Raw genomic sequence first — 518,108 nt, forward strand, 5'->3', positions numbered from 1 at the left:
AAGAAACTTGAAAATTAAAATAAGTGGTAACTTCAGAAGTCTATATCTCCGGTTCTACAACACCTAGAGCGGTCATCGACCTATCGTTGGAAAGGTCTCAATGTCCTCTATAACATACTAAAAAATCATGACAATCGGACGAACAGTATTTAAAATATAGTACTTTGAAAAATGTGAAAATCGCCCTCCTAATAGAAAAATATGACCTTCCATGACCTCTAGCGACCAAACCGGGAACTGCCCCGGTCTGGGACCACTCGGACTTTCTTTCTAGTGCCTCAAAGAACATTTACTGAGATTTTGGTCCAAATATAACGGGGGTATTTTTCCTGAGTACTTGTGGCCATGTCCTTTAATTTGAGAGCATAATAATGTAATTAGTTTAGTACACCTTAATTTACATAACTTAGGCGCTTAATCATGAAGGGAAAAAATGCATTTTGCACCAAAGTTTATTCGGAATTAATATTGAAATATTTACGAATAAGGAGTTAAGTCATTGATGGAAAAATAACTCATTCGAGGAAAGTCCAGAACACGATTAATTATAAACAATTAATGAAAAATGATTAAAAAGAAATAAAATAAGAAATAATTTATCAAAAAAATGGAAAAGAAAAATTATTTCTTCAATATTTCGTAACAATATTTATTGAATGTTAATCTGCTCATAGACGTATAGAGGGAATAGAAAACTCAATAAAGAATCGCCTGAATAAAACTCTCTATTTACTACAAAAATCAGCTGGAAAAAGTAGGCAAAACTTGCATAAAAGTGTAAACAATTCGTTAAATTTAAATAATCTGAATACGTGAAACATTCACGCTTATGTTTCATTTGAAGACTTTGTGAGAAACAGAAATCCACGAGAAAATGATTCATAGTTGTATTCTAAAATATTGAATAATTTTAGAAAAATGTTTCAAATACCGTTGAAACATTGTCGTAATGTTTCACGCATTTGACATGTGTAATATAAGCTCATTTGAAGGAAAGAATTTTCTTTTTTTGCGAAAAATTCTATGGGGTCAGTCACCTACGGTTTGTTATTTAAAGTTAGCTGACAGCGTGGCCAGTAGATGGCAGCTATTACAGCCACGGCCGATTTAGGGGTACTCACTCTATGAGCAGGTTAACATTCTCTGAATAAAGGGAAGCTTCGAAATATTGAAAAATTAATTTTTCTTTCTAATTTTTTTTGATAATTTATTTCTTATTTTATTTCTTTTTAATAATTTTTTATGCATCAATAAAAAATTAAAAGCTTTAATAAAATAATAGAATATTAAAATTATTTCTTTTAAATAACTGTACATATTGGAAAAGCTTTGGAAAGCTCATTCACAGTAAAAGTTGCGACAAACTTTCATCATATTTCCCAGGAGGATCTTCCCCCAATACCCCCCGTGTTGGTGAGAGCAGCAAAAACGCAGAGAAAGAGAAAATTGAATAAATTATGAGTGAGATTTCCGGGTTTGATGCAAGATTTTTCCTGCAAGATTTCTCTGGGAAAATGCGGCATGGAAGAGGCGTGAATCCATTAATAGGGATAATTTCCATAGAGGTGGTTTTTCCTGCTTCTCAAAGGAGGGAGGAATTTCCTTCTTTTGCGCCGCAATACACAGTGAAAGCCTCAATGTAATTTGAGATTGGGGGTGGGGGTGGTATGTAGCTGCGGAGAGAGAGAGAGTGAGTGAAGAAAAAAACGCAAAGATTGGGAGGATGAAGGGATGATTTCACCTTGTTAGACATTTTATTTTCACCTCCACACAATTCACTTCTCTTCAAATTCCCTTCCACCTCCATGGTCTCGAAGTATTTTCCATTTTCCACCCTCGCACCAACCCCCCGTCATCGTCCTCCCCCCCCCATCAACTCCCAATCTCGTCATTTTCGCGCCACTTGGAGAATTTAACGGTGGCGTGTGATTTCTTTATTTCACTGCGAAAATGCTTCTTTGGTTTTTCCTTAAGTAAATGCGCCAATTTAATCCGGAAATTTATTACTAATTTAGTCTGCCTGCCTAGGGTGGGTTTTCCATACAACAATGAATGCGAACATTTTCCCCCCTTCCGCACCCCGCATTGGTACAATTTTCCGCGGGAAACTCTCCTGCGTAGAGAATCTGATTGCACGAAACACGGTGAAACAATGTCGATGACTTTTCCAACATTTTCGTAGAGAGATACACGAAAATGGGGGGAGGGTGGGAAGTAATTCCATCGCGCGTCAAGACAATGGGCCACGAAGAAACTCAGAGAGATTTTCCACTTTTATTCTATTGCGGATTTTTCACGTGAAAATGGAAACTGCACTTTGTGAAAAAGAAAATAACAACCTCCACGGGGGCGTTCAAAAGCTCTTGAGAAATTCACGAAGGAACATAGCAAAAGCTTCCCTTGATTGAACTTTATGGCTTCAATTTTTTCGAGGAAAATCATTATTTGTGGCTGGAGAAAATGCAGGAAAATATTGCAAAATTTTTCTAAAGGAGTGAAGGTTAGAAGGAATTTTTAAAACAATTTTTTTGAGATTTTTTTTTTATACAATTTTTATGTAATTTTTTTAGTTCGAGAACATAAAGTGATTTTGAAAAAAATTGGAATCAAATTATGTATAAGTTAATTAAGATAAATGAATAGTTTTGAAAATAAATGAAAAATAAAAATTAAAAGTTCTGATCAAACTTTCCCTAAAAGTAATTTGTAAAAGGTATGTAAAGATTTGCTGTGTAATGCTGTAAAATAATATAGCCTAACAGGGGTGTCAAGAAAGGAAGTTTTAGTGTCTCAAGACCTCAAACGTTAAGATTTTTTAAAAATATTTCTAGTTTCAAATTAACTAAAAAATAAACAGACTTTTTTTAAGGAGAGAATTTTTAAATATTCAAAGAAACACTAGAAAGGGTGAGCTAAGCTTTAGATAAAAACATGTCAAATGTTAAAAAAAAATCAGTGACAAGAAGAAAAAATTAAATCAGAATTAATGCCAAAAGTTAAAAGTGTTGAAAGTTAAAAATAAATGTTATTTGCTGGAAAAGAAACGTCAAATGTTAAAATAGCATAAGTAATTGAAAAAAAAAAAAACTGTTAAATGATGTTAAATGAAACTGTCAAATTTACATATGTCGCTCAATCAAGTAAACCTCAAGTCGTTAGAAATGGAACGTCAAACATTAAAGATAAAAGTGTGTTATTTGCTGTATAAAAATGATTTTATTTCAAATCAAATATTTTTTTTACACTGCCAACATAAATTTACAAAAATATCACGAAAATATTCATCAAAGGATTTGATTCAATTCATTTTATTTCATTTCAACTTTATTCATCTCAGTTACATTTGTCTTATCTTCATGCGCCGTTGGGCGTCTTAGCGTTGACGACCAACCTCCAGAGCAAAACCAAGGTAAAGCTCCTTCTCAGGTTGTATAAGCCAGGGTAACAATTTTGGGGTTTAATAACTTTAAAACGTTAAAAAACAAGATAAGATTCTCTCAAAACTCTTTTCTTTTCTTCATCCTAATCTTTAGAGAGTTCTGGAAAAGTAATTTTCCTTATAAAACACGATTAAAGAAAGAAGGAAACTATTAAAATCTCAAATATGTTATACCTGATAAATTGTAAGAAGAAGAAAAGAAAATATTTTCAACAGAACCACCCCAAAAACCCAAAATAAACGATGCAATATTTGAATTTTCCCGCCATATTGGAATTCTAGCAACTTTTCTCGAAGATTCCTCCTCATATTTCCAGTGACGTGCCTTCCAGCCTTTCCTCTGCCCCACTTTGGCACCATCTCACTCAATCACCTGAACCACTAACCTGAGTGCGAGTGAGGACAGTGTAGTAGTTTGTTGTATGAGAGAGAAAAAGGCGACGTTTTTGCCGTTCAATGCGCATCCCAATCGCGCATATCTCGTAATTTACGCGTTTATTGCTTCACCCCATTCTTTGTGGGCTGTTTTTGGGATTTTCCGGAAAATTCCTCAATCTCCCGGAAAAGTTTGTTTACCCCAAAGGGTTATCCTGTCGGTGTTATTTAAACAGGTGTTTACGTTGACTTTCCGGTTAATCATTTCTCTTTTGCCTTATATCCCCGTCTCTCTCTTGCACACGTCATACTCCATCGAGCGTATGGTGCATGTGTGTAGTAGGGTCTCCTTCTCACATTAACCGAGTTTATGGAAGTTTTCGTGTTAAGGGGCAATATGGTTAGCTGTGTGCGGGAGTGAGATAGCCTATTGTCGCTTGAGCGTGAAGTGAACGTAATCTGCGCGTCAAACCACCAAAATCATCGACTATTTTGCACAATTTGTGCGTTTTTCGCTCAGCTCCCGCATTGCTTTTGCCTTCTGCTGTGTAATTTTCCGTGTGTTTTGCTTTAAGTGTGCCCCAACCCTACATCACACTACGTCCTACCCGTGTGCACAGCCACAAGCCCGCAACCGCCAAAAATTCATTCAAAGGAAAAATTTTTACAAATCGTGCCGTGGAGTGAAAATTGGATAAAAGTTCCTGGAAGATACGAAAAAAAGACCAAAAGAGAGAGAGTAAACGCTACAAAAAAAAACATCAATAGTGTGTGTGAGTGGAGGTGGTGAGAAGGAAAAAAAAGATGAAAGTGAATAGTCAAGGCGCGAGTTATTCGTTAGAGTGAGATAGCAATAGCAATTTCTCTGCTCTTCTCAGTTCGAGAGAGTGCTAAAGGAGTCAAGTTGTGGGTGTGTGTGCGTGAGCTGGATGTGTCAAAATTGTTCTTACAAAATCAACTAAACGTCAACCATCGCCATCTCTTTCACTCACCTCAAGTGTCATCGCGTCGTGCGAAAGAGACAGCATCTGTTGACACGTGCAATAGACTTTCTGGTGAGTTAACAAAAACCAACAAAAAAAAGAGTTATGAGCAAAAAAATGCCAAAATGGTGACAAAAATGACCAAATCGTTAGTATTTTTGACACCTATTTGACAACTTTGACAGCCGCACCTTGGGCCAAAATGTCAATTAATTGCTAAAAAAATTCATTTAGTAAATTCTCTCTCCTCAGCACCCGCCATTGTGTGCGTGTGTTGGTAAATTGCACAAAATCTCTCTTTACCACCATTTGCCTTCTCTTTTCACCATTCACATTGGTGATGCTCACAATATTTTTCTAATTGGAAATGATGACGTCATGGCCATATGATTTATGTTTTGTCGAACAACAAAAGCCACTTAGTCCACCCTCGAGGCCACGTCTTTGCACACATAGACAGTGATTCGGAGAGGAGAGAAAATGGGTGGCCCACACGGTTAGGGGCTTGTGTGAAGGGGTTAATTGCTAATACATGCACCATTTGGGAATGTAATTGGACTCAAATGATGTGACTGGTGGGCCTTTCTCGCTATGCTCATTTATGCTTTCTGGACCATGGTCACACAGAGCTCACAAATTATTTTTAGGGATTTTTTTTGCATTTGATTATTTCCCCTCCATGCAATTTGACATTAAATTGGCTGAATTTATTATCTCTCTTTGCCCTTGTATTGCTCCATTGACGGACATTTTGAGCAGAATGTAACATAAGGATCGTTTATTATATACATATGTATGTAGGTTAGTCTGGTATAGGTTTACTGGGTCAGTTCAAAATTTTTAGAATAAAAGATATTAAGGAAAAATGTCTTAATCTGGTTTAACTTTAGGCAGATCCTACAACTTACATGTCAATTAGGTCCTTTTTTATATTTTTTAAGGAATTGTTTGAAGAAAAAAGATTTTTGAAAGTTTTTTACCTCACCTACCTAATTTGGGAAGGAGATTTCCTCTTCTTCTTTTATTTAGTTGTTTATTTTGGACCAGACGTATTAATAGAGATTTGACAATATTTAACAAACTTTTAACAAATTAATTTTACTAAAATCATTTTTTAAAGTAATTTCTATAATTTCTAATGTTAAACATTTAAATAAACGTTAAAGGATAAAATAAGCGTTAAATGTAAAAAGAGATTTTGAAAACAATAAAAAAAAATTCAAACGGTAAAAATGATATTTTTTAAGTTAGGCGAGAAACATAAAGCAATATAAATAACTAACAAAACCTAGAATAAACGTCAAACATTGCAAAAATGTCAAAAACATAAAGAATTCAACAAAAAAAACTACAAAAGATCTTTATTTTAAATTATTTGATTATACAATATTTATTTGGATTTCTAACTTAACATATTTACATTAAATTCAGTCCAATTTTTATTTACTATATCAGCTAACCCCATTGAATTTAATGTAAATATGTTAGGTTAGAAATCCACATATATATTAGACAACCCAATAATTTTGAACATCCAGCATAATGAATGATCTTTATGAAAAAAATATTATGAAAATTATATTTGTTAAAATATGAATGTGTCTTTCAAAAAAAAAAGAATAATAAATTGTTTATTTTTTAAGTTTTTAATTGCCTTTTACTGCCTTTACTGACTTCAATAATCATTTAAGTTCCGTCTGTCCATCATTTTTCTTTTTTTTTAATCTCAAAATCTCAGCTTCTATTAATGATAGGATGAGTAATCATTCTTGTTAGATCATTTTCACATGTTATGGGAGCTTCAGAAATGACATTAAGGGGTAGATAGATTCAAATAATTTTTTTTCTTTTTTAAAAACTGAAAAGTTGTTTTAAGATTTTGACAGATAGGTGTTATTAAATAGTTCTATTGTCGTTTTAGAAAAGAAAAACAAAAAATTTGTTGTTCAGGAAAGTCAGTAAGATCTCTGAAGAAACCTGGAAAAGTAACTTTCCTTCAAAAATTCGATTAAAAATAGAAATAAAAAAATGTCAAAATCCTGTAAGATTTTTCTTATAACTGACAAATTGTAAGAAAAGAAAAAAATTAAATTTACAAATCTTGAAGACATAATATGATTGTTTAAAGATTTTTTACTGCCACTTTAATTTATTCTTTAATTTTAAATTAATCTTAAACCCAAAACAGATTTTTACCATCTAAGTTTTCATAAAAATCTAGCCTGTTGAGCAAAAGTAGAATTCAGAAGAAAATTTTGCTTAAAAAAGTCAAAAAGAACAAGATTTTCTACCCTGAAGAGTTTTAAATTAATATTTTTACAAACTCGTGTCGGTTAGCTAAAGAGGGTAACCTCGTGGAAGAATTCGCCTAGCCAGAGGTCATACTAATGAGACATGGAATGCTTGCAAAGAAACTTTTACTTCACTTACTTTAAGTTGGAGCCAAAGAGTTCGCATAGCAATTGATGCAACACTTATACGCCAATGACATTCTGGCAACAATCCAAAGTCGCGCTCCTTTCGTGGATTGAACGTTTTTTTTTGGTTGTTGTCTGTTGTCCATGCATCAAACACCGCATTGAATGGCTCTTTTGCTCACCTAAAATCGTAATTTGTCAATATTTCTTTTTTTCTTCAATATCGCGCTTCGACAATTTTTTTTTGCCTGCAAGCTCCATCGCATCTTCGACTTTCCATCGCATGATGATGTCATTATATGATTTCTAAACGATAGCTTGTCGCACACACTTCATCTTCGCGCAGAGATATTCAATTTGAGAGTCATTGGGCGGGAAATGAGAGTGACAGAGAAAAATGAATATTTGCCTAAATGTCAAGAGATCAAGCAGTTTCAAGTGACTATTTGCTTTTTGATTCTCGCTGCCATGTTTTTTTTTTCTTCAACATACATCTGCGGTTAATTTGAACGTGATATTTGAGAGAACTAAAGAGCACAATTTTCACTCATTGCTGCCACACAGCTCAATTGTTTTCATTTTGCTGTTTTATTTTCTTTATTTAGTGGATTTATTATTTTAAAAGGTTTTTCTTTATTATTTTAATGAGTTTACTGATCTATCATTACTCTGTCTTTGCTTTAATACAAATGAAGGAATTTTTCGAGATCTCGCGTTCAGGCACTATCACAATTTTTTCTTTATTTACTTATGGGGCAAAATGAGTCATAGCTGTTTCTAGACATACTCTAGCACCTATTGAAGCCATAAAAATATCCTCGAAACGTCTGGATAAATGAAAACACAAAAGTCAAAAAGAATAGAAATCGGAAATTAGAATATATGCTGTAATTTAGGAATTTTCGTTTTTATTTTAGCTAAAGGACAATTGTCTTAAGTCAGATCTCAGTTTTTCTAAGCTAGAATTAACTAAGTTTTTAAAGTTAGTTCTAAGATTTTTAAGCAAGGCTTTTGTTGTAGACTAGACTTAAGTTTTTTTTTTAAGGTCAAGCTTTTAAGATTTTAAGATTAGATCAGGCTAAACTGTTCACTGTTCAGGATGTTTAAGATGAAGCTTTTAAGGTTTAAATCATTTTGATATTTAAAACAGGTCAGGTCTAGAATGCACTCTACTTTAGCATGACTTAAGAAACTTAGACACAGATTAAAAAAATTAGGTCTAGTTTAAAAGAAGTTAATATTTAACTTTAAAAAACTGAGATTTATGGTTTAGAGGAATCATCAGAAATAATGGCAATCCCTCTATCAATCCAATAAATAATAATAGGCTTTATGGAAATTTAGACTTCGATTAAAAAACTTAAGCTCAGTTTATAAAACTTAAGCTTAATTTAAGTAAATAAAGCCTCGCTTAAAAATAACTCAAGCCGATCCTTTATGCTATGAAAGTTTGCGAAAAAAATAACATAATTTTTAAACATATAAAAAAAATAAAATAAACTTAAAAAATTCTAAATATAAAATTTTTAAATTAAAAAAATTCTATTGCCTATCGAGAGATCGACGTAATTTTTATTACTGAGATTTGAAAATTTAGGGGGGGGGGGAGTTGGTAAAATCTCCAGAATCTACGGAATTTCACGTTTACCTTCCTTTTAAATAAGAAAAAAAATCAGTTGCAAATTATTTTTTTAAAAGATAAAACAATTCTCTTGTTTGAAGAAAAGTATTTTTTCTCAATTACCGTTCCTTTTGGAAGCGTTGGATTTTTTTTTGTGAATATTCAGAGGCTTTCAAGAGGTTTTTTGGACTTCAGTCTAAAGCACAGACTTCTCCATGTTCTAGAAAAATTCTACTTTGCATAATCTTTTAAATCAATCTTTTAGGTATAATATTTTATCCAAATTCAGTGAAACACTAAAAAATACAATCAAAGGGTTTGAAGGTGTTCTGAAAAAAAAAACTCCAACGAAATGTCACACTTTTCCATTTTTTTCTTCTGATCAACAAAAAAAAAAGGCACAGAATAAAAATTTCCCCCAATAAAATGTAATTGTTATTTAATTTTTTGTCGCTTGTTGTGAACAAAATGCGTTTTTCCTCAATGCATTTTCGCATATTTTTTCATTTATTAACTACACACAAACCCATTCGGCTGTAGCAAATAAATTCCCTCACATAGGGGAATTGGTTAAAATTTAAATTTTTCATCCCTCAGCGGCAAGTTGGGGGGATAGGGGGTGGGGTGAGTTGAAAAAAAATGTGGGTAGTGAATAAATATCACATATGGGAGAAATATTTATTCGTTTTTCATTTATTTGATGATCTCTCCAATGGGGGTAGTCTATCATATAAATTTCATCCGCGCGCCCTACTTTTTTTTCTTCTTGGTGATGGCAAAACTACCCTGGAAAATCATTCGGAATTTTCATCCCCTCCGAAAGCTTCATCCAAGAGAGGTGGTCAATATGCAAATTCACGTGAATGTTAGAACTTTTGTAGACTTTGTTGCTTCTTTTTCCCCGCCCTATAACTTCTTCTCCATTTCCCTCGATGTTTAGGGCCAGAGGTGGAAAATTGACTGACCCAATAAAATATATTGTATATAGAGGGATGACGGTATACCTATAAAGTATTCTCTGTCTTCTCCCACGCAAACGTGGGAATTAGATTGTGTTTTTGTTAAATTAGATTCTTGTCTCGCAAAGACACACTGTGCTGCGGGATGAAAAGATGTGACGCATACGGTGGCTGTGGCGGGGAGGGACACACCGGAAAACTTACCCGGAAACTGACATCTTCATGAGCTTCGTTTTTTTTTCAACACAAACGAAAGAAAGCAACCAAAGCTGGATGGGAGCTGTGAGCGGGGAACATCTAGAGGTGTGCAAAAATTATAATGAAATGAATAAAGTTTTTCCCCATTGTGTGAGTCATTCCATTCTCACTCAAACAAAAGCTCACAAGAGCTTTCTCCTCCTAAGCACATCCTCTCCTGCGGGAAAAGTGAGCAAAGGAATTAAATTAATGGGGTGAATGTGGTTGGAGTTTCATTGACTTTTTAGAAAGAACAAAAAAAATCTCCCCAGCACGTTCTTTTTGAAACTAATTTTGAGAAGTTTTCACTAAGAATTTTATGTGCTATTGTGGAATTTGTACTAATTTAATTGCAACGATATGCTCAGAAGTTTATTTTTAAAAACTATTTAGAAAATTAAAGACTTTTGTTTAATTTTTTTTTTTACAAACTTTTGGGGTTAATTTTGTCAAAAGTCTTGTCTTCTTATCTCTTAGATTTTTTGTGAAAAGAATTTTGAAAATTTTTATTAGTTTCTTACTTTAATTGTGAAAGAATACTTCAAAAATATTTTCAAAGATTCCTCAAATTGCTTTTTTTATTTTCTTTAATAATACGAAAATTAAACGATTTTAAAAGTAAAAACTGTCAGAATCTTAATATTCTCAAGTTATAAAAAAGACAAGATTTTTGACAGTATCTTTCCTTCCTTTTATCTATAATCTTCTGTTGAATTTTTGTTTTTTTAATGCAGTGGATAGAGCGCTTGAGTGCGCATCCAAAGGTCGCCGGTTCGAATACAGAACCCGGCAACGCGCCCCATCCGCCAACGTGCAATTAGATCACGTTGACCGGTTGGATCAGGAGATTGATACACTCCTATCTGTAAAATGGCCCACACGTGGTAGTATCTAGCAAGGCCGCCCACTACTTCTCCGCAAGGAGAACAACAACATCATATAGGGCGGCCGGCCCTGTTCCTATATGGGACGTAGCGCCAAAATATTTTTTATTTTATTATTAATATTCAAAAAAAAAAAAGTTTAAGGGCTTGTTTTTGCCTTTAAACTACGCTAAACCTAATTTTTCTACCCAGATATTCAAGAGGGCGTTACTGATTCTATTCAAATTGACAGCTTTTGTCAATTTGATCGAGTAATTCTAACGATTAACGATCCTTTTAAAACGTTTGCTATTAAAATTTTTAATGTTTGATATTTCTTTTCTAGGGTTTTTGTGTTTCTTTTTTTCTAAAAATTGACGTTTCTCTTCTAGAAATTGACATTTGTTTTCTATCGATTAAAATTTCTGTTATTTTGACGTTTCTTTTCTAGAAATTGACGTTAATTTTCAAGAAATTGACGTTTATTTTCAAGAAATTGACGTTTTTAGTCAAGAAATTATCGATTCCGTTTCTATAACTTGACGTATTTTCACTGGAAATTGACGTTTCTCACCTAGTGTTTGACGTTTCTTTTTAACGTTTGAAAAACTCGTTTTCAATTGTTCCACATTGTTTTTTAACATTTAAAATGGAAAACTTTAACACCATAAATCTTTATTATTTTAACTTCACAATAACATAAAAAAAATCAGCCAGAGTTTTTCAAAAAAGATTGAACAAAGCTCTCAAAAAATAATCAAAAACCTAATCATTTAATTTTTCTCTTTTATATTTTGAAGTAAGTCTTTAAGTCAATAATGATACAAACACTCCTCTGGAAAGAATTTCAGTTTTCTCAAATTTCTTTTTCTTTTTTTTTTGGGCCACAAGCAAAGGCAGAGTTTTCCTGGGAAATTTATCAATTATTCATGAAAGTCAATGGGATGGATTTGTGGAATTTTTCATGCGGTTTATGTTTTCACAGCAAACAATAACAAATCATTAGCATTAAATATTTTATCTCATTGACTTGGGCAATATTTACCACTGCTGATGCGATAAAAAGTCGCACTGAATGCTCGCGCAATGAATTATTGAGTTTATGTTAACAGATATTCAGCAAATAAATTTTACCCCCAAATCAATTTATTGGAATTATAATTTTTAATTATTATTTAAATTTGTCTTTTTTTTGGGTACAAAAACATTTTGCCATATGCAGGGAATGTGCATGAATACCAATTTATGAATTAAAGTTTGTTAAAAAAGGATTTTTTTTCATTCAAATTGTAATTCAATTTGCTTTTCGTGCGGAATACATAATTAAATTACGGATAATATTTTATAGGAGGGGATGAGCTAAATTAGGGGTGTTTTAACGGAACTTTTATTCAAGTGATTTGAATTAAAATTTAGGCAATTTTTTAATCCCAAAAACTTAGCAAAAAGCTTCTAAGTTCAACAGAATCTTGCACAAAGTTAGACTTTATAATTCCTCATAAATTACTTTAAAAAATTCTTTTATCTTCACGAAAAAAATAGATAAAATACTAGAAGAACCACCCCTTAGCTCACACCTTCAGAACAACGTGATCGGTACACCCTTTATAGGTATCTAAATGACTGCATTCAATGTCAATCGAATAGGTCCCAATGGAAGCTCCAATATCTCGTAGAAAAGTGCCTCTAAATGTATGTATAGAAAACCCAATGCTATGTGGAATTTTCGGCTGGAGAAAGGTGTTTGTTGGATTTGTGTCACATGGAATGTATACTAAATCTCTTCTATATTTGCATAAGAAGTGTTAGGGAGTTGGAGATGGAAATCCTATCATCGCACAGTATCATTTAAATCCACATTCGGTGGAGAAAAGTACTTGAGAAAGAATGTAAGATGGCAAATCCGATTGAGAGTTGAGGCGAGAAAGGAGAAAAAAACGAGGCGGAAGAGGAAGAGCTTTAAATCCACAAATGGTTAGAATCGTCCTTCAAAATTCACATCCTTCAGGGGTTTTCGCACAATTTTCCCACGCCTTACGAAGCACCTTTACCCCCTCCCCTAATTATTCACTATCACGAGGATTTTTCTTTCTTTTATTTTTCAGATCAATAACTCTTGAAATATTTATATTTATTGAGATTATGCATAGTTGTGCAGGGATTCGCAAAGGAGTTTATTCATTTTTAACTTCTTGCAGGACTTTTTTTTGTTTTAATTCAAAACAAACTTAAAAGAATATTGTGTTTTGAGAAATAAAAATAAGATTTAAGAAAATCCACCTATTTTTCTTCTATTTCCATTGGACAAATGTTTTAAGCTTATTGATGCAGTGCAGCTCACTATGCTTCATCGTTTTGTAGTTTTAGAGCTCTGCAGCAGGTCTTTATGTATGTATTGATTATCAGCCACAATCTGCTTCTAATTGTAAATTATACGCAGATTGAATCATTTCGTATTGATTGTCACTACTTAACTCATTTTAATCATTCATAAAGCATATGCTTCAATCGATTTTCTATCTATTTTTATTTCCCAATTTTCTTCTTCATTTCTCACCTCATTTCTTTATTTATTATCAATGTTAGAATGATTTAGAAATTAAATAAATAGATAAAGTAATAATACATATGCTTCATACACAATAAATACACTAGGGGCGTGGTTTACGTATTTTTGGATAAAATTTTGCGAGAGTTTAATCAATTACCTCCACCAGAGACAAATAAAACTTCTATTTTTATTTTTCTTTTAATGTTTTATCTAAAATTTTCTTTGAAAAAAGTGAATAAACTCCTTTCATACAAAGATAAAATTCCCTTAAAAAAAGATTTTCTTTCAAGAGATTAAAATTTAATTTCCTTAGCACAATTGTTGCATTAAACAAATTTTATTATTATTATCCCAATGAATCCTAATACTTTTCCATTGAATTTCCCTGAGAATTTCCCGAAGAAAACTCCACAGCAAAACTCATAAATGGAGCACAATCCTTTCTCACATTGAAAATTTCTCACGGTTGTGCAGAGAAATTCATTTGAATTCAAGCATTGAGACAAAGAAAATTTTCCAACAAGAACGGAGTAAATTGGGTGGAATTTAACTTTAACAAAACCCCACACATTGCTCCCATCGCACCCCCTTCCCCTTCCACGGAAATAGAGGAAAAATCAAATATGCAGCATCTCTTGGTTTGGAAAAGTATTGTGTGGGCACATGGTTGGAAAATTTTGGGTTCTCTGCACATGTGGGGGAATTGCTAAGAAAAACATGTCGCATTTGAGTGCAAATTTATCCTCTTTCGTATATCCTTTTCCTGGGAGGGGGAGGGTGAGTAAAGGCGCCACCCCCTTTGCCCCAAACTCCCATCATCAATAAATTGCGGGAGAATTTCTAATATTGTCCTGGGGCTCTGTTGCAGTTTCTTGTAATAAATAAAATCATGTCTGGTTCAATTTGGGGCAAAAAAATGCTCAAAAAAATATTTTGGATTTTTTGCAATTTCTCGAAGTAGAAAATTCAATAAAATAATATTTGTTTAAATAAAAGACTCCAGTAGCTTATTGGCAAAGTCTATGGACTCAAATTAAATGTAGTTAGTTTAGTCTTCTGAGAATGCTGTAGGTTCAAATCTCATTGCTTGTTGAAGGTTTTTCCTTATTTAAAAAAATGCATTTCTTGAGCTTCTCGGAAGCTTTTTGAGCTGCAAATTCCACTCAATTTTTTCCCAAAATATTTTCCAAGTGTGAAAATTTTCCTCAAAGCAGAAAAATTCTCAATGACGTAAAAGAAGATTTTATTCTTAAAAATTGAATCTTTTCCTCCTGATTTTTATCCGCAAAAGCATTGAGAAATCTTCAGCACAATCTCTTTTGTCAGTGAACGCATCTCGGGGGGATTGAAAAATTGTTATCTCAGCTTGGGGATGATTTGATTTAGTTCAACAGGAGATAAAGACAAGCCCTTGCACGGAGTCAAAAGTGCATTGATGTGCACGTCAAAAGCGTCATAAAAATTATCCCTCTAGGGTTGAATTGTTGAGGGATACGCGATGCTGCAAATATGAGCTTTTGTACTAATTTAGAGCTCACTAAGAAACAAATTATATTTCAAAAGCTCTCAATATAAGCTTTTAATTCTCATTAATTTTTATTTCCATCATTTGCAGGAATTATTTTTATTCTCAAAACCCATCAGTTTGATTTAAGAAGAAATTCCACCAGCAATTCATTGAATTAAATCACCAGAAGCTCCTCTAATATTTCTGTTATAAAAATATTATTCTTCCTGAAAGTTCCCTGAAAGCTTTTTTTTCGGTGTGAAAATTGAATCAAATTCAATAAAATATAAATTCTCTTTGACAATAAAGTACCTTTTCTTGTGTTTCAGATTTTGTGACATTCTCCAAGTGATTCCTTCAGTGAATTCCACCCTCCATCGTCCAGGTTAGTACTGTGGAGACATTATTTTTTTGACGCAATATAAAATGTAATAAAAACAACAAAATGTAATAGCCTTGATGCTTTGTGAATCGCGAAGAATGATCTCTTAATTGAATGTTAAAATTTTGAAGTGAGCGACAATTATAAACCAACTAAGAGACCAAAGTGTGGGTAATTTCGTGGGATGCCTCTACTCGTGATTGTCAGAGATGCTGAGAGTGGATTTTATTTGCATTGACGTTGAATTGGGGGAAGAGATTTAGGGGCGGACAATTAACCAAATGGACAATCGTATAATCAGATATAAACGTCGTAACGCGAGATTGAATTTTACTAGAATTAATACGTTTAGAATAATCAAATTCTAGCAGTTTTTAAATGCTCTTAATGGAAGAATTGTCAGTTAAGAGCTTTAAGGGGTGTTCCACGGTGCACATTCTTGCACATTTTACTGCAGTTGTTTACTTTTATTGCAGTTTAATGTCGAATATTTACCCTTTCTGGCCTTAAACTGACATTTCTTTCTCGTCAAGTTATTTAAAAAAAAAACTGCTAGAATACGGTGGTCACTTTAGAACAGGTGGATCCTTTAAGGCGTCTAATTGATAGGTCCATTATAACATAATAAAACTGCTAGAATTTTTCGGTCATAGAAATATTAATCAATTGAGACCAAAATATTCAAGTTGACCCTTTTAGAACGTTTAAAAGCCTTGAGATGTTCTAATAATTTTTTTAGAGTTAATAACTACTAGAATTTGCTAATCTTCAAATCCTTAAAAAAAAACTAGTAGAATACGGTGATCTCTTAAGATAAGGTGGATCCTTTAACTCGTCTGACAGGTGTATTATTAAAATCATTGAAAAATTCACAGAATATCCGATTATTTAAGAAAACTGCTAGAATTTTCCGTTCCTAAAAATATTAATCGATTGGGACCAAAAAATTCAGGTTAATCTCTTGAAAACCACTAAATGTCTTGAGATGTTCTACGAAAAAATTTAAAGAAAATAACTACTATAACTTGCTAATCCGTATCGTGTTAACTAAAAGGCATAACATTAAAATGTGAAGGTTTACTAATTCTAGCAGTTTTTTTTCCTAAGTAATTCAATTTTGCATAAACGAATTTTTCGTTGGATATTAAATGGTAAAGGCGTCCAACTAACAGAACATCAATAAAAAACCTAAAAAGATATAAAACTGCTAGAATTTATCAATAATCAACGCGTTAAAATGAATATTTGAATTTATTTTATTCAAATAAACATCTCTCTGTGTAGAAAATTTGTCACAACGTCATTTTAGATTGATTTTTGCACAGTATTTTAGCAAATTCAATGGATTATAGTAGTGTTGCACCGTCAATGGGGAACAAGTGTGAGCTGCAAAGGGGCTAATGGTCATATGAAAATGCGTGTTAGTTTTGGACATGAAACACACGTTGTGGGTATGAAAACACACTATCATTAAGTTAATAATTTTGTGTATGCGTTCTCTAAATTAAATTATTATTCGCCAGCCAAAATTTTGGGTTGGCTGGCAAAAGATGGGTCGCGGAGTGAGTATAGAAAATGCGATTTTCGGGTGGATGGATATTATTAATAGAATTTTGATAAATTATCTCGCACGAGGTCTATTTACTTGATTTTCATCGCATTTTCAAGCTAACATTGTTGCGAAAAGTTTTGAAAATTTTCTCATTTTCTCGCATTTAGTTTGTCTTTTTTTTATTTTCTATCAGGGGGAGCTTCAAATTATATTTTTTCTTGCAAAATTGAATGTAAAAAATCACCCACAAGCAATCTATAATTAAATTCTGAATGGTTTGGGAAGGTCGAGGTAAGAATAGGGTGTCTCCCACAAAACATTTGGTTTGAATATTTTTTTCTTTTGAGAAAATTGCAACAGCTGCAGGTATAATATTAAATGCTAATTGCACCCATTTGCCCAAAATCACCTGGCACTACAACATTCAAAGCCAAACATAAAATTGCGTGCAGAATTGCAATTTAGAATATATTGAGAATTATCAGAAAATGCATTCACATAATGAATGATTTCCACGAATTAATTTTCCACCCCCACACCCTTAGCAATTGCACCACAACCGCAGAGATTTTCTTCTTTTTTTTTTCTTTCCGCAATCTACAGTCGTGCTCCAGGTCCGTGACTCATTTTTTATTGCAATTTCCTGAGGGTGATCGCCATCACAATTAAATCACGCGACCAAATTAACTGCTGACAAGACGCAACAGCGAAGAAATTCATCGTAAAATGTCCCCCACAATTGCGCAATATTTTGGGGTTTCGGGGATTAATTGACACGCTTTGGAGGTTTTTATTGATGAAAATCTCTCGAGCATTTTAACCGTTTGCACGACCACTTTGCGCCCCATTTAGCCCCCTCATTTTGTCCGCATGAGGATGCCACACAGAACGCCAATTTCATTCGGGGGGCGGCGGGTGGAAGGCATGAACCCTCACACAGAGGTTTTCGCGTGATGTCCAGCGGTAAATTTTCCACCTGAAGACAGTTTTTTATTGAAAGAAGGAAATTTGATTAAGTCACGATGGATTTGGCATAATAAGATCGTGCAATTCTTTCTTGAAATACTTTTCTTTAGGGGAGTATAGACTAAAATTGGACAAGAGAAATTTTTGGTTTTGAAATCGTTTTTTTATATATTAAACGTTTTTGAATTTCAACGGTCTTTTTGAGACTTTTTGTGTTCGTCAGCGAAAGTGTTAAGTGAATTGAAGTTAAGTGTTAGCCAGAGAAAAAAAATGTATCATTTTTCCTCAAAAATTTCTCATCTTTTGACTTATTTTTGACATTTTTTCAATTGAACATTGACCGTTAGAAAATTGAACTGTTTAAAATTGGTGTCATTCATTCAACAAAACGTCAAACTGACACTAAAAGTTTTATTTAAAAGAAGAATCATTTTCTCGACTAAATTTTTCATCTTTTAATTCTTTTTTGATGTCCTATTAATATAAATTTATTTATTAATTTCGTAGTGGAAAAAAATTTTCTATTTAGAAAAATGGCTTAAAATATTCGATTTTCTTTAAAAGAATTGAGAAGAAAATTTCTCTTTTTTTTTATATAAGACGTGAATTTATAATCGTTCGTGTTTTTTTTCTAACGTTATAATTTTCTTCTAAATATTTGTCATTTTTAATGGTTTGAAAACCATATTTTTATCGTTTGCTAATTTGTTAGACTGAAATTCAATTCTTTTTTGACTCGAATTTTGACTTGAATAAAAAAATCAAACTTTCTGAATTTTTAGGGTATTTCAACGCTCAAAACTCTCCCTGACTACGCTTCTGTAAGGAGTGGCTTCAAAAAACTTCTAAATAGTATAAAAAATGTAATATTCCAAAATATACGAATATTGGCAACTTAATCGAAGATTAGTGAACGATGCATACATTGGCGAATTATCCTAATATTATTAGCGAATTATTCAAATCTTAACATCATTTGAGTATCGGCAAATAATTCAAGTCTTAACCAATGATCCTCAAATTTCAATTCACATAAACACCCGTTAATCCAAGTGGAATGAAAATATCAATTTTTCAAATTAATTTCAGTTGAATATAAACTTAAAAGTCTTTAATGTTTTCACGGCTGTCTCTAAAGGAGTTTCCCGCTTTGTAAAATTCCTCCAGCACACACCCGCCTTATTTTCCTTTCAACCAGAGAACATCCTAACAGAGAAAGAGATGGAAAATGTAATCCACGGCGAGCTTATTAAAATTGACCTCTGACTCTGAATTTTTTTTCTTCTTCTTCTACTCCCCTCCCATGCACTTTTCATTCCGACACCTCGTGCACTTTTACAACCCATGTCGCCTCGGTGTTAGTTGAAAGGGGAAACCAATAAATTACTGACGTCGCGTTGTGTGGAAAAACACCCAGAATGGTGGTGAGGGGGATGGAGGGAATTTTCCAGAGAGTGGCAAATGTGTCCTTATGTAGTGTTCGTAGTATTTTTCTCGTTGTCCCCGGGATCTAATTAATACCTCCTCGGTATTTGTGTGTGTGAGAGAGAGTTTTAATATTACATTTTAGTTGGAATTTATTTCCTTTTAGGGGGTAGGTGGAAGGTGTGGGGGGAATGCTATGAGGAGATTTCGGTGCGATTGTGATGCTTTCGGAGTGAAGAATGCAAAATTCCCAGGGTACTGCAGAACATCGTCGGGACGCATGAACCAAACACTTGGGGTTCACCACTGCTGTTTCCTCATCCTCTCTACTTTTTTTTTGCCCTTCTCCCTCCTCATGGATACCCCTGGACAATTTCACCCACCTCAAAAGGGGCTAAGCAGTCACAACTCAAAGACCCTTCGGTGAACTTTTTTTTCTGTTCACATTAAATGGCCCAAAATTGCCCAAAAGCATGTGTCAACATCTTCCGCATGAGACTCAATTAATGTCACTCACGAGGGGGGTCGAAGAGGTGTATTAATTGAATTTCCAAAATTTCCCCATTAATTGCCATTAATTAGGGAAATATTTCGTGCAATTTGGCCTATTAAATTCCATCGGAGGGATCTCTTTTGCATGGCGAAAATGATGAAATTGAGATGTGAATTTTTAATGAATCAGACGTCTCCATTGATTTTTCGCTTCACACACAAAAGCAATTAAGGGGATTTTTGGCCCCGCGAGACTTTTAACAGGGATAATATTTTCATGCAATATTTATTTTCTAACATAAATTATGCATATAATCCTCAAGATTTACATTTCTATGTGAAATTTTAAAGGGCATCGTGTTGTAATAAATTAATTTTTGATTGGTGAAAGGTAAACGGATTTTTTTTTCTAAAATGTTTTTTGATGGAATTTGATAAAGCTAATATTTTTCTCTATCGTCTTCTGGGGTTTGTTGGTAAATTGAGGGCTTCATATATAATCTCCAGTAATTAACCCTTTTACGTTTTTAGGGTCATACGTAGATCCAAACATGAAACATTTTATTTTTTATAAATTCATTTGTTTTATCTTGTTAGAAATAAATGAAATTCACATAGAAGAAGTCGAAGAAGACGTTTTGCCCGAAAAATATCTTCTGAGAGCCTATCTTGATAAAGAAATCGAATGTTTCAATGTTTCTATGTTTCACGTGAGCGCGAAAGGCTAATCTATCAATATAGAAATTTGATTTTTATTTTTTTATAATTCAATTCTTTTTTCTTTTAACTCAAAAGAGTTATTATCTCATTATTATCTTTTATTTTGCGTCTCTAGGATCATAGATCGAAACATGAAACATTTTATTTTCCCATTTTTTATGAATTCAATTTATTTTTCCTAGTTAGAAATACATTTAATTCACGCAGAAGAAGTCGAAGAAAACGTTTTGCCTGTAAAATATCTTCTGAGAGCATTCAGAGAATAAATATTGTGATAATACAGCGCATGTTTCAATGTTTCATGTTTCACGTCTGACGCAAAAGGGTTAAATTAAATACAATCCAGAAATTTCCCTTTGATTTCTCAATAACAATCCCCTTTTCTGGCAAATAAATCACAATATAAAATCACAAAATACAGCAAATCGCAGTCATATTGTCGTCGGGAAAATGTCCCATTTCCATCATATCTCTCTTTTCCCACGCTCACCCAGGGTGGGCATATAGTATGAAAAATGAAAAATCCCACACAATTTACCCCCTTAACCGAATGTTTTGTTCATCCCCCAAAAAATGACAAGAATGAGATGATTTTTTTTCCTTTTCTTGCCTCCCTTTCGGCACCAACATTTTTGGCACTTAACCCACCCAATTCGTTTGAGGGGGGGGGGGGTACCAGAAAAAAAATCCCAAAGAGTAAGAGGAATAGCCCCAGAAAGGGCCTTGCCAGAAGTAACTAGAGCCAAAAACTATTTTGTGAGAAATTTATGGTAATTGCAGCAAAGACGGAAATTTCAGCGTGGGCCAAAAGCTGTCTTTATTTTATTTTATTCTTTTTTTTTTGTCTTTACTCTCATGCGTCCATTGGGACAAAAATGGCATAAGATGACCTTTTTTGGGTGTAGAGCAAAGCGAGAAAAATTCATCCAAAAATCCACCAGAAGAGGGCTGTGCGGGGAAGAAGTAAAGCAGCTCGGACGTCAATACAATAAAACTAATGTGTGGATAAAGACATGGGAGGCAAAGATGAAGAATAAAATGCACCAAGAACGAGTTCTGGTACGTGAGAATTTTTGCGAAATTCCTCAATTGTGGTGAAGATGAAAATATTTTGTAGAATTATTTGAAAATTCTTCTTCAATTTTTTATGATCAATGACAGAAATACATGAGTTACGTCAAAAATTATTAAATAAGAATATGTGAAACATGTGCGCTGATGTTTCATCTGTGTCTCATAACAATGTTTTTTTTGGTTATGAGCTGCTGGGATTTTCATTAAAGAAAATACTTTGTGTTGGCCACGAAGTGAAACACAAACTAATATTTTGTAAAAAAATGTCATCGACTGACATTTTTGCAAAATCTGACAGAACGTGAAACATTTTAAATAAAAATTATAAAATAAAAAAAATGTGAAACAGTGTTTTTTGGTTATGAGTTGGTTGGAATTTTATTAGGGAAATATTTTGTAAGAAAAATTGCATCGCCTGACGTTTTTGTCAAATCTGACAGAACGTGAAACATTTTTACATTTTACATTTTTACATGTTTCAAGATTGTTTCAATATTTTCATGTTTAATGCAGAAATTAAACAAAATACAAATCCCAAAAAAATATCAAATGATGATCAATTAATATTAAAGAATCGCTCTCCGTGTTTTTTTTTTGCTTCCCTTCCCACTGCCATAATTTTCTCATACTGTTCTTCAACATTTTTATACTAATCCTTCACTTGTTTTTTTTCCAAAAATTTTTTCATTTTTTTATTTAGTTCTTTAAGATTTTTTTGGAATTGTTTAAAGTCCTCTGAATCTCCTGAATCCATCACCAATTTTTAGTTTGTCCCACAATAGTCGTTCCTAAATTCTTCTTTTTTTGCAGCAACTGCAACGACTTTCTGGCCAATTTTCTGAAAGTCTCCTTCCACCTTCTTCGCTTTTCTTGTTCTCTCGCGTGTATATGTGCAAAAAGAAGAAAAAGGAATCAAAGAAAAAAATGGATGAAAACCTGTTACAAAACGAAACGAATGCTGCACACAGTAAAACCATTAGCACTAAATCAAATAAATGTTCTCCTCCATCTTCATCGTCGACGGTGTGTGCAAAGGAGAAAAAGAAGTACACCGTGTTGGGACAATTCATTGGTGCGAATTTTGCGAATTGCCTTTTATTGCTTCTTCTTTTTCGACAAAACTATTTGGGATTTTTTCTTCTTTATTGGCTTACTAATGAAGATAGTCATAAAATTTAATTTTTTTTACATACGGGCTGTGATTCTTCCTTCAGAGATTGGTCCAAGTGTGGCAATATTTGATGAGGAGTGAGGTGAAATCTGGCAGAAAATTCAAGTGTGTCAAAGTTTGAGGATTCAAACTCTGAGGAAGGACAGCTCGCGCCAGGAATCACAGCAATGCGCGAGTTAGCCTTCCCCAGAGTTTTCTTTACCAAATCTTTGAAATTCTTGAATTTTCTGCCAGATTTCACCTTAAAAACTGATATGATTAGAATAGAATGAGATGGGCAATATAAAAATAGACAAAGGTAATATTTTGGAATCTATCCCACTCTTCCTTCAGCTCCTTCGTACAACTCCTTTCTTGTGGGCTTTATCCTTGCAACCAAAATAAAATCCGACATCTTTAACGGTGAATACGGGTTTTCTCTTCTCCTTCTTCTACAGATTAGCTTCACAGTGCTAGGGGTGGTATTTCACGTAAAAACATTTGAAGCACAGGTACAGAGAGCAGTGTGAACATACAATGAATGAAAAATTGTCTTCATTGCAGTTTTCACACTTTCTGTCTCATGTGCCTTGTAGGAAGCACACCTAGCTCATATTTTCAAATTCAGGCTTTTCCCCCGCCAAGAGTCCAGATTTATACCAGGCATACACTCATAGAAAAAATTCCGCAGTAATAAGAACGGAATTTTTTCTATGAGTGTACCTGGAATTAAATTTGTAAAATATAATTGGACCGATATTAGGTTGTGCCTGATCGGGGTCCGTATTATGTAACTCTCCGAGTGCCGGGTGGCTGTACGTACAATTCTTAAGGGCCACCCAGCACTCGGAGAGTTACATAATACGCCCTCTGCATTTCTTTTCTTCGAAAGAATCACAGCTAAAAAAGATTTAGAAAAAAATGCCTCTGGTGGACTCTTAAACGTCAGAAACTATTGCAGATTAAATGAAAAGTTTTATCAAATGTTATAAAATCATAAATCAAGTGTTAAAAAATCTTTTAAAAATTTAAGAAAAACAACGTTAGATAGGAAATTAAAACAAAAAATCTTGTCATATCGAACATTAGAATAATAATGTCAAATGTCAAAAAATCACGCTAAGCATTAGAAATTACTGGAGAATGTTCAACATAAGAAAAATTATATCAAACGTTAGAAAAAATAAATTATTTTATAAATGTGAAACGTTAAACATTGTTTAACTTACTAATTACAATTTAACTGTCATAAATCCGTTTAAAAGTTTTTCTTCTTCCTTAACTTTGACTATACCAATATAGTAAGTAAATAATTAGTAATAGTAAATAATTGACTATACTATTTATTTTATTTATTTAGTTTATAAAGGAGGTGCCATCATAACTGATGATTCCCCTGAATTGACTATACCTACTAATATGACTTTTTCCTTCCTTAACTTTATAACCGTCAAATTATTCGCTTATTCTACATGTAAAGTAAACTGATTGCGAATAAAACAGGAGATTAAAAAATACTTTGACTTTAAAATCGTTTTCTTAAAATTGATTTTTAGTTCTTCTCAAATCAAGAAATGTACATATATCCAAGATTCCTTATGTTTTATTTTAATAACAAGTCACTCATTTAAATAGATTTCTGACGTCTCTGTTTCCAAAAATAAAAAGTAAGAAAATAATTCCTAAAACTTTGATTTTAAATTCGTGTTTAAAAAATGTTGTTAATTTAGTGGAAAAAATTTCCCAATATCGACTTTTGTCCAACAAAAATTTTCTTTTCCCAAAAGTTATTTCAAAGAAGAAAAAAAATTCAAAACTTTTCAATTTTTCTGCTTAAATTTATCGTTCATTCGATGAGCTTTTTTTATTCAACAACTACCCCTAACCCGGATAAACTTTCTCGATATTTGCTTGAATGCTTTTTTTGCACCTTGTTGACTAACACGTAAAAAAAGCTTCCTCGTACTATTGATGGTTTTTAATTTAAAAGTTACTCTGTGCAGAGTGATTGAGTGGATTAGATTTGTTTGCGGAGGCGCAAATTGTCGCACAAAAGCACAATTGAAATTGCAAAAGCTCCATGGCGTCGCACGTGGAACTGTCGCCACATAAAGTGTGTTAACCCTGTGGAAAATGTATGCATAAAAGTGCTTTTGTTGGTGGGAAAAATAGATGCCAGAGCTCATAAACTTTACTTTGTCGCGGAAATGTTTTCCTTCTGCAAAATTGATAAATGAATGTGATTCATTTTGATGCAATTTTTATATAACTGAATGTAATACGAATGAATGTTTCTGCTTTTAATGAAATTTTAGGGCTTCTTAACTTCTTTGAAAAGTTATCCTAGAATGTTCTTTGAGGGATTTTTTAAAGCTTCCTATAAAGAGATTATAATTCCTAGAATACAAAATTGTTTTTTGTTTTAATTTCTTTTGTTTAATTCACTCATTTCGTTTTAATAAATTTCCTGAAAAACTTTTCCGTTTTTTTTCCGGAAGTCTTAGAAAAAACCTAACTCTATCTTTCGGTTCATTTTGAAAGCCTATCTAATTTAGACTTAGAACTCTTCAGAGGAAATGCTAAAAATAATAGACAGTCCTTATAAATTTAGTTTCCGAAAAATAAAAAAAAAAACTTTCGGAAATACAAATTATAAATATTAAAAAAAAACGAATACCTAATCCAACTAATAAAATATTCTTAAAATTCTTTCAAATACAGAAATATTTGTTTTTTTTTTAATGCAAGTCTTATGCAAAATATAACCTATAAAATATAAAATCGCATCCGGAAAGAATCAAACCGGAAATAAATCTAATTGAACATACTTACCTACATACATTAAAAAAAAACAACTATTTACTTGAAAAAGGAATAAAATTCAGTAATAATTTATGATAAATTGTCACAAAAGTATAATACAGAGTCAGTAAGAGAACAGGAAATTAACATGGAAAATTTCATCGATTGTCGTATGAAAATTCCAAGGAATACTTCTAAAAGTACATTTTCTGAGGGTTTTATCGGTTTAAGGCACTTGTAGCCAACGTTACAAATAAAATCTTTGGTGTTCAAACCTAATTAGCTCCATATCTTCGCTGTACTACATTTCTAAATTATCAGGTTTGTCACATGACAAATCGCGACATATCAAAGGACATTCAAAGTATGTTTTTAAAGGGATTTCTTTGTTGGCTTCTCTTCTGGCAAACCTTTTCCAAATATTGCACATTCTTTTTCAACATTCTGTCGCTGCTACTTTGTGGCCACTGCTGGGTATGAGTCCTTGTATGCGGCGGGAGGGGGTTGAACGTGGTAAGCAAAATGGACTTGATATGAAAGATAGAAAGCAACGAGTGTGAGTGGGTGCAATTTTCCACCCCTCCCCCCCTCTTCACCTCACACCCCACTCAACATTGGGGTGAATTTTGCAGGCGAGAGCATCTCACGGATCGCGTCTTGCATACGAAATGTAGGAAATTTCCTACGCGACAATGACAAGGAGAGTCGAAATAGGAATGAAATTCACTTGAAGGCGCGTCAGGTGAGAGACGAAATGGGCGAGACATGGATGAGAATGGGACGGGGGTGGAAAAAAGGGACTGTGGTGGGTGCAATATTTTGCGGGGTGGTTCACACACATTCAATTGTGGAAAAGTCGTTTGAAATTCAAAAGTTTCGGTACTGTACCACCAAACTGAAATTCACCGCACCTCGATAATCATATTCAGGAGCGTGCTCACTTCCTTCCACCGTGTTTGTCATTAATATTGCATCATTAGAAACATGACTGAAATACAACTCACACTGCATGGGTGTAAATTTTCGTGACATCTCTCTCTCTCTCTTTCTCCTGACAAAATTGGGGATTCATCCCTGGGACCTCGTGATGAGGATGATGGAGAACGCGGGCACATAGAGCTGTGTGACAAGAGATGAGAAAGAATATAAATGAGCTGTTTTAAATTATTAAAAAGAACTGACAAAAATAGCGACACGTGTGGTTGAGGGAGAAAGAGAAAAAACAGATCATATAAACTAGAAAATTTCACAGAGCAACACCTTGTGCCACAATGAGCAAATGTGGGTGGAAGCAGTGGACGTTTTTTTCTGTTGTTTAAATTAAAATTTGATATGTGGAGATAGTTCAGGACTGACCACTAATCTGTGCTAACTTAAGTGTCTTAAATCAGACCTTAATCTAAGTTTACTAAATCAGGTTTAGGATTTTAAATCTAGACTAAAGTTTTTCTAAACTAGATTAAAGTTTGTTAAGTCGGTCCATAAGTATTTTAAGCAAGATCTTAGTTTTTAGGTTAGGCCTTAGTTTTCCTGATAGAGGCTTTGATTTCTTAAGTTAAAGGCTAAAGTTTTATAATGGTCAAACTTTTTAGAGTTTTAAGTTAGATCAGACTAATCTGGGGCTGAGTTTCTCCTAAAGCCTGACCTAAATCTGGTTAGATAAGATAAAAAACTAGCTTTAAAGCCTGACCTAAGTCTGTTTAAAAAAACAGGCTTTAAAGCCCGACCTAAGTCTGGTTTAAAAAAAAAACTAGCCATAAAGCTTGGTTTACGAAACGGACTGTTTCATATTTCATATTTGTTTAAATCCTGACCCTAAAAATTAGAGCTTAGCCTTAAAATCAAAGTCTATTGAAAGAAAACTTAACTATACCTAACTTAAAAAATATTAGATCTGACTTGAGACACTAAAACTGGACTCAATAATGAATTTCCACTCAATATCCCCATTCCCATCATTAAAATAACAACAGTTTGAATCCATAAATTAGGAATCGCTCCTTTATCCTTCTACAAAAAAAAAAAACATTTAAAACTTTCCCCCCAGTAAAGTATCACTGTAAAACAATTAATTTTCGATTTATATACTTTTCACCCGTAGGGATTAGCTGTGAGAGGAAAAAACGGCGAACATTGGAAGCTGTCGAAGGGTCCCTTCCGTGCGAGGTGGAAAACTAATATGGCAAAGTGAGTAAAATTTATTTCTTCAACTCCACTAAAATGCTGCCAAATGAGAATGTTTTGGGAGGTGGGAAGGGGTGGTAGATGAAGCAAAAAAAGCTACAAACTTTTTTTTTTAAGTACAACTCCATGAAAAACTTTCTCTGTTTTTTGGGGTTGGTTGTGGGGGATGTTTTCGCGTTTTACCTCTTGTCGCGCGGTGGGGAGGGGGTGGGAGGAAGAAGGGGTGGGGGGTGTGCAAATGTTTGTGAGACCTTCAGAGTGGTGTTTATGACGCCAAACTATTTGCTGGTGTATCCCCATTTGATGATAATGTTGCAAAAAGGGAAGACGAAGCGCTATTTCTTCGTCTGCGAAAAGTGTCTATACGGTGTGAGAGCTTTAGACTTGAGCACATTTTCTCGCTCTACCCGCTCCGATATCATCGTACGTGGCCACATTATTGGCATCCCCCGTGGAATGGGAGGGGGGATGTACTTCAGCATCCCTTCGCGCGGTGCTTTTGAGAGTACATTGCCAAGAAAGGGGGTGGGTTTGATTTTTGCGAAAGTGTCTCTCATGTATCGCGTATTTTTCCCTTCTGTGAGATAGTTTGGTGCTCCTCCTAATCTACCGCACACACCCCCATCCCCTTATGAGCTACTTCCTTTTGCTCAATATGTGTTTGCTTTGGCTGTGAGTATCCGGCAAAAGGGCATTTGGGGGTGAGAAAAGTGATTTTGCAACAGAACTTCGCCCAAATGCAGCTTCTTCATTTTCCTCCCTTATTTCATTTTGTGCTTTTTTGCAACTTCCAACAATCTCGCACCACCCATTCACCCCTTTCACAGCTCTTCCTTTTTGTCCATCCGCACCCTTTAGATCGCTGTCTGTTGCTCCTTGCATGGACAATGGGAGTGAACGCGAAGAACGTGTTTGAGGGTGTTTTTGTTATATCCAAAGGGGTGGGTGGAGAGGCAACAACATGACACAAAAAAAGCTCCGCACAACTTGGAGCTTTCGACGTGTGAAGTGCTTCAAGAACTTAACCAACCGGAAATACTTTTGCCAATCTCGTTCCTTTTTCTCCAAAGTCTCGTGCGCTTTTACGGCTAAACCCACCCCCGCACCCCCCCAACCCTTCCTCTTTACTACCTATCCTGAAAAGAAGCTGCATTCAGTCGCCCTCGCACACGAAGTCCTTCAAACGTAATCCACCCGAATTGGCTCCATCGACGCGGGGGGTTGGTGGGGTAATTTGCAAAGTCATCAGTAAATATTATTTAAAATGTTTTATTCACCTTCGAGAACAAATCATGAATCCACAAGAAGTCCATTCATCCCCCACACCCCCCGCAAATGGACCTCTTGTTCCAAATTGAACTCAAAACCCGTTGCAGAACTTTCGATCAAAAGCAATATTACTTGTGCGGGGGTGGTGCAAGAAAACGGGGGGGGGGGGGGGGATGTGTTAGTTTTCTTGCTGAAGTCAGAGCACGTCGATGGGGCAAAATAAGCTCCATACCCAATGTGAAAGTTTCAGCACATTCAACGATATTTTCGCGAAGTTGCACAAGAAGTGTTCGAGAGATTTTCTCACAGAGAAATCTCTGGGAATTCTTTTCTTCCCTCAACAGTAATCTACTTACAACCCCCAATGACGTTGCACCAGTTAAAACACAGTTCATTCGTGATATTGTTTCTTCCGGAAAAATGGAAGGACCGTGAAGATTCGTTAGAGAATAAAATAGAATTCAAAGGAAAAGGTTATTATAATAAGTTGAGAAATTTCTCAAATTTAATCGCTAAAAACTGTAAGAATTCAATCTTTCGGAATTAAGGACATTTAATGGATTTATTTTCCTGAAAGTTTGTTAGAAAATTTCTGAAAAATCATGTTTTAATTTAATTTTCATTGCCTGAAATTTTGAAAATTGTTGTTCATTTATTTGTTAGAAATTCCGGAAAGTTATTTGTTTGAATTTAACGATCTTTCACATTATATTCCGAAAATTGATGCATTTGAAATTCAAAATTCAGAAAAATAAATTTACAGTTTGAATTTCCTGATATTCAATTATTTATTTAAAGGTTTTTTTTGTTGAAGGAATGAACTTTTCATCCTTAGAATACTCCTCGGGTAATTGAATCGTTTTAAATTCCGAATACTAAGTTGCTAGAAATTTAGGACATTCAATCGATTAAGATTCAAAATAAGCAAATGTCTAAAATTACGAATTTTCAATTGTTAGAATTTCCGAACACTGGATCATTATGAATTCGAATTTCCGAAAATTTATTCGGTAAAAATTCAGAAAATTATATTGATAGAAATATCGAAAAATCTCTAAAAGAAATTCAATTAATTTTTGGACATTTCATCGTTCCATGTTCGGAAAATTCGTTCGTTAGAAATTCTGAAAAGTCATTTGTTTATTTAAAAGAATGTTATGCACATTTCAAGGAATAAGTCCCCCGCATGTAACCAAAATTGAGTTTTAAATTATTGTAGGGGATCATTAAAGGTTCAAAATAAGCGTGGTCATTTCCCGGAAAAGCGCTGGGAAACCTACGAATTTTCCGATTTTCTGTTTAACCTATGTTGATTTATTTCTCAATTTATAGCAATCGTAGGATATTGTGATTGGTGTCAAATTAAAGCTATAATAATGCTTAATATTATATATTAAAACCATTTTCCAAAATGCACTAGAAGGTGAAAATTCGGAAAGATTTTCCGAACACGCATTTTTCTTTCGCCTCCCTTTTCCACAATATTGCATGGGACCACCTGGAACATCCCTTATTTTGTAGCTTTTTTAATCCCCTTTTATTTGGTATAGCACTTGGTAGGGAAATCCACTGGGAAAACTCGCTACAGAATGATTTTCCAAAGTTAAGCACGTTTTCGCGTTGGAAGAAAAGAGATAAACGATTTCTCCTCTTTGATGTTTCGAGAATGTTCCCCTAGAAAAAAATTGTCCATCTCTTTTTCTCCAATGCGAAAACGTGCTTAACTTTGGAAAATCATTCTGTAGCGAGTTTTCCCAGTGGATTTCCCTACCAAGTGCTATACCAAATGAAAGGGGATTAAAAAAGCTACAAAATAAGGGATGTTCCAGGTGGTCCCATGCAATATTGTGGAAAAGGGAGGCGAAAGAAAAATGCGTGTTCGGAAAATCTTTCCGAATTTTCACCTTCTAGTGCATTTTGGAAAATGGTTTTAATATATAATATTAAGCATTATTATAGCTTTAATTTGACACCAATCACAATATCCTACGATTGCTATAAATTGAGAAATAAATCAACATAGGTTAAACAGAAAATCGGAAAATTCGTAGGTTTCCCAGCGCTTTTCCGGGAAATGACCACGCTTATTTTGAACCTTTAATGATCCCCTACAATAATTTAAAACTCAATTTTGGTTACATGCGGGGGACTTATTCCTTGAAATGCGCATAACATTCTTTATAGCCCAGAGCTTTCAATTGTAAGAAATTCAGAACATTTAGCCGTTACGAATCACAAAATTTTAATCTTTCTATATTCTGAGAAATTATTTGTTAGAAATTCCGAATGATTTTCTGAAAATTTTCTTGTTTTTTTAAGAATTTTATTCTTCATTGATTTTTAAATTTTTTCCGTTCAAATTTGAAATAATAAAAAAAATTATTCGTTTGTAATTCAAAACTTTCAATCATAACTAATTCCTGAGATAGATTGGGTCAAAATTTCTTAAAATTGGAACTTTTAAAATACAAAAACCATAAATTTAGTTCGTTATTCTGAAAAATCATTTTTTAGAATTTGAGAGAATGTATTTAGTTATGGAAGATTCCGAAAAATTATTTGTTTGAATTTCCGAATATTGAATAAATTATGAAAATTATATCTTTAGCGAATTATTTGTATCAATTCTGAGTATTTAATATTCTGGATATTTTATCGTTCTTTATTCTGCAAAATCATGCGTTCGAAATTCCGGAAATAAAAAAATCGATCAGTTAGGTAAATCTTTAATTTTTTGAAATTTGTTGAAATTTTCTATTTTCCAACGAATTATTTATTCTAAGAATTGTCTTTTTAACAATTTTACGTCCAAAAATTCATAAAACTACAATTTCTCTTGCTGAAGATATGTGTCAGCTCTTCCGTACAAATTCACCCACATAGTCATTTTGTCTTTTACGAAGATCCGTCAAATAAATCCAAAAATAAGAGACATGAAGAAGACCATTCGACTGAGAAATTGGGAAGATTGACGGGGGTGGGGGGTGTGTGAAAGAAGCGCTATATACGTTGAAAAGGATGTAGTTAAAAAGTGCAATCGTTGACGGTATCCCCAAAAGTATTCCTAATCCACCCCCTTCGCCACCCCACTGAAAAATATAAATATATATAAAGTCGAAATAGCATTTTATAACCGTAAAACTTTATACATCCACTTTGGCTTCCTCCCTCAAATCGACAAGCATTTTCCCATCTTCACGTCTCTGCAATCTTGCCAAGTGGGCAACTTCTAGCTATCCCTCTGGGTGGGAGCGGGGGGGGGGGGGTGTGCTGGTGCACTACACATACATATATTGATTTTGTGGGGGTTGAAGTTTTTTTTCCAAAAAATTTCTCACAGAAAAATTCCATCAACAATACACATCGTCGACACTGGGATGTCATCTTGAGATGGAATATTGAACGGAAGAGGTGAAGTTGATTTACTCAATTCACTTTTCTCCTCACTCGTTTCATTTGTATTTTGAGGATTTTCCTTTTTTGTGCACAAATTGGTAGAAATATCAATTCATTGAGGAGTTTTCCTTCAGAGAATTGCAATTGGTTCATTGAGAAGTGAGATCAAATGGCTGTAAAAGCCAAAAAACGGTTCGTTTTTAAGATGATTTTCTGTGGATTTTGCAGTTGTTACAAATGAGCACTGTTGACGTGACTTCCATTTTACTTCAATACCTGATGAAGAGGGTAATTATCCTCGAAATGTTATAAAAGGTTGAAGAGAAATTATAAATTAGAAAATTTTTTTCTAATCCTAGCTCATCTGTCTCTTCTCACATTCCCCTATCGGGTCTTTATACTAACATAGTAGACTCATTTTCTTGAAGAAAATTCATCATTTCTTCGTCTCTATTGCCTTCGGATGCCCCAGAAAGGCTGGTCAGAGATGAGAAAATGTCATCATATTTCTTCCGCTATGTCCTCGCACTAAATTGCTATTTGCCGAATAGAGGGTGTTTCAACTCAATTGAGACCGGAAAGAAAATGGCTAAAACTTGACCCTTCCACTGCCCTTTCTACCCCCAAAAAGAAGAAAAAACTGTACTTGTGGGGAAAAGCCAATGACTGATGGATATTTACATGAATTGACATGACAAAATGTCTTTTGTGATTTTTCCTTCATCAACCAATTAATCAATTATCCCCATCTTCGATGATTCATCACTGCATAGGGATGGGGTAGTTTATTTCAATGGCTTATTTATCTTCCGGGGAAATGTATTATGTATTTTTTAAAATGCAAATCATAGCGTAAAAATAAACAGCATGAAAAATAATTGAATTCTCGAGTAAATATAATTTTATTAATTATATTATTTTTTTTTATAAAGTGATTTTAAATTGAATAATAAAAACGTGGTTTTGTTGTTATTTACTTTGCAATATGCCTTAAATTATGTATGTACATAATATTGTGTTTAATTTACATTTAATTTATTTAATGGGTTCCGAGGATTTTTTTCCACCATCAGCTGCATTTGGAGGAGTTTTAAGGAATTTTTTTCTCTCCTTGCAATCCTCATTAAATTCGGGTGGGGATTTTTTTTTATCACGAAGCCATAGGAGGAAGGGGCGAAAAAAAAGCAGCAGTGCGGGAGAGTAAACTACATTTGATATTCATTTTGAATCCTTGGCACGTCCATTCCAATTTCAACTTTTCCTCCCTCTATTTTCCATTTCGTCTTCCATTCAGCAAAATATGTTTTAGCATAAGCATCAACCCACATTTTTTTTTTGCTTCTTCGCTCCCTTCTCCCGGGAGTAGCGAAGAGGCAAAAAAAAACGTCCTCGAAGGACACAAAAAAAAGCTTCTCTACACACCTTTAGCCTAAAATGCCACACAGCGATTCTGCCAAGCTGTATTAGATTTTTCTCTCCCCTAGAACATCTCTTCGTTGGTTTTTTTTCTTCTCTCCGACAGTACCTCCTCGAAGGCATTTCCCCCCGTGGCTTTCGTAGAAGAGTCCACCCCCACACACCCTGATAGTCTGCAAGGCATTAAACTCATGAGGGGTGGGTGTGTGTGTAAGTAAAAAGTTAACTTTGTGCCAAATGCAAAAGAACAAGCCAAAGAGATGTAAACTCAAATCAATTTGTCATCCACCCTCAACTTAATTTTAACCCTCTCACGTGCGAGCTTTTTCCACGTGCCACAAAAGAGAATTTTCAAAACCCCTCGGCGCAACATTTTTTTTCTCTTCTTTTTCTCTGAATTATTAATTAAGTGCCAAAGTGCGGATTCAGTGGAATAAAAGAATGTGGTTTTTCACGGGAAAAACGCATCAATATTTAATGCAAAAGCACTTTATTGTGGTTCTGAATGGGTTAAGTTGGGGAGAAAAAAATGTATTTGCGATGTTTTACAATATTTTTGTTGCTTTGCTTTTTATGTATTTAAAATGGGATTATTCATTTGTAATTCCTTTTGCAACAGTCTTTTGACTAAAAAAGGATTTTCCATGTAAATTTTACCCTGTCCTAGTATATGATTTATTTAAAGACCTTACAGAGTTTTTGAGTAATTCCAGGGACTCTCTTTAAAGGTCAAAACAAATAATTATCAAGCTAAAAATTATTTAAAAAAAAATAAGAAAGGGAAATTTTTAAAATTAAAAAAAAAGTTAGAGGAAAAATCATAAGTTAGAAGAGAAACGTTAAATAATAGAAATTCAGGCGTTTAAATGAATGTCAAACGCTAGAAATTTACTATCAAATTTTTAAAACGTCAAACGTTAAAAAAGTAAGTCGATTTGACAGAACAGAAAATCAATCAGCAATAAAAAATATCCAACATAGAAAAACAATTCGTTAAGCGCCAAAACGAACGTCAGAACAAACGTCAAATATTAAAAAAGAACTGTCAAACGTTAGAAATTACCATCGAGCAATGTCAAATTGTTTTAAATCTATTTTCAATGTCTTTAAAAGTTAAAAAAAAAATCGTATGACGCCTCCTTAAAAGATTTCTGGCTACGTCTCTGGGTAAATTCATGTGTAAATGTAAATAGTCATGAGCAAAAATACTTTGCGTATAAAAGAAGGTTATTTTCTATTATTTTTATTAAAAACTTTTAGCCCCAATTTACCCCATTGTATTTCTGTTATTGATAATTTTTTAAAGTTCTTCTTACATTTCTGATTTGCGAAAAAAATTTAAACAATGACGTCACTATTGTATTTCTTATCTCGTTTGAAGCACGAAGTATACTCCTTTTGAAAAATCATTAACGAAGCATTAGTATAAAATATGCTATGTATTTTTAAGAGTTATTAAACAAAAAGAAATAAAGCTTTGACAGTTTTTTCTCAGTGATCTTTGTGAAAAATTAGTGTTTTTATGATTTTTTAGTTTGTAATCTCCTTTGCAGGATAAGGGTTAAATTACTCTGCATATCCTGATTTTTCCTGAGGTGGAATTTTTTTATACAGGAACGGGTAAATTCCTTTCTCCTAATTTCAATTTTTTTCTAATTATTCTATATGACTGATTATGCCAAAAAATTAATTTCTTGAAATTGTTCTTTTTTCAAAGACAAACAAATATCCTTTAGAAAATCTACAACAATTTCTACCTGTGTGAGCTACCTGCAGGTATATACTTATTAGAATAAAAATAGAAAAGGGATTTTTTTTCTGTTTCTTCTTCCATTGAACGACCTGCCCGTTTTTCTGCATTTTGCCAAACTTCCCTTTTTTTTACCACAAAATTTGCACCTGCGAACTCTCTCAAACAGGGGGAAGCCTTTCGCATTTGCCGACGCACTCCATTTCTTTTTTTTCCTTCATAATTCTCAACATCGCGTGCAAGAGTTCACTGTATAGAGAGAAAAAAAGACTTTAATTGTGCCAACTTAACCCCTTTCTTTTACACGCGGAGACCCTCTACCAAAAAATTATAATGGCGAAAAAAAAAACGCCGGCAAAATCCTCCTGAATCAACGGAAGTTGCAAAGGGGTTAGTTAGATCGGTGCGGGTAAAAAAAAACGCACGAGGTGTTTGCATTCGGCGAGAATTTTCCGTGATATAATTCAAATTTAATAGAGTGATAGAAGGGGGATGAAAATTACGCATAAAGTCGAAGAGTTGAGAGTTGTGGAGAGTGCAGAAAAAAAAACACGGGAGATGAAAAAGCAAAGTGGATGAAAAAAATTCTCTTGTACACACCAATTCAATTATGTGTATACAATTCCATGATCGAGGGGATGTTTTTGCTCCATTTATCCCAAACCCCTTTTTCCACGCTACCTACATTCCCTCTCTGCTGGACTGAAATGCTGCAGAAGCAGTCTTGGCAATTGCAAAAAAAAGGAGAGGATGGAGGACAAAGTGGACTGAGAATAAATAAACTCGGTGAATTTCTTCCTTAAATCGTCGTCCATTCCCCTTTTTGGATAAACTTCTTTTTCTCCTTGTAAACTGGGAAGTTGTTTTCGGGATGTGTGTGGTTTGGCTGTGCATCTGTAAGGGGTGTGTCATTCATCACAATTTTTCCCCCTTAAATATAAAGATTTTTTTTTTAATTTGGGAAATCTCTTTTTTCCTTAAATTTTAATATTTCTTTTATTGTATTTTTTGAAAAAGAATTGTAAGCTTCGATAGGTTATAAAATAAAGTACTCGATATATTTGTAGAGCTTAACGATGACACAATTCGCTTTATAACAGTTTACGTATTCTGCATGTACATATAATTCTTATAATTAAAAGAAAAACTTATGCCTTTTTCAATTTTTAGACTTTTATTGATAGGTTTTTTTATATTTACCGAAATTCTAAATAAAACATCTAACGTTGGAAATTACAAAAGTCAGAAGACGTAAGAAACGTCAAGCGATAAAATAAAAGTCAAACTGAAAAGAAACGTGTCTGAAAACATTGTCTAACAATTAAATAAATATAAATTATTATAAAGGAATTGTTGAAGGTTTTAAACGTTTAAGATTAAAAAGAATAAAACGTTAGAAAGAAAACGTCAAATCTTAAACTAAATGTCAAATGAGAGAACATATGTAATTTTTAAACGTGACAAAGTAAATAGACAGAAAAGAAACGTACATTCAATTAAAAAAAATACTCTTGTAAAATAAATATCAAACGTTAGAAAGGAAACGTCAAATATTGGAAATTACGTTAGAAATTATAAAAAGGAAAAGGAAATTTTGAACGTTAAAAAGACACGTTAAACGTTAGGGAAAAACGTCAAATCTTAAAATAAATGTCAAATGAGAGAACCGAATTTTTAAATTTTAAACATAAGAAAATAAATGTAAACTGACTGAAAATAAGTGTTAGACATTTACATCCAATTTGAATAAATATTCTTTTACAGCTTCTTTTAAAAGAATGTATAACGTTAGAAAGGAAACGTCAAATATTTGATATTATGTCAAGCAATAATAATAATCGTAAACCGATAGGAAAAAAAAAACTTTATTAAATACAACGTTAAACTAAAATAATTACCAAATACTAGATACGAAATGTCATTCGTTAAGAGAAACGTCAAACGTTAAATAAAATTTTAAAAATGATTAACAACAGCGTCAAGCTCTAAACTCTAAAAATGGAATTATAAATTCTAGAATAGAACTGAAATGCTAAAAATGCATGAATTTGTCACTACGCCTCTGTTTTAACCTTCCGGACGGCCGTCCAGCTGGTCAGACGGATTTTTCCACCATATTTGCAAGTCCCAAAAAGGAGCTTACATCAAGTTTGAGCCCGATTTAGCGCTCTAGGTCCGATTTAGGTCATCCTCCTCTATTTCATCATCATTGGCTGTCTTTCTTTATTACAAGAAAACATTCAACTATATATTTTCTCTTTTATAAGCTTTAAGATAAATTTGAAAAAGAGAAGAAAAAAATCCCTATCAATTTCTTGCAGTGCAAATCCCTCGATATTTTAATCCTCTTTACCCCATATTCTCTCTCTTTTCTATGTCCAGACTCGAGAGGGCGGAGGGGAGGAAGGGGTTTTGTGTAGAAAGCCCCCCTTCCCCCCAAAAACCACAGTGTGAGTATACTTGAGAGAAGTTCCTTGTTGAAAGTTGAAAAGAATCCCCATTTCTCATCGAATGGGGGTTAATTTGACCATGATCACCCTCCGAAGGGTGTTTAGTGTTTGAGAGCTCGCTCCGCTTCATTTTCCTTGTCAAGGATAATGAAAAGGATTCACTGGAGACATTTACTCTCTCTCTCTCTCTCTCGCCATCTCACTCACACATGAAATTTTCTCACCTCATGCGCCCCAAGAGAATTATCCTTCTGGGCTTTTGACCTTCGGGGGTTGAATTTCCGTGTGTTGCCAACCCTGTGTCAGCGGGAGGAGGGGTAATCTTCTATCTCTCTCTCATGTACATTTTCTGTTGAGTTTTCAGTGATCGTTGTTCCATCTCTCTCTCACATTTGGGACATCTGGTGGGGTGTGAAAGGTTCTCTTGGTGAGGGATGAGAGAGCGAGAGAGAATTGGGAAGAATTTTAATCCCCTAAGCTAGAATGTCTGTCTGTGGATGCATATAGTTTCCCATTTCCGTTCTCATTCCCCTCACTCTCTCACAGTGCCACAGTTGACAGATGCAGAGAGAGAGAGAGTCCAGTTGATATGCGTGTTTTGCATATTTGACAGTTTTTTCATTTGAATAGCCTCTCTCACTCTCACGTGTGGCTGATAAATGCCACAGCCAGGGGAGTGTGAGAGAGATAGCGTGCCATTGAGGGGAAATTTTTGCTCATGACTCTCCATGAATTTCGCATAAATACATACATCTCACTCTCGCATAGCTAAATACTTCCGCTCTACTCTCTCATCCCATGCAGACAATATTCTGTCTCTTTCCCACGGTGGGTCCGTGACAGAGTAGGTTGAATTTGCCGGACGCCAGGCAGAAAATTTCAGTTCACAAAATACCGTCTTCAGTCTACGAGCGACTACGTGTACGAAAGGTCGCGCTGTTTCGCATCCCCGCAACATTTTTGCCGCTTTTATTGCTTATTAATGTATTAAAAAAAAGAATTCAACAAAGGAAAAATTAATAAAAAATAAAAATCCGGTGAATTGAATTCAAACGCTGTTTCGGGAAAAAAAGCAAGAAGCTCTTGAGAAAAGAAAATTCTGAGAAAATCTGGAAAAAAACGGAAGCACAGAGAAAATCCACTGAAGTTTCTTCCTGAGAACAAGGAGGTTTTTTTGTGTGCAAAAGCCGCGTAGTTTCGTACTACACTAACACTTGTTTCGGATAAAAATCAGTAACCTCTCAAGAAAAGAAAATTCGCCGAGACTACCGCGAATCCCGCAAAGTTGGGATTCTCCGACAAAGCTCCTCTTGTGTGTCCGCAAAAAAGGTGTTGGTGGTGGAAGCAAAAGTTTAAAAAAAAAAGTTAAAGGAAGAGAAATTAAAAAAAATCCTTAGAACTTGAAAAATCCTTCTAAAAAAAATTTTTAAGGGATTCCAATTACATCCTTCTTAAACAAAAAGATAAATAAACCCACGTGTAGTTCTGAACAAAGAAAGAAAAAAATTAATCAAATCTTTAAAAAAAATTCTATCTGCTAGATGTTCTTAAAATTAATCGCATAAATTCTTATTAAAAAAAAAAATAACACAAAAATCATAATAATTCTTGAGTGATTGTGAAATGCAAGTTTGTGAAAAAAGTTTTTAAAATCTTAATCCAAAATATTACGATAACATATAATAAATTAGCAGGTTAATCGCATCTTCTCTCTCGTCTATAGAACTCGTTAATACGACATATTTTGTGCTATATATAAAGGAAAAACAATCTTCTAAGTGTGTGAGTTTTATGCAGAAATAAAAGAAAATTGTAGAAAGGTGTACATTGAGGAAAAGAAAAAGTGTTCTTTCCAGTAAACTCCCTAAAACACTCGCTTAAGGATCTTTGGCATTGAAATTGGTGTAAGTTTTTATTCAAACGTTTCTTTAATATTTTCCCAAAAAGCTTGAAAAAAGTTGTTGAAATTTTACACTAAAAGAAAAAAATTGTTTGAAAGAACGAAAATTTGCAAATTATTTTCAATTAAAATATATAAATTGAAGGGAAACATGAGGAGTTTGGCAACTTTAAAAGTTCAGATAAGTGTGAAATTCATTAACTAAACTTTGAGGAAGAGAAAAGTTCGGTATAAGGTAGTTGTAGGTTGATAAATTTCCTACAAAATAGTGCTAAAAGTTCTTTGAAAAATATCTCAAATCAGTTAAGAACCTGCCAAATTAACAAACAGCGTTAAATAATCAATTTTAAATTCAGAAGAATTTGAATGTCGATTCTGACAAAAAACTTAAAATTTGTTGTAAGATTTTGACAGTTAAAGAAAAACAAATTATTTGTGCCAGGAAATAGTCAGAAAAACCCATAAAAAGCTCTGGAAAAATAATCCAGATTAGAATCTTTAAAAACACGAATAAAGAAACAAACAAACTGTTCTAATCTTATAAGATTTTTCCCAGAATAGGAAAAATTTCATAACGGACAAATTGTAAATGAAAAAAGAAAATATTTTTAACAGAACTTACCTCTTTGTGAACAATTATCTGTGATTCAGAGGATAAAAGAGCTGAAGAACGTAAATTTAAAAGTTTTTAAAGATACTAAAACTTATGATAGAGAGAAATTTTCCCTCATTCGGCTTCTTTGAAAGTTAGAACGCAAACAAAACTCTCAATTTTTTTTTGGTTTTCCAATAAAACTTTTATACCTACTTTTGTCAGCACAACAGCTCTGTGCTTTTAATTCCATTTCAATCCAGATTAGAATTTAAATTTGAGGGTTTACGGCTGACGAGAAGTGAAAGATTAAATTCTTATAAGTCCAATAAAAAACTTTCCTATAAGGAGAAGAATTTTTTATTCCGTAAACTTCCTTCCAAATGTTTATAAGAATTCAGAGATGAGTTATTCTATGGACCAGAAGAGCAAAAAGGCTTTTTTTGTAAACCCAGTTAACTGTTTAATGAATAAAAGAGAATATGTTTAAAATCATTAAATTCTTAAAAGTTTTATTGATTGTTTTTATTTCAAAATAGAATAAAAATTTATTATATACAAGATAGCATTTTAATCTTATAAGCAAGACTTTTATAAATACAAAAATATAAATTAAAAAAATAATTTAAACTTTATAAAAAAAATTATTATTGATTTTAAACTTTTCAATAATGTCTTGAAAATGTCTTTTCTTTAGCATTTCTGATTGTAAATATCTTTAGAACCACATATAATTTTTTCTTTCGTTTTTTATTTCTCATATTTTACATATTATCCGCAATTCAAATGCGAATTGTCCGGGAGTATATTCTGACAAGATTCTGGATAATGTCACTTTACATTCAAATAGTTATTCTGATTGGAAAATCTTGCAAAAATTTAAAAAATAATCAAAACTGAAAGGTGATTAGTAACTTTAAAATTGTAGTGTAACAAGTAGCTCCAGTTTCCTCCATTAAACTTCTATTTAGTCATCTGTGCTCTGAAAATAAATTTATATCAAAGCAACATAAATAATTGGGTTTTTCGTGTATGAATAATGAGGTTTTCTTTATTATTTCTTAAAAAAAATGTTTTTCAACGTTTCTTAATAAACTTCTTTAGTAGGTATCAATTTTTTAACTTTAAGTATTGGAAAGATTGTTGAATTTAATTTCTAAAAACATGACAAGGACTGAAAGATCTAACCTAGAAACTAGCCTTTCTGCTATTTCTTTCTTTTGTATGTTGTTGGTATGTCTGCAAATTTATAAAGTCTACGCCAGACGTATTTAGAAAGAAAATAAAATTTACTATTCTTTTCAATTGTAAAAAGATTTTCTAAAAACAAAACCTAATACGAGAAATTTAACGTCAAATGTTTAAGTGGTTTAAAATAATGTCAAACGTCTGAATTAACGGAATTTATTGATTTTGGATGCACAAGTTGACGTAAAAGCCTTTGTTTTTCACAAAAATCAAATAAATTTGGTAATAGAAAAAGTCTTAGAACTTCTTACGAGAAAAATCAAGAATTTTGGTCCTAGACTTATCGGATTTAACGCTTTTTAATCGTTCTAATCAATTTTTAAAGCTCTTTTAATCAAAAACAGAATGTTTCTGTCAAAACCACCCCTTTGGATAAAGATCTGGCTTCGCTACTGATCCTAGGCACTTTGTCCCGATTTTTAAAGTTCCTCAGACCCTATAAGCCCCTTAAAAAAACATGAAGAATGGTAGAAGAAGGCCCCCTAATTGCGAAAGCGTCTGAAATGATTTTTTGTGTGTGCTTTAGAGGCCGATGATGATGAAGAAAAAATCGGACTCGATAAGAACGTCTTATCAGTGTTGAATGTCTTTTTATAAACTGTTACTTCAAGTCATGTTTATTGACGACAGAAATCCCAGGTCGATTTTTTATTCACGCGGATTTTGTGGTGATTTCTTTGCGGAGATTTTTGGTGGCTTTTATGCCGTTTTTCGTGTGTGTGCGTGTTTGCATGCGAAAATCTTTAAGAGAAGAAGAGGAAAAAAAAGTGTCTCAAAAAGTCCGAAATGGTGTCTTCTGAAAAGTCGTGGATGCAGAAGCATATTATATATGGCGCATATATATGTATGTAGACTATGTGGTTAAAATGAAACCAGTTTTTGAGCAATGTAATCATGTTTTCGGGGCATTAATTCAGAAAACTAAAATAAGAAAAAAAAAGAAGAAAAAGAGAGACGAATTCTCAATTCCTCTGTGTGGTGTTGCACAAAAGTGGCTTCGTCTGGTCTTATTGTTTTTCTTTTGGTCTTGTGGGTCTCTCGCATTTTGCCTCTTTCCCTTTTACCCATAATGCGGATTTTTGCTCTGTGTGTAAAATGTGCCAAAGTGTGTAGGAGATAAGGTGGTTTGGAAGGCGCAAAGGGAAAGCACAAACTTGGGCACAAAACCAGCTCTGTGCTATATATATGTGAATTATATATATTTGCTGCGGGTATATATATGCAAAAAGGAGAAGAACATAGCAGAAGGGAGATTAAAGACGAAGTAAAGAGAGGAAGATTGTAAATGTTCTAACGATATATTGGCGCGAGGGTTACTTCTTCCTCTCTCTCACACTGTTTTCTTATTTATTCTGCACACAAAATTCTTATTCATCGCACACAATCTCTGTCGTTCTGGGTGGACGCCACTCAATTACAATTTTTTTCTACTTCTTCGTCTTTCCTTTTTCATCACTCGACCCCCTCAAGCTTCCCCCAACTTCAAAACCAAGTTTTCTTATCAATTAGCCCCGAAAAATATATCATTTACACACAGAAAATAGAAAGAGAGGCACGAAAAAATTCACAACTGTGACGATGAAAATCGTATGAAAAATTATTCGACACAACGCGCGTATTTTAGCATTTCAAATAAAAAAAAATCCATCCAAACAACATTCACGAGGGGCAAACAGCAGCAGAAGCCGGCAAATTTTTTTTCTCTCAGTGCGTCAGGCACTTGGAGAAGCCAAAAGAATGTCCATTAAATCAATATTGAGAACGCAATGGGGGGAAACTGAAAAAAAAGGAGAAAAGATTGGTGGAAAAGTTTTCTTCAGCACCTCGGGTGTAATCTCTCGTCGAGGTTTCTTTTTTTCCCAACTGAATTTTGAAGTGTGTGTTAATGCTAAAAATAGTGCAGATGAAGCCAAAAATCCACCCACTCATTCAACCAAAAAGCATCACATTTTATTTTCAAAATGTTTTCACATAAAGCGATTTTTCCCTGACTTTTCCCATTTCCCGAATTTTCTCATCATAAAGCAAAAAGAAACTGCATGAAAGCGTGTCATGTTGGGTTATTAGAAATGTCATGAAGATTTTTTTTCTTTCGGTCTCTTTTAATTTGCATCAAAAGTTTGCTAAATAGCGAAAAATTCATCGCAACGAATTTAAAATTGTTGCGTAAATAATTTTGTAGTTGAAGCTAAATTATTGTTTCCTATTTTAGCTGAGTAGGTGGCACTGTGTGATAATAACGTGGAATTTTAATCTCAAAACGCTCTTTATTTATTTATATTTTGAAAAAAGGATTTGTTTGAAAATTATTTATGGCAAATGAAGGAGTTTATTCGTTTCTATACGTGCTAAATTTTAATTAGAAGATTTAATCGGAATACTTGCAATCTTGTAAAGCATCAAAATAAAATAAAAAATTGCCAAATACTTTGAATTTTTCCAATAAGTGACGTCAAAATTGAATGAAACATTTACGCTAATGTTTTGTTAGTGTTTTAGAGAATTCCATTGGAATAAGCTGGGTGAAGCTTGTCCAAAATTTTGCCACAAAAAGCAAGCAGTGACTTTCGCATTGTATCTTTTATCTGTTTCAGTGCATGAAATATTTACGCTAATGTTTCACAAGTGATAAACAAATTAATTAATGTTGCAACTGATAAGTGAATTAATTAAATTTTTGTAATAAAAAAAGCTATCGCCATCTTAGAAAAAATATCTTCCACACACTATTTGCAATTAATTGGCAAATGGAAATGTTTCCTCGCAGTTTTTCCGTGGAAATTCAAGAAAATCTAAGTTGAGAGTTGGCAAAAAAAAAATGAATTCAAAGCCAAAAATAGACACCGACGAGCTAGAGTGGAAAAAAGGTGCTTGTAATGAGGAAGAATGAAAGGAACATGAAAAAAAAAGACTCCCAACGAATTAGTTGAGATTTCTTCTCGAAGGCATTTTCCAGGTCATTCACTTCCACACTCTGTGGAAATTTTAACGTGAAGTACCCGATGATTTGCGCGGAATGTACAAGACGGCGGGTTGCGGATTCAAGCCTGCGGGGGTGAAGAAAACTTTCTTCGCCATGGGAATTTTTTGTACCAACTTTTTTTTATCAAATTTTTTGCATATTTGACGCATAAATTAATCCAGGAAGTGTTGTAAAATGTGATTTACAAAAATATTTACAATTTGCTTTTTTTATTTTTTCTTCTCCCAAAGATTATCAACAATAGCTTAAGGATTTTCCTTTAGCGGATTTTTATAGAGTTCCTTTTGCATGTAAAAATTTTCCAGCTGCAGCATGAAATTTAAAAAGAAATTTCAATTCAAAATCTTGAGAAACTTGAGATGCTGGTAATAAAAGAGATGAGAAGAATGGAAAAAAGGGGTGAATGAGGGAGAAAATATTCCAGTTTTTTTATTCTGCGTCAACAATTGAAAATGATGGATTTTCCTAAAGCAACCCCTCACCTTCTCTCTCCCGTTTTACTTGTGTGCCATTCATGCAAGGCCGGGCAGAGAGAAACGTCGTCTTGTGCAGCAAATGAAGCAAAAATCTCACCCCAAACCAACTTTTCTAGGGTGAGAAGGCGACTCATTATGAACCCACCCAGAAGTCGCATTTGCCAAGTACCCTTGGCGAATGAGAAAAACTGTTTTAAGAACACATTAACTCCCTGAGTGACTTCAAGAGCGCAAAAGTTACTTCCACTCGAGAGATCATCTCCCGTGATTACATTTTACAAGAGATGTGTATAAGGAAAAACGGTGGGAAAGTGTCGCTGGTGCAGCATGAAAAAAAAAGTCAATTGTTTGCACAGAAGGTGAGAAAGAGTGCCACACGACCATCGTGACTGGGATTCCCTGATAAAAAATTCTTATCACGATGGGTTTATGTTTGTGCTATCGCGCCGAGAAGGAACTCTCTCTATATGTACATAATATAAATTTGTTTTGTGACCGACTAAATCACTCAAAATCCACTCAATGAGTTTATTAGCGTGTGGCCTTCGATCAAGAGGATTAATTTGTTGGAATTCTTTTTTTTTACAAAATTAATTTTCATATTCCAATTTGGCTGAAATAAAATTGATAATAGATGGCGCTAGTTGTTGGAGTTCCAAATCAGTGAATTATATAATTATATACTAATTCGTTGGGAACCTTTCCATTTGTTAATTATTTGCAAAGAGTGCATGGAAAATATTTTTCTAAGATGGCGAATTTTTTATTATTATTAAAAATTAAATTACTTTAATTACCTCTTAATGGTATTGAATATCTTTGGCAAAACTCATTCTGTCATTGACTCTTTTTGACAGTACAGTGAGAGACGATTTAATGTACTCACTACATGAGCAGGTTAATATTCGCTGAATTAAGAGGGTGATACAGAAGTACTGTGGTCTAAAATTATTTTTGTTTTGCTAAAGATCGTAGAATTATCTCAAAACAGGACGAATTAAATTTGTGAGAAACGACAACTTATCTTGTTTTCTCAATATTCTGAAAATTCATACGCTAGCCTAGGCTAGAATTTCATTCATGCCTTATTCCAACGTACTTAGGCGAATAAAAATAATTCCTATTCTACAGCGCCATCACGTGGAAAACACATGAATTATATCAATATTAATTTACTAATTTTTAATACACAATGCTTGTTTTTTTTTTTTATTGCTATGGTGCAATTTAAACTCGTCTTGCAGACATTTGACTCTGTCTGGGATTTTATTTCCTCGAGGCTAAACTGCTAAGCAAGTTAAATCCATGATAAAAATTCTTTCGGAAAAACCACACAGAGTTTCTCCCAGTGAAAAATCGTTGGGATTATCTGAATATTCCCACAAAAATTCACATCATCTTGGAAGTTTGCTTTTCTTCTTCATTTTTTTTCTTTTAATTTTAAAACAAGAACCATCTTTTAGCATCTCACTGAAGACTGTGTGTGTGTGGAAAACATGATGGGAATTTTCCTTGGTGAGAAGAAGAAGTGGGAAAATGAAGAAAATTCTCGATGAGGGTGAAAAGTTTTCTCCATATTAGTGGAAGGTGGACTTCTCTTTTTTTCTCTCTTCCTTTTCATGGCTTTCCCTGGCTAAAGGAAATTCTAACAAGAAAAAGTTTGTAATCTGGCGCGCCAGAGCGATATTTGGACAATCTGCTACACATTTTCCCCATATAGCTTCAAGAATTTTTCCAGAGGGCCCCCCTCGCGCCAGCAGAAATTCTTCCAACCAATTATTGGTTCATGGGAAACTTTTTCGGTGGTTGGTGGAAACAAGAAGAACAAAAAAAATTATGCCAACATCGACACTTTTGCTACACAGGAAGCCCCCCAGAAACGGGGTTTAGACCGAGTACCAGGGTGTGAGAAAGAGACAAAAGTCACGGAAAAAAGCGCGTGTGTGTGCATCTCATCTATTTAGCAAGTTAATTTTCCTCACTCGTGAATTTTCCATTACATTTATTACCATATTCAATGGGTGGGTAAAGGTAAACACAGTATGGTTGTCGCTTTTAATTCAGCATTCCCTTATCTATTAAACTTCTCTCGTATTTTCGACATTTTTCTCCTCCTCCTCCTTCTTCTTCTTCGGGAAACATGGTGCGGGGAATCCAAAAAGGAATTACGCTGGATTGCTTTTCAAGGTTCACGTTTCTCTCTTGGTGGAGATATTAAAAATATAAAGCACCACATCGTTAAGTTTTTTTTTCCTTTCCCCCCCCCCATATCGCTTTTGTGCGACTTTTATTTGCCCAAAAGTGAAAACACACGTCATTATGAGCTTTTTTTCTCCTCTCTACAAAGCACCAATAAAATAATCGTTTCTCTATGAAGGAAAATTGCCAAAGTATCTGTTAGTGAAAAGTGAAAACAAGTGGGTGATCATTGGAAAACAGGGGCGTAGCCAGAGTGGATGTTTGAGTGACTTAATACCCCCTAAAAGTTCTAAAAGTTCAGGTCCGTTTTTAAAAGATTACAAAAAATATATTTCTGCTAAAACATACATTAAAAAAAAACGTAAAAAATGATATCAATGTGATAGAGAAAAAGGAAGAATTTAGAAAAGAAATGTCAAACGTTAAAAAAAGAAGCATCAGCAGTTGGAACACACGCTATACTTTTTTTTAAATAAAAGAAAAGGAAAGTTAGAGAAATGTCAAATGTTTGTAAGTGTCAAACGTTAGAAAATTAACTACAATGCCGAAAAAGAAACGTCAAACAGAAAAAAAGAAACATCAAACGTTAGAAAAGAAGCATCAGCCGTTAAAATACACGTTTGTCTAGAAAAGAAATAGAGAAGCTTCAGAAGAAATGTCAAAAGTTTCTAATTGTCAAACGTTAGAAATTTAATAGAAATTTAAAGAAAATGCCAAAAAAATAAACGTCAAACGTTAAAAAAGAAGCATTAGCCGTTAAAACATACTTTTTACTGTCTAGAAAAGAAATGGAAAAGTTAGAGGAGAAATGTCAAATGTTTCTAATCGTCAAACGTTAGAAATTTAAAGAAAATGTCAAAAAAGAGAAACGTCAAACGTTAGCAGTTAGAACACACATTATACTGTCAAATGTTAGAAAAAAATGTTTGAGAAGAAATGTTAAATGTTTTTGATTGTCAAAGGTTAAAAAATTAACGACGATGCCGAAAAAGAAATGTCAAACGGAGAAAAGAAATGTCAAACGTTAGAAAAGATGTATCAGCCGTTAAAATACACGTTATACCGTCTAGAAAAGAAATGGAGAAGCTTGAGAAGAAATGTCAAATGCTTCTAACTGTCAAACGTTCAAAAATTAACGTCAAACTGAGAAAAGAAACGTCATACGTTTAAAATAATTGCTAATCATAAAAAATTAGCACTATTGCTTAGATTTATTGAATATTTACGCCCATTCAGTCCTACTAAGTATTCTATAACCTTGTTACTCTTCTTACGCATTCTCCATACATTGCTGAGTGAATCCCCCGATTATAGATCTCAATTTCACTGAATGTGAGCTATAAAAATAAAGCGAATTGATGTTATTTTGCAAAACTTACGATGATGTTTTCTTCTCAACATTTACTTTCACTCTCAGAGGGTTTTCATAGGATAATTTAATGAAATGAATCACCATAAATTAATAAACGAAATTTTCTTTTGATAAAATATGTAAAATCATCCAACACATAAAGTTCTTTTTAATTGCATTTTCACAACATGATTGCTTGGAGAATTTGTTTGAGAGGAAACCCGGGGGTGTTAAAAAATAATTTTTATGGCCACTATAGAAGCGGAAAAGCTCAATTTCACCATCTCTCGCAAAAATTCTGAATTCTCCTCTCGTATGCGTGAGATATTAATAATTTCCTCATTGTTTTCTGGCAATTCGCCTCAAATAGAGTTAAAATTTATTATTATTTCTTTTATTTATGCTCTCAGTGAAATCATTGTAATTTATGTGGGCAAAAAAATAGTTTTTAAAATTTTCCTTGATGAAAAATTCGAAGGAAAATTTACTTCAGTTGACCTCAATATTATTTTCCACCAAAAATTTCCATTTAACATTTTCTGGTGCAATTTCATTAAAGTATACTCATATATGAGAGAAAGTTATATTTAGGGGCGTGCAAAGGGGGTGTGGGGGAGGGAAAAGCCACCCTCTCCCGCCCTCGTAACTAAAAAAGGCACGGAGAAGGAAAATATGTTGAGGCGGCCCGAAAGACGAGCAAAAATTTATTTAACCGATAAACTTTGTTGTTTGATCGATATTTGAGTGGCACGGGGCGCGCCTGTTCTGCCAATAAAGCCAGCGGCGCCTTACCCAGCGTCGCCAGAGAGTCTTCTCCCATCAGACGGCAAAGAAAATCACCATGACCCCCTCGGCTTAAAAAAAATCCACCACCACCACCAACAGGGGGTGAATTTTTGAAACCCACTTTCACCCAACACTGGAAGAAAGCACCACGAGCAAGTATGTGGAAGGCGCTTCTTCTACGGAAAAGAAGTAAAAGAAAAAAAATCCACCCAACATGGGCTTCGTGCTTCATTCACATTATCTCACAGCGAGGACAAAGAACGCACGCTGAGCCACAAAATGGTTTATAGTTTTTACAGTTTATTAAAAGGAAATGTTTGAATTGCAGAAATAAAGCTAAATATAGCGCACAAGAAGTTGATTGGATTGATTTGAGCTACATTACAAAATGTTTGAAAACTATTGATGGGAGAAATAGCATTCAATATGCAATTTTATTGGTTTTCTAATGGGAGAAGTTTTGAATTTCCCGCCAGATTGTGGTTTTCTCGATAGGTGGCGCGATTTTCTTTTAAGCAATTCCACAACATTCAAGAATATTTCAAAAAATATTAAAGCATTTTAATATTTTAAAGGAGCAGCAGCCAACTAAATTCTTAAAAATCTATTTATTAAAAAAATAAGTTAGGATACTTTTGTTCGGAGTTCTCATTAGGAAAATAAAATAGATTTTTTATTTCAAAAGAATATCAACTGGAGAAGCTCTCAAATGAAAAGTAAATAAATGAATTTTATTTCGTTAATACTTCCCAAACTAGTCCACATAGCAATTAAATAATTATTTAAAGCATATGCATCTATGCTATTCTAACAATGAATTTAAAGTCTATTCGGAAAAATGAGAAAAAAAATTCTTTGCAAACTATACCGCTTATCGAGTAAGAGAATAAAAATGGTAACAGACAATAGATAGAAGCATATGCTCTATTGCTCCACCTATAAAAGTTTTATAGGTCTCGGTAGAAAAATTAAATAAATGAAGCTATTTCATGAACTAGTGCTTGTAAATAATGCAAAGTGATCAAAGGAAATTACTGTTTGAAGCATATGCTCTATTGCTCCACTTTTAATAATTTTATAGCTCTTGACAGAAAAATTAAATAAATGAAATTACTTCACGAACTAGTGCTTGTAAATACTAAAAAGTGAGCAAAGGACGTTACTGTTTTAAGTATATGTGGTGCATAGCATATGCTTCATTGATAAAAAGAAAAATAAAATAGAGCCTGATTTTTTACAATTTGGAATTAATTTTTCCTGTAATTTTCCCAGCACATTCTTATTGAAAGTTGAAAATCTTTTTAAGCTTCTTTTGCAGACTTCGAGTATAACTATCCTAACAAGCCTTTTAGTAGAATTTTCACAATTTTCAGGTAATTTTCAATTTTTGAATATTTATTCTGAGCCATTTTTACTAAGGATTAACAATCGACTATATTTAATTTTTCATTTCTAAACTTTCCATTAATTCAATAAGAGCTTAAAAATGAATAAATTCCTTTTCTATCTTTCTTTGAAACTGATTATAAATTGAAATTTCTTTTAAAAAACAAATACAAACCAATAAAAGCAAGTAGAAAATACATTTTCTTTAATATTCTAAAAGAAATCTAATATACTTTGAGTTTGCCCTGTATTCAATTGAATAAACTTTGTAATTTTTCTGAGTGCATCTACTCTGTTCAAAATCCCCCGTCGTATAAAATATTTAGGAAGCTCTGGAGCAACACAATCGTGCGCTCTTTCGCAATCCTCACACTTTTTGCTTTTCTCTGTCTCTGTCTCACTTTTGTGGTGCTTTTCCAACACATCTCGAGATGATGATTTTGATTTTTGAAGTTGAATCTAAAATTAGAAAATCGCGCCTCGCCCACACTCTCTTGCACAGCACACCACACTCGAAAAATTCCCTGCTAGTGCTCTTTTTCAAATGCCAGGAAAAACTTGCAACACCATCACGATGAAGAAAATATAATAATCTCCACTGAGGGATTTAATTTTGAAATTATGCCACGTGGTTGTGGTACAATTTTGTGTCATTTGGTAGCCCCCGCGATGAATTTTTATCGCGCGAGCGGGCAATTTCTATCGCATTTTGGTGGGAAGAGTGAGTCAGTTTTTCTTCAAACATCACAAAACTCCTCTGCATGCACACACAGTCATGTGAAAAAAAATCGCCTCGAGTCCAATTCACTCGCTCTCGCAGCATTTACCCAATGACCTTAAGAATTATGCTAATGGGCTCAATTTGATTTTTATGTCGGCGGACACTCTGTCTCACTCGCGGGATTTTCATGCTGTGCCACTCTTGCACGCTATATAGCGAAGGAAAAAAAAAACACATACATATCTTCCGCCCAAAAGTGCCCCCTTCCGTGGATGATTTCCGGACCGCTGGCGCTGGCGTCTGAAATATGATCCATGCGATCGAATATCTTATGAGCGTCTCCAGCGATTGCTTATGGTGTAGAAAATGGCTCTTTATGGTGGAAAAAAATGTTTTCAATGCTTAAAGGGGAGATGTTTCATTTGAAAATTGTTTTCGTGATATTTTCCTTTATTATATCTAAAATTTCGCCTGCAAAAAATCTCTGTTTTGAGGAGAAAAACTCATAAACTGGAAAAGAAGATAGTTAAAGTCTCTTTTGTCAATACGGCCCTTACGTTTTGCTGTACCCCGAGAGCCCCCTATTACTATTTTTTACTAGAGAGAACAAATTGTTGGTTCTTTTGCTTCGACAAGCTTCAAAAAATCTTTATATTGCCTCTAATGTTTATCTTGCGAGTATTTTTGAATGACTTCATGAGAGACTAAAAATGAATAAACTCCTTTGAACTTAACCGCTTTGCTCCTTAGGAAAAACATTTACTTTAATTTTATAAAGAACAATTAAGCTTAAAAAATTGTCTTATTGTCATCTCTAATTCATTAAACTATCTTTGATAATTAATTTAATTTATTTTAATCATTTTTCGTAAATCGAAATGTCGTTGGTCGCTGAATAAGGCCCAATATGGCGGATTTAACTAGCTCAAAGAAGGACGCCTCGAATTCCTAACCTCAAAATCAGTGAAAAATTTAATTTTATCAATTTCAAAATATTTCTATATCAACGCTTTTCGGTGGAAAAGCGCAAAGCTCGTGTTTTTTGTCGTGGAAAATGTCTGAAAATTTGTGTGAAAAACAAAAATATCTCCTCGAGACTTTGCAAGTTGTGCAAGAAAAAGATCCTTCACCACCGAAAGCTTACAAAGTGTTTTTGGGGGCGGGTGTGGCCCTTAAGGGAAATTCTGTGGTGTTGTGTGGACGGGTTGAAAATTGGGAAGATTTGCTGTGAGTGGATTATTCAATTAAAATGTTGAGAACTTGCAAAACTTTCCATCACCCATAATGCGATCTGGTTGAAGACTTTTCCCTGCTTACAAAATTCGCACGCAAATTTCCGTGGGGGATTATCTAACTCACCAATGCGAGGGCTTTAATGAGGGAGACTTTTCTGTGGGAAAATCTCCCGAGGACTGTCGCTCATTACGGCGACGTTGTTTCCATCTCTGTCCTAACCATGAGTCATTTTCCTCTTTTTCTTTTAATGAAAAGAATTTCTTAAAGTGAAAATTCTCTCGGGGTTTTTTATTGTTAAATTCATTATTTTATTACTATCAAATTCACCGAATGTGAGAAACTTTAATAGGTTTAGAAAGCAAAACAAATAACTGCAGTTTGCAAGATTAGTCATCACACATACGGGGGAGTCATTAAAAATTCACGCCATGATAGAAAGAAATGAAAAAAAAAATCGAGAGAGAAGAAATATCGATAAGACGTCCCGGCAAGAAGAAGTTCTTGGAAGCAACGCACTGAGCTTTCTCTCACAGTGCATTTTATGAGGCACTCAAAAATAGTCGAATGATGTTAATTTGAGGATTAAATGATGACAGGTGGTTTGATGCTTTTATGAAAATCTTCCAACAGTGTTCCCGAGAAAATGTATTGGCGTCACAATTTTGGTTGTTCTGCCACTTATGTGGACAATCCGTGTATTTGAAAAGCACAAGACAGCTTATAAAATAAATTACTTAGCGGTCTGCGTTGATTAATCTTCATTGTATTTGTTTTGATAGAGATATTTTATTTATAAGTTTCGAAACAAGATGTTTTTCGACTTCTTTCAACGTTTATTTTTCTTTTAGAAAAAAATAACAAGTGGATGGCTAAAGCATCATAAGACAGATTAGATTTTTTATTTTAAAAATTAAAAATAAATTAACTATTTCTAGGCTAAAATTTGCATGAAAAAAATGTGAAATTAGATTTCAAACTACGCTAAAAATAAGTAAACGTCAATCGTTAAAAAAAAATAAACATAAAGCTTTATTTAAAAAAAAAAAACGACAAACGAATACACCTTAAATTTTATATAAAAAACGTCGATGATTAGATATAACCGTTAAAATAACGTTAGAATAAATTTAATTTATTTTTATAAACTTTGTGACTCTAGAAATGTCAAAAAAGAACGCCAAACGTTAGAATAATCGTTTAAATAAATTTCAAACGTTAAAATAAATACCAAAATTTATATAAATAACTATGTAAATGTCAATCTAAAAGAGAAATGTCAAACACTAGAAAAAAATGAATAGACGTTAAACGTCTTACGTTAGAATTGAACGTCAAAATAAATTAAATGATCCAAGAAATAACTCGGATCCTTATTACTTTTCTGATATAAAACTTTAATTCATTCCCAACAAGTTTCCTCTAACTAACCATAATTTTTCATTTTGTTAATTTGGAATCCACAAAAGTACATAAACTCATTTTCATTGTAATTTTCTGTGATTTATTTGATATCCTCTAAAAGCTATCGCGTATCAAAATCATCCCATTAAATCCCCCTTAAGGAGCAAAAAAATCGTCCAACATGTTGAGCTTTTAATGAGATTTAACCCTCAAAGAAAAGAGGAGAAACGTGTGTAGGAAAAGCTCAATTATTTCAATTTGAATTTACGCATAATTTTTCTATTTTCTCTCATTAATTCTGCTGATTCTTTCTTTCTTTCTTTTTTGTTCTCTCCGGAGTGGCTTTTCGAAATATTAGTAGGAGGAAATGAAGTGGATAATGACCGGGGAAAAAGCTCGCGCGCACACACAGAGCTTTATGCTTGGGAAAAATGCACATTTTCACACAGATTTCTCGCGTATTTTTTCTCTACGTTTTTTGCGAAATTTTCACGCTGTAAATCAAATTAATGTTTAGGCGAAGGAGCAAAAAAATCCCGCAAAATTAATGATGCGATTAATTGCAATATTTTTCACTTGCAATTTCTTCTCTGTGGTGAGCTGTTTTTTTTTGGGGAAAAATGTTCTCGTGGCGGGAAAATTTCTCAATGAGAGAGGACTTCGACCGCATGTTCTGCTGGGATGGAAGAGAACACAGCACTGAAGCCCATTTAGTGTGAACCCTCCTCACCTCACCCTGTGGGTCAGTCAGGCGCGTCCTGGGATGCACATTCAATATTGGTGGTGGATTAAATGGACAACAGAGGAAGCCCCACAAAATGCCATTCACCATATTATTGTCACCCATAAATTCAACTTTTGTGTGTATTATTTTGATTATCGGACACACGACGTAGTTTTCATGCTCGCATAAATTATTCATTGTGCGCACTATAAGGGATTTTTGGGGTTGAACTAAATACCCTTCTTTTGCCTTGTTTGAAATTAAGGGTGGGACCAATATAGCGCCGCGTCTTGTCCACACCAAGGAGGTACAACGGGGTGAGGTTTCTTCCACTTCCACCTTTTCTCGCTCTCTCAAGGGGGTTTGCCCTGATGTAAGCTTATAGCGAGACGAATGGCAATTCCATTGCGCCGAATGTGCCAAACCCCCTTGAGAAAATTTTCTTCGTCGTTGTGATTTTGCATTCATCGCCCCGAGAGATTTTTCTTTCATTCAAATGTACGTAGTACACAAGGGGTGCTTATCTGTCGAATATTTTATGATGAAACAACCGAATATTGGAAAAATAATCTGAATATTTCCTTCGGATAAGCACTCATTGCTATAAAACGAACCGAATTATTTATTTTCGGCTTAATTTTAGCAGGTTATAGTCTTAAATTAAGCATATTTGGGCTTCAATTTAGTACCTTTTAAAGATTTTTTCTCTTCTATCTGAGTCTTTTAAGGACTAAAATCCAAATAATTCTTTTCAGTTTGAATTTAGTAAATTTTAGATTTGAATTAAGTACGTTTTACAATTAAATTAAGAACGTTTCAGGCTTAAATTAAATCTTCAATCTTAATATATAAAGCTGAAATGTTTGTCTGTGGCACATGAACTCCTCCTAAACGGCTGGGCCGATCTTGATGAAATTTGGTATGGGGGTAGAGGGGGTCAATACGAGTTGCAAGCGCTATATGGGATTCCGCCCCAACCCCCCTTTATAGCGCCCCCACAGAAAAACTGATTTTTCCCATTTTCTACCTGCTGAAGGGTCAGATAACGGGATTTTTTTTTATTTTTTAGAATTTTTCGGGGTACCGTATTATTCATCCCCCTACTAATATACGCCACCCTATAAAGCTTAAAGTGGAGTTTGCTCACACGTGATTGGGGGCTTGGGTTGACTAGTATTAAATATTTTAATTTTGTTTTTGTGAATCATCCAAATAATTCCGAAGATACAAATATTTCTATTCAGATTACAACCCCTTGATGTAATACAGCGAAGGAGCAAATTGGCAGGATTCAGTTTGAGAAACAGAAAGAGAATTTCTTCCACAAAACAACCCTCAAAAATGCTGAAGAAGATCGAATGTTTTTACAAAAGAATAATAAAATTAATTTAAAGGCTCCAACGGAATGGGATGTAATTAAATTTCGTGAGGAATACCTCCCCATTTCCCAGACCCCTCCCTCCCAAAACTACGTACATTTAAGATTGGAATTCAGTGAGTCATTTTGGCGTATTTTTTGTGTCCTTCAAGGCACTCTTCCCTCCCCATTTAGCTCAAATGAGGAGGAAGAAAAAAAATAAACGGATATCCTGTATAAAATTTACAAAGCAAAATTTAATTTAATAATACAAAAAAAATTGAGACCCTTCATGGCTTTACCACCTTACAAAATTACATGCTTTTGTATTAAATTGAAGTATTAATATAGAGAAAAACGAGCCTCGTGTTTTGCACACACCATCTGTTAATAGTGGTGTGTGTATCTCCCCAGAAAAACACTCATAATTTGCATGACAAATAAAACATCCCAATGAACACATATGAACCCCTTTCGGTGCGCGCGGGGGATGATTGTTGGTATGGTGGATGATAATTGTGTCCCAAAGCTCGCACCACCCCTACTTTGCAAAATTATAACCCAGCGTACAACCCCATGGAGTACGTGCAGGAGGACAAACTCACTCCTTTTTCGCAACATAAAAATGGTTAAATGCAAATGGATAACGTGCGCGACACGCATAAAATGACCAAAATAGCCGAGATGAGGAGAAAATGATTACAATTCAGCCACAAAATTTCAACCAGCTGCTCTATATGGCAAATATTGTTCGCCCAGTCAGAGTCCACCCTCGGGCCGTACCACACTCCGCAATATGCAAAATATACTTCACAATCGCACTGAATCTACCAAGGAATACCACCCCTAGGCACAACCCTCACTTTCCACCCCTCCCTCCCGCCCCGAATAATCACCCACAATTTGGACACACGCAATTCACATTGAAATGCAATTTGATGGCACTTCTGGTGGGATTTCTCGGTGTAGTGCGTGCACATTTTGCAATATTTATCATACGGATGCTTTTGGGAATGCATTCACTTCTTCATTGTACCAATACTAATGCCTATAAGTGGCACAGAATGGACTTAATTTGATCTTTTGTACTAAAAAGGAGTTTATGCAGTTTTGAATTCTTTGATGTTTAGATTCTTTAATATTTTATGGAAAATTTGCGCAAAACACAAAGAGGTTTTTGAGTTAGAAATATGCTATAGGAGCAGACACAGATTTAGGAGCAAAAACTCAAAACGTACTAAAATCAAGCCTAAAAAGTTCTTGATTCAAGCCGAAGAACGTTAGCCGTATTTTAATTATAAGAAGGCTCAGAATAAATAGAAAAAAAAAACTTTTAAAGGTGCTTAATTTCAGCCTAAAATGTTCTTAATTCAGGCCTGAAAAGTACTAAATTTAACCCTAAAAATGTTAATTGGTTTGTAGTGTAGCTAGGCATGTCGGATAATTTACCTGTATTCGGGTGATTCGAATAATCTTCCAGAAAAATAAAAAAAAATGAAAGTTCGACAAATAAACATACTTTTATCGAATGTTTCAATTTTTATGCGGACACGAAAAAGTTAAATTTAAAAAAAAATCAAATTATCAAGAAATATTCTAAACGAACGTCTTTTTGTGAGATATCTCATCTCATTGCGGAAGAAAACAGCCCCTAACCAACCATTCTCTTAAACCATCATCCCCTGGAGGAAGCCCTAGAAGCGATGGGAGACATATTAAACATTAACCGAAGGCGAACGCATTATCCTCTCATCCTCCACCAATGATCCGGAGGCGGAATTAAGTTGATATCATGCCACAGCTACACCAACCATGGCTATATTGGCAATCATTAAAAATGCATTTGTGACCAAAGACGCCTCAACGATTTGGGTTGATGCCATTCCTCCTCTTTAGACGATGTGACAAGCACAAAAGCCGCCGACGTTCATTTTAGTATGTCACTGGCAAAATTCATTTTCTCCTCTCGTACTCCGACACCGGAGTAACATTCCCGCACAGTACTCTCCTCGAGTGCCATTAAAATGCACAAACAAATGAATGAGATTCCTCAGCTTCCACCCCACTCGTACCCCCCCACCCAGCCCCCAGAACTCTGTTCAACTGATTTGCTTCGCTGTCTCCGAGAGACTCCACACTTCAAGTTTTTCCCCGTTTGTCTCCCGCTCTTCCCGCCACGCATCCATGACAATGCCATTGGTTTACGTTGAGTTTACATACAAATATATATATGGAGGAGCTAGAGGAGCTAGCTATGTGGAATCCCCACTGGAGGCTCCAATACACACAGAGTGTGTCTCTGCCACTGCATCGGGAAAGATTGAGTCTTTAGTCTGCACCCAAATAAAATCAGGAATGAGTGATTAACCACACTACAGGGTTTAACACTGGGCCCCCACCTAGATCAATCAACTCTCAAATTTCCTTTGAATTCCGTTAATTTTTAAATATTTCAAATATATATGGTTGCTAAAAACGGTTGACTTTAGGATTCTGTTTATGAAAATTGAGATTACTTCTAACCTAAATTAATGATCTTTGCATTCAAATAAGGAGCTTTTGTTTAACAATTCTAACGTTGACATTCTGTTTCTAACCTTCAAGGTTTTCTTTTAAAGTTTGACGTTTTTTAACGATCCACATACCCTTTTAAACTTTTGACGTTTGTTCCTTACATAACATTTGACGTTTATTCGCACGTTTAACGTTTATTCAAACATTTGACACATGTTTTTTAAAACCTAGGGGAGAGCGGGGTTAAAAAAGTCACTTAAGGGTTTAGAAAAAGCTCAAAATATAATATTTCCCAAATAGATAAAGCGAAATGTATTGCTCATTTCTTTAGGAAATTTACTGCCCTATAACTCTTTCTCAGATCATTTTCTTCTATCTAGCTAGGAAATATTATATTTTAGGCTTTTTCTAAACCCTTAAGTGACTTTATTAGCCCCGCCCTCCCCTATCTCGTCTTCTTTTTTTATGCTTTACGACGTTTCAGAGTAAATGACATTTCATTTTTTTTACGTTTGACGTGTATTCTGACATTTGAATTTAATCTAACATGCTAAGATTCTTGTTCAGTGTTAAATGTATATTTTCGAAAGTTTGAAGTTTCCTTTATAACGTTAGAAACTTTCTTTCCTAAGATCCCATGAACTTTGAAGTAAATCAACCATTATTAATGAATTTTAACGTTAGAATTGCGAAAAGTCTATTTTTTACTAGAATTCTGAAATATCTCTTTCACCTATAGCCAAAGGCATGGTACAAGAAAATGAGCAAAAGAGCTCACAACCAACAAGAACCTTCTCTCTCTCTCTCTCTGAGGAAATTCTCAAAGGAAAATGAGAAATTTTATAATATGAATTAATATTTTGCACAAAAGCAAAATAAACAGCTCCATTTTGCATGCGCGCACACATATTTTCTCGTAGTGTAGCGATTGTATGGCAAAATGGTCTGAAAACCGCATCAACAACAATAAGTAAAGAATATGAGACGCTCGAAAACTTTCTAATAATTCCACATACAGCTCAAGTCTCTTGTTCTCCCTATTATTCTGCCTTATAAGTTCGTTGTTTGTCGAAGAATTGCACCATGTCAACAATTCTTTCGAGAGTTCTTCCTTTTGAATTACAACATCGCACAAAACTCCCCCAAGCCACCCACTCTCCCTCCCACCGCTCCCCAAAGTCTCTGTAGAACAATTCGCATCCCGCACTTTTGCATCTCTCTCCGTCTCTCGTCAAACTATAATTATACGATTTTCTTCCACATAGCAAAAAAATTCTCCTTCATACCGCAAGAATGATATTTTTTATTCTTAATTTTTTTTTCATCTGTGTGTTTGCCTATTCCACGGAAGTGTAGGCCAATAAAATGCCGCGAAGTGTATGCGAATTTTTTTTTGAGGGTGGCTAAATGTGCGATAAAATTGCACAATAAATAGCATCTCCTAGTCATTTTTGCCCGTATTATTGCATTTTACGAGACACGGGGAAAATTTGTGTTTATTGAAAAGTATATACAACACACGGGGGTTGGGGCATGCGAGAATGGGAAAATGTGCAATATTTGTTCCATTTCAACCACCCCTGCTACCCCTGACTCTCGTGTGTGTGTGTTGGCATGATTTAATCATCTCAAGGGAGTCTGGGAGTCAAGCAACTTCCACCCCCGCACGATCTCATGTGCCCGTTTTGCTAGGAAGAAATGAAACTACCCACGTCGCAAAATGTTTGCCGGAGGTGAAGGGGGGTAGGTGGCTGTGGGGGTGCCACCGTTGTAGTTGGAGTTTATGCTGAGAGGCAACCGAAAAGTCGCAAAGTCGACGAGAATTTATGGGATGTTCTCCCACTTGTATGAATTTTTCTCGCAGCATCTCGTGAAAATACTCCGTGTAGCTTTATTTTATATATGTGTATCCACCCCATGATGGTGAGAATAAAAAATAATAACATTTTCGGGGGGCGGTGGTGTCTCTGTCTCGGGAAATTTGGACGAATTTGTTCGTGAAGCCATATAGAGAGAATTGCACTCAGAGAAAAAAATCACAACTAAAAAGTGCTTCAAAAGTTGCTTTTTTTAAACTCTTTAATAGTTAAGGCTTTGAGTTTTTGTTTTTGAAAGAAAATTTCTTTTCCAGAGCATTTTAAAGATCTTTTTGGCTATTTTTTGGAACAACAAATTCTTTGATTTTATTTTATAGAACGACAATAAAACGATTTAAAAAAATATAACTGTCAAAATCTTACAATAACTTTTAAATTGTTAGAAAAGAAATGAAAAGATTTTTTATCAGAATCGACTCCAAATTGAGAATTCGAGTTTTAAGCTTTGGGTTGATTCTGTTAAAAATCTTTTCTTTCAACTTTTCTCTCAATCTTTTCTTACAACTTGAAAGTTCTTATAAAATTTTGACAGATGGTGTTTCTGATCGTTCTATTATCATTCTAAAGATCTCTAAAGAGCCCTGAAGCAGTAATTTTCCTTCAAAACCTTAATTAATGAATGAAATAAAATGTCAAAATCTTATAAGATTTTTCCCAGAATACCTAAAATCTTATAACTGACGAATTTGAATTTAAAGTTTCATCACGGTTAATCTTTACAGAAGATACATTGGTAATATCATCAACATAATGACAGAATCAACACACATAATATTGCAAGGGTTAATTCTTGAGAACATTAGGGGAACGTGGCCCAATTCGGACCTCCAAAGGACCTCGCAGAATGAGAAAAAAAATTATATAAAATATAAAACAATATTCTTAAATTTAGTACCATTTTAAAGGCCATTTAATGCACTTCTTAAGGCCGTAATAGGTCCGAATTGGGCCACGTTCCTCTATTATTTCATTGATTAATTAATTAATTTTCAAATACAAAAAAAAGCTCCCAAAAGTTCATCAAAATGCTTTCAAAGCCAAAGATCAAACAAATGTTGCTAAAATTGAAGAAAAAATTAAATTTATTGAATTTCCACACATACTTGAGGACCTTGCGGGCCGTTTATTTGGTGAATTTTCGCGATAAGGGGAATACAATTCCTTGGAAAAAAAGGAAAAGGAAGAAAATATCTCTGCAGGGAAATCCTCAGCAGAGGGTCCTGAATTATTGTTTTGTGTGGGAAATTGTTGGAAGAGTGAGCGAGTATCGTGTGGAAATTGCGAGTATTTCCCAACTTTATGGATTTGTATGCATATTGTATGTACATATGTATGCTGAACACAACCCTTTGGTCATCATCATCACATCCCCTTTGCAGCGCGCAGTACAATTGAAGCCCTTTTCGCATCGTCTCCGGGACGATTCAACCCCCTTTTGTTGTCCATTGAACTCACAGCTTGTCTTCGCAATGGGGGTTGCCGCAGGGCGGTGTGGGTGGGAAATTGATGTGGGTGATGCTTGTTGGAGAATATCATATTGTTCGCAATGTGGATATACCCATCCAAGTTGGGTAAACACACCAACGGACGACACGGACTCACCCCCACCCCCTCCTGCCCTGCCCAATCCATCCACATCGCTATTCAATTCGATTGCGAAACGTGTCGATCACCGAATGTCGAATGGAAATGCGGACTGGCTTCCTGTCTGACGTCATAGGCAGACCCCGGGAGGAAAATCAAGTACTGAGGGGGTTGTGCGGTAGATTTTCCACTGACTGAGAGGGGGGGCGAACATTGAGTGATTGCCGGGAGAGTTGAAAATTCACCAAGATGTTTATTTTAATTTGAGAAAGTGACTCCTATTTTTTTTGCATTTTCACCCCCTCTTGGCATCGTTCTTGATTTCCTGTGGTGTAGGCCCCTGGCGTGCTTATCTAAAAACATTTTCAAGATATATTGATTAGACTACGGGGTATCCGTTCTGACTTTCTGCAGATGGGGGTTTTGTTTATTCCAATTACAAAGCATTTTCCTCACAAGGAATGAGTTTCTTTTGCAAAATATCAAGGGTGTACTACTTTTTGGTGTTACGTACATACATAATTTATTTTAACCCTTTCATGATGGAGAAGCTTTCAGAGAAAAATGATTTTATTAACACTGGAGGACAAAACTGGTAATCGCTGCCAATAAGATTTTTTTTTAATCCGCCATAGATTAAAAAATCTATCCAACTTATCTTGATGAATTCTACATCTATGTGTAGGAGATAAAAAAAACTGGAAAAATGTTTTCTTTATTATAGAAAATTTGGCTCAAAGTTTGAGGTTAGAAATTCAGCTCCTCCTAGTGTTGAGAAGGAATATCTTTGGAAAATTTTGATAAATTTAAGCTTAGGAATGAAAATTTTGAATGAAAATGACATGGGATGATTTTCCTTAATTTTTATTCTTTGATCTTGACTGCTTCCGGAAATCCTTCCGGACATTATTTAGCGGTCCGGAATGATATTCCGGACACCATTTTTCTTTATTTTTGTATCCAAATTGGACAAACCAATCATTTTTTTGATTTAAAATAAGTAAATAAGAAACATAAGCTGCAATGTTCGGCAAAACACTCCAATAAAGAACATCCTATCTCCACCAAGCTTTGAATTTTGAATCCGAACCTTTCTTAAGGGGTTTGTAATTAATTTCCACGACATAATATTTGATCTATTCAGTTAATTTTACTTCTGATCATCACACAGAAGTCTTTTTTCTTTCTCTCTTTTAGTCATAAATTGTGAGAAAAATTCAAATTTCTGTGAAATTATCTTTGAACATTTTGACTTTTCACAACCTTTGGCTGCTTCTCAAGCCTTTCCGTGCTCGCGCAGTTCTCTCAGTCTGAGATCTGTGTGTCTTTTGAGTGCAAAACTGTTGAAAGGCAAGAAAATAAATCTCAATGCAATTTTATTTTGTTACAAAAGACTGTGTAAATGTAATCTCTCAGATTTCATCTGTAGCAATTTAAAGAGGTTTAAAAAAAACTTTCGCGCGACACCCGGCCCCGGAGTTATATGATCACTTAGCCGCAGCTTAATCCGCAGTGCTGCAGTGCTGCTAACAGACATTTTTCGTCTCCCAAAAGAGCCTTTGGCCGGAGATTTGTGTGGGCGATGGCATTGATGTTGGAAATTTTGCCACAAAATGAGAGGCAAAAGAACGAGAGAAAAAAGAAACATTGAGATCTCCAACATTGTGTAGCATTATTTTGTGCCTCAATTGTTGAGTACGCGCGCGTTCTGCACTAAGAAATCATTCTCGCGAAAGGTGATATACATTTTTACTCTGTGGTGGCACGATGGGGGTTTTTCGGTTGTGCTTGTCCAACACGCACACGGTTGTAAAATTTATTTATTCAAAAAGAAGCGAAGAAAAAAAAACTCTTAAAGGTATATATAGAGACGCGGAGGCAAAAAGGCGAAACACGAGAAAAGTTTTCGCTGAAACGATCATTGATCTCGTGATCCAGAGACCGCGCTTATGGGGCTTTTCAGTGTGGCGCGGCAACAGATGGTAAAATTATAAATTCGAGATTTTCATAATGGTCACACCATCTTTCTCTTTCTGTTGCGCGACTTACAGCGTCGCGGCTCCCGTGTAGCCATTTTTCTTCCCTCCTCTTCCTATTCTTGCGGCACAAACTCATGGCATTTATAAATATAAATTTACTTGCCAAGTGATGCCTTTTGCCCGTATTAATTCATCATTTGCGATCTGCAATTTTGCAGACTCACACACTACATAACTAAATGAGATCACAACTCGATACAGAGATGAAAGATGAAGAAAAAAAACGAATATTGAACATTTAGCACTTCCTTGACATGCAAGAAAAATGCTCGTCAAATCACGAGGAGCGGAATGTCATTCATGGAACGTTTTACTATTTAGTAGATCCAACAAATAACTTACAGAGAAACTTTAAAAAAAAGCTTTTTTTGAAGGCAACAGCTGCGACGATAAACTCACGTGCTTTGTAGCAAATATTTATTTTAGTGGACCCATAAATACGAGACTTTGTATGAGATCGACAAAGTTGTTGAAGACGAACTTTAGGGGAAAAGCAGAAAATTTTTAGTAGCAAATAGCTTTCATTTATGCTTGTGAGTGAATTATATTTAGGGGAGACCGGGGCAAAAACAAAGTCAATTTGCATAAATCCTTATCTGCAGGATTCCCCAAAGGCAAGAGAATTTCCTCGATAAGTCATTTTCATAGGAAATTTCCTGGCCTACAACTTTGTCTCAGACCGCTTTTCCCTATCTCCACGGGAAATATGAGTTTTCGAGTTTTTCCTGAACCCTTCCGCTTCTGACTTTTTTTTTTAACTCGAAGGGTAAATATAGTCACCAGCGGGGTAAATAAAGTCGGTGGAATTTTCCAACATTTCCAAGGATTTTCCACCTGAGAGATTGATAGTAGTTGATAGCTAAACTTCTCGCCTTTCGGTCCGCTACAAGGAATTTCACTTTTAGACCCACTAAAACAGAGAATTTTGCGATTTTCTCAATCACAACATTTTGCGTCAAAAACGTTAGAAAATATGTCAAAAATTTCGAAGTTCCACATGATTTACATTGGTAGAATATATTTACCCCAATGATTTTTTTGTAGCCCAAAAATGCATATACTCCTTCTTTTCAAGCATTTTTCTGTAAAATTTTATATCTTAAAACATTTCTTGTCTTTTTAAATGGGATTTATTTGTTAAAAAGCTTCGCCTTTAGGCATTAGCAAGAAACTAATTTTCCTCAAAAGAAATATTACTTAGCAGCCCCTTGAAAATTTTCCCCGCGAGAGGCGTCAAATTGATATAATTCACAAATGTGACCGTGAATTGATATTTTCATCGTGATATTTGTCGCACTGTCTTCTTAATTTGCTTCCCACTGTTCCTCCGGAGAGACATACAGTGTGTGCGCGACATTTAAGAGTCACTGATGATGCAATCAATTGAGAAGCGAACGTACGATAAAAAGACAAGCTGTTTGACCTAGAAAAGCTCCCATAAGAATATTTTTTCGGGGGGACAGAGAGTCATGTTAAGAGAGAAAAAAATTGTATGCAAATATTGGGCCACTCCCGATTCAATTACACGTTCGTCGTCTGGAAAATTATTATGCTACAGTGTGTGGCTAAAATGTTTTTCTTATATGTTGGACACTCTTTGTCTCTAAAGGGAATGTATTTTTTTTCCTGGGTAATTTATGGGGAGTTGCTTAAATACTCTTTATAGGAGATTTCCTTCCTTCTTTCTTCCATCACGTTTCTCCTACTTCTACTTATATACCTCCCCCACACACACACTCCCTTTGGATTTTCTCGGTGGCTTTTTGCAGAAAGAAAAAAGAAGAAGGAAAAAATTGAGGCGAATCGATCGGTTCATTTATTTTTATGACTCTGCAGAGTTTGACAAACAAACACTGCTTCGAAGACTAATAACTACGAGCTGAAGGAAATATTGCGAAGAGACAGTTTTTCGGAGGGCGGGGGTAGGAATAACCAGGGTGATTTGAGGGTGGAAGGGAGTATGGAAAAGTGATCAAATTTCGCCTCATAACTGTCTCCATTGGATTAAATTTATTGACGAGGCTATTTTCGATTAATGGGGTGAAGATCTTTCCTTTTGGAAAAGTTAGAAAACCAGGGCGTGTTTCCACACACACACAGACAGCCCCATTATATTCATTTGCAAATTTCCCTGTGAGAGAATGTTTATGGGATACTAATTAATTTAATTAGCCAGCTCTCTCTCTGCTGTTCTTGGAACAACCATGAGATATAAAATAGATGAAAATTGGTCTATTGGATGAAATTCAAGACAGATATTTTCTTTTCAGCTCTCAATTACTTGAAAAAATAAATAAAACAAATTTGTTTAGTTTTAAACGGTCAAAAGGAGTGTATGCAATTTAATGTTCTTGTATGCTTTATGATGAGCCATTGCAGATCAAACGTTGAAAATATTGTAAAGAAATTGAAAAAAAAGTCTAGTAAAGATTTGCTAAAACAAACACAATGCAAGGTTTTTATATTGTGTTATTTCGTACATAAAGCATATGCATCAGACTAAGATGCAATTTAATTTATATCTTTGATATTTGGCGTATTTTTCATTACCACGAAAATATTTTTAAACTTCTGTCTGAACAATAGAAAAAAATGTCAATGAAGCACTGCGACATATGCTTTATGCACAAAGTAGTTTTAAGGTATAATGTGACACATAAAGTACAAGATTTATTCGTCATTCAAAGTCTTTCCTATTATTTATTTATCAAAATGCTTCAATGGAGCGGTGAATCATTTGCTCCATACAGAAAAATAAATTTCAATGAGTAGAATTTAAGATTATTAGCAAACTTGATAAACTTTTTAATGTTTTTAAATATAAGTTAAATTTCATCAAAGAAGCACCACTGCATATGCTTAATATTGAAAATATATGTTATGTACAATATAATTGTATTTTTTTTTAACATAAAGCGATTTATTAGTGCTTCAGTGAATAATATATTATTGTCAGTATTGTTCATTTTCGAAAATGCTTCAATGGAGCAGTGAAGCATTTGGTCCATACTGAAAAATATAAATTTTAATGGGCGTGATTAAAGTTTTTTGGCAAACTTGACAAACTTTCTCAAGCTTCTATCTATAAGTTAAATGTTGTGGGAGTCAAATAAGTTAAATTAATGAAGCACCACCGCATATGCTTTATGTTGGAAAAAAAAGTGTTATGTACAATATAATTGTATTTTTTACATAAAGCACAAGCTTTAGTGTTTCGTTTTGTTCATAAGTTAAAATGTTTCAATGGAGCGTTGAAGCATTTGCTCTATACACAAAAAAAATTCTTAGGGTGTGGATAATGCTTCTTGAGGTGATTTTTCTCCATTATTTTTTTCTAAAAGAAAGTTAAATTGATTATCTGTCTTCATCAATGTTTCCCAACACAATATTCTCTTCAAATTTATTATCCCCAAAAATTCCAAAAAAAATGCATAAATTCCTTTCTCCGAATAACCATAAATGAAAAAGCTCAGCTATGTACCTATGAAATAAAAATCTAATAATTCCCTTTTCTTATTAATCTTACAGATCAACCTTTGACAACCTTGCCCTGGCTTTGCTGTAGAGCTTTTTCAGCTGATGGAAAAGCATCTTGACGTGACAGAGAAAATTTTCCAATAGTGAAAGGCTACAAAGGAAAGCTCCCGAAAGCTCCCCCATAGAGACACTCTGCAAGCTGACAAGAAACTGCTTCTGCTTTGCCATATAAACAACCCCCGTGGAGAGAAAGTTCGTGCGAAAATCTCTTGAAATTTGATGCTGTGAGGAATTCAAACTCTAGTCCACAAATTTGCCATCAATTTTCGCGCCAAAGTGGAGGATTTTGTTCTTTTTCATTGCAAAAGTCCATGAGAAAGCTTTCCGACAACGAGAAACTTGTGATAGAGTGATAGGAAAAGCTCCTGCAGGTTTAACAACAACAGTCACAGTTTGAAAACTGCCAAGAAAAAGTGCTGCGAATTTTTTTTCGCAAAAACTGAGAACATTAGAAAAGAAAATTGAAGAGAGCTTTTACTGAGAAAGCTCCTCAGCCATAAGAGAGAGAGAGAGGAAATAGGAAAAAAATAAGAGAAAACTCTTCCAGCAGCGAAAGCTTGCATTGTGAGGTAATAAAAGAAGGTGTCGCGAGTGATTTTCGCGTGTGTCGTGCGTGAGTGATTTCACAAAGTCATCGTTAAGAGAAAAAAAAGAGAATTTAAGCAGAGAGAGATGGCTACCATGGTCAATATGAACAATCTTCTCAACGGAAAAGACTCACGCTGGCTCCAGCTGGAGGTTTGCCGTGAGTTTCAGCGCAACAAATGTTCACGCCCGGACACTGAGTGCAAATTTGCCCACCCACCGGCTAACGTGGAGGTCCAGAATGGTCGTGTGACCGCGTGCTACGACAGTATTAAGGTACGTTCATTCACCATCAGTCTGTCTCTCTTTTTTAATCATCAAGATCATTTTTCATTTGGGCGGGAAGGGGCACACGCGACTGTGAGACGCGCGCGCGCTTGCCAAAGAATTCAAAACATCCAATTGGGTGCGAACGATTAGGCATTCTTGGTGCAATTAATTGATTGACACGAGCGTGAACTTTGACGTAAAAAATTCCATTTGATTAACACGCACGAGATTGGAATCACATCAATTGATTCCTCCGCAACAGATGCCAGTTGAAGTGATTTAAGACCCATTGTCGCCTTGAGTATTTAGTACAATTTTTTTCGCAATGAGAAATTTGAATGTTCAATTGAAAAAAAGGAGTCTATTCACTTTACGAAGTCAAGATTTTTTTTACAAAATTCTTTTAAAGGATTTTAAGATGAATTTCAGCGTAATAAATCACAGCTAAAATTTAAAGTGAAATTAAAAAGAACTTTTTTCTCTAGAAAATCAAATTTTACAATATTCAAAATCTTTAGAACTAAATGATAGAACAATTTTTTTAAAGTATCAGGGAAATTCACTACAGGATCGTAAAAGAAAGACGTAAAGAAGTAATAATGCGTAAGCAATTAATTTTTATTTTCATTTAAAAATCTTATAAACGTAAATGGAATATAGTGAGATTGATTAACATTCAAAATTATTAAATTTTTTCAACAGTTTTTTCGTGATAATTACAAAAAGAATATATTTTGAGGTTATGTTATACAATCAATATTACAAAGAAAATTACTTAAGTAAGCTGAAAACGTTGAAAACGTAAAATAGTCATTGAAAACTAAAATAATCAGCATTCGAACAGCGAAATCGTAAATACAAGTTTGTAACTTGAAGTTTAATAGTAGTTTTATGTTTAAATGTTTTTCTTACATTTTCTTCTTTAAGAATGACGTATTTAGAATAAATGGCAATGATAAACCCTCTGAAAGTTTTCTTTCATGCTTTTAAATCATTTTTCATCCAAAAATCACCACAATTCCTTATTTTTTGAATCGCAAAATTTAATTTGAGGTTATGTTAACAGAAGCATTTTTCTCCACGCAAAATGTGCATAAAAAAAATCAATTTTCCTATGAATTTTCAGCTAGAAAAGCATTCAATAGCGTGAAATTGAAGCTCTCAGGGAGTTTTCTTCGCTAATTTTTCCATTAATTTTTTAATTTTACTTTTTTGAGCACAAAAATAAAAAGTGAGATTAAGTTGGCTCTAGAAAAATATTCCAGAAATGTTTTAGGAAATCCCCCTAGTAGAGACGTTATTCAAAATCCTCAGTTGCTCGTTTTAAGCCATTAGAAAAACAACAAAAAACCCTTCTTTTTTATTGATTTTTAAGAAAAATAATGAATTTCTCTGCGTAGATACGTAAAACTTAAATGAAACTAAGGGGAGAGATTTATTTTCAACAATTATAACAAGAATTTACGATTTTTAATTTTAATTTTTAAGAACATGAATTGTAAATTAGAACAACTTCCATGCATTTTTCTTATTTTTCTTTACGCAATAGAAGAACTCAAAAAAATCATATCTTACGCTTTCTCAATTTTTCTTTTTATGCGCGTAAAAACTCTTACGCTTTCAAGTGAATTCCCCAATATTTTAATTTTTTTTTTCAGTACAGTAAAAACAGAATTTTCTTTTTCCTAACATTTGTACATTTTAATTAAATCTCCTTAAATAAAATAATTGAAATATTGTGCTGCAATGCAAAACCACCTTGAGTCACAGAGTCGCTCATAGAGCCAACCCTTCACCCCCCTCCCCCTTAAAAAGCTCCCCATGATCTCAACTTGTGAGTGAATAAATCAATGTCATGTTGAAGAATCAAGTGAATTTTGTCGAGTTTATGTTGAGTCGGTTAATTTATGCTTCCCATAGCTCTATAGAACGTCTCCCTGGAGGAGCTTCTCACTCTGCTCCCAACAGCCCTCTGTAGCCCCAACATTCGTATATTAGGCCCCTTGTGGATGAGGCGAAGGGATGGTGGTGGTGGGAAATGTGAGAAGCACATTTTAAAGTGCAATCATTTGAATTTTGCAATTTCAATTAGCCCAATTAAATTTCTCTCCAGGGGGTAAAACGTGTGCAAAGGGTTTGGGGCACAACTGCCAGAATTAAATGCTGTGACACTAACTTTTGTCCATATTCTTCGCCTCCTCCTCCTCCTCTATGCAGCACAGGCATTGGGAAATGCATTCCCAGCCATTTCCCTAAACATCATGATGAATTACCAAATTTATTCACTGCAACAGTCAGCATATTTTGCCGGGAAAATCTCCGGTTCTTGGGCTCTCTCACACATTCGAGTATGAAATCAAGTCAATCAATTTGAGCTATAAGAGATGGTCAATTGATTGAACAATTGAATAGTCTGTTCAGACACACACACAGCCCTACGGCAAGAAATACTTCAGAAATTACATTCAATATAATTAAGTTGATCTCTCTCTCTGCATGATGAAGAGCACTCCCTCCTGTTTTCGATCGAAGTTGATGTTTAAATTTTTGGGGTGTCGTTCAATCAATTTAGCCAAAATTGGAGCTATTGATGGTATTAAATTGACGAGGGCATACCTCTGTGATCCCAAAAAATCAAAGCTTCGTTTCTTAGGGAATTAGCATAATAAACAAACGAAAATCAATGGTCTTGTTTTGATTTTTTAATCAATTTTCCGTTAGATGATTTTCAAACTTTTCAAATAATTTGATAGCCTGAAGAATGTCCAACAAAAAAATCGAAGCGTCACTGGAAAACGTTGATTTAATGGAAAAGTTCTGATGAATAAATAGTTTTAAAGAAAATCAACTCTCTTTAAATTTTTTAATCAATTTTCTGTTAGTTGATTTTCAAACTTTTCAAATAATTTGATAGCCTGAAAAAGGTTTTAAAATAAAATCAAAGCGTTGCTGGAAAACGCTGATTTATTGAAAAAGTTCTGATTGTTAAAAAGTTTTAAAGAATAAAAGAAAACAATTAATAATTTAGTGATAAAATCGCGTAAAAACGTTAAAGTAATATAAAGTTCGTAGTAATCAATACGCTAATTTGTGTTAAAAGGTCCTCACGTTGTAGTATTCCGAGAGTCCCCTACTATTTCTTTTTTAAGGGAAATAATAATTTTTGTATAATTTAAGTTGACAATATGAATTTATTGGGACTTTTTAAGTAAATTAGATTTTTTTATTATGAGTCTAAAATTTTTCTTTATTTTCAAAAAAAAGGAGTTTATCCGTTTTCTCTGTGATTCTTTCTTCAAATTCTTTATTGGAAAACTCTTTTTTCGATAAAATAATAAGAATAGTACCGAAAATGATAAAATTGCACCAAAGATTTCTTTAAAAAATACAAACAGTGACGTCACCTATTGTATTTTTATCTCTTTTTAGCATGAAACATGAAAATACATTGTTGAAACTTATCGATGAAACATGAGCGCGAATGTTTCACACAAAGAAAAACGTCATTTTCCTTACAAATAAAGTAAAGAAATTCAATTGAATTCATACCCAATTCAGACAAAAGGGAAAACGAGGAATTGAACAACCACTAAATCCCTCAAGTCCCAAATTGATTGCATTCCTTGCAGAAAGGGAATCAAACTAACTTCCTGCTCCCCCTCATTGAATTTTTTTTTCTATTGTAAAGGCAGGACTTTCTTAGCTCTCTCACTCAGCAGAAGTTCTGTGTGAGAGCAAACAAATTGAAAATGTTTAAATCTAATTTTCCACCCTGTCGAGCGTCATCAGCTGCCGTCGTCATTCAGTGTAAGAACACGCGGGGGCGGATGGGAAATTTGGTCACCGCCCGTATTTGCAAAATTCCAACTGCAGGTAACAAACATTTCCAAAAACGACAATGGGGGTGGTGGGCTGAGGGGGGAGGTTGACAACTCACCCATTTGTCTTCATGTTTACCCACAATTCCCGCCATCAAGTTCAGCTGGGATGGCCAATCTCTACAATTGCCACAATCTCTTCATACCTACCCGAAAAGCATTGTATTTTCCTCACAATTCCAACATTGGCGGCTCTCCTTAATTAACTATATGGGGATTTTCTTTAATGCGCATTCAGGTAACACCAAGATTGGATTAAATTGCCTTTTGTTGAGTAATTATTGTGAAAAGAAATAATTTCATTAAATCAATTTAATGTTTATTTGCCGTTAAATTCAAATAAAGAGAGAATGAAAATTTCTGTTGGCAAATGAAAATTTTCTACTATAAGTAAAAGTTTTATTCTGTCAATTAAAAAATTATTCGGTTAGTAAAAAAACTATTCTGTCAGCAAAGAATTTAATTCTGTTTGGAATGAATTCTATTTTTTCTTCAATAGTATTTTTTATCAGCGAAAAATTCTATTTTGTCAGCAAATGTTATATTCTGTCAGCAAATATCAAATTTGATGTTAAAAAGTTCTATTTTGTCAGCGACAATTGCATTTGGTCAGCGTAACATCATTTTGTCACCAAAAAATTCTATTCTGTCAGCAAAATTTAAATTCCTTGAGCAAACATTCTATTCTGTTAGAATATATTCTATTTTGCCAATATATTATGTAAGGTTCTATTCTCTCGAGAAAATTTCTGGATTTGACGTCAATTAATCCCATTTTGTCAGCGAAATTTAAATTCTAAAAGCAAACATTCCATTTTGTGAGCAAGGAGTTAAATTCTGTAAGCAAAAAGACAAATTTTGTCAGAAAACATTCTATTCTACAAGAAAACAGTCAAATTCTGTCAGCAAAAATTAAAATTCTGTAAGCAAAAAAAATCTATCTTATCAGCAAGCAATCTATTCTGCTTTTAATGCAAAAATACTTCTCTTTTCACTTGATTTAAATATTCTTTTAATGATCTGTAATCTTTTTCTTTTATAAAGAAATTCACTAAATGTAAAATTTTTCAATAAAGCTCTTCAGCGTTGATTTCCTCGCAAGAGTGAATAATCCATCAAATTTTGAACTTTACGTGGCCAGTAAATTTTTCTTCTTCAAAAAAAGCATCAAATTTAATGTGTCATAAAAGTATTTCTTAAAGCAACTCCCCCCTTAAAAAATATCACACTGTGCTGAGAAAAGCTCTTGGAGGAAATTCCTCCCATCGCTTTTCTGTATCATTTTCGCATTTGGCTCTGTCAATGGCATTAAAGCCCAAAAAAGAGGAGATGCCGAAAAAGGAAATCCCCATCCCATTTGTCACCTCTTTCGCCTCCATGACTTTCATCCTCATCGCAAGGAGGAAGAAAAATTCCTCAAGAGCTTTTTTTTCTTCTTTCTTTCCCTCTCTCGCTTCTGGGGGGAACTTTCCATGGAGGAATTTGATAAAAAGCTCCTCCTCCATTCAGTTGTTATATATGGGGGAGGTTAGAAAGGTGGGTGAGCACCTGAGGAAGTGGTACAATGTCCGTATATGAGAAAAATGTTGTCCATGCATTGAATTTTGCTGCAAAAGATTTTCCATAAAAGTGGATAAAATGAATGGAAAAAATACCCCCATCATACCGGGCGGGGAAGGTAGATAATATTAAAATTCTCAGCGTCGTTTGATTAAATTGACCACCCCGTGGCTGGGGGTAGCCGATGCTGAAGGCGAAGGGAGAAGGACTTTTGGAAATTGTGTCAGAAAACATCATTTGCATTTATGAGACAACAATTTGGCCAACAGCCAAGGCGGCAAGTTCACTCGATTTGATCTGCATTGAAAATTTTCCACCACCACCGCCCTCAACATCGGCAAAACATGCCTAAAAGCTTTACAAGCTCTAAAAGCTTCAATTCCCGCCTTTTTTTTCGTTTGAAATCTCCCCAGCAGGTCAATTTGCTTGTGGCATGGTGCCCCAGAAAAAATCCTCAACAGGGTGGCAGACAATTGACCTTTTTTGCCACACTGAGAAAGTCTTCTAACAAATGCTTGAATATTTGTTTATTCAAAACTTTAAGAGAGCTTTTTTTTCATCCATCCCACATCGAGAGCTTTTTGATGATCTCTCGTATTTGCAAATGTGTGTTGAATGTTTTTTCCTCGGTCTGACAAACCTCAAAGTGGACACTTCACACACTTTGTACCTCTCACCGACAGAATATTTCTGCGGTGCACTTTTTGTGCGTAAAAATGCGTGGAAAAAAGAATGAAAAAGGTAGAAAAGCTCACCCAAAAATTCACGGAAATAGTACATTCTGCAGCATTTGAATGTTTAAAAACAATTTATGATTTGAAGTCCTGTTTGAAGTGCTCATGGAGTTGATTTAAAATTTTATGTTTGTACAATAAAATGTTTAAATTGCAACCGATTTATTTACACGTTCATTTCCAATTTATTTATTTACAAAAATATACTGTCAATATAAATTTCGTTTGAGAGCTACAAAATCGATTTAACCTAGCCTCCGTATGTTGATTTGTTGAATTTAAAAAAAAAGAGAGGACATAACGATAAAGTGGATTTTTTGAAAATATTTTAGAATTTAAAATAAAATAAAAAAGAAAAATTAAGTTAATTTCTGTAGGCTTTTTAAGTTTCTCAACTGGGTTATTGAAGTATGAAAGGAGAATATCGATTTTGCTAAGGAAAAATCCTTAATTCGATAAAATACTTAAAACAACAAAAGAGAATAGATTCCTTAACTTTGCTTACGAACTTTTTAAAGTTTATACATGCAGTGCCGAGAAAAATAATAGGACTACTAATATAGGTTTTAAAGGTACTTTAATCCCTGACTTCAATCGCCAATATCTCAGGCTGTGGACGACCGATTTTGGAAAGTAGCATAGATTCGGAAAGCTCCATTCATCCCCTTTCCAATGATGGTAGATTTTCGAAAATCGGTTCATCCGTTCAGTTTTGGTAGATGATTGAACTGAAAGTGGCATTTTTGGTATGGGTCTACTTGAACGACTGTCAAAAATCAGTCCGTCAACCGATTTTAATCACCCCGGCAGTTTTGGACAAGGGAAGGATGGTACTTTCAGAGTTTTTTGAAATTTTGAAAATCGGATACCCAGAAAAAAAGTTAGGCGGGTTTTTATTTTTATTTAAAAAAAATTTTTTCGTAAGTTATATGCCTTCAAACTTTAACAAATTAAATTGAAAGTAACATTTAAAAAAAAATTAATAATACCTTTAAAAGCTAACTTATATTGGTGGTCCTATTATTTTTGTCGTAACTGTATACAGCAACTATAAAACTTTTAAAAAATCTACAACAGAATAACTTATGATCGTTCTAAATTAATTTTTTAATTTTAATTTGTAAAATCTACTTCTTCAAAAAAAAAGTAATAAGCCAGGTTAAAGTTATTTTTATAATTAAACAAAAAAATAAAATAAAATTTCTACAACTTTTGTTGTGGCTTTGAAAAAGTTAATAAAAAAAATAATGAAGAGAAACTTTCCCCAATTCACCCTATTCTCCCTTTTAAATTCCATCCCAAAGTTGATTATCATACAATTTATTATTATCATAGAAATCTAGAGAAAATATTTTCCACGTTAAACCACAATTTTTTTATGAATTTATGTAGTAAATAATTCCATATTCTATGTTACTGAATGAGAAAGCCACATATATATTTTTCCTATAACGCTTTATTCATTTTTTTCCCTTTTTTATCAATATATGAAAATTTCTCGGCAGTATTGTGAAAATTATGGACTGTTTTGCAGTATATGGTGGAAGAGAGAAAAAAAGTCCCTTCTCGCAAAACTCTTGCACAACATATTTTTGCGTGTTTTGCCGGAGTGTTGAGGAATAATTTTCGAAAATAATATCCCTTCGTGAATCACACTGACTTATTTCCATACGGAAAATAAGCCATTTTCTCGGCTGACGGTGCATGGACTAGGGTAGAAAAAAAACAGCCACACGGCGGAAGGCTTCACCGGAAAATTTAAGGGATTCCCGGGTGGAATGGGGGTTGACGCGCAAGCTGGAAAAAAGGGTTTCGGTGGGGTGGTTGTGTGTGCTTTGAAAACATGCGACACAATCCAACAAATATTGTGTGCTGAAAGTGTTGCAAAGACCCTGGGTGGGGGGGTTAGTAGAAAATCCCCCACCCCCCATTCCCATCACAGGAAAAATTCATTTTTCTCCACATTGTGCAATTTTCCACGAAGAGTGAGCTTTTTTTTCGGGGGGAATATATGTATGTGCCGTTTGCCTCTTGTATGTGCATTTTATTTATGAGCAGCAGATTTGTGCGGCATTTCACCTCTTGGCGTGCGACGTCTCGTGCCGGAAAAGTGGATGAAAACATCCCCCGTATGAAACGAAAAAAAAACCATCCACCCCCAATTGCACACTACAAAACATCACACGACGACTCCGCACCCCCTGCAAAAAAAAACCATCCACAAGAATACTTTTCTGATGCATATGTCATGTTTCTCCACCCACCCTGTTGGGAGGTTTTTTTTGCAAAGCAAAATAATGCTCTCCATTGCACTTATAATTCTCATGATGGCTCACACAGTCGGAGGGATCCATCCAAACACTGTCGTTGCAATTTCTTCTCTCTCTCCCTTCACACGTAAGGGTCGATGACAACGAGGTGGTGGTATTTTAAGCGTCAGATTATTTCCTCCAACTTGCACCATGGCGATACGAAAGCTCACCCGCATTAGAGCTTTTCCCTCAGCCCTTGCCTCACATCCACCATATAAAGTTAGTAGATTGAAGATTTTCGTCGGGAAGATGAATCATTGCGTAGGATTTTATTCACCCTTCATTCTTGATTAACTGCAAACTGTCGTCTTTCACTGGGAGCTTTTCCTCCATCCCCCATCCCTCGTGAGAGATAAATACCAAGCAATTTCGAGGGTTTACTCCTCCTTTTTTCATGCTTTCACAAATCTCTCATAGATTTAGCCAAACATAGGTACCTTTCCAATAATATTTAAAATAAAAAAAGATTCAGAAAAATATTTCTGCGCCATTTTTGTCACTTTAAAAAATCCCTAAAAAAATTCTCCGTCTCCATTTGAAAATAAAACTCACTCTTATCGCAAAGAAGGTATCAATTGAAGCACATGGTGGCGTTCTGGATGAGATAATGATGGGTGTTTTACATTTTGTTATGCATTCGAGGGAAAATGGGTCTAAAAAGGGCGCATTTTCGGGTGCCCTGCGGGCAAATTGTGTGAGATTCCTCAGATGGGGAGGTGGATGGCGTTTCTCTCTAAACTCAAACCAACACATTGATTGATGACAAATTTCAAGGGGAAAGTGCGCCCTTTAGACATGGAATGAATGTGAAATAGTTTAATTGGGGGGATGGGGTGCGAGCATTTTACCCCGAAATCCAATTGATGAGTACACAGAATTAGCGAAAAGAGGGATGAAATTGGATTAAATTACCAGAGAAATTTTAACGTACATACAGTGGAGGTCAAGACAATAGGAACAAAGTACAAAATTTGTTAACAAGAAGTTGAGACAATACATTATAAAGGTTTTCCCTTTGAAAGGTACAAAAGAATGGTTTTGATTCCTTGAGATGATATAAAGGGTGTAAAAGCATATTCAAGGGGCTATGCTGGAAGTTGGATTTAAACTTCTCAGAGGCATAGCTAGAAATCTGTTCAAGGGAATGTATTTAAACAGTAAAGATTTGTTTAAATTTAAATAACATTAAAAATTAACTAAGAAATTGAAATCTAAGACAATCTAAGCTTCTAACAATTTATTACTGTAATTCTAACGTCAGACAATTATTTATCATTATTTTCTTCGAAGTTTTAATGTGTTTTTTAACGTTTGACGTTCATGTACTTTGTTTAACATTTATTTTAGAAACTTTACATTTTTTTTTTCGTCTGATATCAAAAATTTAATGTTTTTTTTTTTAAACTTTTTTTTGTTTTTCTTCTAAAGTTTGACGTTCCTTTTCCTATATTTATTCTTTTGTAACCTTTCATATTTCTAATGAATGATATTTCCTATTTAAAGTTTGACGTTTCATGAAAATGTCTAACGCTTTTTTTCTAACGTTAGACATAAATTTTTTAAATGTTTGACGTTCCTTGTCTGAATTATGACATTTTCTTTAATTATTTGACGTTTCTGATGATTGACTAAATCTAATTGAATATTTCTAACGTTTAACGTTTACATTTAAAAAATAATTTAATCAAATAATTTTTTCTACATTTAAAAAAAAATTTCTACTTTTAAAGCTTTTCAGTAATTTTGTTTACCCCGTTTACCCTCTAAAGAAAAATCTTCGTGTGCTTTAGCATAATCTCCTTTATTACTGGAATGAAAAATAGCAAACTTATTTTCTCCCATTCAGGCTCTATTTCATTGCCCTTCAGTGTAGATTAAAAGAATCCTGTGGGTGAAAATTAAAGGTTTCAAATTCTAAAAGGGAATTTTTTTCCATTCACCCCCAGGGGGTATATGGAGGAATTTTATAACAATCCCCCACTAATTAGTTACAAAAATCACCCATTTTAGTATTCATTCCGCATTCCATTGGGGGGTGCTCTGGCGCTCTAAAGGTATATGGAGAAATTAATTCCCCTCATTGTCAATTATTGGATACATTTTTCACGCAAAACACCGAGATTCACATAGCTAGGCGTTGTGGGGAGGCGGCATTGACGCGCCTCCCCTCTTTGGGTATTAGCAAAGAAAACGCATCAATTTCGATACAACACTAATTTCAATATTATGCGCCATCACATCCTTTGAGCCATCGGCATGCTTCCCCACACCTCCGTGGAATTCTCATGGAGATTTCCCCAATGAAGCACCACACAAAATTATGTAAATCCACTCCCCCTCCGGAGGCCACGATTCACCCCCTGACATCCATTGAATGGTGATGAATTGAAATGATGTCCAAATTGTTTGTTCACCACTTTGCACGACCCTCCTCGCGATTGGAAATGCGCCACCGGAAGGGGGCATACGTACATATTTATTATGTTTATGTTGTTCTATGCTATCTATGCTAAAAGGTACCGCAATGCTCTAATATGCGGTTAGAAAAAAAATCAATTAAAAAAAACCTTTTTTGATAAAAAAAAAATTAAGAAAAAACAAAGCGCCAGGAAACTGCGGATGAACGTGCGCAGACTTCTTAAAGACGTCGTGTGCGCGCGCAATTGAAGAGAAAATCCCATGATTATTGCATAATGATGTATTATTATGTTGTTGGCGGTTTGCAAGTTGGAATTATCCGCATCTCTGTTTGCGTGTGCAACGCATCATACACATAAAGTGGCTGAAATATGCTACTTTTCAGGCTCTTTTGCAGTCGCACTTCATCATTTTTTTTTCTCATCAGCCCGTCATCTGCCTCTAAAAACACTTGTCGGTGCACTTTGTCGGAGCAAAATAGCTTCATTTAGAATTGTGTGTGTGTTGTGTGTGTGAGCAGTACTTTGGCATGCCCAACATAATGTTGTGGTATGAATTGCTGGAGATAAGGGTTGTTTATCTTTGAGTTTATATTCGAAAAATTTAATAAATTTTTAGAAATAAACCAATTTTTTCATTTTATTTTAAATCTATTTCTTTTTTTTGTAGAGTTTGTATCCGATAAGTTACATTTTCCCCACATTTGTTTATTCACCATGCAAATTCACCATCTTTGCTATCCCGTCTCGTATTCGGGTGCGCGCCAAATTCAAATCAATATATTTTTTTATTAGTTTCCGTCGAGTATTCTGAAAAGAAAAAATACTGGAAAATTCTTTACATTTTCTGAGGTTCCCTTGTGTTAATGCCTCTCGTTCTATGAAGTGTTGTATATTCTTGAATTCTATGTCTTACAGAATTTTATCCAAATTAAAACAATCTTCACTCCAATATCATTATTAAAATTATTAAATTTAGAAAATATCTCCGAAATTTTATTAAAAGTTTTCTTTCTTTTCATTACAGGTAAGAACTACATACTTCTATTCATACAATTTAACTTCTCACAGCGGAATGGAGAATGCAAGAAAATTTGTGAGTAATTGAAGGACATTTCTATGCTGATTTTCTTCTTCTTTTCCTTGGAAATCATTAGTATATTATGAAGTGGAAGAAAGAAAAGGGAATCCAATTAAATTTCCTTTCTCTTCTGGATAAAATTTATTTTTATCAAAGTTTTTTTTCCAAAAGTGGAAAAACTTTTGCCATTCCGTCAATCCGTATTGGCTCAGGATATTATTTCCTTTTTCGGTTAGATCGAATGTTTTTTTTGGGAAGATGAAGAAGGAGAAATGTGCAAGAGTGTAGGGAAAAATTTATCATCTTCATTCTTATCACGTAGTCTCGGGTTCTATTTGGACAAGCGCACACACACTCAAAATCTTCATGAAAATCTCTGTGAGCAGGGACACAAAGATTCTTCCCTCGTACTTCAATATTCTCTCTTCTTATTTCTCCCAAAATATATCTGAATTTTTTCTCCTCTATCGCAGTCTGTTTTTTTTCTACCTCCTCAATGCTTTACCTTTTTCCCTGTCTACGGGAGGGTGGAAAAAAATTGAGATGAGAAGACTGCGAGACGACGCTGAGAATGATAAGAAAGGCACCTTCTCATTATCTCTCCGGTCCATCCTTCGTGGGCAATTTTTTATCAGAATAATATTCTCATCCTTCAGGTAGTTTACCGGGAGAGGGGTGGGGGTGCCCCTGAGATAGCAATTCTCAGTGATTATCTTCATTTTGAGGGATGATCCCCGCAATTGTTTGTTTATTTACCTTGTCCAATCATTTTTTCCCGTCTCTCCTGGATGGAAATGAAATTAACTTTTCTTATATTTACGTTGAGGTGGGTTTTGTGTATGTGTTGAGATGAAAAATTAGAGGGGATGCTGTGCGATGGGAGGAGAGAGCTTTTGAGCTTTTTCTTCTCACGCTGATTAGGCAGTGTGTTGCGCTGTGCCATCACAATTAGCCTCTTGCCATGTCAGGTGGAATTATGAGGGATGTTTGACAGTTAATTATATCGAAGGCTCGCCCCTACCCTAAAGAAGAAAGGGGTTGGAGATTTCCCAGGAAAAATTTCCCATTAAATACTTACGTGCTTAATAACTTTTTAGAAAATACACATACCAGCAAAAAGTTTTCGGATGTGAGAAAATTAAGGAAAATTTCAAATGTCTATTGCTCTGTCTGTGGAAAGGTACATATCTCACCTTTCCAAAAATGGTAGATTTTTCAAAATCGGTTCAGCCGTTATTTATTTACAGCCATTATGGTAAATCTATGCGAGATAACGTTTTTTAGTTTTTCAAAAATTTTCACTTCAACCTCTTTTATATCAGTCTATAGTGAACCGATTTTGACAAACAAACTGTTGCTGGAAAGGTAATTTAATTCCCTTTCTAAAACTGGTAAATTTTCAAAAATCGGTTCAGCGGTTCAGTCACAGCAGCTATTTTAGTGAACCCTTAAGTGAATAACTACATTTTTGAGTAAATCTCAGGATCCGGTTAACGGATTTCAACAACTTTAGGTTCAAATAGTAGCTTAACTTGCCCTCTATCTTTAAAATAAAACTCGGCCGAATCCATCAAAATCCATTAAAATTGTTCTTAGAAAATACTCAATTTTTGCTCAACCGGAAACTTTTCACAGGTGTCTTTGAAATTTTAAGAATTTTTCACCAAATTTCAAGGATTTCTTCATCGAAAAATACGACCAATTATCCATTAATAAAATAAAACAAAAAGGTGCAAAAGAACTTCAGTGAAAGTCATCGGAAAAAGCTCAATAAGTTTGCATAAAGTTATATTTTAAGTAAGAATTTTTGCTTGGAAAATCTTCTCTTGAAGTTCTTCCTGCATGTGGTGGGGTCGGGGATGCAAAATGAGGATTTTGGGATTGTAAATATACGTGCAAGCCAAATAAGTTGGGAAATTACCGTGGGAAAGCTTTCGCATAGTTGCGAACCACCACATTCTTGGGAGAAACAGCTAACCAAGCATCTTTTGGGCTAAAGGGAAAATTCAATTGCAAACTCAAGTGATTTTCCTCAGTGAGGCCTTCACTTTTCCTCCTCCCCTCCGATCTACCCCCATCGATGCCATGAAAATCTTGTCGACTAATCAGAAGGTGGGAAAAGTGGAAACTTTTCGGGTGGGAAGGGGGAAACTGAAAGGAAGGAACTGAAGTGGAAATTAGTAAAGTCGACAGTGAAAGCTCAAGATGGAGCTTTTTTTTTAACTGGGGGGATGTTTTTGGTGGGAGAGGCATGAAAATGGAACAATATGTGGTCCGCAGCCCTTTAAGGAAACCACGTGCGAGGTGATTGTGTGGCAAATACGGTTTCGTACCATATGTGAAAAGCCTGGGTGTCCATTAAAATATTATTTGGCAATATAAATAATCAAGAGATAATCTTATAGTCATCAGTGCAGTGGATAATAAATGCTCTGCCCAACCCCATATGACTTTTCCCCACAAAATGGGCTATTAATTGACTTCTCCACCACTCCCGGTTATGACTCTCCATCCCCACACACCTTGACACCCACGTAAATTCCCCTGGATGACACGGGAGACACCATGGAGTTGACCAGGGCGGGGGGGAGGTGGTGAATGATGGAATTATAATCACAACTGCAAACTTTGTGTATCATCACAGCTTCGTATTTTCCCAGAGAAACACACGATTTTCTCTTGAGGGAGCACACCATCCTCCGCTTGACCTGATACATTGGAGAGGAGCGGGATTGTGCAAATATGTACGGAAAATCATTTTATTTCATCGCCCCATCACCTCGGCAATTTACGCAAAAGATACCCATCCAGGTTGAATATTTACCGTTTAATTTGTCAATTGAAATTATACCTACATACATGTGATGAATATAGCTATGGAGAAAATGGGGTGAAAGGGGCTGATTTTAATTGAAAATTTTTAATTGCTTTTTGAATCCATTTTCCAATGCAAAAATTTGTATAAATAATAGTTTTGAAGGAAGTTTAGCACTTTATAGACTTTTTAGTACCTTTTCTCATTGTATTCAGTATACTTTTCAGCTAGAATTTACTGTTTTTCGATAGAATTTAGTTAGTACTTTTTCGGCTTGAATTTATTCGGCTTTATTAAGATTGAATTACGATTCTTAAGATTCTTAAATTCAATAAATAAAAATACTAAATTCTAGTCGAAAACATACTAAATTTTAGTCAAAAATATAGTAAATTCTAATTGAAAAAGTTCTGAATTCAATCGGAAAAGTACAAAATTTAAGGCGAATATGTACTAAATTCAATCCGGAAAAGTACTTAAAAAACAGTAAATTCACACAGAAAAAAGTAGTAAATTCAAGCTGAATACGTAATGAGAATATTCAGATCTTTGGAAATATTGTGATTATACATTCATCTTTCGAATTTTCGCCAAAATAGTCAAAATATTCAGCAGAAAACACTCCTTGTTAGTAAATCTTTCGTAACGTATTTAAAGGCTAAGGATAAATTGGCGTATTTTGCTTATTAAAATGAACTACATGGCAGATTCTAATGTACCTACAGAGGAACATTTTGGGCTGCTCTAAGCTTTCACGTCCCACCACTCTGTAAAATTTACAAAATCTCATAAATTTCTCGTTTAAATAGCTTCTCATTTTTCATTTAAATTTAATTCTTGCGAGAATCAAGAAAAGAATAAGAAATCGCCGAAGAAACTCCCCCCATTTTCGAAATATTAATCTAATGAAGATTTTTCCGCCTAAATCAGGGACCAAACTCCTTTGTGAATTCATCATAACCGTTTATGCTTTTGAAAGTGTTTTATTATACTCTAATCTACTCTAAAATCCACTACATTTTGTCTGCAAAATAACCCGGAATTGATGCAAAAGTGCCCATCTCTTTGGCTCAGCCTCAGGTATTGATTGGCATGAGATACGGGGGGGGGGGTGTCCATACAGTGCAGGAATTTTCGTCATTTCGCACACCATGAAAATTCAGTGGAAAATATTGCCGTCGTAATCGTTAAATCTCTCCATCCGCCGTGACTAATAGTCTCATTTCTGGGTCGATTGTCGGCATGTTTTCCATCCTCCCCCCGCACTCTCCCTAAAAAGCTACACAGGGTGAAATGGAAAATTGTGACTCCCATTTATGACCCCCATAGACCATAAGGGAGTGAGAGGAAGGGAGGAAGGTTAGAAGGATAAAATTCAACTGGACCACACGCATCATTTTGCACCACAATGAAATGGTCTTGAGTAATTAGCACATTACATTTTATTGATTCTCATTCTCCCTTTTCATTTTTTTTTCTTGCCCTTGCGCGCCCCTTCTTTGAGGGGCAATCGTGCCCTTTGGGAGATTTTTTTTCCTTCTGAGAGGGTCTAATTTTTATTTCCTGTGAGGGATTTATAATGACGCCCCTAAAAATTGAGGGGTAGACGTTTTGGGGGTTTTGCTGTGAATTTCCTACGAGAAATTGCTGGACAATTTTCGCCCTTAGGGGTGGAAAAAAGTTGACCCTTTTCACACTCTGGCAAATTTTATCCTTCATCATGGGTTTGGGATTTCAAAAATAGATTAATTTTATTGATTTTTTTTTCTAGAGGGTCAAAAGGATGGATTTTTTTAGTTAAAATTCACAGCACAACATTTGCCTCATCCGGAAAGAAATATTTTTGATTTTTTCCAGTGAAAATTTGCAAGAATTTCCCAATTATTTGTATATTCTCTCATTGAAATTCAAATTAAATTTTCAAGAACAGAAAAAGAAAACTCCCTGAAAACTTCCTGTGAGGTGTACTTGGGGGGTGATTTGATAGTGAATTAATGCAAGAAAGAATACTTTCGTAGTTGCAATTTCCCCCATTTTGAATCTTTTCGGTGTTTGGCAACAATGAGGTACACACACAGGGTGGCGATGGGAAAGGGGAGGGAATAGAGGTGCGGGGTAAATGGGAAAATGGAGTCAGTCGGTGCGAGAGCAAACAACCCCCTCGGGATCAGTCAGTGACAAGATTCATGGCCTCAGACGAGGTAAAATGTGCCAAGTCAAGAGGGGTTATACTGCAGCTCTGTAGACCCCCCCGCCCAACACCAACCCCTGAGGAGCACGCGGCGAAAAACCCTCCAGGGGGTTGTTCTCCCTCCTGTAAGACACAATCTTCCTCTTTTGTCCAAAATATCTCACATGCCCGATCTCTCTTTTGCCACCCCGAAAAATTGGGCAGAGAGAGAGGACTTCTTTTGTCCTCCGTGCGCCACTCTGCCAAAAATATACCTACACATACCCCCGGCACAATATATATATTTGCACTCTTTCAAGGGGATAAAGTCATGGGTGGGAGGGTTGGTACGATGGGGAAAGCTTTTTGTGCCCAAAAACATCTCATTTACATTAATATTCTGTATCAGTTACTCTTTTCCACGCCACCCCCACACCCCCTGTCTCTTAGGATTTTTAGGGGTTGATTACATTTTGGCGGCTTTAAGATTTTTCTTTGTGTTTTTATTAAAAGTTTTTAAAGCGTTAAATTACGAATCATAATTAGGTATTTACATCAGATGGAGGCAATTTGGAATTTAAAGATGCTTAAACTAGATATTAACTTTTTATAGGTCAAACTTTTGTTTTAAAGGGTTAGGCTTTAGTTTTATAAGATCAGACGTTTGAGGTTTTAAGGTTAAGATGGGTTGAATTGCAGCTGAATGCAAATTTTGAATTCAGTCTGACCTAAACTGAAATAAAACTTGAGCTCACTTTTAAAATTAAACTTGGGTTGAAAAAACTTAGACGGAGATTGAAAAATTAAATCTAGTTTTAGAAATTAAGGTCTAACTAAATAAACTTGGACCTAACTTAAAGAATTTGAGCCTTCCTTAATAACCTTTAGCTAATCTTTAAAAAAAAAACTAAGGCCTGATTTAATAAATATTTGTCCTACCCTAAAAACACCTAACTTAATTCATTTAACTTAAGCAGAGTTTATAGCAGAAAACTCTAGCTTAAAAAAATTTTGGCCTAGCTCAAAAATTAAAAGGTTCTTCAAGAAAACATAAAAAAGATTTAAAAAAAAAACTAAAACCTAGATTTAAATACTTAAGTTTAGCCTAAAAAATTAGACATAATTAATTAAAAATTAGGCTTGTGTTTATAAATTAAGGCTTAGCTTTAAAAACTAAAGTCTGGTTAATAAAAAAAAATCTAATAAAAAAGCTTACGTAATAAGCTTAAATTCGGCTTTTAAAAAATTAGAGCTAGCTTCAGAAACTTAAACCTAATTAAAAAAAAACTTAGGCCTAACTTAAAGACCTTAAGTTAGCTTAAGCCAGATTTAGTAATGAATTTTATACAAAATGAAGCTTAAAATAAAAACATAGAATTTTAATTAATAAAAATACAACCTATTCTATCATTTCATTTCTATCATATTTATCGTATTTACCTACACACCTATCTATCTATGTATATTCTAGGCGAACACCTTTCCTGGTAATGATGATGACGTTAAATTGAATTGAATTTTCAATACAAAATAACATTTTAGATTTTTCACCTAACTCCCTCATACAATATTTTCATATATTTGTTGTTCTCTCACAGAGCTTTCGCTTTATACCCCATCCCCGCAATTGGCCAAGCTCCCATAAAGTCCAACCCCATCAGCCCATCGGATTAAAATTGCATCTCGCGCGCATTTTCATACCAAAATAATTACTACGTGATGCTCCACGGTGTGAGTCGATTATATTCCAGATTATCACATATTACACAACCCACCCAGCCCCTCCCCTCCCTTTTTGCATTCTCATCGACCGTGGAAAATTCAAAACCTCCCCAAATGTATTCCACCCTCCTCCCCTACGCTCTACTACATTTTACCCCGGAACGACGACTATCCCGGGGTGTATATGGTGGAATTTTCTCGGTGTAGTGTGTAGTGGCCCAGCTGCACGGAGAGCATATTAGTTTGTTTATTATGATTCGATGCAAACGAGAACAAATTGCATTTAACTTTTGTCCATGGGCCTTCCGATGGGGGAGCTTTTTTGGAGCTTGTCTCCTCGTGAAACCTTCTGCGGGAACTTTTTTTTACCCCCAATTTGGGTGATTTTTTATAAGATATTTAAAATTAATTAATATAATATTTATTCTTTTTATCTATTTAAATTATTTTTTCTATTTTTAACAAAAAATTAGAGAAAATTCTAAGCAAAAAAATTCCAACTACTCGTGTTTATTTTCAAAGCTCATTCACCTAATTTTCCAGGAGAACAAAGAACAAATGTATAAAAAAATCAATGTTAATTTTCACAAATAATTGATTTTCAAATTGAAAAATAATTGCTTCACAATAATTTACATTTTGTTTCCTCTCAACCCCTTTGGGAAGCAAATAATTCAGTGGAAAAATTGGAATTTAAATTAGATTTGCTGTGTGTTTTTTTTTGCAATCAAATTTAAATGTTTTTAATTTGAGTAATTATTTTTATAATGCTCCCAATAGATTGATTTTTTATTTATTATTTATGCCTGTACATTATTTTTTATCCGGAAATGATTTTCCTGCGGTTCACTACATGATAATAACGATACAAAAATACTTTGACAACAAAACACAGATGAAACATCAGCGCTAATGTTTTATGAATTTAAAGAAAGGAAAACAAAACAAGTTCAAGTTTATCTATTTTTCCCAGCTAATTTCAGTGAAAAAAGAAAAATTTCTTTAAAAACAATTTATTATTCCTCGTTAGACTCTTAGAACGTTAAATAAAATCCTATATTGCTAAGAAAAAAAAATCATTTTAATTTAATTTAAGTTCAAAATTAAAATTAATTATAAAGATTTAATAATTGCACCCAAGATACCCCATTATTGAGCTATAAAAATGAATAATTAAAAAAAAAATAAATGAAATTATTAAATTATTCCCATCTCAAGCAACTCAAGAGATCTCTTCAAGTCCATGGATGATAATTTTCAAATAAGCTTCTGTTGAAATTAAAGATTTCCCACCCAACGAAGCAGAAGAATATTTCAGGGAAAATATCGAGAAATGATTCTGAATAATCCGTGGGGGTGATGCTACGGGGGAAAGAGAGAGAGAGAGATGGAGAAAAGCTCTCTGCACAATCAAATATTTGCACAGACTTTCATTCAATCAAATATCCCCGCATGAGAAGAGAGCTTCTCAGCACACAGAAAGCTCTTTTTTCTCGTCCTCCCGCCTCTCCTTTACTTCCACTTCATTTATGAGGATGTTGATGAAGAGAAATGAAAGGGAAAAAAAGTGGTAAAGAGTTTGTCATTCTGCACTTCCCTTTTTCGCACACAAGAGGTTTTTCGGTGGAGATTTAATTCCCACACCCGCGCGCCATGGGAGCACGGGGCGGCAGATGAATGCCACGAGGAGAACCCTTCAGAAAGTCATGGAGTGAATAAATTCTCATATTCCACCCGGTCTGCGAGGAGTTCACAGTGGGTGGGTTTTGAGTGGAGATGTATGGGGAGGAAGGGGTGGGTATGTCTGCATTGGGGGTACTGCATATGCGGACATGTGACACTAATAAATGCTGTATCTGCCTCTCGATGGCAACTAGAGCGAATTCACTCGCTATATATCATTCCCCGGGATGTGAATCTGATAAGATGGAGCAGAAGGGGATGCTTTTGCACACATACAGCAGTGGAGGCGCCCGGTTGATCCTCATAGCCCAAAATTCACTCGACACAGCGCCAAAATGCTGCTTTTTGATTGTTTCATCTCATACATTTCACACATTTACTCCTCAATCCCATCGTGCACAAATCTCGTGCTTTCGTGCCCAACATGTGCTATTTTTAAGGGTCTTTTTAACCCACTGCAAAAGCCATAAAAAATATAGATATGTCTCTTTTTTTTAACCAGTTAATGTAAAAGCTTTGATGGAAGTTTTATGAAAAGCTCCATTTGTGACTTTTCCCCCCATACTGTTGTATAGATTAGAATCTAGTGCAAAATGAAGGAAATTTAATGCAAAATTTTCCTCATTAACTAATTTTCTTCTCTACTATAACATAGAGGAAAATATATATTCATTTTTTTTCGGATGATTCGCAAAAATTCGTCAAGATTCGGATTATTTTTCACGAAGATCAGAACTAATCGTTAGGATTCGGATTTTTTATGAAAAAGACACAGACTTTTCGTCAAAATTCGGATAATTCGCCATAATTCATCAGTACTGAGATTCGTAGAGATTCGGATTATTTGTCAAGATTCAGATTATTTGTCAAAAAGATTATAACTATTCCCCAAGATTTGGATTATTCGTTTAGATTCGGATAATTCGTCAAGTTACTTTTCAAGAAGATTCGTCAAGATTCGGATTATTCACCAAAATTCGGATAATTCGTAAAAATTCGACAAGATTCGGATCAATTATCAAAAGGATTAGAACAATTTGTTGAGATTCGGATGATTCGCTAAAATAATCAAAATATTCCTTGAATCAAATGGAAATTGTTGGAAAATATTTTCCCTAAAATTCTTACACACCGTCTAAAAAAAATCACAAAAATAATAAAATTTCTTAAGCACCGAAAGCTCTTCTGTGGAAGATTTGCAAGATTCTTATGACAATTTTGTGACACAAATTCCCGTGAAAATCTCAAGAAAAACCATTGGCAAATATTAACGCGTGTTACCCCCCCCCACCTCCCACATAAAGTAGCGACACATCAGCAGTACCCCCCACCCCCCTTGATATGCCAAAATGCGAGTCAAAATGTGTGGTTTTGAAAGTCACAAAAAGGACTTAATTCTCCCGGCAGCAATGACATGGTTCTCACATTCAGAGAAAAAAATTAGCGCCACCTACACACATAGAAAATTAGCATTTTCGGGGTGCAGGAGGAGGAGGAGGGGTGTTGTAGCTGAGTACGATGAAAATCTTGCGCAAACTCAACCCCCCAAAAAGTGATCCCACCGAAAACCAACAATTAAATGGCACCGGAAAAAATTAATGGAAGGGAAATGTCAGCTTTTCATCATATCGCCACACATAATGGCAAAAGTGTGCGGGGATGGTTGGGGGGGGGAGGCATATTGCCTTTCCTCTGCAAATGGAGTGCTTGAGGGCGAGAGAAAGAGCTTTCCATGGGGGGTGGGGGTGTGAAAAAGACGCTATAGGGGGTGAATTTTCGCATGGATAAATGATGAAGGCGGCAACTCTGTCACAACTTTCCACCAAAATATCTCGAGTTTTTTTTTTCTTCGTCTTCCCCATCGTTGCCCTTCTGAAAATGAGGACGAGGGATTTTATTTTCATTGTTGGATATTAATTGGGGTGATTTTTGGATACTTTTCACCGTGAAAATGTGCTATTTTCGCGCGGAGGGGGCAGCAGTGGCACAATCACTGTCATGCTGTGGAAAGTGATGGAGGAGCTTTCTCTCTGTGAAAATTATTCTTTTTGTGTTAAAGAGAAAGGGAAGAAAGCAAAAGGGCATAAAAGTTGGCCTTTTTAAATGGTCTATTTATGGAAGAAAAAAAGTTGGATGTAATTGAGAATGATTCTTTCAAGCATTGAGCTTTTTAGCTGTGTTTCTTTCAGACACAGCTTTTGTGTACCGAGCAAAATCGAAAGTCGTCAGATCGGGCTCAAACTTGGTATGAGCACGAATTAGGGTCCCCACATTCCAAAAAACGTATGCGCCAAAAATAAGTTTTTTTCCGGCCGGCCGTCCGGCCGTCCGTCCGGCCGTCCGTCCGGCCGTCCGGCCGGATCATAAACTTAAATTGCAAGAGAACGGTGATAGATAGAGACTTGCGGTAAACGGCAAAGTTTAAATATCGACATGAAGAAATCCGATTATGAGGTCAAATCCACCCCCCCACCCCCCCGACCGCCATTTTGAATAACCTCAAAATTTTGTTTTCGCTATATCTCAGTCGCTATTATAGCTAGAGGTCTGAAATTTTGGTATGTTGTAGGGGCCATCAAGACCTTTCCAACGATACCTCATTTTCGAAAATCGGCCAAGCCGTTTAGCCAATATGACCGCCACAATTTTTCATCGAAAATCGACCATAACTCGAAAACGGCTTGACCGATTTTGATCAACCCGGGGTCAAATGAAAGATCTCAAAAAACCCTACAACTCTCTAGAACATCAGAAGTTTCAAATGTGACCGCTAGAGGGCCAAAAATCAAAAACAAAATTTTCGATGAGTTTTCGATGAATATCTCGAAAACGCCATTATCGATTTGCTTCATTTTTTGATATGTTATAGCTGACTATATTATCTAGCTTCATGCCAAAAATGAAGAAAATCTATGTCGCCGTTCTCGAGATATAGCCTTCCAAAGTTAGCATGTCATATCTCGGGTTCTACAAGTCCGATCTTGATCAACTCAAGCGCAAATGAAAAGTTTCGAGAAACCCTACAAATGTCTAGAACATTGCAACTTCGAGAAATGACCGCAAGAGGTGCTAAAATCGAAAACAAAGTTTTCGAAAATTTCGAACTCGAATTTTTCGAAAATGGCGACATAATTTTTTTTTTCATTTTTCGATATGTTATAGCTGACTTCGAGACCTTTAAAACAAAAAAAAATTTATGAAAATCTATGGATCCGTTCTCGAGATATAGCCTTCTAAAGATTTCTTAGGGTATGACTTTTCTACTTTTCCCGACTTTGCGCGTAATTAAATAAATTCGCGTTCTAGTTTGCTCTCACAAAATTGGTACACTGAAAGAAACACAGCTCCCGTAAGCTTGGTCAGCTTACCAGTACATTTTTTAGCTCAATTTGTGTCCTTTTTTGTGCTTATTCAGAAGCTCTCAAGTGAGATATAAATAGCATGATTAAAGCTCTTGCTACCTCCTTGTGGAAATATTTTTTCCCATCGTGAAAATTCCTCTTAAAATTAAAGCAAAAAAAATTCTCTGAGAAAATCCTCGTGATTTGTCTGCATTGCAGAAAGCTCTCAAACAAATTTCATTATCTTTAAGGAATTTTCACAAAAAAGAGCAACAAAATAAAGAATGAAAATTAGCATTGAATGGTGTCAGGAAAATTTCATGTTGTGGAAGCAACATAAACTCCCTCCTTGAGAGTTTTCCCTTCGCCAAATAGGAGAGCATTTATATGAAGAAAAATTCCATACGACTTTTATTCTCGCTCCTGTGCACTCAGGGGGGGTGGTTGAAAAAAGGGGTAAACAGTGGTGATTTCCCGCTGTGCTTACAACACCCATCATCATCTTTTCGGGGGAGCTTTTCTCCGTTGTCGGGTGGAAAATTGTTGTGAAAGCACCCTGTACATTTTCTGTCGACACGTCTTTTATCACTCCATCATGATATGCTTTTTCCTCTCCCACCCCTCACACTCTTTCTCAAATTTCACCTTCCACCCCTCGCCCCCCCCCACGAAAATGAGGAGTGCCTGCAGAGTTGACAATCGCAGAGTACTGAATACCATCAACTATGTGGATTTGTGATTTATGGAAATTTATCGAATTTTCCCGCCCAGAGACAATGTGTGTGGATTTTCCTGGGTCTTTTGTTGTTCCTCCACACGCTGGGGAGGTGGCTAAAAGATGATGGAGTATGATAGGAAGTTTTGAGGGGCATAAAGGATTTTCCGAAAAGGGATTTAGCAGCTCCCATTGGAATTAGGCGAAAATTTTTGCTTCTAAAACTTTGGGAAAAGTTGAAAAGCTCCCCTTTTTTGCATTCTGTAAGTGATTTTCAACACTCTCTGCGGATAAATCTGCAATATGCAACTTTTTAACTTTCACACAGCAATGTAAACAAGCTGAATAATGATGATGTACCCCATTTGATATTGCAATAAGTAGATTTAGCAAATGATTTAGCTTTTGTTGAATGTTCAGACTCCTTTTTCCTTTAAAAAACACATTTTTTCGAACATTTTGCATTTAGAAAAATTCGTTAAAAAAATTAACAATACGAATCACAAAAATTGGAGAATCAGGAAATTATGTGAAGCTTCCTTTTATATGTAATACACACCTACATATCTACTGTATATAGCATTGCACTACATGTATGATGAGAATGATGTTAGAGAGAAAATTGGCAAAATTTTCCTCATTTTCCTTGGCAAGCAAACCCCATTGAAGGCACATCTCTCCTCGAAATGGGCAAAAAGTAGCAATAAATGCACAAAATATGTCCTTTTAATGAATCCATTTCAATTCACGCAATATCCTCAACATTTTTTGATATTGTTTCCTCCGCATACGAAGCTCAAACCATTTTCTGCTGTGAAACATAACTCTCTATCATTTTTATATCCAACAAAATCACCCCTTCGCGTCCCCAAAACTCACCCCCTCATTCCCCACCCCTCCGTGTGTGTGTGTTGTCTCCGAAAAGGAGGTGATTTGAGTGCAGTGAACAGCATCATACATGAATACATAAATGGATGGAGCATAGAATACAAAATACCTTCATTGAATTGGCATATAGAGAAGTTTGTTCTTTTCTTATACATTTTTTTCTGGGTATACACCAAGAAGAATTGGAAATAATATCTTAAGCATTATAAGAAGAATTTTCTTCTATTTTCACTGCTATTTTCCCATCTATTTTCATCATATTTCCTCTTCAGAGAGACACAATGTGGGGCAAAACAAATTTTTTTCTTCGGGGGGAAAATTCTCCCAAAATGGCAATAAAAATTCAAGGAAAAATACCAACTATATTTTCCCATTATTCCGCACCAAACTATAAACATTTTCATCCGCAGCTTCACGTTCTTCACCTATTTTTTTTTGCCTTCACAGCAACCCCTCAAATACGTGCCATGAAGCGCTAATATGTTGAATTTTTGGATGTCTCTCTTCATTTTCCCCATTTTTTATCCACCACAAATTTTCATATTGAGAAAAAAAGATGCGACATGAGAGAGAATCATGTCCTTTCGACTTCATTTTGGGGTATTTTCTGCCTCTTTTTGTCCTCTTTCCCTTAAAAAAATCATTTTAAAGAGCTCTTATTACCAAGGGGTGTTTATCTGTCGAATATTGTGGTTGTTTTTGGCAAATATTCCGAATATTTTCGAAGATCTGAACATTTTCATTCACATTTCTTACTTAGAATCGAATAATTCGAAATCGAAAAATGAATTTAGTCCTATTTCGTTTTGAATGTAGTACTTTTCGGCATAAATTAACTATTTTTCGGCATGAATTTAGTCATTTTAAGACTTAAAACTACTTTTCGGTTTAAATTTACACCTTTTTTGGGTTTAAATTAAATATTTTCTAGGCTTCTGCTTGTCAAACTGAATCATTTTAGGACTAAAAACCAATATTTTGATTTCTTTGGCAAATCATCCGAATATTGTTCAATAAACCGAATATTTCCAAAGATCCGAATAAATTCATTCAGATAATCACCCCTTGTTAATTCCTCTGACGAACACCGGAAGCCTATAGCAACATAAAAAATCAATACGTCAGAATAAGAAAGGAAATAGTTAATTACAAACTTTGTTAACTTTTCATTTAAATCTCTATAAAATTAATATATTTTTTAATTGAAAAAGGGAAAATTTTGTAGCATATGATTGCTCTTAAATTGCATCGTAGGGATGGAGAGAGAGAGTGGGAGAGGATATTCAAAAAATCATTAAAAATACAAGGAAAATCCTCTTAAGGGATAAAAGCAACAAGAGAGCTTTTGGCTGATAGACGAATTTTCCATGATGCACACGAAATTGACGATGACAGACACAGAAGGTAAAATCTCATGCTTCATCGCATCATTTTCCCATCTAATTCATTCATCCATTATGCAGAGATATCATAATTGGTGCTCAACATGATTCACTTTATCAAATTTATAATGAAGTAAATCAGATTGAAATAACCCCAAAACGAATAGAGCAGACAGGGAGCTTTTACTGCATAGAAATGAATTAAAAAGAAAATGGAAAAGTGGAGCTTTTATGATTTTTTTTAAAGATTCTTCTAGAAATCCAAAGTCAATGATAGATTGAAGAGGCGATAGAAGAGGAAATTCTTTCAAGGGACAAGAGAAAATTGAAAGTTGTTTGGCGAAACGCGCAAAAATTGTTTCAAAAACCTAACTGAAAGAAATCTTTCAAAAGCTCCATAAGGTTAAAGAAACTCAAACCTTTTAACAAACCGTTAGAAACTCGAAAAATGTTCCCTAAAATCTCTAAAAATTCAAAAAATGTTTCGAAATTCTTTAAAGAAATTCTATTTTTATCTTTTATTCACAAAAAAATTCCCCCAGAAAACCCCGATTTTCTCTTTCATCAAATACTTTCTCCCCCATTTTCTAAGAAGTAAAAAATATGAGAAAATTGTCACTGAAATGTCTTTCACTTTCGACCCACTTTCCACCCTTCCGGTGACACCGAAAACACAGATAAAAAATCCCTTGAGTGTTGAAGAAGGAAAAAATCATGCGAATGGCAATCCTTGGGTGGAAAGTGAAAGGAAAAAATATGAAATTTTACTCTAGAGACCCACACGTGATTTTGCCCTCACGTGCAATTTCTTCCTTTTTCCTGGGGATTGATGGAGAAAATCCCCATCTGACAATCCCTCTGCAACCCTTTTGGGAAGTTTTCCCAGAATAAGGATGAGGAAACTTCTTCAAGGTGAATGGGAGAAAACACCAATTCTAATCGAAATTGCGGAAGTTATTGCAAAACAATGAATTGTAGTTAATAAAACTTAAATTATGAGGCGTTAATTTAAGCAAAAATTTCATGGAAAATCTTGCAAAAGAAACAATGCCTTTGAGCTTTTTTTTTCTTTCAACTACTTCCTTGAAAATTCAAGTGAATCTCAACGGGTATGAGGGTACTATCAAGGGCTCTCTCCCGCTGCACCGTGCACTCAATTAATTGAATTTTCTTCTCAAAAGCACCATAATCCTCCGGAGAAAAAGAAGGAGGAGGAAAAAAAAAGCTGCATAAGAATCTCATTAATTTTCTCTTTTACGGGAGATTTTTTTAAAAATTCCCCGAAGAAAGCTTTCTCGAGCACCAAAGGAGTTTACTCATTTTGAAGGTGTCACGTCGTCTTCTGAAGATACAGAGAAAAGAAAATATTTTGCTGGTGTAGTCAAAGAATAATTAAAGAAAATTAAAAAAAGACGGTCAATTTTTCAGGGGCGTAGCTTCATAGGAGAGGGTGTTCAAACACCCGCTTAAAGTTCAGAAAGCTTTGACTTTTCCTTTAGAAGCCAAAAGGAATTAATTTAATGCTAAAAAAAGTAGAAAGGAAATTAAATCTTTTAAAAGAAATTAATAAAATTAGAGAATAAACCGACAAATATTCAAAATAAATGTCAAACGTAAAAAAAGTATTCAAATGTCAAACGATTCTTACAGAAGAAGTATGAAAAATTAGAAAAGAAACGTCAAACATTAATTAATATGTCAAACGTTAGAAAATAATTGTCTGATAGTAAAACGAACGTCAAATTAAAAAAAAGAAACGTCTAACGTTTAAAAGAATTGTCAAATATTGGAATGGAAATGACAAACTTTCGAAATAAGACGTTAGGCTTTTTAACGAATATTATACGTTAAAAAAATGTCAAATGCTAGCTGACTAAACGAACGTTAAATGTTGTAAAAAAAAACGTCAAATATGAAATAAAATATTCGTCGTAAACTACAAGTTAACATCAAACGTTCAAAAAGAAATGTCAAACATTTATTAAGAAATGTCAAGTCATTTTTAAATTTATTTTTAACGTCTTCAAACCGTGAAATTTATTCCAACAGATATCCCGACAAATTCTGAAAGTTCTTTTTGAATTCTTTTAAATGTTTATTCACCACCTTCAATTTACATTTTTTTTAACTGTTTTATCAAATTCTGTTAAAGAAAAAGTCCCGAAAATGAATAAACTCCTTTATTGCCCTCAGTGTCTTTTAAATACCAACCCACCTATTTATCTACCTACGAAAAAAATGGTCAGAAAATCGCGTGTTAATTTCACCGTCAATTTGGAATCTTCATATTGAAAGTCATTTCCGCGCGCACGGGTGGCGCGGGGGGATGTTTAGGATAGAAATCGTCTAACAAGCACTGGCGCCAACATTCAATCCATAAATTACCCTCCGTGTCTAATTTTAGCGTCATTTCTCCTCTCAAATAGAGCGCCATAGAGGCGCTCTATATCGATTTATTCCGCCCATTGATGGCAAAAGTGGCGCGCGAATTTGTGTGCCACCCTTGAAATCGATCCCCCAATTGCAAACAACCATTAACACACGCACAGGCAAAGGTGCAGTGAAAGTTTAGCCCCAACGCTACAATATGGGGGCAAATGTGAGGAAAACAGCGCCGGAAAAAAGCTCCTCAATATCGCTGGAAAAGTTCATGCGGGGCTAGGACAAACATATTCACCTTTGCCATTAATTAGTTCGCTCACATCACCCTCATTCGCAATGTCCTTCGGCAATTTATTTTCACACATTATGGACACATTATTGGAGGTCATCACGCGAAATTGACACCTTTTGTCCTTTTCATCCCTGATGATAGTCTTTGTGAATTTTTACGCCCCGGAGCTTTTTTCCTGCCTTTTAACGGAATTTAGATCAAGGCAAAATGGGAGATTTTGGTTGGAAATTGAATGTGATTTAAGAATTCTTTTTAAGGGTTAAGGAATGTCATTTCTAACCCCAATGTGGGGCTAAAAGGTGTAAAGTGCAAAAGTCTGGAAAAAATGATTAAAAATCAATTTTTTGTGAATTATTTTTAGAGGGAATTTTTAGGGCAAAATGTCTTTAAAAAGAGGTAAATAAGGGGTGTTTATCTGTCGAATATTTCGATTTATTTTACCGAATCATACAAATCTTGCCGAATAGTCCGAATCTCAACGAATAATCTGATTTTTTTAACGAACAGTTTGAATTTTGAGAATAATCTGAATTTTTTGACTGGTCTGATTCTTAATGAATAATCTGAATTTTTACTAATAATTCAAATTTCAACCAATAATCTGATTTTTTACGAAGAATAATCCGAATCTCAGCAAATAATCAGAAATTCGACGAATAGTCAGAATTTTCCTGACGAATTGTTAGAATTTTAAAAAATCTGAATGAATATCCTTGACGTATAATCTGAATCTTAATGAATATTCTGAATCTGAAATAATAGTCTGAATTTTGACGAATAATCCTAAACTCAACGAATAATCCGAAGATTTTTATTCAGATAAACACCCCTTGGAGATAATCTAAGACCTCGAATTCTGGAGATATTTTGCAGGGTCGGAAAATCCGTTTTTTTTTAGTTTTTTCTTAATTCTTTTGCTGCTCAAGTTCCCTAAAACTTTCAATGTTTTAGAAGATTTTCAAACTTTCTCCTTAAAATGAATTAAAAATCTCTCAAAAATTCTTCCAGAAACCTTCATTAGAATTAAAAAAAAAAAAGCTCCTCGTTATGACCATAGAAAGTCATAAAAGGAGAGAATTCAGTGAAAACTGCAAGAGCTTTCCATTGAGGCATGCCTGTGAAATTGATCTCTCTATAATTATCTTTGTGTATTGGCACCTTTAATTAATGAATAATTGAGGTGGGATAAAATCAAATTAATTAATTTAGATGTGAGGTGAGAAATGCGACAAAGTGTCGCAGTGACAACTCCCACATGGGTTTGTCCAGGTAAATTGGATTAAGCTTAAAGGTGATACCAAATAAACCAACTAGTGTGGTCCATAACTATAAATTGTTTCAATTTGTATTCCTGATGACTTCTCCAAGTTTCAAGGGGAGTTTCTGGGGGTGAGGGGGGGGTGGATTTACTCAAAACTTAGTTCCCTTCTCCTGTGAAAATCGTCAAGGAGATTCAAAGTAAATTGTGGGTGAGTTTGTGGCTTAAGAAACTATTTCTCTAAACTCACTCTCTCACCCATCGAAATCAACTTTTAATGCGACTATGGATGGTTTTCCTCCTCCATCCTTTCGTGACATCATCAACTTGATGCCACCACTTGTACTGCTTGAGTTGCGTGGGGGCGGAGGGGTGGGGTGAGTTTGCTGAATGGGAAACTTGGGGAATAACTTGCTGGATCACACTTGAGACATACAATCAACAAAATTGTCCCCATTGAAATACCAAAAACATGCAAAGCTATCACCATTGGATGCTCTCCTCCACAGAGCTACACCACCAATATAATGCACCAAACACCCCTCTCCACATACCCTACGCAAAGCGCCCCATTGGGAACACACCCCCGCACCCAATGTGCTCTCCCCCCGAAAATTGCTGCTTCATCGTCAATTTCTTTGAGCTCTTCGCTCCTCTCAACAAGTTGTAGTTGTTTGGCACAAGTTTTTGGGGGATAAAATTGAGAAGCATTTCCAGAGAGTGGTTTGGAAAATAATGACAAACATTTGGGGAATTCAGGAGAACAAGCAATGTCAGTTACAATCATTTTCACTACTTCCATGGTCAATTAATTATTAACATGTAGTTTCTCTTATTGAGGATTTTATTTAATTTTTGTCTCATTTAAAAGTTTTAGAGCTTTTGGGAGTTCAGTGGAACAGATTTAAAGTAATTTTTACATTGAGAAAGGACGTTATTCATTTTGATGCATTATTTTCAAAGAGAGATAAACTGAAGGAGAAATGAAAATCTTTCAAAGGCATGAAAAACTGTGATTTAGCACTGAAATTTAATGTAGTAAATTGCTTACAAAACAGAAAATCACTCCCCTAATGAATCTTAATTTTATTTTAAATGCATAATGCATATGCATCTAGTGATTCGATAAATTATTTATTTGTGTTTTAAAGATTGAAAGATCATGATGGATTGCACAAAAATAAATTATCAACCAAAATTGCTGAAAGCATCCCCTTAATACCCCTCTTGTCTTCTATGTGCATAGAGCATATGCATTAGTGAATCAGTGAATGATTATTTATATTTTAAAAACAAAAAAATCATCATTCAAAGCGTTGTAATAATTTTTAAGTAAAAATTCAGACAACCACGCTCATGTGCATGACTTGACTTCTATATTCATAAAGCATATGCCGCAGTGATTCAATAGACGTTTTTTTTCTCAATCATTGATAATAAAAAAGAAACAACTTTAATAAAATGTCTTTAACAATTTTTAAAAACTTAATTAGCTAAAAATTATTTAGGAAAAATACTCAACTTTTAAATGCATAAAGCATATGCGCGACCATGCAAACTGTAGTTCTTTTTTATTTCTCAGTTAAAAGACAGGAAAACTGCAAAATTCTGTAAGAATACATCAAATTAATTACATAGGATCTTTATACAATTTTCAAGACCCTTGATTGAAGCACAGACGCATATGCTTTATGTACATGAAAAGGAAATAAGTTAGAATATGGGTTTGGCTTAAATTTTAAATTTTTCTTTCATAATTTTCTCTGTGAAAAGAGAAAAATATATTTTAATAATTATTTTATATCATTTTTTCTTTAACGCCTTTAAAGCTCTAAATGTGAATAACCTCCTTTCACACCCCTTGGCATGTTTTAAGCAAAAAAAATCTCACTGGAGAGGAAATGCATGAGCATGTTTTGATTTTTCCCATAGCTCAGTGGTAGGAAAGGCATCTGCTAGGAGGGTGGAAACACCGTTTGAACGATGTATTCAATATTTTCATGATTTTTTCCGTCATACGATGGATAAAAAAAAACGTGGAGGTGATGATAAAAATCCTCGCATCGTAATTGAAAATCAATATTAATAGGCTATCGCGTGAAATTCATCATGAGCTTCATTTTCTCGCGTACTATGAGTGAGATTGGAATGAAAAGGGAATGATTGGGGGTGGAATTGGGTGGGGGGTGAAAATCATGGGGGGAGGGTAAATCTCTAGAGACTGTGATTTTTTTTCTCACCGAAGGGAGTATAAATTAAAATGCAGCAAAATCAGTGGGTGGATGGTGATGGGATTCCGGGTATTTTGCAGTGAAGTGCACTGCATCCAAAATGCTTCGACAGGGGGTGTGTTGAAAGTGGTGGGGATTGGAAGGGGGGTTGAGAAGTAATAAAGCCACATGAAAGAGGTTTTTTTGCGCTTTTTTCGTCTTCCTTCAAAATACCCTCCGGGGGTGGAAGGAAACTTCCTCACCCACACGAAAAAGAAGCATCTTCCGATATTGGCATCATCATCATCTTTCTCATCACCTCAGGTTCCACCACCACCACAACCCTCTTCCCTTATGCTACATTCCAATTTATCTCCCATGCTATCGATATACCCGGAGAGAACGTCGCCTTTTTTTTTTCAAGAAAAGAAAAGAAAAGAAAAGGGAAGGAATGTGGGAATTCAACCCCTTTCTGCCTTAAAGGGATGCAGCAGTCTTCCTTCTGACATTGCGGCGTGCAGTTCGTGTAGCGCTCAATTTTCCTTCCTGCAAAAAAGCTGCTCTCTTGCCCAAAAGAAGAAGAATAAGATCCTTCTTTTCATGGTGCATCCTCTACAGGACACTCTATACTCATGATATTCTTTTACTCTCCCAACACAAAACTTTCCTCCCCCCTCCTTCCTACACAGAGAACTGGCTTTTCTATTGTGAAGCAGGGATGAAATTTCTCACAGATAGTCACTATCGTTTACTATTTACGTGTTTAGGTATAAGTGTTAGAATTCATTAAATTACTTCTTTCCCTCCTCTTGTGAAGAGATATCCTTTCGGTATCCTGTGGAATTTTAATAAGTTTCAATAAATAAAGCGATATTTGATGGAAAAAGCTCAATTTACGCTTAAAAACTTCGAATATGGTGGTACTTTAAACGTCTATAAGAATTAAGAAATTTCTTCTGTGAAAATTTAAAATGAAAAAGCCGTTAAAATTAAACACTTGGAGGATACGCTATTTCTAACCTCAAATTTTTATCTTAATTTTCTTTAAAAAGAAAATCCTTTTCCAAATTTTCCTTGACGAACTTGAAGTAATTGAACTTTCCTACACATATAGATGTGGAATTTATCACGGTAGGTTAGATTTTATTTTGAGACGAATAAAAAATTCAAATTGGTCACGGTGGCCAGCAAAGGATTAATCACAAAACAGAGGAGAATGGGGTTAATTAAATTAATCTTCAAATATAATTTTTTTTTAGTTTATTCAATTTTTATTTATGAAAATTGCTTTAGAACGTTCTATTTTAGATCAAATCAATTTATTCTTTAATACCAGAATTTTCTTCGTGGGGTTAAAAGATTCTTCAAGCTTACAAGAACCTTCGTTTTGCAAAAAGGTTCTCTTATGATGGTTTTTGGGTAACTGACAAGCGCTAATTATGAATTTTTCGACAGATTATTGCTATCTTTAATCGTTTTTCTAGTACGATCATTACTGTTTGATACAATACTGTGGGGCAAAAATGATCAATAAGAATTCTAACCACAAAATACGTCTAAAGACTTGATTCTTTCTCAATTCATTCAGAGTGACATTTAAACTATTTTTTACAACTACTTTTCGACTATTAAATCCCTCTTGGAATGCCACAATCACCCAAATGCAGTCTTGAATGCGAAATATCCCTCAAATTAAAAGAAAATCATTCAATTCTTCTTCCCCAAAAAAAATCCTCTTCAGACAAAGCTCTTTCGCGCGCGTTCTTTAAGCCACTCCTGATAACTTCCAAAGGATTTCTCCTACATCCCTCTCTCCCTCTTTTAAGAAGTAAAAAAAAGCTTCCATTTCCACCAAAAAGAAAATTATTCTTTAAAGGTTTCCCCCGCGTGTCCCAAAATAATCCCATACCGTATTGGAATTTTATTCAAGGCTTCGCAATGGAAATAGGGCATGAAAAGGAAGGCGTCATTTACCAATTGTGTCTCCATCTGAAGAGGCATTTTTCTCGTTCATTCCCTGTGAAAACCCACCACCATCATCCTCCCCCCCCGTTCCAGCCATCATTGCGGCACACAGGGAGGGTTCTCGGGTGGAGAGAAGGGAGAGGAAAACGAAGAATAAAGGAGAAAAAAAGGGAGTCTTCATAATTCCACCATTTTTGTGCTATTTCATCCTTCATAACATATTTCTCGGATCCTTTTTTGCATACAAATTGCCATTCACATGGCATTTTGTTACATTATGTTAACCATTTTGTTTATGTGCAGAATTGTATGATTCGCCACCACCCCCATACAGGGGGCTCAATTGCCCCAAAGGCTCACGGACTCCTTTTTTTCTCCTCATCCCTCTTCATCTTGGGTGCATATTTTGGAAAGGGGGATGAGGGTGATTTTGGATACTCGCTCAGCCCGGAAAATCACATGTGGGAAGAGGAAAAAAATTACTCCGGGGAGAGTTTTTTTGGGTTATTGGGAATCCCGAGTTTTTGTCCACTTTCCGGAAATTGATCTCAAGAGGACCTGCTGTGCGTATAGTTAGTGATGTAATTCATAAATTCAGTTTTTTTTTGCCTTTGGGATTGGGGAAGTTATCTCTTTTCGAAATTCTCTTGAAAAGGTACCGCAAAGTCTTATATTGTGCTGATTTCGACGAAAAAACAACTTCTGAATTTTTTTTATTTTGTTTTATTCTTCTACAGAAAATTACCAAAGCTATCAAAGTAGCTATTTTGATCATTTTATTCGTCGAAATCAGCGTGACATCAGTTTTTTCTAAAATAATTTAAAAAAAAAACCTAATAAGCACTTCAACTGAGTTTTCTGATGTTTCTTATCAAGATCAATAGAATCTTATGCTATCTTAAAAACCAAAATTTTTATTTTAAATTCATCGATATCAGCACAATATCAGACAATTTTTTTTTCAGTGAGTAGAAAATCTCCCAAATTCTATATCGAATATCCCTTGGAAAATCCCCATTTCCACTGCAATCCGGGAAATGTGAAATATAGCTACCTTTCCCGCTCTGCAATGCTTGTTGCAATAATTGCGAAAATTTCATGCACATTGAGAACATAATTACCGGACTGTGTGGCTTTCATCAATTCCAAAAAGCTAAAGGACGATTTTCTCGGGGAAAAGTACCACCACGAGGTCAATAGTCACGCATATGGCTCAATTGGGAATATTTAGCACGATCTGTGTGTACATTTTACAATGGAATAATGGGGGTGGGAGGAAAGCACTACCGCGTGGGGAGGCTGCTAGGGGGTGGATTTGAGTCATTTGTGGTATTTACATCGAATGCGCACCTCCCCCCGAAAATGCATTGAGGCCCACGGGGTATGTGTGCTGGAAAACAAATTCAACTGGCACATGGAACCACCCTCTCCCCAAAAATTCAAGCCCCAAATGTGTCAACATAATTGAATTCCCATTTTAACTCATTGCGTTTGGATTTTAGGTGCCAAACGGGATTACTGATTTGTTAGATATACGTAGAATAAGGGTGTATTGCAGGGGGGTGCTAGTGGTGGGTTTAATTGTATTTATGATTCACGTGTTGATGGAATATTTCCCCAGAGTTGAAGCTCATCTGCTGGGGCTGTATTCTCTTAGCAGGAGAATATCACGCCGGTGATAAATTCACGTGAAACTTTTCACAATCTCGTTTTCTCCGAATTTCGAATTTGTATTCTGTTGCGGGGAGTGAAAAGTAGATGACAATTTTGGTGTAGAGCTTTTTCGAAGATGTCAAATCCAAAGCTCTCTTATGAATTATTGGGTGATTTGCACTAATTATCGCCTCAAATCACCCTAAAACTTAAAAATAATAAGAATAAATAGTTTTGTAGTGTTTTGTATCAGTATAAGTGCAAATAAAATGGACATTATTATTCATAGCAAATTGCGGGAGATGGGGAAAAAAGTAAACATAACCTCAAATGATATTTGGCATTTCATTTGTCATGGCGGGAATTTTATAATTTGAATTCCATGGTATAATCCAAAAATTAAATGCGTAAATTATTATGTTATTTCAATTTTCTCCATCTCAAATAGCACTAGAACCTATCTCCACGATGGAGCAATGCTATTTTAATGGGTTTTAGAATATTTCATTACATTTTATAAGAATTTTTATACTTTTCCCCGCAAAAAGTTGAGGAGAAAAACATAACCTCAAACCATGAGCGTGATAATATCGCTGGGATATTTTCATCTCTTGCAGAATACGATTTCGTGAAAAGCTTTCATGAATTTATCACGGGATAATTCTCCCGCTTAGAGAATACAGCCCCTGGAAGCTTTTTTCTCCATTTTTTCCTTTTTTTTGTTGAATTCCTGCATTGGAGTTATACCGAAATATAATAGAGGGATGAGGGTTGTGCACAGCGAGGGTGCATTTGCGGAATTGATTGAGGAAGCAACGGAGGAAATCCAAAATGGCACACATTGGACTTAATTGTGAAGAAGTGCAATGGGGAGGAGAGGAGAGTGTTGGAAAATGCAAGAAATGATCACTGGAGGGTATCGTGAGGAAGAGAATTTTCCAATTCACTGACTTTCACCTCTTCCACCCCATGAGAGCTTTTCTCTCTCTCTCTCGTTCATGGCGTTGTGCACAGGAGAAAAGGAACATAATAAAAATTGTAAAGAGCACCCTTGGAAAATCCTCCACTAAATATGCGATTTAAAATACTTATATCCTTCCTCTTCGTTTAAAATGGGCAAAAAAGCTCACCGTACTGAGCTTTCCAATTAAACTATGTATGCTTCTCTGTGTGTGTGGTGAAATATGTAAATGTATTGAAAATGATTCGTGTAGGGGAGGATGTCCTGAATAAAATCCTTAAAGGTTTTTTTCCAATCCAGAGTTCTCTAAAAATATGCTCGTAAGCTTTTTAAAAATAAAAAGCTCTAAACTAAGGGGGGTGTTTATCTGGCGAATATTTTGGTTTTCAAGTGAATTATTCGAATATTTCCAAAGATCTGAACATATGACTTAACAAGAGCTTCTATTACCAAAAACCGAACAACTCAAAACCGGAAAAAATCCGAAAACGTATTTAGAATTTTTTGGCTAAAATTTAATTTTTTTTGGGGTTCAATTTATCACTTTTTAGAATTAATTATCCTACTTTTCGGTTTAAATCTAATCCTCTTTTAGGCTTTCATGATTTTTTTTTTAAATTTTGTTGCTCAATTTGGGCTGTTTTGTGCTTTGAAAATGAAATATTTATCGGCTTGGATTTAGTCTTTATTTTACGTTTGAATTTACTACTTTTTGGCTTGAATTTAGAACTCTTCGGCTTGAATTTAGCATTTATAGCCTCAGACTTACACATATTTGAATTTTCTTGGCGAATCATCCAAATATTTCCAAAGATCCGTGTTCGGAAAACTTATGAAATAAAATAATATTTGAATTTGGTGCGAATTCGAAGTGGTGAATTCGAGTGGTGAAAACACCGAATCTGGGGAAAAGGATATATTTGGCAGCAAAAATGATAGATCGGAAATGAGAAGGCAATGTGTACGGATGCAATCGTTCTTGCTCCATAATAAAGTGTAATTTTATCGCGTAAAATACGGAAATTTCTTGAACAATTCGAATAATTTCGTTCACTTAAACCCCCTTCGCTCTAAACTTAATATTTCTTTTACAAGAAAATATAAAAAAAAGAAATCAAGAGCAAAACATCCAATTTGAACCGTCGCTCCTCTATTTAATATTTCAAGATGAAGAATTCAATATGTATTGCACTTGATTGGTATATATCTCCAAAGAGCTATGAAAGCTTTCACGTCACAATCAGACAATTAATTTTCTACCCCTCTGAATTATTATGTTCAAACATTTTGTGAGACACTCGAGAAAATTTCAATTGTGTAAGCGGGGCTTCCTACCATGGAATTTACTGAAATTCGGAAAATCATCTGTCATTGCGTGGGATGGGTGGGTTTGATTGCGGAGAATGAGCTTTCGTGGTGTGGAGCAGAACAGAAAGCATCAGAATAGTGGGAAAAGGGCGAAAGCTTGAAAATTGTTGAGAGAATTTGTGCACTAAATGAGCATCTTGACTTTGCTGACAATAGAGTGCAATTTGAAAGGGTTTTTTCAAAAGCTCTTGCATCTCTACATAGCTCAAGAAGTAAGTTCAAGATCAAAAAGGAAAATTCATTTTTTTTCCTGCAATTTATAATTTTCCTTTGATTTTTCATTTAGAAAATTATTAAAAAGAAAAACAGGAAGAGAAGATTTTTTTAATGGGTTATGGCTTCGAAGGTTATTCGAAGCTAGTATGAGTCTTAGAAGAGCGACAAATGTCAAATGTTGTACTGATTTCGACGTGAAATTGCCCTTGATTTACAAAACAACAAAAAAAAACCTAAAAATCGCCTAATAAAAAGCTTTCTGTGAGAGAAAAAAAGTGTCAGGGAATACGGAGAATTCAATTAATTTCCCCACGAAGCCGCCACGTCGCACCCAATCAATCGAAAAACATTATTTTGAGCAAATATTTACCCAATTAAATTATAAGAGGAGCGAAAGAGAGAGCCACCTTTGTGCGGGAGTGTGGGGCTCATTGTGTGAATAGAGAATTAAAATTTACATAATTCCCTGAAGTCCTTGTGGTGTGTGTGCCTCATTTTAATTCAAATGGGAAGTTTCTCGCAATATTTTTCATTTTCCTCTCAATATGACTTGTACCACGCGGGACGGAAGGACACTGTGGAGGCATCCGCTCGCCTGTTGCTCCCACAAAAACCATTGCTCTATGCGGGTGTTTTTGTGCACAAAAGCTTTCCAAGATTGAACGGAAATGTCTCATGCTGTGCCATTTTCCGCACCAGCCATACGATGAAAATTTCCCAGAACGCGCCTCACAATGATATTTAACATGTTGTGTGCCTTTCTGCGTACACTTTTTGGTGAAATTTTACTAAATTAATCACTAAATTAATACACTGACAAATGATTTTACGTGAAGTGGTTTCTTGGCGGGATGAATCCCTCCTTTTGCTGGATTATCTATATTATTTTGGGAAGATATAACATTCATTTCTCATCATTTTGAAAAGTTCAGATGGATGATGGTGGGAGGTACAGTACAGTGCGAAAATGTTTGGACGTTAATGTAAAATTTGTAAAGAAAAATTTACGAAATAAGGCAAATTGACGAAAGGAGTTTATTCATTTTAGAGGCATTCATTGCATGATTTTTTTTTACGAGAACTGATATAGAATATATTTTAAGGGCTCATAAAAAGATCGACAGAAAACCAAAACATATTTTTAAAATTCTTAGTGCTTTGACGGTCCGAGCTCACGGTTCTGCAAATGTTTGCCTGCTCATAGAGTGATCTCGTGGTATTGAAGTGACTCTCTAAGTGAATATTCTAGAGAAGTGATGAAAATAGAATCCTGACATAAAAGTTTGTTGCAGTTCAACCGTTAAACAAGAGCAGTTTAGTGGTGAATTTAAGTGTTGAGGTTCCTGAGAGAGTTGCCTATAACCCGTAATTGGAGCTCACGACGTCAGAGCTAAACAAATTTAAACATAAGCAAGACAGTTTTATTAAAAACAAGCATAAACCATTCCCAAATTATATTTTAACTTACGTTATAGTGTTTGAAGCATATGCAGCATGACTTAATTTATGAATAAAAACAACAAAAATCTTTCAGTCGTTCTTACAGCGAAAAAGATTGATATTGTCGCTATTGACGTATCGAATGCGTTAAACTGGAAAAATCTTTTTCAAAAGAAGCTTATGCTGCTTACAAAATGTATTTGAATTCCAATAAGAATCAAAATCATTTCAATTGCATAAATGGGTAATGAGTTAACTCAGAGACATAATAATTTTACTTTAGCCTTCAAGAAAATCGTTAAAATAAAGGATAAAGCTTAAGCTGCCAAAGGTAAATTAATAAAACATTTTCTCTTAGCTTTTATTTCTACTGAAAGATTTTTTATAAGAGATTGTGAGCAAATTCATATACTTTTATACGAGATATTTCAAAGAAGTTCTCTTCTGAAGCAATGATGCATAAGCTTTATGCATCAAATCAATACAATGAGGGCGTGGCTTAAGCATTTAATTTCTCACTTTTTTACGCGGTTTTCCAGCTGGATCAATTCACTTAACAATATAAGAGCATCAAAATGAATAACCTCCTTTTCAAAGAAATTTTCAAATTTTTCCTATTTTTAACCTTTAAATTTTATTTAGAAAGATTTTAAGCCTTTTTAGCTAATATTTTTGTACATGACTGTATATTTTTCACCACTTTATCCTTCTCATCTATGTTGTTCCATTTATCACGGTGAAAAATCCACCCAGCCACCCACACAGCGCTCTATACGCTACATCTCGTTGCAAAATATCACAAGTGGCAGCGAAAATGATTTTCCATCGCTTGTTGGGGAGTGTGGGGTGTGTGCTTAAATGATAAAATCAGTGAGTTACCATCAAACATTAACCACCATTCGATTAGCAAATGAAGCAAAATGGTTTTGAGGGGATCCTGCGATGGGCGGAGGGATTATTTGGTGCGGTTGCAAGTCGATGGATATGATATCGGGAGCCGCGTTTAATGAATGGGAAATGGCAGAATGTCAAATATACCCAGATTGATTTTCGTGGTTAAGCCGCACCTCCCCCGCCCCCCGTCGCCCCCATTTGCCTTAAAGCTCTGATTGAGCTTTCGAGGGGATCGTGTGGAACTGAAATAAAAAAAATATCCCCGAATGATGCCTATTTTGTGCATTTGAAAATTTTCAATGTTAATTTTCCTGATTTTAAATCAAAGCTAAATGTATTCGCAGCAGTATATACTTTTCTGTGGTTTTCCGGAATGTGTTTTTTTTTTAATTTTGTGGAAGGAGAACAATGTGTGTGTGTGTGTGGGAGGAAGAAGCATACAGATGCATCATTTGATGCCTGACTGCGGAGCTTCTATTTTTTGCTTCATACCCCGCGGGTGGTGGGATGTGAAAAATCCCTCTGTCGATGCACATTTGCAGTGTCAATCTGTCTGACAATTGAAAATGGCCAAACGGAGAAGAATGTCTGCCCAAGCGAAAGCCAAAGCTCTTTCTCCTCCTATTGCAACGACAATACCCCCACGTCCACCGGACAGGAGAATGAATTTTTCCTCATCCACTTTTGTTCTCCCGCAATCGATTTCCCAACAGAGAAAGCAAAGAGGGAAAATCCAGCACAAGAATCAAATGTATTTGACGAAGGTGGCAGAAGAAGGGAAGGGCAAAAAAAGGTCCAGTAAATTTGTAAATTCTCCTGGATTCATGACTTTTTTTCTTTTCTTCTCTTTCGGAAAATGGGATAAATTTCGATTATCACACGTTTTTCCTCCACATTCGTTTTACACAATTTAGTAGGGAAGAATAAAAGAAAAAAACTTCAAGGAAAATCTTTGGGAAATTCATTGGAAAATGGTGGATTTAGTGAATTGTTTTATGCTTAAAATTTGAAATAGAAATTTCTTTAAAATGTTTTTATTTTCTTTAAGAATTTTTCCAAAGAGAACAAAAAGTGGGATAAAGAAGAAAAATTAGGTATAACCACAGTGGACGTACGAAGGAAGTCTTCGTCCAGATAGAAAGGAAAATATCATTTAAAAGGACTTTATTACATAAATCTTTTTTTTTTCTTACATAATTTAAATAATCTTAAAAGTGAATAAAAAAAGGAAAAGCTGGGCTTCTTTGAAGACTGAATCACAGCTAAAAGGACTAATTAATCAAAGGTTAATAAAGTATGAGATTATTAAACCATATTAACATTTTTTGCATTCAAAATAACAGTATTTTACACTTTTTTTTTAGAGTAGTCTTAACGATTGACTTTAATTGTAAACGTTATGTCTTAAAACTCTTTAAAAACTACTTGATAAAAATAAATCTTAAACAATTTTAATTTAATCCCGAAATCATATTTATTTGGCCATCCTTTCTATTAAAAAAAAAACAAGAGTAAATGACTGAAAATCTCCACAGAGCCCTTTAGTAATGTGGTTTATTATGAAAATAAAATAAAAATTAACTTTGAATTTCCCTCTTGGCAGGAAATGGCCATAAGATTGAATTTGGCGTGTGATGAGAAAAGGAAGCATCCCGCAGTCATATTTTTATGGTTAAAAATAAGTTTACATAATATTTTTCTTTTTGCAAAAGAGATCCACCCGCGGGGGGTAAGCTGTGTGCTATGTTAGCTTGTGAGTCATGAAGTCGTCTAATTAACATAATTTTCCACTTAAGGCAAATGATGCAAAAAATGCTTCCGTACGGAGAAATAATATTCCTTCTGGGGGTGTGAGGGAAGATGATCCGAGGGGTGGATTCGTGGGCATACAGACCAAGTAAAAAAAAAAAAAAGAAGAAGCAAAAAAACTCGAGGCTCACGATGGAAATTAAATTGCGATTATGTGCGCATGAAATTACCGACAAGGAGTAAATGGTTTGAAAATCCTCCATAGCGCGATTCCTATGGGGACCAACTAGAGACAAAAGTACATACATATATATGGGGCAAAATTGTCCTGCATTTGTAGCGATTACTCATTCTTCATCCTTTCCATTTGAGAAAATTTTCTTCTTATGCGAATGGCGAACAAATGCGAGGGCAACTTCTGTCAAGTCATGATGGTCTCTCTCTCTCTCGGTATGCGGAGTCCCTTTTCGTTTTGCGAATTCCATGACAAATGAATGGCAAAGTGCCACGAAAAGTGGGTGAATGGGCGATGTGAGGGGTTGTGGGTAGAACATCAAAAAGTCATTTAGATGCCACTTTAATATGCCTCACATATCGCACGAGAGCGCCCCATCGGAGATAGGGATGTGGCGAAAATCAACAGAAAATTTTCCACCCTGGCAATTGGAACTACTCCTCCATAGGGTAGCTATGATGGTGTGCTGGCAAAAGGGCTGCTCAATCGCCATACAAACCATCCGGAGTAGAAGAAGAAAAAAATCCATTGAATTTCTTTGGTCAATCATGACAAAGTGCCTTTCTATTGACAAAATGAAATCTCACGAAAATTTCCTCCTAAAAGCGATTTATGTGGTTTATACTCTACTATCACGCCAAGGGGATGCCAATTTGCCTTTTTTGTGTACTCACATTAATAATCTTAATTTATACAACTTTTTTTTTAGATCTTTTTGCTACAATTAAATACTGAATCGAACGATTTGAAAAAGGTTTAACTGCATCAGTGAAAAATTTTAGACGAATAATGGTGTTATACCTTTTTCATACTCGTCGAATTCAAAACAATGGGTCATGTCAACTTAAAAATGATTTTTAAATTTAATTTTAGAAATAAATTAAATTGAAAGAAACTCTTTTTTTAAATATATAATTTTATCATTTTATACGAGAAATGTCAAAAGAAATTCAAGCTTCATGTACAAATCATCGGAAAAAAAAACTTAAAAACAATTTCTAAATTTTATTTTAGAAATAATGTTGAAAGAAACTCATTTTCATTTAAAAAAAAATATTCAATTTTATCATTTTATACGAGAAATGTCAAAAGAAATTCAAACTTCACGTACAAATCATCAGAAAAAAAACTTAAAAATAATTTCTAAATTTAATTTTAGAAGGAAATTAAATTGAAAGAAACTCATTTTCATTCAAAAATATAAAATTTTATCATTTTATACGAGAAATGTCAAAAGAAATTCAAGCTTCACGTTCAAATTAGTCAAAATTAGAGCAATGAATTTCCCTAATATTCAAAATGTCGTTGTATTGTAATTCTTACTATTCTTATAATAACTTCCAATTATCTTGATGATATTTTAGACGAGTTTTCAGATTTCCCCTAATATGTCAAAGAATATTTTTAAAAACAAACGAACAAACGGTCGGATTATATTTCTTTGGCGTACACGTTTTTATGTCAAAATCAACTCGTGTTTACGTATAAATTAGACGAAATTTCCTTTAATACCTACTCATAACAACGTCATGTTGTAATAATAATTCTTTTTAATTTAGACGACTTATACTTCTTAGCCCAGATGTGTCAAAGAAATTTTCAATATTTTCATAAAATTTCAATAAATTTTTTCTGTAATATTTCAATAACAAAATTATTGCCCCTATTTTTTTTTTTCTTTTATTCTTCCTACTTCACATAAATGCAAAAAATAAATTTTTCACATCAATCCTTGCGTAAAATATTTTGTTACACCCTCTTTGAGAATTTATTTTCAATTTTTTACCACACTGAATTTTACATTTTATGCTGTAAAATTCAGCTTAAAAAAACAACATTTCGTGGTTGAAAAATTAAAGAGCTTTATAGCGACTAAGGGCCAACAAAGTGTTTTGAGTGTTTAAAATGTATAAAAATATATATTTTTCTGCTGACGTGACATATAATTTTGTTAGGGGATGTGGTGCAGTGGTGTAGTTATAAAATGTTCACCACAGCTGGGGTTTTACCGTATTTCTCTGCAACTTTTGGATCATTTGACAAATTACCTCTAAAGAGTTTTTCTTTTATCACCCACCCCCACAGGGGTTGGTTTATTGAGCCGAGCAGTAGGGGGTGGGGGTTGTTTTTCAAATGGACACTGCAACAACGTCACAATGGATGCGCTATCTCATTCTACAATCATCCCAAAAGATTCTTTCCAACTCGAAGAGTTTTTTTTTTCTTTTCCTCATGATCCGTGAAAGGGAAAATGGGGCTCAACGCGAAGGGGAAGTGGGGGTTTTCTTATTGTCCCATACTGAAAAAAAAAGAGAAAAGAAATCGTCCCGGGAAGAAGTGTACGTGGAAGGGGTGAAAGAGAAACTTTTTCCTATATGGTATTCAATGAAGAAAAATTCCAATAAAAGGAATGATTCTTTTTTCAGCTTCTCCATACGCTATGAAGGAAATCCATCCCTTGTCATTTAATCCCATTCAATGTGACCATTTTCGCCAAAAGAAAATTCATCAATAGTGGGTTGCGGGGGAGTGATTTGAGCAACAAAATCAAAATAAACTACCTTCAATCTCAAGAAAAAAAATGCACGCATGGGTGGGATTTTTTTTTGTTATCTTCACATGTGAAAAAAAATTCCTCAAGGGGTGGGAATAAATATTTAGCGAATGGATTGCGGAGGGTGATGGGGGGGTACCTTCTAAAAGTATTTTAGTGTTTTGCCGCACGAGGAAAAACTTTCCACAACCCATAAAAAGGCAGCTCATGAAGGGCGGAAGAATTCACTAAAAGTTCAGAGGCAATTTCAACCCCATCCCCACGAATATTGACGAGGGGGTGGGTTTGTATATGGAGCAAAACTCTTGGGGATGCAATATTTTCTTTTATAGTTTATAGTATTATTTTTTCCCGTCATACATTCAACTATGAATGTTTTGTAGTCTCTCTCATGTCCCAATGCTCTTCTTTCTTTCTTTTTTTTATCTCCGTGGGGTTGTTGGGTTCTTTTCCAAACTGAGGGTGCTTTACAGGGGGAGGGTGGTGGTTCTGTGTGGCGCACCAAAGGACAATATTGAATTTTTATGACTCATCGAAATTTGATATTTTCTTGCCTTTCACCATGAATTTTTTTTTCTTCTTCTTTGGCCTCTCATACAAAACTCACCCCCAATTCGGCAAGAAAAAAAGGCAGAGACATTTCAGTTTCAAAATTATTTTTCTCCCACAACCCTCGTTCTTCATTTCATCAAACGCTACATATTATGTAGGTATAACCATTCAATTGAATATTTTTATGAATGCATTTTCCTTCTTTTCATATGAAAAAAAAATGACGACATGTATGGAAATTTTCCGTTTTTCCACCCTCAACTACCCCTAAAATAGAGGGAAAATTCTCAACCAAATTGAGCGTCTAACAGAGTGGCCAAATTCATGCTAAAACCCCCCTCCCCACCGCATTTGGCCACCTTCCGTGTGATTAATTTGTCAGGAAAAACCACCCCCAAATGGCGTCGGGGGTGGCTTGTGGATAAAATATGTGAAAACAATTGGCAATAATTGGTGAATAGTTTCCCCTGGCTTTGGGATGAGGTGCAAAATTTGTTGCAGCCGAAACGACGCGAGGGGGGCGCAGTTGTGTGAATTTTATCCTTTCCCCCGGAGGCGTATTTTGACAATTTCATCCCCCACACATAGCGTGCAAATTCACATCCCCCCGCCACCACCACCCCACGTATTTAAAAACATGTTCATCTCAGTGCTCACGACAAGTTCGACATACGTCACAGGACGTACCCCCAATGTGTATTTGCAAAATTCTGGCAGTCATATCCTCTGTGACAGATTTCTCCAACAATTTACAAAATCCCCAATCAATTGTTTAATTTACCATTTGTCGCTTTACATAATGAAAATCCCTCCTATTTTCCCAATTTTCTATATATTTGCTTTTTTTTTACCCCGGAGAACTTTTGATGGGAATTAAGGGTTGTTTTTTTAGTAGATTCTGAATAAAAAAAAATTTTGGGTGTATGAATTTCGGAGAAAATTGTTTGTATTCTGTTTCTATAAAGTGAAACATGAGCGCTGATGTTTCCTTTGTGTGTTCTGACAAGGAATGGTTGAAACGTAGTCGTCATCACAACCATTTATCCAATCACAATTTAAATGAAAATTGTTTGAAATTTACTTCAAAAATCACACAATGAAACATCCGCGCTGATGTTTCACACACTTTAAGGGCCAAATTATTGGTGACGTCATTTTTTTGTATTCTTGTGCAAATCTTTATGAGCTCTCTCAGTTGTTGAAGTGAAAAAAATTGTAGAGTCTTTATTTATGTTTCATGCATCTGACTGAAGAGTCAAACAAACCCAAAACTGACGTCATTGTTTGCATTTTTGGGCAATCTTTGACGCTTTTTTTCCAACTGATCTCATTAAAAATAAATAGGATGTGTCTTTGGAGGTATTTTAACCCTTTCGCGTTTTTTTTTTGGTCATACGTTGAACCCAAACGTGAAACATTTTATTTTTTCAAGTGGGAGTGAGAAGAAATGAAAACAATGTCAGGAAAAAATGTCATGATCATTTTTTTACATGAGATTCGTGAATAGCACCATTATTAATTATCTTTTTTTAGATAAGAATACGTTGATTTACGTAAATTAGACAAAAAAAACGTTCTGAGTGAGATATTTTCTATAAATATCTATAGAATAAATCGAATGTATCAACGTTTCAATGTTTAATGCGGACGCGAAAGGGGTGACGTTCTACAATATTAAACATATCTCCATTCTTTCATCAAAAAAACATTTTGATCCATATCTAAACGAATAAACTTCTTTATGTTTACTTTTTTTATGCCAATTTCAAGATTTTTCTCCATTCATTTTGAACGTTTTAAAAGAAACATTAACACTGAATTTATCCACTTACAAAATGATAAAAATAAATAGAAATTTAATAAAAAGATAAAATTCCTATTTTCTTTCTCAAAAAATCACTTTTCACTGTAAGATTAATAACATTAAACAGCTCCAGGTATTGAAAAGACATTGTAAAAGGAATCCCCCGTAAGCTCCATGAAAGCAGGAAATAAAGGAGAGCTTTAGATATATGGATTCTTTTTTTTGTGTGCTTTTTTTCACAGGGGAGATATATTGCAAATTTACACACTCCAGCTTGTTCAATTGGAAACTCCATTGCAATAATCGCGCTCGTGACAGTTGAATAAATTCATTTTACACACCCTCCACCCACTACCCTCCATCCACCCCCCATGGGAATGCTCCACTAAATTGACTTCTTCCACGCAGAAATTCTACATATTGATCTTCTTCGTTTTTTTTTTCACTTCATCGATGCTCCTTGGGTGTCAATTTGCAATGGAGGGTATCAACTCTATCGCAAACCCATGATGATAAATGCTGATGGCGTGCACAAGAGAAAATATTCATGTATTTGTGTGAATAACTCTGTCATTTGTTAGTTTGTGTGTAGCTCCTTCGCGTTGGAGCTTTTGTGGGAGCTTTTCGGTGTGACAATGTCGAAGGAGAAAATATTTGCACAATTCGCCCGCACTGTCGGAGATTTTTCGCATTCAAGCACTTTGGGGTGGCGGAGGGGGGTGTTCTACTGTGCATACATACCCCTTTCCTTGGGATCCGCGTGACAAAGCTCCTGGTGCTGGGGGTATGAAGAAGAAAGCTCAAATGGCGATTGTATGCATCTCAATGGAATCGAAAGGAGAAAAATGTCTGTAAATATTTTTGCATACAAGACACTCCTTTGGGGGAAGGGGTTGGTACCAAATGGAGGGTATACATGTGGAATTCAATGGTGGGTTTGACTATCACCCCTCCCCCGAACAGATGGAGTCTCACGGAGAGACAGAGGGAGGTGTGGATTCTGTGGAAAGTCAATAGAGAAAATTTTATTGGAATTCCAATACGGCGCGAAGGCATCGTGAGAATGATGAGGGTGGGTGTTGGTGCTGAAAAAAAAGCGACATGGAATGGTTTTCGGGGAAAATGTGGAGAAGAAATAAAAGGGATAAAAATTCAGAACGTGACTTGACGCCTCAACGAGACACTTTCTGTCCTCTCAACTTTTCCATGCATTTTCTTCCACACGGCAAAGTCTCTTTCATCTCATCACATTCTCCACATCAATTCTCCCGCCTAGTGCGCCTCCCTTACCTCGTACCCCCGCCCCTCATCCATCGATAGCCTCGAAATGAAGACGCCCACCCCCCTCACACACACACACACCGAAAATTGGCGGAAAAAAGCTCTCTCTGTGTGAAAGCTCTCGCGTACCCCCAAAGAATGGATTAAGAGTAAATTAATATAAATTGCCATCAATTTATGGAAATTTGCACACAAGAATATTTTCCATTCAACCCCTCGAGACAGAAAATTTTATTTATGTCACACCATCATCCAAGCCCGCACAACCCCATACGCGTGGAATGCTAAATAGAGAGGACTAGAAGCGTCAAGCAACAACAAAAAACGCATTAGAATGATTGAGTGAATGTTTCACTCTTAAATGCTCGAAATTTCTTCACATAAACTCCCTTTTCTCGGACACTTTTTTTCCACCCCTCACCCCACGCATTGGGGGAAAATTCTCCCAGGGTGTGGAATGCAGAAGGGACTCAATTTCAAAAACTCAATCTTATTTTTGAATTTAGTGGAGGGTAAATTGTTCTTGTTGGGAAATTTCCTTCTGAGAGCATTTTGTGCTTTTAGTTAACCCATTTTTTCATTTTCTTTTATCTCAGTGATTGTTCTGTGACTTCTGTGAGACTTTCAGGTGACTTTGAATAGAATATTAGGCGACTACAGTAATTAAAAAAATGTTTTAAATGAAAAAGTTTTTTTTTTTTGGAGAAAGGAATAAAATTCTATATGACTTTGGAGTGACTTCTTTGCGATCCTTGAACGAGAACAGAATAGTTCAAATTAAACTGAAAAGCATTTAAGGAATTCTTTTTGTCGAAATAAGAACAATATTTGACGATTTTTGGCTCAATATTCGTTTTAGATTTTAAAATCCCATCTAGGTTATTTTTATCTAGTCGAAAATTAGATTAAAATAAAGTAAGAGCCTAATAATAACGTTCACTTGACTCAAAAAAAAATATTCAAAATCAATAAAAAAGACAATTAGACGGTTTTCTAGTCGAAATCAGCATGATATGAAACTGCTTTTTGATAAAAAAAAATTATTGAAGCTTCAAAGTATTAATTTTACTTATTTGTTTTCTAGTTGGAAAAAAGCTCAATTTAGACTTTTTTAAACTCAAAAAATAGTCTAAAATCAAAAAAAATGTTTTACTGACTTTTATGGTAGAAATCAGCAAGATATCAAGCATTATTCTGCTTGAAAATCATTTAAATTAAAAATATATAATTTTAATAATTGTTTCTGGAGTAAATGAAACTCAAATCTAACATTTTTTACTCATAGAATTGTTATTTAAACTTAAAAAAAGACATTTGGCGGTTTTTCCATGTCAAAATCAGCTTAATATTAGCTCGATTTTCCGCTAAAAAAATTGTCTAGACCACAATTTCCTTATTTTAAAGATTCTTTGTAATAGAATTCAAATAAAAATCAGACATTTTTCACTCATAGATTATTTAACCTCCAAGAAATCAAGAAATCAGCTTGATATCAGACATTTTTGTTCTACAGAATGTTTTAAGTAAAAAGTAGTAATGTTACAGTTTTTTTCTGGTCCAAGATTTAATCATTCATTTTTTACTAAGAATAAATATTTCAACACTAAAAAATACATTTGGTACATTTTACTAATCGAAATCAGTGTGATATCGACATTTTTTCGATTCGAAAATCCTTTAACCTTCAAATTAGAAATTTTACTGAACTTTTTCATGCAAAAAACGTGCTAAAACGGACATCTTTCACTCAGAAAATTATTAATTAAATCCAAAAGCATTTGTGGAAGATTTTGCTAGTCGAAATCAGCATGATATGAGTCATCTTTACCTCAAAATCAATGTACAAATATTCTATTTTTCCTAGTAAATGACAAAGGTATTTAAAGTTTAATTAACCTTTGAGCGAGGTTCCTCTCATCACCTAACAACCTTGTTGTGATCCCTTAATGACTTCTTGTTGACTTCTAAATGACCGCATTGTGACCTCAAAATGACCGCTTTGTGACCCCGATACTACGGTATTCCCCCCGCAAAAGCCAGCCTTTTCTCATGAACACAGTGAAATGGAGGAAAATTTACTTCTTTCCCCGCGCGAGAACCCTTCCCCCACCCACCCTGACAAACTCTTCCTCAGTCGAAGCAATTTCTCCGCAACACAGCGCGCACATTTCCTCGAGAAAATACATATTACATACATATCGCAAAAGTGAGTTTTACGAGTACCAATGAATAAATCGAGTATTGCTATAAATTTGTCTTTCCACCCAATTTGTAATACATCGTGACGTGAAATGCGGAAGAAAGTATTAAAGTGTCGTGCCTCTCTGCGCACTGGGGGTGGGAGGTCTCCAAAAATAGCCACCCATTGAATTTTTTATTTGCATGAAATATTGAAGTGGGACAATTCTGCGAGAATATTTCACAGAGGGGGTTGCACGGGGGGTGGCAATAAAAGGTCACACACACGTGGAAGGGAGATGCAGCAGTCAGTCAAATTTTGCCGCTTTTAAGGGGCGGCTGCGGGGGTGGGTTCTATTGGTTTTTTAGAGGTGATAAAAATGTTGATATTTGTGGGTTTATTTTATTGGATGCTGGCTCTTTTTTCCCTTCTTGAATCATTTCAATTTCAATGGAGGGTGAAATCTTTTAATTTCAATGAGTATTTTGTACGTACCACCCTTAAAAATTATATTTCAGCTCTTTTTGCAAAATGATCGTTTTGTGGGAGAAGCTTTTCAAGTTTTATTTTATTTTTTCATCTTTAGCGTTCAAAAGATTCCCATTTTATTGACTTGAGGGGTTGTGTATGATATTTCTTTCATTTTTTCTTGCATTGTCCTCCCCCTTCAACCCTTAGGGGATGGTTGAGGATACAAAATCAAAGTGATTTTTTGTGTGGTATTTATTTGTAAAACGAAATCTCTTTTTTCTTCTCTTTTCAGGTAAGGCTGAATATTTTTTTCTTAAAAACATCTGGGCGACAACACCACATTCCCTTTTGTAGGGATTGTAGTTTGGGCTCAATGTGAAAAACTAGAATTCAACATCCCCGGGGTTTTGTACGCATACGATGGAAATTTTTGCAGAGGGGTGAAAACATCCACTTTATCACTAATATATCTGAATTATGACTCTGGGTTATTTTCTCCACTTTTTTCCTTCTCTGCGTCTCACCCTCCGTCGTAGGTAAGTTAAATCTGCCATTGGATATATAAAGAAAATTTCACCAAGAGGAAATCTCAATGGGTGGGGTGGAGGCTTAATGTATTCACCCCCCTTCGCGCGCACATAGACCCAACGAGGCCCAAAATGCCATAAAATGTCTAAGTGTATTGCGGGGGATGCTTTTGGAATCTCTCCGGTGGTGGGTATAATTTTCTCTGCGTGATGTCTTGTACCGAACACCCCACACCCCCACACGAGACTTTTCCGGCTTCAACCACCACGGACGAAAGAAGAAAAAAAAGAGAAGAAGTACACCCTCCCCTAAGACATACCTTCGGGGGTGCTCTTAATCGAAATATATTGATGCAATAAAAATTGTAGGATCCAACGCCAGAGAGAGATCCAGAGAGAAATTCTTCCAGAGATCTCTAATATCATGCTTAATGTATTGCAAGAAAAAAAGAAAATTTCCTTTACACAGTGGACTCATTGAGGCAGGGTCTCGGGCAGGGTCATGCGAGGGGTTAGAGAGGGTGTAGGCATCAAATTAAATTTCCCCCAAAATGTTCCACAAGATACTTCCACATAATTTTATTATAATAGATGCATTTCTTAGGGAGATTATCATTTTAGAGAGAGAGAGAGAGTTGGCTTTTCATATGCTACAATCTGTTAAAAAGGAGCGTTCAAGAGATTATTTTGAGGAAAATTAATTTCCTTTGAAATGAAAATTTCCTGAGAATTTTTTATTTGTGATTTTGTGGGTTGAAAGCAGCATAATATCAGACATATTTTACCATGGAAAATTATTCAATGCAATTTTTCTTTTGAATTTACACAAACTTTGGGTGAAATTCACTAATCAGACAAACTTAAGATTCCTTAAGAATGACTTAAGTTTTCTTAAGGTTCTTAATGTTTTCTTAATAATGCCTTAAGTTTTCATAATATTTCCTAAGATTCTTTAAGAAAAAAACTTATGATTTTCAAAAAAACATTTAAGATTTTTAAGTTTTCTTAAGCAGAACTTAAGATATCTTTAGTCAGGCTGAATCGGGCTAAATGCACATTTTTCGATGATTTTTTCTAATCGATTTGTGGCACCGGAATTTGTAAAAATCATCAAAAATATCCATTTTGCTCGATTTACTTAAGAAATCTTTAATTTCCCTTTAAAAAACTCAAGAATCTTAAATTTTTCCTGAGAAATTTTAAGTTTTTTCTTAAAAAATCTCCTAAATAGAAAGAATTTCCTTGAAAAGTTTTATTTTCCATTTTTTTTCTTCAATTTTAGCGCTAAAATTCCGTCTCCAAACTCAATCTAATGCAATCCAATTCATCTCTTGGTTCAATTGGTGAAATTAGAATTTATCCTTTATAAAGTTTCTCCCCAAAATAGAAATCCTTCGCAATTGTAGATTCAATCTCCCTGGCAAACTTTCAATCCCATCCCGGGGGTTGTTGGCAAACAGATGCTGCCTCCGCATGTCCCGGATTGAAGTTGAAAATCTCTGCAGTTTTCCTTTGACAAATTAATTTCTGGCAAGGATTTTGATAAGTCCTGTAAAATCCACCCCCAACCAGCCATCCAATCTTCCACAGAGAATTCCACAACGGTGCATAATATGAATTATATATGTATATAGAATGATTTTGTTGCCAAAGTCTCCCATAAGATGGGCAAAGAATGCGCGGGGAATTTTGTCCCGTAGTGGTGCACTCGGAATCGATATCATCGAAGAAATCTCCTCTCTCTCTTCGTTCAAAATTGCATTTTCTATGCACCAACGGGGTAGTTTTCACGAAGGGGATGGGATTTTCCCCATGAATTCGAATCAGATTCCAGTCACAACATCAATTCCATACATTTGCTTCGCTCTCTGCGTTCCCGATATTCACCCTCGTTGCTTGTTTTTTTTTCTTGTTGCCTCTCGCAAGCTCCCGCAGTGCTCTAAATTCTCGTCTGTGCCGTCTGTTTCTCAGCTAAACCACCCCCCCAAAAAAAAACCCTTCGGTAAGGAAAAGAAAATTCCAATTGGAGTCTCTTTTCCTTCAGCTCGATCCACCCACCCGCATCCATCCCCCTTCGAGAAAAAAAAGCATGATGCATTCGTATCACGATTTTCACTATCACGGGCGGAAGGATGAATTTTCCACCATTCCCCTATAGAAGCACATTCAATGTGTATTTGGGGGGTGGATTACACAGAGAGGGGCTCACACAATTCTGCATGTGTTTGGCTGGATTACATTGTGAGACAAAATTGAGCTTTTTGCACTCATTTCTCGCCATGTTTTCTCACCCATTGACAATGATTTGGCACTTTTCGCAGATTATTTTTGCGCACCACAAAATTCCTCCCGGGAAAATGATGGGATTTTCCGTGGGAAAACTACCCACTGACGTCACTCGTCGTTGTTTTGTGGTGAATTTTCGAATTTTCTCATTTGGAGGAAATATTTGTTTCTAATGTGAATTCTGAGAAGTCATTTTGAGTAATATTAGAGTATACATGGGAACATTGAATTGTGTCTGATATCGTACTGATTTCGACGAATAAAATCAATTAAATGTCTTGAAATGAATTTTTTCTCAGTTTTTTTTTTAACTGAAAAATGTCTGATTTCAAACAGATAAGAAAAATTAAATAAATATCTTCTCTGAAAGCGAAATTGTTCAATAAATCATAAACGGCCTCATATCATGCTGATTTCGACATAAAAAAGCATTTAAATGTCTTTTTTTTTTAAGTTTATGATTTTCTTCAGTGTTTTGGGCTGAAAAATTACTGATTTTATGCAAATTTCGACGAATAAAAATTAGCTAAATGACTTCTTTATAGTTTAAATAATTTTTTAAGCCACAAACTGTCTGATACTATGCTGATTTCGACGAGTAAATCACCAAAACCCTTTCTTTTGTACTGTTTCATGAAGAATATAAAGAAAAAATTAAATACCAACTCTACCAATTTCCCTTTTCCCCTTAAAAAGGGCAGCGGAATGTTTTTTTTTTCCCGAGAGCATCAATTAGCTAAAATTTCCTCTTGAATGTTAAATGAAAATGTACTGGTAAGCTGACCAAGCTTACGGGAGCTGTGTTTCTTTCAGTGTACCAATTTTGTGAGAGCAAACCTAAACGCGAATTAATTTAAATACGCGCAAAGTCGGGAAAAGTTGAAAAGTCATACCCTAAGAAATGTTTGGAAAGCCATATCTCGAGAACGGATCCATAGATTTTCATAAATTTTTTTTTGTTTGAAAGGTCTTGAAGTCAGCTATAACATATCGAAAAATGAAAAAAATTTATGTCGCCATTTTCGAAAAATTCGAGTTCGAAATTTTCGAAAACTTTGTTTTCGATTTTAGCGCCTCTTGCGGTCATTTCTCGAAGTTGCAATGTTCTAGACATTTGTAGGGTTTCACGAAACCTTTCATTTGCGCTTGAGTTGATCAAGATCGGACTTGTAGAACCCGAGATATGACATGCCAACTTTGGAAGGCTATATCTCGAGAACGGATCCATAGATTTTCTTCATTTTCGGCATGAAGCTAGATAATATGGTCAGCTACAACATATCAAAAAATGAAAAAAATTTATGTCGCCGTTTTCGAGATATTCATCGAAAACTAATCGAAAATTTTGTTTTCGATTTTTGGCCCCCTAGCGGTCACTTTTGAAACTTCTGATGTTCTAGAGAGTTGTAGGGTTTGTTGAGATCTTTCATTTGACCCCGGGTTGATCAAAATCGGTCAAGCCGTTTTCGAGTTATGGTCGATTTTCGATGAAAAATTGTGGCGGCCATATTGACTAAACGGCTTGACCGATTTTCGAAAATGAGGTATCGTTGGAAAGGTCTTGATGGCCCCTACAACATATCAAAATTTCAGCCCTCTAGCTATAATAGCGGCTGAGATATAGTGAAAACAAAATTTTGAGGTTATTCAAAATGGCGGACGGAGGGGTGGGGGGGTGGATTTGACCTCATAATCGGATTTCTTCAGGTCGATATTTAAACTTTGCCGTTTACCGCAAGTCTCTATCTATCACCGTTCTCTTGCAATTTAAGTTTATGATCCGGCCGGACGGCCGGACGGACGGACGGCCGGACGGACGGCCGGCCGGAAAAAAATTTTTTTGGCGCATACGTTTTTTGGAATGTGGGGACCCTAATTCGTGCTCATCCCAAGTTTGAGCCCGATCTGACGACTTTCGATTTTGCTCGGTACACAAAAGCTGTGTCTGAAAGAAACACAGCTAAATGTTCATCACACAGAAGAGCATCACATTAATTTCCTTGTCAATATTTTGCCTCTATTTTAATTTCAGTGAGTGTTTTGCAATGAATTTTGAGTGTATGAAACTGTTCCCCATAAAATTCCGCACTAACACACAGACACACCCCCCGCACCACAGAGTCCCCTGGGGGGGGGGGCCGCTGGGGGTGGATGAAACTCCATTCGGAGCGCACAAATTTGTCCACAGAGCTTTGTCATCATTTGCAAAATGCACAGAGAAAGTTTAAAGTTGAAAAAGCTCCCTCAAACCCCCACGGTGGCAATATTTATTTATTATCCACCCCCGCGCGCGTCTGTTGGGAATTCGCAAAGAGTGAGTTCTGTGTGGGTGGAAAATTATGATGAATTTAATTCTGCAATTAGTTCAATTTTCATATGAAGTATTTTCGGGGACTGCACGGGAAATTGCATTATCTAAAGTGTATAGCTTTAATTACTGCTTTAACACCATCCCTCCACCCTCTTCATCACAGCCAAACATGCGGGGATGCTCTTTTGTCTCTCCCACAAATACACTGAGGGGGCTCCATCCCAACCCCTAATTCTGTCCCCAACATTCATGTGGTAATAACAAAAAAATAACATTTATTCTCATGGGGAATGGGGTTGTTCGTAGTTTGAAAATAAAAATAAAACAATATAAATTGATTAATGAAGTTATTTTTTTTTTGATTTATGTAGTGATAGAAGAGAATTTTAATTAAATTTAATAAAATTGGACAGGATATTTATAAAGAAGATATTAATTTGAATGTGGTGCGCAACCGAAACGGGATATCAAAGATGGTGAATTTGTATGGGGAAAAAGAAAATGTGGGGAATATGTTAAATTAGCCAGCAAAAAAATTACGGACTGGAGAAAAAAAGAGGTTTTTTTTTATCTTAAAAATGTGTCGCATTAGACGTTTAACTAATTTTCAGTTTTTGACCTGAAAAACGTTTGATTTCATGATAATTTTGAAGAATAATTTTAACTAAAATCATTCTAATTCTGAATTTTTTTTTTGTATTTTTCTATGTCTTATATCATGCTGATTTCGACCCAAGACATAAAAATCTTTCAATATTATATACAATTACATTTTTCCATGCTTCATCTCTTTCCGCATATTTCTCCCCAGAGTGGTGTGATGGGTACATTTTCACGCGGCAAATGGAAAATTTGACTTGAAGCATAAATAAAGTGATTATGGGTTTTGTTAGCGCCTCAAATACCTCGATGAGCGATGGAAAAAGATGTCGGTCCGATGTTTGTGTGAATGACGCAAAATTTTTTTTCTTTCGTGAAAGACACATTAAATTTAACACGCCCGCCCAGCTAATTTTAGTAAGTATAACAAGCGGTTTGGAAATACATTAAAAACATCCCACATCGCTGCGATGTGCGGCAGTTAAATTCAAAACCCATCGCACATTGGAGCGAAATTCTCTGCAGAAAATTTTACGTGGTGGAACGAGGAGTTTTCCAATGGAAATGTCGTCGTGGTGCAAAGAGGAGGATGAATTGAATAATTTGACAGTGGAAAGACAATAAATCACAATCACCATTATATTGACATCGGCATGAGAAGATCATCATAAATCTAACTGGGTTGGGGAGTTTGCATTCGGGGCGGGGGTTTGGTGGGGTTCCGGTGTGGATACCTTGCGGGAACTGGGGGTGGTGGGATTCCTTGCTGGGAGAAAACAAGACGTTCGATGGGGTTAACGAGAAGCTCCTTCATCTTAAATTCATGGGCGTCACAAGGATATTTTCCCAAGAATCTTCTCAATGTGTCTTCCCTGTGTGTCTTCCCAAATGGGCTCTTCTTCTCAAGTACAGAGGAGGCTGATAAGTGTTCAAATTACATCTTGGAGGGAAGAGTTTTGTAGAAAAATAAATTTTAATTTAAAAAAATTTGAAACGTTAGAAAGAAACGTCAAAAAGTAGAAAAAAAGCTTCAAGCAAACGTTGAACGTTTAAAAAGGTAGAAAACAAATTCAAACGTTAAAAAAATCCACAACAAATGCTTAAAATGGTGAAAAGGACTACAGAAATGAAATAAAATAATCAGACGTTAAGAAAAACTTTGACAGTTGAAAAAAAAATGTCAATAATTAGAAAAAAATACTTCAAACATTTGAAAAGAAACGTCAAATTTTAGAAATCTTATATAATGAACGTCAGACGTTGAAAGGCACGTCGAAATTCTAAATTGATATTTCAAATGTCTAAGATCGTAGAAAATAATCATCAATCGTTAGAAAAATCAACGATAGACGCTAAAAATGATAAATCAGACTTTATAAGTGACAAAATAATCATTAAACGTTACGAAAAACGTTAAAAATTTTAAATAGATTGTGAAATGAACATCAAACGTTAGTAAAATTAGATCCGGGGTCACATTGCAGAAATAAAACACAATGAACATAAAACGTTAAAAAAGAATCTTCCAACGTTCGAAAATAAACGTCAAAAATATGAATAGTTAGAAAATGGACTGTCAAACGTTAAAAAATTGGAAGAAAGCTCCCTTCTGGATGGAATTCATCAACCCTTGGTCAAGATTATCGAACACACACCACTATGTGGGAAAAGGGGTGGATTTTAGAGCATCGTAACTCTCTGATGTTTACAAACTTCCTTCAAATAGTCCCAGCAATAAATTCCTCCTCGACCAGTCTGTGTGTCTCGCCGAAGGCCATCTTTATTCCAAGAACTTCCCATTTATTCCCCATTTTAAATATACCTACATCCATATATATTTATCCTCATTTTGCAAATTCAAATCGTCGCTGGAAGAAAATTTTGAGATTCAAAAAAGAAAGAAAGAAAAAGAAATTCACGGAGAATAATTCTCAAATAGCGAAGCAATTAGATGGAGGGAAAAACAAGCCATATGACATGAAAATGTAATACTCTTATCGCTGAGAAACACCGAAATTATATAGCCAACTAGTCATTGTGAATCACAGTTAAAATGTAATATATGTATACAAAACAAATTCATTTAAGCACCCCAAACTACGTACGAATTGCATTTGGAGAACTTTCTCCCCTAAATTATGCTATATACGAAGGAGAAGCTTTTCGTGGAGGGTGTTGTGGGCGCACATTAGGCGGGTGGGGGATGTGTTTCAAAAGTGCACGAAGTATTTCACTGATAAATCGAATAAATTCGTGTTTATGTTGAACAGCATACGAAGCAATAAATTTCAATTAAAAGAAAATTATATGTTTACTTTTAGACAAAAAGAGAAAACTTTCTCGCACACAGACACACACATAAATTGCCAGCCGGGATTTCATTTCTGTGTGCTTTTTATACGTTGAAAAAGGAAGGATGAGGTGTAAATATTCAGTGAGAAAAAAAAACTCCTTCCTCCCATTCGATATTTAATGATTTTTTTCTGGTTTATATATAGTACAATATGAGATAAATTCTTTTGAGCCACACAAACCAGGTGGAAAAAAAAACATCTCTTCGTGGTCTTTTAATCCATTGCCGAAGAATAACAGCCAAGGTGGAAAAAATACCATATATCGAAGAGGAAAATTCGGATTATCCTTTTCGGCTTTCACCATATTTATTTACCTTTTTTTTGCGGCACCTACCAAAATTCATACCACCCTCCCACTCCTACCGGTACACCCCCCGCGGTACTGCAAGAAAAGAGGATGAATTAGAGGTGTTAGCCGTAAATTCTCACACACAAATAGAATACAATGCGGATATATAGATTCCTTTTTTTTTCTTGAGGCAAAAAGAAGAAAAAATGTTTTTCCTCTTGCCAGGAAGATGCTTCAACAAAAGGGATTTTCTCCCACAAATTGATGGGGGATGGCAATCAATTTTCATGAATTTTTTCATTGTGATGCTGCGAAGGAAAATGCTTTTTCTCATTAAGGGGAATTTTCTTGTATAGGTCGTTACTTATATATGTAGGTATATAGGTTAATCAATGTTTAATATGTTGATTAATATCCCAATGTGTGAAGGGATTAATAATTAAATTAATAAGTAATTCGAGAATTTTTAATATTAATTCTATTTTTTTTTCAAGTTTTTATTAAAGGACCTTAAAAAAAAAATAATAGGAACAGAAGGAGTTTATTCAGACTTTTTTTTTGAAATTTTTAATTGATTTTCGAAGAAATAAGAAAAAATTCTTTTGAAAAAAAAAACATAAACCACGGCCCTGTTGTACTTAGGCTATGATTATGCTTCCCCCTAATCATCAATTCTTTTTATTTTAATCTTTAAAATACGTAAATTCATAATTATTCCACGAGAAGAAAATATGTCAAAGTTAATTTCTTTTTCTTAAAGGTGAGACTGTTACATTTAAATTAATTGACTTTTCTTGAAAATCTCATTGCAAATCAGGTGGGTCAGGCCAACATGTCCCTCGAAGGTATCCGACCATCACCTGATTCTGATCGAATAATTTCCGAAAGTGTCCCTTGTCGGTGAAAATTTCCATTTCTATTTGCATACCATCCAATTTTGGGATTCATACCCCCTCCAATGGAATTTCCCTTCGTTCTGCCCTTCATGCAGTGTGGTCACAATTCCATACCCTTCGGTGCCTTCGCAATAGGTCACTAGGGAGTCTTGAGGGATAGCAAGAAAGAAGCAGAAGGGCCTGAAAAAAAATCGAAAAGAGGGTCGTGCGTATCTCCTTTTGAATTTAAATGTCTCATCGTATTTTCTTCTTGAATTTCATTTTTGCTTATGGGAATGGGCTACACCGCAGATCCCACGCAAGGCTCGTGGATTTTTGCTTTTTTTTCCCTCATCACTGTGAATGTTTTGTGCATGAGAAATGGATTGTTTGGAGGATGCGAGGTATTCTCATTGTTACATAATTGACCGGAAATTCCCATTTGAGCGCCACGCTGCCTCAAGGAAGATTCTCTGTGTGCAAACAATGGTGCGAGGACCTCTTTTGGGAGATTCTTTTGTATGCTCTAAGATGTTCTTGAATGTTGTGTGTGTGCGTGGATGTTTGGTTGCAAATTCCCGCCAAAAAATCCACATAATGGGAGGAAGAAAAAAAAAGAATAAAAGAAAGTGCCGAAAGATAAGGGAGGAAAAAAAATGCGCGAGAGATTGGTGGAGAAAACTGATTTTAAATTTAAATTACTTCCTCACTTTGGCACCTCGCTCTGCGTGAAAGGAAAACCTCCGCGCGTAAAAAGGGGTTTGAGGGGTGAGAGAGAGTTGAATGAATTCAATGTAAATCACTCCATTTTCAGTGTCTGCTGTGTGGAAGAAGGCTGACGCCAGGGGTGAAGAAGAAGAAGGAGAAAAAACGCGGTGTGATGTTGGGAAGAAAAGTGTTGAAAGCAACACCCGAAAAGGGGGTTTGAAACGGAGCGGAGGGACTTTTTCTTATGTACCGGCATCGGATAAGGAATTTATTTATTCAAAACCAAATTCCCGTTGAAAATCCGAAAACAGGAGAAAGTTTCGCCAGGGGGGAGTGGGGAAAAAAAGACGAGAAACTTAATTTTAATCACACTTCTGTCGAGTGAAAATCAACCCCCTTTCAAGGGGATGAAAAAGTCCCCATTGGAGGGGTGAGAAAATTAACTTCTGCTAAAGCAAATTCGGTGGAAAAGGCAAGCAATATCCCTTTAAGGAATGTCCTCTCGCGATGGAAAGATCGTCATTGTTTGCATTTTCATTGCGCGAAAGGAGAAAATTTCAATTCAAATATTTGCAGAGAGATACGTTCTCTCACTTCTCGTGCCCTTTTCCCTAAATTCCTTTTTTTCTTTAAACATTTGAGAGCTTTTTTCCGGAGCTTTTTTTCTCACTCTAAATCCTCTGAATAAAAAAGAAACAAGCCGAGCAATCAATGCGAAAGAAAAAAAAATCTCTTTCAATGAAATTCTTTCAACTGAGCAAATTAACTTAATGCACTTATCCATAGTTTTGCTTGTAATTAATTCTCATCGTTATTTTGCAGAGAACTTTGCGCTGTTTCTCTGATTAAAATTGATGCCAAAATTTATAGCATTTGAGAGGTTGTAATTCAGTGGAAAATTGCTGAAAGGGTGTGCTTCGTTTATCAATGAAAAACACACCCTTTTACTCAAGAACCACTTTTCAGCCCCCCTCCCAAACCACTCTCACCACTCTCTGCGTGGAGGAGTTTCCGCACTAGACTTACAAAACGCTTGGAAAATTGGTTGAGATTAAATGCTTTTCTTTCTAAATGAAAATTCTCACAGTGAAACTGATACAACATTTTACATATTACAATGAAGAACTTTTTTCCTTTTCAATGTAAAACATTTTAAAGAGCTTTTATGAGTCGAAATCAGTATGATATCAGACATTTTTTGACGTAGAAAAAGACTGAAACGTAATAAATGACTATTTAGTTGGCTTACAGCATTAAAATTAGATTCATAAGTTATATTAAATGTTGTAAGTTTTTAATTAATTTATGTATTCGTTTAAAGATACCAACAAAGCTCTAAAATGAATAAACTCCTTTTTCTATCTCACACTAAAGATTTTTTGGAAAGGAGAATTTTAACTTTTTTTCTTTAGAAACTTTTAATTTCTCTTTATAGAGAATATCCTAAATAATCATTTTAAAAAGTATCTTTAAAAGAAAACTCATAGATCAACGTTAAGACTTTCCTTTTGGCTGCCTTTAAACATCCCAAAAGAGACTACTTAAGCTAATCCTTACATTGAGAACCTTTTTTTTTTCAAAAGGGAAAATAAACGAAAAGTGAGGTGAAAGTCGGGTGTTGTTGTAATGAAAAAGCTGTGCATGGGGGCGTAAAAGCTCCCGATGTGACAGTGAGAGAGTGAAAAGCTCACCCGGTATACGCCCTGGGATTTAGGTGAGGTTTAGTCATACAGTATGAAAATTGCCCTCATAGAGCACTCTGCACCGTGTTTGTGTGCATGCATTTTGGGGTGTTTTGTCGGGGCCATTGCACACCCCTTTGCTCTCTATTCACCCCCACCAACCCCCTTCCACCCTCGTAGTGATCCCCACTTGTACATGGCCCGATAAAACGCAAAAGGGGCTTTGTGGGAGGGGGTGAAAAGAGTCAAATAGGCGGAAGGGTTGTTCACCGTGACGTAATTGAGTGATTTCACTCCCATGGACGACACTTTGATGGATGATCCTTAAATGAGATTTCATTGTTTGCGAGGTGGCTCTTTTGCCCGCCCCTGGTCTAAATTTTCTCATCTTTCCCCACACCCCCCGGGGCGGAGGTTGAGGCTTTGTCCGATGCAATGATTTCCCCGCACCGTGTGTGTGGGAAAATTCATTGCGGGATTTTAGCCACCAATTCAAGCTGATTAATTCCGTTGCATTATTCCCGAAGTATTTAAGTATTAATTTCCACAAAATTTTCCGGAGATTTTACATAAAACCAACCTCTTCATAAACTTCCGGTTTCTTTCCGAGGAAATCCTTAATATCTGTAAAATCTTAAAAGCTATTGAAAAGCATTCAGGGAGGTACTAATTTTCTCAATTTAAATCCTCTAAACAACACTTAAAACATCCCTTTTTGTGGGTGAAAAGTGATCACAATTTTCCCCAGAATGTCAATCATTCCAATAGATCGAGCAACATGCAGAGAAAAAACAAGCAAAGAGAAGGGAAATGGATCCCAAAGGGGTAGCTTGAAAGTTGAGGCAAAAAAAAGCCATGAGAGGGGTTGGAAAATGGAGCAAATTAACTGCTGAGAAAATACAAAAACCTATTGAATCCAACTAACTACATATTGAGGCAACATACACCCTTTCTCCCTTTTTTCGTCGTCCTGAGGGGGGGAGAGGGTAACAATAGAGTCACCTCCATTAGCTACCCAACAATAGGGTGGCAACTTTTGTCGCATATTCCATCTCTAAAGCTCGAGGGGCTGCAATTCATGCTTGCCCCCTACCCACGAAATGTGGTGGTGGACATACATCCCCGTATTGTCTCAACCCTCCCATGAACGCGAGGAACTTTGCCACAAATTCAGTACCATCGTCCTCAACCATGCAGTTTCAGCTACTTTTTTTTGCTGTTTTACTTCGCTCTCCCTCTCAGTTTTATAACATGCTTCGGTATGTTTGCAAACAAGGGGCAAATCATTGCAACAGGATTGAGTCCTTTTTATTGATTTATTTCTTTTCTTGAATTTCTTTTTGTGATTGCTTTTGATGAGGGTTTGTGTAACCGTTCGATTATTTGGCCGTTGAGAAAGTAAAAGAATGCGTAGAAAATTGTTTTTAGACAGATAAAGCGGAAGGAAAATGTATCAAATGGGGGAAAATTCTTAATCCTTAATGACATTTGAAGACACTTTTTTTGATTATGAATAAATAATAATAGTTAGAGATTTTTGATGTTTATTTTGTGGTCAAAAAAAAAATTTTGAAACTGAAAATTTAGATAAAGAACTTTTAAACAAGTTCTTAAAAATTATATAAAAATGTCAAATGTCAGAACAGACTTAAAACTTTGAAATAAATGTCAAATGTAAACGTCAAACTCTAGATGAAAACTGTCATGCGTTAGAGCAACTTTTAAACGTTAGAATAATCTTCATATACAAGAAAAAACGCCTGAACAAATGTCAAATTCTAGAAAAGAAACATCAAATATTAAAATAAATGTGAAACGTTAAAATATAAATGTCAAATGCTGAAAAAAAATTGCAGAAATGTTTAATGTTGAATTAAAAAGTTAAAAATAAATGTCAAATTTTATAAGAAGAAATGTCAAATACATATGATTGTCAAATGGTAGAAAGAACATTGAACGTTATAACAACTTTTTAACCTTTTAAATGACAATCGTTAAAATAAACATCAAGTTCTGAAAAAATCATAAAAATACTTGAAAAGAAATGTTAAATGTTGAAATAAAATGTTAAAAATAAAAGTCAAATTTTACAAAAAGAAATGTCAAATACAATTGTCAAACTGTAGAAAGAACGTCAAACGATATAGCCATTTTTAAATATCAAACGTTAAAATAAACGCCAAATGCTGGAAAAATGCACTTCAAATAATAAAAATATTCACTAAAATGTTTAAAAATAAATGTCAAACATTGATAAAAAGAAATGTCAAACGTGACAGTAAAAAAAATGTCAAATAACTGATCAGAAATGTCATTTGACTGAAGAAAAATGTAAAAATTTTGAAAAAAGGGCATCAAACGTTAGGCGAAAAACGTCATATGTTAGAATTGCACAAACAAACTGTCATAAGCTGGTAATTTGAAAGCAAAAGCCGTTAAAACAGTTTAGTTTAACTTAATCTTCCGTGCGCTGATGTTTCTTTGCTTTGTTTCAAACTTTTTCCCTTACTCCATGGCCTTAATAAAAGCATTAAAAGACATGCTATTTTGTTCAAAAAATTCACCTCAAAATTTTATTTTAAACAATCTAATTTGAAAAATTCAAAGATCATTATTTCAGCATAAATTTTCATAAATATCTCATTGTCTGTTTCATCAGCATTATGCTCTTATACATAGAGAGGGAGAAAAAATGAAGAGACAATTTTTTGTCTTGTACAGTACACCTCGTGGAAAATAGAGGACCTTTTGGGGGCACCGAAATCACCCAGTTTTATCACAAATCTCCAAAAAGCATCTAAATTGGTGCGGGGTCTTTCGGTGCCACAACCGAATTTTACCTCGATGTGCAGTGAAACCCTGAAGCATCCCATTGGCATTCTCCGTGTGATTCAGAGGGCGGTGGTGTAGCTCAATCTCGCAAATCGGACGGAGGGGGGGGGGTGAGGGTTGTGTGTACCCCCAGGGCTCAGTCTCACTACATTTTTTGTTGAGCCCCGTGTTTCTCTGGCAGAATATCAATGGCGAACAGTGACAATTGTTTTGTTCATCCATTAATTTCTCCTCTTCCATCACCGAGGAAAATTCCCCAGAGGGGTTCTTCGGTACTAGAGGGTGAGGGTACTCTGAAAAAAATAGTTTGTAGCGAGGTTTGTCAAAGTTTGATAAAGGATATTAATTTGGAGGTAAAAATGAAATTTAACAAACATTTTTGTTATTTGGAGATAATTGGTTGTAAAATGTTTGTAATTTGAAGAAAAAATACAAAAAAGTACAAACTTTAACAAACATTTTACAAATGTTGGCAAACAAATTTTGATAAATTTGGAAGAACAAACTTTCTACAAACTTTACAAACATGTTTGTATGTTGGTTTGTTTAGAAAATCAAACATTGACAAACATTTTTGATAAAGTTTGTTCCAAAGTTTGTTATTTAGGTGCATTAACAAGCTTTATCAAACTTTTTTGATAAAGTTTGTTATTTTGTTAAATTTTCATTAGAGTGGACGCCGAGTAAGGAAAGTGTAAAAAAAACCGATAAAAAGTATATTTTGTAAAATCTTTATTGATTTGGTGAAGATTCCCCAACCTTATACGTACAGTTTGGAGTTCCTGGGGCATCTAAGTTATTAAATGGTAAGATATTTCAAGATAACCTCAATCATGAATGGCATTATCCTCGAATTAAATATCATTTTTATTTATTTATAGATAACGAGATGATTGAGAAATTCCTTGGATAGCGACTTAAATTTTATTTTAATCAATGCACCTAGTACCTATTTGGTAAAACTTCGCCGCGAATAAAGAAAGTAGCAGATTGCCGGAATCCCCAAAAAGCCCCCCAAAACCCTTAGGCTGAGAAAAAAGGAGTCATCCCGCCCTAACCGATATTTGACAAATGTTGGAAGAGATCTCCAGATCAGCATTATTCGACGGGGCGTACGGATGGACGATGATACGCGGTGGCGGATTCATCAGAGAAAAATCAGTATGTAATTAAATTTTTGTAATGATATAAAAAAATGAATAAATTTTGTTGATTCTCATTTAAAAGAATGTCTTTTATTTTAAAAGATACAAAATAAAATAAACAATCTTGTACTAGTTTGCTAAGGTTTGTAACGGGAGCTATGCGGATTTTCATACAAATTTTTACAAACAATTACAAACCTTTACAAGCGTGGGTATTATTTTTTGAAAAAACAAACTTGGAGATTAAAAAGTAATCTCCTTTGACAAAAAAGGGCTTTGACTCCTTTTCACTTCCATGTTTGTTAATAAATGTATGGGAGTTACAAACTTTGACAAACTCAAATACAAACTATTTTTTTCAGAGTAGTGAACAACCCTTACCGCTCATGGTGAAAAAAAAACATGGAAATGTGTGAATCTCATCAAAAAATGGTAACGAGGTTTTGTTCAGATATGCGTTGGAGATGAACGTGAAAAAAAATCCACCGAGGCCAGGGGACACAGAGACAGTTCAGAGTTAACTTTTTGGTTCATTTTTTTCACCCCAAATCTAACTCAGAAACGTGGATTTTTCATCTATTCGCCATGATATATTTTTTTTGCAGATTAACGTTGCAACAAAAAGAAGGATTATTAGTTAAATTTTCTATTTTATTTCTATGCCACACCATTCCCTGTGGACGACGTCCAACATCTTTTGCTCTGACACTCGGAGCTTTCATCTTGTACCACCCACGTCATCTAACCTTTACCCCCTCGTGGGAATGTGTTCCCGCATCGTATTTTTGGATGGGAAAAGTTGGGAAGAACTTAAAAGCCATCTCAACTTTGAAATCTTTCCCCGGGAAGAGGTTGATTTTTCTCTCCTCTGTATGGGGTGATAAGGAAATGTGTGAGTGGGAGATGAGGGTGGGTACGATGATGATAGAAATAAGTTGAATTTTCTCCTTTGGTCGGCAAAAATAAAATGACAATCTCACATTCCAGTCACGACTTTCTCATACGCGACGAAGAGACGCTTTCTTCATTACACAGACAGCACGTGTCAGCCCCCAACACAAATCCCACAACCCCCCGCTCGTTGCTTCATAGCAATCTCTATATGTGGCTTCTTTTACCTCTGACTTCATCTCACAACTCCACACCACACCCGGTGTAGCATTCATCTCATGCTATTTTCGTTGGATTTTAATTGCAATTGGTACTTCCGTCATTGCGGAAATTGAGCTAAAGTGGTGGATAAAGGGATTTTATTCTTGAATAGGAATTTTATTTTGGCCAGGAAATAAACGTGGAGTTTTTGTAGGACAATCCACTGGAGAAACTCTAGGAATTTCCTAGGAAAATAGCAGAATAGTCCAATAATAACGCTACTTTTCTCCTACAAAATTGAGCTTAAATAGGGAATAAGGTGATCTTTTATTGAATAAAAAAAAAGAAATATTTTATTTTGCCAAGGAAATAAATGTGGAGTTTATGTAAGACAATCCACTGGAGAAATTCCGAGGAAATTTAGATAAATATAGCAGAAAGGTTAAATAGTAGTTTTAGTTTCTTTTGGAATTGCGAAATTGTGTTAAAAGTATCAAATAAAGTAATTTTTAATTGATTTAGAAAAGTTATATTGTCAGAGATATAAATATGGATTTTTGTAAGACATTCCACTGGAGAAATTCTAAGAATTTCCTAGGAAAATAACAGAATAGTCCAATAATAATGCTTAATTTCTCCGACAGAGCTAAAATTGAGCTAAAATTAGGAAAAAGTAATCTTTGATTGAATAAAAAAAAAGAAATATTTTATTTTGCCAAGGAAATAAATGTGGATTTTTGTAGGACATTCCACTGGAGAAAATCTATAAATCTCATAGATTTTCTGCAGAATCTACATATTTCAACACTTTTCCTCCCTTTTCAATTTATTTTTCCTGAACATTTCTCCCCCATTGTAAATTCTCATTAAACGAAGCAAATTGATGTGCAAATAATTTAAATTCACGCGAAGCAATTTGAAAAGAAAAGAAATATGTAGAAGAGAAAATAGCCAAAGTCGTCAATTTTTAATAAAACATCGCTTAATAGTCGTGTGTCATGTAGAGGAGCATTAAAATATTAATTAATGCACGGAGATTCTTGTTATTTGCATAATTTTAATGACTTGAGCAAATGTCATAAAATTCGAATTCCATACTCTTTTTGCTCGCACACAGCTGAATGAGACGATGGGGTTATGAAATGGCTATAAGAAAGTACATTTGGGGGGTGCGAGGGAGAGAAAATGGGCTTCTAACACGGAGGGAAATGTCACTCGGGGGTTGGGGGAGGAGAGTGTGCTTGCAAAAATGTTTCATCGCCATTTTTCCACCCTCACACCCACCTTCCGTATTTTAGTGATAAATGCCACACAAAGCTCTTCAGTTTATTGGGCCAGGAAGAGGAAGGGGAGGGGAGAATTTGGGGGAGAGAGAGTGAGAGAGAGACTAAATAAAATGGCAATAATTCTTTTAGCACAGCCCCACTGGAGAATTGTGACCATTGTTGGGGTTGAAAATTTCACATAGAAAAATTTGCCAAGGGAGATTCAGCAGAAAATTTCCATCCCCTTTGGCAGCTCGTGCGCGCTTCTATTTCTCAAATTAATCCGATTAAAGTTGTGTTGACGATTTTTTTTTCTGCCAGCACATGACTGTGGGGAAGGGGAGAGCTTTAAGAGGGATCCAGAGGAGGGAATTTGGGGGCTTTTCTCACCCCCATGGGAAGAAAATCACGAGCTCCCAGCAAAAGTATTATATGACATCCAAGGGGCTAAGCAATTTATACGTTGAGGACCAAAAGAATATATTAATTCTCCTGAATTTATTTTTTAAAGGTTTTGGTTTTTCTTTAGATCCTTATTAAGTTTCTTCGGTTTTGTGAACCTTTTTGGAGGTTTTAAAGAAAGCTTTTACAGCATTATGGGAAGCTTTTATTTAATCAAGGAAATGTTGCGTTTAACGGAACTTTTTTATGTTTCTGAAAAGGAAATCGAATTTCTTACGATTTTAGATTTTTCACAATAAGTTTTAATAACTTTTTTATGTTTCTGGCTTTCTTTAAACATTCTTAAAAAATTTTGAGCTTTTTAGGATTTAGACAGAACATTTTTCTTTGGGATTCTTCTTAAATTTCTTTCGAGTTTCTTATGTTTCGTGAACATTTTTTTAAAGGTTTCGGAGAATGTTTTTACTGGTTTATTGGACATTTAAAATGATTAGAAAAATACAAAGCATTTGACGGAACTTTTTTTTTATGTTTCTAAAAAAGGAAAACGAATTTCTTACGATTTTGGGTTTCTCAAAATGTTTTTTTTTTCTATATCTCTAAATTTTTTTTATACAATAAAACCTTTCTCAAAATTTTCTTTTTATTCTCTCTCTCTCTAAAAATCCCAATTTTTACGCCAATTTCTTATACCGGCAATTTCTCAAAAAAAAAAAAAAAAGATTTCAATGCGATTGAATTTCCTACAAGGCCCTGATTGGGGAGTGGAAAGCCTAGAATAGACCAGAGCAATGTAATTTTCTTAAAGCTTCCGAAGAAGCACAAAAAAGCTCACAGTGGACAAGGGAAAAAGTTGTGCTGGCGCTCTGTGAAAAAAAAAGAGACTCAAATAACTCTAATTGAGGATTTCTCTGTCTGGACTTTTCTCCCCTTTTGTTGCTTCATACTTGTGGACTTTGCTTGGAACTTTGTGTTTATATGCTATGTTTTCGCGGTAGAAATTCATCCCTCTGGCTGTGAGTGGGAGTAGTGAGTGGGAGAAGAAGAAGAAAAAAACTGCCACCAACTTTCCATCATTCAATTATTTCATTCTTTGCCCCATACGTCGTTGAGGGGATCTGCTCCAGAGGATGATGATGATGATGATGAAAGTCCATGAGGTGGGTGTAGTGGAAGATACCGCAGTTTGAGCTTTAAAAAAAATCAGCCCTGAAAGCTTCCATGCAGCATACATATATCTATTTTATATATAATGCAGAGCTCAAAAGCTCCCCGTGTCTCCCAGTGAATTGTGGCGGAAAAGGAATTAACATTTTGCGAAGAGTCAGAAAGAGGGCAATTCTCGCACATAAAAACGCATATTTTATGCTTATTTATTAGTGTGAATGGCCATCCCCCCAGACCTTCAGCATTACAGAGAGAGAGAACGAATGGAAGAAGCAAAAAAAAATTTAGCGCAAAAGTGGGTGGAAGTGATAGCGCAAAAAGGGAGAATTTGTTCATTTCCTTCCTCGACTTTTTGCTCCTCCACACTGACAACAATATTCCCTTCATATCATATTTTCTAGTTACATTTCTCACTCTGTCGCCTTTCCCCGAAAAAGCTCCTCGTTCATGCCTCACAATTCACCACTATACACGTACCCCCCGCGCTTCACAGCCCTTGGGCTTGTCTTCTTCTCTCATACATCGCATCGCAAAGCCCTATTACATCCATATTAAATACAGGAGGAAAAAAAAACAAGAAAAAATCCCACCATGCCGATAAATTCCAAGGGAGAGAGACTAAAGCAATTTTCCACAGTTGAAAGGAAAAAAAAAAACATCCCCCACCCCCAGAGGGCAGAGCATAGATTTTATCCCCAAGAAAATTGAGTTGAAAGTTGCGATTTATGTTGCAATTGACACGGAAATGTTGTTTGATTGTGCGCTAGAGCTTTGTACATATGTATGCAAAAGCTCTCGTGCTTGGAAAACTTCCCTTTTACCTAATAATCGTGCATTTTGTATCAATACAAAGTCACGGATTGTCTTGTGGCTGCAAAAAAAAAGCTCCCACGACAACTTTATGGTTTTCTCCATGACAAGAACTAAAGGAAGAGACAGAAATTCTTAGCTAAGGTTTTTTTTTGTAATACAGAAGAATAATTTAAAAATAATCAAGAACTGTTTCTAAGAAAAAGAAAATTATTTCTTTGAAAAAGAAACATCTGAAGGCATTTCATTTGCTGCACAAAACCCACAGAAAATTGTATAATGTGTTAAATCAGACATTTGTTTCAATCATAATTTATCGAAAGGTATAAAACATGCCCGCTAATGTTTCTTTGATCAGTATACTGTGATGTTTCAATCTTTTAAATTTGTGTTTCATACTATATCACTTCTGTACTAGTTTCAATGATGTTTTACTTCTAAATCAGTGAAACATTTGTGTGCATGTTTCATACTTTTAAAAAGATATTTCAAATCAACCTTAAAAATCCCACTTCAATGTATATTAATAAAACTCTGGCTTATTTATTTTATAAAAATATATTGTCAAACAAATCTTTAAATAATCCTAAAAGCTACAAAATATATAAATTTTTGCAATTTAAAATATAACGACTTTTACCCTAACAAAAATCCTATAGAATTTCTTTTCCTATATTCAATTATTTTTGGAACTTTCCCTCAATTGGAGTCTACATATGGGATTATATATTCCAAAATGTAAATCCTAAAGCTTTTCTCTGCTAAATTTTCCCCTCTCTCACCCCCCCCCACCTCGTGATCAATTTCAATGGAATGAATTTCCACTCCAATACTGTGATACTTGGACGTTTATTCAGTGTTCCAACTGCGGATTGATTGAACCTGAAAGTATATGGGGTTGGACGCCACAAGAGAAAATTCACTGCGAGTCCTCCAAATTGATCAAATATTGACAATTGCTCCATAGCGCGCACGCTTACCATATGGTTCGGGGATTTGCAGTACATGTACATAGGGAAAAACGACGATGGTTGGAAAAAAAAAGTGTGGGCAAAATGCAAAATTGCGAGTGTGGATGCGGAAAATATTCCAATGCTGGCAACAAGCCTCAGACATGGGCTATTTGTTTTAAACCAAAACCCTCCCCCCCCTGCCCTATCCAACACGTGTGGAAAGAAGGGGGTATGTGGAGAGAGAGAGAAAGAGTAAAATCCCATTCCCCATGTGAAAGGCTCTTTGGGTAAAAAAAGTACATGATTGGGTAAACATACACCCGCCATAATATCAAAAGAAAATAAATAGATTTTGCAGATGAAGGAAAAATCGGACGTATTTCCACGTAAATTGGGAAATTTTTAAATTTTTGAAAGGAAAATAGACTGGTTAAGCTAACCACTTATGGAAGTATCGGGAAAAGACATAATAAAAATCGGAAGAATATAAATTTCTACTATTCTGGGCTATTAGATGACTTTTGCGCACCATGCAGTCGTTATTCGAACTTCTAGTTCATTAGACAGTTGTAAATCTTTTTAAGAACTTTCATTTGAATCCGATTTGATCTAAATCCGACAAGTTGAACCAGAGTTCTTATTCATTTTTAACAGAAAAAAAATGTCTGGCATAGCAAAGCGGAGCATCCGCTGCCCTCAACGACTTTCAATTTTTAAAAAAAATCGAAATTATGCTTAAAACCGTTAAAACCTAGTTTTAAACCGATTTTGTAAATTCATTTTTTCAATAAGATCAAACACAGATATAAAAGGTTTATCTGAAAACATTTATTCATCTATCTATCTAAGTATCTATTTATAAAGAGCTTTTTGAGCTTTTTGAGCTTTTTTGTCGCTATAGAGCATACATAGAGGAAAAATTGCGCAAAAGTGTCCCCAAAACAAATAAAAAATGAAAAAAAATCAACCTAAATAAGTTGGAAATAAAATTTAGAAAATATTGCAACTCCTTCACAAAGTTATTCGCATAAATTGTTAACCATTAAACCTTCAAATATTCCTAAAGAAAACTAACCCTCAAAAAGCTTCTTTAGAGGTTCATGAATAATTTTACCTTCCTCCCGTCCAAAAACCACTTTTAAGTCCCCAAAAATAGCAAAGTGATTCATCGTTCAAAGCTCTTGCAAAAGCACATAAGAGGTGACTCATGGATGATTCACATCATCGACCACAGAAAAGCATCCTTCTGCCGGGGTTGTACTGGGAGTGGGTCTTTCATTTTCTTTTAACAGAATTGACGAAGCAGGAAGGATGCTACTGAGCTTGGTGCGTTCAATGACGTTTTCGGTTCAATTACATAAAATGGCAATCGGGGACATCCATCGAAATTTCCTCCTTCAATCCAACCCCTTTTTGGTTTTCTTCGATGGATAAAAGAGGGGGTGGCAGGATGGGTTGATGGTGCAACCGTGAGGGAAAGCATTTCACAGTGCTTTTGTCCCCTGAGGCGGGTAAAAATTGACAAATGAAAATACCACACGGCACTTGAAATGACATCTCTGTGAGTGGAGCGAAGCTGCTGAGTGAAAAATCTCAAGACGACAAAATAAATTTCCACAGCATCGCATTTTCTCCATAACAATGATTGCTCACTGAAGCTTAGGCTACACCGCATAGAGACGGCTCCGTCCATTGCATTCCATCCCTCGGTGAATCCCACTTGCCTTTCTTTTTCCGCATATACCCTCCCCGGGCAAATATTGTCATGCATATGGCTCCTCTAGCCCATTGGGAGATGATCCTTTTGTGGGGGGCGGAAAGTTCCAACGAGAGGGGAGAATTTCATTGGAAAATTTTACCCACCATTCATCCAGAGGGTGTGGGTGGAAGGTTAATCAAATTGCACTCTTGAGGAGCACAATGGGGATGTTTTCCGGAAAACATTCCAATTTGGGGGGCATTTTCTTCGTCTTTTTTTGGGGTGGATTCCTCAATGGATTGCAAAGAAATTTCTCAATTTCATGGCGTGGGAAGGGCTGAAACTGCACATAATCTCATAAGAAAGGAAAATATATTTTATAAATTCCTTTTATTTACTTATATATTTTTTGAGTTTATAGAAATTGTTAATTAAATCGTTAAAAATTTAAAAATGTTTTAATTAAATTCAAAAAGTTAATTCTTATTTTATTATTTGAGCAAAGACTTTAAATGTCGTTTTATTTTTTTTTTATCTATTGGCTCAAAGCTAGTCAAGAACTAATTTAGAATTTAAAAATTAAATTTAAATTTTTAACAAAAATATTTGTAATTTTTTTAAAAGAAAATTTGTGTGATTGATTTTCCTTCCAGAGCATGAGGATGCTATTTTTATATAATAGCGAAACGTCGCTCATTAAGCAAGAATTAAATTTTTCATTTAATTGACTGCGCTTTGATTCAACAATTCCTCACACTCTACACAGTCTTTAAAAAAAATTCTTGCTCTAAAACACGTCTAAAGCTCGCCCAAAAATGACTATAAATCGCTCAAATAATCAATTATTAATCTAAAATATCGAATTTAATTAAAATACTTTCAATTATCTTTCAGTTTTGGTGAAATTTTTCTACAAAAGGACTAAAAATTAATAAATTCCTTGATCAAAATATCGCTGGAAAGTCAAAAAAAAAATAGTTGTGAGATTTTTTCTTGCAATTCTTAAAGTAATTTTTCAATGTCACAAACCAAAATTTATTTAAAAAAAAATTAAATTCTATTCTTTGATTAACCTTTGTGCTTGTTTGAAAGTTAATTTTGTTGCTTTGAAAGCTTTGAGAGCGACACATCCCTTTTTTTTCAAAGAGAGAGAGAGAGAGAGAGAGAGTGAGAATAAAATGAGGAAAGGGTGATGAAAATTCTGCATAGTGCAGGCAGAAAATCATGTTCACATTTCACGTCGAAAAATTATATTTGAGCGAATATTGTTTTCTCATGTGAATCCGTGTTGAATGTTCCACCGCAAGCTTTTATAATTTCTATCTCTCTCACAAAATGCTATGTGTCTTGAATAAATGTACAAATAATTTTCCTCATTTCTCTATTGTGTGAAAATGTGTATTAGTTGATTTTCTCATTTGTTCATTTTCATTCATCACACACCCCCACAGAGAGTTGCCTCCGCACACCCACGTCTGCACCCCCGCTTTGGATCACTTTTATTCAGGGTAAGGGGAGCTGCAGAGCAGCGTTTGCGAGGGGTAGTTGGGGGGTGAGTCTCGAAATTTGTGGCTTTGCTTTTCAGTTTTGTGTGTTGCAAAATGAAATAATCAACTTGGATGGGATACATACAATACACAAAATTGGGGAGGAATTCCACCCCCGCCCCCATTCGCAAAATGTAGGATCATACAAACTCCCCTCCCTCCCTCCATTTTGGACTCTTTTGTATTTTAGTCTCTACTTGATTACAAAACACACGGAAAGTGACGACAGAGTTGAATTTAATTCCAACTCACTTTCGCGCGTTTCCAACGGAAAAGGAATGGGGGGTTTTTGTTTTGTAGGGGGTGGGCGGTGAATTTGATCCTCAATCCACCTGTGAGCGCATATCAGCATCTTTAGCATACGGGGGGTGGAATTGCTGAAGAGAGATAATACGTAATTTCACTTTGTCTGCCATGTGATTGACGGAATTCTCACAAATCGAGATTACAATTCGATAATTTCTCATAACATTCTGTCATATCACGACCCCTGTGGCGCCCACTTGTGATTCATCAAAATTATTATATACAAATTTCACAAGGGGGTGGGCTGTAGGGGGTAGTATTAATGTGAGAAATCTTCAAAGTATCTCCATGGAGATTGAAGAGAACTCAAGAGGATTAAGAAATATATCGCATAAGTTCATTCAATCATTCACATTCAGCCACAAATGTCACAAAATCCAATGATAAATCAATTAAAATGGAAGATTTTTTTAAAGTCTGATCCATTCTTCATATTCGTTTAAATTATTTTTAGACAATCAATTTCTTCTAATTTAATCCTTTATAGAAAAATGTTTCTGTATACATTTCTCTATTAAAAACCTTTCGAAATAGGGGAGAGGGGTGTAACGAGATAGGGTGTTTTTTGATGATTCAACACCCTCTAGTTTTTCACGAAATTTTGAGATTTCTTTTCAAAAGTCAAAATAAATTTCTTTTATGCTAAAATACGCTTAAAAAGATAAACGTTAGAAGTAAACGACGATTTTTTAAATGAAACGTCAAACGTTAGAAAATGTCAAATGAATAAGAAATATCAAACGATAAAATTATCTGTCTTTAATTAAATATCACATCAATTGTTAAATGTCAAACATTACAAATTTCTGTCGTTTAATTAAACGTCATGTGTTAAAAAGGAAACGTCAAATGTGAAATGTCAAACTCAAGAAACATAAATGTCAAACGTAAAAAAAATAACACAAAAAGTTCTATGTTAGGCCTTATTTAGACGGAAATTAAAGATAGAACATCTCCCAACAAAAGCTAAAATGTAAAAAAAAATCTAAAGATATTGTTGAAGAGTTTTGTTTATTTTTTATTTATTTTCAAAATAACCTTTTTACCTGGATTCAAAATCAAATTTTGACATTAAAAGGCATTCTGTATAATTTTCAATCGATCTTTTACATAATAAAAAAGCTTTTTTATCGTTTTAACTTCATTATTAAGGCTGAGATTGATTTTTTTATTAAAAAATAAATAAAATTCCACCATAAAAGAGAAATTCTTTTCAGATAGTTGGTATAACATAAATGACAAACTTTTTTTAACGCATTTTTTGATAAATTTTTGACACTCTGCAAAAGCTCTCTCACACGTAAAAGCTCCCTTTCATTTAATATCTGTGTGGTTCATTATGGCAAAATACATTCACCACCCTTTTGCACGTCCTTTTTTGCTACCTACAAAAAATTCCACACTGACTTTCATTTTGTGAAAATATTTAATTTTGCTCATAATACGTCCCCATCGCAAATCCGCCATCACACACATTAAATAACAAACAATATGTTGTTGCACAATGTGAGATTAAATGCGACAAAATTGCATGAAGCCCCCAAAAATTTGCCAAAAGGGGGTTTGGTGGCTGTGCCCCCTTGTTCCACCACACACACGCGAAAAAATAGAGCCCAACCCCTGTGCAAACAATGCGAGTCACATCGTCTCCGTGATTTATGATTATTTCAGCACAGTATCGTTTCCGATTAACTGCACAATTTATTTTTCATCAAAAATTAATGACACTATCAATGGGACATTATGTGTCACTAAAATGTAATTCACCACGTGGGGGTGCCCCACAGAGGGGGCTGACGGGGTGGGTGGTTTGTGCGACAGGCGGAAACCCACCAATTTGGTGATTTCGCATTTGCCACTGCCGGTTGGTGCTGCGTTACACTAAATAAATGAATGACCCGCTCCCGGTGTAGCTGCCCCTACGGCGAATAGCCCCCACCCATCCCTCCCTTTTTTGCTGCCCGCTAAAAAAGCTCCCCGAAACTGATGACATATGCGCTGCACATTTTTACGCCGGACCCACCATAAATCATTCGCACGTCGCTGTTTATTGTCGCCACGGGGTGGTGCGAAGCTGCACAAGGGGAAAAAATTGCCCTGCTCGCCGAGACGGATGATCGTCACGGTGGCACGGAGGCATTAATCAGATGTCACTTTTTCCCTGGAAAATCTTCAATTATTAAAAGCTCCAAGCGGTGTGTCTAACGTCTGTTTTCGATCAAGCTTTTTTTCCACCCTCCCCTTCTATACGTTCTTGTTGTTTGCCAAAATTGCTTTATTAAGGGCAAGGGTTGTTGCTGCTGCACACAGCAAAGCCTCAATAGACTGCATTGAATATCGAAGGACTACCCAGACACAAGCTCTATCGCAAGCAGCTTAAGACTCATGCCAAAATTACTTTGAAAGAAACCTAAAAAGAGCTTTTAAGGAAATTGTCAAAGGATCGGCACAGCTTAAGCTTTAAGGCTTATAAATTATTGAAATATGGCTGTACCAACCACAGCACAAGCTTTATCGCAAAAAAATAATACTTCTACAAAAAAATTCAAAAAAGCCTGAAAAAAGCTTTTTAAGAATATTGGAGGATCAACCAAGAAGCTTCACAGAAAGCTTAGAGTTTATACTGAATAAACTTTCAAAAAAAACCTACAAAAAGCTTTTAGAAATGTCAGAGGCTCGAGCGCAGCATATGCTTTATCTCTTAAAAATTATTATATGGCCGGGGGATTAACCAAGGCACAAGCTCTATCGGAAGCAGCTTAAGATTCATACAAAATTTCCTTCCAAAGTAGCCTAAAAAGAACTTTGAAAGAGTGCTCCGGTATCAACCAAGAAGCAAAATTATAAACAGCTTAAAAATTACGCGAAAAGAACTTTCAAATGAACCTTTAAAAAAAACTTTTGAAGAATGTCAGAGGATCGAGCATAGCATAAGATTTATCGCTTGAAAATTATTACAATGCCGGGGCATCAACCAAGGCACAAGCTCTATCACAAGAAGCTTAAGATTTACACAAAAAATCTCTCAAATAAGCATACAAATAGCTTCTTTTGGGTATCAAGTAAGAAGCTCAATCATAAGCAGCTTAATGCTGATTCGAAAAATATCTTTCAATGAAGCCTAACAAACGAGCTTTTAAGGAATATCAAAGGATCGACACAGCATAAGCTTTATCGCTTTAACCAAAGCACAAACTCTATCACAAGAAACTTAAGACTCATACAAATAAAAACCCTTCAAAGAAGCCTAAAAGGAGTTTAAAAAAAAAAAACAAATAAAACTTTCAGAATTACAAACCCCCTAATCCATCGACTACATAGCTCACTAGAAGCCCAAAAAGAACCCCCAAAAATTCTAAAAGAGTTGATACTCTGTCAAAAGTTCTATTTGCAAAAAAAAAACATAACCCAGTTAAATTGAGCCTGGGACCGCGGCTAAAGACCCCCCTAATCTCTCGGGGAAATTTCATTAAAATTAAACACCCCGGCGCGTTTATGGGAATATTATCGGGGTTAATCTGTTTAATTTCATTGGTGGGATTTCACCTTAATGGGGTCGGCTTTTGATGTCTACACTGCCCCGGGAAAGCTTGATGTGTCTCACTTTTCCCACCCACCCAATGGCACCATTCACTTCCTGGTGCCTGGTGAGTGTGCCTGTGTGTGTGTGTGTGTGTGTGGGGGGACAGTTAGTGTGGGTGTTTTTGGGGAATGCAATCGATTGAGTTTTCAACCGAATTAACACAGAACCATTCATTTGTTACACTGATAGCCCTATTTGTCAGCATTCACTGAGAAATTCCCAGACATTTGTTTTGCACTGGATATCCATTTAATTTTGCAAGAGTTTAGGGAAATTTTTTCTTTGAAATATTTGTGAAAATTAAATTAGGAAAATACGGGAAAACCTGATTTTCTTAAATGCTAAGAAAATGCCTCAAAAATGTAGTTTGTATTCAAATAATTTTGCCTAAAGAGCTTTTTTTATGAATTTCCGTTAAAGGAACGCTTTAAATTCTTATTGAATACTTTTGCCCCACGCTGTGTATTTATTAAGAATAGTTGGGCAGGAAAAACGGTTAAAGATAACGAAAATCTGTTTAGAAATTCGGAATTAGCGCTTGGCAATTGACTAAAAAAGATCATGAAATGAGTTCTTTAGTCAATGTTAAGGGGTTTAAAATATCATGACGCTTTTGACCCCCACAGACTTTTTTTTAATATAAAAATTACTTTCTGAATGCCATATTTAATGTAGCAAAGCTTCGTTTGTTCTAAAGTTTTAAAAAAACTGTTTTCTTTCAATAATTATAAAAAAAAAGTTTTATAATTAAAAAACTAACCCTAAAAAATTTTCGCATTCTGACCTTACAATTCCGCAGAAAAATCAATTCTTAATCAAAAATCCTGAAATTAACCATTAAAAAGTTCTAAAACCGTTTATTTAACCGAATCTATCCGATTTTCGTAGAATTTAAAACTCTTTACTTAATTTTAAAGCTCTCAAAATCAATAATAAAATCCTTCCGAACTTACTAAATATACAAAAATTAGCAAATCAGCGGTAATTATTCAGAAACTTACCAACTTTGCTCCACTTTCCTCATTTTTAAATCGAAATCCTAAATGAATTGTTACCGAAATCAATAAATTGTTTTAAAAATCTCATAAATCCTTCGAAAGAAATCCATTCAATAAATAAGGAAAACTTTTCAAATACTTTTTTTTAAACACTTTTTGCAAACTTTTCTAATTTTTTTTCTTTGCAAAAGTTTCTTTTTTATGAGACTTCATGGGGATGTTTGGAGCGAATCCAGAATGAGAATTTTGTGAAAAATCATCTAATTTAGCTGATTTATTGTCTTTTTTGGTTTATGTCAAAAATAACAAATTGGTTTTAATGTCATACATGTCTTTTATGCAACATAAGTGCATAAATTTGTTCAAGAAATGTTTTCTTATTTCTTAAAGAATTCTTAGAGAAAAAAATGGAGCAAAAGTTCTAATTTTTCTTCAGCTGCAGAGAAAATTTGTGAAATTCTCACAGCTAAAGTGGAAGTTTCTTTTCGTAGAGAGAAAGTTCCTTTGAGAAAATTTTTCTTATGAGAAAGTTTTCTACTGTGGAACTGATTCAGCAGTATACGCCTCAATTCTTAATGATGGCTTAGGAATAGTCTCATTGTTCTACCAGCACTTCCTTTTTGCCACACAGTGGATCATCTTTTCCGCATTTCTTCCCTCAATTGTGCCACACAATTCACATTTCCTCTCACACCCCTTTCCCACCTTCAACCACCCCCTTTGTGGGGTAACACGAAGGGGTTGAAATGTATGTGGGCTTGTGCAGTAACCCTCCTATCACGTTTTCATGGTACTCTGAATTTTATGTAGCGCTCACCTGAATTATTTTGAGTGTATGACTCTCGAATTTGTGGCTTTTTTTCCGTACTCTCTCACTTTGCTCCTTCGCCCAACTCGAAACCTCATAAAATTCAACCCTGAAACATCCTGCAAACCCCAAAAGTGGATTTTATTTCCTTCTTTCTTTCAAACATACATTCTGTCTTGGATAAATATTTGAATGTCTCTGCATTGCACGTGCTTACGGGTGGTTGTGGGTGGGTGGGGGTTGTGGAAGGGCAAGACGACAAATTTGCTAAAACGATGAGAATTTCATATAACATCCCTTAAACATGGTACCACACAACCCCTTTGCGTGGGGAGCATTCAACAATAAAAGCAATAAAAATAATAATATTGTAATGTTTGGAATATATTTAAGTTTCGCTGCCACCACGAGGGGGTTGGTGGAGGAGAGAAAATTCACCGCATTGAACATTTTTTACGACTTTTTTATTATTTTGCCAAAAACCACCCCTCAAAGTGATCCACACCCTCTTCACTCCCTCTGTGTGTGTATGTGCGGTGGATCACTGTGGTACTCATGAAAGTACATCAACTTCTTTACATCAAACTCACCCCTTTTACGAAGTTCATCCCTTTGAATTTTCTCTCCAATTATCCCCTGTTCATGTTCCAGGGGAGACGGAGGTCGATTCTGTGGCAGGTTAGTTGGTATAACCCCGCACATGCAAAGAGGTGAGATGCGAGGAAAATCTACTTTTTAAGCAAATGGGATTATTTAACAAACTACACACTGACCAAAATGCTTGAGGAAACTCTTAGGGGTTACTCACACAGAAATGTAAGAGATTTACATAAGTAACATAGACTGAGCATAAATGTAACCCGAAAAGTTTATTGTCTTGAAAATTGAAGCAAAAAGAACGAAATTAAAGAATTTAAAGCGTGAAAAAATTTTTAATTCAAAAGGAGTTTATTCATTTTAATTCCCTCTTGTTTTCTTTTTTTATTAAAAGATGCATAAAAGTTAAAAAAAAAAAAGATATAGAGAATCTTTTAAAAAAAAAACTCCCAAGAAAAATTTATTTTATTTTTTTTTCCCACCCTAACCCTAAGGTCTTCAGGTCAAGAGACCTATGTAGGACCGCAATACCGAAAAATTTATAAAGGATCTAAAAGATAGGCTTTTGTTAGCCACGCCCCTATTGCACTTTAATTTGCACTTCGGTGCATGAAGCAAATGCATCAGTGCTTTATTGATGATTGTAGACTATTATATGTAATTTTTATGTTGATCATTCGGGAAGAAAGAAATTTGAAGGTAATCATGAAGCATATTACAGAAGAAAGTCATAAAATACAGATTGTCAGCTTATGCTGCATCCATGTATAAGCCCCTAATTCTGTACCTTATTTTTTACATACTAAAAAATTGTCAGAATAAATGTTCAATTCTCGTTCCAGAACTTCCAGAATAATACGTCATTTTGACATTCTTTTGGGATTTTCAAATATAATTTTAAAAGATCAACATCTGAAGCATTGATGCATGTTTCATGTATAAAATGAAAGGAAGGTATTTTTATTCTCAGAATTTCTATGTTAATTTGATGAATTATTAGGTTTTTCATCGTCTAGTCATAAGATGGAACTTATTTATTAATAAAATCAGGAAATATTTTCATGAAAAGCAATAAAGCATATGTTTCATTCACAATATGAAGAGAAAGAATTTTTATTGACAGATTTTTTTTTGTTAATTTGATGAATTCTTTTTAGGTTTTTCATCTCATAGGCATAAGATGGATTATTTACCTACTAAAAAGGTCTTAAAAGAATTCAATGAAGCAATGATGCATAAGTTTCATATATAAAATGAAAAAAAAATTCAGGATTTCTTTGTTAATTGAACGGATTTTTCTAAGGATTTTCATCGATAGTCATTAGAACATTTATTTATCAAGGAAACTAGGAGTGATTTTAATGAAGCATATGTTTCAAGAGCAAAATTTAAAAAAATAAACGACTTTATGTCAGAATTTCTATATTTTTTGGGCGGATTTTTTTATGGTTGTCTGATCCAGTAGCCATCAGACAAAAAATTTACAGCAAAGAAAACCTTTAAAAGTAAAAATAAACACGGAAAAATGAAATCAGAACCATCTACAACTCCCCAATAGATCAAAATATGTCCAAAATATTTACCTACAAAAATAAGCACCCCATTAGCAATTTTATGCAATAAATTTGAAGAGGAAAATTCGTGCTATGAGTGGGTGGTGGAAAGTGATTCGATAATTTGATTGGGACACTTTTTTCTATCTTCTTCGTTTACCGCATATGAGGTATTTCTCATTCCATTCTTTTTGTGTGGAAATTCCTTATCTTGTGGAAGAAAATGGGTGGAAAATGAGCATCATACACGCAACAATTCCGCACACATACACACACGGTTGGGTAAACCTCCAGCCAAACGTGAGACAATCGAGTGATTTATGATATAAAGTGGTGAATAAGATAAAAGTTAAAATAACTAGGAAAATTCTCAATGTGGGGATCAAGTCAATGGGGGTGGGTGGGTGGTGGTTTGATAGGGCGATGGCGGGGGTGAGATTGGCGTTGTCTTATATATGGAAATTCCAAAGTATAAAGCGAGCGAGCGAGAATCTTTGGTGGTGACATCAGCGTTGCGCCCCCCAAAAACTCGGTCAAAAAATATATTGAGGAGGCATCCCACTGACATAAAACTTTTATGTACAATAAATTTCGATTTAATACACAAACACGAGACGCTCTTTTCGGGGAGCTTTCTGTGGCTTTTTCAAGAAAATCATCCACCCGCCCCCGTCATCCATGGCAAAAAAAACTCGACACATACCCACACCCCCCAATCGACGTGGTTTAATGTCAGCAAAATGATTTATTGATTACAAGTCGTAAAAAATTCTTCACTCCACGACCGGAAAAAGGAGTGGAAGAGGATAAAATTGTCAGACTTATTCATTCTCAAACTCCCCGTGACCTCACATTGTCACCCACTTTCCACCAAGACGCTGCGAGGAAGGGGCAGGGGGTGGTTTTTTTGTGTGTGTGGAAGAGGCTTTTTTGTGCTCTCTATTCGACCCTATTTTGGGGATTCACCTCCAAGTGAAACCATCAATTTTTTTGTGTCCCTCTGCCTTCCGTTCTGGCGGCACTTCCGGACCCCTAAATTGTTAGCACTCAGAGACATTGCTAAACGTGATGAAGAGTCTTTTGGATATATACATATTTAGGAGAAATATCCTCCTTCAGTGGATTAAAAAAACATAGTTTTTATTTTTTTTCTTTAATAATCTTGAAAATGTAAATAAAATAGGAGAGTAGAGGTGTGATTTGAAATAATTTTCAATGAACGCATTAAACAGTAATAACGGCTTCAGATTCAAATTTTCATATAACTGTCATATTAATGTCAAATTAAACACATTTCTAAGCTGGAAATCTAAAAATAATGGGCCTAATTCAGCGACCAAGAAACCCTTGAAATTCGCTTAAAATCTTGAAATTTCAGTACAAAATTCAAAGATTTCAAGGGTTTCTTGGTCGCTGAATAAGGCCCAATATTTGATTTTTTTTTAAACTTTGAAGACGTTGAAAACTAATCAAACGGCTTGCAAATCTTTGACATTTCCCAAAGTAAGTTTTAACGATCATTTAAACACGTTTAATTTTACAATAAAAAATCGTCAAACGTTAGAAAAGAAGTATCAAACTTTAGAAAAGATTTTAATATTTTTACCTAAAAAATTATTTAAAGTTTATGTTCAACATTAACTATATAATGTTCAATGAAAATTTCTGCAATATGTTTTTCTTATGACTTTTCTTCTTTAAATTCTCTTATCAATTTTTGTAATTTTCGCATCAAACTAAATTCCTATATTGGAAAAATAAAAATAACTAAATTTGAATTCGAGAAAATGAAAAAGAAAAAGGAATTTTCTTAAGGAGAGAAATATTCCGGCAAGGAACCTGAAACCTTCTCTCATTTGCTCCTTCTATGCACATCTCAATTCCATTGAATATTTATCAAGCAATTTCTTTTATTTCACCCTCGATGGTGGTCCCTCTCGAGACTCCGGGGTGTTATTTTCTTCCGCCACCCACGCTGGCTTTTTTGGCGTGTAAGAATTGCGAAGGCGTCATTTTGCCTTTCGCCAATTGCTGCAGTGTAGTTTGTGTTTTTATTTGCTTTTCATGTGAATTTCACGTTTTTCCACCCCGGGAAAATGTGTGTAGAGTACGCCCTCAATCTCCTTGGAGGGATGATATAAAATTGCGGAGTGGCATACCTTACCTCCCGGGGGCGTTGTATGTACCCACCATCAACCCCCATCCACCACCACCGCTCAATGTAGCAGCCATTGGGATAATTCATAATAAATGAGACACTTCCCAAACCCCCTCGATCGCCATTAAAGTTGTCTCTCGTCCTTTGCAGATGTTGCCAAAAATGGATACCAAACATGCTCTTGATTTTCGCCTCAATATCGCATCCAATGCTCATTTTACAGCTTCCGCATGGATATGCTACATGTGCGGGGACTTTCTTCTCAGCGCAAAATGGATGCATAGCACGCATAAAGGGAAAATGGAATTGAATTTATTTTTCATATTATGTGTAGTTACAGTACAGTACCACCATCCGTGAGAAAGGAAGATGAAGAAACACTCACATTCGTGTCGATCTCGTTAATAATTCAGTTGTGAGCGTCATTGCAATTATTTTCTTCCACACAGAGGTCACAGTGTGGAGGGAAATGGGACCAAATTGCACAGAAATATTGTAAGAAGAAGGGGATGTATGAGGAAGAAGTATAAAAACCTTCTCCATGGGGCTATGAAGATGGTATATGGTCTGCTTAAAGATTAAGCACGATATTGAGAATTTACTGCAACTTGTACAAAAGCTACAACTGAAAAAAACGAATTTTTTATTTATTTTCTGCAGATATTCTCTACATTTGATAATGAATCCAGATTTTCTCTGCAGATACTTTAAGAATTGTTCAAAATTTAACCTTAACACTGGAGGATCAAGGTTAATATTCTCAAAAGAAATTATTTTTCCAAATTTTCTTTCGACGATCTTGAAGTAATGGATATGTTTAGAAGATTTTACTCTGTGACGATTTAAAAAATGTAAAATTGGCCACGGAGACCAGCAAAATCCTCCAAGGGTTAATCAATATCCTTTGAGTAAATAAAACTTCAATAAAATTGAAATACTTAAGATTATGTCTTTAACCTTCAAGAAGAAAACTAACGATCTACCTTTATTCTGCAGATATTTTTTATTTCTCAAAATTCTCAATAAAAATTAATAAATAAAACTTAAGGCCTTTTAACCCTTTCTTAACTCATATTTTCGTATTTATCTTCATCACTTTTCTCAGACACTCTCCCATAATTCACGAATATTTTAAACAAATAAGAAATTCTTTCTAAAATAGGATTTTTTTTTAAAAACGTGATTCATTCTGCATATTTCTCTGCTGAATTTTTGCAGATTAATAAAAAGAACTCCATGCAATAGATTACATTATTGAATACAAAATAGCATATTTAATTAGAACACTAACCCAGTTTTGCAAAAAAGAAACAAGAACTTCATTCCGTAACAAAATTTCTAAATGAAAATATCCAAGTAAAACGCTATAGACATAAATTTCAAGAATTGCTGTCTACATTGCTTTCCCCATTTCCCCCTGTCTCCCGCAGTAAGGGAGAGCTTCTGCGAGGGTTCAATGCCTTTAGCATGCAAGACAGGTTGTGTGGAAGCTCAACTTCACGTAAATTCTCGGAAAATGTGGCGAAAGGGGTATGGAAAATTCAGGGAAATTTTCACAAAACAAGGCTCCGAGATCCGGGATGGTTTTGTGAGCAATTGAATTAGTAGATGGGATGGGGTACGAATGGTGTGTTCTGGGCACCTTCAGCTGGCGTCTCATCGCTCTCCATTCCACTCTCTCACTCTCATTTTGAAAAATCGCGTGCAGAACGTTTCACCAGTGCGGTGCAATCGATCCATCCAATTGTAGTGCTCTTTTTTCTAACTCACACCACCCCTCCCTTAGGGCGGGTTAGGAGGGTAGGGTAGGTGGGTGGTAGAACGCAAAAAGAAACACCACTGCTGGGGAGAGCTCTTGCAATGGGTGGTTTGGGGTATTGCAGTGAATGGGAACGGCATAAATATTTAATTTGAGCTTGTGAATTTTGTAAAATTTCAACCCCTTTTCGCCTCTTTTGCGTCACGAGACCACATGGAGCCATGGAGTTATGGCGCCAATTCGAGAGCCAGTGAGAGAGAGGGGTTGCAAAGTTCTCTGAAATCGTGTTTCGGAGCACCGATTATGAGTGGGAGGGGAGGTGGTTAACTTTTTTTTTCGGGGCGACTTTTGGACGCCGCGCGATGAGTCGGTAGAAACGACCGCAAAGCACGCGAACGACAATGTGCAGAAAATTAATAGAAAGATACAATCGCTGAAATCGCAGAGAAAATTGTCTTTTCTCTCAAAATAAAATTTAATACCTACATTTTCGGTGAAAGGGGGTGGGGGTTAAACTCTTATAGGTATTCCGATAGAATGGCTAGAACTTTATTGGTGAAAATTAGAAGCTTTACGGATGATATCGAAGGTGAAAATCCTAATAAATTCGTTTTCTAATAATGTTTCAAAAAGACTGTTAAAGATACACAGATGAAACATCAACGTGAATGTTTCAGGCTTTTAAATATACCTGAAACACAATTTTTAGATAATATGAAACAACTTTTCTATAAAGATTTGAAAAAGTTCCAAAAGGACTCGGAATAAATTGATTTCTGAAACATAGCGCAAATGTTTCATGCGCATTTTGAAAGATATGATGAAACATAATGGCTACGTCAATGTGTGCAACTTCGGGAAATTATTTGTCAATTTATTTCAGCTTGTATTGATCCTCTGGATAAATATTTGATAATCAAAAATGCTCTGTTGGCAATTTGACAGCTTTTTGAGAATTTGAAAAGAAACCGTTAAAAGTTATTAATACAATTTCTTATAGAATGACTTGTATTTCTGTTTTTCTTTTTTAAAAATTTAAAATCCTATTCGAAAATTTAAAAAAAATAAATATTTTGACAAGAATTTTCCATAATTGTCAAATTGACAGCTATTTGAATGTCGGTTATTTCTTCAAATTAGGTTAAATTCATCAAATAAACTCTTTATTCTCCTTGCAATTTTTCCTCACATTCCTGCACTAAAGAAAAACTCTTCTCAATTTAAAAAGAAAATCAAGATTGAAAGTTAAGTAATTTAAGGAGATACATGATTATTTTGCTTCGGGTGACAATTCTCTCAGCTCAAATAGAAGAAAATTAAAATTAGACACACACTTTTCCATTCAAAACCCTCCGTTCTTTCACCCTCTACCACCCCCCATGAAAAACTTTCCATATACGAAAATTTTCCTCAACTTTGAGCCCTTTTCGCGGCAGTTTTGCCATCCTCCACCCCACTCAAACTCGCGTTTTTCGCCATGAGATGTGTAATGAAACTAATTAAATTTCGCTGAATTCTCTGTCATTGAATTAATGTTTGACGAAGAAAGAGAATGGGGCGAGGGTTTTGGGACAAAATATGAGCTCGGGGGGAGGAGAGAGTTGCTCAATAAAAATATGAGCGGCGAATTGTAATGCGTGGCTGGGATTTTGAAAATTAGGAAGCGACAAGAAATTGGATAATTAAAATTCATTTTTAACTTTCACATTGAAATTTCATGCAATTTCTCGCGGCAGCCCTCGTGGAGCACCCCAGAATGGGAGACGGGGGTCCGTGGAAATGGGAAAAATTCGTCATTTTGGGGTGGAAATGTTGCCGAAAGTTTCTCAATAAATTCTCCACGAATCATTTAAAGTTTCCACAAGAAAGAAACATTTTTCACCAATGCGGCACCCTGAATGGTTTTTTTCTCCCCTTCTTTTTCCCGGCATTTTCATCAAGTTTTCCTTCAACCCCCACAAATTATTCCCCTCCTCCGTAGCAGCTATGAATGCTGCTGCTGCTATAAAAAAAATCCAGAGAAAGGGAGTAATTTTCTCTGTGACAGGATATCGTTGAGAAATTATCGGTTGAGAATTAATTTTGAAAACAAGCACTTTGATGAATTTAATTATACATACACCCAACAGTTTGTACAAAGTGCAACATGCAATTTTAATCAAATACAGGAGGAAGAAAGAAAGAAAAATTATTGGTGCTGTGCCCCCGTTGATAGCAACTAAAGCAAAAGTTTGCATTGGAATGCCCAAAGAATGGCCGTAATTTCAATTTTATTTCAACATTCTAATCAATTTTGCAAAATTTCACACCCTTTGGCGGAGAAAATTCAATTTAATTGCAGATAGAGGCTTATATAATTTCACATTTGGGGATATTTTTGCAATCAAGCCAATTGATTTTTATATCTGTGTTCTATGCGTGCCCAAAATTAAGGCAACCTGTTGACAATAATCCCTACACCCCATACTCCCTCAGCTGCTCCTCCTCCCCGGAATTTTGATTCAAACACTCACCACCTCACAATTTATCCATTTTATTATTATTGTTGAACAAATATCTGTTTCAAAATTAATACCCACCGCATTCCCACCCAGATCCAGACAGAGAGCTTTTCATTGGGTATATATAGGCAAAAATTTATGAATAATTGATTGAACAGATTTACCCACAATGCCCATGTTTGGGGCAAAATTCTCTGCTAAAAAAACGAATTGATTCTACTGAATTTCAGTACCTGAAACAGGGTGATATTTTCCAGTAGAACTTCTCTGAAATTAAATATTTTATGCCCTTTCGGCGTTATAAAATTGATATTGTTGGAATTTTTAGGGGGAAGAACAGTTTGATTTTAAATTTTCAAATAACTGTCAAGTTGACAGATGATTGGAAATTACTGTTAAAGTATTTTTTTTTTATTATTTTGATGATTTTGAAGAATATCCATTCATATCCTTCTTAGATATTTTTTGTTCCATTTATATTTCTTACCTAAACGTATCAAAAATTCCCTTTCAGAACCTTTTTTATTAACGGTGTTTTTTTTTTGAATTTTCAAATAGCTGTCAATCTGAGTGACATAAGATTCTTCTAAAAATATCTATTTTTGGCCTTTTTTTTTGGATAGTTTGAATCTTTTTCAACAAATGTCTAAATAAAAAATCTTTATGAAATATTTTTTAACGGTTTCCTTCTTTCAAATATTTGAATATCTGTCAATTTGACAGTAAAAGAATATTCTTGTCAATTTATTCATCATTTTCCTAAGAGAATTTCAGGTTCTTTTACTTTATCCTTAAAGAAAGAAAGAATAAAAGTAAAGCAATAAAAATCCTCATGTGATGAGAAAAGTCCCCACAACGTATCCTTTGGCATAGATTCAAGATCAAATGACGTGGACTTAGAAAGTACATTCGAACACATGTTTCCACCGCAGAAAACACGAGTAATATGGTATAGAACTTTCCCACTGAATGGTCGCCCCCGTGCAAAGGAGGGATGAGAGATTTTTTGGCAATGTGACAAGCGTGGGAAATCTTCCTTGGCGCTTTCCCCGCATCCCTTTCCAGCATAGAAGCTCCTCTCACGAGTGTTGTCTAGACACTCAAAAGTAAATTTTATGCTAGCAAGCCCGTGCGCGCTCCAATAAATCCATCACCTGAGATATTTTCCATTGCGGATCACATTGAATTTTTCACACCCTTTTCTTCGGGACATTTTTCGCTGTGCTTTAGTGGAAAATTCGCATGCGAGGGTGGCGGAAAATGGTGTGGAAAGAAAGCGGCAAAATACACATGTCAGAATCACAATCAATTTCCCACCCTCCCTCGTTCTTCTTGCCTCTGGATTTCTCTTATTCTTCGATAGAATGAGGAAAGAAGGAGTTGGGGGAGTATTTTCGGGGGGAGGAGGGTGGTTGAAGGCTTTTTGCGAGCTGCGTGGGGGGATTTTTGGATATCTCACAATGCTGGGAAGTTCGTGACAAAACTCATGTAGTTTGTGTGAGTTAATGGACCCTTTTTGGCAGCACAAAATTGACGAATAACCGATCAAAAGGGTGGAGTATAGTGGATTTGTGGGTACATTTTGGGGAAGAGCTTCACGTGGAGCGGCTTTGAGGCATGCTGTGTGTTTGCTCAATTATCGATTAAAATCAATGGGATAAAATAGATGTACATAATATGCATAAAGCCCCAAAATGTGAGGAATATTCGCCACAGGGAATCAACACAATATTATTCACCATTTGCATCATTAACTGCAATCTCTCCCACGCCCCCGTAAAATCAATACACAGTGACACAATCCGAATGTTGAATTTATAATGAAAGAAATTTCATTCAAATTTCAGGGGGAAAAATTATTTAGTTTGAATAAAATTAGTTTCAGCGGCTTCATGGGGGCTATTTTAATCACTGACTTGTTTAGCTTTTGCTTTGCTTAGATTAAATTCTAATCAGACCATTCTTGTGGGGAATTTTCCGCCCTACATTTTCCTTTTAGGCCACTTTTCTCTATCTCAAAGGGAAATCTCATTTTTTATTTATTTAAACTCTAAAAAAAATCATGGGGCTAAATAAATCAATGCTCAAATATTTTTCTTTGATTTTTTTTCTCGTAGTAGAAAAACCCTTAAAAAATCTCACCTATTGTATTTATTTTAATACAATTCCTCCTTATTTCTGCAGGAGAATTTTCTCTTTTTTTCCTGAAATTCTTCGTCAAAATTTCACCCAAAGTGTTTGGGAAAACTCTTCAACATTATTCAAGGGGAAGTTTTCTCAAGAGGTGGAAAATCATGGATACAACTTTTCTCGCCGGGATGAGGGGGTTGCAACAAAAAAAGTAAGGAGAGCACAAGATGCTACGAAGGATGCAAAAAGCGTGTGTGTGTGCAGCACTAAAGTACAAAGGACAAGTTTTTAATAAAAATTGAACTTGAATGACGTGCCAGACATTTTCCTCGATTTTTATTTCCCATCGAATTCGTGATGTGGTTTTGTGAATTTTTCCTTTCAAACTATATATTATGCCATAGGTACAGATGCGACAGCGCGGGATTAAAGGTTAAGGATTTTTCACTTTAAATTCCTTAAATTCTTCAAGAAGTTGGAATGAAGTTGAAATTTTATATAAATCTTTTTTAAATAAAAAAAATGTTGACTTTTTTTTAACCAAGAAAATCATTTTGAAATTATTTTTTTAATTGGATTTGTTTTGCAAAGAAATTATTTTAACTTCAAACTAATAAACTAAATAATAAGAAATAAATAAGAAACTTTCAAAATAATATTTCAGATTTTATACGTCGAAATCAGCAGAATATCAATATTTCTTAAGCAGAAAGTTATTCAAAAATATTTTCTTTTACTTAAATCAAACATTTTTAAAGATATTTTTGATTCAAATTTCCGTTTAGAGTTTACTTCAAAATTTTAAGTTTTAAATTTAATTGATTTTGGATCGAAATCAGCACAATATCAGTTTTTCTTAAAGCAGAAAGTTATTCAAAAATATTTTCTTTTACTTAAATCAAACATTGGGCCTTATTCAGCCACCAAGAAACCCTGATAATTTGCTTGAAATCTTGAAATTTCAGTGCAAAATTCAAAGATTTCAAGAGTTTCTTAGTCGCTGAATTAAGCCTATTTTTAATATTTTTGGATCGAAATCAGCAACATATCAGACATTCAACAAAGACAAATATCTCTGGTTTTCATAAAAAAAAATTAGCAATCCCTGAACTTTTATTGTTCACACGTTTTGTTGACTGCTTTTTTCCACACCAGTCTCACCCCTTTAATTATATATAAGAAACATCCCCAAAATGAAGAGCTTTTCTCTTCAAAAGTCAATTTTCTCCCAAGTTAATTTTGATACAATTTTCTAATTGAGTTTCACTTGGTTTTGTATCTTGTCCCTGCGCTTTAAAACATTTTCCATCTGTATCTGGTTAATTGCCGTCAAAGAGGAATTTAATTAAAGTTATTATCAAAAACAACATACACACACACCCAAATATGGTGAACACGGAGAGAGCTAAATAAGTTTCCAAGAAGAGGGACATAAATTCTATCTCCAGAAAACCATTCTCCGGGATTCGCGTGAACGCGACGTGGGTGGTTTGAAAGTTTATGGGGTTGAAATGACAATATTGCGGGGTATGGTTTCCAACATGGAGTGCTTGGTGGGGGAGGGTGGCAGTGGCGGCAAGTATAGAAATGGATCTGGGTATCATCCACATGGTATCTTATTTCTCTCCGTTTTGCCACCGTTGCCACTACCTCTCTGTGTCGTGAAAGAAGTGCATTTCATGGGAATATTCATCCCAGGAAGAGGCAAGACGAGAAATTCTCGCCCCATTCATTCCCTTCTGGTGGTGTGTGCCTCCAGCACCACCAATGTGGGCCATGGAGAATCATAAATAAGACTGCCAAATGGTGGAGTCGTCGCTTGTACGAGATGTGGGGTATCCTCCCTCATCCTGGCAATTGTGCGAGGGTGTCATTAAAGTTTTCCACGTGAAACACGCGCCACGGTGTTGGAACACAATTTACGCCACACCGAGATCGTGTGTTAGAAATGTGGAATTTCTTAGGAGGGAACATTGTGAAGCTTCCTCTCGATGGATCCCACCACCCAAGAGAGGGGGTGGAGACCAACTTCCGCCCACTGTAACACGATAAGTCAATAAAATGAATGAGGTGAAACCACATGAAGACACCTTTTCCTGGGGATCATTCCCCTGGAATTCTATACCACATTCGTATTTATAATCCCTTCATATGATATTTGTGGCCTCCTTCATCCCCTCCACCCACGATGGTAAAGAAAATTCTCAAGATTGAGTTAACTTTATCAAATGGGGTTGGGCTATTTTTTTCTAAAATTAATATTGGGGTTGATTGGATAGAGGTATTAAATAAAAATGTTTGAACAAATTTGTTTTTTGTTAACCCTTTGGGAACCATCTGACAGTTTTTTCATTCAAATCCTAGAAGATGAAAATCCTTGAAGAAATTGTAAAATTGTCGGTTTCAACGTGTTAATGAACAATGCAGGCAGAAGAAATGTTTCTGTTAAATTGAAACTGAATATTTTGACATGAATTCTCCACTTCTGAAATTTGAAAATTCAAAAAGCAAAACCGTTAATTACAAATTGCTGTATAAGGATCTTTTTTATAGGGGATTCATTTTAACTAGAGAGTAAAAAATATCAGGATTAATACCAAATTGAAATTCATTAAAATAAGAAAAAAAATGACGTTAATTTTCCATAATCTATCAAATTGAAAAATCTTTGAAAATTCTATAAAAAAAACCGTTACATATTATAAATTCCTGGCACGAGCAGTTTTTGTGTTACAGGTGCTTTTCAATGCTTGACAGAATTTTTAAAACTATTCAGAAAATCAATGATTTAATAATTTAACAAGATTCTTCTGTCTCTGTCAAATTGACAGCTCTTTGAAAATTTAAAAAGAGAACCGTTAAAATAAATTGAAACAGATGGGATTTTTTTCTTTTGAGATGCATTGAAATAAATTTATAATATCCAGAAAATCGTTAAAATTAATATTTTAGCTTTTATTTGTTTTTGTCAAATTGACACCTATTTGAAAATTTATATAAAGTGAAACCGTTAATAATAAATTGCAACATTAGGGTTTTACATGTCTGTCGTAGATGCTTTGAAGTTTTTGAAAGAGATTTAAGCTAATGCAGAAAATCAAAAATTTAGGAATTTGACAAGAATCCTCTGTCACTGTCAAATTGACAGCTATTTGAAAATTCAAAGAAAAAAACGTTAATTCAAATTACTAAGAAGGATTTTTGCACCTGAAACTCCTTCCTTTCGCTCACTTATCAACCCTTCTCCTCTAACAAAACAAAAAATCATCCCCATCCACCAGTCATGCATTTGCATTCAAATGGCGTAATGCAGTGATTTTTCACACTCACCCCCTTAGCGCATGGAAGGGATTCGTATCGATCAAGTGCGTCCAAATGCTGAAGTGCAAAAACTCTCGCATGAGAAACACAAGGGTGGGTTTGGGGCACAAAGGGGGTTGCCGATATAGATGATCCAAGTGCTGGGGAAGTAGAGTGTGGGGGTGGAAGTGCAAATAAATTGCCGGTAGCACATGGTCAGCGACAAATATGGGAAATGTATTTGGCCACCATTCTCTCCAAAAGCAGCAGCGCATTCAAACTCACTCTATTTGTTCCAATGTGGTTGAAGCTTTCCATCCAATAAGGGATGGAGAAATTATGAGGGTGTCGAGATGATTCTTCCTTTTTTTTGCTACATACTTTGCTCCCTTTTAGCTCTGTACTTTTGAGCAGAGATGAGGTGGATGATTCAGGGATTTTATTGTCTCTTTCCGGCACTCTGTTCCGGGGTAACAATTTGGGGAATGTACGTATGTTTAAGGGTTCAGAGAGTGCGACAAGTTTAAAGGTTAATAATGTGAATGGAAGCTCTTGAGTGGAGATTTGAAAGGAAAATTTGGCAAACTGTATAGTTTGTTAATCCACCCCCTTAAAAACTAAAAGTGTGACGTTTTAGTGAAGAGAGTAGCTTTTGTGGGAGGAAATCTCTTAAATTAAGAGATGATGTGATTGAATAATTTACAAGTTTTAATAGCTTTTTTCTCTCTTCTCTTTGCAGGTGAGCATTAAATCTTTGGCTATAAAGGTGGAGGAAAAAAAAAGAAGAAAGTCACCCCAAAAAGCTCGGTCGATGACTCAGAGGTAGGCAAAAAAAAAACAGACAAAGTTCTACGAAGGAAAAGTTTTTCCGAAGAGATATTCTATTAAAATTACCACCATTCGGTGGACATTTTTTGTCACTGGATGGGAGGGAATTTGGGATGAGAAAATAGAGTGTGGTATGTAAATTTTCCGGAGGCCACGACATGCGATTGCCACGCGCTATCAGATTTCCCTGTCGCGCGATTTTCCTCTTTTTCCATTTATATAAAGAGAAAATCCAACATTTGGCGGGGGTTGGGAGAAGACAAGAAAGCTAAAGCACAGAAAAAAATCGATTGAAGCCCATCCAATAATAATAAATTTTCCTCCTAATTCTCTTTTGCACTCGCATAAATTTTCCGATTCTAATCTCAATGTCCTCGACGAAGGTGAGGTTGAGTAGACGAGAGACTTGGTGAGGAAAAGGAAAATTCTATCATCATTTTTATGTTTGTGGGGGAGTTCTTCTTCGCCCCACCAGAGCAATTCTATTTCTCTTATTTTTTCTTCCTTTCTTATTCTTTGACTATTTGACGTGCAAAATATTACATAGCAGCATTTTTCTCACCTCCCTCACCCCGGTGTACATGAATACCTCATTATTTTTCATCTATACACAAGAGCTTTTCCCAGCGCAGCTAATGAAAATAAGAATGAAAAGCTCTCAAAACAGCAAAATGACTCCACGTTCCCGCCAAAAATCCCCACTATTGCGCCTTGAATGCGGCTCCGGGTGGATTTAGGGGAGGCCCTCAAGAAAATATATTGTGAATGATGAGTTTTAAATCCTCATGCTGAATACACAACCCTCGTGCGCCCGATGGTGGCGAAATACAAATTAGTTTGGTATTTTGCAAGCAAAACACGCATTTTTTCACAGCCGCAACAACCCCCACCCGCCAAAAATCCTCTTGTGGTGACAAAATCCCATCGAATATGGAAATTCCTCGTGACTTTTCTTCATGTTGAAAATTAATCCCCAGCTACACGGGATATTCTAAAGGATATTCCACAAAATCTTCTTTCCATACCCATTCCAACCTCTATATCCTCCTTTTTTTGTGGCTCAATATGCGTGGGGGTGGGACGTTGTGTGCTGACGCAATATTTTGAGGGGTCTATTTTCGGTTTAGCCCCCACCGCATGTAAAAGAGAAAGTCCATTAAAAATCCCCAAGTTTTTGTTTCTCAAAAGCTCTATCATAAATTTCAATTGAGGCATCGAGAGACAGTTGAAATCCTTCCTGGAAAAAATCGACTACAACATTGCGGAACACATAGGAGAGAAGATAAAAATAAGAGGGAAAAGTTTTATGATAAAATAGCAAAGAAAAGGTTTACGAATGAATATTTTTTGCATGAACTATGTATATTCATTGAACTATTATGCAAAAAAGCTATTTTAGTTGAATCTTAGCAATTTTTTAAAGGAAAAAAATAGAGTAAAAACAATATATCTTATGTTAAGAGAAGTTCTAGTACTGTTAAAATATTGCGTGTGTTTGAAATTGATCAAAAAAGCAATGCAATCAGCTCATAGAGATGCCTATTAGAATTTAATTCTTTTTTTTTTTTTTGATTGATGTAATGTACACTGAGAAAGAAGAGTATGTATCTTTTATTTTAAAAGATGTTGGAATTATACAAAAAGAATGAAATATTTATGAATAAATTTTGCAAAGTTGCTTTATTTTACTATAACTATTCAAAATCTTTATGTAGAATTCAAGGTGGAAAAAGCCATGATTTTCTTAGTTTAAGAGAAATTACAATTATGTTGCAAAATATTGTCTTTTAAATTACAACACATTTACAATAATGCCTTAATTTGCGAGTAATTGATATTTATTTGAGAATTCTAGACAAAATATTAATATTTGAAATACTGTAGTACCTACTCTATTATTAATATTATCTACTCTCTTATTTTAAGAGAAACTTTTAATCTTTCCTTCACTCCCTTGACAATTCTAAAGTAAGGATTACTTTCAAAAAAAAACCGCAGAACGATATAATTTAAGGCGTCAAATGGTTAAATATCCTTAAGTTCAATAAAAGCCTAAAAAGCAATAAAATGTCTCTTATCTTAAGAGAAGTTACAATTTCAGTAAAGTTGAAAAATTATTTCCCAACAACTTTTTATTGTAATTATTTACTGTTCATATCTGAAAGGCCAATTTTGTTACTATGGAATTTTTTACGATTTAGTAAGTAAATTATATTTCTACAGTGTCTTTTAATCTCTTATATTAATAGAATTGATAAAAAATTGTTTCTTAGCATATTGATTCCAAAGATATGCTTAAAATAATATTCAAAATATTCATATTGAACACATAGAATGAACACTTAATGAAAATCTCTTAATATAAGAGAATGATGAGTTAAACTAGAATACCTTTGTACAAAATTCCCTTACAATGTTGACCAAAATCTAACAATAAAGTCCCACACACACAGAAGAGATTTCTTACCTGCCACTGAGCTCCAATTAGGCTATCTCACCCCTGCTTATTCCGGAGAATCAACTGAAACATTCTGACTTCTCGGAAGGATTATCCCAGACGGAGATCCTTCGCACATTCCCAGCAATACGCCCCCATCTTCAATGGTGCTATGTATATGGACCAAGTCATGAGTACTTCCTCTGTGTGTCTCACACGACCCATCTGTAGAGAGTCCACCCACCCAATCTAACTTTCTACTATCCCACTATTTATGCATTCCCATAGCCCAAGTGCATGGTGAATTGTGTAGGAAAATGGTTTTTCGAGGGGCCCGGGGAGGGGTAGAATTAAGTAGTTTTGCCCGTATTCACACCATTTTCCTGCATTTCACACACACAAACGTTCCAGAAGAGATTTCCTTTACGGATTTTGGGTAAACTCTCCTGGAAATTCTCCACTTGGACACGTTAAAATGTCCTCCATGTGCAATTTCTCCAACTGTGAGTGCGAATTTTACCTCCGAGCCGTGTCTCAACAAACTGCAATTCGCGTCACTTATTTGTCCTAGCAGATTACATGAAAACGAGGGAGATTAGACTGTAATTGTTAGTCGTTTAAGTGGAAGGAAATTGCAAAACTGAATTTACGACAAGAGACACATTGCATCGGTACGTTGGGCAATGGGGGTGGTGTGTTGTTTATGGGGTCAGGGATGGTATTAAATGTAAAAGAGAGAACAATGGGAAGGTGCTATTTAACAAGGAAAGAATATTGCAAAGAGGTTTTTTCAACTCCTTTTTATTATAAGGTAAATACCTCGATATAAAAGAGAAAATTGTTTGTAGACTTGGTGTTGATTGTGTATGTACCTAGAGGAGAGTTGAAATTCTTGAATCATTTACCTTTATTTAGGTTATAAAGGGGGGTTTGTTAGGAGATTTTCATTTTAAAATAAGAGACTAGAATAATTTCATCACATTCATAAGAGTGAAAGAAAGCTGAAAAAATTCAGAAATGATCATTTTCACAAGATTAAAAATTTAAAAAATTATAAAATAATATAAATTACTCGATAACTAAGGTATTCTCTTATTGTCTTTTAAGTTAAGAGACATTTAACGTATTGTTGCGAGATTGGGGGGGGGTGGACCGGAGGGAGACCAAACACAAGCAACTTCTTTCACTAATTAGCATTTATTTCACTTTAAACGTTCAAGTCTTTATTGTCGCACATAAAACTCACATTTGCCTGCAAGAGGCTTTGGCTTATCCGGCCTCACATGCTGACGTGGGAGAGAGAGGAGAATTGTCGTGTTGAGGTTATGGGTAAATCCGGGAAACGATCCTCGGGCGTGATACAACCCCTTCTTCCTGAAGATGGCGTGTCTGTCCGGAGGTGACGGGCGAGGGGCTCACCGGGACACGCAAGAAGTGTGCAGAGATTTCTGTGGGGAAGCTAAATGGGCACAACTTCCGGGCACACGTGTGAGCCAAGGTCGCGAGGCATCACAGTCCGACAGATTTAGGGCCATTGTCTATCGCAGGTTACTTCAGGGCGCAACTTGACGGTGGTCAAGGATCCAACATCCTTCGGGGCGCTCCCTTTGTCCTTTTTCCAGCCTCGTGGCTCGACTCTCTCTCATCCATGTCCCAGAAGACCTCACAATCCACATACGAGAAAGTGCCCCACGTAACACTTGAAGAAACCCAAAAAAAAGATAAACAGAAAATTAATTTGTTACCCTTCTAGCTCGAATTTCATCTATTACAAAGTTTTATGAAATTTTTAATATCATACACAATTTTAAATAATTTCTAAGAATCCGTAAAAATCTCTTAAGAACCTCTTAAAAATTGTTTTAAATAATGTAATATTTTTCATTCAAAATTAAAGTAAAAAAAAAATTATGATGAATTGGGTTGAAAAATTAAAGTAAGTAGACTATAACATATTTTCCAGCCAATATCCTGTAAAAATTGTTCAAATTATCATTTTCTAATTAATCCCAAAGAGCCCTGTAAATCCTGAAAATAGCCCCATTTTACGGTATAGATTTCTAAGAAGAATTATAGAACCCATTTAAAGAATATTTTCCAATTAAATATTAAAATCAGCAACAGATTAGAAGAAAAAAAAACAAAATAGGAAGAAAAAAAATCCGCATTTTCCCCAAAAAACATTAATTTTATTCATTGTATGATGGATTGTACCCCGCAGACTTTTTCTCTTTTCGGTGGGTGGACTACTTTTGCAATTTTCCCCGTACTGCGTGTCAAGAAAGTACTTTCTCTTTGATCACGTAGAGCAGAGCGTGATTTTTAGGTGCTTCCCGAGACATTCATGAATGGCCATAAATGTCTCAAAAGGGAAATTTCTCTCAAGAATTTTTGCTGAAATTTTTTCCTTCATCCACTTCCTCTTTTGGGAGGTAAACAAATCTCTGTAAGATTGCTGAAGGGGTGGTTGGGGTGAGGGGTGAAAGGTTGAAACTTTGTGTGATGTCACTTGAGAAGCTTGAGAAATTTCCAAGTAGTTTTCTCTGCGTGTACTGATGTGGGGAATAATGTGAGCCACACAGAGTGATGAAATTAAGTCACCTTTTGAATGGAGCGAGATACTTAACCATATGACTTCCGCAAAATTCAAACCCCTTAATGGGGAAACGTGGTGGGGGTTGAGGTGCTTTTTGGAGGTTAGATAGGGATTTTCAATCGTCGACACTCGAACATTCTCATGTGTGTGAGCACACCTTTGAAATAATAATGAAGAGATTGAGGGAGACAATTGAGAACTTCTTGAGACACATTCAACGACGGAAGTGTTGAGGGGATGGAAGGGGTGTGTGTGGGGGGGATTTAACTTTATTATTTATTAAAACTTCCACAATTAACCATCAAATTGACACACATAGACAATTTTCAAAGACACTGCAACCTCTTCAACGTGTTAAGGGAGAGCTTTTTGCTATATACATATAAACAGCAGAGAATTGCCCACCTGCATCCACCCCCTCCACAAGGAGGGGCTTCAGTTCAGAAAGAGCTTTTCCTACCTCAGACTTTTGAGGGGGTGAAAGTGGAGCCCACCCAACCAGAAACATGGATGGAAATATTTGAGAATTCCACCTTGTTTATGCTTCCCGTGAATTGCTAAAGTATTCTCCCATGGCAAAACTTTATAATTAATGAGAATTCTCCATCGTGTATGTTTGAAATATTTCAACAGAGACACTAAATACAACAATTTTGCTATTTCACTCCTCTCCTTGTCCGCCATCCCTGCCCCCCAGCTAAAACTTGCGCTTAGAGCGATTAAGACTAAATATTAATTTATTCCCCCCACGAGGGAGATTAGTGATAATTATTTGTTTTGTTGAATTAATCAATTTTTAAACCACACAGCCCAAAAACTTCCTTCTATGTGCATCAAGCCAAATAATTTGCATTTTGCCCCCTAAAAGTTGGAACTTTTAATTAAAGACACTTCAAGTGGCTTCATTTGAGCTCTTAAGGTGGGTGAGCTTTTCTCGGGAAACCAAAAGAGAGCTTTTTGAGAGCTTTTTGTATTACCCACCCACCCCCCATATAACACAACACAGTAAGGAGTTTTATTATCACTCCATGCACAGAGTTTATTTGCAAGAAGAGAGCTTTTTACGATGCTTTAAAGAACAATTTGTTTTATTAAATCTCTCTCAATGTGTGTTGGAAAAGCTTGTTGCTAGAAAATAGTTTTCCCACCACCCCCGCACATAAACTTTATTACTTTTAGGATATTATTCTCACTTATTAAAGATTAAAGAGCTGGAAGTTTTTCCTTCTTGATAAAACATTGTGATTTATGTGGGAAATTGATTTTTCTTCTTTTGAGAGATTTCTCTGAGGATTTTCTTTTGAAAAATTTTTTCTCTTAAATTTTCTGCTAATTTTTAACAAGAAAATTTTAATGAATGACGTTTACGTAGTTCCCTTTCAATTTTTCTAGGTTTCTGATTTTGAGCCTTAAAAAAAATCTGAGAGCTGCATTATTCTTAATTTTTTCACAACTTCAGGGGTGATCAAAATTCACCAAAGGATTGATTTATTTGGTGTATTTATTTATTTTATTTTAAAATAAAAAAGGGTAAATTGACTTTCAAAAAACAGTCAAAGAAATTTTAAGAGAAAAAAAACTTTTAAAAGAAAATTCTCTGGAAATCTCTCAAAAAAAGAAAAAGATGAAAATCAATTTCCCACATAAATCACAATGTTTTATCAAAAAGGAAAAACTTCCAACTATTAATTTTTAAGTTATTATATTAAATTTTTCAATAATTGTATTATTTTTGGCATAAATTGGTCATTTTTTTATCCCATTACATTTAAACATTTAAAACATGCGCGCTAATGTTTCATTGCTTTGAAAAATGTTTCAAACATTATTAGTCAAAAAATCATTGTCAAAGCATTAACATGAATGGATTGAAAGAGAAAAAAATCACAATGATAAAATCATTGAGCATATTTTTAGATGAATCTTCTCTGTTTTTCTAGCTGCTCTCAGCTATTTAAGGAAATCTAAATTTTCCAAATATCGCCATGAAAATTAGTGAAAGAAAAATCTGTCTCCCACTTCTTCCACCTAAGATTCAATCTAAAAAGGACCTAAAACCAAACCACCCCTACTGGAAGAAACAGAATTTGCTTAGTTGCTGAAAGAGCTAAATATGGAAGCAAACCACCCCCTCTAAAATATGCTTCAGAGAAAACATTCTACATAAAGCTGAGAGAGAGAGAGTCCCAAGTGAGGATTGTGAATTTTCCCGTTTTTGGTATAAGAAGAAGAAAATTCACGGCACACGTTGCATCTTCTGCACATAAGGTGCAATTTATGATGCCTTAGCGGGGGTGGGACCCACTTCGTCTTTCTCTCTCCCTCCGGCTCAAGAGCATTTTGTACTTTAATTTCCAAAAGCACCCTCTCGTGGAGGAGATGTTGTTTGAAGACGCTGCAAATATTTACCGAGGAATGATATTGAATTTGTTCTACAGAGAACCACCCCCACACCCTCAACCCCATAGCTACCCCCGGTAAGACATCACTCTTACGGAGGTTTACTCCACACACACACCGAGCAAGATGAGGCCGAAGCATTTCTGCGGCTTTTCTTTTTCACCACCACCCACCCCCCGGCGTGTACAAAAGGGGAGGTGGGGGTTGGTGTGTGTGTGTACGGGGGAGTTTTCTGCCAGACACGGCATAAGATGAAAAATCGTCTCATGCAATAAAGTTTGAGATGAAACAGAAGTTTTCGAGGGTGGTTTTATGCGAGTGTGTTTACCACCACCCACCCCCCCCCTCCCGCGCCCTGTGCAGCATGAGGATGCTTTTCCACTCATAAACAAATATTTTCTCACAGAGAAATTCATCTTTGTTGGATAAACCAAGGAAAAGGGAGGAAAAGAGATAAATTCATATTCCTTTCGTTGCGCGGAGATTTCTGTGACAATTACTTCGTGTGATGATACGATAGGAAAAAGCGGGATGAGAAAAAAATACGGGATGCTTCGGAAGAAGGGAGAAACGTGCAGAAGGTAAAAAAAACTCGGCGCTACCCCTGAAGATGCGAAGAAAAAAAAACGCCGTAATCTGAGGGTTGAACGCTACTACCCCTTGGGCAAGAAGAACATCCTGTGAGAATTTTTGGGAATTAGAGGGGACCCATCGAGCACACCTTTAGCCAAATGGACAAATGGACCGTATATATGTATGAGGGAAGGTGAAGAAAAGAGGGTCGAGAAAAGTCGTTAGACATCATCAAATCCGCATAGGCAGACGCTGTTATTAACCCGAGGAAGAAGAAAAAGAAAACAGTGAGAGATCCTCTTTCACATCACCTTTCGAGGCCTCACCACGCGATTCGCTCGTGGATTCTCAAATGGGACGAACGGTCAACCCGGGAATGCCATCTCCAGGTGTACCCTATTTGACCTTCGTTCCCTTTCAACAGTGTCAGCCCAAAAAATGTACTTTATTATTTACCTTAATTGCACTAATGAGGTGAATTAAGGGCAAACATTAGCAATAGGACTAAAGGGACGTTTTCGATGTTTTTGTCCCATAAATGGTTATTGAAAATTATTAATTTTCCATAATGTACTTGGACCTAGAACCAGGGGTAGATTCTGATAAAATCTTTTCTTTTCTTTTCTAACAACTGAAAAGTCGCTGTAAGATTTTGACAAATGGATGTTTTTAAATCGTTCTATTGTTGTTCTAGAAAAGAAAAACAAAGAATTTGTTATTCAGGAAAATAGTCAGAAAGATCTCTGAAGAGGCCTGGAAAAGTAATTTTTCTTCAAAAATAAGATCAAAGGTAGAAGAAAATTTTAAAATCTTATAATATTTTTCCCGGAATACCAAAAATCTTATAACTGACGAATTGTAAGAAAAGAAAATATTTTTATCATAATCTACCCCACTAATCTAGAACTATGGAATGATAGTTCCTGAACATTTTACAATCACAAGAAGACCTTCTACAGGACACACGGGATCTTATTTGATATCAAACGAACCCTAAAGATTATTTTTAATGCATTTTGCCCTCTTGATTCCTTAAGGTTCTTAAAGGGTTAAGGTGTTGTTAAATTTCGTCTAACTCAGTTTATCTTAAAAATTTATTACATTGAAAATAAATCCGACAACTCAAATAATTTTAATTCAATCTTGAATTAATTTTTTTTTAAATTTTTCTTTTTCTTACTTTAAAACCTTCAAAGTTGTTTAATCGGTTTAATAAACCGTTTAAGGGAGAAAGTCAGGTACCACCCGCTGTGACCATTTCCCCTCCCCCCCCCCCTAAATGCACCTACACACGTCTTTTCATTGCAAATGTTGCACACAAAAAGCCAATGCTAAAATATGCTACATAGAATGAGAAACATGCTGTGTGTCAATTCGGAAGTGACCATAAATTTTTTACCACCATTGACTTGTTAGACATTTCCGGTGAACATGGCGAGAAGCTCGTTGCTGCAACTTTTCCCCGCATATGTCGGTAATGTTCCATTACATAATTTTTCCCCGCATGCACTCGACTTTTCTTCCCTATCTTGCTCTTTCTCTCTCGCTCTTTCCCCATTGTTGCCACCCTTGGCGTCCTCAGCGATACGTCCCCAAATGCCCGCCACTTACCCCCATGGAGCAAGGGGAGGGCGAGCACACAAGTGAAAATCCCGAAGGCTCTTTCACTCATTTAAATAACAAGTTGGGGGCATTTTGGTCGCAACAATAGTGGCTCGTGGTATATTGCACAAGAAGGAGTATTATATGTGTACGAATTGATGTGAATATACATATGTACATACAGAGGACGTATGGAGAGCCCGAGAATGGAAGGTTTGAACTTGAGAAGTTGAGTTGGGTGGGGGTGGGGGGGGGTGGATGACCATCAAAGAAACATGGAAAATGGGAATTTATTCATGCCACAGGAATATATTGGTATGGAGTTTAACTCCTGGAGGGTATAAACTGGTCAAGTGGGTGATATATTCATTTGGTTAGCCACGGCTGTGAACCTCTTTCCCCCAAGCAACACTAATAAAATCCCCCCTCAACCAACCCCTTTTGAGTGCAATAGGGAAAATATACATTTTAGGCTCAGAGTTGGAAAAGTTTTAAATATTAAAATGGGTAAGTACGATGAAAGATTTAATTGCGATTTTATTGTAAAGAGAAAGAAAATTGTTTAAAATTCGTTTAGAAGGAGTTTATTCATTTGAGCATGTACATAGTTGTAACCTTCTTTTATGAAACAGTAAAGAAACAAAAATCACCAAACAAATTTTACCGTTTTTTTTTTTCAGTGAGATTAGCTGGGAAAAATTGACAAAGATTTACCCTAAAATGCACGCAATTACGTCATTATTCTGTTTTTTTTTGTTTATTTAAATAAGTGAAACATGCGCGATAATGTTTCACTGGTTCCTCAATAATGTTACATTGTCAAAAATCATTGATGAAACATTTATGGAAATGTTTCATTTGTTTAACGGAGATGCATTAAATCTAGGGCTGACAACTCTCTTTACAATGATTCAGAGATTTTACCTCTTTCTTAAATTTTTAATTAGCTTCAATATTAAAAACTTGGTCAAGCAGTGGATCTAGGAATTAATTTTTTAACATTTATTTTTTTCTTTTTTATTAATAAAAATTAATTGAAAGAAAAAATCAGTTTTATTCTTTCTTCATGTCTTTTTAAATATGTTATGTAAAACATATTTGAAACTTCAACGCTAATGTTTCATGAATGTATTTTGACCAAATAATTTGGAAATATTCCTTAAAACTTTCTCAATTCAGGATTGTTTAATATAAAAAATTTACAAAAATATTAAATGAATAAATAAGAAATGTAAAATAATCTTTAATCGCATATTTCTATCTTCTAATCTATTTAAATACATGAAATATTTACGATAACGTTTCATCGATGTATTTTAACGAGTTGATTTGGAAATATGCCTCAAAATTTTTCAGTTTAGCTTTGCTTAAAAAAATAAATATAAAATAAATTTTAATCATATTCTTTATCTTTCTTATCTATTTTAAATATGTACATGAAACATTCACGCTAATGTTTCCTTGATGTGTGAAATGTCCTTACAAATTCTCAACTTATAATTGTTTTCTAATGAAAATTTTCCATTTTCCCGGCAAAAAAATTACTTTCTGCTGAATTTTTAAGCCCTTGTACGAATCTACCCTTGTATGAATCTTTTAGCCCCACAGCAGGACCTGAAACTACACTGATAAAAATGACTAAAAACATTTTTATAGTCTGAAATTTACACTCTTTTTATTTTTAATTTTGCACCTAACTCTTTATTTTATTCTCATTGCAAAAGCAATTCCTTCTTCGTATTTAGGCCCCAATAATTCGTTTTAACAGAAGAAAATCAATTCCATCAACCCTTTAAGCGTGATCTATGTTTAAATTAATTTTCTCAACTCTGTGTCTGTTCTCGATTTCTCGTGTGCAGTTGGGAAAACTTCCTTTTACCCACAATAGTTTGAATGGAAAATTTTCTGGTGTTTGACATTTTAAAATAGACCATGAGGAAGACAAATTGCAAAGTCAACCACTTTGGCATCTTTCTCAGAGGCGCGCACAAACCCTCCCTCGACAAATGGCTCCGAAAAAAAAAAACCTTTTGTCGGGAGGAAATGAAGAAAAATACCCAACCACCCACAAAATTGTGGATGACACTGACATTGTGTGCCCCGAAGATCTTCTTCTTGGTGGCATTTCAAGGAGTAGGTACTCCACTCCACATAGAGAGCAAACTCATACGATGAATTTGCATGAATCCAATGCAAAAAGGAGTTCGTCTTTGGAGGAGATTGACCAAAGTTGAATATTTCATTGGTCCCCTTTTCCTTTTGTTCTGCACACTCGAGAGTTTCTCATCGTCTTCAAAATGTAAAACCCTCCGTCGTATAATTTAACCCCTTTCACAGAGAAAGGAAACTCGTTTCGTGTATTTTATTTACACCATACATCCCAAACCTCCTGTTTTTCAGTCAAGCAGAGGTCAGTTTTGTGAACACCTGGGATTCAAGACGACCACTCCACAAATTATTCTCTATATGTAGGATCTATCCAAGGTTTAGCCTCAAGATGTGCTGAGAAGAGTAAATGGATGGAGTTCAATAATAAAAAAAAGGAATCCCTTCGCAAATGTGTACAGATGTTTTATGTTTTTGTACAAAATGTTTCCTATTTTGCAATACACATCGACTTTTTGCTCCAATTGCGGAAGATGGGGACATGTGAACCCTTTAGAATGTGGATGATGGTCAAATTGGAGCAACACTCTAAATGTCATTTCAAAGATACTGGGTGAAATTCACTAATCAGACAGACTTAAGATTTCTTAAGAAAAACCTAAGATTTCTTACGATTCCTTAACAAGAAACTAAAGATTTCCAAAGAAAAATTAAAACTTTTACGTTTTTTTGAACGAAACTTAATATTTCTTCAAATAGTTTGAATCGAGAAAAATACACATTTTTATGATTTTTTTCTGATCGCCTTCGGGCATTAAAGTTTGTTAAAATCATAAAAAATATGCACTTAGCTCAATTTACTTTAAAAAAATATTAAGTTTCCCTAAAGAAAACTTAAAAATCTTAAATTTTTCTTAGGAAATTTCAAGTTTTTTTCTTAAAGAATCTTAAGAAAACTTATCTATGTGAACTTAAGGCATTCTTCAGAAAACTTAATGAATTTAAAGAAAACTTTAAGAATCATAAGAAAACTTAAGACATTCTTCAGAAAACTAAGAAAACATTAAAAGCTTTACTTTCTGTGCATTTTTTTTAAAAATTCTGGTATGGAGAATATTTTTTCTAGCTTTGAATAGAATAGAATAAATTCAATATTTCTCTCTCAGTTTCTTTTAATGTGAAAGACCCAATAAAGGGAAAAATTAGGTAAATTATTCTCATTTCCCAGAAAATGCTTTAAGAAGATGAATTTATATCGTTTGACCAATTTTAACCCTTTCACAACCACCTGAAATATTAAAGTATTGATGATTCTTTTTTTTTTTTCAACGTAAAATCTTATTCCTTTGGGTACTGAAGATTCATTCAGAGAACTTTTCTTCGTGGAAATGTGTTCTATGTAGCTTTCTCTTTAACTCACTCCCACTCGTCTCTCTCTCTCTCTCTCTGAATGAAAGGGTTAAATGGAAAACTTTCACAAAAACTCAATACTTTTCACCTGACACGTTAGAAAAATCACTTCTCCTTGATTTTTCTCCCTGCACAAATGGTGAAGTATTTGAGGTGAAAATAAACTTCCTCATCTAAATCTACTCTGAAGGAGCAATTCGTGAAGATTCATGAGAAGTGTTCTTTAAATGCATAAATTGAAAGTCACTATCTTGATTTTAATTTATTTTCTCACAGACTTTTCTCTCCACACACCACCAATACTCATTTTCTCCTCTTACTCCTGGAAAATAACTTTTTAGACTTTTTTTTGGTGGGAAGAAAATTTCCACGCAAAGAATAAAAGGCAAAAGAAGATAAATTTTCCCTTCAATTTGCTTTAAAATCATCTTTAATTGATCAAAAGGTCGTTTTTAAATCCGGAATTATGTTTCTGCTAAATAAGGAAAGAAAAAACATGTTTCATTTAAAAAAAAATCCGTTGAAACTGGTTGTCGAACTATCCAAAATGTTGCTCAAAGATTGACCCTCCTGAACCACTTTCAATTGAGGCCACACATAAGAAGATCTCACGCTGCAGCATCCCTCGAGGGGTTACTTACCTAGAAGTTGATCAACTAGTTTTCCGTGGAGATTCGGCACATAAATCACATCACAAAAATTCCCGGGGCTTCGAAATCTATCTCTGGGAAAATCCCAATGAGAAATGTGGGTCAAAGTGAAAGTGTCAGAAAATGAGTGAGATTTTGTATTTTTAACCGCCAACTCCAAAGGAGAAAAAAAAAGAAGAAATCAAACAAACATCCTCCTGGCATGTAGCCAAGTGTGGCAGGAATAATTTGAGAAGAGGCCACAACCAACCGGAAAGGTCCCAAGAATTAAAACTAATCGCGTGCCGTGATCTCTGGATGGGACAGTAATTCTTGTTTTGAAGAGGATTCACCCCTCAATGAATTAAAATTCGTGTCGTCCCATTTGGGAATGGGCGCCGCACGTGGATGCGTTGCAACTCAAGAGGGGTGACAGGGCCACGGGACACACGTGTGGGTTACCTTATAGGTACTCATTGTTGGCACTTTTCCCTCCCTTTACCTGTGACTAAACGTTTTGAGAGAGAAGGTTTTTGGGTCTTATTGGATTAATTTCTTCTGCGGAATTTAAACGTTTGAAAATTTAAATATACCTTCGTGCATTAACCCTTTCGCAACAATACAGGGTTCCATGTACATTTATAAGCTATGTTTTTGCTGTGAAAACATAAATACATATCTCGTTATGACTGGTTTTGAACCACAAAAGAACCTCAGTAATAATTCTCAGAATAAATCAATAGAATTTGTCTCAATGTTCTATTGAATTTTATTCATTCATTCATCATTTCTCCGTATAATATAATTTCTGTTTTCAACGTAAATCTCTCTATTTATTAATAAATGTTCATGCTAGAATAAAAATAAATTTAGCTGGAAATTAAACTAAAACAAGAATTTAATTTAAATTCTAATTCTTTGAAAATAAACGACTTTTAGTTTTTTTCTTACTGTTTTCGTTAAAAATAATATAAAAAGGAGGTTATTCATATTGTGTAGGGAAGAGCGGGGCTAATAAAGTCACTTAAGGGTTTAGAAAAAGCCTAAAATATCATATTTCCTAGCTAGATAGGACAAAATGATCTGAGAAAGAGTTATACATTTAGCTTTATCCATTTGGGAAATATGATATTTTGAGCTTTTTCTAAACTCTTAAGTGACTTTTTTAACTCTGCACTCCCCTATTGTATAAATCATGTCATACATACATTTATGTATACACTGCTGGATAAATAAAGCATCTAGATGTTCAAAATTGAACAATTTCATTCAAACTACATTGACTACATATACAATTATCCATTAGCATTTTAACACCTGTCAATCGCAGGTAAACTGTCATTTTGATAGCTGTCAACCGTCGAGTTTTAATAATTTTTTTTATTAATATTTCAAAGTGAAGGGAAAAAGATAGTTGTGGAATGTTAAATTTCATACAAATTAGTGCTAAATTTTTTTTTAATAATAATTATAATACGTATAATAAAATTATACTTGCCAACATACATTGACTCAATATTGACCTAAATTTTGTTTACTGGGATGAGAAATTTAAGTAAATATCCTCGCTGGAATTTCTCAAAAAATCCGCTTTTCATGTCCATCAACTTCGTCTGTATATGCGGGCATTGTAGGTATCTCGTAAATAGAGATGAGTCCTTGGGGCAGTTGGTAGCGTGTGAGATAAACAAATGTCCCAAAGCACACAATATATAATCCAAAAATATTTTCTCACTGCATTTGGGGTCTTTGTACAGTCAACAATTGGAGATATTTTCATAACTACAATACAAAATTCACCCACCCACTTACAATTCTCCTCTGAGGATGATTTTGTACACCGGTTCTGGTAGAAAACTTCCATTCACTGCGCAAAATTTTGGACGTGTGTGTGTGAAAATTCTTTGGGTTTTCCGCAATTAATTGTGTACCTATATGTATGTGTTTTGCCCCAGCACGCGTGGAATTCTGACGGGTTGAACACCACTGACCCTTGAGGAATTTAATGAAAAAGTTATATTATGCTCCCCGAAAGATGCAGAATTTCTTTGGTATTTCCCATCCGCAGTTGTGTTGGAATTTTAATTTATATTCTCCATGGGGATTTTCTAACGGGGAGGCTGCTGCCAAGCAAAAACAAGATGCGGCAATACCTCATTCGTGGCTCAATTGCATCATTTTCCGCATCGTCTTTTTCCCAACACACACACACATAAACATAGTGCCTAAAAATAGGTAGCACACACGACTGATTATCCCGTGCCAAATGGACTTCTTCTCTTTTTCTTGTCTTCCACCGAAATGCAAATTGTTTTCTCGTCTCTCAATGGTTTTTATGGTGATTAAAAATTTCAATTTAATGCTGTTCCACCTTTTTGAGTGCTAAATCATTGTGTCTTGTTAATTAATTATAACAATTATATACATACATAATGCGCGATATATAGTAAATTAAGAAAAGGAGGCAAATTGGGGGTGAAATTATTTTTTTTCTCTTCTTCTTCATTTAACTATGTATTCAATGCATTATTGTTCAGTTTTATATGCAGCCCACAGAGGCAAATGCATCCTGGAAAGGTTTGAAATGCAAATCCAGGTGAAAAAGCACCGCATGTGTTTTTCTGTGTACACCACCCCCGCCTACGTACCCCCCAGAATGACGCCAAAAACCCTTCGTGCTAGTCAAAAGGCAAACTCTAAATAAACCAACTTCAATTAGTTGGGGCAATGTTGGTGTTTGGAATGTTTTTCTGCGGGGGTTCCGGTTGAAATGGAGTGTGTGTTATGTACAAAATGAAGCATAGAAAATGCAGATTAAAGTCAGGTGTAAGACTCAAATGGCATGTGTATGTGTGGATTATTAAATATGCACTCTAAATGCTGCACAAGAGTCATGTCTTCAAATCTCACAAATTCATTCAGAATTTCAAGGCAAATCCCCGGGATTTTCTATATAAGATTACCTACTTATATACTATCTACATGTGCAATCATTTTGAATTGACATATTTATTTGTTTGTTAATTCATATTTTAGAGGAACTCAAAAGCTCCCAATTTTGATCTTAAAATTATTAATTTAAATAATTGTCACGTTGTATGTTTGACTTGACGTTTGATAGCTCTCTAAACTCATAGAGACAGCTGTCAACATTTACGTAATTGATTGATAAACTATATTTATTATTTTTGCAAATGTTATTTAATTAGGGATTCCAAAAAAATCATAATTTTATAGGTATGTACTTAATTGTTAAATAATTTAAATTGACTGGAGTGATATAAAAAAAATCATTTTATTGATAGAGTAGGTTTTCGAAATGTAATTATTTAATTAATTTTCTAATTAATAATGTTTTGGCTTTAAACACCCATACCAATTAGAAGTGTGGCAAATAATTTTTCATAAAGTACATAGGTCTGCATAGATGGTCCAATATTGATCAATCTGATTGAGACAATAATTGCTCAATTGTACATCAATCATTGAAAATCCATGTTTGCGCATGGAGACTGATTGAGAAGAAATTGAGTGAGAATTGAGTGTTTATTAAATTGGTAATAAAAAAAATTAATATATAGTTCAATTAAACTAACTAATAAATAGTTTAATTTGATAATTTGATAAACAATATATTGTCAATTGATTAATCAAAATTGCTTGAGTTAAAATTGACTCAATATTCAATCAATATTAAGTCTTCCTCTTGGATCAATTATTGAGCAATCAATATTGATCTGAGATTAATTAATTTTTGAGAAATAATTTATCAATGGATTGACTGACTCAATTGATTTATCAATTTTTGATTAATATTTGATCAATCTGCTTCATTCAATTGTGATTGAGCATTTGTTGGCTTAATCATTTGTTAATAGATTGTCAATTGATCAGTGAGAATTTAAGTCTTTCTTTTGGATCAATTATTGAGCAATCAGAATTAATCTGAGATTGATCAATCCGATTGATTAAACCGTAGAGTCAAAATTTCAGGTGCTACCAGGCGTCCCCATCTAGATATCTATCTAACTTTGAATTATTCATGGGATTTTAATCCATACGATTCAGAGAATGACTTTTCATTAAAATCTCTAAATCTCACACCAGCAATATCTTTAAATTCTCCTGGAATTCTCCTTTCCAATTTTCTTATAAATAATCCTCAAATTAATCGTTTTGCGTTCAAATTTGAAGCTTTCTCCTACTAATTTATAATGTTCCAAAGCCCATGAGAGCTTCACATATTAATTCCTTTTAAGAGCTTTTAATATGAAATTGTGTTATTTTAGTGTCAAAACAATATATTGTAATTTACGAGAAGCTTCGCAAGTATTAACACTACTTTCCTTTCTAATTAATATTTATCAGAAGCAACTTTCAAAGTTCATAAAAGATTGTTTATGTACACTGAAAAGATCTCTTGAATCTTGCACAAAATCAATCGTTATTGCAATAATAAGTTCAAACTACGATGAAAACTTTCCTTTCTTTGATTTCCTTTGGGAAGATAATAGGAGAATTTTCCCGGGCAAAAGGCTCTGTGTTGAAAAGTTTCTTCGTCAATTTTTGCATTCAACAAAAGTGCAAAATAAGCTTCTCTCTGGAAGCTCTGAATGAGAGCTTTTGTGGGTGAAAAGTTTCGTTGAGGAGTAAGCTGTAGTGTGGAGAAGTTTTGGATGTCTGCGTGCCTTTTATCTCATCTCTGAATGTGAAGAAGTTTTTTTTTAGGCGCGTGCAAAAATTCCCCGCGAAAGCTCCTGAATCTCCCCTCTGGGGGTGTCATCACCTCCGTGTGGATTTTGCTAATTAACTTCCCCTTTTTTTTTGCACACGAGTTTGCACCATCCCTTTGGGGGCCATTCGTCGTACGCGAATGTTTTATGACGGAGGGGGTGGTAGCCGCGCATCGTAAAGAAAATTTGAGCGAGTTATTTTGCATTTGAGAATGCCTCATCATCCGGAAAAGCTAATCAAGGGGTATTTGGTGAATTTTTCATCAGCTAAACCATCTTGTTGACACCCAATTTGATGGGCATGTGGTGTACCACAGTCCGGAAGGATTTTCTCTTTGGTGGTGCAAATAAATCTCTAAACACACCCCCTCGGTCAGAGAGAGGGGGAGAGATCTATGAATATTAACAACCCTCCCCCTCCTCCTGCTTGGGTGCTTTTTGCCCACAAAACCACCCTCGTTGTACCCTTAGAACTCGCACCTTGTGATTTACGGGGATGATTTTCACGAAAAGATACGAATATAAAAAATTAATGTAGAGCAAAATTTCACCTTCTCCGGGTGAAACTTATCTCATTTACTATGGGGCAAAAAAAGAGAAGTATAGAAGATTTTTAGCGGACAAGAAATGGCGTAAGTTTGATCATAAAGACAGGCAACGATGTGGACGAGGGGGGAGGAGCATTAAATGGCTCATTCTTTGTCACCATCTTAGTGGGTGAGTGTGATTGCTTCTTGAAGCACTAAAAGTTCATTAAAACCGTGATTTTGGTTCAATTTTGTGGAATTTATTTGGGAATTTATAATGCGAATGTTAAATGCCGATTTAATTTGAATTTTTGAAACTTTGAAACTTTCACGACAAAGTTTGGAAATTAATGTTTTTCTGTTTTCAGGGATGAATCTTTAGGTTTTTTGCTTAAGCTTTACAGTCATAAAAGCTCTATTAACCCTGAATATTTCAGAAGATTTATCAGGATTAAACTGAAAAAGCTCAGAAAATTTGCACATTTTGTGAAGAAATTGTCCGCCCCTTAATGAACCGAATGTGGGTGCTTTTGTGAATTATTATTAATTTTCAATAAATATTTTTGATTATTTCAAATGTGGGTTGAACCACCAAATAACACAAAATAACAATTCAGGTGAACATCCAAAAATTCTTGGAATAAGTAACAATTGCAATTGTGCAATGTGAGAGACAAACAGAGTGAGAGAGAGCAAAGCAATGAATTTGCGAATCAACTGGCCTAATTAATTGGTAAATAACCACGTGAATTTTCCCTCATCCCCCAAAAAAGCTCCCATGAGGGTTGCCCTCACCAAAGCTCTCCCCCATGTAATTTACTCAACTGGACTAAATTTCATTCAATTCCACTGCAATTGCCTTAATTGCATCAATTGACAAACGACAAAAGGGATCCCATATTCAGCTCTAAAAAATATTTATAAACAATTTCATAATCCCAATTATCCCACCAAGAGTAACAATTTTCGACGAAAAATAAATGCATTTCGAAGGGGGAAAGAACAAAAAGGAAAATTCAAGAAAATTCATTGATTTTCCTTTGGGGAAAATGGAAGGAATTTTTAATTTCAACCCCCATGTACGGAGAAAAGCTCATTTGAAACCAAAAATCGTGAGCTTTTCTCATTTAACAATAAGCATTCCATGCGAGAAAATTCACAATTGACTTGAGAAATTTTTCACCAAGGTGGAAGAAATTTTCCAAAGAATTTTCAAAGTGGAATACTTGAGGAAGAGACCTCTTATTTCCTCTTAGGAAAGAGAGTTTCTCGGAAAAACTTTTAATGACTTTTTGTGTGAAAATCAATTGATGGATTGCTTGAAAAGAAAATAATTTACTTCAAAAATTTTCACCTCAATGACGTGAGCTTTCAGTTCAGAGAGGATGTTTGGGTGTCTAGAATTGCTAAAAGTCAGGCAAGTCAGGTTTCTTTCTTTGAAAGGCAAAAGAAATTATTTTCGGGTAGAATTTATTTGAAAAAAAAAAATAGGAAAGAGAATTTTTAAACGTTATTACAAAACAACGTCAAAACATACATATGTCAAAAATAGAATAAAGTTGTCAAACGTTAAAAAACAAATACTAAATAAATAATAAGAAAATTTAAGGAACATTATAATTAAATTCAAATTTTAAGAAAGAAACGTCAAACGTTAGAAATCTCAAACGTCAAATGTAAAATAACGAAACGTCAAGCATATTAGAATTAAAATCGAATTTTGAAAAAGAAGCGTCAAACAGTAAAGAAAAGAAATATCAAAAGATTAAAGCATTACAAAATAGAAGAAATGTAAATTTTTAAAAATGAATAAACTGGCAAAATGTGCTAATTTGAATACAACAGATAAGCAAAAAGCCTCTTTAATAAAATTCTGACTACGCCTCCGTTTCACCTTCGTTTTTACAAATTAGGTTTTAACTTTAAAAGGATATTTAATTAATATTTTAAATTCTTTCACATAAATTTACTTTTTAAAAAGAATTTTTAGGAAGATTTTTCATGGAAAGTTTTTTTTTATAAATCATTTTAAATTTAGCACATTTTCCTTCCATTTATTGGTCAGTGGTGGGAAAAATTACAGCAAAAATCCTCTTTATAAATTCGACAATCTCACGTTAAATCAGCCAATTTTCCCAATAATTCCCCGGGCATTGTCGATAAATGGGCATGTGCAACAATATTTCACTCATCTTTTCGCTCTATTTAGTGACAAATTGGGCAGCTGGAGGCCCATAGTTGAGCAGGGAAATGGGTGGGGTGGCAATGCAAGCATGAAAGAGGCCCATGGAGTATGTCTTTTTGTTGTCAACCCCTTCACACCGTGCGCAGCGTTCCTCAAATAATTAATTGGTACCAATAAATCACATGGCTCGAGTCCAAGAGTAGCACGGGGGGAACAGCCATTGATGTTGAATCCACTCGTTGGTCTCGAGGGGGTTGATGGGGCACAGGGGTTGGGGGCTGAGGTTCTTTGTTAGTGCGGGGCTTTGGTCATTGTACCTGTCATGTTGCATATTGTTAAATGCAAATATATATGCGAGAAATTACCTTCGAGCGACAATCACTTCACTCACACCAAAAACACAGCAACGCGCAGGGCTTTTGGAAATATGCCTCAGACTCCATATAACATGCTGGACGTTCTTATCTCAAAAGCACTCCCCGAAATTGGTGTACAAATACACATTGTCCGGAATTTTGATGAAAGAATCTATTTTTTTAAAAATATTTTTCTTTACATAAAGTCAAAAAAATCGTTTGTAAAGAGATGTTTCAAAGTTGCCACAGTTATGGATATTTTTTGACAGGTGACAGAAATTAAGATTCTGTCAAATTTTTGACAGATACAAAATAATATAATATTTTTTAATATGACAGACACTTTAATTTGTTTTATTTTTTTACAAGATCTAACTAAAAAATGTTTTGCTCACTACTTTTCCTTAAGTAAGCCTTACTTTTAATTTTTTAAAGAAACTAACTTGCTTTTGACAGCTGTCAGAAATAAAACCTCTGTCAATTTTTTGACAGATATAAAAGTCTATCTAAAACTAAATTTTCCCACTGGTTTTCCTTATAAAATGTTTAGCCTTTGAATTTTTAAATAAGCAAACTTGCTTTTGATAGCTGTGAGAAATTAAAATTCTGTCAAATTGTTGACAGATTCAAAAGTCGTTGTAAAGATCAAATAAAAAATTATTAGCTCACTATTTTTCCTTTTTGAAGCCTTAACTTTTGAATTTTTAAATAAACTAACTTGGGTTTGACAGCTGTCGGTACTAGAAACTGTCAAATTTTGACATATTCTTAAATCTGTTGATTCGTTAATTTTAAACACGGAACAAACCTTTTTTGTTTAATTTATTTCAGTGTAATGTTTTGAGGGTTTTATATTTTTATTTTCTTTTCAAATAAAATAAAATATTATTTTTTTTTAAATATTTTTGTTATCTAATTTATTACTCAGTAGCTTCTATTGCTGAACCTCTGTCGGTTCGAATGAACATTGCATGGCAAATGAAGAAACTCCCATGAGGCATTTTCTTACACTTTTGATACAGAAACTTCTAACGAGATTTTCATTGAATCCTCAAACATAGAACAATCTTCAAAATATTCACGCTACATTCAATGCAAATAGTTCTTAACAAAAACAATACAGAAGTTTTGTGAATCACCCTATTTTCAGCACGGTACATGCGCTTCTTGTTGAAAGTTCATTATCTGTGAGTTGTTTATGTGTTCTTGCTCACAAGGCAAGAGCTTTTTCCCCTCTATGTACCCTTAAATCCCTACTAAAGGGAATGAAATATTCCATCATGTGTTCACTTTTCCACGTGATGGTCCGTCAAAGTTTTTTTTTTCAGAACTCCGGGAAAATCTGATGGGAAAATTCCTGTAGGTACCTCCTTTTATCACACAACTGAAAAGCTCTGAAAATAACAACAAAAAAAGCTCTGCCTGTGCACCAAAAACACATTTGGAGATTAAAGCGACGCTTTGATTCACAATTTTTTTTTCACTCATGCAACATTTTTGCCTCTTTCGGGATTTAATAAAAATTAATCTTCCCATGGCGCAACTTTTGTTGCAGAAAAAAAATTCCATTGATGCCTAGCGCATGAAAATGATTGGTCTGTGAGAAGAGGAGAGATAAAAGCTCTCGTTCTCTATTGTCGAGCTTTAGCGCTGATTGTACATTAAAAAAAATTTGAATGAAAATGAGTTTGTGTGGGTTTTTGAGTTGTATGTATGTAACATTGTGAAAATTTCAGAGACAATGTTGAGGGTAATTCAGCATAGATTTCCGCAAAATTACGTGGGGATGACAAATTGCTGAGAGCAGCAAGAAAATTTAGTATAAATTCCACACTGAAAATTGATTTGATTGCCCACAAAATTAAAAAGCTCCTTCACTATAAAAACTTTGATATTTTCCCGCCATTTTTCCTTCGAATATCAAGTTAATTTTTTTATTTTCTTACTTTCTTACAGGTAAAGGACATTTTCTATTTCTTACTAGAAATTGACGGAAGTGGCTTATTGAAGAAGCTTTTCTCCTCTCTGCACAAAAGGGAGCTCCACTGAGGTTTGCTATATACATATTTATTTTTATTAAACTAAAAAGATAGTTCAAGACAAATTCAAGAAGGACCTTATGCTGCATATAAAATGATTTTCAATAAGTTTGCATAAGTTTATGTGCGTCAAGAAGATTGTTTACCACCACACTGAGACAGGGGTGTAGCCAGGAGTATGTTTCGGGTGTCTAAACATCAATTAAAAACTTTCGCAAGTTAAGATTTTCTTTTGAGGCTTAAATTTATTAAAAATCAATAAAAGAAGGTTTTTCAAATGAAATCAAAATAATATACGTTCAAAAAGCAACGTCAGACGTTTTTTTTTTTTTTAATTTTACAAAAAGAAAACGTTAAATGTTTGAAAATAAACGGTAATCATTAAGAAAAGAAACGTCAAATATTGGGAAAGGTATGTTTTATATTTGAAAAGGAACACCAAACGTTGGGAAAAGGAAGTTAAATGTTTGAAAATATATAGTACGTCAATCGTTAAAAAAAAATAAATAACTGAGACTAATAAATAATGCCAATTAAGACAACGTCAAATATTAGGAAAGAAATGGCAAACGTTACTTAACCACTGTTAAATGTTACAAAAGTAACACAAGACTTCTAAAATAAATGTCAAACACTTAGAACAAATGTCAAATATTCAAAACGAAATGTCAAACGTTAGAAAATAAGCGTCAGGTGTTAATCGTAAGTTTACAATTTTGATACAATAGCCATTAGTAAGCATTCGGAACCTGATTTTTTTTAATTTGAAGTCAATTTTCAATTCTTTTTCAACGTTTCTTTCTATTTTTTTTGTAATATGAAAACACTCCCTTAAATAAATGTCTGATTACGCCCCTGTACGCAGAAGATGGGAAAGTACAAAACCCACCACAAAAAAGCTCAATGAAAAAGCTCCTTCACTGCACAAAGCAGTGAAGTGTGAGAAGACAAAGTGAGTTGAAATGTTGGGGAAATAATAAGGAATCTAGAGAGAGAGGAAAATTTTTGAAATTGTAATATCTCCGACATTGTTAAGCTTTTCCACCCCATATTCTTGTTTGTTTCCTTCTCATATTCACTCCACCCCCTCTTGGAAAACTTGAGAAAAATTTTCAATTGAATGAACATTTCCCTCTCACGAAGTATTCCTTAATGCAATTCCCATATGCAATGTACGTTGGAGGATTTTTCAACAGGGTGTGTCAAAAGAATAGAAGATAAAATAGAAAGATCTTTTTCCTTTAAGTTGAAAGCTTTCTTGTATGATTTTTCTTAATTTAACTTATTTAAATTTTCTTTCAAAAAAATGTCTTAGGAATTTTCCTAAAATTTCAATTTTCAATTATTGAACTTTTCTCAAAACTTTAATTTTTAATTATTGAAAATTTCCTCAATTTCTCAGAATTTTTTCTAAAATTTCCAAATATTTTTTACCATAAAACAAAATATTTATGTATCCCTGTTTACCCCATTTGACGGTACGAAGATTGAACAGAAAAATAAATATCTGCTGCACAATGATAATAAAAATACTTTTACCTCCCTCTTCGTCCTACCATATGAATGTCTTTTCATTTAATTGGTGTAATATACATATAAAGTTTTAAATAGCCATAATAGATGACGTTCAGTGTAGTCATCGTTGTACATAAATCTGGGTTTAAAAGTGAATTTAAAAGCATTTGCAAACACTGCACAAAAATCTGCAAACCTCCCCAAGGAAGAAGAGGGATGAAAAAAAAAGAATAAAAATGGAGATTAAAACCTTTTGTGTAGTGAAGTAGCAAAAGTCAGAGAGATGGAAGTTCAAACCACCCTTCCGGTTACCCCATTTTGACCTCAAAACAAAAAAAAATGAGCAGCAAAAGAATGACGATAGGGGGAGGAAAGGGGGTTGAATGGAGCGAAAGTCGATTGCCCGGGACAAAGAGGATTTTTTTTGCCTCACATGAAGGAGAAAGAGAGAAAAAAGGCGAAGCGAGAATCAATCAATTAAATCACCACCACCATCCCCTCTTGAGTCTTTTGTAACCCTTTCCTGGATAATTTGTACTCAATTCCACTCCCTCATGCAATTACCTTCCTCACATATTACCTCCGTGTGCCGACAGATGAGAAACACAAACAATTAATCGATGCTGGAATTTTCTCGTTTTATTTTTTTTTTTGTTTCAACAAACAACCTTTTCATTTATTTTCTTGACCTGTTAAAACTGAGAAGCTATTTTGGGATTTTACTGGGAATAAGAGTTACCTACTATACTTACAATCAGTAGTGCCTGAAGAAGCTTTAAAGTTATACGAACTGTCGCTATTACTTGACTTTTCGGAGTAGATTGACCCCTTTTATGATATTTAATATAACTTTTACGGAAATGTGTTGGAATAAACACTTTCCAAAAAAATTGAACTTTTTTTTATTTTCCTTAAAATATTTAATTAAATTATTCATTGAATATTTACATTGTTTTTCCACAGAATGGCTCAAAAATCAAACAAAAAAAGCTTTTATCAACTTGAAAAAGTCAGTAAAGCTCACTTCAATTACAATTCTATGAATAATCATCTCTTTAGCTGAGGGAAAAAAGAGAGATTATAGAAAAATTAACTCTCAAAATAGCGTAGGAGGATGTTTGGATAAGAAAGAAATGGTGGAAGTAATTAAGTTACATTTGCATCCCTTTTTCCACCCGCAATTATATGTTTTCTCGATGGGGGATGATTCGTGGATGGAGGGCAAAGGAAGAAGAGAAAAAATGTGGTATTAAAACTAACTGAAACTATGATTAATCCCATTCCTTGTGCGAGAAAACAAGCCGTTTGTGGGGGAGAAATTGGGCCAGGAAAAAAAGATGAGGACAGTAGAGCACACACATACAAGAAGAAGAAGCCAATGAGACAGATGCTTAGTGGAAAAGTTTTGCCACTTCCTGCCTCTCACTTCCGCAACAACTTGCAAAGTTTTGTGGGCAAGTTATTGCCTTTGCAGAAGGGGGGTTTAGTGGGTGCGATGGGGGCGGAGGGGGGGTGGTGCAAAATGAGCTTTCTCCGGGTGTGAGAACAGCAATTGCGATATTTTTTAATTGCCCTTCAACGATGGAAATTGTGTGTCTTGGGCATTTCGCTAAATTACTTTCCCATCTTTCCCTGGCGCTGCATCCTCCACCCCCATTGACAACTTGTTCCTCCTTGTGAGCTTTTGCAATAAAAGCACTCACCCCCACTGCCATTCAGTCCATTCTGTAATAGCTTCCCTACACACACAACACCCTCAATTGCATTCACAAGTGGTCCAGAGAGCCATTGAAATGGCGAAGAAATGGAATTTCTTCTTCACGCCTTGCCGCATTTTTCCGAGCACAGAATGCTCGCCAATATTTTTCCAATTTCACCCCCAAAAGCACGCGACTATATGGCGCGATTTTCTCATATTTTCCCCATTCCACGGTATCTTCTATAATTCTCAATATATATTTTTTTGTAGAAATAAATGCCACCAATCATCTTGCAAAAATAAGTTCTGGGTTCATACCAGGGAATGTCCAAATGGCCGGAAGAGAGATGACCAATTCAAAACACGTTCTTCATATTCGCCAAATGATGGCAATTTGGCAAGAAAATATATTTTATAGTGATGTGATTTCAAGCAAAATTGCTCAATGTTTGTGATTGAGTTGGAAGTTTTCTTATTTTCCACGAGAAAAATGCAGAAAATACTCTCTCGCTTTTTTGTAGGTAAATTGTTACAAAATAGGAATCTTTTTCAAAGGATCTTTAGCTTTTGCTAAAGTTTAAAACAAAAAAAACGAAAAGATGAAAAGTTTTACAATAGATGAAACTATAGTAATGTGACATAGTTTTGAAGGAGTTTATTCATCTTAGTATTGTTTGAAATCTATTCAAGTTGTTGTTTTATTTATTTATTAAATATTAAAGACGTTAAAAGTAGTTAAAATAAACGACTTACATTTCTTTGCAAATGTTAAATATTTCTTTTCTAACGTTCGATTTAAATTTTTAACGTTTAACGATTGTTTTTAAAATTTTGACATTTCTTGTCAAACTTTGATATTTCTCTTGCAATATTTGACACTTTTTCTAAATGTTTGACGTTATTTTAAACGTTTTCTTTCAAACTACAACATTTCTTTTACTAACGTATGACATTTTTCTTGTTTCTTTTATGTTTTTACAAAACTTCACCGTCATCTTATACAAAGCAAGCCCTTAGCTGCAAGACATGTAATTTATCATTCCGCCCAAAAATTTCCAAATTCTCCTCTGACTTTTCCAAACTCTCCCAACTAAAAGTTCTTGCCGTTCTTGCACACGTATTGATTTCCTCGCACTTTTGCTGTTCTTTACTGATATTCAAAACTCAAACGACATTTTTCTCCCACCCACCCCATCGCATTTGGACGTATGTTTGGGGCCTCATAAGAGGCAACCTAATGCTAACTAACAAGTCGTAAATCATTCCCGGACGTTTTTGGTGCTTGCTTTTGCTACCTTGGAAGTTGATGGTGGTAGAAATGAAATTGCTTGTGAAATATTAGTTTCACCTATAGCGTGAAAAGTCGGTGAATTTTTCTTACATCCTTGAGAAAATGCACCACGAATCTGCCATATGAAGTTATTTGCGACAGCAAGAAGAATTCACATTTCATCCATCATGCTGCTGCTTCTAAGGGTATTTTTCGGGTTAAACTTCTCCCTGTGCTAAAGGGAAAGAAGTTGAATGCCCTCAGGGAAATGTGAAAAGTTAGAGGTGGCGTCTAATTGACATTCATAGGTGTTTGAATTGCAAACTGTCACTGATAAAAGGAACGTTAGGGCTGCATTTAAAATTTTTTTATTCTTTATCCTCAAAAAAAGTGGAATATTGATAGAAATTGGGACGTTGCATTTGTAAATTTGCATAATCTGTCATTCTACTTTGACATTTTATTATCAAATGTCGGTTTTGACATTGACAGTTATAGCAATGACAGTAAAATATAGCTATGTCTTTGCTATTAATTGTTAATTTAAAAATGTAATAGATTTTTTATTATTTCATAAACATTGCAAGAAGTTGACAGACAATTGTAATAAAATGCAATTGTCAATTAAATTTTGACAGCTGTCAAAATATTTCAAATCTATTATGCAGTTTGTTATTCAGAACAGTTTGAAATAACTATTAATTTTTAGCATTGAAAATTGACACTTGTCGCAATTGACAGACAGTCGCAAATATTATCTGTCAATGTCACTCTTGACAGCTGTCACACGTGAAATTTCAATGTCAATTCAAACACATATCCATTAATTTTTCTCAATTTATTATCGTTAAAATAAGTATATAGCAAAGAAAATAGAAAAGAGTATTATCGAAGAAAATATAATGCTTCTTAATCCTATATGTTCTCTGCATCTTCAATTATAATTTGACAAATGTCAAAGGACGTCAGATACAGGCAATGTGGCATGCAATTGCATTCAACCACCCTGGAGAAAAATCTCATTGAAATTCTTCTGCAATGTTTATTCTCCTCCGTCATTGAGTTATAAATGAAAAATAGTTTTTTCTTTCTCTTCTTTTTTATTTAAATAAAAAGTCAACCACAGAAAAAAAGCTCAGCTATGTCGGGAGAGAGAAAAAAAGCCCTTTAGAGTTGAAGAAAAAGTTTCACTTCAACTCACTTTAAATGGTTAATTAAGATGGTACATTTGATATGTCGAAGAGAGTATTTGAGTTGGTGTCTCCACCTCCGCTTGTGTGGCTTTTTCTTCCCGCAATTCTCCCCCCAGAGAGATGTGGTTTGCCACCCCCTCCACCCTCGTCCTCTTACTTTTTGGTGTGAAGTTTCCTTTGGAGCTTTCATGAAGGGGGTGGTGAGAAGCTTTCGTGTTCTTTTTTTTTCACCCAGAGCGTCGTATCTCCACCACAGAAGAGTCTCAGCAATGTTGCGTCGCGCGGGAAGTGCATTAATCATATGCAATGGGTTGAAAATGGCTTGAGATAGACGCGCGCGGAGGAAGTTTGTGCATTCATTTGAAATCGATTACGAGAAAGGATCTTTCATGTGGCGGGGGTAGGCGCGCATAGGGTGGCTTGAGGGATGCGCCAAACGTACATACATACGGTGGAGAAAATATGATGGGTGAAGAAAAATATTTTCCAAATGGTCCAATGAGCAAATAGAGAAGCAAATCACGTAGATTGAATGCTCTGTATTTTGCTCTCCTCATCATTTCTCGGAGCGCGCTCTGGCTCTTGGTGATTTATCCATAAATAGCTTCCATTTCCTCACATGATTTGCCAACCACCCCCTCGTCAGCCCATCCCACCCACACACCACATACCAAAGAGAGAGAGCAGAAAAAAAAGAAATGTGGAACATCCACTCGCCAGGAAAAGATTCACTGGGAAGGAATTGCATGACTTGACTTCGAAATTGAGCTCGTTCGTCCCTTTTTTTTCTGCTTGCTCGCCAATTCTTTGAGATTTTTCGCGATTCCACACCATCAAATGAATAGCCCCGGTGAAAAATTGCACGGACGAGCTTTTTCCATCCCTCCCTCCCCGCGCCCCTTCAGCTTATAGTCCATCTCATTGGAATGTGCTTCAACTTTCCACCACCCGCGCCACGTTTGTGTGGAATTTTTCAGCGCAAATTTATTCAATTCCACAGGATAATGCAAAATAACTCACCCAGGCAACTTTACCCAGCAATAAATTGCGAGAATCCCTTGCAATGGGTTTAATTTTCACATTCACCAAAAATTATTTTATTGTTTTTCCCGTGGACTTTTGCAGTGGAGAGCTTTTAGATGAATTTAACGCCAGTTGGACGGAAAAAATGGAGTTTGGGGGAAATTCATCAGGATATTTTGTAAATTTTTGAAATAGGACAAATTGGACTAATTCTGATCATCTTATAAGTTTCATTTAAGTATGATTAACCCTTTGGTGACCATTGCATAATACTCTAAACCGAATTGAAATATTTTTCTAAATTTAAATAAATTTTCATTTTAAAAAACGTTTTTCAAGCCATATAGAAAGTCATTTGGGCAATAGATAGAGCACTCAGCTCACATCCAAAAAGTCTTCGGTTCGAGTACAGAAGAAGAAACATTTTTTTTTCTCATTAAATTCTCTCAATATAATTTTCAAAGCTTTTGATCTCTGTCAAAATTAGTAAGTCCCACACATTTGCAACATAAACACTTTGACTATCATGCGGACTATCAAAAGCATTTTGTCTAAAGTGCTCAAAGTTTATGTTTCACTAATTCTTTACAAATGACGGAAGCAAAATACACGCAAGATAAACTCAATCATTTGCAGACAATCTAACCATTTTCCAACCCCTTTCTCCGCGCGGGAAATTTCGTGGAAATTTTCACAGTATTGGGGAGACAACAGTCAGTGCGAGGAATAATTTAATGGAGATTTACTTCATCTTAATGATCCTGCCACTCATCACCCGAAAATCCGATTTGCTTCATCGCATCGCAACCACTTTCGCCTTTAAGTAAAATGATCTTGCAAACAGCTTATCGTCCAAAATTCTCTATGTTGTCTCGCATGAGGGGCAGGAGGGTGAGGGGTTTGGCTGTGAGGTAGTTAATTGTAAATGGAAAAGATTACAGAGTCTTCAATGGAATGCCACACATTTGAGCAAATATTATCACTCGCTCGCTTTGCGATGTTTTCGAAGATGGATGATGGGAGGGGGGTGATGTTGTGTTTGTTGCGAGAAGGAGGGGGGGATGTTTAATGGCATTTTCCAACTGTTTTCCACCCACACACATCATCTCCACGAAGCTCTGACTCTTTGTCATTTTCCACCCTGCGCGCATATCTTCTTAAGAATTTTCCACACCAAGTGTCTCCACAGAGAGAGAAAGAAGAAGAAAAAGTTATATGCTTTGGAGATAAAACTAATGATGATGCCACTTATAAGACCAAGTGGATATTTCTAGTATTTAATTTTAGGATGAGAAGTGGATGATGTGTGGGAAAAAAATCTACAGAGTTTATAATTTTAACTCATTCTCCTTAAAATTAGCAGAAAGAGTTTTCTTAAGTCAGTGAAAAAATTGATTTTGGTTTGGAAAGAAAATTATTCTTCAGTAGGGGAAACTGGGGCTACAAATACACTGTAAAAAATTAAATTGCGATGTTTTCTAAATTAATCAAATTGATTTTGAATTAAAGTTCGTATATTAATTAATATTCTTGTTTTAATAGGCTTTTATAAAATTTTTTGTTTAAATATATGAAAATTGGCATTCGATGTTATTTTCTATGATTTCATTAAACAAAGTAACATATTCGATAAAACGTGTAAAACATAATTCTCATTGTTATCATGATTGTATTCAACGTTAAAAGTTCAGCAATTGCACTGAATTATACCAAAATTCGTTTTGAAATAAATATCGAAAAAACATCGAAAAAGTCGAAAAATGTAATTTTCTCAATTTCAAGTGTAATGCTTTTGAATAGAAATTCTTTTGAATAAAACTTCCTTTATTCAAAACCATTATATTTGAAATTGAGACAATTGTGTTTTCTATGTTTTTTTTTCTATATTTTCACAAAATATAATCTTGTAAGTATATATGAAGACTAATTTAAGTTAAATACCCGTTGAACTTTGAAAGCTATTTTGCCAATCATTAGGAAATTTTATATCTATTTTTTTAGAATAAGTTTTCGATGTTTTTTTTAGCAAACCAATTAGAATTTCTGGAATTTTCAAATGCAAATAAATTATGACATGTAAATTATTTTGAATTTTACCAACAATCACTTCAGGGTGCATTATTGGATGTAAGAGAGAGTAATTCACATTTGGAAGCTAAAAAGGAGTTGAAATTTCACATTGAAATGCATATTGAAGTGAATTGTTGGCAGTTCCACTCAATTTCCTCAAGTTTTCCCCCATTTGAAACATGTTTCAAAATGAGTGAAAAGAGAAAAGCTCTCACGGTGAAAGCTTCCCCAAATGATACTTCAAGTGTCGTGTTCTCAAAATTCAGCACAAAAACCCATTTTAATGAGATTAATGAAAAATCCTCACATTTCGCACCATCCTGTGCTCTGCCTTCAACAAAACTACAAGAGTGGCAAGGAAGGTAATTGACCAAATTAACTGGCCTGGGGTGCAGTGGATAGAGCGCTTGAGTGCGCATCCAAAGGTCGCCGGTTCGAATACAGAACCCGGCAACGCGCCCCATCCGCCAACGTGCAATTAGATCACGTTGATCGGTTGGATCAGGAGATTGATACACTCCTATCCGTAAAATGGCCCACACGTGGTAGTATCTAGCAAGGCCGCCCACTACTTCTCCGCAAGGAGAACAACAACATCATATAGGGCGGCCGGCCCTGTTCCTATATGGGACGTAGCGCCAAAATATTTTATATGTGGAGAATTTTCCTTTTCATTTCCCGAAGCAAAATTCTCTCTTTTCTCTCTCTCAAAAATGTTCCCTCATAATGTTGAAGTGTTTCATGGTATAGTTTCTTTTTCTTCTTTCCCCAAGAAAAAAAAGCTATTATAATAAGAAAAAGAACAAATTCAGCGATTTTTTCTCTTCTCCATCTGCTTACATTCCTCGTGAAAAGAAGAACATTTTGGCAGAGGGGCAGGGTAGGGGTGGTAGAGGGGAGTGATAAAAATTTAGTACCATGTTCCCAAACGTGTACCCACCATACTTTAATATTAATCGATAAAAAATGGAAAATCTGTGCCAAAACTCAATATAATTTTATGTTTTTCTTCCTTTTGCAAAAAACGATATCATGTACATCGAGTCGTAGGAGCATTTCAAGGGGGGCGTGGATGGGTGGTGGAACGACAAACGGGGAGGAAGGGTGGCTGTCTCACGCGCAGATGTTTCCCATTTTATCCCATTCAGGGTGGAAAATTTTTCCAATGTGGAGAGAGAGAAAATGTGTCTGAAGGAATGAAAATCAATTCGGAAGTCATTTCTAAATTCACTCCCACCACCTCCCCCAGGAGATTTCACTTCTTATACCTACAATACCTATACCTATATTTTTTCTCCTTCGCTTTTTTAGTGGAAAACGCGTGGGAGCTTTACCTGTGAAACCCTTTCAACACTGATTTACTCAATATATCACCTCTATGATTTTTTTCATATTTTCTTTTTGCTTTCTCCCTCAGAGGAATTTTTAAAAATACCTCATGTAATATTCTGAATGGGAAATCAAGGTTAAAGATGGAAGGTGGATGCAGTTTTAGGGATTATGTGTACACCACCACAGGGAACTTTTGTGTTCAAATAGTTGAGATATTTGCTTTTTACCTAAGACGCAGTGAGAACAGTCTATTTGAGCATTATTAAGAATTTTCTTTTAATTTTAAATTAATCATTATATTCATCAGACTTTTGAGTAGGTACTCTTGAAGTTGTGAGAAAATGAAACTGTATCAACTATACGAAACCCATTTTGAGAACAGTTGGTTTATTATTGATAAGAAGCCTTCTTAAAAAAATAAGCTGAATATCTTTCTGATTACAGAAAAATTGTGTAATCTCCCTATTCTTGTGTTGTAAACGGTTGCCATATTTGCCTTTCAACTAGAACGCTTTGAGAACAGTTTCATTGGGCACTGTTTTAATTTCCTTTCTAATTGAAAATTAATTATTTAATTGAATACATTTAAATACTAATAAATTCACCTGAAAATGAAAATACATAAACGGAATACATGAAAACTAATTTAAGACATATTTTGAGGGAGGGAAAGACCTTCTTTCTATTTTCCCAATTTATTTTCATGAGCGACGTTTCGAGGGCGTGGGTTTCCCTCTTCTTCGGGCCTACATAAATATGTTTACAAAACATTATCAGAAACGGAACCCACAATAATCATCACTCGACCGATCTCTCAACATATTTTGAGAACAGTTGACTTATTATTGTTAAAAAGTCTTTATAAAAAATCAAGCAAAATATCTTGTTGATTATTGAAAAACTGATTAATTTGCTGAGATAAAAGAAAGAATCACAGCTAAAAGAAATGAAGAGTGTTCCAGAAGAATAAGCATTGGGAACAGTTTTATCTGGGTGTCTAAAGTTCAGGCGTCTTGGGTGCGGATATTTACTGATAAACCTTTTCTTTCTCTGTGCAATTTATGTTTCTTTATTATTTTAACTTGACATCTCGTTCTATTCTATCTCATATAGAACAAAGCTCCTCTAGTATTGATGTTCTTGGCTTTATCTTTAAAATTCAGTCTTGAGAACAGATCTTGTAAACATAATCAACGCAAAAATTATCAATTTCCTTTTAATCTAATCATAAATTTTAAGAAAAATCATCAAAATAAATATTTTAAAACAATTTAAATTTCTTTAAGGTTCAAAAATTATTATTTTTTAAATAAATATTTATTTCTCATGTACACCCAAAATACTCAAACCACCCACCTTGCTTGCTCCACGTTGGTGCAACAAAAGGAAATTAACAGATAGTCTAGCTGCTACGTTGTTCCTTCCTCATCGCGAGATAGATATCAAGGTTGGTCTTTTTTTTGGCGGGAAAAGAGCACGTAGAGCGGAAGAAAGGCATGAAGAGAAGGAAATTTCATTTCAAACACCACAAGAATCATCCACATGACTTGCTCCATAATTTGCTATATATAGCCGAAAAAAAAGACGGAGAAGAAACTCGCGATTTCCTCGCACCCAGAGGATCGGATTTTCATCTTAAATATTTCAGCAAAACCCTCCGCGTTCCCCAGAAGTCTCTCAGAGGGACTCTTTTGCACAAGAGGAGAATCCCGGGGATTATGGATGGCGTATTATATGGGAAGAGTTTGCATTCTTCTGTTTTCTTTCATTCCCAAGCTCGCCTCTGTTTTTTTTTGTTCCTCATACGCGCATTTTCAGTGAATTTTCCTACATAGCACGCGCTTGGGTTTCAATGCGAGTGCGAGGGTGTGGCATGAATGGGGATGGTGGACAGAGAAATGCGGCAAATATTGATTACGATGGCGAAAAGCTTAGTGGAAAAATTCCATGGTTGAGGAGAATGCACACAGGGGCACAATAAAAGAGGAAATCATGAAAATATGAGAGGGATAGTCGAGGGAGCAGACACAAAAAAAATCATATTACATTTCTCACAGCTAAATTCACTGCATTAACCCCTTGAGCTGTTTTAATTCGCACACCGAAAATAAGGGAAAAAACCCAGGAAAAGCGGGAAAAGCTTTGAAGAGAGAAATCAGCCAATTGAAAATAAAGGGAGGAAGCTCCGTTGTGAGTTTAAATTAAAATGTTTTTTTTTAGGTTAGAATTTTTGCTTTCTTCTCACAATTTTAATGATTTTATTTAAAAAAAAGGAAGTTTTGTCATTAACGTCAAAATTTATTAATGGCCGAAATTGAGGTTAGAATATCAGCAAAGCGCGTAAAGTCTTCTTAGGCTTGCTCCTTCTAACAATTTACGTTTTCTTCTTACGTCCCTTTCTGAGCTCCCAAGAAAAATTCTATTTTTCCCCCGAAGAAAATTCTAATTGGAAGTGTAAATTATATATAACTCAAAGATACTTTTAATTTATTTATTTAAAATGTAATTCCTTCCATGGTTCATCCAATTGAGATTTTCTTCCTCCACACAGAGCAATTGAGGGAGCGGAGTTTGGAATGAATTTTACATTAACCCCGCAAAAATTAATATACATAAAATGTTGAGGCTCATTTCAAATTGGATCGCGGGGGGATGAAATTTTATTTGATTTCAACAATTAAATCCCAAAAGATGAAAGCGAGAAAAATTTCATTATAAAGGGGTTGGCCGGAGACTTTTCACGCGCGCATTTAGGGGTGAGAAAATCAAAGGGGGTGGTTGAATGGAAAAATAGAGACAATAAAATGAATTTGGAAGAACATTGGGTAACGCGCAAAATGCAAAGATATAAGAATTTGCGAGTTCTCGGTGGAAGAATAAAGGGGTGGCAATGGGGAGAAGAAAGCAAAAGGAGATCCAAGAGCTAAATTAATATGCGCAAAACATAAATTTGGATTTATGGGGATGAAATTGGCAGTGAGAATAAAAAGCTTTTTATAGTGTTTTCCTTTCTCTCTCGCGGAAGGATAACAACAAAAGCTCTGTGGAGAGTTGGAGAGATTTTGGAAAATATTGTCGAGAGAATTTTCACTAAAATAGCTTTTAGCCCAATAAACTTGAAGCTTATTCTCGGGGTGGAAACCCTCTCCCTTTCCCCATTTTGGGATTTATGCCGGGGAAGAAGATTGTTGTTGTTGGAAAATGGGAAAATCATTTTAAATTAAATTGAGATTTTTTTTCTCCATCTGACAAGTGAGAGAAAATTATGTAATAGAGGAGAAAATTTCCTTGCAAATTGCAATTCAATGTCTGCTCATGACTCATTAATGCACCCAGCATAGAAGTTGTGGGTGGGTGGCCCCTATTCAAATCGATGCTATGTGCTCGCAATAAGGGATGATTGAATCCCAAAAAGGGGTTGGATTAAATGAATCAAAAGCGGTTTTATGTAGTGCAATTAAAATCCTCACAAGTACACCCAAAATGCTCCGAGGTACTTGGGAGACACACTCGAGAATTGAAGGAGCTTTCGAGGACTTCACCGAAGGAATTTCCACCCATATAGACAGACGACTTTTCTCCGTAAAGCTCTCGAGAGCGGTTTTTCCTACCCTGGAAATAGACACCCCCACCTCACCTCCCCGCTTCCTGCATACAACCAAATGTCGACGACGAGACTTTTGCTATTTTTTGTGCTTTTTTTATCCAAAAAGCTTTTGTGCTATATATGGTTTCGTGCAGTGAACTTTTTTTTGCTGCACAAACATACATCTCTCAAGCTTTTGGGAACACACGTGCACGTTGCTGGTGGAAAAAAATCCGCCAATCCTCAACCTCTTTGCCGGAGGGGGGTGTCTCTGCAACACTCGTGACCGTTGCGCGGAAAGGCGAAGCGGGAAAAAAGAGAGAAAGGAGATTGCTTGGAGGAAAAGTCATTTAGAAACGTCAACAATTTAATTAAGTTCATTTCAACTCCACCACTCTGAATGGAGTTTCCTGTTTTCCTTCGCGAAAATCTACTCTCTGGGATGTCACATGGAAACACCACGGGGGAAAGGTGCAAGAAAATCCCAAAGCATACCTACACATACACAACATACATAGCATCAGGGCAGAAAACACGAACTTTCACCCCCATAAGCTCCCCCCATAGGAATGCGCCTTACACAATATGCAACACTGCTGCTGTGAAAGAAACTTTTGTAATCTCCACCGACTTCTTTTACTTTTCTTTTCCACCCCGACCCAACACACTTTAATTACAATTGTCATCCCCCCGCTATAGGATGGGGGGAGCTGGGATATATCCTCCTCCATTCCATTCAGAATTTGCCACAATCTTGCGCACCCCAGGAAATTGCAAGAAGTGTAGCATTGAAGTGGGATCCATTTGTGGCAAGAAAATAAATTCGTTTTTGGGGGGAGGACAAAAGGGGGGAAGAAATATTTCGTTGAAATGCAATTGAATTGTATTCGCTAATTGCAGGAGGGATTTTGTGAGATGAATGACGGTCTCAAGTGAAGATGGATTGTCTGTGGAAAGCACAAATAATTTCATCGTGAAAGAGAGAAAGTGTGAGAAGGAGGGAAACAAAGAGAGAGAGAGAGAAGGAAGAATATTTTGTAAGAAAAGATATATCAGCCGTTTAACATATTGCAATTAATATGAATTTAGAACGACAATGGTATGAAATGGTCCCATACAGTAGCCTATTTTAGTGGAGTTCATTAAGTGAATCGTACTCATTGGTAGATTGTTCATTTAACCCTACTTTTGATGCTTTTGATTGATTTAAAAGGAAGATTCTCCTAATTCTCATAATGCTGTAAGAGATTATTTAAACAAAGAAACGGCATAAACGTAAGCCAACATAGGTAATGATCAAAAACGATATTTGAGGTTATGTTCTTTGATTAATAATGAAATATGGAGTATGCTTTATGCAGTATTTTAGCATAGAATCACGTAAAAGTAATTTAAAACACATTTCTTAAATGCAAGACTAGAAAAAAATGAAAATCAATACAGCTTTAGAGTATTTTGCTCAAAATTCTAATCAAACATAACCTCATTTTATTCTAAAAATCATTAATTTCTCAATATTTATTTAAGATTTGGCTAATTTCGTGTTTTTCTCATTAATGCTTAGTCTAACATAATTTTATTATAGCCTACAAATCATTTATTTATCTAGATTTATTGATTCATTTTAAATTTTTAGTGTAACATAACCTAACATTGATCTACAAATCAATAATTTATAAAAATTTAATATAATTTATAACCCCAATGTAATCTACAGATCATGAGACTAATAATTTAATTTCAGATTAGCCTTAATCAAGTGTAGGCCTTTGCGAATTTCCTGTGAGGCTGAGTGTCCGTGGTTACTGAGGGAGTTGTCCACACATCTCTTAAAATTAATTCTTTTTCATCCATTCTTTCAAACTTAAATGAAAAATACGTTAAAATTGTTAAAATATTCTCTTTCTGTACTTAATTTCTTACAAAATAAATTCAACTTTAGCTTTAAGCTTTTCGGTGTACGTACATTCTTGCCCTCCTCCTTCACCACACCTTGTTATCATTTTAATTACACAAATTTACGTTTTACGTGTTAAATAATTAGAGAAACTTTTAAGTCTTCCGCATGAGGGTGGATGCGGTGTGTGTGTGTGTGTGTGTATAAAGAGGCTCACGTGTTTTAATGAGAATGGGGCCATTTATCTAACCAAGTCTGAGCGTATTTTCACAAATGCAGGGAAAGGGAAATGTTGTGACCCTTTTTTGTGACATTTATTGCCATATCACTGAATCATTTGCTCTACATTCACTTCTTGAGGAAAATTTTCATGAAGGGGAGTTGAGGAGGAAAAAAAAAGAAGAAACGCAAGGTTTCCCTTCTAACTAATATGGCATTAGAGAGCGTACCCCATGGGTGTGTTGTAGTACTCTGTGCAGATTTATTGCTCCCTATTAATTTAATTTCATTCAATTTTGCGCACATCCCGCGAAAAGAAAATGTGTTGTTTATTGAAAATCTATTCAAATTGGTGTTTGGGCGGGCTCCTTCTTTGTGCTATGTATGCGCAAAAAAGCTCTGAATTCCCTGGTAGGTCATATTTTTATTTCATAGCAATTTTGGGGTAGAAAATCGCGTCAATAATTCACGCATACGTGGGTGGGGGGTGTGTTGGTGTAGAATAGTCGAGAGGTAGGTACATAGCCCAATGCTCTGTAGAGGTATAAAGGAGAAAATTGCTCTATTTGATTTTTTTTCACTTCTCTGTACAGAACTCTCGGAGAGTGAAAATGTGAAAAGTAAAATTTCAAAAAGCTAAAAAGTACAAACTTCCACCCTCAGTGCGGAGCTCAATATCAATTTCATTAAAAATGAATAAAAAACCTCGAGGTGGAATTAATGAGAAAGAAGTGGGTATATTACGACCCCCACATTCAAGCAGCACAGGGCAGGAAGGAATGTTTTTTACCAAGGATTTAACACCTCGAGAAGTCTCGGGCAATGATTGTGATTAAAAATTCACAGCAAATTACATGAGAAGTGCGTCGCTCCTTCCGGGGTCTTGCCCAGGAGAGAACGTTTCGGTACAAATATAAATCCACCGCGGGTGGTCCGCTGCTTAAGATTTTAAGCGTAAAAGAAAGAGAAAAAGCACCCCCAAGCCATGGCGCGAGGGTGGTGTGGAAAATTGCTGCTGGGAAGTATGGTTTGGTCTTGTATCCCGTAAAGTAGGTTAAAATTTTCCACCCTTGAACAAATATCTCAACTCTTGTTATCTCATTTCCCATCCACCTTTTCCGCCCTCGTGCAAAACGGGGAGTTTTCTTCTTTACCCTCTTCACAGCTTGATCTTGTTATTTATTAACACACAAATTCGAGGAATTTACAATTGTGTCCATTCCACTGAACAACACAAATTGCCAGATATAAAAACCTCATCTTTACCTCCCCTTCTAACCCCCGAGAAAAATAAAATCCACCATCCTTACAAGAAACAAAGAGAGAGAGAGAAAGGGAGAAAGTGGAAGATACTTAAAGAAAATGTTAAAATTTTGACAAATATTTTCACAACTTTTGAAGGAAAAAAAAACATTTTTTTTTTAGTTTGAATACAAAACTTCAAGGGTTTGGAGAATAGACTGAAAATGCATTTTCCCAGTGAGATAGAAGAAAATCATCTAAGACAAAATTGTAGCCCGGAAAATTTGCTATAAGATAGTCCTTATGCAATACCTCAAATAATTTCACAGAACGAAGGAATAATTATCTCTCAAAATTCTCAATTTTATCCCAAAAATTTTCTATACTTCATATTGAAAGTAGATTGAATAGGGTCAGATTTAGACCGTCTTCCTGTAAAATTTTGTAAAACCTATCCAAAGCTTCTCCACATTAAAGCTCTATTTTATTTGCATTCTAAGCTACGATGCTCAAGCTCCTCTAGCCCTTACACGGCCCTTAGAAAACTCCTGTAAAATGTTCAGCAGTTTTGCCAGTTTTGCAGAAGGAGCGCTATCATTTTGCTTGAAAATCCCAAAGTTAGAGGAAAATACTTGAGGGGGAGGAGGAGGGTGCAATAGGGCGAAATCTTAGTGGATGGGGGTGCAATGAATTTGGGGTTTTCTCCTTAAAACGTGAATGCCGGAGGAATTTCCATCAAGGTGGAGAATGGTGAATTATTGTCAGGGAGCCACTAACTACACCCCATCATGAAGAGATCCCAAGGAGATCCCTCCCTCATCCCGTGCCCACGGAGGGTGTGATGTGTAATTTATTGGACCGCTAAAATGGCATGAATTATTGAGTTTTCTCTCTCCCTCCTAACACAGGAGAACCTCATCCGGTAGATTTTGCGTTTTCCCCAGCAGATCTTTTGGCGAATATTGAATTTTCCATCTTCAATGTGCAACACCGTCGTTTAGTCGTTTTTTCTTCTTCATCCTTCTCTTCATGTGAAACCTGTGGGGGTGGATTTGGGGGTTGCACACGAAAAATGTATGTAGCAAAAAAAAGGCGTCAAGAGGGAAATGTGTGAAATTGTTAGTGGGATAATTGCATTCTCTTCTCACCCAGCCAGTGTGGGATTTAATGCGAGAGGCGCACACAGTTTGCAATTACAGGGTGAATTTATCTGTTTCACCTCTTGTTTTCACCCCCTTTTTTTTGCTCACTGCACAGAACACCCCCGTTCCGTATCACACACCCACACACACGGAAGCTTCGGGAAGGATCATGAGAAAAATAAATTCCCTGCGAAAATCCATTTGCAAAAAAATAAAACATCAATTTCCATCACACCTTTTCCCAACCAAGAAAAAGAGAAATTTTTGTTAAAAAAAAAAACGTTCCGCGTGGTCAAGAATTTATAGGACAATTCACTCCTGAGGGACAAAAGAGAGAGTCTCCTCACACCCCTTCTGTGTAGGATTGATGAAGGGGGTGCAGAAGAAGAAGTAAAAAAATTCAATCATTTGAAATTCGATACCCCCAAAGTGGAAGGAAAAACATAAAATCCAAATATCTATTCAACTGCTCAATTCAATCCATAAGTTTCCATCCACATCATCTTCTCTCTTTCTGACCATTCCGGTGGACGAGCTTCCTATGAGTTTGCTGAGGGGGTGAGGGAGTGGTGAGTAGGACAGTGTTGGGGCTATTGTGGACCAAAGAATGTACAAAAAAAGGTACCGGAGAAGTGCCTTTGTATTTGATCCACCCTCCCCCCCAAAAAGGATTGAAATGCATTCAACTGTGACAATTGTCATAACATTCAATTTGATTGTTGGAATTTTCCAGAGTGCACCGAAAGACAAGATCACCAAAGTACTGGGGGAGGGGTGGGGGGTGAGGAAAAGCCTTGAGAGAGAAAATTGAAATTTTTCTCCATTGCATTGCACACCAAAATTCAATTCCAAAAGGGGGATGTTTCTCTTTTTTTTTCTGTTGGTTAGGAGGTGGAGGAATAATCCGCCCCCGCACACCAAACATTCAGGTCAATTCAGTGGAAATTCAATACAATCCTCAAAATTGTCTTGAACGGATTTTTCCAAATGGCATGTAGGCATTTTCCATTACATCCCACTCTCTTTTGAATTAAAAAAAAAAGGTATTTTGTAGTTATTTTGTGGTGAAGACTCGGGATTTTTGAATGGGTTTGTTCAAAATGCACGCGAATTGTTCTTTATTTAATGTTTAACCCTGCAAAGGCTAATGGGTACATAAAAGAATTAGGGTGTTTAAAAGTCTGAACGAACATCAAAAGCTCAGACAATTTCTTTTTTATTTTAAAAATCGAAAGAAAGTAATTATTTCCAGGCTTTGAATTACAGGAATAATTTAAAAATAAATACAACTTGACATTTCTTTACCAATGTATGACATTTCTCCTCTAACACTTGATGTCAATTTTCACCGTTCGATATCAATTTTTTATATTTATCAATTTCTTTAACGTTTGAAGTTTTTACTTAATATTTGACATTTGTTTAAACGTTAGATGCTTTTATTCTAACTATTGGTATAATTTTTTTAATTTGGCATATTAGTTTGACGTATATTTTCTAACATTTGACGTTTCTTTTAAATTTATCTTTTTTTTCGTTGATTGATTTTTTTATAACATTTCATAATTTCTTTTCTACATTTTTTAATGTAATTTTTAGCATGAATATAATTTGTTTTTATTTAAATATAGAATTTTGCTTTAAAATATCGAAAGAGTCCTTAAAGGGCTCATATTAGACCACCCTCTCGTATATTTATTTATTCAAAAACTTTTCACTTAACAAATGAATTTCTTTCAATTTATTAAATTAAAATATCCCTCAATGTGGATTCTTCCGAGAGGTATGAGAGCATTTCATCACAATATTATTTTGTAAACGAGAAAAGCATATAAAATATGCAAAATAACCCCTGTTGAATTTACAATGAAAGCAATGAAAACTATCTCAAGAATAATTTGATAGATTTTTCATACAAAATCCTTACAGCATAAATGTATTATAGAAGAATAAAATTCATCCCGTTATTATTTTTATCCACCCCCACCCTGTCACATTGAGGCTCGTAGGAGTTTTCCTATTTTTATTGCATATGTCGCGTCTTGGGGCGAGTAATTTATGTTACTTTCGGAATCTCGCAGAATGGGTTGATGATAAGCGCGCGTCCGAAGAACATTCGCAAACTGGATGTTCTCTTTGCACTGAATAAACTTCCTGCCAGACTCCGGAAAAGGGGGTGGGAGAGAGGGAGTGGGAGGGAGGATGTGGAGGAGGATTGGAAAAAAAAGAAGTGTGGAAAATTGTATGTGGTGGGGAGAAAGCTCTGCAAGAAAGCAAGATTGCCCGGGAAAAGAGGATGGAAAAATGCGATAATACTCGTTGTACATATGTATATATAGAATGTCAGACGACGCGACAGGGGTTGAATTTTATTTGCAAAAGAGACAAACTCCGGGGTCACTGGCGATGCATATTCCAAGTGAAATTCGATGGATATACATACCAACACGATTCAAAAGAAAGAAAAAAACTCCTTAGAGATGAATGCTGATGAAGGGGTTGCAAAATTGCGAGAGAGAGAGAGAGGGTGCTCTTCATCCCCCAAAGGAGGAAGACCCGAGTTAAATGATCCCACAGACAATCTTGAGTGAAAGGAAGAACATTTTGTGCTGAACTTGGGGGAATTTTTGGTGTACCCCCAGAGGCCACATATTCTCGAACCCCAGAAATTGTCTGTGCACCAGAAAGCTCCGCAAAGGTGCTGAATTATCCATTGGAGGATACTTCCCCAATGGCACAGACAAATCAACATTTTGTCTACGAATTTATTCACCAAAAAGAACTCCTCTTATTTTGCACCAAGATTCTTTGAGAAAAAGAAGATTTTCTTTGGGGAAATTTTTGTGAAAATTCTCTCTCAAAAAATTCATAATTTAATGAATATTTTCTATTCATTTTAATCCATCCATTTCCTCCCTAATCCTTCAGGACTTTTTTCCACCATTCCATGCAGAAAAATTCCAATCTTTAGGGGTTGAAATTTTCCCTCAACCCCCACCTGGTTTTTCACAAACCATCATGCGAAAGAATCACCCTCAATTATCCCTCAAAATTGACCCCGAGAGGAATGAGAATTTTGCAATGTGAATACAAAATGATTGGTGTCAAGTTGAATGTACTTTGAATTTCAAGGAGGGGGTTGCTACTTGTCCATTTTTCACCATTTTACACCCTTAGGAAAAACACTGGTAAAAAAAACCAGCCAAAAAGGGGTTGATTCTAATTGTAAAAGTCCTTCGGCTGGTGAGTGGGGGTTGTTGTACGCGAAAGTGTCTCTCTAATTAAGAGAAAAATAAGACTCTATTAAATTTGTAATGCAAATTTTCAGTGCAACACCCCCGTTTTTTCTCTACAAAGGGGTGGTTTTTCACGGAAAATGTTATATATAGAAGAAGGAATTTATTTCCTTTTTAAGGGTGGTGGGTGTCACAGAACCCTTATATTGAGATTTTCCGGGCACGTTGCATTTCTTGTCCGAGAACACATCAATATATACATACATATATTGCACACAACCACCATGGAAAAATGGGAAAACCACCCCTGAATTTCAAAATCTCCCTCATGGCAAGTGGGAATGAATTATTCATTGAATGTGCAAAATCGAATAGTTTGCATTCACTCCGTCGAACTTATCAAATTTTCACATTCGTTATTATTTATTTTGGAACCGCAATTGCCGAAGAAAACCCCCCACATAGAGTCCAGGCATGTCTGTGGCAAATAAATCCACAGAGGCTACATAACATTCACATTCCTCCAACATAAATAATTTCTATTGCTTTCTCTATGTGTTTGGTACGAAAGTAATTTAGTTTTTTTGCATAAGAAATTATATTTTGTATGTAGCATTAGGGGAGAATGACCTAAATGAGACATCTTTCCGCAGTGACGTAGCCTTGAATTAAATTCTGGCTACGACCTTAATTTTTCTCGCTTTATTCTGATTTATTAAAAAAATATAATAAAATTAAAAAAGTAGAGCCAAAATATTTTTTTAAATTGATTTTGAAAATATATTTAATTAAGGAATTAAAGTAATTGCAAATAATTTCTGCCAAAATGGTGAAAAAGCATTCATATATTGTAAAATGCATCAACACAACATTTTTGTCGCTCTAAAGCTCTCAAATCTCGGCTTTCAAAGCACCAAAATCAATGGAAAATGGAAGCTGCCAGTGCAAAAATAAAAATAAATCAGCACCAAAAGTCCCAAACAATTGTGCTGTAATTAAAAACAATCCACCAAATGAAAATTGAGAAAATAAATAAAAACCAACCCCCACCCCATTGGAAAGTCCATTAAAATCTATTTGGAGAGTTTACAATTTTTTTTGCGTTTGTTATTAACTTCCGCACATTGCGCAAAGAGTGTGGAAAATGAAAATATTTATTTTTTGTAGCTTTAAAAAAAATAATAAAAACTTTATGTTGAGAAATAATAATTAAGTAAATTGATCGAGAATATAGAATGAAATTTTCTTCTGTTGGAGTTGACCCTTCTCGGAATCAATTGAATTAAGCTCGCTATTGACATTCATCCATTAGTTGATATGTGTGGCTTTTCACTTTGAATAATCTCACTTCTCTAAATGCAAACATCGAATTGCACTGGCATTCCTGGGAGACAAGAGAACGTGTGAAGAGCTATGCCCAAGGGAGGAAAACTTGTGCTGAGAATTGTACATTTAAAAGCCAAAAAAAAGTTCTTTTAATGCTGAAAAAGAATGAAAAAGGTTTTTTAATCGTTTAATAGAAATATCAATGTAGGAAAAGCGACGTCGAACGTTAGAATGAACGTTAATCGTTAGGAAAAGAACGTTAAACATTAAAATATGTTAAAATAAACGTAAAACCCAAGGTGAAACCTTTTAATAAACGTCAAACGTTAGGAAATAAATCAGTTGATGTAAAACCGTCAAATGTTAAAAATGATAACCTTCATAATCTAAAGTAATGTCAAATGTAGAAAAGGAAGCGTCTGTCGTAAGAAAAAAAACGTCAAATTGTTAAATGATTAAAAAAGAAATTTATATTATAGAATAGAAGCATTAGACGATAGAATAAATGTCAAGTCCTAAAAAATGTCAAATGTTAAGAAATAAATCTGAAAAGATAAAATAAACGTCAAACTTTAGAATAGAAACGTCAGTCAATAGAAAAATGACGTAAAAATATGTTATAATAAACGTAAAAACCTTCAAATAAATGTCAAAAGTTCCAAAAAAAATGTCAGTCACTGTCAAAATAACGCTAAATAGAAACGTCAAACGTAAAAAATACTTAAATGTCAAATCTCAAAAAATATGTCAAATCCAAAAAATGTCAGTTATATTAGAAAAGAATCGTCAAACGTTAGAATTATACAAATAAACTTTCAAAAGCCGCTAATTCGAATACAATAGTCGTTAATGAAACTAATTTATTTTTAAATTACCTATTTCAAATTTAAACTGCTAAATCGTTCATTTTAAGTTTTTTTTCGCTTCATTTAAATTTCGCTTCAATAAAATCACCCCCAGAAATTAATTTTGAATATTCTTTGGATCACAACAACAGAGATCTTAAACATTCATGTAAATTCCTTTTATTAAAGAAATTTTAATTGACAAATAATAAGCTTTAGAAATAATTACATGAATAATAGATAGATCTATTAAATCCCATATCCAACAACAAATTACTTTAATCAAAAGTAATTTGCGCATCAAAGACGTATATAATTATGGTATTGAATGAATCTTTAAAGCCCCCCGCAGGCAATGGGAATGTTTGTACAGTGTCTTCGGAGTGCGCCATCCCCTTGTACCTGAAATGGAGGAGGGGTGTATCATTGCAAAAAGGGGTGGTGGTGGGTATGCAAATTAAGCTGGGGATGTGTGTATATATTAAGCACAAAACTGATTTTGGTGCATTGTGTGCTCCGAAATGGAGCAAAACGAGGAGGTGTGCAGATGATGAGGAGAGACGATACAAATCCAGCCAAGCTACAAGGAGCATTAATTACTGAATAAATGCCCTTGCCTTTGGTGCCAATTCCTCGTTCAATCCCACATGGATGGGTTTGGGTCATACCCAAACCACCACCATCACTACCATCGCTTTAGGACCCATTGCGCCATGAAATAATTGAGTAGCCTTCCTCCTCCCCTTTGGGGTTTGAGTAAACCAATAAAATTCATTTTATTTCCGTGTTATAGAATTTCAGCAATTCGGGGACTTTTGATGAGAATCACCCCCGCAATTGCAAAGAAGGAAATGAGACACTCTACTGTGTGAACGCATGATTTATGTGATAATTGTGTTCATTAATTTTCGGGTAGACACTCCACCACACACAAAATATTCCGCATTCAATTGAGGGGGAAATGAGCAGAGACTTTTTCAAATTCTCTCCCTCTCGCTTTTCCCCGGACTCCCCGCCGGATCACATTTTTTTCCACATGGTCTCATCTTGGTGACAATCCATGAGGGATGTTGCAGGAGCAATTAAAATCTTTATGGCCACATTAGGGTGATGATTTTTGCCACAGGGAAAGTGCATGGCAATTCATTATAAGGATTATGTAAGAACTAGATTGGGCTTTAAGAATTGTTCTAAAGAAGATTTCATGGATTTTCTTTTTGCTAAGGAGGAAATTTTATGGGATTTTTGACCGAAAATGAAGTAAATTTAACTTTCGTGCAATGTAGATTAAAAATCGTTAATTTAAAATTTAATTCTTTCAATTTGTTTTGCGAGATTTTTGACATTCTTGGTATATTATGTCAGAATGACAGAAGATTTTATTGACAGAAATAAAGAAGAATTTAATTTAATTTAAAATAATAATTTGACAGATCGTTTAAAATTTTAAATGTCACACTGACAGATGATTTTTACTGATAGAAATAAAACGACAATTCTAAAAAAAATTATTAATTTCCGTCTCGTCTTTCTTTTCTTTTTAATAATTAAATAGTAGCAAAGTTGCAAAAGAATTCACACGACGACTTTACATCACCTCAAATCTGACCTCTTAAGACACCAGAAAATCTTCATTAGCTCACACAGCCTCTGATCTTCAAAATACCGACGTTTTTAACCTCTCAAAAAATGCATTTAAATCTTCTTTCATTTTAAACCACTTCACAGCATGAATTTCATTTGACTGTGGGTCGCCCCACACCCACGCATTGTCATCCCCATCATTTAAATATTCCTCGAATCGGTTCGTCGAATCCTCAAAGAGGTCTCACCCTAATCCCTTGGAACTCCTCTTGGTCATGAAAGTGCAGCATTTCGGAGCGTTTCAAATATCAAGGAGAAAATTTTGAATGTAATAAGAAGCCAAGAGCTTGGGGGTTGCGCGTCGCGTACAAAATTACAGGGAGAGAGTTGAGTTTTTTTTTTTTTCAGTGGAAAGGCGGGAATTTGAAAGGCAAATTGAGTTGTTGTCATTAGCTTTCAATTGTGCCGCCGTGTCTGGATGGGCTTTCTTCCTTTTTTACCCATTTTAATTGAGATAACCATCCACCATATTATGAGGAAGCCATCCCGAAGGGACAAAGTTCAATGCGGGGGGTGGGTGGAGATGCGAAAAGTGCTTGAGTGGATTCTGTGATTTGTTATTGTTGCAAGAGGGTTGATTCTTTGACTCATATCCCACACACCCCCTCGCGCCAATTCCCGTAAGGTCCACACACACCGAGATATTGAGATTGTCATCGTGTTGCCGCACTAATATAATTCCCCTTTGCTTGAGGGATGAATTTTCCGAAGGGTTTTTCCCTTTGTTCTCTCGCACATGACTCTCCCAATGGATTGTTTTAATCTTCCTTCCTCTTTTTCCCTGTACGGCAGTTGCCCAAAATAAAGGGGGTGGTTTTTATGTATTTTCCAGTGAATTTTTATGTCTCAATCGAGCCAACGAACCCCATCATTTTCATGTCATACCGCCTCCTCGTCAAATTATCTCTCGCCAATATAAAAGATAATTTTCCTGCTGAAAACATGATGACTATCATATGAGTGAGTCATAAATCTAAAACCCATTCCAATGCTCTTCTCTGGGCTTCGCAGCAGTTCAGTGAAGCTGAATAGGGGATTGTTGTGACACTTGTGGGTTCAGATTATTCTCTTCAATATTATTTTGATCTCTTTACAGCAATAATAGTAATTAATTTATCATTTCGTTATTTTATTGTAATTAAAGATATTTTTCATTATTAAGATATAATTTCCAATCTTAATCAGTGGAAAAACGATTTTTAGAATTTTACGCGTTTAAAAAAAACTCTAATTTCATTGGCTTCATCTAATCGTGACTCCGTAAAAAACTAATGGTGACTCAATTCCCTTATCGCGACTCAACTCTTCGGTTATTTAGACTCTGCTTTTGCCTTATGTAGACTCAATTTTTAACTAATGTAGACTCAGCCTTTACCTTATGATGACTGATTTTTTATCTTATATGTACTATAAAATACCTAATGTAGCCGCGAGCTTTAACTTAAAGAGACGTTTAAAAAAAGTCAGACAGAGAATATTTTAAATGAACAAAACCTTATTAGTGGAATATTAATCTATCAAAGAAAGTCTTTTTGTTTGTTTGTGATAAGCGAACTCCTCCGAAATGGCAGGGCCAATCGGGATGAAATTCGGTATGGAAGTAGAGAAAGTCCATACCTATTGCAGGTGATAAGGAAATTAAGTCACCATTAGTCTTTTCTGAGTCACAATAAAATAAATTTGCGTCAACATTAATTTTAACGTAATTTCATTTCCCTGCAAGATAGAGCGATCTGAGAGATTTTTATTAATGTAGAAAAATTCCTAAAAGATTGTTCAATTCAACGTTTTGCTTTCAACCCAGATTTTCCCGGGAAATTTGTGAAATTTTCACAAAGTCTGCTTTCAAAATTATCTAGAAAAATCAAGTGTGAACTAAAATTCTTTAAATTTCGCGCTAGAACTTCAAAAACTCATCCTACCCATTCGATTTTTGTGAAGATTAAATTTATTTTCAGTCATTTTATGCACTCAAAATAAACAAATTAAAACTTCCGAGCTTAATGTTTAATTCAAATGAAATTCTAAATTATTAATCAGGTTTTGTGGTGTTAATTTAGTAATTTCTTGTATTTATTTATAACTAAAAAAAATGTAAAGTATTAAAAAAAGAAGAATTTCTTAAGAATATAAAGTTTTGCTTTGCGAATTCAATTCAATTTTTAGGGGTTAAAAAGTTCTTTTCAATTTTCCCGGAAAATCATATTTTCCAAAGATTTAATTTTGCTGGAAAATTCACTTTTCATTCCTTCCTTTAACGTGTAAATCATTAATTTTCCAAGATCTTTCATCAATTTTCCAGAGCTGTGATTTTCACTCAAACACAGCGCATGGGGCAAAAAGAATCACTAAAGTATTTAAAAGATTCTCATTCACAATTTAATCTTATTCTTAAAAGAAAAATCAAGAAAAATGCATTTTCCACGGAATACTTACTTAAAATTTGGGGACATTTTGGCTCAACAATTTAAAATTCAAAACTTTAACTTTTTGGGAAAAGTGAAGAAGAGATTAGGTGGGAAGTTGGAGGTGTGTGTGTGTTTGTGCAATTCATCAAAAAAGGCTCCACATATTCAACAAGTAGTAGCAATAGTTTGGCTAACGTCGAGAGACACCCAATTCGCACACATGGTCTCTTTCAACTAATTAACACGGAGAATTATGCAGTGAAACTGTTTGTCTTTCTGAATTACAATGAATTTCATGTTGTTTGCACATCCAAATCGCACACCCTTTTTCATCCTTATGGCCCTCCAACGCCCCCCTATCATCGCCCCCACATATATGATAGCATGTATCTAATACCAGAAAAACACAAATCCATGTATGCGGGAGGGATGATTCACGACACAAATGCTTCGCTTCCGCCCTTTACCATCCTCCCCCTCCTCATCCCTCTGCAGGAGGAGGCTGCCATCTTGCCGAACGGAAATTGTCACATTGATTTTCCTAAAGTGAAGAGAGAAGCGTTGTTTGGGAATTGATTAGGAATCTCACAAGGAGGTTTTCCTCAAATGGGTGGAGTTGGGAGATTGAATGAACATGTGTGTTGTTCGAAATTGTCTTTTCTCTCCGTTTTATGTGATATTTTGAATTTAAAGTAGTTTATTTTGGGAATGAATCTAACTTTAAGCACAACTGAAGACACTAACTGAGAAGATAATTATTCGAAGTGAAGGAATTAAAGTATAAGTTTTAATTAGTTGATCAGTTTTGGAGAGATTTGTTGTTTTCTATTTCCGAAAATTTTGTAGGTGTATCGAAATCGTCTACATGTTTATCTGTATGAAGCAAATTCCATATTCCATTCTTTTTATGAATTATTCGGAATAATGTGTAATTCAGAAAATCAGAAATCTGAAATATCAGCATTCGGATTTTTCGGAAATTCTGAAATATTGTATTTTAACATTCTCAATATGAAATATTCAACATTTTAATTTTCATCAATTTGTTGTATTCATTATTCGGAATAATTTCATATATTCAGCATCTTACGGAAATAGTCAAAAATAATCAGTATTCAACGTAAATTAATACAATAAAGAATATTCAATTTTCGGAATATTCAAAATTATCTGAAGTATTTAGTATTCGGATTATTCAGAAGTATTTGCAAAACAAATTCTAAATCTTCAGCACATTAAATATTAGGAATAGTGTGGAATATACAGCTTTCGAAATATTCGGAATAATCTCAAACATTTAGCTTCCGGAATATTCGGAAAATTTCAAAACAAAGTATTCAAATTATTCCGAAATATTCTGGAACATACAACTTTCAAATAAAAACTGAAACAAATAAGCTAAAAATTGATTATTTCCGAGAATTTCGGAAACTTAGGCCGAATTTTCCGAAATAAGTTATTTTTCTATTAAATATTTAGCACTAAATTCCCACAAATACGAATAATTCACTTTTCTGTAAAACTCAATGATTTTTTTTTTTTTTTATTAACCCCCCCAAAAACCATGGTAGGTCTAGCGAACATTAGAGTTCATTTTTGACCGACATAACCAAGTACAAAATTATAACAATTAGAAAAACATAGAGACTAAACTAAACACTTTGGGCGGCCATTATTTTCTTGAACTTAAAACTCAATGATAAATAAAGTGCAAATTGCATTGTTTGTTGATCAAAAATGAAATACTTCTTGCGCTTTAAATTCAATTCAATCTCACAAAATGTCTGACATCATTCCCCTTTCCCCACCACCCGCATCAAAAACTTCTTGACACAGTTTTTGGTAAATGATGCCGAAGAGATGCGAGATTCTCAGTCAATTTTCTCTGATGTGAATGATTTTCCCGCGGAAATGTGCTTTTCACTGGGAAAATGGTGTGGAAAATGTTTTGGGTGGGAGTATGGGGAGGATGAAGAGAAATTCATCCCTTGAATGACTCTGTTGAGCATTCAACGCGCAATGTTGGCCCATATTGCCACCGATTGAGCAATATCGTCTCGAAATTCAACACAACAAATGACTTCGCGCCCCGTCCTAAAATATTTCTCCCAATCCACCCCCACCCCCCCCCCCCCATCACCTGGAGTGAAGAAGAAGATTAAATCGAGCCCCGAAGCAACCCCTTTTACAGCCATGTAATCCTTCGTTATTGAATGAACTCATTTTGCGGGGAGGGGGTGTCACGATACGGGTGGGGATGAGGGTGATATTCAAAGCACACACAAAATATCCAAGTCATACAATATTTTAGCAAATGAAATGGAAAATTTTATTGGTGAGAAAATTCCTGTATTCATCCTTTCTCATTTTCCTCGCAATTCCATGAACAAGGGGTGGTTATCTGTCGAATATTTTGATATTTTTTAGTGAATATTCCGAATATTAGGAAAAAATCGAATATTCCCTTCTGATAAAACCTTGCTAAAAACCAAAGAACCTTCTAGGCTTAAGAATAATATTTTGAGACTTGAATTTATAACCTTTTAGGCTTCAATTTAGTACCTCTTGGGCTAGAATTTAGTACTCTGTTAAAAATCAGTTTCTCCAGTCTGAGCCTGTTTTGGACTACATTTTTTTGGTTTGAATTTAGTACTTTTAGGCTAGTATTAAGTACATTTTAGGCCACAAATTATTACTTTTTAAGCTTGAGTTTAGAACTTTTTTTTTTAATTTTCCCTCAATCTGAGCCTTTTTAAAACTATAAACCGAACATAATTTTCGGCTTGAATTTAGTATTTTCAGAATAAAGTTTAGTACTTTTCAGGCTTGAATTTAGTACTTTTCTGGCTTGAATTTAGTACTTTTCAGGCTTGAATGTAGAACCTTTTAGGTTTGAATTAAGTATCGTTTTAGTCTCAAATTTAGGACCTCTTAGGCTTGAATTTAGAACATTTAAAGCTTGATTTTAGTACTTTTTGGATTGAATTAAAAACCTTTAATGCTTGAATATAAGAATTTTTAGGTTTCAATTTAGAACATTTTAGGCTTGATTTTAGTACATTTTAAGTTTAAATTTAACATCTTTAAGGCTTGAATTAAAGACTTTTTAGGCTTGAATTTAGTACTTTTGAGGCTTGAATAAAGCTCTCAATAAAGATTTCAATTAATTAAATTTAAGCTTTTCTCGTGGATTTGAGGCCTCCATAAAACTAAAACCTGAATAAGTTTTATTGGCTTGAATTTAGTATTTTTAGCATAACGATTAGTATTTGTTTTTATTCGAATTTATTACTTCTTTAAGGTACTCCTTAATCTGAGCTCTTTTTTTTAAACTACTTACAATCCGAATAACTTATTAAGTATTGAATTTAACACTTTAAGCTTGAATTAAGTCCTTTTTAATGTTTCTTCTTAATTTGAGACCTTCCTAGAACTAAAATCTGAAGAGTACTCCTTAAATCGATAATTTTTATAACTAAAAATATATTAAATTTATCTCTAGATAATTTTGAATTAGCTGTGATTTTTCTTTGTATGAATCATTCAAACACTTCGGAATATCCAAATATTTCCATTCAGATAAATACCCCTTGATTCTGAACTTAAGTGAATGTGCTTTGTGGACTCTGGAAAGGAGGGGGTGGGGGTAATTTATCCAAAAGAATTCCCTTTTCTAGCTGTGAGGTGAATTGAGTGGATAATTTGGGTATTTCAGTGAATTTTTCCGCATATCCTTTAGCAAAAGATGAGGAAAATCCTTAAGAAAAACATGAGAAAATGAGAAGAGCAATAGAATCACTTTTACTTCCGCGCCCATCCTTTCGGAAGGATAAGACAAAAAAACTCCCCCCGCAAAAGGATAAGGTAATTTGTTCATGGTCGGGAATGGAGACTAAAATAATAAAAGAGAAAGAGAAATGTGGCCAAAGGGAAAATTGATAATCCTGTCGCACAATATTGTTGCAAGAAGGATTCTTATATGGCCACTCAATGTGATCCTTGTTGAGGGATTTTCCCCGGGATTTATATGTTCTCAAGAGTCGGGTTGACTACTTGAGAAAATATTGCAATTTTCCCCCGTCTCAAGGAAAAATTTTTCATTTCCCCACAAGGAAGAGCCACAATGGAAAAAGCTTGCAACCTTCAGGAAAAGCTCATTGAATCATGTTTTTTTTTCTTTTGAAAATAAAATTTTAACTTGTGGATTTTGCCGTTGTTTCGTGACACATCCTTAAAATAAACATTTCCATTGTTACCACAAAATAATTATTTCAACGAGTATGGATTACATAAAATGACTACCTAACAAGAAAATAAAAAAAAGAAAACTCATGTAATTTTCTCTTCAAACAACCCCAATGGTGTCGCCACTGCTTTGGAAATGGGGCACAAAATAACGAAGCAAAATTACAAGAAGTCAATTTAAAAAAGTGAAGCGTGCTTTAAAAAAAAGCTCTTCGTGCTTTGCAACAAAAAGAATTCAGAGCGAGAGAAAATTGAAATAATAGCGAGAAATTAAATCCTGCAAGGTTAGTTGAGTACAAAAAAATACATATACCTACATATATAGCACAGGAGAGAGTGTACAAGGAGAGGGGAGGGGGTGGAAATCCACATGGGCGCCAGCTGAATCGCACAGAGTAATAAATTAGGTTTGAATTAGCATTAAATCCATAACATCGCGTGACTTGTGTGTGTTTTGCGGGGCGAATAAGGTCACGATGCATAAAATTCCCATAGCAAAGCAAAAGCTCCTCAACTACATAGCAGACACCGCCCCCTTTTGGGTCACAAAAGTGCACGAGGGGAGGTGGACAGAGAGGAGAGAAAAGCTTCCGTGTGCCCTCCATGTGTGTAGACAATGCAGTAGAAAATGCTTTTTGGATTTTATAATATAAAAGTTGATAAAAAAAACCACTAATTCGCTATTTCTTTCTCACTTTTATTGCAGGTAATTTGGTTGAATTTTCTCACCCCCAAATCGTACCCCTAAATCGCCATTCAAGAGCACTTGGGGTGTGCAAAAGGAGAGAAATACAACATGGTAAATTCATTTGGACACAGAAGAATGCGAAGGGAATTTAAACTGAAAAAAAGGTGCCATTAGCATACTCTCGACTCGATTGAGCGACTGGTACAGACTGCTGGAAGAATATCACCCAGGGCGACACGTACACAAGGGGTGCCAAACTAAGGGTGAGGGTGTACTTACACAGCGAAATACGTAAGTACACGTACGTTGGGGGAGGGAATGAAACACAAAAGAAACACAGAAAAAATGTTTCAATTTCATTGGGAAACTTTACTTAAAAAAAACCGGCCATTTGTAATATTTTTTTTGGAAGTATTTTGAATATTTAGAAAATAGTGAAATATTGAGAGAAAAGGAGTTTATTCACGGATGTTTCTGCCAAGTTTTACTCAAGAAAACAATTGAGACACGTGTAATATTGCAACAAATCACAAAAAAATTAGAAATTGATAAACTCACTGTTTTTTCCACTGAGATCAGTTGGAAAAAATGTTAAAAATTTTCTAAAAAATGTCTACAGTGACGTCACTATACTGTGATTTTTTCTACATCTTCACAATACTAATTGGTAGTTATAGTCGAAACACATGAGTTAAAAAGATAGGAATATGCATTAAATACAGTTTAAGTGTTTAATTCATGAAACATTCACGCCAATGTTTCATCGATGAACTTTAACGCTTTGACGTTCTTGTTTCATAGCTTTACCAAAACGTGAAACATTGTATTTTCCTGAATTTCAATGAATTTAATTGCTTTTCCAAGTGATAAATACATTTAATTTACTTAAATGAGATCAAAGAATACGTTCTGACATTACGTTCTGATTTAAAGGAACTTAACGAATCTACAAAAAAACGTTGTTAAGTTTTTCTTCGGACTCTAGAGTTTTTCAATTTTATTTAGTTTGATATTCAATTTAAAAATTTAAATTATGACAAAGTCAAAATGTTTTTTTTTTTTTATTTTTTTTGTCAAAAAATTCGTCAAATTCTTCGTTAAGTTATATTAATTTCACATTAAATGATTGAAAAATATTGAATTCATAATCAGTCTGAATACAATTTCATATTTTACCTCTCATAAATCCATAGAAGTAAAAAACAGTATGATTTTAAAAAGTTTCGTTAAGTTTTTTCGTTAAGATTTATTTTTAGTTTTGTCATTTTCTTATTTTTTGTCCTAATATCATCATTTGAAATATTTGTTTCCATTCATTTCGTAATTCCCAACAAAGTCATCAATCGTCAAGTCAGAAAATAAAGTACTTTCCCCCCAAAGAAAAAATATTCCCGCCTTGGAATTCATTCTCAAATTGTAATTGGAAATTCCATTAGAAATTGGGTAAATAGCTAACCCCCGGAAAATGGCCTGAGGGTTTTCCATTTCGTGTGATTTTTATTCCCAAACTTTCCCTCCTGAAAAATCCCCGCGAGAAGTTTCGTTGAAAATTCAGTTGGGGTTGATGTTTACGGGGACATTTGGTTGGGAACGTGGGGGTGGAATGAAATGACAACCCAATTATTTTACCCTTAATTTGGTGGATTTGTAGCACCCCTTCATTTTGTGGGCCTGTCATCAAATGGGCTTGAATTGAGTCTCTCTCTCTCTCTGCAAGAAATGCAATTTTCCCCACACCCCACGTTCGTGAAAATCACACCTCCAGGGAGATTTTCCTCGCGGTATGTGAAATGCCTTTGACAGTGGCAGGATGAAAATTGCAGAATTTCCCGTGAGGAGGGGAAACGCCGTTGTTTTTTCTTTCTTTTCATACTGCTGCAGAAGAATTTTCCACATGCTGTTAATTAACTAATAATATAGTGGAGCTTTTCAAAAGACTTCAGGAGCTTTTGACAGCTGGAAAATCAATTTGGGGGGAAAAACTAGCTTATACCGTCAATGCAGTATTTTTTTGTTTAATTTTCACGAATTTGGAAAATCAATGTAATTGTTATTCACTGCATATAATTTTATATCATGTCTCATTAAAGAAATATGTTTTTCCGCTTTTCTCTCTCTCTTTTTTTCAATGGAAAAAAATGAATTGGAAATTCAATTCAATTGAAAATGATCTCGTGATGAAAATCCTAATGAATTTATTAGGTTTCAATTTGCTGGGTTATAATTTGATTAAGGTCCAAAATGTAGTTATTACATTAAGCCACAACCAGAGAGAGAGTGTGATTGATTCAGTGTACAGAGTAATTTATATTAATTTGGAATGAAATTCAGCAGAGAAATAAATATTTCAATGATTTTTTTGGTATGAATGTTCCGAAAAAATATGGATTTTTGTAATGTGTGAAAAATTCGTACAATTTTCATGGATATATAAAGAGAATTTTTGGGAAATTTTGAATATCCAACGGATTATAATTTAGCACTCAAACTCGTTGGCAAAAAGAGCTATAAAAACCTCAAAAATAACCAGAATATTGTGTTAAGAGAGGGTAGTTTTTGTACGCCCAGAACTTCTTAAAATTCAACTACAGACACCCATCGTAAAATTATTAACATTCCCCATATACTACGTCCCTTTTACCCCCCTTTTGCCCATCACCACCCCCGCCAAAATGGCTCCATTTGCACCCAGAGACGGTAATTTCTAACTCTCCAACACGGGGAGACAGAGCCCACATCAAAATAGTCACTCTTTTTCCATCTGGTGTGAAAACATGTGAAAATGCTGGCATTTCCACGTGGGGGATGAAAGGGAGAGGGCACAAAAACCTCCCCAAAAATTCACAAAATAGTGTTTCGAGAGCGACGATTCTGTGTATATAAATTCTTGTAATTATGTCGGTGCTATTTCAATAAAAACCACACAATGTCCTCCCCGAGTCCACCCTTTTTTGCGGGAGGGGAGTGTTGCTCTCTGGGTAAAAACAAGAACATCCCCCATACGGAGAGTTTGGGGGGTGTGTGACACCCCCAAAAATTGCCAGAAATTCCCCACCGCATCTCCGGACATTAGGGCATCCTCCTCCCCCCTGAATGCTCGACAATACGATGGAATTGGGGGCGGGAAAATTTCAGCTTATAATGTCAACCGACTTTCCCTCATTCTATATGTTGCCAAAAGCGACATAGTCTCGCCATTCGAGCCCTCCCACACCCACACTCCCCGGAATAGGGATCATAATGTCCCTGATGATGATGACAGTCATCGCAAATTCTCTCAGTTTGCACAGCAATTTTGAGATCTAGCAGATTATATTTTTGGCTAAAGCGGATATAAACCCACCAAGGAGAGAGAGAGAGTTGGCTATTTGCAAACGACTAATTTTGTTGGATTTATAAAGTTTTGAGCTTCTCTTTTCCTCTCTCTCTCTCAAACACTCTGGAAAGTTTTTCCTATTAAACATTTTAGGCATTTTTAGGGATTTAAAAAGTGAGCATTTTTTTATACCAATTCAAAAGAGACTTTATTTGGTATGAAAACGAAGAAAAATGTCTTTGTCTAATTGTGACTCAAGAAATTTCTAATTCGCACTCAAGTGCCTTATTAATACCCAAAAAAAACGAATGTGAACTCAATTTGTGCCAAATTTGCACGACAAAATAAAATAATAAATATTTCAATTAATCATTGAAAGTGTCTCTCAGTGTCATTTAGAACATACTAAAAATTCATCTGAGAAATAGTTTATATCTAAACCGAAATTCTTCCTTTAACCACAAATTATATGTGCTCGGCTGATTAAACTCCCTTCATCGTCCAATTCCTCAACATTTTAACCCCCAAAAATGTATGAAAACACAGGAGGAAGGGGCCCCATGCCCACCTCATCAATTGCACTCCTCCCCCCACACACTTATAGTCCTCAAATTGTTCCGACTTCTCTCCACTTGGGGCCATAAGTGAATGAATAAATATTTTAGTTGTGTTTGTCGCCTCAAAGCTCAGCCCTTCGTTAATTTTGCATTAGGAGTTATTTATCCTCCCCATGTGAGCCAAAGGGGGCTTATGCTACCACACTGCGATATTTTAAGGGGGGAGATGCGGCACACTTACTCTACTTGTGCATATGTTTGCCAACTAAATTGCTAGATGGTGTATTTCACTCTATTTTGTGGCTCCGAGCGCACATACATAAAATCATTACAAGAATTTCAATTTGAAAGTGGATTTTCTCTATGGGGGAGAATTTCAAGTGAGGCACATGAAAAAGTTAGTAGTTTTGCTTTTACTAAAATAAACTCGTAATATACACAGCTTTTTTGAGGCTGCAATGTTTTTTGTTTAATAAATTTTATGATCTACTGGCTAGTAGGGAAATTTTCTTACAAGTTTGAGGTTTTAATGTGAAGTTCTAGGATTTGTTTAGGCTGAGTTATGGAACAAATGCGTCTTAAAAGCCTAACCCAACAAACTTAGGATCGGTCTAAAAAGTAAAACAACCTATTTAAAAAACACCTGACTTAGCAAACGAATTGAGTCAGTCTCAATTCACTCATAAGTCTTGCTTAGTCCGTTTATTAAGCCAAACTTCAGTTTTTTCAGCCAAAATAATTTTCATCCAAGCTTTAGTTTTTCAGGTGTATGCAAACCCAATTCAGCATTCCCTAATTTTAAATCCTTAAAAGTCAAATCTAGAAAACTTTAGCTTAGCATAAAAACTTTAAGCTAACTTTACAAACTTGAGCTGAGCTTAAAAAAATACTAAAGCTTAAAATACTTAAATTCAGTTTTGGAAAATTTAGGTATGACTTAAAAACATTAAGTTGGACTTATCGTAATGAATTTTACCATTTAGTTTCAATCTGACTGATTAGCTGACTTAAATTAATTTATTATTGCATGAAACTTATTCCATCTACATTCAAGCGATTGATCATGTGCTTAAAGGCTAAAGTTTTCAAAATTTTTGATTTTTCTGTATAAAATTTGAGGTTAATTTCTTAATTAAGCCGCAAATGGCTCAAAACCTAAAATCGTTTAACTTTTCATGAGGTTTGTAAGCGTTTTTCTTTTCTTTACTTTACTCGATGCAGCGTTGAATGCTTTGAAAAAAATTACACAAATTCTCTCAAATTAAATCCAAATAACTGACAAAAAAACTTAAAAAAAAAAGAAAGTTAAACTAGCGAAATGTTATTGCAAGATTGCAAGTCAGAGTAGAATTTAAGATTTAATTTTGAGTAGAATTTTCTTTCGATTTTTCCTTCCTTTTATTTCTCGTATTTTCCCATCTCTCCTCTCTGGTGGAGGAAAATGAAGAAATACGAAGGGAAAAATCCCAAAATTGGTGAAGGAGGTGGAAAAGGTGAAGCCAGTAAAGCAGTCAATTTCATCTCTTTCGACCAAGCACAGCAGTGTGTTAGTTTCATCCCCGTGTAACACGATATGTTTATGAGGATGACTTGGAAATCGGTCTGGGGGGTTGTTTTTGAAAATCGATACGCACACCAATAATCGTACATCTCTCACACCCCCTCCTCACAGGGATTTCTGGGTGGGGAGGGGGTTGCCTCAGGAGATTGTAATGGATGTTATTGCTTCGGTGGGCAAGTTGTGTAGTTTTGTCGGTGCTAAGGGTATGGGGGAATCCTTGGAATTTCGCCCATTTGCACTTCCATTCTTTCGGAAACAACCCCAATGGTAATGGAGGTCCGTGGGGCGGGGGTTGAGGGGGGGGTGGGTTAAGGGAGGTGAAAGAGATATCTCCAGATGATGTTTGGGATTTTGGTGCCTCTTTTTTCAACCCCAAAAACCCTCTTCATATGGATCTTTTGGAATTGCATTAAAATCACTGGGGATGGTTTTTGTGGGGGGAAATTTGTTTTCTTGGTTTTGGGTTACACCAATCGCACCGGATGGAGGAACGCTAATCTGATACAAGTTGCTTCACATCCGGGGGTTGGGGGTGGTTTAGAGAACCTTAAAGTGGCACCTTATAGCGGATTTCTCCTATTTCTTACTTTTTTTTTATTCCCAATTCGACCCTGAAATGTGCGTTTGACAGGAAATTTTCACAACTGTCAAAATACTCGTCAATGGTTTAAATTCAAATTTTGACGGTTGGAGTTATTGGGTGGATTTGTCTTTGTTAAAGACTTAATCACTAACCCCTGGCCGCCTTAATGTTTTCCCTTCACTCACCCACCCCCTGAGGGAGAACAGCTCAAAATGAAATACGTATAATGACGTTTCACCCTCGATGAAATCCCCCCTATGATGACCATCTCGTTAATAATGCAGCAGATTAATTTATTATTCGTTAATTGCTTATGGTGAAATTCATCTTCCAGCATTTTTGGTCTGAATGCTGAATTATTCATTCATCCACCACCACCCCCAAAACCAAAATGTTTTGCGCGCCAAAAAAAGAGGAAAATCTCCACTGATTATTCAAAAAGTATATCTCCTACCCAGAGCTAAATTCAATGGCGCACCAGAGAGATACGTTGACGGCAAGGAAGCACACCTTGTGCGAGAAGTTGAGGGAATATAAATCAACGGGAATGGAATCGCCTTTGGAGCGCAGAGGTGTATGAAAACAAGAACTCCAACAGGCCCCTAATAGACTCATTCCATTCCAGTCTGGGAGCGAGGGCGAGTTGTTTGCATAATTTAACAGCGATTTCTACTTCTCTTCAAGTAAAGGAAAAACACTTTGGGCAAAGGGATTTCACTCCACGTTGCTATATAATATTAGTTTTCTTGCTGTGTGCCTCAAACCAAATTTTAATCCCATCACTCCAAAATACTCAACATTTCATCCTTCTGCAAATTTCTTGTATTTCATACTCAACACAGAGTGAGGAAATAGAGCCCATAGCTTCAACTATTTAATATTTTGCATTTCTCAAGATGCATTTTGGTGGCTGAAAGTGCTAATATTTGTAAGATGGAATATTTTAGTGGGGCACTTGGTGTCAGATGTGGGATTCCAACCGCAAAATGGAAGCGAGATGAATGAAATGCTAAAGATTTTGCAAAGAGATGTTGAAGTACTCTCCAGTAGCATCTTATAATTTAGCTTCAACATGACCAACAATTAATTAAATACAACAAGAATGAAAAATATTTTTCAAGTGATGAAGCTTCAAAATTTCTCCTTTGCTGGGCTTTGCTAGGTTTTGAAGAAAAAAAAAGAAGAAACGTCAAAGTTAAAAAAATGAATGTCAAACTATAGAGTAGGAATGTCAAATGTAAGAAATATATCATCAAATTAACGTTATAATGTTAGAAAGAAACAATGACGAACATTACAAAAGAAATCTTAAACGGTAGGAAAGAAACGTCACACATTAGGAAAAAGAAACGTCAAAAGGCAGCAAAAATACGTCAAATCAACGTTAGAAAAACCTTGGAATAAATTAATGTCAAAAATTAAAGGAAATCAACGTCAAAAGTTAGAAAAGTAATGTCAAACAATAGAGTAAAAATGTCAAACGCAAGAAATGCAAGAAATATGTCATCAAAGTAAGAAATAACGTCGAACGTTAGAAAAGGAATGTTAAGCGGTAGGAAAGAAACATCACACGTTCGAAAAAGAAACGTCAAACATTAAAAATGTCATTAAGTAAATGTCATGCGGGTCAAACGTTAGAAAAAAAACATCGTCAAACATTAGAGGAAATCAACGTCAAAGATTTGATAAGTAACGTCAAATGATAGAATTGTACAAAAAAATGAGAAAACCTATCAATTTTCGAAGGAAAAGTATTTCTTATTCAAAAATTAATCGTTAAAAATTTCAAGAATAACTTTTAACGTCTTTATACTTTCACAATTAAGCATATTCAACAGCTAGCATGTTCAATTTTATTACAAGTACAACAGTGTTGGCTAAATTACTACCCATTATAGCCTATAAATAGCCATGGAAATTGCGTTGACGACCTTGTCACACCCAAAAAAAAAACTTTCCTTTTAGCAAAATCAAAACATTATTTGTCCCATTCCTCCCCCGAAAAAAACACCCTAAATGTAGCATGAAAAAAACCTCCCCTTAGACAGCAAATAGGGATAAATTTGGGGGTTGGAGAAAGGTATAGAGAGGGGGTGAGTGGCGGAAGTTTTCTTGTTTAACACTCCCCCATTCGATTGTCCACCATCTCACCCTCCGCAGGAAAAGAGCCAAAAGGGCGGCAGATGACTTCTGCCGGACACAATGTTTGCCAGAAATGGTGACAAGGTCATCAATTGGTACATGGAGGGGGTGGTGGAGTCTTCCCACCTCCGCAATTTACCCCCCTTTTTGTGACCCTCAATGTCTCCTGGATTTTTATTGCTGTTTGTCTGGGGAGCGAAAATTTCCGCATCAAGCACACAGAGGGAGGAATTTTTGGCAGATGTCGCAACCCCTTGGCAAAAGATGATGCGCACACCCCAAAATTTGGGGAGAGGGGGTGGGTTCAAAAGGTTCCAACCCTGATGATGTTGTCAAACTATAATGTGACTTGCTCGTGAGTCTCTCTTATATGAGAAAACTAATATCAAAGTGCACAGTTGTGGCAGAGTCAGCAGATGCTCCACGTTTTTCCCCCGACGTCATGTTCATCCCCGTATGCAGCTGAAATAGGTCTCCACTCCACCATGCTCTTTCGACGACAATTTCAATTTTGGGGAGAGAAGATGAAAAAATAATTTACTTCATGCAGAAATTTCTTGCACACACGGAGGAAGCACACCTGTAAAGTACTGACGAAATATGATATTTTATTTTATTAAAAATTTATTATTTTGTACCTAAAATCTCACCAGAGAAAATTTGAAACCCAACTGGTTAGAAAAGAGCCAAAAAAATAAATTTAAAGTCCCATCGGGTTACTGAAGAGTGAAGGAAAAAACGATTTATGTCTCATTTCGGCTAGAAATTAGGAATGAAAAGAAGATTTAAGTCCAGCTGGGTTATAAAAAGCCAAAGAATACGAGTCCCATCGGGTTACAAATTAGTGAAATTGGCAATATTTCAGTCCTTTGCGTTTGTGAAAAAAAATGAAGAATGAATATTTAAGTCCTGTCGGGTTAAACACAAGGAGAAAAAATAAGAAATTGTAATCCATCGGATTACAAAGTAGAACAAAAAGAAGATTTAAGTCCCACTGGGTTACAAGAACAGCAAAGAAATGATTTCCATTCAATCGGGTTACAAAGAAGCAAAAATTTAAAGGAAATTTAGGTTCAATCGAGTCCAGCTGGGTTACAAAGAAGCTACGCTATAAGTCCTGCTGGGTTACAAAAGCACGAAGATGAGTAGATTTATGTCCTGCCGGGATGTAATAAAAGAATTTTTATTAATTGTCTTCTAATTGATTTTTAAATCCTTTTCTTATTAATGAAAGAAAAATTCAAATATTTTTTCAAACAGTAACGATTTTGGTGTAATCTTGAGGCCAATCTCAAGACTAATTTCATGAACCACCCCCTACTAAACCCCTCCTAAATCTACTTCACAAATGATCAGTAAAAGCACACACGCATCTTCTCGAATAGAAGAAAGCGAAAAGTCACGGGATAAGTCACGAAGGGGAGGAAGAGAAGAAAAAAAAATGTAGAAAATCCACCCTTATCGTTGAATCAATGGAACACCCTCAATTTGCGAAAATATTGACCTGAACAGTGATGTTGAAGCTCATCAATCTTACGGGGGAGGGATGTTTTCTTCTCTACATACAGCCAAACTGAAGACCTAACTGAAGACACTTTAATTGATTGTTATTTGTTGATTTCTTCGCATCCCCTGGAAAATCCTCACACATACAGATTTCCTTTTGCAATGAAGAAACTTTAATTCCATTGTGTACGACCCCGGGACATCCCCAGGGGTGGTCTAGTGCGGCACCCAATGACAATAAAAAGTCATCACATTGCCACCCCCACACACACACGGAGTATTCTCGCAAAGAGACAACAATAATTGGAGAAAAGACCGAGATATGAAATTAGTTTTTAGTTTTAATTGTGGTTTTCATCCTCAACCATTCTCTTAGTCGACTCCCCCCCGTTAGAAATCCCAAAAGGGGGTGGTTGGTGTAGCTGGTTTTTGGTGAAGATCCCCATGCGGAGGGGGGCCGGGAGATGGTGGATTTTACCCCCAAAATACACCACAATTCACTCTTGAAATCTCCTCGCTTCGACACTGAATTTCATCCCCTTATCGCGATTGAAAGTTTTGCCTTCCCAAAATTTCCAACACAATTCATCCCCCCCCCCCTTCCGTGTTGTTTCACAATTCAAGGGCGGGCGATGGGGGTGGATGTGATAAAATTTCCAGGGAAATGGAAAAATCATTCAAGTGAAGAATTAAGGGAGTGCATTTTGGGGTTTGGGGGTGGACATATTGTATTTAATTAAAAGGCAAATGAGCTAATAAGTTTCTCTTGCTTCCATTCTCTGGGAAATTGATTAAATTTCCTAATAGAGCTTTTCTCTGGGGGGGGGGGGTTGTGGACCCTTTTTGTGTGGAAAAACCTCCCATGTTCTGGCGGGAAATGTTAAACGGAAAAATTTAAACTTTTCGCGCCTTGAGCACCTTTAAATTTCATAAAACTTTCCAAGAATTGCTTTTCATCCCCTCTCTTTAAGCGCACCCCATCGTCATAATACAACCCTTTTTGCTTCATCTCAAGAGCTTGATCGGTATCGTCCGAAGGGTGAATCGTGATTATTTGCTTGATAATGCAAAACAAGCCCCCGAAGTCACATTAAATTGTTCCCCCAGCTGTGTGGTTCAAAGTGGTCATCAGTTTTAGTGCTCCGAGAATGTTGGTTGCCATATTAATAATATTTAATTGACTCCTGCCCATCCTGCAAGTGTCACATCGCAACCCCTGTCCCTCCACCCCCACCCCCATTGGCCACATCACCTCCGAAGCTTTAGAGATTATTGCAGTACATGTGACATTTGGTGCTGGATTTCGCTCCACCATGAGTCCCCGAGAGATTCGTGACTTGCCCTCTAAATTCCTCTTCCCCCAACCCATGAAAGCTGTGAGCTCTCTAAGGGATTGTGGGGACACTCACGTCGAGATTGGAGTGTCTTTGGGGGCAAATTTTGCTTGGGCACCTCCCGAGAATTTACGTGTTAACAGTCGCCAGCAGTGACCAAATTGTCAACACTTTGTGTGCAGAGTCCTTAAGGATTGAGCTTAAATTGTGGCTTATAACGGTTAAAATTTGAATTCAAAAATTTATTAAGGAGTTTAATCACTGTTGTATGAAATAATCGTCATTCAAGGAACAATTGAGAGATGTTTATTGTTGCAGAAAATCAGAAAAGAATAAAAAATCGCTAGCTGATACAAACCAACAAAGATTTGTGCAAAAATGTGAACAATGACGTCACAATTGTGGTTTTTAAGCCCTTCTTGTGTATAAAACATTTTATTCTCTAAGCTTTATGTTGTTTTACTTGAAAATTCGTTAATTTTAAACAGTTTAACGATTGAACGGCCTAATAGAAAGCAGAACTCCCCATGTAAAATCAGCCGCTGCGTCGCCAAGCATCCCGAGAGCCCCCTACTACTTTAACTGCGCCAGTATTTTTTTTTTATCTGCCACATTTAACGTATTCCACAAACTTTTACAATGCAGGTGCTTGATTAAAGAAGACCCCAAAAATTCCTACATCCCCCCTTGTAATGTGAAAGGAAATCTCCCCAGCATTGTAATCCCTATCGACCAAAATACCCCTGAAACCATCCCGCACCCTGTACCACAGCTATGCACCTTTTCGTTCGACTAGAAGACAATTTCCTCGACACCCGGAAACCCCATAAAACCCATTTGGACCACCTTGGGCGCAATTTGGTTCACTTCAAAGGCGGGTGTGTAGGCGGGGAATGTCTGAGTAATCTGATTGAGTAGTCCTGAGCAAAAGGGGAGGGTGGCGGGCGACGGTGGGCAAAAGAAGCTCACAGGGGGAAGTTTTATTGTGACGAAAAAAGGAAGAATATTGCACCAAATTTCCCGCCCAGATTGATCCTTCTATGACCACATTTATTGGCTCCTTGTTGAATGTAACACGATGAGAGCTTTTTACGTTTCCGAGTAGCAAGAAAAAATTTCATTAAGTCCCGCTGTGCATCTCTCATCCCCTTGGTAATTCATCTTTGTATCTTCTGTTAAGATATGCGGAGCTTTTCTTTTTTGTATTTGAATTCGATATTATAGGTTAAAAAATTAAAAACCGGGTTAAGGAAAATTTGGCTTAACCTTTTACAAATAAAGTTTGACTTTAAACACTTCGGCTTAATTTTAGAACTAAAGCATGGTTTTAGACACAAAAACCTAGTCTAAGAACTTTGGGTAAGCTTAAAACACAGAGGCCTAAATTAGAAAAGAAAACTAATTTGTGGTTTAACAAAAGTTAAGCCTAATTTTAGTAAGGACATAACCTTATCTTTAAACCTGAAAGCCTTAATTAAGAGAAAGCTTGAAAAAAATAAATTTCGGTTTAGGAAAACTAAGGCCTAGTTTAAGAAATCGGAAGCTTAACCTAAAAAACTGAAAATCCGTTTAAAAAAACTAAATTCTTATTTAGGAATACATAAGCTTAGCTCATAGCAGTTAAAGTTTGTCTTAGAAAAACTAAAGCTTTTTTGAAGAGAACTTAATCCTAGCTTGAAAAATTTAATTTCAGTTTAGGAAAACTAAGGCCTAGTTTAAGAAATCTTACGTCTAACCTAAAAAACTGAAAATCAGTTTAAAAAGAACAAAAGCCTAGTTTAAGAAAACTTAAACTTAGCTCAAAGCAGTTAAGACCGTTAAGACCCATGTTAACAAGCTTTTAAAATTATTTGAAAGAATCACAGCTAAAAAGGAAAGTATAGCCTAAAAATCTTAAAGTCCAATTAAAAAAATTAAAGCCTAGTTTGGGAAAACTCAAGCGAGACTTATTTTTAATTGAAAATTTCACCCTTAATTAACTTTTAAAGATAATTTCAATTTTATTCTTTAACTTTTACAATTTTTTATTGAAGCAATAAGGAATTACTTTTCAATTCATAGAATTTTTTATTTGCAAGAAAACATTCCAAAAGCACACAAGAAAATTCCATTGGAAAAGCCTTAAAAGGATGTCATTCAATATCCATTGAAGGTATAACTTTTTTTACGCCATAAAAATCCCTGAAATTCCCTGCTGGATACACTTTTGGGTGAGTTTGATTGAAAAAACCGTCGATTGTGGGTGGTTTTTGTAGCAACAGAGGATACCCCGCAAAAGTGGCGGGAAAGCTCTCTCTCTCTATAAAAAAAATCCATAAAAGATTTTATCTGCCGTCGAAACAATCATCAAGCACCTCACCTTGTCACACCCCGGAAGTTCTGGGAGACAATCTTTTGCAGGGGGGGGGGGATTCATTGCGCAAAAGGTTGTACCCAAAGTGTCCTCAAAATAGCACTTTCAATCCATTGACTTTCACTCTCTTCGCATTGCTGGTTGGGAGGGTGGATCACACCCTCATCCACAGGAGCAAATTGCTGTGTGGCTTCTGGGCCAGAGCACACGCCTCTGTATGTAATTGAAGTGCCAGGGATTTTCCGGTGAATGCGAAGGTGTGAAAGATGGCGAAAGGAGATGAGAAGGGCAAAAAAAAACGTGATTAAGATTTTCATTTGGCCACGAACATAAATCCAAATTAGTGGCAAGTTACGTTTCCTTCGTCGTGATTTCTATTCGTGTCGTGTCCGAGGCGCTGAAGGGGGCTTCCAACTAACAATATGAAGACTAATCATTTCATTTCTCTTCTTCTTCTTTCCCTCCAGGGACGGTGCAATCGCGAGAAGCCACCCTGCAAGTATTTTCATCCGCCACAGCACCTCAAGGATCAGCTCCTCATCAACGGGAGGAATCACTTGGCCCTCAAGAATGCTCTAATGCAGCAAATGGGAATTGCCCCTGGACAACCCGTTATCCCTGGGCAGGTGCAAACAGTGGTAAGTAAGCACCTGGGATGCATCATTTCCTCGATTTCTTTTTTTTTTCTGTGTGACTGCAAAAGAATTTTACTTTCCTCTCTGTTTTTTTTTGTTAAAACTCACCCAAAAAATGCTTAAATTTTTTTTTTTTTAATCTCTGTCTTGTTTTTATTGCTCCAACATTAATAATTAGGTTTTACCATAAATTACCTATACTAAAAATTCAACTCATTAGATTAATCTCTTTTGGTCACGAAATGCAAGAAAATTTATTTTTAGACAATTTTTTGGCACATTGCAAAATTATTTATATTTTAGTGAGAAAGCTAATTTAATTAATTTTTGGGAAAGATATTTAATAGATTGATTTTTGCGCTAGATGAGAGATTTTCAATAAATTCCTTTTATTTTAGCTTGCAGCTTATTTTTTTGTTGATTTTTTAGAGGAATAATTTAATAAAAATCTTCTTAATGAAATCCATTTTGAAAAGCCGAGAATCGTTGTTTGTAGAAGATTTAATAATTGTCTCTGAAAATACGCTCAGAGGAAAGGAGTTTATTCACTTTGAGTGTCTCTAATGAATTTATTGGAAGGTACAAAGCCACGAAAGGATTTACAAATCATCACAAAGTTTTCCAGAAAATTCAAATAGAATTTCCACTAAAATTAGTTAAATGAAGGGTTTACAAAAAAAAAAATACATAAACCACGCCCACATGGTACCACTATTTGGTATTTCCATGCATGAAGCATATACATCAGTGCAGCAGTAATGTTCCCTTTTTTTAATTCATTCATTTTTGTTTAATAAATTTGTTAAAAAATATTTCTTTTTCTTTTGTAATAGAAAATAAGGCATTGACAAAAATCGATCAATTGAAGCACTGAAGCATATGCATTACGATTTATTCTTTCAATTTTTTATTAACTTTTATTTCAATAATGTTAAGTAATTACTTTACGAGAAGCACCAATTTTTTTTTTAAGGAGCTTCAATTTTTTTCCTGTATCTTTTTTCTCATTAAAATTAAATATAAGTTATTTAAGGCTATTAAAAAAAATAATGACAGAAGATCTTAGATTGAAGCATATGCTTTTTGTGGTTGACTTTTATTCCCTATATCACTTTAGGTGAATACGGTGAATACGTCTATTCTAGACTGTTTTGATCACGACGATAATATTCACTCTTCATTCCCCTTTCTTTGGAAAAGATAATCGACGCATATGCTTCAAGTACAAAAAAAATTTTAAGTAAATCTCACCCCTTCATCCCCTAAATTAATCTTATTAATTGAAAATAAAAATTCTGTTTATATTTTCGTGAGTACTTTAAAATACTTTTTTGTAACGTGTTTCATAACAGTTTTGTAAGTTTGAATTATTGCCATGAGAGTGTCAAAATGAATAAACTCCTTTCTCCGTATAAATCCCAATAAAAAACATCGTTGGTTTACTTAAATAATAAACTCCAGAACGGTTCTAAGAATCTTATTTAACATTAATTGGGGACTAACAGCATAAAGTAAAAATTATAATTTTAATTTTTTCTCAACACTTTTGCACTTTTTTGCAATTTCTGTTATAATTTAAATGAAATCAACAATGCTTCAGGGCATAAACATAAAAAATAAAATTCATTCTCTAATTTTTCATCACAAAAACATTTTTTCTTCACTTTCTTCACATTTTCACGACATCCTGAATGTTTTTCTCTTTTTGTTAATTCTAACTTTTCAATGAATTTTCCTTAAAAAAAATTGTCAATGTGGGAGAGAGCAATGGCTAAACAAAAAAAAAATAAGGAAAAAAAGCTTGACTTGGTGTTGTGTTTTTTTCTTTAATTTCTTGAGGATGTCCAGAATGGAAACACATCTGTCTCACCTATAGGACTTTCACTTCAATTTGGATCGCAGCCCATTATGGTAATGAGACTTTTTTGTTTGTTTGTTTTTTTCTTTCTTTTTGATGCAATTGCTTAATGCTTCTTTTCTTTTCTTTCGCACCCTGTGGGTCTCTAATTGCAAAAATGCTTCTCTTTGCTGCGGAAAAATTTTTAAAAAATAATGCAAAAGCTTCCCTGCTATGAGCTTTCGTGGAATTCTGCATGAGCTTTCACAATTAAAAAAAATCTTTATTTGAAAATAATTTTTTCAGGATAAATTGAGGAGAATTTTTTGGAAGGAGTTTGATGGGAGAAGAAAAGGGGAATTAAATGGATGTAAAATTGTTTATTTTTTGTTTCCTTCAGGCCACAAATCCCTACCTGACCGGCATGCCTACAAGCACCTACAGTCACTACTTTGCACCTGGTCACCTGATGCCCACAATCCTAGGTCCGGATCCATCGACAGTGTCACCCCTGGGTCCCGTTGTTCCACAAGCCGTTCCAGTAGCCCAACAGAAGATCCCTCGATCAGATCGGCTCGAGGTAAGATCCCACTAAAAACCCTTAATTCCCTGCATATTGAAAGAAAGAAAACCCTTTAAGCTTGTTTGGGTTGATTTTCAGGGATGTTTTCTCTGAATAAAAAAATATATTTTTTATTTCTTTTCTTCTTCAATATCTCAGTTTATGCTTCAAATTTTTTTATTATAAATATTTATATTTCAACAACAACAACAAAATATGTTTGATAAATTAATAATTCACCTGCCAGAGGTAGTGAGATGGATTATAAGAAAATTTCTGCACCATATATGACAGACGACACACTGCTCAAAATGAATGCTGCTAATTTTTTCATTGAGTTTATTTTTCTTAATTTTTTTTTAAGAACTTAAGTTCTCTTTGTCGATGAAAAATATAATAGTTTAAAATTAAAAATTAACTCATTTAATGAGGTTTTGTGAAACATTTAGCCCCATATCGGGGTGACAACTTTACGTTTTGAAAAAGGAAGCTTAAGAAGATTTTAGGAACCTTCTATGAACAGTACCTAATAAAATTTGCTTTGAAACTTAATTTAATCTGCATAGAAAAAAAATGGCGTAAAATTGAAACAAATATGACTTTAAAAATATTTTGAGGTTATGAAAAGGACGGTTTTAACCGTTTTAACCGAACATTGCGTTAACGTATTAAATAATTTCGTAATTAGGCAAAATCTAACTTCAAAAATGTTTTTTTTTTAAAGCAAGAACTCTTCAGAAGTTCTAGGAAGAAATGCAAATGAGTACTAAAATATGAGTTAAAAATTGTTTTAAAGGTTAGGATTAACTGAATTTTTGAGTTAAAATTACTAAGTCCAAGCACGAGTATTAAAAGAAGGTCAATAAGTTTTCTCAAAATCAAAATAGAATCTTAAATTTAAAAATCTTTTAACAGTTTTAAGGTTAGAAGTTACTTTGGAGTTAATTGAAGAATTCTTTACGGAACTTTTGCAGAAAGTTTTTTGTAGAAATATTTTATATTTAATATTTAAAACTTACTTTGGAGTCTTTGTAATTGCTAAAATTTAGCCTTAAAATGGTTTTAAAAAAATATATATTTATAAAAAATTATGGAAGTTCCAACCCTAAAAACATTATTGAAATCCTTTAGACATTCTTACCATGTTTTATCTGAATATCTACCGAATTTTAGCCCCTAAATTAATTTAATTAAAAATGATGAAAGTTATAACCTCAAAAAGTCATTTTTGAACTCATTTTTTTTAGAATTCTTACCTCATTTTTTAAATTAAATTCCTAACAAATTCTAACGTTAAAAATGACTTCTTTTCTGTTAGGCACTCGACTGTTTTTTTTGATCTTTGTCAAAGTCGTAAAGAAATTATTTTAAAAAAATATTCCTCATTTTTTCAGCCTACAATACTAACAAGAAAATTGCAAAGAAAACTTAAATTCATTCCTTTGTACAGAAACAAATAAACTTATTTTTTAATTTAGTTGCTGGTTTACAACAAAAATAAAATGCTGTGTAAAAACGGATCAAAGTAAAAAAAAAAGAATTTTATTTTCACATATTTCAAAGGGATTTTACAAAAAAAAAATGAACAGAATAAATTGTGATTAAATGGTGTTTTTGAACACCAGAAAAAAAATATTTTTCAACAGCAAAATCACTCAAAATGCCAAAATTAATTCTCCCGCCCTCGAATAATAGTGGTGGGAACAGTGATCCACAAATCACGTGCAGTGGATTTATAATTTTTGGCATTTGAACACAGCAAAAGCTACTCCCCCGAGGGGGTGTAGAGAGGCGGTTGGGGGTGGGAATAATTTGAAATTTTAAGCATGCAAAAAATTTTTAGGTAGCTAATTATAAATACAGCTATATGGTTTATTATATAAAACTGATTTTAAATGATGAGAAGACTGCAATGTTGTATTTTGTTATGCTAATTTTATGTGTGTTTGAATTTATTATACAAATTTTCAGAGTTTATAATATAAAAAAAAAACACTTTTTATCTCTCTGTCTGTCATAATCTGAATATTAATCCCATTTTATTTTTTTAATTAAGTGACTGACTGAGTGAATGATTAATTTTTATATATATTTCAATATATTATATACAACAAAAAAAAGATGGAATGCACAACACTAAAACATTATGTCATTGTTACCTTCGTTAAGTTTTTGTTTTTCTTTATTTTTGGACAAATATTTCAGCTTTAGCGCACGTCATTCGTACTTTTTCGTCTTTTAGTTTTTTGATTAATTGAGTTTTTTGTGGGAAATGGGGTTTAGAGTGAAAAAATTGAGGGTATGAAACTTAACGATTTTTTTACCGAAAGTTATTTATCGTCTGATTTCGACTTATTTGGTTATTAGAAAAATATGGGGTTCAATGGGAAATTTTCTATCTTTTTTTCGGTTAAAATTGGATACAAAATTTAACGAAAAAAATTATTCAATCTTTCAAAATTGTCAGAAAACCTTTCACAAAAAAGAAATCCCAGAATATAGCTCAAATCCTATATAGGTACATACAAGAAAAATATTCATTCAACTATGGAACTTAACGATAATTTAACGAACGCGATTTATTGGCCAATCTCGACTTATCTGAAAATAATCAAAATTGGAAAACATTTAAAGATTTCCTGTCTCTTTTTTTTTAAAGAAAAATGATACAAAAGTTAACGAAAATTCAACGAAAGCGATTTATTGGCCGATTTCGATTTATCTAAAAATTATTTTAAAAAAAGGATCACATATTTAAAGATTTACTGTCTTTGTTTTATTTAAATTAAAGGATACAAAAGTTAACGAAAGTTTAACGAAAAAAATATTTAAATTATCTGAAGTCATACGATCAATAGATAAAATACCCATATACGGCAAAAATATTCATTCAATGTCACTTTACACCAAGAGAAATCAACCCTTCGTCATATTCTTTTTTGTTTTTTGTTTTTTCTACATAACAAACAAAACTTCCAACATTCATCCACCCGCGCGTAAACTATTGATATAAATTTTTAGCTCTCTACTAACGCATTTTTATGGGAAATGTATCGACTGTGTTTTTCACACAACAATGCGCGCTTTTTTTGTCAATTTCCTCATATGTTGCAGTTAATATTTTTTCGTTGAGTTGGGCGTAGGAGGGGAAGGGCGGGGAGGTAGGGTGAAAAACAATGGTCAATTGGGACACTCATGAAAGGCATCAGTAGCAGAGAATGAGAATAATACCACATAAATGTTTCGAATATTGCAAAAATTTCCCGTTCTCGACATGCGGAAAAAACATACACACATACCCCATAAAATGTCCTATTTTCCCGGCTGCCTTCCTATATATCTCCACTAGTCAACCCGAGCCCCCAATCACGTGTGAGCAAACTCCATTTTAAGTTATAAAAGGGAGGCGTATTAATAGGGGGGATAAATAATACGGTACCCCAAAAAATTTTTAAAATAAAAAAATCCCGTTATCTGACTCTTCAGCAGGTAGAAAATGGGGAAAAATCAATTTTCCTGTGGGGGTGCTATAAAGGGGGGCTGGGGCGGAATCCCATATAGCGCTTGCAACTCGTATTAACCCCCTCTACCCCCATACCAAATTTCATCAAGATCGGCCCAGCCGTTTAGGAGGAGTTCATGTGCCACAAACAAACAAACTTTTCAGCTTTATATATTAAGATATAGACTATGTTGGGAGTATGTGGGGGAGTTGAGAGGGTGGAAGAAGGAGGAGGGAATAAAAAACTTCCACATTTTTCCACCCAACCACATGAAATAATAAATATTTCGATCAGTTCGATGGAAAAATGGAATTCTGAGAGAGCATCGAAATGTACGTACATAGTATAGGTATTATAGGTAGTCAATTAGATGGACTAAAAAGCGCAAATTATTGCAATGATTTCGGAGCTTTGAAACAACCGCAATTTGGCATGAGGTTGCATCGCAAAAGGGTCAACACAGGGTGGTTTTTTGTGCTACATACATATACTTTTTTTATAGGGTAGTAATGGGTGGGGGAGGGTGCTAAAGCGACACTTGATGGAATTGGATTTTTGCTGACTGATAACAAACACAATGTTTGTTTATCTTCTACCACGACTTTTTGTCCCCGAAAAATTCACGAGTTTATCGGGGATTTCGATTAAATCTATCTGCGTGTTTTTCTTTCCGGAATTTTCATGCTTTTTTTCTCCTCCCACCATTCCTAAATCCGTTGGAATGTTTGGATTTAGGATTGTGGGTGTGGGAATCATCGTTTCCCATCGTTTTATGAACATTCTCGTCAAGTTCTGTCATATCCTTCTTCTGTCACACCTACGCTGTCAAATTTTCTGTCAATCATGTGTCAAATGGAAATATTTTTTATAACCTTAATACTGTTTTAAACGATTTAAAAGGGAAGATTTTTTTATAAGGACCTTCTTAATTCTTAGAATTTGAAGTTATTGTCATGAATAAAAAATCTGAATAAATTAAAATTTAAGTCACAAATAAAATTATTATATTATACAATTCAGTGTTTTTAACACTTGGAGGACAAAACTGGTAATAGCCGCCAGTTCGAATTTTTTAAACCGCCATAGATTAAAATCTACTTAACTTATCTTGATAAATTTTACATCTGTAGGAGACTTCAATACTAGAAGTTCGTCAAAAGAAAATCTGGAAAAACGTTTTCTTTATAATAGAAAATTAAGCTCAAAGTTTGAGGTTAGAAATCTCGATCCTAAAAGTGTTAACGAAACTTGAAATATTATTGTTTTTCAAAAACACAAGAAACGTGAAAAATACTTAACGGAACCTCAGAAACTTTTTTTCATAAAAAAAAAACAGAAAATAATTTAAATAATTTTCCAGCCAATGTTTCTCACCCCCTAATTACAAAAAGTATCACAGCTAAAAGGTCAAACATTTAATAAAGCTCTCTCATGTATAAATTTTAATACCTTCAGTTAAATAGAAATTAACTAAACTTCAAAGGACAATGTAAAAAAAAAGTATTTCTAAATTAAAATTTGCAGTGACACAAATTTTCCCTTTTTTCACGTGAAATTCCACCTGGATTTTGTGAGTTGGAAATTTGATTTTGTTTGCGAGCTTTTCCCCGCGTCATAGTGAAATAAAATTCAGTACAAAATCAATGAAATGGATGATGGAAAAAAAAGCGATGGAAATTCAATCAAAAGCACGGAGGAGGATGACTTTTTAATTCACACGCATTTGACAGAGAAAATTTAGTTGGGAAATTGAGAATTTTCACCTTTTTTTGGGCAAATTCTGACTCCTGATTTTGCTGATTTGAGTATTTAAATTTAAAAAATATATTAAAAGTAAAAATCTTAAAGTAATTTTTAAATGAATGAGAAAAAGGGTCTTTGATGGAAGGAAAGAAAAACATTTTCCATTTTCATTTGCTATTGTTTAGCGCATCAAAGCAGAATTCTTCTTCATTTTTTTTGGAATGGGATGAAAATAAAAAATTCCAGTGTCGTTCGACTGTAGGACGTGGGGGAAGGAAAAGGAAAATCGGTTCGAGAGGAAAGAGAAATTTTCCACATCATTAGTGGCGGGAAAAATATTTATATGGAATAAAAATAGTTGGGAGGGGGAGGGAAATCGTTCGCTTTCACCCAACTCAAAATTGCAAGTCATTTTTTCCGATATTTTTCATCAATTTCCATCAAATTACGCCCAACTTCTTACACCCCACATCACCTACCCCCTGGAGAGCCCTGAAATTTCCCGGCTTTTCCTCATCCCCAAACCATCTATGAGAACTCTTTTTTTTGCATTAACCTTTGTGCTCCTCTTCTTTGTAAAAAAAAAACGATGCAAAAGAAGGATTTTCTTTTTGCCGCCTCTTTTATGTTAAACATTTTCAGCGAATGCAGTTTTTTTTTTGCTTTTTATGCTGTCATTTGATTTTAATCGCTAAAAAAAGAGAACTTTTTGTCTTTCCCCTTTTTGCATTTTGACTTTATTTTTTTCTCTCTTCTACTTCTCTTGATCTCCTGAGTTGCCTCGCGCGATTTTTTCTTCACTTTCTAGAAAATGTTTTTGATTTAAAAAAAGATTTTTTTTGCTGAAAACATTTCATTTTTAGGAAACTCCTCCATGGAGCTGCGTTTCTGTTATGTAATTAAATTTAAAAAAAATAAAAGAAAATAAAGAAATAAACCAATATAAGTTGGGGAAAGTCTTTTGGAAAATAACGATTTATTTGAAATTATTTTTTGATATTCAAAAATATTCAATTTTTTTTTCATTTATTAGCATTCAGCTTAAAATGAGTTTTGCAATTGAAAGAAAAATATTTTTTTAAAAAAATTAACCCTTTGTTGCCAACCGTTGGGTCTAATTTTGGCTCCTTAATGTGTTGCACTTAAGGCCTCAACAGATGGAATAGAAACTAACTCTTGTGGTGCGGCGCAATGAGCTCCGAAACGATTCGAAGGGCTTTGAGATCCTTTCGGATATCTTCGCATCGAACGATCGGACACGAAAACTCACCGTAGCGCACGAGAAATTTCTCGTCAGTCCGTTGAGTCCTTTGAAATGTCAATTTTTTGCAAATTTCATTTTTTTTTAACTATTCTATTTCGAATCTTAACACTTTCCACGCCTGAAAAATTCTAGATGACTTTTTCTTACAGAATTTTTCATTAAAGAACTGTCAATTTGATCTTTATTCAGTTGTTCGCAATAAATCAAAAAAATCCAAAAGACTTTCCCAGAGATTTTTAGCAAAGCTTCCCTAATAAATAATTTTGCTGTCAATGTCAAATTAATTCTTTTACGTTGCTTTGCAACCCCTCCGCGATCGGAGGACTTTTAACGGGATGTTCTTGTAAATTCTTACCTTAATAAAATTGCACAAAAAAACTCTTGCTATGGACACTCGAATTGGCAAAAAAAAAGTTAATCCAAATATGTTTCTTTTACTGTCTTTCGTGCGAGCTTACGAACATAACCTAAAAAAAAAGAGATTTAAAAAAAATGCATGCGCGCCAAAAACAAGCACCCTGCCTAAGGCTTCTTTTTACTTAACTTTCGCTGACGATTAATAAAAAAAATAATAATCTTGAGTGTCCTCCGTGGACCCGCAAAAGGGTTAGCGCCAGCTTTAGCAAAATACAAAAAAAGCAGCTTAGCGAAAGAAAAAAAAGAAAACAGAGTTGAAAAAAGGAGAAAACATAGATGTTTGAAAGTGCTAAAGAGAGTCGCCACCCCGTTTTTGTCTTAGGTGTGTCGCGAATTCATGCGCGGCGCCTGCAAGCGAGCCGAGTCCGAATGCCGTTTTGCTCACCCGCCTCAGGAGAGCGTTTCAACGCACGAAGACGGTTCCGTCACGGTGTGCATGGACGCCGTGAAGGGTAGATGCGCACGTGACCCCTGCCGCTACTTCCATCCTCCCTTGCACCTTCAGGCGCAAATTAAAGCAGCCCAGACACGCGCAACCGCGGTATGGCTCATTTCTCCAGAAAAATCCTTTACCCGCCTTGTGTGATCCTCAACCACCTCACCATAAACAACCAACTAAAATGCTCACCCGTTTGCCGTGTTATCCTTTGAAACAAAAAAGAAAATAAAACTCACACAAAATTCCCGAAATCCTGATCCTGTCTTTGTTGTTTTGAGTTTATGTGTTTTGTTTTCTTTGGTTTGCTCCGTTTGCTCATGTTAGACTCTCCACCTAAGCTCCCCCCTCTAACCCATAAGCCGAGTTATCCTGCGCAGCTTTTGCTAAACCAAAGTTACAAACAGAGTTGAGGTTAGGTCCAACGTCAGACATATTCCGCTTCCGGAAAAAGAAACTTTTGGGCCAACTAACGGATCATTTGAAAAGGATTCTGTAAAAATTTTAGTAAACTTTTTAGGTTAAAAAGAAGAAGAAGAAGAAGTTAGAGGTGCGAAAATTCTAGAAGTTTGTTAAACATCCGCTCCAGGAAGAATTTTTGAGATTTTTGAAAAGATATAATACGTAAATAGAGAAAAATCTTTAGAAAAATTATTGAAAAAAAAAACAATGACGGATACACAAGGGTCCAAGATGTTAAACAGGAATCAAGCCATAACCTATTTAAAACAGTTTTGTTAACTTTTGTCAATTTATAGAAAATTTTTATCCTTAAGATTTCAAAACAAATAAATTTGTAACAGTATTATCCGCATCTGATTTAGACTAAAAAAAATTAAAATAAAATAAAAAGAAATAGGTACAAAAAATACAAATTCAAATCTACAGTACGTGCCTTATTGATTCTATAAAGTTCTATTATTAAATAACGATAAAATTTCAACGAAAACGTGTAAATAAATTAAAGTATATAAGTATATTTTAAGTATATAAATAAATTAATAGAAACTCATTAAAACGTTAGAAAATGGCGTTAAACCGTAAGGAATTATTGCCATTTTTTTTAAATGAAAGAAAATTAAGAATTTGTGGTCCTCTAAAGGTTAAATATTCGATTTTGCATTCAGATTTGTATTTTCTTAAGAGACATAACCTCAAATTATGTCCGTTAATTAAACACAAATTCGTAAACAAAATTCCCTATTTAGGCTTAAATTATTAAGGGAAAAAGGGTAGAAGACACTTATATACTTTACGCTTACGTCATACATAACTCCCACTCTTACGTTTTTATGTGAGTTCTTAATCTAGAATATCTTCAACTCTGATTTGTGACTTTGGCTTTTTGATTTTTCCAAAACAACGTCACCGACAATTTTATGTAGATTTTTTGTTGCAAATTGTGCTTTAAAAATTTGCTAAATGCGACACGATACCGGAGCTTTAGACGTTCCCCGGATTTTTTTTACATTAACATGAATAGAAATTCAAAAATATTAGAAAATAACGAACATCGCGTCCAAATGAGATTTTTTTTAAAAAGAATAAACGCAAAGTTGTTCAGGTTCGATCCTTGGCGCCAAATAGGGTTTATTTAAAAAATAATTATTGAAAAAAAAACAAAGAACATTGAGTTAAAAATTGCACGAAACTTAATGTAAAACCCCTTTATGTTTTTTTAAGGTACTGGTAGATTTTTAATTTAATTCCTAAATATTCTTATTTGAGATTTTATATTCTTGTTTTATGCATTTTTATCCTCCTCTATCTCTCCCTTCTTTCTGATTTCTTCACACACAAAAAATGACCAAATTGTTGAGAAAATTAGATCCCTACTAATAAACAAAAACCACACCTTTTTCTGTAAGTAGACTCTAAAGTTAAGTACGTAGTTGGTTTTAAAAGATTTATTTTTTTCCTTTTGATCTTCTTTTAGTTTTTAGAAGGAGATTTTATTCTTTTTTTTCTAGAAACATAAAAAACGAAACTTTAGAATTTTAACCCTTAAACTGCTCCCCTTGATTTTTTTTTGTTTTTTAGTTTTCTCTATCTGCAAGAATGTAAAAATCCTATCGGTGTGTTCCTCCTTTTAATTTCTCTTGGACCTTATTGTCATAAATATTGGCCTCTTATGTAAAAGCTTTTTGCCAGATGCAGCGCAATATTTTCTCACTTTGGGCCTCGCTAAGTGTCTTCAAAAAATTCTGTGTCTTTGCCTAAGTTGTCTTATTTTCTTTTTCCTCTTATACACGCTCTATCTCTCTTTGGCAAATTTATATATGTGCATTTCTGTGGAGAGATTTTCTTATTTTTATCTATACTATATTCAAACTTGTAGACACAGAGAGAATAATAACTAGATGAAAGAAAAAACACACACAAGTGTCCAAAGAACAAAATAAAATGTACAAAAAGGGGCTAACAAATTGTTCTTGAAAACTCAACGATTTTGCAGAGAAAAAAAACGGAAAACTCTGTAAAATATTCGCCAAAATACACACTAAAATATCTCATAATAGGGTTCTTCACTGTTGCTTATTATTAAGCATCGTAAGAGGCGTGAGAAGTAATTTAAAAGTAATCAAAAATAGGCAACTCACCTTAAAGTGTAAGGGAACAGTGTAAACTATAAAACTATAAGTCTATTAGTAAGCGTAAGCTGAGAAATTTTTTATATTTATTTTTTCTTGGTATTTTTAACAGAAAAATAAGCAAACTTTTAGGTTATGTTGTCTGCGTTGCTGTGACGTATACATCAAGATATGACATAAAAGTGTAAGGAAAAATAGCCTGCTTATGGTTACACCGTCTTACTACGCTGCAGAGGCGTAGCCAAGCCAGGGAGGGTGTTTGTTTAGGTTTTTAAAAAACGTTTAGACATGTCGGATTATTTTCATTAAATGTCGAAAGAAATAATTTCCCAGTAAAACTTATATGAAAAATTATTTAAAAAGAGAATTTTTAAAGAGTTTTACAAAAAAAGAAACGTTTTGATTTGAACTTTATTACTTTCCCCTAGTGTGCGTCAAATATCCTAAATTAGTAACAAAAAATAAGCTATTTCATAGCTTTCGACACTCTGTGTCACTACTTCAGTCTCTGATCTATAAGATAAACTTTTGAATAAATTTCTTCCTTAATATTGTGCGTGAATTGCGCTAAGAATAGCCACAAATAAACGAGTAGAAAATATCTTCGCTTTCGTATTCTTCGTTTCAGAAATTACCTTTCACTTCCGGCGTTTACAATTTAAACGAGTGAATCCCCCTAATTTTTTTTAATTTGTATTCTGAAACCAAATGCTTTGTAATCAGCATATTTTTTCATTATTTTAATGATTAAATTATACGATTTGGAGGATATGGAGTAATTTTAGTGTCAGGATTTGGGTATAAAATAAAAGGAGAACGTGTCCCAATTTTAACCTCTTAAGGCCTTTTTAAATGTAGAAAGTTAAGAGAGTTAAAAGAGCATTAAATGGGCTTTAAAATGGTGCCAAATTTAAGAATATTGCTTTTTATTTTATATCATTTTTTCTCATTTTATGCGGACCTTTGAAGGTCCGAATTAGGCCACGTTCCCCTATGGCTGATTGTACAATAAAATAATTCTCCGGAAAAATAAACAAAACAATGTTCAATCTTCTAATTAAATAAAAAGTAGTTTGTAAATAAAACATCCAGACATTTTTTTTCAATTTGAGCGTATTGGAAATGTAAAAAGAATATATTTTTATTATTATTCTGTTACTTTTTCATCTCTTCAGATTCCTCAGAGTGCATGAAATTTTGTAACTTTCCTCCCTTTTAGTGTTATATTTCTCCCCTAACTTTGCGTATGTATTTGCGTAAATATCAATTAGGACAGTTGTTTTCTTAATAGATTCCTCCCTCACAGCTTCGTCCTGCTATAGGATAATTTTCTCTAAATTTCAAATAAATTCTCATTATGCCGAGACAAGCAACGAAAAATCCCTTCGCTTTGTGAGCTTTTGGCTGTGAGACAGAGCTCATCCAGAAAGAGAGTCTTTGTGACAAGAATCATGCAAAATTATTGTCTCTGGCAACTTGGCAATCATCCTTTGCTGGGTTTTTTTTTGTCCTTCTACGTGGGTGGGTGGCTTCACAAAGAGCTGAAGAGTTTATTTGGGAGAAAGTTAGGGGGGTTACGTGAAATTCACACCCACAGAAAAAAAACGAGTGGAGTCATTGTTGGGTGCTATTGGAATTAAAATCACCCACTTGTGACGCCAAAAATAGCTCTTTGTCTTCGCGAAAGGCCCCTTCTGTTTTTGAGCCTGTTTCGGGTAGATTAACAAGGAAGCTGTTGGCTGTAAGAAAATCTTCTGACGAAGTAACTGAAAATTTTAGAAAACGAATTTTCTGGCTTTAAGGAAATTATATTTTCCTCCCAATAGGGTGACATTATCCTTTTAAAGGATTCCACGAAAGAATTCTCCGTAAATTTATTTTGAAACTATTTCTTTAAATTATAACTGACAATTATCTTCTGAATGTCATTTCATGGGAACTTTTTGTTTTGAAACTTTAATTAAACCTCTAGAAAACTTATTAAGAGCATTTTATTTATTATGCAAATATAACTCAAAAGTTAATTTAAATGCTAATTACTGAACAAAATACTCATATTTTGAATTTAGATTTTTTTTAACTTTAATTGCAGAAGGACTTTATTCATTTTGATTTTCCCACGTGAAAAATTTAGGATTTCTTTGGTATTTAAAACACACTCTAAAGCTTTAAGCAATTCATTTTTTTAATCAATTTAAAAACTCAATAGTAAGTAATTATTTAAAGGCTTAAACAGATAGAAATTTAAAAAAAACTTAAAAGAACGTCAAATGTTAGAAAAAAAACGTCATTAATTAGATACAAAAAGCATTCAAAAAATGGTGCAAGAAGCGAAAACCGCTAGAAAAGAAATGAAAATCGTTAGTAAACAAACGTCAAAAGAAGAACAAATACGTAAGTGTTTAAAAAATAAATCAAACGTTAGTAGAACATTTGAAAATTGACGATAAATGTTAAGAAAAAGCATTAAGCGTTGGAAAAAATGTCAAATTTAACTTAAAAAAAACATCTATTATTAGAAAAGAAATATCAAACGTATGAAATGAAACTTTGAAGAAATGTCAAATTTTATTGAAACGTCAAACGTCAAATATGTCAATTTCTTTTAATCTAATCTTGATTTTCTTTATTTTTTTTGAAGTTTTAAAGGTATTAAAATCAACCTTAATACTTATATGAAAATTTGAATAAATTCAATAATGCCGTATTCTACATATTCATCGAGAAGTTAATAGAAAATTTTGCTTTTGATTTTAAGCCCCCTAGCGGTCATTTTTAAAACTTTCAATTTTCTATGAAGTTGTGGGGAATTTTGGGAGCTTTCACTTGAAATTCAAATTATCAAAAAAGAAAATTCTCAGGAACACATTTTTGTAGCATCTTTAGCTTTGGTATTCTAACGCCTTAAAATGAATAAACTCCTTTATTTCTACCTCTTTGCACTCTATAGATTAAAAAAAATCATTAAATCAGTACAATTAGCAAAAAAAAATGATAAATACTCTCACAGCGCTCACAGCAGTAAGAGAAAAAAAATGTATAAAAATTAACTTTTAATTAACTTGAACAGTGTTTATGAAAAAATTTAATTATTTAATCAATTACAAATTAATAAACCTGCCAATCAAAAAAAATCTCTTTAGCTCATTTTCCTCTAATTCTTTAATTTTTTCAATCCATTTTCAGGATTTTCAGTATATTTTAATTATGTTTTCTTTCACCCCCTTTGTTTCTACATGAGAACATTCAATTCTCATGTAATAAAAGCTCCCGTAGACTGCGCTAAAGTATAACAGAAAAAGCTCCACAAATTGTGTAATTTTAATGAAATTCTTGGGAGATTCACCTCCAAATAGCATTTACACTACACTCCTCCCCTCTGTGATGGAGGGTGCAGGAAAAAAGCCACTTGTCTGAGCTTTTTTTTTTTCACTGAAAACGTTCCCCTTTTTAATGCTTTTTTGTGGTTTTTTTGGGAGGGAAGAGTGGAAAAGTTCTCTTGACGATGTGGTGCACTTCCCATCGTCTATAAATCCCCCAAAAGTGAATAACGAGGGGGTCGGGGGTTGGTAACAAATTACGCGTGTTTTAATTCAACATGTCGTTAGACAAATGGGATGAGGGGGTGGTGTGCCTACAATCCACGGATAATTTTAATTGCTATTTGTGTTGGTATTTTCTTTTGGTGACGACACAAATGGTGGGGAGACACACATTTTGTATTCCACATAGAGGCAAAATAAGTTGCCCCGTGGGGGTGGGAGGGGTTGCAATGTATTAAGGGAGGTTTTGTTGGGTTTTTGGGATCGAGAGGATTATTTTGGGGGGCTCCAAAGTGGAGGAAATTTACGGTGCATCTGGATTTTCTTTTTTAGAGAGAAAACAAAATATTTATCAATCCCCATTTATCAGCATTAGTTCTATTTTTATTTAAATTTTTTTTTTATCGTTTTTTCACTCAATACACACTCAAAACAATGTGTGAATGATGCGAATGAAAATGTAATTTTTCCCTTAAGCAAGAAGGAGTTTTCTTATTATTTTGTGAACAAACATGAAAATGATATAATTTTCACAGAGAAAGTAATTAAAATTTTATTATATAATTCGTGTGAAAGTGTTTTAAATTGAATTTTGTCATCAACGCTCCATGGAAATTGAGACAGGGGGGTTTATATGTATAAAATAGGGTGATGAAGAATCTATGCGAAGACACAAATTGCATAAGATGATATTTCAGCAAAGGAGTTACACACACACACGTTATGCGATGAAAACTAATTGAATCACAATTTAAAAGTTTATCAACTCGTGACGAATAAATATTGCTTACAGAACATCCTCCTTTTCAGCAAAGCTTTTGCAGTGGAGACGCCATGTACCAGATGTGTGTGTGATGAAAAAAATTCAGATAAATTTCAGCTTAAAAAATCACTTTTTCTTTCTTTTTTATTAATATTTCAGCATTAAGCTTAATTTTCATTTTAAAATGAAAGAAAAAAGACTTATGAGGGTGCTCAGTTGGGGTGAAAAACTCTCTTCAAATTTACTTTACACAAAAGCTCCGCCTTCTATTGGTTTGTCCAATATTTATCCGGATTTCTAACCTAACATATTTACCATTACATTCAATGGGAATGAATGACACAGAAAATCAAAATTGTATTGAATTTATGTGAATATCTTAGGTTAGAAATCCGTCTAAAAAATATTTGAAAACCTAATTTCAAATGAAATTTAAATGAATAAGAAGAAGAATCTGTGTTGCAAAGAAGAGCTGTGATTTGCTAATAAGTTCAAGCAATGTCTTTTCATTGGCTATCATGTGTCTGACAGTAGGTGGGAGCTCAGTGCAAAGTGAATTTGAATAGAGTGTATTGCTGAAAATTTCATGGAAATTAAAGCAATTTTTCAAAGCTAAATTTTTAGTAATATTCCTTTAACCAAAAAAGGAGAATTTCTATATATTTATCATTAAAAATTTTAACTTATAAACCCCTAGAAATTAAGCTCGAAAAATTGTCTTTCAATCTTCATGGAATTTCGGCAAATCATCCTGAATTTCTTTACCCCAAAATACGTCATTTTTGGTCACAAAAAAAAGCTTTTATATCAGCAAAACTGAAGCTTTTTTAGAACTAAATAATTCCTCAAAATATTTTCTGATGAACTAATCAAAGAAAAAGAGCTTCATTTGCTGTTAGAAGAGCTTTTGAGCACTAAATAATGTGAAGCTAAGAACGAAATTTTCCATTAATCCATTTACTTTCTCTAAATGTACATAATTAAATAATATTTCAATGGCTAAGCTTTTGCGTCTTATAAATTAGCTGATACTTTGATGTTTTAGTATTAAAAATTAGGGGAAGATATCCGAAATTTGGCCCTTTCCTTGCTCTATTTTATAACAAAAAAAAGATTTCTTTAATGAACAGTTAAGGGTCGGATTTAGGGTATCTTCCTCTATTTAAACTTTTCAATGTTTTCATTGAACTAAAAAGCAGCATCTCGAAATAAAAAAATTATTTAAAAAGAATTATTCCTTGAGAGATAAAACAAAGCTTTAAATTGAAAGGACTTTATGCACAATTACGTGAAAAGTCCTTTGAATGTATAGAGGGGAAAGATGGCTTAGAAAAATTACTTTTCCACCGGTCAGAGTTGGAAAGTTGCATTTCAGTTCAAAATTAAAGACACAATTCCGCCAAAGCTTTCGGCACAAATCAATACCTTCCTAATTTGCTGTGAGGAATGGGAAATTTTAAAGCTATTTGTAGGTTAGTTGAAAGCTCTTAAATTAAACTCTGAAAAAATTCTTAATAGTTTGTTTTTAAACCTTTTGAGTCTAATATTGGTCTAGCTGCTTCAATGTATGGAATATTACTGAAAAATTTAAAATTTGGGAATTTTAGAGTTCACAAATAAATTTCTTTTTAACTGATAAATAATTCTAAGCAATGTGCATCATGTCCTTCATTTCATAATTTAATTGATTTCTCAAGAAAATCAACACAATAAATATTTTTTTAATGTTATTGCTGCTTTCTTTAGTCCAATACGCTTCATTTGAATGTTTCTTTCAGCTTCTTATCGTGAACTTTTTCTCAAAAAAAAATGAATTTCTTTTATTGAAAAAATTTAAAAAAATGTAAATAAACTTTGCAGACATTTTATGATTTGCTGTAAAAGATTTTTATTTTCGATTTTTTATTTTAGGCCAAAAACAATTTTATTTATTTTATTATTCTTATTTTTTTCTTTCTCTGCCATTTTGCCTGATTATCGTGCGCTTCTCTGGATTTTGGATTCGCTGGATGGTATCTTCACAAACACACTCAAAAAAAATAAATAAAATATCGCCTTCAACCCCTTCGCCCAATTCCTCGTGCAAATGCTTATTTTCTCGCTTTTTTGGCTCACATCTCTCTCTCCTCAATTAACAACGACCCCTAAATGGACCAACCCCCGCCCTATGTTTTCCCGCCCCCAAATCCTTTTGTATCCTCTTGAAAAAAAAATACTGCCACCATCCGAAGACTGCTCCCGTGGTGAGTGCTGCCTCTGGACAAATTCTGAGCACATCAGCTGCCGCCGCTGCTGCAAATTTGCCGCCCGCTCACGCTGCTGCGGCTCCCTTGGCCGCCACCCTCGGCCATCCACTGGAAGTTGGCAAGAAGCGTGCCGCAGAGAATGATGCCATGTTCCAACTGGTACTGATATTGCTTTTGCATCTCAAGCTTTTGCATGACTTTATCACTCTTCCCCCCACCACCCACCCACCTGCACTATTTACCTTTTTTATTTTGCTAATAAAAGCTCTCGTGGCTAAAGCACATTTTCACGTTCTTTCTGCACGCGAGCTTTCACATCATGAGATTTTTAACACGGTTTGGGGTTTTGGTTTGAACAAAAAAAAAGAAGCATTAAAAGATAAATATTTATCCCACAAGCCTCAGGGCTATGGCTTTAGACAAGCCTAAGAAAATCTTCTGATGGATGTTTAGAGGAATTCTCAAAGGAGATACGACAATTTATAAAGCCCTAACCTGTGGAAATTTTTCACACAAAATGAGATTTTGGGGAAAATATTTAATCTAATTTCCCTCAATTTATGTAATTTAAAGAGATTTAGAGCTTTTAGGAGGAATCCGATGATGGATTTTAATTTTAAGATGATTTTATTACGAAATTTTTAATTTTATTTAAGAGTTTTTAAATTAGAACGAAACCGGGAGAAATCAGAATAAAGCTGTGAAGAAAATATTCTTAACTCATCAAAATCGGTTCAGGTTTCCCCCTAAAGTATAAATATTTCATTAAATAATAAAAATAATATGAAAAATGTCAAAAGTTAGAATAAACGTCAAAAATCACAAAGAAACGTCAAAATTTTGAAGAGAAATGTCTGAAGCTAAGTAATGTCAAAGCATAGAAATGTCAAAAGATAAATGTCACACGTGAAGGAGAAACGAAGAAAGCTATAGAGAACCGTTAAATAGTAATAATTTTCCGGGTTTTTCGTCGGTTGGGGGTTCTCACCCAGAGAAACTCACGTTTTCCAGAGCTTTCGGCTTCATTAAGAGCCTTCTTCATTGACTACTGAAAACCGTTAAATGTTTAAAAAAATATATAAAACGTTCAAAAAGGAATGTCAAATACAAAAAAAAAGTTCGTCAAACGTTAAAAATGTCGTAAAATTAAAATTAAACGCTTAATAAAGAATAAAAAAATTAGAAGAGAAATGACAAACATTAAAAAACATAAAGTTAAAAATTAGAAAGGAAATATCAAAAATTAAAGCAACGCAAATTATCTGAATCCGTCAGGTATTTAACAGTTAAATTGATTTTAAAAATTTGAATAACCAAGACCGACGAATTACACGAATAATTAACCAATTAACCGCCTTAAATCAATTTTTCACTAAAAAACGATTAATGAGAAAAGGATAAAAAAAATGTTCCAGACAGATTTACCATTTTTTACTGGAAAAAGCTGGAAAAATCCGTGTAAAAAAAATTATAACAAAATGAAAACAATGACGTCAGCATTGTGATTTATTTTGCTCTATAACTACTTGAAACATTCGTGCTTATGTTTCATCGAAAAGTTTCAACAGCTTAAATTAAAAATTCTGAAGCTTTGATTTAAATTTGTATGACCCAAATAACACGAAAGGGTTAAAACAATGTAAGCACCTAAAGTGTTTTATTAGCTCAGAAAATTTAAAGTTTCAAAAGCTCAAAGGTAACAATTAATAGTCACGAAAGTGTTAAAGAAAACGATATATTTCTGAAAGTTTTAATTTTACCTTTAAGCAATTAAAAAAAGTAATAATAAAAAAACAAACCAAACCCCCGAGTTAAATCTCCTGAAACTTACCCCCCATAAACCCCATATTGTTGCATGATTGGATTTCGTGGTGTTTTCAGTGCAAAGAAAAATTCACTTTAATTGCTAAGCTTTTGTGCTTTCGACGTGTATATATTAAATAAAATTTATCTGAATTGTTTGCAATGAGTGCTGCAGCATTCTTGCGCACTCCTGTTGATAAAAAAAAAGAAACTCTAATGCACATTGACACGAAAATAGCCAAAATAAACACTTTGAGATTATATATAGAAAGACAAGGGTTGTGGACCTCTTTGAAAAGTCAGAGAGAGAGAGGTCTAGGTCGTTGCCAAAGGAGCAATTGAGTGATATTTTGGGTCACTGAGAGAGTAAATGAGGATGATGTGAAGATTTTGACGAATGTGTGTGTGTTAATTTACTAAATTGGTGACATAAAATGTTTGCAGACGGTATTTCACACAACTAATTGACCTTTAATTAATATTTATAGGTGTGCAAGAGTGTGTAAAATTGCAAAATGTGTCTCATTATTCATTTTTCTTCTTTTTTCTCATTCCCCACATCGATTTTCTTTACGAAATATCTACAAAATTTAATATAAATTCAAAATTTCTTTTTTTAACCATTTTTTCCACATTTTATTTTTTTTATTGTCTCTTTAACACCCCATTGATAGATACTTATTTGTGATTTAAGTTTTTAATTGGTGTGTTTGCTGTATTTTGCAGATGGATGTCAAGTCCGTTGGATCCTTCTACTATGACAATTTCGTAAGTAAAATATTAAATAAATTTATCTCTATTTAATTTTATTTTTTAAATCAACCACAAGACTTGCAAAAAAGCATCTTGTTTGACTTAAGTTTCATTTATTTCTCTTGGTTTTTATTTGTGTTTATTTTTAAAGTAATTTTGTAGCTTCAGAGCTGAGAGCTAAATTGCCAATTTGATCCTCCCCAAATGCTATAAAAATAATTTATTTTAGATGCTCTTTAGCTTAACTTTGAAGATTTATTGCTAAGAGATTTCAAATTATTTATTTTAAAGCTTCAAATGCTTCCAAAATATTCCGACAGAGCTTTGAAAATCCTCCAGAAATCCTTTGGTGTATGCTAAAGGAGCTAGCAAATATTTTATATTCAAATTAACAAAACTACACGGCCATCAAAAATTTCCTGGAAAAGCTAAATATTAACAAAAATTCCGTAGAAATTATATTTTAATGATATTCTTTAAAACATTAAAAGAAAATTAAAATATTACTAAATAAAACAAATAAATAGGAAGAACTCCATTAGCTTGCACCAAAGTAATCCCAAATGCAGAAACTCCACTAAGAACTACCTTGGAACGTTACAGAAAATGTTAAACCGCTCTGACGTCTTAAGTTCTACACAAAGACAGTTTAACCGTTTTTTTTTTTTTCAAAAGCAAAATATTAAAAAAGACGTTGGACATCTGAGTGAAATCCGTTAGAAATTATAATTTTGTAGACCGCTCAGATGTACTTAGAATGCTCAAACAAACCTAGAACGCTTGGACCTTACAGACACGTTATGACTACGGTAGTACCGTAAAAAACAGCTATTACAGAGTTTAATCAACCTAGAATGGTTTAACAGTCCTAGAACACTTTAAGTCTACTAGAACGCTCAGGTTCTAACGCGGCATTCTAATCACTTGAATACGGACTGTTTGACTGTCTTAGATCCATTACAACAGTCTAGAACTACTTGATGTTTCCTAGAACACTAAGAACATTCTAGAACAGTCAAACTATAACAGTATTAAATCAACCTTAAACGTTTTAACTATCCTAGAACGTTTTAAGACTACTAGAACGCACAGATTATATTCAAGAACTCTACCTAAGAAGAGAATTTTTATATAAAATTGGTCAAATTGACTATACTAGATCACTTAGACCACTCTAGAATACTTTAAGTTTATTAGAACGCTCAAATTATTACAGCGCTCTGATAAATCTGGAATGATTTAACTGTCCTACAACACTTACAACAGTCTAGAAAATTTGAAGTCCAGTAAAACGCTATGATTACTACAGCGATCTTGTCTATCTAGAACGGTTTAACTGACCAAAAAACTTAGCCGACTTTAGGACATTCCAAGTCTACCAGAACGATAAAACCAACAGAACTATAACCACCTAACAACATTTGAATTATCCTAAAATACTCGTCGTCTTATGTTTTATTCTTTAAGTGGAGCTCCGGCATTTAGAACCACACCCTTTTAGAACCTCTCTTTGCCTTCCAATCTTTGCCTTTCTTCTCTGTAATTTTTGTGAGAGAACTTTCTTGTGCATTTTCAACCCCTTACAGGCTTTCCCCGGCATGGTACCTTATAAACGGCCAGCTGCTGATAAATCAGGCATACCTGTATATCAACCAGGCGCAACCACTTATCAGCAATTGATGCAACTGCAACAGCCATTTGTTCCAGTGTCATGTGAGTACCCTAGTCCCAGTCCCGCAGCAACATCAACAATTCCACATACATCCACAGCAAATCCCATCGCTATTGTCAATAGTAACACTAACATCAGTCACTTTAATCCAACAACCAACAGCAGCAATAGTGTTGATGTTAACTGTAACAGTAATACAAGTAGTGTCAGTTGCTCAAGCAGCATTAGTAGTCAGATTAGTAGTATTGCCAGTGCCACTGAGGCTACTGCTCCGGTTTCAATTGCCGAATTAAAGGCAGACGCCACTGCGGAGCTCGATGTACGCGCTGTGCCTACGCCTGCAACAACGCATAGTGCTATTGTGCTACCGCAAACTATCACAGCGAACCCCATACCCTATCACGCGGCCTCCGCTACCTCAGCATCGCCTCTCTATCCCAATCCAGCTGCCATTGCAAAGGAAGTTGCCCAAAAGAATTATGCTAATGCTCTCAAAATGGCCGCTGCTTCACATGCTCTCAAGCCCCCATTGGCGGCACTCAACTACACCGGTGTGGCACTGAATAAGTCCACTGCTGGTCTGCTGCCAACACAGCAGCACGTTAACCCAGCTGCAGCGGCCGCAGCAGCTGCTGCAGCTGCTCATGCTGCCAAGAACAACGCCTTGGCACGTCTCAAGACCCCTTTTAGTGTTGCCCCACCACCTGTAGGGCACTCTGCTGCATCTACAATGTTTCCAACCCTTGCTAGACCACCACCACCTATGATTGTTCAGGCTCCTCATTTGCTACGTCCACAGTTGGCTGCTGGTATGGCACCGCAGCATCCCTATATGGCAGCAGCGGCTCAGCATAACCAACAACTTCTTCAGCAGGGTATCTACTACCCCGGGTTCCCGGGTTCTGGGTACCACCTAACAAGCCCTGTACCAGCTGCAGTGCCACCTAATATGCACGGAACAGGGCTAGGTAGCCTTCAGGCACTTCAGGCTGTGCAGCAAGCTGCGGCTGCACAACAAACAGCAACTCCCGGAAGTGCTGTTGTCTTAAATCCTTACAAAAAGATGAAGACCTCCTAAGCGCACCTAGCAAGCCCCTATTTCATGTTGTCACATGGTTCCTCTAACTCTTTTTCTTAGTCTTCTGTGTTTTTTTTTTGTTATTTTACCTCACCCTTGAGTACTTAACCTCAATTTTAATTTACTTCAAAGGGAACCTACACATGTGACATCTAGGGAATTTGTTTATTTCTTTAAGAGAGATCCCTAAAAAGTTAGGATCTCATGGCCATATGAAAATGAGACAATGAACTAAAGGATAGTGCCTCAAATTTACAAGAGAATATGACTAAAAACACGATTGAATGTGAATTAAAAAGCACATTTGTAGTCACCTTAGGGATTTAATGAGTCTTACCAGGTAGTTGTGTTGTCTAAGATCCTTCAATAGGAGTTGATGTGTTTTGTAGGAGTTTTGCGTGCAATTTGCACAAATCTCTGAAGCCCAAAAATGGGATTTAGTCGAAACGTAATGCATTTTATTTGGTAGGTGTTAAGTCATTTACATTTAGGTTCTCTCTAGGTTCCCAAGAGAACATATATTATTTTCCTCGTGAGTTTTCATTGGGGAAAATCATCTCGCTGTGATAGTTTGCGAGCCACAACAGTTTAAAAAAAAACCTCCCACACATCCTTCCGTGTAAGAAGCTCCTGGCTAATAGACATCTCCCTCAGAATTGCGCCATAAGCACCCAACTAGGTTCCTGTGTGAGTATTGTTTTGATTTGAAAAAATAACCGTCGATTCCCGCAGTGATAAATTCAACAGCGAAGCTCGAGAACAAAAAGCGGTAGAGTCTTGAGGGTGTAACAAGTCTTCCAAAGTACAGAAAATCATTTCTTTTCACGCGCTTTATCCGTATTTTTCAATGCAATTTTTACACATTTTCTTTGCTTTTATTAATAAATAAAAAAAACTTAAAAATTGTGATAAATTTTTCATTAAAAATAAAAACGGAATTGGATGGCGAATATTTTGCAAAAAAACGGTGCAGATGAATTTTAGATAGAGAAACAAATATTGATGGGTACACTGAGATAAATTGAATGTTAAAATCAAAAATATTTAGACGAGTTTCCTTATTTTTTCAATTCTAGAATTCGTCTTAATTGGAAAAAAGGAGTAGAAGATTTATTTTTCTAATTCCGTATTTCTAATGGAAACTCGTCTAAGTTTAGACAAGAATCTGGTCTAACTAGTCGAACTGGTCTAACGTGTAAAAATCGTCTAATTTTAATTAGAAAATATTCTCTCAGTGCAAAAAGCGGGGATTGAATTGACATTAATATGGCCCAAATGAAAAATTCGAAACAATATTCACCGGACAAAAAAATTGAGGAAGATTCGACCTAAACATTAGGGTTAAGAATAAAAAATATATATAAAAGTAGATGAGAAAAATAATTTTCTGAATGACCGTAGCGATGGTAGAAGAAAGTTTTGCGTGTGATTTGCAAGATACTTCTATTGGTATAAGACAATGATTGACTAAAATAAGTATAAAGGAAATTGTAGATTTGTTCCTCGATGAGTGCATATAAAATTTCTAACGTAGTTTGGATAGAATTTGAGGAAGAAGAAGATGAAAATGAAAGAATATTTTAAATAAATCTTTAGATGTTGTGAAGGCGTAGCATTTAAGATTTAGTAGTATACTACAAAAAAAATTCAAAGTATATTATACACATAAAAAGTAGACTTTAGACGAGTTGCATTAATCCATATAATAATCAACTTTTTTTTAGAAATTGAAGTGACTTTTAGTTTTTAAAATAAATAAAAAATGTTTCTGATAGAGGAAGAAACTGAAATCTTGCATCGATATGTCACTAATTACATAAAACATTAACTAAAATATTCTTCGACATTTAGACGAGTTTTGTCAAACTAGTGGTTTGAGTTTTTTTTCTCTGTATATTTGCTGTGTAAAAAGAAATGTGTATAGACTTTTCTTTAGGACTTTTTTTTATACAAAATATTCTTTGAGTTGTTTCTCTGTTGATTCAACGGCCTCTAGTGAGATCATTTAACCCTTTAACTGCCACTAACATTTTTTTTTTAAATTTTTTTATTTACTATCAAAGATTTTTTATTAACAAATTGCTGCGAAACACAAACAATTGTTTATGTTTACATGCTGCTGATTCTCTATGCATTTAATATTATACAAAATATATAATTCGCAAATTATATTACCTACTAACTTTCTATGTGTAACAAAACAATGATCTTTATCGGCTTATAAACACTGTTTGTTTTTTTTTGTCCTCTTTATAAAAATTGACAGAAAATCCTTTTTTTTCCTCTTTAAAAAACAAAAAGCTTTACATTTTTTATTCTAAACATATCTGTATTACGTAGAAACAAACACACAAACAATTTTACACACAAAAATAAATATTATAATTCCTCATGAAATAAAACCAATATTATTATTGAAAGTGTTCTTAATTGAAGTGCTATACTATATATAAAAAAAATGTAGTTGGATGTTTAGTTTCTAATTTAATGAAGAAAAAAAAACAAAAATAAAACAAAATGCTTATTTATGTTTGATATAAAAAATATCAAAAAGCAATTTTTTATTTTTTTCTTTTCGCTGCAATAAATCTCTGTAAAACCAACACTGATAGAAAAGAGAGAAAAAATCTTTTATAAACAAATATTTTATGCAAAAAAAATCACTGTGAATTTTTATACGGCACAAGCTTTGATGAAAAGTCAGCTAAAGGGTTGAAAAATCTTTTTTGGAGTGTGGAGAGAAGTAAAAAAAATGTTTTTTTTTTAAGTATAAATAACAAATATAAAAATATATTGATAATAGATTTTTAAATAGACAGTAGAATTGAGAATTTGAAGATATTAAAACATCTTTTAAACGTAAAGAAAAAAAACATAGTTAAGTAATTTGCATTTACCTTTCAAGACAATGATAAATATTCATGTAGAGTTGCTAAGGGTACAGATCAAATAATTTCGATAAAACATTCACAGAGTTGCAAAGGATAAATCTTTTTTTTGTGGCAGATAAGCATATTTTGCTAATTATTTCTTTGATGCCGTCGTATTGATTTTTTTTTGTTAATTAAAACCTGCAAAGTATTTTGTTTTTCCATAAAAATAGACATGCTATAAATTAAATATTTCCTATAATTTTATAAATATTTTTTAAAGATAAAATTTACAGAGTTTCTTAGGCGCAAGTCGCTGCTTTGAGCCTTTCGTGGAGATTTTCTTTCGTACGTTGCTGTTGTTCTCCCAAGTGCTATAACTGTAGTTAATTTTTGAGAATTATAGCATAAAACTACACTGCGATAACCACACAAAAATCTCTTTAAAAAAAAGCATTAAATGCTCTCTAAGAAAAACCCATTCGCAATTTCAGTGGAGGTTTAAAATGTTGCTTCTCAATTAATTTACATTGTCCTATAAAATTTTTTATAGTTCACACACAGCTCACACAAAATCACAGACACACACCGTAGACACTGATAATTTTTTTAATGGAAATTTTTTGCTAGCAAAGTGCGTCCAAAATTTATATATGTTAATTTTATTGGTGCAAAGTTGCATCCTCTGAATGTAGATAATCTTCCCCCATTGCCACAGGTGCCATAAAATTTTTTTTCTTGGTGGTTGTGAGATCTTTCAGAGCTTTATGACGCGCATGCTATATACCCCGTCCCCATTTAGCCCTTTCTCATTTTACTATATTCCATTTACTTTATTATTATATATTAAAACAAAAAAAAATTTACCAAAATCCCATTCATTTCTTTTGTAATGTCCGCAAAGCGTGCTATAAAAAATTATAGTTAATGCGTCAATTTAAGAAGAATATAAAGCTAAAACTTTTGGGACAAGAAATTATTTTTAGTAAATGTTTTCGCTCCTATCGCAACTTTTTTTTTAATCTCATTCTATATAGTGTTTCAATGTTCACACAATGTTTTTTAACTGGTGACAATTTTTGTGCCATAATTTTATTGTATCTACATAAAATCAAATTTTCATGTCTCTGTGATTCCTTCCACGTAAATTACTACAAAAAAAAAACGTAAAATGAGACCAATTGTTTTGAAAAATTTACAAAACTATTTTGTATAAAATCGCAGCATGAAAATAATGTACAAAATATATTTAAAAGAACAACCATAAATGCTTTTGCAAAAAAGGAATTTTTCCATAAACACCCCTTCCCCACAATAGAGCAACATGTGACATAGAAAAGTAAGTTTTCATGGCATTTACCTCTTCTTTTCTTAAATGTTTTTTTTGTTAATTAAATAAAACAAAAAGCTTTCATATAAAATTTGTTTAGATGGGCAAAGTTTTTTATGGGTGTGGCGGTTTTCTAAAAAATCATCCACAAAAGTAGCGGCTTTCGTCTATGTTTTTTTTTTATTATCACAAAATAATCCATTTTATGGTATAATTGTTTTTCTTATTCGGCAAAATCTTGTAGAAATCAAAGAAAATGAGCAAATTGTGGTCTATGTAGAAGTATATCTGCCTCACAAGTGCCTCTACCGATAATTTTCCGGTCTTCCATGCAAAATAAACCAAAAACTTTTACTCCAAAGTTTCATTAAAAAAAAACATTTGGAGCTTTTGCTATAAAAGTTTTAATCCGGAAATCTATCGGTAGTTTCATTTTAAATATTCTTCAACATTAATTTTTACAATGAAACACGTGAAAAAACTACTTAACGAATTTTCTCCATTACGTGATGTTTTTTATTTAATTTTCCTATAAAATGTGTAATATGTACTAAGATTGGTTCTCAATTGCTATAAAATTAACAATCAACGCCACAATTTTCCATAATTGGTGGCGACTTGTGAAAGTTTTTCATTTTATAGCTACAGGTAGTCGAATTTTAGGATCACTATCATTTGCTATAAAATTGACAAACAGCGCCATCGTCTACCATAAATGTCTATAATGGCGTTTTCTTAGTTTTTTTTATTTTATAGCAATTGAAATCCGAAATTGAATTGGTTCTATTTTTATGTATACTTTTTTTACTTCCTATAAAATTTTATAGCACAAAATTTTTCTGTAGAAAAATCTTTTTAGTTTATTTCTTTGTCCAAATTTGTTATTTTTTGTTATTTTTTTGGAGAAATTTGTATAAAAGAAATTTTGAAAAGAAGCACAAATTGGTTTCAGTGAGAGATAAAAAAATATTAAAAGGGAAAAGTTGCAAAACTAAATTTAAAAAAAAAACTATTCAGTAGATAAAGTATTCACTACATAAGGAAGAAGAAAGAAAAACGATTTATTGAAAGAAAATTAATTTAGGAAAAGTAGAGTAGAAATTTGAAAAGATAAACATTTAAATTTTAACGTGTTTGAACATATTTTCACTACATTTAGTCATTTAAAAAAATAAAAAATAATTAAAAAAAAATAAAATATTTCACATTAAAAATTGTGAAGAAAGAATGTTGATTTAAAAAAATGAAACAATGAAATGAAGAAATGAAACCAACAATATTGAAAAGATTAAAAACAAAAAAGAAAATATTATTAAGGCAGTATTTGTAATAATTGCTTGATAATGCATGAATAATTGTTTTAAATAATAATTATTATACATATAAAATATTATATACATTGTGATTGAACGCTTTCTCTTTTCATTCCTTCTCAGAAAGAAAAAAAAACGCGTGAACCGAAACTTACACTTTGTGACTATTTTGAGCCACTTTCTTTCGTGTGAACGGCGCTATTTTCAACCCCCCTCCCCCCCTATTTAGCCATATTTTTTTTTTTTCACTCCCATCGCTCATCCATTTTTTCCATTTTCTTTTATGGCATTCATTGCAAAAAAATCGGTGCTTGTCTTTACTTTTTTTTGGCTCATTATTCTTTTATTTATTTTTCTCTTCGTATATTGTTAACTGAGGAAGCAATTTTGGGTGCTTTTGGTGTTGCAATTTATTTAGTTGAATAATATGCGGTTATTAATAAAAAACAAATAAATTTAAGAAGTATTTTTTTACGAGAAAATAATCCTTTGCAATTTTATGGCAACTGTAACGCTTGAATTTTTTGCTTTAAACTCATAATTTTTCAATTAAATACCGAATAAACTATTGAAAAATAATAATAAAGAAAATAATTTAAAAAATAGAAATAAGCATCTTGTGAGATTTGACATTATGGCAAAAGAAAGCTTTTATGGTATCCATTCTAATTAATCTAAAAATTCTTTCTTTTCATTAATTTCATTAGGCGATGTTAAAATTTCATCTTCTGGTCAAATTATTCTGCTTCTTGAGCCATTTTACTGATCTAACTGCATTTGTCCCTGCCTAATGATAAAAATTTATCAAAATTACACATACCATAAAATTTTTAAACGCAGGAGAAAGACGTAAAGTTAAAATTGCGTAAAGTACCATAACCTCAAACATTTTTTATTTCTTTGCTTACATTTCATCTCATTATTTACGTCTTTCTCGTTCATTTTTACGTAAGTTTGTTTTTATTTTAATTGAATTTATAGTTTTCTAGATAAAAAAAAACAAATAAATTAAGAATTTTGCATACCTAACCTCAAAATTTTCATATATTGGCACCCAAAATTGCTTCTTCTGCAACTGCAACACACACAAAAATTTTCCACACACTTTGTGCAATATATTAGGCCAATTGGACATTCCAAACGTCTCCTAATTGGTATATTTTTTTAGTATAAAAATTCTCTCTCTGCCCCCTTAGAAATAAATGCTTCAGTGTCACAGAATAGATTTTAATGTGGAGAAATTCTTTTTCAAAATTTCAATGTTGCAAAATTTCACACCTCCGTCAGGAAATGTTTTATTGCAAAATTTTAAAATTTCAATAAGTAGCAAATAGCCTCATATTTTTTTATTGTTTTTCAATCATTTCATTTAAAATTTATTTTTTTATCGCATCATATTTCTTTTTTGGCCATAGTTTCGTGCGGTGTTTGCAGCAGAGTGATGGGGGTTTGAAATTTGGGACCTCCTTGGGCGAAAGAAAACATCCGATTTCCTTTTGTCTTATTTTTTTTGTACAGAAATGAGCGTATTTTGCATTTAAACAAAACGTTGTCTTTCGAATTGTTTTAGTTAATTTTTTGGACTTATTTTTTTTGGTATTAGTGAATGATGTCGTTACCTGCGGTGAAGAGAAAAGAATCGCTGATTTCCGTTGAAATTTTGATTTTAGAAGAAATTTTTTGCGTTAGTAATTTTTTGAAAATTGTGTTGGTAAGCTGAAGATTTTAGTTGAAGAATTTTTATTACAAGTTAGAAGTTTTTTTTATTCTTTTGTATTCTTTGTTCTCTTGAGAGCGACAATCAATGCAGCTATATTGAGTGAAATATACATATAAATAGTGGTATAAACATTAATTATTTGAAATGTTTTATTTTATTTATAATTTAGATTATTTTTAATAGTTTTTAGGCCTGTTTTTGTATCATTTTATTTTGAGTTTCCCTTTTTCAATGTGTCGAGGTAAAAAAAAAACATTTAAAAAGCGAAATGAAATTTTGCAGAAGAAACAATAATATATAAAAAAAAATTATTGAATTTTTGTATTTTATAAAATAGCTTCGGCTGAAAGTGCGAGCTAGAGGTAAGATGCACTGCCTTTGCTTTTAACTGTCCCTCATTTTTTATGTTTGTTTTACATTATTAACATTTCTTTTCATTTTTTTGTTTTTCATAAAAATAACATTTTGAAAAAAAATTTATGAGAAAATTTTCAAAGAAGTTTCAATGAAAAAAGAATTAACCTTACTGAACTTTGTCTGTTCAGAACATCAGCAATAATTTGAACTTTCATTTGCAACTGATTTGATCAAAATCGGTTCAATAGAAACTGATAATTTACTTTTCAATCGGAAAATTTTAAAGCGACCAAAGCTAAATAATTAAAAATTATTTTTTCAAATTCCGTCTATAAGATTTAAAAAAAAATAACAAAGAAAATGCTAAATTAAGAAAACAATTTAAGATCATTAAAAATATATATTTGATTTTGAAAAAAAAATACAAATAAATACAATAAAATTTAAAAATTGAAAGTAATTTTTGGAAATTTTCTCAGCAAAAACCTATATTTTTTCATTGATTTTTTATTATTGTTTTTGCAGTATAATTGGCTTATTTTTCATTCTACCCCCTAAGTTTTCCTCTAAATATTTTTCCATACCTTTCTTTTATTTTTTTAATTTCCATGTCTAATATTTCATCATTTTTGTTTTCTTTTAAAAAATCTCTGTTTAGTTTTGTTCGTGTGTGCGTGTGTGTATTAAAAAAAAGTGAATAAAGAGCGTTCTATCTGTGTTCTTCTATTAACATTTTAACAAAAATATAAAATTTATATATAATTTCTACCAAGTGTACAATGAAGAGTTATTAAAAATATTTTTCAAGACTGTTTTTGCAGATTCACCACAAATTCATTTGGATTATACACTGCTGCACAGCTTTGTTGATTTCATACCCGATATAATATTTGTACAAAAAAAAAATAAAGATTGAATCCCCCCGCCAGCCCCTTTAATCCTAAATCCTCTTTAGAAAATTAGATGAATTAATTTAAAAAAAAATTATCTGTAAGCAATAAAGAAAAAAAATATTACAAAATTGTAAATCTCATCAATCACCCATTTAAAAAAAATCCTCCTAATGCTTTAATATTTTTATTGCCTTCTTGTAATTCTGTTTTCCTACAAAGAAAAGTATTTTTCTTATTAAAAAAAAAAATATCTGTAAGTGTTTGGCAGAGCTTTTATAATGAAAAAACAAAACAAAAAAATAACCTGGCAAAGCTTTTTCCCCGCCTATAAACGCATAATTCCTCCTCTAATGTCCTTCTGTGGATCCTGCAAAGATATTTGGCAGCCTGTTTGATGCAATTAACCCATCCAAAAAAAAAACTAGATATACCTACCAAAATATAAAGCTATCTGTGTGGACGCAATGGTAATTTTTACATTTTTAATATTTCCCATATTTACTAAATATTAGCTAAATAATTATTTGTTTTTTTTTACATAACTACTTAAAGGTTCTTTTATCGCCCGCTTCAGCTTCTTCGTGTCTTAGCTCAAGATCTTGTGCGAGATCTGGAATACTAAAAAGTTTATTAAGAACATTTTATTTTGTGTTTTTTTTTTAATTTATTTCTAAACACATTTGCATTTAATTTTTCCCGCCATAGTGCTTTCGAAAAATAAACAGCAAAAGCTTTCTTAGTTCCTTTTATGCTTTATTGCAGAGCTTCTATATTATTTATGCAAATTTTTTTAATGCTTTTTGGCAAATTTGCAAATTTAAAAAACAATTAATTTAATTTGAAAAAAATAACAATTTTTTGCAGTGCATGACAATGAACTTATTTGCTTATTTTTTTCTCAATTTCATGCCTCCGGCTTTGTGTCTGTTTTAATTATTTTTCTTCACTTTTTAACTACAACCACAATTTTTCAACTAAATTTGATTTCCCTCGACTAACTCTGCACACTTTTCTTTAAAAAAAAATCTCCTTTTTTTAACAAATTCAATAAAAAAATTTTTGAAAAAAAATCCTGCAAATTAATTTAACTCACATTTTCCATCACAATCATGGAAGGATTTTTCTTTACTGTTTGTAATAATTTGTTTTGAACATAAAAAAAATGAGACTTCGATAAAATCCAAAAATTGTCACAAATGAAAAAAAAAACTCGTGATTCATCCTCCCCCGCCTGATCGCCGCCACTGCATGCATTCTGTTACTTGCGGGGGTTGTTGTGCAGCATCTCTTGTGCCCCCTAATGCCCCCTACGTAATCTACACTGATGCCAATGGACAGGTACCAAATGCTTTCGTGTTAGTTGGCGCTTTTCCTTTTATTTTTGTTATTTATTTTATTTGTTTTTCAAAAACTATATAATGCATTTCAAAGCACAACAAAATTGCACATATTAGCACTGAAAAAGCCCAAAAGAAGCTTTATAACAAATATGGGGAAGCATTTAGCTGAATGTGAGAGCTTTCTTGGTAAATAAAAAAAGCTTTAAATATGTAATATCTAAGAGCTTTTTGTGCCGTCACGTGGTTTAAAATTTCTTTGTATAAAGAAGGATTTTAGATACAAATTAAATTAGGCAATGAAAATCATCTAAAATTATTTTAAAATATTGAATTAAAAATATTTTTCATTTTCTAAGTCTAAGTTTTTTATACAAGACTTTATTTTTTAAGGCCTTAAAGATTTTAAGGGTCAAAATGAATTGGTACTGAATGATTTTATTTGATAATTTCAACTTATTTTGATATTTAAAGTGGATTGGAATATCCTTCTTTATCGGCATTGCACATTGAAATTAGTAAAAAAAAAACCTTTAAACAAACGGTTAATCTTAAAACCAAAAATTACCTTAAAATAAAATAATTTTAGTCTAAAAAATTGAGATTTAGCTCTAAAAATTTAGACCTAACCTTAAAAGATTAGGTCTAACTTTAAAAACTTAGGCCTTACCAAAAAAAAACTTAGACCTTTCTTTAGAAATTTCAGCTAAACCTTAAAAGGTTAGGTCTAACTTTAAAAACTTAGGCCTAACCTTAAAAACTGAAAGCTATCTAAAAAAAAGTTTAGGTTTTGTTCTAAAACTTAGGCCTAACTTTGAAAACCTAGGCCTAGTATAGAAATTGGGGTCTAACTTTAAAAAAACTGAGACCTACCGAAACTTGCTTAAACAGGAAAAATATTTAAACAGAAAATAAAGAAAATGATTAATAAATCTTTAATAAAAGAAATAATAAAAATTAAATTTAAAAAATATATGTTCTAAGCTCTCTAAACTTACATTGAAAAGCTTTCAATGCGATATTATGTGCAATTTATGTGCTTTCGCTGAAATTGAGCTTTATTTATTAGATAAAAAATCGCACACGATGTCATTTTTCACAAAACAAAACAACAAGCTTCAATTCAATAAATTGTGTTCTAAACCAAAGCTCCCGCAGGAGCTTTCCTTTATATATACATATATTGTAGAGCAAAACGTGTTAAAAGCTTTTCCATATTTTACTATGTGTAGAAATTAGTGGTGCGTGGGTTTAGACAGAAAAAAAAACAACTCACAAACAACAATAAAAAGAATCATCGTGTACATGTTTATCTAATAGAAAAAGCTTTACTTTCGGGCAACAAAAAAATAGAATGTTTTTTATTTAATCATTTTAACAGATTTATTATTATTTAATTTGTAGTTAGGATAATTCATTTAATCACACAAAATACAATAAATATTAGATTTTTAATGGAAAATGTTTGTCCGAAATTGGAAGTTTTTCTTCTTCTTGACCATAATCAAGGAGAACTTTCACACTGAAGAGCTTTTTATGACTTTAACACACACCTGAGCTTTTTTTTATTATTATCTCTTCTGTGTTTTTGTTCCTATCAATCTCTTTCGGAATTTGTGTTTGACTTATTTTTTTCGTAATACTGACACAGCAAAAGACACAAAAAATTATTATTTTTCTATCCTTCTTTTATGGATTATAGGCGATATAAATAAAACCTTTTTAAATAAAATAAAAATATTGGCTGCATGTGTATAAGAATTTCTTTTGGAATAATTTCTGAAAGAGCTTTTGGAGCTTTCCCCACAATGACTCTCAATGAGAGATGAAAATTTTATTCGCTAAAGGTTGTGGTTTTGCGCCATGGCAGGGACAGCATTTTAGCCACCAATCACGCAGGTTGAAAATAAGATTGAAAAGCAAAATTTTTTATGTAGAAAGCTTTGTAATTTTTGGCAACAAAACAAGCTTCTTTTAATAATGCAACAAATGCATCAACAATGAACATGTTTTATTTATATCGCTTTCTAACACTTGATAAAAAAATAGAAAATAAAAACTTTCCAAGTTAAGAAAAAGTATAGAAAACAACTTATTGTGGAACTCACGATGGAAACGTAAGATAAAGACGTAAAACTGAAGGCAAAGTAAACAGGAAAACAAACAAGATTCAAATTAGCAAAAAAACGATTTTGAATATAAAATTTTTGAAGTTATGTTCGTTAATACTTCGGTTTTTGAGTTAAAATTCTGAGAAACAAGCAGATAATATTTCTCTAATAAGTTTATTTTATCATTATTCAAATATTTCAGAAAAATATTTTAAAAATTTCACTTGTTGTCACGTAAGAACTTTTAGAATTTTAGGTTATGTTCTTTATGTAAAGAAAATTTCTCTATTCACTCGTTGACTTATATATTTTTTTTAAATTATGTTTGTACAAAAACAATTCAGTTCGTACAAATTTATAACCTCAAAAGTTTGGAATTTTAGGTTATTTTCTGTACAAAATTGAAAATCTGTGCTTACAATGTTTTACTGAAATTATCAAAAATAGATATATTGGGTTTAATTATTATTATTTATTAATTTATCCAAAAAACAAATGAAACATAACCTCACAAAATTAGATATTTTTTCTGTTTACGCTTTATCCGTTCTACTAGTTACGCTCACTAAGTCTTACTACCATACGTCTCTCTTACGCTTTCATGTGAATTCCCATTATGTTTTATGTTAGGATTTGCACGGAAATGAATCATTTTATTTTTATTTAGTTTCTGAAGAGCTTTTACCTCGAAAATAATCTTTTAATTTTTATTCTCTGACTTTGTATATTTTCTTTTGATGAAAAAAATGTGTTTGAATTTGTAAAATTTGCAATTTTGTGTTTTTTTTTTAGAAAATATTAGTTAAAAGAACAAACTCAAAAAGAATTTTTCTAAATAATTTTTTTCAACAGGGTTATTAGGAAAAATAAAACTTTAGAAAGAAAAAAAAAGAACAAAGCAACAAATATATAGCTAAGAAAATGAATGTAGTAATAAATGCGTAAAACAAGTGTCTTAAAACATTGAAAAGAAGAAGAAATTTTTAAAAAAATAAGTTAATGATAAGATTAGATAATATATTGATAATGATAGTGAACCTATATATTATTTATATCTATTTTTGTTAACCATTCTTATCGCTAACTCATCGGATGTTTTTTATTTTTATTTTTACCTCATCTTTCCTTATTTTTTTTTGGATTACCTACAAATTGCAAAGGTCCTCTCTGCAATTCATACCCCTTTTTGCTTTAAAAAGAATTTAGCTAGTACAACTCGACTAATTTAATGTTTTTTCTTCTTTTTTTTGCCTCTCCCTCCCGTCTACGTGGCTCTTTTGGGACATAAAATTTAGTTACTGGACACCCTCCCGGTGTGCCAAGATTTTAATAGATCCAAATGCAACCGTCCAACCTGCAAACTTGTACACTTAACAGAAGGTAAGAAAAAGCTCCCTCAAGTAAAAGCTCTATTTTAGGCGCAGCAGAACTAACTGAAAATCACCCCGAACTTCCAAAAAATTGCGATCAAGCCAAATTTTGCACCATTCGATTCAGAATATTATAAAAAATCTTTTTTATATTTCCGAGAATGCTCTAAAACTTATGCTCCTTTCAGAAAATGTGTCGATAGCTTTTATAGGAAAATTACAGAAATATTTAAACGTATTTTTTAAACGAGCATAAGTCTTAAAGCATTCTTGTAAATATAAAAAAGGTTTTTATAATATTCTGAATCGAATGGTGCAAAAATTGGCTTGATCGCAATTTATTGGAGGTTATGTTACTTCTCAGCTGGCCTATGAGTGGAAAGCTAACACTTTTTAACCATTTTCTTGTACTTTTTAAGTGGACAAAGTCGAAGTGCACGATCAGAGAGTTGCCGTGTGTCGAGATCACGCCAATGGGAATTGCAGACGTCAACACTGTAAATATATATTTATTTTTATATTTTTTTAATATTATTATTTTTTAAATTTTTTATTAGTCACTTAAGGGCTTGGAAGAAGCTCCAAATATTATATTTTCTACACAAACAGTCTAAGTCTATCACCTTATTTTTGCCCTGAAAGCAAAAATATCGATTTTGAGCATTTTTTAGACATTGTTCAAGATGGCCGCCAGGTTCTTTCATCAAATCTGACTCAAAAATGTGTTTCAATGAAAAATGAAAAATGTTCTCTTTTGAAGACAAGATTTACGACCGTGCAAATTGTAAAAAAATTGTTCGCTGACCGAATTCCGAACAGTTCTCTTTTGATCAGAAAAGTATTCCGTTTTGATCAGAAAAATGTTCCGTTTTGGATCAGAATATTATTCTGTTTTGATCAGAAAAATATTCCGTTTTGATCAGTAAAATTTTCTCTTTTGATCAGAAAAATGTTCCGTTTTGGTCAGAAAAAAGTTCCAATACTTGTTTTCTATGACCAGAAAGTACTATTCTGATCACGAACCCGTTTCACTGATCAATGGCTAATTATCCTGATTTATTGTTTATTATCCCGGTAAAATGTCAAATTTTCCTGATCAAAATTGCAGATTTTTATGACAAAATGGAACATCCTCTTCGAATTGGAACATTCTCCTGATCAAAACGGAATATTCTTCTAATCACAAGCAGAATTTTCTGATTAAAAGTTGAGACCCCATGGTAAAATGAATAATTCTCTCTAATATTTAGACATTGAAATTTGAAAATTTAGTCACTAACTTATAAAAAAAACATTTTGAATTAAAAAAAATCAACAAAACTAACTTTCTCAATATTTCTTTTTAAAGGTAAATACTACCACATCCCGGTTATCCTGCCGCCTGCATATATAATGTCTGCCTTGTACAGAACTTCGTCATCTTCTTCCCCCCTTGTGTCCATTGCCTCAAACTAGAAGAGGTTAAGGGGACATTTAAAAAGAAAAGCAAAGAAACAACTCTTCAACATGCTGTTATGTGTGCAAAATTTTGCTCTGGACGCTAACATACCGACTAAAAGGAAAATGGAAGTTTGCAAAGAAAAAAAACCCGGAGCTCCCCTAAGCCCTCAGAAAAAAAGGAAAGAAAAAAAGTAAAATCAAACGGAGAAATGCATCGACTTCCGTGGAGGGAATTTTTAAATTATTAACTAGAATTTAACAAATTTCTCTGTAAGAATTAATAAATCTCTATAGCACATAGTGGAGCGGATAGGTGACCATTTTTTTTTAATTTGAATGGATTTAAGGAGAAGAAAAAAGAAGAAGAGTTTTGTGTAAAATCAAGGGAAAGTAGAAATATTTTTACCAACACGTCCTACTGGAACAACGATAAATTAACAAACCAACAAAAATAAAAAATAAATTTAAAAAAAGTGGAATTTTACATATAAAAATAAATTAACAAAATATACTTTTGAGAAATTCCTTCAAGTTTAACGAAAGAAAATAAAATCTACTTTCAACAATTTGGGTCAATTTTTTGTGTTGATTTTATTGGGAAAATCAATTAAAACAACTTTATTACATTTTTTACAAAAAAAAATTGTGACGAGGGCTTCTTTCAAAAAGATCCCTTTTTATTGTTTTCTGTTTAATCCTAAACAAGAAGTGAACTCAATTTATTTTGTTTTTCTTTACACACGGTTTCGTTAACTTAACGAAAAAGATTTTTTACAATATACGCTTCAAAGTTCGTGATAAACCTTGTTTATTTTTTTCTTTTTTGTTTGTCGTGAAATTTACTCATTTTCTTGGAAAATCATCTTACTCAAAAATTCATCAAAAAATAATTTTTATTAATTTTTTTCTGTATATATTTGAAATTTTTTTATTTAACGAAACTTTAAAAGTAAGTTTAAAGAAAAAAGTCTAATAAAAAGAACGAAAGAAAAAAGTAATTAAAAAAAAATAACAAATGAAAATACTCATCAATGAAGAATAAATAACAATAAATCTAATTAATAAAAATAATTAGATTCTATCTCTAAACTACACACAATCTTATCTTTAAAAAAAATGAAGAAAAAATAAGAAAAATATTCTAAACAATACAAAAAGAAAACTAGAACGTTAAAAAAAAGTCATGGAAAGATTAATTTCTGCAATCTTTACCTGCAAAAAAAATCTCAGACAATTACGGAAAGAAGAGAAAAGAGAAGTGAAGAAAATATTGAGATTAAGATTTAAAAGAAAAAAAAAAGAGAAGAAAAGTGAAATCAATGTAAAATGTATTTTTATACTAAGAATTATTGATAAATAAAAAAATCAATTTGATTTTATATACAAAATATATATTAACTATAAAAAGAAGAAGAATCTTAAAGAAATAGGAATGAAGAAGAAAAATTATTCTCATGAAAATTTCGTTATTTCTTAAATGAAAATTAAATGAACGTCAAGCAGAATTAACGAATGAAAGAAAAACGGTATAAATTTCATTTTGAAATTTTCAAACATTCCGGCACTTTGGTTTCAAACATTGACACAAAAATTTTACTCTATTTTTTACAAATTTTTAACCAAAATATTTCACACAAAAATTGCGTTTCATTGAGCAGCTTGACAGAGAGCCCCGTAGTTTAAAAAAGAAAAGAAATAATAAATGAAAAATTAAATAAGGAAAACTTCCTAGAATTAACCCATTTTTTGCGTTAGTTGACAGTAAGGGAAAAAATAAAATTTACCATTAAACTTAAGGATTAAGTAGGTTTAGAAATTTAAAAATGAAATACTTGGCAGTAATGTAAAGTAAAAATATTAATTAAATGAAAAAATACCCATTAGTTAGGATATTTTCTAATAAAAAGAAAGAATAAGTAAATAGACCATAAAAAATAGATAAAAGAAATACAGAAAAAAGGATAAAAATTTGCAGAACTTTTTTTTTCTGCTGAATTATTTAAAGTTTTTTGTCTCTCTTGTTTATGAATTTGTTTTCTTTCTTTTCAAATTTTTGAAAATTATCTTTTCAAATTATTTGAAAATTATCTTTCTTCAGAAATTTTTGAAAATTGTCTTTCTTCAGAATTTTTATTTTCTGAATTATGTTCTGCATTCTTAAAAAAAAAAAGAAATAAAGCAACATATTCTTCAAGAAGTTAAGAAGTCATTTTTGATAACTTATCCCTTCATCTGTTTTTTTTTTCAATTTTACTTTAAAATATTTTTTAAATAATCCAGCAAAAATAAAATTATTTTCTTTTGAAACCTTCAAAATTTCTGCAAATAAACCTTACATCCTTTCCAAATCCTTTAATTTTTAATTCCCTAAAGAAAAAAAAAAAACAATAGAAAGCTAAAAAAAAAGAAATATAGAAAAAAACAGTACATAAAAGTTGAAAAAAAGTCTTTTGAAAAAGAAGAAAATCAACAATTCTGTTCAAAATCAACAACAAAGACCTGTAATAAAAAAAAATCTTTGTAAAAAGTTATTTAGGAATTTGTATCTCTCCTCCGTTTTCTTGTGAGTGAGATGCGAAGGTATTAATAAAAAATAGAAAAAAAAAGAAATAAATAAAACGATAGAAATATCGCGTTGAAAGAAATGCAAAATAAATGCAAGAACTTTATGCATTTTTTGCCCATTTCTTTTCGCATTGAAAGGACAGTGGCTAAAACAAGATAAAAGAAATTTTCTAAAAAAGAAAAAGGAAAAATAAAATAAGGAAAAACTGGTCTAAAAAAAACAAGTAAATAAAATCAGAGTGGAGCCAATTGGATGTGAAAATAAAATAATGAAAAATAAATCTCAAAATTATCATATAATTTTCGAGATAAATTATATAGTTTTGAAAAAGAATAAAGAAAATAAATATTTTTGAGAAAATGTCCTGCGACATTTTGTGGGAGAAAGAAAAATCCAATACGGAATCATTTTTAAACTCATTTTCACTTTTTAAATTCAACGAATGATGGGAAAATTATTGATGGATAAATTGTTATTTGAAAAAAAAACTAAATGCAAACTGTGATAACATTTTAGGTAGTGGATGAAAAAAGCTGTTTTGAGAGAGATGAGGATTATTAAAGGAAAAAAAACGTGAGACATAGCATGAGGAATTCAGAATAAGATGTGAACAATTTAAAAGAAAAAATGCAAACATAATTTTTAAGTGAATTTTTACAAAATAATTAATTTTATCAAACAACAGAAAACAATACAAAAATCTTCACCGTGAGAGATGATTGAGAACAAAACTATATAGATTGTAGGACAACAAGATACTTTTTGCTCGCCATGCTTAACACAGTTTTAAAGAAAACAACTTCTTTTACTAAAAAACAAGTCACAGCTTAAAAAAGAAAATATTCCCACTCGCAATTCCTCCCTCTTTTTTGCATTAAAGAAAAGGCAAAAAACCAGTGATTCCAGGCCTGAAATTTAACAAAGAAAAATTGTTACATTTTCGTCCTAATTTCTTAAGTCAAAATCTTTACTAGTCAATGCGCAAAATTTTCCTCTTTTCTTTTAAATTTTTCAAATAATAAAAAATAAAACTTTCTGCAACAAATTAATGCAAATTACGTTGACCCCTCGTAGATCCCAAATTTTAAAGCTTTAGCTTATTGAGACGCTTTTGTGACTCATAAAGTCGCGTCTTTGAGACTAAAACTATGTAAAACTTTAACCCTTTAGTCTGTTGCTGAAGCCTAAAATTCTCATTGTAAAGAAAATGCAGCAGAAAGTTAAAGACATAAAAAAATGCATTTCAGTTTGGCATTGATGGTTTTCTTTGAGGTTTCACAACAAGAAGTTTAAATAATCTTCAAGGAAAGAAAAGAGATGAAAATCTAGAGAGAGTCTTGTGCCGAAAACTTGTTGGCGGTCAAATGAATTTTAGAAGTTTTGTCTTGAGAAGATTCGTTCTTTTATTTTTTTTTTAAATCTTAGCGCTAATTTAAGTCCCATATTCTGGAATAAAATAATGCAAAGATCTTAATTTTTCTATTGAATTACTTTTCTCATGGAAATTTAAAAATAAAAATATCAATATAACCTAAAAAATCAGAACTTTTGGACCGTATTCTGTAAAGTTTCATTCTTTGTAAAAGCTTTGAATTACAAACATTGAAAATGAAAACTTTAATACATTACTTCGTTAATTTCTGAAATCAAAAAATTATCAATACCTAATGAAAGTTTTCAAATTGATCAAAGATTCTAGAAGCTGCAGAGATGGGTTTTCGACCTTTTATTTGAACCTTAAGCGACTATTGGGCTATATGATAATCGAAACGAGAAATAAAACATTTTCTTTAATAAGAATTAAATTAACTCTTTGACATTATTTATATCGAACATTATCCCAAATGTAAAACATTCTATTTTAACAAAAAATAATGAATTTAATTAATTTTCTTGAATTTAAAATCGTTGAGTTTACGTAAATGAAGTCAAAGAAGACGTTCTGATTAGGAATATCTTCTAAGAACATCCATTGTCTTGAAAAGATCTAATGTTTCAACGTTTTTCTGTGTGTTCTCACCTTTAATGAGAATTTGAAGACAAATAATTAATATAATTTTCACTGAGGTTCAAATGACGCCGATATAGCAAAGGAATTGAACGAAATAAATTCAGTGACAGAATTTTATTTGTTTCACAAAAGTTTCAACACTGAAAACATGAAAAATAAGGGCTTTTTTCCTGATCGTGCAGGGACATTATGTTTTACGTGGAAGTTATATGATTAATGTATTTTTTTTAAGGTTAAAAATACATTAAATTTACATAGAATGACCAAAAACAGAAGTTTAGAAAGATAAATATCTTCTGAGATTATCCACAGAATAAATAATCGTTACAAAATGGCCGAATGTATTTATGTTTCATATGATTGCGAAAAATTAACCACATGAAACATTGAAACATTCAGTTGTTTTATCAAGGACATTTCCGGAGGGCATTTATCAGTCAAAACATCTTATTTGCCCTCTTTTATTCATATTTAATAGGCTTCTCACTTAGAAAATTAATTCAATTAGTTGAATTAATTAAAATTCATGTGAATGTAATGTTTCATGTTTGTATCATCATAAGATCTATTGAACGCGAAAGGGTTAGGCAGGAAAGAATACTTTCAAATGATTCAACCAATATATGCAGCCCGCCGCTAATTTTCATCAAGCACAAGACTCCAGACATTCATCTCAATTCTCAACTAAAGAAAATTATTTAAAATTTCTTTGAAGCCAAACCCTTCTAAATTCTGCTATATACATAAAAATTTCAAAATAAGCAAAGAAAAAACTCCACAACTCACGCATAGCACACATTTTTCCAATAGAAAAAAAAGTGATTTTTAGATGAAAATCAACGGGAAAAAGCCACTAGAAGATATTTCACAAAAAAAAATCAGATAAACTTCTGAGAGGAAGAGTAAAAATTTATTAAATAAAGCAAAAAATTGCCATTTTCCTGATGAATGAACCAGGAGGTGAAAATCTTAATGAATATAGTCATCTAAGTTGATTAAGATCGGGTTTTCTTGTGTAAATAGTTAGTAAGAAAAGTTGACGTAGTTTATCAAGTGAAATGAGTTTTCTTTTTAGTTGATAAAATTCATTTTATTCGGCGATTGAAAAGAAAATGGGAGAAAAACACATTTCTGCAGTTTTGGAGGAAAATATCAACGGAATTAATGTTCCTAAAAAAATTAAGAAAAATGTGTTTTAAGAGCAAGATTCTTTAAAAATCTTCTGCACACGTTGAATGGGCAGAATGGGTTTCCCATCTTTTTTTTTTTTGGTGTGGATGAGAAAGAAAAAGTCTCTGTATTACATTTAAAAAAAAAAGAAAAAAATGAAAGAATTAAGAAGTAAATTAAATTTAAAAATAAAAAAAAACTGAAATAAATGTAAAAAAAAATACTATTGAAATAATTATTATATAAATTATTAATTAATTAATTATATTACATTTAGTAAGTTAAGTGAGGAGACTTTTGAAACACACGCAGAAAATAGCAAAAGAAAATGTAATTGAGACGTTGTTGAGTTAAGTAATTTACATGGAAGAAGTGAAAGAACGAAGGTAACAAGTAAAACTATATATATGTACATTCAAAATTAAAAGAAAAAAAAGAAAAAAGGTAAAATTAGTAATGAAAAGAATTAAACAATATCGATTGAGAACGAACTTCAAAGTGATTGAATGGGACTGAATGTTTGAGGAAGAATCTCTTAAAAAAAAAGAATAAATTAAAAATAAATTTAATAAAAAAAATAGAAATCACGTTAGATAGTTCGTGGGAGCTTTTTTTTGGGGGGCGCTTTGGGGCAGAGTACGAACGCGAAGCTCTCAGGGGGGCTTTCACATCCTCCCCGTCTAAAATGTTTGGCAAAGGCTCGACAAATCATATTTTCAGAATGAAGTAAAAAGGAAAGAAACCAAAAAAAAATCATATTCAATTCATATCATTTTTTCGCGTGGATGGAAATTTTTTCCGTAGTTGTTTGAACATTTTTTGACCCATGTCGATGGAAAGCTCTTCGAAAGCTCCAAGCCGCCTGCTCCCAGCCATCCCATTTGTTCCTCATCACCCTCTTAAAATAATTCCATGAAAACAATTCAAAAGAAATAAACAATCAAAGTTCTTTAAAAAGAAATTTCCCTTAAAAAAGATTTTTTTTATTTTCTCATTTTTATTTTCAAAAACTTTGAATTTATTTGTATAATTAATGAAAAACTATTTTAAAAAAATCATATAAAAGTATTTACAAAGAAAAGCAAACAATGAAAAAAAAATACACAATCACATAAAAAAATAAATAAAAATCATATGCAAAAAACATAAGTTCAATAAACTGGTTACTAATCTTGAAGGAAATAATAAAAAAAGGAAAAAAAAGAAAGTGTTTTAGGTGAAAGAGGAAGATTATGAGTGATAATTTTATGAAAAAAAAAAAATAAATAAAAAATTAAGAAAATAGACATAAAATACACTGATAATTAAAAAAAAAACTCAGAAGTTTTTCAACTTCGGGAGGTAATTTAAAAAAAAATGAAAACTATTATTATATATTGTAAAAAGTTTTTTATTCTGGAGAAAATCAAATGACAAAAAAGCCTGAAAACTTTACCCCCAATAGTCCATGAAAATTTAAACAAAAAAAAAACATTTTTTTTTTAAGTTTCTGAAAGAACAAATTTCAAAAATGCAAAGTAAAAGATCATCCTCCAGAAAGAAATGAAAAAAAGCAAAACATAAATGAACACACATTTTACATAAAAGTAAACAAAATGAAAGAGAAATAAAAGAAAAAAAGTGGAAAAACATGATGAAAAAAAAGTATATAAATATGAAAAATATTGCAACTAATAATTATTATGATATATTACAAATATACATATAAATAAAAAATTGTGAATCTTTATACAAAACGTAAAATATTTATATATATACATTAAAGAAAAAAAAGATGAATAAACGAAGAAAATATATGATATTCCTTTTTAATCAATACAAGATGAAGAAGAAGAAAAATCCATGAAAAGATGAATGAAATCATTCGAAAAGAAATTTAAAAAATTTACAAAAAAAACACCACAATTGACATCACGAATAATTTTACAAAAAAAAGAACCTTTTCTTTGTGTTTTTTCTTTTTCAAAAATTCAGTTCTAAGACTTTTAACTATTTAAGGAAAAAAAATTAAATAGGAATGATAGGAAAAAAATCAAGGCGAGAGAAATTTTAAAACAATAAGGAAAGAAAATTCCTACTTAGGGGAAGAAAAATAGAGAAAATAGACGTGAAAAACGCGAGGAAAATTTAAAAAAAAAGGAACAAAATGCGAAGAAATTATTCAATATTTTCCATTGTGATGAAATAAAAAAATAAAATGAGAAAAAAATCATGTGAAAAAAAACTATAGAAGCTGATGAATAAAATAAAAATGTTATTGATAAATTGAAAATTTTGTGTGTTTTTGCGTCTGCTGCTGACTTCAACAAACACTATAGTCTTGAGGAAAATGCAGAAAGGTCAATTCTTGAATAAAATTTTCATTTAGAGGGAATTTTCTTCTAAATTTCTCAAAAACATTGAGTTATATTCTGTTATCAAGAAATTCTTGAAATTTCAAAGATTTCTTGGTCGCAGAATAGAACCCATTGAGCCTTATTTAGAGTCCAAGAAACCCTTTAAACCCTTGAATTTTGTATGTACTGAAATTTCAAGATTTCAAGCGAATTTCACATTTTTCCTGATCGCAGAATAGAGCCCATTCACCCCTAAAATAAAAAAATTAAAAAGAAACTTCTAAACAAATCTTCTTGAGCGAGCTTCTAAATTACTCAACGTGGGTAATTTATTTTTACACACACAGTAAATCCCTTTTGGGATTTTAATAAATAATTAATGATGAAAATCGAACAATCTATTGGTTGATTATTGAGCGAAGAAACCCCCAAAAGGAGTTTTCGAGTTGAAAAATTGAAAGGATGGGCTTCATTTTCTACTTGAATTGATTCCAAAAATAGGTAAGTGTGTGGTGTAAAATATTCGGTTAAGCCTCCAAATCAGCCAGAGCCGTACAATCTTGGTCAGAATTTTACGAAAAAATGATAAAAGAATTCTAATTTTAACTAATTTTATTAGTTTTTTGTGAAAAGTAAGACAGATGAAAAGTTAACTAAAATGTTATAATGTGTGGCTCATAAATTACTACAATCTCCGAATAAGATTATAAAGTCAGATAGTAACCTTATTATTGATACAGACATTGGAACTACATTGAAGCTGCACTTAAATTTTATTGGAATTGAATTAAAACTGCATGAAAGCTGCTTAAAAGCTACATCAATATGTAGGCAGACAAAAGAGGGTTAGCAAGAACTGCGGGGAAACTCGTAGTTGCCGTTCATGCCGGAAGGGGTTCGTTGGTGCGTAAGGGCGCCACACGTGCACCATTGTCAGAAGCCCCAGTAGTGTGAGTGGTGCCCACTAGATGGCGCTAGTGTTGCGCAAGGCGAGCTAGTGTGGCGGCCGCCAGGTGGCGCTAGTGTTGCCAAGAGTGCCAAGAGCTGCTGCTGTCAGTCGGGCGGAAAGCTCGTGAGTCAGTCAGTGATTGATCGTCGAAGAGGCAGCATGGAGGGCACGTGGCTGGCTAGCTGAGAATGAGGCTGGCAATGGGCTCTCCGGCTGTTCGGTGCGTAGGGGGCCCTTCAGGCACCCTACATTTCAGAAGTGGTAAAAGTGAAGTGGCAGTGAAAGTGAAAAAAAAGGAAAAAAATGCCCCAGAAGAAAATGGCGACGCCGACAACGCCAGAAAAGGAGGCGAGAATGGGGCCATTTGCTGCCAAGGGAGACGCCCCAGAGAAGGATGAGGCTACGCAAAAGGATTCAGATAAGTGCTTGATTGAATCAGATTGAATAAATAGCTAGAGTTTGTGTTTCATTCTATAATTTTCTTGGATGAAAAAATGACGTTGGGTATTGCGTCATAGAATTCAAATTAGAGCTGAAAATTTCGTGCAATTTTTGGAAGATTACGTGGCAATGAAATAAATAAAAGTGTGGTATAAATTAAGGTAAAATAAGCATGAAAATTTCAATCTAGCCACGAAAAGAAAGAAAGTTATGAAACTTTAAGTGCCACTGAAATGTCACGATGAGAAATTTTTGTTTGAAAATTTGTTGATTTACGGATTGCGTAGGTGTTGAAATGCGATGGAAAAGTGTGGCATATTTGGGAAAATTTTCTTTTGGCGTCATAAAAAGTAAGAAATTTTGTTTTATTGCCACAGTTTTAACTAGAAAATTTCCGCGAATTTCCGAGAACTTTGTTGGTTGGCGCTAAGAATTGCGCAATGAAGAATTAAAAAAGAAGGTCGTTGAAGAAAAAAACAATCAAGTTTCCCGCGCAATGTGAATCATGGCGAAAATGTACAAAGCAAGTTGAAACGTTTCATTGTTCTCTGCTGTCAAAACAAGTCACATCGTAGAAAAGAAGCCGTGTTTGTGAAAATTGTTGCAAAATTTACAAGAAAAAAGCGAAGAATTATCCCCATATTGAGCCAGTGAAAGCGAGTTCAAGTGTTAAGAAGCCGGAGATTGTGAGTATGCAAATAAGAAGAGAAAATAGGGAGAAATTTACGAATGTTTGGTTTTGATTTTTTAGGAAGAATTTGGAGGTTAAATCCACAAAGAATATTGCGTTCCACGATACAATAAAACGCAAAAGGAATTCGCATTCCGGAGAAATTACGATGGCGATCCCGCCGTTGTGTATGAGGGAAGGAAAGCAATTATGGGATGAAGAGGAGGATGATTTTCAAAGGCCTCGGAAGAAAAAATTGCAAGTTGTCAGGCATGAATGCTGCAGATATTGCTGCTCTGATTCCCGTGTTTGGAGAGAAGTGTGAGAATTTTATCCGTGCAGAAGATTGGATCCGTCGGGTGGACACCCTCAGAATTACGCACGGGTGGACGCAAAAGATCACAATGGTTTATGCGGCAATGAGATTGAGAGGTGCAGCAGCATTTTGGTATGAAACTGCGCAGGAAAATCTAGCATCTTGGATCCAGTTCAAGGAGGAATTGATGGATAACTTTCCGGATGCAATGTCAAAGAAGGAAGTTCACGAAATATTGAAGAGAAAGAAGAAGAAACCAGATGAGGAGGTGGAATTGTATTTCCACAAAACCGTGGCAATTGGAAAGAGAGCGAAATTGGAGGATCCCGTGATTATGGAGTATTTGATTGATGGCCTTGAAACTGAAGCACAAAAGACAGCATTGAGGTCCAAAGGCAATGTAGCACTTAAAGATCTTTTGAAGGACATGGTGAGGGTTTGCCAGTCACAGCAAAATGAGTCGAAAATGGAGTCCGCCAAGCCTGAGACAGAAAACAAGGTGAAAGAGCAAGTTGATGACCGACGTGATTTTCGGGACGAACGAGATAGGTACAGAGGAAGATTCAGAAAAAGGAATTGGCGTCCAAGATGGCAACACGAGGATTATTATGAGGAAGAGAAGACTTCCGGAAATAAAGGAAATTCGACAGAGGTAAAAGAGGCAAAAGAGACAGAAAAGGAGAAAGACGTGAAGCAGGACAAGGAAGAACAGACAAGGAAGAAGTATGTCAAGAAATGCTGGCGTTGTAATTCCGAATCTCACCTGGCATACGCGTGCAAGCGTGGGGGTGGCACAACTCGCCACCAGGGAAAATAATGAGTTGTACAAGACGGTAGAGATTGATGGGAAGTAAGTTTTGCAGGTAACAGAAGAATAGTTTTGCTGACAAGAGGTGCTTCTCTAAAAATGAACCTACTTTCGGGGAACTATCAGATTGAAATTAGTGAGAAATTGAGGAAATACCTCGCATTGGTGGCCCCATAGGAGTACAGAGATTGTCAAGCGGTGTGAAAGACAAAGACAATGATGAAATTGGAATAATGAAAAAGCAAAGGTGGAAGATACCCTAAAGTGCCCGTAAGGGAATGTTTTGAGTTTATCTCTTTATCAGAGGAAATAATGAATAAAATAGTTAATGTTGAGGAATAATAAGAAACATCCCAAGAATTCGATATGAAAGCAAGAGTTAAGGGTTATTATGTGAGTGGCTGGAGAAAAGCGGACTACATAAAACGGACGAAAGTAAGCACAGTTTGGAAATAATGAATAAAGAATTAAGAAAAGTTTAGAAATATAAACGCGAAGGACGCAAAGTAAGGTAGTATGGAAAAGTAGGCTGGGAATTGCAAAACCTAAAGGGTTGAGATTGCATGAAGGGTAGTTTTATTCGAGAAGAATAAGACGCCAAGCTCAGATAGTTCCATAAAATGGGCGCGTTATTGTTGAAATTACACGAAAATCGAAAGAAAACTCACTAAAGGCTTGGAAATTGAATGATGGCTATGGAAGATTGTTAGGTTAGTTAAAGCGCCATAGCAGGATGAAAAAAATCTTAAAAGAAAAAAAATCTTCGCCTGATGCTGGAGTGATAAAACTTCGCCTGTATTGGCTGGAGTGATAAATCTTCGCATAATTTGGCTGAAGTGAGAAAAAATCTTCGCCTGATATTGCTGGAGTGATAAATCTTCGCCCGTATTGGCTGGAGTGATAAATCTTCGCAGTTTGGCTGGAGTGACAAAATCTTCGCCTAGTGCTGGAGTGGTAAATCTTCGCCAAGTGCTGGAGTGGTAAATCTTCGCCTTGTGGTGGAGTGGTAAATCTTCGCCTTGTGCTGGAGTGGTAAATCTTCGCCTTGTGCTGGAGTGGTAAATCTTCGCCTTGTGCTGGAGTGGTAAATCTTCGCCTAGTGCTGGAGTGGTAAATCTTCGGCTAGTGCTGGAGTGGTAAATCTTCGCCTAGTGCTGGAGTGGTAAATCTTCGGCTAGTGCTGGAGTGGTAAATCTTCGCCTTGTGCTGGAGTGGTAAGATTCGCATAGTTGGTTTAAGTAGTAAATCTTCGTCTGTAGCTAGAATAGTAAATTGGCTGGAGTGAGGAAATTTAACTTATATTACTGCTGGAGTGGTGAAACTTCTTTTGAGATGGTTGAAGTGGTAAATCTCCGCAAAATTTTGGTTTAATAGAGTTTACATCAAGAGAGTTGATTACATGAGGAAGATAACCGAAAGTCCCTAGAGACAGATAACATCCATTAAAGTTATGTGGTGTCGGTACAGAGTTTTTAAGTTGGTATAAAATATGAACGCAATGAGGAGTGAATTTTGATGTAGTTTCAAGGTTCAGAGAGTAAAGTTTACACGAAGTGAACAAAAGGTGGAGGATTAGGCCAGCAGAAGTGAAGTAGAGCACGCTTCTGAGTATTAAAAGAGTAAGATGTTGTAATCGTATGATTATGGAAGTTCCAATGAGCAGCTTAAGAATAATGAAGTTAATGTTTTTAATTAGCGAAGGAATTGGCGCAGTTACGGTCAGTATTAGTAAAATTTGGCATAGATAAATGAAATGTTAAATCTGGGCATAAGTTGAGGCTGGAGTGATAAATCTTCGCCAATTGGTAGGAGTGCTAAATCTTCGCCTAGTTTTGCTGATATGCGCAAGTTTAGCCTAGCATGGCTAGAATAAGGAAGTTCAAATGAATGACAAATTGAAGATACCAATAGAGAATTTAATAAAAGACACAAGCTGTAAGATAATGAGAATAATAGATGCAAGAAAACAAAAGTAAGGGGTTGACTCGTCAATGGGGACATTGACACTGTCAGGAAAGGCCGAATGTAGGCAGACAAAAGAGGGTTAGCAAGAACTGCGGGGAAACTCGTAGTTGCCGTTCATGCCGGAAGGGGTTCGTTGGTGCGTAAGGGCGCCACACGTGCACCATTGTCAGAAGCCTCAGTAGTGTGAGTGGTGCCCACTAGATGGCGCTAGTGTTGCGCAAGGCGAGCTAGTGTGGCGGCCGCCAGGTGGCGCTAGTGTTGCCAAGAGTGCCAAGAGCTGCTGCTGTCAGTCGGGCGGAAAGCTCGTGAGTCAGTCAGTGATTGATCGTCGAAGAGGCAGCATGGAGGGCACGTGGCTGGCTAGCTGAGAATGAGGCTGGCAATGGGCTCTCCGGCTGTTCGGTGCGTAGGGGGCCCTTCAGGCACCCTACAAATACAGCAAAAACTGCCACAAGTTTTACTGAATTTCAGTGTAAAGATTTTTTTTCACTTCAAAAATATTAGAAGTTATGAAGATGAAGACTTTTACATGAATACTGCTCAAAAACATTACTGCTTGAAAACTGCATGAATATTGCAGTAAAAACAGTAGAAAAATTACTTGAGCAGTACTGTACGAAAACTGCACTAACATTGTATGAACGTTGTACTCAATTTGAATTAATATCAAAACAAAACCAAATAAGAACTGCTTGAAAATTGATTGAACACTGTAGTTAATTTGAAATAATAATGCTCCATAACTGCGTGAATACTTTACTAAAAAAAAAAGAATAAGAACTGCTTGAAAATGGATTGATTACTGCAGTCAATTTGCAATAATAATGCTCTAAAACTGCATGAATACTTTACTAAAGCGAAAAGAACTGCTTGAAAATTGATTGAATATTGTATGAAAAGTGCATAATCACTGAACTCAATTTGCATAAATACTGCTCGAAAACTTTACTATTATAATACTTTACTAAAGTCAATCAATACTACTCAAGAAACTTCATAAAAACTGCGCAAGTATTGCTTGAAAATTGTACGAACATACCATGAATACTGCTTGAAAGCTGCACGAAAACTACGTGAATGACTACACTCAATTTACCTCAATATAACAAAAGAATCTTCACGAATTAGTCCTAAAACTGCATGAGAACTGTAGTTAACTGCATTTAAATAAATTGACAGGAGTAAAATATTTCTACTGCATCCTAGAATGTCCTAGAAATATTCTAAAATATTTGTTAGAATTTCAGTCAGTTTCTAACTGATTTGAGTATTTTTTCAAAAAATACTTTTTCATCAAAAATGTGCCTTAAAATTCGAAGAAAATCCTTTTATTTCTTCCCCAAAATAATTAATAAATAAATTGTGATTGTAGTACCCCCACAAAAATACCCCTTAGTACGCCCCTGGTGGCAGAGCAACTCGAAAAACGTTGGATTCGAGCCACGTCTCTGCAGTTTGCGGTGATTCTCCAGAGAGTTAACATCCCGTGCGCCAGTTGATGGATCTCTGTGCCTCTCAATTGCCCCCAGAGTGTGGTTGAAATTTTCGTGATTCGTGACCCGGAAAAATTCATCAGTTTCACCGTGATTTGAACGACAAACCACCATTATATTTTTGGCGGTAAAAGGGGAATTTCTGGGCGCTTCACACAGCAAAAGCGCGCAAAAATCATTGCGGTGAAACCAAATAAAAGTGAAGCAAAAGAAGTGAAGAAAAAAATTCAACTCAAGTGCATTTCAGTGATTTGGAGTGAAGGATTATACAATGAGGAATTTAGCGTGAAAATAAAAAGCAAAACCCAGAAGAGAGAAAAAAAAGAATGCAATAATTCCCACAGAGGCCCCCGTACGTGTTGAAAGAACAAAAGAGAAAAAAAAGAGTTAAAACGCGTGTTCTTCTCTTTAAAGAATATACAAAATATATTACATATTATACATATGTGAGTATATAGTGAGAAGTACACTCATTACCATTTGTTATCTAGCGCATGATAATGAAATAGATATCTTTTTATCGATTTACTCTCCTTTTGCAATATTTTAATGGCTTTTGTGGCTTTCCGGGATTCTCTCTTTTGCGTGCCAACTGATAAGAAAATTTTCCTACTTTTCCCACCCGCGCGCAACACTTCGTGCGTGATCAAGAGTGGAAAAATAGTTTATCAACCAGCTGAGTCAATTGCTCAATTCAACAACCACATGGGTTTCAATTGAATAAATTCAACATACTCCACACACCACAATTTACTCAACTTCCAGTCTTTAGTTTAGTTTTTGCTACTCATCAAAAGAAAACTTTTTCTTTGAGTTTTTTCTCCACAAATGCACTGGAAAAGTCAAGAATTTCCCATTTTCTGACTAAATGAAAAATTCATAAGAAAGTTCCTTCACAACGGGGAGCTTATGAAGCTGAAGAAGTGCCAGATAAAATCTGAATTGCAAATTTAAATTGATCCATTTTTATATGTATCTCTATGCTGTGTATAACAGTGGGTGAAATTCACCATTCAGACAGTCTTAAGAAAAATTTAAGATTTCTTAAGAAAAACTTAAAATTTCTTAAGAAAAATTTAAGATTTCTTAAGAAAAATTTAAGATTTCTTAAGAAAAACTTAAGATTTCTTAAGAAAAATTTAAGATTTCTTAAGAATTCTTAAGACTGTCTGAATGGTGAATTTCACCCAGTGTTGTATAACAAAAAGAGTAGAGTGGGGTAGTTTTATGCTATTGTGGAGGGTTTTATCGTTTCATTCAGTGCTAGAGTAGAGTTTGCATCGTGAATTTAGCATTAAAATCAATACTCTCAATAAAGTTATTTTATTTTATTTAAAAATAAATAAAAATTCAAAGTTTCAGAGATTAAAAAAAAATCATGGACGGGGCAATTTGAGTCAACTTTGAAAATTTTACTATTAATCATGTTTTGTCCATGATTTTAGATATGTTTTTGTGCTTCGTTGCATTTAAAGAACAAAAACAAAATAGGTGACGCCATTGTTTGTATTTTAAAGCAATTCATTGCTAATAGAAAAGTTCTGGCGATTGAATTCTCTTTTGATCTTCTGTGGGATTACGCGAGTTCCAATTTTTTAATAAGGGATTTACCTTATGGGTCGCGGATAAACTCCTTTTAACCCTTTAATGTCCATTTGTTTATAATAATAACCAATACGTAAAACATTTTATTTTCTGGAATTTTAAATTATTTTTTAAAGTTGAAAATAAGTTAATTTAGAAGAGACCAAAGACGATTTGATTAGGACATGCTCTCTAAAACATGAGAACGAGAAAGGGTTAAGCTTTGAATAAGATTCACAATTTTGAAGAAGATAAAACGAGTCGTATAGAAAAGAATATCCTTAGAATGATTGGAAAATAATGGAGAATTTTTTTAAAAAAATTATATTTTATATTTTAAACTTTCATCCATTTGGAGCTAAAAGGGTTAATAAAAAGGATGTTATGCACCATTGTGCACAAAAAGGAAGCATGATAATGTTCTAAAGTAAGGCTGAGAAATTAGTATTAACAAATTAATGAAATAAGCCAAAAAAATCACATTGATTTATTTAGCCCCAAAATTGTTTTTTCAAGAAAACCTCAAAAAAACATATTTCTAGACAAGATAGAGTTTTAGTGTCTAAGAAAGAGTTTTAGAGGAGAAAATTTCCTATAAGAATGACTTGTTTAGAATTTTGTCTCATGCCCTAGAAGTAGCATAAAAGCTGTGATTTAAATAACCCCAATTATTTATTAAAAATTCAAATAATTCAAATAAATCTTTAAATAATCATTTAAAGTTAAAACGTTTATCTCTTTTCTATGGCAAAATGAAAATCTAATAAATAAAACTCTGCGCATTCTCAACACTATTCACGAACTTCTTGTCGTGCTAAATTGAGGAAGCGCGCGCGCTAACACCAACTGAATTACTCAAGAAAAGCCACCCAATATGTAGACACAACACAAAAAAACCACATGTGCTTCTAGTCGATAATTTGCATAATGTGGAATTTATTTTGTATGTAGGTACTATCCAATTGCATCTCTGGTTTGAATATCGCCAAGTGATTGCATTTCTGCAACGTGATCTTCATTGAAGTGCTCATCAATCTCACTCAAGTAAACCCTGCGTCGAGACTTCTCATGAATTGCACACACAACCACACACAGAAAATAAGGCCAGAAGGGTATTTTTTGGTTTGGATAATTTTTTTTATTGACTTGCTACTCTTCTCCATTTCATTCAATTTGCATACAAAAAGCTGAATTTGATGTCAAGCTCTATGCGGATGATCGTGGTGGGAATTTTGATGGAAGCTCGCGCGCGCGATCGCGTTGAGAATTATTGTTGAAGGTAAAATGAGGTCGTACAAGGGAGGATCGCACTTGAAGAGAAGCGCAACGGAAAGTTCTAATATTTGTGATGTGATCTTCAGTTGCGATCGTGACCCGTAGCGTTCTCGCGATCGCGAAAGGTTCTTGGACTCGCCCCACGTAAAGGTCACAAGGGAGGGATCGCTGCGCGTGGAGAAGGTCACACAACAATGCTACGGACGGAGTCACACACATCATAATCTATCCGTCACGAGTGATCTGTTGATCGTGGCGAATGAAAGAGTTGTGTGCGAAGGTGCGAAGAGATGAGCAACAACGAAGTCACTCATTTAATAAGATCCACGCGACACCTGCTAAATTCCATAAATCTCCATGGGAACTCCATGGAATTGCTGTTTTTTGGACGATCTCACCGGGATCTCTTTGTTGATCTTATGACGATCACTAAAGCACGTGAAATTTGATTGATTTTCCACGAATTCGCGGATGGACGTTTGCAATTAAAATCAATTAGTGATATTTTCAAATTAAATCATGCGATTTAATTTTTTTTAATTTAATTTAATTTTCTAAAGATCGCACGCGATCGTATTGAATAAAATTGAATGATGGGGTGAAAATATGAAAATATAGATGATAAAATAAATAGAGATGGTATATAAAATGTAGAATTCATTAGCAAACTCAAATAAAAGCGTAAAAATTTACGTAAGAAAGGAGCAAGTAAACATACTTTAAAGAAATTCTAAGAATATTAACTTTAAAAACTTAAAAGAAAATTTTCTGAGCAATCTGCTTTTCTATCAATTAACCGTCCGTATACTGTGACCAAAACGCATTACTATTGGGGTAGGTGAGCGACCCCATAGAATTTTTCGCAAAATAAAAAAATTCTTTCGGTCAATTGAGCTTTAATAGACTCCTTGGAACTCACTAAGAAGTCTTTTGTCCACTTTAGAACACAAAAATAAATTTTTCAATGGATTTTTTGATGATTTTTTCAAAAATTTTTTTTAGGTTAAAATCGTCACAAAGAGACAATGAGTGACAAAGCGAAGAGAAAAGGAAATAAAGACCATTACACCAATTTTTGAATTCCCTCTTCTTACATTTTTGTTAATAATTTTTTTTCTAGTGGTCGGATTGACCTGAAATTTTTACACAATCTTCTCAGATAACCAAGAAACTTATTTCCAGAAGCTTGGATCTATACCTCTAAGAACTAAGGCGCAACTAATCAAAATATAGCTCTGGGGTCGGTCACCTACCCCTCACAGTATACGGAGGGTTAACTTATGTTTTCTTTCTAATGTTTCAAGTATTTTAAAAACTTTAAAAGCAGTGAAAGAGACAAAGAATACAATGATGACGTCATTGTTTACATTTTTGAACAATTTTTTTCCAGCTAATCTTTGTGTTAAATGAGCAGACTTTTTATCAATTTCTTTTTCTTTCTTTATCCTATACAAACACTGCGTGTTTCCGGGTGTTTCGTTGGATGGATAAGGCTTAAGATTAAAATATTAATGTTTATTTGTGGATGAAAAATTCTAGTGTTTTAATCTTAAGTTTAATCCAGAGCCTTATCGACTCGACAAAAACCCAGAAACACAATATAATCAAATTTCACTTCGGTTAACCCTTTCGCGTCCACGTGAAACATAGAAACATTGAAACATGCGCACTTTGTATCACAATATTTGTTCCTGTTACTCCAAGAAGACATTTCTCAGGTAAAATGTCTTCCTTGACCTCTTCTGCGTGAATTTAATTCATTTCTAACTTGAAAAAATAAATAAATTCATAAAGAAATTGAGAAAATAAAATGTTTCACATTTAGGTCTACGTATGACCCCAAGAACCTCAAAAGGTTAAACACGTGATTTATTATCTACATTAATCCCTTAAATAAGAGCGGATAAACTCCTTTTAGGATCTGTCTCTCTTCTGTTACTTTTTCAATCTTAACGTATTTCTTAATCCTTTCAAAAAATTCTTTGAAAATAAAAGCAGCAAAATAAAATTTTTCACTCAACTCTCATAAATTAATTTATTACCCATAATTTTTCTTAAAGAAAAGCAAATCTAAAAAAAGAATTGCAAATATCACCTGCCCCTCCTTTCCACACAAGGGGATGCCCAACCCCGAGAAATCAGTACTTTTAGTGAGGCAGCAGGTTCTTCCGATCAAAAGAAGGGATCAGTTTGCACAATTCCACTTGCAGTCGAAAGTACATTTAATTAGCTCTCGGTTGATCCCTTCTCATCATCGAAATAACATTATTAATATAAAAAAAAGTTAAAGTGTTTCTCGGGAATCGGTCGAGATTGGGCGAGATTCGAGAATTCCTCATACATTTTGTTCAACAAAAAGTGACTTTTCTTCACTGAAAATGAGGTTAAACCATCCCCTTGTTTCCACACAATGTAACTCCTCACAGGTACATAAATCACGTAGATTTTTGATCCATTGAGTTAGGAAAGAAATGAAACGACAACAACAAAAAAAACTCAACAAGTCTCCACCTCTTTCAGTATGATCGTGTGTTGCTTTTAATTATGCTGAAGTCACGCTATGCACTAAATCACATAATATTATCTCTTGGACAGATTTGTAATACAAAAATTCCAATCGATCAAGCTACAGCTTCCCTTGCAAATAAAAAGGGGGAGGGCACGATCGCCAATCACGTGCAATTAATTGACGATCGCGTTCTATCAGCGCAAAAATTAGCAATAATAGTGTGGCAGCTGGGAGCATTATGTTGGTGCGTAAGATTGAGAAAAATGTCTCACGATCGTTGCTCTTAATTCGCGCGCTCTGCATGGTATGCGATCCTTTAATACATGATCATTGGGAGGTTTTTATCGTTTTCTAAATGCCTCGTTTGCAACTGTGTAGACACCACCGGGGGCTATCATCTCATTTGCGATCACACATCGTTTACATTAACGCCTAGAGGAGTCCGGAAGATCGACGATCGCGCGCTGTGCTGCTGCAACTTTGTCATGAATGCCTGAATGGCCGTTGAAAGAAAGGTCTTGGGCGCGATCAACACGCCAAAAAAAATAGAAGAAGCCAAATTAATTTGAGGAAGTTTATCAGTGAGCGAAGAAGCCACCACAGAACGTCCGCACGATCACTTATTATCGGTGTAAATATTTGACTTTTGCTCGATGACGTCCATTTTGGCCTCTGGAGCTCAGGTGAATCACACCAAGAAGTTTTTTTTGGCTTTTTCAAAAGTCAGAGTGTGGTCTTCTCTAGATTGTGGATTAAAACGTTTTATATTTGATCGCGATGGAGGATTTGGAAGAATATTTTAATTGAGGTTAGGTATGTGTTTAAAAATTTGACGTTATGGCGTCCTTTCGAAGCGCCATTTTGGAAATACTTTTTCTATTTTTTTTTCTGCTCTCTTTGTATTCTTATTTCACTTTCTATCGATTTATATGATTTTGTGAAAGATTTTCAATAGTTTTCTCTACATTAGACTCTCATAGAAGTTAACTTAATTTTAAAAAACTGAAATGAAAAAGTGAATCGTTTAATGAAAAAAATTAAAAGTATTGAAGATCTTTCGTAAAATCATGCAAATTCATAAAAAGTGAATAACAATGAAAACACAAATGGAAGCAAAAACATTTAAAGGAAATTCCAAAATGGCGTTTCAAAGGACACAATAACGCAAAACCTAACCTCAATTTTTTTTTAAATCAGAGGCAATTTTTATCTCAATCTTCAAAATATCTTTTATTCCTTTTATTCACAACTACACGTGTCGGACGTTTCTTTTGTGTAAAAAATTAATTGTTATTCAATGAAAATGCGAAAAAATGCATGATATGTCGTTCAATGGCATGGAGTCTCCCACTTGATCGAGTTCTTTGATCTGGGGCTTTTGAGACCGCGCAACATCTGCACCTTTCTTGTTGCAACTCCACCGCAAAAATCCCCCATCAATTATTCATTACTCGCATTGACTTTAGCTAATTATTAATTATGGGTGATGGCGTGCAGAATTCCATGCGATTTTTTCGCATTGAGCACGTTTGACTTTTCTTGTTGTTTAATGCTAAAATACGGCAAAATTATCACCATAATTGGATTTTTCTGCACAATTGCGTGACTTTCACGGTGTCAACGCCGTTTAACGATTAGCATCTTCATGGGTGCGAAAACAATGTCCAATTAATTGTTTTTTCACGTGTTTGCGCCATTGTTGAAATGCCGCATAAAATGCAATTCTTTCTGCATTTGCAATATTCTCAACCAAATTCGACATTGCTTTTGTGCAATCTTTGCCATTCTCTTCAATTTGTAGCTGTTTTTGGGCAAAAAGTCGAATGTTTGTTGGCTTTTGTGAAGTTTTTGAGGTTAAAAATGGACGCCATTATAAACTATTTAGTTAGGTTTTTAAGAGTTATTATAAAATAAGCACAGAATTTAGATTCTTTTTTTAGTTTTATACAGTAATTTTTTGCTTCTATTTCATATTATTTTTTATTATTTATTTTATCAAAAACTCTTAAACATGCTTTCGGACGCCATTTTGTTTCTACTCTTAACTTCTTCTCTTTTTCACAAGAAAATGTTTGGTTTTCATTCTTTTCTTCAATACACTCCAGAATGCTTGAAACGACATTGAAACAAAAATAAAACACAAATAAATGAAACAAAATGGCGTCCAGCGTCCTTCTTTGCCAAGTAATTAACAAAAAAATATTTGAATTAGAAGTCAATATATTTGATTGAATTTCCTCCACAAAACTCCAAGAAGAATGGTACATCCTAAACAAAAGATTGCAACTACTCCTAGGCTAAATATTGCGGTAAGGTGTCCTCCAGACTTCCTGAAAAGCTTCTTTCTATCCAAGCTTCCATCAGTCTGCTCATGGATCTTTAGTTCTTCAGGAAGAACTACCCTGAAGGATATTCTCGATATTTCATATTGTAGATTCTTGAGGTTCCTTTTCGCCCTGGAACCTGTCCTGGAATGACATCTTCTCTGGAAAGGAGAGAAGGAAAACCGTAAAAGCCCGGAAAGAATCTTCTTCTCAATATTTAAATCTTACTGAAACGCAATCCAAACGATTAAGACACCCAAAAACTCTCACATTGAGGACAATTTCCTCATCAGGAAGCATTTCTGGGAAGGTGGCTGCTTTGAAGAGGAACTTCTGACCAAGAGGAGGATCAAAAGAGGGTTCTTCCGGACAGATGGCTCTCATGGTTGGATTAACGCATCCCTCGCGTGTTACCAAAATGGCGGAGTTCAGAACTTCTCCAGATTTTGATGTCCTTGCTAGAAAAATGTCTGACATTCCAGTTAAATTCCATCCTGGAAAGGAAATATCTTTCCATTAGGGTTCTTGATTAGATTTCTGGGAATTTTTCGTACCATCTTGCGGCTTAACCTGAGCTCGGAGCATTAAATCCTCTCCCAGGAAGACTTCAGCTCCCTGGGCTAGGGGTTCCGTGAATGTTCCATCGCTGTGTCGTCTAAAGAGTGCTATTTGACTTCGAAAGGGTTGCTGGGTACCTCCTTCGAGCACAGCTGAAATTCTTCTTGCATCAGAAGGATTGTCAATGGCTAGGACCCTCAGGACATGATCCTGAATAACTAAGGGTTGCTGTGGGTGACACTTTAGGGTCACTAAATGATCCGAGGCTGTCTTCAGACCCACAACAGTGGGAAATCGCAATCTCAAACATAAATCCCGATCCCCGCAAAGGGATACACCACATTCCTGGAAGCTTCCTGATGGGATTTCAATTCTAACGATCTCCCCGTTTTGCTTCAGCGCACAATTCGATGTAGCTCCGACGATCGTTGGAATTTGCATTGAAGATTTCAAATTGATTTTGGCGCGAAAAAATCTCCCTGGAAGGCAGTGTAGCTCCTTGAGGATTATTCCAGGCATTCCAGACATTCCAGTTGTGGAGGATCGTAGGAAATTCCCCCGAAATTCCTGATCGCGATTAATAATGATTTCGGGAAGATTTTCAGCCTGATTCCATTCTTCAGGAGGGAACCAAAAATCCCGAAATTCATCACGATTTATTATGATCTCTGGCAGGGATGTTGTAGGTTGGATGATTGGAAAACCTGGAAAACTTCCAGGGAGAAATAAAATCCCGCCAAAAATGCACTTTATTTGCAAAATCACCACAAAAACCACAATCATTGCACTTCCACGACTTCCACGGAAATACTAAAGACACTTCTTGGCTTCCTCAATGGCTTTTATAGGCACCTGCGGTTAATTATTCCATTGATGAAGTCAATTTTGGACAAGGAAGACCCCCAAAAAATGTGACAAAGTCGTGATGATCAGATTGAGAGCTATCACGACATGGTTAAATTGCTTTTGATCGGCAAATTAATTTCTCTTTTATTCTCTTGGTGAGAAGAAAAATTAGCTCATACTTTGCGCCATCGAAATCCCCGTGTGATCGTGTTAAAAGCGCGCGATCGCGATCTTGTCAATGAAGCAATTAAAATGCCAACAAACGCGCGATCACCATATTAGAATGATCTTCGGCGCGAGCCAGAAGATGCTGGGAAATTTTCTTGCTGAAAATGCAACATTTATGCAGTTGATCTTTCGCAAAAAAAACCATCATGGAGGGAGTGGCTTCTTTTGGAAATCGCCATCATGAACTTCTCGCGCTGTGTGCAAGATCATGCCAAATTGAATGGAAAAACGATTAACAAATTAATTAAATCGTGGATTGAATAATTAATTACTCTATAATTCAAATTAATTGATTAATTTATTGTTTATTTATTCATTTTCTTTATTTTATTTGTTTAAAAGCTTTAAACTAAATTCTTCAGAAGATTTATGAGATTTATTAAAGTTTTAATTGCAGAAAAGGGTTAAGATGATTAGCGGGGTGAATAGGAACATTCTGTTGTGTTCAAGAAAAGGATTTTAATTTCATTTAAATTCATTTTTATTAGTACTTAGATTACATTATAATTCTCCGCCATTTCTTCTAACAAAAACAATCAAAATGGCCTCCATTTTTTTTTTAGATTCATTGATCGTTTTTTTTAACGTTTCAACGGATTCCAAAACTCATTCATCAGCGCAATGTCCGGAAAAGCCCCCCTGGAGTCTTCCCTTACGACAAATAACGTCTCAACACCACCGCCACAGAAGAGAAAATTCAGTTTTCCCGTCACGATGCACTCCTCAAACCTCCTGGCTGTTGATCCTGCAGCCGGAGCTGCTTCCTCAGCACGTCGACGCCTCAGCAATGTAAGCGACGTCGTTACGCGGAAGTTATCGAATACAATTGGCTGGAAAGCACCTGCAATCCCTGCCCACGATATCATTTCTCAGGTATGAATACATGCAGCTTCTCTAGCATTACTTAACCTCAATTATGAGGCAGCCATTTTGACACTTTTTTTTTTTCTTTTGAAAATTCAGGGAAGATGCCTCTGCTATCAGTACGTTAGGAGTCGTTTGAAGCGTGCTGGGATGTTCACACGAAAGCTTGGCCTACAGCGGGTTAGAAGCATTCTGGGAACGTCATCAATTGACGTGATTAGAGAAGTTTTTCCTGCCCTGAGTTATGTGAGTAAAAAAAGTCGTTAGTGACGCTTCTTTCAAATTTTAACGATTTTTTTATTAACTGAAAACACTTCCAGGCAGCCATTTTGAATGTAATCTTCTCCCTTTCCCCAGGTTGGCGAGGAATTGGAGCGCATGCACCCAAGAGTATACACCGGGGTTGCCAGGCAGATCTCCCGGAATCCAGGTGGTGACCTACCCTCCGAAGAGACTGTCCCGTGTCTCATGAGTGCCGTTGCGCGTGATCTCTTCCGCGCTGACATTACGTGGGGCAAAGTGATCTCACTTTTCGCCATAGCAGGTGGTTTGGCTGTGGACTGTGTGCGTCAGGGACATTCGGACTACCTGCCGCGGCTCGTCGAGGGTGTAACTGAAGTCATTGAGGATGAATTAGTGCCATGGATAAATGACAATGGCGGATGGGTGAGAATTATTCCTTTTTTAATAAAAAAAAATCTTGTTGACGCCATCTTGAAATTGATTTCTTCCCCGTAGATGGGACTCAGCTATCACGTAAATCCTTCTGGAACCACCGAAGTTGGCATCTTGGAATGGATTGCAATTGGTTTGGGGTGCATCCTTGGAATTTGTGTCTTCATCTTCATTATTAAATTCCTCTTGCATTTTCTCTACCCGGAATCTCAATGACTGTGTGTAGATTCCAATGGTGAATCTGATAATAAAAAAGACTTTTGAGAGCTTTATTTGACTTGCTTTTAATTCGTGATGATTTACAACTGCCTTTTTAGGTTAAAACACTTAAGAAGACGCCATTGTTTCACTTAAGGACGCCATTTTTTCACAGAGAAAACTCAGAAAAGCTAAAAATTAATTTTCTTTAAAAATCAATATTATTTCCAGGTGAAAAATGTCAAATAGTAGATGTTCAAACGTTAAAATTTTTTTTTTATTTTTTTATTTTAGTATTTTACGGCCGCGAACTTCATGTCCATAGGGCCAAAACGTTAGAAATTAAACGTAAAAAAAAGGTTAAAGGTAAAAATGTCAAAAGCTTCATGTTAAAATAAATCATTAAACATTAAAATTGACGTCAAACGGTAGAAAAGAAATGTAAAACGTCAAAGTTTCATGAATAAATCATCAAAATCTTATAATTCTAATACTTAGACTCTGAAACCAGAAAACATCTACAAAGTCGTCGAACGTTCAAATTAACATCCAACGTTATAGAAGAAATGTCAAATGTCAGAATTTAACAAATAATTTGTTTAAGTTTGGTAATTCTAACAGTCTTCCAAACCAGGAAAATTATATAAAATCGTCAAACGTTCAAATAAACATGTAACGTCAGAAAGCTAATGTCAAACGTCAGATTTTAATAAGTGAAATGTCAAAATCTACTAGACTTCTATCCATCCGTAATCTATTTTAACGTTTTTAATCATTTTTAGGCTTTTTTTTTAATAATAATTTTCCGAGTTTTTCGTCGGTTAAATGGGGACTCTCACCTAGAAAAACTTACGTTTTCCAGATCTTTCGGTCCGTTCACTTTTTTTATGAAAAATAAATAAAATTTATTGAAATCATCCTCTTGAATAAATCTCTAACTACGCCACTGTCCTGAAAGCCCTGAAAGGGTTATTTTTTTTAGCAGAAAATTCCGGAAACGAAACCTCTTTAAAATTAAAACTCAATACATAATTCCTAAAAAATGCCCAAAATCTCCAAAAAATTAAATAAAAAACATTTAATTTAACAAATAAAATCCTTTATTCAACCTCCCAGACTTCCTCAAAGGCATTACACAGCTTTGTACACGTAAGGGCTGCCGAAAGGGGGAATTTGCTTATGGAAACCCCCTCTTCTGTGTAATCCACATCGACATTTCCATGCGCAAAAGCCCCCACAACTAAGACAATGGGTTTGTCCTTCGGTACCAGTTCCCGGCAATTCCCCACCAGCCTTCCTGTGAAGGACATCGTGATCTTCGTACATCCAGCCGGTAGATGATTTGTTATGGGATTCTTTATCACCTTGAGGAGCTTCTCCCCCGTTTCTGAGTCTGCTCGTACGCAGAATTTGTTCAGCAGCTGCACCATCATCCCGGCGAAGCGTTTAAATGTCCGCGGGATGCGTGTGGCGGGATTTACTTCAATCAGAACATTCTGATGCGTGCGAATGAACACCTGAAGGAGTCCTGCGCGATTTAGCGGGCTGTCGAGGAGCATCAGGAGGGACTGGTGTGTTATGTCAGGGCGACAGGAGCCCGGGGAGCGTCCGTGCTTCCGGAGAATCGATGTGTGATCATCACAATTGAGCAGCTCAAAGACATTCCCAACCTTTTGATGAAAAACGCAAAAAATTGATTAGAATTTAATGCTTATTTGTTTGACAGTTAATCAGTTGATTTTGTTACCTTTGTAACCTCCAGCTGAGCCCCCTCGAGCACCACAATCAACTTCCTCTCATTGAGGCACACGAGGTTCCCCTGAGGACGTTTGATTTCCGGTGCGTCTGCTTCCACAAAACTCGGTGGGGCTTTTCTTTTCTTACTTCCCTTCTTGTTTTGCTTCATTTTCTTTCAGAATAACAGTAAAATTGCCTAAAATTGTTCTCCGGGGATGTTTTTTTGGTATTTTTGGGAAGTTCTCTGTTTGTTGTCAAAACCATAACCTCAAAAATTTCATGTTTTGGGAGAGAAGTGAGAAACATTGCAAATGTTTTGTGTTTCTCATGTTTCATGTGCTCTTGTGTTTCACATGTTTGCTGATGTTTCTCACACAATCCCCATGTTTCTCTTCAATGCAAGGAAAACAATCTTCGTTTCATCCCCAAATTGAAAAGCCATTTAGCCGCCCCCTATTAATTTTCACAATATTTTGCAATTCAATTAAAAATCAATGAAATGTTAGGAAAGTGAAGTGAAAGAAATGAAAATGAGAAAATTCAGGGAAAATGCAAAAAACTCCTATTTTCATAATTCATTCTCATTCCAATGCAGCCGTGAAACATGGGAGTTTCTCCAATTTCGTGAAACTTCGTTTGGTTTTCGGGTGTGACGATGAATTTACGAAGTGCAAACTCATCGACAAACAAGATGTCCCCACTTCCGACTTCGAATTTATGCGAGGAAAAATAGTGCAATTTCCTGGAAAATAGGGCAAATTTTTGGTGGAAATCAACGGGAAAATTCATATTTTGCATTTTCACGGTGATTTTTGGTGGTATTTGGGGGGAATTGTGGTGGAAAGTGGGTGTTTGGGTGAAAAAAGTCGTGTGGTGATGTACGTCGTGAAGTTGCCTCGAAGTTTTTCGAGAGGAAGAAAACTCGCGAGTGGAAGTTGTGGTGAAAACGATTGAAAAATCAATCGAAAAGCAGTGAAATTTGGCTGAAAGTAACACAAAAGTGCGTGAAATGCAATCTTTGGTCGTTCTACGGTGTTATTTTGTTGGAAAATGGTGATTTGGTGTGCTGCGTGAGGTGGGAAGTGTTGTGTTATGCGGCAGCTGGCTCTGGGCTCTTTCACGACAGACGCCGCCATAGCAGAAAAGCACCCTCTTCGGTGAAAGCCTCTCCCGTGTGTGAGTTTTTCACTTCAAAAATTACCCCTTTTAGCCCCAATTCCGCGTATTTTCCCCCCGGAAATGCATTGAAAACAATTCTTTGGTGTTTTGTGGGGATTGTTTTGGTACTTCCGGGGTGCCCGAGGGGGTATTTGTGGGTGAAAAGTGGATGGGAATTGTGCGAGGGACTCCGGTGGACGCAACTCGCGTTTCTGACATTTCACGACCCGCCATATTAAGTTGGAGTGAAAATTTTTGCATTCACTTTTTGGGCTTTTTCCGCCCAACTTTCTACCTTCCTGCTGTGCAAAATGCCCCCCAAAGTACCCCAAAAATGCACTAATTACCCCCGTGGGGGGCTCCGTGTGCTGCAAAGGCGGGAAAATCGTCGTGAAACTTTCGGGGATTGTTTACAAAAATTCTCACAACTCAAATGCAGCAATCCAGTGGCGCCCCACTGTGCCCCCTAATTTCCACCATTCAAGGGCGTACAGCGTCCACACCCATCCTTCCCACACCCACACCCTTTCACCCCCAACTGCCACCTGCTTGCCCTCCCTTTGGCTCCCATTTTCTGGAACATTCCACAGAGGAGCCCCCGTGCGCGCCAACACCTCCCATTTGGCGCCATATTCGAAAACAAAAAATGGCTCAAATCTACCTTTTTTTCTCCCAATCATTGCAGAATCCACCTTAAGCTGTGAAAAAAAAACAAATAAGAAAAAAATCGACGGCGTCTCCCGTCAATGGGCGCCAGATGATTTGTGGAGAGACATTGGCAAAAGAGAAAAGACTTTAGTGCGTGCGTGTGTGTGTGTGTGGTTTTTGCAAAGTGAAGTGAGAGCGCCCCCCGCGCACACCACAAAAACAACAACAACAACAAGGAAAACGTGAGGAAGCTCAAAAACGGATAAAATTCGCCAAAAAAATCATGCAACAAGGATCTGACTCTGCTGCAGCCTCAAATAGTTTTACGGTGAGTTTTTCTTTTTTGTTTAAAATAATTTTTTATTTATTTTTTTCATCATCACACTCGCATTGGGCCCATCCGGTAGTGAGTCCGGAAGAATTTGGGGGACAAAGCGATGATCAATGACGAGGCGTGTGAGCCAATGAGGCTGCTTTGTGCTTCAGCAGTGGTGGCGTTTTTTTGTTGTTTTCTTTTAATTACACGTCGTAAAATATAATAAGGAGAATAAAATGGAGGGAGGGGGTGTTTTTAATTATTTTTAACCCTTTAAGGTCCATTAGGTCATACCGCTGACACAAAGGCTCGATTTTGAAAATGTTTCATTTTGTAGAGTTATTTTTATGAATATTGAGTCCAAATTAGTACAAGACTATGTCTTTACAATCCCTGATCATTTTATGAACACAAAAGGACATCTCCATAGGACTTACAGGATCAGGAAGGACGAAAAACGGAAAATTTTTGAGTTGGGTTTTTTTTTGCTAAAAATGTCTTATTTGAACTCAAAGGAATCTATAAAAAATATTTTTAAATTAATCAAATCACTAGATTGTTCGCGGACCTGAAGGGTTAATCGCTGTGTCCAAAAGTTAGAAATCAAACTCATAAAGATTTACGCTAATAAGGATATCTTAGATAAAAGACATTAATTGTATTAAAAAATACTTTAATTGGTTGAAAGGTTTTTTTTTTCGTTTAAATAGGTGATTTGACAGGTTTCAAATTATTGATTAATTCTTGGAGGATTTTACTGGCCACTGTGGCCAATTTGACTTTTTTGAATCGTCTCAAAATTAAAATCTGGTTTAACAATTCATGATAAATTCTGCAATAAGTGTAGGGAAATTCAATTAGCTAAACTTCGTAGTAAAAAAAAAATTTTGAAAAAATATTCCTTTGAGAGAAAATTAAATCCAAAGTTATTCTTTTTCTTTAAGTTTTGATGTTAGAAACCTCGATCCTCGAAAGCTTAAGGTACTTAAGTTAGCCAAGACGCATTTCACACTGTTAGAGATTTAAAATGAAAAGAGATTTAAATTCAATTTATTCTCTGTGCAGTACAAAGCATATTTTGTCCATTTTATTTTATACTTCGGTCACACAACATTTTATGTCAAAACATGAGTTAAGAAAAAAAAATCTTTAAAATTCATTATTTTAGTGTTTTGAAGAAAATCATAAAAAGAGTGACATTTTTTACGATCATTAAACCGACTCACAGACGTCATAACAGTGTTGTAAAAGAATAATAAGGAGTACGTATAAACATAATTTTTCTTAATTTTACTAAATAATAAAGAAGAAATTCATTAAAGAAGTTTCTAAACTGGCTTTTAAAACATTTTACTTAAAAATAAATTCAAGAAAAAAAAATCAAATAAAAATATGAAAACACTGTTGGAATAAAACACTTAAAAAGTACGTAAGAAAGGTTTAAAAAAAAAGCTAAACGTATAGGCCAACACACTGGTTAAACCGATTGATTCTTCTGGAATTTTCAAAATATTTTCCTAAGGATCAGGGGTATAACTTAAAAAATTATTTATGGGGCAAGGGCGTAGTTAGAAACTTATTTAGGAATGGGTAGGGGATGTTCCTCTGTTGTATTAGGATTGCTAAATTTTAACGATTTACGTTTCTTCTCCAACATTAACGTTTCTGAAAGCTTGACATTTTTTTTTCTAACGTGTGACATTCTTATACTTAACGTATCTTTTCCAACTTTTATCATTAACTTCATTTCCAACATATTTGAGGATTTTTTTAAAATATTGAACGTTTCATGATTAACGACTGATTAATTGTTAAGTGAAAAGAAAAATTAATTTTAAAAAAATAATAAACGGTAAAACTTATATTAATTAAGTTATTTAATGAAATTCACTATGTCTGGTTTTGTCTGTTTTTAAATTAGGCATAAGTTTTCAAAGCAATTATCGGTTTTTTTAAAAGTTAATCTTTAAGAGTTTTAAGTTCGGGTTTTAGGGCCTCTAATCAAAGCTTTACTTTGAAAAAAAAATCTTTTTTTTTTCAATCTCTCACTCCTTGTCATTTAGTGTAGTGTTGTTAGTTGTTTTAGGTTAGGCTATGGTTAGGGCTTTTAGAATTAAGTAATTTTGAATTTCAAATAAATACCATTTGGGTGATTTTTAAGGATTTAAATGCCTAAAAAGAAAAAAAAAACAAATAAAAATTTAATGAAATATTTTTTTGTTAAAAATGGAATTAAATGTCAAATGTTAAAAAGAAGAATGTCAAATTTTAGAAATCAAACAGCAAAACCTACAAAGAAAAGCAGAAAAGTCAATAATAAAAAAGAAACGTCAGTCGTTAGAAAAAAAAAACCGCCAAAACGTTAAAAGATTAAAAAAAAACTTTTTATTATTGAAAAAATAAATAAAAGAAACGTCAATCATTAAAAGAAGAGTAAAACGTTAAAATTTAAACGTCACCTCATAAAATAAAAACGAAAGATATTTTTTTTAGAAATCATCAATCTCGTTAAAATAGTTTATTATTCTCTCACTTTAAATAAATCTTAATTGTTAAATTATGTACAGTCGTGACCTCGTGGTAGGACCGTCGTCAAAATGACTTCTCCGCGGTAAAACGGCTTCAAAATGAAGAATTTTGCCTTCGCAGTGGGACAATTAGTACTATTGGAAAGGTAGGATACTAATTGTCCCACTGCGAAGGCAAAATTCCTCATTCTGAAGCCGTTTTACCGCAGAGAAGTCATTTTGACGACGGTCCTACCACGAGGTCACGACTGTATTCGTTTTAACAACCATAATGTCTTTTTAATATTGAAAAAAAAATCTTTTAACACCCCCCTTGAATAGATTTCTGACTACGTCCCTGAGTACACTAAGAATTTCCCCTAAAATTTTAATTAATTTAATAATTAATTAAAATTCTTATTTAATTTTTTCCTTCTATCTCTTTGATTTTGAACAAAAAAAAATGAAACAGAGTGGTGCAACAACAAAAATGGACACATCGAAGGATCAACCCGCACGAAATGAGCCCCATACGGATCCTGTAAATGGGATTGTACAGCCACCGGTGGTACCACCACCGGATCGTCCTGGGAGGAAGACAAATCAACTTCAATTCCTCCTGAAGACCGTAATTACGGCTGTGTGGAAGCATCGTCACAGTTGGCCATTCCTCCAGCCGGTGGATGCGAAGAATCTCAATCTCCCGGATTATCACAAAATAATAAAGCAGCCAATGGATTTGGGAACGATTAAGAAGCGCCTGGAGAATAATTACTACACAACGTCGAAGGAATGTATTCAGGATTTCAATATAATGTTCTCAAATTGCTACGTTTACAATCAACCCGATGAGGATGTTGTGCTAATGGCGCAAATTCTCGAGAAGCTCTTCCTCAATAAGGTGGCACGAATGCCAAAGGAGGAATTTGAGATTGAGTCCCCGTCGAAGAAGGCGGGAAAGAAGAAGGCACGACCTATTGGGCCACCGGGGACACTTGTGGGGCCCGCAAGGGGGCGCCCAAATGCCACGGCGGGGGCGGCGGCAACACCGAGTTCCGCAATGATGGGGAGTGCTGTTACGTCAACTGGGGGTGGTGCTACTGCACCCAATTCCACAGCTCCAGCTGCTTCGGGGTTACCCCTTGTGCCACCAATTGGGATACCCGGAAGTACAAATACCACAACGACGGCCACAGCAGCTGCAACAGGTGCGTAGAAGACTAAGCGAAGACTTTTAGCTGTGTTTCTTTCAGACACAGCTTTTGTGTACCGAGCAAAATCGAAAGTCGTCAGATCGGGCTCAAACTTGGGATGAGCACGAATTAACGGTAATAGATAGAGACTTGCGGTAAACGGCAAAGTTCAAATATCGACTGGAAGACATCCGATTATGATGTCAAATTTTACCCCCCACCCCCGCGTCCGCCATTTTAGATAACCTCAAAATTTTGTTTTGCCAATATCTCAGCCCCTGTAATAGCTAAAAATCTGAAATTTTTATATGTTGTAGGGGCCATCAAGAGCTTTCCAACGATACCTCATTTTCGAAAATCGGTCAAGCCGTTTAGTCAATATGGCCGCCACAATTTTTCATCGAAAATCGACCATAACTCGAAAACGGCTTGATCGATTTTGATCAACCCGGGGTCAAATGAAAGATCTCAATAAACCCTACAACTCTCTAGAACATCCGAAGTTTCAAAAGTGATCGCTAGAGGGCCAAAAATCAAAAACAAAGTTTTCGATGAGTTTTCGAAGAATATCTCGAAAACATCATTATCGATTTGCGTAATTTTTTTATATGTTGTAGCTGACCATATTATCTAGCTCCATGCCAAAAATGAACAAAATCTATGTCGCCGTTCTAGAGATATAGCCTTCCAAAGTTGGCATGTCATATCTCGGGTTCTACAAGTCCGATTTTGATCAACTCAAGTGCAAATGAAAGGTTTCGCGAAGCCCTACAAATGTCTAGAACATTGCAACTTCGAGAAATGACCGCGAGAGGCGCTAAAGTCAAAATCAAAATTTTCGAAAATTTCGAACTCGAATTTTTCTAAAATGCTATTTTCGATTTACTTCAAATTTTAATATGTTATAGTTGAGGTTAAGACCTTTCCAACGATAGCTCAAACTCGAAAATCTATAGAGCCGTTCCCGAGATATGGCGTTTTAAAGATTTCTTGCGGGGGTGACTTTTCAACTTTTCCCGACTTTACGCGTATTTTAAATTAATTTGCGTTCTAGTTTGCTCTCACAAAATTGGTACACTGAAAGAAACACAGCTCCCGTAAGCTTGGTCAGCTTACCAGTACATTTTTTCTTTCTTTGTTGATTTTTGTACTCATTTGGGGCCTATTTTTGGGGGATTAATTTGTGTTTAGGAGTTTCCGGGGCAATGGCAGCGGGATTAGCACTCCCGGCCGCTGCGGGAGGTGGCCCCCAAGCGTCGTCAACGCTAATTAGTACGTCGACGGCAGCAAGTGGGGCTGTAGCACCGTCAGCGGCGGCACCACCACCGTACCATGTGAATCAGACCCTTCTGGATCATCAGGTGATGCCGCCACAGCCATTGGCAAAAGTCAAAAAGGGCGTGAAGAGGAAGGCTGACACAACAACCCCGACAACAGCGGCTGCTTTTGATTCCCACTATGCACCCGGAAGTGGTGCAGAATCCAAAAAGATTGCAACACGAAGGGGGAGTGGGCGACAGGTTAGTTTCTCTTTTTTCTTCTTTGCTTTGTTTTAACGCTTTTTTTTGCATTTTTTAAATAAAAAAATAAAGTTTTTGCACAATTTATAAAGTTACTTCGTGTTTTAGTCGCTGGTTTGTAGGTCAGTGGGTTAAATCTCTTCTTTATTTTGGGTTTAAAATGGAGTGGGTTCGATTCCCGATTTGGGAGAAGTTTTTTTTTACATTTTATTTCTTTTTTCTACGTTTAGTTGAGCTTCATTGGGGAAGGATTTGTCTGAAATTACTCACAATTCTTCCTTTGTTCTACCCCTGAAGAGATTTAATTTTAAATTGAAAAAAATAATCAATTTCAACTGCAATGACTGAAACTTTCAATAAACAAATAATCACAGCTAAAAGAAAGGAAGAACTTAAAAAAAATTGTGCAGAAGTTTATTTTATTTTATTTATTTATAATATTCCGTTATTGCTTTCTGTGGCACATTTTGTATGAAAAGACGACAGAGAAAAAAAATCAACATAAATTGCATGAAATTGAAGAAGAAAAAAAAAGTTATGAATTTGCATTATCAGCTTAATATTTGATTGCTTTGTTTTCTTTTGTTTGCTTTGTGATTATTTATTAGTAAAGGAATTAAATTTCTTGCTATTAATATTAGGAATTTATTTACTAATCTAAATAAATTGCTGATTAGAACTTTTTTTTGCGACTGAAGATTTTGTTTAAGAAAAGAGGATGAAAACGGAATAAAATATAAATATTGTGGTGTCCGATCTTTTGATCAGAAAAATCATCTTTTGATCAGAAAGATAAAATCTTATATTTGATCAGGAGAATGTTCAATTTAGTTAGAAAAATATTTCAACTGTCGGGAGAATTTTTCATTTTGTTCACAGAAAAATGTCACGTTTTGATAAGGATAATGAAAAATTGATCAGTAAAGTTGATAAATTATCAGGAAAATATTAATTTATGCTCAAGAAGAAAAAGGTCATTTTGTATTATTTTTTTTTTAATAATTGAAGTGTTTGTACTTATTTTTCAAACTATCTAATCAATCCCTGAACGGAATTTTTTTCTAATGAAAACTACACATTGTTCTGACAAACACAGAACATTCTCCTGACTAAAATGAATGTTTCTCCTGATCAAATGGATGATTTTTCTGATCAATTGACTTTTTTCTATATTCTGCATGAAAACAAACAAACATCGAGCATAAACAAAATGAAAACGTATAGAAGAATATTAATCATGCTTTCTGGGTGGTCAGACGCTGATGTTGATGAATTTTTTGAAGTTTAAATAAATGAAAAGAAAAAGAACTTAAAAACTTCTAACTTTTTTTTTTAATTTTTGCTGTAAATTCCTTAATTTAAGAATTTAAAATAACAAGCAGGTAAAAAATTACGGAATTTTCATGGAATTTCCTTGGAAATATCACTTAATTGTCTACAAGTTTCCCCCCCCCCTCCCCCCTAGTATTTATGACAAATTCTCCGTGAAAAATGTCAGTGAAGGAACATTTTTTGCGTTAAACTCATTTATCATTTAATCTTCGTATTTCTTGCAATTTGCTGAGAAATTTTACATTTTTTAAAGTATTCTCTTTGTAAATGAAACTAATTGACAAATACAGAGAAAACATTAATTAGTGTTGCCAAAATTATTCTTAAAGGTGAAATAGAATTATTTTTTATTCAAAAGTAAAACTTCTCTTATAAAATTGAATTTTTCCATGGAACGTCGTAAGATTATTTTCTGCATTCTCCATATATTCTCCTAAAAACTTGGAAGCAACTACGTGGAGAATTTTAAACACGAAGTTCTAGAAAATAAAATTATTTCTTTGAAAAAAGTAAATGTTTTGCGTTTTAAAGAAATTTATTTACCTATTTAAAATTTTCTCCGCAGGATTGTCGTGTCATTTGTCTGTTGGTGTTATATTTCAGAAAACATTTTCATCATTATGTTCTTTTTTCTTAAATTATTTTTAAACCTCCGTTGATTCTAGATTTGTTAATATTAAACTTATTAAAAGTAAGGAGGATTTATCTGGACTAAATAATTTGGATCAAGAAAATTTAAATGTAAATGTAAGCCTAAAATATGTTAAATTCAAGCATAAAAAAAGACTTGAATTAAACCGAAAAGTAGTAAATTTACCCAAAAAAAAAATTAATTCAAGCCGATAAATATTTGGTTTTCAGTCCCAAAGCAGCACAGATTGAGGAACAAAACTTTAAAAAAAAATCATTAAAGTCTAAAAGAGAGTTGAATTGAATGGACTAAATTCAAACCAAAAATACCTAAATACGTTTTTGGATTTTTTCCGGTTTTGAATTGTCCAGTTTTTAGCAAAAGATGTTTACGTGAAGTCAAATATTCAGATGATTCCCCTAAAAAAACCAAAACAATCGCCAGATAAAGTATTAAGTTTTTATCAATTTCTTTTTTTTCCACAGAATTGTCGTATGATTTGTCTGACAGTTTTCCATAGTTTAATCCCCGTTCTACTTTTTTTTTCAATAAGAGAAACAAAAATTTATTTTATCTTTATAAAAGCAAAAATAAAAGAACTCACAAACATCGTGTAAAATCACGTGTTATTGTTTATGCTCTCTCCCCGCTCAAAATGTTCTTTGATGCGGAAATAGTTCTTGAAGAAAAAATGAGTGAAAGTCTAATAAAAAAAAAATACGCACAATAAGATTATTGATGGTGTTGGTTGTTCTTCTTCTTTCTTCATTTCTTTATGCTTCTGCTTCTTTTCTTTTTGTTGCATTATGTGTGTTTTTTTGACATTTGTCTTGTAACGCGTAAAAAAACAAACAAACGAAAAAAAAAGCAGGTTAATAAGGAGATGCCATCATCATTCCAGTCAACACCGTACCCAAAGTCCCCAATGACGTCAGCCACGGGTGGTCATGCAGCGGGTGGAGTTGGTTCAGCAGCAGGGGGTGCACCAAAGAACAAGGAAAAGCTCTCGGAATCCCTCAAGGCGTGCAATGAGATCCTCAAGGAGTTGTTCAGTGAGAAGCACATTCGGTATGCGTGGCCATTCTATAAGCCCGTCGATGCTGACCTCTTGGGGTTGTATGATTACCATGACATCATAAAGAAGCCAATGGATTTGGGAACGGTGAAGGCAAAAATGGATAATCGGGAATACAAGACGGGCAGTGAATTTGCAGCTGATGTCAGGCTGATCTTCACAAATTGCTACAAATACAATCCCAAAGATCACGATGTGGTTGTAATGGGAAGGAAGTTGCAGGATGTCTTTGAGATGCGTTACGCAAATATTCCGGATGAACCTGTGACGAATGCAAATGCCGGCGAGGGAGGTGGCGGCGGGAAGGAGAGTACGTCATCGAGTGGGGAATCGAGTGATACGGACATGGAGAGTAATTCGGATGAGGAGAGGAGTGCAAGGCTGAAGGTGCTGCAGTCAAAGCTGTGGATTTGCAGGAGGAGATGCGGAAACTCGTGGAGGAGTCGACGAATAAGAAGAAGGCCAAGAAGAAACTCAAGGAGAAGAAGAAACCCACCGCAGCACCAACAGCACCCACTGCTGCCACAGGTGAGTGTCTTTCTTTTTCTTTGTTAATTTGAGCAGCAATTTCATAATTCTGAGTAATGCTCAGAAGAAGGTAAAAAAAATGAACATTATCGAGAGACCCAAGTCGCGAAAAGTCTCAATGGCGGATTGAAGAAAAAAAAGATTGAAGGCTATTAAATTGAAGAAAAAAGTAAAATATTAAAATATTTGTGAAGATTTTAATGGTTTTTAAGGATTTTCACATTTTGGGATAAGATTTGAGACATTTGAAATTCTCGGATAAAATTTCTAACGTTGAAACTTTTTTGGATAAAATAGGTTTAATTGAAATTCTGGAAAACAATAAGTTTCTGTTGATACTTCTTAAAAAAAAAACATTAAAACTTTGAACAATATAATTGCTAAAAATTTTGGGATAAAAAAATTAACTACATTTCAAATGTCTGGATAAAGTGAGTAACAATTAGAAATTTTGGGATAACATTTCAAGGGAGTAAAATAACTCCACAATAAGCTTACTTTAGCTGCAGTGGACTTGGAAGCGACATATTCGCGGACACCCCAAAAAAATCTGAAGGGAGTAAAATATGAAGATTCAGAATATTGTGGATAAAAATTGGTTTACTAGAAATTCATGTATATTTTTAGATTAAAAAAATCAAACAAAATTGATTTTTAAAAAATTCGAGGATTAATAAACGAAAAAAAGTTGGATAAACGTAAAAGGATAATTTTTTTTGGATAAGACAGATCATTCTGCATTGTGGATAAAAAACATTAAAATTCATAAAATAAATGGGATAAAACCTCCTTGGATAAAATCTTTTTTTTCCTTTTTATTAGCTGTAATTACTAAAATTATGAGAAATATGAAACGTTGAAAATTATGGATAAAATAAATACTTAATTTTGAATAAAAGTATTACAGAACCTTGAAGATATAAGTGCAAAAACCTTTGATGGAAAATATCAAGTCATGGGATAAAAGGGATAAGACTCTTAAGAAAAATTCTTGGATAACATGGATAATTTTTCTTCATATCTTATTATTGACTCAAACGTCTTTTTCGATTTATATCAAGATTGTTTAAATTTTACGGATAAACAAACATTTAAAGTCCTTGGATAACATGGATAATTTTAATTTTTATTTATATCTTTTTATGGCTTCAGTCAAACGTTTTTTTCGATTTATAACAAGATTGTTTCTATTTTTCGGATAAAATAAACATTAAAATTCTTGGATAACATTGATAATTTTTGAAGTGACATAAATTATTTAGAATTCTAGGATAACAAAAACATTTTAAATTTTACTGATAAAATAAAAGATCAAAGCTTTTTATCCAAGACATAAGAAGATCTTGGATAAGAGACAATAATTACATTTATTTATTTCTAAAATCAATCAAAAAAAATTCTGGGATAAAACAATTAAACATTTAAAACTTAGAAATTACTCAAAAATAAAAGAAGAATTTGGATCAAAGGGTTTCTCGTCTTCAGTCTCTGATCTTTGCAGTCAAAGCTTGGATAACATTGATCATTTGTTTTTAACTCTTTTTTTATTGACTTTGATATCATTTTAGAAAGGATATAAGTCGTTTCAAATTCATTAAATAAAATATTTGAATTACGGATAAAATAAAACAAAAATTTCTTGGATAAAAAACAAATATTTATTTTATTTTCAAATCAATAATTCAGAAAATTCTGGGATAAGGCAATTAGACATTTAAAACATCAAAATCACCTAAAAAACGATTTTTATCCAAAGCTTTGCTGCTGTATTCAGGCGCCCAAAATTCTTTCTCGGCTTAGGTCTCTCTGATCGTTTGCAGCAAAAGCTTCAATGCGCGATATGTTCTGAATGCACGTATTTCAATGTTTCTTTTGCATTGAAAAAAATCATTTCTTGTCCATATTTTATTCGTTTTTCTTCTATTTTTTGTGTCTTTTTGTTGGCACACAGCGGGTCATGCGAGTGTGGGTAAGCAAATTAGTCAAAGTGGCCCAAATGCCCATCAGATGGCGATGCAGGTGCCACTGAGTGCGAATGCAAAGGGGACGAAGGTTAAGGGGCAGCGCGCCCCGAAGGCCGTCGTGAATTCGGCGCAATCGACGAAGAAGGTGAAATCGGGTAGTGGGGCCGGCGGAACGGGTGTCCGGGGTCCTGGGAAGAAGAAGCAATTGGCCACGCACAATTTTGATTCGGAAGAAGAGGATACGGCAAAGCCAATGTCGTATGATGAGAAGAGACAACTATCGTTGGATATAAATAAATTACCTGGTGAGTTTTTTTTTATTTTTTTTTTTTCAGAGTTTTTTAGTTGAAGAAGAAAATAAAGAAAAAAAATTAAATTTAAAACAAAAAATGAATTTTTTCTCAAAGGGGACAAACTTGGAAGAGTTGTACATATAATACAAAGCAGAGAGCCATCCCTTCGTGACTCAAATCCAGATGAGATTGAGATCGATTTTGAGACCCTGAAGCCGTCAACGTTGCGTGAGCTGGAGAACTACGTGGCGTCGTGTCTTCGTAAAAAAACTCGTAAGCCTTACTGTAAGTTCCTACCAATGACACACACTGCTTAAAGCGAAAGAATAAACCAAAAAAAGAGAAAAAGAAAATTATAAAAGAAAAAAAGTAGAGAATGACTGATTTTTGATTTTTTTTATATGAGAGAGCGAATTTTAATACAAAGAAAAAAGAAAAAAAATAAGTAATCATCACAGGATTTCCTTCAAAAGATAAAAAAAAACGTAAAGTTACGATTAAGAGAGTTTTGCACCATTTTGAAAAGGAAAAAATTCTAGAGAAATAATTTCAAAGCTTAGGCGGAATTTATCAAAATTATTTTTGAATTTAAAAGAAAAATTATTTTTTTTTATTTTTCCTTTTCGCCTGGAAAAAACTTTATGAAAACTTTTCTCTACTATTTTCTCTTGAGAGAACACAACAACATCAAAAAATTGCACACAGACATTTTCTTTTTTAACCATTTTTTCCTGTGTTTTATGTGTTTTTTTTTATTTATTTATTATTTTCTATCACACAAAATAATTTGTTTTTTACTAATAACACTGCATTTTGATTATTTATTTATTTTGTAACTTATTCTGCAAATTATTTCCATTTTGTGATTAAAAAACAAAGCAAAATCCTGTGTAAATTTTCTCATTAGATTAAGTAAGAAAATAAAAAAAAAATACGCGAATTAAAAAAAAAAGAAGATAAAGAAAGAAAGAAAGTAGTGTTCGTGTGATTGGATGAACTACAAATTTCACATTTTCCATTTTACTAAAAAAAAAAAAAAAGATAAAAGAAGATTTTTCATTAATTGTTTTGTTTCCTTCATAATTCCTTTTTAAAAAGAAAGATTTTGTATTGTAGTTGATGTCTTTTTTAAATGTTTTTTTCTTCGTAGAAAATGAAATAATTTTTTCACCCTACCTAACACACCTGTTTTTTAAATTTATTAACAAGAATCATCCCTAAAGTAGATTTTTTTAATTCAATTTTATTTTAAATTAATTCGTTTTGTAAATGGAAGGAAAAATAATGTAAATGAATGAATTTCCTGCATGTTTATTGGCTTCAATATTTCTTCATTTTTGTATGTAATGTTAAAGAATTACTAACAATTTTTAATTTTATTTTGTTGTTTTAGCTGTGTTTCTTTCAGACACAGCTTTTGTGTACCGAGCAAAATCGAAAGTCGTCAGATCGGGCTCAAACTTGGGATGAGCACGAATTAGGGTCCCCACATTCCAAAAAACGTATGCGCCAAAAAATTTTTTTTCCGGCCGGCCGTCCGTCCGTCCGGCCGTCCGTAGTACAACGCTAAATTGCAAGAGAACGGTAATAGATAGAGACTTGCGGTAAACGGCAAAGTTTAAATATCGACCGGAAGACATCCGATTATGAGGTCAAATCCACCCCCCCACCCCTCCGTCCGCCATTTTGAATAACCTCAAAATTTTGTTTTCGCTATATCTCAGCCGCTATTATAGCTAGAGGGCTGAAATTTTGATATGTTGTAGGGGCCATCAAGAGCTTTCCAACGATACCTCATTTTCGAAAATCGGTCAAGCCGTTTAGTCAATATGGCCGCCACAATTTTTCATCGAAAATCGACCATAACTCGAAAACGGCTTGACCGATTTTGATCAACCCGGGGTCTCAAAGATCTCAACAAACCCTACAACTCTCTAGAACATCCGAAGTTTCAAAAGTGACCGCTAGGGGGCCAAAAATCAAAAACAAAATTTTCGATGAGTTTTCGATGAATATCTCGAAAACGACGACATAAATTTTTTTCATTTTTTTATATGTTGTAGCTGACCATATTATCTAGCTTCATGCCAAAAATGAAGAAAATCTATGGATCCGTTCTCGAGATATAGCCTTCCAAAGTTGGCATGTCATATCTCGGGTTCTACAAGTCCGATCTTGTTCAACTCAAGCGCAAATGAAAGGTTTCGAGAAACCCTACAAATCTCTAGAACATTGCAACTTCGAGAAATGACCGCAAGAGGCGCTAATGTCAAAAACAAAGTTTTCGAAAATTTCGAACTCGAATTTTTCGAAAATATCGTCATAATTTTTTTTCATTTTTCGATATGTTATAGCTGACTTCGAGACCTTTAAAACAAAAAAAAATTTATGAAAATCTATGGATCCGTTCTCGAGATATGGCCTACTAAAGATTTCTTAGGGTATGACTTTTCAACTTTTCCCGACTTTGCGCGTATTTAAACTAATTCGCGTTCTAGTTTGCTCTCACAAAATTGGTACACTGAAAGAAACACAGCTCCCGTAAGCTTGGTCAGCTTACCAGTACATTTTTTTTTTCTCATCAATCATTTTTTTTCTTATTATTGCTTCTGCTTTGCTAACATTTTGATTGTAAATTAATTTGAATGATTAAAATATTTAAGTGTTTGAAATCCTTTGAAATGCTTTACTTTTGACAAAAAAAAAGAAAGTTTTACGTCTCTTTATCTATATTGTCTAATTTCTTTTGACTAGGTTAAAAAATCTCGATGCAATAAAAAAAAAACAAAAAGTGGAAAAACTTAAAAATATTAATTTACTTTTAATTTGAATGAGATTTCTTTAAAACTTTGGCAGCTAGACCCAAAAACGTGAGAAGGAATTTTTTTTTTTAGATTTTCGCAGTATTTCGCTTATTAAAAAAGAAAAATCATAACCAAGCATTTCTTTTTTTTTATTTAATATTGATTTTCTTATGGAGACTCGTCCTAAGCATTGCCATAGACTGATGAAAATGTTGTGACGAAGGTGATCTTTGTTGATGCAAAATTGGGCCAAAACATTTACAGAGAAAAGTCATCGTGAAAGGAATCATTCTCAAAACGGAAAAAGTATTTTTTAATCGTTAACTTAATAAATTAAATTGTTAAAGATTGGTAAGGCTTCTCACCATAATTATTTCAGATGTTTCTTATTAATAAATTTGGAGAATTATCCCAGTTTTTCCTATTTTTTCTACCTTATGTGTTCTATCCAAGGAACAGGAAAAATTTAGCCTCAAAGTAAGAAAACCGGTTGTTTCGGTGACTTCCTTCCGTATCAAAAGTAAATGAATTCTACATTAATTTGCAAAGATCTTATTAGAAGAACAATTTTTGACTTTCTTCTATAAACTTTGGTAAATAAAATAATTTTCAGGTCTTCGTTAAATACCAAAATGCGGTGAGAGCAGAGACGAATGAGGATTTCGAGCAAAATCTTTTATTTTTGAGAAATTTAACCTTTTGCTTTTAGTTTTAGTCCCTAATTTGCATGTTTTTAGTGTTAATTTGCATGATTCCTTTAATAAACCCTGCCTTTAACCCTTTCGCGTTCATGTGAAACATTATTGGGTGAAATTCACTAGTCAGATAGACTTAAGATTCTTAAAGTTTTCCTAAGAATCCTTAGGAAAAAAATTAGAATTCCTGTAAAAAGTTTTAGATTCTTCAGTTTTTTTAAGAAGAAAAGGAATTGATGCCCACTTATATGAAGGATAATCCTCTATCGCAGAACAATTTGAACCCATCTCATCTTGTAGGGGAACATAAAAAATAGAAGAATCGCGAGAGAAACTCCCCAATATCCACTGGGATCACATAGAAAAGTGCAGTGAAAGTACAGTCCGGGAAAACATAACCTCAATTTTGGAACACCATTGAAATGAATAGGAAGACCTTTATTATGTTCGACCAGCGTGGCATCGGGACCTCTTGAGCTTCTTTATAACCTTCCCAACCTTTCCTGCCTACCCGGATGAAGATTTGAATGATTTTTGCTTCACTTCTGTCTCCACTCCAAGAAGAGAAAAAAAAAACTCAACGACGGGAAGTCCGGAAAGACAGAAGTGAAGCAAAAATCATTCAAATCTTCATCCGGGTAGGCAGGAAAGGTTTGGAAGGTTATAAAGAAGCACAAGAGGTCCCGATGCCACGCTGGTCGAACACAATGGAGTTCCTCCTATTCATTTAAATGTTGTTCCCAAATTGAGGTTATGTTTTCCCGGACTGTACTTTCACTGCACTTTTCTATGTGATCCCAGTGGATATTGGGGAGTTTCTCTCGCGATTCTTCTATTTTTTATGTTCCCCTACAAGATGAGATGGGTTAAAATTGTTCTGCGATAGAGGATCATCCTTCATATGTCGTTGCATCAATTCCTTTAGATTTCTTAAGTAAGTTTAAGTAAACTTAAAGAATTTTAATCTTTTTCCTGAAGATTCTTAAGAAACTTTAGAAAATAATCATCGTAAAATGTGCATTTAGCCCAATTCAGGCCGACTGAAGAAATTCTAAATTTTGCTTAAGAAAACTTGAGAAATCTTAAGAGAAGTTCAGACTTTGGGCCTTATTCAGCGATCAAAAAACCCTCGAAATCCGCTTGAAAGCCTGAAATTTCGGTACAAGATTTCAAGAGTTTTTTGGTTGCTGAATAGAGCTCATTCTTAAGAAAACTTAAGTCTGTCTGACTGGATGCTTTTAGATGACGTTTCTCAGTCAGAACGTCTTCTTTGGCCTTTCTTTTGCTTGAATTTGATGCTTTTCTAACTTGGAAAAGTTATTAAATTCTTATAAAGTTAGGAAAATTAAATGTTTCACATTTTGGTCTATGTATGGCCAAAATGGACGCTAAAGGGTTAATGTCATTGCATGTGATTTATGTGGTTCATTGGTAACGAATACAAATATTTCAGAAATTACTTTACAAAGAAAAAAAAAACTTTTAAATGTGATTGAGAATAAAAATATTTCATTGCTTGGTGAAGGATTTTGTGTCTTTATAAAAAAAAAACAAATCTATTAATTGTTGGCGATGGATTTTAGATTTTTATTTTTTTTATTAAAAAATAAAGGAAAACTTGATAATTTTCTTTAAAAGAGTATGACTGTTGCTGAGAAATTTATTTAGTATTATATTTTGTATTTTTTAATTTTTAATCTTCGGCCGAGATTGAATTTATTTTCCACATTCAATTGGAAAAAATATTAATTATTCTGTTGCAGATAAAAAGATGTCGGGAAAATCAAAAGATGAGCAAATGGCGGAGAAGAAGCAAGAATTGGAGAAACGGCTTCAGGATGTTACCGGGCAATTGGGAACGTCAAAGAAAGCAACGAAAAAAGGTTAGAAAGATTTTTTAAAGAAAAATTCTTTTTATTTTTTTTTAATGAATTTTTTGGGATTTCTTTTGTCTTTTTGTTTTTTGTTTTTACATTAGATGATGCATCGAAGGTTGATGTTGTCCCATCGGGGCGACTTTCTTCGAGCAGTAGTTCAACTGATTCCTCATCATCAAGTTCGAGTGACACAAGTAGTAGTGATTCCAGCGATAGCGAAGCAGGTTAGAAAAAAACAAACAAATCCAATATAGACACAAAAAAATTCTATATTTAAAGTAGATTTAAAAAAAGAAAAACACACACAAATGATAATTTAAGGAAAAACTAGGTTTTCCCCTGCAAAAAAAAAAACAACAAAAATATATATAAAAATAATTTATATTTAATAAAAACAAAAAAATATATATATTAGGGGAAGAAAAGATAAGAAAAGAAGGAACAGATAAAATCTACTTAGTCACTATTTTTCTTCTAATTTCTTCATCATTATCATTCATTATATATTTTTTTTTGTTCTTTATGAATTAGGAAAAAATAGATTTTTTTTCAATTTCACCTTCTAAATTATTGTGACAAAAAAAAAATAACAGAAGTGTGTAAAACAATAGGTCCCTTTTTTTCAAATTAAAAAAGTTATGATAATTCAAAAATAATATCTTATTCAAAAGAATTTTAGGAAAATGTTAAATTAAAAAAAAAAGTGGCATCATAAATCATTTTAATAATATTTAAAAATGAAAAGAATGAAAAATGATCGTGTACAAAGATTAATAATTAAACGTGAAAAAAAATGTGTATGAGTAGGAGCAGCAAGATAGAAGTTATATTTAACATTTCAAATGAAAAAATCTTCCGCTGGAATGAAGATAAAATTTAAAAAAAAATCAGGTAAGACCAATAAATTGCATGAAAAAAGAACAAAATTCTAAATTATTTCTTTTTATTTTTTATTTTTGTGTTCCAAAAGCAAAACGTGTTGAAATTGAAGGGAAATTTTTATGAATTTTTACTTAAAAATCATATTTTTTTTTTTAAATTTAATTCTACTTGGCCAGTAAATATGTTGTAATATTTATTTATGTTAAAGTTTTCCTCAAATTAATGTTACAGAATTTCATCTATTTTTTCATGATAGAAGTTTGAATTTATAGAAAATAAATAAATTTTAAGTGATAAAAAATATTTATTTTTTAAATCTTAATTTATTACAAGAAGTCCGTTTGTTTGTCTTTAGTAAATGAACTTCTTCGGAACGTCTGGGCCGATCGTAATGAAATTCGGCATTGTGCATTTTTTAAAACGGGTTGTCCATCCGCTTCGAATACCTAAAAAGCTTCTAAGCTTCGAATATCTAAAAATAATTCGATTAATCGAATTTTATTGGATTATTCGAATTTTATTCGATTATTCGAATATTATTCGATTATTCGAATATTATTCGATATTTCAAATCTTATTCGATTATGCTGTTTTATTGATCGGAGACAGTCAATTAAAACGCACGTCTTGACGCTTTCAGCGACGTTTCGGTTTATTTAAAACTATCATCAGGCTTTCAGCTGTACGATACTGTTATACAAATAACACGTAGAATTGCACATCAAAATTGGTCCAAACTAACAGCACGCCATAACACAATACATACAAACTGCCAGAGACCTCACAGACGATTTATTCGATTATTCGAATCCTATTCGATAATTCAAATCTAATTTGATTATTCGAATAATCGAAACATTTTAAAAACGAAGATCTATTTCAAGTATTTTTGCACTCAATTTTTAAATAATTTATCAAAAAAAAAAGACTAAAAAATGTTTCGTAGAATCAATGCAAAATTGCCAACTAAAATTAATTTTTTAGTTAAAATTTTGCTGATATTCCTATTGCGCCTGAATAATCACTTCCGGCAATAAAATGAGTTCACATTAATGATTTTCATTGCGGAAAAATTAACAAGAGATCCTGATTAGGAAAATATGGGGAAACATAACCTCAAAAAGCTTTCAAAATGTATGAGAATTTGAATGGCCACGGTGACCATTTTCGTCCTCCGCGTATAATTTCGACTTTGACCTGAATTAACTTTTAAAAAGAAAAATATTTTCCGGATTTTCTTTCACCTAACTTAAAGTAATTGAAATTCCCTACAAATAGACGTTATATTTATCGCGATAAGTCCAATAGATATTAATCTATGACGATTTAACACTTGGAGGATCGGGATTTCTAACCTCAATAGTTTGTCCTTCACTTTCTCTCAAAAGAAAATATTTTTCCAAGTTTTCTTTTGATGATCTTGAGGTAATTAAACTTTAAAAAATGTCGCATTGGCCACTTTGACCAGCAAAATCCTCCAAGGGTTAAAAACTCTAAATGGCCACGGTGTCCACATAAATCCTCCAAGTGTTAAAAGCTGATATTAAGCCATTTTGTATTTTTTATCTCCACAATTACCTGTCCTTCATAGAATTTCCATACAAATTCGCTATTTTTTTTTCGGGAAAATCGGAATAATGGGTACTTTTTCCTGAGGAATATGTTCATTAGTATAAGCTCTCCTGTTAAAAATTCAAATGGAATTTGCTCCCATAAGAATGGGGGCTTGAGTTGACTCAAAAAAAAAATACCTCAATTAAACACAAATTGCTTTTGGAACAATTTAATTGAATTTATTTGCATTGAGAATTGGTTTTAAAACCTACACACAGATACACAAAAAACAGAAAACAACCACAAAGGGACATAAACTTGACGTAAAAACAATGATATTTATCCTAGAAATATTATTAAATTATAAGTGAGAAAAAAAAGTGAATATCCATCTTTTTATTTTAGATTTTGTTTTAGTTCATAGGTTGTTATTTACTTTGATTTTCATCCACCCACATGAAGAAGGAAAATTAAAAATTAAACAATTTTCTTTTTCTCTATTCAATCCTCCCCCATCTCAATCAGGGTTGAATTGAAAAAAAAAAGAAGAAATATTCCATCGTCTATTTATTTTTTTTCTATTATTTGTATTATTTCTCTTTATTTGTTATTTTATAATTAATATAGAAGCAACACAGTTAAACAAAAAAAAAAGAAAGAAATAAAGTTAGGAAGAAAACTGCCATCTCATAGAAGCCTGAATTTTTTATCCCATTTGCAAAAGCAATTATTTTCCACAGAAACAAGAATTTTATTGCATTTTAAACCACAAGAAATAACGTAGAGAAATATTCGAAATTTTCAAATAATATTTGTTTGTGAATGTTCTTCAAGATATTGAAAATGAACAAAATGCATTCTAAAGCCTAATTTTGGGGTCTAATAATGAGGATCAATGCTGGGAATCATTTAGATAAATCTCCGAAAAGATTGTGTGGAAAAACGTCAGACATTTCATAGGAAAATCCTTCTTTAAATTGGGATTCTTTAAATATTTCCATAAAAAATTCAAACATTTTTTGGCATGGATAAGAAAAGTGGAAAAATGTCAGATATTTCTATGGAGAACTTCCTTGAAATCCCTTTTAAAAAAAGTCTTAAATAAAATATTTAAAAATAGCTCGCAAAGGAATTTAAAAAAAAGATTAAATTTCAAGCATTTATCTCGGAAGATTTATTAAATTTTTTTAAACGATGTCTTGCAATAGTTCAAGCTCCAATGGTAAAACATTCGTGGAAAAACGCACGATATTTCCTCGGAGAATTCGTTGGATTAACCCTCTTTATCTTATAAGATTTGAAACATAAATTTATAAAAATGTGGAAAAACGTCAGATTGTTCCCAAGATAATTCATTTACTAAATCCCTTTAGTTTCCGTTTAAATGTAGAAAATCAAATTAATAAAAAAAATAATAATAGCTTGTAAACCTCGGTGAATTCTTAGGAGAAATTCCATTGTTTCTTTTGCAAAAAAATTATTTCAAGTGAATTTATGTTATACGAATTTCATAAACTTTAAATCATGAATTAATTCTTTGTTCTAGAAAAATTCGGAAATCTGTAAAGGATATATAGTTTTCCTTGGAGAATCCAATGAAATCTCCAATGAATATTTCCACATTTGAGAATTTTCCGTGTCGTTTTTCTACATTAGAATTTCATGAATTTTATTAACCGAAATTGAATTTTTTTTTCAAGAAATCCTGAAACAAAATTTGGCCAATTAATAAATAAAAAAATTTTCTACGGAGAATCCTCTGAAATATCCATTAATTTCTCCGCAATAAATCTCCATGTTCCTAACAATTAGACCCTTAAACAGAAATTTAATTTAAAGAAATTTAAATTTTATTAACCAAAATTGAACTATTTTTTTTAAAGAAATTCCTGAAACAAAATTCAGCCCATTGATAAAAAAAAAATTGCCACGGAGAATCCTCTGAAGTATCCATGAATTTCTCCACAATCGTTTTTCCATGTTTCTCACAATTAGACCCTGAAAAAGTTATTTAAAAAAAATGAAAATTCAACACAAAACATTTTTTATTTGATTAAAAGAATATTACAACAAACATTAAAAAAAATTGATTAAACATTAAAGAAAAATGGGACATAATAAAGTTAAGATTAAATATAGTGAGAAAAAAAAATGAAAGAAAAAACCGAAAAAATAAATACACAAAATATAATAATAAAATAAATGAAAATATATATACTTACTGTATATGTGTATAAAATAATCTTTTAAATGAAAAAGAAAAAAGAAAAACAAGATGGATTAAAAAGTATTATTAAATGTAAATAGAAGAAAAGATGAAAAAAGAAAAGATAAAAACATTGAGAAAAATAATAAAACATGTAGAATATTTTTTTGTTTTATTATTTTTCTTTATTCAAACAATTTTTTTTCATTCTGTTAAATACAAAGTTAAAAGGAAAAAAATTGTTTAAAATTGATTGATGAAAGAATATTGAGAGAGAGAAGAGAATAATCTATCAATAGAAAAGGAAATTTATACACAAAATCTCAATAAAAAATATTGAAAAATAATGAATAAAAAAAAATCTCCACTTTGTCGTACAATAATGATGAAGAAAAACAAATGAAAGAAATAGAAAAATATTAATTCTTTTAAAAGAAAATTAAGAAAAGAAGGAAAACCTGAGAGGTAGAAAAACATTTAGAATGAAAATTAATTGAAGAATTTCTCTTATTTTATTTTTTCCTTCAGCTTTTTCTATCAAAACATTTTTTTCTTTTTAATTTTTACTCAGCACGTAGTTTATTTTGTTATATTTTCAAAAGAAAAATTTGAACGATGGAATTCCATTTTAATTCATTAATTTTTTAGCTGAGTTGAGTGTCTTGAGAAGAAACTGAAGTGAAGGAGAAATAAGAGAGACAGAGAGAGAAATTGTAAACAAAATTATTCTTTATAATTTCAAGGATAGGTTTAGGTGGAAAATTTGCATTTAAATGGTTTTTTATAGAGAAAAAACTTAAAAGAACCCGAAAAGAAATTTTTTTAGTTAATTTTTAAGAACTCCAAAAAATTAAGTTAAAATTGAAAAATTTAATTTTCCACTTTAGGCCTTTCTTTCTTCTATTTTTGTTGTTTTTTTTTATAAATCAATATTTTATTTATTATTTAAAATGAAAATTCTTTTATAATGAATGACAATGATGTGTAACTGGGGCAGCCACGCCGTTTTGAATGCTGAAAGATATTGAATTTCTAACGATCTGCAAAAAAAAGAAAGAAAGTGAGGAGATCGTGTGAAGGAAGAGCACAAAATGTCTTTCAAATAACTTTGAACATTTAACCCTTAAATCAAGTAATCTTTATTTTCATTTACTTTTTCTTACAAAACTATCATCTAGAGAAAAAAAATCCGAGTTTTCTTTTAATTTCAATTGAAAAGAAAATGTTTCTTCTAATGAAAAAAAAGGAAGAAGAAAAAAGAAAATCAAAACTTCTTAGCCCATTATAGAGAAAGAAATTGAAGGGAATTTCATAACGAAAAAAAAGGAAATAAATACAAACAAAAGAACGATTAATAAAAATAAAATGAGACAGAAGAAGTAATAAACAAAAAATTAATAAAAGAAAGCATTTTAAACAATTGAAGAAAGTGTGCAAAAAAGTTTTAAAAAAAAAAATATAAAACATTCATCATGAGGAGGAAAAATAATCACATCTCTTTATTTTTTTTTTCAAATGCTATTTAATCACAAAATAACAAAAAAATATTTCTTTTCAAACTATCTCCAAAAACTGTTTCGCGAGGAGCAGACAATGTGTAAAACGGATTGATAATTACTTTTTCAATTCTTTTTTTTTTGGATAATTTATTGAAAATTATTTGTCTTAAACACACCGTAAGCTTGCAGAAATATTTTGCAAATTAACTTCAATGCGCTGCGTGACGTACGTTTTGACATTTATTCATGGGGGGAATGAAAGGAATTTAATAAGGGGAAAGGTAGATAAATAGGTTTAGACAGGTGGACCCAGCTCAAATAAAAATTACGCAAAAGATGAGAAAATTCCTAAAAAGTTCCGTTAAACACGAGAAACCAAATAGGTTTCGCAAAATGTTTAAAAAAAAAAGGCTAAACGCTTTAGACAGAATACGAGAAATTAATAAAATATTAAACGAAACATAAATGCGAAACGACTTCCGGGGAATGGTAGAAACAACAAAAAAATCGATATTGAAAGAATGATCCGATTTTTAAAGGAGAAAAAAATTCAGAACGTGAAAATCAGGATCACGAGAAACTAGAAGCAACAGTAATTAGAAATCATAGAGAAAAGTAAATACGGAACCTTTCCCGCGAAACTTGGAAAACACAAAAAAATTTAAATAAGACAAGCCGCAAAAAATAAGTAGCCATTAAGAAAGCTCTGCAAACAGCAACCGACGAAATAACCGCAAATATTCTTAGATTAATTATTGAAAATTCAAAATACCTGTAACGGAACAAAAGAAACCAGAAAAGAATCTCCACAGAACGCTAAAAATACACCCCGAAAATGTTTCTGAAGAATGCGAGAAATTAGGAAAAATCCACATACCGTTAGGTATTCGTAAGGAGAAAAATACAAATAAAGAGTCCAGCGGGGATATGTTTTTCTACACATTCATTCCGAGGCGTGTAAAATATAAATTTTTGGTATTATATCAGTTCTTTATTTTGCTCTACAAGAAACACAAGAAACCAAAAAAAAATATCCGAAAAATAATTTTTAAGAAATTCGGGGCAGTTTGCCTAAACCCGGATAAAGACTATTGAATGTAGAAAATTCAAAATATCTTCCACGAAACAGAAGAAACCAAAAACAAATTCCATAGAACGTTAAAATAACTTCGCAATCAGTTCTGAAGAACATGTAAAACCAGGAAGAATGATTAGAAAATCCTAATTCAATCTTAATCACGTGAGAAAAAAAATTACCAGTAAATGGTTCAGCCGGGGTATCTTTTTCTACTCATTTTATTACACATCGCGTAAAAAATATTTTTTTAGCATTTTATTGATTCTTAACATATGTAGGATCGGAAAATTCTACGTTTCTTGTAGGATTTTACATGATTACGCCGTCTACTGGTCCCCAAAGGGTTAAATTATTATTTTTTAATCAAAAAGGAACCTTTAATATCTCTAAGCGAAGAAAATACCTGAAAAACGTTAATTTTATTTAAAACTTGCACAATGTGTCAAAACAAAACGTCACGCAAAGCTTTTGCATTGTCATTTGCGCTAAGTTTTAGGATTTTTTTTATGTTTATTAAAAATTCAAATTATTTGCAAATAAAAACGCATTCCTTGTGCAATTAAAAAGAAAATAATAAATAAGAGAAATATTAGAGGAAAAAATATAAACAACGATTTAAATGAAACAAAAAGACAACAAATTTGCGACAAATATGGAAAAGGTATGAGTGATTAACAAAAAAGTAAATAAATAAAATAAAAATTGAAGGAAAAGATGATAAAAAAAAGATTGCAAATTATTCAGAGGCTGTCAGCTTTCCCCATTACACATTGTTTGCACGAATTATGGAAGGATTTATTCCTGTTTCTTTTTAAAATATTTTTTTTCTTATTTAAATGAATATTTTTTTTATAAATTAATTATCTTAACTCACCGCCCAATCCTAGAATTTTCCTCTCCAATATCTCTCTGTGTTTTCTCTCACACTCTCACTTTTCCCAGAAATTTCCTTTTTTTAAGTTTTTCTTTTCTTTAAAACACATTTAGAGTTTTTTTTTTTAAATATAAATGTGAGAAGGAAAGAGAAAGAAAATACATAAAACATCGTTCACGATGAGAGAGAATTTTTTTGTCTTTATTTTGCAAAATTCTGTCACAAAAAATGAGAGAATTTTTGCAATTAGAGAGAGAAAAAAACAAATAGAATACAAAATGAGAATGAAAGAGGTAAAAGATTGATATAGAAAAAAAAAGAAGAAAATGAAAGAAAAAGGAGAAAAGAATTCAATAGAAAAAAAAACGCAGCATAAACTTCTTTTTTTTAGGAATGTAATGTGTAAAGTTAAGAATTTTTTATATTAATTATGGCATAGAAAATATACAAAAAAAAGAAATATTAATAATAAATATACATTATAAGAAATGTTTTTATTTTTATTTCTCTCAGGAAGAGAGAACAAATTTCGTGGCTAAGAAGTTTTTATTTTCTCCCCACGTTTTAATAAATTCTTTTTTGTTTTTTTTATTTTTGGGCATTTTGCAATGTTTTTTTTGCGTGCGCGGAACATGCGTGGCTGGCTCAGTGAAACACAAGAAAAAAATGAATTAATAGAATGAAAAGAAAATTAAGGTATTTATTCAAACGGTTATATTATTTAAACAAAATATTCCGAAGAAAGGAAAAGGAAAAGAATTCATTTTATTGAGGTAATTTTTCTTTCAGGAACCGGAAAATCATCCACATCGAAGAAACGCATCAAAAAGGAAGATCCTCCGTCGAATAATAATGTTTCGGTGAGTCTCAAACTTCTTTGAATTTAATCAAAATTATTAATTTTTTCAGCGACTGTTAGAGGGAGAAAAAAAGGAAATGAAAATTAAAAAGAAAAATCGAATAAAAAAAATGTTTTGTTAAGAGTTTGTCAAAGTTTGCAACAAGTTTGTAATTTTATTTATTTTAATTTTAATCACTTTAGGATTATTCCTTTCAGGACCATTGGGTGGCGTTATAATCCTAAAAAATATCTCTTTTTCTTTCAAAAACTTTCAGTACAAGAAAAACAATAGGAAAATTAAAGAAAAAAAAAACAAATTCGAGATTTTTGAGAAAAAGATAAAATTGTTAGTAATTAGAAATGACAATGAAATATTTACGAGAATTCCTCAAAGGGAATTTATCGTGTGTTTGAGAAACTGCTGAAGGTCGAAAACCGTGTCCTCTCACACTATAAACTTCAATCCGACCGCAATCCACCATTCAATCTAAAAGTCAATCATAACGCGTCCAGTTATAAGAGTTGGTGTCCCACAACGTGTAGAAGTTTGTTTATGCGTTGTAATACTATTTGTGAGCAATATTAGTAGGCAAAGTTGATTTTTTTTGTGAAATTCAGCAATTTGATGCATAAAAATGGTCATATCTCTAGTTCTACAACACCTACAGAAATTTCGTGACTAGTTTTGGAAAGGTCTTGAAATAAGCTATAATTTGACATATATCTCAATGATTTTCAAGGTCACCTCCAGAACACAAAATGGCGGATTTTTGTTTTACGAAAAGAGTTTTTCGCATTTTTCGTCCTGAAGGAATGGTTCTAGAGGTTTATGATGTTCTAGAAAGTTGTAGATAATTGCAAAACCTTTAATTTGATACCAAATTGAGCAAAATCGGACAAGCGGTTCAAGAGATATGGCTCTTAGAACTTTTCAAATGCAAGAATTTTTCAAATGGCCATATCTTCTAAACGGCGACATAGATTTTCTTCATTTTCGGACTGGAGATAGATATTGAGTCAGGCTACAACATATCAAAATTTAAAGGAAATCTATAACAGATGTTCGGAGATATTGCCCCTTAAAGTTAGGCAATTTTTGTTTTCGATTTTAGCCCCTCTTGCGGATGTTTTTGAAACTTGTAATGTTCCAAAAGGTTGTAGGGCTTCTCAATACCTTTCATTTGATACCAAGATGGTCAAAATCGGTCAAGCCGTTCTCAAGTTATATCGAAAAAACACTTTTTGCTTTAGGCCGCCATATTTGCTAAACCGCTTGACCGATTTTCAAGTATGAATTGTTGATGAAAACGTCTCACTGAGCTCTACAACATACTAAAATTTCAGACCTCTAACTATAAGGGAACTGGTTGCCGATGTTTCAAAATGGCGGACGGCGGCCATCTTGGATTTTGAAAATGCGAAAAAATGAAATTTTACACCCACATTTCTATAGAAAACTTCAAACCGGAAGTCTCTATCAGTTACCGTTCTCGAGATATAATGCAAAATGTTGACCACCGGACGGCAGGCCGGCAGGCCGGCAGGCCGGCAGGCCGGCCGGATCAAAAATTTTCCACCACCATTTTTGGAATGTGGGTTGTCTGAAACGTGCTCATACCAAGTTTGACCCCGATCTGAGGTGGTCGGTTTTTCCGACGATTACAATACTTGGTGTTGGCCACGAAGTGGAACACCAACTAATATCTTTTGCTGAAAACCAAACAATTCAAAAACGAAAATAAACCAGAAACGTATTTAGGACTTTTTGATTTAATTTAATCTTTTTTTTGGGTTGAATTTATTACTTTTTAGCATTAATTTACTACTTTTCTGTTTCAGTTTAGTTCTTTTTTTTAGGTTTTAGGCTCTGTCATTTTGGGACTGAAAACCAAATATTTATCGGCTTGACTTAAGTCTCTTTTTGCGTTCAATTTACTACCTTTAGGAATTTTAGGCTTGAATCTAGCCTTTTTTGGGATGAATTTACTACTTTTCGGTTTTATTTAAGTATTTTTATGCTTAAATTGAACATTTTTAGGATCAGACTAATATTTAAATTACCTTGGCGAATCAACCGAATATTAACGAATAAACCCCCCTTGGAGTTGCTACGTAAAATTGATTATGTAGATTAAATCAATCGGACGGATTCTAGGAACGTTTGAATTGTAGGTGAACGTCAAAAGTCTACGAAGCTGTTTAATTAATATAATTGCCTCAATTTTTCAATTAAATTCAGCACAAAATACAGTTATTAAGAATCCATGAAAATGTCTTACTTCTATTTAGGGCGCTAAAGACATAAAAGAACTATTTTCTCGATGAATTGTTTATTTAACTTTCGTGTCCATTGAGTCGATCTAAACGTGAAACATTTTTACACGAATTTAAATTATTTTTCGCGTGTTTTTGAGTCATACGTAGAACCAAACGTGAAACATTTAATTTTCCTAAATTTTTTTTTAAGAATTTAATGATTTTCCAAGTTAGAAATCCATCAACTTTACACAAAAGTTGCCAAAGAAGACGTTCTAACTGAGATTGTGATTAATTATTATCCAGAAGTAATATGTCGTTAAAAGTTTGTAAAAGTTTTCATGAAATTTGAAAATAATTTGCAAAAAAGTTTCCTTCTTCTTTAAATTAAATATGAAACATTTGGTCGCGTATTCTCCGACCTAGAAATCCTTGAAATTATTAAAATTTCAAAGATTTTGGGACACAAAACACAAATTTCCCTTTCGTGTCCACGTGAAACATAGAAACATTGAAACATTCGCTCTTTTCATCACGATATTTATTCTGTGGATGCTTTGAATGAATGAATCACAAGTTCTCTGAAAGCATCCACATAATAAATATCGTGATAAAAAAAGAGCGAATGTTTCAATGTTTCTATGTTTCACGTGGACACGAAAGGGAAATTTGTGTTTTGTGTCCAAAAATCTTTGAAATTTTAACAATTTCAAGGATTTCTAGGTCGGAGAATACGACCAAATGTTTCATATTTAATTTTAAGAAGAAGGAAACTTTTTTGCAAATTATTTACAAATTTCATGAAAATTTTTACAAACTTTTAACGACATATTACTTCTGGATAATAATTAAAGAATCACAAATTAAACATTTTTAATTTTTTCAATAAATATTTTAATAGAAAGAAAAATAGGAAAAAAAACTTGAGCAACATTTACAAAATATTTTCAAGATTTTCTTGCTAAATTTTCCCCGAAACTCCTTATTCAGCGACCACGAAACCCTTAAAATTCGTTTGAAATCTTAAAATTTCAGTACAAAATGTTGGGCAAAGAGAAAATCAAAAATGAAAGGAAATTGATTTTGTTGCAGATGCCACAGAACACAGTCGCGTCAACACTTCCTGTTACGACGCAGAGTCACTTTAATGGCATCATCCAGCAGACGCCACATTTGTCGGCGCCACAGTCGTCGTTGCAGGGCCCCCTGCCGAATCCCCCACCGATCCTCATTGGCACAAATGGCAGCATGAAGTTGTCAATGGCAAATATCAGTGGGGCGGCGGCGTCTGCGGCTCAGCAGCAGCAGCAGCAGGTGAAGCAGGAGCCCTCCACGCAAATGCCGCCAATGCAAACGGTCCCCATGAATATGATGCAACCGCCGATGCGCAGTCAACTGCCGCCGGCTGCTGCCCTTGAGCATCAAATGCCCAAAACTTCGGGGGCGATGACCCTGGGGAATGGTGGAGGTGCCTATGTGAAGCCACAAATGCCCGGAAGTATGTCCGGCGGCGGGTTTGTGGATCCGCTCGAGCAGAGCCTGGCGTCGCTGGAGCAGAACCTCAAGTCCGATTTGGCGAATCATCAGCATTTGGATCTAATGGGGGACATGGGGGCGTCGAATGTCATTCCAAAGAGCGAAGCGGCCACTCAGCCGCCCGCCACTCTTGCGCACCATCAGTCGCTAATGCAGCACTTGAGCATGGAGGCAATGCATCATCAGCTGCAGCAGACAATGGCGCATTCAGGTGTTGCCCCCAATGGGTTTGTCCTCGATCCCGCTGCGGCGACACTCAATGGCATGGGGGTCATGATGCAGCCACCGGTGCCACAGGGACCACCAAGTGGGCCCCACATATCCACAGCACCCATGGTGTCCATCTTTGATCCAACCATGGTGACGCAGCACGTCAACAGAGGTGGTGGAGGTGAGTTTTTGTGAAAGAAAAAAACCTAAATTCCATTTTAAAATACTTTCTGAAAATTTCTTTGGATGGTTTTAATGCAATTTTATGTTTTTCTTGGGAAAATAATAAATTTTAGCCAAGACACACTCCTGAAATTCTGATCAGCGCCTCTAAAATTTTATTTTAAGGTGTTTGTGTGAATATTTATTAAGTTTTCATTCATTTCTAGAAAGCTGAATTTGAATAATAATATTAAAAAAAAACATTTTTTAGTGATGAAAAGGACTTTAAACAATAATTTTTCATCCAAGACATACTCCTGGAATTTTGATCAGCGGCATTAAAATTTTATTTAAGGGTGTTTGAATTGCTGACTTTGAATAAAAAAAAAACATTTAAAAAGGAACTTAAAAAAATCAAAATTTTATCCAAGACACACTCCCATAATTTACTTTAAAATGTCTAAACTACGGGGTCTCATCGTTTGATTGCAAAAATTAGGTTTTTGTCAGAAAATTCTGCTTTTTATCAAAAGAATATTCCGTTTTTTTCATATTTTCTTTTGAGTTGCGAGAAAAAAACATTCTGATCAAAAGATTTTATTTAATCCTTAATTACGGAGAATTTAAAGTGAAAATTGCAACTTCTTTATATTAAAAAAAAATTACACTTTAATTTATTAATTTATTAAAAATTAAAGAAAAAAACAAAACAAAAGACTTACCCAAGACACATTCCAATTATTTTTTGTACAAGCATAAAAGACGTAGAACTGGAAGTAAAACCTCTAAAATTATTAAGCGATTTTTGATCATTTTTTAAAATTCATTAAAAAAATACTTTTACCCAAGACACACTCCTGAAGTTTTTATCAGCACCTTTAAAATTTTATTTGTATGTCTTTGTGTGAATATTTATGAAGTTTTCATTCATTTCCATAAATTTGAATTTGAAGAAAAAAAATATTTATAAAGGAATTAGAAGACCTTAAAAAAAAACAATTTTCATCCAAGACACACTCCCACAATTTACTGTATAATGGAAGCCTCAAGTAAAGGGCATTTAAAGTGAAAATTGCAACTTCTTTATATAATAAAATTTTACATTTAAACTTATTAATTAATTTATTAAAATTAAAAAATAATAATAAACGACTTATACCCAAGACACATTCCAATTATTTCTTTTACAACTAAACTACGTGAAACTGGAAGAAAAACCTCCAGAATCATTACATACTTGATTTTTGGTCATCTTTTTAAAATTAATTTCCATTGAGAAATTACTTTTACCCAAGACACACTCCCGTAATTTTGAGCTTTATTAATAAATTATCTAAATAGTAATTTTGTGATTCATCTAAAGTTATTTTCTACGAGCTTTTATTCAAGTATCAGTTATTAAATAAATTATTTTTTTTACTTCGAATTTAGCAAAGACACATACCCAAGTTATATTAAATAAATCTCTTAAAGCTTGTTCAAAATTAAATATAAAAATATTTTCGAACCTTTCTTAACTTCTTCTTATAATTTCTAACGAGTTTTAAAATTAAATCCCTTTTTTGTGTTTCTAAAAAAAAGAAAATTAACCCCATAAGACATTTAGCAGATACACACACCAAAAATCCCAAAAATTGCTAATTTCTTTGATTTTTGATACAAAAAAAAATACCGTAAAATGTCTTGTTAGCAGGAAGCGTGAGTGCTGCATCAAATCAGCAAACAACACCACAAACTCCACAGCAGTCGCAACAACAGCAGCTGCCGCAGACGCCAACGAGTGCTCCTCCGGTTAAGGAGAAATTCCTTCTGACGCCAAAACCCATTGAGGACCTCATGATGCCACCGGTGCACGATAAATCCAAATCAACGGAGCCAAAGGGGAATTTTGCGCAGGCCATTAAGCCGTCGCATGAGCAAAATCTCAAAAATGCCAGCTCATGGTCCTCCCTTGCGTCTGCGGGCTCCCCGCAGAACGTCACGACGCCGCAAGTGAAGCCCAAACCATCAATGGATAGCTTCCAGCAGTTCCGTAACAAGGCAAAGGAGAAGATGGACAGGCAGAAGTTGCTGGAGCAGCAAGAGTTGAAGCGGAGTCAAAAGGAAGCGGCTGAGAAGGAGCTGAAGCGACAGCAGGAGCAAAAGCAAAAGAATCACGATGAACACGATGCCCCAAGGTTGGTTTTCGGAGTTTTTTGTTTTATTCATTCTTTTTGTTTTTGAGAGAGAAAGAGAGAAGGAGAAGCTTTTCAGGGAGTAAAATGTAAAAGAAAAAATGTTTTTGTGCAGGAAAAGTGGGGCAGAACCTCTTCCGGCGCGTGTGGATGAAATTAAGGAGTCACCACAGAGGAGTGGATCTCCAGGGATGGGTCCGAGTGCAGCCAATCAGGATAGAGCAGCCGCAAAGAGGGCTGAATTGCGAAGAATGGAACAGGAGCGAAGGAGACGTGAAGCGGTGAGTACAAAATTAAAAAAAAAAGTCTTTATAAAATTTTGTTTATTTATATTTATTATATTTTAACCGTCTGAAGTTATTTTAAAGAATTTTGTGGTTGAAAGAAGGACTGGAAACGACCCAAATTGAAGCCTTTAAAGTTTACAAAACAAAGCATTTCTAATTTGAGGTTAGGACAGTTTTTTGAGTCGAAATCAGCATGATATTGATCAGATAATGACTCGAAAAAATCCAAAATTTAATTCAATAGTGTGCAATACGTGCAATAGCTGTTTTCGAGTCAAAATCAGCATTACATCAGATGAATTTCTCAAAAACAATTTTATAATAAATTGAAAAAGGGGAAAAATTGCTGATTGACGCTACATGGAAAATATTTCCAATCTTTATTTTTTTTTATAAATAATTCAAATTGGTTCAATTTTTGCGTCGAAATCATCATAAAATAAGCTAAATTTTGTTCTAAAAAATCACTAAAAATTAAGGAAGAACCAATTAATACGTTTTTGTTGGTCGAAATCAGTACAATATCTAACAATATTTCAATAATTTCACGTCTTATTTTTTTTTGTTAAAGTACTAATTGATTTAGCTATTTTTTCTTACATCGAAAGTAGCAAAATACCAGTTAAATATCGTTGAAAAACGTTCAAAATCTGAATCGGTTAATTTCTAGACTTGTCGAAATCAGTACAATATCAGACCGATTTATGCTTTTCTTTTGATTAAAATGACTAATTTGGCTGATTGTGCATCAAAAATCGGTAAATTAATCAATTTATTTTGCTTAAACATATCACTAAATTGAAAAAAAAAAAGATTGTTCGTCGAAATCATCAAGACATCCGACAAAATACAACATGATTCTTTTTATTTTTAAAATATTAAACGAATCCTTTGATTTTATGTCAAAATTTGTGAAACTTTTTGCATAAAAATCACTTTAAAAAAATTAAAAGAAATTTATTTGATGGATTTGATTGAAATCAGTAAAATATAAATCAAATTTTAATCATAATCGTTGAAAATTAAAGAATTTTCTGCGCTTTTGACTGTTTCATTCTATTCTTTTAGTCAAGTAACTTTGGTTGTTTTTTTTTATCATGTCATTATCTTAATAAATTCAGTCAATTTAGCTGAAAAAACATCAGTTAAAATAACTGAAATATTCTGTTAAAGTGTCTTTTCGCGGATAAAACATAATAAAAAAAGTACTTATTAAAAGGTTTTCATTTGTTGAAATTAACGAAGTTAAAACAAAATTAACCAAACTAAAAAATCACAAAAAAAAGTTTTAAAAATTAGTTATTTGATAGGTTTCTGTGGGTCAAAATCAGTTAAATGTGCCAATTACAAGGTTTCTGATTGTTGAAATCTGCACAAAAAAGAACTTATTCTGCTCTTTAAGCCTTTATTATCCTTTTGCAATATACCGATTTGAATGATTTTACGTCGAAATCAGCCTAACTTTGGCCAAATTATTTGCTTAAAAAATAACAAAAAAGGTTTTAAAAAATTATCTATTTGATAGATTTATGTGAGTCGAAATCTGTTGAATAGGTTAAATATCAGTTGAAAATTTACAAAAATCGTTAAAAATGAGAGAAAGGCATATTACAAGGTTTCTGTTCGTTAAAATCAGCTCTTTAAGCTTTTACTTTCCTTTTTAAATATGCAGATTTAAATGCAAATAAATCGTCAAAAAATATTTAAAAAAAAAGGCCATTTAATGGGATTCTATTGGTCGAAATCAGTCGAATATCAGACACATTTTTCAATGTAGTTTAAGTCTCTCAATTTTGAGGAAGAAGTAAATACTCAAAAAGTGGGTTCGTATCATTGTAGATGGCTGGTCAGATTGATATGAATATGCAGAGTGATCTGATGGCGGCATTCGAAGAGTCGCTCTAAGGGCGGGCGAAGCACCGCAAACGGCGCACCCGAAGCCACAAAAGGCGTGCCGGAAAGAGCGGCGAAAGCAATGAAGATGTGAAGGAAGACGTCTAGAGGGGAGGTCGGTGGTGCAAAAAAGAAAAAGAAATAAATAAAAAAAACCTCCAACTACACAAAACATTACACACAACACACAACTTACCGTGTAGAGTATTATTTATCTTTTATTCTTCATCTTCTTATTTACTTGTAAAAAAAAACAAACAAAGATCAAGAAAGAAATCTTAGTGAAGAAGATTTTTCTTTAAGTGGCAAAAAGAAGTTTTTTGTTTTGGTGTTTTCTTGGGGAGATATTTTTAAACGAATAATTTAGGAAATAGTTTTGTTTTTTTTTAGTTTTTCGTTGCAAAAAAAATGTAAGAGGTCTCACATTTTTCCACCCTCATTGGGATTTTATCTGGAGGGTGTGGAGGGGGTGGAGAAAGGAGTGGGATGTAGGAAGGAAAAAAAAACAGAAAATATGTTGTGATAACTTTCCCGCCCATTTCCATCCTTTTCTTTCAAGTTGTCTTTGAAAAATTTAGTTTTTTTCATTAATTTATTATGAAAAAAGGAAAATTGAAGGTTTTTCTTTTTTTTTGTTCTAATTTCTTGACTGTCGCGGGATAAATATTTTCTCTTCAAGAAAAGTTTATTTTTATGTCTTTCTTTTCTTTTTCTTTTCTAAAATTATTATTGAAGATGAAATAATTAAAAAAGAGAGAGAGAGGAAAAGAAAGAAAAGCAGAGAAAATAAATTAAGAGATGTGTAAATAGTACGTTGGATAGGATTTAGATTTCAAAATGTTCTAAGAGAAATAAGAAGAAGAAAAAAATCCTTTAAAAGAATTTTTTCTGTATCAAAACGATCAGAGGTTTTGTGCTTAAAATTAAGCATAAACCTGAACTTTCTTTCACAAATACAAAAGGATATAGAAAATCTTTGAGAAAAAGGAATTTTACGCGAGAAAAAAAACAAAAAATAAAAAAAAAAGATTTTGAAAAAAATAAATCTTAGAATAGAAAATCAGAAAATAATTTTTCGTCATTTGAAAATATATTTAAAAAGAAAAAATGAAGGAAAAGATTTTAAAGATGAGAAGAAAATCCCTTTTAGTGTGTAACGATTTTGTATTCTAATTTAAAAAAAATAAATAAAAAGAAAGAAAAAAAAGGTTAGATGAGGGTAGAAAGGGAAGTGAAATATACATATTTAAAAGAAAGAAAGAGAGAATAAAGGTAGATGATTAGTAAAATAAAACTTACAATTTAACAATTTTATTGAATGTAAAAATAAATTTAGGAATTAACAAGCAAAAAAACAACACAAGTGTAATATCTATTGAGGGATTTTTTTTTAGAATATTATGATAATAAAAAAGAAAACATTGTTAGGATTAGAAAATAAAAAGAAAATATTACATTGTAAGTAGATTTGAAAAGAAAAAGAATAGAAAAAATTACAAATACAATATTAATATAAAGAAAAATAATAATTTCTTTCAATTTAAATCGTGCGGGAAAATTGCAAAAAAAGGAATTTTGCAAAAGAAGAAAAAACTTTGCTAAAAACATTGAAACGTTTTCTCAAAATAAAAAAAAAACTAAATAAATATTCTTAATTTTCCGGTTTCGTTTTCCGTGCTTTGGGTATTTTTTTTCTTCAAATTTATTAATAAAAAAAATGTAAAAATAAAGAAAAAATGTTGAAAAAATACAAAACACGTAAATAAAAAAAAACATTCATTAAACGTAGAAAACTTAATCATGATTAGGAAGGTTTTTTTTAGCTGTTAAGTCACACAGTGTGGAAAACAAAACACGGACGGAGCATTAATGTTGCATAGAAAGAATTAAAAGAAGAAAAAAAACATTTAAGATGATCATTTATTCACTTAAGTACGTAAAAATGATTAAAGGACACACGTTAGGGCGACAGAAGACAGTTCCAAAAAAGAATTTAAAAAGAGAAGAAAAATGAGAAAATTGTGAAAAAAAAGTTTTGAATGTTAGAAAAGCGAAAAGAAGAAATTGAAGTGTGGAGGATTATTCTTTAAAAAGAACCTTTAGTTACTAGTTTGAGCAACTTTTAAAGAATAATACAAAAAATAAAAAATATTTTAAGGTAAAAAGTCAGAAAAGTTGTGTTTTATTCTAAAAGAGATTTTTACAATTTTCTTTTAAATCTTTTGGTTTATATTTTTCTTTTTGATTCTACAGTCTACAGACATTTGAGAACAGATTAGAAGGTGTAACGCTGAGTTAATTAGTCGGTGGGAGCGCTGAATTTACGAACAGTGTTGCAGGATAAGGAAGGCCTGATGAAGAGATCTTCAGCCAACGCTCCAAACCAGCTGAAACATCGGTCAGGCAAGTCAATTTTTTTACATTTTAAGAAAGTCAACATGACTCATACTGCAGTGCTGCTAAGAAGAGAACGGTTCTAACCAAGCAGCCATCTAGTTTATAAATAACTATCTCATCTTGAGAAAATTTTGAATGTAAATTAAAGCTTCAGGACTAGAAACTTTCTCAGCAATGGAGAGAAGCTGATTTCTGTCGTTGCAGCTTTCACAGAGACGTTTTGCGAGTCCTTTGAGGATTTCTTCATCCACCTTCATGTCTTTCCTGAAGAAGGTCGAGAAGATTTTGAGGTTGTCTTCAACTTCTTTTGTCTCCTTAACTTTTGCCGTGAAGAATAGTCCAACGACGTCTGATCCGAATTTATTGACAAGTTCCTGCAGGATGACCTCACAGAGGTAGTTTCCTTTCGTGCACTGTTGCGTCAAGGATGTCCCTCCGCAGACATTTGCACTGATTTGAGCCTCAATTTCAGATTTGTGTAAAAGCTTCAGAAGATTCTGCAACAGAAAAGTGTTGTTGTCACTAAAAGCGTGGAACAGAACGGATTTCCCATCGTAACAGGTAAAGTCCAAGCCGTATTCTCGCATTGCTTCAACGGATTTCTGCAGAAGATCTTCCCTCGTTGTGCAGTTGATGGCGTAGAGGAATCTGTAGAAATTCTTGGATTCCTTCAGATTCTTAAAAAGTCCTTCAACGAACTCTTTTTCAGCTCCTTCTTTGTTGTTTCTGTCTTCTGTCTCTTCTCTGATCTTGAGGTCCCAGAAGGAGGTAAGAAGATAACCAGCTAGATGACGTTCTGGGAATTTAGGCTTATTGTTCTTAATACTTTCTTCGAAGACTTTATTCAGTTTCCTCAAGACTTCTTCTTGTTTCATCTGACAGTGTTCAAAGAACCACCAAAAGAGATCTTTGGCAAACAGCCTATCCTTCAGATCCTGCTTCAGGAGGAACTTTTCAAATAAATCAAAAGTTTTCGTAACAAAATCATCTTCAGAGTAAATCCCGCGGTCCTTCATTGCAGCGTAGAGACTTTCAAAAAGCGGATAGTTGGTGTTCTTGAGAGTTAGCTCCATGATTTTGTTCAAATCTCTTTGTCCGAGAACTTCGTTGGTAGCCTCAGGATCAAAGTAGTAATCGTGGATTTGAACAGAAAGCTCCAATTGAGCTGACGAGGTGAATGGAACAGTTTCAAGGAGTTTCTTAACTTTGAGAACATCCTGAATTTGCTCCTTTGAGCAGAACATCTTGGCCATGTCGAAGATGGCGGCAAGTTGGAAAGATTCTTGATTGTACCACGCCTGATGGAAGAATTCAATAATAAAGGCCGATATTCTCTTCTTATCCTCTTCTGGGATTGTTTCGTTGCCAGATTCTCGGAACTCCTTCAATCTTTTCAGGATGAATCTGTAGGCAAAGCTTCGAACGCCTTTAGGAACGTCCAGTTTATTTTCCTTCTGTCCATCATCTTTTTTATTCTTGCTCTTTGCCTCCTTTTGTGGAGCATTTTTCTTTAGCAGATACTCGAACAGATCAACATTTATGCTTCCATTGTTAGGAAAGATCTTCCTTGTAAACCAATCAGCAGCAAAGAATTCTTCCATCGTGTCATATATGAAGCTGTATTCGCCTACGGTCTGTCCTGTGATGAAGCCTCTTTCATAGATTTCAGTTCCTTCTGTGTCTGTTAAATTTTCTTCGCTGTAGAGGAGTTTGAGCAGCTTCTTAGCTGCAATGGCCATGTAAATTTGGCGCCACTTTTCAATATTTCTTTCTTCAGCCTGAACAATGACAGGATCGTCAACATTGATGAAGATTTTTTTGGAATACTTCTTGCAGTTATCCTTGAAGATCTTCTCGTAGACATTGAGGATGTCGATCTCGAGGAATTCCTTCACTTCTCTGCCGGACTTTATGCAAAACTTCACGCACTCCTCTGCATAAATGTCCGCCAGGATGTTCAGCATCAACGGAACACTTAGAATTGTGTCCGTTAACACTGATTTTTGACACATCTTGAAGAATTTCTTTGTGTAGAGATTAACGTGAAGTCGATCAATATCAGCTTCTCTTATTTCGTTGTTTGATACCTTTTTGCACAAATAGTCCTTCCAGTACTCTCGTAGGAACTCTCGTTGCATCCTCTCACTGAATGGCTCAATCTTGTAGTTTAATCTTTAAAGATAAAAATTTAGTTATTTTAAAAGAATTTAAAAGATCTTTCAGTTGAAGATACAAAAACTTACTCAAATTCCAAATTCTGCAGAATCTCTTGGAGTTGAAGTTGACTTGAGACGAACATTTGGACCTTCATCTCCTTCAGGCCGTTGATGATCTGAACAACTTGATTTGTGTAAAGTGGTGAGATCTTGTCGAAGCCATCGAGGAAGAGGACAATTTTGGGTTGTTCTTCCTTGACGTGGGCTTCAAGGAGGCTCTTCTGGAGCCTCCGTTCCTCCTCAGTCTCTCCCAGATCAAGAAGATTATCAACGACAAAGTTCCAAACATCGATATTTTCGCCATCTTGTGCAGGATTGTGCTTAGATGTTAATTTTTTGTCCTTAAAGGACTTAAATATTGAACTCATCAATACCAAGTTAATGCAATTGACGGAGAATTTTGGATAATTCTTCTTTACATCTTCAGCTAATTTCTTCATTGTTAAGGTCTTTCCAATACCACCTACTCCAACAATTATGGTATTCTTTCCTATTTCAAAAACATTATCTTCTTGTATTCTATTGTAATTGGCTTTGTCGAAGATTCGAGAAAATTCTCTCTGGACGTAGTATTTGGATAATTCCTTAAAAAGTAGTGAAGATTCTTCTGTTTGTTCCATCGGCGGTTGTACCTGTGCTCCGGTTTCTTCTGACTCACCTTTAGGTGTTATTGTTGCTTCCTAATAAAAAATTTAGTTAGAACTTTGTTCTGCTAATTTTATAAGCTTGAAAATACATATTTATCAATCAGAAAGATTTCTTCTTTTTTATTATTTCAAAAATTTTTAATTTTATAAGAAAAATTAAATATTTAAAGAAAATTTAGTCAATGGGTCGTATTTTGCGATCAAGAAATCTTTGAAATTATAGAAATTTCAGTGAAAATTCTTGAAATTTTAAATATTTCATAGTCCCCCAGTCACACCGAATTTGTCACATTATTTATTTACAAGGTTTTTAACGAATTTCTTGACTTGAGAAAATTTCCAAAATAAGTTCAAGTTTAATTTTTTAATTTTAAAAATAAAAAAAATTATAATTCATGCTCTATTTCTGTTTTTTTTTTGTAAGAATTACGGTTTTTTCCTACCTATCTAATTCTGTATATTTCAGAAAAAGGTGAAAGAAACTTAAAACAGTGTTCAGACAGCCTTGAGACGCGACTTTATTATTTTGTTTTAATAAAATAAACTCTTCTTGCCCATTAGTCTTAATGCACAAAAACAATTGAATCGAGATATGAATAACCCTTGGAGGATCGAAATATCTAACCTCAAAACTTTGACCTTAATTTTCACTCTGAAAAAAATGTTTTTCCAAGTTTACTTTCAGAATTGTTAGAATTTATTACGGAATGTTCAATAGATTTTAGTTCTACGGCGATTAAAAATGTTTAATTGGCCACCGTGGCCAGCAAAGTCCTCCAAGGATAATCGTTTGTCTCGTTTTCAATTTAAGGGTAATTTTGAAATAAAATTAACCGATAATACTATCAGAGTCGCGTCGTTATCTATCTGATAACGATAATAGAGTAAACTGGGGTATTTGCAAACAGCAAATTTAATTTATTACCCGTCGTAAAATATTGTGAAATATAAAAGAAGTCAAAGAAACTTTGCAAAGGTATAAAATCACTTTTATAAAGAAATTAGCATGAGAAAAAAATATTTATATTAATTTAAAAAAAAAAAACGAATTTGTTCCGCAAAACGACGTTTAAGTGTTCTGGGAAACATTTACTTTATGATTTTTGATTTTTCTGAGTGTAACAAATACAAGCACTAACTTCTTATTAAATGAAAAGATGTAGAAGTATTTTTATCAATGAGATATGTTATGAAAAAGTCACTCGAATACGAATAAAGATTCCACGTGATGGTGTGCTTAAACGTTTATTTGTTACACACATTCACGTAAATAAATTTCATCTTATTTGAAATTTCAGTTTTCTTTCATAAAAAAAAAACTAAAATATTAATAAATCTGTATTTCCAATAAATAAAATCAATCACAAAATTCTTCATATGTAGTTACTTACTGGGTGTCGATTCATTTTTCTTTCTATTTGAGATTTTCTTTTAAATTTGAATTTACAAACTATATAAGTTTTAATTATAATCAATCTGTAGATAAATCACTTTATTTTGTTTTAATATTTTACGGCCACGGACTTCATATGTCCAGTTAAATCACTTAAAAATTGCGGAAAAGTTTTTAGATAGGTTAGCGCGGCAAAATATGAAACGCGACTGACTCGTCAATGAATTGTGTGATAGCTTTATACAAAAACCGAGTGTGGTGGTTTGTGTGTATATTCCACGTATTTGCACTGTTTTCCGAAACATGATATAATCTTTTTTTAAAAAAAAGTTTCCCCGGGCAAATGTGAACATACTTACCTATCAGAAGTAATTTAGATTTGTGAGAAGAAAGTTCGTTCTGTTAAAAATATTTACTTACAAAAAAAATCTTAGTTTAAGCTAATATATAAGCACTAGATGCTCTAGACTAGATTTTACATGTGAAAGAACAAGAGAAAAACAGAATTTCTGTCTCTCTCGTACTCATTTGAGGTTATGATGCTCAAGCGCTTTTAAAGCTTAAGGAGGGTCTCTTTTGAGAGCTGGTGAAATTATATGTTTTTCTTTTTCTCGGGGTTTTCTTAAACTTGGTTTTTCCTGTATTGGCCACATTTAAAGACTCATTATTGAAGAGTAAGAGAATCACTTTCCGCCATCTTAGGTGCGACACCATCTTGTAATTTTCCTCAAAACACAAAGGTAGATTTTTCTCAGGATCTACTGGATGGATTTTGATGGGGTAAAAGGGAAATGAAAGAGGAAACACTAATGCAGATTTTGATGTACCAGAATTTTGAATTTCCATTCAGGGGGTGAGAAAAGTGGAAAAACGACAAAAATATCTTTAAAAAAAAGTCACATTTTTCCGCTTTTCTCAGCCTCAGGATGAAAATTCAAAATTCTGCATTGGCATTTCCTCTTTCATTTCATTTTTACCCCATCAAAATCCATCCAGTTGATCCTGAGAAAAACGTACCTTTGTGTTTTAGGGCAGTTCTGTGGAAAAGTCGGAAAATCTCAAGATGGCGTCGCACCTAAGATGGCGAAAAGTGATTTTTTTACACTTCAATAATTAGGCTATAAATGTAACCAACATCGGAAAACCAAATTTAAGAAAAACCCCAAGAAAAATGAAAACATTAAATGTGTCAATTCCAACAATTTTCCCAAAAGACCCCCCTTAATTTTCGTTAAGTATCAATTAAAATCGATCCAGTAGATTTAAAACAAAATATATTAATCGAATACAAAAGCTATGAAAATTGCCATTTTTAAAATTCGAAATATCTTTAGTCGTTAATTCCTTTTCCGACGATTTAGGGCAAAGTCTTAGCCAAGAATTTCTCAATTCCAAAAAAAGGAAAACGTACGTTCAAACTCATATCTATATAATAAAGAAATCTATATAATAAAGAAAGGATTTCGTGTCTGTACAGCTATACAAATCTACACCGTTTGACCGATCGTGATGAAATTTGGTACAGAGACTCCTTATATCAGGCGCTTTCGAATGGCCGTATTCATTTTCCCCCCAAAGCCCCCCTTCAGGTAGCCCCCATATAAAAGTCATGTATTTTTTGCGAATTTTTGAATTTGGCGCCTGAAATGTTGTATGAAAATGATTTCTTCTCTTTGCAAATTTTTTTCTTTGGGTTTGATGAGAGCTCTCCATCTTTCTTCTATATAATAAAGAAAGGATTTCGTGTCTGTACAGCTATACAAATCTACACCGTTTGACCGATCGTGATGAAATTTGGTACAGAGACTCCTTATATCAGGCGCTTTCGAATGGCCGTATTCATTTTCCCCCCAAAGCCCCCCTTCGGGTAGCCCCCATATAAAAGTCATGTATTTTTTGCGAATTTTTGAATTTGGCGCCTGAAATGTTGTATGAAAATGATTTCTTCTCTTTGCAAATTTTTTTCTTTTGGGATCGATAAGTGGCCCAAATCTGCCTTTAAACCATCATAATTTATTTTCTCTCTGAAATTTGCGCGAAGCGCAACAAATCCCCGCGAAGCGGGGCGAGGTAAATTGGAGCGAAGCGACAATTTACCTCGTCGTCTATATAATAATTAAAGGATTTCGTGTCTGTACAGCTATGCATTTCTACACCGTTGGTCCGATCGTGATGAAATTTGGTACAGAGATTACTGATACTAGGCGATTTTTACCAACGACATTCATTTTCCCCCCAGAGCCCCCCTTCCCCCATATAAAATTCATGCTTTTTTGACTACTTTTTGAATTCGGCGCCATAAATGTTGTGTGAAATTCACTTTTTTCCTTTCCAATTTTTTTTTGTTTGATATTGATAAGTGAATGTTTTATCACAATTTTCCTCTTTCTAAAATTTGCGCAACAAATCCCTGCGGAGCGGGACGAGGTAAATTGGAGCGAAGCGACAATTTACCTCCTAAATCATAATATGGAAAAAATAAAACCGTATCGATATGAATATAAACATTAAAATAGTTTCATGAGATAACATGAAAATTATGTTGATTGATGTAATGCCTCTTTTATCACAATGTACATACATAATACAAAATTTAAAGAATTTTGCTCATAAATTTACTTTGGTGTAAAATCCTTAAAAAAAATCCTCGGTACGTTAAGGTTAAAAAATTTAATTGAAAAATATCAGAAGTTTAATTAGAAACTTTAATGATTTTTCGATTTATTTCTTTTCCGTTAGGAACGTTAGATCACGTAAAATATTTAAAAATAACACAAAATGACCGCAAAAAATATTACTAAATAAAATTTCACAAAAGTTTTAATTACTAACTGGTATTCCTAAGTATTTTTCTGAAATTTCTCATCATTGACTTATTACTCATTTAATGATTTGTTCTAGAATTTTGATTAAAAAAAAACCAGTCATTTCTTAATCTAGTTCATTGTTGACTAATAACATGACAAAGAAATTATTTCGCAAACTTGTGATTTTGATAATTTAATAAAAAAAATTAATTATCTTTCACAATAAATCACAATTTATCTGTTACACATGAAAATCTTTCTTAACTTTTTTCATTTGAAGGAAGAATTTCCCCTTTTTTTATTGTTTGTCTTATCTAGATTTTTTTGTAGTCAATATCCTTTAGATCCCCATTTAAATCCTTTAAATCAATTCATTTAATTAACAATGCTAGCCCTAGAAGAAAACATTCAAAATAAATTCTCTAACGGCTGAAAAGGCGTTGAAATCTCTCAAATATCTTCAAGAAATTAATTTATTTTTCAAAGCTTTTCCCCTTAGATTTCCTTAAAATGTTTTTAAACGGTAATTAAGGATTAGAAGAAAAAATTAAATTTTCAGTAAAGAATTATAATTTGTTGTCCATTTAATCTATCGATTAGAATTTCACAATATTGCGCAATATTGCGAAATAATTATTGCGCAATGTAGTGAAATCAGTTTTAAATAATAAAAATTATTATTTTGATTTATGGAGATTTTAATAGAACTCTAAGAGGTATTTAAGATGGTCTTATTTTAGATTTTTATGTATTTTTAGGGGAGGGTGGGAGGAATTAGTTGTATTTTTGAAATAAAAAATCGTATTGTTAACTTAAGTTAATTAATTAATTTCTTTTTTTAAATCTAACAAGAATGAAAAGCTTCCTATATTTTTAAATAATATATAATTCTTATAATTAAACAAAAAAATAATTCTTTAAATATTCTCAGTTGGTGCATGTGATGTGTTATCAAAATTATTTGGTGTCAGTATTGTCTGATATCTTCGTCTGCTTTAAATTACCTTTCCTTCATATCTCTGTCTGGACAGGGAATGGAATTATTCAAAATCTAAATAAAAGACGAGTTAACCAAAACAAAAAAACAATATTTTATTCTTGTTTAAAAGCCAAATTCTGGCGACTTAACCAAGAACTTACCAAACTAAATGATACGAGCCAAAAACTTCTTCATTGAAATTTTTTTTTAAAGTTTTAAATGGGTTTGAAATACAAATAGGGTGCTTTCTGCAATTTTGGGAAACAATCAATTTGCATTCTTCGTAGAAGGGACTGAAATTTAAAAATTTTGATAGATCGTAGATCAAACAAACGATCTACTTACAGTATTTATTTTATTAATCGCAAAGTGGTGATCACTGGAATATTCCAAAATTTCGCCAGGAAAACTGTCTGGAAGCTCTGGAAGTTACCACCGAATATCAATATTAATAGAAATTGACCCAAATTATTAAAGATGAGCCTGCAATGGCTATAAAAGCTCCCTACGAACACTATTCGTTAATTGTATATCAATTTAAGATCATAAAAAAACTTTCTTTTTAACTGAAAAATTTTCAAATCTGAACTAGTATTTTGGTGCTCTTTTCAGCCGATTGGTTCTTGAAGGTCCTAATTATTATATAGGTCTCTACCACAATATTTCAGGAAATATATTAAAAAAAAAAAACGAAATTAAACAAGTAAAATTTTCTTTATTTAATATTATATATTTTTAATTAGACATATAAGTTTTACAAATTTTGAATGTAAATTAAAGCTTCAGGACTAGAAACTTTCTCAGCAATGGAGAGAAGCTGATTTCTGTCGTTGCAGCTTTCACAGAGACGTTTTGCGAGTCCTTTGAGGATTTCTTCATCCACCTTCATGTCTTTCCTGAAGAAGGTCGAGAAGATTTTGATGTTGTCTTCAACTTCTTTTGTCTCCTTAACTTTTGCCGTGAAGAATAGTCCAACGACGTCTGATCCGAATTTATTCACAAGTTCCTGCAGGATGACCTCACAGAGGTAGTTTCCTTTCGTGCACTGTTGCGTCAAGGATGTCCCTCCGCAGACATTTGCACTGATTTGAGCCTCAATTTCAGCTTTCGTGAGCAAAATAAGTAATTTTTTAATGAGGTAGCTGTTCTTGTCATCAAAGGCATCAAACAGCACCGAGTTTTTGCCCTTACTAATGAAGTTGCAGCATTTTCGATGCATAACCTCAATTATCTTCACCAAGATGTCTTCTCGTGTAATTGAATTGACTGCGTACAAATATCTATAAAGATTTTTGGGATGATCAAACTCTTTTGCCACCAGGAAGCTTTCTCCAATGAAGTCATCTCTGTAGCCATTGCATTCCCAAAAAGCCGCCATTTTGTGACCAAGATAGTGGCGTCTTTGGAATTTTTCCTCCCTAAGGATATCCTTCATTTCTCCCCAAATATTTTCCGCTGTTTCATTTATTTGTGGAAAATACCACAAAAATACATCACGAACAAACATCCATCCCTGAACTTTCTGCTTTTTCAGGTATGTTTGGAAAATTTTGTATGTTTCCGGAATGAAATGCTCCATTTTGAAAATTTCTCGTTTTATCATTTTTTTCACGTATTTCTTGTATAGAGGAAAGTGAGTTTCCTTAATGATTGAATTGATGATTTTCTCACATTTAAGTGTTTTGAGTATGGCATTGGTTGTGTCTGGTCCAAAGTAGTGATCATAAATTTCAATGGAGAGCTTAAGTTGTGCCGGGGATGTGAATGGAACCGTTTGGAGCAGATTTTTATCTGAAAGATTAGGACAAAAAAACATGTTTTTTGTAATTTTTACCAGTGAGGTTGATTCTGTCATTAATCTTGACTTTTCTTTTCTTTTAACTTAAAAGTTGCGGTAGATTTTGATAAGTCTGATAAAATCTTTTCTTTTCTTTTCTAACGACTAAAAAGATGCTGTAAGATTTTAACAGATAAGTGTTTTTAAATCGTTCTATTTTCGTTTTAGAAAAGAAAACTAAAGAATTTGTTGTTCAGGAAAATGGTCAGAAAGATCTCTGAAGAGGCCTTGAAAAGTAATTTTCCTTAAAAAAAAATATGATTAAAGATAGAAACAAAATGTAAAAATCATTTATAAGATTTTTAATGTAAGAAAAGATTTTTATCAGAATCAACCCCGTTGTTGGAAGATTTTGACAAAGCATTTTTTTGTTATTCCATAAAAGTAAAACAAAGGATTTGTTGTAAAAAAAAACCTTTCGAACAGCAACAGCACCGTCGGAAAGATTTCTAAAGATCTTCATTGTCAGAAAATGAGTTTTCCTTTAAAAATACGATTAAAAAAAGAAACAAACTGTCAAAATCTTGAAATATTTTTCACAGAATACGAAATATCTTGTAAATTTAAAATTGCAAGAAATTTTTAACAGAATCCATCCCATCAAAAAATTTGTCCATAAACGTTATTTACTAAGTTTTTCGAAAAGACTAATTATTCGACGTAAGGACGTAACTGTGTTAAGTTTCAAGTAGATTTTTGAAATTAAAAAAAAATTTACCTTTACAGAGTTTTTGTACTGCTTCCTCGGTACAGAATGTCTTAGCAAATTCGAATGTTGTTTCAAGTTGGGAATGTTCTCGATTAAACCAGGCGTACTGGAAGAATCCAAGAATAAATTCAGATACTTGAGCTTTCTCCTGTGGACTCATAGCTAGATCCTTATTTTCCTTTAGTTCAGTGAACTTTTTTAGTATAAGTCGATAGACGAAACTCTTTATTCCTCTTGGAAATCCATTCTTATCATTTGTCTCTTCGTCCCAGTCATTCTCAGCATTTTTCCGGCAATTTTTCTTGCTTGAACTATCATTCCTCTTCAGGAGGTGTTTCAGTAAATTAATGTTGAGTGTTCCATCAGGTGGGAAAATTTGTCTTGTAAACCAATCAGCTGCAAAATATTCCTTGAAGGTGTCGTAGATGAAGGTATAATCATTCGTTGTTTCACCTGTAATGAAACCTCTTCCATAAACTTCTGACCAATCTTTCTTTACAAGCGCTCCTTGTTCTTGCTTCCAAATGTCCCCATCGAGATCTTCAATTGCAATGCTCATGTAGCGTTGACGCCACTCCTCAATGGTCTCTTCTTCAGTTTGGGCAAAATAGACGAGACTTTCATCAATTTTTCGCTTCATATTGAATTTTCGGCAGTTATCTTGGAACATACGTTCATACACCGTAAGAACATTCACCTCCAAGAAGTCAATGGGTTTTCTTCTTCCATTTTTTTCCTTCGATTTCCCCCTATGGGTCTTCATGCAAAACTCAATGCATTCATCTTTGTAAATATCCGCGAGAATATTCAACATGAGCGGAATACTCGGGGTGATATTGGTCAGCATTGATCTGTAGCACATCTTAAAGAATTTCTTTGTATAAACATTTATGTTATTCCTATCGACTTTTTCCATCAATGCATCATTTAGCTGCTTTTCCTCAAGGTAATTTGTCCAGTAGAGCCGAAGAAAATCACTCTGCATGTGTTTAGTATAGGGTTCGAGTGTGTAGTTACCTCTGTAAAAAATAAAAATTATTTTGTAAAAAAGTTTCAAAAAAAAAAAAGAAAATGATTTGAAATGCAATTTTTTAATTACTTTGGCCAATAATTGATCAATTATTGAGCTCAATATTGAGTCAATGTAGGTAGGTATGCAGAACATAAATAATTGAGCAATTAGTTTTGACCTGATGAAATTGATCAACTTTTGGTTAATAATTTATCGATCTTTGACTCAATTATTGATCAATCTGATTGACTCACTCATGATTGAACATTTGTTGGCTCAATCATTTTTTTCTGGAATTATTAAAAAAAAAAAATTAACGAAAAATGTTTATTTTGGTTCAGTTTTCTCTAGAGTGTCCCTATAACCAAATACTGCTGTCAAATATGACTCAATTCTTACTGATACCATTGAATTGACCCAAATTTGCCTGTAAATTGACTAGTTTGTTGCTAAAATTCTACTTTTGCGAACAATAAACATTCCCCAATATTATTTAATTACTTCTACATTGAACTCAATATTTGCCCAAATTTGGGCCAATTTTGCTTTTAACTTGAAAAAGCAATAAATGATAAATAATTATATAATACTTACTCAAATTTCAATTCTTTCATTATCTTCTTCAGGTGAGATTGACTTGAGACAAACATTTGCACCTTTCTCTGCTTCAAGCCGTTGATAATCTGAATGACTTGGGCAGTGTACAGTGGGGAGATCTCATCGAAACCGTCGAGAAAGAGAATAATTTTGGGGTTTTCTTCCTTGAGATAGACTTCAAGTAGACTCTTTTGAAGTTTTTGTTCCCTCTCAGTCTCTCCCAGATGCATTCCAGCTGGCGATTGCTCGCTTTTCTTTTCCTTTTCATAAAATCCAATGAAATAGTCCAAAACAAATTGCCATGCATCGATATTTTTGCTATTTGGCATTTGTGCATCATTTGGACCAATAATATTTATATTCCCACTTTGAGCATAGCTGAAAATCTTGCTGTAGGTCTTCAAGTCACCAAAGTACACGAAGAAATTCGGATTGGACTTCTTAACTTCCTCAGCGAGCTTTATCATTGCTGTTGACTTCCCAATGCCACCGAGTCCTTGAATGATGGTATTTTGTCCTTGTTCAAAGACATCTTCCTCATTTATTGGATCCTTATTGTAAACTACTGTGTCATTCAATGTAAATTGACGATTTATGTAGTATTTTGGTAATTGATCAAGTGGCAATTTTGTGCCAAACTCCAACATCTTATTTGCATTGCAAACTTCTTGCAGGATCTCCGTCAAAAATACTTTATCATCAGTTAAGTCCTTAATTTTAACGTCAAATCCCTGAAATTTTACAAATGTCCTCTTCAATCCTTCTTGTGCATCCTTCGTGAGATCTTCAAAGGTGCAAATCATGTTTGGAGTTGATTCCACGTTCGTTTGAATGACAAAAATTGCATTTTTGTATTTTCTAAAGTCTTCATTGGCGTCCTTGCTATCAACATAGACAACAACTTTCCTTTCTGACGTCATGAGGGCTTTTTTGTATATAGCATTGAGCTTCGAATAGGGAATACAGTAGGGTGGATGAGCATTTGATTCACTTTGCTGTTGCATAATTTCTCTGTAGAGCATAAATGCAACGAGTTTGGCATTTCCTTTTGTATAGATTTTTTTCACGCCCTGAAAGGACAAATATTTCAATTACAGTCAATTTTTGTTCAATTTTTGCTTAATATTTGCTCAATATTTGTCTAATGTTTTCATTAATATTAAAATTGAACTTTTAATTTAAAATTTCAACTAATAGGAGAACGTGGCCCAATTCCGACCTCCAGAGGTTCGCTCAGAGTACGAAGAGTATGAGAAAAAATGATTTTTAAATAAAAAAGCAATATTCGTAAATTTGGTATCATTTTAAAGCCCACTTAATGATCTTTTAACTCCCATAACTTTCTACATTAAAAGTTTTATCGGTTTTAAGTAATAGCGGATTGAAAAAAGGCCATAAGAGGTCGGAATTGGGCCACGTACCCCTAAGTAAATTAATATTGAGCAATTTCTGCCAAAATCAAACTTTTGCTCAAATATTACTCAATATTTGACCGAATAATTGACAAATTTTGCTTAATGGGTAAATCATACTCACATTAGAGAGTTTTTTGAAACTTTTCCCGGATATATCTAACCATTTTGGGAGTTGACTCAGGAAATCATTCGTATAAATTGGAAGATCAACCTCAATAACAGAATTCAGAATGATTCTGTTGAATTTCTCACGTGTTATTGGATCACGTATTTCTTTGAATTGTTCCTTAGAGGTGGGATCGTCTGATACAACTTTTACTTTTCTCGTTTCCATTGCTTTGAAGATGGCATTACGCATTGTTATGCAATTTTTACTCATAAAACTCTCTTCAAGCATTTGATTGTTGATTGTAATGAGATTTGTGAGATTTTCCAATCCAGATATTAATGTGAAATTATCAAGAAAAATTTCATCATCAATTTTCGTTTTATCAATCAATTCGATACTTTGGGGGAATTTTGTGAATTTCGTCGAATCCTTGACTTTAATATCAGTGAAAAGCTTGGCTATTTCTTCAGTTTCCCCATCAACAATTTCAGGAGCTTTCACTTTGTAAGAAATTACCTTCTTACTTTCATTCTTGTCGTTCTCATCTTTTTTCTTATTACTTTTGCTCTCTTTACCCTCAAACTCCGTCGTCATGTAATCCACTTGGTAGTTGGTGAGCAAGAAGAATTTAACTATGCGATCTTCTGGCCAATTGACTTTTTTTACAGCCTCAGAATAATTGATGAGGGCAAAATTCTTCTTGAGATTGTTATTTTTGATCTCTTGCCTATTAGTCTCAAGTAAGTGCTCCAGCGTTACAACCTTTTGGTCACTCAGAACGTGCTTTGCTTGCATCAAATAGGAATGATTTTCACCATTTAATGTGAATTCCATGACAATATCATCAATTTTGTCAAATTCAACGACTTCAATGGCACAAATCCATTCGCAATTTTCCATTTTATTGAATTTCAAGCAAAAATAGAGCATAAGTTCTCTCTGATATTCAAATCCATGATCAGCCGTTGATTTCGATATGTGTGCAGTACCTTCTGCTAAGAGAGCTTTACGTGGTTGTTCTTCGGCTTCTTCCACACTACTTACTGATGGTGCACGCCATGATGTTTGACTCTGAAGAAATAAATTTTAAGCATTAAAAGTTGTTGAAAGTTAAAATTTATCTACAAAATAGCCAAATCCGGAATTTGACTGTTGGAATAATATTTGAAGTTTTTAGCTACTCGACGCAAACTTCAGGTCAAACATACGTTATCGGCCATTATTAGAGCAAAAATGCGAGGTAATGGACGCTTCAGAAGACGCGGAGTAACAAGAAATCAAGAAATTAATTTAGAATTAAGTTTGCATATGGTTAGGTAATCGCGAAAGGGTTAAAGAAGGAATTATTTGAAGTTAAATAAGAATCACAGATCATAAAGTCAACGCACGAATTGCGTGTACAACGAATGCCTACGCCATTTTGTAAAAATTTCTATGACCAAAAAAAAATCATTAATGGGGTCGATTCTGATAAAAATCTTTTCCTTTCTTTTCTTACCATTCGTTAGTTTGGCATTCTGGGAAAAATCTTATAAGATTTCGACATTTTATTTCTTTATTTATTCCTGATTTACAAGGAAAATTGCTTTTTCATTATTTCTTTTAAGATATTTCTGATTTTAGAACTCCATCTGTCAATATCTTACAACATTTTTTAAGTTGTTAAAAAAAATCGAAAGATTTTTACCTGAATCGACCCCAATGCACAAATTATTAAACATGAAAATTTTTGAACAAAAGAAACTTTTTTTTTTCAGTAATTTACCGGATAAAAAAAATTAACTGAGCCTCAAAGAAAAACACTTTCTGAACCAAAAACGGCCATAATTTTTCAAATTATTATAATTTTGTTTTCTAGCTTAAATTTTTTGTCATACTTTGCTTATATGTTGGCGGTCCACATTATTGGTCAGTAGACCCGAAGACCTTAGGGAGGGGTGGGAGAGAAAAAAAAACTTTGTTTATAACCTTTAAGAAAACATTAAAAGGCACAACCACAATTAATATCTTAAATGTGGTCGGAAAATTGAGCCGGAAAAACTCAAGTGGCCAAATTGCCCAACTTCGATTTTCCTGATAAATCCATTTCCACAGGAAAATGTGTTTGAGATATCGGGAAATGGATGACACTATCGTGTTTATGAGAGATCAATTACCTTTAGTGACGTATAAACTAATTTTTAAGTTGATTTTTAAGCTTAAAAAATATTACGAAAATGACGAACTCCCAAAATGCCAAATATAAACTTATGTTGTTGCAACACACTTAATGTATATATTTTTCTTTGACATTTCAAGCTTTTTTAAATCATTCGTTAGACCCTTGAAGACCGTGTGTTGTTTGTTTAAAATCGAAAGCACAATGAAGAAAATCTTGAGTTTTCTCAGAATTTTCTTTCCATGATATCACAATCAATAAAAAAAGAAATCTCTCTAGTTCTTTGACTCACTGTTTTCTTTTACTTTTTTGTCGTATTAAAATTGAACATTTTTCGATACATAGAAATAGCCGGTTGCTCTATCACTAAGAAACCCGATTATTTTTATATTTGACTCTCGCCACTCCCGCATTCATTCAAAAAAATGGGTTTGTATGTATTTTATGTATTCCAAGAATTAGAGCTACGTGCTCACACACACTAAACGACAAAATTTGTGTATCACAAGGAAGAACTACCGCATGTTTTATGAATCAAATGCAATAATTGTAAGAAAAAGAAATTAACAGCACTTACATTGTAACTCATCTTGTTCACTTTATTTATTTTTTTGATGATTTTTAGCTGGAGTTATTTTTCAAATAAATACAGAAAAATATGCGAAATGAACCATAAGAACTTTATTAAAAGTTTGCGCACTCTTACCCCGCAGAAAATTGATATGCGACTGGCTCTCTTCGTATGATGATCTTCCTTAAGTACATTCGCGAAAGTGTGCAAAATGCGGTGGTCTGATATATTATGTAGGTATATTAAAATATTACAATCTTATCAATGACAAATACATGCCCACTTTGAATTTATTATAGATGATTGTGTTTCGCGATCTTTTTTTGTAAAAATCCTACGGTTATGTTTTATGAATCATACTTAAAAGCTCAACCCACGCACAATGGAAACCTCTTAATTTAAGCTTTAGCTCTAGGCGTAGCTAGAAATCTATTCCAGGGGGTTTTTTAAATGCTATTTTCTAATTCAGAGATCATTGAAAAAGGATTAATGGAACGACTAAGATTGATAAATATAGGGGTAGATTGTGATGAAAATCTTTTCTTTTCTTCTCTTACAATTATGTACTCAGTTATAAGATTTTTGGTATTCCATGAAAAATCTTATAAAATCTTGACATTTTGTTTCTACCTTTAATCGTATTTCTTAAGGAAAATTACTTTTCTTGATCAATAAATTCTTTGTTTTTCTTTTCTAGAACGACAATAGAACGATTTTTAAAAAACACTTATTTGTCAAAATCTTACAGCAACTTTTCAGTTGTTAGGAAAGAAAAGAAAAGATTCTATCAGAATCTACCCCATAGTTAGGATTAATGAAAGTTTCGGTAAGAATTCGTTCAATTCTAACGTTTGATAATTCTTTTAATGCTTGAAAATCCATTTTGACAATTTTTTGCAGATCCTTTTATAACAATTTACGTTTTTCTAGCGTTTTAACAGTGGGAGGACAAATCTGGCAATCGCTGCCGATTTAACTTTTTCTTAAATCGTTACACAGATAAGTAAAATTACTTCAAGTTCGTTGTAAGGTTTGGAAACAAAAACGTTTTCTTTTTGAGACAAAACTATGATAAAAATTTGAGATTAGAATTTTTTGTCTTCCAGTGTAAACACTTCATCATTCAAACATCCGCTCTCGCTCTTTCCCTGAACGTGGTACAATTTAAAAAATTTTAACCTAGTGTAAATATATTTTTTATCGCTTCAAGAATAAATATAAAATTGTCTTGTAAGTGTCTGAATGTGTTTAAATACAATTACCTATCTTATCTCTTATCTTACAAGATTTTTTAAAATTAGAATGTAAAAGCTTGTAAGAATTTTAATTATCATTTTAAGGACCATTGGGTCATATGTTGACCCAAAAACTCAATTTTGAAAATGTTTTATTTTGTAAAGTTATTTTATGAATATTGAGTCCAAATTAGTACAAAACTATGTCTTTACAATCCCTGATCATTTTATGACCACAAAAGGATATCCCCAAGGACTCACAGGAACAGGAAGGACGAAAAGCTGAAAATTTTGGAGTTGGGATTTTTCGCAAAAAATGTTTTTTTTAGAGCCCAAAGGAACATCCAAAAATTATTTTTAGTTCAATTAGCTCGCTAGATTGATCGCGCACTTGAAAGGGGTAAACAAAAGAGATGGAACAGATTTTCTTCAAAATAATGTTTTTTATTTTAAAGCAACCATTTACTTTAGAATTTTTTTAAGCTGACCTAGCGAATTGAAAGCGACTATAAAAGTCTACCCAAGATTTTTAGAGCTTTCTGTAGAACTTTCTAAAGGACCTGATGAATACGTCAGAGAGCCGAAACACTTAGAAAAAAATTAAGTTTCAAAAATATCACAGATCGTTCGTTGAATTTTTTTTATATCTCATATTTCGCAACATTGCCAAACTCCAATTGCGTAATGTTGCGAAATTATTTTTTACATTAAAAATCAGCATTTTTTTTGTTAAAGGAGTAGTCGATACATCCATAAAAACTCTCCATCTATGATGCAGACATTTTTCATTGCTTACGTGAATTCTAAATGCGAATTAAAATTCTTTTTTAACAAATTAACAAATTAAAAAAAAAACCTCCTTCTGTTACAAGCTCAAAAGTACCGGATATTTCTTTAAAAAAAAAAACTTATCCAGCATAGCAACATCCGGTTAAAACCTTTTTATGTAGTTTTGTTATCAATGTAAGTATCATATTATGAAATTCTTAATATTATATTTTTCTTATCTTATGAATAAGTCCAACTAGATTATTAAATTTCTTGGAAATTTATTTGATAGAAAGTCCGAGTTTTTTTTGTGTTCACATAATTTATAAGAAGAAAATTATAATTAATACGGGGTCGATTCTTAAAATTTCTTTTTAACAAATTGAAAATTACTGTGAGCTTTTGACAGCTTGTATACTTACAATCAAAGAAAAGCAAAAGATTTCCTGTTCCAGAAATTTTTCAGAAAACCATAAAGATCCCAATAAAAGTAATTTTAATTTTTTTGGCATTATTGAAATTTTCAAAAATCTTGTAATTTTTTTTTACAAAATACCAAAAAATCTCTCAAATCTCGAATTATAAAAAAAAAATGAAAAAGATTTTCAACAGAATGAACCCGTTTGTTTAAAAAATATCTCATCCAAAACATTTTTTTTTTTATTTTTCATGATCCTCAAAGTTGTACTTTAAGCTTTCTACAAATATCCAAAAGAATAAATTATTTCCAACATCGTCGAAGCATCATCACGAAAGAGACAAAAAATGGCATGGTGACGTCATCGTGTCTTTTTTGAACAAATCTTCTGTTCAGTAAAAAAAAAAGAAATTTTCTTTAAAGATTTCTTTTTTTTTATATGATGATTAAGAAGAATATTATTGATTCAATAGAAGAAAAATTAAGCTTTCCACTAATGTATAGAAAAATATTCTCACAGTAGGGGAGACCGGGGTAAAAATAGTCATTTTGGAATTTTCAAATGCCAATTTCTCCCAAAATATAAATCGGAAAAATCGGAAAAAATTAGGGTGCAAAGCCTTACCAACCTATAATTTTTGACAGTAATTTGGAGGTTATGCGATCAGTACTTTAAGAGTTAAAAATGAAAATAGATTTTTGGCCCATTTCCCAAACTTTTGCGTATTGAGAAAAACGCGTTTTCCGAACTTTTCCTTCAGCAATTTTCCCATCTGATAATTTTTCTCACTACCTGGGTTAGTGCAGAAAACGTTGCCAAGGTGTATTCTTCAATAACTTTTAATGATTTTTCTCTACAATTTTTTGAATCAAAACATACCCCTTGGGGTAGATCTAGTCATCCCATGTGAATCATATGGGAGATCGAAATTTTTGGCATATTTTCTATTCATTTGTTGCAAAATAGCGTGTTTGAGAAAATCGCAAAATTCTCTGTTTTAGTGCGTATAAAAGTGAAATTCCTTGTCGCGGATCAAAAGGTGAGAAGTTTAGCTATCAACTACTATCAATCTCTCAGGTGGAAAATCATTGGAAATGTCGGAAAATTCGACCGACTTTATTTAGCCAACTGGTGACTATATTTACCCGCCGCGTTTAAAAAAAGTCAGAAGCGGAAGGGTTCAGGAAAAGCTCGAAAACTCATATTTCCCGTGGAGATAGAGAAAAGTGGTCTGAGACAAAGTTGTAGGCCAGGAAATTTCCTATGAAAATGACCTATCGAGGAAATTTTCTTGCCCTTGGGGAATCCTGCAGATAAGGATTTATGCAAATTGACTATTTTTACCCCAGTCTCCCCTACCTGTAAGAAATAAGTGGACCACTCGAGAATTTTCCTTTAAGAAAAAACCAAAGTTTTTTTCCTCAAATAAATTTTATTATTTTATCATCTATTGCAAAGTGAATTTCTCCTTATCTTGGACATTAAATAATGCAATAATATTCACAACAAAAACTAATTTTATCTTCACATTATTAAACCTATAATATTACATTCGATCACCCAATAAAATAAGAACTCTTCAACAAATACATTATTTCATTTATTTTATTTCCTTAATTTTAATTCTAATGAGAAATCTCAATGATTTCTATGCCACAATTCGGCTTAAATATCTACTGAAGATTTATTTATTTTTTCTTGAGGACATTCTGAACTGTTTTTCTTTTATTTTTCTTTATTTTTATCAACATAAAATCCCCTCAAAAATGAAAATGTCTGATTTGGGAGAGATTTTATTAAATGAAATGTGACACGATCCCATTTTTTTTCTGTGTAAAAATACTTTAATATCCTTTATTTTTTTGTTTAAATAAAAAGCATCACACTTTGTATCCCTTTTTTGCTCCCTCTCTCTCTCTCTCTCTCTTTCTCTTTCTCTTTCTGTCTCTGCCCAGGATATCCTCTCCATGCAGGGCTCCTCAAAGTCCTCATTGGTTTGGTTTTTAGGAAAAATAAAATATAAATTGAGATGAAATACTTACAAGAGACCTTCTCAGTGTTTCTTTTTTGTGGAAATTTCTGTGGCCTCTCATGGCAGCCGGAAGTGCTGCGGTAGCTGAGCTTTGTAGTAGTACGCGCAGATCCCCACAAGGATGGAGAAGGCTGTTGTGACAATGACAATGCGCCTATTGACGATGGTATGCGGCAGGAGACGATTGAGGAAGCCAATTGAGATGGCACGATCGCGCTTCTTCTGCAACGCCGCCCTGCGACGCCTCATGCGCTCCTCCTCTTCCGCTCGTCGAATCTTCTCACGTTCCTGCATCAAACGAACCTGAAAGACAAAGAAAGAAAAATGAATAATCCAATGAAACGTCCCAAATCCTCCAACGATGTACCTCTTCCTCCACAACAGACGGTGGGTAGCGCACATAGAGCTGCTGCGCATGACGCAGAAGGTACTCAAAGGGCAGATCATCCGGCAGCTGCGACAGGAGGCAGTGAATGCTGGCCATGTCGCAGTCCTCGCGGAAAATCTCATCTTCGCGATGCAGCACAATGGCCGCTGTGACGTAGATGGGCAGGAGGAAGGGACTCGCGAGGAAGTAATCATACAGACGCACCACAGCACGGTACTGATTGAGGCTGTGCCCGAACCACGTGAGGTACCACGGCAGGGCGAACAGTGTGCCCACGCATGAGCGCTCCAGGAAATCACAGAGAGCTCGATTCTCCCCACGAACGATGGGATAGATGAAGAGGAGGCGCTGCTGTGTGGGTTCCATTGTTTCCTGCATGCATTCCACAAGGTGATTTGTAGAAAGAATCTCCATCACGTGGAAAGCAACGTCCTCCCCCACAACAAGGAGGAAAGTTATGGCGACATCATGGTAACCCTGCAGAGCAGAGAAAAAATGCATTGATTTCAGCAATTTAACCCTTTGACGTCCACATGAAACATTCGATCTTTTCATCGTGATATTTAAGGCCATATTCAGTGTAAAAAATTTCAAAGGTCATTTCGGTATTCAGCGTAAAAGATAAAAGAATTTTGGTATTCACCATAAAGAACTAATCTCCAAACTTTTATAAAGTCTCCAAAAATAAAAAATAAAATAGAATTTGTATTCAAGGTAAAATCGATCAACGTATAACGGAAAGAACCTCAAAGGATTAAAAGTCAAAAAGCGCGATTCAGAAGCCTGTGGCCGTTTTAGGAGGATATTTTTATACCCATTTATCGGACCCACAATAAGCTTGCTTTAGCTGCAGTGGATTGGAAGCGATCTTAGTCGCGGCCACCCCAAACAAATCTGAATCTACCCATTTATCGGGTTTCTTGAACAGTCCTTAGAAAGAAATTAGTTTAAATGATAAAAGCGATAGAAGTAATAAGTCATTGATCTTCAACTAATTGGAATTGGTCAAAACGACCGAAGTTCTTCAGTAATATTTTACAGAATAATTCAGTTAAATGACATTGCGTGAGTGTTTCAAATATTTGGAGTAATTCGGTCTTTTTGACCAATTTAAATGGTGAAAAATCGTGACTGATTACTTCAGTCATTTACACCAATTCTTTTTAAAGTGTGAAGTGAAGTCATTAATTTGAGTCTAATTTTATCAAAATCCATCGTTTCAAAATCAAAATCCAGCCGTTTTGGAGTTATGCTTAAAAATTCATTTAAGTTTAACCCTTTGGCATTCTTTGGGTCATCCGCGGGCCCAAACGTGAAACATTTTAATTTTTCTAATTTTTATGATTCTTTTTTATGTTTTTCATGTTAGAAATGAAATAAATTCACGCAGAAGAGGCCAAAAAAGACATTTTGAAAGAAACAATAGAAACAAATATCGTGAAGCAAAGTGCGCATGTTTCAATGTTTCTATGTTTCACGGGTTTAACAATAAGAAAAACTCTTTCATTGAGACAAAGCTCTCAATTAACCTCAATATTCACTGATGCATAATAGTTATTAATATAGATAAATTATTAGAAAAGAAAACGAAAAATAAAACTCTGAAATAGTAATATAAGATGGAAACATCCAAAAATGGATGCGAAAGGGTTAATTGCATTATTTTTTATTTATTTTGTTTATAAGAAAATTGCTAAGTTTTTAATATGAAACTATATAGTTTGCTTTTGTCGCGAATATTTGAATTTTTTAAATAAGTAGGCCTGGGGTTGATGTTTCCAGGCAACGTTTAAGAATAAAAAGAAAATTGACGCTATAACACTTTTATTCTTTCAAAATAAATTAATTTCTGCATAATTAAGTGTATTTTCTTACAAAGTGAGGAGATGGATGCTCTCTGAGATCCTGGAGGCTTACCTTTTGTGGTTACTATTATTATAAGTATAATGTAAATGCCCCAAAAAACCTTTTGAATTTTAATAAAAAAAATATTTAAATTGAATTTCATTTACTAAAAGCAGAAATATTTTTTTATGTTTGAATCAAAATTAATTTAATTCATCATAAAGACCATTTTAGACCATCCTACCCTCTGATTTTTTAAGATCATTCTCCTTGGAAGTCTTCTGCACGAAATTGCGATAGATTCTTGAGAATAAAGAATTAATCTTTCTTTCTTTTATCTTCGCAAGATCTTTTTGTTTATTTTTTTTAAAATAAATTTGAAGTAAACAAGACGAAATTTTTCATTGGCCTCAATGAAAATAAATAAATTATTTAATTTTCTATTTTCCTTATTGAAAAAATGCTACATACAAAGAAACATCTTAAAAGACAGACCCCCCGAAGATTCTTATCAAATTACTCAAATTACTCATCCCAATGATTTTTGATCTTTGTCTCCCAGCCCAATTCGAAGGAATATTTCAGTTTGAAGTGGAATCTGAGAATTTTGTGGGAGAGAGAGATAAGTTTTCTATGATAATTGATAAAGAAAAATTGAATGGAAAAGTAAAGACGGATGATGCAAAGTTGTGGGAAATTTGTTAAAAAAAAATGTTTGTTTGGACTTACTTGGTAGTACTTTAAATGCGGATATTTGATGATAACACGCAGGATGAGCACTGTCAGCTGATCCTGGAGGGCAATACGTTGCTCATACGGGATTCCCGGTGGGAATCTCTTGAGTGATCTGTTCACATCGAGAATTACTTGATTGTACTCCGGATGGGTTTTGAGTTCATCCAGTTTGGGAGCTGGCTCAACGCTGTTGGGGTCAATGTTCACCAGGAGGGGCCAGACCTTCTTCCGGAGATCATCTGCGCAAAGATTTGGAGGTTTTAAAGAAGTCTCTGGGGATGATTTTCTCAAAGGAAAAATTGTTTGTTTTTCTCACCATTTATCAACCCATAGTCGGATAGAGCAAATTGTCGCCACGTCTCTACGGTTGATGTGGCATCAGCCAGGGCTCGTTCAATTTGTGATCGTTTCTCCTTCTCCTCAGCATTCTCCGGAACTTTGGGGGAGAAAGTAAAAAACGAAAAATAAAGTTCATGCTCTGCTTCCTGCTCAATCACCCAGAAAACTCACATTTCTCAAAGCTCAACTTTACGGGTTCATCGCTACGTCTCTCCTCGCACTCTGAGCAACTCCCCTTCACCTCATCCTCCTGCCTGGGGGCCTCCTGGGCAGCTTCCTCGGCAATTTTCTCACTTTTCTTACTCAATGTTGAATTCCTTGAATCGTACCCTTCGTCGCAATTCACTTGCAGCTGCTCCTCTTCTGCCATTGTTGAAGCATAACGCGCTACTGCGACCTCCTGGACTCTCTTGCCTTCTGCTTCTGGGATGAGTTGCCTTTGATCTCCTCTTAGCTTCTGGCTTTGTTTGCGTGAAAAGTTCACCCACAGAGATTCGATAAAATCAAAACAAATAGACCAAAACAGAATTCTCCTTGACGTTTCTTCTGACAGCTACCAATGAAACATCAATGAAACATTTTTTTTTACATTTCACTTTATTTTTTTTTTTGCTTTCAAAGCTTGAATTACATTAGAAAATTTAGTGGAAAAAAGGGATTTTCCTGGGTGAAAATCTACCCAATGAAGTTCATAACGACCAAATGGAGAATTATGTGGGCAAAAATGAAATCAGCAAAGCCCCTTTCCGTGGAAATTCCATAGAATTGCGATTTATTCTGCGGATTTGATTGAAGTCTCAGGCAAACTACAATAGCAAAAAACATGGAAAAAATAATGATTTTAACGTCTTCCGGTGTCCCTGGAGATTTTGGGGAGAATCTCACGGGGCAGGAGGTAGTTTCTTACCACCAAGAATGAAGCAACTGACACAGGAAATGAATCCAGAGAGGAATGAATTGAACGGGAAAGTTCCCACGAGGCAGCAGTAAACAAATTGAACTATTCCAGTTAGAAGAATGTAGAAAAGGTACGCGTCGATGATTTTAAGCTTCTTCGGTGTATGATTGATGTATTCATCGTAGAATTTATTCAGTACCACCTTTAAATTGGTCATTTTTCACGGATTTTCTTGACTTTCCACTTCACTGTGCGGCCCGGCAAAACAATCCACGTATCTACGCCTACTTGTTTCAATGATGTTTTATGTTATTCTTCAATGATTTCATTCATTCTTAAGATGTTTCATGCATGCTGCGCAGGTGAAAGTGAAACACAGTAAGGAAACTTCCCGCCAACAGCGCCGCGCCGCGGACAAAATCATTGCTTCTTATAAGAAAAAAGTGATGCGTAGAAAAATTCTCAAAACATTCTTTGCGAAAAAGTTGGGAAATTGTGTGAAAATCGTGGAAAAGTAGTTGTTTTCCCGCAAAACAAAGCCTTGGAGCAATGATACGAAACATTTCGTCGCGTTTCCTCCAGCATACGCGCTATTTATGGCGACAAAACAATCGACGAATTCATACGAAATTCAGTGAAAACTCCCGGAAAAGGCGCTCAAATGGAGTCAGAACTGAACAGGTGAGCCCCCATTGGAACCCCAATTACCCATTTCGTCGCTCTTTTAACAATTTTCATGAATTTTCCCGGGAATTTTGCACGGAAAAACAGGTCATTCGATATCAGGAACCTTTCCAGCGATACGGATTTTCCCGATTTATTGTCCATGCGAGGAAACTCTTGCTGGACAATGTGGGAATCAAGGCTACGGGGAATCCCACAGCTGACATCCGGACGCAAATGGTGAAAAAGTACGTTTAAAATGATTTTTTTTACGATTTTCCACTCATTTGAAGACATTTTTCTCTTGTTTTAGGCTATTTTACAGTGATTCCGGACCTATGGTGGCTTTTGTGGGCATTGCAGCTGCTGCAGAGGGGGCAACACTCCTTCAGGATGCTGAATTGGAGGAAACTTGTTGGAAAATTCGGGTAAGTTTGTGAATTTCATCGCCCCACAAAGAAATCGAGAAATTTCTCCTAAAAAGAAAGCAACATAACCTCACTTCGATGACAGCTGATTTCAAGGTCGTCAGAGAAATAAATTTTAAGAGAAATTCCGGCATGTCCTTGAAAGATTCCCATTGAATTCCTTTAGGAGACAGTGGAGAAATTCCGTCCGTCGTGGGATGAAGCAGAAATATCCGTGGGGGATGCCCCAATTGGCCTTGATGACTTAGAAATAGGCGCCCCAATTGCAAAAGGCTGCTCAGCTGTTGTCCATGCAGCCGCCCTCAAGGGCACCAAGGGCTCCACAGCTGTGACAAATGCTGGCCCCAATCGCTCCTACCCACTGGCCTTGAAGATAATGTTCAACTACGACGTCCAGAGCAACGCCCTGGCTATTGTGAGGGCCATGTTCCGGGAAACTGTCCCCGCGAGGTATCGTGCCCTCGAAGTTGCTGGCTTTTGGCAACATCTCGCCGATCAGGCAACCCTCCTACCACCCCATCCCAATGTAGTCTCCATGCTGGGCGTGTTCTGTGCCCAAATGCCCAATCTCGAGGGGGCGCACACACTGTACCCCTCGGCCCTCCCGCCGAGACTCCACGAATCGGGTTTCGGGCGGAATATGAGCCTCTTCCTCCTTATGCGACGCTACCACTGCAGCTTGAGGGATTTCCTGGACACACAAGGGGGGAAGACAACACCCCGATGGGCTCTCTTGCTCTTTGCTCAACTCCTCGAAGCTGTGGCGCATCTCAATCGCTACGGAGTGGCTCACAGGGACCTCAAATCCGACAATATTCTCATCGATGTCGGTACTGATGGTACCCCAGGGCTCGTTGTGGCGGATTTTGGGTGCTGTGTGGCGGATAAAAGGTAAGAAAATTAATCTAAAAGCTAAAAAAATCATTAATTTACATCGTGTGAGAAGATTTGGTCCCACCGGGTAATATTTCCTGACGCCAGTGACTATTTATTACACGTCGTGTAAAAAATCTTTGGCAATTAATATACTTGTGGTCGGTGTATTAAATCTGTACTCATTTGGGTAGAAGAAGTGAAGTATAAATACGTTGAATTTGATTTTTTACACGACGAGTAATAAAATAGAAAATTTGCATTGGAAAAGTTGTACCCAGCTGACCCATATCGCTGTTTGAATTAGATATAATAATAATAATAATAAAATATTTTGATATTATTGATTTTCCCAATATTAAATCGAATTTCTAACCTAAAATAATATTTACATACATTAAATTCAATAGAGTTGGCCGACAGAAAATCAAAAATTTATTCAAATTATTATTTCAAATTTTTTATTAAAAATTCTATTAAATTCGTGACAAAATGCCTACGAATTTTACAAAATAATCAATGATTTGATTATTTGCCATTCAGGTTAATTTATTTACACCGCGTAGAAAAACACTGAAAAAATATAAAACGCTGAACCAGCCAGATAATTTTTTTACGTATTATATCGTTGCTTTAGTCATGAAAAAAGTGGCGATATTTTGATATTATTGATTTGTCCAATCGATATTTTATCGATATCGATATTTTACTGACTCGCCAGAATTTTTTTTTACTTTTCGTACATTAATAGGTCGATCCGGATGAGGAAATAGGGATTAATCGAAAGCTAATTAAATAAACTTTCGAATAGAGGTGGAACTTTGTAGATTAATCCTTTCGTCTGATCGGTATCGAAGGATATTTAAAAAATATCGGAGTTGGGCATGCCCCTGTCTAGACGTAAAAAAATATTCAATTGATGACAAAATGTCTACGAATTTCTCAAAATTATCAAGATTTGCATCATTTGCATACAATTTGCCATCTGGGTTTATTTATTTACATCGCGTAGAAAAATACTAAAAAAACATAAAACACTGGACCAGCCGGGTAAATTTTTTCTACGTATTTTTCTACGCTATTTAATTAGCAATTTTCGAGTTTTATATCAACTCTTACGTGTTTTACAATATCAAATTATATGAATTTATTATTACGCTAACTGTAAAATTTAAACTGTCAAAAATTTAACCGGCTGACCTAATATAAAACTTATTTTTACATTGAAAATAGTTTTTTTTATCAAAGAAAATTTCTCCTGTTACAAAACGTCAAAAAATACTACTAGGTGTTAAAGTTGACGTTTAGTTAGTCATACAATTTTGTGTAATCCAACCGGGAAGAAAACTTTTTCTACGACATTGTTCATATCCTGCAAGTGGTGTAATAAATTATTTAAATCAAAAATGATTTTTTATCGTAAAAACTACCTATCATGAGAAATATAGCAAATACTATATTTTTGTCAGTCGGGTTATTATTAAACGTAATTTTTGTAATAATTCCTTACGATTCGCGTATAAAAATGAGATTTATCAGTGATTGTCATTAAAGTGACATCTAGTCACCCAAAGGGTGTTAAATTTATCCGTTTCGTAGTATGAAATGAAGTATAATACGTAAAATTTGATTTTTTACGTAGTAAATAAGGAAGAGTAAAGAAAATTAAGCCCGGTTGACCCATATTGCGCTTATGTTCCTTAAGAAAAAAGAACAACTTATAGATAAAAATGCGTAATAGAAATGATACTATCAATGCAATATAGTCAGCCCGGTTGACTACGCTGTTCAATACCCAACGAGACTTTTTCTACAGTAAGGCCTATTTGCTACATGTCACGTAAAATATTCATTTGAGTATCAAAACATTAATAAAATGAATTGAAATTAATAGGATATTTATTAATTTTAATTTTTCTTTTGAACTTAACGTGTAATAAATACTTTTTTCTGTTGTAAAAAATTACCCAGCTTGTCTAAATTTTGATAAAAATACCTTATCTAGCCGGGTAAATTACGTAAAAATTCCTTCCAACTAGCGTATAAAAATGCAATTTGTCACTGAATGCGCGTAAATTTTCTTTCTTTTAATTTCTTCCTTAAAAAAAAGGAATGGCCTACGCGTGCCTTATCCCACGGCTGAGGTGGACAAAGGTGGGAATACAGCGCTAATGGCGCCAGAGATCATTACCCAGAATCCCGGGACTTTTGCAACACTTGACTACACAAAAGCCGACTTGTGGACTTCCGGGGCGATTGCTTATGAGATTTTTGGTGCTAAAAATCCCTTCTACAGCTCCTCCGGTGTGAAGAGCTACTCTTACCGTGATGCTGATTTGCCCTCCTTGAATGACGATGTGCCTCTCATTGTGCGCAAATTGATTGGAAATCTCCTCCAGAGGAATCCCAAAAAGGTGAGAAAGACAAAAGAAAAAAAAAGAATTTTTCCGGAACAACTTTTGATGCTTTTCTGCAGCGACTGAGCGCCGATGTAGCCGCCAATGTGATGCAATTGTTCCTCTGGGCACCATCTGCGTGGCTACGACCCACTGGGGGTGCCCCGACGCATCCGGAAATCCTCCAGTGGCTCCTCTGTCTCACATCGAAGGTCCTCTATGAGAATGCAATGGACTCACGCGGGCAGAGGGGGGCACAATTCACGGAGTACTTCCTCATCAGTAGCTTCCTCGTGCGTGCGAGTCTGAGGCGCATCGAGAAGGCTCTTCTGTGGATACGACGAACCGTTGCGGAGGAAGATCTTGACGTGGATGCAGACATTAAGGTGTGATGATTTTTTCTTAAGAAAAAACTTTCTTTTTTTCCTCTTTATTTTACCTCAGTCAGCCCCCCTTCTCTTGTATTGTGGAATAGGTTTTGTGAAGTAATAATACATATATAGTATGAAGTAATATAATATATATATACCCAAAAAATATATATTTTTCCCTAAAAACATCTTTTTTTTTTACATAAAAATATTTTCATAACAAATGCAAGGAGATTTTCCCAGCTCAACAAAAAATAAAATAAAATATTTCTTTTAGTAACAAATTGAGGGAGTTTTCCAACAAAGTGGATGCTTTTTGCAGAGTCTGGATAAAAGAATTTTAGGATAATTTTTTTGTTTTAATTTTAAAAGTATTCTTGATAAAAGAATTCTAGGATATTGATCATTTAAAAAGATTCTTGATAAAAGATTTTCAGGATATTTTTTTTAATTTTAAACGAATCTTGATTAAAGATTTTCAGGATATATTTTTTATTATTTTAAAACGGTTCTTGATAAAAAAAATCTTTGACAAAAGATTTTCTTGATAGGATTTGTCAAGAATTTTTTTTAACTGAGGTTTCTTGTTGAAATGTTTTCATTTTCTTGATAAAACAGTTGATTCTTGAATAAATATTTTTCTGATTGGCAAGATTTTCTTGATAAAATTCCTTTTGGACACTCTCTTGTTAAAATTTTCCTAATAAAATTCTTGTTAGATATTCTTTTGATTAAATATTCCTGTTAATTTTTAATTGATATTTTATCTTGAAAAAAAATCTCTTGATAATATTCTTTTATCAGAATTTTCTTGATAAAAAAATTCTCCTATCTCACATCTTGATAAAAGATTTACCATAATATGTTGGATAAAGTTTGCATGAAAAATATTGTTTAATAAAATATTCTTGATAAGATTTTCTTGATAAAAGATTCTTTTATCAGAATATTCTTGATAAATTTCTTGAGAGTAGATTCTTGATAAAAAAAAATTCACCTGTTTTCAAGTCTTGATATAAAATTTACAATAATATGTTTTTTGACGAAGTAATTTAAAAAAAATATTTTTTTCTGATCTGCTTGAAAATTTTTTTTTTATAAAATTCTGGTTAAGATTTTCTTGATAAAAAAATAATCTTTATGAAATATTCTCTGATTAAACTATTTGTTTTTGATAAGATTTGAATAAAAAAAAGATAATTTTTTTCTGGATAAAATATTCGTTATAATATATCGATAGATCTTAGATAAAAATTATTCTGGATAAAAAAAAAATTAAGAATAAAGGCATTTGAAGTAAGTTTACCTTAATTGGATTTTGCGTATTTTACTTTTCTCACTTAATTGCAAAATTTTGTTTTATTTTTTCAATTTTTTAAAAAAATAATTATTAGATAATCCAACAATCGATCTTTAATCAACACTTTAATCAAAATGTAAAATCTATCCCAAAACTGTAAAGCTAATTTTTACATTTTTGTTAATCTGGATAAAAAAAATTGCCTTTGGATAAATTTTTATCTAATACATTTATCACATCAATAGTCAAGACTTAATTAATTATTTATTAATTAACCTTGAATTTTTTATCCAATGACCAAAAGTCCAATTCAAATTCAAATATTCAAGACACATTTTATGATAAATTCTTCAAAAATGTTTTATCCAGTCTTTTGGATAAATATTTTTCAAATGCTTTTTAGCCCTGAAATACGATTCTTATAAGAATTTTTGTTATCACTTTGCCCCATTTCCCCTATTACCAAGAGAAATGAGATTTTTCAAGCTTTTAAAAAGCTCAAGAAGTGGTAAAGTTACCAGAGTCTCCCCTAAGGCAAAAAGCATCCACTTTGCATTAACAATTAAAAGAAAAAAAAATAAAGAAGAAAACTTCCCTTTGAGCGCGTAATTCTCGTGTTTTGATCATAAAATAAGCCTCCGCAGGGAGTCAAGGATGCACGTGGCCAGGTAGACGGAACTAACAACAGCCACCCCAATTGAGAGCCATCCCATCACCGTGTAGTCAGCACCAGCAGCTCGGATGGTGAGCAAACCCTTCCAGCCGCCGCGTGCTTCGAGCCATCCCATTAGATCCTCCTCCACGACATGCCCGAAGACCTCAACGAGGCGCGGGAGTGCCTCCGAACGACCCAGACGGACACAATCGAGCGCCACACCCCCCATGACGGCCACGAAGGAGATTACGCGTGCCCAGCTGGTGCCGCCGCGGAAGAGCTCCTTGGCCACTTCGGCAAGGAGGAGGGAGAGGGTCTCAGCATCGGGGAGATCGCTCCAGGCACGTGATAGCTGCCGTCCGACGTTGCTGTAGACACGCGGGTGCATCCGTTCGAGCTCCTCGCCAAGCTACAAAGATCACACGGAAGTTCCGTTAAGAAAAGGAGAGAAAGAGAGAGCCTCAGCTCTTACCCCATTGAGAATGGGAAAAACATCCCTGATGATGGTATTTGTGGCTGGAGATTCGATTGTGATGGTACGAAGACGCTGAATTACCTTCCGATTGAGTGCCCCGGCACGCTTCAAGCGGAAACGGATGTACTGCAGGCAGAGGCATTTCCCCTTTTTGGTAGAAAAATCAACAAAAACTTCATCAAAACATCGTCAAAATCAAAGCAACCTGTTGCTCCTCAACGCGCACACTGAGAGCTCTTTTCGCATGTTTCGCTACAAAATAAACCCACAAAAAAAACATCTCCCGGCGTGAGACCATCAATCGATGCCCCGAAAGGCAGGAAGTTTGGCATGTGTGGTGAGTATCTTTTAGCACCTCTCGGGCCAAATTCACTTTAGCTCTTCTCCTATAAAGTAAACATCTCACACCTGCCTGTGAAGGTTTTTTTTTTGCTTCACTTCGTCGATCCCCCAAATGGTCACTTTGGGGGAATTTTCCACGCACTGAAGGGGCTTGAGGAGGTGGGATGGGGTATTGGGGACCTCTGTACGTACCTGTGCAACAATATCCTGTGGTGATACCATGAAAAAATCCACTTTTTTTCGCTTTTCCCATTCTCCCGGATCGCGAAAAGGAAATTCGTGAATGTCACTATCCCCTTCGTGCATGATAGTGAGAAGTTTCCTAAGAACTTCCACGGACAATTCCCCATGTTTCACACACATGTATTAAAATGTGAAACAAAACTTGTGAAACATTCCAGATGGTGGGAAAATTTGAAATTTCAAAGCACAACCGTTTGGCGCGCAGATGGAAAAGCACCACGAAGTTCGCAAAATTCGCGCAGATAAAAAAAAAGGATTTTTGTAGAGGAAATTGGGGTGAATAGGGCACAATTTTTTCTTTGAAAATTAAAAATGGGTCGTAGGATAATCCATACTTTTTCTTTTTTGTCATTAAATAATTTCATAATGACTTTCAAAGTTCGAATTATTTTTTATAATTAAAAAAAAAAAAACAAAAGTTAATTAATAGACCCTTAAATAAGGCTGTGTTACAAAATCTTACGTCGCAGGGTTACTTTAAGATAACTTGAACTACTTTAGAAAGGATTTTTAAAAAATATCGTCAAAAACTAATTTAACTTGATAATGTTTCATAAGACATTAATTTAACTTTATAAAATAAAATTTAAGTCAATCGGACGAACAATCCTAAACCGAAATGTCCGATCATAAATATTAAAGCTTATTATAAGCTTAAAGGTAAATTATGAAAGTATATTAATATGGTTACGTTGATCAATTTTAGATAAAAATTTTTAAGCAATTCAAAAATGGCCGCCATTTTATCCGAACTTTTTTCCAACAAATGTAATGTAAAATAAATATTTTATTTTACAACCACGCTTTTTGGATGATGTTTCTCACATTTCCCATAACCATAAACTTGTTTTTCACGCGAATATTATTTTTTTATTTTAATTATTAATTTATTTGTTTTAATTTAGGAAAATATAGATCTTATGAAACGTTATAAAGCCCTATTTTGTAGAATCAAGGATAGTTTGGTATGCAAGATGGCGGTCAAAAGAATTTGAGGGCGAAATCCCGACTGAAAATCCTTTCTAAAGTAGCTCGTGTTATTTTAAAGTAGCACTTTGCGACATAAGATTTCGTAAAACAGCTTAATAATTTTTGGGTTTTTTTGTAATCATAAAAAAAATATTTGCAAAATTTTGTAAATGATTGGATATATTAAGAATTTATTCAATGACGAAAAGAGAAAAAGGTATGGATTATCCTATGACATGACGTCACGAAATCTTTTTGCAGAAGTTAATCTTTCAATGGTGTAACATCTTTTATAAAATGACCCAAAATCATACGTGTATGATGAAAATGCTTTTTTGTTGCAGGAAAACCAGAACAAAAACGTTTAAAAACGTTTTCTGGACTGAATATCTCATATACCACGTCTCCAGAAAATCGTGTCAGTGTTCTTTAGATGAGGCATTGCGGTAACGGGCAAATTGAAAATAAACAAGGAGCTTGTCAAAAAAAAACCTGTCAAATGTTAGTGAGAAAGAAACTATCTACCATAGACTCGTAATAGTAATGTGCGAGTCTACCTGAGGCTCGCACATTGAAACTGCGAACCATTTCACTCGCATTCACAAAATGCGAAAAATTTTTCTGTGTGTATTCAAGAAATTTCTGTAGGTCTTATAGAACCAGAGATATGACCATTTTTATACATCAAATTAGTACTGAATTTCACAAAAAATCAAGTTTGCCTACTAATTACTGCTCACAATTGCATTACAACGCATAAACAAACTTCTACACGTTGTGGAACTTCAACTCTTGTAACTGGACGCGTTATGATTGACTTTATCAAGATCTCGAAATTCCGCCTTTAAAACAAAAGATAAAGTTAGTAAGAAAATTATTTTAGCCTAAATTTTGCTATTTTTATTGAGTTATTGGGACGTTTCTGTTGAAATTCTTTTAACACTCGGAGGACTTTACTGGTACTTGCTACCAATTTGAACCTAAAAATCGTCACAGAATAAAATCTATTGGACCTATCTCGATGAATTTAGCATCTATGTGTAGGGAATTTTAATTACTTTAAGATAGCAGAAAGAAAATCTCGAGAAAAGACTTTTCTTTGGAAGATAATTGAGGTCAAAGTGTGAATCCAACGTGGAGGATCAAATTGGTAATAACTACCAGTCAAAATCCCATACATTTTAGCCATGGTTTTGAGGTTATGTTTCCCCATATTTTCCAAATGAAATACTCTCGTTCACTTTTCCCCGAGTGAAAATTATTAATATGGACGAATTTTATTGCCGGAAGTGATTAAAAAGTTACCTGAAGAATCAAAGTTTGTGATGATTTAGGCGCAATAATAAATTAAGCAAAACTGCAGCTAAAAAAGTCGTTTGAATTGGCAATTTTGCATCGATTCGACGCAATTTTTTTCCAGTAACGATTTTCTCAATTAAATATTTAGTAATTAGGTGTAGGAATGCTTGAAGGAGATCAAGAATTAGTGAAACTTTCGATCCTCGTTCAATAAACTGATTAATAATTAATTATTGAGCATATTTTATCAACTGGTACTTATTACCAATTTGATCCTCCGCGTTGTGCCAAATGTTGGGTCCTCCAAGTGTTAAGATTTTGACAGTTTCTTTCATTTTTAAACGATTTTTTAAAGAACATTATTTTTCTATTTTTTTTTTAAAGATTTCAAAGCATTAATTTCTGACAAAGATGAAAGAATTTTTGACCAAATCGACCTCATTTTGAAAATAAAAAAAAATATATTGAAGCATTGAAAATTCTTTGAAAAAAGATTTATTCTTTATTGTTTTTTAGAGAGAGAGAGAGAGAGTTTTCAGCAAAAACTATGTATGCAGATGTCTGTGCGCCTTTTTCTTGCTCTGGTAAAGGAAACGATGAATAGAATGCAGCCTATTTATTTTTTATTATATTCTCTAAATATTAATTGGCACACATTATATTACAACAAAATCAATGTGTCAGTTATACTCATTTATTTTTCCATCATCATCATCAAGTTTTATTTTCTTCTCCTCTTTATTCCCCTCTTGTTCCTCACTTTTTTTTGTTCTTTTTCTCTTGTTCTTCTTTAATCTCTCTTTAAAAATAAAATTTTTCTTTCCCCTTTTTGCAATTTTTTCTTCTTATTTCATCATTTTCTTCTCCTTCCTTTAAACTATATTTTACTTTATTGTAATAAAAATAATATTTTTTTTTCAAAGGATTTCTCTTTCTCTTTTTTTCTCATTATTTTTTTTCTTTTATTCCGTTGTCGCAAAAAAAACTTTTTTGTTTTTTTTTCTCTTCTTTTCATTATCATTTTTCTACTAACTCCACAATGACTAGCAAATATATTAGAAATATTTTCTTTTCATTTTTCATTTATTATTTATTTTAATTTAAAAAAAAAGTAATTACAATGCATTTTCAGCACCATATTAGAAAGAGATAGAAGTTTAGTTGATTTTTTCATCATTCATCATGTGATGAGAAGTGCTAGAATTCATGCAGTTTTCCTTTTATTGCATTTTAGCATTTTGCAAAAAATCCGTTTTTTGATTTATTTTTTCATTAAAAAAAATTAATATTCTAGCAGTTTTAAACTTTTTTTTGTTTTCTAGCAGTTCGGAAGAGAATTCTTTTCTTTTCAATTACTTATGTAAAAAAATGTTTTGTGTCAATTTTACTTTTTCCACAAAATCTCTCGCATTTTGTTTTCTCTTTTTTTTCAATTAATATTATAGATAATGTAGTAATGGTAAGGAACGTGAAATTCTAGCAGTTGTTTTTTTTTCTTATTTGGGTTTTACGCGGAAAAACTGTCAATTTTACAAGTTAAAGGGCTCCACGGGTTCCAAAGTGTAAACGCCTTAGCACGTTGGAGACTAACAAATTCTAGCAGATTTTTCTATATAATTTTACATAAATTATCTGTTGAATGACTTTTAGCTTGTTGGAGACCAGTGGATGCATAAAGTGTCCCATTCACAGTTCATTTATCAATTGCTAGAATTTCAAAGAAAAACTGCTAGAATTTTCCAGTCTCCACCATGTTAGGTGCTCAGTTCAGTTCCAAAATCTTTTAAGTGTTCAACTGACCACGTAAACTGCTAGAATTTTTATTTCAAGCAAAAACAATTCTAGCACAATGAACAGTTAAAGGGTTAATCAGTTGAAATGTTTTTGTTTCTTGTTGATTTTTAAATTACAAAAAAATCTAAATTATTCTTTAAAAAAATTACTTTTACTACTTTTTCTTAAAGTGAATGATTTTCTCCTAAAATTTGCCGAAAGTTTTTGATGATTTTTTTTTGCTGAAAAATGAGGGAATAATTTTTTCTTTGATCAGAAAATTAGTCTTGTTGCTTGAAAAATATTCTCCTGATCAAACGTTAAATATTTTCCTGACAAAAAAGTGAAATTTTCTGATGTGAAAGGTGAGAGAACAAAATGAGAATTATTTTTGGAAATTTTATTTTTTTTTTTTTGAGAATTTTGTGAATATTCCGTGGATTTTACAAAGTTTTTAAGTTTTCTTGTTTTTTTTTTTGGTTTAAACTCTTCAAAGTTTTCTCACGAGTTTTTTTCTTCTATTGACGCCATCCAACCACAATTTCCTTCATCTCTCTAAATTCCTCCGCATTCATTTACTTCCGTGTGTTTTGTTTTTTTTTATACATAGTTAACAATATATTTTTCTTTATTTTTTTTTTAATATTTTAATTTTTTAATATATTTAATATCTATCGCAAAATTTACAAGAATTTTATTTGTGCTAATTTCATTTTTTTTTTTAATAATACGTAGTTCTTTTATCATTCATTTTTCATCATCTCTCTGAAATAAATCAAGTAAGGAGATTATTTTTTTTAATAGTTTGTTTTTTTGTTGCTAAATTTCAGAGTTTGAGGATTGAAAAATTAAATTTAAAAAAAAAGTGAGATTTCTTTAAAAATTTGAAAATTTTCTATAAACTGGGATGTTTGATTGAATTTCTCACTTAATTCTTCACTCAAATAATTAATTTTCAATTTTTTTCTTTTACTTTAACTTCTCTTCACAATAATTCTATTTTTTTTATTATTTATTTTCTCTTTGTAATAAATATTTGTTTTTTATCTTGTTTTATTCTCTCTGCTTCTTTTTTCTCACTTTAAAGTATAATCTCCACGCATTCACGCACTTTTTTTATGTACAAAATCCACCAAAATTAACACAAGAACGAAAAAAAGAATATTTCTCTAATATTTAAATATTTTCACTTTCTATAGTTTTTTTTTAATATTAAAGTTTTATTTTCAAAATATTTACATGAGTGCATTTCTCTCTCAGAAAATTTTATTCTTTTATCATTTATTCTCTGTCGCCTCACACAAAAAGGCAATTATATTGAATATTTTTTTTTATTCTTTTAATTATTATTTTTTATATTTTTTTAATTAACTTTTTTTTTTATTGTTTCCAATCAATTACACGTGGACAAGTTTTTTTTTTATTAAATTTTCATTTTAGTTTCAATTTGTGAAAAACTTTATTGATTTATTTTCTGTTTTTTTTTTAAGGAATATCTCGCAAAAATTCACACGCGCGCCCTTAAACATCTAAAAGACAAAGAAGGAACTAAAAGTTATTATTAACATTTCTCATTTTTTTTTATTAATATTTGTGCTTTTTTTTGTTATTATTTCATGTTTCTATCGCAATAATTTCGTTTCAACGTGAAATTTTCAATTTATTTTATTTTTTATTTTTATAATTTTCATCCCGAAAGTTCTTTTTAAAAGGTTTTTTTTTCTTTTAAATGTTTTTTTTAACTATTTGTTTTTTTTTCATCGTTAATTGTGGAGATTTGTTCTACGAATTAAATAACAAGATTTTTCATTTTTTCTTTATATTTTTGCAAAAAGCTCTCTAAATAGCTTGAATTCATCTGGAATTTACACATCTTCTTCTTTTTCTTTTAATCGTCTTTCAAGGAACAAATTGACGTAAATTAACTAATGCACATGGGTTGAATTTAGTACATGTACTAAATTCATTCAAAATGTGCAAAAGTTGCTATTTTGGTAATTTCTTTTCACGAATTATTTCTTTTTTTTTTTTTTTAATTTTCTGTGTGTGGCTCAATTCACAAAAAAATTGTTTTTATTACTATACACAAGTTTTTTTTTCATTCGCCTTTTGAGAGGGAGGGGGAAGGTACATGCTAAGAGTACTAAAAAAAATTATTTATGCTAAAATATAAATCATAAATTAGAAGACAAATATACATTTTGGTATTTTCTTTCATTTTTTTTTTGTAAATTTCTTCTGTACATTGTGTTGTAAGACATTTAAATATTAAATTTTAAGATTAATTAATAAAAAAATTAATGTGGGATGAAAGGGGATGACAAATATACAGACGTTTGGATTTAAGAGAGGAAAAAAATATACACATGAAATAATATACAGGCGAGTACTAAAAAGTACTAAAGACACTTTTGTTCAATCCTTCATTATGAATTACTTTGTTTAAAATAAAAAGAAGAAACAACATTTATGTGAAAAAAAAAAATTATTCGCAAAGGAATGTCAGAAAATAGTTAATAATTCTTCAATAATTTATCAAAATTTCAAAAATTTAGTAATATTTTTTTTACTTCATTTTCCTAATGTTTTCTTCACTGTAAAAAGCTTTTTTTGTTTGTTTTCAATTCACTTTCTTCTTTAAACAATCTTGAGGATTTTTTTTTCTTATCTGTGTGTACTAAATTTTGTTTTTCGTGTTTTCAAATCAAACACTTTTCAATACAATCTTTAACACTTTTTCGTTTAAAATTTAAATATTTCTTTCAAATTCAGTTATTCGTGCTTCCAAGAAATGTCATTAAAGTCCTAACCTCTCTTTTGTTGTTGTTGTTTTCCTAACCTCATTCTTCAATACGACTAAAGTTGCGTCTTTCGTGGGGTCTCCTTTTTCACTTCTTCTTCTTCTTCATTGCAATAAACAAAGGGCTTTAAAGTGATTAATTGTGTGGCTTTGCCTACCTTTCGTGTGTGTGCTAAATTTTTGCTTTTTTTAGTACTCGTGGATTGTATTTAGCTCAGACACCGGGCATGCGAGTTGTCAGGAATGGCCGTCCCTGAATTGGCCTCAGTAGCGATGTTATTGGTACAGCCGTCGTTGGCGTCTCAGTGGACGTTGTTTCCGATGCCAAATGGCCATGAGACGCTTGAGTGACTGTAGGTCCGTAGTGGTCATCAGGGTCAGCGCAAGAGCTACCAAAACTGCAGCAAAGACGCCCATCCTGGAGGAGTTTGGGAAAGAGCACACAAGCCATTTTTAAGGCATAAAATTCTCTTCTTTCACCTCTCAAAACTAAAATCTACAACCGCGCATTAATCCACGAGATGCTTTTGTTCTTTCTTTCGCGTTTTTGTCTCACAGTCCTGGCTTCTTTTTTTTTTAGTACACAAATGTATGGTTATCCATATTAACCACACATTCGAATATTAACCAGAAATTCGTTTCTTTTCATATTTAAAATGTTTTAGTACTAAAATTTATTGTGCTAATTTTAAACTATTTTTCATGGTGCATATAAATGAAGAGGAAAAATGAATATTTCTTTGGGGATGTAACTCAGAAAAAAAAGTTTTTCTTGTACTAAATTTCAATTTAGTACAATTTCTATCAATCTCTTGAGGATTTTAGTCCTCAGTGTAAATCTTTAGAGCTAAAAAGCGAATTTCTTTCTTTCTCAATGTATTTAGTACTTAAAGGCTAAAATTTAGTACATTGAGGTTTGAATTTAGTACTTCTAAGGCTCCTACCCTTCAATATGAGGACAATTCAGTACTAAAAACCTGATAACTTAGTTTCGACTTGACTTTAAATCTTGTCTTAAAAGTAGTGCGAAATACTTTAATATTATTTTTTTAAACCAATCTGGAAAGCTCGTACTAAAAATATTTTTGATTTGTAAATTATCTCTTGACACAAATGTTTATAAATGTCATTTCTAAGCTTTTTCGTATTCCGCGTAAATGATTTTTCATTACCTTCCAAATGAACGGGTAAAAAAATTGACTTGTACTAAATTTAGTACAAGATAAATATGAGTTAAAAGACCCTATGATGATGTAGAATAATAGGACCCGAATTTTGTTTACCAGTATGTTTTAAAGGCTTCAAGAATTTAACTCTTTTGTGGGCAGATACTGTGATTTTTAGTACACGAAATAAATTTTAGAACATAATTCAGAGAAATTGATGACTTTTTTTTAAATTTTCAAATCTTAAATATCGTAATTTTTATGGTTTATAAAATGCGTCCGTCTTGACTATGTGGTCTAATATTATGTACTAATTTTTTAGACCTATTAAAATTTGCAATTCTTTTGTACAGAACACAAGAGAAGCTCTTTCAGATTATAAATTATTGTAAGAAAAGTAAAGAATTTTATCTGAAAGAAAATTTATAATTTGTTAAAATTGTTATTTATTTTAATTTTATTTTTCTGAGTTACAAACCCAATATTCTCTACGAAAGTAATATAAAACTACACTACATTTTCATTTCTATTTAATCTAAACTTATCGCTGAAATCTGCAATATATTTTGTTAGTTAAGAACAATCTAAAAGTGAGTAAAAGTGAATGATTTTTTTAGTGAAATTAATCAATAAACATGCAAAACATGCTCGTGGGAGTACTGAAATGTGTTTTTTCTCGAAAATTTCATGACTTTTCCACCCTAAATATTACTAGTAACAGGCTGAAAAAGTTATGAAATTCCTCATTGATGTGCTTCAACATGCCTTTGTAAATTGTGCCCGTGCTGTTGTTTTTTGTAGTGCTAATTTTTGTGAAAATTTATTTTTTTCCAGAAGATATTTTTAGTACAAAAAATTATTATTCATCAGAAAGGTGAGATTAAGGTGATTTTTAATTGAAAAAAATTTGTGCATTTAAAAAAAAATTGTTTTGAAGATTTCTGAAAAGTCTTTGTGTGTGGAAAATAAATGAAATTCTTCTGAAAACTCATTTAAAGAAAAAAATATTTAAAATAAAATTTGACTTGAACTGAATTCTTTAATAAAAGACTTAACAAATAAATAACAAAATATTAATTTTGAGTGATTAAAGTTTTTCTTTAAAAGCTCTTTTGCATTTAGCAATGAAAGTTTTTTTTGTTGTAATTTCTTTCTGGGTATATAGAAATTATTTATTAATTCTTATTTTGAAAATATTAAAATTAATTAATTAGAAAATGAGGGTTAGTTAACACCACAAAAACAAAATTAGCCACATAGATGATTCACAGACAAAAAGCTTAAGCATATTGAGCTTTAAGCAAACTTCTTGTTTATTTATTTTTTAATTTGAAAATTAAGTTTTGGTTATTTAAGTATAATAGTTTTTTTTAAGGACTTGAAATAATTTTAAGGAAAAGTTCATTTGATTTGGCATTTATTTTGAAAGTTTATGTGAAAGAATATCAAATCTTTTAGCACGTAATGTGTCTTGACTAAAAAGTGATAAATCCTCACATTCGGCTATAAGATTAATAAGTACTAATTAATAAGTACTAAAAATAGGTTTCTGACTTTAAAAAATTAGTTTTTTTTTAAATTATCTTTTCAAATAAACTTTGAGTAAAGAAAACAAAAAAAAATTATGACGAAATGTGTCTTCTTCGAAATTTAGTACTTATCAACCGCATAGCCGAGGGTCATTTTGTGCCAATAAAAGAGGATTCTATCTTCTGTTTTTTTTTGTAAAAAATTAGATTTTTTAAAACTTTCTTTTCAACGAAATGTGTCTCCTGTATTTAATTTTTTAAATTCTTAATTGATTGAAAGTTTATAAGGTTTGACAGGTCTAAAATTTAGTACTTGGCAACCTTTAAGCTCAGGCACATATTGTGCTAAAAGAAGTTTTGATCGCTTTTTTTAGTACAAATTTAGTACAAAATGGGTTTCTTCTGGAAATATTTATTCTCCTCTAATCCTCTTTAAGTTATTTATTTATTGAAGGTTTGTAATGCTTCTCAGTTCTAAAAATTTTGTACTAATCACCCCCATAGCTAAGACACATTTAGCACCAAGAATTTCTTTCTAAAATTCTTTGTACTAAATCTAATTAGTGTTTTTTTTTTTGCTTTTCAAATGAACCTTTTTTTCATTTTCTTTTCCTTCACAAAGAAAACTTTTAATTTTTAAAAGAAATGTCCTTCATTATACCCATCATTAAACTTTCAATAATTTTTTTAAAAAATTATTTTGCACAAAAGTGAATAATTCTTAGCAAATATTTAATGGTGATAAGAACAAAAAAACAATACAAGTGGATAAAAATCAACATTGTGTTCTTCAGCAACTCAAAGAGTACACGAACGGAAAGAAAAAAAAAATTTCAAAAAAAATTTTCAAATAAAATAAAGAAAATAATGAAAAGAAAAATAACCAACAGAACTTCCTTTTGCAAAACTTTTAAACATTCTTCATCACCTCACCGCCAGGGCAGATGTGAAAGCTCCAACAGTCTGCAAGGGGTGGGATGATGAGAAAGAAATTTTTGCCGAAGGAAGTATTAAATAAGGAAACAAAAATTAAAAAAAAAAAAGAAAATAAAAAAGATTGATAAACTGAACAAGAAAAGCGAGTTAGTGTAGTTAAAGAGTGATTTTTTACCGATGCACACAACACGCGGAATTGCTCACCAGTTGGGCACAGTAGGGGACCTGGAAGAATATTCGCAGGTGTTACACTTTGGCGCTGTGTTTTCCTCTCTCATTCACTCCTTCTCTCTCACTCACACACATACAGGATTTTCCAGCATGATGGATATTTTTCCCATTAAAACAAGGCAAATTTTAAAAGACAAAAAAAAATGTCTAAAACTACCTCCTCCCCCTTCAGTCCCAAAGGAAGGGAGAAATATTTCTGGGAATTTTATTAAAAAAAAATAGCTCTTTTCATTGAAAAACTTCCCTCAAGAAAAAAAGAACACAGAGAAATTAATTAAGAAAAAAAAAACGGAAATGTCTTCAATAAAATAAAAATAATAAATTAAAATATCGTAGAAAGAAATAAAATGTTTTCTCATATAAATCTTCTTGTGATTTCACGTCAGAAAACACAGCACGATTCTTCCTCTTTCGTGTTGAAGAAGCAAAAACTTTTTGTTATTCATTGAAAAAATTTGTTTTTCTCCCCTCTTTCTTCCCACTAATACGTACAAATTTCTTCTCATCGCAAAGTCTCAAAATGATGCAGAGATTAGTTCGAAAAATTTAAGAGATTCAATTGATGGAGAGAGGAAAATTCAATAAAATCATTTTTTCTTCAATATTCCTAATTTTTAAATTTAAATGTTTTTCAAAGAACTTTTAGTGTTGATCTCGTTAGAACAAGGGGCGTTTAGCTGGCGAATAATTAGAATAATTTTGCTAATCGTCCGAATCTTGACGAATAATTAAACTTTTGATGAATAATCTGAATCTTGACGAATATAATAATAATAACTTTAATTTTCTTGACAAATAATTCGAATCTTAACAAAAACTTCGAACCAAGGGGTGTTTATCTGGCGAATATTTTGTTTATTTAAGCGAATCATTCGAATATTTCCGAAGATCTGAATATTTGACTTCACATGAACATCTTTTGCTAAAAACCGATTAATTCAAAACCGAAAAAATCAAAAAACGTATTTAGGAAATTTTGGTTTGAATTTAGTCTTTTTTAGGTTAAATTTACTACTTTTAGGTTAGAACTTAGTCTTTTTTTTTTAGGCTTTAATGAGTTTTTTTTAATAAGTTTTGTTCCTCGATCATTGAAATATAGAGATTGAAAACTAAATATAATATCAGCTTGAATTTAGCCTTTTTTTTGGGTTAAATTTACTACTTTCTGACTCGAATTTACTACTCTTTAGCTTAAATTAACTACTTTTTAAATTTCAATTTTAGTCTTTTTAGACATTAATTATGTAATAATTTTTAAAGCTTTTTGAGATTTGAGATTGCCTTTTTAGGGTTGAAAACCAAATACTTTTAGGCTTGAATTTACTACTTTTTGTTCTTTCTAGGCCTAAATTATATATTCTTAGCTGTGATTCTTTCGAATTTAAGCTTTTATTCCTCAATCTTTGCCTTTTTATGCCTAAAAAATATTTTTATGTTTCAATTTTAAGCTCTTTTAGGCTTGAATTTAGCATGATTAGGGGTGAAATTACTATTCGGTTTGTATTTAGTTCTTATAAGGTTTGAAATAAGTATTTTTTTTAGGCTTCTATTTCTCAATCTAAGCCATTTAGACTTAGAGTCTAAAAATTAATATTTTTATTTCTCTGGCAAATTATCCGAATATTAGCCAATATTCCGAATATTACCGAAGATCCGAATAATTTCATTCAGATAAACGCCCCTTGCTTCGAACCTTCTTGAAGAAAATTGACAAATATTTGATAAATTTGACAAATAGTCCGAAATTTCTTGACGAATAATTCGAGTTTTCTTGAAAAATAGTCCGAAACTTAACGAGTAATTCGATGATTTTCGTTCAGATAAACACCCCTTGCGTTAAAAATCGTTTTAAAATGTAAGAAGATTAAGAAAATTTTATGCTTTAAAGTTCCAAGCAAGAGGTGTTTATCAGAGTGAAAATCTTCGGATTATTTGTCAAGATTCGGATTATTCAAAATTTTGATTATTCGTCAAGATTCTGATTATTCTTCGAGAAGATTCAGACTTTTTACTAAGATTCGGATTACTCGTCAAAAAAATTCTGATTATTCGGTAAAATTCCGACTATTCGTTGACATTTAAATTCTTCGTCAGAATTCAGATTTATATTCTCAAAATTCGAACTGTTCGTCAAGAAAATTCAGATTAATCGTCAAAATTCAGATTATTCGTTGAGATTCGGATTATTAGACAAGATTTAGATGATTTGGTAAAATAAATCAAAATATTCGACAGATAAACACCCCTTGGTTCAAAGTTATTGTTTTTTCTTCTTTTTGAGTTTAAGAGAATTAAGGTCCTAAGAAAATTCTGAGCTTTTTATTGGTAAGTACAAATTCAGCAGTAGGTGCCTAAAAGTTTCTGAGTTGAAAAGTTATCCCAGAAAAGTTATTTGAGGTCTGAGTTTAAGACTTCTGAACTGTTTAATCGTTGAATCTAAATTTTGAGAACATTTAGAAACATTTTTTGTGTCTAGATTTCAATTTTAAAATCCAGAACAAGTAAAAGTTTCAACAAAGATTTAAAGCCAAAATTTGAAGAAAAATATATTTCATTTTTTATATATTTTCTTTTTTTTCCAAATAATTTTAAAATATATTTTTTATAGCTTTAAATTTTGTTTAAATTTAAAAAAAATGTACTGGGTGTTCAAAAATAAGCGCAAAACTTTTTTTTGGAATATCTTTTTTTGTGTTTGAGATACAGGAAATCCCATGGTAGATTTGTTTTCAGGAGACAAAAGGTAATTGTCCTGGTGTATTTTCAAAATGGCCGCCATCTTTTTTTTCAAAATGGCGTTTTTCAGCCTCATATTTAGTATTGCTTAGGAGTTTTTTCTCACCCAATCGATTAATAATCCATTAAAACACATTTTTTGAGTCAGAGGTGGTGAAAGAAACTGGCGGCCATCTTGGAAAATGTCAAAAAATGCTCCAAATCGATTTTCTGCGATATTTTCGCTTTCAGGGCAGCTAGAGAGCTAAAATTTGGATATGTTACACAGAATATCATGCTTAATAGGATGATAGTCTTAGACTCACTAGTAGCCATTTTGAATTTTCTTGTTTTCTCAATATGTTCACTTCTAGAGCACCTAGAAAGCTCAAATTTGGATATGTTGCTCAAGTTAACATTTCCTATCGATTAGTCGAACTTTGGTACCACCAATCGGCGATTTTCTTAAAACAAATGGTGCTTTGATTTCATTATCTTTTCATTCTCTGAAAATATTAAAATAAAATCATAAAAGTGATACGGAAGTTGCACTAATCGATAGGAAATGTTAACATGAGCAACATATCCAAATTTGAGCTTTCTATGTGCTCTAGAAGTGAACATATTGAGAAAACAAGAAAATTCAAAATGGCTACTAGTGAGTCTAAGACTATCATCCTATTAAGCATGATATTCTGTGTAACATATCCAAATTTTAGCTCTCTAGCTGCCCTGAAAGCGAAAATATCGCAGAAAATCGATTTGGAGCATTTTTTGACATTTTCCAAGATGGCCGCCAGTTTCTTTCACCACCTCTGACTCAAAAAATGTGTTTTAATGGATTATTAATCGATTGGGTGAGAAAAAACTCCTAAGCAATACTAAATATGAGGCTGAAAAACGCCATTTTGAAAAAAAAGATGGCGGCCATTTTGAAAATACACCAGGACAATTACCTTTTGTCTCCTGAAAACAAATCTACCATGGGATTTCCTGTATCTCAAACACAAAAAAAGATATTCCAAAAAAAAGTTTTGCGCTTATTTTTGAACACCCAGTACAAATTCTATTTTCAAAGACTCTTTTAAAATCCTTTAAGATTTTTTCTTAAAATCTTTAAAAATTGTCTTAGAATAATTCCTTTCATAACTTATTTTAAAGAATTTTTTTTCAAAGTTTCCCAAATCTTCTTCTCACACCTTATTAAATTGAATAAAATCCCTCGAACTAACCTCTTATATCAACTTGATAAATGTTAGAAATTTTTAATTTAAAATTTTTCTTTCTAAAGGCATTAAAAATTAAACGAATCAACGTAATAATTTCTACTAAAAAGATTAAATTTCAATAAATAAAATAACAAACTTATTACCAATTTCTTTTGTTTTGTTTTTCGTCAAAACTAAAATCTACCATCATTCATTCAAAATTTTCTTTTTGTGCTAAAAAGCACAAAATTCTTGTTAGGAGAATTTGTTAATTTTTAAAAATTCTTTTTCTTTTGGTATTAATTGGTTAATTGATTAGCAGCAGCATAGCGGCTCCTAGCGAGTAAAAAAAAAACAATGAGAATACAACAAAATGAATGGTTTAAACGTAAAAAATAAAAAGAGATTAGAAAACAACAATTAAAAGTTATTATTAATTGTTATTAATAATATGGCTCATGCCTAGAAAACACTGATAGAAGGCACAATTAATGGGTTTGTTTGTTTGGTTGTTTTGTTAATTAATAGAAACAAATAAAAGAAAAACGATTGAAATCCACTAAAGATTGGGCCCTTATTTGTTTTCTTCTCCTTTTGCTATATTAGTTTGAATTCTTTTTGGTTTTGTTTGGCCCACTTTTTGTTGCATTTAATGTAATAAAATGGGGGAGGGGGAAACGATTTCAGGGGAGAGGGGGGGAGTGTGGGAAAGGGGTCAAAGGGTCATAAGTTTGGTTTTTTTTGTTGGGAGGAAAGAGAGAATGAGCGAGAGTTCTTTTTTTTGGCTACTTTAGGCGGAGGATTTACCTTGCAAGCACACGTGGTGCACTGACTGGAGGGATCATTGAAGGTCTGTCCGGAGGCAATGGCGTGGCCCTGGTAGGAGCACGGCTTTCCCGTTGATGTCGTTCCGCTTGTTTGATTGCTGAAAAAATTACACGGATCATCCTCACAGCGTGGACAGCAGTCTCCTGGTTGGAGCGGAAGGGGATTGCTGCACGTCAATGGTGGGCATTCCAACTTCCAGCAGTCAAATTCGCCATACTGCAAATTAGCAAAGTGAAAGTGACTAGTAAGGGAAGTTCTAATCGGTTAAAATTTAAAATAAATTCAAATAAAACCCTTTTGCGTCCAACGTTAAACATAAAAACATTGAAACTTGCGCCCTTTTTTCACAATAATTATTCTATGAATGCTCTCAGAGGACATTTTTCAGGCTAAACGTCTTCTTCGACTTTTTCTGTGTTAATTTCATTAATTTCTTACTAAAAAAACAATTTAATTTAATTTAATTCATAAAAAAATTGGGAAAATAAAATGTTTCATGTTTGGATCAACGTATGACCCAAAAAACTCGAAAGGGTTAATGATAATCATTACTCCAAAACCGTTAAATAAATTTCCAATTTTGATTCATCGCTGGAAAGGTCTTGACGTCAGCTACAACGTATTTAAATTTCATTAAAATCGATTAAGGCGTTTCCGAGATATTCAGAGTTTAATTTTAGTTTTAGCGCCTTTTGCGGTCATTTCTCAAAGTTAGAATGTCATAAATTGGGCCTAATTCAGCGACCAAGAAACCCTTGAAATTCGCTTGAAATCTTGAAATTTCAGTACAAAATTTAAAGATTTCAAGGGTTTCTTGGTCGCTGAATTAGGCCCAATATTTGTAATTTTTCAATAAAATCTTTAATTTGAGCTTTACTCGATTAAAATCCGAGCTATAGAGTCCGAGATATTTAATGTTAACTTAAACTTCCTTTAAAATCATTTAATTCCGATAATTAGCTAATTTTACGAAGATTCGAATATCGAATAAAAGAAAAACAAATTTAGTACTTTCTTGTGTAGAATTTAGCAATTTTTCAATTTTTTTAGCAATTTAGTTCGTTTTAGTCTTGAATTTATGAATTTTTAAGCTTTTACTTTTGAAACTGAGACTTTTTAGTACTAAAACCCCAAAAAACAAGATTTATGCGTAAAATTAGTATTTTTTTAGCTTGAAATTAGTACATTTTGAATATTATTTAGTACTTCTTCGAATAGAATTTAGTACTTTGTGTGCCTAAAATTAGCACTTTTGGGCTCACATTTAGTAGCTTTCTGGGTTGAATTTAGTACTTCTTCGAATAGAATTTAGTACTCTGTGTGCCTAAAATTAGCACTTTTGGGCTCACATTTAGTAGCTTTCTGGGTTGAATTTAGTACTTTGTAAGCTTAAAGTTAGCAAAGTTAGTATTTAAATTTAGTACCTTTCTGGGATGCATTTAGTACCTACTTTTAATTATTGAATTATCTGTTCAAGATTTTATTTAAAAAAAATACTAAATTCTATCCGAAAAATATATTCAAGCAGAAGAAGTACTAAATTCAATAGTTAAAAGTACTAGATTTTATTAAAAAACAGCTGAAAAATTATACTGTATAAAATATCGGAAAAAGTACCTACTAAATTTAAGCCTAAAAGGTGCTAAATTGAAGTTTATTTCGAATAAAATTTAGTACATTTTGGGCTTAAAATTAGTATTTTTATTTAGTACCTTTATGTGTTGAATTTAGTACACTTTAGTCAAGAAATTTGTACTTTTTCAGCTTGAATTTAGTACTCTTTATGTTCTAAACATTTAAGCTTAATTGAGCCTCTTTCGGTTATTTTTTTGAATTTCACGATTTTTCGAATTTTATCTAAACTGCTTGACTGAATTGTAAACACTAACCGTTATTGGAAAGATCCCAATATACTAAAACCTTTATTCTTCCTTCGATTTTAGAAGTAGAAACAGAGCACAAATAAACACAAAACCCATAAGAATTTTTTCTCAAAATGGCCGACTTTGTACTACTAAAAAGAAAAAAGGAATTTAAAGTTAAAAGAAAAGAAACTTACGAGGCATTCACATGTTTGGCATTGATAGATCCACTGCTCCCCACTCTGGAAGACCACATGCTTGAGCTCCTGATGCTGACAGGATTCCTTTGGGTCGCACTGTGGGCAGCAGAGATCGCGTCCGACACCCCCGCGCCATGCTGAACAGTTGCACGGTTTGTCTTTGCACGAGATCACACCGCGTTCGCACGTGCACACTTTGCACGGTTGATTTTCCGGTGAAACACTCGCACCATCGGGAATTTCGTTGTCTTCAAACATGCAACCTGTCCCAAGAAGGAAGGAAGACGTGTGTTTACAACAAAACTTATTGATCCTTCTGGCTTGTTCCTTCAACAAAAAAGAAAGAGAAGGAAAGGAAGACGGCAACTCACTAAGGCGACAGTTGGGATCCTCTTCGGCGGGAGGACAATGGCACTCAAAGTGTCCTTCTGTGTTGACACAGCCTGCCGTTGGGTGGCAACTGTGTGTCCCATGGCGGCACTCATCAATGTCCACGCAGTCTGTGTCGCGTGTCCTGAAGCCCGGCTTGCATTTGCAGTAGTACCATCCGGGCATATTTACGCACACGGACGACTCACGGCATCCGTGCATACCGGTAGCACACTCATCCAGATCTTGTTCGCACGAGGCACCCACGAAGCCCACACGGCACGAGCAGACGCCCGGTGCTACGCACTGGCCACCGTTTAGGCACGTTTGGTTGCATACAGCTGTTTGTTTGTTTTTTTTTTTTGAGAGAATAAAGATAAATTTTCTCTTAAAAAAATCTTTTTTCTTAAAAAAAAACTTTCTCTGAAGTTTTGAGAAAAATAACCATCTTTATCAGGCATTGAACAGAAAGAAAGAGAAAGATATTCAGCACAAATTAAGACTAACTGATCCCTCTTTAGGCGATTTGTCACTTAAAAAAAATTACCATTTTAATACCTGATGAAGAGACTTATTAATCATCGAAATGTCAATGAAAACGAAAGTAAGGAAAACACGATCTTAGAGCTTTTTTAAAGAAGAATAAAGCTAAATTTCCTTTTTAATAAATCTTTTTTTTTTTAATGACAGACAGTGATTTTTTGAACTTTTATTCTCTTTGACGTTTTGAGACTAATAAACAGCTTCATCAGGCATTTTTAAAACTTGAAATTAGTAGTTTTTCATCTAGAATTCAGCAAGTTTTATGGCTTAAATTTCATATTCTTTATGCTTAAAATTAGTACATTTTAGGCCTGATTTTAGTACTTTTTAATCGTAAATTTCATCAATAAAAAAGGAGGTTCCTTCACATGAAATAAAAACTCATGGATCCTTTTTTTTGTCGATTTACTTCAATTTTAGTACATTCTTTAGTACACTTTTTAGTACCTGATGAAGTAACTATTGATCCTCGATATGTTAAAAAACTTTAGAAAAAGAAAAATATTTTTAGTATTCTTTTTTCAAAGAGAATAAAGTTGAAGTTGCTTCTAAAAATTCTTAATTTAATGACAGAAGGTTATTTTTTATTGTTTTTATATTGACGTTTCGTGAACAATAACCGCTTTCATCAGGCATTAACAAAGCATAAATTGGGAAAGTTTCGTGCTCAAAATAAAGTCTTTCGTTCCTTTTATATTTGGAAACGTTCTCACGTATAAAGTGACTTTCTATTTCTTCTCAGTACCTGACGAAGAAACAATTTATCCTCGAATTATCATGAAAAAAATTAAATCACGAATAAAAAATATATTTTGCATTCTATTTCCAACATAGATTCATCAAAGAAATCACAATAAAACCATAAAAAAATCCTGAAAAAAATTAAAAATAAAATTCCCAGAAGTGAAAAAAGCTCAAAAGTTCTTTTCTTGGAAAAGAAAAACTTCTAATTGATCCTAAATGTGGTAATTTCTGCTCCATTTTCCCTCCGAAAACTCTATATGTGTGAATTTTTTCCCAACAACCCAGTAAAAGTCACTCAACTCTCTTTACGGAATGTTTTATCTCTTTTACCCCATTAAAACTTTCCCATTGAGCTTTGGGAGGGAAATCCTCTCAAAATGCCAAAATAATTGATGAAGTGTTAATAATTTTCTAATTGACTTCTCGACATTATTCGCTAAATCATCAAATAAATCACGAGAAGTTTGTTTTTAAAGGGACAAAGAAGGAAAGCTTTTGATGAGCTTTTGAGGAACTTTCTTTAAGAAGATTTGAATGGCAAAAAAAAGAGAAGAAAGCTTTCTTTAAACTAATGAAAAATATAATTTGAATTTGGCGTTTATTCGAAGGGGGAAAAGCAAGATGGTGAGTTTGAATGGTGAATAAAGGAAAAGTGGTGAAAAAGGGGACAGATTTGGCGGCAAAAATAACAGATGGAACATTTTTTCGATTTTTTTGCTTTTCTACTTACGTTTGCAGTCGTAGCCGTCACCGGTGTAACCGGGACGGCAGCGACAGTGGTAGGAGCCCTGCGTGTTGATGCACTCCGCATTGGCGTGACACGCGTGCTGACCCGTGGCGCACTCATCGATCTCAACACAGTTGAATTTGTCTAACCTACGATAGCCGGGCAGGCACTCGCACACATACGACCCCGACGTGTTGACGCAGCGCGTATTCAGGTGGCAATGATTGCCCGTGAGGCCGCCCTGTTGAGCGCATTCGTCGATATCTGCAACCACAATTTACATTTCAAAACCACTCGGCTAAAGCTTTTTTTTCAATTTAAATTCAGCCCCTTTTCTTGGGGTTTGAGGGTGTTCAGTGGCAAAGTCAACAAATAAACAAAAACTTGAGGAGATTTTCACTCATTACAACGCATTAAAAACTTTAGAAATTACAGAAATTTTTTTAAATTTCTTATTCTAAATTTTCTTTTTTTATTATTTGAAAAATAATTAATTTCCAAAAGATTTCAAATAAAAATATTTCTTATTATCAATTTTTTTATCTTTTTAATCGCTCTCATATTTATGGGAATGAAGTAATTTATTTTTTAATACTTTTTATCAAAACTGTTAATTTAAGCATAGAACTGTTGTACCGTCAACTGGGGTGAATAGGAAAAACAGATGAGTAAGAGAAAGACCACAAAATCTACGTTAGATTTTTTTTGCTGTAGTCAAAAATCAATTTACGATTTATTATTAAATTTTTTGTAATTTAGAGACGTTCAAAATGAATCAAAAACGACTTTACATTTATTTTTATAAGCGTTTGACATTTCTTTTCTAACGTTTGATGGTTATTTTTAATGTCCAAGGACTAATTTTTAAAATTGAACGTATATGCAGCACATAATGGGCGGAATTCACTGCTCAGTCGGGTTTAATATTTTAAGTCGGTCTTAACGTTTTAAGTCAGTTTTTCAAGTCTGACTTAAACTTTTTAAATCAGGTTGTATTTTCCTGATTTGTCCTGGAAAATATGCAAGATTTTCTGATAAAAGAACTTGAATTTGATTAAAAATAAATCTTAAATTGCATTGAATATTGAGCAAGAAATTTATAGAAGCTAAGTCTAAGACTTCATTACAATATCTTTATTTTTTTTAATTTAATTTAATTTAATTTTTTAATTTGTTTACATTTTTTTTTTATTTTTCTTATTTTATTTTACTTTATTTAATAAAAAACTGACTTAAAACTTTAAGACCGAATAAAAATTTTAAGCCCGACTGAGTATAGTGAATTCCGCCCAATGTTTTCAAATAATTTTGAAGACTCCGGAGAAAACTATCTTAAGTTATTTTTTTAAGCCAAAACAGATAGACGAAGTCTTTATTTTATTTCAGATTTTTTTTCCTATTCACCCAATTTTCCTAATTATTATTAAACTACTAACATCACGGTAAACTATTTAAAGCAACTTTGCACTCAAACTTCACTCGTTAGGCTCTTTTTGAAATAACAAAAAATTAAATAAAAAGAAGAATTGGAGCTTTCTCTCTGATTGGTTAATTCCTGCCCAATCTTTTTTTAAGTTTTCTACCAAAAGGTGGAGCTTCCGTACAAAGTTGATTTAAATACATTACACACAAAGTCCCGTGGTTAATTTTAGCACAAAAAATTGAGGTTAAAAATTAGAAATAAAACAGAAAAGTCATTAAATAAGTTTTTTTTTAAAGAAACAAAAAAAGGAAAAAGAATAGAAAAGATTTCTCAACAAAATACAAAACTTACCCTCACAATGAAACCCATCTCCTTGGAAGCCCGGGCGACAGGTACACGTGTACTTGGTGTTAAGATTAAGACACGTAGCATTAGTATGACATGCGTGACCTTTCGAGCAGTAATCGTCTCCTGTTTCCGCGTTTTGTATGTCGATGTTTTGTTTGTTTTTTTTTTTGGTTTTATTTGTTTAGTAATGCACATATAGATGGGGTTACATGGCGAAGAGAAAATGGGGGTTAGAAGAAGAAAAAACGAGGGTTAGTTTAACACATACAGATGGTAAATTTTAAGCATGTTTTTTTTAAATGTATTTTTAAACCCTTTCCCATTTAGATTAGAAACTGATGGGAGTTTCGAAGAACACACAATGAAGAAGGATGGCGAGAATATAGAATTATAGAGAGATTGTACAAAATGCGTGGGCAGATGCGTAGAGATGAGTTTTTAGGGGAAGAAAACGTTTTTTTTTTTTTTGCAGAGAGAGATAAAGCATTAACCTGTTTTTTTCTTAGGGGCGAGCTTTGTTAGTTTTGAAATACTTTTAGAGAGAGCATTTAATGCATTTTTTTGTACGATTTTTTTTCTAAACTAAATGATTTTCCATCTTTTTTTTTAATCGAAAAAAATGTTTTTGAATGAATTTTTTTTGCTCAAAAAATGATTTTTTTGTGTGTAAAAAAATGGAATGTTTTTCTTAATTCTATTATTCAAAAAAAAACTCATACTACTTAATCTAAATCAACAAATTATTAATTAAAAAAAAAACAATGAAAAGCATTATGGAAATGATTATTACGTAGATTTTTTTTAAAAGTGAAAAATTCTAACTAAAAGTTGGCGCTTTTAGGCGGTTTTTTTAAATGATAGGAAAGGTAATTTGTTAAAACACAAAATACCAAGTACAGGTGAAACCTGATGAATGATTTTTTTTTCAAAATCAAATTTTCTTTCTCTTTCGCACCTCCTCTCCTCTCTCACTCTCTCTCTTGATTGAAAATACTGAATTTCATTTTTTTTTTGGTTTTTTTTTTGCACGAGAGAGAGGTTTTGTTGCCACAGGGGGGTGTTCACATGAGGGGGGAGGAGTCAGGGGTTGTGCTATCTCTTAATGGGTTTCACAAAGTTGTCCTCATCGAACACCTCCGCGCCACGAAATTCATCACCACCATCATTCTCATCGTGATTGTCATCGTAATCACCTGGACAGAATTTGCAACACTCATCCGTCACGGAGAATTGCATTTCCTTTGGGCACGACAACTTTGGACATTCTAATATATCACATTTCATATTTCCATCTATACATGAACAGTTGCGGCATCCCAGGATTTGCCTTTCGCCATGTTCAAATTCTTGCTTTTTGATGAAGCACTTTTCTGTAAGAGAAATGAGAATTTTTGTTGTTGTTGTTTAGGGCAGACAGGACATTTCTTCAGATTACAATATTTCTTTTAAAATTTGTCCCAGAACATGCAGAGTTAGTTTATTAAATTACAGAATTAATAAAAGATTTTTTAATGAAGGTAAATTGTAGATATGTAATTTTACATTAACCCTTTGACGTTCATTTGGGTTAGATTAAGTTAAGCAAGGCGTGTTTATCTGCCGGATATTTAGATTATTTTGGCAAACAATCTGAATCTTGACGAATAGTTTGAATTTTCTTAACGAATTATCCGAATCTTAACGAAGAATCTGATTCTTCTTAACGAATAATCCGAAATGTTAATGAATATTCTGAACCTTCTTGACGAATAATCCGAATCTTGACGAATATTTTGACTTTTCTTAACGAATAGTTTGAATTTTCTTAACGAATTATCCGAATCTTAACGAAGAATCTGATTCTTCTTAACGAATAATCCGAAATGTTAACGAATATTCTGAACCTTCTTGACGAATAATCCGAATCTTGACGAATATTTTGACTTTTCTTAACGAATAGTTTGAATTTTCTTAATGAATTATCCGAAATATTTACTAATAGTTTAGAACTTAATGACGAATAATCTGAAAATTTTCATTCAGAAAAACATTCCTTGCATAAACCAAACATTAAACATTTGGCAGCATTCATAATTCAGTGATAGAAAAATCAAATGTTTCAATGAGTCAAGTTATTGCGAATGTTTCTTAAATTTTCTGTTCAATTCTTTATTTTTTTGCTTAGGAAAATTCGTTAATTTTCATCATTTAGTACTCTAATGTTTCATTTAGAAAAAATAAAACTTAAAAATGTAAAGTTTGAAAACAAGAAAAAATATTTTTCCAATTAAATATTTCAGAGTTGTGAATTCAAAGAAACGTAAAAGAATTTATCATTTTATTTTTTCATTAAAATTATCTGAGATTTGCACAAAGAGTTTCACAAAAAATGACATTACAGGAAAACCCCTTGATGGAATTGAGTGATTTTTTTTTAAAGTTAGAGGACATGGTCAGCTATCATTTGAATCCGAGTTTGTTCAAATCGGTTAAGCACAAACTGAGATATAGTCAAAAATGTATTTTCTCACTATGGTTTACTAGAGTGGCTGCCATGACCGAACCGCTTGACCGATTTTCAAAAATTTGCCAGATTTATAAAGGTGAGAAATGTATCTTTCCAAAACTAATAAATTTTTGAAGATCGGTTAACCACAGTCGGAGATATAGCCACTTGAAATTTGCCTTCAAAGATACCTCATTTTTGCTTGCCCGGAAACTTTTTTTAGGGTAGTGTATGTGCTGATGTTTTATCGATTTAACGATCTCATCTTAGAAATTAAAGATACGAAATTTCAAGATTGACTTCAGAATCGGACCATGATTCGTGTTATTGATCTATTTCATTTTAAATCGTTCAGTATTTTTTTTATTAAGATTTTTTATTAAGATCTATTTTAAAACATTTTTCAATCAGAAAAAAATGGAAATATTAAGTTCTCTTATGAGGCTTCCTCTCGTCAATCTTCATCTTTTACACGAAGAATTATTCTCTGAAATTTACCTTCATTTCAACATTAAAAAATCCCTTTAAAGTTAACTCTTTTTTTTTTATGCAAAACAGACAACATTGAAATCAATTATAGATAGATGACACAGCTTTAGTCACAGATTCTCCATTAAAAAATAAATAAATAAAAATAAAATTTTCTTTACTCACTCAAACACTTTGGGCAGCACTCATTCTCAAAAGTAACAGGATGCTTGCACGGTAAAGGATCACAGACTCGCGCACCGTGACTGATATTGCCACGGTCGCACTTGTAGACTTCGCATCCCACGTCCCACGTCTCACCATCCTCCTTCCGCGTGCCATTCTCCAGCACGCACGACTTCCGACAGTCGCACTCTTGGAGCTCCAGAACGCGACTTTCTGCAGCCACTAGCTGAATTCATTGCCAAAGTCGTGTTAAAAATCAAAAAGAAACATTTTTAAGGAAAAAATAAATTTCCTTTTGTCAACATACCCTTTTTTTAAGATCCTCCAAACTCTGACGCAACTCCTCAACGGAGCTCTGTAGATGACTAAATTGCCCACATGTTGGGCAGTGCGTATCCAAGTGTGGACACTGCGTTAGGTAGCCGTAGGAGCTCGGAATTACTCGAGCATCCTGAATGAAGCCCTAAAACAGAACCAACCAAAAAAATAGTTGAGACTGCAACAACATTTCTCTTTCCCCTCCCTAAAAAATTCTCCCCCCAGTAGCGCCCAAATGATTGCTTTGCGTGTCACCACCAACTTCTTTGAAAGACATTCACCCACCACAAAAACGACGTCAAGACGGAGGAGGCAAGACGTCACACACACGGCAATGTCTTTCATCCAAAAATGCACCAGGCGCAGTAATTAAATTCTTGCCGCTTCTGTGTGACCTCCGTGGGGCCCGTGGAGAAGGGCGGACGGCTAAATTTACGACGCGGCCAAATACATGGGGCGGAAGGGAAAATGCTTTTGTGGAGAGAAGGATACTTTCCTCCACTCAGCTGTGAAGCGACAAAAGGGACGGAATTTTCACTGCTAAATGCTTCTTACTCACAACCACAAAACGACCTTTTGTTGCTTGACTTATGGACACAATTTATTGGGGAGGGTTCTTCAAACTATTAAAAACTACAGTGGGACCCCAGTACAACGACCACTCGGATGTACTCTTCACACTCATTATTTTCAATGCGCGAGAGTAGCTCAACCAAGTGGTCGTTGTACTGGGGTCCCACTGTATTTTAGAATAATGTCTTGAGAATTTTATATACAATTCAAGGAATGTGGATGTGGCGAAATAAAGCAAAAGAGCTTTCGAGGGAAATATCGCAGAAACTTTTAAAATTAAAAGAAATGAAGAAATAATAGAAAATTGTTAAGAAATTTAAGCCTTTTGTGTCCATTGGGTTTCTATGTTTCATGCGCACCCCAAAGGCTTAATTTATTTTAATAATTCTCTGCTGAACCCCACAAATATCATTTAAAATTTATAGAATAACAAAAAGAAGATTTATTATCCAATTTTGCATTTTTACTTCAAATCTGTTAAAAAAAACAGTTCAAAATCGGATTAAAACAAGTTAAAACCTTAAGCTTGAGATAAGTTATGACTTGAAAGGTTTCTTCATTTCCTATACGAATTTGAGTTAAACTGGAATGGTTACAATCCGATTTTTAACTGGTTTTGATACAGGTTTTACCTGATTTTAGTTTAGTTTTGATCTGATTTAAAATGGCTTTCAATTCGGGTGTTAATTTGCTTTTTTTTATTGGTTTTTGACTAATTTGAATTCTATGTTTAATTTGGTTTTAATCCGGTTTTAAGTAGATTTAAAAAACGGATTTGGATTCAGTGTGAAATCAATTTTTAAAAAGATTTTAAATTGGGTTTTAACTAATTGTAATTCGGTTTTTGTTCTAATTCGTTTAGTTTCCTTGGTGTTTTTTTTTAAGTTTTTGAATTATTCCAATCAGGTTATCAGATTGATCGATTTTGAACTGGTTTTGATTCAGGTTTTAATTGATTTTAATACGATTTTGATTTGGTTTTAAATTGCTTTTGATGAACTTTAAACTGATTTGAATTCAATTTTTACTTGGTGGTTTTAATTAAATTCAAAAATAAATTTAGATTTAGTATTAAATCGATTATCAAAAAGCTTTTAATTTGGTTTTGATTTAAAATTCGGTTTTTGTTTTAATTCGTTTTAGATTCTGTTTTCATTGGGTTTTTAAAGGTTTTTAAATAGTTACAATCAGGTAGTCAGGCAGATTTATCGATTTTAACTGGTTTTAATTCAATTTTTGACTTCTTTTAATTCGGATTTTAAACTATGTTTGATCTGACAACTAACCGAATTAGAGCCAAAGCGCCAATTTAATATATTAAACCGGTCAAATTCAATTTTTAGTAATTTTAAGAATCATTCAGAAACTGATTTGAATAAAATTCATTCGATTTTAACGACTTTAAATCCGATTTTAAAAGATATTTATTTATTTTTATTTCAAAGTAACAAGTAAGTAAAACTCTTCAAAAAATTAAACTAATTCCATTCACAGGTTAATTTTAAAGACGAAATCTTATAGTTATCATCCTTTTTCTCCTTAATTATTTAACCTGTATAAAGTCTTCTACTTACTTTAGAATTTTTTTTAAAGGAAAATTCTTGCAACAAAAAAATTTCTGGAATTTGAATTCCTTTCTACGGGGAGAACTTTCCATCGTAGACTTTTCCCCCTACCCTTTAAACCATCATTGTGGCTGTTAAAATTCTTGTGAATGACATTCCATCCCCCCCTTCCCATTCTGTGTGAGGGTTGTGCGTAAATGGAGGGACGGAAATAAATGATTTAGAAATAATTAAATTGTTTATCAAATTAACTTATGTTACCTCCCCTTTTGTCCGCGTAATTGTCGTGTGTGGGTGGCTGAAAAAAAAGCTCTCTTGCCGTATTGAATGGATTAATTTTCGACGTGAACACACGTCAAGGATGATATTTTACCACAACTCCTCTACCGGAGGAATTTCACTAAATGCCCCCCTTGCGCATTAATAATTATAGTAAATGAAATAATATTAGATACAAGAGTCCTTGAATGTCTCTCTACCTCATTGTAACAAAATGTTTATCCTTCCTGCTAAGAGCCTAATTGAATTTTTATCATGAAAGCGTCATCATTTTGATAATGAATCAATGGAGAGTTTAGGAGGAATAATAAAAACTATGCGGAGGTGTTTAATCTCCCACAAATTACATACGTATTGTCCTTAATTGCCTAATTGATTAATAGTCCTTCTTTTTGTATTTGATGCAATCTACGCAAATGACACCAGACACACATTAACATTTTTAGCGACAACGCAAAGCATTTAAAAAACAGAAAAATAACCTGTAAAAAATGAAGGAAAAAAAGGATTTTTTTTACTCACTTTAAATAACGAATGATTTTGTTGATTTCTCTGTCCAACAAATAATTGCATATTGGAAGCACTAAAATTTCTATCTGGTAAAAAATGTGTCACTCGTCTATACAATGGATGGCAGTCAATAAGTAGTTGAATTTCGGAGCCACTCACAGAGAGGGCAATCTTGTGCCATTTATTATCATCTATGATAACTTTTGGGAAAGATTCTACATGGACTTGGGGGACACCTTCTGACGTCGTATAGGTAAAATGGAATCGCAACTCATCACGTCGGCCGCTCGATTGCAACTCCAGATACCTGCAAGAGGAAAATTTATAAAGAAAGAAAGAAAATTCTTTATAAAAATATTTTAATTCATTTTTTTGCTTGAAATAAATTTAAAAATTCTAAATTTTATATTTTTTGAATTATTTATAATACCTTCTATTTTTTTTTAAATTATATTATAAATTTAATTTATAATTATAATAAATTATGTCAAATTCTGTCCAAATGTCAAATTTTATCGGAAAAAAATCATTAATCAGATAATTAGTCGAGTGGTCTGAAAAATTTTCAATTTGATCAGAAGAATTATTCCATTTCGACCAAGAAAATGTTCATTTTTGGCTTACTACCCGGCTGGACCAAAGTTTACTTGATGTTTTTTAAGTTGATAATGATTCCATTTTAAAACACTGACTGCCGTCATTTGACAGTATTTTTCTACATATTTCTCTACACTGTGTAAAAAATTATAACGTCGTTTTATTTGGCCATTAAAATATTCAAAACCATGCGACGCCTTAACGCTTCGTATTGACAATTTTGATTTTTATACGCGCTGTAATGAATTGCCTGATAGTTCTCATTTGGCATTTACCCAGCTGACAAATATTTAAGGAAATCTTAAAGTTTTCTAAATGTGGAATATTAAAAACTCCTCCAGAAAACACGAGAAAATAGAAAAGTGTTTCGCAAAACTGTAAAAAAATAAAATTAGTCAAGAAAAACAAATAAACGAGAAAAAAAGAAGATTTAAATAATTTAAAGACCAGCCGGGTAAAATTTTTCTACCGTACTTTTTTTTACTTGTGCTATACACGTAGCGTAAAAAAACATTTTCGGAGTATTATACTTCCCTTCATAGTGTTAACCAAGCTGGTCACGGTGTAATAAATTACAATATCGTTTAATTTTGACATTAACCCAGCAGGTACACGATGTAATTCAATTTTCACATATTCATCAATATTATTTCAATACTTTGAATATTTTTTTTTTCACAAATTCTTTTTCGAAATAATTTCTTTGTAATCTCTTTCCAAGTTTTTCAAAATATTCTACAAATTTCTTTCCCGTCTGTCTAGCTTTTTTTTTGTAAAAGAAACATTAAATAAATCATTCATTTCGAAATTATCTCGAATTACCTATTTGCACCAGAAGAGAACGCAATGATGGACCCACTATTATCTCTGTCCTGTCGCAAATGAGCCGCTAATGTGAATTCGTTTGTTTTTCGTATTGAATTGGCTGCACGAATGTAAACTGATGCCGGAAGAAGTAAATTTCGATGACCACCTACAAAGAAATGTTGAAAAGAAAAAAAAATACAATAGACTGTTAACATTGTCTCAAAAGTTAATTGAATTAAATCTCTTTGATGTTCAGAAGTATTCAGGAGGGTAAAGTGCTCTGCATGGTTGACCTGCTATGTATGTACATAATATTATACGAAGGGTTCAGAAGAGAATATTCTCTCCCCCTCGTTTTGAAGAGAGAGAGTGTCTCATGCAAGGTACCTAAACAAATCACACCCTCACACAATATGCAAATTGAGGTGCCAGCCAATTGAGTAATTAAGTCAATAGAAAAACTCTGAGAGAGAGTTTCTTCATCACCTGGCGCCTCCACTTGCCCGAAAAGGGGTTAAAGAGTAAAAAAATGGATAAGAAAAAAAAGTTCTTTATGCCTCTCTTTTTATATCCTTTTCTCATCTCAACTCAGCTGCAAAAAACCCCACAGAAAGTCAATTGAGAAGCCAAAGAGAATTGAAAAAAGCAACTTTCTCATTTCTTCTTCATCTCATCTTTCTTCAAAAAAAAAAAAAAAAAAAAAAAAAACAGCATTATATAGGAAAAGAAAAAAAGAACCGAATCCGATAAATTAGGAGGATTCTCTCTGTCATTTCATCGAGAGACTAATTCAGACTGTTTGTGTGGAAAGGTGAATTGACACTAATGTCCAAACATTTGTCGAGAAAATTGATATCTTGTAAAATAAAACTTCTTCACTGTTTGCCGCCACCGTGTAAAAAAACATAGCAATTTGTTACCTCAAAAAAAATTGGGCGGGTTTTTCTTCTTCACTTCTTATTTGCCTCCTTCAGTGCACCTCCTCTTTTGACACAACATCAGCATCTCTGCACTGATTTAGTGACTTTAGTAGATAATTTGTCAACAAGTATTGCTGATCATTCTCAACACGAAGCGGGAATCCAGAAAAACAAGTGCGATTGAGGTAATTAATCAGTCAAGAAGTTGTTAAGAAGAAGCAAAAAAAAAAAAGGTGGAAGACGAACCTCTTAAATGGCTTTTGGTGGAGGTTCTCTCTAATCTAAACGATTGCATTTAATCAATAATTCTTTGGATGATGGTCAAGAAACAAATTGATGCACATTGCAATGAAATCTCTGCGAGAGGCGATATCATTTGGAATTTATAATTGAGAAAAATCAATTCAGAGATTCCAATATCGCGCGTTCTCCATATGCAATGAAGTATTCATCCCATCATTATCATAATGACTTGTTAAATTGCAGCCAATTGTGAGGTGGTTTGATTTTGAAATTTCAGGAAATTCTTTCAGCAAAAGCAGGTAAAATATGTACATAGTTGAAGAAGGTCATTTGAGAGATTTCACAGATAAATCTCTTGCTGGGGAAATCCCAGAATTACATATATTGATAAGAAATCGCATTTTTTATTGATATTTACTTTATTTTTTTATTCTTAAGTTGTTTTGACAAGAATCGTGAAGAATTCTAATGAGGTTATGGCAATTTTAATGCTCCAACCCGAACGGACACTTTATTACGGGACGTAGAAAAATAACCCCAGTAACCTCAGTTTTCAGTCATTGGAGTTTCAAACTCTTATTCTACACATTGCTTATATACATAGTTGAGTATTGGTTGACTTTCTGATTAAACTAAAGAACCTTTTCTTTACTAACAACCCAGCCGGACTCGATTCTTTTCTGTAGTTTTTTTTAATCCCAGCGGGACTAAGTTATTTTCTACTCTCTTCTGTCAACGTTTTATGATATTTGCTTAGTAGCTCCGCTCTTCGAAATACATTGTTCTTTCATAACCCGACCGGACTTGACTTTATTTTCTTCTACTTGTTCCTATCTCAATGAAATTAGATCTTCCTTTTGTTGTTCTTGTAACCCAGCGGGATTTTGGAACTTTCACTTCTTCATTCCCTCATTCCGGTAAGATTTTGAAATTTAATTTTCTTCGCTCCCGCAACCCAGTGGGACTTACGAACTATCTTATCCTTGTTTTCACAATATAGAGAAATTTAATCACCCTCATTCCTCTAAAATCACTACAATATCCATCACAAATTCCACAAATTGAGAGAATATTATTCTATATGAAAAGAATATGAATGAAAATTATCTTCCCTTTAGCTCAATGTGTGTGTCTGCTTGGAGGTAAAATCCTCATCAAAGCTCTTTAAGTATGAATGATTAATAGCGCGCGATTTTCTCCTCTTGTGAATCCAGGAAATGATGAATGCGACTCGAGACAATTTGGAAGTCAATAAGGCCTGATAGCGTGGTTATCAATCATTTAACGTGGATTTCTTGACAAATTGACGCCACACTGGGTGATTTATATTCTTCCTTGTTAAACGATTTGCTGCCGGCGCGGCGTGTCAATTGAAAAAGCTCCCTGCGTGTGGCAATTAATTCTTATTTTGGGATAAAATAGATAGGAGAAGAGGTACTCAAAACGCGAATTTATTAACACACTTCTTGGGTATTATCCTTTGTGGGTGGATGAAATGGGATTTCCGGGATGGATTTTTTTTTGCACCAACAACGTATCAATGCACAAATTGACGAAACATTTGGTGCCATTGTTTTTTTTTGTTGCTGCTACACCCACTCTCTTCAATTTTATATTGATCCATGTGGAGTTTATGGGAACATCGAAAACACAGCCAAGCAGAGGAGGAGGCAACACAATTCCGGTGACCCCGGAAAAATATCAAATTTATTACCCTTCAATTTCACTCTTTACGACACAAATCAACTGTACTGGCTGCTGATTATTGGGACATTTGTGTTAAACAACTTTATATACGATTGCCCACCACCCCCATTTGTTTGCGCTTCATTTTGTCGCACACGCAGCCACACGGATGGGGTACTCTCGGGGGTAAATTTACTTTGCACAAAGTACCCCCAATTCAATGCTTTTTTTCCCGGGAAATGTTTTTTTTTCTACTTCCTTCTCTTTTACTTTTTACTGCATCCAAGCACAATCACCCCCATCCTTCCCACGGGGGTTATCGACAACAATTTCCTCCGAAAGAACATCCCTCGAGTCACATGATATCTTTTGATTGCCACGCGAGGGAATTATTTGTCAGGAGGAGGACTCTGTGTGTTGTGTAGGGAATTGGTGTATTAAATTGTTCTTTGATTGTAAAAAAAAATTCTGCACGAAGTTTTCTAGAAGATTTATTGAGAAAATTAAATTAGGGAAGTTTCTAATAATTTTTTTTTCTGGATGTTTTTCTGCTTATTTAGTCTTTAAAATTCTCTTAAATGTTGCAAATTATTTTAGACTCTCAAACCATAATAATCTCGACGATTTTAAATGATTTCAAACAGTAAGAAAAGCTGTGATGAAGGAAAATCTTTGAGTTTCTTAAAGCCCTTTTTCAGATTTTTCTTCAGACTTCGAATGAGGATGTTATTTACACATAAAAAGTTATGTGGAAAAGAAAATTAAAAATAAGAATTTTGAATGTTTAAAATGTTAGTTGAAAAATGACGTCAAACTTAAGTGAAAATTTCAAAATAAAAATATTAAAAGTCAAATGTAATATAAGAAAATTTTGCATTTAATGTCAAACGTTGAAAAGAATCGAACGTAACGTTAGATAAAATTAAACGTTGGAAAGAAAGTAAAACAATTAATTTGTTATAGTCAAACGTTCAAAAGAAACATCAAACTTTAAATAATACCAATTTTTGTAGACACGTCAAACGTTAGATAATGTCAAAAAATTAATAATTAAAGTTTAGAAAGAAAACGTCAAACGATAAAAAATGTAATATGCTACTACTAATGTCAAATTTTAATAGAAATGTTAAGTATTGGAAAAAAATCGTCTAGAGTCAAACAATAAAAAATTAAAATCAAATAAAAAACATTAATCGTTAAAAAAGAAACTTTTAAAAGGTTTAAAATCAATAGAATTTCAAATGTTGAAAATGTCATACGTTAATTTAAAACGTTAAAAAGAAACGTTAAACGTTAGATAATTTTAAATGTTGCAAAGACACGTCAAAAAAAGAAACATCAAACGTTAAAAAATGTCAATACTAGAAATGTCAAGCATTGGAAAAATTCGTCAAAAGTCAAACGATAGAAAATAAAAATGTCAGATACTAATTGTAATATCCTCGTTAAACTTCAAAAAATAAACATTAAACGTTGGAAAAGAAATTTTTAAAATTAAAAGAGAAACCTCTCAACGGTTACTATCTTTTCGCACCCCTTCATCTGTTTCGTCTATCCCTACTTCGTCTTTCTAACCAAACTATCTTTATTAAACTTAAAAAAAATTAACCAAGAATTCCAACACAATAAGGCTCACTTTTTGTATCCTTTTAAAACATTCTTGGCTCCTATACTACTCTAAAATCTTCCTCCAACTATATTTTTTTCATGATGTTGACTTACATAAGTTGTTAAATCACAAAATGACCATTCCTGGAGACAACAGGCAGCACTTTATAATTTACAGTCAGGAAATTATGGCTTTACTACCTTCGCATAGGATGGTTTGTGTTCAATTAAAATTTGTTCTTATTGCGAACTTAATGGAGCCATAAAGAAGTTAAAAAAAAAACAATTATTTCCTCCTTAAAATGTCCTCAAGGATCGATTCTGTGAAGAAAGTTGATTTTTTCTTGGAGTTGTAGTACATAGCACTCTTGCATAGGGAACATTTCCGGCCCCCACATTAGGGGGGTGGTTTTGCTACATTTGGGTGGTTGTTTATTGTTGCAGCCATAAATATTTTCTTGTTTCTCTCTCTCTCTCTTCGTCTCTCTCGGAGAGACAGAGAGACGGGCGTTAGACCTCTGTTGGTGGTGCAATCGATGGGCACACGTCCAAATGGACGAAATGAGGGGCTAAAGGGGATCAAGATAAGAATGCTGCAGCTGATTGTACAAATGCTAAAATTTCTTCAACACTTCCGCTCCTTTTTCTTGCGCCTTGCTTAATTGCACAAATCAAGACAAGACGTGAAGGCCCCCCTCATGGTAGCCGCAATCGAAGAATTCAGTCGATACAGGGACTAACGTATGAAACTCACCACAATTCAAATTGACTTGTTACCCAGGCAACAAATTCACGGCAAACAATTCCATGTCTCTAAAATGCCGGTAAATCGACCAATGAGGGGTGTGTGAGGTAAAAGAGTTGGTTGGGAGACCAACAAGAAAAGAAGAAAAAAAAAAAGCAAAGAGTCGTAAAAGACTTCGCGGCAAGGAGAGTTTTTGGGGGTCGTGTGGAGTACATTCATTTGGAATAATAATGAATATGGGTTGTGTAGTGTAGAGGGTAATAAGAAAACGGAGATTGAGATGGAAATCTTTGCATGATTTCACTTGTGTGGGGAGGAAGTTTTCTTGGAAAAACAAACTACATAATGTACATCGCAGAAGAGAGTTCGGGGAAAATGAGAAAAATCCATGAGAGATGAATCATGCGCTACTGATTGTTTTGCCATAATCTTTCCATGTTTTATTTTACTGCATTTCGTAATGTTAATGTTAACCTGCTCTAAGAGTGAGATATAACATTGACAGTAACTGAAACACGCCAGATTTCAAAAGAATAACAGAAAAAGATCAAGGGCGGGATTCACTACTCAGTCAGGCTTCAAAATGTAAGTCGGTTTTAAGTCAATCTTAAGGTTTTGAGTCGGTTTTTAAAGTCATTTTTAAGTCACATTTTTAAGTCGGTCCTTAAATTTTTAAGTCAGTTTAACAGATTGCATATTTTTCAATAAATTTTACAAATTCAAATTCAAAATTTGTAAAATTATTGAAAAATATGTAATCTATTAAACTGACTTAAAAATTTAAGACCGACTTACAAATTTTAAGGCAGACTTACAAATTTAAGGACCGACTTAAAAATTTTTAGTCAAACTTAAAGTAAAATGTTAAACTGACTTAAAAATTTTAAGACCAACTTACAAATTTTAAGTCCAACTTAAAAACCGACTTAAATTTTTAAGCCCGACTGATTGTGAGTAGTGAATTCTGCCCCAAATCTTGATGCTAATTTCTACATTTGACGTTTATTAACTAACGTTTTTAACATTTTGAAAATTCGTTTAAAAATCCTCGTTAAATTTTTTTGTAAATGGGTAATAAAATTTTACTTACTTTGCAGATGATAAGCAATTCGTTGCTGTGGATCCTCCGACAGTGAAACACCGTCGTAGAAGGAATAATTCGTGTAGAGGTTGAGCGCTTCTAGGAGATCTATGCCAGGATCCAAAGCGCTCGCTGCAAGAGATGAAGAAAAAACATTTATTGTTTCAAATCGATCAAATATGACTTTATTCACATGAATTGTTGGGCCTAAACACACCCCCGTACGCCCCTCCAGACACCACCATTCCCGTACAAATTTGTATTTGATCAATAAATTGCCGCCACTGCCCTCGAATGTCAATGGATACACACCGAGAATACCCCCGGAGTGGTGTTGTTAACCCTCTCGCGGGGTTCATTATTCCCCACATTTTTTCCTTCTTTCCTCTTTTTTTTCTTACACTTCTGGCAAACATTTCAACTCACCCCCTCCCACAACCTTTTGCACCCCCGACGGGGAATTTTTTTTCTTCCTCCTTCTGTTTAATGGCACAAGTCTATCAAGTTGTAAATTGTAATTGAGTTTGAAAGGTAAATGGCGCGAAGAGGTGAAGAAGAAATAAAAGGTTGCCCCGAGGTGGATTTATAAATATACATAATTTGTGGAAACAAGATCAATTTATATTTTAAAACCGTAAATATTGTATAATCGATTTATCGGCAAATTCCATCAATTAATTTACTTAATTTGCTTAATCTTGCAAAATTGTTCGCGTGCCATTACACTGAGAGAAAAAAAACAGATATATAATTGAGGCAGGATATATTAAGTTAATGTGGAAGGTATTGCGAGGGGTTAATAAGTTAAGAATTACAGTGCTTCGCAGTTCTTCCTTAATAAATAGAAGATAATAATGTCCGAATGAAATATAAATAAATAAGAAGAAGAATAGTTGTGTGATACAAGAGCTCTGATTGGCTGATAAATTCGGGAAGAATGTTTTCATTGGCTACCACTCAGGCTTATAGGGTAGAATGATGATGCAAAATTAATTTGAACAAATTATAGAATACGAGGTAAATTGTCGCTTCGCTCCAATTTACCTCGCCCCGCTTCGCGGGGATTTGTTGCGCTTCGCGCAAATTTTAAATAGAGAAAATAATTGAGATGAAAAAAGTCCAATAGAAAATGTATTCGTTGGTAACAATCGCCTGGTATCAGTAGTCTCTGTACCAAATTTCATCACGATCGGACCAACGGTGTAGAAATGCATAGCTGAACAGACACCATATTTTTGAGAGACCTTTCTTTATTATATAGATGGGCCACGCAAAAACCTCCAACAGATATTTCAAAGGGAAAAAGTGAATTTCACACAACATTTTTGGCGCAAAATTCAAAAAGTAGTCAAAAAAGCGTGATTTTTATATTGGGGCTATGTGAAGGGGGGCTCTGGGGGGAAAATGAATGCCGTTGGTAAAAACCGCCTGGTATCAGTAGTCTCTGTACCAAATTTCATCACGATCGGACCAACGGTGTAGAAATGCATAGCTGAACAGACACCATATTTTTGAGAGACCTTTCTTTATTATATAGATGTTAGGGTAGCCTAAGGAATCTACCTTGCTTAAAATCCAAGCCATTTGATCTTAATTTCTTCGTCATAGAGAGTCTTCAAAGCCCTAACCGTATCCTAACCTAAAAAAAATCACCTTTTTATCAGACTTTCCCCTCGCGTGTTTAAAAAAAATCAAATTAAAACGATTATTATAAGCAAAATAATTTTTAGTTAGGATTTAATGAATCGATTTTGATTAAAAGAAAATATTTTAAAATACAACCCGTGAAGCAAAATCAACGTAAATATACTAATTTAAACCTTGGAGGATCCGATATTTCTAACCCCAACATTTGAACTTAATTTTCTCACAAAAAGGAAATATTTTTCCAAGTTTTCTTTCAACGAATTTGAAGTAATTGAACTTACTTAATCAATAAATATAAAGAAGTTATTAAATTAGCTTAATATAGATTTCATTTTTCAACGATTTAAAAAAATTAAATTGGCCACAGTGGCCAGAAAAAACCTTCAAGGGTTAAATAAATCTTTTAAGTCATTAAAACTCGAATTGATAAACCCCTTTTTGGGAGGAAATCTCAATCATAATTTAATTATCTCAATAAATTCGTTAATGGAAAATATACTTTTAAAATTTTCCGTGAATTAATTTAAAATGGATTGCAAAAATTTCCATATATAAACATTTTGCAATAACTATTTTTCACATCAATTCAATTAAAAGTTTTAACGAACTTTGATTTTTTTTTCTAACGTCAATAATGTGAAATAGAAATAAATTCAAATAGAAAGAAACAATGAAAGATGAACATGCGTAGTCCCATTTGGTAAAGAAGAAGAAATAATAAAACATTGGAGAAATTAAAGAAAAAGAAGAAAAAAAGTACAACTTCACCTTCATCAGTTGAATATTAAATAGAAAATGTGTGGCAATATATTTAAAACATAATATATCTTATAATATTTACTCTGTCTTCTATAATATATTAAAATAGAGGAGAAATTTCTCACGAGATAAGATATTAAAACGTGCACCGAGTCAACAAAACCAAATTGTTCCATTCCATTTTCAATGTATCGCTAAATAAACAATGTCAATAAATTACAAGTAAATATAATCCGGGGGTTTGGCTCTGTGTCCGGGTTACCAAATTCAATTTAATTTGCAACATTAAAATTAACTCTTGAGAGTTGTTTTCATTTTCAACCCAAAGTCCAACCCTCTATACACAGCCCCCTATTAATCATGTTTGCTTTTACTTTATATGACTACACTGAACCCAAAAGTTTTTGGGATATAATAATTTTTTGACAGGAGTATTTTGACAGAAAACTTTTTATTGACAGAACTATTAATGACATGAGTTATTCTGACAGTTCTTCCAATGACAAGAGCCTTGTTTGAGAAATTCTTTTGACATGACAGCTCCTGATTTTGACAGAACCTTTATGACAGATTTCTATTTTGACAGAACTCAAACTGACAATTGCTTCAAAGTGTCAGATTTATTTTTAATGTCATTTTTGACGGAAATTTCTGAACAATTTATCCCCACAGTTGACATTTGAATTTTTACCTTTTAAATTAAATTCCATTTAATCCATCAAGTTTATAATGAAAAATTTCCATTTAACCTACTAATTCAACTCTCTTTTGATCAAGGAAGAAGTCAAAAAGACATTCAATATCTTAACAACATTAGCAACTAACCGCAAACAACCCATTAACGACTTGGACTCCAGTCTGACTCGTTTTTCCATCCACCTGGCCTGGTGTGTGAGAATGTTACTCAACACACACTGACCACCTTCCACGAGGAGGCTTCTTATCTTATCATACAAATGTGGAGAACACCTTGTTGACGAAGAGTGGAGGAGCGAGAAAAAAAACACACACAAGAAGAATTCCAAACAAAAATGTCTCCTCTTGGGAAATTTACAAACATTCTATTGCCCCTCTCACAGCCAGAGATTTATTTGATCACCATATTTGCAGAGAGTGTGGGAGAAATTTTTGGCTTTAAGGGGTTGATAAATGGGGATTTAACGTGAGACAAATTGCTATAACGGAATTAGGGAAATTGTTATTTTGAATAAAATATATACAAGAGTTTAGGAGTTTTTTTTTCTTATAGCTTACTGACACAATTAAATATCTAAAAAATCGAGACAAGGGGTGTTCATTTGCAGAATATTTTGATAGTTTTAGCGAATCACCCGAACATTGGTAAATTATCCGAATATTTTCTTCAGATAAATAAACTGATAAAAACTACGGCTTTAATTTAATAGTTTTTAAACTTAACAGCTTTAGGCTTGAATTTATTATTCTTAGCCTTCAATTAATTACCTTTTTTTGTAGTTTAAATATTTTCTCATTAATCTGAGCTTCTTTGCGATTCAAAACATAACAATTTTTTTCGGCTTGAATTAATACTTTTTAGACTTGAATTTAGTATTTTTTATGCTTTCGTTCGCTCCCTTATTCTATGTCTCTTTATAACTTTTGGTTTGTCTAATATTTACACGGATTTCTAACTTAAGATATTCACATAAATTCATTACAATTTTAATTTTCTATCTCATTCATCCCCATTGAATATAATGCTAAATATGTTAGGTTAGAAATACGAATAAATATTGGATAACCCAATAAAAACTATTAAAGTGTTTTATTTGTCGACTATAATGAAAGAGTAATGAAAACTAGAAGAATCATTAACATAAATACTTACAATACTATCTCTCAAGAAGATCATTGACCTTTCTACAGTAATACTCACTTAATCTTAATTTGTCAACAGCTATCGTCAAATATCTATCAATTAGACATTTTGTGAGCTTTTTTTATGTTATTAATCAATACTTTTAGCAAACAAATTAATTCTTAATTATTACATTAGTCATTCAATTGATTATTCTTGCCGTATAAGGGATTAGAGGGATACTTTGGTGGTCAATTAACAAACCCCTTGATGGTAGAGTTTACCCCTCGATTATCTCCATTAACACTTTTCTATTTAACCCAACCACCTCATTGAGGAAGAATAACCGTCTATACAACGTACATATGTGGTTCTAACGGGGGGAGGGAGGGGGGTGCGTCGACAGAAATCCTGCAGAGTCATTTGTGGCGCCCACAGGACGAATGTCTGCAAATTTATTGTGTGTGTCCCCTCCTTCATTCATTCTTCTCTACTCATTGCTGCGCCTTCCGTTTGTGCCTCTCATCCTCAAGAACAATTCTCAACTTTCTTAGAGCGCGAGACCATGCTTCCGTCACGTGGTCTCCTCAACACCATTCTGGGATCACTGTTCAGCAAACAAACTGACCAAATTCACCCTTCAAGAGGCTCCTGTAAATCGATATTACACCACACACGGTACGCCCGAGGAGGAGTCCTTCGGCGCATTGCAAAATATTCTCATGCAAATATGGCTCTCTATGGCTATTAAATAGCATGAGAAATTTCATTGCAGAATATCATCATGTTATTCATATCGTAAATCAAACACACACACACAAAACTGCTAGGGCGATTTATTTACCACCATCCCTCCGCCCCAGTTGGATTCTTGTAAAACTCTCATAAAGTAATACAATGAAATATTAATGTGACTTTATTGGACACAAGACGAAGGAATTTATTGCAGGACAAACTATCAGTGTCGTAAAATGCTTTTTTTTTCGGGAGCTTCTACTAAGCATTGAATATGGTTGTAATCATGAGGAAGAGTGGGAGGTAAGGCTCTGAATTTATGTAGGCAAATTAATTTGTAGATATTTTAGGAAGTTTTAAGAAAAATGTGTGAAAGTTTGCTAAATTTAAAGGAATAATTTTTAAACAATTTTATGATCTGAAGGTCCTGATGAAGGTCTTATTTAAGTCGAAACGTCAGCGGAGATCACAAGAAAAAGAAGAAGAAGAAAATCTCAAGTTTCCTAATCTATCAACAATTCTATCGTTGAAAAATCCATTTAGATTAAAAACAAACAGTTTAAATTAATTTTTGAAAATAATTTGATGAGCTGAAAAAGATTCTTTCGTAATCTAAATGTCAGCTGAGAATTTATTAGGAAGAAGAAGACAAAAATAAGACAAATCAACAATTGATATAAAACTTTAAGTAAAAAATATTTAGTTAAATGCTTTCGAATTTAATGAAAGTAAGAATTTGCTTAAAAACTTTTTGCTTTTAAATGTTCCTGACAGACCAAGTGGCCCCAGAGTCTCCTATTTTACTTATTTACCCTAATTGAAAAGAAGAAATTCTTTAAAAAAAAACTCGCATTCATGCCTAAGAAATTCTTTAAATTTTTGAAAATTAAATTAAACAAAAAAATATTCTTATAAATTCCTCAATATTTATTCTTTTATATAACCCCCAAGTCTACACCGATGAAAAATAAATCATGAAAATGATCTTTCTCACTCCTTGAGAGACTTTCTTTCAAATGGCATTGCGTGCTTGAAAATTTAAATTAAAGTGGGAATAAAGCTAATTGGCATCCAACTATCTTCAGTCTCTCTCTCTCTTTTTTTTATCTCTCCACTTTGCCCCCTTACAGCGTTTCTTCATTCCTTTTTGTCTTCCCTAAAAAAAAACTTAATTCACCTCCACTCTCTTTGGGTTCCTTTTTCTGAAAACATTAGCAAAAGAAGGGCAAGACGGTGAACTCGTGTCCCCGATTTTATCTGGGTGTAAATTTGAATTTTCACCTCCATGGGGCTTCTTGCTCTTCCACCCAAATGCGAAGGAGGGCATCCCGCAACCATATTCTCTCTTCACAAAATCAATATTGAATTTCTCCCCACAGCCCACCCTCCTCTTGCCGCGGGAGAAGTTCAAGAAAATTTATATTTCAACCTATAAGGAGGGGTGTTGGTACTAAAGAAAAAAAAACCGCAAATGGACAGTAAGAGAACATGAAGAAGGTGGAAAAAGAATCACAGCAAAAAAGGCCAAGTGTGGACGTACCACGCGAAAGTAGATTCACGAGGGAGGTTTATGTCGTAAAAAAAACACCGAAAATGAGCTGAAATTGAACAATTAAGCAAACATAAAAGAATATTTTGGCCTCTTTCGGGGGCCACAATAATGCGGAAACATGCAATGAGGAATTCTCTTTTATTTTTTTTTGGAAAGGTTAAAGTGGATTTTTAGATGAAATTCACATTTTCTAGCAAATATTGTGGAGATTTTACGTTCAAGGTTATTAAATTTTATATATAATTTTATTATGGTAGGTAACTAACAAACACCCAATGCAATAGCCTAGCTAAAATGACCTTTAATGCTGTAAAAATGACTTTAATTTATAGGTATTAATAAAAAGAAGAGTTACCGTTTGACGTTTGTTTTAATGATTTTCCTAATATTTGACGTTTCTTTTAACGTCTGGCGCTTCTTTTTTTAACGTTTGATATTCGTAGAAATGTCTGACAATTCTTTATCAACGTTTGACGTTACTTTTCAATTTTTGACGTTTATTTTACGTTTGACATTCGTTAAAACGTCTAAATGTTCTTTTTCAACGTTTGACGTTTCTCTTAAAGTCTGGCGCTTTTTTTACGTTTGACATTCGATAAAACGTCTGACTGTTGTTTTTTAACGTTTAACTTGTTTTTTTTTACATTTTACATTTGTTAAAACATCTGACGTTGTTTCCTAACGTTTGATACATGTATATGTATTTTTTTTAACGTTTGACTTATATTTCCTATGATTGCCCTTTCTCTAAAGTTTGAAAAATCCTTTAATTTTTTTTTAAATAATTACTTTTAACGATTAAGAAAAGCCTAAATTTTCAGAGCCTTTAGAAAGTGTTTAGACATCCTTACTACGCCACTGGTTATTCCAACTGGTTAAAGGACATCTGGATGACGTTTCATACGCTGTAAGAAACAGGTAAACAGCCTTTGGGCTTGCGTTATGTAAAATTTTTCAATTTTTCTTCCTTTATCCGGTAAAATAAATTTTGTATAGAAATTGTAAAGAAAATAAATAAATAAAAATGAATCAATGTCATCACATTTTCCATTGAGAGTGCATCAGAAAATTCATCGCCATCAATTGTATTGGCACTTAAATCCCTTTTGGAGTGGTTTAGATGAACAGCACAGCATGGGGGGTTAACCCCCTGGATGCGTCCAGCCAACTATATATAGTGGAAGAATGGATTTATTAAGCTTTTGGTGCTTATGGAAACGGTCATCAACATCGTTAAGAACCTAAGAGGGTGGCTGGAAAAAAAACTTGCAAGATTGGCTACCATTTAAATCGATGTGCTTTCTCATTTTTCCCATTGTCCACCATCAAGCTCTCTCTCTCTTTTGCTTTCCAATCGCCCCATTGCAATTTGGAAAGGAAGTGAAATCAATAATGTCGCCAATGAAATTGTTCAAGGCGACTTGAAGCTTTTTTTTCTTTCTCCACGCACACCCCCTCGCACGAAAAATGTGGGAAAAATGTTTTTCAACCATTTCTTCTTTTTCTTTTATCGTCGAGACTTTTCCAATTCTTTCGCTTTTTTTGGAAAAGAAACTTGTGTAGAGATTTTCTTACCTCGTGGAAATCAATAAAGTTTCTCTCTCACAGAACGAATGGGGAAGTTGTTAGTTTGGAAAAATTGTAAATGGCAAGAAATAAAATTATTATTGTTGAGCCCATTCAGCTGAAATAAATGCGGAATGTCTGTGAAATGCACAAAACTTTGTCCCCCAGAAAATGTTTATTGCTTCAAAATTGGATGTTTTTTTTAAAGAATCTTTTGGGAAATTTTCTCCTTCTAGTTAAAGAAGAAGAAAAACTTTAAAAAATCAGCAGAATCATTCATAATTTGTATATAAACTGAGAAACAATCTCCGCCATGTAATTTGGAAATGATTACAAGATGTCCTCATCAATAAATTCTTAAATATTCCTCTCAAACCACACCGGTGATTTATTGTTTTTGGAACATTGCCCAAATTTCTCCGTGCGGGGGCTGAATATTGCGTGCCATGTACCAATATCAACCCATTTGTAGCATTATTAATGTGCATTTATTAGTTATTTCGCAACATAGCCCCTGAGATACACCGCATGGAGGGCGTTGTGACTTAAATGGACCACCGGATCGATTGTGGAAGAAGCGAAGGAGAAAAAGAAAGGACTTTTATGCCAAGAAAACTCTTCCGTGAATGATTCATTCCGATTATCATAGTCGGGAGAAATGAGACAGGAGGGAGAGAAAGTCAACAATTTCGTCTGCTTGTCACCATGCCAAATTCTATTTGTCTCGATGTTTTCGTACACGGAGGAGGAGAAAAAACATTGTGCCATCCAGATCATCCGATTCAATGGGATAGGTCGTCATTGAAGAGCACATTGTTTTCAAATTTTTGTACATAGTGTTAAGAAAAGCTTCGAAAAAAATAAAAAAATTTGATTTGACGAAGAATGATTAAAAACGACTAATTCGAAATTTATGAAACCTTTAAGAATTCATATTTAACGGCTTTTGTGATTGAATCAGCTGAGTCTGTCAGTTCCTGAAGGATATTTTAAAGTTTTACATTTGTTTCCTACTCTTTGACATTTTCTGCTTGACGTTTGACAATTATTTGCTAAAGTTTGACAATTATTTTTTATCGTTTAGAATTTGTTTCTCATTTTTGACGTTTGGATTCAAATTTTTGACGTTTATCTGCTTTCGTTTGATGTTTCATTTACTACTTACTCTAGCATTAGAAAAGGAAAATCAAACGCTGTCAAAAAATAGATTGAAAAGTAAATGAAACGTCAAACGTAAGATGCTCAATGTCAAAAATTAGAGGCGGCTAAACGTCAATAAAAGACAATAAATGCCAAACGATAGAAAAGAATTATCAAACATTAGCAAAAAAAATCATTAAACGATAGAAAATAGTTATTAAACGTCAGGCAAAAAAATCGTCAAGCGAAAGAAAATAATTATCAAACGTTAGCAAAAATTGCCAAATGTCAAGAGTAGGAAATATCAAAGAGTACGAAACACGTGTCAAACTTTAAAACATCCTCGAGAAACTGACAGAATCAGCTAATTCTACAACAAAACCCGTTAAATATGAATTCTTTTAGTTTTTAAAAATTTCGATTTAGTCGTTCTTTTTCATCAGTTTTTGCACCTTATAATTATTTTTTCACTTCCAATCTCTAACGTTCTCTGACGTATGATGTTCTGTTTTAATTTTTGCTTTTCTAACATTTATTTAAAACATTTTGATACTTTTAACATATAGAAAAATAATTTTTAAAATACTTTTTCAGTAATTTCTATCCTGGAAATAATTTTCTTTCAATTACCTTTCATTTCGTTCAAAATAAAAGGACGTCAAGGTGTTCTAATGTACATAAATGTACATCAGTAGTAAGAATCTTAACCCTTTCATCCCTTCTTCACTCCTCCTATCAACCGTCCCCCATCATTTTACCTTAGAGTTATTTTTTATTTCAAATTTTCCTATTTTTAGTCATTAATATTCCCCATATATTACTTATATTTCTCTGGGATGTCTGGCTTGCGATTCATGTCCCATTTGGCTGCCTTCTTCGGCGCTCTGCCTACGCTTTCGTAGCCGTCTGGTGTTAATCCTCTCCCGCACCCGTCAGTGAGACGTTCCCGGGCGTGGAAGTGTGGGCCGGCAAATTGGTCCCATCACTTAGCTTGATCGAGGAATTGGCAGTAATTGGAGATGATTCAATTGAGGAAAAGATGGCACGCGCCTCTTTGGGCAAATTTTTTTCCCCGAATTCCTCACACACCTTTCGCGTCTTTCACATTTTTTTCTGCCTGCCTGCCTGCTTGCTTCACAGGACACCCCTCATATTGTGGAGTGAAATTCAAAACTAAATGGGGTTGAAGCATCATCGAAATATCGAATTACCCCCACACACCAAATAGCCGATCGATGGTTGTCTGTCGAGGATACAATTTTTTTTTGACTACAATAGTTCCTCTCAACCATTCACATGCCTTTCTTTTCGGGGTGTCGCCTCGAAATTGCCCCCAAAACAATCAATAACTATATGGCTTATTGTGTAAAAGAGAATATTGTACATCGGGGTATGTTCAGTTCATTCAATTTGTGGTCTTGCACGACAAGAGAATTGTAACATAGAGCTCGTTGAAAGGATGTAACAATTGGTGGGTGAGTGAATGAGACTAATTTTTTCTTCGGAAAATTACACCTTTTACAGCCTTTTTAGCCTTTTACTCAATCACATTGAGGGGATGCATATAATTTGATTACTTTGGCTTTTTTTTTTCTTATTGAGAGTCTCAGTTAAAAGAGGTAGAAAAGGGCCTTAAACGTAAGAATTGCAATGTTAAGAGAGAAACGTCAAATGTTTCAATTTTGTCAAAAAATAGAGATAAAAATTCAAATGTAAGAAAAGCAGAGTCTAACGTAAGAAAATAAAGAAAAACGCCAAACGGTAAGAAAGGAACATCGAACGTTAGCAAAAATTTTAACGTTAGAATAGGTATTTAAACACTTTGAGGACAGGAATTTTTAACCTCAAACTTTAAGTTTAATTAAAAAATCTATATAATAAAGAAAGGTCTGTTTGTTGGTAATCTTCCGTCGTGTTCGGCTATACAAATCTACACCGTTTGACCGATCGCGATGAAATTTGGCACAGAGGCTCCTTATAACAGGCGGTTTCGAGTGGCCGTATTCATTTCCCCCCCAAAGCCCCCCTTCAGGTAGCCCCCATATAACTCTCATGCAGTTTTTGCGAATTTTTGAATTTGGCGCCGGAAATGTTGTATGAAAATGATTTCTTCTCTTTGCAATTTTTTTGGGGTTGATGAGTAACCCCAATCTACGTATAAATCACCACAGTTTTTTTTCTCTCTAAAATTTGCGCGAAGCGCAAAACCCCCCGCGAAGCGGGGCGAGGAAAATTGGAGCGAAGCGACAATTTACCTCGTTTTCTATAATAAAGAAAACGTTTTTCTAAATTTTCTTTTAACGAGCTTTTAGCATTTGAAGTCGCCTACTCTTTCATGTAGAATTTATCAAGATCATCAAGATAAGTAAAATAGATTTTAATCAATGGCGGTTTAAAAAAATGAATTGGCAGCGATTACCAGTTTTGTCCTCCAAGTGTTTAACATTAAAATAAACATTTAACGTTAGAAATTTTAATTTATTAATTATTCTAGTGTATTTCACTCTATTTTATCTTTTAATCGTGTCAAAAATGAAGAACATAAAAAGTGGACAAAGTTGCCAAATTCGTCCTCCTGGTATTTTTTAAATCCTTAATGTTTTTTTTTTCGCGGTCTTTAGCCAATATTTTGTTAAAATTATCACAGAAATATAAACAAGAATGTTATATATTTATTTTATCTCTTTCAACACATGAAACATTCACGCTGATGTTTCATCGATGAGTTTTAACAAGATCCGTATTTCACTCATTTGAAAGGAAAAAAAATACCTTTCCTGGCAAATCAAAATAGTAAGTTTATTTGGAAATTTTTGAGTCTTCTTTGAATTCTTTTCAAATAAAATTAAATTCATTGAAAGAACTGCAAAAGAATAAGAATTAATTATCTTCTGGTCAAGATAATGCTCCAAAGTTCTTGATGATTAAAGAGTTAACAAGATAATTATTTGGTTTCTTTGATTAATTGAAACGCCAAGAATAAAAAAGAAGCTTAATTATTACGAAGAAGGTGAAACGCTAAAAAAAATTCCGCGTGAAAATAATGCGACAACATCCAAATTGTATAATTTCAAAAATAAACCAAAGAATTGCAGAAGAGCAAACATCGAAAATAGACACGTTTGTGTGGCAGATGATGGAGACATCGTGTCGTTTTGCTGCGGGATATATACTCCCCCATTACGTGGCGGGTGGGACACACGAATCCCCATTAATTATTGCAATTACCAACAAACGTGTCGGCATAATGACGGACCATTTGCCTCTTCTGCGGTCAACCTTAGCTCTCTCTAGTAGACTGTGTTGTTGGCTCTACTTACGGGGTGGAGTAGCACGAGGTAAATTGCAGAGGCCGCTTTCAAATGAATCAAATGCAATTACAGCACAAAACTTTGAGCGCGCGCTCTGAAGACGACAACCCGCATTAAATTGATTGTCACAGTGAAATGTGGCAGAAAATTGGGTAGAGCGACGAGACAAATATGTATGTAATTGAAGCTCAAAAGGAGATTTGTATATGTATATATGTTATGTATGTAGGTAGTTTGAAAATTTAATATATAAAATACAAACGGAAAGTCCAAATGGGAAATCCGGGGAGATTGAGGTGGGTTAAATAGAAATTCAGAGAAATATAGTCAAAATCAGAGGGACCCCAAAACACATGCCACTGTGGCATGTTTGTCTCACAACACATTGGAGAAGTTTGTTGCAGAACAATTTATTGGATGAGCATGCACTGTGGGAACCAAATGAGAATGATGGGAGCTTCTCTTCTCTTTACTAAACCGTAATCTCAGGGGGATTGGATGAAAAATAAACTCGCCACACTGTCAATGTCTCATCGTTTTTTTTCTCCTCTTCTTCATCTTCAAATTACTTTTAGAATGGAGACAACATCACAAATCTCAAGGAATTTTCCATCTTTCAACACACGATTTCCCCAACTCTTTAAGTGATCAACATAACATACAATTCGATTAACTTGGGAGCATCTTCCGCGCGGGTTGGGTGTTCCAAAAGCTTTAAGAAGAATGAAAATTATTATTGGAGCAAAAAATGTTGAGAACGTTAGATGAGAAATGTCATACGTTAGAAAACGTTATAAAATGAACATCAAGTGTTATAAACGTCAAACATTACAAAAACGTACGTCAAACGTTATAAAAAATGTCAAAAGTCTAAAAAGTTACGTGAAATGTAATAAAAGAAAAAACATTAGAAAATCTCAATGTTAGAAAAAATTTCAACGTTCAAAAATGAACAAAAAAACAAAAAAAAATTTTTTTTGAAAAGAATTTTAGTTTTTTTTAAATTTATCGTTTGAAAAGAAAGTTAAAACGTTAAAATAAACATCAAATTTTAGAGAAAAAATGTCTTACGTTAGAAATAAAACGTTCTAAAATAAACGTTGTAAACGTCAAACATTTGAAAATGAACGTCAGAGAAGAAAACATTAATTTTGTAATTGTTAGCGCATTTCATCTTTCTTCTCTTACATTTGACGTTTATTTTCGAACGTTTGATGCTCATCGACTAACGTTAGACGTTGTCTTTTCTAACATTGATATTTTTCGTTTTTGTTTGACGTATTTAACTTTTCAATTCAAACATTTGACGTTTATTTTCTAACATTTGACGTTTTTTTCTAACATGAGCAGATATTCTCATATTTTTGTTCTAATGTGAATGTCCAGAAAACATTAGGCAAAGGACAGTCAAACATTAAAAAGAATTAAGTCAAAAATTACTAAAAGCATATAAAACGTTAGAAAATAAAAGTGAAATGAAAGAGTCAACAAAAACTCTTATAAACAAAAAGACAAATTTATAAAAAATATACGTCAAACATTAAAAACGAACGACAGAAAAGTCAATCGTTAGAAAAAATAATGTCAAAAATTAAAAAAAAACATTATACACGAAAAAATATTTTCCTAATAACATTACAAAATCACCACTGTTCGCGAAATTCTCTTATTATACTTTATTATGGAGCAAGCAAGCACGTTTGCATCCGTACACATGCTTCTATTTCCCATGTCATTATTGTCGCCAAATCTGTCCTTTTTCCCCAAATTCCTTCTTTTCACCACTCGAATTCACCACCATGATTATCCCGCTTCGAGTGTGCGCCAAATTCAAAAAATATTTTTCATAACTTTCCGGAACAACCAGAAAATTTGTTTTAGTCATCTCATGAGCACCCTGTAACTCATTGACAGAGCTCAGTAGATAAAAAGTATAAAATATGGACCCGTTGAATTGATTCGAGATACGATAGGCAAAAGCAAAAGGTGTTCTAGTGGATGCCTTCATCTGAATATCATTCATTCAAATGAAACAATTAGTATGATAATCTAATTAGAAAAACAACAAATTGACCACAATGTAGCCAAGACGGGCGCGTTTTGCATTGGAACATATGACGGTGGGACGTAAAGGGGCAGTTTGGGGGGAATTCCACGCGGAGAGTGTGCTGATTTATCCCGCCAAATCCCGCCAAATTGGCCCCCTTGTTTTCCACTGAAGCGCGCCTCTCTCTCTCTCAAAAATCGGATGATCAAATCGTTGACCATATCAATAAAAGCCGCATGGCGACTTTTCAAGACATTTTTAAAACATGCGCGACATTCCGTTCTGCCCTCATTCGATCCTTTTTTCTCTCTCTTGCGTTTTCTTAGAAACAAGAAAAAGTTTTCGCGATCTTCGGAGAGAGCCACGAGGGAAGATTTCTTCACATACCATCACGTACTGCCCCGCGAGAGTCCAAATGCCCAAATTCCATCCTTCCATATTTGCGAAAATCATTGTCATATTTGCACCACAAATGCCTGTGCCTAAAAGATCTGAAGGGGAAAAAATCATTCTGGATGGTCAAGAAACCGGCTTGATCGCGCGATCGTGCTGATGCAATTTCTAACCATTTTCGTGAGTTACGTGGACTTATTTCAACCTGTGGCATCTTTTTTTTCCCGCATCTTCTTTTACTTGTTGCCTTTTGCCTCGTTCTCTCCCCTGATTTGCGCGCGCGCGATGAAAAAAAAAGTGATCGTACTCCGTGATCTCTCCCGCGATCGCGAGATCAAAGAAAAAATCAGCCTCAACAGCAAGTATTCTTTCAGCAGACTGAGTCAGATAAAATAAATTTCATTGAGGGGTAGGCCGCAGATGTCTTTTTTAGCCGTGTGTGCACGATCGTACATATTGGAGGAAAAAAAGTCGAAGATCGCGTAAAAAAAAATTAACACTGCGCCTCAATGTGGCGTCGGCGACAAAAAAAGGTGTCTCTCACCAGCAAATGCAACATTTTGTCTCGAGATCAGCACAGGCGGCCCCACAAATTATCTCCTCTTTACGTATCCGCACACATAGAGCAGCCTCGTACCCACAATGAAGTGATCTTCAAGCAAAACGTGTGAAAATCTGTAAGATATCTTCGTTTTTTTTCTTCTTCGTTTGAGAGGATACTTTTTTAAATATAGATCCATGCGAGTGAGAGCGCAATAGAGCATTTTCGGAGACACGGATATTGAACGCGAAACATGTGTTTCGTGTAAATTAGCTTGTTATAATTGCCATGCAAGGATGCCATCTCCTCCAACGATCACCCACAGCAAATCCTCGATCATTGACAAAAAAATCTTTTCTTCAGCCGTTTTTTTCTTCATCTTTCTTGTCAAAAGGAAAAGATGCGAGATGATGGTTGGTGAGGAGACGACAGATTGTGACAAATAGGCGATAAAATCGTCTTGTCGGATCATTTAGCATGAGAGGCATGTAAAGCAACATAACAAGCACAAAAAACCCCCGAGTGATCCTCAATCACGCTTGTTTGAAGAATGAAATCTCCGTGGAAAATCAACAGAGAGTGACGACAAGAGGTGATTGAGAAGTTGAATAAACACAGAAAAAAGGAAGCGAAGGAGTAATCGTGATCACCGGAACTGATCTTGTTATATTTTAGAGTAAAATTAAATTTATGAATTTTCAGTGAATATTTCTGAATGTCTGATCATCGGGATCGTAGCAAGAAATTTATTTAAAGAGATGTTTTTTGTTGCGTTTGATTTGGTAGATTTTGGCAATTTATTCAATTTTAACGATTTTATTTAGTTTTCTTTTCTAACACGTGTAATGTCTTTTAACACTTGAAGTTTCTTTGTTTTTTCTGTCGACGTTAATTTAATTTCTTGACGTTTTGAAGTTTCCTTTCCAATACTTGACATTTATTCTAATGTTTGACGTTTCTTTTCTAACATTTAATCTTTCTTTTCTAATATTTAACATTTTCTTTCTAGTATTTGACATTTTCTTTAATAATTTGACATTTTTTTTTAACTCAACGTTTTATTTTTAAAATCCGTTTTTTATTGTAACGCTTGACGTTTCCTGTTCTGAAATTTGATATTAGCTACAACACTTAAAATATCTTGTCTAACTTTTGACATTTTCAATTTTAATATTTTTAAATAATTCATGTTACTAAAAGCGTTTGAGTTTTCTTTGGTAACTTTTGACATTTTCAGCCTTTGACATTTCGCTAATTTTTGGCATTTCCAAAGTTTGACATTTTGCTAATATTTGACATATCCAAAGTTTGACGTATTTGGGTAACTTTTGATATTTCCAGCCTTTGACATTTTGATAATTTTTGACATTTCCAAAGTTTGATTTTTTCGGGTAACTTTTGAGATTTTGCTAATTTTTGACATTTCCAAAGTTTGACATTTTTGGGTATTCTGACATTTACAAAGTTTGACGTTTCTTTGTCAATTTTTTGAGGTTTTTTTGACAATCTGTTTTTAATTTTTAACTTTTAACGTTTAAAGTTTATTTAAAAAATAGCTTTTCAAGTTGATTATCCCAATCTTAGCTCTTTGCCTCTTCTGGCCCACAATTGGGGCTAAATGTTACACCCCTTTAAATCAAATTTCTAAGCTCTCACACATTTAGAAACTTCAAAAGAATTTGTTTTATTAACTGAAAGTTGTGTTTGAATGATCGCGATCGCGATCGTGATCGAAGGCGTGGCTCTAATTCCGGGAAATCTTCCCTCTGCAATCACTTAGGAGGAATGTGACGACATTTGAGAGATAAATTCTTGCGAACATCTCCCAAGGACAGGCGCCAATTGTATCTCATCTATTCCACGACAGAATGACTGACCCCCAAAAAGAGAATTTACTTTACATTTCATATGTAAATATGGCTCTTATGTGGTACATAATAGTCAAACGAATGCGATCACAAGATCACTTGGAGATCAATTGATATTATATAGCAATTTCATGCGCGCGATCAATTGACGTTCGAAGAAAAAACGACAAATGGAATTCTTGTGCGTTTGTTTTCGGGGTAAGAGAGAAGAGTGATCGCGAAGAACTTCCCATGTCTTCGGGGCGAGATATGTCTTATCGGTGATCATGTACCATACTGGCGTGTGTGCATACAAATGATCAATAATGTGTCGCGGAGTTCTTTTCCAATTGGGCTCCTCTCTCTCTTTTATATTTTTTATATTGTCGGCGACACCACGCACTGCACAAAGGCAATTTAACAGATAATTTAGAATCTTTACGACAACATTAAAATGATCATAAAAAGCACATAATATTTTTTTTATTTCATTCTTTTCTGCTTTTTTTTTCACCAATTGTCTCGCGCATTGACGCGATGGCACTCTCATGACATTCTTCTGCATTGACACGATCATCACGGGGCAGTAGTGATTTGAAACATCATTGTGTTCACATTTTAATTAACATTTTGTGCCACTTGTATTAGCATTTGTAAATTAATTAAAGGGGGAGTAATTTGTTCAACACCAACAAAACCCAACTCTTTCATTTTTCTCACGACGATCAACCCACAATGTGCTTCCGTGTTGCAGAAACGATCGCACTCTTTATTGCAATTTTGCATTACTTTGTCTTCAAGCCTTTACCTCTCACCTCTCCCTTCAAAAGATTTTCCATTCGTTTCATTTTTTTTCTAGATATTTCTGCTTCAATTTCAAATGATCGCGATCTCTATTCGCAAATGAATCCTTTGATCTTTTTTTATTCGCAAAAATAGATCATCTTCACGCATGATCCTCACTTAAAGTCATTTTCATTACAAAAAAAACTAACTCTCAGACAATTTATTGAGTGAGAGAAGGAGGTAAAGTAAAGAAAAAAGCTCCTCAATGACACCTCATATAATCCCAAAGATAATTTATAGCGCCACAAGAATGATCTTTGCCACCACAACGTCTTTATTTTAGGATGGTTTGGGGGATTTTTTTCTTCTTCTTTCACGAGAATTTAGATCGTCTGGAGAGATGGTGGGATAAATAGCACTCTATCAATTAAATACATAAACACATTCGGGAGTATATTTAACCACATCATCACAAATTTCTCTACAAGGGGTGTTTATCTGTCGAATATTTCGATTTATTTTACCGAATGATCCAAATGTTGCCGAATAATCCGAATCTCGACGAATAATTTGAATTTTCTTAACGAATTGTTAGAATTTTGAGAATATAATCTAAATTTTGACGAATAATTTAAATCTCAACGAAGAGTCTGAATTTATTGAATAAACCGAATTTCCTTGATGAGTTATCTGAATCTTAGCAAATGGTCTGAATCTTCACGAAGAAGAATCCGAAACTTGACGAATAATCAGAATCTTGACGAATAATCAGAATTTTCTTGGCGAATCGTTAGGATTTTGAAAATAATCTCAATATGGAAGAATATTCTGAATTTTGATGAATAATTTAAAACTCAACGAATACTCTGTATTTTACCAAATATTCCGAATATAATTGACAAATAATTCGAATCAGAATAACCTGAATCTTGACGAATAATCAAATTCTATTCGAATAATCTGAATTTTAACGAATAATCCAAATCTTGAGGAATAATCTGAATTTTGAATGATCCGAATCTAATGGACGAATACTCCGAATTTCGACAAATAATCTGAATCTTGAAGGGCTATGTGGAGGAAAAACAAATAAAAAGAAGAAACTTGAAGAATAATCCGAAACTTGACGAATAGTCTGAATTTTCTTAACTAAATAATTCGAATCTTAGCAGTCTGAATCTTCACGAAGAATAATCCGAAATTTGACGAATAATTCGAAACTTGACGAATAATCCGAAACTTGATTTCACCCAGATAAACACCCCTTGTTTTTTCAGCATCCAAAATTCATCTAAACGCGATCGTATCGCATATGATCGACGAGGGCGCAAGCCAATGACCTTCACGTTTTTTTTTCTCGCGGGGGATCTTCCAGGAAAATCAACCCATATTGGTGGTCTTGAGAACCTTTCTGTCTTTTTGTTTTAATTAAGATAGATAATAAAGAAGCATTTCTTGTAAATTAAATACCCCCAGCAAGGTCCCAGACAGATGCTTCATTGCTGCAATGCTTCAATCAATATTCTGGAAATGAAAATTTCTTTTGTTTGTGATAATTGCAAGGAAATTTTTAGAGCTTTACATGATTATTAAAAATCTCATTCATATTTTGCATTTGAGCTTATCATACGCCCACAAAAATGCATAATCTTGACAAATAAGAGGATTTAGCTGTATAATAATTTTTTCTTTGAATTTTTTAAAAGCTAAAAAAAGCCCCAATCGGCTTATATCCTTCCCCTCCTTCAGACCGCTCCTCCTTTTCGTGAAAATCTCTGCAGGAAGTTTTCTTTATCTGTGGAAACTTTCCAAAAGCATTTTAATTCATCTTTCAATTGAAGGAGTTTCTCCACACTCCCAGAGATCACGAGAGACAAATAGCAGATGACAATGGGAATTAAATTTTCTCTCTGTGTGACAGAGGGAGGGAGGGAGGGAGTCATGGTGCATTTTGTGAATTATGTCGTAGAGTAATGTAATAAATTATATAATTTTCCGCATATCAGCATGATTCCCCACAGCGGGATCTTCCCGAAAATGCACTCAAACAGGACGTTTGCATTTGTTTTCTCTCAAACTTTTCATTTTTAGTGGAGGCTGAAAAAACAATTAGAAGATGAAATTTCCTCTTGAGAAGCTTCCACACACTCCAGCATGTAATAAATCCAACTTGAAACTTTTCATTAAATTGAAGCTATAAATTCATCAAGAAAAAATTGTATAATAAGATACTTCTTTTCGTTGTCTTTTAATTTTATACAGCAAATTAAAAATTCATTAATTACACCAACCGGCTGGTGTAGACCACAAAAATCTGGTCACTGAATTGAATTTAGGGGTCATTCTGTGGAGTTTCTTTGGTTTGAATAAAATGTTCTACATGTACGGAGGAGGATATTAGAGCTAGAACGAACCATTAAATTCCCTTCTTCCCTCTCTTTTCTTCCTTGATGACAAAGAAGAAGTCGCAAAGGGTGTGATTGCCCTGAAATTCCCCGAGGGTAGAACCCGGTGGTTGTTTGCACATAATTTGATCCACCCTCTCGCACAAATTTGCACGAACCCCAACATAAACCGCCGGAAAAGTCACCCAATATCGCATTGTATACATTTAATTCACTCCCACACTCTCAATTAAGTCGCACAGAAAGCCAAAAGATGTGCAAAAGGGAGGAATTTTCCACTCTCTCTCCGTTTAGGATGAAGGAGATCCATTTCAATAAAGTGATGAGGAGGAATTCTTGGGTGAAATTGTGCATCAATCTCAATATTTGTCATTTAGACGAACGAAGGGAGTTTGTGGTGAAGTTCAAATTGCACTTTGTACACTGATAGAAAATGTGGACTGATAATTAAGAATATTGATTTCTTCAAGACACAATCAATTCCAATTGATTGTGTTGATACAAAGAAAATTTTCCAAACATTCGTCAAATTTAAGAGCTTTCAAAAGTAAAAAAAAAATGTTTCTGATGTTTTAGAAGGTTTGTAAAACATTTAATTTGAGGTTGATTTTGTAAAAACCGGTCAAGCCGTTCTCAAGTTATATTGTAAAAACGATTTTTGGCTTAAGACGGGAATATTTGTTAAACGAATTAACCAATTTTGTAGTATAAATTGTCTAATTTAAATTTTATTTAATTGATTTTAATTGATTGAATAATATCCTGATACAAAGATCGAATGTTTCAATATTTTTGTGTTTCATGCCATTGTAATTATGACGTCACATTGAAACATTACCTATATTCCAATAAATTATAGATAATAGGTTTATCTTGCTCATGTGATTAGCTAAAGTCTTTTAACCCTTTCGTGATCTTTGAGTTAACGTGAAACATATTATTTAAACAATTTTTTTAATTAATTGTTTTTTTTTTTTCAAATTAGAAATGCATTATTTCATGCAGAAGAGGCGAAAGAAAACGTTTTGCCTAACAAATAATGTTTTGTGAGAGCATCCGTAGAAGAAATATCTTGATACGAAGATCAAATGTTTCAATATTTCTATGTTTCTTTTGGTTATAATTATGACGTCACATTGAAACATTAAATATTCTCATAAATTGTAGTTAATAGGTTTATGTTAATTTTTTACAGAGAAAGGTCATTCAAAAATGCTTTGATAAAAAAATTGATGTTTCTATGTTTTTAGTGTTTCATTGTGATCATGAAAGGGGTCTTTGGTGGTTAGTTAAAGTTTTCTAGCCCTTTCGCGTTCTTTGGTTCATATGTTGATCCAAACGTGAAACACTTGATTATACCAATTTTTTTAATCTATTTGTTTTTTTTTCAAGTTAGAAATGCATTAATTTCACACAGAAAAGGCCAAAGAAGACGTTCTTAGAACATTCGTAGAATCAATATTACGCGCATGTTTCAATGTTTCAATTGGTGTGTTTCAATGAAGCGCCAAAAAGGGTTGAAAGTAATAATTTTAACCCACATCTAGCTTGAATAATTATTTAATTCCTTTAATTCAAATACCTTCCAATGTTAAAATTTCACCTAAAGAACATCCCAATTGTATAGAGAGACAAAAGGAGCCCTCATTCCACGGCAATACCCGTGAGAGTGCAGCATGCCAAAGCGAGAAGGTGGCTGACGTGACAATTTATTGCTTTAGAATTATATGTTCAACATGATCTGTGTCTGGATCTCTTCTACTCTATGTGCTATGTAGTTTACAGGCTTTAATTAATTTGACCCAATTTATGGGATGACACGAGGATATGTTTCTCCACCAGGGATACCTACTGTCTAAATATTTTCTGGGGGATAAATTTATTTCTCAATTTTCACTTATAAGGAAATTTATCGTTTTTACATGACCTGGATAAAATCTAAATTCATTTCTAATGCAATTTCTAAGTGATTTTCTGAAGGTCCAAGCCCGTGTTTTACTCCCTCCCAATTTTTTTTCACCTTTTTTTTTATTGTTGAAAAATTTCACATTCAACGGTGCATTTCACCCTTAAGAGAGGACATTTTATTTTTAAATATTTTATCAAAATACTTGTGTTGTATTTTCGTGATGTGCATGTCTCGTGTGAAACACCCTTCACGTTTTTGATCCGACATGGTGTACAAAGTGGATAATAAATAAATAAAAAATGAATTTGTCACCAACAACGACGACGAGTTATTGACCTGCCCATATATAGTGCGAGTCTATCCCTCTTCTATGTCACAAACACACCCCTTGTGCTTTTCCAAAAAAAAAAAAAAACATTCGCATTAAGTGAAAAATTTATAAAGCAAAGAGACACCATCTAACCCCCTTGAGATATTCATAATGCGGAGTATTCCCTCCCCCGTCCCGCGCTGTATCTATTAATAATTTATTTATGTCACCCTAGAATAAACACTTAATAAAAATAGGCTGTTACACACACACACAGTCAAAACTACCCTGAAAGTAGCATATTTTTCAAGCATAACGGACCCTTCCGCATTTCCCCTGGAAATTTCTTCTTTCTCCCGCGGAAATGGTGCACAGGCGACCTCCTCAAGTGAGATTAATATCCCTGGGGAGTTTCATCCCAGACCTAGAGAGAGCTAGACTTTTTTTTTCTCTTGAACATTATATGGGAAAGTGATGAATTTTTCCGCACAAGAAGCTCCCTAAAAACAAATGGGAACAAAAAAAAGATCACTGAGGGTCCCCGCCCCCCTCCATCCCTTTTCGTCTTGGTACTTTCATCGTTCCGCATATTCATTTCCATAAACTTTCACGGTACTTTTCACACCCCAAAAGACAATAATGCGACAAAAATGGGAATAGAATGAAATTGCATCCGAGGCACTTTTCTTCTTCTTCTCCCTTGTCATGAGGAATTTTCATCGCTCTGCCGCCTGTTTGGATAAAATTGAATTTAGAGACAGTGCGCTCCTCCGGGATGGATTTTCCCTACGAGAAAAAGGGCGTTTTATGGCATTTAAATGGTTCGAAAGATGGAAATTATCGCATGTTGAAACAAATTGCGGTGTTGCTGAAGGTAAATTTTGGGGGAGAGGAAGACATGTTGAGAGAGTTAGGTTTGTAGGGACAACTAAGAGAATTTATTTGACTTCTGAATGCTCTTTGACAATATTTGGAACAAGGGGTATTTATCTGAATGAAAATATTCGGATGATTCGCCAAAAAAATCAAAATATTCAACAGACGAATATTTCTTTTTTTTGTCTTAAATTGGTAGAGATTGATGAGCAAAAGCTTAAAGAGTACTAAATTCTAGCAAAATAAGTGAAATTCAATTTAATACTGTTTCGCCTTTTAGTAGGTACTTTACAAGCTTCAGTTTAGTACTTTTTCAGAATACTTTTTCAGCTAGAATTTACTAAGTCTTAGAATTAGAATTTAGAAGAATTTAATACTTTTAATGACCTTTTAAATTTAGTACTTTTTCTACTTGAATTTCTTTCTTGGGCTAAATTTTAGTAATTTTTATTTATTTTTTATTTAATTACGGGTTCCATCCGTTTAGATTTTAGTAATTTTTGAAAATTAAATCTTAAGAAGTAAATTCAATAATTAATAGTAATAAATTCTAGTCGAAAATATAATAAATTCTAAATGAAAAAATTCTGAATTCAATCAGAAACAGTACTAAATTTAAACAGAAAAAGTATTTATTTAAGGGTGAATAAGTACTAAATTTAAGGCTAAAAGTACTAAATTCAAGCTGAAGAAGTACTAAATTTTATCTGAAAATTAGAATATTCAGATCTTTAGAAATATTGTGATTTTTCGCTAATCTTTGGATTATTCGTCGAAACATTCAAAATATTCGACAGATAAACACCCCTTGTTTTTCACAAATCAAAGTCTTGCTGTTTTTTGGAAGCTTTAAATTAGTTTTCAAAAAAAAACTATTTCTTTATACAAAATAACTCTCTAATGGGAAGAAATTATAATTTTACCACCCTCTAAAAATCCCACCTTTATCGTGATTATGTGCAACAAAGTCTCTCTATCTCTATACTTAAATTGCTACCAAGAGACCACTCGGAGGTACAATGCAATTGCCCCACCCGTTGTTGTATGAAAATTGTGCCAGAGCACAAATTTATCTCTCGTGAAAATTAATTTCTCACCTGAAAATCCCTTCCCCTCTCCTCTCTTCATGCGCCCCCTGCTTTCTGTGTATCACATACACTCGTGACCATTCATGTGATTTATCGCACACAATGAGGGTGAGCCTCCCCCTCCCTCCCACCACCCACACAATAGGAAGGCGGGAATGGGGTGGTTGTTCATTGATTTGTGACAGTGCTCGATATGATGCGATTAGGTGGCTATATAGGCGCGATGTGTGCCAGTGACATTTTCCTTGGTCAATCGTCCATTCATCCCGACTTCCCTACTTATTCATCATCATACATATTCTTATTATAATGTAACCACAAAAGGGGAATTATTAGCCAAGCACCCCCTTCACCACCCCCCTCTGTGGTGTGAATTTTCTCTCCCTCTCTCTCTCTCTCTTTCACCTTCTGTCCAAGGATAATAAATGAAAATCACACCCAAAAGATTCATTTTTTTTCTGGATACTTCTCTTCATGTTTCGGGATAATTAACTCAACCTATATATTATTTTGAGGTATGAATCCCACTCCAAGGGGATACTCACTCAGTCATGAAAATCCTCTTCTTTGCACACACTCCTGAGGTTTTTAAGGGGATTTAGAAGGAGTACAATACCCCTCCCCCTCACCCAAGTCCCGAATGAGTCATTCAAGTGATTTATATCCTTGCCAGGATTTATGAGATTTATTAAAAATCCCTTGAGCAAATTTTATATTTAATATCTCTCTCTTCTCCTTTTCTCCGTACAATGGGGAATTTTCTGGATTTTCCGGATGATGAAGCATTAGAAAATTGAATTATTTTCTATATGTTGGTAAACAATAGCATAAATTCGAAATTTTTCAAGAAAATTCTTTAGCCAAAGAGGATATTAAATATTTTATTTTTAAATTATTGAAGTTTTGCTTAAAGTTAAAAAAAAATTAACCGTTGATTTATTTTTTTTTTTAATTAAATGTTTTTAAAATGTCATACAAATAACAAATATGACAAACTGACAGGAGAATGACATTTATTAATTTACATCTGTCAAAATATCAACATCTGTCAATAGAACGCCAATGACACATGTCAATTTCTATTTTTTTTTTCATAAAAATTTCAATTTAAAAAAAATTTCCTTACTTCCATCGTTTAGTCGTGCAAACTTTTTTTCTTTTAAATTCAATTTTCATTTAAAAGTCTGCACGAGTTTAGTCTCCCCCCCCCCTCACCCCGAAAGCATCTTAATACGGTTCCTGATGGCCAAGTGTGTTTTAAATTGCTATTTTATTATACACACCGTATGAGCACAACGCGAGCCGTAAGAAACTCAAGAGCCTGGAAGCAATAACGAATTCAAAGCAGAAACCCCAGAAGATGCTTCTCTCTTTTTTTTTTGGCAAAGTATGGGCAATTTTATTGCAATCTCCTCCACATTTGCCCCGAAAAATAAGATAAATGGACAAATTCTGCGGGAATCTGGGAATATTTTCCGTGTTTCTGGGTCATTGGTGAGGAGCCCACAGAGTGTGTGTTGGGGGAGGAGGAAGAAAGGTGGCCGGTAGTGATTTTTGGGGAAAACAACCCCCAAAATATCCCTCCTTGGTAATGTATTCTGCAAAGTCACTGAAAATTATTTGTTTGGGGGGGGGCGGGGTGATGGTTTGGAGAAGGTACACGCGGGGGTGGTTGGGCGACCATCTCTGAATTGCTTAGTCCGCTCCCCTAATGGGCTGTTTTGTGAGTAAATCAATTAGAAGGGTCGCTCCTCCACAGTGTTTGACAGTAAATAATTGATTTTGTATTTGCCGCCCAAAGTATGTCAGATGCACTCGCTCTCTCCATATTCAAATTGTGTCACATGCACTGTTGTGTTCCATGTCCACAGCAGCTAGGCCGGCAATTAATCTGCCATACATCGTGTTATATGATGAGAAATTCATTCCCACTTTGCAAGTTTTGTTGAATTTTTAATTTTTCATTTTATCCCCAAGTTTTTCGTAGAAATTTCTGCATATTTTGCTTATTTTTTAATTAAAAAAAAAACATCACTAAAAATCAATTAAAAATCTGCAAGTGTTGGCTAAAGGAACGCGCGCGATACGGGAGGATTGTCTTATGGGGCGCGACGGTTGGAAAATTGAAGTGGAGGAAAAATGAAAAAGAGTCGATAGAAATGAATTTTTGGCATTCACCCAAAATCAATAGAATAATCCTCTCGGAGAGTCTCAATTTCTCTGTTAGAGAACCATTTTCAGTGTGTGTAAAAATAGATATTACACGTAAGACACTCAATTGCACACTCCACATCTAAATTATCAATATATTTTGTCGATACATTTTCCATGACAGGATAGCCCAAAATATAATCCCCACGCGGGTATAGAGATGGCAATTTTCAGCATATGAGATTGTTTATGCTAAAAGTGTTTTTTTTTCGGGATTATTTCTTTAATTCACTTCCACGTGGCTTTTAAATTGATATTTATTAATGAAGTTGTTAAAATAAATTGATATTTCCGTTAAAAAGTTGTTTCTTTTAAACGTTGACATTTTATTTGAAAAGATGTCAAAATATGACATTAAATATTGAAAAAAATGAAAGATTAATTAAAGATTAATATTCAAAATGTTGAATATTATAAGATCTTTTTAAAGGATAACGATATATTTAACAATACATCAATGTATGACAGTTGATTCAAAAAGTTGTCAGATTATGACATTTACTTAAAAAATCTGTCAAAGTTTTGACATTCAAAATACTCAATTTTGTTAAACACATTCAAAGTATAACGATTATTTTCAAAATATATCAAAGTATGACAGTTACAATAAAAAGGAAGTCATGCAGCCAGTATGGGCAAAGTACCTAATTGAAGGAAACGCAGAAAACAATTTTAACCCACCCAGTCTTGTAGGGAATCAAAAAAGGATAAAGAATCGCCAAAAATATTCACCATTTTCCACTGGGGTCACAACGAAAAAAGGCAATAAAGTTTCGAAAAAATTCAAAAAAATTAGCCGCCATTCGCCATTTTGTTCATTTTAATGCATGAAACATATGTTTCAATGCTTCGTCAATTCGTCAATATGAGCTTGTCGATGACAGTTTGACATTTCATTTTTTTTTTTGGGAGAAAATAAAAAAAAATTGCGTATTTTTTAGTTTAATTATCGTGGTAAATGTGTTTTACGTGTTGATCGAGAGTGATTTTTATATTTGAATACCTGAAAGATGAATTCCCGCACAACTTGTGACCGTCTCAGCGAGCACATCATTGGTCGTGGAAAAGGTCTTGGGAAAGGTGGTGCCCAGAAACATCGTAAGGTTTTGCGTGACAACATCCAGGGAATCACAAAACCAGCAATCCATCGTCTTGTCCGTCGTGGTGGTGTGAAATGCAAAGGATTCCAGCGCAGAGGATCTCTCATCTTCAAGACGATCCACGACCAATGTTTTTGGATTATTGCTTTGTTTTGTAACGAGAGATGTGCTCGCTGAGACGGTCACAAGCTGTGCGGGAATTCATCCTTCAGGTATTCAAATATAAAAATCACTCTTGAACAACACGTAAAAAACATTTACCACGATAATTAAACTAAAAAATACGCAATTTTTTTTATTTTCTCCCAAAAAAAAAATAAATGAAATGTCAAACTCCCATCGACAAGCTCATGACGAAGCATTGAAACATATGATTCATGCATTGAAATGAACAAAATGGCGAATGGCGGCCAATTTTTTTGAATTTTTACAAAACTTTATTGCGTTTTTTCTCTGTGACCCCAGTGGAAAATGGTGAATATTTTTGGCGATTCTTTATCCTTTTTTGATTCCCTACAAGACTGGGTGGGTTAAAATTGTTTTCTGCGTTTCCTTCAATTAGGTACTTTGCCCATACTGGCTGCATGACTTCCTTTGTCAAATTGTGACATTTACTTGACAAATCAAATAATTATACTTTAAGAATTTTTAAAAATGTGAAAATTTCTTCAACGTAAAATTCAATCCAATTAAATGTCAAAAGTACTGCATTTAATATTTCTCACCAAGACAAACTTAGACAGTTAAACATATTTGAAAAGCTGTCAAAAATGACCGTTATATTTTTTTTTTCAATCAGTCTGACATTTAGAACAAGAATATGGATAATAAATCACGTAGAAGGTTTTAGCCTTTACACTGACAAATAATAAAATGAAATGTCACTAAAAATAAATGCAAAACTACTAAATAAAAATTAATAAATTCAATGCTAAAAGTACCGCATTTGAAGACAGAAACTGAGCAAAATGATTAACATTTTTTTTTTCTTTTAAACTTAGGTATTCTCTCAAACGTAGACGAGGGGAAGGAACTTTGAAGAATCTCATGTTATATTCTCTCACTCTTATTTAACAAAACAATAAGTCGAAATGAAGGTGAATTGTCTTTCCGTGCCTATAAAACGCGACCACACGGCTTGAGTAAATACTTTTTTTTTGTAAAGAGAGAGAGATGAAAATAAATCCCCTTTTGATAAATTTTTCCCACAATTATTCACACAATTAGCACAAATATCGTCGAACTATTTTACTCGGTACGACTTTTCTAATATCTTTTTTTTCTACTTTTTAGCTTGAGGGGAAAGATTTTATTTTGACTGGTAAAGTTAATGTGGAAGCGACGGGGCTATTCTTATTACGTCACAACGGTTAAAATCTTGTAAGATCATAGGAAAAGACTACATATTTGAAAAATTAAATAGTCTTATTTTAATAAAGGAGTCGATTCTGATAAAAATCTTTTCTTTTCTATTCTAACAACATAAAAGATGCTGCAAGATTTTGACAACTAATGTTTTTATGTCGTTTTATAAAAGAAAAACAAAGAATTTATTATTCCAGAAAACAGTCGGAAAGGTCTCTAACGAGCCCTGGAAAAGTAATTTTCTTTCAAAAAAAAGATTACGCAGAATACCAAAAATCTTGTAACTGAGTAATTGTAAGAAAAGAAAAGATTTATTTCAGAATCTAACCCAAATTCTTAGACTTGTCGTTAAATTCTAAATAATTTTAAAGTATTGCAAAAGAGTCTAAGAGAGAAATTCTTAAAAGATGGCGCAAGTTGTCATGATATTTTGAAAGAATGAGACTTCTTTGTAATTTCTTTGTCTGAAAAGAATTTTATTCTAAGAAACCTCAACAGGTGGCGCTAGTTGTTAGAATATCTTTAAAGAAATGAAACTCCTTTGCGATTTCTTAATCCAGTAAGAATACTATCAACAAAAAACTCAAGAGATGGCGCTGCTTGTCCAAACACACAAAAAATCTTATTCCAACCAAAAAAAAACTCAATTATATTTCTCCTAAATTTTCTTCTGTAAATTCTCAAAAATAACAAAAAGAATTGAGGACAATGTTTACATGAAGATTTAGATTTATTGCAGAGCTCAATGTCTCTCCAACATTGTCGTAGTGTAAGGTGTGTAGTAGAAGAAAAAATGGTCTTATGATGGAGCATAGCAATGTTAATGAGATTGACGGTACCTATATTATCTCCGCGTACCTTCTATTGTTTAACTATTAAGAGATGCTCTTCGCACAGGAGGGGGTATCAGGGGAGGACTGGTAGTCATAAAAAAGTATAATGCTAATAAATATGGTTTAGAGAAAATATAACGAAATATTTGTATAGACATAAAATGCAAACACGAAAGGAGGTACAAAAAAAATGAACAAATGCAGAAAAGAAGCAAAAAGGGGGGCACAGAAGAAGCTGAAAAAAAGCGCTGATTCCAATGGAGCCGCGCTCTGGAATGTGGAATTTAAAGATTTTTTTTCACAATCTCTTCTGTGGGGATTCTTTTGTCTTCCTTCCTTTTTCTCTTCATTTTCATTGGGGAACACTTAAGTGTGGCATCTTCTCTTTTACCATTTGAGAGTTGGGAGAAAAATTTTTCTTCAAGAGTCAATTCATGTTTTGCGATTAGGTGCAATTTGAAGAACGTCTCCATCTCTCCCTCTCTCTGTCTATCTTCCTTCTGTACATCCCAAAGAGAAACTCTCCGGCAACAAGAAGATAATCTCTGTGGCAAAAGAATCTTTTCTCTCCCGCGGGGGTAACCACATGGCAAAATGCAGAGAAGAATATTATGTAGTGTAGGTATATAAAAAAAAAGTATTATGTGAAAAAAAAAAAGTTATATTTGATGAGACTGACAAGAACAATGCTCAATCCACCTTCGTTTTTCTTAAGCATTCCCTCCGCCACATAGAGCGCTTCTCTACTCTACTCACTACATATTGCCCCCAAGCCGGCTTCTCTCGATACTTGGGCAAACATCACACATTCCGTGGAATGCAGTGGAGCTTATTCGCATTTTTGCATTATTAGAAAAATAAAAAGGAGAAAAGAACACGACAGAATGGGGAGAGAGATGAAGACATTCCACAAGAGGGCAAGGTCGGTAATTAGTGACAGACGCCCCTCTTTTTTTTTCCTTTTTCTTCTTAAAAATGTCTTTGCGCTTAGTGACGGCATTATCCGACATCAGCAAAAGATTGCGCATTAATGCACGGAAGAGAGTAGAAAAATGTAGTATTTATTTGTAATTTACTTGCTTTTATGACATAACTATGAAAATGTCATTTTGACACTTCTTAGAATATGTGTCAAAATGTTAAAAGTTTTTTTTTTTTTAAAGAACTTAATCTTCTAATTAAAGAAGTTTTAATTGTAATAGACTTTTTTTATATTCAATTTAGATTAGGTCAAACTTCAAATAAAACTTCAATTCTGTCAAAAAGCTGTCATCATATTCATAGTGAAATGTCAGTTATTTGTAGAGAACTATCAAAAACACTTTTGTGAGATTCTCTGTGTTTAGTACTCTACAAAATATGATTTAAAATACCTAATTTAGTAAAAATTGAAAAATCTTTTCTAGGATGACATTTAACAAAAAGTTGTCAAAAATGACATTTGTTTGAAAAATTGTTAAAAATCTCTTTTTTAATGCCCTAATTAAATACTTTGTTCTTTTCATTTGTTATTTAAGTATGCTGTCATTTGGGACATTCACTTAGTTTATTATTAAAATGACATTAACATTGACAAAGCTGTCAAAAAATGACATTTATTGCATAAAATTGTCAATTAATTTTATTGATATCTTTAAGTCTGTTAAAGAACTATTTTTTTAAATCTGTCATAAAGTGACAATTATATAAAAGAAGAAACACTTCAATATAATAAATAATAATAGTTATGTATGAAGAGATGTCAAAATTTGACATTTAAATGAAAATGTAAATAATGACATTTCCTCATTGAAAGCTGTCAAACAGTATTATAAGCATCAGTTTGCAAAGAATTATATTTCTTTTAAAGTATCGTGAGTAACTGAAAAATCTGTCAAAATGACGTTTCTTTTAAAATAAACTGTAATTAATAAACTTTCATATTTATAGTAAAATTTTCCTTTGAATTTATCAAATTTTAGGAAATATAGAAATGAAAAATCAACCCCAAACACATATTGAGGATATTGATTAAGAAATAATGTGATATGTATAAAACAAAAAAAAAGCTGAGGGCAAATAAAAATTGCTTAGCAAACTAAAAATGTTTTTTTGTTGTTGGGGGTTGAATGAAAAAATGTTGTGTGTATTGTATGGGAATAATTTAAGTTATGCGCATGTTTCGTTCATTAAATCCATAAAGTATATGCTCTTTTTTTCCTCTGTGTGCTTCCTCTTTTTCTCGGCAACACACCAACCACATATATAGTTGATGGAAAATTGTTTAGTGAGAAATTTTGGAATTTTCCTCTCGGAGGTTTTTTGCCCCTTTTCTCGTCCCCAAAAGTTTGTGGTTAATCTGTTTTTTTCTGCCTCTCTCGCTCTCTCAATCTTAACTTTCACCATCCAGTTTTTCTGCACATATCTATACATAAATGAAAATTTTATCCCATTAATCCCTTTCTGTGTGCACCATCAACCCTTTTTTTAATCCAACCCCCCATCCCTCCTGCCCAAAAGTTCTCATTTAGTTGGTGCAGAAGGAAAAGAAAAAAAGAAAAATCCCGACTGGCTTCTGTGAAATACAACTAAACCAGACTTCAATGAAAAAGCTCTTGAGTGAATTAGCATTTATATATATTGAAGTAAAAAAGACCTCTCGTGACGCGGAAGATTATTACAATACGTTAGACTTCTTATATGATTCCAGACTGTACGTACATTATACTGCAAAATCCACATCATGGCATTTTTGCCAGAGTACTCAGTGTGGTGGAGTAAAGTGATTGCAAATGTAATTAAATTTTAATACACATCAACCATTTTCCTTCATTTTCACTCGTAAATTCTCATTTCCCAAATGGCTTTTCTATGCTTGTTTGTGTTTACGTTTTTTTTTGCTTAATATTTTTGGCGTCTCCGTCTTTTTTTTGGGAGCTTCTCATCCAATTTTTTTCATTTAAATGCAAAGAGTGATTTATTCCCAATTTTATTCCTAATTTTATAGAGCCTAAATTGATTTTTCAAACTATGCTATATTCTGTAAAAGAAAGTTCTGTTGAAATTTTTAAATGAAATTCAATTTTTGTTGATTGAAATATTCTCATATAAAAATCCATTAAATATTCCAATCTCTCTCACTAAATTTATGCCTTCATTGTTTTCTTTTTTTATTTTATCATTTAGTTAAATCATATCAATGTGTGTACAGTACAGGTATATTGCATTAAGAAAAACGTTGTGGAAAATTACTTCTTACAGATTAAGAAAACAAATCTTCTAGAATCTCTTAATGAATACTAAGAGGTTTTAGAAGTCGATAGAAATAAGTTCCATTTAGTCTCTTTAGCTAAACTTTAGTTTTTTAAGCCCTGATTAAGTTTTAGAAGCTCAAACTTCTATGACTTTTAAGGTTTTGTTTGACTGATTGAATTTTTGATTTGTTTTTGCAGAAAAAAAGTATTGTTGTCTCTCTCTCGTACTATATTTTACGTTATGTATTGATTTCTATCGTTGAAAGTTTCCGGAATAAGGGATAAAGCTTTGAAGTATTCATTGAATGCCTCTTAAGCATGCCGTGGATTAGTTTATGGCAATTTTACAGACAAACAGACGAACCATCAAACAAACGGACGAACTGTTAAACGTAAAAAAATGATCAAACTAACAATTGGTTAAGCTAACGATGAATCAAAGTAACGTTCAAGCGGATAGACAATTGTGGAGCCCTGAATAGGGGGGCGCCACAGGGCTTTGGTCAACTCCTCTAGTAACCTCAACCCTCGTCCTCAAACTAATCTACGGAGCACTTTACACGCACAGCCATCCCCGCACAAGGCTGAGCTTCGACTAACTCTCTCTTCACTCATCAGCACTCTTTGCTATTCTCTCATCTAATTACTCTCTCAGTGCTCTCCTACATTCTCTTGTGGATTCTCATATTCTCTCGCCTATTTGAGGGTTTGTAACCTAGAGGCAGAAGCCGTTGCCAAGGGTGGGCAGCCATTACAGTTACCGCCAATCTAAGGGTACTCACTCTATAAGCAGGTTAATATTCGCTGGATAGTGAGTCGGGCGCTACACAATTAAACAAACAAATGGTCAAACAGATAAATGATTAAATGGAGAAAAATTCAAATAAACAAACAAACAGACTAACAGACGGACGAACGGTTAAACGAATAATTGATAAAATCATCAAACTAACAAACAATGAAACTATCTAATTAAAAATATCGTTTCTCATATCATTATCGGTTAAACGGCTTAACGAACAATTAATCAATCAAACGACTAAATAAACGAATGATTAAACGAACAAACAAACCAACAAACAGTCAAACAAACAAATAATTAAAGAAACTAGCAGTCAAACGAAAAAATGATCAAACAAACGAACGATTAAACAAAAAAACTAGCAAACGGTAGGAAGTATTTTTTTTGTAAACCCCTAAAAAATCCTTCAAGGGTTAATGAAAATTACATCCCTCTACCAAATCTTGAATTTAAGAAACTTCAAGAAAAAAATCCCAAAAGAGACTTCATACAAAATGCGTGAGGAAAGGCTTCGATTTTGAGTGAATTCAATCAATATTACTCATTGAACGTCCTCCTTCCCTACCTCTCTTCATTACTCAACCTATATATAAAACAATTTTACACGAAAATCAATTCATGGGCAAAGAATGGGGTGATGTGGTTTACCCGCCAAAAAAATGCAAAGACACTGGAATTTTAAGAAAAAAAAAAACCTTTTGAAAATTAACAAGTCAAATGGGGTGAACGAAAAGACGATGTGAAAAGAAATTGGCGATTCCTTGACACTTGTCGTACGACCTTTTGTGTGTTGATGCGACAATTTTTCCACGCTGTGACTCATAATAATGTTTTATGATGGAAGGAAAAAAAAAGTCCCACAAAGGGAGATACAGAGAATTTTCCAAATTATTAATTTTTTCAGACAATTACTAATCCTCCCTAGATCGATGACTTCCTTTTAACCGTTTGATTTTGCAAAGGAACTGGTTTTAAAAATCAAATTTTTCATTTCCATTTTTCTTGGGAAAATTATTAATCAAAATTTTTTTTTCAAAATAATTTAAAAGAATTCTTTTAAAGAATTGCAAAAAATGCGCGCAAAGATGTATTGTAGGAAGAAGAAGAATAAGAGCAGAAAGTGAGGCGCTCGCGTTGGCTGTTGCTGGTGGAAATTGAATGCAAAATTAGACCTCGACTTGGGTCACTCAGCAATAATAAAAATGTGTGACTATGGCAATAATATAGGTTCTAACCCATTAATATAAGCCACTGTCTACACCCAATTGAAGAGCGCAGAGTAAGTGGCCAGAAGAGTGTGTGCGGAGTTTCAATTTCACGCCATTCTACACCCTCCTTCCCTCCTCCATGCTTGTGTCCCGTCAATAACATCAATCAGCACGGGATTAATCAAGTGCGGGGGGAATAGACTGGAAAAGGTCACAATGCCCGCGGGTATGCGTGTCTTTCTGCAATCTTCATTGTCAGGGGAATTTTGGGGAATATTCTACGAATTCTAATCTAATCATTCTCTATTCCTTAAGAAACATTCTAAGCTTTTCCAAATGATTTTTTTTTCCTAATATTCTAATAAGAAATAATTCTTTTTGTGAAAATATCATACATTCTTTTGAACAAGGGGATGGTATAACCTCATTTTCTGTGAAGAAAAGTCACTTTTTGTTGAACAAAATGTATGAGGAATTCTGGAATCTCGCTCAATCTCGACCGATTCCCGAGAAACACTTTAACTTTTTTTTATAATAATAAGTTATTTCGATAATGAGATAGGGATCAATCGAAAGCTAATTAAATGTACTTTCGATTGCAAGTGGAATTGTGCAAATTGATCCCTTCTTTTGATCGGAAGAAACCGCTGCCTCACATAAAGTACTGATTTCTCGGGGTTGGGCATCCTCCTGCTTTTGAATAACTCACCTTGTCTTATTAGCATAACAAGTAGAACACTTGACTAACGTTCTTAAACTCCTAGGTTCAAATCATGAGCTAGACATTTTTTTTTCTCTTTAAAAAAATACTTATTCTTCCATTTAACTGAAATTGAATTGAATTGAAAACATAAGAATTGATGTTAAAGAGAGACAGAGATATAGGAATCTCAGGGTGAAATGATCCACTATTAGCCTAAAACTTATTCCGGAGACTTTCAACGATAGAAATCAAATTATAACGTAAAAAAATCCCTAAAATCTCTTAAGAAATTTCAGATTTTCTGTTTGAAAGTCAAGAATGACTTTACAAGACTAAACCCTCCCCTAAATCTCTCTCTGCATTAAGAAATCTCTAATTATTTATTTATATTGCCCATAACGATCATAGAGAATTTCAATTTAGAAAATCATCCCAATAACGTTGAGACATTCAGCTTTTTGAGGGGAAAATATTGGAAAGGCTAAAAGAGTTTCAATTTCACGATGAAAATGTTCAAATAAATTTTTGAGTAGTTCGATTTTTTCGTTCCAATTGGCTGAATTTCGAGCCACCCCCTTGAAATAAACAAAAAAGAAGAGAAAACCTTGTTTTCCTTCAAAATGGAATAAGGGGGTGTTGTACAAAAAAAATTGATGTTCATTCTGTGGTTTCATTCATTGCTCATTCTTTTCTAGCTTGCGTAGAGGGAGGAAAAATGACCAGACAATAAGCCCAGGATGTTTTGTTGGAGATGTGCCGGAAATGTAATTGTTGAAAGGGGTGTTTTCCACCCCTTCAAAAAAAAATGAGAAGGAATCAATCACATGAAATTGGCTTGAGTGACTTCAATACTCTTCTTTTTTTCCTTTTCTTTGGTGATCTCAATCACGCAAGACGGATTGACCTCACGCAAAAAAGGAAGAAAAACCGGACACAGGAATTCCCTCTCCCCCCTGCCAAAACAGAGGGATTATGGCAAAGAAAAGGACATGAAGAAACCTTTAAGCAGGAGTAACAATTCCCTCACTGTGGTGAATTTACTACGCAGACTGAAATGTCTTCCTGTCTCTTCCTCCGGGGATTTCAGTATGTAGCGCAATGTAGGTATAAATGTGAAAAGGTCTATGTTGAACAATTAAACATTGACGACACACAAGGGAGATGGATGAATGTGAATAAATAGTGCGTGGCTCATTTTCAGCAATTTTGCCACAAGGGATGGTTATTTAGCTGTGTGGTGTGGAAGGATAAAATGGCAAAAGCATTTGGGGGATGATTCATGAATTATTTCCTTCTCTGTGTCTCTTCTTGCGAGGAAAGTGACGGAATGTTCTAAAATGTTCTTTAGAAAAAAAGAAAATTTGTAGAAAAAGAATTATTTTAAGCACTCGAAAGTAATTAATAAGAGTAGTGAACAACCCCTAACAAAAAGGAGTTCATTCACATTAGTAAGAAAAAACTCTCATTTGAAGGTAAAATCAGAATACATAAAATCATGTTTAGAGAACCAAAAAAAACCATAAAAACTTTCCTTTTTGCCACTTTAGTATTAGGGGAGGACGGGGTAATTTGGCCACTTTGGCGGTTTTTGGGATATATCAAGCAAGTTTGGTAGTATGAAGAAAACCAAATAACCCTATTTTGTAGGAAATTTTCCGGCCTACAACTTCCCCATATAACACTTTTCTCCATCTCGATGAGAAATGGGTGAATTTTCCATTTTCCTGGACCCTTAGCTTAGTGTCCAAATTACCCCGAGCACGGGTAATTTGGACACTTTGGCGCACAAATTATTAAACATGAAAATTTTTGGACAATAAAAAAATTTTATTTTTTCGATTATTTTTTTGGAAGATAGGATATTTATCTAAGATTCATTTCCAGTAATTTACCAGATAAAAATATTTAACAGAGCCTCAAACTTTAACATTTTCTGAACCATAAACGGGCAAAGTCTAAAAAAGGCCATTTTTCAATTTATCGTAAATTTCTTTTTTTAGATAAAATTTTTTATCCTACTTTGCTTATAATCTGTAAGAAAACATTAAAAGGCACAACCACAATAAATATCTTAAATGTGCGTCGGAAAATGTGCCGGAAAAACTCAAGTGGCCAAATTACCCCACTCCAATTTTCCGGATAAAACCATTTCCACAGGAAAATCTGTTTGAGATATCGGAAAATGGATGTCACTATCGTGTTTATGAGGGATCAATGACCCATAATGGCCTTAAAGTTAATTTTTAAGTGTTAAAATTTTTTCGAAAATGACGTACATTCAAAATGCCAAAAGCACTTGAAAAAGTGAAAAAATGATTTTTATCAAATAAAAGAAAATCTAATGATCGGATTTTCCTCAAACTTGGTACGATTGATTATCTCTATGGGGAGTATAAACTGTGGAGAAATGGATTTTCTAGCATTTACCATACTTGAGATATTCCCATTAATGACTTTGCCAAAATGGCCAAATTACCCCGTCTTCCCCTACATATGAAACACTTTTAAAAAATTCGCCCAAAAACGCACATAATGACGTCACTATTATACCTTTTTGGCTTTTTTATTGCATGAAGTATTCGCGTTAATATTTCGTCCATGCTTCCTTTTATATACTTTTGTTCATTAAAGATATAAAAGAAAATCACCTTTTTAGCGACTTTCCATCCTCGACATTCTCGAATATTCCATAATTTAAATATTGAAGTGAATAAACTCCTTTATAAATATGAAAAGATGAGAAAAGATTTCTGATAGAATCGACCTCATTAAAGAAAATATTCATAGCACAGTGATGCCCCAAATTCACCCTTTTGCAATTAATTCTAACTATTCTCTTAGTTGAATAAAATTTTGGTTAAATAATAAATTTTTAATGCCTAGATAAAGGAAGTTTTTGGTCCAAAAGGAAATAAATAAAATATTCTTTTAGGATAATTTGGTAAGAAATAATTGAGTTAATTTCGACATAATTCTTGGGGCAAGAAATCAATACAAGAGCCCTTAATTAATGATTAAATCCTTTAATCTTTCAACCCTTTTTACAAGATTTTAGGGTATCCTAAAGTAAGTAAAATCCGTACAAAACTTAAAAAAAAATTATATAAAAAACTCACAATTCTTAAATTGAAAAAAAAAAGAAAAAAAGATTTTTGACAGAATCATTCGCAGCGTTAGAAAACTTTTTTTTTTTTAATTTATTCCTTTTAGGTACCTACATTCTGGAGAAAACATTTTAATAAGGTCTCTTTTTAAGCAATTTATTAAAAAAACTTGGAAGAAGAAAATGGGGCTAATTGATGCACCCGTCAAAATATCCCCCTGCAATCATTTTTAATCTACTAAATCTCCTATATTTTGAACTAAATGATTAATAATTAATAATTAATTCATACTGAGCTCATTAAACATCATTACTTTGATAAAATTCAATAAAATCTTTCATTTTTAAATTTGTTAAAAAAGAAAATTTTTTTTTCATCTTGTTTTTTTTTTTAATTTTATTACTTTACGGCCGCGAACTTCATGTCCATAGGGCCTTTCATCTTGTTAATTTCTTTTAAACACTTTGTTAAATGTTTTTTATACTTTAAACTTATTTCAAAACACGAATCTGAAGTTATTTTCCTAAAATCCTTGTTGAATTCCACATTAAAATCATTTTTAATAAAAATTGACAGTTGGGGCTAAATAAATCACAGAAGATATTAAATTTTTTTAATTAATTGACAGCTGTCAAACTAATTCAAAAAACAACTCCAATCAATTATACCCGTATTATTCACAAGAATTTTACACAATCCGCGTTAGAGAGAGAAAAAAAAATAAAATTTTTGAGACTCACCTGGATCTGACAGAAGTAGGATGGCCAAGGTCACGATGAGAGCCTGGACACATCCCCAGGATGTCCAATGGCCCCCAGGAAATGTTGACATGGCAGAGCTACTCGGATCGCGGCCTCAGCCGGACGGGCTCCTGGTCAAAATCCTCTGTGAGCACCATCACAAACCCAAACGGCAGGAAATTCCCCGACCTGACCACCCAAAGTCCCACTCTTCCCCTCACGAAATTTGTCTCTTGCACTGTCTTTTCCTTCTTTTATTATTTTCCTTCCTTCTTCCTTAAAGTTCTCTTTTCCTTCTTTTTTTTTTTTGAGAGCTACCTCACACGCCACCCAATCGATTTTCCAGCATTTCCTCTTGAGCTTTCCACAATGGGGAAGGCTTATTTAGCTGCGGCTGCAATTTTTGCAAAGAGATTTTCCTCCCAATTAGAATTCAAAAATTTCCTTCAATTCAGAAATTGTCTTTGGACATTTCTGTGGAGAAGTTTTTTTTTTCTCTGGATTTTTTGGGGGATGAGGACCGGTGAGAAAAAATTAATTTCTTTGAGAAAAAAATGGCAACATCGCTGCAAAAGATGGGGGGATGATTTTTCTAGCCCCCCACTAAGGGGACAAAATGAATCCATTAATTAGCCTCCTAAAGAGGCTACAAAAATGTCCAAGATAGCCCCGAAGAAAGTTAAGTGAAAAAAGGAAAATTAAGGGATGAAAAGCTCCTCGTGAAAATGGGTGGAAAAGTCACCTTTTCTGGGCTACACACGGGGCGAAAAATTGCCCAGTGTCTCCTTCTCGCTCCCACACTCACACCCACCAATCGCGCTATCTCACTCCAGTGGGGTGAGTATCGGGTGCAGTGGTGCCACAGCTCGCGAGATTCCGAATAAAAGAATTTCAAATGAAAATTTTGCAAAATTTTCCCACTAAAACAGTTCACGAGAAAAAAGGAATTTCCCACGAAATTAGCACCATTTTCGGGGGAAGGGGGTAAGCAATGTGAACGCAATGGGGTGACACGGAAGTCGCGCGACAGGGTGGAGAAAATCTGCAAAAATTGCCGCCTTTTTTTTTTCACCTCTCCAACGAGTCCAAAATCCACCCCTCCTGCTTGCACACAGTGTCTCAGCTTTGCCGCAAAATTCACCTCTCTCACTCGCACACCTTCACGCACATTTCACGGATTTTCTGCGAAGCACACGGACGGCCCGAAAAAAGTGATAAAAACTTCCGCGCTCAAACACGGCACACGGACAACTTTCGGTGTGTTGTTATTTTGTATTTGTGAAAGAAAATCCACAGAACACTTTGCAAAAGTCCTTGCCACAGTGTCTGTGAGGCCTGAGAAAAACTCCTCAATCTTCCGAGAGTCTCTGACCAAACTTCCCACGACGACGGATGGAAACAAACTGTGCGCCTCGATGGTCTGCATATCCCCTTAAAATGCCCTCCCCTTCAATTGGACACATCTCGCGGATATTCCTACGACGTGTCCCATGTTCCCAGCACGGTCTCTCGCGTGACAAACAATCGTTTTTTTTATTCCTTAGAAAATATTAACCCTTTGACGGCACATAGGGATGAAAATTTTTCTTTTTTTTCATTGCAATATATGGCTATCTTATAATCAACCAAGTAGGATTGTTAATACCAAGTAAATAAACCTTAACCCCTGGAGGATTTTGCTGGCCACAGTGGCCAATTTGATTTTTTAAATCGTTGAAAAATAAAATCTTTATCCTATAGTGATGACTCTACAATAAGAAGAAGAAAAGAAAGAAGCCATTCTGTGTTGAAGAGGCCAAATAGAAAGCACGATGGGCAGCTTAGAGATTATTTTTTTTGTGAAAATTTAAGGAAATTTTAGGACCTTAAGGAGTCCCACGATCTGCCAGGTATTGCTGTGTTTGCAATTTTATGATTTGTTCGTATTCATGCAAGAGGTAAAGCTCAATGCGAAAAAGGAAGACCAATTTATTATATTTATTCATAAATTTGTATTTCTCTCTCCTATAATTCATGAGGACTTTAAATGTTTTGTTTAATATAAAATGCAGATGATTACGGAGATAATGGTGATATCATCTCCGTAATCATCTCCATCTTGATGGTGCGTGAGATATTCTTATTTATTGAGAGTATTCCATACACTCTATCCAGTTCATTTTGAACTGCGGATAGAGGACGGTGATCAACGCAGCCATATATACTTCTACATTCTCTTTAAAATAAAAGAATTACTGGAAGTGTCTTCAGAGAAGTGAGTATATTTGAGGAAACGTCTTTCCTGTTAACTTTGACAGTTTGAAACCTCGTAATAATGGGAAGAAGCATCTCGTACAGGTGAGTTTCTGACCCCTGAAAGCAGTCCAATCCATCAGCTATTGGCTACATTAGAGCGGTATAGTCTTCAATGAAGTTTAAATCAGCTTGTGTTAACCTTTCAAGGCTTAAAGCGTCGCACAGCTGATTTATCTTGTCCTTGACTGGAGTAGTCTGCAGAAGGCATTGTACAAGGAGTTCCATCGCGTTACAATTGTAATCAGCGAAGACTCCAAGATATCGCGGATCAGGGATTACTTAGGAATCCTGTATTGTTTCCCTAGCCCATTGCACTTACAGATTACCTGTATCTTAATGTAATTAACTTTTATTAACTCCTTAAAAAATTAAACCAAGAAACTAAGAAATTACGAGATTCATCAATGAAACGTGCAATTTTTAGAGTGTTCGGCAAGGAAACGAAAAAACCTTTCCCACTTTGAAGTTTGCAGTTGACCTTATCCACCTGATGTATTTTTTATCAATAAAAACCAGCGATATTTTTTATTTTATGTATTTCAAGACATTGGGTCGTATTCAGCGACAAAGAAATTTATGAAATTTCAAGAATTTCTTGTGAAAATTAAATAATTTCAAGGATTTCTTTGTCGCTGATTATGACCTATTATTTTAAGTTCTTTACCACGTAGTGTAATAAAGTTGTAAACAATGGAGAGAATAATATATTTAAGAAAAACTAAAAAAAAAAAAATGTTTTGTCTTCCATTCATTTTCCACTATAAGTATTTGAATGAAACATAAGCGTAAATGTTTCAATCGGTGAACTTTAACCTTAAAAACACGATACAGATTTGCAAAACATACCTAAGTAAACATAAAACCTTCTCTTTAACCATTTTTGAAGTTCCTGAATCTAATAAAATTCTTATTAGTCCGATTAGATGTTCAATAAAAGAAAATTATCGAATTTGAAACCTACTGGAATGCAATTACGAATTTTAAGGATAATTAATCTATAAGTAATATGTTGCAATTAGAAGTCAGAAGAATCTTTGTGCTCTTTTTTTTAAGTTCTATTGTCTTTTAATTTCTAAATTCAGCTGAATACAACGATTAAAACAGCCTAAAACTTCTAACAAATTCAATTATTTTCTACAAGATGTGTCTGAGGAAATTCCATGGAATTACCATGAGACATATTTCACTGGGATTGCGGCTTTTTACGTGCCATCGGCCCCTACTCGGCATGGTGCACGAAGGTAAAGCGAAAAATCGTGCATATGCTTCAAATAAACGTTGAGAATTTAAAAATACATTAAAAGACGACGAAATTGAATGATTTTCATGAAACAAACTCCTCTACATGTAAGAAAAATTCAATAATACGGAGGAGATTTTGTGGGTGTATTTGTTAGGGTTAACTTGGTGTGAGTGAAAATGCTTCATGTGCGGATGTTTCACAATTTGCCGCGCCTTTTTTTGAAACTTTCTCAACAACCCCTCTTAAAACATTGCAAGAACACGGCATTTTATATTGGAGTTTTCGTGAGAAAAACACCCTCCACGCTTCGATGATCACCCACTTTTGCACCCCGTGTACACCTGCCTTTGAGACCCCGTGTAGGGGTACACCATTGAGCCCAGATTCGCGCTGCAGCCGCTTTTTCAGGGGACACGCCAAATTGGTTTTCACTGTTGCGACTAAAAAAAATTCCCTCCACACGTTGCTGGCCATAAATTAGGATCTTTCTGAGGGCGGGATGGAACAAGGAAGACAAGACAAGGATGCCTCTATTTGTCTTGGCTAATTTACGAGGAAATCTCATTGAAAAATCATGTTAGAATAAGAGTTAGAAAGCTAATAGATAAGAAAACGTTTAAGACTACAGAAAAGCTTTTGAAAATTGGTCTTATCTGGATGAATTTGAGGAAAATCTTTAAGTTTTTCGGGGTATTTTATTAAAATCTTTAATTAGTTTTTCACGATAGTTCTTTAAACAAATTAGACGAAAATGAGGTTAAACAAAATGGCGTCATTTTAAGGATTACCGCGTCCTATGATATAATTTGAATTTTCTCCTTTATTTCGCCAAGAAATTACCAAAAAAGTAAAGAAAAATCAAAAACAAACTCTAATCTCGTATCTAAATCAATCCCAGAATACTTCCTTGTTCACACAACTCTGTATAGCTCGTGATTTCCAGGTCATTTTGTATGTTTTAATCTCTTATTTACATTCCCAGATGTGACACAAAGATCACACAAAAAGGGATCTTCACCGTAGACTCGTGCTGTTTTCTTCCTCCTGCGCTCCGTTGGGTGACTTAATTGCTTATTGGATTCTCGGGTGTCATTTGCAAAAGAGGGCAGGCAAGACGCCAGGTGCGTCCATTGGACCGAGACGCTCTCCGCCACTGCCTGTGAACAATTTGGAACTTATTGAGCCTCTTAATGGCTTTTGGACGTTGAACCTGTAAGAAAAAATCCCGCCGAAAACAACTTTCCAAAAAAAACCGTCGAGGAAAATGAGGGATTTTCCCAGAGAAAAACTCCTACTTACGGTGAAAAATATGAGCCAATCGATGTAATGGAAGACGCTACTCTGGGCTCTTATTTTTACGGGTTCAATGAAAATAATTTACAGACATGTTCGAAATTGTTTGCATTTATTTTAATACTTTTTTTTTTTAAATCAATTTAAATTAAAAGTTAGGTTAGGTTTAGAGAGTTAGTTTGGGTGACGTTAGGGTTAAATAAAGGACAGATTAGTAGATTATGGGTTAATTTAAACTTTGATTTGGATACAGTTAGGCTAGGATAGGTTAGAATCAGGCCAATATTCGTGTTAAGTTTGAAAATGACCGTCAAACGTTAGACAAAATCATAATACGTTAAAGAAGAAACTTAAACATTTAAATAAATGTCACACGTTACAAATGGAATGTCAAACATTACCAAACAACATCGTTGATCATTTAATGAAATGTCATATGTTTGAAAAAAATGACAGCAATTTTAAGATAAACGTCAAACGTTAAAAATGAAATGTTAAATATTCTAAAATAAAGGTCAAATGTTCAAATAAACATAGTATGTTGTAAGAACATCAAACGTTTAAATTAAAGTCAAACGTTAGAAATATAAAACGTCAGAATTGCACAAATATATTGTCAAAATCTGCCAATTATAAGAAGCGCTAAACAGTGATTTACATCTTATTCTCTTCTTAATTCATTTTTTGGTTTCTTTTTATTGTTAAAAAAGCAATATTTTCTTAAAGCACTCATTTGAATTAAATTTTATATATTCTTCTTCTTCCCCTTCTATTCATTCGTTAAAACTTTATTTTCTAACGTTTTACATTTTTCTTTTTAATGTAAAACGTTAGCTCAAACATTTGATATTTCTCTTTTAATTTTAACATTTTGCATTTATTATTGACTTTTGCAAATTTTTGACGTTAATTTTTAAATTTTTATATAAGGTTTGACATTCCTTTTTAAACGTATGACGTTTATACAAACGTATAATGATTGTTCTAGGAAAAAGGAGAAAAACAAATAAAATTTCCAGCTTTCCTTCCTTTCAGATCTTCAATTGCGGAACATTTTTATTTCTCACTGTATGCAGAAAATTGTGAATAAATTTTGTGATGAATTTTTTTGAGCTTCGCTGTGATTTAAATTAAATTGCACATTTGGCAAATGAAGGAGCTCACGAGCGACAGAAATGTGATTCCTTCTCGTCCGCAAGTTGGCACATTTTGTGCTCGCGTGGATCAATTCCCAAACTTCCTAATAGGTAATTTTTCTCCTCAATGAACTCCCTGCCTCAATGACCACATGATGGTTGCAATAAAATGCTGTGGTGTATACACCATACAAATACACACTGAACACAGAAAAAAATCACCACACAGCGGAATTTTCCGTGAGTTTTCATTTTCAAGAGCACTACAAATGGAGAGAAGCTTCTTGCAGGATTTTGTGCAGACTTGAGAAAAAAAAAAGAATTTGAATGGCAAATTCTGCATTCAACGTCAATTTGAAAGTAATATCAACATGTAAATGAAGGATGGGGACAGGAAAGATTTATCACAACGAGTAATCAATTTATTTTCATGCTAAAATGTTGCTTAATTTGTAATTCAACATAAAATTGAATTAAAGCTGATAGAAAATAAATTCGTGGTTATCAAAGTTTCAGTTTAAATTTAAAAGCAAAACTTTTAGGATTGATTCTGTGAAAAATCTTTTATTTTTTCACTCAATTTGAGAAGTTGTTAAGAGTTTTTGACTGTTTATGTTTTTAGGATCGTTCAATTGATGAGAAATAGAAGGAAAATAGAAGATTTTCTGTACCAGAAATTATTCTGAAAAGTTTTTTTCTTAAGATTTATAGATTTTTTGGTCATTTTAACAGTATTTTAGAAAAATAGGGGCTGTCAAAATCTTATAAAATTCTGTACAGAATCCCAAAGAATCTTAGAATTTTGAAAGAAAGGAAAAGAAGAAGAAGAAAAATAATTTTTATAGAATTGAGCATTTTTTATACATATATGTAGTTTGACATTTAAAAAATTTAAAAGTCAATCAGGTGACGAATTTTTTCAATTTAAAACAAACGTTAGAAATCAAACATCTTCAAAAATTCATACGAAAGAAAAAAATCTTAGAAAATAGAATAATTACCAGGCATTTAAGAGCAACGTCAAAAGTTAGAAATGTCAAACGTTAGAATTACATAAGTAGAGTCAAAAGATTGCTTTTCTTGTTTTGTTCATAACTTTATTTAACATAATACACTAATACGTATTACAAATGTCTTTTTTTTCAATAGAAAAACAAAACTTTGTTTTTTTTTTTGACAATAAAATAATTTTAAAATTTATAACATAACTGACATAAAATCAATTTCATAGAAAATTATTGATAATTTTCATTCTTTTTTTTTATTTTCAAGGAACGCTTTAGAGATGATTAGCATATAACTATAATAATGGCAAAACACGTGGGGGAGCTATGAGAAATTCAAATGAATAATAACGACTAAATCGCCTCTTCAGCATTTTTTCCCCATGAGCTCCTCTCGAACGAGATTTCCCCCAATTTGCTGCCATGCCAAACACAAGAAAATTCCACCCCCATGAGGCCCATCTTATGAGTGTCATTTGCAACCCCACAAAGGACGCCTGATTGTCAAATTCGCGATAATTTTCCTCCATTTATTCGTCCATCTCAGCACTTTTGGTGCGTCGGGCGGGTGAGCGAAAGGGGCGACATTTTGGGTTGAATGTTTCTTGGCGATAATGATGCGTCTTCGAAAGGGAGGGAGACACCATTTTTCGTACCTCTCTCTTCAGTGGGAATTTTCCAAAATGAAGGGGTTGGGGAGGCCAGAAAAAAGAACGAAGAAGAACACGATATTGCCAATGCGAAGGGTTCCTCCATTCCATACACGGTGCGCATATTGAAGCCATTGCACACAGTTGTTCCGTCATTATTCTCGTCGCTCGATTCAAATTAACCGGAAATAGTGTCAAATTCATCATATCATTTCTCCCTGGAGAGATGCTCCGCTCTTTTTTCTGCCTCAATTGCCATCCTTCATCATCATTATCGCGGAGGGAACTCTTCTGCACCCGATCGGGTGTCACATGAAAAAGGAATAAAGAAAAAAAAAAGAATTGGATACTCTCTTCGGTGGAATGCAAATTGTGTGGTGATATTTAAATGGTTTCTCGCCACACAAAATTTGCATTTAGTCGAATTCAATTAAGGGAGCATGCATAAAGTGAACCATTTAGCAGGTCAGGATGATTCACAAATCGATTGAGGGCTCACCAAAATTGAGGGGGAAGCTAATTATTGCACACAGATGTTATTTTTCTCGATATTTTAATTGATAAATGTGTAAAAATACAGATATTTAACGATATTTATTTAAATTCAAACGTTAGGAAAACGGGAAAACGTCAAAAGATTGATAAACAGAAACATCGAATAATAGGGAAACATTAAGCGTTAGAAAACAAATGTCAAAAGTTAGAAAAAAACATCAAGAGAAACATCAAACGTTAGAAAAGAAATTTAAACCGTTAGTATTAAGCGTATACTACGCTTTAAAAGGAATGTCGAACGTTAGGAAAGCAGCGTAAAATCTATGAAAAATTAACCCTTTGGAGGATCAAGGTTTCTAACCTAAAACTTTGACTTTAATTTTCTCTTAAAAGATTTTTTTCTACGAACTTGAGCTAATTGAATTTCTCTACACTAGATGTAGAATTTATCATGAATTGTTAAATCAGATTGTAATTTTGATTCGATTTAAAAATGTCCAATTGAGCACTGTGGCCAGCAAAATCCTCCAAGGGTTAAAAAAAGAATATCAAACTTAATAAAGAAGACATTTAATGTTAGGAAAGATGTCTCAAGTATTAAACGTTTAAATGAACGTCAAATGATAAAAAAATCAAATTTTTAAAAAATCATGTCAAAAATTAGAATAAATCGTTAAACGTTTAAACGTACGTCAAAAGTTAGAAAAGAAACGTTAGATTTAAAAAAATAGTCTTTAAACATTAAAAATTACCATCAAACGTTAGAAAAGAAATGTCGAACGCTTATAAAAAGTTCTATGGAATTCTGCGAAAAATTCTATAGAGTCGGTCAGCGACGAAGAAATTCTTAAAATCTTTAAAATTTGTAGTGAAATTTCAACGGTTTCCGAGATTTCTTAGCCGCTGAATAGGACCCATTATCAAGGTTTAAAAGTTAATAGAGAATTCAATTACTTTTTCTTAGCAAATTATAAAAATGCGAAGGGTATTTTAACCCTTTAAGGTCCCAAAAGTTTGTTTTTGAAAATGTTTCATTTTGTAAAGTTTTTTTTAAATATTGAGTCCGAATGAGTATAAAATTGTGTCTTTACAACCCCTGATCATTTTATGACCACAAAAGAATATTCTCAAGGACTCACAGGATAAAGACGGACTAAAAATCATAAATATTTGAGTTGGGATTTTTTGCTAAAAATGTCTTATTTGAGCTCAAAGGAACCCATAAAAATTATTTTTCGTTTAATCAGCTCGCTAGATTGATCGCGGACTTTAAAGGGTTAAATATCTTGCTGAAAATTTAAATTCTAACCCATCTAGACGATTGATTCTTAACCAAATGATTATTAATCACAAACATCCCTTTCTTTCGAAATCGAAAGATTTGTATTAAAGAAATATGTTAAAAATCTCAAAGATTCTTTTTAGTTTTATTGTTTAAAATTCTTCCTTTAGGGGCCTTCTCATCCCTGACACCTTCTCTGGCAAATAGAAGCCAAACACTGCAAGTTTAATACTTTTTTTTTATTTAGAGGATGCTACTCTGCTATATTCTCTTCGCAAAGAGAGGTGACATATGGCATGCAAACCTTGCGAATGCTAAATTGTTCTCAGTTTGGCTTTCAAGGTGCCGTCGCGGGTGATTTACGCGCTCTTCATTTCAATTCAATATACAATTTTCTCATGGGGGCAATTTTGCACACAGAAGATTGCCAAGCGAATGCTGAGCTAATCTTCTGGGGTCCCACCGCGAAAATGGGGCTGTGTCGCCGCCGAGAGTTGTAAATTGACCTATCGCAACAAAATTGCTCGGTGAAGGACAAACTTGTGGGTGGTTTGTTTGCAAAGCCCCGACATTCAGTGCTGTATCCTTGAGGGCTCGCCTCCGACATTACAATAATCACATCCTCTGGCAAAAGGATTTTTTTTGCGTTACAAACTTCTACCGCAAGAGTTTGTCAAAATGCAGAGAAAATGAAAAATTGTTTTTTTTTTTGTTTGAAGATTTTTTTTTGGAGGTGAAAAATGTTCATTTTGGCAATAAAAGAATATTCTTCTAACCCCCTTTGTGGTTAAATTGTTTTACAATTTTAATTTCAAGGATGAATTGGAAACACCCCTCTTGTAAATGAAACTACATGAACACCTGTTTATTTGTTTAGGGAAATTTACCTTTATGGTTAATAAAAATAAAAAAGGAATCGAATTATTTGAAATTTAATAATAGCTAAGGAGAAGTGGGTGGAAGAAAGTGAATAAACTTTATAAAAGATTTTTTTAAAGTTTTTGAAGTTATTCAAGAATGGAAAGTTGAAGATTTTAAAAATTTTAGAGGCTTTTGCACAAATGAAAACATAAAAAAATGCCTAAAAGATTCAGATAAATTTTTTTCTTTTCTTGCAATTATTTAGTTTAGAAATTTCAGGAATTCTAGGAAAAATCTTGTAAGATTTAGACATATTAATCCTTTCTTTTTGAGGATGTCGAAACAACGTCTTGGTCCGCAAAAAGCACAAGAAAATTAAATTGTAGCCAAAATCAGTTAAATTCGTTAAATTTAATTTCGGTCGTGTAATTCAAATTATTAACCGTCAAAAATTCCAGATTATCCTGCCCTATAACCATCCCAAAAAGCATCAAAATGGATAATTGGAAAAGGACTCCAGATTGTGGTCGCAATTGAGTCATTATTGAGTAACATGTTTCAGAGCATAAAATAAGACTCTTTATTTCAATCAATCAATGAAAAAATTTTACTAAAGCGGTTAAAGCATTTTAAGTTACAAAAAAAAACGATTTTTACGTAAAACTAACTTCTTATTTTAATTCTTTTTTTTTCTTATTCATTTAATGAGCAGGTTAGATATACCCAAGAAGAGCCCAATATCGTTTAAAGTGATAAATTCGGGAAATTTTCACTTTCTCAGCACAATTTTGCGTTGAAGAAGGTAAAAAGTAAATTAGGGAATTTTTCTTCTTTTTTAAAAATCTATTTGAGACGCAGAAATGTAAAAAAAAAAAATTTAATGTCATTTTAGGTGGACGCTTTTCTTTACAACAGTGCTTGTGCGGAATTTCTCCGCTGGATTTTGTCAAATGGATATCTTTTACCGGGTTCGCCCGAATGTCTATGAAGACTCTTGCGAAATCTTTGAAAGTTAAAAAAAACATGAATTTATTCTCTCTATTATTTAATTAGTTTATGTTATTAATACTGTGAAATGTAGTAGTTTAAAGCAAAAGAGACTTTCTTTGGGGCACTTCCCATCGCCGTATTATCTCAACAACCTTGAAGATTCGACAGAATCAAATCTATCCACATTTGCCTCCGACATAACCTCACTTGGAGTGACTTCCATTTATGCACGTCGACTTTGCCTACACACCGAAGCGCCCCCTTGGAAAATCGGGTCAATCTGGCCGGAAAATAATTAACGCATAAGTATTTTTCAGGTGTTTATGGCTCATTCATGCGGGTATCTCTTGATTCAAAGGACTTTATGCTAACTCTCTTTTCTTCTACAATCCCTACCAAAGGTAAAATCTCTCAACAATGCTGCCTCCACAAACCTTCTTGATTTTCATTAAAAACAGTTTATTCGTAAAGAATTTTTCATCTATAAACTATAGAAAATTATTTCTGATTCTTGTACACCTTGATATGATTTGAAAAAATGGTATTTAAACGGTTTCTGTTCAGCTGAGTTTCCCTCCACTTTGCTTATCCACTTCCCAAGTAGATGGTACCACGCAGAATGGTGGAGATGTAGCAAAGGCGGTAAACATTCATTCACTTCTCCTGCATTGCTCTTGGGTCGTCAGTTGTCGTGTGGCTTCACTCGAGACAACATCGCGATCGCGCCTCCCCTTCTGCGAGAGAAACGAGAGAGTAGCATTAGGTGGTACTAAAAGTAGGGCGAACAGGATTCAAGAGGCTGTGCTGTGTGTGACAAAGGGGGCGAATACCATTCCAGCGGGAGAGTTGTATGAGGGACAAAAATTTGGCGCGCGCGCGCGAAAGGGATTGTCGATTTCGTAGGTTCCGTTGCCATATGAAGGCCGCTCATGAAAAAATAGTGTCAAGTCGCTTTTGGTGTGTATTTTTCGGGAAAGTATCGATTTTCGGGCGGATTGGCGAATCGGGACAGCGCGCCATCCTTGCCGCCCCGCTGTTCACCCCATTCCACGTTTAATTTCTCATACTGTACGTGCTGTGTGTATGCCGTTGGTGGCTCCACAAAAATCAGAAGGAAAGCGCACGAAGCAAAAAAAAGAAGAAGTGTGTGAACTGTGCGGACACCTGGATAGCCGCAGTGTGGCCGAAAGAGAGTGGCGCAAAAAAGTGGAGTAAATGCGAAGACGATCGAGTTGTGAGAAAAGAGTTTGTGTGGTGATTGTGAGAGTCACAACCTCTTGCGTTTGGATAATAAATGTGTGTCGCTGGATACTGTGGCTGTGAGAGGCGCGAACCGACCGCGAGTAAGAAACCAATACACCGTCAAAATTAGGCCAGATAGCTGTCTCGCGAGAATCATGTTATCTCCTGAACGGTTCAATCGGTGCGTCTGCTCCAGTGGCCGGCACTGTCCTCCTTGTGCACCCAGGGGGCGCCGCGGGGACGCCCGAAATGGCGCCTCCGTGGAACCGAAACCCCATTGCGCCTGAAGGACTTCATTGATTCCATACTTTGCACCATACGTTCGGTGCCGGACACTTTTTTGACAACTCATTTTGACAGCAAACACCCCCACACACCCCTAGTTTTTTTTGTTAGTAAAACGTCAGGAGTTGTAGGGAGTGACAAGGTTTTTTTTTGAATTCATCCACCACAAAAAAAACCAAGTGTGTGTGTACGTGCAAAAGAAAAACGGTCGTAACCGTTGATAAGTCGCCGAAATAGCCACCCTCAACGAAAACGCCAGGATTGACATCAAGATTGAGGAGGAATCCTGGCCAGTGAGGCGTTTCTCCCAGAGAATCCGAAGGTAATTTCCCCCCCAGGTTTTTTTTTTCATCGGGGGTGGGAAGCCGCATAGCTGAGGGTGACCTTTGGGGAAGGGCACCGCGGAGGGGTGCGGGGGCAACGGAAGAATGTTGGGTTATGTGAGAAGTTTCCAATGGTTTCCAGCGTCGGCGCACGCACAACCAGCCAGCCTCACTCGCAAGTACATTGACTCGCACCACCCATGGCATCCCTTAGCTCTCTGGGATTGTGCTGGTCGATTTTTCGGCAGCTCAAGGACATGGCTCTTTCACGCACACCCTCATGACTCCTCAAGGACTTTCTCCCGGGGAGATGGGGATTTTCCATGAAAACCGGGGATGATACATCCCCAAAAACAGAGTTGAATTCTAGATATTCACAAATGTTGTTTGTCTGTTTGAATTTTTGTTTGAAAAATTAACTCTTTTGAGTGACAAATGGATCTATGCAGTATCGTATTTAGTATCCGGATTGACATAACTTCATATTGTCCAGATGATGATAAGATATTGTCGTCTTAGAATTTTACCAGAAAATTTTATGAAATAGAAGATGAAATGTTTAATAACATTTTTATGCTACCTATACTCAATCAATAAAATAATAAAAATGATTTGAATTAAACTGACAAATCTGTTCGTATAGTTCAGAATCTGAACTATATAGCTCCTTAAACAGTCAAATTTTAAGAAAAATTGACTTTAAGCAGCCAAAACCAGAGCAAAGAAAATCTGAGCAGTTGAAAGCTAATATAAATTGAGTAGTGTTGAGCCCTGGGCCCTCCCGATCCCCACAGACACGGTACTCTTAAACACTCACGAGGTGGGCACTCTCGCTGTCACTATAACCGTCCATCTGACACTGTGTCTGTTGCATACATGTTACATGTATGTATCACAGATCACCATAAGCAGGAACAGTTCGATCAATTTGATAATGGAGCAGGAGCAGCTCTTGCTAGAAAAAAATGGCCGACATTGAGCAACAGCAACCTAGAACTAGCCAAATTTTAGCAGAAGCAGTATTGACAAGTCGTAGCTTGGGTCTCTGGTTCAAATGCTTGCTATATGGATAAGATTTTTGCTAGTTTAGCTAGATGCATATGCTGGTTGAATTTAAATATTTTCTACTTGCGTTTGATTACTGCTAGTTTAGGTTGCATTGAGGTCTTTCCCTAATCTACCTGCCAGCTTGCTATATTTAAGCTCTATTCAGGCACATTATTGAATGTTCCTTTACCGATTTCTGACAAAAATCTGAAAACAATTAAGGCTGAAACATATAAGAAACACTAAAAAAAATGTACAGAATAAAATGTAGAAAAATGAATCAAAAATAAAACAATTGAAAAAATTTAAATATTTGCTATTTGGGTAAGATATCTACTAATTGAGTTCAAAAGTTCGTTAACAGAATAATTTTGTGCTGATTGGGAAAGATCTCCTCACAGATTTTCAAATGAAATTCAAATAAAATTTAAAAAATTTTCATTCCAACGTCTCGAATTTCCCTTTAAAAATCTTCTGAGTAATCAAAAGTATATCGTTAATGTTTATCAAATGCGATAGGGACAGTTTAGCGCACATCCGACAAAGATACCGGGACTACGGGACGCGGTTTGATAAGAAGAAAAAATAAAACCGATAAGATGCGCCATTTTTATCTGTAATCTGGAAGAATTTCTGCTCTGTCTACCAGCGAATGGGGCATGATTTGGCAGATAAACAGCGAGAAAATTGTCGGAAAATTCAACTTGAGAGAGAGAGAGGGTGAAAGTGAAAGCCAAATATTGTCGATTTTCCCACCCATGTATTCCCATGAAATCTCAAGGATGGATCCAGGAAGACCTTCAAAGGGGGGAAGGAGGGGGAAAAGAGAAAAAGCTCCGTTGAGGGTTGTTCAAGGGAGGAAAATAATGACGCGCTGTCCCTTTAATTTGAAGAAGCCTCAATGTCGCTGGAATTTCTCTGTGGAGGAAACTTTCCTCATCGATCAATACACAGAAGCCCATTCCCATTTTCCTTTTTGCTCTCTCTCTCCTCCACACCCCATGCTATATACATTTTCCCACCCTCACCATCCCCCTTCCCCAAGTACATATCGTGCACATTTTGCCATGCAAAAGCACACAGAAAGTCCAATTGGGGCGGATATTTAGTGCTTCCCGAGACATTCTGGACTAATTTAGAACCCTTTTTATTGTACAGTTTATACTGCAGAGTGCAAAATGTGACGTACAAAAAGCTCTTTAGGTCTTTTTGTAGAGCGTTTAATAAGCAAATAAGGAAGCTTCAGCCTTCAGCAAAGACTTTAAAGATTTAAAAAAAAACTTAGGGATTAATCGTGCGTTTTTATTTGAACATCAACCCTGTACCATGAATCATATCAACGAATTCAATTCAAATTCGAAAGAAATAGATTATTTTTAGAATATTTTACTTTATTTTAATCGATAATCCTTCCCTTTTCACAATCATTGAGGTTGCTGAATACCATTTTGGATGTTTTTTGTATTAAAAGTTTAAATTCTTCTCATTTTTTATCCTCTTTAATAAATCCTTGAATGTTTCCATTTAACCCTTTTATGGCTGGAGATTAACATTTTGTTCACTTTTTTTGTACTTATTTGATTTAGAGAAGTCTTAACGTTTAAACAAAATCCGAATGGATTTAGTTAACACTTTCACGTCCACTGAGTCTTAACCCTTTCATGTCCATTGGGTCATACGTGGACTCAAACGTGAAACATTTCATTATTCCAAATTTTACTTAATTTAATTGTTTTTCTACAAATGTATTACATTTACGGAGAAGGGGCCCAAGAATAAGTTTTGATTAATAAATATTCTCTGGAAGCATTCAGAGAATAAATATTTTGTATCAAACAACGTCTAACTATGAAACAGAGAACGCGAAAGGTTTAAAAATTGATCGAAAATTAATTTTGTGCTGCTTGGGGAAAGTTGTTAATACACATTTTCATCCCTTATACAAAAATGTCATTAACACTTGGAGGATCGAGGTTTCTAACCTCAAAAGTTTGATCTTCATTTTCTTTCAAAAGAAAATATTTTTCTAAGTTTTCGTTCGACGATCTTGAAGTAATAAAACTTCCCTATACACAGATGAAGAATTTATCACGAAATGTTAAATACATTTTAATCTTTTGACGATTGAAAAAACTCGGATTGGCCACTTTGGCCAGGAATGTCCTCGAAGGATTAAAAAAGAAATAAATCAATTCTGATTAGTTCCTCTGACTCTATCGCTCCCTGCGTCAGCCTATACCATGTAAGGATATCCCATTGTCATCGATATTCTAATCTTATTGTCACGAAAGGGTTAATTTATTTGTAATTTCTTAGTGATATGTTTTCTATTTCTGAAAAAAAAAATATTCATTTTAAAATTTTCCCCACTCAGCAATGAAAATATAAGTTTAGAGTTCTTAGCAAATACTCCAAAAATTATTTGTTAATAAAGAAACAATTTTATGCTACATGTACCACGCATAAGTTTTTAATTAATGCATAATTTTGCAAGAATGTACGAAAAATTGCGTTATTCCCACTTCAAGTTGCTGAAAAGATTTCTCAAAAATGTTCAAAAATTCACATTTTTGGTGGTTTTTTGGGAAAATTCCCACCGATGTTTGGCGAATATGGTGTAAAAGTCCCACCGCGAAGATCGCGCGCGCGAGTTCTCTTTGGGCATGGAGATCAGCTCTCTCGGTGTGTGCGCACTGGGAGGAGCGGGGAGGGCACCAATTTGTGTCACACGAATGGAAATCTCTGCTGGAGTATTGGAGAGCGGGAGAGCCGCTCTCGCGAGTGGAATGCGCCACGAAAAAGAGGTCACCTGAACGACTCCGGCTCAGTGTGTCAGTTGGAGAGCCCGCGAGAGAGCACAACCACATGAGAGCGCTACATACAGAGTCATTCTCACTCTCGTGATCTCTTATTTGAAACTCGGGTGATCCTGTTAAAGGACTTGCAGGGAAAAATGTGTGGGGTGTGAGAATGAGGTTCCTGGGGGTAGTTCCTCCTGAATGATCACCCTTTGAGGGATCCCTTCGTTATAGAAAAAATCACAAATGTGGTGCATTCTTTTCGATTTCACCTGCAAAATTCACCTGATTCAGCACACCTGCTAGCTCGTATAAGATTTGATTGAGAGAAGCAGAGGAAAAAACACCTCCAAACACCAACGATTGCGCAAAAAAATTATTTCAAAATGGTGCACAAAAAAAAACAAAATACGTGTCCGAGAGATCCAAGAGCATATCTTTAAAATTCAAATAATCTCCCTGGAAAGAAAAATTTAAATCAAGGCACAAATCGTAAAGCAAATTCCCCCCACAACATGGCGCAAGATCATCTTTTTTGGTCATTAAAAAACAAACCGAAAAAAAGAAGTCAATGAAAAAGGGGACATCAAAGCTATTTCCTGATGCGAGTTTAAGATTTTTGTTGTTTTTCTAACTGAAACATTTTAAATTGTAAAAGAAAAAAATCAAAATTCATACGAGCAGTTCAAAGTCACTGTGAGCGCTATCTTTTTGTCTCAATCGGCAAGAAAAACAAACAGAGATGTTGCTCACACACCGGGATTCATTTCAGTTCACACACACCTTCTGCATCTCAATCGTGGTCTCAACTTCCACATACAACCATACATTTGCGCGATCTTGCAGTGCGTGAGATGGAAATTTTAGCATTTTTTCTCCATTTTTTTTTCTTTTTACATGTGCGGTGGCGTATGGAAATGAGATGAGTATTTTAGTGCCATTGAGAGAAATTTTATTACTTCTTATTATATGCCTACAGAAGCATTTTTTTTAAGGAGAACATGATTGTTTAACCAAAAAGAACTCATTGCTTAAAATATTTTATTTGAAGATTTTTGGGCATTTCTGTGACCCTTTCGTGACTGCCATGACTGTTTTGTAACCAGTATAAGCCTTTCGTGGCCATTGTGATTGTTTCATAGTCGGTTGAAACATTGAAACATTCCCTCTTTTCAACACGATATTTATTATCTAAATACTTTCGAGAATATTTCTCAATCAAAACTTTTTTCATCCCTTCTATCTAACGTATTTAGAATTCTGAAAAACAAACAATTAAATTTAAATTCAGTGTTAAAAAAATATTGCACGTTTGGGTCAACTTAACTCTTTGTGTATCCACGTGAAACATTGAACACTTGCTCTTTTCATTACCACAAGTTATTTTGAAACTTACAGGAAACATTTACGAAAAATTACGAAGTTAAAGTGTGTGTACGTAATTAGGTGTCTCAATGGGCGCGAAAGGGTTGAACTGTTGCAATGGTTTAGTAATCACAAAATAACCTTTTCACGACTATGTAAAAGAAAGAAAAAACATTGAAAAATAATCCAGTAATTTAATAAATTTACCGGTCATTTTTTTTCCAAGTTTTGATTAGGACAACACAGAAGGTCGTTTAAGGGTTAATAATTTATTTATTACTTGTGAATGAATCTAAAGAAAATTTGTAAAATAAGTGATTTTTTAAGTTTGTTTTTAACATTTTGGCAGGATTGTTAAATTAACCCTTTAATGACTTAACTTATTCCCTACACAGATACCTCAAACAACGTTAACAATCATAGAAAACTTTAAGGAAATCAGGCTATAAAGTCTTAAATTAAAATTTGTCAACCCTATTTCATTTTCCTCTATTATTTAACCCTTTTGCAACTCTTAAGTCGCTCTTTTTTATCGATCTTAATCGTTTTGCGTTGAAGTGAAACAGAGAAATAATGAAACATTGAAACATTGATCTCTTCATTACAATATTTAGTTATGTATGTTCTCAACGGAAATTTCTCACCCAGAAATTCTTCAATTAATTCAATTAAATTAATTTAAATTCAGGATAATATAATGTTTCACACTTGGGTCAACATGACCCTTAGATCGTCAAAGGGTTAACTCCGTTTTATTTGAATTTTGCTGAAATTCTAACCATAAAAAACTTCTATACTGCTGAGTTTTATTAGCTTCTAAAGTTTGTAAAAAAAAATCATTAATTAGCCACAAATCCAATTAAGCTCAATAAAATCTGTAATTATGGCTCATCAGGGGATCACACGTTACTAAATTTCTCATTTTTACACCGTCCACAGTAAAATTCTGTTCAAAGACCTCTAAATCCAGTCTTGGACCGCGCGCGCACAAAAACTTTATTTTTACAAATCTCTTCATTCACAAAAGTCTTGTGCAGAAAAAAAAGAGCAAAGCAAAGTGCCTCAATGACTTGGTTGTTGGTTTGTGTGTTGTGTGTGAAGAGCTCGGCGTGGCTCAGGGATCGAGAAACTAGTTCTTGCGCTTTCTTGACGCGGGACGCAAGACACCGAGGGAACCCGTTGCGCTGCGTGAATTTGGGTCAGTCGGCAGCGGAGGCAGCTCTCGACTCGCTCGGCCGAATTTCACGTGCACCTCGTGCTCCGGATGCGGCACTGGTGGTCCAAAATGTGTCACTACGGATGGGAATTAACGGACCCAAAACACCGGATAAAGAAAAATATGGGATGAAGAAGGGAGATCATTCTTAAGGTTTTTCTACTTCTTTTTTGCCAAATTGATTTCTCTTTGCCACTAAACTTTGCCTAAAACTTTCGTATCAAGTGGAAAAAGGAGTTTATTTATTTTGAGGGTCTTGCGGCTGTTTTTGGGAAGACGATCTTTAGATATTTGTGAAAAATCTGAAAAATTTTCTGTTGTCTTTTAAATATCTATTGAGGATGTTCAAGAAAGATTTTCTTGAAAAATGAATAAATTCCTTTGTAAACGGTTTGAATTTGAATTCAATTTTGACAGATAAACTTTAGTTTGATTTTTTTTAATCCGTTAAATCGGTTGAATCTATAATCTTGAATGAGAAAAGTTAGTACATTATCACGAAATGCAAGAAAGCCTCAAGTTTTCTGCTTAATTTCTCTGAAAATTTTAGATAAATTTAATAAAACACTGCTAATCAATTTTTTTTTAATAATAACCGTCGTTATTGTTATATTCAGACAGATTTAAGATTCCTTGAGAAAGACCTTCAGAACCTTAGAAAGACCTAAGTTTTCTTAAGATTCTTAAAGTTTTCTGAAGATTCTTTAAGTTTTCTTAAGAATGTTTTAAGTCTTCATAAGATTTTTTTAAGAATTAAAAAAAACTTAATATTTTCTGAGAAAGATTTAAGATTTTTAAGTTTTCTTAAGCGAAACTTAAGATTTTTAAAGTAAATCGAGCAAAATACTTATTTGTTAAAGTTTTTATGAATTTCTAAGCCCGAAGATTATCAGAAAAAATCATCGAAAAATATGCGTCTATCCCGATTCAGCTTGACTGAAAGTACATATCTTAGGTTTTGCTTAAGAAAACTTAAAAATCTTAAATTTTTCTTATGAGATCTTAAGTTTTTTCTAAAGAAACCTTAAGAAATCTTAATAAAACTTAACACACTTAACACACTTTTAAGAAAACTTAATGAAACTCTAAGTTTGGGTGAAATTTACTAGTCAGACAAACTTAAGATTCCTTAAGAAAGATATATGTTTTCTTACGATTATTTAAGTTTTCTTAAAATTCTTTAAACTCTCTTAGGTTCCTTCAAGTTTTCTTAAGATTCTCTAAGTTTTTTTAAGTACTTTTAAGCTTTTTTTTTAAGTTCCCTTAAGTTTTCTTAAGATTCTGTAAATTCTCTTAAGTTTCCTTAAGGTTTTTTCGTTCTTTTGAGTTTTCTTAACATTCTTTAAATTGTTTTCTTAAGATTTTTAAGTTTTCTTATGATTCTTTAAGTTCTCTTAAGTTCCTTTAAATTTTCTTAAGATTCCTTAAGAAAAAAGTTAAGGTTTTTTAGGAAAAAATTCAGATTCTTAAGATTTCTTAAATAAGTCGAGCAAAATACATATTTTAGATGATTTTTCAACTTTCTTTTGGATAAAGCTGGATAAATATCCCCCCACTCAAAAAATGCAAAAACAGACCAATTTGAGTGAATTTTCTCAATTTTAATGGCAATTCAACCTTTTACAATTACTCAATTGAGCTTCTACAACTGCATGTTGCCACCAGCATCTTATGTACAACTCTTGGTGCACTTTCTGGATCAGAAAAAAAGACTCAACGCCGCGCTCGTGGATTTGTGTCAATTGCAGAGAACGCGCGCGAAAAAGGTGTGTCTTTTCCCACTCTTGGCCAACTCTTGCGCATTCATCAATCTCTTTATTTTTTTCACGATCCACGTCCAATTGAATTTTTCTAGCCTCCGACGCTCTGGTGTAAGATCTCTTTTTTCTTCTTCTCCATCATGAGATTTTTTTCTTCACAGCTTCTTGTACTTTTCAGCACGAAATTGATCCAATTTCGTCTCTCTCTCTCATTTTACCTTTTTGTGCTCAAATGTACAATTTGGCAGCACTCAAGTCTCTCAAATTAATTATTGCAATTGAGTTTGTTGACTTTCGGGGCTAGATGATGATGAAAATACCATCAAGGAGCAAAGAGAAGAACCCCCCTCCCTTCCACAGAAGCCACATAAAGATAAATTCAAATAAATCAATTTATAACATTTAATTTATTCATCGAAGATTGGTTAGAAAAAAAATCGCGCAAAAGAGGCCATTTTAATAAGATTTCGTGAAATAAATTTGCATAGAATTATAATGTTATTTCAATTGCTTCATAATATTAACTACTGTGTCGCCGTTGTTGGGTGTAAAAATAAATTGAAAATTGAGAAGTTTCGCACTTTGTTGAATTTTTTTTTCGGTGGAAAATCTTGTGCAAGTTTCCTTCTACTTTTCCTATTCAATGTCAATGGATTAAAAAAATTTGATTCTGAAAATGTTTTGTTGGAAAGAATTAAATTTGAGAAGTTTTTTTCCACCTAATTCTTTGATAAATTGATGTAAATTTAATCCTTTTATGCCTTTGAGTTTTGAAGATAAAATGAAACAAAGTCAAAGAATCATAGCTAAGAGTTCTTCTTGCAATGTTAATGAGTAAGAAAGATATTTTAGTACACATTTAGTACAATAACTATTCCGGTTTTAGTACAATTTAGTAAAGGCACGGATAATATTTTCTTTTAGTACCCTTGGAAAATTTCCCTCATTGATTTTCTGTGCTTAAATAAAGCATAACAAATAATATTTTCATAGAAATAAAATTAGTTTTGTTTATGGAAGAGTTTTAGTACTTTCTGTACAAATTTTTATAATTTTGGTTTAAAATTGACTTTTCTAGATTTTGAAAACATACTGCGAAAATTTAGAACAGGAATATCTTTTTTTTTTAGTTTTCTCGTATATTCTTATATGCTTTATATTTAAAATAATTTTGCGAGATTATTAGATAATTTTAGTACTCGTTTAATATTTTTAACAAACGTATTTGTACTAAAAAATAGGCTTTCTACTCGTAAATTAAGCATAATTTTGCGAGATTTTTAGACAAAATAATTTTAGTACATGTCAAATAACTTCTATCAAACGTATTTGTACTAAAAAGTAGGGTTTCTACTCGTAAATTTAGCTTAATTTTTAGACATAAAATAATTTTAGTACACGCAAAAAACTTTTATCAAACGTATTTGTACTAAAAAATAAGCCTTTTTTCTCATAGACAAAATAATTTTAGTACATATCAAACAATTTTTATCAAACGTATTTGTACTAAAAAAAGAAGTCTTTCTTGATTTCTATTTCCATTTCAAATTAATCCAAAAAACACCAAATTGCATTAAGAGGAAAAAATCATTACCGAACAAATCCATTAACCAAAAATTGCCCAAAAATCTCGTATAATTCAGCAATTAAACCTTTCATAACCAAACAATCGGCCATGATTTTTGTTGAATTACAAGACGCCAAAAGAAAATCCCCGCGAGTTTTGTGTGTGGAAATGCTTAAGCAATATTTTGAACAGCAAATTCTTATCTCTGAGATATTTTTTCCACCGTTTCTCACGGGGCTGATAAGGGAAAGTGTTACTTATGCAAATTTCTCAGCTAAAAAAGAGTCCAACGCAATCACTTTGTTTTGTGCACAAGCAAATACAGAAAAAAATGTCCGCACATTATTCACGTGATATGCAATGCGAAGGTTGAGGATTGTTCATTAAAAAAAATAGAACGAAAGAAACTAATAAAATTAGTACTAATTTTGAATAAAAAGTTCTTAATTATAGTACAGAATTCTTGTGTATTGGAAGTTCAAAAGTTCAGAAACGTTTTTTTTTAATTGAAATGCTGCGTATTTCATTATCAAAATTCAATAAATCTGTGAGTAATATGTATAGTAAATCGCCTTACGAGTTATCTGTCAAGTTCAATGAACGATTAACTTGTCTTCATCTATTGTAAACATCGTTCAAAAACATTCTGTTCTTTTCTATATAAATTTTCTAAGCAATTTCTGGGAAAAGTGAGGTTATGTTCCTTTTAGAACAGACGCTCACATTCCGCCATTACTGTATTGGCATCCTTGTGCGCCATTTGCACGTCCCACAGACACATGACCGGAAATCAATATTGAAGCAGATGCCAGACGTCCCGTGAGGACTTTGTGAGCCATCTCCCAGCTGGAGGAGCCACGAAAAAGTCCGCGAGCGCGAAATTTACACGCCAAGAGTGAGAGAGAGAAAAAAAAGTCGCAAACGATCGCAAGGCAGCAAAGCAGCCAAAGAGTGTCCCACTTTCCGAAGCGAAAACGACTGGTTTCATTCAAATGCGCGATAATAACTGTATACTGTCAGACATTCCGACCTATTTTTCCGGCCACACGGTGCGAGAGAAACGCGGGCGATCCGCAGCCTCTGGCTCTTTGGTGGCTTCTGGCGCACAAGGAGAGATGATGGCCAACCCACCAATTGATCTCTTGTGTGTTGCTCTTAAAGTAACCAACTTGCACGCAAAACGAACTTTGTTGGATTAATGAAAAAGAAACACGATGACTAATTATTCTGACTGAGACATTTCAATTTAAAGAGGAAGATTTTAAAGAATATTAACCCTTTAATGTTTTTTTTGGGTCATACATTAATCTAAACATGAAACATTATCTATTTTTACCGAATTTGTATGAATTTAATTGTCTTTCCAAGGTGAAATTTATTGAAATTACGTCAATGAGCCAAAGAAGATATTATGACTGAGAAATGTTCTCTGAGAGCATCCATAGAATAAATATTGCGAAAAAACTATTCCATGTTTCAATAGTTCTATGTTTCACAAAGACGCAAAAGGGTAAATGCGTAGTACTTCTATGCATAATGACAGATAATTTTCATTAAAAAAATCTTCAATTTTGCGTCATTTGTTTTGAAATTTGTGCTATTTAGGTTAAAATTACTGCTTCTATCTCTTAAAGAATTTTTGTTTTGTTTCATTAATTTTAATCATTTTTTATCAGATTTGACAGAAAACGAAAAATTCATTCTCAAACTATTTTCTGGAAAAATTACATAATCAACCTTTCACATCTGCATGAAACATTGAAATAATTAGTCTTCTTGTTACGAGATCTTTGGCTTGTGAAACATTCCAAAAACATTGAAACAAGCGCTCTTTTATCCCGGCAAAACGTCTTCTTCGACTTCTTCTACGTGAATTTCATGTATTTCTTACTAAAGGAAAAACAAATGCATTCTTAAAAAAAAATGGGAAAATAAAATGTTTCATGTTCGGGTCAACGTATGACCGAGAAAACGCGAAAGGGTTAAAACGTCTTCCTTAACTTCTTGTATGAAAATTGCTCCTATTTTTATTGTTTGGAAAAATAATTGATTTTATTTTAAATCGAACAATTTAATGTTTCATGTTTTGACGCTTAATTCTTGTCCCAATAGACACGAAAGGGTTAAAAAAATATGCAATAAAATCTTAGCAAAAAAGCTCCAAAACCTTTTTGAATTTTTACTTTCCAACCACATTTTCCTTAATAACAATACCCACCAATCAATTATCCCGCACAAATCATCTCAATGGCCATTGAGATATACTCAAGAAGAGTCTTCACAACACGAAGAGCATTGAGAGATATTTCACAAAACCCAATTGACACAATTTCTTAATCTTCGGCATAAAGGGAGAGAAAAAATCTCATTCTCTTTGTTAAAAACGGAAATCATTTTTAAACGTTTTTTTCTTCTTCTTTCGAGAGAAATTAGGTCGGACTTTGGATACGGCAACAGGTGTTCAGTTTGGCCCCAAAAGGTGAAAAGTCGCGTCTCAGGAGGGGTGAATGGAATAAATAAGCGCGAGATGCATCTGTGAATGATGCCACGATTTTTGAACAAAATTGCGCAAATTGGATGCTTCAGCTGCGGCAAGATTTCCCCCAAGGGGGTTTTTTAATGCAATTCACATTGGATGTTTGGAGGATTTTTTTGTTTTATTTAAATTCATTTTTTTTGTACTAATTGGGGGAAAAATGTGATAAATTCTTGGTTTTCTTAATAATTAGGTTAGGTTAATTGTCAAGGATTCAGCGTAATACGTTGAGAATTGTTAAATCGAATCCCACCGTTGAGCCACATGTTTCACTCCAACTTAAAAAAAAAATAGAAATGAAAAATTTTAATTTTGTCCAATAGGGGAGATTAGGGTAAAATTGGTCGTGAAAGATGCTGGAAAACCCCAAAATTAATATATTTCTCATTTAAATACAACGAAATAAGCGTGAATAATATTGAGAAAGTAGTACAGTTAAGGAGTTTATTCATTTTTAGTGTTGAGATTTTAGTGGTTTAAATTTTCTCAAATCAGGCTTTAGTTTTCAAAGCTAAGTTTTTAAGTTAAGTAAGGCTGAATTATGACTGAATGTTTTTTAAAAGCCTCCTTTTCATCTAAAGGAAAATTCTACTTTAGCTCTGAAAATTTTAATTATCCTTCACTTGAAGCATATGCATCATGTGCTTTTTTACACAAAGCAAACGTGAGGAGCAAATCTACGATGATTCATTGAGAGATACATTTGTGAGATGATTAAAATAGCCCCACTCTCCCTTAATCCATTTATCACCTCAATAAATCAATCATTTGGCAGAATTTCCTTAAAAAATTTGCAAATTGACTTTGTTCACAGTTCTGTGAAAGTTTTTAAATCAATGAAATGTGGATTAAGAATTTAAAAAAAAACCCTTCGAATGCATAATAAAGACTTAAATGGGAATTAAGTGGATTAAGTATCCGGGATTGAGGTTTTTATTCTCTTTTTTTTCATTCCACATACTCAATGAACTTCATTGGTTTGGCATCGGAGCTCTTTTGCACAATGTTTTTAACTGCATAATTCCATTAGAGAGACCCACACTTTGGTGCATTTTGTGAGGCACACTTAACCCATTTTCTTGAAAAATCCACCTCCACCGAAATTACGACACTCACCGCGGTCTCTCACGGTGCGCCGAGACAATCAAAGTGCAATCCGCGAATGGAAAATCCATAAAGAGTTGTATTTTAGTGAAGATCAAGACGCCATCATCTTGGTGTGTGCGCGCGCGCGAAATTGATGACTTTCGAGGCGCACCAAAATGTGTCAAATACCACCAAATTGACCAATAAACTGAGGCATAGGCAAACACCGCACTAAAGAGAGCGACCGTTTGTGAGGTGGCAGAGAAATTAAATTGAAAATTTAAAAAGAAAAAAAATGGGGGCCTTAAGTAAACCAGATTAGAAACCACTTGAAGTTCTCTCGCGCACGGATAAATTCCAGAAGTAAAGACGGATTCAGAGGTAGCGAGACAGATGAGAGGTGTTGGGGTAAATGGGGCCAAGGAGTATTTATCGTAATATTTGGAATGGACTTTAGTACTTATTTTTAAAAATATTTTCTCTTTAATCTTAGAGTTTTGAGGACTAAAAATCGAATAACTTTTCGGCTAAAATTTAGTACTTCCTTGGCATGAATTTAGTACTTTATTAAGCTTAAATTTAGTACTTTTTTTAAGTTTTTCTCCTTAATCTGAACCTTTTTAGGACTAAAAGCTGAACAACTTTTTTCAATTTGAATTTCATTCGTTCGATGCTTCAATTTGTATTTTAGAGATTCAAATTAGTAATTTTAAGGCTGATATGTAGTACATTTTTGATTTGAATTTAGTACTTAAAAATAATTTCTCCTTAATCTGAGACTTGAGGATTGAAATTCGAAAACCTTTTTTTCGGCATAAATTTAGTACTCTTTAGGCTTAATTTTAGTACTTTATTAAAGTCTTTCTTAATCTAAGCCTTTTTAGTACTGATGATGAAACTACTATTTTTAAGTTTGAATCTAATACGTTTGATTTTTCCTTTTAGTATTTTTGGGATTCAATTTAGTAATTTTAAAGCTGATATTTAGTACATTTTAGACTTGAATTTAGTATTTTATTAAAGTTTTTCCTATTAATCTGAGCCTTATTAGGACTGATAATCGAAGAACTATTTATCAGTTTGAATCTATTACGCTTGATGCTTGCATTTAGTACATACATTAAGAATTTAATTTAGTACATTTTAGACTTGAATTAAGCACTTCTTATATTTTTGTTCCTCAATCTGAGTCTTTTACAAACCGAATAGCTGTTTTTTAGTTTGAATTTAATACTTTTTCGTATAGAATTTAGTACTTTTACTTTTGATTCCAGTACTTTAAGGACTATGAGGCATGAATTTAGTACTTTCTAGTGCTTTTCATCTTTATTCTGTGTCTCGTTATTATGTTCTAAAAAGGAGGAATATTTTGATTCCTTTTTGCGAATCAGCTGAATATTTTTTCATTCAGATAAATATCTCAAGATGGGGTAGCAGAGAATAAGGGAGATATTCTGTTAACCCTTTCCTATCCACATGAACAATAATAATTATTCTGTGGATGCTTTGAAAAGATATTTCAGTGTCTAAACGTCTTCTACGTAAACTTAACGTATTTCCTATTTGAAAAAATAATTGAATATTCATTTAAAATTGAAAAATAAAATCACATTTGGGATTAGCCAAATGATCAAATGGACGCGCGAAAGGGTTAACTTTTCCCTCCAAATAAACCTCGATATATGCCTGAAATGCAGGTAAAAATGCTAATGAGGGAGGTGCAAGAGTGTCGCACCAGCAAAAAGACAAGCACAGCATGTGATTTTGATTTCTCAAGTGTGGGGGAATCCCACTGTATGAAGTTGAATAAAAAAAAACCTTTAGGTCTCTCTTGGTTGATTTCTCCATTTCTTGCGCTGCCTCCCAATTTAGGGCAAATGGCACAAAAACACGTCAGAGAACCTCGCGAAGGCGGACAATTTGGGGTACATGCCGGCAAATTGGAGCATGTTTTCCACTGCAAATTGTAACTTGTGCTCAATGCGATAATTTTGTATTAAAGTAAATTGTGCCACAAGTTTTTTCTTTAGCTTAAAAATTACATAAAATGATATTTTCCCATTGAAATTTGTAGCAATAAGTCTACAGTGTGGATACAACCACGTTAATATGAAGGAAGATGAAAATAGGGAAACATAGAGAAATCATACGAAAATCATGGAAATTCATTTAAAAAAAATAGATCAGTTTATTAGGAAAGGAGTTTATTCATTTTGCAGTTCTCTTGATAATCATTTAAAGATAGGCTCAAAACAGTGCGGAGGGTTTTGCAAGATGTCACCACGAGGAGCATTTTTTTTTGACATTTCTGACATACTTTTCTCGTGCCAACATAACCTCCTTTTCATTTTTCATGTGCAAAAAAATAAGATTTTGTCCAGACCTTTGACGGTTTTATATAATGGGTTGTTTAGAGTTCTCAAAAATGGATTCAAGAGCGAAAAATTTTACTAAAGCAACCCTATGTATTCTTTTAATAAATCATTGAACATTTTTACCCCACGCAGTATGTTCAGGATAAACGCTTTTATTGGGAAAATTATGAACTATTTCGTAAAAAATAATGAAAAACATTTAATTTGCGCTTATTAATTAGCTAGTAATGATCATAAATTGATTTTGTTGATCACGAGAAGACGTTTAATATTGAATGGATTTTTTGACCCCGCAAATTACATTTTATTTGATTAAAAAGAACTTTATGCAGCGTTCTACGTTTTCCTGTTTACATCCTGGGATTTTTATCAGAATTTATTTTACTAAGAAGTACTTCTAACCAATTTACTTAACTTTTCAAATCACCTTTCAAAATTTTTTTTAAAAAGAATCTCAAAAAAATTTCAAGATGGAACCCTTTCTTGATTTCTCAGCTAATAAGAATGGGGGTGTCACCCCCCAAGTAAAGTAGTTCGGTCATTGACCGCATTGTTCCAGAGCCCCCTCCAGGTTTCTCACCTGAGAGTGCAACCGTCTCTTTGGAGCACCTTCTCTCGCGCCCCACATTTTTGTGCCCGCGCCCAGAGAGAGCCACAGAGCGGCGTGCGCGCCAGAAAACGCGGCTGTCCTCAAAAAAAATTTCTTTTACTCGCGCGCGAGATCTCTTTGGAAATTTGAACTAATTTTTACACACTAGAAACTTTCTAGTGTGTTCTCTCTCACTTAAGAAGTGCACTTGCGATCGAGAGCAAGGGCGCGATCGTGCGTGGGCAATGTGATTGGCAGTGCCTTCCGCCCGAAACGGGGAACCCTCCAGCTCTGGAGGCGGTTGTGCCCACTTGATGGTGTGCTCTTGAGGTGTTGCGTGTAATGCAACATTTTATGCTATCTTCTTATGCTCTTGGGCAATTTCACGAGATGCAGGGAGAATTTGAATTGTTTTTCACGCGCAAAGAGCAAAAAAAAAGATGAAATGTTACAACGGATTTTATTTGAATTTTGAGGTTAAGAGAAACATTTTGTTTTTGCAGTAGAAGCGGACGTAGCGGCAGCGGCGGCTCTGAAAATCTGGCGGCCGAAATGTCAGGCGAGGCGGACTCTGCGGGCGGCGGCGGAGCCCAAGTGCTGAGCCTTGCCGTTGAGCCGCCATCCACCAATGACGACGCCGAGAGCTGCGACCGCGTCAGTGCATCCAACTACGACTCAGGCGACGGTGCCCTCCTACTACGGTGTGAGCGCTGCGATGCCTTCGAGACGAAATCGCGAGCCCTGCTCCTGGCACATGTCTGCAAGGCTGCGCCGCCGCCCGCCGTAAAACCCGATGTTCCACTCCAAAGTGCCCCAACGGTACCGCCGCCCGTTGAGAGTGAACCCGAAAGTCAGCCTGCCGCCGAGGCTAGGCACCACCGGAAGCTCTTTGAGTGTGACGTCTGCAACATGAAGTTCTCCAATGGCGCCAACATGCGACGCCATAAGATGCGTCACACAGGTGTTAAACCCTATGAATGTCGCGTCTGTCAAAAGAGGTAGCCATTTTGTTTTGTTTTTTTTTTTAATACAAAACCATGGCGGTTGCAATTTAAACTGAAAACTAATTTGTTTTTTTTTTTGGGAAGATTCTTCCGGAAGGACCACCTAGCGGAGCACTTTACAACCCACACGAAAACCTTGCCATACCACTGCCCAATCTGCAATCGCGGCTTCCAGCGGCAGATTGCGATGCGAGCCCACTTCCAAAATGAACATGTGGGTCAGCATGATCTCGTAAAGACCTGCCCACTTTGCAGCTACCGTGCTGGCACTATGAAGTCCCTTAGGGTGCATTTCTTCAATAGGCACGGCATTGATCTGGATAATCCAGGTCCCGGGGCACCGTCCTCCCTCTTGCTGGCCCTCGATTCACAAAATGCCGGACAACTGCTGCCACAACTTGTGGCTGCAGCAGCACCAACGTACAGCGACAGTGGGGATAGTCTACGATCTGCTGAGAATGCCACACCGCCTATGCACTTCCTAACACCCCACGTTGAGATCTCCATGGCTGACAACGCTGATACCTTTGCGGTAAGCTCATGTCTCTTGTATGTATTACTGTTGTGTAATGGCGTCTTTCATGTTTCATCCTTGTTTCAATTTAAATTTTTTTATAACCTCAAAGAATTTTAAAAAATGCAAAATTTTGATTTGTAGGGCGACCCGGCGCCCACTAACTCAACTGGCCTTGAGATCCAGCCTTGTCCGTCGTCTGGTCACCCCAATGGTGGCTCTCCGTCTTCACCACATTCCGCTGACTCTAACTCCAATGCACCCACAAGTTCGCACTCCTTAATGCCTAGTATGGGTCAGAGTTCGCGCCATATGCTAGGAGAAGGGAATATAACGCCGTCCATCAGCCTCATTCCCATCAAGCAGGTAAGTTTCACTAAACAAAATGGCGCTTATTCATCTTCGGAACTAATTTGTTGCAACAAAAATAGGAACCTAACACCAACGATGAGTATGCGGAAGGAAAGATTCGACCTAGTGAACAAACGTCACCAACACAAACTGCGGTTTCAAACTCCGGGGATAGTTCTGTGCCCTCATCAAGCCTTACGTCGCTCATAAAGGTTTGTAAAAATGACAGTTGGCAGTTGACAGTTCAAAAATATTAGTGAATAATAACGGTTTTTCGGTTATTCTTTATTTCACAAACTCTGTTATTTCCATTTTTGGACGATTTTCCTGAAAAATTCCTACGCAGTCCTATAAAAAGGCCCATTGCCGCCATTTGTATAATTCTTTGTGTTTTCTCTGATTCAGGGGGATGTCCAACCCCGAGAAATCAGTACTTTTCATGAAACATTCGTCGATACCGATCAGACGAAGGGATTAATTTACAAAATTCGACTTACAATCGAAACTATATTTAATTAGATTTCGAATAATCCTTACCGATCGACGGATTAATATTAAAAAAAGTTAATACTCATACATTTTGCTCAACAAAAAGTGAATTTGTTTCACATAAATTGTGGTTAAACCATACCCTTGAAACTTTAGCCCAAGCTAACCTAAAAAATTTTCAAATTTTGTTTCGGTTAGGTTTCACCCCTAAAGTCACTTTTGCGCGAGGATCTCAAGCGGCGAATTAGTGCCCGTGCCTCCAGTCGCGCATCCCGCAATGGTAGTGTCACCAATAACAACAACAACGCCACAATGAGTAACCAGAATACATCACTAGGTGGCCCCTTAGCTGTTTCACCGCCAGATGGCCAAGCGGCCGTTGTTGCAACCACATCGAATGGCGCCATAACGTCCACAGGCCCAGAAAATGAGCTTCTAGCACTAAGGAGCAAAAGGAACCTCCAGTGCCTGTTCTGTGGCATTGAATTCCCAGATCAGACACTCTACTTCCTGCACAAGGGTTGCCACAGTGAGAGTAACCCGTGGAAGTGCAATATATGCGGTGAGCAGTGCAACAATGTCTACGAATTCAATTCACATTTGCTTAGTAAGAGTCATCAATGAGATTGGCGGGGCTCCGACGAAACCCATTGGGATACGTCGCAGCCTCGCCGTCGTGTTTGCACTTGAGCACACGAAAACGTCTCCATTGTCAGCAAATTAGTCAAATTGAAGGGTAAGGAGAAAGCAGAAAAAAATGCTTTGTTTTTCTTACCTTTCTGGATTGTTTGAAGTCACCTGTTTGAATCTGATCTGCTACTGATTTCGACGAAAAAAAAAGAAAGATGGCTCCTTTCAAGCTCTGAAACTTTTTCATTTTGCTGACTATGGCAACGAGAGAGCCCCTCATAATTCAGAATCTTGCCCCCGGGATGGGGATTTCATGCCAATCCCCTACTGAAGCCCCATCTCGGGAAACTCAAAAAGAAGAATAAAAAAATAGTGCTTTGAGCACTAGGACTAGGTGAAGAATTGTGTTAAAGAAAATGGAAAATATAGTGCAAAAAATATGGATATATCCGTCCAGAAAGTCTAGTTTCTTAGTGAAAAAACAAGAGATTTAAGTAAAACACAAAACACAAGATAATTAATAAAATTACAAATTGTTATTTAATTTTTTAAATATTCCAATGTAGATGTGTAGTTGTACCCCTTCATTGTACAGTTTATTTTTGTTTTTTTCTCTCGAGAAAATTCTCAATTTTTAGCAAAACTTTTCAATGTTGATCAAGAATTCTAACTTAACTTTGAGGGTAAATTAAGATGAAGAAACTTTTACCTTTTCACTGACAACGATGCAACGCAGAATGGACTTCTCGCGGGAATTCCATGGACATTTCCAGGGGAATACTGGGGATTTTTCCACGGAAAGAACGTAGAAATGGGAAACTTTGATTTTTGCAAAATGACTTAAAATGCCTCAATTTTTACTGACTTTACTTACCAATGACTAAATTCTGACCATTTTTGACGATAATTTAACGCTAATAAATAGTCAGAAAAGTCAAAGTTATTCTGTGTTAGTTGGGTTGTATACTGCGACCGAGAAATCCTTGAAACTTTAGAAGAAATCCTTGAAATTTCAGAGATTTTTGGTCGCAAAATATGATCAAATGACAAAAAAATTAAAATTATGTTTTAATTTTTATTAAAAACTTAAAAAAAGGAAATTTTGAAAGAAATAAACAATTTATTTATTTATTATAAATGACTTATTTCTGATCTTTGTATTTAAACGCCTTTTTCGAATAAATAAAAAGAACTTTTTTATGGTTTTTTTTATTGATTTTTTTTTTTTTACCCACCTCCACCCCTCAGGTCCTCAACTCGTAGAGTTGATTTCGGACCGAGGCATTGCCGCAATGGCTACTTAGCCTGCCAGTACTCTAAACAATAGGCGCACTGACAGCAAAAAAAAAAAAAAAACACAGGGGAAACAGGGAGACACAGGGGAAACAGGGAGACATAAAACGACTACACACGTTTTTTATTGATTTATTTAATTATTTATTAAAAACTAAAAATTTCTTTTGCAGTTTTTATTGTTTTTAATGAACTTTCGTTTAATGAAACGTTTTAAACAGAAAGTTTTAAGCATTTATTAGCCCCCCATGTAACAATAAAAAAACTTTAAAAAAAACAAAATTAAACAAAAAATAATAAAAAATAAAAGAATAAAAATTCTACGAAACTTTCCAACAAAAAATCCCTAAAATTCCCCTTGGAAAAAAACTTTATTAAATATTATGCATCGTTTTTAACTTTAAAAAAAAAAAACATTCAACTACTTAAGATATTTTCATGAATTGATATTGAAAAGAAACAACAACAAAGAAACACAAATGAGAGCAACATTGTGTTACGAGAGGAAGAATATTAACGAAATGAGAAAAAAAGGAAAAGATATTTAAACAAAATATATAAATCTATGAACAAAATGGAATATTTAAATAGAAGAAAAAAATAAATAAATTATTAGCTTGTTGCTGCATTTATTAAAAACAAAAAAAAACAAAAATTATATATTTATACGCAAAAGAAAGGCGGGAAAAGGAACATTCCTTTAGAAGAGAGAGATTATTTTGGACTAAAGATGTTGAGCTATGAAGGGAAGAAAGAAAAATATCGTTGATTGTAGGTAACTTCTCCAAAGAGAGGTCCGAACTGTTGTTGTAAATTTTTAGAGAATTGTGAAGGAAGATTATTATTAAACAAAATATATATTTTCAGTAAATTGTAGATGCATAAACTATTTAAAGAAAAATAAAGAAAACTAGTTTTATAAATTTACTTATGTGAGAGTTTAATAAAAACCAACAACAAAAAAACTATAAAAGAAATTTTTAGTAAATTTCTCCTTAAAGAAAAGCACATGAATTCACTTTCTGTGCCGCGCGCGCGACTATAAAACAAAAACAAATTAAACTTTAGGAGTGTCTAAAAACGATGATACTTAAAGAGATTTTTTGTACAGTATTTATTTAATTAGATTTCTATTATTATTTAAGAAAAAAACTTGTTAAATTGACTATAAAAATTTTTTGTTTCTATTTCTTTATTAAGTAGCAATAATCTCAACACGGGCGCCATGTTTTTTGTGACGTTGAGCTTAAAAGTTAAGGACTTATCTAGCAATTAAGCCGGTTAAGGACTTAAAGACATAGTGGTCACTCTGTTTTTTACAGGTTAAAAACGATTTTTTTCAAACGTACTTTCTTTTTACGCGTGGACACATAACCTCACTTTATGCATTTCAACGGAAAATAATGTTTTATAACTTTTATAAGCTACTTAGATTTAAAAAAAAAAGTCTTTGTCTTTCTTCTTTTAATGAAGAAGTTCCAAATGAAATCCTAGGAAAGTCGTAGGATAAATCCAACAACAAAAGACAAATCTTAATGGGTTCTTAATTGAATTTAGCTGACATTTCGTTTCTTCTTTGGGAACTTCTTCAGGCCTTTAAATTTGGCAATATTTTATTTATTTGTTTCGTTCCAATGAATTTTTAATTCAAATACAAAATATCAACGTTCACAAAATATGCAACCATGTGCATTTTATTGCTACTTTCGTGTTAGATAAAATTAAAACAAAAAAAAACTAAATAAAGATCCTAAAAAATCTTTTAATTTGTTGATAAATTAAAAATTCTTAATGTAAACTACTTTTTCTAGAGTATTTTTCTTTTTCTTTTTTTGTATTTATCACCTAAGATATCACCACAATTGTTATTAATATTTATTGATTTTTTTATTTCTAAATGTTTTCTCAATTTTTTGTTCTATCTTTAGAGTATAAACTAAGAATTAAACTTAAAAAAAAAACGCCCTATGTGTATTTTTGTAAATTTTTTTGTGAGACATCACTCCCAAATGCATCTTGAGAGTATTATTGAATAAAATATTGTTAATATTATATTATTTTTTATTTATTAATTAGTTTACTAAATTGTTTGTTTTTGTGGAAAATTTTGCGGAATTTGTTGAATTTTTCAAGTCACTTTTTGGCTTTTTTTTTATATATAGATTTTTGAATGAATTTAATGCAAAAAAAAGACATCACTTTCGCTATTTATTTTATAGAATAAACAAAAAATAAAAAAATGTTTTTTTAGTATAAAGAAAATTGCAAAAAAAAACATTCAAAAATAAATAAATCATCTTCAAACCTTTAGAAGTTTTCAGTCTCAGAGATTAACCTTCAAACTAAAAAAAAATGATACAGAATTTGATTTGAAAAGAAAAATGAAGAAAATATAAAAATTAAACGTAAAAATAATTATAGAAAAAAAAGAAAATATTGAAGATAGCGCAGATATATTTTAAGTGCCCTTTAATTTGTGATTTTTCACTTTGAAAACTGAAAGAATTATGTGAAAAATAAGTTTAAAAAAAACACGTAAAATAGAAATATAAAGAAATAAATAAACTTAACCGAATTAGTAATGAAAGTACACTAAAAAAAAACAATTAATTACTAATAGAACATTTTGTGTCTTTGCGCTTCGGTTTTCTAAAGAATTGTAAAAAAAGATTATTAAAAAAATCCACAAAATAATAAAGAAATGCATAAAAAATAATGAAAAAAATCACATTAGACGTAAAAAAATATTTTTTGGATCTAAATAAAAAAAAAGAAATAGAAATTTGAATGACCTCAAACAGTGAAGAAATAAATAAATAAAAAATATTGTAGAAACAAAAAACAAAAATAGGAAATAAGGAGAAAATGGTGCCTTCCACAAAACACAAGTAAAAAAACAGAAAAATTTGCTATTTTGACGAAAACAACAATAAAAGAAAAATTTCATACAGAAAAACTTTCACAGAAAACAAAAAGAATTTTCAATTAAAAGAAAAAAGAAAAACTATTTTCACATCACAAAAATAGAATTAAAAAAATAAATATAATAAAAATTAAATATTCAAATGAATTGAGAGGGTCACAAAATGGTTGGGAAAAACATTAAACAAAAACAAAGTGGAAACCACAGAGCATAAACTTAACAACTGACAAAAGAATTTTTGCTTAAGAAATGGGCCTTATAGGTGAAATAAAGAAATAAAAAAAAAAATATTTAAAAAAAAATGAAAAACAAAATAATGAACAAAGATTTCAGCTACTACAAAATATTAAAAAAAAAAGAATAATAAATTATTTAAAAAATAGTAGAAAAAATAGAAATAAAAGAAAAATTCAACATGAGAGGCGCTAGAAAAGACAAGAAGGGCGATCGTGAGACGAAATCAATGCATTCCATCTATGTGATGTCAAATAAGTAAGAAAAAAAAACGAAGAACGAATGATGATGGTTATAGGAATTAGTTACAAGAAAATAAATGAGTTATAGATTTATAGTGAGAGAGCGAGAGAGAAGAGAGAAATATTTTCAGTGAAGGTGATGGATATTGCAGAAATTAAGTAAATTATATTGAGGAAAAAAATGAAGAGAAATATATTTAATAAAGAATTAAAATTGCTTTTCTTCATTCTTTTTTTTATCTATTTACACAGCTGCCCTTAAGTCAACAATCATATTTAAAATTTACTTCTTTTTTCGCTTCATCTTTAGTGTTTTAGCTGATTTTTACGAAGCAACTTGCAAAATAAAAATGCTGCAAAAAGTGTTAAAAATTCTTTTATTAATTTTATTATTCAACGAAAGGGTTCTTGGGGACTACAGTGAGGGTTTTCTGCCAAAAGCTTCAGTTAAGGAAGTCCCACGTTTTCCAACAGTAGTGCCAAAATATGGTAAAAATGAGGAGATTTTCTTTTCAAATTAACCCATTTCCTACGTGAGTAAATTCAAAAAGTCAAGATTGAGCATATAAGCACTAAGTCCTGATTGAATCAATCAGATTTATTAAGGATTTGATCAATAATTGATAAATTAATTGAGTCAGATCATGTGATTCAATTTAATTGATGAATTATTGATCAAAAATTGACTAATTTCAGATGAAAGCTGATTGAAAAATAATTGATCCTCAAGACAATTTAAAAATCAAATTTTGTGATAATTTAAATAAATTCTTGGACATATCTTGATTAATTACATATATTTAGATTTTACGGGAAAGTTAACCCTTTCGGGTTTGTAATAACACTTGGAGGATCAAGGTTTCCAACCTCAAAACTTTGACTTTCATTTTCTCTCAAAAGAAATTATTTTTCCAAGTTTTCATTCGACGATATTGAAGTAATAAAACTTCCCTATACACAGATGTAGGATTTATGTGGGGCGATTGAAAAAAAGTAGAATTGGCCACTTTTTCATATGTTATTAATTCCATGAATATTCTCAGAGAATAGTTTTCAGTAAAAACATTTTCTTTCGTATCTTCTACAAAACTTTGACATTTCTTTTTTGATGTTTCAAGTTTCTTTTAACGTTTGACGTCTTCCTTACCATTTTTGACGTTCGTTTCAACGACTAAGGCTTCTTTTCTAATGTTTGACATTTATTTTCCAAGCTTGAAGTGTGCCATTTGAAATGCATTTGAAGGGTTTTTTTTATGAGCGATGTTTCTTTTAAATGTTTGTCGATTTCTTCTAACGTTAGAAAATTCTTTTATATTCTTTGTTATGTATTTTTTTTGTATGAAAATAATATCATTTCATATTAAAAGAAAAGCCTAAACTTCCTGAACTTTTTGAGGGTGATACTTAAACATTTCCTGTTAACCCTTTAAAGGCCAATGAACGCTTTAACTTCTTATTATTTTTATAAATTCTTTTAAATATCCAATGAAGACGTTAATAATGCGTTAAATTAATTTAAAAGAACTCACAAAAAGAACAAAATATTAAATTTATATTAATTCTCATTTTAGGAAATATTTACGGGGAAGTTGTCATTTCTATTGGTTTGAAAATGTGAGGAATAAGACATTCAGCCATCTTTCTTTACCATAACTTTTATTTTAATTTACAGAAAACCCAGAAGACAGCGGTTCTGAAATTTGAAAAACATTTGCCGCCATTTTGAAAAACAAATTTTTGAATCAATAATTCCTTCTTGTTTCTGCAAGTTGTGATAAATAGTTTTTATTTCAAAAAGTGATTTATACAGTTCCATTATATCCAACACTGTAATTAAATACATTTTATTTAAATATAAGAGAATGTGAAAAAAATTGAAGTTCACTACAACTCCACGTTGACTGATTTTAGGGCATCTACAATCCACTGGGGTACATCTCTCCCGGCAAAATGTTCCTTCATGAAGTTCCGAATGAAATTGGGGAAGTCATCCTTCACAATGGCTTCCCTGATCTCACTCATGAGGCGCAACTGGAAGGCAACATTGTGCACGGTGAGGATGCTACAAGCCACCGGTTCCAGCGTTACAATGTGATGGAGGTAAGCCCTTGTGTAGGATTTGCATGTTGAGCACAAGCAGGTCTCGTCAATTGGACGGAGGTCCTTAGCAAAGGTCTTTTGCTTCAAATTCAGTTGTCCACTTCGCACCAGAGCGCACCCGAAGCGCTAAAAGGAATTTCGTTATTAATTGAAAAGATTTGAAAAAGGGCCTAAAAAGGGAAGACTTCTTCCGGTAGAACTCACGGCTGTTCTTGTGGGGAAGACACAGTCAAACATATCAATGCCCAGAGCAACACAGACAACGAGATCAGCTGCAAAACCCACGCCCATGAGGTAGCGAGGCTTATCTTCGGGCAGCAATTCAGCACAGAGACGCACCACAGGCCAGAACTCGCTCTTACTCTCACCCCCGCTAAGTCCACCAACGGCAAACCCCCGGCAGGCACGTTCGGTCAGGAGTTGCGTACACGTACGCCGGAGATCGGGTTCCAGACCCCCCTGAACGATGGGAAAGACGCTCTGCTCAGAGTCTCGACTGTGTGCCTTGAGACAACGATCAAGCCAACGGACTGTCCTGTGCATGGCTTCCTCAACTCGTGGTCCACGAGTTGTGGTCTTTACGACTAAAAATAAAGAATTTTCCATTAAGGACAGCATCAGGAAGATAAGTCCTTATACGTTTTGTTAAAGGTCTTAATATCAGCTATAATTTCAGCCACCTACGTCATACCTAATTAAAATTATATTATAGCTCAAAAAGACGCCATTTTGAGACTTGGTCGCCATATGCTTTTTAACGGACGAAATCAAACCGCGCTCATTTTCCTTTCTTTATGTGCCATAAGAAACATTCATGCCAATTTTTAAGTTTCTAGCCTGTTTCGAGCACTGCCTACAGTGCCTAGTCTTTTGCTTCGAATTTACCTAACTATCAAGCCTTTCAGGATGATATTTTAATGATTTGTACATTCTATCGTTATACTTCGGTACGATAACACCATTAAAAAATCAGTTAATGAATCCACTTGATTCAAAAACATTTAGTTTGAATTGTGGCGTGCATTAGTGAAACATGATGGTGAATTTGAGTGGTAAGAAAGAAAATGTGGGGAAAATGAATTATTTTGGCGGCAAAAGTTAGTCTGATGCGTAGGTGACAATCTGTTGAAGCCAGAAGAATGTGAGTAAGTGAAATGGAAAATTTTACTTTTCCTCCGGTCAGCGTCGGAAATGAAATCTCAGTTCAGAATTAAACGCGCAATTCTGCCAGAGCTTTCGGCACAAGACAGTGCCTTCCTCAGTGGCTGTGAGGAGAGGAAAATTTATTACAATCAAATTGTGAGTAAATTTAACACTTGTCTGAGTTGGAAAAACAATTAAATTAAAGTAAAGTTTAGGAAAATCAAATGTTTCACATTTGAGTCTACGTGTGACCCAATGGACGCGAAAGGGGTTAACTTAATCTTTATTTTTATATTTGAGATATTTGATTTTTTTTAAATCGTTCTAACTCTGGTTCTATTTGAGCTACAAAGGGTAATGACCATGTTTTGGAAACGTCTGGATCTGGACAATAAACTGGGATGATTTCTATCGCAATGGAAGATTTTCTCAGTGAAAATTTTGAAGTTAAGGACGGCATTTTTCATCGAGGTGAGAGTTTTTTTTAAACTTCTATAGAGTGGGTTGGATAAAGAATTGAGGAGGTTGGAAGATTCTTCCTTGTAAGTCGAATAGGTAATGATCATGAGCGAAACAGAAGAAAGGAATAATGAGGCAAAAGATGAGGGAGTTTTGAAGGGAATCCGCAACAACGGAAAGAAAGCCAACGCGAAACGTTCTCATGATTTCTCTTCCAGTTTAAATAGAGAAACAGAAGGAATCCTCACCATCATCCAGCTGCATGGCAATGTCAGCTCCAATGGCGTTCTGAATCTCAATGGAATGTTCTGGGGTAAGAGTGAGTTCGGCATCATCATTGGAATAGGGAGTTTGGAATTTGACACCGTTCTCCGTGATTTCAGCCAACTTCAGAAGGGAAACCATCTGAAATCCTCCTGAATCGGTGAGGAGACTCCGTGACCAATTCATGAATTTATGCAATCCTCCTGCTTTCTTCAACGTCTCAATGCCCTGAAAGTACTCAAAACACGTTTAAAAGAATCCTTCTGAATTTAAAAAAAAATCTTCTGTTACCGGCTTCAACCCCAAGTGGTAGGTATTGCTGAGCATTATTTCGCAATTGAGGGCATAAAGTTGCTGCTGAAGGAGTCCCTTCATCGAACCCTGTCAAATAGAGATTGAATTCATAACAAATAGTTGATTCTACAGATGAGGTCTGACTAATCCGGATGCGCTGGACTTACTTTCGTTCCAACCGGCATAAAAACAGGCGTGGAAACATCGCTATGGAGAAGATTAATGACCCCCACGCGTGCCTTGGTGACACTACACTTGGCCAGGAGTTTAAATTTGAGCGGGCAGTTGCCTTTGGATGTCATTTTGGAGGCAGAAAATTGAGATTTTGAGAATCAAAATATAAACAGAAACACGTGCTCATACCACGTTAGAGTTTCTAACGATTTATTTTAGTTTCATTAGAAATTTTGAATTAATGTCAAAACTACAAGAAAGTAACGAACTTTCTGATTGAGAATGAACCTTGAGCACTGAGAAGGGGGATTTCCCTTTTATCTCTAAATAATTACTTTTTTGCCATTTTGATTGATAAAAAACGTGGAAAGTGTTCGCGAAAGTCATCAACAAGAAAATGGCTGAAATTCCTTCGGAGGAGATTCTGCTTGCAGCATCCACGTTAGGTGATCAAGTTAACTTGATGGCTAAATTACAGCCTTACCTGAAAGGTGTTCTCTTTGATAAAGCTGAGGCTGTATTTGGGGAATTACTTCTAGAGTCCAAAAACCGCTTGAATGGAAAATCCTTTGAAAGTAAGTAACTTCTGCCGCCATCTTTGTGTTATTATAGATCGTTATTTGAATGCTATAAAATTAACAATCAGCGCCCTCGTCTTATGAATACTCATGGTGGTGAATTCTGGAAACTCACAAAGCATTTTATAACTACATTAGGCTGCATCCAGCCTAATGGTAAATGAAGCTTTCGTTTTTTGCCGCAGTGGCGCTGAAATGCTATTTTGCGCAAAAAATATCAAATTTTATAAATATTAGTAAAGCGTTTCGACTTTAAGTCAGATTATAACCTTTTCCTCTTGATTTTTGTCTTTTTGCAGACTTTCAATCAGTAAGTTACTTTATAAAACACGCTTTGACTGATGAACAACGTGAAGAGCTCGCTGAACTTCTACGTATTGGACTTAAAAACATTGGAAATGTCGATGTGATACTCGCCATTGCTATGGGAAATTTGTCCGTTAAGCGAATCATTCTAAATATCCTTTGGCGCTTCATTGTAAATCGCATGTCGAAAGCTTTGAAAAGTAAATTGTGAAATTAATTAAAAAGGATTTTTTTACAAGCTAGTAGAGGCAGAAGATTACTTACATTGTCAGCCATGTTGAATTAGACGAGATTGTTATGGAGGTTATGTTCTTTATGCGTCTTTTAAAGCACTTAACCTAACTTAAATTAAATAAAAATTCCAATTTTATAGAAATCAACAAATTTATTCTTTAAATTAACTACAAAACTTCCCTATAATCTCCAATAAAAATTACAGAATTTTGTAAATTTTTTCTAAATAAAAAAATCATATTCACTTTTTTTCTTATCTTAGAGAGACATGCAAAAGGCACCACAAAATGAAGTTCCCCAATAAGAGAACTTCTAGCTAGAGTCTAGAACAAAGTTTCTCCTTAATCAATTACTTGGAGATGCATTTGATTTGTAATGTACCGCGCCACGGTGCTAAGGATGGCCTTCTGCATGTTTGGATTGCCCATCACCAAGGAAATGGCAATCATGACGTCACCCGCGTCAATATCCTGAATTGCTCGCTGAAGATGATCAGCAAGCTCCTGCCGTTGCCTCAGTGTCATATCATGCATTATTATTTGACTAACAGGGCGGAATTTGCCTGAATAAAGACAAAAAGAAAATATTTTTGCAGATAATGAAGGTTTCTCAATGACAAACTACGTCAACAAGCACGCTTTAGAGGTTAGAAAAGTAAAATACATATTTCAAGATGGAGGCTTTTTTGGAAGGATTTTTGCATTTTTTTCTTTGTAAAAATGATAAAAATCGTTTAAAATTGTGAAAATATCTGAATTTTAAATAATTCGAATTGGTTTAAATCGTTCAAGGGGCCGGGTTATTAATGTTTTAATTTCACTTGAAAATAATTTCCAGAACCCAGCTGACAAAGACATTTATTTTTCCCTCCAAGACAAAACCACTTACGAATAACGAAAAATAATGCAACGCGTACTTCAAAATCTTGAAGGTCAGCTGGGATTGAGTACACTGATCTTTCTAATGATGAAAGAACTCCAAGAAATCTCGAAAAAGATGGAAAAGGATGAATGACAACAGTTCTTACCTTTGGCCATGTAGGCTGCTGTGCATGCTCCTGCTGTTCCACCCACAGCTAGCCCGACTGGACCCCCCAAAATTCCCCCAATAAAGGCTCCAGCACCACACACAAGGGCACCTTTAGCACTACCCTTGACAGTTGCCCTCATATTCTCCTGATCCGCCAACTTTGACGCAACCTCCAGGAGTTCCTGCGTGTGAACAACCATCCTTGCTTCGAATTTTCCTGCCACAAAAGAAAAATCTGATGAGTCAGAAGCTTCTCAGAAGGAATCTGATGCAAGATCACACTGAACCCTTCAACTGCCACCAACCTCAAAATATTTTTTTGTCTTCTCTGCTGCACTGTGTGCGTTTTGAGGAGCTTTTATCGCATTGCGTGCGTGGTCCGCTTTACCGAGACAAAATTCTAAGAATGTAAAGAAAACTGATAAGAAAATGAGAGACCAGCAAGCAAACAAAAAACTGCTAGAAATCATAATATTGGAAAAAAGGCAAAGAGCTTTTGCTAAACGTTCGATTAGTTATAAAACGATTTTTTTTGGTTAAAAAAAAATTAAATTTGTATGGAAAGAAGGTAAATTAGAAGCTAATTTGGAGATAAAATGAGAAATAATTTTTAAAAAATCTTCTGCTGCTTCTACTAACTTGAAGAAAAACAAAGGAAAAACTAATCTTATTAATGATTTATTGCAAATACAATAAGCAGAACAAATAAAACAATCACATTTCTATATACATATAATTGGAATTTTCTCTTAATGATTTTCCCTGGCGCTTCTGTAGGCTATTTCAAGGGCACTTGTAACACTTCTCAGATCATTCTCAATACTTCTTGCCCAATTTTCAACATCTCCCAGCTCTTTGAGGGCACTACTGAACCCCTCAATCAGCAGGAGCCACTGTTGTGTTTGTTTGGCGAAATTTGTAGCCCCCACATGGAGTTGTTTTGCCTCCGCATCGAGTTTCTTTTGATTCAAGTAGGCCTGGGCAACGCTGAAGTCAGAGAAATGTCAAAATTGATCAATTACTATACTGCTGCTGTTTGTATTGAAAAGCTTGCGAGTTTGAAGAAAAATTTCAAGTTTTGATGTTTTTTTGGAGTTTCTTATAAGATTCTAATTAATCCAGAACATCTTACCCAACGTTTAAGTGATCCACAAGAGCTTGAGTGAGCTCATTTGAGGAAGCAATCGCAGCTTTTCTTCTTTGATCTGGGAAAGAAAATTAACAGAAAATGATTAAAAATCGAGATTTTCCTTTGTTTTAGACTCACCTTGTTCTTCCTTTCTAGCCACCTGCTTTGCTTGATGCTCCTTCACCATTGACGATAACATTTTAATGAAAAATCAATTTAATTTTCCTCTAAAAATTCAATTTTTAATAAGTTTTCTTGAAGTTTGTTTTGATTTTTCCTCAACTTCGGGGAGTTTTCGTGAAATTTTCGTTTCTGCAAGAAAATTCCTCGTTTGCGAGATTTCCCGCGGGATTCATTCAGAAATACGAGAAATTCTTGTTTTTATCGTGAATTTTCTGCTTTTTCTTGGTGAAAATCCCTCATAAAGTCATGTTCAGGCTTAATGCTTTGCCCCAGGTGGATCCTCTTGAGGAGAAACGAAGAGTAAGGTCGGCTGTTAATCAAAACGTTGTTTCCTTTCTCGTCCTTTGTGCTGCAATAAGGATAGGTTGGTTTTCCCTTTGAGGTTATGTTTTTATGCCTCATTTTAGCATGAATTTTCTTCTTTTTCCAGCTCCATTCTTCATGAAGCAGCTACAAATGAAAATTTAGCAAACTCGCACAGCTGAAAAGGCGATAATTACATGCAGAAACGTCGTAGAAACATTAGGAAAATTCTAGTTTCAATTTTCATGTTCATTGCTGAGAATTTTCACAATTTATGGACTGTCTTAGCTTTAAAATGTCTCTGTAATAATGCTTTTACTTTTAAATTGAACCACAATGCTTGAAATAGTCAATAAATTGGTTTATTTTGTTGAAAAATAAATATTTTTTCTTTGATATTTCATTCCCTTCCCGGTTGTCAATGTTTCAGATGGCGCTCCGATCGGAAGTATTTTGAATTTCCGTTAAGTCGTAAACAATGAAGAAAAAATATTGAGGCTGCCAGAAAAAAATATTCCGCATTGCTGATGAAGAAAATGGATTAATTTCCTCAAAGAGAACATCACAAAACACACAAAACATGTTTCATGATCGAAATTTTCGATGTATTTTAGGAGAAAAACGAATGTGAAATGCGGGTTGTTTCTTGATCAGAAAATTAGTGTTTTTGGTCTGCAAAAATCTTCGATTTGATCAGAAGATTATTCCATTTAGTCAGAAAATGTAATTTTTCGATCAAACTCGGTTAAATAAAAAGAAATTTATGCAAAAACACGAACTTTTCAATTTTACTCATATTTTTTTTTTCATTTAATCTTGAACGTCTTGAATGTCTTGAACGGTAAGAGGAAAACTTGTTCTTTCCAATTGTAGTTTATTAATCAAAATCGGAGAACTAAAGGCGAAGAAGGAGGTTATTCTATAAATCAATTCAACCTTCTCATTCCCTTGTAAAGACCAGCCTCAGAGCTCTATTTTGTGTTAGAAATGGTCAAGAATATGAAAAGTTCGAATATTTTTTTAAGCAAAGAATATTTAACAAAAATGGAGACTTTTAAATTATTTTTAATTTTCATTGAATTTTATCTTTTCTTCCACAGATTAATCCCCAAATTCACATTCTACTGATCAATTACAATAACTAAAAAAGCAAAAATGAAATATTTTAAACAGCAAAAATAAGAAAAACTGCTCCTTTTTCTTTGGAAATTTAGTGAATTTCACAAAAATTCTAACCTCAAAAAATTCTTTGAAAATTTTACTAAAAATTTAAATCTTTAAATTAAACAAAATGGCTGCCCAAAAAAATGTAAAAAACCGCAAAAAGACTTCTAAAAATGTCTTATAGTTTAAAAAAAAAAAGGAAAAAAAGCAATCTCTTAGCAAATAAATTGTCTCTAATGGACAAAAAAAAACCCTCGTTCAATTCCCCCATCATCTGCCTGGGTGAATAATTGCCATTGGGGCGAGAGGAGGTATTATCCCTCCTCACAATCTCCCCCATATCGAAGTATGGAATTGTCATTGCCCCTGATTGATTTACAACGTCCCCGGTGGCGGGTGTTGCATTTGCGGCGTCCCCGAAGTCCCCCTTCACCCCAAAAATAGTCCCGGCTTGAGGGGCTTCGGCGCAGGGGGAGGGTGACATTGACCTTTCACCTTTCAGTCCATCAGGGTGAAAATAAGTCCGCCGGGAGGGCTTTTTCTTTTTCTGTCTTCCTCCACCCCAACCAACGATCGATTGATGTGCTTCCACTTGGCGATTCCGCTTGTGGAATATTTAATGAACTTTCTCAGCTTTTGGGGATTTTGGGGGTGACTTTAGTGGATTTTATTCGGGTTTTTTCTTCCATCTGGGGTCGTTGCTTTCTTAATTAAAGGATTTTTACAAAAATATATTTTTTTAATCAAATCGCTTTTTGACAGCACTGATTTGACAAATGTTTATCCCTTCTGTCATCTGCTACGAAATGTCAATATTAACGTATTTTTTTAAAAAAAATTTGTTATTTTAATGATCCACCCTTGAGAAATAAAATATAATAATCAATTTTTTCTGCCATGAAGAGACATATGTATGTTTTCCATTTTGACGCAATCCTCCAGTAGATGTCGGTTCAATGTCATTGTCGGTTGCGGAAGGGCGTCCTTCGAGGGCCCTTGTGGAAGAGCGAAGCAGCACAGAGACCGGGCATGCTGTGGGGGTGGTGAGTGGGCGAAAGCGTGGGTGAACTCGCGCCTCATCCTCCGATCAGGGAGCGTTCGTCGACCTTGCAATCTGACGCATGCGTCTTCCTGACCCTCATAACTCAAAAGTCGAGCAACTCACCCTCCTTCGGCCGCGCCACACCTCCCCCATTTACCCAGACAACAAGAGAGTATGCGTGAAGCTTGGCATACTGAAGGCCCCTCTCTCTCTCTCGCGTTTGCTCCCAAGCGGCTCTCGCGTGTGACGCACTCACCCCTACTCTCCTAAATTTCCCTCTCGCTCACACTTTTGCCAAAGAAATGTTGGCGCCATCTCGTTCTCAAGCAGAATTTCATATTCACAGCAAAAAAGGGATGGATGGGGTGGACAGGACATATAGAGAGAATTCTCAGTATTGCCTGCGATGAGGCAATCAATTTAGCTTAATGCATGTCGACAGACAGATGAATTGCAAAATTTTCTCATTGATACTGAGAGCATAGATTTGTTTTTTTTTTGTTGAGTCGCTGACTAGAAAAAAAACTATGAAAGGAAATTATTTAATTTTTACTTCTTCTCTAATTTTAGATTTTTAGGTTATGTATTCATATTCAAAAACGGTTGAATTTGAATTTCATTAAAAAAGCGCTTTCGTGTTAAATTAGTTTCCGATTTGAGCACCTCTAGTGGTGATTTTACAAAGTTAGAATGTCTGATTCTGTCAAGAGTTTTGTAAAGGGGATATGTAGGGTGCTATGTCCTTCCGGGAGAATTAACTAAGAATGGGTAGTCAGTGTAAAAGAATAGCTAATTACAGGGATGTATTAAAAAAATTAAAATATATAAACTACTTGACATTTCTATTTTCTAACGTTTGACATTTTTTAATATTAATTTTTCAATAATTAGCATACATATTTCCTATCGTTAAACGCTTTTATTACGTTTGACGTCTATTTTAATATTTATCGGTTTTTTTCTAACGTTAAATTACGTAAAGAATTAAGTTTCTCAGTTTTTTAATGTAATTCTCACCACTTTCTTTAAACTTCAGAAGTTCCCGAACTTTTAGGGAATGTTAAAACACTCAAATACTCGCCTTGGCTACGCTTTTGTCTGCTAATTTGAACTGAGTTTTTGACGTTTTATGTCCGTCTTTATCAGTTCTTACTTTTCTTCTTTTTAAACAATTAACATTCAATTTTTTCTAAAAAATTAAAAAGTTCATTAAATCGTTTCAATGAACGTTTATTTAATCTAAATCGATCAAGCCGTTCCTGGTGTTAAAATTCAGATTTTCTTGACAGCATAACTTTACATTTTCAGTTTTCTATTTTCAAATATGGCGGTAGCAGCCATATTGGATTTTCTTGAAATGTCAATATCGATTGAACGCGAAAGAGTTCAAAACAAATTAAAACCAAAATGATTCTGAAACATAAGAAACTATAAAGTTTATAGGAAAATTAATTAACATTTGGCCAATTAGCTTATGTCTTTCTTTTCTTTTTTATCAATTATTAAATAAAACATTAAGTTGTTTCATCTTTTATTACCCTTCTCACGCACAAATCGATTTCTTTTGCATTTTACCTTTGCACCCAAAAATCTCATTGAATTGTAACGATTTTTTCAACCTGCTGCACCAATCAATGCCTTTTCCGTGAGTTTATTTTTAATTTGCCAAAAAAATGACCCTCAAATGATAAAAACGCGGATTTCGGTGCATTTCCTTCACGCTTCACTTCCGCCATATTGTCTACATACTTGCCGCCACATTCATTTCCACACAGAAGCTCGCATCGAAATATGGAAAATAATCCTATTTTTGGACTTTCCCTCTCGCACCAGATAAAAAAACAAAATAAATTTGTGGCAGGAAAAAGGTGTGTTTCGGCGGGAATATGCGTCATTTCCAAATTTAATGGGTCACTGTTATAGTCCGGAAATGAGAAGGTGAAAAAAAAAGTTTGGAAGGCCCGAAAATTGCTTCACTTTTACTTCTCATCCATATCTAATGCTGATTTTTCGTATGGACTTTCACATGGGCTTGGGTAGGTATATGAAACAATGACGTTTTACGCTTCTTTGGTTGGCCAAAAATGTATCTTTCACACTCAGTGAAGGTCAATAAAAAACAAAATTCACTGAATTGTGATACAGGTGATATTATTTATGCGTGCAAAAAGAAAATTTAGAAAGGGAAACTCTTTTGGAGTATATATTACTTTCATTCCCTCTCGCCTACATTCTTTTATGTTTTATTTAGACGAGGTGTTAGAGATTGTTGGAGATAGGTTTGTTTGACATTTCGCAGTGACATAGGTGAAATTTGACATTTAATTGGGATTTGAACGTCATTCAAGTGTCATAGAAAGGGTATATTTAAGAAAATTTATGTTTTAAAGTTTTGTTTGAATTTATTAACAAATCAGAACACATTCTTCTTCGTATTCATTTACATTTCATTTCAAAATTATTAGTAGAAATGTCAAACGTTAGCAAAGTGCAAACCTAAGCGGCTCAAAATGTTTTTTAGTAACTTCAGTCCTTAAATTTAACGATGCCTAAAATCATTATTTTTAATTCATTTTTACAATTTTAAATCAAATAAAAATATAATTTATAGAAAAAATTCCGTAAAAAAGATTTCTAGCTACGTCCCTGTCTAATACAATTTTTTAAAGCAAAACTTACGGTTTTTCCATTCGTCCCTTTATTTTTCATAAAATTTTCTTTCTCCTGAATTTTTGCTCTAATTAAAAAAAAATAAAATTTCTTAAACAAAAATAATGCTCGTTGTGTATTGAAGACATTCAAAAAGTATTCCATCAAAGCAGATGCTTGTGGAAATGGCTGAAGAGTGAAGAATCTTTGTCTTCTAAGTGAGGAGTGCCCGAAAATTGCGCTCACACACAGCGTTTGCAACAAAAGAGATACAATCGCCAAATTGCCCTTGACCTCGCGAGTGCAGCGGCAAAGTGCATTCACATTGGCGCACAATGCAATTCAGTGCATCGCGCCTTTCGCGCGCCGTTTTTATCCCACATTTCCACCACAGCCGCACAAGACAGCATGAAAATACTCTGCTCACAATACTTCTACCCCAAGTCATCGAGATCTGCCTGATTCTTTTTGTCTTTTTGCCCATGGGCAGCATCTCAATATCCCAATTGAGACATTTTTCTTTGCAAAAATGCGCGATCTTTCTGTCAAAATGTCAAAGTGGCGCTGCAGTCGCGAGGACATTTTGTTTTTTTCATACAAATCTTTTTCTTAATTTCTGTATTGAATAAAATAAAATGTTTGCTCTAGAAGAGAAAACAGAGTCATGAGGAATTCTTTAGTTGTATCTTAGAGCGAGTTTGTGTGTCTGTTGTGTCTGTGTTAAGGGAACGCCAATAGAAGCGCGTTCACATGCTATATTTGTTAGAAAACATTGCCCTCCAGTGGCGGTCAATGGCTTCTCAACAAAAGCGCAAAGGCTCGGAGCAAAAGTGAGCCAATTCGCGCCAAATGAACGCCTTTCGTGTTTCCAATTCGTTCCATATTTCTGCGTTCTCTTTTATACATGAAAAAAGGGCCCTTTTTTCATGCCCTAAACATCCACCCATTCGTCTTTCTATTAAACTAAATTAATTCACTTCCATTTGAATATTTTTTGTTGTCATTCAAAATAATTGTTCAAACATTGCTCAAACATTGAGTGTGGAGAAGTTTTTTTTTTAATTTTATTTTCAAACAAACTCTTCCAAAAATAAAATCATTCATTAAGAAAAAATCAAAAGAATTCGTGAGATATCAAAGAGAAAGAGAGGCTTGAAAAAAAAGAAATGAAATGTACTGGTAAGCTGACCAAGCTTACGGGAGCTGTGTTTCTTTCAGTGTACCAATTTTGTGAGAGCAAACTAGAACGCGAATTAATTTAAATACGCGCAAAGTCGGGAGAAGTTGAAAAGTCATCCCCCAAGAAATTTTTAAAACGCTATATCTCGGGAACGGCTCCATAGATTTTCGAGTTTGAGCTATCGTTGGAAAGGTCTTAACCTCAACTATAATATATTAAAATATGAAGTAAATCGATAATGGCATTTTCGAAATATTCGAGTTCGAAATTTTCGAAAATTTTGATTTTGACTTTAGCGCCTCTCGCGGTCATTTCTCGAACTTGCAATGTTCTAGACATTTGTAGGGCTTCACGAAACCTTTCATTTGCACTTGAGTTGATCAAAATCGGACTTGTAGAACCCGAGATATGACATGCCAACTTTGGAAGGCTATATCTCGAGAACGGAGACATAGATTTTCTTCATTTTTGGCATGGAGCTAGATAATATGGTCAGCTATAACATATCAAAAAATGAAGCAAATCGATAATGGCGTTTTCGAGATATTCATCGAAAAGTAATCGAAAATTTTGTTTTTGATTTTTGGCCCCCTAGCGGTCACTTTTGAAACTTTTGATGTTCTAGAGAGTTGTAGGGTTTGTTGAGGTCTTTCATTTGACCCCGGGTTGATCAAAATCGGTCAAGCCGTTTTCGAGTTATGGTCGATTTTCGATGAAAAATTGTGGCGGCCATATTGACTAAACTGCTTGACCGATTTTCAAAAATGAGGTATCGTTGGAAAGGTCTTGATGGCCCCTACAACATATCAAAATTTCAGCCCTCTAGCTATAATAGCGGCTGAGATATAGCGAAAACAAAATTTTGAGGTTATTCAAAATGGCGGACGGGGGGTGGGGGGGGTGGATTTGACCTCATAATCGGATTTCTTCAGGTCGATATTTAAACTTTGCCGTTTACCGCAAGTCTCTATCTATCACCGTTCTCTTGCAATTTAAGTTTATAATCCGGACGGACGGCCGGACGGACGGACGGACGGACGGCCGGAAAAAATTTTTTTTTGGCGCATACGTTTTTTGGAATGTGGGGACCCTAATTCGTGCTCATCCCAAGTTTGAGCCCGATCTGACGACTTTCGATTTTGCTCGGTACACAAAAGCTGTGTCTGAAAGAAACACAGCTAAAATTCTGGCCGATGGGAAATTTTTTTTGCAAACGCGTGAAGGTGCCTAATTTTGGAAAAAAGGAGACGAAAAAAGAAAGAAAAAAAGTACATTGAAAATCTAGAATTTTCCAAAAAATCTTTTTTATCGGTCTTTATTTTTTACATTTCCAAATTTTTTTTTACTAGCCATATTTCAATAAAGAACGTTATTTTTTGCTGCACATTTCTTGCTGATTTTTTAAAATAAAATGAATAAAGCCCTTTTTGTTTTTCATTGAAACACGTCATAGGGTTGTGAAACATGTTTCAAACATTTTCCGGTATTTATTTATGACGTTTCTTATTAAATTTTTTTATCTAAAAAAGACAAAAATTATTGATAAATAAGTCCGGATAGAATATATTAGCTGGAAAATGTGCTTGAGCAATGGAGCAAAATACACGTAGGTTCAAAAATTGCCAGAACGCATAATTCTACCCTCATATCATCAAATACAGTGCTGAGAAAAAATGTACTTAAATTAGTATATCGAAATAAAAACTATTTTTATTTTTTTTTATTAATGTAAATTGAATAAAAACACTTTTATTTGACTGATAATATGTCAATCAACTTCAAGGTATTCATACAAAAATAATGTAATAAGTTTGAAAAAAAATGATTTTTAAATCTTGCCTCGACTTGAGAATTCTTTTGAAATCAATTATATTCGTAAATGTGGACATGCACTGTATTTTGCGTGAAGAAAAATGTTCAAGCTTACATAACCCATACAATCTATGGCTGGAAAATAATTTAATTGTCCCAAAGGAATCACTCCGAGTGTTTTTCATTGCAATTTATCTCATAAATCACACATTGTTGCACGTGAAAACTAAAATTTTCCAATTTTGTAGGGCCCAGGATGCGTAAGAAAATATAACTGAATAAAAACTACAAAATTACATGCAAAATATTTGAGAAATAATTCCGCAGAATAGTTCCGCGGAAAAATTCCATAGCCAAAAAATTGTTTACTTGGGAGCACTTTTGTGACGCACTTTGATAAATATTTTAATTTCAAGCTTAAAACACGGATAGAAAGTAACAAATACTTACCTGAAAAAAGAAATCACCCGCCCCCGCGGCGGGGGCTCCAGCACAACACAAATTTCCCCCCGCACCGCCCAAATTCCCCACAACACTCATAGCACTTTTTAATCAGTTTTCACTGCACTTCACGAGTATTTCACACTGTACACCACCACTACGCGAATCTACGTCCTACTTTACACTAATCTATCAAGAAAATAAGCCTAAATAACGAAAATAAACACTTTTTCACTGCACAAAATACGCCACCATGTAAATACCGCGAAAGTTGCAAAGGCACTGACGTTTGTTGCAAAACAAAAGAAGAAGAAGAAAATGAAACATGTTTCACGAAAGTTTGAAATGTTTTATAGGAAATCCGTTAAATGTAGTACATTATCCCGCCAATTTGCTGGAAAACATAAATACACGAGAAAAACTCATTTTAAAGGCTTCATAATCGCTGTGGATGCTTAAGGCTCCAACAGATGGACGAGAAATTTCTCGTGCGGTGCGGTGCGGCGAGGTTTTCGGCCAATCAGAAGCGAGAGATGGCTCACACACTCTCACCGCACAGTGCGAGAACGTTTTTCGGCCAATCCGAAGCGACGATGGGCCACGAAATCCTCGCCGCACCGCACCGCACGAGAAATTTCTCGTCCATCTGTTGGAGCCTTTAGGGACCCCAGGTACTTTTAGTTAAAGTTAGAGGGCGCAACTCGCCGAAAATTTTTGAGAAATTTGCACGACATTTTTTGGCGCGAATTTTAAATTTTTGGAGCTGGAATTATGTACCAATCGACTCGGCATCGCTTTCGGGTTACAAAAAACACAATTTTACCATGAAAATTTGTGAGAAAATTGCGAAAAACCTTCCGTGCGAGTGAAACAGTATCAGTGACATGCAAGTGAGAGAATCTCACTGAAATTGCACCTGCATCCGTCTCATGCAGATTTCTCATTCGTCCGCAAAGCTGGGAAAGAAGTTCCTAAGATATCTTTAGAAGGCCATAACTCGGGAACGGCTCCATAGATTTTCGATTTTTAGCTATCGTTGGAAAGGTCTTAACCTCAACTATAACATATTAAAATGTGAAGTAAGTCGATAATAGCGTTTTCGAAAAATTCGAGTTCGAAATTTTCGAAAATTTTGATTTTGACTTTAGCGCCTCTCGCGGTCATTTCTCGAAGTTGCAATGTTCTAGACATTTGTAGAGTTTCACGAAACCTTTTATTTGCGCTTGAGTTGGTCGAAATCGGACTTGTAGAACCCGAGATATGACATGCAAACTTTGGAAGGCTATATCTCGAGAACGGCGACATAAATTTTCTTCATTTTTGGCATGGAGCTAGATAATATAGTCAACTATAACATATCAAAAAATGAAGCAAATCGATAATGGCGTTTTCGAGATATTCATCGAAAACTCATCGAAAATTTTGTTTTTGATTTTTGGCCCCCTAGCGGTCACTTTTGAAACTTTGGATGTTCTAGAGAGTTGTAGGGTTTGTTAAGAGCTTTCATTTGAGCCCGGGTTGATCAAAATCGGTCAAGCCGTTTTCGAGTTATGGCCGATTTTCGATGAAAAATTGTGACGGCCATATTGACTAAACGGCTTGACCGATTTTCGAAAATGAAGTATCGTTGGAAAGCTCTTGATGGCCCCTACAACATATCAAAATTTCAGATTTCTAGCTATTACAGGGGCTGAGATATATGCAAAACAAAATTTTGAGGTTATTCAAAATGGCGGACGGGGGGACGGGGGGGGTGGATTTGACTTCATAATCGGATTTCTTCAGGTCGATATTTAAACTTTGCCGTTTACCGCAAGTCTCTATCTATCACCGTTCTCTTGCAATTTAAGTTTATGATCCGGCCGGACGGCCGGACGGACGGCCGGACGGCCGGCCGGAAAAAAAATTTTTTTGGCGCATACGTTTTTTGGAATGTGGGGACCCTAATTCGTGCTCATCCCAAGTTTGAGCCCGATCTGACGACTTTCGATTTTGCTCGGTACACAAAAGCTGTGTCTGAAAGAAACACAGCTAAAATAACTTTCTCTTCCTACATGTTTAAAAATTCTCAATCGAGCAATGGAGACGGTATGAAGGAGATCTCAATGGTAGACCCACATTTTGCTCGTTGGCGTCTCTCGCGATCTTCGCGTAGAGAGAAGAAGAAATTTTTGTTCTGAAGAATTCTCCGTATTGCTCTTGTGAAAGAGAAGCCAATTATTTCTGGCAATGAACACGCCACCAGAACTCCAGAGAGCCTAACCTTGACTTCGTCTCTTGGGGCGCCGAAGTGGAGCAGCAAAGCAATTGCAAGTTTCGCTTCGATGCCGCGACTTCTATTTTTTCTTCATCATATTTTTGGGGGGCGTTACTATCCACTATGAGGTAAGATCACTGATAAAATGGATTATCTTTGTTGCTAAGAACAAAAATTATTTTAATATATTATCTCAAGTAAATCTTCATTTAAATCTACTTTGCACCGAAACCCCACCTTCTGACAGAAAGAACGTTATTCAAATATCACATCACAGATCTTTTATTTTAAAAATTAAATATTTGATTGGCAATATCTCCGAACATCTGTTGTAGATTTCCTTTAAATTTTGATATGTTGTAGCCCGACTCAACATCTAACACCAGTCCGAAAATGAAGAGAATCTATGTCGCCGTTTAGAAGATATAGCCATTTGAAAAATTCTTGAAATTGAATAGGTACATAGTTCTAAGAGCCATTCTCTTGAACGGTCTGTACGATTTTGCTCAACTTGGTATCAAATTAAAGGTTTTGCAATTCTCTACAACTTTCTAGAACATCAGAACTCTCTAGAACCATTCCTTCAAGACAAAAAAATGTCAAAAATTTAACATATTTTTCCTAAGGATTAAATTTAAATGCTTCAATGTTTATTTGTTTCGTTTAATACGAACGCGAAAGGGTTAATATTTGTACTTGTTGTCCCACTAGTACAACCCTGAGCCCCAGATTTGATCATTTTTTGCCCAAACTATGGGCTATTTTATAAATTTACTCAAAATTTTTGGAGCTAATGCTTCGAATTTCATTTTAGTGTAGAATAATATCGCCAAACGATTAAAATTACAAAATCTCGTTCATTTTAGGATTTTTTTCTCTTTTTTCTTGTAAAAGAAAACAGACTGTTTTACAGAAGACGAAACTAATTCTTCCCCATTTGAGATTGTTCTGGAACAGTCCCCTTCTATAAGACACAAAGTATTGATTCCTCTAATAAAAATACAACAGAAACACCCCATCAAATAACATCCCTCGAGGGGATTCATCTGCCCTCGCAATTTTACCTTCACAGGCGTCGAGACAATTTTTCTTCACCCCAAAAGAAAAGGCCAAAGAGGACCGCTTATTTAATTCGAATCAATGCATTTTTGGTCCAAAGACTAACCAACAAATTGGGCAGGAAAAGTCGAAGTTCAATGGGTCAGAGATAGAGCAATGTGTGAGCTAGAATAGGGGGGCGTTTGGAGGTACTTGAGCTCTGACTCATCGAGTAGAAATTATGTACAACCAACATGCATATTCGGCTGCTTTTGATCCCAACAACCCTCCTAGACTTGGTAGTTTTCCCAAATTCCCCGTCCAGGATGCGTCTCCATGGCGACGACGCCCTTACTCGGCCGTCGCGCCGACACAATGACTGTCAGACCCAAATACCGGCGACAAGGGGCCGTTGCGGGGTGCGGGACATTCACCCCAATTTCCGCGTTCACGTACATCAAACGAGGGGTTGGGGTTGAGTGTGTGGCTCTCGTTTTCCCCCAATGTTTCACTTCTGAGCACTTGCTGCAGTATTCCTGGGAGGTGGGTGTACGCCACCCATCCAGACACGCGTCCCGACGCTATAAGTCGAGACTCCCTATTTTGCTTGAATTTCTTCCTAATTCTGCATGCAATTTTCACACAGAAATTGGCTTTTTATGCTTTCAAATCGTTATTTTATTTGAATTTTGAAGTATTTTTTTAAAAGAATTTTGATTTTTTGACAGGTTTTTGTCCTACGTTACAAAAAGAAAAAAAGAATAATACGTCAATCGTTAGAAAAATATATTAGACATTCAAACAAACGTCACATGCTACTTTTTGCTATTTTTTGAAGCTAAAAGTCGTTATTTTATTTGAATTTTGAAGTATTTTTTCAAGAATTTAATTTTTTTGACAGTTTTTTGTCCTACTTTATAAAAAGAATATTAAACGTTCAAACAAACGTCACATGCTATGAAAGAAATGTCAAAGTTAGAATAGAGTTGACACACGTTAGAGAAATAAATCGTCGATTTTTAGAAAAATCGTTGGATTTAAAGTATTTAAACAAATGTCAAACACTAGAAAAGAAACGTCAAAGTAACAAAAGAATCGCCGCACGTTAGGAAATAAACGTCAAAGGTTAAAACGAACGTCGAAAGTTATAAAAAGGAATGTCAAACTCAACGTCAATCATTAAAAATTTGCATCAAAAGAGAAATGTCAAACGTTCGTAAACAACTGTCAGGTACCTATATACATAAAAATTCTTAAATTATTCTAATTCTTACCCTTTAACTCCAAAAAATCCTTCCAATGCACAAAACAATTAATTCTCTACACCCTTTACACGCCAAATTGGATGGCTATGCTCTCATAAAATGTCAGAAAATAATTAGGAAGTCCTTAAAAATTTTCTTTCCCTCCCCAACATGCAAAAGGCGTCGACTTTTCCATTCGCCAACGAAATGACTTTGCATGATGGTGCAAGTAAAAAGTGGAAAATTATTCAAATCACATCGTGTGGGGAGGACGCCATTTTTTTGCGGGTGTATGGCCGAGTTTAATCAACCCTCGTTGAAAGCATCGCCCCCGTATGGCGAATGCGACCGGGGAAAGTCTCGCAATGGCGAGGGAAGAACTGGCGTGAATTTTCTCGTCTGGTATGCCCCTACTTTTCCGGGATTGCGGGAGAAAGGGAAATGCGCCAAAATGTGGGGTAGAAGGTTTCCCTGGTGAACTCGTACGAGACGAAATTTCAGGGCTGGGTTGAATACATATTTGAAAATGCCGGAAAACTCTGCGAGGGGATAGTTTTCTTGCTAAAAGTGTTTAAGAAAAAAAATGTAGGTAAGTCTGGTTTTGACGCAGGTTAAACAGTCTGGTACTGCACTGAATAGATTAAAATTACAAATATTTAATAAAAAAAAGTAAGGTTATGTCTGTAAAAAAATTAAAGGCTTGCGCTTCAGTGAAGTTTGAATTTGTTTAAAAGATTTTAGAATGCCTAAAACGATGTTATTTGATATTTAATTTTTCGTTAATATTTCTTAATTTTTTGAAAGTAATGATTTTTTAGTGAATTTCTCAATTTATAGGTTAAAAAAATGCATTCTTATTTCTGTAATTAGGACTCTTTTTAAAGAAAAAAACTTTTCTAAGAAGAAACTATTAAATGAATCACAACCAATCAATCACAAGATATCTAATCAATTCAAAATCATTTGAACATCAATTTGATGCATATTTTGACATTACCTATTTTGACACTTTTTTTTGACATTTCTTTTTTAAATATTTAACGAATTCCACGCATTTTCTGAAAATCTTAACATCAACAATAATTCATTAATGGCATTCCGTGCGGTTGAAATTCAAATATCCTAAACATACAAAACGATGCAGACTCATAAATTCGCCAAACTTCCCTCAAATCTCTATTTGAATTCAGGCATTGTCTGGCTGCCATTCTGCAGACAACCAAATGTTCCCCACACACAGCCAAACATGTCGTGATTTCCCCCCAAACTCCACTCATTCCACCAAATACCCATCAGTGTATAAATTCTCTTGTGAAACGCTGCTTCCCCTAAATCTTTTCCCTATCGTTTTCGTGGGGGTTTCTGGTTGTGTGTGTGGCAGCGCGCCGTGTACGTGAGAGCGTGAGAGCGCCCATCGCTGAGTGCTCCGAGCGCGTCGTGTCTCTTCGTCCTGCATCGAATAGCTGCGCGCGCGTGTGTGTGGCATGTTCTCGCATTTGCCGCTTGGCTTTCGTAGCGTGCGGATGTGCGGACCGTCGTCCTTTCGACGCTCCGTGAATGATTTTTTTTTAAATTAAAGAATTTTATTATTAGAATTTTTTTTATCAATAAGAATTTTATTTTAAGGAAATTTTTTTTAAAGAATTTTTGGGAGATTTGTGGTGACTTTTTCATTCCAATTGAAAAAGTAATTTTTATTTTTCTTGACCAAGGAGTTTCCCTCTCTTTTTGAGGTCACATGTCCTTGAGAAGAAAGTGACCACGGGATTGAGGATGCCATCCCAGAATTTGAATCTTTTGGAAATTTAGGGGAGACTGTTGCAAAAATGGGATTTTTTTTCGTAGTTTTGAGGTCAAAAATGCTTGCGAATGAGACAAAGTGGTCATGAGATTAGGGAATTCATCCCAGAATTTGAATCTTTTGGACATTTAGGGGAGACTGTTGCAAAAATGGAATTTTTTTTCGTAGTTTTGAGGTCATAATTCATTGCAAATGAGACAAAGTGGTCATGAGATTAGGGAATTCATCCCAGAATTTGAATCTTTTGGACATTTAGGGGAGACTGTTGCAAAAATGGGACTTTTTTCGTAGTTTTGAGGTCAAATTTCATTGCAAATGAGACAAAGTGGTCATGAGATTAGGGAATTCATCCCAGAATTTGAATCTTTTCGACATTTAGGGGAGACTGATGCAAAAATGGGACTTTTTTGTATTTTTGACACATAAATGTTTTTTTTATTGGTTTGCAATGTTCTAGAGAGTTGTAGAGTATTGCGAGATCTTTCCAAAGCAGGTCAAACACCTTTGTACGTTACGTATGAACCGGAGATATGAGCTTCTAAATAAAAACTTAAAAATGACAATATCTCAAGTTCTAGGGTACCTAGAAAGTCAAATGACCTATCGTTGGAAAGGTCTTGATACCAGCTATAACATACTAAAAATTTTAGCCGCCTACGACATACTTAAATGTACATTATAGCTCAAAAGGACGCCATTTTGAAAATTGGCCGCCATATGCTTTTTAGCGGACGAAACCAAACCGCACTCATTTTCCTTCCTTTATATCCCCTATGGAACATTTATGCCAATTTTCAACTTTCTAGCACTGCCTACAGTCTTTTGCCGCGAATTTACCTAACTATAACATGAGCTAAAATTTTTTTGGCAATTTGTAAATGGTCGCCATTTTTTCTGTAACCATCACAACACAAAGAATTTCATTTTTTTAAATTTTGTTCGACTTTGCGTCGGGTGTCGTTTCTCACATTTCCCATTTTCCCATAACTATAACAACTTGTTTTTTACGTAAATTTTTCATTTTTTTTTAATAAAAAATTTCCAACCTCTAATAATCTTTCTTTTATAAAAAAAATATATATTAATGTTAAATCCGTTATATGATTTTTTTAATATAAAAAGTAATTTTTTATATTGTTTTTGTTTTTCAAACACATCTTTTGTTTTTATTTATTTTTTTATTAGTTTTATTTTTATTTTTATTAAAAAAAAACAACTCTTTAAAGATTTTATATATTTTTTTTGGATTTAGAGGTAATCCGATTGATTTCAATTTATTTTTAAAAAGTTAGGTTATAGACCTATGAAAATTTAAGAACACTTTTTATACCACCGTTTATTTTTTTAAATCTTATAAAAATATTTTCTTTTTTTGTAATTATTTTTTTGAGTTCTGTTAAATAAAAAAAAAATTATTTTTATTTATAAACCCAATTTTACGAACCTGGAGGTAAACTTCCCCATATAAATGCATGGGAAATTAACGATACTGTCAACAAATTTAACGAACTTTTTAGGAATTTATTTTATCTGTGTACATTGATCCTCTATCGCAGAACAATTTTGACCCATTTCATCTTGTAGGGAATTAAAAAATATAGAAGAATCGCGAGAGAAACTCTCCAATATCTACTGGGTTCACATAGAAAAAAGCAAAAAAAGATTGTCAAAAAATTCAAATATTGCGACGCCATTTGAAGTTTTTATCCCACCTCAATATTACGAAAAAAAAACCATTTTTGCAACAGTTTCCCCTAATTGTCCAAAAGATTCAAATTCTGGGATGAATTCCCTAATCTCATGACCACTTTGTCTCATTTGCAATGAATTTTGACCTCAAAATTACAAAAAAAAAGTCCCATTTTTGCAACAGTCTCCCCTAAATGTCCAAAAGATTCAAATTCTGGGATGAATTCCCTAATCTCATGACCACTTTGTCTCATTTGCAATGAATTATGACCTCAAAACTACGAAAAAAAATTCCATTTTTGCAACAGTCTCCCCTAAATGTCCAAAAGATTCAAATTCTGGGATGAATTCCCTAATCTCATGACCACTTTGTCTCATTCGCAAGCATTTTTGACCTCAAAACTACGAAAAAAATCCCATTTTTGCAACAGTCTCCCCTAAATTTCCAAAAGATTCAAATTCTGGGATGGCATCCTTAATCCCGTGGTCACTTTCTTCTCAAGGACATGTGACCTCAAAAAGAGAGGGAAACTCCTTGGTCAAGAAAAATAAAAATTACTTTTTCGATTGGAATGAAAAAGTCACCACAAATCTCCCAAAAATTCAAAAAAAAAATTTCTTAAAATAAAATTCTTATTGATAAAAAAAATTCTAATAATAAAATTCTTTAATTTAAAAAAAATCATTCACGGAGCGTCGAAAGGACGACGGTCCGCACATCCGCACGCTACGAAAGCCAAGCGGCAAATGCGAGAACATGCCACACACACGCGCGCGCAGCTATTCGATGCAGGACGAAGAGACACGACGCGCTCGGAGCACTCAGCGATGGGCGCTCTCACGCTCTCACGTACACGGCGCGCTGCCACACACACAACCACAAACCCCCACGAAAACGATAGGGAAAAGATTTAGGGGAAGCAGCGTTTCACAAGAGAATTTATACACAGGGATGAATGTCAGTCGCACCCCTCTCCATCCAAAAATTCATTTGGGGCTGAAGCATACAAAATTGGCAGTCTGAGTGGCGCGAGGGGGTGAGGAAGTGAGGGGAGGGGTTTGAGGGTTTTGCAGAATTCAGGGAGTGGAACATCCTGGCAATCAGGACGATTCCGGTCGATCGATCCGACCCGCCTGGTGTGAATCGATTGCGACGTCTGGCTTCCGGATTTAGGGGTGTGAGAACATGGTGGTGGTAGGGTGGCATGCTTGGGGATAGTGCCGGCAGCAGCGGCGACAAGAGGGAAAGGAGGGGGGCACCCAGACGGAATTATGTGCTGTAACTGCCAGAGGAAGGCGAATGCATCCGCAAAATCGAGCCAAAAGGGTTTTGCCAGACAGACTGGATGGGGGATTTGGCATTACAATACACTGAAGTGATTACATTTTGCTGCAGATTTTGCAACGTTTTCTTTAATTCCTTTAAAGTTTTTTAATTTAGGATTTTATCTTAATTGTTAAGGTACATTTTATTAAGAAATTAATGACTGAAAAATCAAATATTTCGGTTAGGTTTCTTTGCAAAAAAAAATATAAAACATTTTTAGAAGTTTTAAATTCATTTTTTAGCTTATTTATATAACTTTTTTTATTCATAAAAAAAACAAAACGATCTAAAAAATGATCTAAATTGATTATGAAAAATCCTTTCGTTAAGCATACCACCATGATAAGTTTTGGCTCTTTGGAGAATAATTAATTTTAAGTAAATTTCACCTCTTAGACTTCAAATTGAATCAAATTGAATGAGAAAATTAAACAGAGAGAGAGAGAGAGAGAAAAACTCAACAGATTTTCAAAAAATATAAATAATGACGTCAATGGAAAATCGAGATTTCCCAGATTTCCAAAGAAACGTCTAACGTTTTAAAAACTTCACGTTTCAAAGGACAAACATTATAATAAAGGCATCAAATGTAAAAGAAATCTTATCAAATATTAAGGCATAAAAAAACGCCTAACATTAAACGATAATTTCCTTTCGGAAATATTTTTTAATTTGTTTCTTTATTTCCCACCTTCACCCTAAGCTCTTCAAATCTCTAGGTAGGGTTAACACCTCTAGAGGTTTCACCCGGGACTTCGTGTTTCGGGGTATGATCTCTGGGCTGCAGGTTTAGGACGAATTTCTCCGGGTCACACGGTTTTAATTTTTTTTTGCTTTAATTTTTAGCAGTTTCAGACAATTAAAAAATCGGAAATTGAAATTAAGAATCTAATTTAGGAAGGTTTGATTTTTTTTAGCTAAAGGAAAATCATCTTGAGTCAGATTTGAGTCTTTCTAAACCAAAATAAACTTCTTTAAGCTAGTCTACAGTTTTCTTCAATTTAGTTTTAAGTTTTTAAAGTCAGTCCTAAGATTTTTAAGCAACGTCTTAGTTGTAGTTTTTTTTAAGTCAGATCTTAAGGGTTTCAAAGTTAGATCAGGCTGAACTAAGTCTGAATGCATCTTAAAAGTCTGACCTAAAGGAACTAAGGTTCGGCTTAAAAAAATAGGCCTGGATTAATAAACGGCATACTTTGTTTCTAAGATCAGGCTTAAGTTTTTAAGTCAAACTTACATACATATTTTGATGTGTTACACAATTTACCTAACAATTGTTTAAGACAAAGCTTTTATAGTTTTAATAGTTAAAAACAGGCTAGGAGGTCTAGAATGGTAGGACATCTGTCGAATATTAAAAAAAAAAGTTCGCTAAACACGTTAAACGTTATAACCGAAACGTTTAAGGTTGGAGTAGTAACATTGAATAGTAATTTTAATAATAATTCGTCAAGTATTCGAAAAAGAAATATCAATCAATACAAAGAACGTCCATCGTAAGAAAAGGAGTGAAAAATGTCAAAATCATGCTATCAAGCCGTTATAACAGTAGGTACAGTAATTACCAATCTTTATAAATCTTGACTTTAGAGTTTTTCTTTTGAATTTATTTTTAGGATTTCTTTAAGTATAAAATTTTTCAAAACAACCCCTTTTTTGAATAAACTAGCGACGTTTTGACATATTCTGGGAAATCTTTGCCCCAATAATATTGATTTTTCTTTAAGTTCATTGTATTATAAAAGTTTATGGCAAATTAGGGCTCTGCTCATTAATTTTATATTTTATCATTTATTCAAAAAAATATATTTAAAAAATTTTGACTTTTTTTTATCACCTTTATTTTCATTAAACAGGTAGGTACAAAATCCTTTTTCTTTCCATTCTTTCTCCATGTTTGTGATGTATAATTGGCACTTTTTCTGTGAAATAAAAAAAGAGGAAAGCGCACCTTGCAGACGGAGTGCATCGCCCTTCCTATAGAGAATCTCATTGAGAGAGTCCTCCTCTTGAGTGCGTCTGAAGGGGGACAGGAAAAAAAAGAAGAAAAAGGTGGAGGAGTAGTGGAAAAGGTTTCAATGTGAACGCCAAATTGCGAGGAAAACTTCCCTCTTTCCGCCCCAACTTCAGACAGTCACCGACCTCTCGTTCACTAACCCTGAGTTTCCGCGACTCTGCCACGCATCCCCTTTTCTTTCCATCCAACTTCTCTCCCCCACTTTGCTCCCTCCTCTGGGTGCACCCGGGAAAACCTGCTCTGCCTGCACCCGGGGAGCCCACCCCTCTGCATGGCCTCAACACGAAGGGACACCTTTACAAAAGGATAAAAAATAAATAAATTGTCAACCCCCTCGTTGTTGGGGGAAAATGCAACACTCCTTGCACCATTTCTGCAGAATTGGGAAGAGGAAAAGGGTTGCATGCAGCAGACATAGGAGGAGGGTGGCTTCCTGACGCCTGGCGGAAGCAATGACCTTCACCGAGAGCTGTCTGCAACCACCACGAGGATGGCCCGAATAGCATCCGAAACAGCACCGAGTGGAGCAGACGGATCGATGGGGGGCGAGTGACCTGATAAGATGGCGCTGAGGGGGGACGAGAGGTCGGGAAAAGGGAGCGTCGCGCTTCAATGCAGGACGTTGGAGGACTTTTCCGTATATATGTAGTTAGTTGAAAATGAGAAGCCAAAAAGGGGATGAGTTTTGTTCACCATTAGACTACCAACAGACATGGCTGACAGGCAGGAAAGTTGATGCTTTTATGCACTTCGCCCCAACTCTACATATTATTTGTCTTTCTCCCCAATTGCCCTGCATTTCCATTGTGTCTGTCGCGCACATTTGAATGCACACAGAAAATGTGGAGAAGAATGACAAACTGTGGAAGGGGCGAACAGTCTGGAAATTGGCAAGAAGAATGTTTTTGCGGCAGATTTTGATTTTCTTTTGGAAAATTTATTTTATTCATGTTGTAAAAATATGTCTGGAGAATTTTCTTTAATAAAATTAAGATGAATTTGAATGTTTTTATTGTCTTTAATTTTTTTTGCAATATTTTCCATGCTGTGGTTGAATTTTTCCAATGCAATGTTATAATAGCCCTAAAATGAATAAACTACTTTTATTTTTTTTTAAGTCTTTTTAATTCAAAGAAAGTTTTTGGTAGCTGAACCGAAATTATCCTTACTAATTCTTTTTTCATTATTTAATCTTTTATCTGTGGAATTTTTGCTTTTAAAGTTCTTTTGAAAAAAGAAATTGAACAGCCATCTTCAAAGGAGACTATTCAAACTTATACGGACATGATTAGAGGAAACACTGTTGATCCGCATCAGAGTATCAAAAGCGAAAAGAATAGAAAATCGTTAAATAATTTCTTGATTTTCCACTGAAATCACATAGAAAAAAACTGTTAAGATTACACGCAAAATACAAAATGGCCGCGAAGAGTTTTGCATTTTACCGGCAATTTCAAGATTTAAAGAAACATTTAAAATTCCCACTCAGAATCAAGAAAATTGTAACAAATTTTCCTTTAAAAACTAATTAAAAAATCACTGAAAATAAACGAAATGGGTTTTTTGTAACAGAAACAATGAACTTGATATACATAACCTTAAACACTCAGACGCACCATTCATTACATTTTCATCGCATTAATTTGCTAATTTAGGTAAATAGCCCTCGGTGATTTATTCTCTTCCCGCGGGCTCCACTCCCCGGCGTTTATTCAAAGTGCTTTTGTGCAGTTTAAATTGAAAAGAAATGGGGAGGAAAATGCGAGAAATTGGGCGACAAATTCAAAAATTCCTGCATGAACTTAACCTCAAAGTGCATTGTCGCGCCAAATAAAGCGCGTTGCGACGGGAAAGTGGGTCGCCCTCCGTGGGCCGCCATGGGGTTATCGAGGTCATGAAGGGCGTTGATTCCGTCTCCTTATTTTTTTCTGCGGACGCGCTTCTCGAAACCCCAACGTACGGTAAAGAGGCAGAAATGAAGGGGGCAAGTTCGGTGAACTCGGATAGAGTCGAGAAGGCATCCAAGGTGGTGTTGATTCACTCAAGTGGTGTACTTTACATTGTGTTGCATTATCTAATAAGTTTTTCTAAACCAGGATGAAGTATTTCAAGCATTTCAATTTACATTTTAAGGTATATTGAAGTTATTTTTAAGCTAGGCCAAAGTTTTGTAAGATTAGGTTGAATTTTAACAAATTTAAGCTCAGGTAAAAAGCTAGATTTTGCCTTAAGAACTCAAGCCTAAGACTAAGATAAGAGAATTTCACTCAGACTTAGGGAGATCTTCTTACATTTAGGTAAAGTTCACTAATAAATCAGGCTGAATTCATTTCTTAAGTCAGATTAAAGACAAACTAATATGCGCAGCTTAAGTTTGTTAAAGTGAGGCTATTAAGATAAACTCAACTTGACCTAATCTTAAACATTTCCAAGGCCTGACCTTTTAAAAATTAAGTCTTTTGTTTGTATCAAATATTTAAGCGTAGTCAGAAAAATTTAGGCTAAATCATAAAAAAAAACTTAGGTTTAGATTAAAAATAAAGCCTGATTAAAAAGATATTAAAAAAGAAACTGAAGAAAAATAAAGCCTAATTTAGGAAAACTTACATCTAGTCTAAAATATTTAGACCTAGAGTAAAACTTAAGCCTAGTCCAAAAAAAAGCTTGAGCCTTACTTAAAGAACTTAGGTTAAATGGGTTTAATTTAAATTCTTAAAGTCTGACTTAAGAAAACATATGTATGCCTTGCTTTAAATATTTAGGCTTAATAAAAACAACAACTTCAGGCTGACTTAAGAAACTTAGGTCCAGTTTTAAAAAAACAAAGCCTAATTTAGGAAAATTTAAGTCTAGTCTAAAATATTTGGACTAGATTTAAGCCTAAAATTAAAAACAAATTAAAAAATTATTTAATTAAAATTATATTTATTAATTATTATTAGGCAGAACTTTAAAGCAAAAGAGTATAGAGTTGGTGTACACTATTCCATTTGAATTATTCCCCCTTTATTGTTGGATCGCTTCTCTAAGCAAATAACCCTGATTATGGTACATTTCAGACTCGAGGGCGGTGAACATCTCTCTTTCTCTCCTTTTTTGTTGCTTTTTTTTATTTCTAGGGTGACTTCCCGCCTTTCCCTCCATTGCGTCCGTCTTTGCCCTCCGTATGAAGAAAAAGGAAGAAAAAACAGATGAGTGTCTCATTCGGATTCTGCGGATTTTCCCAACAAAAGGGCGTTTTCTCGTCAAATGATTCATCGCATTGTTTCCCCCTTTTGAAATGCAGGAAAATTCTGAATTATTTTCCTCAACTATCTGGGACTTGTTGCGAGAATTTCCACGGGGATTGGAGGGGATGGGGGAAGATCTTAATGCAAAGGAGATCGTATTTAGCGACGCGCCGTTCTGACCTCGGCAAAAAAATTCAATGTCAAGCGATATCAGTTCAGTGACCAAGAGCACTGTGTTTTTCGGTTTTTGTGTTATCACCTACACTCGCTCCCCAAACACACA

At 34.0% G+C, this 518,108-nt stretch overlaps 18 protein-coding genes across 56 annotated transcripts; 7 read left to right on the plus strand and 11 right to left on the minus strand.

Annotated features, from left to right (window-relative positions):
- The first annotated feature begins 3,811 nt into the window (after positions 1-3,811).
- LOC129794686 (protein muscleblind) lies at positions 3,812-283,103 on the plus strand. 27 transcript variants are annotated; one of them, XM_055835525.1, is made up of 13 exons: positions 34,608-39,884; positions 67,883-68,752; positions 235,966-236,136; positions 237,973-238,044; positions 238,371-238,550; positions 245,782-246,000; positions 255,023-255,196; positions 257,567-257,608; positions 259,180-259,306; positions 270,109-270,164; positions 273,570-273,654; positions 274,064-274,141; positions 274,993-283,103. In XM_055835525.1, the coding sequence occupies exons 2-13, from the start codon at positions 68,564-68,566 to the stop codon at positions 275,097-275,099; spliced, it is 1,500 nt and encodes a 499-aa protein (XP_055691500.1). In that variant the 5' UTR covers positions 34,608-39,884; positions 67,883-68,563; the 3' UTR covers positions 275,100-283,103. The 27 variants fall into 27 exon arrangements, 24 of the variants coding, with proteins under 24 accessions (XP_055691483.1, XP_055691492.1, XP_055691487.1 ...); XM_055835532.1 differs by lacking the exon at positions 237,973-238,044 and having other exon boundaries at positions 34,614-39,884; XM_055835508.1 differs by lacking the exons at positions 34,608-39,884; positions 270,109-270,164; positions 273,570-273,654; positions 274,064-274,141; positions 274,993-283,103 and adding exons at positions 3,812-4,869; positions 15,282-15,337; positions 27,617-27,702 and having other exon boundaries at positions 259,180-261,754.
- A 1,584-nt stretch (positions 283,104-284,687) lies between these two features.
- On the plus strand, positions 284,688-288,969 carry LOC129794781 (uncharacterized). Its single transcript, XM_055835636.1, has 2 exons — positions 284,688-285,243; positions 285,309-288,969. The coding sequence occupies exon 2, from the start codon at positions 285,443-285,445 to the stop codon at positions 286,358-286,360; it is 918 nt and encodes a 305-aa protein (XP_055691611.1). The 5' UTR covers positions 284,688-285,243; positions 285,309-285,442; the 3' UTR covers positions 286,361-288,969.
- Positions 288,970-289,732: 763 nt separating this feature from the next.
- Positions 289,733-300,944, plus strand: LOC129794784 (bcl-2-related ovarian killer protein-like). 3 transcript variants are annotated; one of them, XM_055835640.1, is made up of 6 exons: positions 289,756-290,255; positions 292,345-292,515; positions 299,697-300,006; positions 300,097-300,243; positions 300,355-300,663; positions 300,736-300,944. In XM_055835640.1, exons 3-6 carry the CDS (start codon positions 299,755-299,757, stop codon positions 300,886-300,888), a joined length of 861 nt encoding a protein of 286 aa, XP_055691615.1. In that variant the 5' UTR covers positions 289,756-290,255; positions 292,345-292,515; positions 299,697-299,754; the 3' UTR covers positions 300,889-300,944. The 3 variants fall into 3 exon arrangements, with proteins under 3 accessions (XP_055691613.1, XP_055691615.1, XP_055691614.1); XM_055835639.1 differs by having other exon boundaries at positions 292,345-292,505; XM_055835638.1 differs by lacking the exon at positions 292,345-292,515 and having other exon boundaries at positions 289,733-290,255.
- Positions 297,363-298,877, minus strand: LOC129794782 (uncharacterized). The gene is made up of 3 exons (XM_055835637.1): positions 298,056-298,877; positions 297,730-297,995; positions 297,363-297,662 (listed from the first exon to the last, which is right to left on the minus strand). The coding sequence occupies exons 1-3, from the start codon at positions 298,840-298,842 to the stop codon at positions 297,393-297,395; spliced, it is 1,323 nt and encodes a 440-aa protein (XP_055691612.1). The 5' UTR covers positions 298,843-298,877; the 3' UTR covers positions 297,363-297,392.
- Positions 300,945-301,947: 1,003 nt separating the features above from the next.
- LOC129794787 (ribosomal RNA small subunit methyltransferase NEP1) lies at positions 301,948-302,905 on the minus strand. Its single transcript, XM_055835644.1, has 2 exons — positions 302,618-302,905; positions 301,948-302,540 (listed from the first exon to the last, which is right to left on the minus strand). The coding sequence occupies exons 1-2, from the start codon at positions 302,774-302,776 to the stop codon at positions 301,971-301,973; spliced, it is 729 nt and encodes a 242-aa protein (XP_055691619.1). The 5' UTR covers positions 302,777-302,905; the 3' UTR covers positions 301,948-301,970.
- Positions 302,906-302,988: 83 nt separating this feature from the next.
- On the plus strand, positions 302,989-340,774 carry LOC129794785 (homeotic protein female sterile-like). The gene is given in 15 exon segments (XM_055835641.1): positions 302,989-303,783; positions 304,451-304,741; positions 307,709-308,444; positions 309,621-309,949; positions 312,784-313,390; positions 313,393-313,515; positions 315,467-315,784; positions 315,887-316,057; positions 321,035-321,154; positions 321,250-321,372; positions 330,031-330,101; positions 333,431-334,265; positions 335,937-336,423; positions 336,536-336,701; positions 338,547-340,774. Coding segments are annotated over 14 exon segments (4,197 nt in total). The 5' UTR covers positions 302,989-303,783; positions 304,451-304,696; the 3' UTR covers positions 338,613-340,774.
- Positions 340,752-345,469, minus strand: LOC129794786 (uncharacterized). The gene is made up of 3 exons (XM_055835643.1): positions 345,252-345,469; positions 343,241-343,893; positions 340,752-343,169 (listed from the first exon to the last, which is right to left on the minus strand). The coding sequence occupies exons 1-3, from the start codon at positions 345,264-345,266 to the stop codon at positions 341,108-341,110; spliced, it is 2,730 nt and encodes a 909-aa protein (XP_055691618.1). The 5' UTR covers positions 345,267-345,469; the 3' UTR covers positions 340,752-341,107.
- Positions 345,470-349,734: 4,265 nt separating this feature from the next.
- On the minus strand, positions 349,735-361,312 carry LOC129794788 (uncharacterized). The gene is made up of 5 exons (XM_055835645.1): positions 357,454-361,312; positions 354,731-355,789; positions 353,192-354,264; positions 351,595-352,604; positions 349,735-350,830 (listed from the first exon to the last, which is right to left on the minus strand). Exons 1-5 carry the CDS (start codon positions 357,463-357,465, stop codon positions 349,794-349,796), a joined length of 4,191 nt encoding a protein of 1,396 aa, XP_055691620.1. The 5' UTR covers positions 357,466-361,312; the 3' UTR covers positions 349,735-349,793.
- LOC129794790 (TBC1 domain family member 20) lies at positions 361,282-365,775 on the minus strand. Its single transcript, XM_055835647.1, has 5 exons — positions 365,380-365,775; positions 365,186-365,305; positions 364,864-365,108; positions 362,269-362,766; positions 361,282-362,204 (listed from the first exon to the last, which is right to left on the minus strand). Exons 1-5 carry the CDS (start codon positions 365,576-365,578, stop codon positions 361,959-361,961), a joined length of 1,308 nt encoding a protein of 435 aa, XP_055691622.1. The 5' UTR covers positions 365,579-365,775; the 3' UTR covers positions 361,282-361,958.
- Positions 365,776-365,786: 11 nt separating this feature from the next.
- On the minus strand, positions 365,787-366,398 carry LOC129794792 (dolichyl-diphosphooligosaccharide--protein glycosyltransferase subunit DAD1). Its single transcript, XM_055835649.1, has 2 exons — positions 366,116-366,398; positions 365,787-366,014 (listed from the first exon to the last, which is right to left on the minus strand). The coding sequence occupies exons 1-2, from the start codon at positions 366,321-366,323 to the stop codon at positions 365,884-365,886; spliced, it is 339 nt and encodes a 112-aa protein (XP_055691624.1). The 5' UTR covers positions 366,324-366,398; the 3' UTR covers positions 365,787-365,883.
- A 50-nt stretch (positions 366,399-366,448) lies between these two features.
- LOC129794789 (serine/threonine-protein kinase Pink1, mitochondrial) lies at positions 366,449-371,023 on the plus strand. The gene is made up of 6 exons (XM_055835646.1): positions 366,449-366,787; positions 366,878-367,017; positions 367,083-367,197; positions 367,364-368,088; positions 370,181-370,484; positions 370,547-371,023. The coding sequence occupies exons 1-6, from the start codon at positions 366,656-366,658 to the stop codon at positions 370,856-370,858; spliced, it is 1,728 nt and encodes a 575-aa protein (XP_055691621.1). The 5' UTR covers positions 366,449-366,655; the 3' UTR covers positions 370,859-371,023.
- Positions 370,993-373,926, minus strand: LOC129794791 (bcl-2-related ovarian killer protein homolog B-like). The gene is made up of 3 exons (XM_055835648.1): positions 373,802-373,926; positions 373,265-373,414; positions 370,993-373,201 (listed from the first exon to the last, which is right to left on the minus strand). Exons 1-3 carry the CDS (start codon positions 373,913-373,915, stop codon positions 372,761-372,763), a joined length of 705 nt encoding a protein of 234 aa, XP_055691623.1. The 5' UTR covers positions 373,916-373,926; the 3' UTR covers positions 370,993-372,760.
- A 2,795-nt stretch (positions 373,927-376,721) lies between these two features.
- Positions 376,722-451,057, minus strand: LOC129794794 (protein kinase C-binding protein NELL2-like). Of its 10 annotated transcripts, none has more exons than XM_055835650.1 (15): positions 450,696-451,057; positions 449,624-450,017; positions 409,603-409,725; positions 403,326-403,476; positions 401,919-402,213; positions 398,969-399,124; positions 398,662-398,887; positions 396,716-396,892; positions 395,526-395,645; positions 393,755-394,015; positions 391,740-392,078; positions 391,366-391,631; positions 389,286-389,522; positions 384,529-384,549; positions 376,722-381,111 (listed from the first exon to the last, which is right to left on the minus strand). In XM_055835650.1, exons 2-15 carry the CDS (start codon positions 449,712-449,714, stop codon positions 380,908-380,910), a joined length of 2,667 nt encoding a protein of 888 aa, XP_055691625.1. In that variant the 5' UTR covers positions 449,715-450,017; positions 450,696-451,057; the 3' UTR covers positions 376,722-380,907. The 10 variants fall into 10 exon arrangements, with proteins under 10 accessions (XP_055691625.1, XP_055691626.1, XP_055691630.1 ...); XM_055835651.1 differs by having other exon boundaries at positions 449,624-449,983; positions 450,696-451,016; XM_055835655.1 differs by having other exon boundaries at positions 384,500-384,549; positions 450,696-451,016.
- Positions 451,058-461,556: 10,499 nt separating this feature from the next.
- On the plus strand, positions 461,557-486,968 carry LOC129794795 (zinc finger protein ztf-16). Of its 2 annotated transcripts, none has more exons than XM_055835661.1 (6): positions 461,557-462,721; positions 479,565-480,059; positions 480,150-480,597; positions 480,724-480,945; positions 481,011-481,142; positions 481,618-486,968. In XM_055835661.1, exons 2-6 carry the CDS (start codon positions 479,614-479,616, stop codon positions 482,041-482,043), a joined length of 1,674 nt encoding a protein of 557 aa, XP_055691636.1. In that variant the 5' UTR covers positions 461,557-462,721; positions 479,565-479,613; the 3' UTR covers positions 482,044-486,968. The 2 variants fall into 2 exon arrangements, with proteins under 2 accessions (XP_055691636.1, XP_055691637.1); XM_055835662.1 differs by having other exon boundaries at positions 479,568-480,059.
- Positions 486,969-488,500: 1,532 nt separating this feature from the next.
- LOC129794796 (queuine tRNA-ribosyltransferase catalytic subunit) lies at positions 488,501-491,303 on the minus strand. Its single transcript, XM_055835663.1, has 5 exons — positions 491,169-491,303; positions 490,999-491,088; positions 490,692-490,935; positions 489,046-489,425; positions 488,501-488,967 (listed from the first exon to the last, which is right to left on the minus strand). The coding sequence occupies exons 1-5, from the start codon at positions 491,301-491,303 to the stop codon at positions 488,626-488,628; spliced, it is 1,191 nt and encodes a 396-aa protein (XP_055691638.1). The 3' UTR covers positions 488,501-488,625.
- A 106-nt stretch (positions 491,304-491,409) lies between these two features.
- LOC129794798 (uncharacterized) lies at positions 491,410-492,438 on the plus strand. Its single transcript, XM_055835666.1, has 2 exons — positions 491,410-491,750; positions 492,053-492,438. Exons 1-2 carry the CDS (start codon positions 491,573-491,575, stop codon positions 492,268-492,270), a joined length of 396 nt encoding a protein of 131 aa, XP_055691641.1. The 5' UTR covers positions 491,410-491,572; the 3' UTR covers positions 492,271-492,438.
- LOC129794797 (protein C19orf12 homolog) lies at positions 492,425-493,793 on the minus strand. The gene is made up of 3 exons (XM_055835665.1): positions 493,628-493,793; positions 493,321-493,539; positions 492,425-492,855 (listed from the first exon to the last, which is right to left on the minus strand). Exons 2-3 carry the CDS (start codon positions 493,520-493,522, stop codon positions 492,635-492,637), a joined length of 423 nt encoding a protein of 140 aa, XP_055691640.1. The 5' UTR covers positions 493,523-493,539; positions 493,628-493,793; the 3' UTR covers positions 492,425-492,634.
- Positions 493,794-493,984: 191 nt separating this feature from the next.
- LOC129794799 (biogenesis of lysosome-related organelles complex 1 subunit 1) lies at positions 493,985-494,757 on the minus strand. The gene is made up of 3 exons (XM_055835667.1): positions 494,590-494,757; positions 494,455-494,527; positions 493,985-494,309 (listed from the first exon to the last, which is right to left on the minus strand). The coding sequence occupies exons 1-3, from the start codon at positions 494,648-494,650 to the stop codon at positions 494,072-494,074; spliced, it is 372 nt and encodes a 123-aa protein (XP_055691642.1). The 5' UTR covers positions 494,651-494,757; the 3' UTR covers positions 493,985-494,071.
- Between the last annotated feature and the right edge of the window lie 23,351 nt (positions 494,758-518,108).

Source organism: Lutzomyia longipalpis, chromosome 4 (assembly GCF_024334085.1).
Source record: "Lutzomyia longipalpis isolate SR_M1_2022 chromosome 4, ASM2433408v1".
NCBI lineage: Eukaryota > Metazoa > Arthropoda > Insecta > Diptera > Psychodidae > Lutzomyia > Lutzomyia longipalpis.

Coding starts and splice junctions, on each gene's coding strand:
- LOC129794798 (XM_055835666.1), top strand. CDS start 491,573: ATGGCTGAAATTCCTTCGGAGGAGATTCTGCTTGCAGCATCCACGTTA. Junction 491,751..492,052: donor GAATGGAAAATCCTTTGAAA/GTAAGTAACTTC, acceptor GTCTTTTTGCAG/ACTTTCAATCAGTAAGTTAC.
- LOC129794786 (XM_055835643.1), bottom strand. Junction 343,170..343,240: donor CTGCAGAATTTGGAATTTGA/GTAAGTTTTTGT, acceptor TTATCTTTAAAG/ATTAAACTACAAGATTGAGC.
- LOC129794686 (XM_055835508.1), top strand. CDS start 68,564: ATGGCTACCATGGTCAATATGAACAATCTTCTCAACGGAAAAGACTCA. Junction 238,551..245,781: donor CTCGATCAGATCGGCTCGAG/GTAAGATCCCAC, acceptor TTTTTGTCTTAG/GTGTGTCGCGAATTCATGCG. Junction 246,001..255,022: donor CCCAGACACGCGCAACCGCG/GTATGGCTCATT, acceptor CACCATCCGAAG/ACTGCTCCCGTGGTGAGTGC.
- LOC129794787 (XM_055835644.1), bottom strand. CDS start 302,776: ATGAAGCAAAACAAGAAGGGAAGTAAGAAAAGAAAAGCCCCACCGAGT. Junction 302,541..302,617: donor CTCAGCTGGAGGTTACAAAG/GTAACAAAATCA, acceptor TTTCATCAAAAG/GTTGGGAATGTCTTTGAGCT.
- LOC129794781 (XM_055835636.1), top strand. CDS start 285,443: ATGAAGAGGAGGATGATTTTCAAAGGCCTCGGAAGAAAAAATTGCAAG.
- LOC129794784 (XM_055835638.1), top strand. CDS start 299,755: ATGTCCGGAAAAGCCCCCCTGGAGTCTTCCCTTACGACAAATAACGTC. Junction 300,007..300,096: donor CCCACGATATCATTTCTCAG/GTATGAATACAT, acceptor TTGAAAATTCAG/GGAAGATGCCTCTGCTATCA. Junction 300,244..300,354: donor TTTTTCCTGCCCTGAGTTAT/GTGAGTAAAAAA, acceptor CCCTTTCCCCAG/GTTGGCGAGGAATTGGAGCG.
- LOC129794789 (XM_055835646.1), top strand. CDS start 366,656: ATGATACGAAACATTTCGTCGCGTTTCCTCCAGCATACGCGCTATTTA. Junction 366,788..366,877: donor ATGGAGTCAGAACTGAACAG/GTGAGCCCCCAT, acceptor ACGGAAAAACAG/GTCATTCGATATCAGGAACC. Junction 367,198..367,363: donor AAACTTGTTGGAAAATTCGG/GTAAGTTTGTGA, acceptor GAATTCCTTTAG/GAGACAGTGGAGAAATTCCG.
- LOC129794790 (XM_055835647.1), bottom strand. CDS start 365,578: ATGGCAGAAGAGGAGCAGCTGCAAGTGAATTGCGACGAAGGGTACGAT. Junction 365,109..365,185: donor CGACTATGGGTTGATAAATG/GTGAGAAAAACA, acceptor ATCTTTGCGCAG/ATGATCTCCGGAAGAAGGTC. Junction 362,767..364,863: donor CGCATTTAAAGTACTACCAA/GTAAGTCCAAAC, acceptor TCTGCTCTGCAG/GGTTACCATGATGTCGCCAT.
- LOC129794795 (XM_055835661.1), top strand. CDS start 479,614: ATGTCAGGCGAGGCGGACTCTGCGGGCGGCGGCGGAGCCCAAGTGCTG. Junction 480,598..480,723: donor ACAACGCTGATACCTTTGCG/GTAAGCTCATGT, acceptor TTTGATTTGTAG/GGCGACCCGGCGCCCACTAA. Junction 481,143..481,617: donor GCCTTACGTCGCTCATAAAG/GTTTGTAAAAAT, acceptor TGTTTCGGTTAG/GTTTCACCCCTAAAGTCACT.
- LOC129794791 (XM_055835648.1), bottom strand. CDS start 373,915: ATGCACGAAGGGGATAGTGACATTCACGAATTTCCTTTTCGCGATCCG. Junction 373,415..373,801: donor CACAGGATATTGTTGCACAG/GTACGTACAGAG, acceptor TCTACCAAAAAG/GGGAAATGCCTCTGCCTGCA. Junction 373,202..373,264: donor TTTTTCCCATTCTCAATGGG/GTAAGAGCTGAG, acceptor TGATCTTTGTAG/CTTGGCGAGGAGCTCGAACG.
- LOC129794794 (XM_055835650.1), bottom strand. CDS start 449,714: ATGTCAACATTTCCTGGGGGCCATTGGACATCCTGGGGATGTGTCCAG. Junction 395,646..396,715: donor GTGTTGCAAATTCTGTCCAG/GTGATTACGATG, acceptor ACGCGGAAACAG/GAGACGATTACTGCTCGAAA. Junction 394,016..395,525: donor AGATGGGTTTCATTGTGAGG/GTAAGTTTTGTA, acceptor TTGTGGTTGCAG/ATATCGACGAATGCGCTCAA.
- LOC129794782 (XM_055835637.1), bottom strand. CDS start 298,842: ATGATTGTGGTTTTTGTGGTGATTTTGCAAATAAAGTGCATTTTTGGC. Junction 297,996..298,055: donor TCAGGTTAAGCCGCAAGATG/GTACGAAAAATT, acceptor TTTCCTTTCCAG/GATGGAATTTAACTGGAATG. Junction 297,663..297,729: donor ATCGTTTGGATTGCGTTTCA/GTAAGATTTAAA, acceptor TCTCCTTTCCAG/AGAAGATGTCATTCCAGGAC.
- LOC129794799 (XM_055835667.1), bottom strand. CDS start 494,650: ATGTTATCGTCAATGGTGAAGGAGCATCAAGCAAAGCAGGTGGCTAGA. Junction 494,528..494,589: donor GGCTAGAAAGGAAGAACAAG/GTGAGTCTAAAA, acceptor TTTCTTTCCCAG/ATCAAAGAAGAAAAGCTGCG. Junction 494,310..494,454: donor GTGGATCACTTAAACGTTGG/GTAAGATGTTCT, acceptor CTCTGACTTCAG/CGTTGCCCAGGCCTACTTGA.
- LOC129794788 (XM_055835645.1), bottom strand. Junction 354,265..354,730: donor GTTTCAAAAAACTCTCTAAT/GTGAGTATGATT, acceptor TTGTCCTTTCAG/GGCGTGAAAAAAATCTATAC. Junction 352,605..353,191: donor ATGAAAGAATTGAAATTTGA/GTAAGTATTATA, acceptor TATTTTTTACAG/AGGTAACTACACACTCGAAC.
- LOC129794796 (XM_055835663.1), bottom strand. CDS start 491,303: ATGACATCCAAAGGCAACTGCCCGCTCAAATTTAAACTCCTGGCCAAG. Junction 490,936..490,998: donor ACCACTTGGGGTTGAAGCCG/GTAACAGAAGAT, acceptor GAGTACTTTCAG/GGCATTGAGACGTTGAAGAA. Junction 489,426..490,691: donor TGCCATGCAGCTGGATGATG/GTGAGGATTCCT, acceptor CTTTATTTTTAG/TCGTAAAGACCACAACTCGT.
- LOC129794792 (XM_055835649.1), bottom strand. CDS start 366,323: ATGACCAATTTAAAGGTGGTACTGAATAAATTCTACGATGAATACATC. Junction 366,015..366,115: donor CAGTTGCTTCATTCTTGGTG/GTAAGAAACTAC, acceptor TTGCTATTGTAG/TTTGCCTGAGACTTCAATCA.
- LOC129794797 (XM_055835665.1), bottom strand. CDS start 493,522: ATGGTTGTTCACACGCAGGAACTCCTGGAGGTTGCGTCAAAGTTGGCG. Junction 492,856..493,320: donor AGCAGCCTACATGGCCAAAG/GTAAGAACTGTT, acceptor GTCTTTATTCAG/GCAAATTCCGCCCTGTTAGT.